Below are 576,716 nucleotides of genomic sequence, written 5' to 3'. Positions count from 1 at the left end.
TCCCAAGAAATAACTGTTTCACTTCTGGTGACCTTATTTACAAGTCAAACTACATACATAATACTGTGTAATGTGACTGGTTCCGTTATTAAAAGTATAAAACCTTGCTTCCTAAAACATACACAGGATGCTTGCCTATGGCAAGAGATTTCATTTGGAGCAGAAGGAAAGCATCCAGTAGATGGAGGAAAAAAAAAAAAAGAAGAGAATGTGGTGCCTGGGAAGAGGGGACACCTGTTAGTGACAGCATGGTCTGGCAGACAGTTAATTGTGAAATTTAACTTTGTATAGGCAACTTAATGTAAGACAGAAAAGAAAGTGGAAGATTTTTCACCAAATTCTATTCGGTTAATTTGATCAGTATTTGGAAAACTTAACTATAAAGAAATGGCACCAAATGTGATTACCCAAAAAGTGAATGCATTTGGATTTGAGGCCATTCTAGCTGGATGTTTTTTGGAGTTGTACGTAGTTGTAAAAAAAAAAAAGTAAATAGTTTTGAGAAACCGTTTTAGCATAATATTCAGAGTTCCTGTTTATGTGGGATTTTTTTTTTCTGTTTTTGTTTGTTTTTGTTTTTTTAATTAGGATATCTGAAATTGGAAAGGCTGATCAAGAGTTTTTAGGCATATGAAGACTACCTTATTTTCCTACGCAAATGATGAGTTTAAAAACAAACAAACAAAAAAACTGCATTTTAAGGTGGGAAGAGTTAAATAAGTTGCAAAATGTTGGAGCAGGGTGGTAGAAACCAGGGAAAACTGGCTTTGTGATACCAGGGAGATTTTCATGATTTTCTTCAAAAAATGATTTTAAAATACCTCAAACAAGCAAATCTAAAAGCAAGAAGTATCAAGGGTCTTCGAAAATATACCATCTTAATGTGTGAAAAGATTAGAACCCCACTGTGGCCAGGAGAATAAGACACCTCTGTTCTTTGTATGCAGTCAAAATGCAGTTAACATAGTCTGTCGTAGGCATTTTGCAACATCAAGCCCATGATTGTTAAAGCTTAGAATTACATTCTTTGTATAAAGGTCTAATTTCTGTCTATCTTTTCCATAATCACTATGCTCAGACCTGTAATTTCTCTTTTTCTCTTTTAATTTTTCCTATGAGAATGTTTGCCAAAGGAAGAAAATGTGGTGAGGTTATAGCCTATTGTAGAGTGACTGTCAAGCAACAGTGTTGTTGCTAATATACAGTAACTTGAGATATATTCCTATTTCCTTTTCATTTGTAAGAAGAGTTCATTATGACTTGGATTATTTTTTTTTTTTCCTCTGGATCATTCTGTGACCAAATGATGCTGACTGCCCTGTTCACAAATTCTGTCCAAGTACAGCCTTCTCAGCTGTGATCTTGAAACAGAGCCATGTTGCCATAGCCTCTCCCAAGAGCATTCTGGCCCTTCATATAAAACTTCCACCTCTCCTAATCTCTTACATCTCAGAAACATCTGCACGGTTTTTCAGTGACACGAGAAGCTGGGTGAGTTGCTGTGTTGTAACCTTTTTTTCTTTGTGTCCACTGTGCTTTGAAGGCTGTCGTGTGCAAACATTATTTGATTCTATGAAAGCTACATTTCAAATAGACAGTAGAGGACAAGAGATGAAAGTAGTCCCTGAGAGAAGTTCACACCTGCTTCATGAAGGTGCTGATGCTGGCTTCAAAGGGGTTAATCCTGGTTTGAATTTTGTTAAATGAGCAAATAAGTCAGTTCTGCAGGGGTAGTGAAGGGCCAAGATTAATTAAATCGCACACTGCAAATAGCTGCAAGAGCAGAGAAAGGACTCCCTTCTCATCAGCAGTTTCCAGTTGGCTTCTAGCATAAAAAACATCAGACCACAGATTCACCACAAATTTATAGGCTTTCATAAGGTTATAGGATGGTTTAACAAGTCACTTACTGTTTTAATAGTGAGTACCTAATTTTATTGGTGTCTAGGCTTCAGCATAAATACTGTAAATGTAATACTCACATAGGCAATTATCAGCCTTTGCCCGAGCATATGCCCCTATCTTCCCTTTTCCCATTACGGCTCTAGAACCATGAGAGCAGCAATGAGTTGTAGTGTGGATGTGATACCTGAGGCCAAACTGCTGCCTTTCCTGGGCCTTTCTGCACGACCATTTACAATCACTGGAGAAGAACTTCAGATCGATGTAAGAGGCTGTAGGGATAGTCACTGTCACTTAATTCTATCTGTATCCACTGTGCTGTGCCAGTGCCTGCTTAGTCTGAAACTCGCTTCTGGTTTTGTTGTTCTTTTATTTCTTGGGAGAGATACTTCCCCAAATAAGGCTCACCTCACATATTTCTTGCAGGAGAAGAAAGAATATCTCAAATAATGACTTAGAAAAAAAATTAATGGGATTGTGTGAGAGAACAACCGTATGAAGCTGCTTGGTGCAGGAGAGCTGTGATGAAATCTTGCAATAAGGGACATACCACTGACATTTAGGGTTACTGCTGATTGACTCCTGCTCAGAAGCTTTCAAAGCCATTATCTGGTGCCTGCCACTCTGCGCCGTGTCAATAGGACTGCATCAAAAAGCTTACTTTTAGAGCATTGAAAAGCAATTAATGGAAGAAAACAAGGGAAAGAGTTTCATTTGAAATGTGTCATTAACATAGATGCAGAAATGCCGAGCCTCTGAATATAACACTCTGAGGACCCGTGCATTGTATGGAAGGGACAATAGGTGTTCTAGAACCAGACCACCAATTGATACTGGATTACCACAGGTACTTTGAGTGAGGAAGACAAGAAGCTAAACAGCTACCATGTGCTCAGTAAAACATTGATGTGGTGTTCTCACAGGAAGCAAAATGCACCTGGACCTCAAGGTCCTCTACCAGCTGATTCATTTGGAAATGCAGCACAGCAAATAAGAGAGAACACACTTCATCTAAACCCTGCAACAGCTAGAATCATAAGCCAAATATATGCAGTAAAAGTAATTCTTTGTACTTCTATTGTGCCATTCATCCAGATATTCCAATGGATGTCTACACCTCGTGCTCCTTTTCAACTGCAACTCCTGCTCTTGATATGTTACCATTTGCATTTCCCTGTCAAAAAAAGGGGTCTGAAAAGTGGAATGAAAGAAAAATAATCTGCACAGAGATGGGAGAAGATTATAATTCCCGAGGCCTTCTCCATCACTAATTCAAATGCAATCTATTTTATAAGTGGGCCACAGAAGTGCTGAGGATCTTGATGTCTGCCTTCACAAACAGCAAGCACCTACTTTCGAGTGACTGCTGCTTAAAGCAAGTGGATAAAAGCAATAAAAGTCCAATATGAGTAATATATTTTATGATTTACATCAGTTTGTGGTTTACATCAAAACTCCATTTAGGGCAGAAGGAGGGAAGCTGATTCATTTGATTTCTCTGTGTGTCAATTTGGTTATCAGCTTTCCAGAGACATCCCTACCCTGGTTCAGAGGCTTTTCTTTCTGTTATTCTTTGCCAAGATTCTACAGCTTCTTTGATGTTAAATGAAGCTCAGAGAGGATTAATTATCAGGATATTGTAGTTCTGATTGACTTCTTTTTGCAACTGATGACCCAGCCTCTGCCATTTGACCCTTCTAAAGACTATTCAGAGGTTTTCTGTCTCTGGCATTTCACCTTTCCCAAGTTTAGCAATTTCTTTATTGCCTTCTTAAATACTTTTTTTTTCCTATGCAGAAAACAATCTTTAAAAAAACAGTAGTTTCTCAGGAAAACCAAGATACAATGTAGTATCCAGAAAGAACGGAAAGACTCTAACCTTCTAACGCTCCAAGAAAAGTTTTCCTCTCTAGCAACTTCTGAACCTGAACAGCTCATGGTGCTGTTGGCTGGCACAGTAGAAAGAGGCAGAGGAAATATTTATTTCTGAATGAGGAAAACCCTTAAGGTCAATGAGTCTCTGTCAACAAAACAAAGATGATGAATAATGTAACAATATCATCTTCTCTGCATCCTCAGACCCACTTAGTACATGATGATCAGTTCAGCAATGCTGCTGAGGTCCTCTGGCACTGGAGCAGACTCGTTCACAATATTGGGAAAATTCTCAGATAAGCTCAGCCACATGTGTTTATGTAGTATCACATGCCTCAGTAGCCTTGACCCACAAATCTTGTTTTTAGGTGAAGTTCATCTCATAGCATCATAGAATTGTCCAGGTTGGAAAAGACCTTAAAGACCATCAAGTCCAACCTGACCATCTGAGTCCTATCACTGAACCATGTCCTTTAAACATTTTTGAACATGTAATTGCTCCTCATGGCCATCCGTTCCACCACACACATTGCTGTATTACTTAGGCTGCTGTTGTCACAATACTGAAGTGCTACAAGACATTTTTTGAAGACAGCAATCGCCTTATTGAACAGAAATTCATCTGTCGTGATTTCTCAGCAATTCTCACTGAAAATTAAATCATGGCTGGAATAAGACCCTATTCAGAAAAATGCCTGAAGTACACATCACAGCATGACTCATTGGTGTCCATTGCTCTTACACATGCAAGGAAACTCAGATATGAAATTATTAAAATTTCCTACTTGGCAGTCTGCTGAAGGACATATCTTGCTAATGAAATACAGGCTTTAATAGTTTGGCCACATGAATAGCTTCTAGTTTTACTTGAAACATCCTTGCATTCTTCTTTTACATTTCTCTCTTCATAAAGTTTTCTTTGGCTTTGGGAATCACTCCATGTTTCCCCCATACTGTATTTTTAAATAGTAGAAATTTTTAAATAGTAGAAATGGACATAAATTTTCAGTCTTGATTATCTTTGTCAAGACTGTCTTCAAACTTATGGTTTGAAAGTGGGAGTATTTGCAGTTCATGAACAGCAAATGAGGACATACTGTTTAAAGGTGTTAGGTATACTTAATGAAAGAGCCAACCACAAAATTGCCTCAGGGTTGTAATACTCAAAAAACAAAACAAAGCAAAGCAAAACAAAACAAAACAGAAAAAAAAAAAAAAAAACAACCAACCAAAAAAAAAAAACCAGAAAAGCTTCAGCTTCCAGCATTCCTGCCATTCTGTGGAGCTTCTTCAAATTACACTTTTGTCACAATGAGATCTGGGTTTCCAGTATTGCCTGGAAGAATATTAATAATATAGAAATTAGAGGAGTTATTGAATGTAATTAAAATAAAAAATTTCCCTCAATGCTTGATTGCTCATTGTGATAACTGGAGGTATAACCTAAGGGAAGAGGCTGATCAAATGTTTTCTGCTTCCAGGATAGTTTATATGTAAAATGTGCCAGAAATGCGTAGCATGTTCTTATGAGCAGCACAGAATGGCCTCTGTAAGAGTTATAACCAGGTGACCTCATTATAAGAAACAGTGTCAAACAGGGTTACTGTTCTGATAAAAAGAAGATGCTGAGCTCAGACAAGTCTCAAACCACTGCCCTACATAGCTGGAACTGAAACCAACATTAAACTTGGGATTTTCAGTCTTTCTGAGAAGCATAATGGATTTTTTTTTTTTCCCTGAAAGTTCTGAAAATGTTTTAAACTGATCAAACCAGGCCAGCCTGGGCATAGACTTGAAACCAGGTGAGGTTCTCACAATTATCAAGTGATCTAGGGGAATAACCCTGGTAGAAAACCAGCAGAACCCAATCACTTTAACAAATTGGAAGGCCTCAAGCTGGTGCTTGGAGAGGGTTTTTAGCACTGTTCACACAGCAGCTCATATGAAAAAGTAATATATTATTTTCAAAAGGTTAGAAAGAATTTGGGCAAGCTCTGCTGAGGGTTGCTCTGATGCTGTGGTCTGGCAATTTGTCATCCTCCTAATGGGTAGGTCAGGTTTGTTTGAAGCTTGAACAGAGAGTGCATTAGACACGTTTTCCTAGTTTGCTTTTGTTGACCTGGCAAAACTGATGTGAAACTCTGCTCCTACAGCTCTTTATTCAGAGATTTCATGCTTGGACTCCTTCAGAGTGGTAATAACAACTGTTGCAGACTGAAGCCCAAGACTATTTGTAGGTCTGGGGGAGAGGGACAGGCAAGAAAGAGCACCAACACTGTCTGGAACAAAATTAAATGCTAATTATTTTCACATTAGTGGAGGTGTGTATAAATTAACAAGACTAAAAATACACTTCAAGGCAAAATCAGTATGATTTTGTATATGTGTTTTGTATAACGTGTAACTTACTTTAGAAATCACCTTTATCTGAAGGAAGAAACAATTCAAGAAATAAAACCTCCAACCCCCTGATTTCACCATCATGGGTGGTGTCATTGTTGCCATTAACTTAGCTTTAAAATTTGTAAAGCATGAAAAGTTTAGAATTAGACAGACTTTCTCCCCTAGGCTTTTGATAAGCAGGCCTCAGTACCACAGGATGACAGCATTGGAAAGCATTCAAATGAACAAAATATTGAAAAGAGTCCTTTGAACAACTGAAGAACTGCTCCTGTCTTCAGCCGTGAGTATTGATGCAGTGCCTGACACTTGTGGCAGTGGTAATTCTAGATGTGATATCTGTTGGTGTACAAGGTGCTAAAGATTTCAGATTTTAGTCTTGTGAAGTGTAGCTAAGGAGGATGGGACCCAGCTTTGGACTGTCTGCTTGGGTTTTTTGCTCGCTCTGCATCTTGATGCTCAAATGTGATTGGTTTTTAGCTGTATACAGTGAAAGATCTTTATGAGAGGGAGAGCTAGAGTGAAAAGCGTATAGCACCCTAGTTATGGCTTAGTATATATATTCAATGAGTTTTATGTTTTGTATAGAGGTTCCTTCTTTCTAAGAGCATGCATATATCTTGTCCTAATGTCCTTTAATAATTGCAACAATTTTGTGAAATGAAAAAGCAAAAACAAACAAACAAACAAAACCACCACCACCAGAAAACAATAATCAGCAAAAGAAGCAAACAACAGAATAAAGAGCACGTGATTTCGTTTTCAAGTGCAGCTGCATATACTTTTTCTTAGTTCAGCAAGTGTAGAACTGGAAAACCAGAGAGAATCTCACTGTTTAGGAAAAAAAAAAACCAAAATGGCATGACATAATTGAATCAGTCTAATCTTTATTGTTCATTTTGTACGAGAGGAGAATTGCAATAAGCCAAATTTGTGTTTTGTTCAGTAAAAGTGAAGAGAACTGCCCAAGACCTTTGCTTAGATGGTTTTGAAACTCTGCTGTAGAGCACAGACACGTTAATCCAAGGGCACTGCAGACACATTATACACTTGGAAAAAAAGTCAGTGTATGATTTTGACTATGGTCCTTGAAAACACACTGCCAAAAGATGAACTTGGAATCTGTATTGATAAAATACATCTGTCATGTGAGTCATCTGCAGCAGGACAATCCCTGGAGAGCTATAGCAGTCCAGAATTAGCATCTAGTCTGTTGTCCTTTTTTTTTTTTTTTAACAGAAAAAAGCTGACATTTTGTCTTCTGATTGCCAGGGAGTGAGACAAGAGTCTCACAGTTTGTCCAAATGACTCAATGCCCAATTTTAGGAATATAATATCTGTCACTTTTTTTAGCTGCTCTTTCACTTTGGCTAAAATGAAGTGTGTTAAGATACTTTTGTCTCTGTTAGAGGTTATTAAGTCAATGGATCCTTTGAAATGAGCGGGACTCCAAGATTGTGATCTCACTGCTATATTTTAATGCCTTTAAAAATAATAATAATGTCCAAACAAAACTAATAAACCCACAAACCTGGCACCAAATTTCCAAAAGGATTTTAGCAGCGTGAGAGTAAACAGACAGCTATCTGTCTGTCCCAGTTTCAGAAGGACTGATTCTTCACCCTAATTATCCTGCACTGTTGCACAGCTAGCTGAGAAGTACACCTTTGAAGAGAAATAGCTATTATTGTGTTTATCTAATCAAGGCTGTTGTGCAGACAGAGGCATATAAAAGCTGAGCAGAACCTTGTTAAGGCTGTTTGCATATTCTCTCATAATGAAACCCTTCAAAACCACTGAACTTGTCAACAGCTGCCAATTTTCATCAAGAAAAGCCTCTCATTAAGTTTACCACAAGCATTTTCAAGCTGCGCTCACAGAATTGGCTTTGTGCTGCTCAGCCTGTAGCTGGACCCAAGCCTGCTCTGGGACCATCTGTGCTGTCAGTACCATCATTGCTTTCCCATTGCTTCAGGGCTTCTGCTGGTCACCTGAAGTCAGTGAGAAGGATTTCTTTGTCACATAGCTTGTTTTTGCAGAAGGGGAGCTGAGGGGTGGTTTGATTTCCTGGTAACTTCTGATCTCTTCTTCTGGATCCAAAGTTTGGTTTCTCTCTGTGCCCGGGTGATCAGCATGGGACAGGGATGCTGCAGACCAGTGTAAACTGGAAGTCTGTTGTGAAGTTTCCTGGAATTACAGAGGGTTGGTTTTATGTTCTTAATCCCTCTCTTTGAACAAAAACATGCTATTACTTGCTGTTTCAATAACCGTTTTTCACTCATCACTTGTAGCATGGGAGATGGTATGCAAGTCCAAGATGTACTGTTATAGCCCTAGTTGTTACTGCCACATAGGAACGTGAAGATGGATCTCTGAAGATATTTTTTCTTCTTAGCATTAAAAAATATTGTTTTTAAAGTTTTAGGTAGATCAATAACAACATAGAAGATCTAAAAAAGCTAGGGTGAAAATCTTTTATTTGCAAAAAAATGCAATTTGCACCATCTCTGTTATTAAGGTAGCAGGTCTATTTTCTAAGAGCTCCAGACTCAAGGGTCTTCCAGTTGTGTTCAAGAGGGGCTGGAGTCAGTGAGGATGGAGAGTTTCATCCACAGCAAACTAGCTCTGCAGCATAGAACTCTCCTTGTAATTTTTTGTTGTTGTTGTTTTGCTTGTTACTAACAGGTTAGGAGGAGGACATGGAAGCACAACTCTGCACTCCTGTACTGGCATCCTTCACTTCCTGTGCAACAGAGGCAGATGCTTAGTCCATTTCACCATAGCAAGGTAGGAGGAGTTTACTTACTCCCTGCTCACAAATGAAAAGGAAATAATCCCCAGAATTTATATATATCACTGAATGTTGCCTGCAATGAACTGTATGCACATAAATATTAAGCATGGCCTACTACGGATATTCCTAAACAGTATCAACTAATAAATGAAGCCAAATATTTGCTTGCATTGTGTGCAGAAAAACTTTGAATAGGTGCCAATGAAATGTATCAAATATACTCCCTATTTGGCCTGCAGTGCTGACAAAACACAGAACAAGATTTTAAGTGGTTTTACAGAGTATAAAATGCTATGCAAATCTGGTTGGTTTTTTTTTTTTTTCATATATGTTACGTATATGTTACAACAAAATTAGCTTTACTGGTTTACAGATTTTCAACCTGCAGACGCAGACTTTGTCGCCAACTGTGCAGAGCTGAGGTCACTCTTCTTTGCTTTATGTGGAAACAAAACTTGAGGAGGGGGAAGACTGTAGTGTTTTTTCCTCCTGTAAAGCAGAGAAAAAGTCTTTTGAGACAACATCTGGCAGAGAACTGATATCAGTGATAAAAATTAACTGCTCCACTCTTACTGCAGCATTCTTTCCTTTAAAAATTTACCAATGTTTTCATCCACTTTAAAACAACATATTCTCCTCTGTGCTAACAGTCAATGGATTTTTTTTTGGTTCAGAGCAGTTCATTATCATAATCTAGTCTGATCTCCTGTGTAACACAAACCATGAAATTTCACCTATAGATTCTACTTCCTAATAATCTGTCAGAGAAGATAAATTTTGGGTACAGTTTATTTCTGTACTGACTGGCAAACCTCTCCTGCTCTAACACAGAAATTTATAAGTACTCTCACCCTGACCTGCCACTTAAGTCAGCGATGATAAAATTAGAGCAGTCTGTCCAAAAGAATTATTTTCTTTCATTCTGAAGCATTGGATGACATTTTGATTTTATTCATGTACAAGCTGAACCAAATACCAGTCACGTCCTTGTTTCAGTGCACCGTGTTGCTCAGGGAGCTTGAAGGCTGAATGCACATGATACCACAGCCCACTAATGTAGCTGCTCAGAGTCATTTCTTCTAACATACACAAAGCTGACAAATGAGCCATGAGTTCAAGTGAAGGTCTGATCTCTGCAAAGACACTGATAAGACATGTTAAGGTCACTTTGCCCTTAGCATAAACTACATCCTTCCAGCTCTGTGAAATTAATTGAATTAACCCAAGATGTTCATTATACCAGGTGGAGACTGTTCCTCTGCACTTTTGGGAATATTAATTCTGCTGTGTTTTGCTTTTGTCTGAGTTAACACTCTTTACGACTGCAAATGTACAGGAGGATCTCTTGAAGACAATGGGATGTTCAACACAATATGGAATATTTTGTTTTATGCAGCTCATGGTTTCTTGCTAGACTTTTGTGACTTCTACTCACTTATAATCCAGAATAATATCTTTGGTACTCCTAGAACATTCACTTTTTACTTCATCTTTGCTCAATAATCAAGAAGTAACACTTAAGAAATACACCAAGTGTTCCTGAACCAGCAGAGTATATCGATTTTAGCTGTAATCAAAGAAAATGGGTCCTGATGCAATTAGATGACAAAGTAGCTCTTCACAGTTCTTCCCTTCAGCAATTCTTGAATGCAGCCACCTCACTGTGAGATGATTATAATGGGGGGCTGCCCATATCCATCTAGCTAGCATTAGCCTTTCTGATGTCTTTTTTGTCTCCTAGTTTTGAGTATTTTTCAACTCCTTATCAATCACTGAAAGGTTGAGCACAGTTTCACGCTAGATATTTGAAGCCTACAGGATGGGACCAATGAATAAACATGTACTTTCATTGGTGGCTGCTTGGAATACTTCAACAAGATGCTCATTCCTCTGCTGCCTTGCCTAGAGAATAATTCTCCTGCATATGTTCCTGCTTTATGATATTCCATACTCACTGGTTCCTAATTGTGAAGTATATTCAGATTTCTAATTTAAACTTGGAAAATTACAGGAATGATAAAAATGGTGAACACAAATAGGATTTTCTTTAGAACATGACCTGACCTCTAGGTTCAGCATCCTTGGAGAGCTCTACCTGGAGGAGCAGGCAGTCAGTGGGACTGAGATGCTACATGATCCCAGGGCTGTGCCAGGGACTGCAGAGCTCTGACCACCAGCCAGCACCACTGAGGATCTGCAATCAATTCTTTCAATTGATTTTCTCCCTGCAGACTTGATTTCCCATCAGCAAAAGGATCATCTAGAAACCTTTCTTAAAAGGAAAGCTTTAATTCTCTGTCTTAACAAAATGCTGTGTGAGAACTGATCTGACAGCACTGGAGGGCTCCTTTGTTTCTGAAGTCAGTGAAACTGGATTGCCCTGCTGACCTTTGTTTTGCTGAAGCAGATTGCTTACTTTGTCCACAGCATGCTCAGTGTGCTCCCAGTTTTGCTAATCAAACCTTTCTGACAGTTTTATATCAGGACAGGAGGAAGGAAATGTATTTCTGTAATACAGCCCAGTTTAGCTTGGTTTTCCCTGCCTGCACTGGAAGCTGGGGACAGGTGCTGCTTGGGTTGGATTGGACTCAGCCTTCCTGTGCCAGGTTTAAATGAGGGGTGATAGCCCACCCTTTCATCCTGGGGCAGATGCTCAGGGTTTGGAGAGGCTGTCTCACTCACTGACACAACCACATGGGCTGGGGCTTAGAAATGCAGCTTAACTCCCTGAGAAAACTGACAGAGCAGTTCTGTACTTCCCTCAGCAATGAGAACACTATTTGCTTTCTGGGAACATGCTCCACCTAATCAGCTCTCTGCCGTTCCAGGCTCCTCAGGCACTGGCTTGCTCTCTCTGGTTCTGCCCGAAACATGCAGTTTAATCTCCTCAAAAGATGTGAGCTCCCGAAGTTCTTTAGTTTTTCAAAAGCCTTTAGATTTAATGTAAGATACTGGCATGAAATTTAATGGAATATAATGTTTAGGAAGCCTGACTAGATGAACAAATAATTCCTTCTGGCTTTAAACACAGAAGCTCTTGGATCCTCGCTTTGCTGATAGTTGCATCAGAAAAAAATAAACATAATCTGGTAATCTACCATATTTTTTTTCATTGAATATTATTTCACTGCAGTGAAATCACATAAAGAAGAATGTTACTGGCATGCTTGTGATTTGCTAGTTAGTATTCCTTAACCCGAAACTTCATCCTGTGTGAAGAATTGTAGCCATTTCTCTCTGCTGGATCTGGGCTGCAGGCCTGCATCACCAGTGAAATGTGAAATGCCCTTATCAACAACAAAAAGAGTCAAGCTCGTTCTCAAAAGAAAAACAAAACAGCAACTGCAATCTCCCTGCCAATAGATTGAGTGATGTGCAAGTTTCAGGGAGAGCTCTGAGGATCAAATTAAACCTTCTGAGTAATAACAGCAGTAATAATAATGTTATTTTAAAATGCATTAGAAAGGATGGCTGAGCTAGGAGTCAACAAATCTGGACTGAGAATCGTGTGTCAGGCAGGAGCCTGAAACAAGACATCAGCATTCTTTGGGCGTTTAGATCCAAACTTGTGACCACGCTTCCCTAAAGCCATCCCCATCAGTGGACATAGCAGGGTGCTGGCCTGGCTTCTGCCAAAACCTCTGTGTGAGCAGGGACTGGGGCAGAGTTGTCCTCTGAGGGTACATTTCATGGAATAGCTGACAATGCAGCCCGCAGGGACCAGCTCCTGCAGAAACAGAGTCGGTGGCATGTTTCTGCCCCTGCTGTTGAAACTGGGTATCCCTGATGTAGGTTTAAGAAAAGGAATTTGCCACCGGACCTAGAGGGCAGGCTGTGGGGCCATGGGACCAGAGCGTTGAGCTGAGCTCAGAGAAATTGCCCTGGAAAATCAGTGACCTGGAACCAGTGAGAGGGTGTTTTGCAGACTGCAGAAGATCGTAAACATGAACAAGAGCCAAGAGTCCATAAAATGTCATGTCCGCAGGCAGCAGCATGTTGTATGTGCTGAGATAAAGCAGAAAGCAGAGGTCCTGTGGGCAGGATCCTGGCTGCTGCTGGGTGTGTGGGGATGTTGGGTGCAGACCCATTGGTGACTTCCTCTTGGCAGGCATTTTTTTTAGACGGGTTGATAGGGCAAAGAAATAGATTTTTGGGAAAAAGAACTGGAAGCCAGTCTATTTACTGTTCCCACTGCTATCTTTAAATCACTGTATAGGATCCTGCCTGAGAAGTGGTTGTTTTATTTCCCCCAGAATGAAACCAGCAGGCATTAACAAATGGTGCCATTTCAGGTACCTGTCATCATTTCAGTCCCTGCTCCCTTTGCTCTGACAAACTTCTGCATGAGGCACCGACACGTGCAATCAATCTTATGTCCTTTCAAGGTGGGCTCTTGCTTAAATTTCAGTCCCAAAATGCCTGACACAGTTACTTTTTGAGATGGACTTAGAATTGCTTCTGAAAAGTCTCCAGTGTAGTCTCCATCTGTGACTGAGTTCATTAAAGAAGTTATTGAGCTCGCTTACCAATGACAAGGGGAACTTCATACTGCGATGAATTTGCATGATGACTGTGTTTTGACTTACTGACTTGAATTTTTTCCCTGCGTCACACTCCTGAATGACCTGTAACATAACACAGAAATCTGATCTTTTCATTCTCATCTTTTTTGTATTGTATTTACATGGTTATTTAAAATGTAGGAAATTATTGTTTTTACTAAATAACCCCAAAAGCAGTAAGAATAAATTAAAATAGGGGACACACAAATATGCATGCACACAATTATTGCCCTTGTTCTGCTGGCACATCTGTCACCAGAAATAATAACAACAGTAATAAAACCTCCATTACTTTGAAAACGCTGAATAATGTCATCAGCCATATTACCTGGAATGGTCTTTTTGCTCTATGAGTTGGAGCAAATTACTTAAATAAAATTAGAGCAATGTGAAAAGTAAAGACATCTCCATTATTTTTCCTTGTCCACTTTATAATGGACGCAAGTTGCTACACAATTGTTTGCTGCTGCATTCCAACATCTGCTGCTCATATTTGTATTTAGTCATACACTACAACACAAAATTGCATTGCTTTTTTTAAAAATTATGGTATTTATTCTGAGTTTCCACCTATTTTCTTTGTTCTTTGAATGGACTTTTCTCCTCTTCATCTCCTCTGTTTGGGAAATGTAGAAAATCAGCCTTGAGGGAAAACAGAACTCTCATCTTTTACTTTCTTTATGTTGGAATTTGTGTCTCACTGCTTTGCAAGAGGTTATACAACACAGTTTGTCTGCCATCAACCTTGTGATAACATGATATTTGATAAAGAACATTTGTGTTATAGATGGGCACATTGCTTCACAGTTCAAATAGCAGCCTGCTCATTTGTCTGCTGGGCCATGATGTTCAGGGAATAATATTTTTTCTTTTTGTGGTGCAGTCCAGCATTTTATCAAATTATGGTAATTAAAATATATTTTTCTGGAAAATAGTATAGAATTCTCAGCTGATATTAGAAAGAATTTGGAGTGGAGTATGTGACATGTAAACATTTGTGGCTCATAGCATTAGCTGTGGTTCAGATTAAACACTGAGTTTGTGCCAAAGTGATTTCCATGGAGTTTCTCGTGGTGTGTGAACTCAGCTCTGCCATTTCAGACATTTACCCAAGTGAAGCATTCAATATACAAAGTTTGCTGATTTGGTTGAGAATGAATTCTCTGACATATCACCTGACTGTCCAGTGACTGTATATTAACAGAATCTGAGAGAAGGCTGGGAAGGGGAGGGAAGCCCTGGCATACGATGTTGGTGATGGTCCCTTTCCCCTGCTAGCAGCATGCTAGAGGTACAGAATTGTTCAGTGTTGTAGGAGCACAAGCAGTACACTGGGATAAGACCTCATCTACATTCTTGAAAAACTGATACTCTGAGAGAACAAATATGAACTGATACTGGTATTTCACTTATTTTCTCATGACTACAAAAGAGATTGTACTGCTTGGTCCCCTTTACTCACCTTCCCTTTGGAGCTGGTAAATCCTTTGTGCCATCATTCAGTGAAAAACAAGTTTTTGGCTTGCCTGGGCCATGTTGCATAGAGAGGAATTATCTTGGGCAGCATATACATAAGTTGCTCTGAAAGTAATGTCTCCTATTTATTTCCATGGGAACTGCAACAGATACAAAGAGCACAATAATATTATTCGACAGAGCAAATTCTCAGCTATAGAACATTATTTTTCGACACAACCACTACCATTAGACATTCATTTTCACCAGCAATGAATCAGAACCTGCATGATATGATCATAAAAATCTGTACCAGCAAAGGTGACCCACAGTTACCACTGCTGAAATGCACCACCCAGAGCCTCATTGTACTTACATCCACCATTTATTCTCCATAAACATTCAGCAAGCATCAATGAATGTCAGTGGGTGCCATTTTTCCTTCTTGGAGGAATTCAGTGACACCTCTTAGCTTCATCTGCAATTGCATGTGAGATGCCATTTTGTTAGACTGCCCCTCTACTGTCATCTCTCACATGGCAACAAAACGTAACAACATTGATGGGAAGGTTCAAACCCTACTGCCATACCCCCCAACATCTGCCTCTGATGTTGTGAGACAACATCATAAAATAGGAGGCATCACTTTTGGAGCAGCCCACATAAAATATACAATATTGTTAATACATAAGTAACAAAATATTTTTATTTTTAATGTTTTTCTTAAAAAAAAAAAAAAAAAAAAAGAGGGACAAAACCAAAAACTAGTGGGATATTTGACCCTGTTTTTGTGAAATGAATGCATCAGGCTGGTTTGATGGCAGTGGTTGCAGTTCTTAGTGAACTCTCAAGGTGTTCAGTAGAGATTTTTAATGAAATTTTACTCCTCCAGTCTTCACAAATGTGTACGGCCGAAAAGCAATAACATGAATAAGGTGTGATTGTGAAACGAGGGATATTTTTCTCTGGTAAGAGAGGTCTTATGAAAGTCTGATAAAGTGCCATGATCAGATTTTTGAGCTGAATATCTGATTATAACTTTAGACATTCCATTTGTTTGCAGGTCATGTATTTGTATTGACTGAAAATGGTGTTACAAATATACACTGATGATTTTTTTTTGCAACCTTGAAATATACTCTCAAATTCCTTTATCAAAATGGAAAGCTGTGTATTCTTTGCTGTTCATAGCCTTGTGTTAAGCTAATATATCAAAATGCATACAGTTATTAGTTAGCATTGCCCAGCACTGCCCCATGCCTTGGTTTCAGTCAACATGGTGTTAATAGCACACCAATGTCTGGTTGTTGCTGAGTGATGCATCTGCACCCATCCCTCAGTAGTGAAGAGACACCATCCTTTCAGTGCAGGGCTGCATTGACAGCCATGCTAGGCCATTGATTGGACATGCCTGGTTTACAGAGTTTGCTCATTTTTATTTGTGACCTCTTACTGTGAAGCAGCATGCTGAGCATTTCTGTCTTTTGCACCCACTCAGTGGTGGTTAAAGACCCAGGAGCTGTCCCTGTAAGGAGGACAGGAGTATTTCAGCACGTCAGGAACTTTATCCAGTTGGAAAGCTGCCCCTCAACTATAATCTGCTCATGTCCGTTTTTCTCATCTCTTTAAAAACTCTCCACTCCACATCGTGTGATGCAAAGGTTCTTTTTATAGAAGAAGTAATTATGGCAGTTTTCCAAACTATCACAATGCCACTGTGCCCTCAATTCTCGAGGGTTCACTCAGAGAATATCTTTTAATTCAGAAAAAGGATTACAAGTGCAGCAAGATCTTTCTGACTGAAATTGAGTATGTAAATTTGTCCAGGGAGCCACAGGCCTCCCACAGCTGCCCCCCTGCGCTCAAGCACCTGCAGGCTTCACCAGGTATATGAACTCATTCATTTTGGTCACACCAAGCAAAATGAGGACAGGTACACGGGCAGAGTAAACTGGCTTGGCAGTCACAGGAACGATGCTGATTTATGCTGGCTAAGGAGGCTATTATACTCATTTTGCTTATCTGTAGAGCCCTCTTCTGAAATAGCGTGTGCTGGTTGTGTCTCCAAGGTAGAAACCTGCCAGAAATTGTAAATTAGCTATGAGTAGTGCATTTGAGGTCACACTTGGGTTTATTGCCTCTTGGTAAGTTATTAAGCTTTTATTGAAGCATATTTTGTATGATCATCAATATTATCTGCACGCTTTGTACCTAATGTGTTTCATTCCTTCAATCCATTCCAGTCCAGAATTTTAAGGCAGGCCAGTGGGGCTAATGGATTGAGCTGTGCGGCACACCAGCAACAAAGGAGAATTGCATGGTTGTAAGTCAGGATGCTGAGTGACAAGGTAAAGGCACCACCATCAGATTTAGGTGGCTGTTAGGTCCTCTCTGCTGCTGCTTCCAGCCCCATGGCTCTGCCCCAACAGGACTGTAAAAAGGGAGGTGCTGGCTTAGGGCTGCTGTTGGTGTCCTCTCACAGCAAGTGCCCTGACATAGTGCCTGGCTGGTGTTTGTCTGTGGTGGTTCGTCTGTCCTCCCTGCCATGAAATTCTGTGTCCTATGCTATTTTAACAATAAGCCTAACTCATAGGGCAGTGTCTATAACTCCAGAGCTGTCAGAAAACCTTTAAATTTTTATTTTCCTATTTTACTTTTCATAAATACTGTCATCTGTAGAAGCCTTTAAATGCTTGTGTGATTTTCCTCAATCCTTACCCACATTTCACTGCTCTCTCTCAGTTTTTTCCTCCAGTGGAGCTTCTTCCTTCAGCCTGACATGCTACTGGCTTCCATGAGCTTCCTGTTTCAAAGCTATCACTTCTCAGCCTTTCTGTTTGCTTGTTCAGTAACAGATTCAGGTGGGTTTTTTTCAGGCTGAATCTAATTTTCTCAGTCTTTCTTTAACAGTGACATTCATGCTGTTTTCCTAGCTTTGGTTTTATTTGTTCATTTCTTTTGGTGTGACTGATTGCTGCTTTTGGGCATCATATTCACATCGTACTCCTCAAAACCAAATTTATCATTTTTCCGTGACGGGTCAGCCAGTCTGCCTCATCTCTTCTGGTCATCCTCAATAACCTTAGCTAGAAAAAAAAAAAGAAAAATGGAAACAAAAATAACTCTCACATTCTCCTTGGTTTACAGTAGCTGTTCAGTAAATTTTGCAATTGTCAACAGTCTTTTAGGTGTACCCTGGATTTGTTAATATAAGAATTCCTGATTAATAAATATGGAGTGGGAAAAACACCCATAACCCAGCTCTTTTCTCCTAAAACACAAAATAAGTGTGTAGCTATTTCTAACCTGTTTCTTCCATCTTCCATTCAGGAAATTTGTTACACAGCCTGCAGGGGAAAAAAAAAAAAAAAAAAAAAAAAAAGAACCATCCAAATCATAGGAAGTAATTTAAGTTTCATCTGTGCTGATATTAAAGTTCAGGGGATCCCTAAGCTGTTTGCCCATCTATTGATGAAAGGAGATCATCCTTCTGTACCAACAAGTAGAATAGCAGACATAGAATATTTGACTACTAGTCATTCTTTGGGTTAATATCCTTTTTTTTGTAAATTAAAATGTATAGAAACCCAAACAGTTTATTAGTGACCTATAGATCCTGAAAGCAGCAAAACTGCCAGATTTATCTGTCAAACTACGGCATACCACTCAATAAAAGATTCTGCAAACTGTTCATCGGAGACTGGAATTGCAGCAAATACTTGCTGCTAACCTTATAGAAGCCTTGATTTTTTAAAGCTGCTTATGAAGGGAACAAGTAGAGAGATTTAATGATGACACAAAGTTGTGACTGCCAGTTCTGTACTTCTAGTGTGCCTGTAAGTTAATCCATGGGACTGCAACAGATTTCAACACTCATCTTCATCAAAAGCCATCACGTCTGCTTAAAAGGTTACGTATTGCTTTTTTCTTTTCTTTGTTTCATCTCTGTTGAGAGATCTTCTTTTCTTCCTTTCACAAATTCAATGAAATGATGACATATTCAGCAGTGGTATACTTAGGAATCTTGGAGAGGACAACAAAAACTCCACCCCCAAACCAATGCATGATTCTCTCCTGTGGATTTCAGACAGGGGGATTACTTTGGATCACACAGCCCTTTCTCTCACAGCTACATAGAACCATGGAGTAAGTAGCTGCTTAGTCCAAGCATATTCTGTGGACTTCACTCTCAGACATCCTGACAGACTGTTTTTGCCCTTTACAGTAAACTTCAACTCTACAACAGCTGTTAGAAGCCTTTTTCATCACACAGGAAAAGACCAAGTTCAAGCATTCTAGGTATTTTCAGTAGCAAAGAAAGGTAGACTCCTTATCCTGCCAGACCCTTACTGCTCATGCTCAGCTCAAGGCACTGCCTTGTTTTCCTTCCTGATCATGCACAGGTGCAGGAGTCCCAGCATTTAAGAGACAGAGAGGCAAAAAGCAGCCCTTGCTGACTTCCTGCTCTGCCACGTTTCTATCTGGTCCTCTGCCATCCCCTGGGTAGGTGAGTGTTCATGGGCTGTGTACACGAATATGCAGTCTTCACGCTCTGCCTAGACTCTTCTTCCCTTTGCCTTGTTACCTGGGGTGGGAGGGGAGCTGGTAAAGATATAGCTGAAGCTAATTTCTGTCTTGAAAGTCCCAGCCATGAACATCATCTGAGACTAAGAGCTGATCAGTACAAAAAATAGGAATGAATTGCACCTCCTGTATGTCAAAGCTGGTTTTTTTGCTCTTGAGTTTCTTTGAACTTCCTGAATGAGTATATGAAGGGGAAGATGTTGCTAACTTCAAAGGACTGAAGTGACTTCTGTCTTCAAAGCTTTGCCACTACCTGGCATTTGTTACATTAATTCAAAAGGAGAAAGAAAGATGACCTTTTGACTGAGGGTACCTTGATAGACACCAAAACCTTTCCTGGGATGTTAAAAAGGGATTATATCAGTTTCCTTTCCAAAGAGCAAATTAAATAAACAGATCCTGTCCCTTCTGAAAAAGCCAAGAACCCCTCCATCCATTAAGATGCAAAAATCTTTATGCAGAGATAAAAATATTTAAAATATGAAGTACTAAACAATCAAAAAAAAAGTCACTTAATGCAAACCCTCTTCATAACAGATTTTGTTGATAGTTATTAAAATGAGAGTCTAAGAAAGTCCTGCAAATCCCATACAGGCCCTTGGCAAGGGACACTTAAAGAAATAAAAACCTTATTGTCTTACATGGCTGGATGTGCTCTGCAGAATAAAACACAGACTTTTGTTATTGAAGGCACTGTTACTTCCCTTAGTATCTTCAGTAAAGAGAGAATCATGGAGTATTCTGGAAGATCTTTATCCTACAGAGACTGAAGGCTTGAGAGGGAAGGGAGTCTAAATAAAAAGCTTTATTTGAATACATTTGATTTTTTTTTTTTTTTCCTACTGTTTTTTTTTTCCCCCTTTTAATAGTGAAGTAAGCATATCCATATTTTTAAATGTAAATCCTTACTTGGACCATAGATCTATATTCTATCTTTCAGGGCAAACACCAAAATTGAATGGTTATATGGTAGATAAAAATGAGCTTGGCCAAAGCCAATTACAAGAAGCCTGTTGTAGGTTTGGTCAAGAAATTCTAAGGGACCTCATACTTTTATCACAAAAATAAGGTAGAAAATGATAAAATATATGTTACTCTTTCTCTTATTTGTTATCTAACTCTCCCTATGTAGTTTCAGAAAATCTCATTATGGAAATCTGTATTCAAAAATCAGAAGTTGTGTGATGAAAGAAAAATCCATTAACCTGTTTTAATAGCATGTCATCAACAGTGGAATTATAGTACCTAAGGAAAGGCACGCATTAAAGTGCTTTTTTTTTCCTTTTTCACAAAAGGATCAGGCAGAGGATAATATGCTACTGGTCAATAATTAAAATGATAAATGTCTTCAGAGTTGTTCTGTCATATTATATTGGCAAACATGGATTGAGATGTAACTTTTTTTTAGCATAGGTCATAGCTATGTTTATTGAGTACACACTGAGTACACTATTGAGTGCTTACCCAAATACCTTTGCTTTAAAATAACCTAAAATTAGAAAATAGAAATTGCTAAAATGACTACTGCAGCTGACTATTGCAGAAAAAGCTAATCTGAAATATGGGAAGAGAGATTAAATCCCTTAGGAAAGCTTATCCGCAAGGTGCAATGTATACTCCCTGCATAATATTTCTATAATGTGCACCCCTCACAAGGCAACACTGGCTTCTCCTTAGGAGGGAAAGAGTATGAAGGCAGAAGTGGTGTGGGCTGTGTTGGATGTACAAAGCACTGAAACAAACAGTGCTGAAACAGTGCCCTTCGTCTCCTGTGAAAATGAAGACAGCTTGTATTCAGCTGATTGAGAAGTGACAGTCATCAGCCTAACAAAATCCTATTTATTTTCTCACTCGTAGCAAATTAAAATTATAAAAGCTGCATAGAGGCAGGAGATGCACATGGATCCTCCAGTGCTTTAGGTGGGGGGTGTTTGTAACAAATGCTGTGTCTGCACATTCAGGTATTTATATCCAATAGAACTGTATACAAGACATACGAATACTCATTTTTTTTAATCATCATTATTTGTGTTATGATATGTCTGTCATTTTTCTATGATTTTTTGCTGACAGCCTGTCTCATTGATATGCTATCTGGCAAGCAAGGCCCACAATAAATACTGATAATACATCTGAATTTGTAGAATTGCTGGCAAGGCTCACAATTTAATTCCAACTCATGTGAGATGCTGCAAGTAAAAAAACAAACAAACAAACAAACAAAAAAAAACCCAAACAAACAAAATAACCCATCACATTGCAATGATTTTTATATTGAAAACTTGCACTCCATCTGGAGTGGGTCTGAACAGCCCTAAAAAAGAGGTAATTAAAAGACTTATCTGCTACAGTTGTCCTCAAACCAGAAGAAACAGCATGTTCACAGCAAAATGAGGATATATGTTTCTCCACATTCTGCTGAAATTAATACTAAAACAGTGAACGCACTCTGCTCCCCAGTGGCAGTGGGCATAGGAAGAGTACCTAGAGGCAATATGCATCCAGCTGGGAACCTTCCTTTTTTCATAAAACAACAATAAATCAGCAGTAACATCACTTACGAATTCATCTCAGGAACCAAATGTATTCATTCACATCAATGTAGGGTGAGAAGGATTCACTCACATCTGTGAGGGGCATCACACACTGTAGGTCACTTAGGACTTATATGTTTCTAGTGAAACTGAGCAGGTCTCAGGGATTGCTTCTGATAGTATACCCAATCAGTTCCACCCTGAGTTAGGTTTACCATTTCGGTTTATGGCCTAGCTAGTGTAACAGGGAGCTCAACATATAACGAGGGAGAAGAGAGGTTGGATCCTCCACCCAGAGCTAGCAAATGACTTATTAAATCTTACTTTCTCATACATTTGGAGTCTAGGAGTTTGTCACATGAGGTAAGGATAGTTTGCACTACAGTAGTTGTCATTTGGAAGTTATTTACGATTAGGAATAATACGAAGTAATAATTCAGCCAGAGTTCCCTGCCAAAGATTTTACTTTATCTCATTCTCATTACCCACCTGCAGCTCATGCCATATTTCCCTGAGTTTTTTCATATTCTAGTTATTCCCTGCCAATATTCTGTATCTCCTGCCCCTCCTGGCTGCAGGAATGACGATAGCAATGGTAATAAAAATCCTTAAGCAAAATAAATTATTTCCTATGAGCACTTGGAGTAATATCCAAATAAAAGCTGTGGTGGAGGCCCCTTTGAGTGTGTTTATTAACAGCCTGGGACAGATGGTTGCTCAGTTATCCAAATCCCAATTTTCCTCCTACCCTGTGTAGTTCCAGAATGTTCTTTCTTGCTTAAGTCTTGCTGAGCACTGCCTCCCAAACCTTTCTGACTACAGATTTTGCAATAATTAAAAAACAATGTACAGCTTAACTGATAGCCAAAGCTGCAGGTGATGCTTCTGAAGCCCTCATTTATCGTGCCAGGGATGTGGATTTCCATCAGGACAGCTTTGCAAGTTCACCTTTTCTTTTTCTAATTAACCCCTGTTTGCATTATGCTTTACATGGAGATTCTTCTACCTGTTTTGCTGATAAGTTTCGATAAGCTTCTTATGTTGATTAAAAATAAAAAGTGATGATAGTTAAGGAAAGTTTCAAAGTGGTAATGTTTTTTTTTGTGTTTTTTTTTTTTTTTGTGATTGTCTGTTTTTAAGGCCATGGAAGGAACTTGGGCTCAGTAAATGCAGAAGATATGAAGCCTTCATTGATCCTCTTAAGAATTTAGATAATAACTTCTACTGCAGTACTCTTTGCAAGAAGTTATGTTTCATGATAAAAGTGGAAAACAACAGATTTTAAGAGGGTATTTATGTTTACTTATTTTCAGGCTCAGGATGAAGTCTAGGTGCTTTATTGTGGAATAATTATAGCTAAATGTGTGTTGAAGGTGCTCTCTGGAGTTTATTGCCCAGCCCCTGCTCAAAGCAAGAGGTTCCATAAATAAGTAATGTCAACTAGTTGTTTTTTGTTTATTTTTTTTTCAAGTGGCTAGTGTAATATAAGAATTTCCTTCTTTCAATTGAATTAAAATAAAAACATATATGCTGTTTTGTTTTGTGAAAAAATGAATAGAAAATAACGTGAATTGTAGAATGGCCTGGGTTGAGAAGGATCATAACAATCATTTAGTTTCAATCCCCCTGCCACGTGCAAATAATGGAATTGGACATGGAAATTCAAGGGCGGGACGATGCAGAGCTGTCCTTTCATTCCTTTAACTCCTGCTCCTCTGAGAAAATGTGAACATTGCAGATTCATTGCAGCTTGCTCTTTTTAAGTACCCCAAACACAACTGAGGAGCAGTGGAGGATGTGGAGCATCAGACTCTGGCTGCCAGTCCCTGAGAGAGGCCTCTCATGGGATATAGGACATAAGGTACCTGTCTGCATCCCGAAACATGATGGTGGGATTGAGTTCCTGGCTGATGTAAGGCAATGTCCAGTCCCATTAGAAGCTGCAGGCTGGGATGTCCTAAAACAGATGGACATCACTTGAACTTACCCAAGGTCAGATCTGCACTCTGCAGAAACAGAACCCTATTTGAAATTGTGAATCTGGTTCAGAACTCTTGTTCTAAGTGGCTTAATGGAGTGGTAAATCACTTTATTTTTTCCAAAAGCTTGGAAGCACTGGTACAATGTAGATGCTTTAATACTCATTTTGCATGTTTCAGAATTAGCATATACAATTAAGTTAAGAGGAAAATAACACCCAGCAATCATAATGAAAGAGGTGGTAGCAAATTTAAACTGTGCTGTGGTATTGTTATTTTTCTGGGGTTGTTCTGTGGCAAGAAAACTGGTTAATTGGTTACAATAGTGGTTTACACTTCTGGCTTGCGACTGAGATAGCTTAATACTTTTTTTCCAGGATTAGATATGAATGTGTTTGAAAAACATTATTTCAGTAAGTTAATTTCTCAAATAATTCATTTCTGGGGGGGGGGGTGTTCTTGATGTTTTGGGTTTTTAATAATCTGTTGTTTTTGTTTTCATTTTTTACTATTTACTTCTCATAGTATCCATAATCTTGCACTCCACTTCTGTCCAAAATTGTTTATTTTTTTCTCACTTTCTTCCTCTCTTTTATTTTCTCTGTAGTTTGATCTGTTTTGTAGAAAGAAAGTAGGAAAAGGTATAAGGGATAAGGAAAAGACAGCACATCCACTATAATTCTCAATGCAGGGAGAAAAATATACTGCAAACATTTTCAATTTCTTTATCGAAAACATTTCAACCAGCTCTAGCAATTTAGCTGGAAATTGCCCAAGGTAATTCTGTCATGAGCAGGAAGATAGATGTCCTTATATCATTCGTGTTTCCCTAGGTATAATGTTTTAATGTTTGGCAAATAAAAGAAAAATTGTTGCAGATGAGAGCGAGTGTTCTTTCTCAATTCTTACTGTCATTTATTAGCTAGAACAATACTACTTGTTTGGTTTTCTTTCTTTCTTTTCCTTTTTTTTTTTTTTTTTTTTTTTTGGTGTGTGTGATCTTTTTATTTTAAAGGAATAAAAATAATTGGGCTGGAAAACATCTCACAATCTCATAAAATGCCTCTGCATTATACTGAATGCTTTCTTCTGCGTTCTGCCTGTTGTTATACCATATTTCACACAGGAAAGCTTTGGGAAATGTAAAGCATGATTGCAGTATATGTGCTGTTGAGAGGCAGTGTATTTAATCAAGGAGAGTCATACTGTGATTCATCTGACCTATTTCTAATCCTGTTGATGTCTCTTTTTGTCACCTTGGGCCAAATTTCTGTCTGCTCCTCAGGCACTCGACTGTTATACAGGAACAGAAATCTGAGCTACTTTGGGGCATTATGAAGCTTAATCAATATCTGTAGAATTCTATGAGGTGCTCAAAGAAAACTTGTTACCAGCATCGACAGTTTCTCCCAGAGTACATATACCCTACCAACAAAAACCTTCTGTAAGCCTTATCCTGAGGCAGGGATTTGAGATCATAGGCTACGCATTTTGTTTAATTTACTGTGCTCTGCTTGCTACCAACTGTGTGCATGAGCAGTTGCTATCTGATTTTATCCATTCATGTGCATTTGCAAGCAAATAGAAAGATGTGAAGAAAGTATGGGCTGATGCTGACCCTCAGGGCTCCCCTAGGCAGCCTGCTTTGCTCAGGCGGGGATTTCTGGTTGTTTCCTGAGCTGCTGAAAGCCCACTATAGTAATTTCTCTTCTCTGTTACTAGTTTAGTGCAAGAGAGTAGTATGAGGTGAAAGGATCTTCAGATTAGGATGTTGTCACTGTTTGCAGAATCCCACCCTGGGTGCAAGGTATAAAGGGGAGAAGAAAAAGCAAGAGAAAGCCCTTTAGGTTAGAGATGTTTTGTACCATGAGCTTATTCACCAGCCATATCAAACCAGTTACAAGGTAGGCCATTGGGGTGGCCGAAAAGGTTTATTATTCAATAATTCTCCTTTGCTAAACCTCCCAGTATATGTGTGTGTGTGTGTATGTATATATACACACACATAAGCAATGATTCTAGATACTTGTCACTAATAACATTTTTCAAGCTTTTGAAAGGTTGCCTTCCATTGGTACTGGTGTGGAACATACATTAAAGGGAGATACTTGCTTATCTTTAAATTTCCTTTGCTGAATAAATACGTTTTTGCATGTAGAGGCATACAGGCAGATGTTTAAATCTACATAAATATATTTCTCTATTTATTGTGATATTGGACATGAAATTTACCGATATTTCAATGCCAGTCAAAAGAAAGCAGATTCATTTTGATAAAATTGTTAGGTGATGACTTAGTTTGAAAAACATTTCCCAGCTGTGAAATGCTCGTATTTCACCACAATTTCTAGAAAGCCGACGATTTCGTCAAATTTTGGATAGAGGTTTGCAGGATTTACAGAAAATGACAGTTCCTTGCTCAGGGCTTACGTAGCTTCCTCCAATGATGTCAGTGTGACAAAACAGGTTACTTACTTAAACAAGCTTACTTAAATGTGCCTTGAAATATATAAAAATATATAAATATAAATCTATATATTTTGATTAGTAGTTAATTGTATCTAGCAGAAGTTTATAGTTACACAATTAGATGCCAAATAATAGGTATTTTTCCTCTTTTATTACAAATGCTCCAAATTTGACCCCTTTAAACTAAAGTAGAAGTGCAAAATCCCTCAAACTGCTGCCACCTACCGCTGAATTTCTGCAGGAAACATCAGCAGAGTGCATTTTGCCTCCACTGAGTGCTTACCAGGAATGGTAGCTGCGAGTTCTCTGTCCCTTTCTGATGCTGGTGAACTTTCAGCTCTCTTTACCAAAGTTTCTGCCTAGAAACATGAGTGACGCTGACAGGAACAATTGCTGAGAATTTTGTGGAGGCTCTCCCAGCTCCTACCAGTGCTGATTTATAGCCTACTTCCTCTGAAATTCTTCTTCTGCATCTGCAGGCTGTCAAAACCTCTTACAGTTATCCACACTGTCAACCACCATTTCTCCAGACATAGAAAGTGCATCCCTACATTTTCCATCCATGTTCTTATTAAAGTTCAGTAAATTCTTTTCTTTGGGATCAACTGTTGTCATAGGCGTTTACAATCAACAGTCCTGTCATTTTACTTCTTTTAGTCATTTTACACTATCTAACTTTCTGCAGCATTGGTCCATTTAGCTTCTGAAAGAGTTTATCCTAGTTACACAGCTCCTCCATCTAAGATAGGGAGGGAAATCCTCCTTGAAAAAAAGTTTTGCGAGATGGGGGGGAAAAAATCTGATGTTTGCATTTTCCTTTTTTTTTTTAAAGACACTGACATATTATTTCAAATCTTAAGTATTTTGCTTCAGTAATGCCAGGATTTATGCAGTATTCTCCCACGCTTTCTCATCTCTGTCAGCAAAATCCAGGCTGAGGAGGTGTATCTCAAAAGGTGGATCTACACATGCAGATAAATTACATTAAAGACATAATGTACAATTCTTTTAATTAAACAATTATTTCAACTGCTAGGCTTATAATACAGCTTGATTGTTGTCAGTAATTCTGGTGATATTTCTTTGGATATATAGTGTACTTCATGTAGGTGCTTTATTACTTATCCAACGGATCTGTACCCAGGAGAACTCAAATGAGAGGATTTGGAAAGATGAAAAGATAAGGCAGAAACATATAAATGTAGGATTTAGAGTTCTGTCCAATGAAAATATCAGTTGTCACGAACAAATTATTTTAAAGATTATGAGACAGTTCAAGCTTTTACTTCGGTTTTTCTTGGAGCACCACAATTACTGCTTCTTTCTTGAACTGAACAACTGCATCCTTTTTTTCACATCATACATTTCCTTCAACTTTGGATCCTTTGTAGAAGTGTACCAAGTGGGAAGGAGTATAGAAATTCTGAAAAGTAGGGAAGTGTCTTGTAGAGGCATGCACAAATGAACAACAAGAAAAGAAGTGTATGAAGAAAGAGCATTGCATCTACAAAAGAGCCAAGAGACTAAATGACCTGATTTTGGTACCTGGCAAGTTGCTAGCAAGATTACAATTTCACTTCTTAATGCAGCAACTTCAATGTGGGATAAGCAAATTTCGGTTTCCTGCCCCATTTCATCTCCAGATGAATGATCTTTTTCTGAAGATGGTATGGATGTGTTCATCCTGATGCCCATAACGTGCTCAGACTGCTCATCTCACTGGCATTTTGTTGTCTGCTTTGCTGACCCTCGTCATTTGTTTTCCTGTGATCTGAAATCTGTTCACATGATTGGGGAACTTGTGATAATGGTACATGGCTATATACTGTTGCTGTCAAGTGCCTTCACAAAATGCAGGTTTTGGTGTCACTAGTCACTGAAGGAGGTGTACAGTGGGGCTCTAAAGGTGATGGGCATTTGCTTCAGAATTGCACTGATCTGAACTGAAATGCTAACAAAATGAGTACACTGACTGAATGCAAGCTTGTTGAAGACAGAGACTTTCAGACTGTCCACCCTACCAAGGAGCAAAAAGCAATAATCACAGAATGATAGAATCACAGAGCAGTTTTGTCTGGAAAAACCATCTTAGTTTTGACCTTTAAGGATTATTTAGGCCAACTCCCTGCCATGTGGGGAAGCTTTTCAGTAGATTAGGTTGCTCAAAGTTCCATCCAGCCTAACTTTGAACACACTGGACAGCCTCTTCCAGCGCCTCACCACAGAGACCTGTAAATCACACGGACCACATTTGATATACATATTGGTTAGTAATTCTGTTTTTAATTCTCTCATTTCTGCAATGGAGATGTAAACAGCTCTCTAAATAACTCATTTTCAGTCTCATTTTTTACTGAGCTCATCTTTGCCTTCCTAAGTGTGTGTGGAGGAAGATGGAATTCTTCAAAATATGCTTGTTGTGCTGCAGAGGCTTTACAGTAAAAGCTGTTGTCAGTTGAGAGACTGTATGAGAACTTTCAAGTAACACAGGATGGTAGTAGCAAATTCTGTTTAATGCCTTAACTTTTGGAGCAAAACTGGCTACAGAACTTTTTGACAGTCAAATATTGCCTGCTAAATTGCAATATCTGTATACATTTTTAAGCAGCTAGTGATGAGACACAAATGAAATGCTGAAGTTATGGTGCTTTTCTCTTTTGATGTATTTGATGTCTATGATTCTATAATGCAGTCATTTTTCTCTTTCTTCTTTTCCTGTGGAGTTCAAGGGAAACTGGACTTCAAATTCTTTAGTTCTCTACAAAGCTATGTAAGGGATGATGTCCTACATATCAGCTCAAACAAATTGCATGGGATACTTTTTCTTTTGGAAGGTTTTAGTTCTGCTGGAATTTTGATTGTGGTTGAGAGGTATTTGTAGTACTTCTCCTCTTTACTATTAAAATTCATCCAACCTTCTTGTCCACACACTGGTGAGAAACATTTGACATTTAAATCAACAGACCAAGTAGCTATTAACCTCATAATAAGGGAGCAATTGTTACAGCACTTGCAGCATCCCACTGCTGGAGCCCATCAAAGGAAAAGTCCTTAGTACTCAGATCATAGGCCAAAGAGTTGCTGGTGAATGCCCATGTGTTTGCCTGACATCTGAATCAAATTACAGTCCTGTAAGAGCTGCCCAAAGAGAGAGGTACCTCATAAATTATACATGCAAATTGGGATCCTGCAACATCATGTGAGATTCTGTATTGCAAGCCATAGTTTCCTGAAGCTGTCAGCAGCTTTTCAGTTCAGCACAGCAGCAATCTAATTAAAATGGCCATCAAAGCAGAGCCGAACTGCATTAAATGGCTCCTATTAACGTCATATTTAATTTAGTGGTTTAGTGTTGAAGATGTTCATTACTGTCCTTTGCTAGGTTTGGAACTTTTGGACAGCAATATTTACATATCAAGAAATATAAACACCAGACTGTTTACATATCTGGTAACTCTTCTCACTCTCCACTTCCACTTGATGTGTTGCTTTTGTGTTGCCTGCTACTCTTCAGCTACTCGTGCAGAGCATTCTGAGACACTATGAAGGGGTGGGAGAATTACAATGGGGGAAAATGGCAACAGCTTTCATCCTTACATCCTTATGTTTTCTCTCTCCTTTTCACACTTTTTTTTTTTTTTTTTTTGTCTTACTGCACAGATCAGTCCAATCTCATCTGTTTTATAGGCATAATGGGATGTCTGGATCATACCACTGACCATCAGTGCTGTGGACTAAAATTAAAGTTGAATTGCAGTATTTGATAGAAACAGCCTGCTACTTCTAGAGGTCAGATGAGATACAGAGGGATGTGCTCACATTTGGGCACAGCAGATTTACTTTGCCATTCTCAGAGCTGTTCCTCTTGGTGGAACAGTAGGGAAAGAAAATAGAACCTGTCACTAAACTCCAAACATACATGGAAGAATTAAAAAAAAAAAAAAAAAAATTTGAAAAGAGTATCATTATCTTTTTTCTCTTTTCCCTCCTTTTCAGATGACCGTATCTTTACTGGAAAGCTTAGATAACAATTTTGTGATATGGACAACTCTGAGACAAATTTGCAAAAACACCTATGCTGAATACTTTAAAGGAAGTAACTTCTTCCTTTAAAAAAAAAAAAAACCCAAAACACTAGCATAGGAATATTTTGTGTCTTCAGTGATCCAGAAAAATGTCAGATACTGCATCAGACTGACACCCAAGGAAAAAAATATTTTGGACAGAAAACCCCCAAATTTATTTTCATTGTCCATGAAAATGACAGATCTATTTCACTTGTCTAAATTTAGTCCCCATCTACACACAATGTTAATCAAACTGGCACCAGAAGGACTTCAGTAAATTGGAAGAAACCCAATTATGAAGAAGTGCAACAACAGAATACTTTTACAGAGGCTTGATAGGAGATTTTAATGTAACTACACACCAAGAAATCAGTACCTAGATGGGAATCAGACAAAGTGTTTGAGGAGTACAAAGGAGCATATAACAGGAAGAACAAGTTAAATAATGCCCATCTAAAATGAATTAGATGAAGCTTAGTAAAGATTCAGATGAATGTTAGAATGTAATTTTTCACAGTTTCAGGATACTAGAATGCCAGAGTGTGTTACTCCAGAAAAATCACCCAGAACAAGTCTCATCTCATTATTTCAACTAGGACTAGGAAAAAATATGTCGTTCAAAAACTTCATATGTTTCTCTGGAAGGGAGGGAGCCTTCAGCATTGAGAAATTGAGATATTTTTCGTGATTGGGATTATATGGAATTAGTATTTCACTGAGACTGTTTACTAAATGAAACAGATATGTGCTTAACTCAGATGAAGTAGTTCCCTGTAATATCCTAGCACAGCAAGTCAACCTTGTAATAAGTGCAGCCTGCCTTTCCAGAACATTGAGTTTAAATGTGAACAACCCTTGGACGTTTTGGCTGTGTCTATACCAGTAATTGAAACAGGAATGTTCCTAGAGGCTGTCATTCCATCATCTGCACTGTAAAACTGTTATAATGGTTCCTGATGTGTTTTAGGTCAAAAGTCCAAGTATTGCTCTTTCTGGGGGGAAGAAAGTGGGGAGAGAAAGGAGCAGACAACTCTTATATTTTCCATGGAAGTGTGTCAGTTCAATGGAACCATTAGCAAATATTTTGCTAGCCAAAACAAAGAAATTGTTGCTTTCTGGCTGAGTGGGTTTTACTGAAAGTGTTTTGTTTTTACTTTTTCTTCAAGCTGTTTCAACACACTTAGGTTAGAGGAAAGGAAGGTCTTCTTATTGGTTCTGTGGAGTGTATTCTTGGTAAGTTCCTTTCAGGATTCTGCAAACAAATGAAATGAGAAATCAAAGGTGATTTTTCTCTTCTTCCAAATATCTGGTTTGACTCCCCTTCTGTATACAGTTTGGGTCGTTGGTTTTTTTTGTTTGTTTGTTGTTTGTTTTTAATTTATTAATTTTAATTCTACTCAGGAAGACTGTTGTTCTCCTGTCTGTGATCACCAACAACCTCAGTGAAATCTCAATACCTTAATAGAGAGCAAAGTGAATGTGGACCCCTTTTCTCTTCACAGTTTATTGGCATCATGCTGTATTTCAGTTTGATTCTTTGTTCATCTTGTCATCTTTGGACATGTTTGTCAAATGTGTACTTTCTGTAGAATTCTCTAAAATACATCAGAGTTCAGATGATGCTGTCCTTTTGGGGTTTTCTGTATATATTTTCCTCTGTTAATTCATTTTTAATACTCTAGAGAAATAACCAGGCTTTGGTCAACTGTAGTGGAAGAAGTGTTCTCTAATGGCATCCCACTGCAATAGATCTAGCAGGGAAATTATTTTTTTTGGTCAGGAAAATGTCCAAATTGGATGGCAGGTAAAAACACATAGAATGAAACTACTCCCAGTGATTATCCTGCTGCAAAAACATTTCCAGGACATGTTGGCATAATCATATTACTTCTTCTCTTTGTAGTGGCAGAGAACTTATAGTAATGAAGTTGAACTGTTGTCAGATCCTATCCCCAAGAAGGCTGGTGATGATATTTCTCACTTCAGGTAGCTGGGCAGCAAGGATTAGTGAGCGAGTGCAACAAGACAGGAATTTCAGTGATCCATTTTTTTCTGTTATTTTTTCTGCATTCAATAGTAGGGAAATACCAAGTTCCAAACAACATCTTATTTAGCTTTCCGTAGCTCTCCACAAGACAAATGCTTCCCTAGTTGATTTATTCCATTCTCTTAACGTAATTTTATAAAAGTTGCCTTGAATCCAGTGACTCCAGCATTGATGACTCTGCCCTTTGATGACTTTCTTAGACATATTACTGAGATAAGTGTAGCAAATGTGTTAAAAAAAACCAAGCACCTTTAAGAGAGGAGAAAGAAAGCACTGAATTTAAATCTCCTGAAATACTATGTGTTTAGATGAACACTGAAAGAAAACAGTAAAGTGAAAATGTTATTCAGAGTTATATTGTTATAACATAACAAAGAATTTAATGGCAATAATCAGAATATGATGTTCTGTGAGCTGAAGCCATTGGGCTATAATGGAAACAAGGGAAATGTGCCTCAGCTCCTCTCAGTTCATACTTACTAGGATTATTTTGCATTGTTTCTCACAAACTTTCTTTGAGGGTTTCTGAATACTTTATAAACTTATACAAATCAAGCTTCATAAGGGAATAGCTCTGTAGACGTATATGTAATCTAAATATTTTCTTTATGTATATAAGAGCAAGGCCCACAAAAGCAGGTCTTTCAGCACCAGAATTTAACACGTCACTACCTGTGCAAAGAAGTACCCCTGGCAAGTCACAGCCCTCGTAGCTCTCAGTGGCAGCAGAAGATATCAGACTCCTGAGGGTGACAGTAGATGTGCGTTTGACAGCACATAATCTGTTCTTCTGCTATGACAGTTCAATGGACTGTTAAATCTGCTATGCTTATACATTCTTTTGTGGTCACTTGACTTTGAGATGAATCCAAATAGTCTGATACTCAGCTAAAAAAAGCTCTACCTCTCTTGAGCATTTTCCTTTCCTGAAATGAATCAAGAGAAGTGTCTGCAGCCAACCTTGATGAACTGCTACTTAAAAAGTGTACATTTGAACTGTGATATTCACATTCATTTGTTTTATAGTCCTACCTAATTTACCTCAGATTGTTGAGTCAAGGTTTTGACCAGAGCATTGTCAGTTCTTCAGCCACTGTCTAAGGGCTGTGATGTAATTAAGCATGATGGCCCAAATTGCTAGCATCAGAACACTAGCGGAGCATGTCTGAGACTGACAGCATGACACAAAACCTAATAATGCACATCCAGATATGCCTTATTGATGTCACATACCTGGTAAACATCTTCTTGAAGACCTTTTTCCCTGTGAACATAATTAGTTGAAGAAAATACATACAGATAATTAGACTTCGTTGTCGCACAGACACAGTTTAAAAAGTTTACTATTCAGGTTGCCCAGATTTTCATGTACCACCAATACCTGCTTTGGAAACTGGTGACCAGAGAAGATGATGATCAGAAACCCTCACACCAGTTTCCATTTTGAGAGAACCCAAGGCCCAGTTGACTCATGCTGTGGAGCTCCTCACATGGTGTAACCTGTGCACCACCAGGGGACAAAACCCAGCACCCCCAGAGTTCTTCCTGCCAATTCCAATAGTCTAAAACTGCTTGATATTGAAGTAATTATGCGTAATGAGATACTGTTTTTCTAAAAGTAATTATGGTATTTCATACATGAAAGTTCTAATGAATGTCTCCCATATCATTAGTAAATTCCCAGCCTACTAGATTTATGCACTGCTGGAAACTTCTGTATAATTTTACATCTATTTTTTTCTGTAATTATTATAATTACAAATTATTTTCTGCTTTATAATTATTATGGGACAATTTTCCATTTGATTTAAAAATTAATATGATTAATTACATAATTCTTTAGTTTACCATATAGTAAAATATTGTTCTTTCTTAATACGGGTTGGAAACGTCTGAGATAACTTCTTCATTTAAAGTACAACTCACAAAATATTTTGGTTTTGCTTGATTTTACTACTTAAAAGAAAACAACATCAAATCTTCTTGTTCTGAAGTTTTGAATAATATTCAAAATTAATGATCTGTTGTAGTGAGGAAGAGAGCTTGAGCTAGGACAGAAGGCAGTTTCCTGGAAGCAGGGACTGTATAACAGCAAGCAGACTGATAAACAGGAAAGACTTGGTGCTTGGATTTATTGAGTGGTTGATGTTTTTTTCTTTGCTGCATGCAATTAAACACTGAAGGACAATTTTTGGAACATCCCGAGTTGCTCCCTAAAGAGTTTAATGGTGTTGTGCATCTCTGTCTCTTGTAGATCACTGTCAGGGATGGTGTTTTTTGATTTAGTAATGTTCCAGTTACATCTGGAAAAAAAAACCCAAAACATTTGGTTGAGGAGAACTAGCGATACTAGGGGAGAAAGCTTCTTTTGGCTGAAGATATGACACTTCTGTGGCTAGGATGCAAGCTTTGCAACTGCAGTTCGGGAGGAGAAGGCTTCAAGATAGGATTTTTCACTAGCCTCGTGGCTATGAGTCTCACATGAAGGAGACAGGTTTTGCTGCTTGTTGACTATACTTGTGTTTTGTATTGAACAGTTACAAGAATAAACACGTGAGAAAGGGCAGAAGAAAACAAAGGCACTGGCTGAAACATGGAAAAATTTGTCTTCTATGGAAAAGTAATTCAAGGGGTAATATTTAGAAAGACTGTGTCTTCTCTTTTGCCTTTCACAGAGAAGTATCAGTATTAGAAAAACAAGGAGACTCTAAGGAGAGCAGAAAGGTGAACTATGAGGAGTGAGAATACAAACAGGAGAAACTGAAATGTAACCAGTTTCAAGAGAACTATCTGGTATCACTATGGAAAAATTTTAAAGAGAGATCTTCATAGCCAGTCATTCATTTGCTGGGAAACTAACAATTTTCATGAGAAAAATAGTTCAGCTTAAGCTAACTTTTGACTAAATTATATGAATTGTGTGCATTCTGCCTCTTAAAACAGTAGTTTTAAGATGGAAGGAAAAAATGTTAAATAAGTAACACAGTGGGAATATTTCCATTATAAATGCATTTTACTACAGCAAAACTGGAAATTATGCAGAATTTGAAAACTGACTTAATTCAGGACAGTGAGCACAGAATTTAATTTATGAATTAGGGTTTGCAACAATGACTTAAATGAGAGACATTCTCAAGGGAGAATATGGTGGGGGATCAGCAGTGCTTCACAGTGTGTGAAGTGGTGTTGGAAAAGAGGAGGAAGGCAATAGGAGGGAGTATAAGAAGTAAAACAGGAAAGGAGGAGAAAGCAGAGCTGTTAGAAAATGATCCTGAGTAACTAAGTAGGTTATCATAGTTATATATGTATGTGTGGTAGGTTCTATTGAGATAGGTCTGCACATTGTTAATGTTGAGACATTGTGGTGTTTACCAGCTGTTTCAGATTTGTTGTAATATCATTCAGAATTCCAGTCTTTGCCAGCCAGCTATTGGTCCAGGTAAATGGCACATGGGTATATCCCACAGTGTGCACTTCCTCTGAGAGGAGGAGTGAAATGGTAGCTTTCCATGAGGGCAATGGAGACATTTCCTTGGCACTATGGGACTGAAATAGGGAGTCTCTGCTGGGTGACTGCAGCTCCCAGTACGTAGGTGGTGGTGTAGCTGCAGTAATGAAAGCTCTAAAATTTCTTCCCAGCTTAGACAAAGGAAATAAAAATATAATTTGTTTATTTAATCTTCCCAGTGCCACTCGAATGTCTGGAGCTAGGTGCTGAATCCTTTATTGATTCTGAAACAAAAGTGAGCTTGCCACACTGATGTGCAGACAGCTGCAGACAGGTGGGTGTTTTACTTTTCTCGTAATACATAAAATAGTCAAGAAAGTTAGACATCTTGCTCAGCATTTCTCAAGTTTTCGTATGAGACTCTTCAGTAGAAAAGTGACTGCTCAGCCTATTACTATATCATAGAAATGTGCTTATTTTCTTGTTTGGTATGGAATATGCTCAGATATTTTTTCCCCTCCTGCTTACACATAAGCGTAGGTAACCACTAGCCACCTATATGAGCAATGGAGGGTTAAAGTATACAGCTCTGGTAGCATATGAACAGAACTTGCTTGGCTGTTTGTATTCATGAACATGTATGCCTATAAGTGCGTTGAGGAATCTATACTCAAAGAGCTGAAATGAATGCCTTATACTACTATAGTGCTCTAGTTAGTTGCAAAATCTCTGGGCTGCAGAACCTGACAATGGAAGAGCCTTCATTTTGCTCTAAGTATATCAGCTTTGATACTGAACAACTGCAACCTGAGTTCTAGGCATCTGCGTATTTTATCCTCGGCCCTTATCTTCTCTGCTGCTATGTTAAGCACAGTGCTGAATTCATTGCAACAAAAAACAGATTAAAACCAACATTATACACATCCAGTACCGTTATCATCCCATGATAATTTCAGGCACTGTATAAATGTAGCATTTTAAGACTAACTACCAAGAGGCTGGAAAATGCATCCCTTGTCAATCCTGAGCACCTGCTACTGCTGCCACTAACCTTTGTTAGAGATGGGCCCTGACTTCATACTGAAATTAGAGGCTTTTCCTATTGTATAGTGAATTGATGTGTTGAGCTAGGTATATGGTCTCCACTTGTGTCTCAGAAAGAATTTTCAGAATAAAAAACAGAAGTGTGCTGCTGGAATGGATAGCTGTCTGGAAGATGCTTCTGTCTCATTTTTCTTAAGGGAAACAGACAAAAAGTATCTGTGAGCAATTTCCATTTAAAGCACAGTGAAAGCAATTTGTAGTTAGGTGAAAAAGAATTTCAGAAGAGATTTCATAGGAAATTTACCATAAAATATTAAATTTTTTGTTTTAAATGTATGTAATTTCAATAACAATGCGTTTGTGAATTGTGTTGTTTTTGTAGCTAGTGTTACCAAGGTAGTTTTGCTGCAGTTGTGCCTATGTGATTTCAATATTTTGTTCACCTATGAGAAGCAGAGAAGAGATCACATAGTGAAAAATACCAATGGCATCTGTATGGGAACTGCTGAGTCACGGCCTGAACCTCTGATTAATCACCTGAGGCGAGCAATGAGTCAGCCCTGGGAGCACAGTTTTTTTTTGATTTTGAAATTGAAATTGAAATTTGAAATTGAAAGCAATTCACCTGTGCTGCAGGAAGGGGTGGAGCCTGGCTCCACCTCTCCTAGACCCATTTAAGAGCTGACTACCAGTGGGGAAGGATCTTTCTCTCTCTTCGGAAGATCCACTCCACTGGTCTTTCCTGAGTGAGCCCACGACACGGGTAAGCATCCTATTTATTCTCTTTGTCTCACTCTCTTGCTTATTTCATTATTATAACATCTTAATATTATTAAATTATATAATATTCCTTTATATAATTTTCACTGATTATACAGCATCTATCTGAATTTCTCTGATTTGTTAATGCTCCCAGTATGGTAAATGCCATTATTTTTTTTCCTAAGGTGAAAGCTTTTAGGGCATTTAAGGTCATGTTTTAGATTAACCTTCATCTAAGAAACTGTAGGGTATTTCAGATGTATTAAACATTGGAGGTATAACTTCTGTTTTTATTCTTTTTCCCATTACGTTTGTTCAGTGTAGACCTTTCTTCCCAGTTTCAACCCTTCAGGACATCTCAGAATGAACTTGCTGGATCAAGGAGGGATTTTGCTGAAATTGAGATTTGGGGGATTTTTGAGATGCTCTAGGGTATTAAACCTACAGAGTAATTTAAGCAGTCACATCTTTGTTCTGAGGGCATGTTTACCATTGAATTGCTCTGAGTTATCATATCTTCACACAGCTATTGCCATACTAATTTTACAGACTTCTTAGGAACTATACCAGAAAATTCTTCCTACAAAATGGTCAGTGCTTCCTGTGGCTAAAAGGAGAATTAAAGAAGCAGACCTGATTCTAGGGGTGAAGTTTCATCAGGATGAGATCATATGTAGCTACGTGCCTTCTTGCCTTCTATTCAGGAACTGTTACTTTTATTTAGATATTAGTAACAGAAAGGGCAGAGGTTTAGGTGTTGTTTTGTTGTGTTGGTTTTTTTTGTTTTTTTTTTTTTAACTGCAATTGAAGTTGTGTGTTGAGTACCCAACAATAAAAGCAGGAGTGGGGACAGAGATTAAAGATTAAGGAAGTGATTTTGGAGGACTGTATAGAAGGAGAGACAGATTTGCTGTCCCATCCAGTCTGATCTTTGGGGAATCACCCCTAGGGTAAGTTATCCTTAACTTTTGTCTTGGAAAGAATGTTGGAGGATATGAAGGAAGGATAGGCAAGATGCTGATATGCAACAGAACTGATTCAGGGACCAATGCCTGAATGCACTCTCTTGTTATCTTTTATTTAGGAGCAAGTCAAGATGCCCTAGAAATCAAATATACAGAGTATAAAAATACAGCTCGCACTCATGAGCATTCTTTCCAATGCCGAAGGCTCCAACTAGCCCAACAAATACAGCTTATTATGCTATAGGTTGCAAAGCCTGAACCTTGACTCCAGCTCTGAACTTCAACTACAGAAACTCTATGCAAACATGTTATGTTGAAAAGGTTTGGCACTAATCTTATACCTATTACCTATTTCCATCTTTTCAGGATGTGCAGAACCATTCCATAAATTGGATTGTTGAAGTCTTCTATTTTAGTCCTAAACTTAATTGTATCACTGGGACTGATGTTATTACTTGGAGGAGATAAAACCTTATTATAAAACAGAATAGTCCCAACTTGTTTTTTCTGATTTTTTTTTAACTTAAAAAAAATTCTTAAATTATTGAAATGTAATCATGATCCTTTCTTTAACTTGTATCCTTGGAAGTTGGTCTTTTTGTCTCTAGACTCTCTGAAAAGTCTTAAAGTGAAATAGTCTTTTGTGTGTTTAGATTTTTCCAATATTAAGTATATTCCCAATGATAATACTTACCTTATCATAGCCAGAGGACCAGTAAAATGAAATATAGTAAAAGTCCATATCTGTACTTTATACTCCGGGAACAACCCAGAAATAAAATAATATCCTTAGGCTTTAGATTTCTTAACTACAGCCCACAGACCTAAGCTTAGTCATAGTCAGTATTGATGGTAAAAGATAACAGTTGCCTACAGTAGCCTTAGCCTGATCTTAATTATATTATGGCCTTATCCTGAAAATAATGATTAACAAAAATGATAGTTATCAGTCACATAACTTACTTACGTTTAAAAGGACAATGGAGAATCAACCAAAGAGAGAAAGAGAATAGAACTGAATGTTGTTATTATCTTTAGAGATATTACAGGTTTCAAAAATAAACAGGGCACTGGAGAGAAAAGCAATAGCCTCAAGAACTGAAATGATTGCTGAGTGTACAGGGCTTTGCATGGGTAAAGTGACAGATTTCTGTCTTTTGGAGATTGTGTGTGTGTGTATACTCTAGGCTAGGTAAGTAGAAATGCAATTGCATTTACTATTAAAACTATAAATATAAGCCACAGAAATTAATCACAGAAATATTGGATCAGGCCAGGCCATATTTTTAACAAGGCAAATCAATCTCGCTCCATGCTTGTGCTGAAGAGCAGGGACTATAGAGGTACATAAGTTCTATTATAAAATATGCATTATAATGTGGTCAATATTATGTAATATGTGAACATGTTTTGAATAAATATATAAAATACTTACGGAAGATTAGGATTGCAAATAACAGTAGCCCCAAGGTCTCACCTTAGATTCTGCAGAGCAAAGCTCTGCAGGCCCTACAGCACCTTTAGATTTTCTAACATTAAGTCCGATTCAAACCTTATCATGAAATTTAGACTGGGAAAGGAGAAAAGGTAATGGAAAACAAGCTAGACCTCTCAGCAGTTTTTCTTACTTACATTTCCAGAAGCACTGAACCCATGATTGCTACTGATACCGGTTTGCATCAGACTGAATAGCTACCTGAAGCTTTACGTTTCTGAACTTTTCACCCTTAATTAATACTCCAAGTAAAAATAGGATCTATGGGTAGGACTGATTTCTGAAAATCTAAAATTCTCTGGATTTCTGAAAATCACAACAAAGATTCACCAGGATTCCTTCCCTTGATATAAAAGCAGGAAAAGGACAGACCATGACTTTCTCCTGTTTTTTTTGTTGTTGTTGTTGTTGTTGTGTTTGTTTGTTTGTTTGATGTAGTAAGTTTGGTTTCAAGGTCGGGCTAGAAGCAAGATGCAAGAAAATAGAATCGTGTTCCCAGTTTATTGCTGGATTATTTGGGTTCTTTGGAAGCTGTAGAAATTCCTGGCACTTTTTGCATACTTGTAAAATTTAATTAATATTCAGAGTAAAAAACACAGGCAAATATCTTTTTATTTAGGTGTCCTGTGGAGGTGCCTGACTTTATTGACAAAGCAGAGCAGCAGATGCCAGATAAATTAATTAACTAATATATTATGCAAGTGTCCAAATATACACTTATGTATAAATTTCTATGACTCCAGCAAGAGCAAATATCAGAGAGAGAAAAGGAATTCATCTTTTTCACAGCCCTTTTCTCTCTCTGTAATGGTGCGCATATGTGTCACCAGCCTGAACATGCTTTGCTGATGTCCTGTGCTTTTATTCCTAAAATTTCAAATTTGTCTATTCTCTTACACAAAATGGGGTCTCTTTATCTCTCCCTCTGTCTCTTCTTTCTCTCTTTTTTTTCCTCCTTTCCTTTTTTCTTTTCTTTTTTTTTTTTCTTTTTCCCTAATTTAATACTGTACTTTTTCAGAAGATACTTTCTTCCATGCGAAAGTTCATTTATTCACTTTGAATAGGGAAGAGGGCAAATGCTGCCTCGAAGGATTTAGCAGCATCTCTTTTTCCCTTGACAAATGCTATTGCATTGACTTTCTCTTGTCAGGGAGTGTGCTGAACAGAAACTTCATTTACTGCTTGACAGCAATGATTGTGTATGTAGTTCTGAGCAATGGGGACAAAGAGCCTTTTATAATGAGATAAAAATCGATGATTTACAGGATTGTGGTGCTCCTTCCTTTTAAAAACCCGGATTCAGTAAAACCAGAAACAATGTTAACCGTAGCAGTATTAATACTGCTTTTAAACATTTATTTGTAGGTTTCAGTTTAAATTACTGTAACTTTTATGATATAATGTCCTATGCAATCACTGGCTGTTCCTTGATTCCTTCCAATGAGTAATTTAAAATCATTTTGCAAGCATTAATTGAGCCTCAGAGTTAAGCAGTCATGATAATTAGTGTTCTCACATTAAGGAAAAAGCTTTTGTCATGAGATTTGTGAGGGACCTCATATTCTTATCTTTTCATTTGTATTTACTGCTTTTCTATACATACATATTTTTAAAGTTTTAATATAAATTATCAGGGGGAAAATTCTGGTTATCAGTTGTTTGAAAAACATTCTTCTTATGGATCTTGTAGGAGGACTGAAAAGCAGCTAAAGAACATTAAATAATTTGTAGTGTGCTGATGGGTTTTACAAAGATTTCTAAGATTATCTTCATGCAAAAAACTTAGAAATTACTGCTGCTCAGACTGACATTTTTCTCATCTAATTTATTTACCCATTTGAATGCATGGATTACTAAAAAAAAAAATCAAAAGACACACACACACCAATGCACACGAAGACTCTAGCACTGCCTCTTGTTTGTACCAACTATTATAGTAAACACAGAAAAACTGTGAGGCTAAATAAACTTCTAAATTGTATGTCAGTAAAAAAAAACACAAAAAACAGAATGACGATGTAACAACAATCTATAAACTACCCTGAAATATGCACAGGGGCTTTTGGATTGATTTCACCTCAGTATAGTTATGTGATTGTGTTGAATGTCACATAGCAAGTTATTGGGAGAAAGAGAAATATTAATTGCATGCTTTGGAGTGAAAGCATGAATTCTAAGTACATCTATAAGTAATATTGAACTTGAATTGATGCATCTTCTTTTAGCTCTACAATCTACTACTTTTTTACAATATCTTTTTGTTAAGAGGGTTGCTGGTTATTACAGTCCTAACTCCTCAAAGGTTTCATGTAAAACATCTGTTTGACAATATTCTCCTGTCCAGATTGAGAAGAAGATGAGGTTTATATTCGCTTTGATACAAGTTTCTAGTTTTAGAAATGAAGTTTATGTGCTCTGTGCCATTGAAAGTAATTTGTCTTTTAGTAGAACAGTTAGTAGTAGAACTGGTACTTTCAATAAAGCAGAATACAGAGATGTCTGATTTCAAATTAATGGCCATAAATCTATTCTGTGGAAATATCTTCCTGTCCACTTGGCTTTGTTTTTTGAAACATTTTCCAATCTTTCTAAAAGGTTTCATCACTATGCCTTACATCTGCTTCTAAACTAAGAACTAGAATGGCTGAGGTTGGATGGGTCCTCTAGAGATCTTTTACTCCAGTTCCCCTTCTCAAGCAGGATCAGCTACAACAGGTTGCCCAGGACAAAACCTGTCCAGTCAGGTTTTGATATACCCACAGATATCAGTGAATGTCTATGCCTGAAGATACTTTGTGTTGCACCATTTCCAGGGAATTTTACCCTGAGTAACCATCTCCCAGTGTGACTGGCCTGGGAAATATCATGGGCCATTATTTGAAGGAAATATAAACACTGTCCCTTACAGCCAAAAACCTTATTTTGGAATTCTCTTCACCTTATCTCCCTGCCTAGGATCAAAACAGGTGTGTGGTTTTTTTTTTTTTGCCTTCAGGTGCAACTACTGGTCTTAGTCAGCATCAGGTATGGCTTTGTATGGATCCAGCGTGTTATAGTAAGCTGTATCTGCTCTGCCTGTAGGCTGGCTCACAGGACACCTTCAAACCTGAGACTGCTTCTTGTTTCCACTCCTAGCAGGAAGGTGATTATGAGGCTGGCACTTCCTTTGTCATCTTTGTCCAGAGAAGGCTTACTCTTGGGGCTGGGCATGGGCCCCTGTCCCTGTATTGCTGATCACCCTCTTAAAGCAGGCCAGGGCACCCCATTCAACAGTGCTCTCTCCTTCAGGTGAGAAGGACAAAATAGGTCTGGAGAGATTTATGGGCAGCCTGAACCCAGTAGTACTGGAATGAAGGTCCAGCCTTTCCAGCATACCGTATTTTCAGCTCTGACCATCCAAACTTTCCTATGCAGGCAGTTTCCTTTTGCCATCTGCTCAATATCCCAATTTGTTTTCTGTGGTTGACCCCATCTGGTTATATATAGCTTACAGTTCCTTTTCCTGCACTGTAAGCTCTCTAACTGGACTGTGCACATTCCCACACAATCAACTTTAAGCCAGTTAAGAATTGTAACATTCATTGCAGTTTAAATGTTTTCTGATTCATACTGTCATAGAGTCTTTTGAGTTAGAAGGGACTCTTAAAGGCCATCTAGTCCAACTCCCCTGCAATGAAAAGGGACACCTACAGCTCAATCAGGTTGCTCAGAGCCCTGTTCAGCCTGACCTTGGATGTCTTCAGGGATGAGACATCCATCACTTCTCTGGACAACCTATTCCAGTGCCTCACCAATCTATACAATTGTATAGAACTTCTTCCTTATATCCATCCTAAATCTCCCCTCTTTTAGTTTGAAATAATTTCCCTTTGTCATATCATTCACTGGATCACAAAGGAACAGCAAACAGTATGAACAAAAAGACTGATGAAATATAATCACATCCCACAGTTCACCTGAACTACTGTGGAACATACAGTATCAATTGCATCTGTATAGACATAGTATTCACTGTGGTATCTAACTAAAGCTAATATTTATGAAAACACTCCATAAGAGCTTGAATGTGGGAAATATATGGTCATCATTATTCAGCCACTAAAACATCATTCAGTTTACCAGCTTGAGTTTACCAGCTTTGAAATCATTAAAGTTTAAGCTGACCCTGCAGAGATAAGCATGTGCTAGCATTGTCGTTATGCAAATATCAGCATTAACGGGCTCCACAGTACAGCAAAAAGTGCTAATAGAAATTGCATTATTGTAGTACTTGTTTATTAACATGGAAAGAGGCAGTTCAGGAGCTGTGAGCAATACCCTTCTCTCACAGTCAGTGTTCCCAAGACTCAGCCATCTGCTGGACTTCCAACCTGTGGTAATCACCCTTACTCCCTACCAAATTTTGTGCTATACTATGTATGGCATTTTAAATGACCTAATGGTCTAATTTACACTTTTAAATTCATTCTACATGCCAATTAATTTTGGTTTATGGTTAATCTCCCCTTCCACAAATAGCGTTAGGGAAAGACAGAGATAAGCACAAACTTTGTCAGTGATGACTAAATTAGAAAGGGTACCTATGACTGCTGAGACAAATTTATGGGTTGGGCGGGTAGGAAGGGCATGCATGCACTGAGGGGCTCTCAGCTTGATGGGTTTGTGATAGCGCCAGGGTAGGAAGGAATATTAATTATGGTTTGTATGCATAGCTGGCATGCAACAGAGATTTAGGGAGAGTATCCATGCCCTTCTCTTCTAGATGGTGATGGGAGTAGATTTGCAGGTCAGTAGGAGCAGTGGGAGTCAAAGTGATTTGCTGTTTCTTGTTTTTGTTGTTTAATTTTATTTTATTTGTCAAGGTTTTACCAGACACTTCCTCTATATCTGTTCTACACTCCATTCCTGCTTCTGCCACAGCTGGGTGCCTGGGTCAACCAGGAGATGAGGGAGGGTGCCTGGGGCAGCAGCGCCTTCCAGAGCTGGGGCTGGGTGCCAGGCACTGGGGATGCTGGGCACAGTGGCACCAGCGAGAAGACATAAAGGGCAGAAGGCCTAGAGCATAAACTTTCTATCCATAGACTAAATTGTCACATAATGGAAAAGGGAAGGAAGAAAGACAGAAATATGTCCCTGCATCATTTTCAGTGCCATTTATATCATGATGTTGTAGATACCCAAAGCACTATATAACTGGACATCCTTGAGCTAAGCTCATCTTTCTTCATAAAAATCTTTCCAAATGATGCAATTAAACTTTCATATAGAAAGCTTTTGACAGATTTAAATAGCAAATTGCACCTCAAGGGACAACCCCTCCAATCAAAAAGCTCCAGCAGTCGTTGCTTAGGGTGCTTGTTCGCTTGAATATGTCCTCATTTCCTACTAGCAGCCCTGACAGACCTTGCCTTCCCCATACTGTAGTCATCTCAGCCCCTTCTGCTGCTGTTGGAGAGGTGTCAGGCTGTAGGAAGGGCTTCCCAAAAAACTGATGTGATTTGCAATATGACACATGGTGATTAAAATGCACAAAGTGTTGCAGGACTTCAGTATCTGTAAAGTCTTTGGGGAAGTCATTGCTGTCTTTATTTTTTGTGATTACTAATAGCCTAGAGTTGCTCTCTACAAAGCTAATTTTTCATGTCACTTAAATGTCTGTTTTTACCCATTGTGCTAAAGTGTCTGTGGCTAAAAATTAAGGACACATTCTTTGGGCTGGCAGATTCAGACTATGACATATTTTCTATGTTGAATGCACTTCAAAGTCCTTGCAACGTTCCATACTGATGGATATTTATCAAGAACAATTAGTTTTTATTTTATCAGCCTTTCTGGAAACAGAACATTTGTGTATGCTACAATAAGAATTATTTTATAAAGAAATCTTGCTTTGTTACCAATCATTCACACCATCACGAGGAAAAGATAGCATAGCTATTAAATTGTATTTATCAACATTCCTGTACTGAGAAAATTGTGTATGCTTTTTTTTCCCCCCTTGTTTAAAGGTGTAAACTCAAAAAAAAATTTTTTTTTGAGTATTATACACAAAATAAGTTTTTAATGGTTCTGACCATTTGCCTTTAACAGCTTGTACTGATGAAATGGGCACACCAAAGTTGCTAAATGTGTAATGATTTATAGCTGTGTAGTGGAAATGCTAAGTCATAGCTTGAAGCAGTAATTGAACAGGTGGTGGGAAGGCAGGGCCAACCCAGGGGAGCTCAGGTGCATGTAATGTTTCTGAGTGACCAGAAGGGGTGGAGCCAGGGTCCACCCCTTCCCAGACCTCATTTAAGGGTTGGCAGTGGAGGTAATTGCTGAAGATCCCTGCCTACTGGTAGACTTCCAAAGGTAAGCAGTTTTTGGTTTTGTTTTGTTTTTTGTTTTTTTTCCCCCCTTTGTTTCTGTGTCTATGGCTGCTGCATTTGGGCTTGTTCTCATTTCCTACAGCTTAGGACTTTGCTGCTCTGCTATTATTGCTGTTCTTTCCATCACATTATAGCATTACCCTTAGTGAGTCAGCCAGATACTTATTTAGGCTGGATTTTCAAAAAAAAAAAAAGTATCGTGCTTTGGATGGTCACTGGGACCAGTAGTACACTAAAAGAGAAACTCCTGGGGAAAACTCTGGGATTCCTGGGTTCCCCATGACTAAGTTCAGTATGGATCATGGAAGAATAGAGGCTTATGAGGGATAGTGGTCCCATTATTAAATCCCACTCAAAAATGGCTGACTTTCTGAAAAATTAAGACAAAACTTTTTGACATCAGGAAAGAGTAGTAGCAGCATCTGTCATGGCACGGCCGCTGCTACTCACTATTAACACATCATTCCTTGGAAGAAGAACTGAAAGATTAAAATGAGCTTTTAAACGCCTCTATTAAACATATGGAAAACAAAATAACATCTCTGACAGGGCCAATAGCCCCACCTTCAAATGCATCTTCCCCTTTGAAATTAAGACCCATATCATTGGAAGGGGAGAAGGACTTGGATCAGCAGAGTTCTTGGATCCTAGTTGAATCCAAAAACAAAAATAAAGCCAAGCAGGCTAAAATCCAACTAGAGGAACTGGGAACCTCAGTTTCTCTAGAAATAAGACCAGTAATAACTCAAAAGGCAAAGAAAATTCAGGATAGACCAGCTGGGTTGGCACCCAATGAGTGGCACACACCACTGCCCACACCACACTACATGTAATGGCATGCTTATACACAGCCACTGAACAATTTAAACAAAGACATCAAGAGAGCATACCAGCCTTGCTTTTGAGATTATGCGATATGGGGGTTGAAAGTGTGGCAATTAATGGGCTTGAGATTTCCTAACTTGGATCCATTACCACACATCCAGCCCTCAGACAGAGGCTGTATGTGGTGGGAATACATTATGAAGAAATCCATTCTTTAATTTGGAGGATAATGGCAGCATGTAGAATTACATGGCTGAACAAAAGTGACATACTGATAGATACTGTTTTATGTACCTCAATGGAAGAACTCTATATCAGAGAACGAGGGACAAAGGAAGCCATTTATGATGATGCATTTGAGAGTCCTGACCTAGTTAATTTTTTGGCAGGAATGAGGGACCTCATACTACAACAAGCCCCTCCCCACCAGTATGGCGCACTGGTGTCCATACTGAATCCTTTAGTGGTCTCTGAGGCAAGCTGCCCAGTTGGTGGCTGATCTGGGAAAGACAGAGCACCCTCAGAACAGAAGCAATTACTGAACATTAGAAGGGGCTGAGGTCCTCCCCGTTAACTAAAAGCTGGAGACCAGCCAAATGGACTCTTCAATTGGTACACTTATGAGTATCTTGAAAGCAGAAGCTTAATGACTTAATCTGGGTTGAGGTTCAACTTGCTAAAATTGATTGCAAGCCCAAACATATGCTCCTCCAGCTATGGAGACAGTTGGAGGACAAGCAAAAGTTCCAAAATATCCCTAAAAATGTAAGGTAAGAATTATTGAAAAAATATCAATAAGAACATGAATCTGGAAGATTTCTTAGTTTCCAATAAAGGGAAAAAACCTTCTTGAGTAACCTGGTCTGCTATACCAAGCCACCTGAGGAAGATGAATTAGCAATTGCTCAGTTACTTGTGTGGTGGGGGGATGCCAGCCCCCTGCAGCTAGGGCCAGTGGCAGGACTATGCCCTATGTCAAACAGTTGGTTTTTTTGGTCCCAAAAGAACATACAGCAAGTTATGGCACTAGTTGACATGCGCCCTTAAGATGCTACAGATAATATGGGCCTCTCCACTTAGGACCCAAACTATGAGCACCATTAGTTGGATAAGACCCCACATCAGCAATGAAAACAATCTTCTGCTCCCTGGCCCTGAAAACTAGAACCCAGTACACATAGAATAGCCTTGGAAGGTAGGACCAAACTGGAGTGGCCTACTTGAACCCTGAGAGAGATTATTAGAGGCTGGGGGGATCAACAGTCCTTTCAGTAATAGGTACATGGCCTGCAGACATTGTTGTCAGCATTCCAGTTTTCATTGCTAAGGAGACCTTAATCATGTCTCTATATTGCAAATCAGTCCCACCCCCTCCTTTGGTACCCAATATGATTATGAAGACTCAGATATTGGGCCAAGGGGACATGCCCCAGTGCAAGCTGAAGCATTGACCCAGGACAAGAATGTGACCTGTATTTTGCCATGGAGGGTGGACCTCCCCCTTCTGGTACTTCTGAAACATCAATGCTGTTAGTCTCTTTGAGTCCACAGGATCACTGGGAGAAGCAACTTGACATCAAGATGCTCTGGTGTCACTACAAGATCAGAGTGAGACCTGGTGGTGGACTATGCATGACTGATGGAACAAGAGCTGGACCTTCCCTGGTCCAGGCAACTGCATACCTCCAGAAGAACCATGAAGTACTAGTCCACAAAGGAACATGAACCTCAACCAAGAGCTAATCATCTCATATTTTGTCAACCTATACCATGACAGGGAAGCTGTATAAAGCATTGAGGTATTCTAGATTGCTATAATGAAAAAGGCTTACCTTCAACCTACTCAATCATTGGTTCACAGTGTGAAGGGGTGGAGAGCAGCAGAAATGCTAGGTCATGGCCTGAAGCAGTGATTGAGCATCTGGCAGAAAGGCAGGGCCAATCCAGGGTAGCTCAGATGCATGCATTGTGCCTGAGTGACCAGAAGGGGTGGAGCCAGGATCCATCCCTTCCCAGACCTCATTTAAGTGGAGGTGAGGGTATCTTGCTGGAGATCCCTGCCTGCCTGAGATCTTCCAGAAGTAAGCAGTTTTTCTTCCTTTGTTTCTACATCTATGGCTGCTGCATTTGGGCTTGTTCTCATTTCCTGCAGCTTAGGATCACGCTGCTCTGCTACTATTGCTGTGCTTTCTATCACATTATAACATTACATGCTATGAATTAAATAATGATTGCAATTGTCATTAGTTCAATTTAAGATGCTGCTCAAACTTTCCCATTGTTTTCTTTAGGGGAAAATATACACAATTTTTTGGCTTAGAGCAAGATTTTAAACACTTATGGCTGTTTTAAATCTTTCAAAATGAGGCAAGGAGTACACACTGTTCATAACTCTTGGTCTTCTTTTGTGTGTGAAAATAATTTCTTCCCCAAAACATTGTGCAAGTCAAGTGAGAAGTGTCTTTAAGGTATTGAACTAATGCCAATTGCCTCTTAGGAATGGTTACAAGGAGTTGTCACCAGAACATGACTTCCTCTGGTGTCAAAGCCCCTCTGGAGTTAGAAAAGAAGTTGCTGAAACAAACATCCATACAATATATACAAGGACTTGAAGCAATGCCCAAGGTGTTTTAATGTGTACTGCGTTCTTTGTATTTTTGTAAGAGGAAAGATAATGAGGGGAATCAAGCATGCAAACAGTGTGCTCATTCAGAATATGAATGATGTTTACATCTTCTTTAACTGTAGAATTGGTAGTTCTGCTTAAAGCCAAAGTAAGTCTAAATCACTCTTGACCTTCCTTAAGCTATAGGAACCTGGGCCTTCTCCCTCTCACAAGATATTGTAACATATTTCTGCAATTATTTTTGGAGGAATGTGTAGGCACAAATATTGCGTGAAAGAGAATATGTTAAACAAAGCTATTGAAAAGCCCGCTAATATTAACAAAATGACGTTGGGCATTTAGAAAGAGTAATAAACTGCCACTGCTTCTACAAGCATGTACAGCATTGCACTTATGTTCCGACAGAGCAAAACCAAACTATGTTGTAACTCTTTCAACTCTTCTATGTGAAACTGACACCACCCAACTTCTTTTATAGTGTAGAAGGACAGAGAAATGCCACTATTCACTCAGAACCACATGAAAACCTTATGCCTCTGAAAGATTTACACTCAGATTTCCCAAATCCCAGGTTAACAAGCTAAACTTTTGCCATCTTTCTCCTGTGTTCTATTTATCAGCTAAATTAGCTATGTACTGCTGTATCCTAGCAGTAATACAATTATTTTGTGTTGTTGCAATAGGAATGCAAATATTATCGTATAATGGATGGAATGGTATTTCAGAGGAAAAATAAAGGTACTCACCTGCCTCTAAAGATCTAGGCTCACAGGAAAGACTCCACAAGGGAAGGGTCTCCAGAGATCCTTCCCTTCTGGTAGTCAGCCCTTAAATGAGAGAGGTGCAGCCAGACTCCACCCCTTCTGTTAATATGGCTGAATTGCCTTCACCTGCGCTCCCAGGGCTGACCTGGTCCTTTCCCCAGGTGCTCAATCAGTGGTTCAGGCTGTGACTCAGCAGTTACTATACAATTATATAAAATTATATTTTATTATTTTTGTTATTGTGTTATTACATAGAATTATCTTGTTGCCAAAATAGTGCCATTATATTTTATTATTTTTGTTATTGTGTTATTACATAGAATTATCTTGTTGCCAAAATAGTGCCATTATTTTTTATTTTTTCCCAGAAAGAGGAACATAGCAAGGAAATTGAAGTGTTGAATTATTTATAGCTTTTCAAAGCTACATAAAGATTTTTTGAGTCCTTGCACAATCTTTTTGGTTGCTTACTTGCATTGGTGAAAATATTGTCCCTCTCTCATATTTTGCATATTATTTCAATTTCATCAAGCCATCTATACAAAAACAAAACAAAAAGCATCAACAAACAACATGTAACTCTGTTAGGACCTTGACATTTCTGAACACAGTTGGAAAAGGTGACTGGAGCAGATAGGATGCAAAGGACTGAGGCTCAAAATATGAATGAAAGACTAAGCAAAAACAAGAACCACAGTAACAAAAAAAACAACATAACAGAAAGGTTAAAAGGCAGAGTAGCTAGGGACAAAGCAGCAGACAATATGAAGCAACAGAGGAATGTTTTAGAGCAGAGATGATCTTTGTGAGTAGAAAAGCCTTTTTGCAGAATCAGGTAAAGATTATAAGGGATTAAGAAAGCAGACAAAAAACTGGGCTAATTCCAGCCAAAAGAACTCCCACTGGGTGTGGTGGGAGAAGAGGAAGATGATACTGAATTTTTCTTTTAGGTGGAGGAAAGAGTCTGTCAGGACAAGGCAGGAGTGACTGCAAAAAAATCTGGAAGAGCAACAAATGTCTCTTCGTCACATGCTGCTTTTGATTGTATCCAGAGCATCACTAAGATCAGTTTCTTGAGTGGAAGGTATTGCTTCTCTTGATATGACACAGGAAAAACATACATGCTATTTGCTTTTTTGTGTGAGCACAGTTACTGCAGCTGTCCACAGCCTTCCCTTCCCAAACTCACCTACTGTGTGTTGCTGCCTGCCTGGCACAAAAACAAATAAATTGTTTTCCAAGCTGTGAGGTCAAATCTCTATTCTCATCCTTGAGCTCCAGTACCTCCAAAACATCCTTCCTTCTTAAGTCTTTAAAGGCACTATTTTTGGATAAGTTCTCCTTCCATTTCCTGGATTCCTTTTTAATATATATATATATATATATATATATATATATATATATATATATATATATATATATATATTTATTTATTTATTTATTTATTTATTTATATATATATATTTATATATATATATTTATATATATATATATTATATAATATATTTAATAAATATATATATGTAAAAGCCCATTTTCTCTACAGTTTACTAAGCAACACTACTACATACATTCAGTGTACTCTTTTGTGTAAATTTCTTACCATGATTAGTTGTAGGTATGTCACTACGGCTCCTGGAAGCTGCATATACATCATTTTTATCTGCATTCATCACCATTCACACTGAGAAGGTGTCTCGCTTCTGATTTTTCTTGGGTGTCTTCCTCAGGGTTGTTTTTTTTTTTTTTTTTTTTTTTCTTCAGGAAAATAACTTGAATTTTCAGCTCTTTTTGTGAAAATATCTAATGGATCTTTTCCTAGAAATAGGCATACATTCTGCACTGAACTTTGTACTTACTCATTGCACATAAGTGAACATTGTAGACTCAATTCTATAAATCTTCAGCAGAGTCTTGAACAAAATAGAAGTGAAAAGATCTAACTAGTAATTTTATACTGGTAATTGTTTCCTGAAGGAAACCATACGATGTACCCATGAGAGCTACAGCGCCTGCATGGTCAGGAAAGAGAAAGGAGCTCCTTCCCTGGAAGCATCTGATATTCTGAAGGTCTCCCTCTTCATTAACTATAGGGCAGGAGTGGAGAAATTAACTACATATAGCTATATCTAAGGTTTATGAGTTTTAACCATTGCTAGAATCCCATCTATGCACCCTTTAACAAGGCATCAATTCATTTAAAGCAGGTTCTCACCTCTCAGCGTTTCCCACTTATTCTCTGAACGCCAGCAAACCAGAAACTGAGTGCACTAATGGCCAACAACAGTTACGAAGCTGGTTAGGAGCCTTTAGAAATATGGATATCTAAGGAACAAATTTCTCTGTTCTGTGATCCCAGTGCATTTGTGATTATTATAGGAAGTAAGATATTTGGTCTTTGGTTTCAAAACAAGCTGTGCCTGCACAAAGACCCATAGGGCCTGACCCAAGCAATTTCAGTTGGATGTAGGTCTAGAGGGAAACACGGGCAAGAACATATATAAAAACTTTTCCTATTTCCTACTCTGATTTCAGATAATCTTTTTTAATCTAGGATGAGAGAAAGTCTATGCGCAATCATTTTAAATCGGTTTGAAGTGGCCTCTTTATACCTTTCCTTATAAATCCCATAATTGTTATGCCTTACAGCATGCATTCCTTCCTATTTCCTAGAATCACAGTTTGATAAATTTCAAAGCAATAAGCAAACTATTCAATCCAGCTTGTCAAACTACAACAACATACTTTTAAAGGAGGATGTAAATTTGACTGTCATTAAATGTCAATCTAAAATCTGGCCCTGCATCCTGCTCTGTCCAGGTTTCTGCTATGTTCAAGCTAGAGCTTCTGAAAACAGGAGACTTCTGTGCTTGTTACAGCTTACCTCAAAGAAATGTAGAACTCCCAACAGCCCTGATCTCTTCAGGTCTTAGTTTCCAGGCCAAGAAGTAAAAATAATAATGTTATTTCTTGCCCTCTTGACTGTCACTGTAATGTTTCAGGCAAGATTATGAGGTGGAGAGTGTGCATGATCATGTATGCAAATCACTGAGACTTCTCTGAGCATGTGAATGCTCATAGTAATTTTTAAAAAAATAATCCAGTGAAGAAAAACAGCAAGTTCAGAATGATAAGTAGTATTTTTCAATGAAAAAGAAGTGTGATTTTTTCTATTTATAGTGCTGCAAAACAGTTGTGCATTTTATGCTTCTAGATTTACGTGCAATTGTTCACTGAGTGTGAATTGAAATTAATTGCTTAAATACTACTTAGAAAAGCACAGTGGAACATATCTCACCAAAGGCTCTTGCCTGCCTTTTCTCATGTGCAAGTATTTAAAAACCTGACTACAGAGATGGACCATCAGCTGACCTCTGTCCAAGTCTCTTAAGTATATCCTTTTTTCTGCCCTTTTAGAATTTACATAAGCCCATCAACAAATACTGGGTTAGATAACCGTATAATTGGAATTTTATTTTTCCCCGAATCTTGCCATCTCCATAGAGCTTGTAGCAGCTGACAGCATGATTAGTAGGTTACGCACAGTTTTGATTAGCACCAAGTATATTTTAATAGACAAATCAGAAGCAATCTAGAAATGTTTGTTGATAAAGATAATTGGGAAGATAAATTCAAGCATGACTAGAGGGAATGTATGATTATCAAAAGAATGTTTCTTGTAGTCAGTTTTAAATGAGTTAATCCCATACACTGTCCTAAAACTATGTGCAAACAAACATTACCCAAGCTGTGGTTGCACAAATGACATATGACTCAAGGGCATACACGGCCTGGTTCACCCTTTAGCCAAGAAAACGTCATTGAAAATCTGAAGAGAATGGGAAGCTGAAAGCTTAATAGGTTTGGATATACTGGCATCATTACTTTCTGGTTTTGCTCCTATTGTCCAGTCTATTCAATTCATCACTTATACCATTGACAGTTTCTTCTTTCCCTTTTCATCCTTCTCAGTATTTCAGGAAATTTTTACTGGTGAGAGCAGTTAAAACAGTATAATGTTGTACTTGACTCACAAATCTCAGCAGCAATTAGAATCATAGAATCACCAAGGTTGGGAAAGACCTCTAAGACCATCCAGTCTGACTGTCCACCTATCACCAATATTTCCCATTAAGCCATGTCTCTCAGCACAACATCTAAACATTTTTTGAATGCCTCCAATGACTGCAACTCCACGACCTCCCTGGACAGTCTATTCTAATGCCTGACCACTCTCTCAAAGTTTTTTCTCTAAAATCAAACCTGAATCTCCCCTGGCACAATTTGAGGCCATTCCCTCTAGTCCTGTCACTAGTTACATATGAGAAGAAGCCAACTTCCACCTCACCATAACCTCCCTTCAGGAAGTTGTAGAGAGCAATAAGGTCACTCCGGAGCCTCATCTTCTCTAGACTAACCAGTCCCTGCTCTTTCAGCCGCCCCTCGTAAGACCTGTGCTCCAGGCCCCTCACCAGCTTCATTGCTCTTCTCTGAACATGCTCCAGGGCACTATTTCTTTCTTGTAGTAAGGGGCCTAAAAGTGATTGAAAGCACTAGAGGTGCTGCCTCACTACAGCTGAGTACAGAGGTATAATGACCTCCCCTCTCCTGATGGCTACACTTTCTGACACAAACCAGGATACCATTGACCTTCTTGGCTACTTGGGCAAACTCCTGGATCTTGTTCAGCCAAGTGTCAACCAAGACCCCCAGATCTGTTTTCTCTACACAGTCTCCCAGCCACTCTGCCCCAAGCCTGAAGCACTGCCTGGGGTCGTGGCCAAAATGCAGGACCCAGCACACGCGCTTGTTGAACTTCATCCAGCCTCCCCCATTACCTCTGTAGTGCTTTCCTATCCTTAGTCAGATTGACACTTCCTCCTATCTTGGTGGCATCTGCAAACTTACTGAGGGTGCACTCAATCCCCTTGTCCAAATCATCAATAAAGGAAGATATTGAACAGGACAGGCCCCAGTACCAACCCCTGGGGTACGCCACTCATGACTGGTAGTCAGCTGAATTTAACTCTATTCACCACCACTCTCTTGGCCCAGCCAGTTCTTTACCCAGCAAAGAGTATATGTCCAAGCCACGGGCTGCCTGCTTCTCCAGGAGAACACTGTGGGAGGCAGTGTGGAAGGCTCTGCTGAAGTCTTGGTAGACTACATCAGCAGCCTTTCCCTCATCCAGGCATGCCAAATTCTTTAAAAAAAGCAAAAGATGATTTGGCCCCAGTTTGAACTTAGCACTGATGTGATTAAAGTTTTGTACTAGATGACCAAACATCAATTTGTTAATAATTCCATGACTGTTCATTCAGTAGTCCTGTACTTCGTTAACTAGATAACTTCATTTTCCTAAAGTGCATGCACAGCAGCCCTCGGAGATTGTGGCTGTGCAACAGTCTCTGATAACTTCAGATGCACAATCATTCATTTACCAAAACAAATAGTTAAGATTTCTGTTTCAGATTCTAGACTGCACTTAGAGAATTTGTATGTATAACTTTGACAGGCTCCTTTAGACGGTTCATCTGAATTTCAGATGAAGTGATATATTTTTGTTTCATGGCTTGAAAGAATTATCTTTTTTTCCTTTATCTTTTGAACAACTCTATGTTTATTTTATGTCCTTCATTTTGACTGCAAAATAAAAAATGCCCTTGTGCAGATTCCTGAGCTCCTGAGTTAAAACAACACGCAAAACCAACCACCATTTGGACTATTGCTTCATGGTACCACAGAATTATGGAGTGGTTGACACAGAAAGTGACCTCTGGAGGTCATCTTGTCCATCTCCCTGAAAAGCACAGTGCCCAGGCCAGGTCCAGGTAGCTGCTGAAGATCTCTATGGAGACGACTGCAGCCTCTCTGGGCAGCCTTTGCCAGTGCTCTGTCACCCACACAGCACAGAAGTGAGAAGTGCTTTCTGGTGTTCAGAGGGAACCTCCTGTGTTCCAGTTTGTGCCCATTTCCTCTTGTCCTGGCTCTGTCCAGTCCCATCAGTCTTTGCTGCCATGCTTAGAACAAAAGGAAAGACAAATACAAATGTTGTAACTTAATAATGCCTTTCTTTTGTTTTGCTTTGTATTTTAATTGAGGAGCAGTTGTCAATTGTCAGTTTGAAGAAACAAGTTTTACATGGATGCAAAATTGTTGAGAAGTGACTATTTAGGGTACATTTTTGTTATGGTAATATTGTTAGTCTTATCAATCATCCAAAAATTAGGTTTAGACAATAATACTACTTCCACCTCACCCTGTAGACCTGCTGCCCACATCTGTGTGTGGACTTACTTAAGACTTACTACTTTGGTTCCATTGGTGTAAGGCAGAACAGATATCAGCAAAGTCAATGGAATGATGCTAGTGAAATTGAAAGGAAAATTAGTATCTTATTCCTAGCAGTTGATTAATTTAAACATCCAGGAGAAAACTTAGGAGGTATTTCACACATTAACAAGTCTGTCATTAATAAAGATCCTCAGGGTGTTTATTGTTCAGTAAAACACTTTCAGCTCTTTAGAGCACCAGCATTGTTTCACTTGAGAAAATGAATGTTCTAGACTCTGTTTATATATTGGTTTATTGTGAGCTGTTTTCATGTATTTATAGGAGCAGTATAATAAAAAACCCTCCTAAAGGTAAGAACTAAGAAATGTGCCTTTTAAAATCACTAATCAAAATGAAAAACAACATCACTAAAGGAGGATGAGCACAAGTATTTATTATGTCACTTCCTTTATCTGACTTATGAAATGACACCACAGGTCTATAATTTTTTTTCCCCACAGTGTTTCTTTCCAGTATAACTCAAGTTTGCCAGAGATGTAAATCTTCCTTTCTCTCTCATGGACTACAACATATATTGAATTTAAGTGTCCATTTTTATGACTGCAACCAGAAAGGAAATTTTTAGAGGCAACCCAGTGCTTACTGACCATTTCAGTAGCTTATCAGGTAAGACTCAGCTGGAACGAGGAATTGGACACAGAAGTGGTACCACCCTGAGCAGACCTTTCCCCTGCTCTCTGGCCCTGATTGGTAAATGAGCCCTTTGGACCAGAGTGCCTTCCACAAATTGGAGGAGGATGGCTGGCTCCAGACCAGCACAGATGCAACAGGGACAAGAACAGAAAAGGGGACACATAGGTGACATAAATCAGTGTGTTTTATCTAGGATTTAATTACCGTGGAAATGTTCTCGGAAAAAAAAAGTATCACAATGCATAAAAGTACATTATAATTGTTTAATCATTTCACAAGGTAAGTGAAACTATTAGATCATGTTTGACTTTCAGTGGGAGTAGCTACTTAGGGATTTTGGAAAACAGTGGCCTTGAGTATTTTAAAAACGATCACTAGCATCCGACTTAAAGTTTGTCCATATATACATAGCCAGAATGTTTCTTTCATATTTTTTTTTTTTCATCCACAGAGATCTACTCTTAAATTTCCATGCTTCCTGGAGAAATAGTTTAGATATAAAAAGACAAAGGACCTCAATCCTCTCCATCTTTCTACGTTTCTGTTTTAACATTTACTCTTAAGTTCTCAGCCTTTTAAACACAGCTCTGCTGTGCATTCATTCATATGTTTCACTCATATTTTGAGTGAATGACATAGTAATGAGGGGGTTCTCATGTAGCTAGCAATCAATTTTGTCAGAAAATCTTAAATAACAACCCACATTTGCTAGAACTGTAATTTCTCACAACCTAGTTTCAGCATAACCTCCATTCAAAACCAGTAAGTCAAGTACAATTTAAATAACTTTCTTAGCTCTCCCTATAGCTTTGTTTACTTCTGTTGCTGCTTGTTCTCTTTAGGAGAACAACAATAACAAAAGACAGATTCCTAGAAAGAGGCACTTCTTGGAGGGGGAAATTGAGGATTAAGAGTACAGTCTGCAACAACTGTGCTACTTAGTAGCAACAACAGGAAATCCAGGAAGTACAAACATGGCATACATAATTAAGCTAAAATATGGCACAAGCACTGGCTCACTTCACATATTGTAGTTTACAAGTCCTGGTTCTAAGTCTGCCATGTGACTAAATTCACATAACCAGGGCACACTGAAAAAGAGTCATATTTTTGAAAGAAAAAAAATGGTGGTCTTCATCAGCGGATGCGGAGATGTTATGAGATGTTGATAGGAGGCACTTTGAGTCGACTAGAAATTCTTTAGAGGATTCATAAATTCTTTGTGTTCTTCTGCTTATCTTCTGGTATATATAAAAGTGAAAGCAGTTTTCTCTGGACCATTTAATTATCATGTCAGTATATGCTTGGAGGCCTGCTAATTCATGAGAAACTAAGTCTGATTTATGGTGCATGATGTCACTACTGCTAGATGAAAGAATAAGGTGAAGGAATGCTTCATATTGTAGTAGCTTTAAAGTTTATACAGTGGATTGTCTTGTTCTCTCTTGGACTGTGTAGATCAGCTTTTTATGTTTACATGAAAGCTGGACCAAAAAAATGGAATTTCCTTTTCATATACTTCATATAAAAATAGCAAATGACACAAAACACAAACTCTCCTACTCTAGGTAAATGGAGATTGTTGTTACTGCTGAAATTTACATCAGTGAATATTGCATATGGTTATATGGTCAAAATTTTAAGAGATCCTGGCAGTTAACAGCTATGACATCCCACACTGCAAAGGCCATAGAATTTCAAATAGAAATTCTTGTCCACATAGTTTCTGTCTGAGCTACACTGGAATGTTTGAGAAAAAGACTGTGTCCTTTAATCATCTCCTTCTACTGCCGTGCCTAAAAGGGCCTAGTGCTTAAAGATAATACATACATTATATTAATGAGCCTCTAAAGAGGAAGATTTTTTTTTAAATAGCTGTGAGTTTGGGGAATTAGCGACTGAGACTGACCTAACTTCTAAATAAGGTGAATACCCATCTGGCAGAACCAAAAAGACAGCATTTCTAAATCAAATTAGGCACTAAATACAAAATCATCATTATAGCTATCAATTTGCTGTGGTGGATCTGGAAATCATTTTGTTCAGAATGCTGAAACAGTGAGAGTTAGTCTTGACTGCTGCACATTAAAAGTCAGCAGAACACAAGTCTTAAAGGCCATCAGTGCACCTGAAAGAAATATTTTTTTTTCTAACTCTTATTGTTAATGGAACTTTGATGCAGAGGTTTGAGGCATCAAAATTACATCAAGAGTCAGAAGCATCCAAAGATCTGTTGCATCTCAGTGATACAGTTTTACAAAGATTCTTCTCAAATGCTTCTGCAACAGTAAAGACAACTTAAAATATGCTTAAAATATTAACATTAAAGTTTATATAGTGAAATTAATACTATTCTTCACAATTTTCTTATTCTCTGTTGTACTCTATAGATCAGCTTCTTATGTTTACACAGCACAAAATATCTTAGTGCTGTTGCACAGAAGAAAATAAAATTGTAAGCTCCAGAGAGTTTGGGATATCTATATCACAATTGTTTCCTAAGACCCATCTGAAAGAAAAACAGCCCCTCTGCTGAAACCAAGCAAAGTAATTCTAGTTAATCTAAAATTAAGAGAACTTTTTGTTTACTGTGGTCCAAGAAGTACAGGAAACATGGGAGCATAAGCAAAGCTAAGTGCATGTCTCTGAAAACTGAAAAGGGAGTAATCACAAACAGAAGGAATAAGCAGTAGCTTGATGAACAATTATTATGTTGGAGGAACACCCAATAAAACAGGGAGCAGCAGTGATGGATGTTAACTATCATTTCCCAAAATATATGGGTAATAATCAACACTGATGTAAACAAGAGAAGCTAAATACTATGCACATTATCTGTTCAAACTACTGCTCTTTCACAACATTATTCAAAATTCCATTATCTTAAGTGTTCACCAGCAGCTTCTCATTTTTCTGTCTGTTTAGATGGAGGTCTTTTCCAGCAAAGATATTTTATAATTAAGAACAAAACTTTGTCAGGAGGAATGGTCTTTTAGGAAATACTTCTCATTACTCAGGTTCTTCTACTTTCACCTTTGTAGAGACTTCAAATTAGTCTTTGTAGAGTCTTCAAACTAAAGACATAAACTGCAAACGCTACGATACTGTATCCAAACTTTTTTCACAGGAAGCAGAATAACCTATTTTTCTTAAGTCTTTATCTTACCAGTATCATAAGTTAAATGTGTGACTGCTAAAACATACTTGAGCATATTGAAGATTTTGTTCTAATATTGATTACCAACTCCCTGTCATAGGAAGGAAAAGCAAAGAGTGATTCCACACCAGTTTCAAGCCAGTACCAGCTGAACATCAAGGTTTCTAGTCATATCTTCAGATCAGCATTCCAGCTTGCTGAAGAAATTGTTTCGTACATATACAAGAACATACAATTCACACATTCCTGTACTCGAAAAAAGGATCACCATATAACCATTTGTATCTGCATATGTAAATGATAACATTAATTCTTTAAAGCTCAAATCTTATGAATGGGATTAATTTTCTACTGCTGTGATTATATAATTAATTGATTAATTAACCAACTAAAACACTTGAAGAAACTATGACAGAGTACAAAACAGTGCCTTGGCAAGTAAATATCATATGAAGGCCAGAGGAAGACTACTTAAAGACTAAAATCAGAGGCTACATGCAAAGACAAACAAACAAAATCCTTGCAAAGTTTTACATAAGCATATTGTTTTCAGACATCACTGTTTAACCCAATGTAAGATCACAACTCTTTCATCTAGGAGTAGGTATTCATAACTTCTGAAAAATCTGAATCATTCTGCTCATTTAAACACATATCTCATGAAATGTGTATGCACTTACAGTGTTGACTGGATATATTCAGGATTCAGTGAGGGCTCCAGCTCAGTTCAAAGCACCCTTGTCTTCCTGCATGCAGTTTAAGTTCCTATCCCAACAACAATCCTACTTGAAAGGGAAATAAGTGGCTACAGGACTTTCATTGTAAAGCACACAGCTGAGCTGAACAGCTGAAGAAAGTGTAGCTAATTACATGAAATGCTTCAGCCAAAGGAAGTTGAATCATACTCTGTGGAGGTGACTTTAGATGTGAGCAATGTATGCTAGAAATACAATTCAGAACTCACAGAACAACAGCCGAGTTAAAAAACAAAAAAAAACAAATGGAACAGAAAGCTTCCCACTGATATCATAAACACAGACTCACTTGGGAAACAAGAGCCTTGGGGAACAAGAGCTCCAGAGTCAGCAGTCTTTTTGTTACATTAGTTGAAGACTCGACTCCTGAGTTTACATATCTTCTCACGATTTTCTTTGTACTCTGGAATTGCTTTCTCTATCAGAATGGATGAGCCTCTCCTGTGGGCACAACTGCTTTACAGCTCACTATTAACGTTATGGTTCGAGCCAGTTCAGGATTACAAGAAAGACAGTTACCAAAACTGAGGTACAGCTTTGAAGCTAAAATTCAATTTCTTAGCTGAGGTCAGAGTGGCAGGTACACAAAACTGACTTATGCCATAGTTACACTGTAAACGATTAGTGTGCCTCAAGAAATGTTTTTGCCAAATGCTGAATTGTCCCCATCAAATAGTTTTAAAGAAGTTCATTGAACCCTAACTGCCACCTTATACCTCTACCATATACCAAGGGAAGGATAATATCATAGTACATCACAAGTTTCTTAGATGTGTGGACATGAGAGTCCTTAAAAACTAGGACACATTTCTCAAACAAAGCCAGATAATCACATAATAATCTACATAGATGATCCATTTATTTCTGAAGAAACAATAAAAGAAAAAAAATAAGTGAATCACTGTACTAAATTACATGTTAGTAAAATGATTTTTGTTTTGTGAAATCTTGTAGTGCTGATAGAACAAGAGGAACAAATTGTGTATGCTAAGAAGATTTTAAAAGCTTTTTCCTCCCTCTGTGGTGAGTAAAGTAACCCTTTATGACCATTTAAGAGTGAAAAATATGTTTGCCAACACTCCGACTCTTTCATAAGTAATTTTTTTTTTTTACTCTTTGTGTTTCTTATGTTGGTGGAAGGTGTAAGAGCTCATCTTTTCCAGTAGCAATGTGCTTTTAATTTAAAAACGTCTTTTTGGCTTTCAATTTTTCTGTGTTTGCAAACTAATTTCCTTCAAATTTCAAGCACTTTTTGTATTACGTAGCAGACAATTCATATAAACTGTTTGATTTAATGGAGCTTTGGAGGAATGAATAATTACAAGGGTGACACATTCTGCAGGGAGAGATAAATCCAAATGCAAATTCTAACTCCGCATACACACGGTCTGTCCCAAATTGTAAAGTAAATCTTCACTGAAGGATTACCCATTTTTTTCCAAACAGCGTCTCCTAACATCCTGATACAAAAGCCCTGTCTTCTCATTGCTTATAATTGTACCAGTGAACTTTAAACCAAGCTAAAATCTGAGCAAAATAATTCTATGTTCTCTAGTCATCTAAATCATCCTGCTATTCCACAGCTTGCATTTGCTGATCCTTATATTTTCACAACTCACTTGCAACAGAAACTCCAGATGGTTTAAAATATCTGCTCCCTATCTGTACTTCATTCTATTTAACCTCCTCTATTTCACACTTCTAAGTTCACTTCATCTAAGTGTTACCAGCTGCCTATACCTAGAAGTGATCCCAGAGAACTTTTTTTTGTTGGCAAAGAAATACAAATTTGGGAACCCCATCAGAAGAATGACTAGTATGGGGACATCAGACAGTACTCAAGAATGAGACCAGCTGGATGTAGGATACATAGAAAAAGCTTTAAGGTGTACTTAATGCAGCATTGCTCAGACAGTCATCCTCTTTTTCTAACAAAAGAGATGCATTTTCTTGTTATCTGCTCTCCTAATTATTCCAATTCATTGAGCAAACTCCACTTTTAAGACTCTTCTAAAGATTAATAAGAGCATGTTGAGTAAAGTGCTTTGCAGAGAGACCAACTCAGGCCTGGGTTGGAAGCATAGGTACATTAGCATCAAGTTCCACCAGGGCTCATTTCTTTCTCAGAAGTTTAATTTAGCCTGAGCACAGCAGCAACCTCCCTTGACTCCTCTGCTTTTAGCTCCATGGATAAGTTGGCTGTCTTTCATAGTTACTGCACTGCAAAGTGTAGCCATACCCAAGTCCTTTGCAAATCTGCTGCTTATTAAGATATGCTAACAGAGAATTCCGTCTTCTTCCTTCCAGGGTTCTCCAAAAACGACCCTATGGTTTTTATTTCATGAGTCCCCACCTACTCCTTTTCTCTTAAGATGCTGGATATATAGCCAGTAGTCCTGTGCTCACTTTGTATACAAAGCACTCCACCATGGTTTGGAAAACATCACACATTGCTCCCAAGCACAGAATGAGGGAGCTGTGGTGAGGCAGTATGGGATAAATGCAAGAAGTTGAGATGTGAGATAGAGTAATTTAACTGCTTTAAATTGTCTACCAATTGTCTACCATTGTAGCTAATTTCTATGCACTGAACATAGTGGGACCCTGAGGTAATTGACCTCATTAGAATAAGATCTAGCCTTTGTCAGTAACTCCTCAGTAAGGCAATGCATCTCTTTTTGCCTTGATGCCACTGACCTTATATGAACCCACTGCTTTACAGAACCTCATTCCAACTCTTGCATGGACAGTCCTGAAACAAAGCTAATGCTGATAGGGTTAAAATCTCTCCAGCCCATCTTACAGAACACTTGGACAAGACAGAGGCTAAAAGTAGAATGTTTTTACCCAGTCATAGTGGAAGTCATCTGTAAGGAAATTAAAGTTTAGCTACTGATGATTGTTACTATTATTTACAATCTCTTGCTAAATAACATCCTGTTGTGCTTTTGTTTATTTTGCTAAATCCATCAGCTTAGCTGCTACAATTCTCACTCAGACTATAGGGCTTAAAGAATTTCTTTTGATCTGCTATGAAACAGTTAATCTTGAAACAAAAAACAAAAAGCTTTTTGTTGTTTTGTTGGCTTTTTTTTTTTTCTTTTTTTTTTTTTTTTTTTTTTTTGGAGGTTGGAGGAAATGAAAAGATTGATAAATGCTTTAACTGAAGGCATCACATATCAATCAAAACAGCAGTAGGGAATTTCTGCCCATGTAGATGGGAGCATGTTTATTCCAAAAACATCATCCAAGGCAAGCTCTGTATACTCTGAGATTTAAGGAATTGGAGGAAAGGGATTGTTCAAAAACAAAAACCCCAAACAAAATAGAAAAGTCTTCTTGTTGAGTTTAACCCAGCAGACAGCTAAGCACCACACTGCCCTATCCAGAGTGAGTTGGGAAGAAAAACAGTATGAAAAGAAAAAGAAAATGTAGAATTCCTGGGTTGAGATAAATACCACTTAATAGACCAGAAAAGGAAGAGTTAATAATAACAACAATAATAATGAATGATTATACATTATGTAACTGTGCTATTATTATTATTTATACAAAACAAGTGATGCACAATGTTATTGCTCACCATTCACTGACCAATACCCAGCCAGTTTCAAAGCAGCATCAGCTCCCCAGCCAACTCTCCTCAGTTTTATTGCCCAGCATGATGACATATGGTACCGGACATCCCTTTGGGTCCACTGTCCTGGTTGTCCCCTCCCAACTACTTGTGCACTTCCAGCTCTTCACTGCAAGGTAGCACAAGAAGCTGAACAGTCCTTGGCTCTGCACAGCACCACTCAGCCACAAGCAAAGCATCAGTGTGATATCAACATTGTTTGTCTCCTAAATCCAAAACAGTGAGCTATACCAGACTGTGAAAAAACTATTCCAGCCAAAACCAGGACACTTCTCCATCAGAAAGCTCAGAGAATCACAGTTTAATTCCCATTTACTTCATTTCAGAGGCCATCCTCTGTGTGATTGTACATGGAAAAATGAGGGCAAATACAAAAACTGTAACAGTTCTGCAAATGCAAGGGTGGTTGCCACACAATTTCTAATAATCATTACCAGCATCGAGTTCATCTTCAGTCAAATCATGTTACTAGATAGTACTCACATCTTGCCATCTCCCCACTACCCTGACTTCAGCTAAAATGTATGACCTTACAACACCTTTACCGTGGGCTAAGATAACACATTTCATTTTGCAGCAAGTTGAGTCTTAATGTGTGTGCACATCAGTAACTGCAGAGGTAGCGTGCTGTGGCTGCTCTGTAGTCACTTGTCTGTATCAAATAGCTTATCTACCCAGCAAATTTTTATGGAGCAGATGTTTTTCATTGACTTTCTGCATGAACACTTTTGTCAAGATTGTCTATATGCATAATCTAATTTTTTATCAAATTTGATTAAGCTAGATTAAATTAATATAGATTAAATTAATTAGACTAGATCAATCTAATTTTTAAAAGTCGGTTTTATTCCAGAATAAAAACACTGAAAATGAGTTAGCAAACATCGTTCTCCAAACAGTGCTCAAACCATGTCTGTGATCACTGCTCACCTTTCACTGATGTAGCCATTCTGCTAAATCAAGGCACGTACAATCAGTATTCCCAGTTAGGGCTAATTAGGAAATTCTATTCTCTTCACGCTAACCACCTTTCAAGAATTCTCTGTATGGAAAATCTTGAACATAGCGTTCACACTCATTAGGCTAATAGAGCTCGTAACATAATCAGGGTTTCACTTGGGAGTCTAGTTTGAGAATGAAGGGTATTCTTTAGAAATTCCTGTGTAACTTTTCCAGAAGAAACATTAAGCTGCCATAATTTGCACGTACACTTCATCTGTGCATTTATCTCCTTCAAGCTACATACTAAGTTTTGAAGTACAGTGAGCAAAGCAAAGGGTGGAGAAATCTTTCTGCACACATCTTCCCTTGCAAATGTGAATTATAGGCTGGTGCCTTTTACCGTGATGGAGCACGTACAGATGTTCCTTCTGGTACTTAAGGTTGAAGGTAGATTCCCTGCAGGAACCATGATGAATGACAGAAAAGAAAAAAAAAAAAGTGCTACAACGGGAGATGCAATTTGACATTTAGGTAACAGATTTGAGCCGGATTCTGGCTCCTCGGGCACAGCATTTGGAACATTTTCCCCAAGGAAGTATTAGGCACAGAACAACATGGTTTCTGAAGGCCAAAGGAGGAGTAGAAAACAAATGCAAAGACAGACAGTTCAGATTTGTACTATATTCATGCCATTTCTCATGACTTGTTACATACCTTCAGTGAAATTTGGCAGTATTTTTTCGCACAAGGAAAAAAATACTGTTTGTGAGTTGTAACAATACCATTCTTTGGACTTTGACATTGTAATTTATTGCTGTGGCAGTAAGAGGGATAGCATAAATTAAGACTCTGCATGGTCTTCATGCCTCTAGACAGAGGCTCTGAAGGAAAGGGGGCAAGAAATTGTGTATGAGACATAGCAAAATATGTATTTTATTCCAAACTATCAGCAAAATAGGGTTTGATGCTATTCCAACTAAAATCTGTGGGAGTTTTGTCACTGACATTAGTGGGAGGAGAGTCAAGCACACTTTGTAATGGAGATTAGTGTGCAAAAACAAGATGTGTGCAGCAAGAAAACTCTGCAATTCCTCATGGAAAAAAACCCTTTCTTGGTTTTTGGGTGTGTTTGCAGTTGTTGCTACTTTCCAAGATGAAAAAAGAGAAGAGCTAAATGTCAAAAACATGATATTGTTCAGTAATCTCCAAAGGATATCATTCTGCTTTCAATAAAACAGATTTGGCTATTTTCCTCACTCGGAGAAGTCAGATGGTCCCAGAAAGGCTTTGCTTGCAATTACAGTCTCTGCTAAGATGACAAAAAAGCAGAGTGCCAAGTCAGATCAGCTTTTTCAAAGAGTTTGAGACTAGATCCGCTGGCTCTCACTCACAGAAATACTGTTCAGTCACAAAGATAAATTTGAGGAAGGGCTTTTTTCTTGCTTAAGATTGAAGGATTAGGCTGTAAAAGAAAGGAAGCTGATCCCAAGGGCTAGCAATTATTTCCCAGTGATTTTCTGCTAATAAGCAACTTCTACTGTTGCTAAAAAATTATTTTTAATGAACTCTTCACACTGAACGGCACAGCCAACTTCAAGACAGTTAGAGTCAGGGTATGTTAGAACCTTTACAGAAAAGGATTCTTAATATGGAAAGAGATGAGCTCTTTGTATAAAATTTTTCAGACATTGTTCTGAAAAATGGCCTGTATCCTTACAGTCATGCTGCAGAAGGAAATGCACATGGATATAAGCAACATTTTCATTGAAATGCTATTAGCAAGTTACTCTGTCGTGGTGACACATATATCAAAGCATATCCCTGCTCTTCCAGGCTGTCATGCTCTAGCAGGAATTGAGTGCAGCGCTCCCTGCGCTCTTATTGTACAGATGAATATTTGCACCTTCATCTCCATAGTAAAGCCATCGTATCTCTCAAGTTCAATGCACAGCACTCAAAGTGAGGGTCAGCAGATGGACTACATGTGCAGTGACCACACAACACCAGCACAAAACAAGTTGTTGCTCAGATCTGAGAGCAGATTTCTTCCAGCAGTGCTTTAATCAAATTACAATCCAGGAAGCATGTCTTATGGCTTCAGTGGCTTTCAAGGTCTATGACAGGTATTCCACACAGACTTATAGGGTACTTTTCCATTGTTCTATCCCTCTGTATATAATCTCAACTTCAGTTAAGTTACTGCTATCTGCTTATGATTCTTCTTGCATGAATATAGTGTAATTTCAAAACAAAAGAGAACAGATAACATGAGAGGAGGATAAATGTGTGCATGGATAATAGAACCAGCTTTAAAGAGATACAGAGAATAAGTATAGCTAATGAAGTTTGGAAACCTGTAAAACATAAACTAAATTGCTGTTTTCTATACAATAAATAAATCTAAGATCAGAAATGTCTGTACAAAATGTGAGTAAAAATACCTAATGTGAAGAATTGTTGTCACCATTAAGTAAAAAAGCCTGTTTTTCACCTTTCTGCACAGTACATTAGTCTTAAAACTCTTGTTGAGCTGAATAGAGTAATGTACCTTTTTGGTTTTGTGCCTTTAGCAAATGCAATTTTAGGGCACAAATTCTACAGCTTGAAAAGGAGGAAGGCCCTAGAGACAGTTTTTCTTGTGAGCCTAAAAGCTGTGGCAGCCTGCTGTGTTTGAGTCAGTACTGGAGGATAGAAATTAGGGCAGTATAAAATAGAAAGAGTTTGATACATATGAAAGTTATATTTAAAATTAAATGTGAAAGGAATAGTGGAAGTATTTGTTGTAATTGATACGTAGTAAATATGAGAATTTCTCTCTTAAAATTCTCTATTACAGAAACAGTACAGCACCTTTAAGCAGTTTGTAGGGTGGAAAAAAAGGTGGCTAAGAATTTATTGACTGCACTACTTTTACAGATAACATTCAGGTGCTCCTAATTCCTGCACTTCCAGGCATGACACGTGGAGTTTCCTTGTGCTCCTTGATTGCTCTGTCCTGGTAAACCCTCACGAGAAAAGACTGAAAACAATACCAGACAGTAAGCGAACAGGTAGCATGGAGAAAACACAAAGCTGTGGATTAATTGAAAAACCCATCAACAGCACAAGCTGCTACCTGCCCTGCAAGCTCTGTGGTACAGGGAAATAACAAGAAGCAACTTGTTAAACTTTAGTCCAGAGAAGAAACAGATGAGTTTGTGAGGAATAGACAAAGATTTCAGAATTTGGCCATTTTTGACATGAAAGCTACATAAATACTTTGGTAAATTACACTCTGCAGGGAATAACATAGTGCACCTCGTAAGTTAATTCAATAATTCTACCAATTATTAAAAGTAAGCTATTATTATTCCACATATGAAACACCAGATAATGAATATATTTTATTTAGAATTCGCTACCTCAGAATATCCATACAAATCTTGTGAGAATACAGTAGTAGTTTTGGTTTTGTGCATATTCATTAGTATTGACATTGGAATAGGTATGCATGATCAACTGAGATTCTTAAAGCTAGATTTGAATTGTTTTTTTATTGTAACATCATATTCACTATAATATTTAATGTTAATCCCCTGAGCTTCTTTGATACCAGAATTTTATCACTTTTACTGTCTTCTCAAGATAGTAATTGGGAATGAAAGGTAAGCTTTTCCCTTGTGTTTGGATTCAGCATAAATTTGAGGGGGAAAGAAAGAGATAGAGAAGATAAATAAAGCAAAGAAAAGAATGAGTTATTTTACTAAGGATAAATATTTTCCTACTAGAAATACTGCATGGGTGAACTGAAAATCAGATATGCTGTGCTGTGTCCATGGTGCACTGGAGAAAGGAAAAAAAAAAAGAAAAAGAAAGAAAACACTTTCTGACTTTACAGAAAATGGTACAGTAGTGGACATGAAGCACAATGAAAGAAAAAACAAGGGGAAAACACTGGAAATTTTGAAAACTCTTGTTCAGGAATTAGCACATAACTGGCCTTGCTTCCTTCTACAGAGCCACATTCATGAGTTTCCTACTGACTCCTGGCCTTGGCTCTGTCACAAAGGTCCTTTCATTTCCATAAAGGATCAAATGAGTGTTAAGATGAAGAATTTAAACCAGATGAAACTGTAGCAGCTACCATCTACCCTTAGCTCCTACAGTAGTTAAGAGAGTTGCAAGACTTCTAGTAATTTGAAACATTGAGGGGTAAAAAAAAGATGACACTGTTAAGGCTAGGAGATGCTTTGCTGAAAACAAGCAAGAGAATGAAGCACCAAAAATGCTTGCGAAAACCTGATGAAGGTAATTCCACACAACTTTTATGCCTCCCAATTTCCTTTGCTTGGGGAATAAGAATAGAAGAAGGAAAGCACAAGAGTCATATTTCTCGGTTTGAAAGTGGCAGACACATCAGAACACTTTTAAAAACAAAACAAAACAAAAGTGATGTGTGCTTCAGTTCACTAAATGATACATTTTCTTTCTTTCACTAGTTTCATTTTCCCACTTCTGGATGATTTTCTTCTTCCCTTGCAAGTCTCCTAGAAGAGACTTCAGGCCATGAGGAAGACCAGTATTTCTGTGGCAGAAGAAATGTTCTCCTCTCTACAACTGTCAGACATGTTAACTTTTCCTTCTTCATCCCATTTTAATCAAGGAGAGGCATACTTCAAGATGAGTGTTCACAACATGCCACCTGGGAAGACTTAGTGGTCATTTTACCTCTGGAAGAATTCTAGATGAGCTGCTTGCATGTTTCCTTCTGTGTTGGCTACAATTGTAAATAACTCTGAATCTCAATTTAAAAGCAAAACAAAGCAAACCCCCTATAGCTTTCATATGCAAAAGATTGGGGGGAAAGAGGGGAGAAAAACAAATCTAGTTTACCTGGAGTACTGCAGTATCCCTATTTAATAGCAGCAGAATGCTGTAGAGTTTTTCAGATGATCTAAAATTACCGTTTACACAAGCATAGAAAAAGATAAAAGTAAATAATTTATAAATAGAATCCAGACACAAGCTACTCAGTTGCTCATGAAGAAAACTACCCCTTAAATACCATTGCTCTGAATGAGCAAGCTCTAAGTGATTTATCAGCATCTCTTTATCAGTCTGTCAAGGAAGTGTCTCAACTGTATCCTTGAGACAGTTGGTCTTGCGTAAGATCTTCATACAGCTTGCCTTTAGGGAAGACTGATCTAGTATGGGAACCTTTTAAAATTACATATATAAGGTCCTCTGAGGTTCCAACTGAGATTTAAATTTCTCCAGCATGAATGCTGTCATGCAGCAGTCCTATGAGTATAAATTAGACTGTTGAGCTCAACTTTTTTCTAAAGTATCGTCTCTCGCTCAGGTTTTTTGACTTGGTATTGCTACTAGGCATGGTGGGATAGAGGAAACACCAATCTGTAATGCAAGTTGAATCTCATAACCATGATTCTCAGGCTGATGCATTCGTTCACTAGCTGATGTAACAACAACATAGGACATAAAAAATAGAGTGGGGTTCTTCATTTCTTCTTATATCTAATCAGATTATTAGTAAAGGAGAAGAATCACAAAGTAAGAAGTTATTTCCAACATCTTGAATCTATGGATATTTCAAGGCCAGTAATAGCACCCCTGTCACTCAAAGAAGTGACTTTTGCTTTGGCAAAAATATACTTGACATCTGTTACATTCATAATTAGGGAATTAGTTGACCTTAATAATTACTACAAGAACAAAAGAAGTAGTACAAAGAAAAGTGTAAAATATTTTCACCAAATAAGGCTTCATTCTTCAAAATAGTCTTTTCAATGGAGAATCCATAGCCTAAATGTTTCAATGTGATGTAGTGTTTGAAAAGCTAAGATTGAGCCTTTCGCAAGAAACCTAGTTGCCCAAGGGTCAAGTCTTTTCAGCGTGGTCATCAAATCATAGAATGGCCTGGGGTGAAAAGGACCTCAGGGATTACCTAGTTTCAACCCACCTGCTATGTGCAGGGTTGCCAACCACTAGACCAGGCTGCCCAGAGCCACATCCAGCCTGGCCTTGAATGCCTCCACAGCTGGGGCATCCACAACCTCTCTGGGCAACCTATTCCAGTGCATTAATGAGAGTAAACAGAGAAAAACATACTTAAGTAACAAAGTTTCAATGTTTGAAGATGGGCTTAAATTAGGTAAGATATTGGAATCTGACAAGAGAGTCACTGACCTGCCATTGTGGGTTTTTTTTTGTTTTGTTTTTTAAAGTGTAGCCTTTGTCCTCCTCTAAATAAAAATGTTCAGGCATACTGCATCATAGTTCTGTGACAAGGTAGTATGTCAAGCAGCTAGTGGGGAAAGAGAGTTAGGAGTCCTGAGGTTTGTTTTTAGTCTTCTCACTGTTAATAAGAACCTGGAAAGAATCTGGCCCCAGATTCAATGCATCCAGAAGTAGTTTAACTCTACTGTTCTTCTTAAGGATGGACAAAGTTCCTTATGTTTCATCCAGACCTAAGAGGCAAGGGGTGTAGTAGGCGTGGCGAGGACACGGTGTGTGACGGGGTCAGGTTCCCTATGCTCAGGGCTTGCCAGGTGCTGTCCCACGATAGGACAGCGTGAATGCAAGGGGTGTAGACAAAGCAGGGACGAGAATATTTAAGTGCCTGCTACATTTTAATAAACGCCATTTTGCTTCACCTATACTTGGGGTCTGTGTGAGCATTTGGCCCCGACCTGGTATGGGGTCGGTTTCGCTGGCAAAGCAGCACCTTATGGGGTGGAAAACGAGTGTTGCAGAGAGAACGGCAACAAATGGCGACCCCGACGTGATTCACCCTGTGAGTAGTAGCTGCCCGGCGTGCCCGTAAGGCGGTGGAACCTGTGAGGTGGCGGCAGGTCGCCTACGGAAGACACACTGCGGTGGAACCTGTGAGGTGGCGGCAGGTCGCGTGTGTAACTAAAATGAAGGTATTTTTACATTTCTGTAAAAGCTATTGCGGTAAGACCGTTCCTTCTAAGAAGGAGATCGCGGCCGTGTTATCGCGGCTAGAAAAGGAGGGTGAGCTGGACTCCCCTCAACAGGTGCTCGATTCAAATCGGTGGGACTCACTTACTGCGGCGCTGTGCCAGCGCGCCATGTCCGACCAAAAAGCCTCAGAGCTTAAAACGTGGGGCTTGATACTTGAGGCTCTTAAAGCGGCTAAGGCAGAAGGAGGGTTCGGGGAGGACCGGAGCGCGACGGGGGCTGCCGGGAGCGGGTCTTTGCTTTCTCATAGATCCAGCGAGGCAAAGATGGCGCCGACGGCGGAGAGCGGAGGCGGAGAGACGGAGAAGAAGGAGTCGCCGAGTCAGTCATGTGAGCCGACAGCCCCGCCCTCGCCTTACCCTGCTCCGTCTTTATGCCCTTCTTTGGACAAAACGTCACAGCCAGAACCGCCCCTTGAAGAACGCGATAGGGCGGTAGGCGGAGCGCGCCGGTGTGGGAGCCCGCACCCGGGAGGGAGCCCGCGCCGGTGGGGGGGCCCGGTTACTGACTGGGCTAAAATTAAAGAGGCAGCAGAAGAAAAGGGCTTAGCGAATCCAGCTGCGTTTCCGGTTGTAGCCTCAGAAAACGGTCCAATTTGGGTTCCTCTAGACCCGAAAGGGATCACAAGGGTGCTTGAGGCAGTTGAGAAAAAGGGTTTGAAATCCCCCTTAACAATGAATGCCCTCGAGAACCTTACCGCACAGGGGCCTCTCTTGCCCTATGATATAGAGAATTTGATGCGTATGGTTTTGAAGCCGGTGCAGTATACATTGTGGAAGGAGGAGTGGCAGGCCCGGCTCAGACAATTATTGGTTACAGCGCAAAACGATCCAGCGAACGTATTACATAACTCCGACCTTCAGAGATTGATGGGTAGCGCACCAGGTCTGTTAACTGCCCAAGCACAAGTTACCCACCTGAGACCTGGGGAATTAATTGCTACATCTGACGCCGCTTTAGAGGCGTTTAGAAGGCTCGCAAGGAATGCAGAGCCATCTACTCCGTGGACAGAAATTACACAGGGCCCCACGGAGTCATTTCAGGATTTTGCAAATAGGCTGATAAAGGCCGTAGAAGGGTCAGACCTTCCTAGGGCGGTCCATAACCCTGTTATTCTGGACTGCCTTTATCAAAAGTCGAACGGGGACGTACGTGCTTTGCTAAGAGCGGCGCCGGAAAAGTTTCACACCCCCGGTGAGGCCATCAAGTATATCGTAGAGAAACAAAAGTCAAATCCGTCTGTGGCAGGCGAGGTTGCTGCCGCAGTGACTGGAGTGATGATGGCGCACGGGGGCTTTGGTTATCATCACCCCGGCTATCCGGCAGTGGATCAAGAGGCTCAAGGCCCATGTTTTAGGTGCGGCCAGTGGGGCCATATCAGGGCCCAGTGTAGGGCCAGAATAGAGGGTATGCTGCTGTAAAACATGTCAGTACGGGAAGTGTCATGTGGATCCCGGCGAGAAAGGTCAAACCAGATCTGATGAAAGAGAACAATAACGGGGGACTCTGAGTTTTGCAGGTATGGCTCCTGTTAACACCGAAGAAGAAGGAGACAGCCCAGGAACCCCGAAAGAAGACCGGGAGAAGTGTGGAGGAAGACTCAACCGTTGCTGCCAACGAGAAAACACCTTTCTATCAGGCAAATGCTATGTTTAGTGTGTGTGGTGGTTATTGCTTTATCACAGGGAGCGAGGGTATTCACTTTTGTCACTGTCAGGGAATTCACTTTTGTCACTGTTAGGGAATTTACGGGTTACTTAGGTAAATAAGACGAGCCAAAACAACTTTTGCTTTAGTTTGCAATCGGCTACCTCACTCTTTTGCACTTGCCTAATGGGCATTTCTCAATACACGTTAGAAGCCTTTGTTAAGTACACTACAAACCATTCCAGCTGCCGTAACAACACCGATCTAGCTAGCCAAACGGCATGTTTGATAAAATCTCTGAACGACTCTGGGGTTGCTGCAGCACAGAGCTTGACTCAAATAGAACACCTAGCATGTTGGTCAGTTAAGCAGGCGAATTTAACAACATTAGTATTGAATGCGATGCTAGAGGACACAAACAGCATTCGGCATGCGGTGCTGCAAAACTAAGCAGCCATCGACTTCTTGCTCCTGGCACAGGGGCATGAATGTGAAGACCTAGAAGGAATGTGTTGCTTCAATCTTAGCGACCACAGCGTATCCATCCATAAAGCGCTGAAAGCCCTGCGAGACCATACGGAGAGGATCCAGATGGACGACGACCCCATCGGAGACGGGTTCAAGAAGACGTTTGGCAACTTCGGGAGTTGGATTGCGAAGATCGTTAAGGACATAGTATTAGCACTCTTAGTAATTGTGTGTATTGCCACTATTCTGCCGTGTGTGATTATGTGCTTTCAGAATTGCTTGCTAAGGATTATGTAGTAGCTTAGGGACCAATGCATAGAGTATAGAGTATCACGGGTATCGGGAACAATTGTAGCGTTTGCGTTCGCGCTGTTACGGGATATTACTGAGCATAGGGAGGGGGAGATGTAGTAGGCGTGGCGAGGACACGGTGTGTGACGGGGTCAGGTTCCCTATGCTCAGGGCTTGCCAGGTGCTGTCCCACGATAGGACAGCGTGAATGCAAGGGGTGTAGACAAAGCAGGGACGAGAATATTTAAGTGCCTGCTACATTTTAATAAACGCCATTTTGCTTCACCTATACTTGGGGTCTGTGTGAGCATTTGGCCCCGACCTGGTATGGGGTCGGTTTCGCTGGCAAAGCAGCACCTTATGGGGTGGAAAACGAGTGTTGCAGAGAGAACGGCAACAAGGGGTAGGAATGGAAAGCACGGAGTTTCTTTCAGTAATCCTCTCAGAGGACCATTAACCCAGAAAACCTTCAAATGGGAAAATGGGCTGGTGTTTGTTCCTGAGAACTTAGATGAAAGTTAAAGGAAACTTTCTTCACAAAACATTTCTGAAGAGAAACTAAAATTAACATTGGAGATGTTGTCTGGGAACCGAAGAATAATGAGAAGAGCTTTAGATATGAGGAAACATTCTAAGACTTCTTCTATTTTTTTTCTTTCTTATTTTTATTTTTTAATGTATCAGAATTTTTCCCTGCTTCTGATCTTTCAAGGAAAAGGATCTACTGAAGAAGCTAAACAAGGAATTGGGTATATATGAAGCCATGAGAACATGGTGATGCTTCTGTACTTCTAAGAGAGATGATAACTCCAAAGTCTTCCTTTTCAGCCTCATTGTTTACATTTTCTTTGACAAAGTGGTTCTCACAAATGAGTTGGCTTTTTCTGTTCCATGGAAACAATGAACAGTGCAGTAGTTCTACAACCTGAAATAACTTTTCTTATCTTTCAGTAACTCCAGTGTAAATCAAGTAGTCTGTCTGATCATCAAATACTGCCACCTTCAATGCTGTTTCTCTTTATCAGAGACATTTCCTTACTCCTTGAAAGCCTTTTTAAAACCCTGCCAAGAAAACCTGTTAAATATTTTATGGGTTTTTGATAATAAAAAAAATATTCTGCATCTATTTTTACATTGTTTTTTTTAAGGATTTATTATCAGTCAGGCTCAGGTAGCTGTGAACTCAAAGACTATGATCAATGGTAGAATATCTCATGTATGTCCTGGTTTTGATGATAGGTCTCTAAATAGGCTCAGCGATGCATTTATTTGTTTAAATATTCATGCCTTCTTCCCCACAAGCAACCTTTAATATGTTTAATTTGGAAAGTTAAGCAAACTCAAACTTTCTCCCCAACCTCAAGCACCACACTATTTCTATGTCCTAACTAACTGTTAGCAGTTCCATGCTGTCATTCTGCAAAATGTATTACCCAGAGGTAAGTTAGTTAATTGTTGAAAGAAAAATTTATGATATGCTGTGAAGCTTCACATGAAGTGTTGCTTGGAGAAGCAAAATAAAATGGAAAAAAAAAAAAAAAAAAAAAAGAGGAGAAAAATAAGTACATGTTAAGCCTTGGGGATTACATTTACATTTATGAGATCCTCTACAGTTTACTGCTCCAGCTTGTTTTCTGAAGATTGCCTTGGGTTTGTTTTAGCTGAAATTTAATATAATGTCTATAACATTAATTTTTTTTAAATGCCCCTTACCCTGTGACTATTCAAGTACAATAGCAGAACTTAAGCCTTAGGAACAGCTCAGAGCCATCCCAATACAGCCGTAAAATTCATATGTATACAATTCCCTACCCATCGCCATTCAAATCTTCTCCACAACCAGTTACCCACTTCTGTCTGCAAATCTAAAGATGTAGCCAGGATTGTCATATGTCCTTTCAAAAAGGAGGAATAGAAAGCATGGAGTGTCTTTCAGTAATCCTCTCAGAGGACCATTAACCCAGAAAACCTTCAAATGGGAAAATGGCAGTTTCAGCCCTTGGTTTTCCACATCAGACAGTCTCCCAGATGCTGCTTCAGAGGCAGAAATTTCTGGATAACTTCCATTAATTGTTTTGGGTTTTTTTTGTTTTTTTTTTTTGTCACCTCGGGTGTCAATGATGGTGTATTAACAAGTCTACTTACAAGAAAGAAGTAAAGACAACAGAGTAGATCAGTAGCTGACCTACAACTAAGATCTACTCTTTTTATACAATGCCTATTCTTGTTTTCCACCACTTAAGTATTCACTGAGAATTAGTAACTCTTGGTGCACGTTGACTCCAGTGGATCACGTTTGTAAGAAACTGGGGAATAATTCTGCTATTCCTCTGCTATTCATATCTTCAGAGAACCCACTGCCTCAATTCTGTACAAACACACTCACTAAAAGAGGCAACATTTTTAAATGATTTTTTTTTTCCAGTATAAGTAGTCTCTTCAGTACAAGTTTAACTGGAATGGTTTAAGAAGTGATGTGTTTTTAAAAAAATTTAAAAAAAACAAAATGAGGGAAAAAAGGCTTCATTATGAAAACAAACCTCTGCTTAGGTTGACAGATATACACTAAATTAGAGAATTACTACAGAGCATCCTATGTTTCTGTTAACATTTCAAAGAAAAGAATTTCTTGCATCACTGAAATTATTTTAAATATTTACCATAGTGGTTCTTACAAAAGAAAGCAGAATATATAAGTCAGGATTGATTTATGGGCAATGAAAAAATAAATTTAGTTTTGTGATGTCAGATATAACTTCATTTCTCCTTTCTCACTAAAGATAAACATTGTCTCCCAAAATGCTTGCATTATTGACATTTAGTTAAAGCTTTAGGAAAACTTGAACAGGTCTCATAAATTCAAAAGAAAACTGGATTTAGAATTTGGAAAAAAATATATAAGCAGAAAACAATATATATTCTGGGGAATTGAATATACGTTCAAGCCAGTTTCAAAAAGCAATGTGTGAACACAAAAAAATAAAATGGAATGTGCTTATTCAAGAAAAGGATGCAAGCAACAGAGTTTTAGAAGTCAAGGAATTCTCTTTTGAGACAGCTCTCTGAAACAGATTGCAAGGTTGGAAAGCACCACTGATATTCCCAGAAGATTTATTTCTATGAGTAATCTTTATAAACTGTGAACTGGTTTTGATGGAGCAAAATCATAAGGAGAACAATTTTGAAAGCCGTGCCTTGGGAACCATATTCATAATACCAGTGGTTGGCTAACAGGATTTGTGAACAGAAGTCCCCGTGCACTTCATAACAGTCTGAGCACTGAGGGGATTAAAACATGGTGAATGTTTCTTTTTCAAGCCTTTTTACTTGTATTCCCATTATTCTCCCTCTGTATTCAAGCTGACTCCATCTTTACAGCTAGAGGTGGCTGTCTTGTAGTGAGGCATTCAGCAGCTGCAGATGAGAAGTGGAAGCGATTTCTCACTCTGACACAATCTGGTACAGCAGTTACATAGATTGCTAAATCCAAATAAACCTTAGGAAGCCAGAGAGTTATTCTGGAGCTTCATAAATACAATGAGAAAAATCAGAAAGATCCCTGATTGGCACTTAACAGTTTGAAAAAGTCAATATAGAACAGTATAAGGAAGACTTGAATTTGTTACAGCAGGTTCAAAGGATGGCCAGAAAGAGGACTTGGAGTATCTCTCCTATGAAGTAAAGGCTGAAAAAGCTGGGACTATTTAGACAAAAGACGACCTTACAGCAGCCCTTCAAGGATTGAAAAGAGACCTACAGAAAAGATGGGAAGAGACTCTTCATCGTGGATTGTAGTACTAGGACAAGGGGGGATGGTTTCAAACTAGAAGAGAGGATATTTAGGCTAGATATTAGGAGGAAATTCTTTACGCAGAAGTTGGTGAGGCACAGGCTGGCCAGAGAAGCTGTGGATGCCCCAACCCTGGAGACACTGAAAGCCAGGCCTGGATGGGGCCCTGGGCTGCCTGAACTGGTGGAAAATGTCCTCTGCCAATGGCAGGATGGCTAGCACATTAAACTGGCATGAAAAAAGAAGCTAATCTGAATCTCATCTCGGCAATGCTTTACCTTACGTTCCTTGGAAAAGCAAACTTGTCCTCCTTGCATTTGGAACAGCAACAGAAAGAGGGAGGAAGGGACATGTAGGGATCTTTCTGTCAAAAGCTCTGGCACCATGTGCATGCTGCTGTGTAGCAGCCAGACTTCACTGCTAAGATGTGCCTGCTCCGTGCTGCCTTGTGAAAAAAATGCCACTCGCTGGTGAATAGTGTAATAATTCCTCAGTCATCTACCCAGGTTCTAAAGAACATATAAGATGTCCACTGTTAGGCTGGAGTGCTCTGCAATATTTGAAAAATGCATTTTGTAAATCAAGAGTTGAAGCAGAAGGTAAAATTCATCTGTGTGCCAAAAGCCAGTGCAAAGTCAATGTACCATTTATTTCCTCAAAAAAGTTTAAGTGAAAAAAGCCTACAGTTTGATGCTGGCCTTTCCCAAAAGGATGAGCTTCAAGATCATTCAGATGGAAAATAATCACCTTAGAAATGAATACTCTAATAGAGGAAAAGTAGTTTCTTGCCACTGTGAAATAAATAACACCCCTTCAGCCCCCTTAGCTAGCATTACTGTGATAAATGTCTACAGAGGGCTAGAAAGAGAGTATTTCTGCAGTATCACAGCTAGAAATTGAATATGTTAGCTTAAAAGAGATGCTGCATTCCAAGCAGAAACAGCCCCACACATTCAGAAAAATGAAACAACCTACCCACATTGAATTTCTTGAAAAGTAATTTAACGCTTCTTCAGTAATTCCAGGGGAAGTAAAAGATTTACTTTAAATTCTTTCTAAATACCATCTAGCTGTAACCATGATAGCTGCTCCTAGGAAAAAAAAAAAAAAAAAAAAAAAGGAAGAAATAATGTTGGAGTGCTTGTGAGTGGTATTATTCTTCTACATTGTCCCTCCTTAGGACAACTTTGCCCTTTCTCTTGACGTCACATACTTATTTCCATAAATGACAAAGTGTCACTACTCCAAAGTAGTAGCATCTTATATCAAGGTATAATTAGCATAAAGGATTGTTTCACAACATCTTAGAATGACAGAGAACCATAGGACAGCCGATAACTATCAAGGCTATGGAACTGAGAAGCAGTAGACAGGCTATTTTTTCTGACTAGAGATTAAATGCCAATGACTGAAGTACTTTTTTAATGTTTATATGTTGGTCTCTCTGAAAGTAATGCCTCTTATTTATTCCCATAGAAACCACAACTGATACAATGACTACACTAACACTATTTGATAGGGCAAATTCTCAGCTACAAAACAACATTGTTCTAAGATACTCATCACCATTACAAAATGCATTTTCACCAGTGGTAAACATAAGCCTACATGCTGTGCTCGTAAAATATATGCAGTAATGGAGGTGAGCCACTATTTCAGAGATGCTATGATAGTATTGCTGCTAGGAAAATGTTGACCATGCATCCATTTTTCATCAGCCTGAACAGAAAAAAGTCAGAAGACACCAAGTCCAGACTGTATGGTGGGGGTGATAGGACAATCCAGCCAAGATTGGCTGGATATTCAAATTGGCATGAGGCCTGGCATTACTGAGTTGCAATAGGAAGATGTCTTCTTCTCTGGCCTGATGCTGGAAGTTCAAAGCTTCAGCTTTATCAGCATGACAACGTGTGCAAGCTGGAACATGGCTCATCTTTCACATTGCTGTCACCACTGCTGAAATACACTACCCACCACCTCCCTGCACTCATGTCTATTGCTTTGTTTCCATAATCATTTAACAATCATCAATGAATGTCAGTGGGTGCCATTTTTTTCCACTTGGAGAAATTCAATGGCACCCTTTTGCCTCATCTGCACTTCCACATCAGGATGACATTTTGTCAGACTGCCCTCTGCTGCTGTCACGTGGCAACAAAATGTAAGGGAACATTGGTGGGAAGGTTCGATTTACCACCACACCACCAACATCCACCTCTGACATGGAGGAAGCATTATTTTTGGAGCAGTATGCATGTGTGAATAAGTATAAATATGTATGTGTAGATAATTTTGGAGTCTTTTTGTATTAGACCTATAGCTCATAAGGAGCTGCCCATTTTTCAGTCAGGTTTTTTCTTTGCAATAGTATCATCTATTTAATTAGTTATTTTGATGGGTGGTGGCTGGTTTCAGTCTGCTTTTATTGACTATATTTTCAAATAATTATCTTGGGCACGTCTGTGAAGTTCTTATAAAAAAGCCTATAAATAATAGATCTTTCACTTGATTCAAAACAGCAACACATTATTCAACAGGGTCCTTCTTGTTTCTCTAAAACTCAGGAGAAAACTGCTAAGAAACTCATTAGAAAGCTGTGAAGGTGCAGACAGAGTCCAGAGCATTTCTTTGACATGAGACTGAGCAAAAGGACCCATTCCTGGGCTCTTCCACAGCCCACTTTAGCAAATCTGAATATTTCTAAGCCCTCCTGGGATTCTGTCCATTCCTCAGGTTACCTGAAACTTAGAGCTCCTTTCTACACACCAAGGAGCTATCACAGCATTTAGCCTGTCGAAACAGAGGAGGAAAGAAAGCAGCTAGTTCAAAGGAAACCAGAGAATCAAAGCCAAGTTGTAGCTGTGATGCTGCATAAATGTTTGGTAGCAATTGAAAATTTGAGCTGTAAGGGAAAAGAAGCTTTGAAGTCATTCCTAGACTGCGTGCAAACAATTAAAAAGAGGGACCTAAGCATACTGGAGAGTGAACACTAGTCAAGTCAGCAATTTCTGAGATTCACTCATCATTTTGAAAACTATTGTGGATATGAAACAACAATGAATGTGTCCAGGACAAAATTAAATTTATAAAACCATATGTGTCTGGTGACCCTTTTATCACAAGCTTGTTACATCTTGTAGTTTATGCAGCTGTCTGCATTCTCATTTTTTCCCCCTACAACACTTGGCAAATAAGCCAAAGGTTAAATCTAGAATATATGTGAATTACTTTAATATTCATTTCAGCATAGAACCTGACAGCTTTACAGCTATAAGCTGCACTGACCAATTACGCTCGCGTCCAAAGAGATCATGCAGGGCCATAACAACATCACAATCATTATAAAGCAATTCATGAGCCTTGTATGTCTTAATAGCTCAAATAAAATTGTAACCTACTTTATTTGAAATTTATCTAAACATCTTTATCTTTGATGTCAGGGCTGGCAATGTCATTATAAGTTTTGTTGTTTAGATTTCCGGTATTGTTTGATGCTATTTTGGTTACAGATAATGCAAGAACTGGAATTACCCATTTCACATCGTTTTTTTGATGTGAACATTTTTGCTTTCTGTCTGGTACTGGAAACCTGAAGAAAGGAAACAGAAATAAGTGATATTTCTTTTCCTGTCTTCAGAGTAAGATGCATTTCCGGTTTGAGTTAGTCCCTATGATTCCAGACCTACTTTTTCAGTGTATCACTGTCTACACCTCTAACAAACAGAAGCCCAGTTTTCAGTCTCCATTGTGCATTCACAAATATACACATTAATACCTGCTTTACATCTGTCACTTGCCTGCAAAAATATTGCATCAGCTATCAGCTTTTCTACACATGCACAGAGAATACAGGTCTACAAATACATGTATAAAAAAATTCTGCTTTAAAAACTAAACAATTAATAACTTTAAAATAAAAGCAGCAGCAAATGCCAAGCATTTGCCATGGCTGGTTGGGCCTTTCAATCCCTAATTTACTGATAGTTTATTAGGGAGGCAAAGCTTCTTTTTCTGTACCCTGACTCAGCAAGCTACATAGTACTTTCAGAAATAGGATAGGCAACAGTCCATGGGCCTGAAAAAGCAAGTATATTAATAGGAAACAAGTCACCTTGAGAAAAAGTTTGCAAAAGAACTGAATCTTATAGCACAGACAACCTGCTAACAATTTTTCATAAACACATAATACTCAAAGTATGGTGTCACAGCTAGCGCTGCACTTGAAAGTCACCAGAAGGTGGTTTAAGGACAACAATTCTGCAAGTATGAAATGGCAGCATTGCTACACACATAACTGAGAAGATTCAATCCCTTCCCTTGATCAGCTTGAAACTCTGTTGCATGATCCTCAAATGAATCTTAAAGAACCCCCCTTCTGAAGTCTTTTCTTCCTCTAAGATCTTAAATCAGTTTATTTTTTTCCCAGCGTACCCCATAAAACACCACTTCCCTTATAAAAATGCTGCACAGTTTTGTGGATCACATCTTCAGATATTTAAATGTGCAATCTATTTTTACAGACCGGTGGCACTGCTAGTTCAAAACTAAATTCCTGTCAGTTTCGAGATGCAGAAGCTTACGGTTTGATTTCTCTTCCCAGCCACAGGGGTAAATCTGGCAACTGAAGACAAAGAATAGTGGTCCTCTTTAAACTCCATGAAGATGTTACTGGAAATACATGAAATCTCAAACAGTCTTATTTCACTCCAGCCTGAAGAGTTACAGTTCCAGGTACCAAATATTCCTGGGCACTGGAGGAAAACAAACTCTGAACACACCTCAAAACCATCTGAATTTCACGCAGTAGGGCATACAAGGAAAGTTGGTTCACTGTGAAATGAAAGCCTTGCTTGCACAGTGGGACTTATGTCTTTCTTCAAATACAACATATTGAAAGATCTCACATTTTTGTTGCCTGTGACATCACAGCCTGACATCATGTGTTTAAGCTATGCAAGGAACCTGATGTATTGTGCCTGTTCCAATTTCATCTTCTCTCACTTTGGGTCTGAAACCTTTCCAGGCAGTTGGACCATCTGTGAAGTCTAACACATTTGTAAAGCAGAGGCATCTCTCAGCAGAGGTTAGACTTCCAGCAGAGAGATTGCCAGCAAATTTCTGGAGCAACAGTGTATGTTCATCGTATTTCAAAAACCACAGGTTCAGAGGCAAAGCCAGAGATGCATGAAATAGAACATTGAAGTCCAAAGGAAAATATCTTCCCAAAAAAGGATGAAGCTGGACTTCAATGATGTCTCTCAACCTGCTAGGACATGATCAGATTGCAGTTTGGACAAAGCAAAACTGCTTTCTTCACTCATTTTGCTCTTGCTCAAGTGACAGTAATTTCAACAGGATTCTTTCAGATGTAGCTATTAATATGCTGCATATTTAAATAATTGTCTATATTCAAGAGCCTTTGATTCTCTTTTACAAGAGCATCTTGGCATGGATTTCTATTCTGTAAGAGCTACTATCTGCTCATATAAAAAAAATGCACATTCATTTTCTCAGCAATAAAAGCTCACATGAAATTAACTAAATAAAACACTGACATCATAGTAAGTTAATAGAGGTCACTGTTAATTACAGCATGCTAATTCAGTCCTAAGCCACATAGAAATCAGACCTTAAAATTACAATTTATGCTAAAAATGAAATAAGAGAGTAAGTATTATGATTAATGTTAATGAAAAAAAAGGATTTTTTAAAATTTTTGTGGGGAATACATAGAATAATGACTGTTTGCTTCCATTTATTGCACAGAAGAACTGAGAAGGTTAGAAGATTTTCTTGTGGAAATATTGGTTACTCTTTTACTTGGTATGCAGTATGCAAAGAATATCCATACAGATCTTAAATAGTACAAATTGTCTTGATGAAACTGTTACCTAGAAGAATAAGAGTCACATTAATATATACATATTTTTGTCTTCATTTAAAAAAAATTTTTTGTGGGTTCCACTAGGGACAACTTCCTTCCCCAAAGTCATGGCACAGACTACAAGTGCAGAGAATTTCTATTGAATGTTTTTCTTGTAGCAAGCACTCTTTATGTAGATTATACTCTAACAATTGCTTAAAATGGCAAATTTATATTTGTACCCAAGCTAAGGATGCCAGTAACTAATTATGTTTGATTTTGATGGAGAGGTACTCGATAAAACATATTGAGAGAACTTCTGAGAATGCCAAACAGAACTATTCAAAGCTTGTGCTGATGTTGCAGCACAGAATGATGTGATAGCAGAACACATCCTGGCCAAGTCTGTAGATGGAGTACTGTGAGCTAACAGCAGGAAACCAAAATCACATCATATTCACAAGACTTGTTGGATATGTTTTTTGTTTTTTGTTTTTTTTTTTTTTAAACAGCTAACATCTCCCATCTGCACATCTGAATTTTAGGCATAAAAGGTTCAAAGCACTTTACACAGAACACCGCACGTGTTCGCCTAGGATTGTCATTTCACTCAATAATAATTCCAGCAGCAGCTTGAAGAAGGGTTTCATCTGAAACTGTCTTTAAGGCTGTTTATTTTCACAAAAATAACTGCATTCTTTTATCTTTGATTTTGCCTGCCATTCTGATCATCTTTCATGTCTCCTTTACTCTTGTCTTCTATCTCATGCTCTCCTCGCTGTGTCTTCCCAAATAATTCCCTCAGCATGTTGCTCCTTTTCTTCGCCTTTTGCCTTAAGGCATGATGTTGTATAGTCTTTACTCCTTACTCTTCTTCCCTTTCAGATAGCTGCAAGCAGACCGCTGATCCTGTTTTACTACCTCCTCAGGCATAATTCTAGTTGTGTCTGTTTTCAAAAATGTGATGTATGGTCTTCCTCAGATCTTAGAAATAGTTGGAAGTGCTGATTAAGACCATTTGACCCTACAGATCACTAAAACACTGGGGATGGTAATATGTTGAGTATACAGCATCAGTGATTAAAAAAGGTAAAACCCTTATCATTATTTTTTTGTTTGTTTTTACAATTTTAGCAGTGTGTCCCCATCAGCAAGAAAATTGCTGTCCTAAATTAAGTGTTCTCTAACAAAATTTGGGAAGCTAAGAGATTCCATATTCCACCTCCACTTTCTGAGTTAGTCACCAGCACTGTTTTGGCTGCAGCTTGTTGCTTCTCTTTTCTGTGGTATTTAAGCCCAGGAAAAATAAATGTTTTACGCACAGAAAATAAGGGGAGATGGCAGTACATCCGGAACAGCCAGACTGTCTTTGCATATTGAGATAGGGAAAATAGACAACATCATCCAACTGTAATTGCTCCGGACTTGAGGAGGTTGTGTCAGCCCCAGGAATGAGAGCACCATTTGTGCAGTAGTTTAGTTACTCTCATATAAACTCCTAAAAAAGTAAGTTTTGTCTGGTCTCATCCAGGAGTGGTACCCATTCACTTTTGTACAAATCTAGTTTAGTTAAATATCTTGCAAATTATTTGACTGAAATACAGTTGCCATCAGATTATGCTGATAAAAATACACTCTGGGTTTTCTAGTTCTTTAATCAAGATACAAAATTGAAATTCAATCTGCCCATCTCTTTTTTTTTTTTATATATATATATATCTCAATAAAGTCATTCTAGTCCCTGCAAATTAGATATTGTGAACTCTACAATATTTAATTTTAAGATTTTCTTGTGAACTGGAATTCACTCCTAAAGCATTAAAAAAAAAAAAAAACACCAATGACATTGGTCCTCTCTAGCATGGTGAAAAGTTAAACACTATAAGAAAAGTAAAGTATTTTGATGTAAGAGTATATTGATTTCCCACAGTACTTATTAATGTATATTGATATCTAATAATGAAACTTACACAGATGATAGCAGGCATTAACTTTCTAGATATATTCAGGGAAAATTCCTCTGAAGAGAGAACTAAAGATAACTGAATGCTAAGAAGGAAAAATTTCATATTTCTTTTTGATGTTCTTTGAATTCCTTTAATGAATATTTTACTAATGTTTTCAATAATACAAGAAATGCAAAACTAATCATGGTCAAGTTGTTGCCAAGTGTCAGAATGTAAAAAGAAGGAACCAAACAAACTAATCCTCCAGATATAATCAGGAGGAAACAGCAAAGAATTGAATTAACTCCCAACTCTGAGAGTCCTATTCCACTGTAGGACTCTTTAATTTAACCCAGTGGCTAGGAAAAAAAATAAAATCAGAAATCCAAAACTTTGCAGTGCCAAACTTTGGATGAGCTTGTAGGTCTCTGCAATAAAGACAACCCTCTAATGAATGATTATCACATGCTACACCTTTTCCCCAGAAACAAAAGTATTTATAAAAGCCTATATTATTCATGATCCTGTCACATATTTTTAAGCATTACTCACATAAATCACCTCTTTATACAAAATGCCATACTTATTTACTCTTCAGTTTTAAAAGTGAAGAGGGATACAAAGTGACAGACTGAACCAAATCTCACAAGAGTCTTTCACTCCTTACAATATCTTATTTCTCAGCTCTAAGATAGATGTCCCTGAGTAAAACTAAAACCATATAGAAAAGACGTGAATGCAGTAAACAACTCTTTGAGGGGAAAAGGGAGGGGTGTTGGTTGGTCCTGGTAACTCTTTAGTACTATTTGTGAAGTTTGAATAGTTTTACCCAATACCATTATCTAATTAACATCAATAAAAAAAATTATTGAAACACTAAACTTTTTTCTTAGAGAAATTTTCCTCACTTACTATATTAATGAAGCTCTATTTCCTATGGCATTACATAACAGTTTATATCTCTACAGTTCCTTCAGAGAAATGTGCTTAAGATGTTTCTCAAGTTGATTAAAATGACTGATTTGTGGCATTGCTGAATATCATTCATACATCAGCTAAGTTAAACAAGTGTACTCTTGCGGTTTTGTTTTGCTGTTATATTTGCACAGATAAATATTCAAATTCACCAAACATGAGCTAATCAGAATGCTAAGCTTATTATTTTATTAATATATGTTTCTCCTCTGCTATATGTCTTCTATTTAACTGCTCCCATAATTTAAGAATATTTTTCTTCTTCCAGAAAGCAGCGATTAGTAGCTACTATCAGTACTCATGAAACAAATTCATTTCTTTATATGTGACTGTTTCCCTGGGAAGGACAAGGAAGATTATCAGTAGGTCTTTTGGAAATTAATATCTAATAACTCATATTCTGTTGCAAGACTCTGTCTGGTGTTCTTTTGTGAAGAAATAAGCCTCTCTTCATACATGCAATATCTTTTCATTTTAATTTTTTTTTTTTTTAACCTAAATAGTGAGATGTGTCATCAAAAAGAAATCCTTTAAATGCACAACTTTTACCATGTTACCTTTTGAGTCTGTATGTTTTATTTCCCAGTTTGAAGCAACTCCTCACATTTTACAAGAAATAAACCAAATGCAATTCATAAAGCAAATAATGCACAAGTTCTAAGAACAAGCTTGCCTGGAAATGGGAAAGATACGTACAAGGTAAGCTTACCATATGGACTAACGGCATGCTGGCATATATGATCACGCCAACCAATCTGAGCATCACAGACCAGAAGATCACACAAGCCATTTTTCAAAAAGTTTTTGTCAGAAAGGCTGTATTGATTAGCATCTCTCACATTCTTTGTGAAAGGCTCACTGCTACAGTGCCTGTTCAAGTATAAGAGAGAAAATCTAATATCAAATCCTCATTTGTGATATCTCCTGTTAGTTATTACCGTGTATTTCTTCTGCTTATAAAAAGACTCCCTTTTAAATCTCAGGACAAAGGAGTGTTATAATGTGATCACCTCCAATTATTTTGTTCATTTTCTGACAGCCCAACATGATATGGAATGTCTTATCAGTTGAAGTAGAAAATAATAGAAAAAAAAAGTAGTTTCACTCTTCTCTTCAGCAAAATATACCCAATATTTTATGTGGGATCAATGTTTTATGCTGGTAAAAAATAATTAATGGACAACAGATATTTTACCCTTGACACTCACAGAAAACAAAATTCGCAGACAAATTACATACATAAGAGGAAGGTGGCTCAGAGATCAAAGCAAGCAAATTCATGTCTCCATTCTGTTTAATTAAACATGGCTAAGCTATATTAATAAACTTATCTGATGAGCATGAGCGTTGAAATATGCATGATATATATATGTTGCCAGTGGGAGCTTGGGCATACAGAATTTGAGAAATATAAATCATCAAGAATTCACATAGGACAAACTCAGACAACATACCCTACTGGAATACTGCTGCTGTGCCACCACAGCATGTCTGCTCTCATAGTTTATACTGAGCAAGATACAGAACAAAAATATATGAAATTCACTGGTGCATGGCATGAGAAATTGGTGTAGACTGGGAGCCATTTAAACAACTAGGAAGAAAATAAGGCTTCTGCTGTAAGCCCTGGAAAACTGATATTCTTTTCCACGAGCAAACCTCCAGACATTTAATGACAGTAACAAATCAGATATTTTGATAATATTCTGTTTTTCTCATTTCAGAGAGAGGTACAAAATTACCGGTAACTCTAAGCATCCTTCCTTCACAAGTTCTCAGTATTTGCATTTTTATGCAAATACTGTGCTGTTGGAAAAATAAGCTGTAACTCCTAATTCCATAGAGTTGTAGCTATCCTTTACTTATTACATCTAAAAACAGAACGAGTGAGAAGCATGCTCCAGTAATATCTGGAACAAAAGAAAACCACTGGTTGCTGAACCAGTGCTAAGTAATCTAAGGTCTTTTGCATTTCCTACCATCAACAATTTATGTGGGAGACTGATAACTGAATAGGAAGATGGGGATGGTGGTTGCAAGTCAACATTCTTGAGGCTACAGAAGGGGTAACAGTATTCAGCATCTTTTCTACTGATGCTGAAGCCACAGGATCAGAGTTAATCTCCTTTGTGATGTATATGCAAGCAAACAGAAAGGATCCTAAATAATAGCTTTGATGCACTTCAAGTGAGAGATAGCATAAAGGAGTTACCAAAAAGAATTATAGAAGAAGTTGCACTAATGGGAGTGCACTGTCTGCTAACTCCAGAACAGAATGAAAGTTATCTGCACAACACATTATACATAGAATGGGATGTTCACTTCAGTTACCATATTTATGTTCAGGGGGTTCAATTTATTAGTTTATACTTGGGAAGCGTCTCACCAACTGCTTTCAAGTCCTCACATGAGAGTACTACTAGTGTGCCAGGTCTTGACCTGCAGGATCACCTGTAGAACAAACCAGTATCTATAACCTAGTTAGTCTTTGACCTTCCATGTAAGAAAAAAAAAAAAAAAAAAAAACACACTTGGTAATCAGCTGTTTTGATGTTTGAGCACCCAGAAATCATAATTCAGTATTTGAAATTACTTGCTCTATGCATGGCTAGTTGATGTAGCAAAATAATCTCAGTGGAGTTGTTCCTGCCCTCTCTTCACCTCTTTCATACACCCTATTTCTAGCAGAACTCAACTGTCCCTCCTTGTCTTAGATAACAAGATTTGCATCTTCCTTTGAACTTCTGCAACCTCTAGCAGAAGAGATTTTGCATCAGATGCCAACTTCAGTAAACTTGTCTAGCTCCTAAGTGGTTCTTCCCAGAGAACTCTCCAAGACCAGCCACATCTTTCAGTCCTCCCATCTAAGAACACTGAATACCACCAGTCAGGCCACTTCAAACAAAGTCTAATCCATTCTTTGTTGCAAATGAAAGCAAGTCAGTCCTTGTTTCAGAAGACTAAAGAACAGCAGTATTATACTAATTTTTGTGTGTCCATCTGGTCCCAGGAAAAAAAAAAAAAAAAGTAATGATTGTCCAGAACAAAACTCACCTCACCATCTATTCTCAGCAATTCACCTTCCTTTTCTTTATGACTTGTCTTTGGGATCAATTTCAGTTAAATCTTGCTGCTCTTGTCCTTTTGTTGTTGTTGTTTTCACCTCTGCTATGTAAATGATAACCAAGATCAAAACTTTCAAAAATTTCTGATCTTCCTCTAATTCACCAGTCTTCCTTGGATGCCCTGATGCGTCAGCTGTAATCTCAAGAGCCAGGATTGCTGGCTGTGGACATCTGGGTGCTCTTCCCTCCTTTCTCACCAGGACTCTATGTCACTCCATCTGCAGTTTTTGGGTTGGTGCTGGCCAGTGCTGTCACAATCCCCTTTGAAGAACTTTTGCTTTGTTTGCGAAACACAGATCACAAACAGCACAAAAAAGAAACAGAGAAACACTGTATAATTGTAACCAAAGCCCCATGTCACATATGCAGTAAATGCTTACTTCTTCAGTGTTTTAGTGCTCACTGATGCATTTAAAAATATAGTTCTGACTGTAGCAGAAGCAAGGAAACCTGCTTTACTACAGCTCCATTCATGAATACTTTGGATTCTCTGGTACCTTCTAATAGGGAAGGCACAGCAGGGCCCTCCTCTCTTTCTCTTTCGTTTCATGAAACATATAAGCTATTTGGAGAAAGTCACCAGACAAGTTTAATTACCAGTGGATTCGTAAATTTTTGGTTAAAGACATACATAGCATAGTGGTAGGATTTCAACTCCCTAAAAGAGTGTTTTTAAAAAAAAAAATTGGTATTTTATAAGCCCCACTCAAGTAATCCCACCTAAATCTAGCATGCCATTCAGTATGAGAAACAAAGCACATAAAGAAAATATCAAAGGAGGAACAAAAAAAACAGGAGCCAGAAAAGTCTTGCTGAGAAAGAATGTTAATGAAACACTGAGGATGAATCATAAGTTGCACCACTTATTGTCAGTAGAAGAAGCCAGGAAATTAAGTGCTCAGTGGAGCAAAGCAGGACCCCTGTGATCTGAGTGGATAATCTAAAATACATCAGTGCAAAGTGGAGAGGGAGAAGAGACTAACCCAAGGAGACAGACGTTGTTCATTTCAACTATCAAGATGAGTGAGTGAAAATAAGGAAGCTTTCAGCTTCACAAAGAGCTCTTTCAAGCTCCTGAGTAAAGAATTAAGCACTTTGTTACCTGAAAAACTGATCTTTTCAGGGTCTTGCCTCTCATTCACTTGCATAAGCAGACTGAGGGAGAAATTTAAAAGCATCCTGCAATCTTTTATGTCCATCAATTGTTGTCAGAGAGGTAACTAAACATAAGAAAGGCTAGATCCTTACACCGTTCCTCTATTAAATATTCATTCTCTGCTAATCTGTTAGAACTGCGTAGCTGTAAACAATGACTTCATATGCAAGGCAGAGGAGGTAGAGGTCTGAAATATATGCCTATTTGTACAGTTTTTGATATCCTGAATTCTCATACAGTATGATTAATCTTTGTCAGGAAGGCCATAAGCAGTACACAGCAACTGATGATAAATTGCAGAGGTTTCTGATAACTGAGCTCCAAAGATCATAGTTGAAGCCTATTAAATGACTATTAATATCCCTTTCGCCCTTGCTGTGACCTCTTCTGTCTGCACATGACCGTTCAAGAATTGCTGGCTTTTCAGCTAGCAGCATTCACCACCCAGCTCTCTCCTCAATAAGACATTAATGAGAAAGCATCAACAGGTCAAGAAAAACAGCATGCACAATCTTTTCTTCACCAGGGTAGGTACCCTCCTCTGAAATAAACTCAGAAGACAAACAGACAAAAAAATAGGCTAGAACACGTGGAAGACCAGAAGAAAATACATTCCATGTCAACAGGGTACAAAAAGAATGAAGACTCTGTGCTTAAAGTCTTTTCTGCACTGAAATCATCCTAATCAGTGATATTTTCCTTTTTGTTTTCACAGCCTTCATCCTAGCCTGCCAACTGTCCTAGGAATCAAGAAAACTGCTTCCGACAAGCACTTTGCAATACCAGATAAAGAATCATTAGAAATGCCAATAATCACACATACAAAAAAAGCTGACTCACCAGCTAGTGATAAGGGTCTCTGGCAATAGAACGCTCCCCAGGACACAGCCATCAACCAAGAGATGGTCTCCTTTTGGAAGCTAGCCCTTAAATGAGCCCAGCGTGTGGTGGACCCCATGCCCTCTCTTTCTGGTCATATGGAAAGCATGGGTGAATTGCTTGCACCTGTGCTTTCTGGGCCAGCCACCCCTTCATCAGGTGCTCAGTCATCAGTTCAGTCCATAATATAATAGTTCCCCTACACCTGCCTAATTGAGAAAAAAAATAATAATTCTTTTTTTAGTCTAGTTTAGAGAGAAAATGTGCATCTTTTTCAACGATATGTTGCTGTATCAAAACTTGGTTAGGGAAAGCCTGTTTCCATCTATCAGTATAGCAGATAAACTTATAGAACTGCAGTGTAACTGCCCATCTTGCAAGGATGAGAATGAAACAAAACAACATATTCTTTCTTTGAAAATGTCTGTGTTGGATCTAAAGTCTTGTTGTTTATGCGAGAGCACTGCTGCTTTCAAACCATCAGTGGGGTTATCTTCTCTCATTGAGGAGAATGTGAGATAGCAGTCAAGGTTGTTCGATGGATGTCTAGTATAAGTTCCTCAAAATGCAGCCAGGGTATTAGGAAAGAAATGCAAAGATGGCTAGACATTTTGATAGATAAGGTTTTAGGCAGACAGTATGCCTCAGTGTTTAATTCTTGTTGATTACAATGTGATTTAGGTACACAAATATTCTGAAATTCTTCCATGACTGCCTATGTCATTCATAAGGAACCTAACTATATTTTGAAATTTAGCTCTAATAGATTTCTTAAGGCAAAAAGCTTCTAATTTTGTGTTTACGTGGCTGGGTTCTAGTTAACCAAATTACTCGCAGTTCCCAGATTTAACTGAAATAAAAAAAAATTATTGTTAGTTCAAGCAAATGTGTACGTTTGCATAATCCATACCACATATATATATATTTTATAATGGTAAGCACATATATACCACTCCTGAAGATTGGTATGGAAATGCACAATCTGTAATTTATCTTTCAGCTGGAAAACTGCAGCATGTTCACATCAGCAGTGTTTATGAAAGGATGGTGTGAGCAGCATCAAATTATCTGCTATAGAATTTGGCCACTTAGTGCTCTTGCTGTCAGTGTCAAAACCCATGCTGAGTCACAGTTAAGTGATTGATCTGATACAAGCAAATATGTTCACCAAGTCATTTATTTACTTGTTGTTGCTGCAAGTCTGTGAAATCTTCTATATGTATTAAATAATTAATCCACTCATCTCCTCAAGATGAAGTAGAAGAAATGAAGTCCTTTAAAATGTCCATTCTGACAATTACTGTCAGAATGAATACTTTGATGCTCGGAAAGGATGTACAAAGATAACCTCTCAACAGCTACTGCTCACATTCGGAGTAGTTTGCTTTTTGAAAGGCAAAGACATAATGTGAAGAAACTGGGAATTTAACAATGTAAACTGGCTAGTGAGGGACTATTTTGAATCATATAAGACAGCTTTACACATTTGAAAATGGTGTAATTTAATATATGTCTGACTGTCTAGGTACATCTGTAGTAGGCAGAGAGACGCCTGTAAATTAGAAGTTATTTACTGACATAGATATGTTGACATTATTGTCTATTTATTAGAGGCATGTCAGTACACAAGAGATGTACTTCTATAATGTCTTAAAGCATGTTTGTTAGAGATAAGGCAATATGAGACTCACCAGAGATTTGATAATGACAAAAGTACTTTCTCATGTCCCTGAGCTAGAAAACAACTTTCTTTGCATATATATATATTGTAATTCTGCCATTCTTGTGTTCTTACCACTAGTAAGAACATTGAAACTATCAATCATAGAACCATGGAATTATAGAACGATTGGGTTGGAAGGGAACTAAAGCAACACCTACTTCCAACACCCCAGTGGTCATAAACCACAATCAGTAAATCATTAAATGGTCATCAGCACCATTCTTTAACTTTTGTTTTAGTCATACAAGTCTCAGACATTTTTATGCAGTTACCAGCTACTTCTAATAGCCAAGATAAAAATGATTGGGAAATAACAGTGCAATGTGAGTCTGGTTTTCTGCTTACTCTTAATTCAGAGGAGCCAACCCTGAAGCTTCATCCTGTGTTTCTCTGTGTACTCTTTACACAGGTATAGACAACTACAAAATATAATAATTTAGGTTCAGTGTCCTCCAGACAGGAGGCCTTAGTATTGTACCATAGACCAAAAGCTCAGTGAAGCTGGCTTCACTGAGGCCACAGCAAAATGCCTATTGATAAAAAAGGACTAGGATTTAGTTTCTAGAGGTTTATTCAGGGTTCTGTTCTCTCACGATAGGAGATGAATGATGGAATAGAATAATGAAGCTTGTAGGAAAATGGCACAGTGCTCTGGGAATAAAAAAAATTAAAAAAATAGTTTTGGCTGGATTTCTAGTATGGTTTAGTTTGTAATGTTGATAAAATGTGCATTGTGATGAACAGCTTGGTTAGAAGGAAAATTTACTCTTGTTAATAAAGCTGAATAAATAATACTGGAAAGCAAATTGAAAAGTTACTGGAATATTAAATATTATTTGTAATATCAAATATTATTTATTTGTAAGAAAAGTTAGTGGATGCTCTTTGGAATTGGCAGCAACACTCATTTTCCTGCTTTAGCAGTGGAATGAAACATCAACAAAGCAACAATACCATAGTAAATTTAAAAGGTTTACCAAATTTATCAAACAAGTATCTATATTTTAGTATGATTTAAACAAGGGAAATATAAAAATAATTTTCAGAGACTTGCAGAAAGGTTAAAAATAACTTGATACAGAAAAAAATTAAACATCTAACTCAGAAGTAATTTTATAATAGAGTTAAACTATTTCACTTTATAGAGGTCTATAAAGCAGAGAAGGAGTCAGAATTCTGATAGGGTAGAGGAAAGAAAAAAGATGGAAAAGTAGGTCATTGCTTGAAGAAGATAAAGAAGGAAACAAGGAGATGAATCAAACTTTGTTGGACAACAAAAACAACATCAAACACATGCCCAGGGATGGAGAGAGGCAGTTTAAGGAACTACAGCATGAATGTACACTTTAAATCAGAAGCTTTTAAGATTATAATGGAACTGAGCAAGGTTGCCCATACACCCCTGGTGGACATCTACCTTGCTAAGAAAAGACAAAATTCAACAAAGTTCAACAAAAAATTCACAAAATGGTTTCCTAGAGGACAAGAAAAAATTATTCCTCTCATGGAATTAGCTTCTCCTGGGTTTTAATATTACATATTACTAAAAGGGATCCAAAACATATATGAGTATATCTGGTACTTTCTTGATACTATTTTTCCAGATAGGCAGTTACTGCTCTTGCCTGGAGATGTCCCAAAGGATAGATTGAACTGACCTTATGAAAGTGAACAGCTGAAAAAGCAGCCTATTTATTACAAATGAGAAATGATGGTGGCCAGAAAGGCAGTATCTCTAACAAAGTGATCCACACTGCACAAAAGTTTAAGACTTCTAATTTCTCAGCATTGTACTAATCAGTAAGGTCTAGAATTTCCATTAAATTTCCATTAAACCTTTTTTTCCCCCCTATCTTAAAAGCATCAGCAGTGGAAACAGAGTGAAATTCTTCTAATAAGAATTAAGATCTCCAGCAACAACCATTAATTCCCATTAAGTTAAATTCCCAACTGCCGTTTTGTACCTTAGATTGCTCCCATTCCACATAAATTGCTTTAGTTCACTACATTAGTCTGCTGATTCACTAAAGATTTAAAGGTAGCAGATCTGGCACTGTCAAAGGCACCACATGATGTTTCCTCTCACTCAGCTAAATAGAGTTATACTGGAGAAACACTGTGCCACCAATTTCCTGCAGTGACTGCTGGCATCTGGAAGGAGGCAGGAATAGAATGAAAGCCTCAAAGGGGTCTTTGCTGAGTGAAACTGTTTGAGGAAATGCAAAGAATTAGCTCCTCAGTGCCAGAAACAGAATTCAAGCACTCTCATAGCTTGCTTATTGCACTGCTGCTGGGGCTCACTTGATGGCACAAAGTTTCTCCTGGAGAACAACATGAAAGATGCATCATTAGTCAAAAGTCATCATCATTTTATGGAGAGTAGAGAGGAAGGAAAAAAAGCAGATGTTAATTAGAATATAATAGATAGCGAACACAAAGAGAAAGTCTAAATTATGACCATAAATATCTTCACTTGCTTGGCTTTACACTACTATTGTAATCAGTGCTCTTGCTCTTCCATTTCCTGGTTTTGTCTGCTACCCTAACTTGCTGCCTCCAGGTGATTCTGGCAGTTGATTCCTAGAGCTTAATTAATTAGCATTAGCAGCAACAGAAATCTCTGGTAAAAAAAAAAAAAACAACAAAAAAGCCCCACTGTATCTTTAGAATCCACCCCCCCGAAACCCCCCCAACCAAAAAAAAAGAAAAAAAAAGAATTGGCAGAACTATGGGTTTAGATCTTCTGGGTACAGCATAAGGAAAATATCTTTACATGTTATTCCCTTAAACTAGCAGAAGGAAAGACTGTTTATATCATTTGCTTTGCTGCACAGGTGACCAACTACAGTTGGCAGTTTCACAATTATTTGACATTTGTTATGAACTACATAAATGTTAACACTGGGCAACACATACTGTCAGAGTCTCCAAACTTTTAGAACAGATAATATACCATACTGAGAGCAATAGAGGTCTGAATATAAATATTAGAGGTGTAGATATAGAAGGGCTAATTATACAAACTCAGTAAGAAAAACATCTCCATATTCCCTGCAGCAACCAACAAAAGCATCTCTGTGAGAACTGTTCTTTACATAATGTTTTTGCCAACTATTTGGGCTATGATATGGTACTTAGCAGCAATAAAAGCCAGTGATAAATCGGAGAGAATGCATCTCTTCAGGCTGACAGTCTTTAGTCAGAGGTTAGTCAGATCATAAAAACAATACAGTTCCCTGATCTTCTGATCACAATGTAATTATCTCAGCATTCTTGATTTTGTTAATACTCACAGCCTGAGTTTACCTCAAGCTTTTGTATCAGATATGAGAAGATATGCTTGGAATGGCATTGTCTGTGAACTCTGGCATGAGGATGACATAGAGGGTTTGTTTTAGTGATAAAATCACAGCCTTCAAGAATGCAGTATGCTTACAAGGTGAATCTGAGTGCATACATTGTTTTTATAGCCGAGTGTGATGAGATATGAGAAACTATTGTAGGTCTGTCTTTTTTCAATTACAGAGTCTGTCTGCTTGTGTTCAAGCTCACGCTTCAGTATAATCACTGCAAAAGGTGGACCCAAACTCTAGAAAACTACGCAATTTCTCTTCTATTACAGCTGGTGATCAAGTTCTGACTAGAACATTCCCTGCACTGATATTAGCCTTCTCTTTATTTTTCTGTTAATCTCTAGTCAAGAGCTTACACAGTCCAGCAGCAGCGTCATACTTCTTCTCCTTTCACCTTTTGTTCTTCCTTACAGCTGTACAAAATAGATCTTACGTGGAACCGTTCTGAGCAAGGTAATATTTTAATCTCCTTTTCAGCTACCTTTCTGCACTGGTGGAGATGACCTTACTGACAACAAACAGTCAACAACAAGTTCCCAATCCTGAAGTGCCATCCTACTCAGATATTACAGAAAGAGGGAGATGATAAGTATCAGGTGCGTAACTTTTTGAGGAACACTAAACCTTTGACAGAACAAGGTTAAATTCAGCCAAGTGTGTTACATGTGTGTGCCTGGAGGACAGAGTCTAGGTTTGTACTTAGAGGCTAATTACAACTATATGTTCATAAATAAAGAAATTGCTGCCGTGAGATACTAAGCACATGCTGAAATTTCAGTGTCAGAGTTGGTGCTAGGCTTTTTCAAACCCAAACACGAAGTAAAGCAAAAAGACTTCTTTTTTCTAACTCTGCAGTGGCTTACACTGTTGCATAATGATCCCAGGGGCTCCACTAGGCCCTGTTATCTCAAGCAATAGCTCTGATTGCTCATCCTTAAAACTAACTTTGCAGCCAGCTGCTATGGCTAATCTCTCTATCTCTCTGCTAACCCAGGGACAGAGAAAGTTGATCGTGTTCATTTTGATGAAAGATAAAAAAATAAAAAAAAATTCCAATAGCCTTTGTATTATTGAAACACTTCACTGCTTACAGAAAGCCCTGAATATCATACCAGCAAAAATATGACCTTCCAGCCCAAATAATGACATAAACAGAGACAGCTCCTTTTACGGGGCAGTGGGAACAGTATGTTCTGAGTGATGAAAGTCTTCAAGGACACTTTGTTTGAAATGGTACTGCGTACGTTCTCTGCCTTAGTACAGACAAACTACTTATCACTTTAATTGAATAAAGTGACACATTCTTACAGATAAACCTTCACATTGGCATTCCTGAAAGGCTTTGAAAGACACGAGGATAAAAGATGAGTAAGGCTGTACTGTCTGTGGTATTATGTCAGTGTCACTTAATCTACACGTTACTCTAACACCTGTGCTATGGTAGCACACTGTAAGACAAAGGGACATTCTGATGTATCTGGACGTGTTACCTCCAACATAGAACCTTTTCCTTCTTTATGGGACAGAACTTCAGCAAGTATAAAATACATTTCTCATGGGGCTCAAGCAGAGCCACAGTGATTTCTGAATCCTAAATATCTGATCAACCATTTTTATTTGTTTATTTATTTATTTTGGCTTTGTACATTATTGTATAGCTGTTGTACACACTGTGATAAGTGGAAACTCTCCTACTAGTTGAAGATATTTAAAGTATCTGCACACCCCATAATCTGACAGCTAGGACAACAGATACTAATCCAGCCCCTTGTGGGCTGAGGAAATCTTGCCATCTACTTTCCTCCTACAAAAATATGATGGTCTTTTCAATGACAACTAAATTAATGGTACCATAACTTTTTCTTCTTTAATTTCTTAAGTGTCAGAAGAGGAAGGAGTTCAAACATACCTTGGCATGTAGCCTTTGTCATCAGTAATGTCACTAGTTAGGTTTCTGTTAGGAAACTCCCCACACCATGATGCTGCATGGAACACATCTATAGAAATCTAAGTGCCTGACCTGCATGCTCTAGTTCACCATACAGCTGCAGGTGCCAAATTATTAAGTGGTGTAATATTTGGTCTAAGTACTTAGAACAAGAGTTCAGCCCAAATATCTCTGCTCCTCCTGACCACAAACAAAGTTGAATATTAGGAAAACCCTCAGACAATTTAGAAATAACTTTTGTTTTTAAATTTCTTATACGTGGAGATCCTGAATTTTTAACATTTGAGGCTAGCAGAACTTTCAGTATTTACTGTCTGATGTATGAGCTATGTCTATTGAACACAAGAGATTATTGCAGATCTTTATTCAGATTGTTATGTGGTTTTTTTTTTCCCTCTGTAAATAGTCAGCAGTCTTCTAAAATCCATAGACCTGCTGGTCAGTGAATTAGTTTGATAGAATATTGACAAATGAAACAATAAAACAAGCATGAGACAAGTTCATTCTAAAAATGCAAGAAATAATGGAGGGGTGATTTTTGCTTTTATTCATCAATTGGATATTGGAGGTGACAGGACTTTTCCCAGTAAATAATAGGAAGCCCATATGGTATTTGATTATATGATTTATGCTCATCTGTTTCTCTGCAGCTGCATTTCCAAATTGTACAATCAATTCAGTCATCTGGCAATATCCACTGATGAACATCTCAGAGGCAAATACTGAGGTGAGGATATAGCTCTTCTCCAGAAGTCAAATAGATCTTGTCCCTTTCCAACTAGAAGGAGCAGTGCAGAAATGGATACAGTCTATGCCAGTCTTAGAAAGAAAAGAGGAACAGATAAGAGAAAAAGAAATATATTCTTTGTCATCTCCATATCCACTAAAGAAGAAAAAAAAATTTCCCTGTACATTTCTGTTACAGGATACTATTTGAATAATGAGGTAAATAAATTGATTCTTTTGAGACACAAGTGGAGGAGAGGAGAGGAGAGGAGAGGAGAGGAGAGGAGAGGAGAGGAGAGGAGAGGAGAGGAGAGGAGAGGAGAGGAGAGGAGAGGAGAGGAGAGGAGAGGAGAGGAGAGGAGAGGAGAGGAGAGGAGAGGAGAGGAGAGGAGAGGAGAGGAGAGGAGAGGAGAGGAGAGGAGAGGAGAGGAGAGGAGAGGAGAGGAGAGGAGAGGAGAGGAGAGATGTTCTATACCCAAGTACTATGCATAACCAGAAGTGCATTAGATGATCCACCAGCTATCCAGAATAAAAAATGACATGTAATGAAGGAGTGGAAGGATATCCATTTAGGAAATATAGACTAAAAGAACAAATTCATGAACAAACAGAAAAGAATGCATTTTTATTTAACACAAACAAAGTATCTCATTCAACTAAAAAGAAAAATCTTTAATCCGTATTTCTTAAAACTGTTCCAAGCAAGAAATGATAATAGCAAGTTGCAATAGCAAATGCTTAGTAATTTTAAATCATTACTTTTCTGGCAGTAACCCTGTACTGATTTTCCATTGCATCATTTCCCTCTCTGTCTGTTACCATTTATTACACACACACATAAAAGCAGTGAGTTCCATAGCAGTGATTTTATTAGCCCATTTCTGTTGTGTTGTTTATCTTGTACAATTTAATAATTTTAATTTTCAATGAAAATAAAATATGGCATAATTCAATAGATAATTATTAGAATATGTGACAAATCATGATTAATGATCAAAGAACATTTTTTCTAGCTTAGATATCTACTGTGTATCTACCAACTATGTTAAAGAAAGTGGAAAAAAGTAAGAAGGAAAAGATATTGAAAATGAGAATTCCTTTTCATTGCATTTTTCATAGCATAATTAGCTCGCTTTCTTTCAAAAAAATGAGTGGAGGAGTGTACAGGAAAAGCGTATTATCTAAGTAACAATGACTAATGAAAAGAATAGGGAAGCGGTGACAGCTGTTTCTAATTCAGAAAGAACCATTAGTAAAAAAAAATGCTGCTGCTGCTGCTGCTGCACTCACAGGTCCAAGACTCCATATTTTTCAAAGTCGGAGTATGACTAATGCTGAAAAAAGGAGTTTTCATTAATAATTCCATAGCCATTTTTCATAAATTTCCTTCAACAGCATTCAGGCTGTGCTCATATTGCTATACAACTGTATACATCTTAGAGCAACATCGTCATGCATTAGGTGTGGAGAAACTTGGAATTCTAACAAGAATATTTAGTTTGTTTTCAAAATGGCATTTAATTTTCTGGTAACAGTAATACCATCAAAGAAATAAATAGTAGTCTTTTGAGAGTATTTTGTTGGTAAGTTAGTTGTTATTTTACTGCCTTTACAGATTACCAAGAACCATGTTTGGGTAATAATTTTAATGTCTTTTTAAATCTGGAATAGAAAGGAGACCTTGGGCTTGGCCATCCAAAGTGAGAAAACAGGAAAGCTATCCTTGCTCATCCAAAAGTAGTTCAACATTTAAAGCACATCAAGACACACACCGCAGTGTCTCTCTGGCAGACATTTATTTTCTGCTGAACAACATGATGTGATTTCTGCTCAGTGACAAAGAAATAAGGCAGCAATATATGTTAAAGCTGTCAAAATATTTCAGAGGGAAAACTCATATAAATGTGTATAATTTAACAGGCAAGAAAATATTTTGGGCAGTCAGATTTCTCAAATTATATGCAGAGTGCTTTATTAGCAAATAAATAAATAAATAAATAAATAATGGAAACAGATACTTCACGAAGTTTAAGTGGGTGACTATGTCCCCAAAGCAGCTTTGAAATTTCCATAATGACTTCAGTTAAGACATCTACCTTACTCCAAAATTGTCGCTCAGAGGAGACAATAAATGCAATGTAACCAGTATGGCTAAAAAGTTGTAAGAGGATTTCTAAAAGCATCTGCTTTGTTTTGGAGATCTCACCTTCTTGACAACTGGGTCTGGATGTTTGAATTAGAATTATATGTCAGGCTAAGTAAAGAACCTTCTTTTTACAGCTCATAAGCCTGTGTGTTTGTCCAAGAAAAAAGACCTACGGAGAATCAACGATAAGTTCTCCAGTATTTTGGTGGGCACAGATAGTAGGGACAGTAAGGCCTTAACACTACTTCTCTCTTTATTGGAGAAAAATTTCACTTTTCACTACACTTTACTTGTGTCATGGACGTAGAGAAGAGTTCTTATTCAGTTCAGAAAGACAGAAAGTGTCCAGGTGAATTATGGCAAGAACACAAGTAATTGAGCAATACATACTGAACCAAACAAACAATGATGACCAACAAATAAAATGATAATAATAATAATGATAATAATAATAGTAAATAATTCTCATAATAAACAATTATGAAAATCAGAAGAAATTCTACCTGGTCAGTCAAACACACTCGTTATTTCTTCTTGCACTTTCTTTCCTTTATTCCCTTCTGTATTTATTCATTTAAAAAAAGAAAGGGATTATTTTAATATTGGCATGGGTGCCATGCCTCAATAATGTGACTCTAACTACAGTGAGAGGGTTAACTCTGAAAACATTCAGTGACTCAGATTTCAGAGAGGATGTGTAGATTTGTGTCTTAGTTTCAGCTGGGATGGAATTGCTTTCTTCAGAGCATTGGCTGTGATGCTATGTTTTGCTTGTAGGAGAAAAACAATGTTGATAACACACCAATGCTTATAGCTACTGCTAAGAGCCAAGACCATTCTCAGTGAAGGGCTCAAGGAGCTGCAGAGAAACAATTAGGACAGCTTAGGACAGATGAGTTAAACTGACCAAAGGGATATTTCGTGAAATATGACATCACACGGAAGGAGTTTTGAAGAGGGTGGGAGTTCATATATATATGTATATATATGTAGTTATTACTATTTTTGTTTTCTCTATATCAGTAAACAGTTTAATCTCAACCCATGAGTTCTACTTGGTTTTTCTCTGATTCTCTCCCCCAACCCACTGGGAAGGAGGAGGATGAGCGAATGACTGTGTCACAGGCCCCTGCCGGGTTAACCCACAATGATTTGGTAGCTGTGCATTAATCACATTTAATTATTCATACTCTGAATACAATCACTTTTTGCATGTGCAAGTGCATATTTGGGCTGAAATGAGATGAATCATGATGAGCACAAAAAGATGACACAGCTGTTGCTCAAGGCTCAGCTTGGGTTTGTACAAAATTTTGATTCCTCTTCCAGTGCTCTGATATCTACTTCTTCCTTGTCACTACTGAAAAATTATACATCTGTAACAAGGTCAAAACCAGCCAAAAGAATTTAAAAGCAGTTAAATGGCAACAAATAACCTGATATTCCTACTGAACATCACATAAATTGTTACATTTCACTCTCTTTCTTCATTCTCCATCATTCATGAGAAGATGAGTAACATCAGAGAGGTTTTTCTAATTAAAATTTTCTGTCTCACTGTGCTTTGCACTTCCCACTATGCCTGTCTTTTCTTGTGTCTTATCCACAGAAGGCCTGCTTACCACAAGATGGAAGGCAGGTAGGCAGGGACGCTCTGTGTGCCTGACAGACAGACTCTGCCTATGATGGTGCCCCTCTTTCCTTCCAGTCAGCTCAGACACAATGCCTCAGGCTGTCAGTTTGGTAAAGTCACCTTGGAGTTATGTATTCCAGGCTGGAGAGCAACGAATTCTCCTGCAGCAGATCACAAAGAGTAGTAATTCAACTACTTTTTAGTTGAATGTCATACCCTCATCCCTGAGTGGGAATTCCAGTAAGCTGTATTCTCCTAGTTATTTTATTAATCTCCTGTCAGGAACTATGTAATTACATAACAGACATTGACTGTCACGTACAAGGTCGGCAATTAATAACACTGTGGAAGAGAAAATCCTAGAAAATCAGAGAATTAAATATCAAATCTATAAGCAGTAGGTTGCAAATTCCACTTACTGAACCGTGTCAATCCACTGATAACAGAAACCTTTCTTTTGAAGCATTGTGGTTTGTTTCAAACTCATTACCTATGATTGTGACTATTCTAGTGAAGCTTTAAAGCAGCTGAAGTCAGGCTTTGAAAATATAGTTCATTACTGACTCTCAACAACCACAGCTTCTGATTAGACTGTACGTACCAATATATCTTCGACTTTCTGCTCTTGGTATCTCAGAAATAGTCATTATTAGTCAGGCTGTGATCCTGACAAAACAAATATTTTAGGACCCTGAAAGAAGTCAGTACTAACTGCTGTTCTAGAAGGGCATCTTGTGTTATTAGAGAGTTTTTCATCAGAGGCTATTGAAGATATCTTAAACTACTTTTATTTAAGCCTCCTATGACAGATTCTATTGAGTTAGCACTTTTGTGTGAAGAGGTGACTATTGCATTAAGAGGATTTATAAAAAGCCATTATATAGTTGATTTTCTGATCAGATTTAATTAACGTATGCTTGTTGCAACTGTTTCCAAAAGAATGCAGTCAATGCATGTATTCTTAGTACCTTTTGTCCAACTTAGCAAAATAAAGAATTATATGAATACACTTCTAAATAATGCCCTAAAAGCAAATTGTGATGTATAGCTCCGTGTGACTGTCTGCAGAACATTTATTCTTGAAATGTATTAGTAGCACTACTGTTAGCTCAGGTGTATTGTAGAAAGGTTTGGGTTTATCCCTATAGCAAGTGAAACCATTTTTAGAGTCACATAGAGTGATTCTGGAATCACTGCAACACACTGGTCAGTGTGTTTAAGCCAATCCAGCTGCTATTTGGAACCATCTTAGAATGTCATGGTGCAGATAGCAATGGTACAGGACCTGCCTTTGTGTGCTGCAGCCTGTGGGAGATCAGATTGGACAGCCTGAAGTCATCACAGCTCCAGCTGTTGTAGTTCAATCCAGCTGTTCCCAGGATGAATTAAAAAAAAAAAAAAAAAAAAAAAAAGTGCTGTCCAGTGAAGTTAAACTATTCAGGTCCTGGACATTGAGAAAAGTGATAGTAATACATTTCTTCACAGTCATCCTTGAGATACAGGCATTAATGGAAAAAAAATTAAGCTTGCTATACCTGCTGAAGTTAAAGGGAAAGAGGTATGCAGATATAGTCCCTCTAATGAAGAAAAGTCTAATGATTGCAGATACTTGGAAGGATATGAATTGTAGGGGAAACTGACATGTCAGGAACAACTAAGTGGTGGAGTCAGAGGGAAAAAAATTGTTGAAGAAAAATCAAGCACACAAATGTCAATGAGATCATGTACTAGGTGTATTCAAAAAGAGGGAAGAAGAGGAAGCTGTGCTCCATCTATATATCCTTTTAATCATTCAAAACTAATTTGAGCTTATTTCTAGTATAGGCAAGAACTGCACTGCAGATTTACACAAGTTAAAAAAAAAAAAAAGTAATAGCTGGAAAAAAAAAATACTTTGGTTGCAGTAACAGACTAAACTAATGCAAAAAAAAGAAAAGAAAATAAAAAAAGGAAAGAAAGAAGGAAGGTAGGAAGGAAGGAAAGATTTTCCCATACATGAAATGGGTTTGCAAAGAAATTTTATCATAAAAGCAACTCTGTAAAAACTTTATCCTCTTCAGAGTTCCATCCTACGTTACCACAACTTTATTTCTTAGTAGGCCCAAACAGTAAAATATAGCAAAATACATATATATATTGTGACTTTTTTCTTAATTTTATCTTAATATTCAAGGGATATTTACCTACTGCATATATATTGGCAAACTGTGTTGGAATATGCAGTTTAGGAACACTTTCCTCCTGGCATGGCCAATAACTAAATGTGCTAGAAAGGCTACCTGTAGTAATTTTGTTTCATTGCTGCATTATAAAAAATAGCAGTGTTAGATTTCCAGACAAAATTTGTTTAGGAGCGTAACATTATCCAGGTATTATGATTACAAAGCTCTGAAGAGTCTAGACTTTTATATCTTCAGTAATGCAATTAACTTATCACCCTCTTGTGTGTGAGCAACCAGCATTGCCTCCAGACTCATTTTGAGGAACAATTGCCCTTGAACATTGAAACAGTAAAATGCATTCCTCTCCTTGCTTTCCAATGGGAATTAGATTTGCTCTTGTAAGAATAATGTCAGAGATGTTTCACTTTCACCCATGTGGACATTTCATTCACATAAAAATGGCTTTTTTGAGACATTTTTCTACTATCCCACAGGCATTAGGATATGCACTTACTAACAAGAGTGCAAGATACTTATGTCCAAATAGTAGGTGTTCACGATGTACATTTAAGTGCTGGTGTGTAGAAATTTTAGTGGACAAGTGACAAATCATCCAGATACACCGGACATTTGAGAAGTTATGTAGACCCTACACAACGGTGATATTTAAACACTTAAGCACCAAAAGATATTGTTTCACCGAGGAGTACTTTTCAAACATGTTATTTGCTCTTACGTTGCCATGGTGATGTTAAAATAATTGTTACAAAAGGAAATTCTGATGAATTTTCAGACATTATTGATAAGAAAATTATAGTTTCCTAGCAGATCAATCTTATCTCTTTGAAAGCTATCTAGATGCTAATAGAAAATGCTATTTTAACTATTTTCAGTCATACTGAGCATTTTTAAATGTTTGTTCACAATATTTTGGAAGCAAATTTAGGCAACATAATATTGAGATGTAGTCCACAAAAAAAAACAGCTTTCAAGAGTTGACTGCTCACAAGGAAATTAAAAAAGAAAGTCAGAAAATCTCCTATGAACAGAGATTACTCCCAGAAATTCTCTAACAGAGATCTGTTTTGGCAGGGTATCTGATGGAAGAGAGTTCCTAATTAAAAGTCCAAACAAATGTTGGAGTCAACTAATTATTTCAACAGCCAATTAGGGGAAACTGATTTTACAGAGGATAACAAAATCAATGGAGGGGCAACTAAAACATTTTGATTTAAAATGTTTCTACTGTTAACCTTGAAGGGCAAATCTGCCACTGTCAGTACAATGTTAAGTAGCCCTTTTTGCTTCCATTGGTCACTGAAGCAATTCAGTACAATTACTGTTAAGCCTGTTTGAATGAAGAGATACCAAAAGCTCTCCAGTTTCTGTGCTCTTGTCCTCATGAGCTGGGATGTTTCTGTCTCATTAAAAACATATGTTAAACTCCAGGATTTTTCTTGCCAAATGCCTACCTAGCATACTGAAAGAGAAAGAGAGGGATTATCTGTAAGTAGAAAATTGAAAAAAAAAGAAAAGAAATATCAGGAAGACCACCTTTTTCCTTGAATGCACACAGCATTGAGCACAGGAAGGTGCTGAACACACAGAAACCAATTTGAGGTCATTGCTTGCTTTGAACCAAGCCTATCTTTTTCTACTTCTTACTACTACTACAAGGTCATTTTTCCAGGGATCATATTCTTTCCCTCTGTGCTAGTGAACACTCTGATGACTAGTACTATGGTCCAGAGATACAAGTTACCCCCTTGTCTCTTCTCCAGCTTTTGACTGCTTGAATACTTGTACTTTTTCAAGTTCCTGAAAGAGGAAATCAGATGGCAACAAAAAACTGATGTTAGCTTTTGATTCCTTTTACTTGAAGTGGTCATCTCAGACAGCACAGATCATCTAGCATCTATCATCTAATCTTTCACTACATTCTCCTCAGGACTGATCTAAAGTTTTACCAAATTTCTGCAAGTGTAGTCATTGCTCTGTGTTGTCAAATGTGCCTTATTATTTTCTAGTTTATATGCCAATATTTCACAAAACTTGGTTCTCACTTTGTTTTCACCTGGTTTTGGTTATATAAATTCAGGATAAACTCTCTTAAACAAAATTTGAGGTAGGCACAGAGATCAGAACACAGAGAAATAGAAAAAATAGTTAGGAAAATTGTTTACTGAAAAACAAACAAAAAAAAAAGTTGTGAAATTCTAACATAGTTTCAACTAAAAATTTGTTTCTACTTCATCATTTATTTTCCTAGTACTAAAAGTGTTTTCATTAAAAACAGACTAATACTTGGGCAGGAACCAAGACAGCAAAATTTTCTTTTATTACTGGAAATAAAAGCACAGAGAGTAGTGTAGTCACATACATAAATGGTAGAGAGGACATCTGAATGATTGAGCACTGACAAAACATAGAGGACGTGTGCATTCTCAAAAATGCAAAACTCATATGATTATTATGATAAATCAAGGTGGAATTCAGAAACATTATGGAAACCACTGATTCTGTGTTTCCTTCACCAAAGAAGTGCTGTAGGTGGCATTCATATTAATTAACATCACACATATAAAATTTAGGTGCTATTACAGACCATCATTGTAGTCAAGAGAGAGGAGGAAAACCCCTCCAGACATTGATTTGTGCTTCTTATACTTCCATGTGTGGAAAGGTAAACAGGTTGCTTTTCTCCCCATAGAGAGTGCCAAGACCCTAGACTTAGACTAGATTACCCAAAAATTCATAAAGATAGATAAATGAATCTTGTTCATGGTACATGTCAACTTCATCTGAGCTGATGACAAAAGTCTAAGTGGTTTCTAATCAGAGAAAGAAAGGTTTAATGAAACAAAAATTTAATGATTGAAGAGCATAGATTTGCTCGGTTTGAAAGATGTGTGTTGCCATCTCCACTTTGCAAATCTCTTTGGCCTCTCAAGAAAATAGAAGGATGTGATATTTAAGAGAAAGATTTTCCACTTGTGGAAAAATGTCAGGTGCATTTATGGCCACAGTTTCAGAATGATGCCAGTGGTAGAAGCTGACTGAATGAACTGCTTACAGCTGCCCTGCATTTTACTGAAGGCATAGAGAGCAGAGCCTCACTAAAAGCATAGTGGGGTTTCTAAAGTTAGAATTATGTTTACCCTTTCAAAATTGTTCAGCTTAACTTTTAAAATGTTTATAAAGCTAATGTAAGCCATGGTGTTCTACCACCTACCTGCTCAATATACAACTAAATCAATGTTAAAAATATGAGTGAATTCAAGGAATAGCAGACCAGGGGACTGTCAAGGGGGTGTTCAGAACTAACAAATGAAATTTCATAAAATACAGTCTAGTGCATGGGACATACTGTTATTGTGTTATTCACAGAAAAACCTTTCCATCCCTATCTAGTGCCCATAATCTCTTCAGTATTGTCAGAGCACCTGTGCTTATACTATTTTTATATCAATTTTGCACAGAAAAAAAAAAAAAACAGTTAAAAACAATTTTAAATAAGAACAAAAATTGTGTTTGCACCAATACTGAGCCATCTGTAAACTAAGAAAGTAAAATATTTTTCAACTTCGTGATGTATTTTTAAATTCAATTGCATAGCTTTCTACAGTCTTATTTCACTGAGCTCTAAGGTCGGAAAGGAGTCTTAGATCATCTAGTACTCCCTCTTGTATTTCTCAAGCTACTACATTTTACCCATTTCTTCCCCCACTGAACCTGGCATTTTTTGTCTTAGAACATGTATTTCAGGTATTCCAGAAAAGAAGTTACTGCGGATTTAAAAACATAAAAAAGACTAACCATCAGTTTATTGATTTTTTGTTCTGACTCATAAGCATCTTCACCATTAAATTTGTTGTTTTTTTATTTTTTCCCCCTATTTCTGAACAGCAGCCAAGAACTGAGCTATGCTGCTTCTTTAAAAATATTCGAAAACATTTTGTTATTCACTGCCCATTTGGTGAGGCTTAATCAAATTACTTCTTTGTTTTCATAAGCCAAGCAAATTCAATTGCCCAGCCCTTTTCTTCTTGTGTATTAACTCCCTGGGAGTTACACAAGAAAACAAAGCGACCATCCTGACCTTTTCCTGTCCCTCTGCTTCCTTTCTGCCTACATGGTATTTACATAGCTAGGTGGTAAATCAGCCTGAAAATAGGCTGGTACAAAAGAAAGAGAAGAATCAAGAGGGAAAACACTACAGGTCTGGAAAGAGTAGTCTTGCCTTTTTCAACCAGCACTCAAATGTATGCCAGTTTGCTGTGCTAGTGCAACTATGGGATAATGTATTCTCTGCAGTTCATCATTCATTTTCTCTCCTTCTCCCTCTTCTTATCTCAGATTCTCAAAACACACTCTGCAGGTAATGGCTCATGAGGTGAAGGCGGTGCAAGAGTATCAATACTACTAATGCCACTTACCAAAGCAAAGCCTCCTCTCTCCTGCTATTCATTAGTCTCCTCTTTACGTGACCAAGGTTCTTGCCCACGTTCTCCAGTGTTGTCCAAGGACCTGAGGCAAATTGCTTGCCCTTTATAATGCTTAAATCTTTTTCAGGGTTAGCCATTTCCAAAATATGGTCCTCTCCACTGACGACAGTCTATATTTCTTAGAGAACTTGGCCACTTCAGTATACATGAGTGATACGTGCTTGCATTTCCTATGCAGCATGGCTGTGCCTATGTGTGTATGTATAAACATTTGTCCCATTCTCCCAGACATCTGGGACAGAGAAAAATATTTAATGTCTTGACATATATTTTTTGAAATATGTTTTCACCCATTTTCTTTTTATAATAAAGGCAGATATTGTAAGGAAAGTATCAAAGACGTTTTTCTTTTCTTCTCTGGAGAAATCACTGAAACATACATGAACAGAAAAAAATATGTTTCCTCTGATATTTTCTTTCCTTCTCTCCTCCTTCTATTCTTTGAAAACTATTGCTTATGCATTTGAATGATGAGCTTTCCTTATTGCATGCAGAGAACAGTCTGTAGATAATAAATCCACAGCGAATATTCATACTATCCTTGAAACTGAAAACAACGCACTGTTGGAAATGCAGAGAACAATTTTTGCAGAGACTTGGAAACAAATTGCAAAGAAGGCTTACAGACCTGCACAGCACAGCCATGTCTGTTAGCACGTAGATAAAAGTCAGTGTCCCATATCTCTTCAGTTCAATCAGGCATTTCAAAATGCTGATGAAGAAACCAAAGTGACTGCTTTGTGCTCCACTTCCACAGTGACTGAAAGGAAACAAAAAGAGCAGTTTTAGATTGCATAACCAATGACAACTTTATCCCTTGTGATTAATGTTAGAATGCTTTTAAATCAAAGGGATTGTCTTTCCGTAGATTTTAAGGCTTGGCTTTTTTTTTTTTTTTCCCACCCACTCTATTAAAACTGCAATCCCTTAATTGTCTGGTTCACTAATTTTTAATCAGGTCCCTAGAATTTCTTCTAATTGGATATTCCTTGACTGAAGGCTCTGTGGGCAGTCTTAATTTCTAGACGTGGAAGATTTGTAAATGGCAAACTTGTGCCTAAACATTATGTAAAAGAATCTGGTCCTAGTCACTGAAACTGATGCTTGTATGTAGAATTTATTAGTATTACAATAACATCCAGGGAGGAAATTCAATATTATATATTATTTACATGGAAAATTGACATCTCCTGGGACTACCTGCAACTGTATTTTGACAGAAGACATATACAAGTCTGGGCATGAAAGATTCAGTCAAAGTACCAGAGCTGTCAATGCTGTTGCAAAAGTAAAATATTATCACTGAGCTGCTAAGAACTCAACATTTCTCCAAATTATGCCCTAGAACACATCTACAACAAATAGAATGGCTTTTCTTGGGAGTAATCTCAGATCCCTCTTCTCATTCTGTGCTTCTAAACAACCATCTTTCTTTTTTTTTCTTCTTTTTTTTCCATCCAGTATTCACATGGACATGTGTTAGCCAGGATATGTACACAGGAGTACAAACTGCTTCTACTGAAAAGAAATCTATTTCACAGTGCAGGGCTGCAAAGAAAGAAAAATTGTGAATACTGGATTGAATACAAAATGCAGATGAGAAGCACTGTTCTACCTATGTGATGACTTTGTACTGCCTCCTATTAAGTAATGAGATATGATTTGTACGTCTTCTTTTTTTTTAAGGTAAAATTATAATGAGCCAGATAATTCATAGTCATTAATAATAAAATTATTATTGATAATAAAAAAGACAGGGAAGAATTCTGATCTAAAGAGCAATTTAGTTTAAAAAAGAGATATTGCCTTTCTCTACAAACTTTACCTTGTTTCCTTTTTTTTCCAAAAACTTCTGCATCACAGCCAGATATCATGGAAGAAATTTCCACAAAGTCTCAGAAATGGTGAAATCCTTAAGGGACTTACTGAGATTTCTCACATTTCCACACTTGCAATGATAAAATTCTCAGGAATTAACTTGTTATTGGTTTGAGAGCAGAAGGATAGATGAACATCCTGTTGTGGTGGAAATGTTTCTAAAGGGAGAAAGGTTTTGCGACACTGTAAAAATAGACACACATCACTCCATCTCATACACTGACAGCAGCAAAAAAAATCAGCTTTAATTGTTTTCTCATTAGTAATAGCTGTAGAAGAATTTGAAATGAAGAAATAATTGAAATAAAGGACAGATGTATATTAAATGTAGTTAGAATTTATCCATGCACTGTGGGGCACATTGTCTTCACCAATCAGATCCATTTAAGACAAGTTAGTCATTAGTATAAGAATGCAAATGCTCATAGTACTTTAACTAGAGCCATGCAATTTCAGGACATCATGAAGAACTGGCCCCCCTCTAGGTTAACCAACTCCCACACTCCAAATCCAGTCTCCCACACTGCAAATTTACGAATATTGTCAGCATCACTCACTAGCATGCTCAGCAATTTGCAGCCTGGAATACATGTGAGCACAACCTGGCAAAACTCTGCTCATTTAGGAGATGAGACTTTCAATTAACTTCCAAGATGAGCAGTTTAGGCTAAAGATTAACTACTGGGGGTACTGAAATCCACCATCCTAATTGCCATTATGAGGAATGCTCTGAAAAACAGAATGTTAAACCAATAATGTAGTTTCAACAGAAGTTAAAGGAATTTCTTTGACTTGGACCTGGTGGATAATCCTGCAAGCAAGTCAATGAACATTAAACTTCACAAACTATACATAATCTCAATGTATTGTAAGATATTGCATGAATCTCAGGCTAAAGTTCTCTTCTTAAGGTAATAATTACTTTGAAATACCACATCAAATGTCATTATATCTATACTTCCTGAATAAAACTTTTCCCATTTCCACATATATAGAGATATATACTTAAGGTTGTTAAAAATTCTTAACATAACTGAAGTGATCATATCAAATACAATTTATGGTGGTTTTTCAAATCCACTGTGAGTTTCTGGGTGATAACTGAAAAAAAAAAAAAAAAAAAAAAGAAGTTATGGTTGCATGGATGGAAATGAAAACCTGAGTGTCAATTATGAAGATCTGAAATGGAACATAAGAGCTACTGATCACCTATACCCTATCCAGAGTGTGCTGACTAGCCTGTAATCACAAAATATAAGAAAGACATTGTTTATTACGAAAGAGAGAATGAAGATGAAACAGGGTTAAAAGCAAAATAACAAAGCAGCAGATAAAGGAAGAAATTACTTAGCCTTTTTAAAGTTGACTCCTACAAAAATAGTAACTACATGTCTGATACAAATAGGAACAGAATTCCTAATGTTTGTCCTAGTAACTGTTTATGTCCTCAGCTTTTGTCTTCCTCTGTAAAGGAGGACCAAAATCCACAGAAGGTGTTCCATTAGCACAGCATATATTTTAGGAAACAACATATTAGATATTGCCATAGAGTGAATGAGAATGAGAATTATTACAAAAAGCCGGTGAAAGGGGAAGCTCCATGGGAGCTTGCACTGAATTTTGCCATATATATATAAAACAACATTGGACTTTTCAGCAGCATCTTTAAAACTATATGATCTTTTCTGGTGACATACTTCATGTGGTAAGGAATGCTCTAATAACTTGTGCACTTAAAGAAGGTTGGAAGCACGGCCCCCTGTATATACAGAACTGACTAACATCACCGACAGAGACAAATGAGGATAAATTTCTGGCAAGTCATCCCAAAGAAATTGGGGCACATGGGAGGTTTTGTGATAGGGAGACTAATTTCAGAAAATGTAAGAAAAGATAAACATAATGCGATACAAATAACAAACAACTCGTGTCAGTAAATGCACACAAATCCCTCCACAAGCTTGAGTACAGATAGCAATGCACAGAGAAGCCTTTCACTCAGCTGGCAGCATTACAGGGAGCAGACCTCTGACTAATGTGAGAGGAGTGACATTGTGACTGAAGAGTTGAAGTTTCTCAGTTATGCAGTTAAAGTCAGAAAGTCAGAGGCTGAATTCAGAAACTTATCCCTGTGTGTCATCAGGATGTATTGTACCAATTTTAAGTATGTACTTACATATTAATTGTATTTATTTGTGAACAGCATATGGTATTTTGAGAATCTGTAATTCTTATTCCTTCACACCTACAGTAGTGTCAGTGTTACTGTGGTGACACACATATTTTTAGCTGCTACTTAAAGTTTTGATGCTGCAAAGTTTCCCTTTGTTAAGGATTACACTTGACATTTTGAGCTAGTGTCACTTGCCCTCTTTGTATGCACAGATGGCTTTTGAGCCCCATACAAATAAATTCAAATCTTCTAAAAAACTGGGCAAAACAAAACAAGAAAAAAAATATTTAAGGAATCAATTACAGCAGAGGAGTACTACAAAGGCAAGTACTAGAACAGGGTGCCCAGAGAAGTTTTGAATGCTCTGTTCCTGGAGGTGTTCAAGACTAGGGTGGATGGGGCCTTGGGCAACCAGGTCTAGTACCAGATCTGGAGATTGGTGGCCCTGCCTGTGGAAAGGGGTTTTGAACTTCAGGATCCTTATGGTCCCTTCCAACCCAAGCCATTCTATGATTCTGCACACCTTGCCATTCTCTGCTCCACTGCAACGCTTCTCTCTAAAATGTAATTTAGTGCAAAGCAGTTCCACTTTGAGCCCAAGATAACATAGTAGTGGTACCTATCTCTGCTTCAGGTGCTGTGGTCTTGCTGACTGTGCTCCACATCTCCCTTTAGGAAACATCTCCCTAAGACATGGTCTTGGTGCTCAGGTTCAAGGAACAAAAAGGAACAAGCAGAATATTTGAATTCTAAAATATTCCACAGTGAATTATCGGGTTAAGGTAGTGGATGCAAAAGGAGCCTCAGTTTCACTTCAGATTTTTGTGAGAGATGAGACTAAGTGTGATCTGTTTTTCTGAAAGTGATTCACTCTTAAGATGTTTTGAATATGATATTAAAGGAAATATCCTGTATTTATTTATTCCTTTTGAAGATACAAAGAAAAAGAATTGATCAGAAGAACATTCACAGTTCTGGGGAAAGCCAAATGTTAGGCTTTTCACTATAAAGAAATTCAGTTGGAGACATTCTTTGCCAATGCTAGTTGAAACCTGGATCTGCCTGGAGAATACACATAAGGAAGAAGGCGTCTTGGAGAATTTACAACCTACAAATATTCATCCCGAGTATACTTTTTCCCTACTCAATATCAATCAAAAAAACACTGTGAAATTTGAATGGCCTTTCATTTCAGATACATCTGGGCTGAAGTTTTCCAAATTCTAAAGATTAAGTACTGAAACATCATCTCAGCAGCCTTCAATTTTGCAGGATAGTGATATGGATTAACAGCATGACAGTGAGAAATGAGTTCCAGATAGACATGATTCCTGTCAGAAGGGCTGCAAAGGCTGCTTGCAGTAGGATAACTAAGCAGAAAAAAGTTAGAAATAACATAAACTAATGCGTATCAGACCAATGAAACAGTGATAGGACTGCTGTCAAAATTGTTGTGCTCAGGGAATTTAATGGCAGCTTTGTGCCTATGAATGATTACTGTACAAAAAATAATTCATACTGCTGTTCACTCTCACTTGGCTCTGATATGATAAACCACTGGCAGAATGTGAACAGGGATTAGATTTCAAGCAAAAACAAAATGAAGACAAAAAGCTGTCACCTTGAAATGAGACAGTTTGCAATACCCAAGGACTTGCCAAATGAGACATGCTTTGCTGCTACTGCAGTCCCATGGCTCCCTACAAGCAGCTGACAAGAAATGAATAGACACCTCTGGGTGGCCTCACCAGAAAACATGAGTTAGAATCAATATTTAATGAGTTAGATATAACCGCTAAAATTAGCAAGTTTCTCAACAAGAACCACTTCTGTTGAATTGAGCTTCAGTCCCAGAGGTAGCAGGAGCTCAGGGGAGGCTATGGTAATCACGCTAAACATGTTTCTTTTCCTCGGTTGCAGTGTGATTCCCTGGGCATGTGCCATTGAGGGGTAGGAGGTATCAAAACCGTCAGGGGAGGGAATAGTGTGCTAGGCTGATGCTCTCACAGGCAGCTGTCCTTTCTGAGTCACACACATATGGAAATATTCTTGTGTTTTCATCTCTCTCTGTCTCTGTAAGGCCATTTTTCCACCATATTAATAGTACTGGTTTAACAACATCTAATGCATTTTCTAGGATGTATTGTGCTGGGTTTTTTTTAAGTATGAAATTCTGTTTCAAAAGTGACTAATCCTTTGTATATTTAGGTCTGCTTAAAAATAATTACTGTGTGTAAATCCAACTGAATCACAAGCAGACTTTTTATTTAATTGTCACTAGGATTAAAGTGATGAGTAATTAGACAGTCATGAAAATGATAGATTATGAATTTTTCTTAAATAAACAGAAGTTCTTGATATTAATTATTGGTTTTCCAGGTAAAGCTGATGATAAGGCAATGTATGGAGTCCAGGGAAGCCTAAAGTATGTCAGCCTCCATAATGGTAAATGCAGTCTCTTAGAGAAATACCGATTTTACCAGAAATAAATAAGTTACCTAAAAGCTCACAAATGCAGTTTCTCAGCAGCCCTAATCCACAACAGTACTGCTATTGTGGACAAATACCAGCAGGTGCTCCAGGAGTTTCCAGTTCAATTTTCAGTAAGACATAAACAGAAAACAGAGGAGGGCACTTTGTGATAAGAAGCTCAAGTAGGTGTACTGCTGTCAGCATCATGGCACACATGCAGGCTAACAGCCCTTTTCACACAGTGGAGCAGCAGAGAGCTGAAGCCAATGCCTTAGAGCAATCTTCAAGAAATATAGACAAGAGATGGCTTCATCACTTGCTCCTTTCCTTACTTGCTTTCTTCCTTGACACTCTTGCCTTGTAGCATTATTTCCAATTTCTAGAGTTACAGATCTTTAACGCAGCTGCATTTCTTACCATTCCCTATGTAAACTGGATTTCTGTTCCATTCTCCACTAAACCACTGGGCATATTTAAGGCAGATAGTCAATCCAGCCTTATTTGATTTTGTTCAGGTTAAGAATCATTAACATGCTATATTGAAAAAATTTGTTCTCATAAATTTAAGCCTTATAATAAACAAAAATTACTATAAACTGTGATCTGTTCATTCCCTTGGTTTGGATAAATTTGTGAAACAATGAAAAGACACAAGTATTATTTCTGTCCTCCTTTTTACCATCAACCATGGCTGTGAACTAACTCTCATTCTTGTTTGCTTGCTTTTTTACTGTGAGTGATCACGTTCTCACAAGACAACACTGGCTAGTTTCTTCCATAAAAATTCTTTCAGAGTCTCTTCCAGAAAGAATTCTACTATCCAATAAGATAGACTCATAAGTTTGATGGTACCTCTTATTCCATTGCTGTGGTGCTTTTTTAGAACACAATTACTTCCACCATCTTGAATAATCTATTGGAGCATTCACCATCTTCTTCCTGTCCAAGAGGAGCTGAGATGCTGTTGACAGTGTCATACCTGTTCTTCTACAGGAATCACAGTTTTAGCAGAAATTCCTGGAGCTACAAGCCACAGGAATGGCTGTTGAGGGCAATGTGAAAAGCACATGAAGTAGATTGGAATCTAAGTAGTAGTGGCTTGGACAAAAAGAAGCACAATAAACATTCCGATAATGATAGAACTATATTCAGCTTGCGAAGTCAAGCACTCAAAAGCAGAAAAATTTCTCAGTTACGTTAGACTATGCAGAACCTTTCAATCCTTTCATCCCTGATGCATTTGCACTGTGATCTAGCCCTAATTAGATTACCATATTTTATTGTTTCCTATCTCCCTCAATGAATAAGAAGTTACTCTATATAACCTTGCTACTCATATTATAGCCTCTGGCCTTATTTTTCATACAGCACTTAAGGTTAGATTGACTAGAAAAATAATTAGTTTGTGTTGATGTCTCTTACAGATTAAAGAGGTTACTTAAAATGCATCACAGTCATTGATAAATATTATATTTTTTGAGAGTAGGCAACATATTCACTTTACAAGTAGATAATAGAGCCATAAAGAAATTAACACTCAGGTGACTTACTGTTCATACTGATTTTTGTGCCCAACTGAAATATTACATTTTGCTGTAATGGCATATTTAATATTAATCCATCCAAATCACAGTTTCAGATGATTTTTTCTACTTGTATTAGAAACTTCAATTCTAGTTCTTCAAAACTTGCATTTCTTTTTGAAGTATTTAAATTCTATTGGCAATAAAAGAACTCACATATGCCGTCAGCAAGTTTGGACACATTGGATTTACCTCACCGACCTCTGTCTCTTCAACCAACAGAGTATGTAATAAGAGCACGCACCTGCATTAGAAGGAGCTAGCACACTTCACCACTGAGGCTTTTTATATGTGCATTTGCTGATGGTAGCAGAGTGATGCTCTCATGATAATATCTGAAGAGCTTCATAGATTGGAATGAACTTGTGAAACTAAGCAGTGTGAATCACATCATTCTTTTACCAAGGAACTGAAATTCGGAGAGATGATTTCTAAACTCCTCCATTAAACTGCCCTTTAATTTTTCAAGACCAGACTTTTTTTTTTTTTTCAGAGCATTTAACTTCTCCTTTTAATTTATTCATTTCAAATGCATTTTTTTCATTACTTTAGCATATGGCCCCCACTGTTGACCTTTACTTGTACATTATGCCACCCATTCTCATCAAGATATTTGCCAAAGACGGAACAATTTGTAGTTCTGAAGAATCACAAGGATGATGGTAGATGTGAATCTGACCAGCTTCAGCAGTGTTCAGCTATGCTGCATATCTTCATGCCCAGCCAGAACTTTCTCAGGCCTGAAAAGAGGCCTGAGAACCCTATGGCTCCTGACCTCTCCCAAAGGGATTTAAAACTTTTATTAGCTGTATCCTCCTTGCTAAAAGTAGGAGACTGTCCTGAAGAAGTAGATACCCATTCTTTCAGTCTCTCCTCTGCACACATAGTCAGCACTCAAACCAGCATCTTTCCCATCTGCAATAGCTCACACTCTGCTTTTGACAAAAAAAGTTAATTATAGGATGAAATACTGGCCTTGTGTGGATAGAATTTTTTTCCCTTTAAAAATGTAATAATAACTTTGGTGTAACTTTTCTGTCTTGACTTTGAAAGGGTGTAAGAATAATATTCACAATATTTCAAAAAGAACATTGACAAATTAAGGTTGAAAGTTCTCATTAAGAATTAATTATATATTCTAAATATATTAAACAGAAATACTTTTGTAATGGAGACATTTGAGGCAGAATTCTCACTCCTCTTAAATACTGACGAAGCTTAAAGAACAGAAAAAGTTAGAACTGTGACACTGAAAAACTTCTAATAACTTCCAGAAACAAACAAAAAAATCAAGTAAAACAGTCTCCAAAGCAAGAAAGAAGTACTATTCTCCAGCGAATTGGCTCAAATTAATAGAACAGTACAATTCACCAAAATAAACTAATAAAAGTAAAATTAATGATAGCAACTAAATTTGAATCTAGACACATCATCTAATAAAGAAGAGATGAAACAAAGAGAGACATCAGCCTAATTAGGGAAAGCAAAAGCCTACTCACCCCCTTTCCTCAACCAGTCAGCATTCATCATAAATGTTCATCTTTGAATACAAAACCAGCAGCAACTGGACAACAGCAGCAACTAGATAGAGAACAAAAAACACAGCCAGAGCAAGCAACCACCTACCCAGCAGTGTTCTTTTGTCATCAGGGACCTCAAAGATTTGCCCAAAGCATTACCAAAGAATTCAGTTTTCATTTTCATAATTTTAATGCAAGTTAGATATCCACTTCATGGGACATAGATAAGATCATTGTCATTCATTGTGTTTAGGATAATTAAGTGTTTAGGATATCCTTCATATAGTCAGAACAAGCACCAGGAACCTTTATACTTTTATTTTGGCTTTTATCCCATTTTCTACCAGGGGACTCTCAAACCTTCAGGCCTGTGTCCCCCTCAGCAGGAGTACCTGTGGACATAGGTTTTGGAAGGTCACTCTGAAGAGCAGACCACTAGAAAAGCTGGCAGAGATCTCTGGCCATACCACCACCAGTGTTTCTCAAAGCTGAGATGTTTGTAAAATATTTCCATTTCAACAGACCGGAGGACCGCCTTGTAGCTCTGGAGGATTGCCATTTTATTTCAATATGGTTGCCATTGTGCTGGATAGAAATTCCTGCCTCTTTGCCAAGAAGTTTATGCATTTACCAGCCTGAATTGAATTCATATATTTGAACTAATAATATTCGTACTTCAAGTTGTCTCATACTTTGCCCCTCAGTTTGCCTAATGAGAGGTAGTGGACTCTACCAATAGCCATGCAAACATCTGAGAAACTCAGGATGAAAGCTCTTAGACATTTGAGTTAAAAGAATCAGACTGATGAATGAGGGAAATTATCTTTTCTACCCTCACATCCCCATCCTCATTATCATTGGCACTCATGATATTGGCTGAAATGCAAGGGAACCCTAAACCTTCTTTGAGCATTTTCCCTTTTTCCTCATTCCTCCTGTCTGATTCCTTGTCTTCCATTAGAAATTATACATATATATATTATAAACAATTTTTTCTTTTTAAGTAAAAAGTACTGAACAAGGCCAATTCGTGTTCTTGCCAGACACCAGTCTGATGATGTGTACTGGCAATTTATCATCTGAGTCACTCACCAGCAGGGAAAAGAGACCCTGAAACTGACCTCTCCACAGCAGGCTAAATTTCATCATATGACTTTTTTGGTAAATATTTGCTTTTTAAGAGGAGAAGGAAGGGTTATATATAGGTTTGATACAGCTTAAGCCCTCACTGATCATTTTTACAAACTTCGCTTTTTCTTCAGTCTTGTCTAGAAAAAAGTGTTTGTCATTCTTCGTATAGGAGTAGATGACTTCAAAATTATTTAATCACATCTTATAACGAGTGTTAATATCACTCCTAATTAAGCACAGAATATCTGAAATGTTCTCACACATTATGAAATCCTGGTGAAAATGTTTGTATGCCATTTAAGGTTTCCATGCTTTCCTTTTCTAAATCGTCTAAGTTTGCAAAACTGAATGTGGAGACTTAGATAAAAATGTATTTTACTAATAATTTCTATATCTTTCTCACACAGAAATAGCTACACTCCTAGTGTTTACACATTTTTGCTATTTGTCCCCAGTAGAACTCCTAAACAGAGAACTTCATGGAAAGAAAATAACAAAAAGAAATAGGAATTGATGTCTTTTTTTCAAATGCATTAAAGCACTTGCCAAGTGTTCAGCCAAACCAGGTAATACAGGTATGTTCTTGTTTACACAGCTAAATAAGATGTTGTTCACTTGTCTTACCACTATAAGTTGTAGGTGGTGAATAGAAGAGTCACTTCTTCACCCCAGGAGAAAATATGTCAGAGAACAGAACACGTAATATGATACAATTTTTCACACAGACAGCATAATACACACAAACAATTCTTCTATTACCTTTTCTATTCAATTTTCAACTGAAAACTGGGATAAAGGGGAAATCTCAAAAAGTGGGAAGACCAAAACATATGAGCAAAAACCTTAAATATGATTTTGTGGCCCTGAAAGTCTACCCGAGCTCCTCAAAGCCTTGGTTTTCTTTTACAGAATGAGTTTTCTCCTCAACATATTCTTCCCAAAAGGGTTCACTTATGTTCAAAAAATGAAGATTATACCTTCAACTTGGGAAAAGGTTGTATAAAGTCATTTTTAAGAAATAAAAACTGCCATGAAGAGGTAACCTTTTCTATGATTTTTCTCAAAGAAAAACCCTTTCTGTCAAATATGAATTTAGTGGAATTTCTATATTAATTCTAACAAAACTTTAAAATTCAAATGCAGACTACTATCACAGGTAATACAAGAATATTTTCAAATAAAACACTATCACAGGTAATACAATAATATTTTCAAATAAAGACAGGAAATTAGACAGTAATAATTTTACATGTGGCTCTTCCATCAACAACTAATCTGGCTGATTCTGTGGCACCTAATACAACTGGTGTGCTATACAGCCACTCTGACCTCCCAGCTCAGGTTATCAAGAGGCAGCAGATGGCTATTTTACAACATAAATGCTAGTAAGCTTTCAGGTAGACAGCACAATATACACGCCTCTTCTGAGGAATTTCATAGAAGATACTTTTAGCTAAGAAGAATACAAGCACCCTGTTAGCGCACTGCATTGCCATCCTTGCAGGAATTGTCTGAGCTTGCAGTAGCAAGTATAGACTTCTTCAGTATCTCACTAGAGTCTAATGTCTAGCCCCTATTTTATTCTGATGAGATTTAAGAGTTTTGCTTTCATCTGTAACAGAATTCTTGAGTTTCTATTAGCCTTTACAACTAGAAAAGCAACGAAGTGTCACCTCTCCAAGAAACGAATCTAATTGAGCTCTGTGGGTGAAATGTCAGTTTCATGATTCTTGCGAGCAAAATGCTGTAGAAATGTTAACAGTAATGGCAATATGCATGGTGACCATGAGTTTTTGTATGGCACTCAGTGTTTAATCTGGCAGACTGTGATATTGCTTGAAGTAGAACAGTCCCAACACTCTGGAAAATTAGGTGGAAACTAGACTTGAATATTTTCTACAATATTTTTTTCCCAAAAACTGTACTAAAGACTCATAACATCTGGATTGTTCTGTGATAATAGCTGTATCTTGAGCTTTAAGAGTTCCATGTATCTGAAATATTTGCTCTTTTATTTCTTGACACAGAGAGGACTGTTTCAGTGGTCTAACAATCATTCCTGGCTTTGTGTTAAGTTTTTGACTTCAGGAATTATCTTTGTAGTGATTTTTTTATTCATCAGTTTAAAAAGGTTTTTCACCAATTGGTCCCACTTTGACTTATAAAAATCATGTGTTAAATTTTGTATTTTCTTAATGCAATTATCTCATTTAAAAGAATGCATGTTTCAGTATAAGTATATGAATTTGTGTAATTAATCAGTGATTAATTACAAGAAAGGTACAAGCTGTATTCTTCTGTTTGGCAAAACATTAATATAGTGATGTAAAATGGAATTACAACTTAGAATCATGGAGTCACCAAGGTTGGAAAAGATCTCCAAGATCATATGGTCCAACCATCCACCTACCACCAATATTTCCCTACTAAATCATGTCCCTTAGTATGATATTTAAACACTTGTGTGATACAAGTGATAACTGTCTGCAATAAAAAACTTCTTTTATTCAGCTATGGGACATGCATATGATCAGTGTGTCCCATTGCTGTCACAGAGTATCTTCCCCCTCCACTAAATAGCATTCTGGAAATATGTTTGCTTAGCTCTGTTCACTAATTCTTGCCTTTATCACAGACAAGATCATACTAGGTCCTCTGCCCTTGGCAACATCATATTCTTGTGCAAAAATAGTGACGTGATGTTGGAGATCAATGCTTTCACACAGTGACATAGAACTATGAACATAAGACATGCACATTCAGTGTAATCAGGAACACATAAAAAAATCCACCACGATAGCACTTTATTTCAGAAATAGGAGCTAGATAAAGTTGAGGAAACTAATTAGAAGTATATTTAAAAGCAGAAACTGCATAGGTTAAATGCTTGCAGGGCATGTTGCTATCTGCTGTGTTCTACAATAAATGCATTCCTACTACTATAAAAGATTACTATAGAAGTGTTTTCCTTTCACTGTTCTCCTACATTACTGTAGAATGCCAGCTGTTACAGACAGGTACATTTGGTGCTGAAAGAGTCAAAGTGAAGAACAAGCTCAGTGAACACATGAACACTTAAGAGTTGGTTTTTACAATGAAGAATAATATCTGTCCATCTATGCCAGCTCTCTCACAGTGCATGATTATGCTATTTTTATAGATCCCTTTCTATGCCTTACTCCTGGTAAAATTTATTTGTTGCTGGTTCTCGATTGCAGTTAATTTCATTCATATTTGGACAGTTTTTATGGGTAATTCACGTTTTCCCTAGTGCTCTTATGTATGTGTGACACAAATCCAGATGATCAATTCATTGTTTTCCCTCTATTCCAAGAAAATAAACACACTCTTACTTAGCCAAAAGACAACAGTTTCTTGTTTTTCATTCTAATGATTCAAAAACTCTCCATGTTCTTCAGCCAAGGAAAAAATATTTCTTTGTGAGTTCAAAATGCCCTGACTAGCTAATAGAAGAACGCAAGTGTTCTACATCATTATCCAGCTGTCCTCAGGGAACAGCAATTGACAACTGTGAACTTTTCTTTCACAAGAAGAAATTTTTACCCATAAACTATTGCAAATTGGAAGTCTTCGTAAATCATGTTTAGTGTGCATAAAGTTGTACTAAAAGTGAGATCCTGTCTTCTACAGAAGAAAATGAAAAAGAAATTGGATAGCATATATTTTTAGAAGTTTAAAGTTTTAAATTACAGATTTTCTCATTTAAAAAAAAAAAAAACAACAAAGTTTCTGAAGGTAAAATGTTTTATTTTGAGCAGTTTTAACTACGACATTGGTCACATAAACTAATAAGAATTTAAGTTTCTTTCTTCACTTACAAAAGCCTTACTATAGTTTTCTTCTGTAAAAAATTAACATCATCTCAAATAAAAATTTACTCTGAGTTTCCTGAGTCATTTCCCATGTTGGTTTTTTTTCACAATTACAATTACGGCAAGCTCAACATTCAAATCATTAGCTTATTTTTTATATTTATGTAAAATATGTTTCACATTTCTGCTGCTTAATTCCTTATTCAGTTGATGAATGGTTTTCCTTACTATCTCTGTGAATCTTGAAATGAAAAGACTGAAAAGCCAAACAGGTGGTAGAATATTGTAACTTGTTTAGTTCTATCTGAATTTAACTAAATACCCAAGACGTTTTACTTTCCATATAAGAAATTTGCATGATTCTTCACAATCTCACAGCACAGCATTTCTATTCATAATGTACCGGATGTACACACCATGACTTCTAGAAATAGTAAAATGATGGGGGTAGCATAAGAAAATGATGGGGGTAGCAGGAGTGGAATAGAAGATCAAAAACTTCCTTTGCTTTACTTCTGAAATGGCTTCTAGAAGTTTAAGTTTTGAAAATTTCTCACACTGGACTGTTTGTAATTTCCAGAAGGCAGATGTGCCCATACAGTCCTCTCCTGTCACCCAAGAGCATATGCTTGGCAATCTTGGCTATTTGCTCTAACACGAAGGAACTGCTGTGAAAGAGGAAGTGGAACACAATCTCTGCAAGTCTACTTTAAAGTTGCTGTGCAACAGGCAGTAAGGACATTCTCAGCCTGACAGGAAAAACAGCTCTTATCACAGAATCACAGAATTATAGGGGTTGGAAGAGACCTCCAGAGATCATCAAGTCCAACCCCCTACAGCACGCTGCAAAGTTGGGCATCCAGACAGGTCTTGATCATCTCCAGAGAAGGAGAATCCACAACCTACCTGGGCAGCCTGTTCCAGTGCTCTGTCTGGAACCCTTACTGTGAAGAAGTTCTTTCACATATTGGTGCAGAACTTACTATGCTCAAATTTATGGCCATTTACTCTTGTCCTGTCTCCACAAGACTGCTGAAAAGAGGTAGACCATATCTTTTTGTTTGCCACACTTAAGATATTTATAAACAATAATAAGATCCCCATAAACATTAATAAGATCCCTATTTTCCAAAGGTAGAGGAAATACAGGGTCTTTGTTCAAAAGATCTCTTCCAAACTAAATAAATAAGGGAAGTTCACTGCAAAAATAGCATAGAATTGAACATACCTTCTACACTGGAAATGGAGAGCTTAGCTGTTCTATCCAAAGCTTCAGACACTGGCAAGCAATGTCAAACTTGATTCTTTAACGGTGAACTATAACAACAGAAAAAAAGGTAGAGAAGAACTAATGTTCTAAATGTGACTTCTCATCTCACAGCTGAGATTATCTAGCAATGTTGAGAATATAAAAAATGTCTTAAAAAACCCAGTCTACTAGTGACAAAGGACATTTTTAGGACTGTTAAATATAATCCTTATACAAAGCATTCAGGACAGGAGCAACAACAGTGCAGTGCGGAAGGGGTCCTTTTGCAGCACCAGGACCCTGAGCAAACATTGTCTCCGCAGGAAAGTGAGGCAAGGCCGAGGACAGGTAAGCAAGCTGCTGCAAGAAGCTGGTCAAACACAGGGAGAGTGTGGAAAAACTTCTTGTTCTGGTACGCAGACAGTACACAGAGCTGTCAAAGCTAAAGTCCAGTGAAATATTTCAGTGCGTAAGGTAAATAATATGTAAGGAACATAACCTGGATAACTGAAAGACAAATGGGGAGCAAGCTAAATAGGCCTCCATTCAGGAGCTCAATAATCAATAAATGTGTTTCCTGGATGACGTTACTTAAATCTCACAGCGCCTTCAAAAACTGCTTTAGTACTTAAGTCTTTCATTTAGCTCTCACCGCAAAATCTTCATCAAAAGACACTATGGGATGTAACTTTTAGGGGTTTCTGGATAGCAGAAGAGGCACTGAGCAGTGCCTGTTTGAGGACTAGCTCTCCAACACCTTTCATTTGGGAGTAGCGTAGCTGTACATGAACAAATCTTGCAACGCATCCATTTGTGTAAATGAGGAAGGTAATTCTTGTTTAAGAAAATGTCACAGAATCATAAAATGGCCAGGGTTGGAAGGGACCTCAAGGATCATGAAGCTCCAAGCCCCCTGCCACACACAGGGCCACCAACCTCCACATTTAATGCTAGACCAGGCTGCCCAGGGGCCCATCCAATCTGGCCTTGAACACCTCCAGGGATGGACAGGGCATCCACAAACTCTCTGGGCAGCCTGTTCCAGCACCTCACCACTCTCTCTGTAAAGAGTTTCCCCTGATGTCCAACCTAAATCTTCCCTCCCTCAACTTAAAACCATTTCCCTTCGTCCTGCAGTTATCTACCCTTTCAAAGAGTTGATTCCCCTCCATTTCATACTAACCTTTCCCAAGTAAAGACAATTAGAGGGTTCAAAGCAATTAAAAATTAATGTTGGTACTATTCTGTTTAAAAATGTCACCAGGGACCCTTTGAGAGGCACTGCTTTTAATACTATTCCCCCTGCATGCAGCCTCTCTTTTCAATATACATTTTGGTTGTCAAAATTGTCTTGGCCTGAAAAATCGAACTTCACGCTGAAGACCAAGGAGAAATTTACTGATGAGTACAAGGCATGTTGCCTGAATTGTTTCATATTAATACATTATTAAAAATAAATTGCTCCATTTGAATATTTTAAAAGCCATTGCTATAAAGATTAGAGGTAGCTATCAGGCTAGTGCAGAGCTTGGGGAATTACCATTAAAAAGCAAAAAATAAAAATAACTGAAGAAAATGAGGAGTTGTTTGTAGTGCACAAAACATTCGTTGGAGGGATGTAACTTACATGGGTCATTTCTACAACAGATAAACATTTTGAGTGCTTTTTTAATCTGTCTGTTTACTTGTTTTGATAAATGTAAATGAAAAAAAACAGGAGTGGATTTTTGGCATACTTGAACAAAAATACATTTCTTCTGATGGAGTAAACTGTTGAGGAAAACTGGAAGGAAAGTGTTCTCCTTATAAAAGTAGACATTTCAGTCACAGCTTTGTTCAGTATAGTATCATAATTGATTTGTGAAGATGGAATTGTTCACGCACAAAGTGATACTTAGGCTTTTAACCCATGCAGAATAAAAAGTCACAACAATGATTCTGATGAATGCTACAGAGACTCCGTTTCACCTTCTATAGATCTTTATAACAAGGTTCCAGATATTCAGACTTCGGAAGTTTTGATTGAGAACTTCTAACAAAGAAAAACATGTGCCAGAGCTCCTGGTTTCTTTATAATGGATCTTATTCATCACAGAAAGCCCTTCTCAGGCCAAATCAACAAGTACCACGTCTTCCTCTTTCTTTCCTGTTCACTGCAGTCCTTTACCTCCTCCTCTCTTTCTGAGACAAGTGTGATCGATAAGAAACAGGGCTCTAGCCTGTTTCTAATATGATAATGTTTCATTGCGTGAAGTTGCTTTCTCAAAATGAAAGGCTGACAATGAAATACTGGAAAATGGTTTTTTTTTCTCTCAAAATGTGATAAGCATGTTGAAAGCATAGGGATTCCCTGTGATGGGATTGAATTCTTCTTCTGTAGTTATTCTACCCTTGTAAAAAGAAAACATACAAAAGTGACAACTTATTGTAGCCATTTGAGTCTCATAAAAGTAGATCCTTTTTTTAAAGATTAGATTAAATAAAGCTCTGTGCTAATAGATAAGCAGTATATATAGCAAAAATGAAAATACTTTTTTTTTTTTTTCCAAATAAAATAGTTGAAATGAAATGCTAAGTGAAACAGCTGAGTGCAATGCTAAGCATCCAGAAAAGAATGTAGACCATCTTCCAATGTCTGATAAATCCACACATCCATGCATTTTTCCTTTCTCATGGGAGCTCTTTGCAAGGTATTTCTCTGATCCTCTCTTGAATACAAAAAACTGTCTGTAAAGGCAGGGTGAAAAATAGGGTTTCTACAGAGAGATTATGTGGTGATTTCTGGCAAAGGGAAAGAGGTTTTCTTGTCATTGGAAAGCATGTTGGAAAAAATGTCAGCAAGCCAAAGGATACCCATTTACTCTCCCTCTGCAGAGTAAAGCAAAGGAAGAAATGAGGCAAGTGGAGCAAGGAGGTCATGAGATGTACTAAGAGGTGAAATGGAAAACTAGCAACAGATGTGTTTAGCTTGCTCTGAAAGTAATGCATCCTATTTATTTTCATGGAAAATACAACAGATATAAAAAGCATAATGACATTTGGTAGAACATTTTATCAGCTACAAAACACTACTTTTCAACATAGTTGCATTTTCACCAGCGGTGAACAAGAGTCTATGTGCTGCAGTCTCAAAAATCTACCACAGTCACTACTGCTGAAACATTCCACCTGCAGCCTTACTATGTTCACGTCCTCCATAAACATTCAGCAAGCACTGATGAATGTCTGTAGGTGCCACTTTTAATTCATGAGGAAATTCAATGACATACCTTTGTTGTTTATGCACTTCCATGCCAGACACCATTCCGTCAGACTGCCCCACTGCTGCCATCTGTCACACGCAACAACATAACAAAATAGCTGTGGGAGGGATCAACTTCAGCTGCCATACCACCAACATTCATCTTTGAGGTCATAGGCCAACATAATAAAATAGGAGGCATTACTTTCAGAACAGCCCTCATATAATAACAGCAGCCTGAGCTTTATAGTTTACTTTATAGTTTATTTGAAGTCAAGGAAATATTCAGGCAAGACTATGAAACTTCTGCATATGGAAACTCATATTTATATTGGGAAATACACAGTGTACAAAACACAGCAAAGAAACTGTTACTGGACAAAATATTTTGACAAGTTTACGCTTTCCTTGGTTTTTTTTTTGGTGGCTTTTTTTTTTTTTTTTTTTTTTTTTTTTTTTTGAGTCTACAAGCAGTCATCTTACTGAGGGTATCAAAAGTTTCCGCTACAGCTTTGGGATAATCATTAGTATAAAACTGTTATTTCACATGGCATTTACTATTAATGATTATAGCATTTGTTCAATGACTAGTCTTCTATTTTTTCCCATGTTTCCATGACAATAATTATCTCATCATTTTAGGTATTGTGATTGGGAGTGGCAGTATAAAAGGGTGTAATTTACTTCTGATTACTATATTGTGTCACATGAATGACTATACTTCATCACAGCGTATGTACTGTGGCAAGAGGGAGTAGCTACTGCCTTGGTAGAGGAAAAGGAAATGAAATATTAATGTGAAGCTTCTAATACACTACAGAAATGATCACTGTGTACTGGAAATGAATTCTACATTATGGAATTATGTGTTTTCGTAAAGACTGATTTTTTTTAAATCTTTTAAAACCAGAAATTATGTAATGAGCCTGTATCTAAAGTTGCCTGTGATCTGAAATAACTAAGACAATACATGTTTATTTGTTCAGAATCACAGAGTGGTCTGAGTTGAAAAGGACCTTAAAGATCCATCCAGTTCCAATCTCCTGCCTAGGCAGAATTGTCACCCACTAGTTCGTGTAATAAAGTAATGTAGGCAAGACTGTACAACTACCTGTTACATATAACATAGAAGTTATATGAGGCACCTGAATCACTTTTATGTATACGTTTTTTTCTATTTCATATTATAAAGTATATAACATCTTAGGCTAATAAAAACTATATTTTATTATATTCTCACGTATTATGTAGGCTGTATTACAGACAGCTACAATACACGCTTCATTATCTTAAAATATCTAGTACAAAAATAGAGAGGTTTCTAAAATAGCTATTTTGCTTGTACAATCTGGTCTCTAGTAGAATTCTTTCAGATTTGTGCCAGAAACGTCCAAATAATTCTTCTCAGGATATTTACTCCAGCAAAGAATGAGACAGACAATGAAAAAAGACGACAACATCCCTTTTTAGACTCACACAAAACTGAGTTGGTTTTCAGTGTAGAAAAACAATTTAGAGTACTGTAATTATTCTGCAGCCTAGGGGAACAGCTCGTTGACTCTTTCAGTTCAAGTAGCAGAGCAGTTACATCAGAATGACCCATGTCCTTTCTTAATAGCACTGGAGAGGTCTGCCAGAAAAACATCATCTGATTTTCTTAGTCTAGCAGAGTACCCCATATCTCAGGGTATTATGTTCAGAACACTACTTCAGCTCTACACCAAAGTGAAAGAAATAGTGAAAAGCACAAAGATTCAAACAAATAAATGGTAGTAAAAGTGTCTTTTGACCAAACCCAACTCTGGCTGGTAATGTTGATAAGCTATTGACTAATAGTGCGTAAGATGAAATATCAAATTCCAGTGAAGGTCACAGACAAAGCTGCTAAGACATTTGAAACATTAAGAGATAATGAAGAAATACACTGAAGAGTAAAATAATCAATAGGGCTAAGGACTTCTACGTTTTGCTGTCGCTTTTCAAGAACACAACTGTTTGACACAAGGCTGCCTGCTACAAGGCGGTACATGTAAGGACAACAAGAGCATAAGGACACTGCTTAAAGGCATTTAGAAGCACAAATAATTTCTTAACCGATAAAATTTGAGCAAAAATCTTGTGGATGTGGACAAACTGACCAACTCTGCTTTTTTGTTTGGTTGGGGTATTTTGTTTGTTTGTTTTTTGTTATTTCATGATCAAGATGAAGATAAAGCGGGTTATTTGAGAGATGAATACCTTAACCACCAGAATATACCATAACAGCAGGTCAATCAGCTTTGCTGATTTCTTCAAATTTTTCTACTTCAAGTTTCTCAATGTTCAGTGCAGGAAATTAATGTTGGAGAAGGATGATGGATAAAGTCTCAAAGAAAAGAGGTAGTAAAACAGAAGACATTGATTAAGTATCTTGAAAAATATTGGCATTGGCTGAACTGAAGGAAAAGAATGAAACATAAATCCAAAATTTACTGTTTGTTTAGTGAGTTGCTGCCAAACCATTTTGAGATGCAAGCAACTAAGATACTGCCAAACCATTCTGGAACACTTCCCTTTCCTAAGATAATTGTAAGATGAGAAGTTTATGCCCACCTCAATAAAGTCTAATGAGTAAAGTTATGATATGTCTGTAGCACATAACTTTTAAAACCTGAATAAACGGGTTTGTAACTAATGTTAAACTATGTCCTGTAGTTTAACATTTTATTTTCCTGATATTTTTCATGGAAATTTGAGGTTGCTGAAGGACTTTTCTTCTCTTCTTAGATTCCTGTATTCTTTTATTTTATATATACATATTATATGTATACTTTACTTTTTCTATAACAGATATTCATATATTTAGATATACTATATATATGTATGTATAAACTTATATAGAGAGATAAGCATGACTGGGCATCTTGAATGGCATTCATTTCAAGAATAAAACACCTAAACTCATGTTCATGTTTGAGATCCCATTATGAAAGAACAAGGGCTCAGTTCAGATAATTAAAGGTGGATGTCCAGAACCCACTGAGATATTTGAGGATATCTAGAATACCTACTCAGGGGCTGTAGGTACAAAAATTGTCAACAAGGCCTACCAAGCAATTTAGTTTTCTCTAAAGTATAGAGAATACATAAAGTAGTAAGGTAATTTTCTAAACAGATATGCAGAGTGACATTTTAGAAGCTCTAAATCATCACTCCAGTCATCCATGTGGAAGAGCTCTGGGATCTCATAGGTCTCACCTCATATCTGACTATGTGGAGGTCTCAGAAATTCTAAAACAACTCAAAAAGGCCCTGTAAATCTTTATTAGTGTAACTACCTTAAGTCCAGGATCTCCAGTGACTACAGGAGGACCTTAGATAGTTAACTTTTATTCCAATACTTCGAAACTTTACTTATTTAGATCATATTCACAAAAGTATTCTCCATATTCTGTAGCTATCAGTGGAAAAATTTCCTGATAAGAGGCATTCTCAGGACAGAATTTCTCAGCTAGCCTCAGTGCTGCTCCTTTTACTTTGCTAACTTATCCAAACTGAAGTTATAAAGAAATGTCAGTACTATTTGCTTGTTTTCTCTCAACAGTAACTTTGGATGATTTCTGAACTAGTTTTAACTGAAGTTTGCTTCCAGCTTTTTTTTTTTTTTTTTTTTTTTTTTAATAAATCAGAAAAGGTGAGAGTTATTGGCTTAGTGCTATTCTGTGGTAAGCAAAGCTATCCTTAAAAGAGCTATCAGTGTCCAAGCAACAGCCATTTGTGTCCAAGCAACAGCCTCATTCACACTGTTCTTTGACCTCTCCCTCTTAAGAGACTGGAAACGTTCAAACAATGACAAATAGGAACATTATAAATCCTTTGAAAAATGTTGACACTGGTAGGGATGGAGCTCACAGTGTGAAGGTCATGGAGCATATGAAACTAAACATACCTCTGGCAATAACGCTGGTTCTCACAGCACAAAAATCAACCACAGCATTAATACTGTTGCACCTAAAATTCTTATATCCAACAAAAAATGACAACACAAATATCTTTGTACAGATTGTAAAGTATGTGCTGATGCTCAGAAAACCTACCTTTGCACAAACAGAGAGCAAAGAGGATCTATTAGACTTTCTCTAAGAAAGGTTACTAGTGGAAGCATCAGTATTCTGAGAACTATTAATTCTGATTCAGTACCTCCTGCTGCAGCTTTTTACAGGGAAGAGCTAGCTGATCTGATCTCTCAGTGCTGGACACTACTCAGCTGAAACGTTAAGGCTTCAAGCACACTGCAAAGGTTTTTCTATGGAGTTCTTACTCTTACTGCCTTAAGCTTGTTACTCAAATAAAGAAGTTTTTTAGTAATATGAATGATGCTGCATCGTTGTTCAATGAACAGACATTGTGTCTGTTTCTAAATTTTCTCTCTTATGTTTATGATACTTGAGACTCACTGGGCTATATTGTACAGAGGCTAGAAGTCCCTGATTCTGTTCCTAAGGGAAAGTCATTAATGACCAATGGAAGATGAAGAGGTAGATTTTCAAACTTCATTCATAGCTAAAATCTTTTAATGAAGGTTTAGGAATTTTGAATTATGAGTCTAACTTCACTATGCAAAACAATTTGATACATGCAATCTTAAAGAGTTCAATGATACCTGACTTGCCAGAATTTTACTCTTTTTCTAGACTATACCTTGTTTTAACTGCAGAGCCACTAGAACATTAAGGAACAAGGCTGTGGAGTGAGTGCATAAATAAGTACTAATATACATATATATTATATATAATAATATAATATATATTATATACTTTACATATACACATATATATAGCCATGGAAAGACAGATCTGTAGAGGTACAGTTTATCGGTCCCGGATAAAAAAAGTTTAAAAAGGGAAGAGGAAATGCAAAAAAAAAAAAAAAAAAGATTAAAACTAGTGTGAATAATATATGTAAAGAAAGTAAAATAGAAATACCCATAGAATTCATGGAGCACAGTAAGAACAGAAGCCTTCCTCTGTTTGCATATTATCTTTTTTCCTCCCAACTGAAATATTTCAAAACTGTTCTTATTTCTTTGCCTTTACCATACCAGCACTTACAAATCCTTTGAAAAGCATTGACATAGTATGTACCAACCAAAGCAATAGAGACAAGTCATGTAATTTTGCCTGTGTATATGCTCTCAGCATGGGTAGCACCTTACACATCGCTGTTCTTTAGCAGCGATGACTTTTGTCCAAGTATAGTACCATAATCCACCATATCCTCTCCATTAAGAAAGAAACCTGGAATTAGTGTAATTCATATAATGTATCTAAGCAATTCTGTATATTTGCACACACAAGAATGGAAAGTTCCCAAGGAACTTAATGTTGTATTTCATTATTTATTTTTCTCTTAGGCAACATTAAGTGGCTTTACTAATAAAAGATTACATATACTACATTTTTTTAAATTACATTTAAAGGCTGCAGTTAATTAATTTGTTAGTAATAACGGACTGACAATTTATGGCAAGTAAAAGACAATGGTTTCCACTATTGCTTTTATAATAATAGATGTCAGCAGTTTGATGCTAATTCTTCTCACATTTTGAGTACCACAGTAAACCAGTTATTAAAGAAAGAAAAATTTAAAAGTTTTCAGTCAGACTGTGAAGACAATGTTTCCTAAAATTTGAAGCCCTCACTCCAAGAAAGCATTGACTTGTTCATCAGTGACATAGATGATGGCATTGAGTACACCCTCAGCAAGCTTGCAGATGGCACCAATCTGAGCAGTGCAGTCAATTCACTGGAAGGAAGGGAAGCCATCCAGAGGAACCCAGACAGGCTGGAAAAATGGCTGATGAAAACCTAATGAGCTTCAATAAGGCCAAGTGCAGGGTGCTGCACTTGGGTTGGAGCAATCCCAGTTATACAAACTGGGGGGAAGAACTCCTTGTGAGCAGCCCTGCAGAAAAGGACTTGGCAGTCCTGGTAGACAAGAAGCTGGACATGAGCCAGCAATATGCACTTGCAGCCCAGAAGGCTAACGGTGTTCTGGGCTGCATTAGAAAAGGGGTGGTCAGCAGGGTGAGGGAGTTGATTGTCCCCCTCTACTCGACTCTTGTAAGGCCCCATCTAGAGTACTGCAACCAGACCTGGGGCCCCCAGTACAGGAAGGACGTGAAGCTCTTAGAGTGGGTCCAGAGGAGGCCACTAAGATTATCAGAGGGCTGGAGAACTTCTCCTATGAGGAAAGGTTGAGGGAATTTGGATTGCTTAGCTTGGAGAAGAGAAGGCTTCAGGGAGACCTCATTGTGACCTTCCAGTTCTTTCAGGAAGTATGTAACAGGAGGGAAAACAGCTGTTTGCAAGTGTGGATAATGACAGGACAAGGGGGAATGGTTTTAAACTGAGACAAGGGAGGTTTAGGTTAGATATTAGGAGGAAGTTTTTCACACAGAGGGTGGTGACACACTGGAACAGGTTGCCCAAGGAGGTTGTGGATGCCCCAACCTTGAAGGCATTGAAGACCAGGCTGGATGTGGCTCTGGGCAGCCTGGTCTGGTGGTTGGCGACCCTGCATATATCAGGGAGGTTGATTCTAGACTGTGTTGTTCATCTCAAGTCCTCTATACATTGTGCTGCTACTTACTCAAAACTGAATTGGCTTGTGAAAGAGAAAAAACAGGTTTTTCAATAACATACATAATTGCACTTGATATCTTGAGTCAATATATATAGACACATATATTCAATGTTGTATGTTAGCAACTTGATAACAATGCAATGCAGAAGTTCAGCAGAGGAAAACTGCAACTTATTTAGACATATTTAGTACAAATTTTATTCAATTTTTGCACCACAAAATAATTACAAAGGTAGATAAAGCTCAATAACACCTGGCTTTGTCCTCTCTCTACATATCATTGAATTTCTGGTTTAACTTCCAGTAGAAAGTCACTACAGAATGAGACTTGGATCAGAACCTGTGTGGAACAATGAGCTACACGCATTTCTGAGGAATGGTTCAAAATAGCCTTGACTGGCCCTGTCGGAATCCTGCATTTTAAATAGAAGTTCTTCTTTCTACAGTCCAACTTACATCCTCACTAATAAATTAGTTTAATGCTGACACTGAGTTTTATTTCAACAAATATTTATTTCAATGAACAAACATATTCCATAATAACTAAATCAGTTCTGACAGAGAAGATAAGAAGTTTCATGGAAATATTGTTAAGCAAAAAATAGCCACATTTTTAATACTTACATCGGAACCTATAAGGTTTAGATGTAAAACTATAGTATAAAGTACGCACCTCATGATTTCATGTCCATGTGCACATCTTACCTAATGCTTACTAGATAGGTAAAATGAACAGCTTGGAAACATCCTACTCACCCAATTGATATTCTTAGGAACAAAAACACTTGCAGAATCCAAAATGCTACACAGAGTATTTGCAAAAAGAAACTAGGGAATCCCGCTAGCCCCAGTTGTAAGTAGACAGTACCTCTTAATGTGGCTTTGACAAGGGACACAGCATCTAAAATCTCCCTATTTATAGAAGTTTGGGAAGATTTATAGCATCATAGAATATATGCTTTCATATATAGCATACATGAAAATTCTTATCTCCGTAAAAGTAATGATTTTTAGAATATAAAGAATTCAGTACATCTACCCATCTAGTATTGCAGCTTTCCAGTGAGTCATTCTCTTTATGGACCTCTGCAGAAAATCAAGTGCATGTGGGTACATGTTTTTTCTCCATGAGAGATGTTTTTCTGACTTGGAAGAAGAATTCTATCCAAGATCACCTCTTCTGTCTTTCCAGAGTCACTTGATGACTTTAAAAAGGATTTATCATCTTTAGTTATTTAATCAGTAGAAATCCCCTTTCCAGCAAACTATTTCCTTTCCTCAACAACAAAGCACTTAAAGGCTTAACTTTCATTGTAGTAAATCCCAAAGCTTGTGTTCCACTACGCAGCATATCCTACCTATTAGGTGAGAATTGCACAGAAAAAAAATCTTTCCAAAGAAAGGGAGGAAAAGGTGAGGAGAAAGCTGTTTCCAAAGCTAATCCATCAACTGAAACAACACAATTTTTAGTAATATTCAAATTTGTTGTGGGGAAAAAAAAAAAATCTTTACCTTCTCCTCCAAAATATGACAAGTAAAAGTCAATGGTCATGTTAGCTAGCACTGTCAAATTATCCTTTGAGTTTTGTAATTACAACAGTGTAATTATGATACAAAGAACAAATTAGGCTTGTAGGGGGAGATAGGGGAATGCAGGCTTTATGAGACCAGATGGAATGATTAGAGAATGTAGACAAAAAACTCTACTTACAGATTTTACATCCCTGATAGAGACTTACTTCCCCTTTGCTCTTGTGGCATTTTTCTTGATTTCCTTCTTAGAAGACACCCTTGTCTTTAATAACATAGACACCAAGCCAGAAATCAAGTTAGACATCTGAAAAAAACTTCAAATTTATTATTTTTTACTGATTGAAGACGATTCAAATAAGTATGTTGCAATGGCATATTCATTAGAGAAAAAAATCCCCTTGAGTTAACATACATTTACTTAACGTACAGGGACACGAAGGGGAAGAGGAAAGCTATAAATACAAAGATGTTCTGAAATGCCACAGTGTTATTTTTAAGTGACTAAACAAGATGCACGAAGAAGTAAAGGTCATTGTAAGTCCCTTTACTAAGATTTGTTTCCTGTAATTTACAGTCAGTGTTCCACATAGGTACTGTATACCTTAAGAAATCCTGTAACTAAGAAAGCAATACAGAGACTTCTGTTCTGAATGCTATCATCCTTGTTTGAATGCTGTATTTTTATCCCACAGCTAGATGCAGAAGAGTCAGCGGGCTACAATGAATGAATGAAATAGAACAAGCAGCAAAAATGATTACGGTAATTTACACTCTAAAAAAAACGTAAAAAGAGTTGCATTTCCTAGGAAAGTAGAAGTTCCTTTCTAATTGTACTCCAGCAAGCCTTTTCCAAAAGATCCAAGTAGCTCCCGATTTCGAATCTAGTAAGAAAATCCAGAAAGACTTCTCAGAAAATACCAAAGGCTATTCTGCGGGGAATTGCCAGTACAGTTTTCTGTCATGATCTAAGTTCAGTTCTGTGATTTTTTTGTAACTGCTTGTTAGCTTTGTTTCATAATTTTGTTAGTGGATCTGCATGTAGGGGGTTGTATACAGTGTAGGTTTTATTTTGTTCGCTATCACTTATGACACTTCTTGAAGAACTATAGCTGCTTCATGTATGGGAAACCAGTTGCAGTTTGAGAAGTACTGCTTTAAACATTAAAAAAAAAAAAAATCAAGTTCTGCTGACTTGCAAAACTGATGCATCCCATTTTAGCTTTCAGTGGCCACACCCAGCATGAGAAAGCACTGCAGACAAGATACTGTCCGTATATGGAGGATCATCTTTTAACCCTATACTTGGTCCTGTCTGATTCTGACACAATCAGAATTTAGCTAGTGTGGGCCATTCAAACCAACAGAAGATGCTGAAGCTAACTGTTAGGTATAGCAAGGTGCTTCCAGTTGACAGAGGGCTAAATCTGTAAGTGCAAGAGGTGATTCACTTTTGATGCTTTTACTCTGTAAAACAGAAAACATACCTGTATCACGTTGAGGCCCTGGAGCGTGTCCAGAGAAGGGCAACGAAACTGGTGAGGGGTCTGGAGCACAAGTTCTATGAGGAGCAGCTGAGGGAGCTGGGATTGTTTAGTCTGGAGAAGAGGAGGCTCAGGGGAGACCTATCGCACTCTACAACTTCCTGAAGGGAGGTTGTGGTGAAGAGGGGTTTGGCCTCTTCTCCCAGGCAACGAAAAGGACCCGGGGAAATGGCCGCAAGTTGTACCAGAGGAGGTTTAGGTTAGACTTAAGGAAGATCTTTTTCTCTCGGAGAGTGGTCAGGCACTGGAATGGCTGCCCAGGGAGGTGGTGGAGTCACCATCCCTGGCAGTGTTCAAGAGGCGTCTGGATGAGGAGCTGTGAGATCTGGTTTAGTAGCTTGTGGTAGCAGTGATAGCATAAAGACGGATGGACTAGATGATCTTATAGGTCATTTCCAACATTGTGATTCTATGATCACCGTGGGTCTAGTGTAACAACAATCAGATACATCTACTTGCTTGAAAGGAGGAAGTGGTGTTCATGGACTATGCTTTGTCTGTGTGTACAAATAACTGTATGCTAATAACGAGGGGAAATATGAATAGCATGTTCTTTTTCCAGTGAAGACATGTTCATCACTTTTGAGTGGCAAACTGTTTTTTTTTTCCCCTACTGCAGCATAACACAGTTACTGGAAATTGCAAGGTGATAATGTAATGTCTCTCAGTATAAAATAGTTAGAAAATAAGAAATCAAAGAAAGGAAAAGAATAAGTGATTAGAGCATAGTTTATCAGTTGCACTGTAGAATTTACTAACTACTTTAACTTTGTTGTACATCTGAAACTTATCTGCAAATAAACTAATGTGAGCATTTACTTAAGAGTAGCTAACTTCAAAGCACTGTCAAAAAAAGAAGAAAAACAGGAGTACAGAAAGCCCAGATTTCTAAGAAATGACCATTTCATAAGGTCATTTTTTCACATTAGAGCAGAGATGCTAATCTAATAGGCAAAGCCTGCATCCCTGGGCCAACATTCTTTGGTGCCTTCTGTTATGTCCTTCACTTCCATAGAACAGCTACTGTCTAATTCTGTGCTGCCCTGCACTATAATAGCCATTTACATCTGCACAGACTTACTAGAAAATAACAATAACTCCTTGACTGAATGCAGGATTTTTATTTGGCAGTATTTTGCCTACCATTATGCCTGGATGAAGCTTATGAAGAGGGAAGGAAGGAGTTTTGCACTGCCCCATCAAATCTCTGAGAAGAGCTGGTATTTTGGATTCTGCTGCTTAGGGTGAGAGGGAAAGGGCTCTCACTCCCATTCTATTATCCATCCTTGAAGTTTACATAAGTGAAAGCGATTGTGCGAACAACATTGAGTCATCATAGCTCTACATCAGAAAATAAACCAACAGATACAAGTAAAAAGGCATTGAACATTCAATTGGGAAAATACTGAGATGTCAGATTATTCGGATTGCAACATAATTTCTCTGTTAGACATACCTGTTTGTTGATGTTTAGACTTGCTGCTTTTAGCAACAGGATAAACATAAGAAAATACAAGCATTTTTAGCTGCAGAATTAATGTTTCTTCAATTTTTTTTTCCTGTAAGCTGATCTATTTGCCTTTCAGCCATTACCAGACAACACTGACAAACTGTTCCTGAAGGAACTGAAAAAGCTCACCATTATTAGTATGCATAAGATTACAGATAATTTTAACCTCATTTCTCTTTAAGATTAAAAGTTTAGTGAGCAACAAAAGCCAGCATGAGCAAGGCAGGCATAGGAGAGAAAGAAACAGAAGGAGTGGAAAAGCAAATGAGTGGGAGAGAGTGAAAGACACGAAGAAAGTCAACCTTAACTCTGTGAATTGTAGCAAGTTTTTTTGCAACAGCTTTCCCACACAGATCAAGTATTTATCTTGGGTGAGGCAATCCAAAAAGTAACTTTTCGTGTGGGTGGCAAACAGGTATATACAGAGGTATTAAACAGCGTGGCTGCTAAAAAGTCTGTGAGTCTTTTTTTTTTTTTTTCCTCCCAGCATCTTCATCCACCCAAAGCTGCAGGATTTTAAATACTCACATTTCTGTTTCTTACCTAACCTCAAAGGGCACTCAGCTGTTTCATCTGACAGCTGCATATGCAAAAGGCCATCAGTGCAATGGACTTTGGGAGCAGATTGCTTGCATACCCACCTAGTTATTCTCTCTGAAAAATAGTGTCTCACTTCTCTTTTGACCAGTGGGTCTGTGTGTCTCCAGCTTTACTTTGGTCTTCTGAATTTAGGACTTTCATTCACTAGAGTAGGTGAAGGCACAGCCAAGCAGCTGCAGAAGCCTCTTGATTAAACAAACAAGATATCAGTTTCTAAGGTCTAACTTGGGAATCTATAATCTTCTACTGCAGGCTGCTCTGACTGGAGCTGCCAGCTGCCAATATTTACTCCGATGCAGATCAAAGTTGGACATTTTTAGAGTATTTTCTACTAAACGCTTAAATTGCTTTGCCTATACCATTACCACCCACAGTTACTCATTCAGTGCAGTCTAGCTGTGGAAATCATGTTAGAAACTTCAACGCCATTTGTTTTCTTTACAAATTCTTTGTGCTAAGTGCAATTCAGAAACTAACAGCAGACCCAATATTAGAGCCTACTAAGTCACAGACATTGCTTACTTAAAATAAACTACTTAGTGAGATTTTTTCTTATTGCTTCAGTAGATCACAGCCAATATTTTAACATATTGTTAGTCTTTACTACCTGGAGATTACATCTGCTCCTCAATGTGGCTCTAGTTCAATTTCACTACAGATATTTCTAGTAGTCAAAGTCAACACCAGTTCTTCTTTCAGTAATGTTTTAAAATAACTTCGGGCTTTGCTCTGGTCAAGCTTAGTCTCTGATGGGTGGAATCCACTTTTCCTTTTATAAAGCTTGAACCACATCGTGCGGTCATTCCAGAAGTTGTATTTTGTTTATTCCTCTTGTTTTGAAAATAGAAACCTTAAAGGTCCCATTGTATGTTCCTAGAAGTCTATAGACATGGATTCTGAGCTGCTCAGTTAGTTTTCCTAACCATACCAACAACTATGAAATACAGAATACGTCATATAAAGTAGGCACAAAGCTTCAAAGAGTATAACTACTAACATGTTTCATAACCATCGAGCTGCACCTGACATCTGGGGTTATATATCAGTAGCATTGCATTGGGTGTGCCTTTGATACTGTTGTTTTTTCAGACATACATAAGTAGTAGCTGGGTAAAGAGGCTGTGTCTTAACCATTGGTCCAAAAAATTATTTCCAGGTAGAAGCAAGTCTACTTTTGTTTCAGAGCTGTCATCTGTCTTACCCCCAAGGAGATGAACTCCTTGCAGAACATCTGTATAGCAGGGCTCAAATCTCCAGAAAAACTTGGTTATATAAGGGTTAAATTAATCCTCACTTAAGAGCCAGTGTCTTGAATAAAACCTTGAGTTTCTTCTCAGTATTTTAATTCACATCAGTCCATAAGTCTACTAATCATTTAATAAAGTTATTCCTGTCATTCTTATGGATATTTACTGGGTTTTGTTTGTTAACAGCTTGTTTTTACATTGGTTTCCTTCTCTCATCATCTATCAGAGAGAAGATAATGTGGAGCAGAGTGCTGCAATCTGATTCCACCTGTCTAAGTATAGCACTTCACTGTCAGTAATACGTACTCTGAAATGTATAGCTTGAATTTGCAAGCTTCTTTCAAGCTCATCTTCTTATGGGGAAAAATAAATAAATGATCAGAAAATACTGTCTTCAAGCTCAACAATTATTGTACTCAATTTTCTCCCCTGCTGCTCTCACCACATTATCAGTTTTATCCAAAACACTCATATTTATTCATGCACAGAAGTGAATATACTTCTAAAGGAATATTTAAGGAGTCCTGGAGTTTACTATATATACTTTTTTTGATGCCTGAACTCTTGTTAAACATTTGCCAAAGGGAGAGCATGCAGGCCTCTCTGAAAGTAATGCCTCCTATTTATTTCCATACAAACAACAATAGATACAAAGAACACAGTAACACTATTTGACAAAGCAAACTTTCAGTTACAAAACACTGTAACAGTGGAGCATATTTGCCACCATTAGCTATGTATTTTTGCTAGTGATGAACGAGAGTCTGAATGCCATGCTTGTAAATATCTGCACCAGTGAATGTGACCCACTGTTTCAGAAATGCTTTGAGGACAACATCGCTAGGAAAATATCTCACTCACAATCTACTTTAAATCATTCCAAACGATCTTTGCTGACGCCACTGTTTAAATGCATCACCCACCACCTCACTGGGCTCACATCCACTTATTGGTCCCCATAAAGGTTCAGCAAGCATCAATGAGTATCTGGGGGTGCTATTTCTAACTCACAAAGGAATTCAATGATACACTTTTGTGCCATCCACACTTCCATGTCAGATGCCGTTTTGACAGAATGCTTCCTGCTGCTATCTGTCACATAGCAACAACATTTAATGCAATACTGGGGGAAGGTTCAACCCCTACTGCCATACCACCAACACCCACCTTTGAGCTTGTAGTCCAGTATAATAGAAAGCATTATTTTCAGATCTGAATTCGTATATTTTATAAATCAAAGTTAAGATGTGGCCCAGCAGCTCTAGTGCTAAGTGTCATATAAAAACAGGAAATTCTGGGGGGAAACACTGACAATCCTCACTGAAATTGAAACACCCAAAGCTTTGAGCTAGTTGAAATAACATCTATACTTGTATTTTTTAGGTTATGTCTTTCTACTTGTTTCCAGGAAGGCACAGTTAATCTGTCTCCTATTAGCAGATTTTAATTAAGCATAAATGTTTAATAAGTGACATTTTAAGAATTCTCACTTCTTTGGTTTTATTTACAGATCACGTATTTTGAAGGATTGAAATGTAAAAAAAAAAAAAGAAAAGAAAAAAAGAAAAAAAAAGAAAAAAAGAGAGACTAGATGAAAAAGCAATAACAATGAGGAAGAAATTATCACCAAGTGGGGAAGAAGTCTTACATTAGGATAATTCCTTTTCTGTCTATGAATTTTCTCAGTTATTTCACTAATCTTTTTTTCTCCCTTTCTCCTCCCCTTCACATCCCCCAAATATCTAATCATTCCCTATTTTTCTTAACTAAGAGCTTAGTTAATGATGTCTATCCAGTTATGGAAGCCAACGTTCGTAACCCATTAAGACCAAAGGACTCTTTCAGCAATATGTTGTCCTTAGAAACTGGGGCTCCTCTGGAAAAATGTATGCTTGTTAACAGCTCTCAAGAGGCTAAAAAGGTAAAGTGACCTTTCAAAACGGTAGATATCCTCCAAAGAAAAGGGAGGAAATGTCATCTACAGCACCGCCTGTGCAATATCTCAGGCTCTGAGGCTATGCTCAATGTTCTTTTCTTCACTCAGCCTTTGCTGAGATGGTTGCTGAGAGGATATTATAACACTAATTATAAGCAATGAGTTGTAACAACAAAGTCAACAGTCTTCAAAAGCATAGGGAGTTTCCTTCCAACTAGATGTACAGGTTCAAGTAACTAGCATAGTATGATCTGAATCTTAGAAAGATATACTGTTATACACATTAAGGTGTATGTTCAACTATCTGCCTGATGCTACTTTTCTTTAATTTTTTTTTTAAATTTACATCAAATAATGAATAAAGTGAAAAGTTTCTAAATACATACATAGATAAAAACCCAGAACATTTCGCACTGTATCACAGGAATCTGGAGGGGAAAGGAATATGGACTTGAGAATTCATGCAACAGCCCTTTCATAAATACATCTATAATGGGAATCCTTGCCTCAGACAAAACCAACCATGATACATAGGTTATTATGTCTTCTTGACTCCATGGCAGAGATTTAAGAAATAGGTTAGAAATAGAAGATGTACAGCTATTATGCCCTACTGCTGTCAAAAGGAGCAAGATTTTGTATTTAATGGGTAGGTATCCCAAATATTCTGTGAAATATTTGGTGATAAATTCATTGATTACATAGTTTGGGTTATTAAAATCTTAACTAAGACTGAGTTTTCCAGCACTCTGTGCAAGACAACAATACATTTAATATCTTGTGACCATCTTCTGAGAACAGATTACTACTAAAGTTTTCAGTTTCCAAAACTTCAGACTACTAGTAAATACATTTTGAAAGTTAATAAACATTGCGTTTTTCACAATTCTCTCAGTATTTTTATAATATTATCCACTAACTATGGAAGTGAAAGAGTACTGTGCTCTCCATGGAAAGTAAAGCACAAGAAAACATTTTTAACTTCAGTTTAGCAAATCACATTTTGGAAAATAATTACACTGTTCATCTGACAGTGAGTACCAGCAATTCTAGACAGACTATTATGCTGCGTGTCTTGGTCTGACATATTTTTTTACTTGATTTTATGACAGAGAAACTCCACTGAGGGAACATATTCAACATTACTACGAGAGAGATAAGAAACCTCTATTAAAGGGACTTAGTCAATCATCAAGAGCAGCAAGATGTCTGCATTTGGAGATTGCTTTCATAATGGATGCTATTACTTGAATTAATTTTTATGTCTAAGATGGATTTAAGTCAGATCATATTTGCAACTACCATCCAGCTTAGTAATCAACAACCAATTTAGAAGTGCAGTATTTCTTGCATTTTATATCAGATTGTAGACACGTAAACTCAAATGAGCCAGGTAAATTTTGCTTGAATGACAAAGATAGACCAAACATGAGCACACTGAGTCACCTTCTTTTGTCCCAGACAAAGGCTGTGGATTCAGTGTTTAAGTATATTAGCACTATCTAGTCATCCGTTATGTTTTGTGCTCTATAAAAAATAATCTTATCAACATTTTTATCTCCTTTTTTGTTGGCTTCCAGATACAAATTAATTATAGCTGAGCACAATTGATAGTACTATCCATAGAACAACATAAGTAAAGAGAAATAATACTCAACCAAATGGAAGAATTCAGTATTAGTAGGAGCTTAGGGCAATGATAGGGTTTTTTTTTTTTTTTTTTTTTATTCACAAGTGATTATCTTCAAAGGCCAAGAGACCAAACCAACACAAGTTCAAAAACTGAAGATTTATCTGCATATATTGTTTCCTGTTATTAAAAAATGTTAGAGAAAACAGAAAATGCAGATGACAGTGGGAAATCAATGAGAAAACTATTTCTTATATTTCATAATATATAGCCATGAAGAGAGAAGGCTGCATCAGAAAACAAGGCTGACAAAAACAGTTTTCCATTCCTCAACCCCCCCTACTTCCTCCCCCCAAAAAATGCAGTGGTTGTAAGAATTTTGAATAATCATTGTCTCTCTATGCCTCTCCAGTTTTCTTTTTAAATACTTTCATGAACAAAAATGCTCTGTTATTTTGAAGTACAATTTTCTAAAAAACATTTTAAAAGTTTCCTTTTTTCCCCCTAATTTTTGTAAGTGAATACAGTTGTAAATTATTTTAAAATTTTGAAAATACTTCCCCTTAAAACCTCTGCCCAGGGAGGCGGTTGAGTCACGATCCCTAGGGGTGTTCACGAAATGTTTAGATGTTGTACTAAGGGACATATTTTAATTGGGAAATAATGGTGGTAGAAGAATGGTTGGATTGGATGATAGAGTTCTTTTCCAACCTTGGTGATTCTATGATTCTGAGTAGTCAAAAGCAGATGTACTGTGCAAAAAGCTTTTGAGCTTGTTGTATCTGTACTTCAGCAACAGACCAAATAGAGTACTTCCAAGTTGCCAGATACCCTGACTTAACATTTGATGAAAATCTCTGAAATCTGATACAGTAGAAATGAATATCAAATCTTCAACAGTTTATCTTCTTAGAGTTTCCCAGTACAGAAGTACAACATCCTCCATTAACAAAGAAAAGCCTTTTTTTTTTTTTCTTCCCAAGCAGAACTACTTTTATAGAAAGACAAATGTACAATGTTGAACTCCATTTCCATAGCACTGAGATTTCTCTCAGAATCCAACATTTCCAGTGTGGAAATGTAAAATTATAGGTAAACTTTGGTGCTGATAATAACAAATAAAGCTATGTGAAAGTTAGCATTTCCTTCAAAGATGTGGAATAATATCCTAATTCCAATGAAGCCATAGAAACACATCTGACAAATACACAGTTCTGGGAAGAGTGTAACAGTATAATGAAATTGATGCAGTCAATACAGACCAGGTTGCCCTCACAGCACTTCCACATGGAAATCAAGAACTGCTGGAAAACAGTGTAAGAATGACTCACAAGTTTTCTTGTTCAGTTTTTGCAAATCCTTGATGGTGTAGAAATTTAAGATAACACAAACTTCAAAACCATCCTGAGCAGTTGGAAGTTAATTATCCTTAGCAATAATTGTGCCACCACAGCTTAGATTGATGACTTGTGTACAATTTTACTCTGTAATTTTAGAAAAAAATACATGGAACTGTAGTGCTGGGAATTAATTTAACATCAGGGAAAAAACAAAGAAAGAAAGAAGAAAGGAAGTAGATTTACACAACTATGTAAACCATTCAGAAGAGAATTAGTCACAGCCTGGCATCTACTTCATGCTAACATACAGAGAGAAAAAGAATTGTTCCCAGCTGAAGAAAGCAGGAAATAATCCATGACTTGATACTGCAGGAAGGTGAGGTTAGATCTCTTTACAAAATACTTAAGCAATAATACTGACCACCTAAGGAACAGATGATGGCTGCTTCAAGACAGAGACCAACTGGATGGTTTTTAAACCATTTTAAAGAAAAGCATAATTCTGTAAACTGTTGTGTACAGTGTCATGACAATGCATGATTTAAGTTATTCTCCTGGCTCTTCCTACCCATAAATTGATTTCACTCAGTTTGTCAGGTCGGATATTCAACTGACCCAGCCTCCCTGGAGTCTCCCTGCCAGCCCTAGCTCTGCTTCCATACTCTGTGTCCAAGATAGTGTCCATGGGTAAGGGCAGGGAAACCTGTACTAGGGTCACATTCGCTCCCAGCTCATCTGCCTTCAGGGAGCTGCTAGTCCTTACTGTGCTGTGATATTATACTCATATCACAGCTTTTTTCCCAAAGCTGGTTTCCAAATAAGTTCAGGTTTCCTGCTGGTGGCAACCCCATCTGAAGTCAATGCAAGCTGAGAAAAGCATGAAACAAGTCCTTTCCCCTCCAGTGAAATTTTGCTATTGACTTCTACAGAGCTAAGATTTCACTTCATGTGTTAGGGTCTTATAGGTATACAAAGGAAAGGGGGGAATAAAAGCAGCTTACCCAGAGGAGGAAGGGATTAAACAAGATTTTAAGTTAAAAAAAAAAAAAAAAAAAAAGGGAGGAAGACAGGTGTTCCTTCTCATGTATTTACTAATTGGAATATCACATTTTACAAATACATTCCCTTATGCACATTTCCCAAAGCCACCAAGTATAAAGTCTGAAAAGGTATTTTCAGAAGTTTTTGAGAAGGTGAAACAAGAGTACTATTCCTTCCATCATTTTGGAGGAAAAGTGGCAAAAATGCAGTTCATACTCAGAGCTGAATTCCACTTCACTCCATCTCCTACAGCCCAAGGAAGGGCTGCCTCTTCTATATTGCTTTTGAGAACTCACAAAGATTCATGCAATCCCCTAGTCAATAGGAAGGCACAGCCTGAGGAGTTTAGTTCAGCTGGAAGAAGAGAAAGTCCAGCCATGCTACACATTACCTCATATGAATGATCACAGGTAGTATCTGATCCCATGCTCAGCAAATACTTATTTTACTGTTATCAAGACAACTATATAGATCACTAACATGAATTTATCATCATGTTCTAATGTGAACCTCACCAGCTGCTCCCATAACGGCTTACCTCCTTTCGTATCATTTATTCTGAAGACTTCAGATTTTCATTAATTTGTGGAGTGTACTGTCCTTAAGCAGGACTTTCCAACCTAATAATAGATTTCTGTTATGGACTCATCATATCTTTCCAAGAAAAAATGAAAACTAGAGGTCTAGAGGAAGATCATGTCAGCATGCACTTGTACAAGATCAAAAATAAACCTAACTGAATGGGCTCCACTCAGAGGCCTACAAGTATTTCATGCTTGTAGCTATCTTCATCTCAAAGTAAAATCACCTAGGCTCCTCAATTGTTATTTTCCCCTTAAGTTATGATATCATAATTAAGTTTGCTTTGGCTCAAAAACCTTGACCACCTCTCTTTAATCTTAATGACATTTATCAGAGTTCCTCAATGGTAGAATCCTTCCTCTACCTCAAGGCAGTTCAGAATTACCTTCATTAAATGACAAAAGCATCATAACATTTAAATATTCCTTCCCCCCTTCCCCCCAAAGAGGGTAGTATTCTCTATAAAAGATATCTAGAATAATTGATATTTCCAATTGGAGTCTTTTCAAGGGCCCTACAAGCTACTACTGCACTGCAACAGAAATAGCTCAACCCATAGTAGCTCTACTCATGGTCCTGATTTATTAAAGGGATCATCCCAAGACATTAATGGAATCAAGTAATTCTAATTACATTAACTGTATTATGCAAATGAAGGTTTTCCAAATGAATAGGATATTAAAGCTATTATGTTCTGACTGTTAAGGCAATGACAAATTTTTTTGAAGTCTGGTGTACAAGTGAAGCTGACATGGTTTTCTGATGTGCTTTTTCTGGCTTACTGAAGGTATAGAAAAATCTTTTCTTTTTAAAGAACAATTCACAGGAAATATTAGGACTAGCTTTAAACTACAGAAGATCCATGTTTAGACCTTACAAATTCTATGATTCTATAAAAATCTAGCTAGACATTAAACTTTCCCAATGGAAGATTTGTCAAATTGATTTTGACAGAATACTTTTGGCTACAAGTATTTGGCACTCCCTGAAATTTCTTTTACATAACCCTGCATCATCTTCTCCACTTTTTCTTCTCTTCTCCATAACCATGAGAAAAGCTGTTCTACTTCCACATTTAAAGAAAAAAAATAAATCAATAATACTCCCCTGCAAAAAGGTGTAGGATTTATTATTGTACAACACACAAAATTTAACATAAGAATCAAAGTACCCTATTCAAGATCTGAATCTTCAGAAATATCTATTTTGTTCTGACTACACCTAAACACTTACAAAATTATCAGCACAAATGATGAAACAACAGAAAGAGCTGTAGATATACTTCATCTCACAGGTATTAACAGATGTCAACAAGATTTTTACTTCACCCCCAGTGCAAGGTGATTATTTGCAGTATTTCAGATGAGGACTATTTCTAATTAGTTTTTGCCATATCAAATTGAAACTCCTCTGCTAAGATCCTTACCTCTCAGCACTGATCTTCATCAGCGTATACGTGCAGTCAGGAAAACAGCTGTGAGAACACTGACCAGGACTGACTTGGAAATGGCTACTCCTAAAACATGGAATCATTTGTGTTTGCTAGAAACAGCAGATGATCCTATAGTTCCTGAGCTGGTGGTCTTCTTTATGCTTACAGTATCAGGCTTTATGTTTTGGGCAACCATCCCAACCTATATGTCAGCAGAGCACTCCACATTAACAGAGATGTCCTACTCTCCTTCGCACCTTCCTTGCAAGGTTCCGACTTGGCTCTCATACCAGAAGCACAACGTTTCCACAGTAGTCAACACCATACAAGGCTGCCAGTCTCTTCTTTTGTTCAGCTATGCTTACCCTTGCTTGTCTGAACAAATAAAATGAGGGAGGAACAAAGACCCAGATAAACAGAAATGGGCTTCTGCATTCCTTCTCAGTGTTCAGTATCTATCACCACCCCCACACAATCTAGCCAGAAACTAAGACATGCTAGGCTATTCATGTCTCTGGAGTATTCACATTCTGCACATTCTGAAGAAGCAGAAGAGGTCCCTCAAGGGAAACAAGCTCCTTTTTCTAGGCAGTCTACCTCTTAGTTAAAAGATGCTTATCAGATGCTTATGTTCCTATTTGTCAGTCTTCATTATAGTGACTACCTGCACCTGGGCCCTGCAAAGCTTTGCTTAAGGCACAGATATTCCTTGCAACAGTCTCTCAGTTCTTTTCAGCTGCTGCTTATGCTGCCACTTTTGTACTGAGGAATCTTAGCAGCATGACAGAAGCGTATAGAAGATCTACCTGGATGTCTCTGGAGGACTGGGCAGTCAGACCAGAAAAAAAATTGCATCTCTATTGTATTCATTGTCCAAATCTCAGAAATCTTTATTACCTGGTCTTCACCAAGATTTCACCAGATGAACTGTTTCCTTTCCACAACCGTGGAAAGCAGGCATTATCTGACGTACAAGTAGCCCACGACCTGGCATGAGACAGCAGACCCACAAACACAGCACTGCTCAACCAGGAGGACCTTTACAACCATTCTGGGCTGCCGTGAGAGGGAGAACAACACCACAGTTGTCTCCATGGCACAGCTCCACTGGGAGGATCCGGTCCTAAGATCCCAACAGATGGGCAATAAAAACCTTTGCAAAGGTCTCAGTAATCTTTGAAGAGCAACTTTGGAATGACATTAATGGCTTCTATGAGCTCATTGTAATGATTAGGAAGGTTTCTTTTAAAAAAGAGCCTCCTGGAACTTACGAGGCAGGTGTTTGTGTTTACCATTTTTACAAAATAAACTATTATACTTTATGACTCACTGAATCAATTGGAGAGAGTCATTAATGCCATTTTGACTATGGTTTTAATACCAAAGCCCTCTTGCTTTCCTTGGGACTGTCAGGGGATGGACTTAGAATTAAGTGCTGGGAGATTGGGGTAGAAAAATTATACTTTGAACCATGCAGGATTCCATAGTTAAAGAAACTCCATTTGGGGTAAATTTTATAAGGGAAAGGGATTTTTTTTCTTCCCATAAATAGATTCATGATACTATACTTTCATCCAATGCATGAGTGGATAAGTCTAGTGCTTGCTCTGAAGGCAAAATTAAACTCAGATTAATACTGGGAGTTCTTACCACACCAGCCACCTGTACATTCACTAGAATCAGACAAAATGAAAAAAAGCTTTTCCACTACTTTTTAGAGTCTGAACATAAGCTGTACAAGCAACATTACTTCTGCTGCATCTATTACTTGGACCATGGGGGCTCCATCTGCTTCAGTAATTAAAATCTAATTACAATTTTAAAAATGAACTAGCTGAGAATTGCAGCACAACTGAGTTCCTCATAATAACTTCAGTTATGCACATTCATATTTTCTTAATTTCCTACCACTTTCTACCCCACCTAAACCATTTACGGGCACTTCCTTAGCGTCTTAAGAAACTAAAGTTACTGGGCATCCTCATATCCCTCAAGTTAACAAGGTTCAACCTCATTTGGTGTGATCTATGACCTACTGAAAAAACAACCCTGAAGAGGAAAAAAGTACAACCATGTAAAATTTGTGCAAGTAGCATCAGGACCAGGCTGCATGTGCTTCTCCCATCCACACATTACAACAGGAAGATTATTCCTGTTTTAGATCAGGAGTGAAATCCAGTCTCATTTTATCCAAGTTATTTTAGCTAAAGATTACTACAGATTAGTAGGTGGTTCTGAATTAGAAGAGGCTCGGAAAACAGAAAGGAATTTAAAATGTCAGATGTATCATTCTTGCCTGTGTCTGCAATTATACAATTTCATTTTTATCCCTAAAGTGTTACTAGTAAGTTATATTAGGAAAATACTGTGTCGCACAGCTGGGCAGGATCATTATTGGGCCAAGCACTTCTTGTGAGAAACTGTGCCTATATTTACGTCTATCTACATAGTAGACAAGAGATTAGATTTTCACAGGGTTTTTCAGTTACAATGATCAGGCTCTCAGGAACTAACAAATATTGAAATTAGAGCTGTCTTGTGGCCTTTGTATAGCAAAACAAGAAAACATGATCATACATTATTCTTTGATTCATCCCTAATAAATCCATGAGGTGACTTGTTGGCATTGGACAGTTCAGTCATCTGAGACTGGATGCTGTTTGAAAAGTAATGGTCCTTTAGAGAACCCGTGAGTAAGATGAGGAAGCTAGATAACAAAAAATGCAACAGGAATGTTCATGGTCAGAGACAACAAGAACTTACAACTAAAATTCAACGTGATAAAAATTCCTGCTTACACTGTTCACACTGGGGCTTCCATGTTTGCTACTGCTGCTCTGGTTCACATACCAGGTCCCAGGATGAGGCTAAGCACTTGTTTATTGTCTCTTTTTCTAGCTGTTGTACTTCCACATCCACAAGTATGTGACTAGTAAGTAATTAATGGTACTCTAAATATTTATAACCTACTACCCTTTTGTAAGAAGTGTCTAAAAATCATTTAAAATATGTACTTTTTAAAGGAAAGGAAATGAGGACTTTTGAGTTCAGGCTTTTCATCCTCAGTTTTAAGGATTTAAAAGTTATCTTCCTAGAAAACGAAAGGTGTGTTTCTCTCCAAGTCTAAAGGTTCAAGAGCTAGATGCAAAATCTGCAGTGAAATTGCCAGGAAAACAAACAACAACAAAAACACCAAAACAAAGCAAACAAACAACTGTGACAAACAGTTTGGGGAGTATTAGCGTTTGCCTTAATCTTTCACTTCTCTCACCATCATGGGTTTTTAATTTTAAAAACCATCCTGCTGTTAAACTACGCTAACTGCCCTGGAATACAGATTATCTGCATGGGGAAAGGCTTCCTTCTCATGGAAGCAGTGCTGCTGGAGAAAGCACAGTTTAAAAGACAGCAAAAAAACCTTACAAGTCCTTTAAGGCAGGTGATTCTCCTCTCTCGTCACACGCTGCAGCTTACCGGAGCATGACGGACAACCAGGATTCTCTACATGGTCTCTCATGTATATCCTGTCTCTTCTACTATAAACCTTCAGCTCTCAGCTGGGAAGGGTAGAATGTGCCTATAGGACAACCTCTACCTTGGCCAGTGCTGAAAGAACAGCTTGGGAGCTCTCTAGGTAGTTCCCACCTACCATCTTGGAGCAGGAAGATGTGTAGCTCAGCAGTATAGGAGAAATAGTTAGACGATTACCCACAGCCAGAGAGAGCATGTCAGCTCCAGTAATGCAAGAGATTAGAGCTATGGAAGCCAGGCTCACACAGGTATTCATCTGAGAGTCAAGCAGCCTCATAAGGCTGCACCCACATGTGGCTCTTATAGGGTCACTTTGGGATCCACTTTGCTCCCTGTACTCCTTCCCCATGTGCCTATCTATCCACCGGAGATAATTCACCCAGCATTTATCTGCGAGTTCGTCTGCAAAACCTGGGTGCTTTAAAAGCAGTGACAGTCACATAGGTACGCCTGAACTGCCTTGCACAGATGGCATTTGGGTAATAGTACAAGTGAGAATATAACTTAATTTGGAAGAAAATCAGAGGGATCAAGTAGAAAATCACTGATGTACAAAGACTTATTACTGCTAGTGATGAAACATTCATGAGAAGGGACTTAAATGTCAACATGTCAAGCCTCTCTGCTAATCTAGGACACACCATTAGGATTTGCAGTAAACAGCTGTCAACTTTTCCATCAACAACTTCCCCCTGCACTCACTGGTGGTACAGCCATGATCAAATATTAACACACCAGACATCAGGGAAAAAAAAAAAAAACTTTGGTTAGAGTTGTGTAGAAATTTCACCTACAGCCTTGCTAGGATGAAGCCAGGATCAAGCAGAGAGCCCATTAAGGTAATACAGGCAGTCCTGGCATCTGTGCTAACAACCTCTCTACTTACAGTCAGCAGCTTTGTGTTGCTGATGTGCTAGCCTTACAGTAGGCCCCACTAGGGGCAAGCAACATTTCAGAATCCTTCAACAGCTGAAGGAGCAGACCAGAAAAGACAAAAAGAGAATGAGTTTAGAAAAGCATCCACATATCCTGCAGGAAATCTTCTTCAGCAATGAAGCAAAACATGAAATAGCTTATTTACTTTATAAACTTTTGCAGCAACTTTTTGTTCTGGCCAGAATACTTTGACACCATTACAGGTTAGATCAGCTGGTAAGAGAGTTAGCAACACCTGACACTTCTCCACTTCCATTCTACACCTGAGTTAATCCCATGATTTTCATGCACTGTTGGACCTTTATAAGAATTCAGGTGTCACCTAGAATTCATGTCTGCAGTTGGGTGTTTTTTTGATAGGTTTTTCAACAGGAAGCATTTCAAGCCATAGCTTACTGCTACTGAAAGGTTGTTCCCCACTATACATCATTTCTGATATGCAGCTGTGAAGACATCCCAATATGGTTTAGCATTGTTTAGAACTGAAATTTAATAAAATAACATGATGACAAAAAAAAAAAAAAAAACCCTTAGAATTTCAAGAGTTATGAAACATTGAGAGTAAGCAGAGAAGCAAATTTGGGCCTTGAGTGTGGGTTTCTTTAAAGCAGCATGACAGCTTCACAGTAACTTTCTAGAACAAAAATTCATGTGTAAAAATAGAAAAATATCAAACTGAGCACATTCTATACAACTCATAAGTTATTTCTAACAATAAACTTCTCAGTTGTAAGCTGTAATTCTATAACAGGATGGTAAAAGCAGGATAGCAAAGTCTTTAGCTACAGCAAATGAGAACAAGCTCAAATGCAGCAACCACAGACACAGAAATATAGGGGGGGAAAAAAAAAAAACAAAACTACTTACAGTGGAAGACCTCAGATAGATAGGAATCTCCAGCAAGGCATACTTGCCTCCCCAGAAATGAAGTCTGGGAAGGGGTGGATCCTGGCTCCACCCCTTCTAGTCACTCAGGTACATTGCATGCACCTGAGCTCCCCTGAGTTGGCCCTGCTTTCCCACCAGGTGCTCAAACACCAGGTGCTTCAGGCTGTGACTTGGCATTTCCACTACATAAGCCTAGCAATTAGAGATTTGCACTGAAAAATGTGCCCTGACTCTTCTTATTAACTAGCCTGTGCTTGCAGTTATTTATGGATATGAAAATTCAGGTCAATTTGAAAAATATTACAATAAATCTCTATTGAGACTCTCTGCATTGCCCCATGAGCCACTAACAGGAGGTCGATGGGCAGTGATCAAAAGCTTTATTTTTCTGGGTAATTCCAATAAATAAAGGTATCAGCTGTTGTAATGCAACTGCATTCAGGAATGATTTTTAGTGTACTCATTAAAGGACTGTTACACAAATTAAAATTCATACTCCACTTAATGAAACAAAATTATTATTTTATCACAGCTGTTAAGAGACCCAAATTCATTCCTAAATTATACTGGTTCCATCTCACTTATAAGTATGCTTACAGATGATTACTGTGGGGAATGAATTGCAGAACAAGGTGTATCAGAAGTTAGAGCTTGTAAATTGAGTTGGGTATCAGAGTGAATTCATAGGGTCAGGAAAGAGCTCTCACTTCAGATAATTCAGGTAGCACTGCAGATAATTCAGAGCAACTCGAAATTGCAACCTTCTGGAACTCTGATCCATTAGCAGAGCAATGGGGGAAAAGTGCTGCTTGAAAAGCTGTAGCAAGGCAGACCATGCAGTAATATGTGATTAGAAATAATTCACTGTAAATATTCGTGGTGCCTATTTTGATTACAACAAATTCTATGTTTTTCTCCCTCATCACAGTATCCTTTTGGTAGAGATCCAAGCATATCTGGCTGCCTTAGACCTGCTTTCATACAACTTACTCCCTGACATCATGGCATTGGATTAGGTCTCTTCTCACAATGTTCTGTGCTGTTAAGGACATATTTTCACTCATGAGACTTACTGCAACATTTCAGACATCCTGTTTGAGCTGGCAGCCCAGTGTGATGGCGGTGCAAGAAGAAGCTGGCTGCCGTGCAAAACAGCATAGAATCATTCATCTTCCTGTCTTTCTGGAGATTGGCAGATCTCTCCGCTGGCACTGAAGGATGTTTGTTCAAATGGCTGCCTACACAAACACTCCAGGTATATAGAAGGAAGTTCTCTGCTTTGTTGCACTAAATAAAAAGACTTCTACATATTAATTTTTGGTCCCAGAGTAAATGAGTGCACAGATGGCTAGCAGGAGAAGGAGGCAATTCTCTCCTTGCATTAACCACACTTTCACTGAGTTCATGAGTTGGGCTTTTCCTCTAATTGCTGCCTGTTAATGTATTTTTGATCCTACTCCATAGGTGAGCTTCTTAAAGATGGGTAGGTGGGCCACACCTCAACACACAAGCACAGTGCACACTGTGCAAGGCTGGCTATCAAGGAGATATGCTTCTGTTTATCCTTCTGTTAGAAGAAAATTGAAAGAAAGGCAGAATTTGGAGCTGGAACCCGAAATAACATTAACTCTGACCACTACATCATGACACTGATGGTTGATGTCTTCTATGGCATATTCTTAACATAGAGCTCAATGTATCCTGCACATCTGCTTTGCAAATTTAGATGTGCTCTGTGACACAGTCTCAGACAGCAGCCTCAGATCTCCTAAATATGTCGATGAGACAAGGCCAGAATCAACCTCTGATGTCATGCAGCAGATATGCTGCTCTAAGATTTTAATTCTTTTTATTTCATTGCTTTGCAGTGTAATCTGAGTTACTGTTTGTGTTAATTTTCCAACCAATTAAAATGTGAAAAGCAGCCATCATGGAAAATGTTTTAGAGTTGAACAGAGAAGCTAAGGCAATTCTTATTTGAGGACATATTTTCTAAATATGCGTTATTAATTAGAACAAAATTATCTGAAGTTAAGCTTACATTGAGTATTTTTCATGTTTGACTTATTTTAAGAACAATTACATTATTTTTTACTTTCTGTGATAATTATACAAGTAGACATCACATTCAGTCAAAATAAACTGTGAGCTCTATTTAAGGAAGAAACATTTATAGTTGTATTTACCTATAAATCTAATTTGTAGTCTGTTTTAGAAAACTCAGAATTTAGAGCCTAATCATATCCAAATGACAATTTGCATCAACCTTGTGGCTCATCAACTATTCACTACTTCAGTTTACCTGACAGAGAAATAATGGAGATTTGAACAGCTTACTGATTCCTACAATACATGTTCTGCTCATTCATTTCACTCCCTGTGGTTATCTTCCTCACACATAACAGACTCATGCAGGGCCATAAATTAAGTAACAGACAATCAAGATAACCTTCATATATACCTCATTTTAAAGGTATTTTCTCACAGCTCCTTCTGTGTTGACAGATTCACCAGTTGGGTCAGCCACAGAGATACACTTTATATTATTTGTACCAGGTTTGCCTATCATCAGTATAAAAATATGTAGGTAGCTCCAAAAGTAATGCCTCATATTTACTTAGATAGAAACTGCAACAGACACAAAGAGAACAATAACAGTATTTGATAGAGCAAATTCTCAGTTTCAAAATTTTTTTCCAACATAGTCACTAGCATCAGCTACACATTATCACCAGCCATGAACAAGAACCTGTATGTCACACTCACAAAAATCTGGACCAGAGGAGGTGACCAACTATTGCTGTCACCACTGCTGAAACTCACCACCTGTAACCTCCATGTGCTCATATCCATTCATTGGTCTCTATCAATGTCTAGCAAGCATCAATGAATGTCAGCGGGTGCTTTTTTTTTTTTTTCTGTGTGGAGGAATTCAATGATACACCTTTACTTCTGTCGCACTTCTATGTCAGATACCATTTCATGGTCATCATGTCAGACTGCCCCTCTGCTGTCACCTGTCACAAGGCATCAAAATGTAATGGAATATCGGTAGGAAGGTTCTCTACTGCCATGGCACCAATATCCTCTGGAGTTATTCAAAACCTGCTTGAGTACTTTCCTGCTTAACCTGCTGTAGGGAATCTGCTTTAGCAGGAGGCTGGACTAGGTGATCTACAATGGTTCCTTCCAAACCCAATGATTCTGTGATTCAGCACTAGCCACTTCCCCAGAAAACAGTGAATTTGTGCCAAGAACACAATAATTTGGCAGGGAAAGAGCAAAGACGAGACCACGCCACTAGCAGACAAGAGCTGCTGCACTTAACATGCTCTGTGCAGGCCTGGCACAGGGCATCAGCTGCCAGATTCTGAGCTATGCAAAGTGAAAGAGTGAAAAAACCCTGACTGGGCATAGTGGGGATAAGTTGATGGTTGGACTAGATGGTCTTAGAGATGTTTTCCAACTGTAAAAATTCACAGATCAGAGGAGAGCACTGATGATTTGTAAGACTCACTGAGGGCCCCATTCTGAGTGGCTGTGTGGCCTTGCATAGGATTAAGATACGGAAGTGGATGATATCTCACTGGGGCTTCCAGATATCTGCTGCAAGGCAAAAATTGGTTTTCACTTGGCTTTGCCAACTGAAGAAAGAAAATAAATAGCTTGCACTGAGATCAAACTGTTGGATTTATACGTAGGGGTTGGGATTTGATAACAAATAATGTGTTCTGGGAATATTGCATTTTTCTCCTCCAAAAATGCTGTCTTAAAATAAGGATTTGATTAGAGTGCTTCATCTTCTCTGAGTATGGCAGCCTTGAATCTGAAGTCAGCTGGGAGTACAAATAGCTAAGGGTGTTCGTGCCAAAAGACCATCATTGAATCTAAGTTACGCTGCTGTAGGAGTCAGGTCTGATCCCTCTAAAACCTCCTCTGACAAAGGGTTGTTTATCATAGTTATTCATGGTTGTGGCTCCTTTCCGTTGTCAACATGGGTATTTGCAGTCCATGTTCTTCAGTGAAATTTCTCCGTTTGCACCAAAGTGAATGAGGAGTAGCCTTCTCTGATGACTCGCAGTTTTATTACCTCTCTGTTTAAACGTGTGCTGCAGATCATATCTGACAAATCTGGCAACCTGTAAGCCTAAGCTTGGATACTGATTTTCCCAGGAGCAAAGGAGAGTTGCAACCTAATGAACCTTTTCCTGAGCAATATTTCTATTGAATGGATTACAAAGACTTGACTTGATTTTGGGCCATCAGGGAGGAAATAGGGAAGAAGCATAGTGATTCTTGAGACTTAAAATGAGGTAATGTAACAGCTTTGGAAGCACCAGCTCTATGTGCAGGTTGCCGCTATCCTTCATCAGGTGCTTGAATGGAAGTTAAATTTAAAACTAATACTTGGGCACTTGTTGGAAGCAGAATGTTAAGTTCTGCAAGGTCTGGAGCTCAATCACAAAATGCATTTTTCTAAGTACGGGGCTATGGAGCTCAGATGATAAGGAGAAGGGGCCCTTAGGTGAGTAAGTCAGATGCAGTTGGCTTCCCCAGGCTCTTGTCCTGATACTGCTTTGGACTTGAGAGAGCAGCAGCTGTATCAGCCTCTTCGCACATAAATATTTTTGTCCCCCTTTCTTTCATGGGAGTATCATCATGAAAATGTACAGCTTCTGGATATTGCTTTGAGTTTTTTAAACAGCTGATTTTTTTTTCATAACTTTCCCCTCTGTAGTAGGGTAAACATATCATTAATCAACCTTACCCTTCCATGGAAGGAATTATCTTGCCTTTTTGGTTACCACGTGTGTGACAGGATTAGGTAAGTCTGTTCTTTTTTTCTGAGGCTAACAGCTGTCCTAGGAGCATTCAGAGCTTCTTCATAAGTCCTTGCTTCATCTGTGAACTAAGGATCTTAGACTTTCTGGTGTGGGTTTTTAGAAGCCAAGATGCTTGAGGCAGGTGTTATATAGAAAGAAATAATATTTCTTTCATTCCAGAGTAGCACATCTTTTGTCGATCAATATAATTAGACCTGAAAAGGATAATATACAATTTACAGTGGGATTTCAGTGGTTTATTCTGTTTTTTGTTATTTATTATCCTGCTCATAAAGACTTTCTATGTTGCCATCCCTCTTGCAGACCTCTGAATCACTTCCATCAGAGCTGTGGGACTGACTCACAGCCCCAGCACTGCACTCCAAGGGCTGAGGTGAGAGCACGCGGGAGAGGCTGCAGCTATGCAAGCTGACATCAGTGCTCTGCAGTACAGCTTCAGCAGTTGAACCGTGCAGCTTTCCTGTATAAAGCAGAGTGACACACTCCACAAAAAAAAAAAGTTTGAATGGGTATAAGAAAATCATGCTGATAATCTTGTGATTTTGGTAAGCAGCACTTCGTATCTGCCACTTTTACACTGTATGTTGATGTTTAAGATATTTGTCTCTGGTAATAGGGAAGGAAAGGACTATAAATCAGTAAAGAGCAAGGAAACTGAAGTCTGAAAGACGTTGTGTTTGCTGTGTTTATAAAGCCAGGCAGGTAAAGCAAAGGGCATGGATTAGAAATCTAGTCTGTGATTCAAGTAAATGGAGGAAAGTCTGCCTCTGTTCCTAGGAAGCACTTCATTGAACAATATGATTTCATACTTCACTACTTCTGAACTATGTACAAAGTCTTATTTATGAGATAAAGCCTTCTACTTAGGCTGTTGTCCACAGTAGCTTTAGCATCTGGTACAGACTACATACATAAAACATGAGAATTAGTGAGCAATTAACTTCAGACAATTAAAATAGCTTCTAACATGCAGAACCATTAAGTAAATAGAATCATAGAATATGCTGAATTGGAAAGGACCCACAAGGATCACCAGCTCCAATTCCTGGCTCCATACAACACCACCCAAAATCCAAACCCTATGTCTGAGAGTCCTGCCCAAACACTTCTTGAATTCCAACACGTGGGGCTGTGCCCACTGCCCTGAGCAGCCTTTTCCATGCCCACTGCCCCCTTGTGCAGAACCTTTCCCTAACACCCTCCCCTGACACAGGTCCAAGCCAGTCTCTCAGGAGGTTGAGAAAATGTGCTGTGTGACTAGAAAAGAGTAGTGATAAATTAGTCCGAAACTTCTGCAGTTTGTTCCTTAAATTACCTTGTTAAGCCACTAATTAATTTCTTGCAGAGTAATTAGGTGCCTATACGTGATGAATTCTGTAAGTACTTTGACATAGATTGCTAACCCTGGACTGTAATATATAATTGCAAGAAAACTAAAAATATGTCCAAAATAGATAGGGATCATAATGACTGTCATACTTCCATCATTCAATATTTGCAGCATAAGAGGAAAAGTGGAAATACAAAGCCTCTGAGCTAAATTTCTTAGCAGACTAGCTTATAAATATAATTGCTAAGGAGAACATTAGTAATTATGGGTGAACTGAAGGGAATGATTAACGTTTATAAACACAGACTCAGGGCAGTGTTCCTACTGAAGATAGGATAAGTTGTACAAAAAGAATTAGGATTTGTACTAGGTTGTTTAGGCTCTTCCAGATAAGTTTTTTTGAGAAGCCAAGCAAGTGTGATGCTGCCTTCATCTCCCATTGGCTGACTGGAGTTACATATACCTGTTCTGAGAAAGGGGGTGTTTTTGTAGAAGATCAGATATAGTGCAAAGTTCTTCAGGTGATTATGGAATCTGACCTGTAATTGAAATAAACTGAGGAATGTGTATCAGCCACTGCAAGGTTGATTATGAGATTTGTGCCTTTTTGTGGCTTTGATGAGTAACTCCTGTCTGTGTCCAAAGGACGAAGTTCAAATGTGGGAAATGTAATGAAATTTAGTTTCTAGACGTCAGCTGTCTTCTGACACAGGTAGAGTAACAGCTTTAGGCTCTGGGCACTACAGTCATCTTGTCAACATAGCTCTTGGCACTTCTAGTCGTGCTTCTGGGTGAAGTTCTGTTGTTAAGTAAGTTGTTAAGTAAATATCTCAAAGAAATTCTGAATCATAAAGTCCAGAGCCCTCAGGTGATGGGGTTACAGGAAATCAGCAGCCACAAACGGCAAGTTTTTAGTGCCTGCAAGTGAACAGACAAGACAGGCTCTGAAGGGAGAAGAACAGGAGCAAGGATATTTGTGGCCAAAAAAAAAAAAAAAAAAAAAAAAGGCTTCTTTGGTGCATGTTGTAACATCGTCTGTAATTCCAACATTAGCAATTTATCAGAATCTATTAGCAAGCTTGTTCAGTTTGCCACCTCAATCTTCTCACATGGGCAGCTGGGAATCAAAAGTGCAGTTCAGTCCATGACAGATATTGTGCTTGTATGTATAAAAGACTGCTTGTGATCAAAGAATAACAGTGTTTCCTATGTATACCACTCACAAGGATTGAATACAAATTATATTGACACTAAGCAGTAATTCATGATTAAATTTTTAATACAAAGTCAGGGAAATGCTCTAAGCTCAAGTCTGAACATAAGTGATTGCAGTATTCAGTCACACAACTTTAATGGGGATGGGGGAACAGGTAATTGGCCAAGTTATTTACTGGATTTGATAGGAATGCTTATTTGGTGCTTGCTTCCTGGAACTGAACAGTGAGATGATTACTCCCCTTCAATCCCAAGTTACCTTTCTTTCTCCTGCTCTAATTTCTTAATTACTTACTCTGTTCTGCTAATATCCACCAGGTAAATACAGCTTCCCTTTCGAAGTGTTGCTGAACAATAAGTGCTACCAAAAGAATATTAAGAGGTCCTGAACTGAGGTCAGGGCAGCCCGCATTGGGCCATGGCCCTTTCCTTCACTCTGCCTGGTGGGAGGATGAGGTTTGAGAGCCCCTGGTGGACTGGCATTGCCTCTCCTGTGGGAGTGCATCTCAACTGAGGTGCTGAGGCAGTTGGCCTAGCAGCTAGCTGGTGTTCAGCCATATTATTTCTTTAATTTGTCATAAATAGTTCTGTTAAACTACTTTCAGCATAATTCTGTCCTGTTGCATGTAGTTGTCTGTGATACATATCAACTAGCTGAAATAATGCTAGGTTCAGTAATTACTTCCTGAGGCAATTCTTACTGGAAGGGTAGTACACAGGACTGAATTTTTAAGTGTGCTTTATTACAATATTAGTACTTGTCTTTTTACTTTGCCACTTCAAGCAGTCTTAGGAAGAGAAGGTCTAGAGGTGTGGAATGTCATTACTTTAATCACAGAATGGTTTGAATTGGAAGGGATAACAAAGATCCTCTAGGTCCAACCTCCCTGCCTTGAAAGCATCCAGGGATGAGGCATCCACAGCCTCTCTGGACAACCTATTCCAATGCCTCACCTCCCTTTGAGGAAAAATTTATTCCTAACATCTAACCTAAATCTCTCCTCTTTCAGTTTAAATCCATTGCCCCTTGTCCTATTACTATATACCTACCTAAAATTTAGCCCCCCTCCTGCCTGTTAACTCCCTTCAAGTACCAATAGACTGCAATGGTGTCTGCCCAGAGCCTTCTCCAAGAAGGAGAAGCCCAATTCCCTCAACATTTCTTCACAGAATAGGTGCTCCAGCCCTCTGATCATCTTCATGGCCTCCTCTGGACCCGCTCTGCAGCAACAGAGCAACAGCTCTGAATCATATCATTTAATCTCATGTATGGCTTGAGAGATGTTACTACTATTGGAAACTAGAGAAAAAAATTCCTCAGGCATCTGTCTACATCAGCTATTCAGGCAAAATATAGCTAGAAAAATATCCTCTTACCATTAAAGCTGTTTACTACATTAAATAAAATGCTATATTTTATCCAATCTCTGTGGCACGCTATAATCTTAATTTTTCACTTTTCTTTCCCTCACAACCGGGTAAAACTAACAAATAGATGTAACAACTGCAGACAAAGCTGACAGGCATAAGCTGCAGTATGTATGCTAATGCACTTTTCAAATAGCTTTGAAAAGCATGATTATGCTTTCCTGTTTTGGTTTATATTGAACCATAAAGAGCCCTAAAATCAGCAGTGTCATGAAGAGATCTCATTTAAGGGTGTTTGTAATCAGTTTGCAAGAAATATAACTCAGTTGTGTGTAATGACATTGTATTATTCACAAAAAGTTTCTAATTTAAGACATACATTCCAAGAAGCTTTCAGTGGGAGCACTGCTTTGTGCAAAGAAATAGAAATTGTACCATTTTCCCCCACTTGGTGGTAATTTATAAGGCACAAGAGATACTATAAATAACAAAGAGAGCTACAACCTTGACAAACTCGCAGAATTTTTAATTAGAAAGCTAGATATTTGGTTTCTTGGTGGTCTTGTTTCATGTTTAGATACTGATGGTCTCTGAACATGCAAATTGAAGTAGCCAACCATAAGACATGTATGTATGCGAGGGAAAGCAAGTCAAGAAGAAATGCAGATACATGGGAGTGGCATTTTGGAAAAAACATTTATCTGTATTTATCTCCTAATCACACTTCTCAAAATAGTGCTACAAGTACTAGAATTGATAAGAAAATAAGGCCAACAAGTCTGCAATAACAAGAATGCAAATCAATAGCAGAAGAATTTTCCAAGTGCTATCAAGGTCTATATTAAATAGCGCCCTGCTCACAGGAAAGCAGAATTGCTTCTGACAGCTTCTTGACAATAACTGACAAAATATTCACAGCTAGGCCAATAGTCATATACAGAAAGAAGAGTTGAACTCACTCACTCGGTGAAGGTGCTCCTTCACAGAAAGCACCTAAGTCCAGGAGGCAGTCTCCTTTCTGTGTCTAGCCCTTATATGAGTCCAGGGTGGTTCTACCCTGGGTCTATCTCTTCTGGTCAGAGGGGGTGGACAGGTGCAAGTAATTTGCCTGTGCTCTCTAGGCCAGCTACACCCCTCACCAGGTGCTCCATCACCCATTCAAGCCATGACCTAACAGTGCCCCTACATGTGAGTAACTTGAAAGTCAGTAAACTCATTTTCTGCCTTTCCTGTGGAGTCATGGTTATTGTTCTGAGATGATGAGCTCTAGCAGCAGACATGGGCTGTGATAGCAAAATTGCAATCAGCAGATCAAGCAAATGAACGTTCCTTTGTATTTGAGGAGATTGGGGCTAAAGTGCTGTGTCTGCTTTTGGACACCTGGCTCAGGCCCTTGCCACCAAGTGGGCAGCAGAAACTGTGCTATGAGAAACCAAATGAGAATTCAAGACCAAAAGTTATCTTTCACAAAGGCAACCATTCATTCTCCATAGCAAATATGGAGACATTTTTTTGAGGGAAAAAATGCGTGTGTAGGCAGTAGGTAGACAGATACCATGGCATGTTCTGTTTGTGTACAAAGGCTGGCCCATATTTCATAATAAAATGTGAACAGTTATTTTGATGTTCTACTTCCTTTTCACCTAGTTTTCTTTTTCAGCCTGGGGAAAAAAAAAAAAAAAAAAAAAAAAAAAAAAAAAAAAAAAAAAAACTTGGCAGGAACTGGGGCCTAGGGGAGGGAGTAACATTCTTATTCTGCTCATGTTTGAGCCACTCAGGTTTTCCATTTATTCACGTCTGTATTTTTATAGAAAATTGATAGGCACTATAATTGCAGTCTACTGAAAGCAAGTAGGTCAGAACTACGCTTTCCATTCCAGAGGGGCTGCTGGGGCTGGGGAGGCAGAAATGCATCTGAACAGTTTTTCTTTCTGTGTGCATGTTTGTCACAGCCATTCATTAGACTCCTCACAACTGCTCACCAAAATACTTTCGGGGGCATTAAGCAAAAGCAACACAAGCATCTGCATTTAAAACGTCCTTCCCTACTCATCTATTTCTCTTTTTCTCAGCTCCGTGTAAGATGGTACATTGACTCAGTGATGCTAATGGGAAAATTTCATCAGTACAATTTCCTAACATATGACCAAGGAGCTGATGAGGGGAGAGACTCTGGTGGACCTCCTACTCCTAAACAAGGAAGAACTGCTAAGATTTGTGCAGGTGAACCAGGGCAAATGTGGATGCATTGCAGAAGAGGACTAGGTGACAAAGCATCCATTAGTCTGAAGTGCTGAATCTCTTCTTCTCTGTCTTGATCAGTAGTTCCATAGCATTACAGGAAACTCGGCTCCCTGAGGCCAGAAGGGAAGTCTAGAGAAAGGGAAATGTCTTCCTTGTCAGTCGAGAAGGATCAGATTAGAGAACATTTAATTAAATTGTACACACGTGAGTCTATGGGATGTGATGTTGTGTACCTGTGAGTGTTGAGCAAACCTGTTGATGTCACTGAAAAACCAATCTCAATGTACTCTGAAGGTCATGTCAAATGGGGAAGGAAGAAAGCAAACTTCCCATCTGTTTTAAAAAGCCAGATCGGGGGAACCCTTAACTTTCCCTCCTTTCAGACCAGTGATGTGGCTCATAGCAGTTTCAGTTAGAGTGTATCTTCTGTCCAATCCCTTACTCTAATGTGTGAAATCTCATATGTGGGTTAGGCAGTAATAGCACACTGCAAATACATACAGAGAAACAATTGCACGGAACTGCTCATGATAAAGATGGATCCCTCAGTATGCAGAATCCCATCTCTAGTGAAGAAAAACAAATGATTTTGCTATCTATTTTTGCAGAGCCACAATTACACTGCAACTCTTCAGGCTTGTAGTCACATGAAGTTACTGTATTTGATCAAATGTTTGCCCATTTCCATATAAAATTCAGGTGAATCTTTCTCATCCAAGCAGCTTTTTTTTCCTAACTCCCTTAAAACTAGCTTGAGACTCTCAAACTGTTGGTAAGGGACATCATCCTCTACTTTTTATTTTTAGCAATTTTTCTAAGTATTTATATCCCAGTTATAAAGACATAGCGATTACTGTGGGGGCAAAAGGAATTCCACATGCAGATGAAGAGTTGCTGAAATACTGGTAGGTGTTTTTCATATTATTTTTTTTTATAACCAAGTCACTTGTTCTAGCTGGCAACAAATTCTAAAAATTACATTCTCCACTGCTTTACATACATTTAATACCAAGGTATTTTTCTTTGAGCTACATACCCTAGGCTATCTTACTGCCATAAAATGAATATTTCTGAAGTATATTTTTCTAAGCTAAATATTAGTTAGTAAATGTCTAAAAACAAAACATTGTCAGGATGCTTACCTGACTATAAAAAGAGTAACTAACAGGAGCGTGAATAGTTCATCTGGAAATAATACATTTCAGAGATGATGACTAAGATGTAAGACAGATCCCGTCTATATGGTTTACTTGTTTTCTGTGTAGGCATTAATCTTTAACACTTACTGGCATCTAGAAAACCTATTCAGCTTCTCTGGTTTATCACTTTTAATAAGTAAGCTAACAGAGCAGCTCTTATTAAAAGGGATTCCTTGGAGCTGTCTGCAGCAGTTGGAAGCAGCCCACTGCCTTTCCCTTCCAACAAAGGCTGCTGTACTTGCCTGCAGCTGTTCTTTCTAAAGCAGAGCTTGAAGTTGCAAAGAGTGCAATTTCTGCTGGAACATCATGAATATTTAAGTGGTGTTAAAGGCAGAAGATAGATTCCCAAAGACATGTAAACCAAGGAAGATTTCATCTTTGCTGACCACTGGAAGAAAGTTCCTTTTGTGACAAACATAAGGAATAATTACCGATCACTAAGAGCTTCATTTGTTTTTAAGGCTCAATGCAGCTCCCCCTTTTAGTTATCCCACTAAAGGTTTTTGTTTTTTTTTTCATACCACTGTTATCAATCAACACCTTGGCTACACTTGTAAGGCTGATTTTTTTGTTGTCGTCGTAGGGAACAGAATACTCAGCCTTGTGGTATGACAGCTTCATTTCTGCACTACAGTGGACAGGTCTGATTCCTCAGTTTTGCCGTGGTGCAAATGTTTACCTTCAGAAAGGTTTTTTGAAGAGCAACTCTGTACTAGAAGAGAGAACAAAAAATACATGTAGCAAATTCTCTCCAGAGGCTGACTTGATTTGTAAATGACCAAAACCCTTACTTTTTTTAACTGCAGAAATAACAGTTGTGAGGACAGAAGCCGTGATCCAGGGCAACAGGTTGACATAAATTCTTATGTGTCCATGGACAGCTTGTGCCTGGGTCCTGCTTCTCTAAGCTAGCAGAGCTGAAGTCTCATAATTCAAGTAGCTCACATAGCATCACTTGAACATCTGGATGTCCTTGCCTCAATCCTGAAAGGGAGAATATCAACACCTCAAAAAATCTGTTTCAGAGTGGAAGGTGAAATAAGCACATTTTCACATACACTTTTAAAAAACAAGATCAGCCACTCACATTTTAATTACTTTTACATTTGAAATAAGTGAATGAGGTCTATTCTGCATTGATGAGATCTAGAAAACATAATTAATTTGGGTTTATCCTTTGACTGAGGGGCACGCGTCTACTCATTACGTTTAGGAAAAGGTGAATAAGTCATGGTTTTAGTAGTGAAAAAAATCCCAGATCAGGGAAAACACAGATTAGGCAATCTCTCCAAGTAGGGTAATATAGACAGCGGCCCTAATACAAAGAAAATCAGACAGAATCACAGAATCAACCATAGAATCCTTAACGCACTTCTGAAGGCCAGCTAGTCCAACACATACTCTTCTTTTTATTCTTTTTGAGCAAAGATGGCATCTTTCCCCCAATGACTTAAGCCATTTTAATTTGTTCATGAATAGCAGTACAAGAATACAAGCCTGATCATCAACAACACTGTTGGGTTTTTTTGTTTGTTTGCTTTTTGCTTTGTTTTTTGGAGGACAAATATTATCTCATCTTGCTTCAACTCCAGCTGTTAGCACAGCAGTTCATGCAGTCAGTGGTTAGAAACAAGCATTTCTAACAAATGCTTGTTATTAGGTTTATCCTAACAAACACTGCAGCTTTAGTTCCTCTCTGCTCAACTCTTAGAGCTATTTTGTTGATCCTTACCTCTCAGCTGTCCTTCATTGGTCAAGCAGGCCATGCTCTTCTTAGTCATTAGTAGCACCTATTGCCCTAGTGTTTCATGGTGTCTTGCTCACAATATATATAAACAAGTTCAGAATTACACTGCAGCAAAATTACGCAGTAATGAAAATGCCATGACACAGAAGTCTGAAGTATTTCTGACAAACAGAAAAGAGTTGAGAATGGAGAAAAACGTCACATGGCTCAAAACACCATGTATGGAGCTGTTGTCAAAGAAAAGTCTTCAGGTTTTTTTTTGTTTGTTTTCCCCAAATTCCTAAGCTAGAACAAGTTAAAAAAAAAAAAAAAAAGAAAAAAGAAAAACCCACGATCTTTGCAAACATCCACAACTACTAAAACATGGCAGAGAAAACATATTAAAGGGTCATTTGTTATGAGATTTTGTGTTGTTTGATATCATCAAGTTGAGAGGAAAGCTGCCTCAACATACACAAAAACCAGGTCCTTAAGATGTCTAAGTGCAACCCCGGGGAGTTATTTAGATATTTCTGCCCCTCAAAATTCCTCACCACAAAAACAGGTGCTTTCACCTTGAGGAATTTTTACTCTTTTTTCCTCCCTTAAGCATAGAAGTTCTAACACTTATTGACAAAAGCTTAATGGAAACACCCCAAATTAGCACATGATGAGGCTAGAAAGTACACATCACGACTGAATAACTAGTACTATGTTACAGCTGAGCATGCTGACTAAATGGCATTGAAACGTAGACTAATTTACAGTTCTAATATTTGACAAAGCTTCATGTATTATTGCTGTTTCATAATATGTATACATAGCACTTCTTAAATTAAAGCAGTGCTTCTCTATTGATTGTATTTAAAATCTGTCATGCAGCTGAACAGGACTCCAGACTAAATCACTGAAGGTGGAAAACTTTAGAAGATACACACAGACTTATGGGAGAAAATACCGATTTATCTCATTTATATAAATGAAAACCACATTCCAGTCTTAAAATTAATTCTCTTCAGAATTAAATTTGCAGCATGTATTAATGAGAAGTGCCATCCTTGAAGGAACTCAAAACTTGGACGAACTCCATACATTTTCTCATCTTACTGCAATATATTCCATTTATTTATTATTATCGCAGAGGAATAATGTTACAATGTAGTGTTCGAAGTAGCACTTACTTGGCAGCAGAGGACAAAGGATGCATACAAACACAGGCAGAAAAACAACTTTACACATAACCTCATATTCAGAACAAAAATAAAAGCCACCAAATTCACTGCTTAGACTTTTTTTTTTCTTTTTAAACTTACGTGGGGGCTATTTTTAAGGATTTTTTTGCCTAGAGAATGACATAAGCTCAATAAAAGCAAAATACTTTGCAGAGAACAGAATATAAAGCTATTTCCAATACTACTCATGAAGATAGGTCTGAGGTAGAAAGGTGGTCATGGCTTTCCTCTTCTGTAAAATGTGTTTGTCTTCTCAGAATAACTATGCTACTTTTTTTTAATAGACAAAGCATTTATAGTAGCCAGCATCTTCTCTTCGCACCTTGACAGTTTTGCTCCACCCACTCAATAATACTACTTAGCATTTAAATAGAGCTTTTCAGACTAACTAACTAAGCTCTCTACACCTTTGAGAGGTAAGTACTGTCATCCCCATTTTACAGATGGGAAAACAGAGGCAGAGTGGTTAAATACTTTGTCAAAGAGTTCAGAAAGAACTGGCATCAGAGCCAGCACTAGAACGTGATCAATGCTGTGCCCAAATTGCTCCTCAAGCAGCAGCGTTCCAGGAGCGAGTACTGTGGGTGCAGGACAATCTAATTGGCACCACCACATAAGCACTAGGTATTCCTGACTTTGTTTTAATGTCCTTTAGAATATTTTGGTAGCAGTACAGAATTTGTAACTCTTCCAATACCATTTTGAGGCTTCTTTTCTTCAGTAATAATCAACAACAACATAGTTTAGATTCTCTCCACTACACATGACATATATCGCATGCAGTTTTACCAATTAAAGGTATGTCTTGACATGAAAGCAAGTGTCCATGCAGCATTGTAAACTCCATGAAGGCATTAAAAAACTCTGACGATTGTTTTAAATCTAGAGATCAGCTGATCAGTGACATAACTTTCCCATAATTATTCCTACTTGAAGTACATAAATCTCAAGGATCTCAAAGGTAAAGATGAGTTGCAAGATTACAATGCCACATGATACAATCTAAGAGCGCTGCAGCTTTGAAGAAAACGTTCTATCACCAACAGTATTGGAAAAGGCTTTCTAATTGTCTCTTCATTTCTAAGAGGCAGATAAAAGACTTGTGTGTTTGAATAAACAAAAGGGGATCTCACGGAAATGAGCTTTAGTTCACAGACTGTATATTCCAAAACTTGAAACAAGTTTGGCACAGCAAGGAACAGCAAAGCTTTGTCTCCAAACAAATTTGGGCAAGATTACATTAACTTAGACCTTACTAAAAACAACTTAAACTATCACCTAAGTCCTCTTTTAGCTATCTCCTGATTCAAAGTAAAGTAAAGCTTAAAAAATAATCCTCCAAATGGAGTGTGTTGGCTAGAATCAACTAAAAGAATGTTAAAATATCGTTTTGGTGCATAATAATCATTATGACTTGAAATTAGAGATTATCTTGTTTAATGGAGTTAAAATACTGTAGCTTTCACTTAGAGGCAATTTGCGTTAAACAGTAACAATAATGCACATTATGGGAACTTCACACGCCAATTCTGAAAACAAATCAAGGGTAATTCTGAAGTGTGTCTGGTCAGATAGTTAGCATATAAATAATCAGAACAGAATATTAAATGAATGAGAATATAACTGAGGATATTTTACAATGCAAAAGCAAAGAGCTGAAAGGAATGTATAAATGTAACATTTTGCTCCAAACTCCTTATGCAGTTCACTTTATCAAAAAGAACGTATATAAAGCCCATGCCCCTTTTCCCGCGGCTGTATATTTATACAAATCAGTGACAAATACTCCACTGCTCATTAATTTACAGTTGCATAGAAAGGGAAGAAGAAAAAGAACCTATAATATAAAAACAATATCCTCATCTTTGGGTATTCAGTGTTTTAGTATTTCAAGTAGAACACGTAGTCAAAGCAAACAGCATGTTCCAAGGTCCCATGCAGACTTCTGATAGAGTGGAACTTGCAATTGGTGTTTTGTAGAAAAGGGCTGTACTGCACGTCAGGAAGCACTGGTGGACGCCCAAATGAGCACTTCACATTGCCTGTAATGATGAGAAATAGCCATGTCAGTACCATACTAACATGCACAGTCCCCTGCAGAGAGCTCTAAATACTCTGGATTTGGTTCACTTGAGGACTCAGATGTAATTTTGCAAAAAAAAAAAACCCTGTATTTTAAAAACTTAGATGCATTGTCACAAGTTTCAGCAAATCACCCAGGCATGTAGTTAAGAGAATCCTCATTTTACTGTGCAGCAGTACTTAAAATTCTTATTGAGTAAATCTCAAAGGATTTTATGACTACAGAGTAATAAATAAAGTTTACAGGCTTTCCTTGCTGTATACCCATAGAAAAAATGTTTAGACAAACTACTGTTCTATCTGAATCCTAAATGGTAAATTGGAGAGCATACACAAATGGGGCTTGGACGCAGCCCCCTAAAATGTGATACTTATTTCCAGGCTCCTGTTTCAGGAGGAATGGTTTTAAACTAAAAGAGAGGAGATTTGCATTAGATGTCAGAAAAAAATCATTTACACGGATGCTGTGAATGCCTCACTTCAGGAGATGGTCAAAGCCAGGTTGGATGGGGCCCTGGGCAGCCTGAGCTGGTGGCTGGCAACCGTGCTCACGGCAGAGGGTTGGAACTGGGTAATCTTTAAAGTCCCTTCCAACCCAAGCTATCTCATGATTCTATAATTCTGTTCTCTGCAAAACAGACAAATACCCCTTCTCAAATGGTGCTAGAGTGGTCTATTTCAAGTGTGAGATCACTCAGAAATAATTTTGTTTCTAAAAATAAAAATCAAACGCTTTTTCAGAAAGATTAATATTTATCACTGATTATGCTCAAAGATATCCCTATGCCTGCTGACAGGAAGGACTGCTGAAAAATATTATTTTAATTCACTTAATTTACCTTGTTAAGAGACTGAAACCCAACATCTGAGTCAGTGTTCAGAAGGGCAATCCTATTACAGCAGATATTACAGTTCAAGAAAGTGCTTGGCCAAGTAATATTTCTGAATTTTTAGACATTTACATGGGAAAGGTGTGACCTTACAAAATGCAGATTAATGAACAAAGTGAAGAAATTAGGGAAGTAACTAACTCTGCCTATCACTTCATTCTTCTCTCTCCTCACACACAGCAATCCATGGTTATCTATTAGACTAATTTAACAATGAAACTTTGAAAGAACTCTGCAACGACAGAAGATTATGTTGTTCCTTATTAGTCATAGTTTTGCTCTAATATCAACCTAAACCTATAACAAGAGTGTGTTTTTGTTTTGTTTTGTTCTACTGTTTTCCCTATTTCTCTTGTTTGTAAGAGAAATGTAGCTGCTCATACGAGGTAGATTTTCAAGAACTTGGAAGTATCCAAATATCAGACTGATTTCCAAATTTTTGTTAGAGTAGCCAAATATCTTATTTGGTTTTGTAAAGAGGTTGTCTAATGTAAGAAGGCAGCATAATTTAATACCAAAGTTACTCCACAGCTCTTGATCCATAGACCCATCTGGATCTGGAGCAATGGGAACCAGGGAACAGGCACAGATGGATGTCTTTTGCATGAACCAGTTTTGATCTCCCAGAGCTGAGGCTGGCTTGAAACTAACTAGCTGACAGATTTGAGCTGATTCCTTATGGTCAGTACATCAAAACTGCACATCACCTTACCTTTGGTAATGTCTAAGCCCGTAGGAATTTTCTATTAACTGGGATATTTCAAAATTTATATTTCCTATTACAGTGGTCTAGCCTCCAAATAGCCTGCTAGAAAATAAAGAACTAGCCAATTCACTTTAATGGAATTTTCCCACTTGTTTTATTCTGCTTCCTAGAAATACGCAAATACACCAGAATGCCTCATACCTGTTGTCTGCCAGTGAAACTTGCTGCAAATAAAAAAAAAGAAAAAAGTTAGAAATTTACATGATTCTGCATCTTGGTAATACAAAAGCAAATACAGCAATAGGAAAATATGACTGTCAAAGAATAGAAAGCTTTTATCTTAAACAAAAAAAACATTTAACTACAAGTGTGTTGCAATGATGCATACATTATTTCTTCATAATTTTTCTTGTAACAAATATTCAGCACTACAAATACAGATTATATTGTCCCTTACTCACTACTTACAACTACATAGACCTATGAGTGCTGTATTACAAAAATCTCTGGTAAAATAAAAATCATACTATAGCAGCTTGGTACATCATTAAATAATAATTCTGATTAAATAATAATTCTGATATTATCAGTATTGCAATAGTAGCTGTGATATTTTAGACATTTCATTCAAAAAGGAAATAGACTGGTCAGAGACCTAAAGCAGAAAATGCATGTAGGGATAAAAGGATTTGAAGTAAGAACAAAAAACAGAACAGAATAGAGAAACTGGAATCTTTATCTCAAGAGTTAGCAGTAAATAGTTGCTCTCTCCTCACTTCTTCTACTGCATCAACTCCGCAAGTTGCTTGCTTATTTATTTTAGAGTGATGCAGCAGTTAACAGAGATTAAGAAATGAGGCACTTTTTGTACATCTGCTTGGCTACTTTGAAGTCACTCTGGGAAAGTTTTGCAAATCCATCTTTCTGGAAAACTCTAAGCACTGTGACTGTCCCTTCAACTATACAGAACTCTCCCAACACGTTTGGTATGCAATCAGAACAGCAGCAGACAATAACAACCATCGCTCAGGGTCCCAAGAGATTAGGATCCAAGAATGTTCCGTATTTAGTAGTTTAACGCAACTTTTTTCCTCCAACTTCTTTTAACGCATTTTATAGAAGTGTTCACATCACCAGGCATATCCAGAGCCTAGCAACTGAGCTATAGGCCCCATAATGACAGTGCTCTCTACTCCTCCCAGTACCTCCCACAGGGATGAAGAACTGCAGCTGCTCACTGTTGTTTCCTCTGAGATACAGGTGGTGAAGATGAAAGTTCTGTTATGCCCCTACCTTATAGAGGTTTTGAAGAGAGAGTCCCAATATGCTGTGAGACCTGGATGTTATAGCAATAGCCATTTATGTACTTAAGACACTGCAATGCTACTGCAGCCAAAGCATTCAGATATTCAGAGTATCTCCAGAAGTTGCTAAGTAGTCTGACATCTGAGTGAAGTCATAGGGAACAGATTGATGAAATCATGCAGTATGACTCAGGAGCAGAGGAGAAGGTCGGCAGGCAGTGTTTTTAGTGTATCTTTTCTTTATCAGTACATCAAAAAAGATTGACCTGGACCTCAATCAGCCATGAAAAGCCTTCTATTGTGACCTTTATTTTATATGATGAAATTGGATTCAGAAAGCCATAGCAACATTGGGTAGTCTCTGCAGGTCATCTTGTGCAACCTCTCACTGAAAGTAAGATGAATGCCAACAAGTCTTGACAACTTCTAACGCTGAAGACACTATAACCTCTTTGTGTGACTGCTTCCAATACTCCCCCTATATTCTTTTTAATTTAGGAGAAAAAAAATAATGAAAATGCTGACAGCACACAAGAAAGTTTCCCTACTGTTTTCAAACAAGTAAATATTTTTAATTATTTTCAAGTTACACTTTCAGCAGAAGGAACTCATACTTTTTTTTCAGAGATGTCATCTTCTTCCCCCTTAGAGCTAGGGGCAGGCAAAGTACTCCTTAGCACTGAAAAAGGTCAGTGGCATCTTGTCTGTGGAGGGCAAATTACTTTTATCATTGTCCCAAAGATCAGTTAACATCACTAGAAGACACAAAGATTTCTGAACAAATTACTTCTGGACTTCAAGACTGTACTAGAAAAGGAACAGTGCTTCCACTAGGTTTTACTTTTTGGAAGCTGTGCTGCCATGGTTTTGTTGCTAGGATCTACGTATTATTAATTCAAAGCAGGGAAGTTAGCTATCAAACATTGATCATATTTTAACATCACAACTCCAATAAAATGTCAGATAGCACTTAGTCCTCAGCTCACCCTACAGTATAACTGAAGAATGAACATGACTAATACCTACTTATACACGCCAGAGAGTTATTTGCAAAAACAAGAGCTGTACTTTCCTTGTATTTTCTGCTTACTACACAACACACCTCTGAGGTGTGGCAGGAAGCTCCACTATCTGTTGGCTTCAAAAACAGATGGTCCTTAGAATCAAATCCTTAGTTTATAAAGCAATGGGCTCTGAACTACTGAACTCACTGAAAATATCAAGAGTTATTTATCTGTATGAAAACCACTTTTGCTAAATTCTAATTAGCTTTCTGAAAAAGTGCAAAGTGCATCATCTTTGATGCAGTTCTTCACAGCCAATGTATATATAAGAGATAAAAGGGGTATTTTAACAAGGTTCACTGAGCTTACAACATAGAATAGAGCAGAGCTCTGGTGTTTCCAGAAAGACTGGACATTAACATCTCCCTCTCACTTGTAATAATGATGGTTAGTTTTAAAAGGCACATTTCATTGCAAAGAACTGTTGAATATTGGAAGAATGCATCAGCTTTCACTGCTGTTTTGCTAAAGTAGAAGAGCTGAAGATAAAGGTATGTGCATAGGTAAAAAAAAAAAAAAAAAAAAAAGACAAATAACAAAGTTGCCACTTTAACCGATGCCTGCCAAAACCTATAAAACAGTCTGTATGAAATACTGATTGAACCAGAAAGATAGCTACTCATTCTTCCAAGTGCAGTGACACCCTTCAAGGAACAGTGCCAGAGGAAGCATATGTTGGCTGATAGAAGCCATGCATATGAAGTTATTTGATTTTACTTTAATAGACACTGAATAAAATATTAACTTTCAATGTACTTAAGCAGGGAATGGTCTTATGTGCTGCATTAACAGTTATTTCTTCTGGCCAATTAGTTTAGTAACTAGTTCAATAATTAGTTCAGGGAATCAGCACTGGGCTAGGGTCCCTGCTGTAGCCTATGGCATTTTTTTTCAATTTCTGTTATAGAAGCAGTGTTCAAAATTTCTGAATTTACATTTACCTTGGATCTACATAGATTTTACCACACATGAAATGGATTTCTAGGTGTCTTTTTCCCTTACGCAGACACAAATGAAAATTCCATATGGAGTAACAGGCTTTTCTCATTGCAAATAAATTTAAAACACAAGAATATTTTTTAATTTCCCTTCATAAATATGGAAGAATGAATATTGAGTAACCATAAAGAACAGAGTTCCGTAACTTGTATATGTTGACAAGATATCTTATCAGACAGAAGATCTTTTCTTAGTTGATACCATTGGAATGATTTTTTTCTTCATAAGTCCACCTCAAATTCACTACTACTGTCAGACAGGTATTTTGTTACACTTACAGCAGCAAGCTGGAAACGTGCTGTTGATTTGCTCCATAACATCTGTCAGATCTGTGTTGGTATCATGAGGTGGAACTAACAAGTCATCTGCAGATATGACAACAAAGAAAGCAATTAATTTAGTAAGAAGAAAATAAGAAAAGACAACAGCATTCTTAAAGGCATTCTCATCCAATCATCCATTTGAATATTACTTTACAATTCATCAGAAATCATTAGCTGAAGCATCTGTAACTTAATGTGCAGGAACTGTCATTGGTAACTGACAGATCTGGGAGAGGATATTGAAAGTTAAATTACTGACTTGCAGAATAAATACTTTCTGTTATTAAAGCTCAATCACTGCACCCAAAATTTAACTGGAAGGAAATATCAACAAGATGCAGCTTATGAGAATTTACAGCTAAGTAAAAGGTTAACAAGATGGAATGGTTATACTCAATAACTGCTCAGTTATGTTCCTCACTTTTTGAGTCAGATAGCTTGTCACCTAACTGCTGGAGTGAACACATTTTAAAATAAATAAATAAACAAACATTTTTAGGCAGTATTTATTCAATATGCACCAGCAATTTCACTAGTTTTAAAATCCTCATTGCTGTGGTATTTTTTTTATGCATAAACTTAGCATATGGAATGGTTAGGGAGTACAACAGCCTCTGTAATTGGACAGCATTGCTTATATATCTACCATTGCATTAAATCAGACTCAGAGAAGTCCCATACTTTTTCAGATGAATTATAATGAAAACACACATCAATGCTGAATGAAAACTTCCCAGTATGCAAAAGAATGTTTTTCTGGCTTTCCACAGAAATAACATAATTTTCTTAAATTTATGAAACAAAGGCTTGAAAAGAAAAATAGGGAGGAAATTACACTTAGACAGTTTGAGAAAAATCTGTTACTTTTCCTCCTATTTTTAAACATTCAATGGTTCGTAATTATTTCTGCTAATTGCCAGTGGAATTAATGAGTTTTGCTATTGGAGAATTTAAAATAATCTTTCAAGTGAGTAATCCCCTGATGTGCAGAGGATGTACTATTAAATACTAAATAATTCCTAAAGATATGAAGCCTTTGAGGGTTGGGGTCAAAGTAGCAGAATAAGGAGGGCGCACACAGAATTTTTAAAGCAGCAATCATGAAGTTTCAATTATATGCATTTGCGCATTTGTTCCTGAATCTGATAGATTACTTGGCTGTATGCATGTATTGTAGGACAAACAGCTGTTGGCCGTTTCATTCCAATGCAATCTGGTTCTCCCAGGGGAGGGAACATTAGCCCAGTAGCTCAGAACAGCCAGAACCAAAAAACTGTGATAGACATCCATCACTCAGAACCTTGCGATACCTGAAAGCAGATGCAAGGTGCAAGGAAGCAGCACTCCAGTTGCAATACACATTGCTCCTGGACAAAGACCATCTCCTTCTTGTGTATTTTCGCTGGTAAATAATTTCAGAAATATGCAAACAAAACCATCCAGTATTCATCTACAGACTCACATAGCACATTACCTGACCAGACACTCACCTGCCTGATGAAACTGTGAGCTTGTCTCCTGATCAAGTTGGTAGCCGAGGGCTGAATGCTGGGGTGAAGCGCAGGGGGAGGCACCGTTAACCCGGGAGTCTGACTCAGGCTACATGGGAGACAGTGAAATGCAAATTTAGGTACGTGATACCTACATAATCTAAGTGTGAGCTTGTATATGGTCATCCTGCCACCATGTCTCCATACTTTGAAACTGTTGAGGCAAGTCTCTCTGGATTCCTACAGTCATCTTAAGAATCAAACATCAAAGTCCTGTAGTCATTTATAGCTGTAGTCATGTGTGTGGTTGAGAGTACGTATATGTGTATATATGTGGATGCAAAACAAGAAAAAGACTTTTTCACTATAGAACTCAGAAATACTGGAAGGAACCCCGCAGAGGCATTTCTACCTTCTTTTTTTTTTGTAAGAAATCCTTTGAAGAAGAGTTACACAATACTCAAGCTCCAAAAATGACTGTTCTGAAAAGCCAGAAGCATGTGAAACAGCATTTATATCTGAGGCAATTACATAATCTTCACCAAAATGGCTGCCCCCATCATTTATCTTTTTGACTGCAAATCAGCAGATTACTTTCAAACAGCTTAATAAGCAGATTATTTATCTAAATCTGTCAAAAGTAGACACGGAAGTAATGCAAAAATTATTTTAAAGATTTTTTTGAGACTGAAAATGTATCTAGAACATCTACAAGACACATAGCAGAAGGAACTGACACAACAGCTCATTTGTGCACAACTTTGCTCGTTGGTAGTTCACAGCATTAGGCTCACAGCAACATTCAATTCCTTAAGTTAAAAAAAAACACCAACCTTCAAGAAAAAACTGAAAATTGTTGAACAAAGAGAGATACCTTTTCTTGCACACACTATGGTGAGACACAGAAGGAAATGTTCCCTTGAGCATTCAGCATATCTGTTTTCCTCTTCCCAATCTCATCTCTCTTTCCTTATGACAATACCAACTTCCAAATTTGACTAAAAGAATAAATCAAGAGAGATTGCTCTGCACTTAGAAGACAAAGAAAAATGGAAATGCTCTCAAGTCAGGCAAGGATTTTACCATCAAGACATCAGTATGAGCAGTGAGTGCCTATTGAGTATTTAAGTCATTTGCTATTCAGTATAAGGCTTCAGCCCAGCTACAGGGTCTAGGTAAAATGAATTAGTGATTTAAAATATACCAAGTCAGGGATAACTAATCCAATGAAATTCTGTACAGCAACTGCTGTTCAAGAAGAGTTTAGAGCTAAGGAGATGAAGTAACCCCTCTGAAGGTTACAAGTTACTTCAGTGTAGAACAAAGGTAGCTTCAGTGACAGAATCGGTGTTTGTCTACACCATGAAGTGATGGATAGGGAGGATCTGAGTCATCCAAAATGCACACTTGTACCTGGACTGGATTTCCATCCCTCTTGAAGCAGAAAATGTGGATAAATGATGCAAAGATGACTGAGTGAGGAAGATCAGTGTTGGACTTGACAGTAAACTGCAGTACAGCAACACAAAGGCTAGACTAAGGATAGCGAGACACTGCAAAGTCAAGACTAATTAGGATACAAAGGAGACACCTACAAACTTAAATGACAAATTAGTAGTGAAGGTTATTTATTATCACTTAGTAGTGCTGTTGCAAATGACAAAGAAAAAAACTACACAGAGCATGAGGACTCTAACAGGGGATTAACTGAGATCAAATAAAGCATACTGAAATACTTTACATTGACCTATCATATATTGTTGTAGCAGTGAGAATCACAGTTGAATTTTATTTTTTAAACACACTTCTTTCTAATCAGAGGCCAATGCCTAATTAATTCATTTTCATTAGACAGTATTTATTTCTAATGGCTACAATAACAAGAAAAGCCAAACAAAACCAAAATCCTCTTCTTACAAAGTCAAGACCATGCAGCTCAGCAGATGAATAGTGGGGTTTGGAGCAACAGAGGAAGAGCTCTGGCAGTGGAAGAATAGCCTCAATCAGATACTGACGAAATTAAATGCAAAATAATTGAGACAATAGCTGCATGTATTTATACGATTTAACGGTTTTAATGAGAGATAACACAAATTTTAATGGGAAAGAACTGGAGTTGCAGAAAAATCATAGTCTCTTTTCCAAGGCTACATAATGAGCATCAAGAACTTGTGGAATCAAAACTCAATACTTCAATTTCTGGGAGATGACATTTTTTGTCACATAAAACTAAAAGACACAAAGGGAAAAATAAGTTCTGCAGAAAATTCTCTTTAATACTGCAGTTCTAAAGGATCTCAAAAGAGAGATTTATTTTAACCAATTTGGATCAACACAAATTTTTGTGCAACTCTGGCTGGTGTCTCTCCTGTGGAAGAGCCTTAACCGTAGCTTAAGGGTCAGATAAGTCACACTCATTACTCACCTGACTTCTGTTGCCGTCATTGTTTAAACAAATACCTCCCAAACATCTTAGCTACAGAACACCTCAGAAGCAGGCTAATTCCTTTTCCAAATTCATTGTAGATGTTCCTTCTTTTTCCTGGCTTATTCTCCCAGTCACAAAAAGAACACAAAGCTCTCTCCACTTTTCTATTGCTAAAGATCCTCTGCTTTTAGCAGGAGAGGGAGCTGCACTCCCTATATATCTTGTCTTACAGTTTTACCATACATTCATTGACAGATGATGTTAACTTCCATTAAATTCAATATCAAATCCAGCATAAAACCGCTATTCAGTTGTTCAGACAAAGAAATATTGAGTTAGACTTTAAATATGACTCATAATAGGTCTTAATTCTATTTCATACATGTGTTATCTGATATAGTATCAAATAGCTGTAAAAAATAAAGGTGAAAACAGATTTTTTTTTAACATGGTGGTATCAAAGCTGTCACGAGCAAATTCTGTTTCACCTTCTGCTTTGGCACTATAATCAATCAGGCAGACAAAATGACAACACTGTGTGACAGCTACCAATCCTTTGGGCTTGCTAAAATAAAAACAGTGTGTTAACCTCAGAATTGTGACCTGAAGGCGGCAAATGTGTAGTGAGGATGCACACACTTTTCTGCTAAAGGTGCTCTCTAAAGAATGTCTTTGAATGCTCTGATATAGATCTAAGTTACTGTAGGAGTTCCTAAGTTTCATTAATTTTCTACCCATGTTTCTTAGACAAAGAGGTCTCAGTATTTTAGATTCAGTGGCACTTTATTAACATAAAAAACAGTCAGGAAGCAGAGCGGAGAAATTAAGGGTTTTGCTGTTGACAGAAGAAACAGAGAATATGAAATGGCAATCACAGCAAAGAAAGTGTTGTGAGATGGACAGTGGTGTCCTTTACCACCACTAATTATTACTAAAGGAAATACACAGTTGAGTATTTTGATATTTGGACTTAAATAATTTGCATGGAAGATTATCCTGTTTCATTAACAAGACAAGGAATTTTTTACATCTACTAAAAATGTAATTGGGACAGTTGACAAAAACAAAGGAAATAAATAAACTTAGATCTCCAGCTGGCTTCTGAAATAGTCTTTTCCAAGCAGTGAGAGAGGGAAAGACTTTCACACACTGTGAACAGCCTAGACAGAAAAACAAACATGCTGAAGAGCGGTCATTTTTTTCCAGAAAGTTAGAGGACAGCAACATGATTCAGTGCTGCTTCAAAACTGTATTGATGTTGACATAAAGAAATTCCAAAGAACATACTCTGAAATTTTGAATTATTTAAGTTTTTGAAGGCCCTTCAGTGAAATAGCTTCAGCATCCTTGGAGACAGCTTGCAAAAAAACTGCTTAGTGGCAGGTCAAAAGAACACAAAATCATACAGTAATGATGTATTTAGAAAGCTATATTGAAAAATCAGAGATACACTACAAAAGCAATAATGCAGATCTTCTTAAATACTTGGCTTGGTACCAGAAACAGTCAGAAGCCTAGCATGACTCCCCAGAAGAGGGGGATGGTGGACAGTAAGCAAAAGAGCTTACTGTGAGTGTATAGCAAACGTGGTTTAAACAAATCAGAAATATATCAAAAGCTCTTCTTGGTTCTACCTTACCCTATCAGAAACCAAAAGTTGCAGAACAATCAAAAAAATCCAGAGGCAGAACTGCTAAGAAGAAAACGTTGCTGTTACCTCAAAGCCACTACATACTAGCACAACACATATGGATATCTTAAAGATCTTGTTAAGAATGCTATGAAGATACTCAATGATTACAAAAATACAATATTAGATTATCTACAGACAAATTAGAAAAAAAATGAAAGGGTGAACATTTTCATGCTTTAAGCACTATGCTGAGACTGTCTACAGTTTTGGCAGAACTTCTGTGTTTCTATTCTACAACAGTTTCTTTACAAGTTTAAAACTCTTCTCCAAAGCACCTAGTGTTGGCAATAGTTAAGATACTTCATGAATGATTATCAACAGCTGCACCAATTATCTACCCTGTTAAATATGTAAACTACTCAAACACTGATTGAATATGCTAGATTAACAGCAACAACAACAATAATATTCTGCTAGAGGGGAGGGAAGTCACTGGAACAAATGCATTCTAATGCAGCGATGCCAAGACTACCTAGAAAAATGCCAGCCAACCAGAGGAACAACAACAACAACAAAATCTTTATCACTGTAGTAAGGGTACCATCAACAGGAACTTACACCATAGTGATACTTGTTTTATGCAGCCTGTTTCTTAGCTTAGTTAAATCCTCTAATCATACAACTAATCATCCAGAGTTTGAAGAAGGCAGGAATTCTTTGCCTAACTGGACTCTGACCCAATGGTCATGATTACTTCTGGGAAAAGATTCATACATTTAAGCTTCCACACACAATGTTCTAAATTGTTGTAGATGCTAACATCTCTAACAACACTTTGCCATTTTATTTTTTTCCATCTAGATGTGCATGCTCTTCAAAAATGATCAACATTTCCTTCTCCAACAAAGAAATTCTACAATCTCTAGCTACTGGCATTTGCAAAAAGGCTCTTGACTGCAACACCTACCTGTAAGTAGATGATTTTGCTGTAGCTTATAGGTGTAAACATGCTATTCAAGAACTGGACTTCTGACTGAAAATACTTGATCCTTTGCATGTAGGAAATATCTTTGGCAATCTGTCTTTGTTGTGTCAAGAAACATTTCAGTGACTGACTGTGGCAACAAAATGAAATAACTTAAGGAAAGATTGGAAAACTGAAGTCAAATACAGGTTGTGACTGGTACCACTACTTGGAAAAGTATATATTTTCTTCCCTCTGCTTTTAAATTTGGAAAAAAAATGTTGCACTTATGTGTACATTTCCTAAGTTACCATGATCACTCCAGCACTTAGAATTATTTTGTGCTCATCTGACATTCTCAGTAGTTCAGAACAGAGCGGAAAGAATGCCTCTTCACCCTAGAAATGACTGAGAAAATCAGTCATCAGGCTGAGAAAATATCTACAGTTAAATTCCAACACCTTTGCACCACCAAGAAATCCATCATGCAGAAATCACCTGCTAGAAAAGACAGACATGAGTATACATTCACCTGCTCAAGTAGCTGACGCAGTCGGTGAAGCTGAGACTCTAATTGCTTATTGTGATCTTCCAAAATTTGCATCCTTGCTTCCAGACGACCTTTATGTTGCCTCAGAAGCTTAGCTTCAGCAATGAGCTCAGCATCTTCAGGAGCATGCTGAGGTGAAACAATGGAGTCAGGAGGTGACGCAAGAGGGTTAATTCCTCTCCGAAGATGTTGCTCTTTTAGTTGCTCATATTCTATCTGCAGACTCCTGGTATATTGAAGAGAAGAATGATGATGTAAATAATTTAAAATAAAAACATCCTTAGATCAAATTATGCTTTATTACCTCCAGCTAGAGAATATTAGTAGCTCAAAGACAATGTCTTGACTTTTAGTTTATGAAAAAATTCTACACAATGAAGTAGAGATGAACCTATGCTGTTTTATTGTAGACTCATCCGCTCTACCTAACAGAGTTATGCCATGCATGACATCAGCCTTGGCTGATTTTTTTTTTTTTCCTGCAATCATTGTAATAGTGACTCCTAAATGCATCTCTTCTCATCTTCTCCAACAATATATGGTATACACTTAGCTCAAACAATGGATTGACAATTCAAAGACTAAATAGGATGCTTATGAAACACCTTTGTTCTTCCTCAAGATCAGCAATGATGCGCTCCAACTCTCCTCGCTCTTCCTTTTCCACTGATTTCAGTATCTGTGCAGGACTCTGCGGCTGACTCACGGGTGACTCTCCTCCCAGTGTCTGACAATACTGCTGGATAAGGGCATGCTCATCCTCTCTGGAGCAATGCAACAACACAGATTAAGACAGAGCAAAAACACGTTTATTACATGAACAAACAACTTTGTCAAGCTGAAGGGTTTCATTTGCTTGTTTATGTGAAAGGACTAAGAGCATGAAATAAGCTTGCAAGATTTTAAAGTATAAATGTTAGATGTGTATCTCAGCAAATTGTATTCAAATTTATGAATTGTTTCTAAAATACCACAAAAGCTTTTAAATACACAATGCACAGGAAAAAGAGGATTGATTAGTAGTAATGTAAACAATGGTTTAATGTATGCATGAAGAACAAATGCTGATGGTTCAGAAATAGCGAAAGCAAGAACCTGAAAATATAAACTGCAAATGACTTACTCACAATGCCTTAAAAATAAATAAAACCACAAAAAGTGTAGTTAATCAATTTCAGATCAGGTTCTCATGTGATAATGAAAATGCCATGACACTCTCCATCCTTTTTCTATTTTAGTAAAAACAAAACAAACCAAAAACTCCACTCCTTATAACCAAGTATTTTTCCAAAGTGACGTGAAATCTGTTGGGGCTTTACACACCATGATATACTGTGTGTCCATTGAAATGTGCAGGATGTCCCCACAAGGCAAACTAAAACAGCTGGAGTAAGCAGGAAAGTGGTAGCATCTTAACATCAACACCTTCAGCAAGCAAAGCAGCACAGTGTTAAAGCAGATTACAGAGAAGAAACAAAGTTCTATCATTCGGGTTTCAAAACACTATTTAAATATTAATTCAAATGATACAGTGTAACTGTATTACAGGCTTCTTTTGTGCTGAAGCATTGATGTTGTCAGGGAAGGTTCATCCAATAAAGTAGTTTAGTCTGCCTATTTTAATTAGGCATCAGAGAGATACTGTCTACTTTTTAAGATGACGAATTAGTTAATAAGCAGCTATGTAGGTCATTTGAAACATTTTTTTAATCGTGCTCTGCAAAGTTGGATTTATTATATTTGAATTTATTAAAACTTAAATTCTGTCAAGATTTTACATTAGGCATAACCTCATTTTTTAATAAGACATATAATCCACTTTTAAGAAAGAATTTACAGTGGAAATATTTAGATATTTTTCACTCCATTGTGTCCTATAGGTGACACCAAAACAGATCCTCTTTCAAGAAGGATTCCAGACTGTTATATTTTGGACTCTCAGTTATTAAGTCCAGAGAAAAAAATTCCTTCCTTCCTCATTCATTGTCTTAGAGCCTCCGTGTCTGTATGTGACAGAGTGAATATTGACTGTTCTTTTTTAAGGCATCATACCTTACGAATGATAGCAGTCTTTTTCATGTACTAAAGGTAAATTCGATAAAAACAGTCTTCTAAAACAAAAATATGATTTTACCACATCTTCCACATCTAGTCTAACTTGCAGAATTACTATTTCAATAACCAGTGACTTAAATTTGCACCAAAAAATCTCATGACTGTAATTAAGATTCACTAGTAGCACAGGAGTTCCAGCACTGGGCTTCACAATGACTGAAAACTGAAAGGAGTGAGATGTGCTCTGTGGCATGAAAATACATTAATTTTGAGAAATCCAGAACTTTATTCGTCAGAATTGGTTGGATACAACACTTGGTCACCAAAATAAAAATACAGCATCCAAATAATTTCCTTAGTCTTCTTGGTAGTTATTTTTCTGAAGACTCTGCATACTTCAAGAAAAAAGCAGAACTACACAAAAATTATTTCAAGAGTTGAGACTGCAGTTCCTTTTCAGCATTTCGTCATATAAGAAAGCAGTGAAAGTAACATTCCAGAAGGTCAGTTTTGAAAAAAGTACATCTCAAACGAGAAGAACACCCCAACAAGGCTAGCCAATGAAAATGGCATTTGAAATACCCTATTCTCTCTGGAAAATTATGTTCAACAGATTGATTCCAAAACATGCATGAAGGGAGCAAGAGACAAAAAAAACACTGCACATCATTTTCCTTCATCAAGACTGAGTTGCAGAGAGGAAAAACTCATATTTCCTGACAGCCATTTTTCATCAGTTTCATTATTTAACTGATTAAGATTTTAGATAGTAAGAGATGAGTATATTTGCTTCCTCCATTATCTTCACTTTTCCAGAAGTGTTCTTTTCATATCAAGCACTATGTATTCTAGTCCAAATGAAGCATACCTTGACCTACTGATGCAATGCCAAATATTCAGAGCAGGTTCAAGAAGGCACTCTGAAATGCTGTTTTGGTCTTTAACTTTAGTCTGGAGCTAATTCCTCATTATGACAAGTTGCCTTTCAACCATTTATACCATGTCAAAGTATTTAGTGCTGTATACTGGGACTCTATTTGACTCTGTATAATCAATGAATATACAGATGTCATAATTATGAAATATACCAGAGTTTGGCTAAGCAGGGTATTACACCAAGAAAAAGAATAGATAGAGTGCATACCCTTGTCCTGGGCTCACTGTAAAATTCCAAAGGAGGGATCTCCAAAAAGAGATCCTTTCCCACTGGTAGTCAGCTCTTATATGGGTCTAGGAGAGGTGGAGCCAGGCTGCACCCCCTTCCGGCAGCACAGGTGAATTGCCTTCACCTGTGCTCCCGTGGCTGATTCATTGCTCGCCTCAGGTGATCAATCAGATGTTCAGGCCTTGATTCAGCAGTTCCCATACAGACTCATAAAACATTGATTGGCAGTGCTACGTATCACCATTGTTCATTGCTTGATCTTACCCCTGCACCTGAGTGCACAGCTCCCCTTAACAAGAAAAATATCTTCAGTTCTCTGTAAAGTGCCATCAACAGCACTGCAGACACTAAAATGACTAGTATTAAAGGCATTCATTAAAAGAAACCAAACCAAACCAAAACAAAAAAAAAGAAAAAAAAAACAGCTACTAAACATTCATGTTTACATACTAACAATTTATATTATTGTCCAGCACAATTAATTTCAGTGTGGGCTAGCTAGGATGGTTCATACATTACAGGAATAAGAGAATTTTTTTCTATCTAACTTATTTGTTTTCCCTTAAAAAAGGTTTATTTTATTAATTAATAACTGTAAAGAGGCAGGGTCCCACTACACTGATTTAATTAACAGAACAGAAGACACAGGAAGGTTAAAACATCAATGTATTTTATCACCAAACAAGCTGTACTTAATTCATCAGTAATTCAAAGGGTTTTATGCTTTTCAGGTTCATCAATTCATTTTAACAAAGCATTTTAGAATAAAAATGTCACATAATTAAAAAGGAAAACAGCTTTGATAAAATTATGTAGGACTATGTTTAAATTCCTGAGTACAAACATGAATCAGTAGCCAGCAAACTGATACCTAAGCAAGAAATAGCAACGCTCTTCTGTATAGCTTGCAGTATTGATCATTTTCTTGCAATGAATAAAAGTGCTGTGGGAGGTAGCAAAAATTATTGACCCATTCCACTGCCTACTTTGACAAAGAAGTTTTCTTTTATACTATGATAAAAGCAGGAAAGGAACACAAAATAGAAACAACAGAATTGTGATTTTTTTCCAGTGACATGAAATTTCCTCATTTTTCAAGTGAAGTGGTTGATAAATGTTGCCTTATTTCACCAAACAAGAATCACCCATTTATACAACTGATTCATGAAATAATGAAATTTAGCCAGGTCTTCTTGGGGTCATACTAATTTGTTGCTGTCCCTGGAGCTAAATTAAATTCCGTGTTACAATTTACAAAGGATTATAATCTACACCTATAACCAAGGTTCCTAGCAGTCTGAATGAGCAAGAGTTACTTACACGCTTCCTGTGGTGGAACTGCTGTCTGTGAGGAAGGAGCCATTGGTCCTTTCCATTTGTGCAAGCCTGAAAGGCAGGGAAAGACCATGACTTTCAGAGATTGTGCTGAACAGTTTCAATAGGGGCACTGAGAAGATCAGCTCAGATGTGGTAACTTTGGTACACATGAATAGGAATAAATATGTAGATTTGCTCACCAAAAAAAGCCCTATAATTCAGAGAACTTTTATGAGAAACTTATGCTATGATTAACTAGTTCTACTTTCTAAGCTACAAAGAACAAGTGTATTTTCTGACATTCATTTAATGTCATTTGTGTGTAACAATAAGAGGTACTGATGTCAAAGAGGTGCTGCAGAGCTTGGATACAAGAAATTCCTGCTTGCAGAATAGAAGATCTACATTTTTGAGAAACTCCAGTTGTACAAACTGGTTCCATGGTCTGAATAATAGCCAGAGGGTAAGGTTAACTACAAGATGTTATCTCAGCATGCCATAACAGATAAAAATTAAACAAGAAGGGGAAGAGAAAAGGGAGGGGTTAATCAATTAGTAAGCAGGGATGGCACATCTGCTAAGGGAATTAGAAGTGTTGGATAGGCTGTAAACCTTGGAGTACTCAACCAATGAGAAAACAGAAGAAGGAATTCGCTCCAGAATGTAGGAAATATAAAATGTTGCATCTCTCCAGTTGTGTGCATCTCTACCCTGAAGGTTACACGCTTTTGTGAAAGTGTGAAAGAAACTGATTCATAGCGAATTCTGCCTGAGCCTGGACTACTGCACAAGAGCATTTCTCACTTTAGTAAAACTATCACTAGCACCACAACAACTCTCTGTTCTATTTCAGGAATTTTCTATCTATTCAGCTTTCTAGGGAAGATATATTTTATCTATGTAAGACATATAAAAGTCTAGAAACACTTGACACTATGCATATAAATACAGGTATTTCATTTGCTGTAAAGATATCTTAAACTTCACACTCAAATCTGCAAGTGCAATATGCATTATTACAGGCATTTTCAAACTTTATTTTTGAAAGCAGTGAAACCTAAAAAAAACCCCAAACATGAACTCCAGTGTAATTTTTTTAGCACGGAACAAGTTTGCCCATCTGTATGCTTGTTAATATTCTTCAGAGTTGAGGAGCATCAGTGAAAGCATGAACAGTTTGAAGTTGTCTCGACCACCTTGCCTACCAGCGCAATGCTGTGTCCTAAAGGGAGGCTCCCTCAACTGAAGGACAGAAAAGCTGCTAAGTGACTCAAGACATCCAAGCCATCTCTGCTCTTGGCCATCTCAAGCAGGTCTAGCTCCTAGCAAGCACCACGCACAAACAGGGTGCTTACAAGTCTTTGTAATACTGTTCAGCTCAGCATCTTTAAGACTCTCATGAAACATTGCTGACTTTTAAACTGATCTTCATACCCCCTTGTCATATAAGGTGGTAAAGCATTTTTTTTCAGAGAGCAGTGTTCCCTGAATTTCTAAGTCAGTAAAACTATCTTGCAAAGGCAGATTCTACTGTTATTGTCAGGTTTTCAATCTACACCATTTAGTGAGGGTTTACTTAGAATAGCATGGGGAGCCAAGAGACCAAAGAGGGAGACAGGAAAGGAACTCCATTGCTGCAAAATGCTTTCAGGTGAGAGACAAATTGAAAGCTGAGAAAGTGTACTAGAAGCAACCCTGAGGTGACACAGAAGAAAAAGGCAGCTGATTGCAGATATGTATTGTACATACATAGGATTTTTGCTGAAACACAACATAACCATAAGAATTGTTATCAGAAAACAGACTTAAATGTTCTTCAGACGGTGACAATAGAAGTTTTAATCCTAATACACTGTTTTCGCTATACAGTCTTTTTAACAAGGCCCTAGTTATCCACTCTAATAAAAAGACAATCACATAAACATAAGGTTGACTGCCAGTTTCACTTGTGGTATGCGTAACTACAGTTATGAACACTTTTCAACAAACATTTCAAAACACTGAAATCCTTTACAAATTGGCTAACAGGTCTGCTTTCCATCAACATAGTACTTCTTGAAAGAAGCTTAGATGAAAGGATCGGGATAATGAAAATATTTACTAATTTATATGTGAAATATTCATGGTAGCAGATCCACCCACAAAGCACACAATTAAAATTATGAAAGCTACAGAGTAAATTGTGTCTTCATTTTTTAGATTTTATTACTGGAGGAAAAGTACCTTGAAAACTCCTAGATAGCTTATGAGTAGAAAAGTTAGGTTGGATGGATATGGGTTTTTTTGTTTGTTTGTTTTTTGATTGTTGTTGTTATTTTGCTAATCACCTTCTGCACATAGCAGGTACAGGTTGGGCTCTGCATCCTGAAAAAGCCCTAAACAGTGCATAGTCCACATTTAGAAAATTAATCAGGAGCAGACTTGAGGAGGAGAAGAGGGAAATCAGCTTACAACACTTGGGATCTCCATTGATTCTTAATGGGGCACATAGTTATAGCCTCATCGGGACACAGAAAGCCATCATGGCATTACAGACTAAAGAAAGGACATAAAGGGACAAGAAATTCTTACATCTTTGTAGAGAACACTGATTTCTTTGTGTACAGATGGTAGACTTATCCATAGTCTTCAATTGGTTTAAGCAGTGAGAAGTCACAGATTCAAAGAAACACTGGCTGATTTATATGAATGACATGTTCCAAGTAATTGACAAGTACTACAACTTTGGCAATATACTACATTTTTAAGGAAGAATGAAAATGCAGTTTGTTGAGATAAAAAAAAAAGAGAGAAAAAAGAAAAAAGATGAGGCTGACAGTAGATAATCTTTCAGCATCAGTTTGAGTTCCATTTTTCCCTTTCTACAAAGATCGAAGATCGTGTGATAGGTAACATAGATGTTTGTTAACAAACTGTTTTGAAGCTTTATTTATGCTGCCCATAAGTGCGATTACAGTAGCAAATAGGTAACTTGAGCATAAGCTTTTAATGTTTATTCAAAAAGCTGAAAAAGTTCATTTTGTTTGTAGGATGCAACAGAAAAAAACATCCAAAGCAAAACCAAGTCAGTTCCTGTGGGAAAACGGATCAATTTCTGTCTCGCCTAAAAGCAGACTGTCTTTACTTATTTTTGAAAGAGTAGCTCTGGTTAGTGCTTAAATCTCATTGGCTCCAAACAGACAGAAGAGAACTCAATGAAACACCCAAGCACAGAGATGGACTCAGTACAATAAACATGATATCCTAAAAGGTCTTGGGTGACCCTGTAAAGGTTGTAAAACATCTGTAATTAATATATCCTCTGCTATAAGTCAATGAGAATGAACAGTGCCAGCCTATCACAGAGGTAAAAGAAAAGTTGGCTCTAAAATACATCTGAGAGAAACTATTTATCAACAAGATAAGATTATTCCCAAAAGTTAAAAATGAAATAAAAGGAAAACAGCCCATTTCAGAAATAATATAGTAATTCTGCAAGTTTTCATTTTGTATGACAGTTGACAGATTGAAAGCATCTACTTTATATTTAATATGACTGTATTCAGAAGCTGATGATTTTAAAATGTTTGAGTTACTTCTGAGTACAGAGAATTATATCTTTTTAATAAATAATGCCCAGCCAGTAGAGTAGATTAAAATCAGCAAGAATCAATCACAAAATGCAGTGGCGAGAAACAGTCTGTGCATTTCTTACCTAGTAGCATACTGCTCTATCCTGGAGTGTGTGTCATCATGAAATAGCTGTGGAGACTGAGAAGGGCTATTTAAAAAAAAAAAAAAAGTTATTGGTGTCAAAAGCAATTCATGATATAGGTAGAATTATTTTAAAGTAATTTAGACCGATGACAAATAAATAAATTCACAATATTGCTGAGGGGGGTTGTTGCTTTGGGTCAGCCATGCCCTATAGCTCATGCACATCAGATTAGCAGCAATTCAGCTTAGAGAAAAATAGTCTATCAAGCTTTCTGGACAAAAGGATTCTGCATACTCACTCATATTGCTCTGGCCACATACTGATGAGAGTGATAGGACTGTAAGGAAGACAAAAAAGGGAAAGAAAGAAAGAAAGAAACTATGAAACAAACTTTGGAGCCATTTAAGCAAGAGAATGCTAGAGAAACACGTATTATCTTAACAAACAATCAACTCATTATCTGAACCAGCAACAAATGACATTGAAAAGAGACAGCAAAGATATTACAGCATATCATGGAAAGACAGGAGACTGAGTTACAAACTTCTTTTTGTTAAAAATCACATTCTAAAAAATACCAAAACAGTATTATTGATTAAACTGGAATTTTGTTTAAATATTTGTTTAAATATTGTTCAAGCATTGGAGCATTCCTTTCAATCTAACTAGAAAATACTCTTACAAAAACATACTGGGGAAAAAGAAACACAACAACAAAACACCTCACTGTATATAGAGGTTATCAGTGCTTATTTTCCTACTGCATAAAAATAATCTAAGATAAATATATATTGTATAGTATTCTGTCACTTGGATAAGCACTTAAGATTTCCAATTTAACTTTTTTCAAGAACCATACTATTGAGCATTGTCATGTGAGGCAGAGAGAACCCATGCCAGTAGTTTCCTCAGCACAGTACTGGCGATTTATCTGTGTATTTTCCACATGACAGGCCAAAAGAGTTTTACCCCAACCTGTGATTACAATTTTGATACTCAAATTCCTGGCACCATTGGCAAACTTTTGCTTCTCTTTGTTTGTGACATATTTGTTGTTACATACAGATCAGTCAAGGACTGCTCTGGTGAATAACATTTGAACATCTGTGTGTACATTATGCTTAGAACACAGGCCATCAGATATGCTAGTTTTCAGAATATTTCCTTCTGCTTCTTAAACCGATAATGAGTGGGTTTTGTTTACTGAAAAAAAGAAACACACAATCCTCTAGTCACAAAATTGAGCATGGACAAGTGCATTGGGCTTTGCCACACAAGCAGAGCACATATGTTGAAGTTCCACAGTGGCTGCTGGTGGTGACTAAGTGGTGCAGTGTTTAGACAACACAAGCAGAAGCAACCACAAATTCCAAGATGTCACAAGGAGTCAATTCATGAAACCACTTCTGGTGCTCAGTTAAAATATCTTGATTTTTTTCATATAAGAGCCTCCTTTGCTGACAGCGACCAACCACCTAAGTAAATAGAGTATTTCTGTCAGCACAGCAAATAACTGGGGAGACACAGACAGTGCTCTGCTCCATCAGTCCTCCTGTATTTCTGAAGTTTGCAGGAATCTCATTAGCTCAGAGATTTCTAACTCTAGGGACTTAAGCATGACCATATAAAGAGGAAGGTTCCAGAAGTCCAATCTCCTGAAGGCAATAAAAGGTTTCTTTTTGTAAAACAGCCACTAAGATCCCCCCAAAATTAACTGCTACATGGCTATATAGCAAAAATACTTATCCAAATAAAAACGCATACTTTTCAAATTCAGGCAAGATCTGCAAATAAAGCAAACAACTGCCCACTCTTTGGTTTCACTTTTTTTTGTTTTAATGGAGCAGACCAGTAATGCCAAGAGCATTTGCTCTATAATTAAGCTTACGTCTCCAGGTTGTCACCCTCCAGAACTGTTTGCACAGGCAGATAGCCAAGACGCGGATGTTTTGCAAAATACTTCTTTGAGCGGAACTTGTTCTTCAGCACCTTGGTGAAGTCTCGTACATCTTCCCCAGATGTTGTCTTAAAAAGTTAAAAGAAATTAAATTGAATGTTGCTAAATAGCACTGACAATGATACTGCTGCTACTCTCCTGGAAGAAGGAAGAACTTCAAAATGTTAGTCATGTTAAAAACGCCTTTTTAGTGTTGTGAAATACAGCACACTGATAATGGTAACGCATCTACAAACTCCCTTCTATTAGAAAAAAGCAGCAAGGCTTCAAACTTCTAGCAATGAATGCATTAGATTTACCAATTACTTTATAAATTAGAGAAAAACTGGAACGGGTTCAAGTCTTAAGCTGAGCATTTACAAACAGTCTTACAAAACTGAAAAGAGCAAAGTTTGACAGATATAAGGGGATACTCTCAGTTACTGAAACTAATTCTGACAGTATACTCACGCACATCAATCTTGTTACTCACCTTCACAGAAAAAAATAAAAGCCTTGCAATAGCCTTGCTGAAAAAAATGCAGCTAACAGGAATGGCTTTACTTTGAAAACAAAACAAAACAAAACAAAAAAGCCAATTGACTACACAGTTTACACAGCCCCGCATATTCACAAATTGCCACAAAATATTCAATGCTTGCTATTATATACCTGAACTGAAAAACCTTATAATGGGATAGAAGTAGTAAGTGCTAAACCATTCTCTCCTGCAAGAGCCAAGTTTTAATGAGAATTTTCTCATGTTACCAGACCTCTTCCTACAGGTTTTTACAATTATCTGTATCATTCCATGGCCAAGAAATAGCTGCAGCGGACAAAATTATAACCGTCCTACAGGCGCTGTTCAGAGGCACAGTCAGAGCAGATCTGGTAAGAACAACCTGTGCCTGAAGTAACAAACCTATAGAGTGGGACAGCATCCTCCTAACTACCACACTACGAGGCTGCTAAGAAAATCAGCCCCAAGATTTTGCAAGTCTAAAATTACCAGCTACAACCAGCAAAAGCTCCCTGAAGCAGCTTTTCTACTGGTCCTCACTGATGCAGCCTTTTCCAAAAACAAGAAATCCTTATCCATCTCACTCCCACAGCTGGAATTTAGAACAGAATTTAAATTGGCACAGCTGCTTTTAAGGAACGGTTTAATTAGAAATAATCACAGCAGTAATGACAACACTGTTTTGGTAATGCTATTCAATTGCTGCTTCCAAAGCAGGGATGCAAAGCAAAATAGACAGGGGAGGTGAAAAAGACAATAGAAGGTGAAAGTGACTATAAGAGATGTCTGTGGACAGAAATAACACTATACAATTTGACTTTATAGTACTCCTGTTTTTCAGACCAAACTGTGTACTTAAACAGAATGGTACCCACCCCATGGAGCAGTGTTTCTTTTTGGAACTGCAATTTAAAAAAACTAAAATGGCCATTCACCTCCTGTACTAGCTGCAGGTTTGTCATGGCTTCCACAGTCTACAGCCCAAACCCTGTAACAAACTGTGGACTGTATTTCTGCAGATGCTGCTTAAGGAGAAGCATGTTAACATAAAAAGATGCCAAAGTGAATGAATATCTGTAAAAAAAAGAAGAGTTAAGGGTGTTTCAGTTTTGTAATTCTTTCCCCATTACTTATTAGTTAAATTATTAGTAAAAGGCCTAGCAGCAGGTCAGACAAACTTTTCTTCAATTGTATTTTCTATTGTCAAAACATAAAAATTCATACATGAATATGGAAATATGTTTAATGTGTATAATACAGGCAGTTATAAAACCTGTAATGCAGGTCAGAGTAGCAGTAAAAACAGTAGATAATCAAACTGATGTTTGTGGCATCTGGCTTTAATGAGTAGCAACAAAATCAGCACATTCGGGATTAAGAAACATTTGATTTTAATACAGGTAAAATTCAGAGAGGGCTCACAAATTCATGCTCAGAAAGCATCTGCTACATGCATGGAATCATCCAAATAATGTCTGTGAAGTCCAAAGGGCTGCTGCTTCTCACAGAACAGTAACTCCAGCAGATGGAACTCTGTCCCAAGGCCAATGAATGAAAGTTTTACTACCTACACATTACAGAAATAAATGTGCAGTGGGCTGCCAAACTTTTCCTCTGGTGTACTCTTTACTTGGTATGACAGTCTGACCTAGTTCCTTGAAAAGACTAATTTTACTATGTACTGAGTGAGGATTATAAATACTAACCAGTGAAATTTGAGAAGATATGGAAGAACTTTTTTTCACAGGATGAAGACATAACTTTTAGAAGCATTTATCGTATGTTTTTGCCCATAGCCACACTACACAATCCAATCAAAAACCATGCCAAAAGAGAGGTGCTATAACATTTATCTTCTGAAAAAGAATAGCCAGGAGCTGTTGTGTAGAATCTATCTATTAAATTAGAAACAGGTGACTTGTATAACCCCTTACATCATGACATCTTGGCTTAGGTCCACATAGGTCAATAGCACGAATACTAGAAGTAATAACAGAAGTACTTCAAAAAGCAAAGAAAAAAAACCCAAAAAAACAACAAACCAACTTCTCAGGCAAAAAACTACTCTGTCAGCCTCAATTTAAAACCTTAGTTCTTAAAAAAATGGTGAAGTTTAGGAAAAAATGACTAAGATCCACGGCTGGCATACATAAATAATTAACAAACTCTGTTAATGTCTCAAGGAAAATATATGAAATAACTGACAAACTGGCATTAGCACTCTTCAGTACAGAGCCAAGAATAAATGGAGTCGTAAGTCAAAGTAGAATCAGAAAAAAATCCTTGTAAACCAATACATGCTTAAGAAACTCTTGAATTTATATAGAAAACAGTAGAAAAATACAGAAGATACTAGGCATAGTTTTCCTATGTAGGTTAAGAAAAAGATCATGATATATTTTTCATGCATTAGTAATAGGACAAATTTTCATTGGGAAAAAGTACAAAGAATGTAAAAAAACTGTTGGGAGAGCTCTAAAAGATGAATAGGTATATACTGTGAATATATTTATGTAAATTTTAAGATTTTGTTTAAGAGAAAAATCTTTTTTACATCTCCTTATTTTCTTTCTTGACATTTTATTAATCTGTAACATTAAGTAGATTCTGCACCGCTAACCAGACTGTACTTGATATATAATAAATACACACTCACACATGTCAACAGCTCCAAAACTAATGCCTCCTGTTTATTTCCATGGAAACAACAACAGCCACCACTACTAAAATGTACCATCCACCGCCTCACTGTGCTCACATCCACCGCTTTATCTTCATAAACATTCAGTAAGTGTCTATCAATGTCAATGGGTGCCACTTTTTGCTGCATGGAGAAATTCAGTGACACACCTTTGCTCCATCTGCACTTCCATGTCAGACTCCATTTTGTCAGACTGTCCCTCTGCTGCCATCTGTCACACAGTAACAAAATCTAATGGAATATTAGTGGAAAGCTTCAGCCTCTGCTGTTATACCACCAACATCTGCCTCTGACATTGTGGGCCAACAGAATAAAATAGGAAGCATTGCTTTTGGTGCAACCCTCATACACACATATATTTTAAATTCCTACAGAAGCACCCAATTCTCCAATAACTTGAGCATATATTCAAATTTACACATTCCTTCCCATTCGGCAACACACCTACACTTTTAAATAGCATCTCATGGTCCTCGACAGAGGCAAGAGAGAAGATACCACAAAAAATCAGGTTATTAAAGACACAAGAAATGTATTTATGTCTGTCACTACTGCATCACTGATGGTTGCACTGTGTAGAACTACGAAGATGACCTTCCTCTGATCACTTTCAAATAGAGGCATTTCATAGCACTTTTTCACCAAGAGGCATTACAAATTTTGTGAGCTATGAAATCAAGCTGTAATTTCAAAAGCAACTTTTTAAACTCAGAATTTTACGAGTTAAAGTTGCAAAAGAGTAGCAGATCATATAAGCTAGCTAGCTGAGTAACCGGAACAGAGAGACTTAGAGGAAAGCATGTTGAGCAGCTGCTTGATATCAAAGATATTTTTTTTTTCAGGGAAAGGAGTAATAATCTTGGAGCTCCACAGCTGGAAGCAATGTTTTGCATATAAAATACTCAGATTTGCCCATTCTTGCTGTTTTCTCTAATCTTCCCCATAGAACAACCCTATTTTGTTAACAGTGAAGTGTCACCCTTGGTGAATTGATAAACTTGTCAAGATGAAACCACTGACTTTCTTATGTCAGTTGCTTATAAAACATCGAGGCTGCTTAATGTTCAGGAATGTAACTGTCTTCTCTGTCTGTCAGTAGCCATTAAGCTTTCTGATGACTTACCTAAAGGAGGAGCCTTAGCAGGCACTATTGCAGATAAGCTTTATTGTGCCTGAAGCAAAATTTTCACTCCAGGGTAAAGTAAAATTCAGCTAATGCTTTCTGACATCTTTCTTATCCTGTTCTGAGCTTCTTTAGGGTAATAAAATTATGCTCGTTTCTTTTGCTAGGTAAACTGCCAACAGAAATTACTAAAATTAAAAACACAGTCATCAGGAAAATATTTATTTTGGAAACCACATTAAATTCTTTTGAAGACCCAGTCATTCAAAATTTACAGTAGTTCATTTGCAAACAAAATGTAATGGAAGATAACATAGAAGAGAGTTCTTAGAAGAGCGAGGAATGTCCTGGAGTGAAATACAGTCAGTTGATTCCAACTATATTCAGATGCACCAATAATTTTTTTTAGAGTTCTCTCTGTCAACACGTCAAATCCATTTCATCTGCACTATTTTTTATTTCCTCATGTTGAAGATGTTAACCTTTGCAACCACCATTTTGCACAGAGAGGCTACAAAAAAAAAAGTTCCTCAAGTTAATGGCTATGCCAGGTGTGTACGAAATAACTGACAAGACAGAGGTCAGGACCTTAACAGAAATCAAGCTTGCAATGATAAAGTTTTTGGTATTGCTGATCTAAGATCTGTATGTTACTTCAAATTAGCTGCTTTTAAGGTTTTGCTATGGAATATAGCAGTTGTAAAGTCAAAATATTGTGAAGAAAGAAAACTGATGCAGTGATTATTTCTTCTTGGAATTAAAAGAAAACTAAGGTCTTAAGAGTATTCCTGACTTAGATGCTAGATTCTGACTGTAGGATTACAGTGAATTATAGAAAAAAAAATACATAAACAGAGTAGTTAACATAAATTTTTCAAATTTCAGCATCAAGAGAACCAAACTGTAAACTAAGGAGAACACTGAAGGGCATTACGGATTGGGCTTCAACTATCTGACCTTATTCTGAAAGTATGAAGGAATTCCTACCTGATGCAAACACTGTGGAGGATCTTCCTCTTGCAAATATAATTTTAAATGCAGATTCCTTAAGCCATCCTTTGAGTTATATTAAATTTAAGTAGCAAAGCTTCTGAGAAATCCCTTCATATCCATACACTGAATAGCTTACCGGAAGGCAATTAAAAGGTTTTCCCTCTATCTGTGATTAAGCTCCAGTTCGAAATGTCAGCTTTATTAAGCACTTAAGCGTTTGTTTTTTCTAATTATTGCTAGTACTCTTAATACATCACAGGCCACAAAAATAACATCAACAGCATTCGAATCAAGTTGATAAGTTTCTAAAAACATGCTAACCTTAGCAGACTAGATGCACTCTTTCTGTTCAGACTATTTGTGTTGTAATATAATGGATTCTAAAGAATAATTCACTGATCTTTGGTACCTCCATTTTTATTATTGTTTTTTTATTGCATAGACTCAGCACTGTGCTATTTTTTTGGGCATCATTCCATCTAAATATATAAGGTATTGTACTAAAATTCTACAAACAATTTTGCAAGTTCTTGAATACTATATTGCATTGAGTTGAACCTGTAGAGAGGCTTAGCAACAAACTAGTACACCAGCAATACACAGGACATTGCTATAAACAGCAGTAATAAAGTAAGTAAAATCAGTAAAAGTGATTTTTTTTCATAGCTCTATCATCTTTAAGGATCAGTTTGTAGCAATATCTGGAGCAGGCTCTGAATGACATTATCTAGCTTGCATGGGAGCTGGACTAGATGACCTCTGAAGGTCCCTTCCAACTCAAAATGATCCTATGATTCAGTAATCAATAGCACTAGATTCTTCTCATGAAATCAGTTCTTCAATCATAACTCAAATCAGGTAATAGTTAAAATGAACTGCATGTAGGTACTGATTATGTAAGTTAAATAGCCATGTCTTAATTCTGTTCATATAATGGGTCATTTCTGATCTGAGTTTGTTCTAAGCATACAGACTTTTTAGCACTGTTACTTAAGTTATATACATATTATACTATTAAATTTTATGATTGAATGAAAATTTTTCTGGAAAACTATGAGATTAGTCTTAAAAAAAAAAAAAAAAAAAGAGCCACAAAAGTGGTGCCCAGTCCTGCAGTTAAAATAGTGTCTTACAAACTTCCTTAGAAAAATATTGTTTGAATATTTCATCAGCAAAAAAATTGCACTGTGAATTAATTTCTGTTAGCCAACGCAGGCAAAACTCTCAAATTATTACCAGTTAGAAACCATCATAATGTAGTTCTTTTTCTTCTTCCAGCCACATACCAATTTTTAAACAACTTTGTAAACAGTAATTACTCAAGAGAAAACACGACATTTGTCCAACTATGTTTTCATAACATAAGCAACAGATCTTCAACACAAAAAGAAAGATTATGAATCTTTAAAAATATTTTAAAATGATCCTTGTGGGCCTTCAAACTCAGGATTTTCTGATTCTATGAGTATTAAACATTATTATGTGTTATGACAATAGTAAAGTGAGTCCCTTTTTCAAACACGTTCTCTTAAAACAGCAGATGTGCACGTGCACACAGCACACATTCAAGCACTGCAATTATATTCAAGGTTCCAGTTTTATTGTTACAAAACAAATGAAATGTTGTGGATGCCCCGTCCTTGGAGGTGTTCAAGACCAGGTTGGACGAGGCTCTGGGCAACCTGATCTAGTAAAGGTGTATGTTTGGTGGCCCTGCTAGGCAGGGGGGTTGGAACTACATGATCCTTGAGGTCCCCTCCAACCCAGGTCATTCTGTGTGATTCTGTGTGATTCTGTGTGAAATTCCCTCAGCGAATATTTCTGAAGTGGATACTAGGAGTAGACCATTCTCCCCATTTCTACAGAATTTGTACACAGTGCCTGACAAAAATCAGCAGCACTAGCAAAGCACCAGATGACTTTCAAAGAGAAGAATGAGAAGACAGGCCCTGCAAGACAGATGGAAAAGAAAGCCTGGCAGAATATTAAGGTGTCAAAGGACTGTTAAAAATAATTTAGATTACAAATAATATGAAAACAATCCCTTAAGAATGGGCAGTAAATTGGTACTCACTGGTATACAATACTCCACCATTGGGTAATGCAACTTATGCCCCTTGGCTGTACGGCCAGAAAAGAAGCAGCTCTGACAGACATCATAGTTGAAATGTTTTAAGCTCCGGTACCTGTGGGGACATTAAAGAAAGTGATTAGAGCTTCCTAAAATCAACATCAAGTTGATTTATTTATTCAGGTTTTCCTTAGGAGCATCTATATGCATAAGCAAAGCAACAAAGCAGAAAATGCATACAATATTCTTTTTACTAAATACAGCCACCAGGAGAACAATAGTTTTTTATTTCTTTTTAAGCCAAAACTGGATTATGTAATGATTCATTTCCAGACTCCACCCACCATTGTTTTTATAGTACAGCAATTCTGACCGGATGAGGTTATATCATTTGTCTGAAACTAAAATGAGCTAGCTGAAGCAAACCGAATAGCTACTGAATAGTTTAAGTTTAAATAAAATTGATTCCTGAAAGCAGTTTTCAGTACCCATCCACGTTTTTCCCCCAGTGAATTTCATGTTTTGTTTTGCATGACAATAAGTGTTTATAAATGCAAAGGTTTGCTTTTAAGGACACTGATGCAAAACCTCAAGAGCTCACGTATTAAATGGCAGCATCTGCCTACTGTTAAGATGCTAGACACATTTTTATTTTTTTTTTTCAGATCTCTAGTATCATTAGAGACAATTAAAAATGAGTAATTCTTTTGTCTTTCTTTGTTTTCTGCCTCCAAGTCCTCCCTTCCCACACTAAATATTTCAATATAGACAATATACATCAACTCCAACTTAGGCATCTACAAGATAAAACTGGAGCTTAGCCACTCTACACCCTGACAAGTGTTAATTAAGAAAAAATGAAACATCCATCTTTCATCTCCTCATAAGACAGGCAAAAGACTTTGATCAGATTAATAACTTTTGGAAGTACTTAACACCTCCATATTTATAGTGAAAGAAGACAACCACTAGCTCTTACTGACTAAAGTTTGCACGTCTAAAGCTAGGTGGGATGAATCTGACCAAAAGATTCACATTACTATCCTTTAACATAGCAGAAGCAACAAGAAAGCATAAGGAACAAAAATGACTCATCTGCCTCAGTACCTGAAGAAAAATCTCAGAATCACTTAAAGGTAAAACCGATTTATCATTCCCAAATAAAACACTGGATTATATAACCACAATAATAGAAAAGTGAACAGTTATATTTAGATCTGCTCCCCTAATTCGTTTTGCATCTTTTATAATCAGGAGCAATCAACACACAGATGCACAAAGGGCACTAAATAGCCAAAGCCTCATTATTCATAGTAAAAGCATACTGCTCAGGAGAATAACAAGAATATCCTTGGAATCATTTTTCCTTTGAGAATTCACAGCTTCCGTTGAACAGCCTACACATTTACCATGTCCAATGCTTCAAGATAGGAACTGTGCAAGACTGTGCAAGTTTCATCACAGTAACATATAAATGTTTGTGCCAAGCAAGGAAGGATTGCTACTGAAGGGAGTTCAGTACTGGCTGACATGACTGACTGCTTCACAGCATTTATGGAGGAGACTGGGGAAGGTAGCCAATTCACCTCTTGCTCTACGTGAGACATAGATGAGCTTTTCTTTTCTTACTGATCAGTTTCTTTTGCTCTTGTGCTCACAGAACATATGGAAAGCATTTACACTTCCATTTGCTGCCTCTTGTATCCACCAGTGCTAAAGTATTTGACAACAGTCCATTCTGCTCATCTGGGGGGACTGGATAAGCCAGAAAAACAGTGGTTCAGGTGCTCCTGCACAAAGATCCACACTGTGGTCTAACCAGGGATGGCAGTTCCTATCTTAAGTGGGTAAAATGGAGAAAAAGCAAATATGTCTTTTTGTATGTAAAAAAAAAAAATAGATATTTTCAGAGAAACTCTGCACCAAGCTCCCCTTCTCTTACCTGAAGCCAACAATTGGACATTCTTTGCAGATGTTGCACTTGGCCTGATGTTTTGCTGTTTCTGCAGCTGCCACGCGGTGCAGAACTGGTAGCCATACCATAGACTGTGGTTCTAAGTGCATCCAATCTATAAATTGTTTTACAGTAATTTCTGGCTTATTGTGGTTCTGTGGAAAGTATACATATATATGAATTTAAAATAATAAAAATAAAACAAAACAAAATTTTACAAGCCTTAACAAACAATTTTTCTTTAGAATTAAAAAAAAAAATACAACCTTATGTTAATCCATTCAGTGTCAAATTAATAAATAACCTGTTAAAGGATACATGAAACAGTCTTGATGCAAATAGAGAAAACAAGACAGAAAGAAAGAAAGCAGGGGCTAAACATCTGGGATAGAGGAGACAGGTGGTAATAAAGACGGAGCAGTCCACGATAAAGGCATCTTTGAACTGAAAGGACTCAAAAAAAGGGAAGGAGCGCTAAAGGGAAGAATCTTCTGTATTTCCTATATGACAATCTTGCCAGTGAAGATTGATGCCAGACTGCTAAAAGACAGTACTGCCTTCAAGGGTCTAGTAACTGCCATAAGACTCATGAAAAAATTTTAAATTGTATTCTGAGCCCATGGTTTCCAGATAGCATGTTAAATAAGAAATAAGTTTTTTTTAAAAAAAAACTAAAAAATTAAAATAAATCTGTCACTTTATAGGCAATCATTGAAAGAATGCAGCAGAGCTAAAATGATAGCATGACTGTTTTAAGATCAAATAAACATGTTTCCATTCAAGTTGTAACTAATAGAGGAAGCTAGTTATAAAGGAATTATGTTCATCCTATTTGTCAGCAATAAGAACAGACATTGCCTTTCTGAGCTCACTGTACCAGAACACAATTTAAAATGAAAGCTATACTTAAAATTGTAACACATGATTAAAAGCAACACAAGGCTTCTTAAACTCAAGCCTTTCTGTTTTTGCTACTAGGAGGAAAAAAGGAATAATGTGCTTTCCTCACCAACAAAATACTTGTTTTCACTAGGATGAGATAGCTCTGACATCCTGCTGCATATCTTGTGCTTTCCTAATTATAAATCATAGAATCATTGAATGAATTGGGTTAGAAAGGACCTTAAAGATCATCCAATTTCAACCCCCTGCCATGGGCAAGGCTGCCACCCATTTGATCAGGCTGCCCAGGGCCTCATCTAACTTGGCCTTCATCACCACAACAGATGGGGCACTCACAATAATACAATCATAGAATCATAGAATGGCCTGGGTTGAAAAGGACCACAATGATCATCTACATCTAGTTTCAACCCCCCTGCCAAGTGTAGGGTCACCAACAACTAGACCAGGCTGCCTTCATCCAGCCTGGCCTTGAATGCCTCTAGGGATGGGACATCCACAGCCTCCTTGGGCAACCTGTTCCAGTGTGTCACCACCCTCTGTGTAAAAAACTTCCTCCTAATATCTAACCTAAACCTCCCTTGTCTTAGTTTAAAACCATTCCCCCTTGTCCTGTCACTATCTACCTTCATAGATAGCCATTCCCCTTCCTTTTTATATGCTCCCTTCAAGTACTGGAAGGCTGCAATAAGGTCTTCCCAGAGCCTTTTCTTCTATTGCTCTGGGCAACCTGTTTCAGTGTCTCACCATCCCTTGAGTAAAGGATTTTCTCCTAACATCTAATCTAAATATCTTCTCTTTTAGTTTTAAACCATTCCCCTTTTTCCTATCACTATCATACCATGTAAAAAGTCGGTTCTTCTCCTGTTTATAAGCCATAAAGAAAGGCCACAATAAGGTCTCTCTGGAGTCTTCTCTTCTCCACGCTGAACAAGCACATCTCCCTCAGCCTATCCTCAAAGGAGAGGTGCTCCAGCCTCCTGATCAGCTTTGTGGCCCTCTGAACCCACTCCTACAGCTCCACCTCTTTCTTGTGCTGGGGGTCTTGTGCCTGGATGTAGTACTCTAGATGAGACCTCACAAGGAAGAGAACTTGAGGCATTCATGTGAGATGAGAGATGCAAATGGATCACCAGTATAAGCACTACACTATAAAACACAATGAAACATCACCTTACTACTGTATCTCACAAATGAACAGTGTGGGAGATGGGGCAGATGACTTGAGGAACATATAAGATTGCTCCTCTGTCCTACACAAAGTCTGCCAGAACAAGTTAATAATTCATTTTAGTATGACTTGGACCACTTGAGGTCAATTATAGATACGTCAATCATCATCCCTTGTTGTCTGAAACAGCAACGTTAAAACCTTAGAGGTTTTAACATTAACTGGTTAAATCAATTTCCATATGTATCCAGCAAATTATTCAAGATTTCAACATACAGTCTCTCAATCTCGATCATCTCAGAGTTCAGAAATGAATTAAAAAAGCTAAATAAACAAATAGCTGTAAAAAAAAAAAAAAAAAAAAGCTAGCACAACTGGATTTTCAGAGCACAGGATGAAAGCAAAAGTGCCTATAAAAGAAAGGTGAAAGAAAAATTTATTACAAGTTCTTTGTAACACTTAATCTGCTGGATTCAATAAAACTGCAGATATTCAAGTCAGTAATTTTATGTATTGTGATATTTTAATCCATATATAATTTCTGACAATGCATAAAGCAGCCACTTTCAGAGAAGTAATGTACTCTGGATGTACAGTTATCACTACCACACAGCCAGAGCCTTAGGCATCCCTGACAAATCCTAAGTTAGGTTGTGTTCCATTGCGACGTCTTCCTTCTCATCTTCTTTAAAGAGATAGAAGCTCCTTGCAGCCTCATTAATTGCCTGTATGCAGTATGAACTTGAACAGCAGGCTGTAAGACAGCTTTATTTTATGTTCTGATCTGCTGCATAAAGGCTCACAAAATGTCTGTGGTTGAAATTTCATGCAACTGCAAGCTCTACTGTCAGAAAAACAATGCTAAATAATTTCCTGCTGCATAGGGTCAAAAATTACTATTGCCATCATTTTCCTGTTCTGTTGAGATCACATCTTGTTCCAACAGGTAAAAGTACACAGTCTCTACAGAATCAGCTTTGAACGATGTGAAGCAGGGTAAAATGGCTACTACAAAAATTTCAGCACCACTCACAGCAGCTAATATTGTCGTTAACACCAATATTTATGCATTCTTTTGCTAGAAAATAATTTGATTGTCTCCTAAATGAATCAATCTTTCACTGCTCATCTTTAACAATGACTTTCCAGTAATTTTAACAATTTAGTTGCAGGAGCATATTTGTTTCTGTAAGAAAACTTAATGGCAAGTTGAGTTTTTAAGTCCATCTGCTATTTTTACACCAGGTAAATCTTACGGAGCTCATGACAGGTTTTTCCCATGAAGTTTTTGCTATCTCACCTGCTGGAAGCAGCTGCGCACGCTGGGTTCAATGTTGCTGCCACCAAAAGCCGCCACCTCACCCAGCTGCCGGGGGATCTGGATGGCATCATGCAGCAGCAAGCCAAGCTGCCTCTGGTCGCACATTTCTGTGGGACCTGACACTTCCTTGAAGAGATCTGCAACACCAACAAGAGGCACCAGCTCGTTTCATTTTCATCCATGCCCCTCTTACTCAGTAAAACAACAGCTTGAGTTTTGTCATTCCTTTAATCCAGATGTAGGCACAGATGACTGCTTGCCCATTTCCAACAGTGTACCCTCTCCTAAATCTTGACTACTTTGACTACTTTTGCTGGACCTGTAACCATGCAAATGAGAGAAATCAGGCTAGATGAATTGAACCATACAGCTACATAAGGTACTTCCCAATACATAACGTTATTATAGCTCCTACTACTCACGACCAGCTATGTGACAAAGAAAGAGACATGACAAAACTGAAATAGCTTTTTGTACTCAACAGGAATCATGTTTGCTTCCTAGAAAACCACATCTGTTTCTACACACGGTTTTTTTTATTGATTCCCTTTCCTAAGGCACATGATGAGCCCTGCAGCATAAGTGGGGCTCTGGAAAGCTGATGCAACAGAAAAATTTGCGGCTGAAAGGATCAAGTAAATTGTTCCCAGCACAGACACTTACTGGGAAAAAAGATAGTGCTTGTACCTACTTAAGAGTCACAAAAAAGTACTGAATTAATAGACCTGTGCACAGCTCAGAAAATATTTCTTAGTTTCTCTATAAACTTGATCGAGCTCTTTTGAGATTTTCAAGTGTTAAAATTTTCAGCTAAAAACCCTCATTATTCCCAACAATCCTCAATTTATGAACCTTATAGTTGTGTAGATTCTCATTTAGTCACAAGACTAATCCCTTCTGAAATACCTTAAACACAGAGTTCTTCTTAGAAAAGAATTTTAAATTCTGCGGATGGTGTAAGTTACAAAAGAATCATGAATTCTCGGTTTTCAGTTAAAGTTGGCTTTTACAGTTTCTTTTTGCACTCAGTTGCTGGCTTGGATTAAAGCTCCAAATAATGTTAAAAAGAAAAAAAAAATCATTAATACTATGCTACTATACTCCTTCTTCATGTTTCCTACCTGAACAAATGTTAATAGATTAGAAAGAGAAGAAATTTGAAAATTCAATCTGATTGCACTTGTGATTGAGAAACAGACAAGCTTTGTTCAGAAACATTCAAGAGAAATTGTTTTATTATGCTCCATAAAATGTTTTATACTTCATCTGGAGTAACTGTCAAGCTTTGCCAGCACATTTCAGAAAGATGGCTCATATCTTTTCCCTTGGAAAGGGAACTGAGGAACTGAGGCAGAAGAAAGGATTTTCACAAAACAGAAATCCAGACGACTGAATGAATTTTTAGAGTTTCTTATATTTTTCCTGCCTAGACAAGCAGATGCTCCTACATCTTTAGCACCTAGCAGTAGAACAAACCTCACAGACAACAGCACCGACAGAACAAGCACTGCCCTGTTGTAGGCTTGCAGCTGCAGCTGAAATAGTTTTCATGTATATAAGAGCCCAGTTCAAAAAATGATAGGGTAAAAAATACCTGCTTGATTTTTTAATCAGGCAGTGTCAGGGGAGACAGGCACCACAAGAGCAACCTGCTCACTGCTTCAGCTGGGAGGAGGAGGAAACTTTCCCAAGCCCTAAAGCTTCAGTTGATTGGGAGCTAAGAGACAGAAAAAAAATGACATGGCAGGATAGAGAAGGAGAGTGATCAGCTTAGGCTGATACAAGGAGGAAATCAGCAAATACAGTGGAGAGCTCAAACTCCTCCAAAATACCCCAGAAAAAACAACAACAACTTACTTAACATTGGTATCTGTGCGATATAACTGAATGTCAATGTCCAAAGGAGTTAATGAATGGTATCCTGCTCCCTGCAAATCCTCAATGCCATTAGTGTGACAATGTTCAACTAAAGGCACAGAAAGCAAAAATGTTCCTACTATCTGCCAATAAGATCCTCATAAAAACCCATGAGCTGTGTCCTAGCAAAGGAGATTCAAAAAGCAGCTGTAAAGTGGCAGACACAGGAGATGGGCTCATTGATGAAAGTCAACCAACTCTTTCCCCCAAAATCACCAGGAATGATGTGAGGGCAAGGTAAGGCCAGAGATCATTTCCCATAGGTAGCTCACATATGCCCCTTTGTTTTGGGGACCAAATAAGCATAACATTGATACAGCTAGATCAGATAATCAGCCTCACAAATGGAAAAAATAAAAAGGAGGCCCTGAACCATTTGCTCTATAACTGGAGATGTAAACGGTTTACCACAATGCGATTATGCTCACAGGTCCATTTTTATTCACAGGAGCACCCAGGCATCTGCTTGAAGCTAAGCATGTCTTTAAGCATTTTCAAGAATAGGCATTCTTTAATTGAGGCTTCAATGTTTTTTCGGAAGTAATTGGGATTTTTTTAATTAAAGATTCATTCTCATGTCAACTCCGCAGTGCAGTGTATTTAAAAGAAGCTTACTTTAAAAATAAAACCTTTAAAAATGGTTGAATTTAGAAGATCTACCTATATTGGAAATGAATGCGTGGTCAACAAAATTACTGTTTTTACTGGAAGTGAATGCTGACTGGTAAAAAGATAGAAGAAGAAAAAAAAAAAGATTAATATTAGAAAAAGAAATGCAAAAGTTTGATTTTTCCCAAAATGGAAGAGAGAAAGATGAAGGTCAACTTTATTGGTAAACTGGAATTGTCATTCTTTGTTTATCATATTATTTCAGAAATCTAACATCTCAGCAGCCCAGAAATTACGTTTCTTCAAGCTGATTCCTAAAAACCTGAACTCTGTGCAGGCTGAGACAGAAAACACCTAAGCAGAAAGCTGGATAAGCAGTTTACAAACAATTGAAAGGTCCAAACAAAACTTTTCTTAAAAACAAGAAACTTGCCTGTTTTACAACCAGCCACTCTGAGAAAAAATGCCTTTCTACCTGAGCAACATTTAATTTACTGTCAGCACGGTCTATGCCCTACTTAAGGACTCTAATCACACCTTGACAATGCCTGCCCACCCCTTACAATGCCTGGGATTGCCAAAGACTCAGAAATACTTAGAAGAAATACAGCCAAAAAGCAAAGGCAAATATCAGGGACTAGTGTGAGAAAGGAAAAATTAGAAGACAGAAATTCCTATAAAGAACTCATATTTGGGGGTCTGTTTTTCTTTCAAGTGGCTTTTCTTTATGTTTTTTCAAAATATTAGTATTATCAATGTTTTTCATGAGAGAATCTGAAAGCACTCATCAGATATAAGAAAATCCATCTCAACAGTGTATGAGGAGTAGGAGATGATAAAAAGCAACAAAGGTCACACTAGAGGTCAGTTTGTGACACATGTGATGACCCCAAAATGCTGACTGCATTCCCACCAAATGCCAACAACCCATATACAACACTGCAATTTCACTCCTTTCTCCACAAAATTTCTTCCACACTGAAGAAATATTTTGCTTTCTGACATTTCCATGGCTAATCAGGAAAGAAACAATAAAGCTAATAATACACAAAAGATATCACAGCCAGGCATACTGATCAAAAACAAAAAAAGTGCACACATTAACTGACTACTAATTCTCTGCCCTAGGAGGCCAGGCTACTATTTCAGTTTCAGATGTATTTCAAGTTGAAGTTATGACCATTTGGCATGAAATACTCTTGGGACTTATTCTGCATTCATTTTCTTGGTCTTTTCGAAAAAATCTGCAGATCTACTGCTGCTTTTATTTCACCATTAGGCACAAAGCAAAGGCACAAAAACTAATCCACTGCAGTCATTTCCTCATTTTGCTGTCAGTGACTGTATTGTTAAGCAACTGCAAGTATACTAGTTGGTTAGTGACAGCAGTTTTAAGTGAGTTTATTCTCAGTAGGAATTATTTTTTTAACCATCTTTTTGTAGGACTATCATTCTGTTAACTGCAGTCTAAATCCCGAGCTGTAGAAAACTGTTCAATTTTGCACCAAATTGCAAATTACCTTCTGAATTGTCATTGCTAAACAAAGATATGCCCACAAGACCATTTAGTTATGGACTATTTCACTGATACATCAAATGACAAAGAAAGTTTAGTAGTAAGGACTCTACTTCAGATGCTGAAATATGCCGCAATACATAAGCATTGAGCAAAAGTACAAATAGCTTATGCATATTTCAGCATCTGAAGTTTTGAATCCAGGATTACAAGATGACTTACAAACATTTTTAAAGAGAGCAGAAATTGATGCAGAACTTCAAAAGCCCATGGCAAATGCTATTGCTAACCATTTCATATGGTTTCTCCAAACGTCTAAGGGAACTACTGCAATGAAAAGCAATTTTAAGACTATGTGCCTAATATATAACTGTCAATCACTTATGATGCTCTTATACAATGCTTAATCTCTCGTTCTGTATTTCTCATGAGGTTCTGTCATAAACTTTATTGATTCTCTTCTACTCCTGCAATTATTTTGATCAAATATTTTCAGCAAATATTTTCAAACTACTCAGTATTTCTCAAGCTAGTAAGGTTATTTAAATCAATATCATTTAAACTTCCATTGTACTATTCTGGCAGTAAGCACATGTACTGGAAAATTATCTTCAGAATTCAAACCATCTTTCTCATACGTGTAAGAAAAAGTTTATTGTTGTTGTTTGTTAAAATCAGAAAAGAGTTAAAGAAAATTAGTCAAATAGACCACTTCTCTAACTTCTACACAGCTACGTTTTCCTTTGCTTTTGGAAGAATTGTAATGCTGTGAACTATGACAATGCATAACTCACATCAATACTTTCCAGTCAGGATATAGAACCTACTTTCTCCACTGTCACAGATGATCACGAAAACAACAATTCTTTTTTACTTACTCATAAAGAAACAGTCTTGCTGCAGGCACAAGAAATGTAATACTGCAAATTTTCCAACAATTTGCATTATTACTATATGCGACTTTATATACAAAAATGCATTTTATAAAATACATTCTTACATCTGTACTTCTCTTCCAGAAGGCCCTTAGATAGAGACATCAAACCAATTTTCAGGGACTGCACTCGAATTTTTCCAGTTCGGCCACTGAAATTATAAAAATAGAACAATGTAATGTAGTTAGTTTCATTTCAGTGTAACTCAAGTTTACTCAAAACAAAAAATCATCGATGAGTTCTGTTTCATATCTCAAAACAAATTAACACTTTGCAACACATTAAGAATGCTTTCATTACAAAAACTAAATAGTTTACATGTCAAAACAGTGCAAGCTGCTCCAAAAGAGCAGAAATTCTATAATCTATAAAATTCATGATATGACTTAAGAATGAGAAATGCACTGAAAAGATGCATATAAGCATGCAGCAAGAAATATAGTATGAAACAAGCACTTCACTCTAACACCAAGTTTTCATATTGAAGGAATTTCTTCCACTTCATTTTTTCCCTCTGTCTAAAATGTTCTGATGTACATGTGCACCAACACAGTGTCAATGACATGCAGTAATTAGACAATGTTTAGCTATTATTCTTTCTAAGGAACATGACCTCAGGCTCATCTTGTCCAACGTGAAAAGAAATCCACAAACCTCCAAAGCACAAGGCAAACCTTAAGCAAACTTAACAAAAAAACAGCCCCACAGTTCCCTCTCAATTTGCACATTTTTGATTTTTGGTTGCAAGTGATTTTAAACCTGCAAGAAAAACACTGTTCAAACAGATACTAAAACAATAAAACCTATGTATATGGAAAAGGACAATTTTAAAGTTCAAGATCAGTGCAAGAAACATATTCTGTGAGAGATCTGATGATTTCTGTTTCCAAAGACTAGAAAACACTGTACAATTTGTCTTTAGATGAGACACAGCAAACAGATCATGAGAACAGTAGTTAAATTGTACGTATTTGCGCACACGGTACTCTGCATTTAAGGTTAGATGAGTCCTTCTCCAGCAAGTAAGATTATAATAAAATTAATATCATCCAAAACACTGGTTTGATCACTTTTGTGATGAATATGATATATCCTTTAATTACTTCTGGAGTGGTTATTAGATATTCCTTTATATCCTCCCCAATTAACATATGTTCTGCTATCTAATTTACTTCACAAATGCTGCACTGAATACGAGATTATTAATTTATTCTTGGTTTCTCAGTACACTACCTAACCGCCCTACAAATATTAATGCATTTGTCTTCACAACCATCACCTAATCTTGTGAGACTAGACAGTATTATCTTCTCTATCCCACAAGTTGAAACAGAGGTACAGAGAAATTATTGCCAAATTAATCAAAAACGCCCATTACTTTTACTGCCTAGCTTGAAAACCAGGACCCAATTTTCCAGAATGTTGTAAAAGTGCCACCTATTTTATACATTCAAGCTTAGCTTCAAATTACCTCTTTCAATCACAGACAAGACATCATTCTGGCAGAGCCTAACTCATAAATGGTTCTTTTTGCAACCCTGATAACGCTTTCGGTGCTCTTCCCCGAGCATGGTTATCTGTGTTTTAAATTTGTATTCAAAGGAAAAACAAAGCAGAACATTCACTTGTGTTTGATTTAATTAAGGACTGTCTAGAGTATTTGTGCAATTGTTTGACTCGGCAGCTTAAAGGTAAGAGCATGCACATGGAGGCTTCAAAGCTCTCCAGGTTTCAGCAGGTTGTTGCAGGGACTGTGAAAATTTACTTTACACAAAAACCACTTCCTTAATAAATTATAAATGGAATTCAAAAGCCTACAATATTATATTTTTCTAAAGAGCGACATATTTTCCCCCAACCTTTTTCTTGAAAATAGCTAAGCATTAGCATTGAAGTTTTATCTGTAACAAAACAAACAAGCAAACAACACAAAAAAGCATGCACACAAGAAAACCACCAACAAAACCTCACACTAAATCTACAGACTTTGTAGCATTGATACTTCTTATTCAGTGATTTAAGTTTGCCCAGCTTACAGAGCTACAAAATCATTGAGGCTGTGAGATCATTTGGTCCAACTCCCCGCTCAGAGAGGACTCAGCTAAAGCAGGTTGCCCAGGACCATGCTGTCTAGTTGGATTGAAAAACTTCAAGGATGGAGACTCCACAGTGTCTCTGGACAACCCATGCCATCGTGCTTGATCACCCTCACAAATATGTAAGAAAAAGATTTTTGTGTTAAGTGGAATTTCCTGTGTTTCAGTTTTTGCCTATTGCCTCCTGTTATGTCACTGGGTACAAGTAAGAAGGGCCCAGCTTTACCCTCTCTTCTGCTCCCATCAGGTATCAGTGCACACAGATGAGATCCCCCTCAGTCTTTTCTCTAGGCTAAACAGTTGCAGCTCTCAGTCTCTCATTATCCATCAGATATTTCTAGCCCTTAATCATCTCCGTGGTCCTTTCACCAAACTCTACCCAGATATCTTACAATAGGAAGCCAAGAACTGCCAAGAAGAGCTCTCCATACATGACCTCACCTGTGCTGAGTAGGACAGGATCATCATCTACCTGCTGATAACACCACTGCTAATGCAGTCCAAGATTTTGGACTGTGCTTTGCCACAAGCACATTTTGTTGGTTCATGTTCAACTTGGTTTCCAACAGGACCCTAAAGATCTTTTCTGCAAAGCTGCTTTCCAGCCAGTAGACCTGCTGCCTGTTCAAGGTCATGCGGTTTTTCCCTCCTTGCCATTTCCCCTCACTGAACATAATGACATTTTCATTGGCCCACTTCTCGAGCCATTCCAGGTCTCTCTGAATCCCACAACCATCTTGTTGTGCTTTGTATACAGACACCTCAAGTCAAGCTCTTACAGTGGAAAGGTTCAAGAAGCTTTAAAACCTGAATTCATACAAAATTTATGACTCAAGTGTTTAGAATTAAGTGTCAGCATGCTATTATGACACACATTAAAGCAATACAAGCATGCCTGTCATTACAAAGTCAATTGGTAAGACCAGTTCAGCAGCTCAGATATTATTCAGTCTGATCTTGGTTAAGGAAACACCAAACCATCATATCTCTATTAACTGGTATAAAGTTGCTCATTCTCAGACAACTTAATGACAGGCAGTATAAAAAATGGCACATTATTGACCTCCGATCTGTCTTCAGGTAAAAATGGCAAGCACTCTTTATGTTTACAAAAGGACATTCACCACCTTGGACAAAACTGAGCCCTCCTGCCCCAGTCTAAGGACCTGCCAACCTTATAATGTGACATTGACATTCTTTGTCCTCAAACAAACTGCATTTTTTTTCCCTCTTTCTTTTTAGAAAGAAACAAGAGTGGTTAGAGAGATTAGGGAAAGGAGGAAATTTTAAAAATCTTGTTTTTCTAGATTATTTGTTTGTTTGTCCTTAAGTTTCTGGCTGGATCTGGGCTGTATGCCTCAGGTATGAACTCCCTGTTGCACCTTCATCTACTGCTTGTCAGGAGCTGGCAGAGAATCCAGAACTAATTCAAGTTTTAAACCTGCCAAAAGTAGCATAAAACAAACAAACAAACAAAACAAGTTTCACATATTTTCCAGGCTGGTAGGACAGAGAGTGCCTTGAAGGCACAATACCAGAGAGAAAACTAGCTTAGTGGGAAATCACGTAGGCCAAGGAAAGAGGTCATACTCATCAGTGGGTACCACAGGTAGATAGGCAAGCGAGAGTTGAGTACAATTAACTTTTTAGCATGTTTTGGACTCTCCATCCAAGAAGAGACCAACCATTCAGCTGTTTCAGAGATCCAATACAGCTGCAGAGAATATTAAACAACTTTTGTCTGCAAAAAATGACTATTACTACCTTACAGTATCATAGACAAATGACAGAAAAAAGGATGTGCAAAAAAATAGCCACAGCATTAATAGAGAGAGAGCTTTTATCCTATATCATATTTCAGCAGATAGCAGAATTTGTGGATGCAGAAAGGCAGTGACAGTGGCAGGCAGCAAGAATAAAAAATACAGGTGCAACAGGTCCGTGATGTCTGAAACAGAAACTATGTTCCTCATTTCTCCCACTCCCCAGGGGCTGCAGTGCAAGAGCAAAAAAACTCAAGCTGGGAGAAATCTGGGATATTAACTCCACATGATGTTTTAATTTGTCAGGTAAACTAGAAAAAGAATAAGTAACAAAAACACAATGCATACAGAAATTTCCTTATGGGAAATTCTTCTTGAAATAATGAGTCATTGCCCACAATTAGTAGTACATGTAGTATATATACTCATATAATGTATGACAGACTTTAAAATATCTGAAATAACTAATTTTAAGGGTTGTTAAGTTATCCCATACTGAAAGCTATCGGTCCATTTTCATTGGACATTTTAGAAAATTTGACAGTATACAGTCCAGAACAATAACCAGCAGCTCTTGCTTCTGGATGATTTAAACACAGGCCTGCCTGCATTTTGATTTAATTGATCAATCACTTTATTTCATGGCTCTCATTTGAAAAAGGCAAAATATTTATTTTTAGTTTTATTTTAAAAATCATCTGGACTAATTAACTCAAAGTGCTTTAAGTTTGCAAAATGCTTATAGGGCAAACGTTGCTTTCTGGAACAACCTGTGAGTCCTTGAGAAAGTAAAAGTCACCGAGTAAATTTAATCTGTTTCTCTCCTCTGCTCAGCTTGAAGGATGAATCATTCCTGATGTGTCAGAAAATACCAGAACACAACAGCCTTGTCTACTATTTCCAAAAATAAATTGGTTCTTTTTAAGCACCAAAGACATCTGTAGGTAAGTCTGAAGAACTTCCCAACTTGCCATCAATCTGTGAATCCGTAATTAAATCTCAGGTTAATAGCATGCGACTAACAGATGCTTTTTGTAGACAGTTTAATGATTTGAAACATTGTATACGTATAACACCAGTGCAATAAACAACTGAAATGCCAAGAGACAAATTAGTTCTTTCCTAAAGGCCAATTAAAAAAAAAAAAAAATACAGTTGAAAATAGGTGCCTGTTCTCTTTCAGCAAACTTTTTTTTCTTGAATGGATTTGATAGGGGAGCAAGGAAATACTGTGTCAGAGGTAACCTTCATCCTCCATTTTTCCAAGTTTGAAGTAATATTAAAGCCTTTCATCAGTTTGAACAATTACCTATAGTAACACTTTCAATGTTAACAGCAAGGGGAAGTCGGAGCAACAGGAAACATTACTGAAAGAGAACGGTTTGTTGCTAACTATACTTTTAAATATGAACAGATTAAACAACTGCTTTCTAACTGAAGTTAGGAAACAAAGGTAAACCAAAAAAATAGCGTACGAGTGACAGTGTGAAAATAAAACCCTAGTAACCACAGAAAAAATTCTCTGACCTTATTAAGCCTCTCATTCTAAATATCCAACAATATTTAAGTGAAGCAAGCCACTGATTTACTGCTGTAAGTGAAATGTATATTCATTCACAATACAACGATCTGCAAAATAAAAATATTTGCCCAAAGAAGTTCCAGTCATTATTTTAAGTGCTCTCCAATATTCCAGAAGTAATGACAAGGAGTCTAATTAACATATATGTCCCATTAGACAAAAATATTGGAATGCTAAGACGTAAGTAGTCAGCATATAACTGGCAAGCAATCATATGTACTCTGTCACAACTCTTTCAGGCCCCTGCCACAATAACTAAATAAAATTTTAAAAATCTATGAAGTATAGGAGCACTGGTCTGTACTATGGACTGTTGCAATTTCTCATTTTAAGCTACTGCACTTTAATCTCTGTATCAAAATTATCAAAAGGTCTGACTTTTTGAAAAATAACTTTCTCAGCTGAATCGTTTTTCTATTGTGAACACTTTGTCCAGAAAATACATCTGAAAAATTCATATAACAGTCCTACAAGTCTAGCATTTTTGATACATGATGTGCTATCTTCATACACACTACGTTAATACATCACTAAATTCCTATAAACACCATGAACAGAAGCTTATTACTTACCTATCATACACATTGAGTAGCCAGTTAAGACACATATCTACACAGAGAGGAACATTAACCATTTCACTGTGTTTCTCTTCAAGTCCACTGTAGATGGTAGTAAGACAGCTGATCACATCCTGGACACCAATGAGCTGGTCATTTTGACTCAACTTGTGCTGTTTGAAAATTTCAGTTGTTGTGTTCAGTTCCAAGAGATCCACTAACAACAGGGAAATAAGGAAAAGAAAAAAGGCATGAATACAGACACCTGAGCATAGTGCTGAAATAATTGTTCATGTGCATATTGTAGCAAACAGTGTAGATAATTAGACAAGAAGCAGTTTTCATTTAGTAACATTACAGGGAAAAAAACATTCTCTGCTAGAAGTTCACAGCATTTTGGTACAACATATTTTAAAAAAAATGGATAAACGAGAACACCATAATGGCACTCCACAGTTCAGCAGAACATCTAGAAAGCCACTGAATTAGTTTGTGTAATTAGAGGATCCTAACTTCAGATGCATGCGCTTTGGGAGTCCACTAGACTTAGTCTTCTGCATTTACCATACAGCTGAATCACATTTCAAGATTACCGCTTCATATTAAACATAAAGCAAAGCAAATTCTTAGGTGAAAATATTCTCCAAAATTCAGTAGGAATGTACTGAGACCTGATAAATCAATTGCAGTGGCTAAATGGAAGCTTGAAAGAAAGTAGGGTGAAGGACAGTGAAGTTTGTTTTGTTTTCCAGAACACTAAAATCTATGCTTACACAAAAATCATTTTCAACTCCTTTGTTGCAGCATACTTTCTATAGCAGTTGATAGCACATTTTACAGGTAACATGGGTTTAATACCAAGTCTCATACAGATGTGAGATTGTGAAAACATTGTTTTGGCATGGTACAAATAAAAAGCTGCCTGTGAACTCTTCTAATTCCTCTTGCAAAACAAAGTGAAAAAAGAAATACATTTGATGTAGAGGAAGGAAGAGTAATATAAGTCAAAGGGTAGTAAAACTCCAGTGATATTTTTGGACAGAAGTGAGGACTTTAGCAAAACAAACAAAAGATATATATATTTTTTTATTAGCATGTGTGCTACAGTGTATATAAAAGAAGTGTCCTGAGCTTATGCAGAGCTGTTTCTGGGGACCCAGGAATGAATCTATACTATAATTGTCATTTCTCAAAGGAAATGAAACATGATGTGTTACAAATTGCTCTGTACCAATGGTGCTCAATAGGGACCCCAGAAGGGCAGTTTGTGCAAATTAGGTAAGTCTAGCTTGGGCTGAAAATAAGCAGAAAAAAAAGCAGGAGCAAGACAACATTAACCACTATGAGCAATATGTCAAAGATTTACTGAGCATCTAGCAGAAAAAAATAAGGTTATCAGCCAAAAGAAGGTTATATTTCCAATTCCAGTGCCTTAATCTACCTTTCCTAACACAACTGCAAAATGAGAAACTTTAACATTGATTCTATTCTGACTGTACTGAGGACATATGTATGTTTGTTTTTTCATTTCTTTCTTTCTTTTTTTTTTTTAAGGTCATCTTCTTGGGCTTGTAAATAAATGCCAAACATTATTTAACAAGCATATTTAATTGCAGCAAAACACCTTGCCACTAGTTCGACCTGAGGTAGCCCAAGGACTTGGCAGTGCACTGCAGTATCACCTTCTATATGATCTATGTAATATACTGGAAATATCTCACAGGCATATTTAAATTATCAAACAAAACAAACAAAAAAAATACACACAATGCAGCACAGAATATTTGTTGAGGGTGTGGAGGGAGGGGCTGAGGCCTGCTATCTGCAGGACTTATCTGCTGGAGTTAAGATCTCACATTCATGGTTCTGCCAAAGGATTCTAGAGGGAACTGGAAAGGGACTTTCAGTATTTTCACACTAAAGGAAACTGCTGCTCTACTAATGAAGACTAAGCAAAACTTGTACACCATTCATGGAGAGCAACCAGAGGAAAACACTGTCCCTACTTATTCCAGCATTCACCTGGCTGAATGGACTTTGGGTACAGGCAGCCATCCTGCAGCAGTAAGGGCTACACACTAGCACAGTCCCCAGATTGGTTTGAGGTGAACAGAGGATAGTTTCTCATTCCAAATCAGTTACTGAAAGTTTTTAAACTAACCCTATTTACGCAGATGCAGAAAAGTTAATGTGAGACTCACATGCCATTGCTGGCATGAAGCCTACTGTATACAGCTCTTAGTGGGTTTCTGCAGTACTTCTGCACCTGCTCAAACATGCTGAATGGCCAATGATCCTATTAACCAGCAAATGGACATAAGGGTCATGCCTTTCCTGTCTGCAGTGAGAAGGTTTTCCCAAAGGAAAGCAATAACAGAAAACATCATTCAGCATGGTTCAAACGTGTGTGCAATGCACTCGGAAGCAACTAATGATATACAGCTGGTAGTGACAAATGTAAAACTGCTGTAACCCCAGCGAAAGCAGGCAGACATTGCTGAGAAATTTCTGTATTAGAAAGACCCTGTGAATGCAAATGTCTGGACAGATCAGGTAAGTCTGCGCAGCTCTTTTTCAGTCCAGTGTACCTTACTGTTCTTCCCTTAGCCCTGTACAGTTAACATTCCCATTGGCATTTTGAAGTTTTGTATCACCTTAAGGAACTTAGTGACAGCACTCAGAATATACATGGAGGTTTTGCTCCCTCTTTCCCTTCCAGTACTACACTTCAGTATGTGGAGCAAAATCATTTTTTGGAAATGAGCTGAAATATGCTGCATAGTAGTAAAATACTGTCAAAGTCTGGTGCTACAAAGCTGCTCTAAAAATGCTGCGCAGGATATTCTCTCTGGCACCATTCTTGTGCTACAGCATTTTTGCCCCACATATTCTAAGACAGAAAAACTAATCAAGAATTTATTCTTGCCAGCCTGCAACCTTCCTCAGCTTCCTGCAAAATAAATGCAAGGTATGTACATCAGTCCTAGGAATCTACCTTCCAAAACCAGAGCAAGACGAAACATAATTCTATTTGCCTATTTCTGAGGGGGCAGCAGGGGAAAAAGAGCCTCCTCCATTCCATTTTTATTTATTTACTTTTAAACTTAGTGATAGCAAAGACAGAAATGAAACACAGATCTTAAATGACTTATTTTTGAAGCTGCTGGTAAAGCACTACTCTGTATTACCAGTCCTTACTGCAAAGTCAAAATTAATTAAGTGCAAGTGGGACTAAACAACCTGCTTCAGCTGTGCCCTTGGAGTTCTCACCAAAAGGCCTTTTCAGCTGCATAGACACTGTAGCTGTGACAGCAATTTGTCATATTTTACAATTTACAATGACCTCATTTTCTAGTGATTTGTTTTGACAGTTTCTCTGCCTTAACTCATAAGCTTTTCTAAGGCACTCTGCATCCAAACACCTTTAAAAATCAGTTAAAATTACAGGAAATGCAACGGAAGACTAAAGCAACTCAGACGAGAATGACTAGCAGGGGCACAGAAGATGATTCTGTCCTCACCTTTCAAAAAACTCACCAACAATAAAAAGTCAAAAATTCTAGATGGCACTTAATCACTGTCTCCTTTCGCAGAGACAGAAAGTTGTTGTAGAATTCAGCTTTGTGGATAATCTACATTATCCTTCTTGAAAAGTTATGTTGTGCTCTCACAAATTAAATCAATGTTTTGTCAAATATACACACATAATAAAGTTTTTTTAGCTGTAGTACAAAAGAAAAGCAGGTACTCAGTCTTTCTTATCGTGCGACAGAGAAATGGAGCAAGCATGCAGATTCATAAACAAGGCATGCAGAATCCGTAAAGATGACAGTTTTACTCCTGGCTCTTTCAAACTGGAATATTCTCTTTAGCTCTTACTGCTTTTCCCTCTCTCCACTTTGCACTTCTCTCCTCTGAAATTGGAGACAGTATTCATTTTGATAGTAGCTCACTTTTGAAGTCTATGAATGAGGAGAGCCAACCATTGCAGTTATTACAAAAGTTGGCATATTTTTTGAAAAAGCAAGGGCAGAGAGTATACTTCTCCTCAAAGCTTACTGGATGTTACAAATGCAAAGTCTGTTCTATACAAGTTGCTAGACTACCAGTATGCATGTCAAGAACAGGCAGCATAATCAACATCCATCAAGTGCAGTCTGTTTTTTCAATTTTCTTTCTTGACAGCGGTATAAGAAGGAGATTTTTACTTTGCTTTCTTGCCCCCCCAACCCCCCCCTTTTTTTTTTAAAGGTACATGTTGATACATACTGTTTGCCCTGTACACTGGATAAGCAGAAAAACAATCTTGAAAGGCTTTTCCCATACCCTCAATATAAAAACACATACTATTATTATCAATTGAAGCAGCTTATTTTGTCATAGTATGTTTTTCGGGGACAAAAATGTACAGCCGTATCAACTATCTATGACCAATATATAAATCCATGCTCTATACTTCTGTACTTAGAATGACTTATATTCTTCTTTATCTGGAGTTCACCCAGAAATATATTCTCTCTGAGAGGATTATTATCAAAGTTACATCATGCAGTAGTAAACACTTGAGAAAATTGACTTTAGTTCTCTAAGATATTGTATAATTTCTCATTTTAAGTCAACATTCAGAATATTAGCTTTAATCATTTCAGACTAGGTTTTAGCATTTCAGATCAGGAATGTTATACAACAGGCAGAGGATTAATCTTCATCTTCCTGTCACTTCTTAAAATATTATCAATGGGCATACTACTTCAGTTTGCCTTCCACACTTCTTTTTGGTCACTGATTTTCTTTATTTGTGACAATGATACCTACTATTGGGAATTCTTATCATTTCATTGGTAGACAATTTTTTAAGGATGTACGTGGTTCCTTATTAAGTGTTAATGTTATGAAGCTTAAGCTGACCCTCCCTTCCAGAAGTACTGTAAGAAACTGTCTCAAAGGGCAAACTCACAGCACAGTGCTTTCTGCAGTCGTCGGATTTTGATGGCTGTACGGTAGGCTGAGAAGCGTACATTGTTCAAGTCAGCTGAAAGAGCAGAACAGAAATGTGAGCAGTCTTCAAAAGAGTCCACAAGTCTTCTTCACATGTAATTTTTCAAACTGCTACATACTGAAAAAGCCTGACATCCCTTATTTTCACTGCAACGAATTAGTAGCATAAATCAGAACAAACAAGTTATTGTTAAAAAAAAATCCACCTGCAGAGAATGCCTGATGGCTTTGGCAGTCCGGTCTGTTCTGAGATTACCACAGCTGATTCCAAACACTATCTTGGGCAGATGTAACACACATACATGTCAGAGTTTTATACATGTATTATTAGATATGGAGGTTGGCAGCCCTGCAAGTGGCAGGGGGGTTGGAGCTTGATGATTCTTGAGGTCCCTTCCAACCCAAGCCATCCTATGATTCTCTTAAGCAGTGTTGAGTAGATTTCAGACAAGTGCTCAAATATAGTACATTCATCAAATGTCTTGAAACTCTATTAGATAATATATAGACATAAAGGGCAGCAAAGGTCACAGTAATGGAAAAAAAATGACTCTTTAACCCATTATTTCCATGTGATGACTTTGTTAACACTGCTTTGAAAGAAGTAGTCAGATAACCATAACTTCTATTTTACAAACTGATAAGTACAGTAGTTGGTTATTTTTCCCCACACTTAACAGCATTTTATCCTGACAGGCATGTTGAATTCACTGTATTGTAATAAGGTCTAGTCTTTAATGATAGCATAGATGCTCTGATATATTACAAAAATTAGTTCACTCCAGACTGATAGCCCACATCACTGGAAAACCCCATATGAATTTAACAGAAATAAAATACTGCATTAAAGAACAGAGTGAGAATATTTTTCAGAAAGAAAATTACAGACATGAGCAAGATGGTAGGTTTTGTGCAAAATGCATCGCCTCAGAGTGGGAAATACCATAACATAAAGCTCATGGAAACTCAGATGTGGTCAACAGATCAATCCAAGCTTTCACTCATGGAATGAATGTCATATAAGGGATTAAGAAATGCACTCACCTAATGACTGGAAAAGGTCAGTCATTTTAGGATGATCCCAACAAGTTGTCTGGGTCTCATGACTACAAAGGAATAAGGCAATCAAAATTTCAGGCAACAGATATACACATGTGAAAAGGACAAAAAAAAAATCTTCCGACTTTGTGTTAAAAAGGGAACAACTCCATCAATTATTTTATCAAAAGATCTGATCTGTGACACTCAGCTTCTCAACACTTTTAATTGTTAAGTTAGACAACAGCCCATCCATACTTAACATTAATTTTTCATTCTAAATACAAAACAGAAGCACATATAAAGCTGAAGCCCATCAGTATGTTGAAAACACAAAGTTTCCTGCAGCAGTAGCATAATAAAAATACTCATAATATGCATTTTAAAAATAAAAAGCATTGATGTTTTACTTTAGACCTCAATGCATATCTGAACACATGTATCAGAAAACATATAACAATTGTAAACTTTACGTGCAGCACATCTAATTGAAAATCTGATCACTCATCTCATGGCCAGTTTGTAAGTATGTTAATTCAGGGGGGTGCTAGCACTCACAGAATTGAGATTCAATAGGCAGCATCAATTAGCCACAATTTGTTAAAAAATTAATTTGAGAAGTTGTGTTTAAAAGATCATAGTACTCACTTTAAAAGTTAATAATGAAAAAGTAATGATGCTAGGTTAGCAGATGATAATGAGAATAGAACATGGCTTATTTAATCTTCGCTTCTATTTAAAAATTCACACATTTTTCTTACACGCAGGGGTACTCTGTTGTAAAAAATGACTTCAAATGGCACTAGTCCATTAAATGTAGTGGATTGTATCTTCACATTGTATGAACAGCTGTGCCTCAGGGGGTGCACAATAATTTATCATTGATGATTATCATTTTCCAAACCAACGAAGAATGAACCCTTTTATGCTAAGTGGTGGAAAACCAGAGGCTAGAAGACCCTTGCTGCAAAAGGCTACAGAGACAGAACAGGTTCTGTGAAGTGGAGGCAGGCTCCAAATGAAAGTCTTTCTTCACACTGCACCCTTCTGAGATACACTACTGGAAAGTGCATGCACTGTGCCTCTGCACTGAGGATCTGAATCCCATTTTACATTCTGTGCACCAGTGTGACCTTTCCAAGTTTGGGTTTGGTCTAGGCCTCTGCAGTCAACTTCTCTCCATTATTAGGCCAGTTTCTCTGCCACGGATCCCACTAGTATGTTGACACCATCACGAATTTGTGAGGTGGTTTTCATGGAAGTTCATAGCAAAATATGTATTTCTTATTAATCCAGTATGTATTAATCATCTTTTTACTTATTATTATTATAGATGACTGAAAAAAAGGAAAAGCCCTGCACATGACTATATTTATTTAAACATAAGGGTTTTATTTGACATATAGTCCAAATAGCATCTTCTGTTAAGGTACTGGTTGACTTTCAAATGTTCCAAATTCAGGAAAGAGCTGAAGTAAATCCTTGTATTTGAATGCAATTTTTATTATGTATTTATGCCTAAGTAGACCTTCTTTCCTGAACTGTAAGTTTTCATTGTTTTCAGTTTGATAATATCACTGCAGGAATCGCATTCAAGGTTTCAAATTCTAAATGGCATGTTCAAGGTCTTGATATGCTGAACTCCAAAGTCAAGGCATACCACTACCTAAATCACTGGTTTTACAGTGTCTAGAAAGACGTTTTAAAAAGAGCATTATGTTTATCCTTGTCCAGAAAAGTCATTTCAGAAAACAAGTAGCTATACAATTTTTCCCCTAGCAGGGGCACACGAATAAATCATGAAGAAGCCAACATGAAAAGAAGGATGTATCTGGACTTGGTGTAATGCCAACGTAAAGGTAACTGACTGTACAGCATTCTCACAAATCCAAGTATAAAACAAATTACGTTATGTTAGAAAGAAGATATATGGGTTCAGTAAACAGGAACAGAAATATAATATAATGGCTGTAAAATAATCTCAAAGCCAGTTCTGAAGCTGCCAAATATCTGCACTATCATGTTAAATGGGATGCCATCATTATTGCTTTAATTTTTTAGAATTGGTGTCTTAACAAAACCCACTGCAGCTGTCCACAGTAATCAATCCAATAAGTGATCAGTTTAATAAAGCTTTTTGTGAAGAAACTGCTTTACCTCGACTTTTTTGATCAAGAGGGAAAAAAAGAAAGGGAAAAAAGGAAAAAAAGACCAAGACTGGCAACTTTACTGCTCACATTACAAGTAGAAGACTTTCAAAGTTCTTTGTTAAGAGCAAACAGCAGTATTGTGAAAGATCCTTGACATAATATGCATATATAAAAATACATTTCAGTATTTAAAATACTAAAGTATTAGTGTAAACAATGCATGTGAACCACAGGCAAAATCAGATCATCTTAAAACTTAATCGTTCAGTTATTTTGTATGCCACCTGTGGTAGCTACTTGCCAGTGGGATTATATGAGATGAGACAGGAATGCAGTTCCTCTGATGGAACTGAAAAATGTGGAGAGAGAATCCCTTCAGCCAGACTGGATCACAGTTCCCCAAGAGTTCCAACCTGTGAGCTGCAAAATAAGTGAAGTGAAGGTGTCTGTGCCAGATTTATTCCAAAACATATAGAAATAAGTCATCCAGAGCAGCCTGGCAATCTCATACATGGATCCAAAAGAGAAGAGGAATGGGCTGACACTGAGTGAATCAAACCAAACAGCCTATTCAAAGGTGTCAGCAACCTCACTGTTCTAGGCAGGGTCTGTCCATCCACTAAAGATATTCAACAAGTTAGGCTTCATTCTTGAGACACCAAAGGAAGACTACGAAGAATGGAGTTGGGGGGGAAAAAAAAAAAAGAAAAAAAAAAAAAAAAGTGCCTATAAATTAAAAAAAGAGCTAACAAACAAACAACAAACCAAAACCTTGGGGGAAGGCTGGAAGGTTAGAATCAGTTCCCTAACACAAAGTTTTATTTTATAACAATTTCATAATATGCAAGGATTTTTTATATGTGCAGATAACCTTTCTATGCTACAAATAAAATTCTCAGACAAAGGAGTCATTTTATTAAACACTCCAAACAAGAGGTGTGCAAGCCACTGTGCTTTCTGGTGATTTGGTTTGTAGAGCAGCTCTTTGAAATAAGATCTTTCTCTACTGTAGATATAGTGGCTTTCCTGTTACTAACACAAGAAGATCAAGCACTGAAAATTTTGCTTAAAGCTTTGCAATTCTGAATAGTCTGTAAGAGATAAGACAGACGATTAAACCAATGGAGATTTTTGTGATCACGATCTTGTGGCTCCTTTTTATGCAAGCTCATGCCATAGCAATCTATTTAAAACGTGCACTGCTTTAGTTACACTGTCAGGTATCATCCAGAGAATAAAAGTAGCTTGCTTTGCTTCTCTGATTCCTTGTTCAGTAAACATAGCATATATAAAATCTACAAGAACAATAAAATTCATAATAAACAAGATTACACATTTTCTTTATAGGCATTTGACATGCATATTGGAAAAGTATCATCCCTACAACAAAGGTCCAGAAACAGTGAAAGCTAGATAAGCAACTTGCACTGTTTTTGAAAAATGTTCCAGTCATTTTCTGAAGATCTGCGGCAAAATTATTTTACAACATCATGAAGAGAGCTAAAACTTGATTTCTCTGGAGTTTATAATTTCTGATTTGTCCAGAAGGCAATTAGTGAGAATTGAATGACAGAGGTCAGGAAGTCTTCTGAAAAATTCAGCCTTGCTGGCGTCTAACTATCAAAGACTCTGAAGAAATGTTATTTTTCTACAGAAAATAATCTGTAACCTTCAATGATGGAAAACTAAGGCTGCAGAGAAGCTAATCAAGATCTAAATTTGGAATGATGCAGAAGCAGGATGGGGGAAAATTAAGAATTTTGCATGCAAACTTGTTAAAACTCATAACTTGAGAAAAGTTTGTCATTTTCAGTCAACTCACTAAACTGAAAAAACTCAAAACAGGCACTTAACAAGGGCAGACAAATCTACACAGTCTTTCCTGTCTGTTGCAACTACTGTGGAAGTTCTATTCCCAGTTCCATCGATCAGTGTTAACAAACACGTTTACTCCAGGTCTCAAGGTTTAAAGTCTGATGCTTCTCAAATTGCTGTTACAAGCTATAACTGGATTTATGTCCACAAGAAGTTTATCTTCAAGTTATAACATCTTAAGAAATTTCAGACTGAAGGGCTAACTCTTTTGCATACAAGGAGATATAGAAAAATTAGATTAGTCATATTACCATCAGAACACCACTTCAGTTCAACAGCTTTTTAGAACCGTTTACAAAACTGCTTAGTATATTGTCAAGAAAATTCCAATTAACACACACAAATAAATTCAAAATAAAAGGTCTAGCTTTATTTAGATAAACCTAAAATTTCACAATGTAAATACTATTTCTTCATGGTCTAAACCTGGCATGCAAGTGTTCATATGCTCATTTTACATGGCATCTGCTTCTCCAAAAGTAAATTCCTTGGTGTCAGTGATCACTGATGTGTCCTTGCCATTCAAGAAAAGTAATGTATGGCATAATGAATCAGGGAAGAATTTCAGGTGTTTCACTAAGCCACAAGAGAATTCACCCAGTATTATTTTTTGGTTAGTATCAGACGACTGAGTTATTCAGCATAAGAGTATTTCAGGTCTCTTCTGCAGAAACTCAGTGTCACAATATAAGGAACACCACAAAACATGCATTCATGAATAGATTACAAGGCAAAACACTGTAATTTTAGAAGTCTAAATGTATTTGTGTAAATTTAAATAATTAAAATCAAACATTACAGTTATAATATTCCAGTTTTTTTAAAAAAAAAACCCTACATATTGATGAAGTTCTCTAAAGCTTAAATGACAAACATTTGCCCTTACAATCTGCTTCTTATCCATTATGTTTGCTTTCTAATTATAATCAGGAAATATAATTCCTGTTGAAAACACACGATGATTGTAAATAATGAGCTGACAGGCAATTAGCACTTAACTTATGATCTCTAGGAATAAGAATCCTATCGAAACAAACAGAGCAAGTTGCCAATCTCCATTTGTTTCATTGACTTACAAGAAAAAACAAATTCACTCTTTTTTAGCTTTTTCTCTGCAATATAGAAAACTACAGAGAAAGCAACCTTTTGTACAATTACTTATTATGGACAAAGTATACACATTTGTTGGTTATCACTGGCAACCAACTTGGGAGTAGCCACTGAAACAGTACCCTGGAATCTCTGTTAAGAAGCCTTCTGTTCTTGTAGCCGTTTGCCCCAAACATTAACTGAGATCTTTACCGATTACTAATGAATCTGCAGAACACAGAACTCTGACTTTGCTGTCCTTGCCAAATTTCAAAAGGAAGACTCCCAGTACTTTTGCTTTATGAACATCACAGTGCTTTAGCCAGACAGACAGCGCATAGCTTGATTTTTCTCTTTTTTTTTTTTGTTCAACTCCATTGCAAAATACTGTTTTATGGTGAAAAAGAGTTGGCATAAGGCATTGTAGGAGTAATGTATTTGAGAGGTTGGTGGAGCAATTTATATGCAGATATTCTGAAATCTCTCCAGAGAACATGTACTACTGCATTTCTCTAATAGAAAATGAAGGCCAGTACAGCAACTAGTAATTGAAGAAACTCTCAAAAACTAAAATTTGTATGATCGCTTTCTGCAAATTGTATTTTATTCTCCCTTCTAAAGAAGATATTTCTTAATACATCTAAGAATGGAATTATGGTTACAACTAGAGCAGGAAAAACACTAAATTTCTCTTTTCCATTAATTCTCCTCTTCCCTCTACAGGCGTAAAACAACTATCTAGACAGATTTCTCAAACAGTCTTGAAAAAAAAATCTAGATGCAGAAAGCATTTTATCTCTTTCGCACATAAAATCGAACGTGATATAGGAGGTGATAAAGTGGATTTTTTATGACAATGATGCCAGCCCCTATGCAGGGTGACAGAAGTAACCAGAATGACTATAGAGTTTGATATTGATCAATTTAATGATTACACCAAGAAATTGCTCTCCCCATTAAATGCTCTGCATGAGATTAAACTCAGTGACCCGTTCTGCATTTTCCTTTTGTTTCTTCAGCACAGTACAAATATCTAATAAATTATGGCCTTGAAAGAAATACAAGCAAAGCCACTTAAATTACAATTAAATGAACAACAGTGAGAACTGCCAGCTTAATTATGTTTTCTGTACATTCCTTTCAGTGAGTCATGTATTCCTCAAATATTTCTAAAGATCACACATAGTGTCCCCTTTATTCTTCTGCTTCGCTTCAGAGTATTTTTATTGAAGGGCCACGTTATATAGGGTTGTTTTTTGCAATTTTCTGTTACAGCCCAAGAATTTCTTATTTGTGCAATTCAACTAGTTATAAATGAAAAATAGTAGAAAATACTCCTTATTAAATCTGAAATCTTTGCAAACCATCTTTTCAAAGATGCATTCAGTAGCATGTTTGCCAAACCATTTGTCCAAACTTGAGTTTCATTAGCAAGAGTGGATTAGTAAGTACCATGCATGCTGTGCTGTATTCTTTTCCATACTTATTAGTCTGATTCTCTTACAAAGTATGAAAGACTAAGCTTTGTCTCAACATACTCTAGATTTCATAGATTTTTTTTCATTGATTGAATTCTGCTGCTACAGAGAAGACTAAGACTACAGAAATACAAAAACCACTGCCAACTGCAATTAAGAAAAAAAAAAAATCAAACAAGGATGCAAACAGACTAAATAAAATCACCTCAGCAGAAGCAAAGCCAATTGGCAAATGTGATTTGCAAAATAAAACAATTCAAGTGAGTAAGTTCAGTTAAGTGAATACCTGCCATAATACTGGGCACACGCACCTTAATAAACCCAATCTCAATGAATTATGAATCCATCTAGGCAGAGGAGTCACTCCTTTCCCAAATGATCCAAACCCCAACTACTTCTGTCTGAACTTATGGAGTAAAGGAATTTGTATACTGCCATTTCTACCTTTCATGTCCATGTGATTAAATACAAACACAGAAGAAGCAGGCATGCAGTGGACTAATAAATGCTCTCAATTGCTATGCACTAAGGTCCTCTTTGTGCATGTAAATACAATTTACCATCAGGATCAGGAAGCAACAGAACAAAAGTTTCTCATGTGAAACTACAGACATCTTGCATCCTTTTGATGCCCTCCTTATAACTTCATGCTACTTGAAGAACTCCTCCTTAGCTGCAGTTCTCTATGTTTTTTTAAAATTCTTTCTCTATATTCAAGAAAACTGCAGAGTGCAGTACTTTTTTAAAACATTCATCTTAACAGAAGTACTACTACATCATCATCTGCCATTGTGTCACTTCCTAAATATTTATCATTTCTCTTTTGAGGACACTCACAAAAAAGCAGCAAAAATGAAAATAAAGGTATGAATTTATGATTGATTAAGAAGAATGCATGGTCCTATCCAGAATTATAAAAACAAAACAAGCAAACCAACATGATTTCAATTAGAATTTATTTCGCCTTCAAAATAAATCTTTAAAAATTCTCAGTTTTCTGACACCAGTCATTGAATCACATTTTTATTCACCTTGTCCTGCTGGTTTTCTTTCTTGCTCTCAAAATGAGGAACTGGTACCTTTCAAGAATCTCCTTGTACATGAAACTTTTACTAAAAAACTAAATATGACTGATCTCAAACAATATAAATTACTGACATGCATACTGAATTGTCCTTCTGTTTCCAAGACATCAGCACAAATCAATAAAAAAGATACAAAAATTAAGTATTCTTTTTAAGTAAAAAGTTAAGCCTTGCATTTTTTTCAGTTTGTTTCATCAGAAAAAAATAAACACCATTGTTGTCTTAAATTGTATTATCAAGATATTACTTCAGCAGCACATAAGATGCTGAAATCAGGGGTGGGCTGCTGGAAAAGTTATCTTCAAGATGCAGTAGTTAATTCTTCTGGCTTCATTAAAACCATCCTGAAAATAAACCATGGTATCTGTTTCTGTGAAGACCTTGGCCATCAAAGATCTAGTCCTACATTTTTCCTTTGTCAAACGTCTTGTGCAACATCATTTAAAAATAAATAAATTCTGAGAAATGTGGGGTTTGTTTTTCAGCCCTAGCTGTCTTCCTTCACAAATTAAGATTGCTTAAGGGCACTCTTCTTCTTGTTTTGTATAGTCAGACAATTCAAGTTTTTCTGTGTTTTGCTGTAGTAAGTGTGTAGGAAGTGTTACCACATCCACTGCATTTCCTAAGTTGGAAAGCATCTTCATCCAACTTTCACCAGAGGAGGCTGGGAGAGAATCCTCTCTCCTGTAGCCTTTTGCCACCAACTGCAGACCTTGCCAACTTGCAACCCATTTATAGAGCATTCAAGGTTCTTTAGAGCAAGTTTTTCCTTTCTCCAGTTACCTACCACACATTCTTTAAAACAAACAAACAAACCAACCAACCATCTTCAGATCACAGTTTAAAAACAACTGTCATACCTCAAAAGTGATGAAAACACGTTTGATCGGCAAAGATAAACAAAAAGATTTACCACTGCATCCTTTACAGAGCTCTCACAAACTCATAAATTATTTGAAGTGCAAAACGTAGCTCTCAAATTTATGACAGAGAAAATATGCAATAGTATAAAGTCCTCACTGATGGTCTTTTAAGATGAATTATGTGCCAAACCAATTCAGTGTTATCCTGCAGACTTGAATCTCAAACCAATAACATTTTAACATAGACGCCAATCAACCTAAAAACTGCAACTCTGGGTCTCGCTTACTGTTCACTGTATCTTCTTAAATTTTCATTTACCTCTCTAGCAAAATGCTATCTTTCTCTCAAAGCTGCAATCTTTGACCTTTAAAGTACAGACAAGCAGTTCATAAACAATTGCCTGTGGAATGAAAAAATCCGAAGTTTATCTCTATTGCTTTCAGTAGAACACATCAACATCACTGTTACTCCAAAACTAATTATTTTTTACTGTTTTCAAAGCAAATAATGATTCTCTTTGGTAGACATTTCTACAACTTTATATTTACATTAATTTTACATTCACACTAACATTATGTTTCATAAATACTTCCTAAATGTTAAGTAAAATGACAGGAGGATGACCAAAATATGTCCTTCTGCAGGAATTTTGTGCAAGATTAAGAATGAACTGTTTTAAAATTAGTCACCACCGTTCTGCTAACACATTATACATTTAGCATTTTGCCACTATAGTTTACACTCTAAATGAGTCACACACATAAGGATGTTCTTAGTTTGAATATCAATACCATATTGAACTGGAGTGTCCCTGCTGTTTCTCATGTTTGAGAAGAGGTTTTGGTTAAGGTTTGTCATTGATTTTGTTTTGACGTATTTTGAGATGTTACAGCATGCCAAAGAACAAACATGAAAACATATAGTGTATGCAGAGTAACAATATAGAGAGAGACTTTAAGTAACATTTCTAGTTACTACTTACCACCTATTTTTTTCTACCAGGTTATGGTGTTAAATCACTTTCTTTTGCTTAAAGAAAGTTCATAGAGAAACAAGGCAAACTTACTTGATATAATAGGGCACTTTGTTATGCGAAACAGATCTCTGCCATGGAAACTGCACTGAGGCTGAGGAAACAAACAGAAGGTGATTATTAGAAAACACCTGTCAAAAAATCCAACTATATTTATTTATTTTACAATTGAAACAGATACAATAAATTAAATGGGAACAACTATAATTTCCCAAATAACTTCCAGTAATTAGAAAATCAGCTGGAGCGAACTACTCTAATGTATCAAGATGATTTCAGGCATCTATTTGATGCTAAGCTAGAAATAAAGCAAATGTGGTGATTCTAGTTCGAAGTATAATAAATTCTGAACAAGCAAGCTATCCATCCAGAGAAAATGGAGGCAGTAGTTTTCCCACCTCCACAGAACTTTCATCAGCTTCAGTTATGAAAACAAATGCCTCCACTACTACAATTAATATCCAACAGAACAAAAAGGAGAAATATCAACTTTTTTCCTAATTATAACAACCCTTAGTTCCTATTTCCAAACAGATTAATATTGATTAATGCTGTACAGACAACAAAGGCTTGAAAACCTGTCTTTGCACTTCTTGATGAACAGCAGAACTTATGCAAGTATGGTAAGTCAAAAGATACCATGATAACACCAAGAAGCCTTCTGTGCACCACACTGCAAAAGGCATCAAATCATACACGATACTACAGTTCTGCTTATCTAAAGATAAAATAGGAAAAAGCGTTCAGCTAAATTAGACTGCAGCTAAAAACCTTAATACCTTAAAAGGGGCTATATATATATATTGAAGAACCTCAGGAACATATAAGGCCTGCTAGAAACTACCAAACAAATGTCTGTTTAATTAGGGTTTTACATAGAAGAAATTCACTTCACTGAACGTGATGTTAGAAGTGAAGATTGAAAAGATATGTGGGAACAGCTGATTATTGCAATGGGATGAATCTGTACCCAACAACACACAAGTACTTTTAAAACCGAGTGCTTACTCCTAGGCACTAAAACCTCTGTTTAAAAACCTGGTAAAATGAGATGCAGCTCTGACCCACTTCGGATCTTAAGTAATTAAAGCTCTCGATTGATTTAATTTGTTGCAGAGATTACTTCTGAGTTCATCCCTCTTTGAATAATCCATTTGATAGCAACTCTTCCATCTCACAACCTTTAACAAGCCACATAAGCCCCAATAAGTTGGCAGAGAGGGACAGACCTAAACCTCTTCCCAGCTAGCTGTTCCCTGAAGAATTTAATGGCTGTGATCTCTTTCTGGACCATGTAACATTTCATGGCTTATAGGTTAAGAAACATTAGGTTAACTGAAAGACAGATTAACTGAGAAGAATATTTTGGAAATGACTTGAGCTGAGTAGAAGTGTTATTTTCACTAGAAACATTATAGGAAATGTCTATTACTATCTAAAGATGAAAATAATGTTTGCAGTAAGGGGTAATTACTTGGGGAAGGAAAACGTAATAATGGCTAAATGTATAATTACATATATAAATATATATACACAAATATAAATTAATATTAACATAGTATGTATAAAAGAAATAATATATGAGGGCTACTCAGAAAATAATGTCTTCATTTTTAAGTAAATAAATAAAGTAATTATTATGTTGGCCCATAACATCAGAGACAGATGTTGGTAGTATAGCAGTAGAAGCTGAACTATCCCTTCAATATTCAATTATATTATATATTAATATGCACAATATTAGCACATATTATAATATGTAATGCAACATATGAGCAAATGTGTATATATTTATATATTATTTCATAAGAAATATATAAATACAGAACAATATACATTATATGTAGTATGCAATTACATGTAAATTTATGTCTTAGTTTCATCAGGAATAGTCAGTTTTTTTCATAGCATCCGATATGACACTATGCTTTGGTTTTAGGAGAAAAACAATGCTGATAACACACCAATGTTTCTAGCTGTTGCTGAGCAGTGCTTTACACAGCCAAGGCCATTTCAGTTTGCTCAGCCCCTGTGAATCAGGACTGGCTTAAACTGGCCTAGGGATACTCCATACCATCTGACATCACATGAAAGAAAAGTTCTGAAAAGGGTAGGAGTTCACAGAATCACAGAATTGCCCGGTTTAGAAGGGACCTCAAGAGATCATCGAGTCTAACCCCTCTGCTAAAGCAGGTTCTCTACAATAGGTTGCAGATGCAGGCATTCAACCAGGTCTTGAATATCTCCACAAAAGGAGATTCCACAACTACTCTGGGCACCCTGTTCCAATGCTCTGTTACCCTTACTGTAAAGAAGTTCTACCTCACATTAGCATGGAACTTCCTATGTACAAGTTTAAGGCCACAACTCCTTGTCCAATCGCTACATGCCAGTGAGAAGAGCTTGGCCTCTCCATTTGCCTCTCTCCTCCATTTAGATATTTATAGATAAACAGTTAATCAGGTTTCCTCCTGCTGCTCAGGGGTTAGCAGAGCATTGTTCAGCAGATGGCAAGCAATTGCTTGCACATCGCTGTTCTATACATTCATATAAATATATATATTTGTTATAACTGTTATCTTTTTTAAGCCATCTTCCTTTTCTCTATCTTCATAAAACTTAGCTTTATCTCATCCCACTAATTCTACTTTGTTTTTTTTTCCCTGATTCTCTCCCCATCCCAGCAAGAAGGGGGAAAGTAAGCAAACAACTGTGTGGTGCTGAGCCACCTGCTGAGTTAAACTAACAATATATAATCCTGAAAACAAAAAACAAACAAACCGATCAGGTAGGTGACAGAGGCCATTGGCTTTACAGTTTCATTTTTTAATGCTGCAGTTTGGCACCTATGACAGGTCAGGTATTACTACACTAATTATGTCAGCTAACCAGAATGAAAATCTGGCCACAGGTAGCACAGATTTGATATACGTGCTATGACTGACTATAGATATTCTGCACTGACACAGATATGGACTAAACAACCTAATAAATGTAACTGCTTATTATAATGGACCAAGTCATAGTATTTTTGGGAACAACTCTTCTAAAAGCACTGCCAGTTTTCCCTGCTTGCACAGACCTCTGCAAAATGAAATTTCCATTTTGTTCTAAAATCAGTTTCTCGATGAAAAGTGAACAAAGTAGTTATTGATTCTGGCACTCACTTGCTGGGCTGCAGATATTACTTAAAGTCTGAACAACACTCAGATGCTTTAAGCAGGACACTGGTAAGCCCAGGCCAGTTGTTAGGGAATGCAGAGCCAGTGCTCTGTGTATGTTTATGCAATCTTCTGAGAAAGAGTATGCAAAACAAAACAGTGGGGAGTGGATCTTAGAACATAAGTGAAATTGTAGAAAAAATAAGTTAGCTTTTAAAGGGCTGAGACAACAGCACAATGTTTGGGTTCGTTAGTTTTTTTGGTAAGGATAACAGGTTATGAGAATTCTTCACCTACATCTATATTAAGAACACATAATATGTATGGATCATTAGTTAACTTGCAATGAGCTTACTTTCCATGTCAAAAACTGAAAAGAGGAATAATTAAATTCTGCATAGCACTGATGAGAGTATAAATTGTAGTGACCTCCTAATATTGCTTTATATCAGTCTCCTACTTCAGGATATTTCACAAATTTGGTCTTCCAAGAAGTCCTGCAGCAGTACTAAGCAGTAGAGGGTATAGTATGTAGAGAAATGTGACTATCCATACATAGTGAAATTGCAGGATGAAGGGGATGGAGTCTGGTTAACAGGAAAAAACAGGTATTTTGCAAGCACAAACTGCTGATTAAATGGCAATTGGGAGCCAATCAGTTGAAAATCATGTGAGGGAAAGCTACATAAACCTTAAAGTAGCTGCTACTCAGGTCAGAACAGATAAAAACTTGCCTTCTCATTCAAAAATGCAACTTTATAGGTAAAAGTTTGCATGAGACACATGCACTGCATCATGATCTTAACTTTAGCAGTTTGAGGTTATTTTATTCTAACTGCAGCCTTACTTGCTTCTCATAGATGGAAGTCATTTATGATTGCTAAGAAGGTTTGAAGAATTTGATTTAGAACATGCACTACTTCAAACTGTCAGGATAAACCCTTCATTTTTCTGGATTTAATGATTTTTTTATTGCTTTCCTTTTAAAGTTACTATCTCTGACTTTCATTTAACAGACTTTATATAAAGTTGTAAGTATTAAGTTCTGTTAACTATTCAAGCTCTTGCAATAGAATTTTAAGACTTTCCTGTTCTTTGCAGGAAAGGGGTTGTATTTGCTTAATTTAACAAATAATTTAAATGGACAACTGCATACTTTTTGGTTTTGCATGGCAGTGGTACTTGTCTGTAGCTTTTTGCAGTATCTGACAACACGCATTTTAAAAATTTCCCCTTGACTTTTGTATGTATTGTAAACACCATGTCCCCTTAAGCCCAGAGAAGATGTCCTAAGTAAGGCTGAGGCATGGTGATAAGGCACTGCATAGTCTCCTTGGACATCATACTACAAAAGTTTAATCCAGCAACAAAGCCAGTTTATGAAATTTCAAGACTCTCTTGCCCCCAGCTCCCACTGCAGTTTACTGCTCATAGTCCTGTGAATGTGATTATTTGTTATAGCATGCTAGAAGCCAAATGAGGGAAATGATCCAAGCCAAAGCAAAGAAAAAAGCAACCTTGCATGGCAGGCTTCCTTGTTTGTCATGTAGACTCTTTCATTGCCTTTTTTTTTTTTTTCCCCTTTCTCTTTAGATCAGTCAACTACACTTTTTCTCTGATCCAGACGAGCAGAGTTGAACAGCCCTAACAGTTTCACAGGACTGAAGTGACCGTTTAGAGCATTAGAGGGAAAAATACATCTTCTCTGTGTTGCTTCCTAATTAGATTAAATTACACAAACTAGAGTAACTAATCACGCAATTGGCAAATCTGGTACCTTTCTATTTAGATTCTTTTTAACAAATCTTGATGTTGGTGTACTGTCCAGGTCAAGGTTACAGGACTGAGACCGAGAGCTCTACAAAACCACACCAGCCTGCATTTCTAATGAGGTTTACATAGCAAAACAAACAAACAAAAAACCCCAAAAACAAACAACAACAACAAAACCCAGACAAAATAAACATAAATAAACAAAAAAAATTTGTTTTGTTCTTGCATTCTTAAAAAGAAAAGAGTGACTCAAAGAATCTTAGTTTCATCTAACAGCTGCAATATTTTTTAAACACTAAAGAATTGTTTACCATGTTTTTTACTGAGAAGCTAGTTGTCAATTTAAAATAAGAACACTGTTGTCATATACCTCAAGATGAAATCAAGATTCATTACATGTTTTCTATTATATTAACTATTTAACTATACAGTCACACACTGGAAAATTTCTGGAACAGAGCTGCTCATTTTTATGCTAATTTTTTGCAACAGTTTTATTTTTATTATACAAGCTCCCAGTTAAAAACCAGGATTACCTGGATTAGCATTTGTACCATTAACTCTGATGATGGTAGAGAGGCTAGAAGGTCAGAAAATTATTGAAGATCTCGACATCACAACTTGTCTACCTATAATAAATATATCAGACCGGAGACTGTGTGAACAAAGCATCTGTTTTTGCTTTCTTCTAGCAATACTGGGAGATTCTAGACTTACATCTCTGATTATTACTTCTTTTAATAGAAGATTTACATATATCTGTCTCAAGAAGAAGCAATTCAGGTTTGCATTCTGGACCCCTTTATTTTGTACTTCTAGGAATTTATGACATGAAGCACCTAATAGCACAAAATCCAAGCAGCACTTTCCTTGAGTCATCCCAACAAGTGTGGAACCAAAGCCAAGAACCGAGGTAGCATGGGATGACCAGATGTAGTTAGGAACACAAAGAATCTGCAGCAGCCACAGGTCAGACCTTGTAGCAAACAAGGACAGAGAAGAAAGCAAAGAAAGATGCAGTCATAACTCAGCAAGATACTGCAGTAACACCCAAGGAAAGTACACCAGTGAGTACGTCGGCAGAGCTGTGAAGATGAAACACCCCTGGAAATAAACAGAATAGTAGATAATAAGGTGAAAGAGAAAAATCCTGTGCCTCAAGTCAGAGGGATCCATGGAGGGAGACAGTTTTTGAGGAAGTCTCCAGTGCAGTCATATATTAAAAATATCAATTAATTGAAAGAACTTACTGGACAGAAAGTGCTGTGATGCAGGTCCAAAATCATGGTGTGCCTCTTGCAGCTGTTTAAGGCGATCCTCTACAGACACCTGAACATAAACATGTATTTACAAAATTTACTTTGTAATATGAGAGCCATGACAATAACAACTCTGGTATGCGCTCATTTTTAGTTAAATAAGGTTAAGATGCTGTCATGCAATAGCACTTACTTGCTACCCAGGTATTCAAGGCTACACTCCTATTTAATTTTATATTTACTTAATGAAAGTGCCTTTCAAAGACTGCAGTCTTTTTTTTATGAGTACTGCAGATCAATATTAAACAAAAGTATATTCATGGTAGCTATAGCTGATGGCTGAAGTTTCTGACTTCTGCTCCAGCCCTTCTATTGTCGTACTTCTGTAGTCAGCAGGACTCCGTTTGGTTGTATTGATCTCACAATGCCTTTCCAACACAGAACCATTCTGGCTGATGACTCCCTCCCAGTTTACTAACTGAAACTGCACAAGCACGTCCAGCAGCAGTTTAGTTGCTCAGTTAAATCAGGTTGAAGGAGAAAAAAAGAAAATTTTTCCATTGTCAAATTATATTAGTAAAGGGAAGTTCATACATTAAATGTATGAATTCCTATCTCTCTATCTCTCAGGAGAGGAAAGATTCAGAACTACAAGCTCAGAAGCCAGTGCCTGGGTTTAAGAAGTTCTATTCTACTGCTCTCAGACAAAGAGATAATGCCCTCTATGCCCCTTTCTCCATTCTTTCAAATACTTCGTATTACTCTTAGGAGCTAGACAAAGAAATAAATAGCAGAAGACTGACGATAGTTATTTACTACAAAAACAAAAAGAATTATGATCAGCAAGCACAAAGATTGCTAAAAGATATTTAACTAATATAAGAAACTTCATTAAAGCATTCAGTGCAAAACTGCACAAGTTTGAATTGTAATCAGGCACATTGATTTACGTTTCTCAGACTATTTAATCACTGATAGTCATAACTAAACAATATGAATCTCTCACAGGATATCCTTCACTGTTTTATAATGCTAAAATGTGGAATAGCTTACGTCTTGTCATAGAGCTACTAATACTTAAATTATTTTAAGCGAAATTCCCTGCAAAAAAACTTAACTATCAAAGCCAAAACAAAGCAGCTTTCTCATGAGCTGGAAGCACAACAGAAATATTCACACATTCAGTAACAATGATTTATACAGTAAAAGGGCTGCTATGACATGGTAAAAATTGTAATAATGGGTCTCACTAGTCTCCAGAGATTAATGTAGTCTCTTGAATGGGTAAACTACTGAGACAGTCTGAAAGGAAAAGTTGTTGGTCAAGTCACAAAAGAAAAGGAAACTCCCCTCGTTGCTTTTGTACCACTCAACTAACATCTTAAAGACAGCAATAACAAATAAAGGGTAATAATGCATGTCTTAAAAGAACAGAAAAGGGTGATAAGCATCCCCACAACACCCCCACTCATATTGCACACATTCAGGAGAATACCTGCAAAAGTTTCCATCGCATATTGAGATCATCTAATTGACGAGACATCTTTAATGATGGATAAAGGTCCAGTGGAGACAACTGACTGGATAAATCATTCACTGTTTTAACTTTCAAGTTGATGGGAGCAATTTCTTCTCTAAAAGCCTAAAAAAGTAAGAGGCCAACATTTATGTTCAATGGACATCTGAGCAACAAGAAAAAAAAACCTGCAATAAACTGATCATTGTGCTGATTTGCCCAATACAGCATCTTACATTAAACAACTGTACACAACTCTAGAATACTCCCACAAAGAAAGTTCATTCATTTCAAGACTGATTACCTACTTCTTTAGAGAGAAATGAAAAACAAACTGCATGAAATTTACCCAAATGCCCACATTCAAATTCCATCCCTGAAACAGAGTACTATGGTTCCAATGAGGTGATTAATGATACCGTATGGCTTTAGAACCTTTCTTTTCAAATAGAAATAGACTATGACAGGACTCGAGCTTTAAAGTACAGTCACTGTCAAGAGCTCTTAAGAAAAAATAGATTCAGGAACTACAGTTTTCCAGTATGGAGCAGCTGACAAAAATTCAATTTAAAAACTATTATTGAATTAGCAAAGCATGAAGGAATGTACCTTCTAAAAAAAAAAGGAGTATAATGTTTTATCTGATTCTAACTGTAGAGCAGTTAAAAAGAAGAAAAAAGGTTTATTGAATCAAATGGAACTAAATACAGCATTATGACAAAATTGATGCAAGTTTTAGTTACAGTTGAAAAGATGCATCAAATTTCTTTCTTGTTGTGAGTAGTTAATTGTTCAATCTTACAAATGGCTTGACTAAACATCATGAAACAAGCCAAAAATAACGGAAAGAAGGATTCTTTGGACAACTCAATTATTAACTTCCCTTGAAAACCTCTCTTATCAGGGCCAGGAAAAGAAGGCACCTACTGGCAAGAAGGAGTTGTTTGGATCCTGGACAGCCAGCAAGCCCCTTAGCAGATGTTTCATTTTTTACACAGCTATGAATATCCAAAAAACTTTTGCTTTACTTTTCTTTAAAGAATAATCCATTGAGATATGACAAATGACTTCTTAACATGAGATTAAAGAACTATTCAGTATCAGTAGCTTTGGTATCTATATTAAAATGTAAGAGGAGAAGATGCATTATTCTCCTCAAATCAGGTACACTGTGGATGTAAGTCAGCTTTGACTGCCTTTGTTTTCGAGATTTTAGGTTCCATTAAACCTTGAGGAAGCATCGAAATTTGGAGAATGAGGATACTTCTGTTGATATGCATGAAATTAACACAGGGCTACATTACTTTATATAAGTCCATAGGCTTCTGTACACACACAGAGTATTTCTGAGTGAACATTTCAAAAGCCATGTCTCTTCCTTCTTCCAATACCAGCTACTGATACGAAAGTCATGGATTGTCAAATACACCAGGATCCTCCTTTTCAAATTTCTTCTTCAGTTTGAAAACTGAAAAAGATATGTATGTGAAACAGAATCTTGGTGATACTGGCTAAGTTTGCCTGATATAGCATCATATTGCTGCTATTATACTGTTTTTTTTTTAAAAAGCATACCCAACATGTTCTTCTAGATCAGGCACTTGCCAAAGAATCATGCTGTTCAGAGGCAGCTTTCCTGGGTAATATCAGAAGGTGTACCTACTTTGAGGTGCTCTGCATTACCAGGTCCCCACCCAACCCATGCATCTAAGCAAAGGACAACTATTATCCATTACGAGCAGCAATGCTTTGGGATGCTGAGCCCTGCAAGAGCAGCCTGGAATCTTCATTGTAAGAATTGTTATGCCCATGAGAACGTTCTACTGTAATGTTTGTTCTTCCCTTTAAAGTAATCCTTAAGAGAAGTCAAGCCAAAATAAAAGCAAATTTCCACTCACACAATCTAAAATAAACAATGCACGTGAAGTCTGTGAAAGCTAAGAAGCAGAAATTAAAAATATGTGTATATATATAGTTTTGTATTACTAAAAGTGCTCTTAATGTTTTTCTAAGAAGGTGGCTATATACGTGATCGCCAAACAGATCTGACAGCTCACTGCTAGAATAAAAAAGGGAGCCTCCTGTCACATCTGCCAGAGTAACTGACTCAGCTTGCTGGTACACCAGTGCTTGGGCAAAGCTCCAAACATAACCATGGCCTAACTGTGGGTTAGACAGTATTTCTAGGCATAAAATCCTAGAACAGATTTTTCATTTAATGTTTTTCATACAATTCTGTTGCTTGCTGATCATTTCTTGCTTGACAGAAAGTGGCACAGTACTGGATTCTCCTTGTAACCTCAACTCTAGTCTTTAAATAGCAGTTTACATTGTACATGAGTTTAAATACATAGAGTATACAACGTTGCACATGATGGTAGAATGAAGGAGTCTAACAGGCTAAACATTCCCCAGGAATACCACACTTACTGTAGTTTTCTCAATGTGATCTGGTAACGAATCTATAAGCAAGTCTCCCACAGGTTTCCAGCCATTCCTCACATTTTCAGCCTCCTTCAAGTCAGCATCGAGGTCATCCATTGCACACTGCAAGTCTTTCAGTTTTTCCAACGCTTTGTCTACTTGCTTCTGCCAGATACTGGCACTGGCATTTAGGTTCTCCCATTTCTCTTTTACCTCTGATGACTGCTTACGCATAGCTTTGGCAATCCTCATGGCTTTCTCCTCAGGGGTCAACTCTGCAGAGACAAAGAAAAGCTATGCTGTTTATTTCTTCTTTTATTCATGCCCAGATAGAGTGCCTCTGAGAGGCACGCTCAAGAATGTCTGTAAGTCCAGAGTCAATTGATAATTTACTTCAGCAGGTACAAAGTAGCAGAAAGTCCATTTTTACCTTGTTGTAATAAACCTGTATCATTCTTAATGACAAAATAAAGCTTGATAAGATGACAGGAAACTATTCCTGACTTCCACATATTAGAGTATCTGCAAAGCAAAGGCAGCCCTTTGTTGAGGGCATAGGGGAGAAAATAAAACACCATTCTTCTCTGCTGGAAAATATATTAGGAATTTAAAGCCCTTTCATGTAGAAAGAACAAGAGCACTTTTCTATTTGATCACTTACCACCATCTTCTACCCCTATCCTGCAGGATGTATCTCTTCTTATTTGCTAGGAAATAATGAAGTAATGAAGTAACCAAAACCAGTTGCAACTGAATAACCAAAACCAAAGTGGTCACACACACATCCTCCAGCTGTAGTCACGAGAGATTACACTGACTATTTCATTTCAGTAATTTGCTTATATTTAAATCCCTCGTCCATGTTTAGTCTGTAAAAAATAGGACAGCCCTCCTCACTACGGACACGTTTCATCTCTTATTGACAATAAGCACTGAGTCAGCTAGTGGCACATCTCTTCACCACAACAGGTGATTTCTGCAAACCAGGCAGCTAGCCTGTCTGTCACAGAACACTTTTTCTTCCTGGTTCTATGATTTCCAACAGGTCCTACCAACTGCCGCTCAGATGGGCCTCCCTGAAAAAGTCACAGATAGGTTCCTGCACTGGAAAGAGTTTTTTCACTGATGACAAGCAAACTAAACTTGTTCTCCTCTACACAGCAACCTTGCAGTCTCTGGAGGCAAAGAAATAAGCAAGAGAAATTTGACATAAAGCAGAGAACAGCAGGAAGAAAGAGATATAGCAGACTCCAAAACTGTGGCCTTCTATTCAGTCTGACATGAAGACCTTAGAAAAGGTTTACCACATTATCTTTTGCAATTAAAATTCAAGTGGTGTCTATGAATAAATTATATGTAATAATACAAAGATGAAAGCAGCATTTTTGTCAGAAGACAAATAAGACATACAATTTTTAATATAATATTTTTAAAGATATCATAATTAAGACTGAAGCTGTTCACCTGGGGAGAGGGGGTGATTGGGAAAGGAAGGTGGACATGGGAATGGAAGCATTTTTGCTGTTCAAAGGTTAGGTGAACGTCAAAGTAAATGCACTGTTCTAGCTGCAAATGTTCAATCACTATGCTTCCGGTGATGCAAATAATGTTCCTTATCTTGCAGTATTGAAATGTATGCTATGAATAATTAATACAAAATAAATCATGACAATACATTCAATTTGTAGCTAAGAAAGGCAGATGTATTTTTTCTAGACGCTGAAGTAATGGGAAGTTATTTGGATCAAAACCAGAATTTCTGCCAACAAACTCAAAGTATTTATTTACGTTTTTTTCAAATCTTTTTTGCCCATACTAGTCTTGATACACGAGACTACAAACATGCTTGTATTAGAAGAGTATTCAACAACTGAATCCTGATGCAATCTGAGAGAAGATCGTGATGTGCACATTTTCAATTTAATTGGTTATGCAGGGCAGATAGGATACTGCCAAACAAGTAAGCTGCCCAATAGCATGAAGCAACTTGCTAAGAACTGGTCAGTTAAGAAAAAAAAGAATATCACCAACAGTAACCAAATGCAGAGTGAGAGACAAGGACTAACTAAGAGCAAACACCCTAAAAAAGATGGAGATAAATCTCTTGGCTGTAGGTTACAGAATGAGTTCTTTCAAACAATTGAGAGGCATTTGAAGAAAGAGTAAAACACATTTTGAGTATTCAGGCTTACTAAGATATCACAGTGACATGCTGAGTGTCATAAGCAATGAGGCAAGAGAACCACTTGTGTATTTTGCATGCAAAGGTAGAGGCTAGCCAGGCTTACAGATACTGCATCAGCAAAAGGGTGTTTCAGAGGCAGAATGTGGAGAGGAACAGTCAAGACAAAAACCCATATCATTTAACTAGATGCTGTCTCAAGCTAATTACTGGAGGAGATGGTTCAAACTGAAGGAAGATTAAGGCATCATTACATATGTAGCTCCAGAGTACAGAGGCACGGCAGTAAACCACACTCTGCAAAACAGACAATCAGAACAAAGATGAAGACCAAAGAGAAAGTCTGATAAATTGTACCTTGTCTCCTGAATTCCAGCAATTCACAGTAGAATACATCACAGGAAATACAGTTCTGGGATGATCTTTATCCCAAGATTTGCAAGAGATTTTAGGAAAAGAAATAATTCAATTCTAAACAAACAAACCTTTTCAGATAAAAGTTGCTGTTTCAAGAAAAAAATAAAACCTATCAATTGCTTACTTAAAGATACCAAAAAAGTTATGCAGTATTTTTGGAATTATTAACAGTTATATTTCATTAATGAATTAATGAAAATCAACTACAATCCAGTCACAAAGGGCCTGTGCATAATTGAAGCCAAGACTGTGCAGCACAGAGGCAAGTAGTAACTAGCAGCAATGTTCAGTATCATCAACTAGACAACCAGGCCCAACCAGAGAAAGCTGCAGGACCTTAAATGAGGAGTAAGGAAGCATCTGAAGGTAGAACACTTTACAAAAGGAAAGGAAATGCTGAACTCTGTTGAAAAGAAAAAGTGCAGACCCAGTGGAGGAGCCTCCTTAGTTGGCACTGTGCAACCATGAATACAGAGGGACATTATACCAAGAAACTGGATCATGTAGAAGTTGCGCATGTGCAAAGCTGTCATTTGCCTTTCTTATCCAACATCACATATTGGTATCACCTTTATCTTTTACCAGAGTCAAAACCCATCAATTCTGTATAGGAGAGCATCATGTCAGAATGTCTTAGCACTTCCAAGCTAGATGATTAACGAGTCATTTTAAATGAATATTTACTTCACAAGGAATATCCAGAAAGCTTTAACAAGAGAAGCTTTTGGTTGGGTATGATTGTTCTGACACAACAGATTCAACAACTATTTCTCACTCCAGCAGAATCAATAAGAAAAAAATTAAAATGTATAGCTACCAATGAAAATCAAAGAGGAGAATCATGGCCTGACGTCACTTGTCTGACCAGCTACAAGGCAGCATTACTCATGACAAACCAGTCATACATAATCTGGGAAGGAAAAAGATTCCAGAATGATGGGGATGATTTAAGTGTCCCAACAGAACTGAAAACAAACATTTTGGAAGATCATTCATCAAATCCGCGTCATTGTGCAACAGAATCTGCCATCTATTTTATTTGAAAAATATTAATGCCTTGCAAGACTGCTTTATTTTATGAAAGTCTTCGGAATGCTTGTAAACTTGCCCTAAAAAGACATTTACTGGAGAAATAAAGCCAAATACGCATTTTTATGAGCTATAAAGTCATTCAGCTTCTGTTCAGTTAAGAGCGAAATACATCTTGCACGACTTCATCTCTTCCATCATGAAAACCCAACTTATTAATGAGCATCACATTACTTATTTCAAGCATAGGGCACATGATTGCAAAGCACAGAATTGTAAGCCTAGTATCATAAAAAATGTTTTAATGGAAGGAATTTTCTTCTATGAGTTTAAATTTGTTTCATCAATCTGTCATTACACAAACAGGCAGACACGGTTCCTTTACGTTGTGAGAAAATGCTACATATTACTTGCAGCTCTTTTGTTCCTACTTAATACAAAGTCTTCCAAATGATCGAGTTTTTTTGTTTGTTTTTTGTCCTTTCTCTTTTCTTATTACAGTATCTCCATTTTAGCAGCTTCTCAGAAGCAAGGATTCCTCTGTGAGGGAAGGAGGATAGTAGCTGACCATGAAACAAATGCTTCTTTAGTGAAAAAAAAAAACCTTGATTTTAATGAGCATTTCTTTGTCACAAGAGCTGTTTCATGTCTGTAGCAGAGAGTGTCTTAAAAAGAAGACTTCCAAGACTGAACAAGTCTAGAAGTAAAAATTCCTTACACACTTGCATATAAGGAAAATACTTACATATGGAAGATCCCAGTGCAGAAAGTTGCTCTTGCTTAAGAATTTATTTTAGACCAGGTAAGCTATTCTGGCTATGGCAGTTTTGATTCTAAACAACTGTGGTTGAGCTAGTGATCTCTTTCTGTCTTGCCAAAGCTACATTAACTACTTTTGCAATATTTTTGCTTTACTTTGACATTATGTAAAAACATTCTTCTCTTCTTTGATTCAATCAATCTTTTCAGCAAAACAACGATAGGTAAAACTGTACTGAAATCATTACAGACAACTTCAGAGCATGTGAACAGACACAATGGCATACAGTCAAGCTACAGCAGAAGAGCCAAGAGCACTGTTCTAGCTGTCTGATGAAGACATTATCATCACTTCAGTGAAAGCATTCACGGAGTTTCTAACAATCTAGACCAGATGTAACAGGAAGTTCAAAGAACAATCTGCAAGTGGTTAATGTGGAAATGCAGCAATTAGTTGGACTAGTAACAAGGCACGTCACCTTTTCTATTCTAGTTCAAGTATCTATTACATATATGATTAAAAGAAATTTTTTTAAAAATCACTCTTTTTTGTCTTAGTCTATTTAGGTTTTATTCTATCAAAACAGGAAGTTCTTCAAACCAGAGAAACAATCTAACAGAGTGAATGAGAAAAGTCTGCAAAATAAAAGACAAATTATTGTTTGCCTGCAGAAGACAGAGTCCCAAATCCAAAGAAAATGAATAGTATTAGAGATGTAACAATACTAGCAGATACACAAGTCCCTTTTTAGTGGTTGTTCATATTTGCTAATGGGTGCTGGTGGGGAAGAAAGAAGATGGATGAAACAAAGAGAAAATAAATTTCAGTTGAGAGATAATTAAGTTATCCCACTTTATCCCAGGAACACTAAAGATCACAATAACCCAGAGATTGTTATTTATGCAGCATAACCAGTGTAATTTATCAGCATAATCAAAACATACAATACTTCCCAGTAAAAACCAGGCATTTTTATTAAATGCTGTGATCTAAAGCACTGTGGAAGCCTAAAGATTGTGTTGTGAAAGAACACAAAGCAGGTATGAAAAATATTTTAGTCTGCACCTGCCACAAAACCAGAAAAAAGAATAGTATTGTTACAGCATCAAGAATCTATTATATCTTCTTCCAATTTCTGCCAAAGAGAGAATACTAATAGAGAAAAGGAGGATATCATCACTGAATCCCACTCACGCTAGGCAAGCAAAGTAGTAGTCCTGTGTTTCCTTCCACAACACTGTAACTGAAGACTACCAAGCCTTTTATTTCTTCAGAGATCAATAAAGTTTCTTTTCCTGGCCCAGAAACAGAAACACAGCTTCTAACAGCATTAAAAAAAAAAAAAAAAAAAAAAAAAAAGGCATCACTGAAAAAATAATAATAAAAAAGCCAACAAAACCAAACCACACACCAAAAACAACCAAACCAAACTAAAGACAGTTCAGACAGGACAGTAGATAGTTTTGACCCTTGACATCCATTTGTAATCTACATTGCAATAGTAGAGACAGATCTCTTACAGACCAAGCTTTAATGTCTTTAGAACAGGGCAGCATTTTAAGAACATGGCTTCCACCTGGGAAACATCCTGTATAAAACTGGGCCACAGCACAGCATGTAACAGTGCTTATATCCTGAGGTTAAAAATAAACATAAAATAATAATGATTTTTAAAAAATAATAATAAGATTAACTACTAATTAACCACTATGGCCTCAGCCTGTTTCCAATATTCAGCTGTTAAGAATTCTGACTTAAACTCCCCTCAGGTTTCATTTCACACCACTCAGAAAAATCAAAATAACTTCCTTGAGTTTTTACTAATTCAACTCCAAGTAGGCTACTGTTTAGATGCTGCAAGACCAATTTTAAAGCTCCATTTAGGTGACCGTAACTTGAAGGATAACAGAGATCTATTTGAAAAGGGAGAGAAATATTTTACCACCATCAGATTTTTTCTTGGGTAGATACATGTTTCAAATGCAGTTGAGCATAACCTAAAACACAGGTAGAAATATTGAAAACAGTGTAAGTAGCCTCTGGGCATGAGCCCATTGAACTCCGTGCCCATTCCTCTGTAATGCTCAAGATTTCAATCCTCAGCACATCTGGGTAGGAGAGAACAAACGCATATCCCAATAGCATGTGACGGCTATCTCACAAGTAGTTTAAAACAGAATTCCTGCCAACTCTATACAGTAAATTGACTATTCAGTTACAGAAAGGTCTTCTTTGATAAAAGATAACAGCAGAGAATCAATCTGAACTTGTTCAGTAGTAGGAAGGAAAGAAGTTTGACTTTTATGTCTGAAACAGGAGAATATTTTGTGTGGTTGCATGTTTAAAATACCCGCATGTAATTCACTAATTTCTCTATAATTTCTCTACATTTCTCTTATAACACAGATGTGGTTTATGTAGTTTTCTATGCTTTCAATTAAAAGAAGTTAACAGACAGCAAAGACTCAATTTTAAATGATGTGTTTATCACACAACCTTTGATACCAAAAAAAAGCTTTTGAAGCTAGGAATCTGACTGCTATAACAAAACAATTACAATAATGCAGACAACTGGAAACATTCTCAATTGCAGTGGGAATTACTTATCTGCTAAGATGTTAATTTGTGTTATCTACTAAAAAAAATAAGTAAATAGCTCTACTCCCTCATATTACAGCAGTGAAATTTTAAGGACAGAATTTCAGAAAAGCTGTATCATTGGTCTGTATAACCCTAGGGCAGGAAATACTATTTCCTCCTCCCTTTCTGCAACCCACGGTTTATTTTTAATAAAAATCCAGCTCTAACTCAGGCATAGATCTAAAACTGTGCACAAAGTTTATTATAATTTTAAATTGTGATAATTCTCCTATACCATGGAAAAAATGGCAACAAAGCTAAAAATGCAAGTATTTCTAATTTCCTATCCTGACCACTTACAAAATTCAGCAGGCAGCTTGGTGGATTTTGTCAATCAGCTCCATTCAGATGCTGAAGTTAAAAGTCAAGGGAAGGATCAAGTTTGATTTTTTTAATTTTGTAGCATTGCCTTCGTAAGAAAATACGGAAAAACAAAATGAGAATAAAAGACATGATAAAGAATGATGAGTGATAAAATGAACTTCAAAGGAAGTTTCCTGGAAGATGAAGAATTGTGTTTGATTCTGCCAATTATTGCATGGTACAGCTGAATGCTGACATGGCAAGTTTAAGGGCAACACAACAGAGAAGAAATCAAGGATAGCTCATAATCTGATTTTACATTCTTGTGATAAAGCTGAAATTAACACAGTTATAGTCAATATCAGGTTAAAAAGAAACCAATAACAGATACTCTGTTGTGATGTAACAGTGGACGTATTCAAATTAATCTTGTTTTAGCAAGGTTAAAACCAATTCTTACAAGTTTTCTCCTACCTCTCTCACCCTTTGTCCTTGCAACACTGCTTTCACTGCCATGAAAAGTTCTAGGGGTTAAAAAGAGAGAGACTGGAGAAGGCAATTTAAAATCAGCACGCAAATGCATCAGTCAAGGTCTGCTCTCAGAGAATTCCCTGTTACCAAACTTCTCCTAATCAGGAATCATGAACAATTTCAATTCCTACAGCAAGCATGCAAGGACAGAAGCAACAACCCATGTAGAGCGGTACCTCAGCTGCTAGTACATACTTTATATATATAAAATCTGAATGAGAGTAGAAGTTGCACATAAATTATAATAAGATTCACAAGCAGGTAATGAGAATCCTCTCCAAAAGGACATGATGTGCTGTCAGAACTGTAATGCTCAGTAATCTGATATTCTGTTGATGAAAACATCTGTGCAAATCTCCCTGGAGAAGCCTCTGTACAAACAAGCAAATTTTTACTTGAGCATCCGAACAAGGAAAAAAAGTCCTGTCACACCTGAACTGAAACTGAGGTCACTAATTGCAAATGAGCCTGTGTGTGCTGTTTTTGTGCTGTTTAAATTTAGGAGACTTTTGAATTTAAAACTTTGGTTAACTGAAACTACCTTTACAATTTCTATTTCAAAAAGAAAAACAAACAAAAAAACCTTCTCAGTTTTTGTTGACTACCTCATGCCTAGGCAGAATTACTCTTTTACCTAACAGCCCAAGTGCAAATCAGGTGAAGTCAGACAACTAATACAAAGACTGAATTAGATTATTATTCGGTTTTCTTTTGTAGTTCGTACTTATAAATGAATAGAGAAAGCTTCAAAGATGATGCCTGAGAAGAAAAGATATCATAGAGTTTATTTTTAAGTATTAAGAATATCTGTAAAAGATGTTCCTGCAAGGTAATTTTTTTTCAATTACATTTTGATTGTATTATGCATTTCAAGGGGATGTGAAAAGGTTACTCAGATTATCTTAATTCATTATAATGTACAAAAGAGTTTGAACTGATGCCACAGCAGAATCACATGGCAAGACTGTATCGCTACTGTGAAAAACCTGAGACTGAAATAATCATGAGATAACTAGTCCAATGTACCCTGAATTCTTACACAACAAGCAGCAAAGCATTTGCATTGTCCTTTCCTTTGCGTAACCTGGATATTTTACAGGTAAGTGCAAAATAGTACATAAGGCTGGATATTTTACAACCTCTTTCGATTAGCTAACCCTGCACCTCAACAGTTCTGTTTTTAGATTAAAAAAAAAAAAAAAAAAAAAAAGTAAATTCAAGAAATAGTGATTTTCCAAATGATGCTATTACGAGTTCCCCAAAAAGGTAATTTTTTTGCTATTTGTAGTACAGCTTACAATCCAAAACCATGCTCTTCACCTTTAGCAATGTTAAGTGTACTTCACTGATGTTAATGAGCAAACTTTAATGTACTGCAGAGAACACAATGACTGAGTGGCTGATAGAAAATAAAGCATTAAACATTTTAAAAGCAAACAAGCTTGCACTCAAATCCTTCACTAAAAATCACTGTTCAGAAGAAACACTGCACGTCTCTGGATGTGTTCAAGTTTAGTGGAGCTTTCTGGAGATGGGTGATATTATTTGTCAGAAAAAAAAAAAAAAGTATTATTACATTCGGTTTTGGGTGAAATTTAACATCTTTTGATGTATAAGAGATCAGAGCAGAAGATTCAAAGATACATTTTGGCCTGAAAGTCTATTAATCTACAGAAACATTGCTCCGTATGTGGTTTCTGTGTCCAGGAGCTGGGAAGAAATGAGTCAAGCTGAGAGTAGGAAAGGGGAAAGGAAAGGTCTCCTTGTAGTGTTTGTCTATTTGTTTCCCATTACTGACTAATTACAATTTAAGTAGCTATAAATAGCCTATTTTCGCCAAGTCTGTTCTAGCCATAGCAGTAGCTTTCAATGGATTGACCTCCATCTTGACCCATAAGCTTTCTCATCTGTGCTCTCCCTATTTTCCCTTCACCCAGTTGAGGCACAGCAGTGGGGTGCATACTCAGCTGGTAGCCAAGACTGGTCCATTCTACACTCTGAAAAAGAATATGTATGGAACTGAGCATGTGGAAGGACAAGGAAAGTAAGTTCAAACCATCCCTACAAAGCTTCCCAACCCAAGCATATTTGATTTCAGTGATGAGTAGACAAGACACAAGCATCATTTACAGACCATCTACTTGGTTGTGCTCATTCTGTTACGCAGTTTACCATGGCCATCAACTTTCCTGCTATTCTATTATCATTGCCATCTGTAACTCACAGGAGTTTAAAGTAATAATAACAGTAATAGTTTTTAAATTACTTTAAATGATGCATATCATCTGAAGGTTGGTTTTGCACTTTCATTCAGCATTGATTAGACCACGGATATCAGCCCCTGCTAGAGAAAGAACACTTTACATGGGTAACATTTAGTGCATTGGCATCATTTCTAGTAGGTAATTCAATGGCTTTTGAGACAAAAGCCTGTGAACTCTCAACAGAATGAGCAAATATAAAAGTGAACTTTTCCTATTTCTTGACTCTGAAGTTTGTTGTGGTTTAAAACAAAGAAAACATTACAGGTGCAATATATCAAACAAGATTGTGAGTAAACTTAGGAAGACAAGCTGAATGCTTTCAAGAATCAGGATTTCAAAAATCAAAGAGTAAAACACAGCACAGCATCTAACTTAAATCACAGAGAAAAAAAGGCTTTACTCACCGATATTCAAACTTCTGCAAAAAGCTGAATTAGAGAATAGGAAATCACAAGAAATTTTGCACAAAAGTTATACTGTCGATGCAGGAAAGATTGGTTGCTTCCAGTGAACAAACCGGAAAAGTTTGCTATAGAGATTCAATGATGTATAGGAAGAAAACTCAACTCCTTACAGAAGCTACAAGCCATTGCCATAGAAGTAGCTTTATACTTTTCTATACAGAAGAGTAAATTATTTACATTCTACTGCAGCTGATATTTTTGTAAATGACTACTAGCTTTTTCCAAGATGAATTCTTAAGTAACTAAAAGAAGTAAGATTTTATTATAAAGTGTCTAATGTCTGAAAAACATTTCTGACTTAATTGCACTTTGATTATAACATATTTTTGCTGTAATTACAGAGGTATTTGGTACATTTTTCATAATTTGGGGATTACGGGCCTAATGGTGAAAAATTATTACCTTCTTGATGGTCTCTGATACTGAGACAAATATCTTGACAAATACTAAGTAAATACCATTTCTAATTCATCAAAAGATTTGAATCTTTATGACTTTGTAATGATTGCCTTCCTAAAGCTGACTTGTTTTACATCTAATGAGATACAATTAGAATACATTCTAATGACAACATATTCACAGAGTACATTCACTTCCATTTGTGGGGTAAAATTTTGTAATAATGATGTAAAAAAATACATCCTTTATTTGCTCCTCTGACTATATTCAAGGTGTATACATTAATGTAAAGAAAATAATGAACAGAACTGATGATGTGTTTTACATCAAAAACCAGAAAAGGAAACGCAAAAATTTTCTTCTTTCATTAAAAACTGAATACTTCCAACCAAAGCAGTTTAGTAATAGTTCAAGGCTAAATCATTGAAAAAAAAAAAATGTAGTTAGAAAATCGTTTAGAAAATTCTGAAGCCTAATCAAGTAATTGCAATAGAAAACACATGCTAGGAACATGTAGGTCCTTTTTTTTCCCATTTGACTATTCTGAACAGGAAGATAGTATTTTCTGACCTGTTTTTGAATGTACGCTCCTTCTTGGTTCCTCAGGCCCCTCAATTGGTTGGTCAGCAAGGAAAATTCGTGCCTGGTCAACAGCATTGAGAATGGTTTGCTCTTTATCCTTCAGTTCACGTCGCAGAGCCTTTTGCGAAGAGAAAGAAGAATGTCATTTGTAACTTGATCTTATAAACAACAGATAGCAGACCATATTCCCCTATTTCACGTCTGAGTGGACTTGTGTAGTGATTCAGACTGCAAGATAAAATGTCAATTTTATGAAATAGAAAAGACAAGAAATTAATTAAGGTTAGAAAGGTTATTATTACAGAATTAACTTGAATAAGTGAATACAAGAAAGATAATAATGGTAGATTTTTAAAACACTAGTCTAACAGGAACTGAAATTATTACATTGAACTTTAAACAAAACTAATCAAAGGTTTTATTGATATTAATAAGATTGCTAATATATAGTAGATTGCTACAGAATATATTTCCTTTTTTTGTGGAATAGAAAAAAAATCATATCTATTGAAAGTTCAGATGACAATTTCACAACCTCTAAAAAGAACTGCAAAACTACTTCCTTAGAAAACACTCTTTTTTTCTTTCTCCCATTAACAGTACTCTTAAAACTTGAACAATATGTAACCACAAGCATTATGATGAGACTATATTCTGAAAACACATTTCTCAAATTAGCCAAAAATACTTTAATCTTTATATACAGAAACAATTAGATCTCATATACAGGGGGAAAAAAGCAATTTCTTTTTAGAGTGTTTCCATGATAATGGAAACAAATTTCATGATGTTTTGTTCTTTAGTGATTATGACTTTTTAAAAGGATTAATTGTAACCACCCTTTTACAAGAGTAGTCAGCTATATTTCCTATAAAGTATTTTCCTCTACTCATTTTAAAGTATAAATCAATCTCAACTAGAAAGAAATTGCTTTATATGATTTATTTGTACTACTTTCTACCAACCAAAAAAGAAATATTATTTAAATATTACTTTAATGTTCTGCTTAATATCTTCCAACATTTTTCTTAATATCTAATTAGGAAATCAATGTTCATTTTGCTGACACCATCTGCTCAGTCCTCTCTTCAGCTAAGAAAAGCAGTTAGCCAGTGTTCATAACACAGCAAATGCTTCAGACTACAGAAAACAGTTTATAGTGTAAAATAAGGGCAAACAGAAGACAAGACTTCTTTTCTCCAAATTCCTCCCTGTGGTGGAAGTATTAAGTTTACTTTCCTGTCCAGGGTACAGGATGAAGATACTTCTGGATGGCTGAAGTCACTTAGGCTCTCCTGTCTAGAAAAGCTGAACTACCACTAAATTCTTATTTTCCTACAGATTCCTTGCACAAGCTTTTCTTACGTAATTGTTTTTCATTGTTGTTAGGGAAAAAAAAAAAAAAAAAAAAAAAAAGACTCCTTTGAGGTTAAGGTTCTCATAAGCATTTTTAATAACTTCAGGGGGACAACAGAACATCTAATTCAACTGTTTCATAAAAGAGCAAACGTCTAGAGGATGCAAAGCTCTGCATGGATCCAGCAATTCCAGCAACAAAGGCCATCATCCATCTGCTCCTGGAAGTCAGGCTTCTAATTTTAAACAAGTCTTAATGAAAAGCCTATCCTAAAACTTAGGGGTAGAGGTTTTGTCTTAAGATTTCATCCATTCCAAACAATACTGTATCTTGAAAAAGTTGTTTCAAAAGTGTTAGATTATTAAAGACAAATAATGCTTCTCAGAATTCCTCCCAAGATTATGTTCTGATTTGTTGCACACAGACAAAACCATTTAGCTGAAGTGAAACAAAGAAATGTTACTGTGCTGCTGCCGTTGTTCTTTCAATTTTTCTCACACACCAGTGCTGCCTCAGATATGTAAGTTCCACTAATGAAACAAAAGCATTTACAAAGTAAAATCATCTAAATGCTAAACAACAACAAAAATTTTTAAATGAAAATGCAACAGAACTAATACTGCATGACAACACACTTAACAACAGTAAGTTGTTCCCATTCTTTTAAGCTGCCATATGTCAATGACCTTTCAGTACAGAACAAAAACAGCGACTTTTTAAACTCCTATTTAGAAATTCCATGACTAAGCCTACACAAACAAATTATTGCCTTCTAGATCTTCCAGCCATGTTTGCCAAGCATTCGTCTTGCAAGGAGAGGCTGGACTTGTTAAGCCTGCAGAAGACAAGTCTTTGGAATCACAGAATCACAGAATGGCCAGGGTTGGAAGGGACTTCAAGGATCACGAATCTCCAACCCCCCTGCCACATGCAGGGCCACCAACCTCCCCATTTAACACTAGACCAGGCTGCCCGGGGCCCCATCCAATCTGGCCTTGAACACCTCCAGGGACGGGGCATCCACAAACTCTCTGGGCAGCCTGTACTGTTTCTGTACAGTAAACACAATTTTGTCCTGGTTTTCTAAACTGCTTTTGTAACTTGAAAATCCTTATATGCTACACAAATTCTTTAGGCTTTTCTAGGCTCTGCCACCAATCATTCAGATTCTGCTTTGACCATCATGTTCATTCTTCCAGCAGAAAAAACATTCACACTTTCAATATTACAAACACTACCTCATCCTTCTCATCAGAAAGCTTTCTGATGCCAGAAATACAAAAATACCAGCCACTTGACTTTGGCCCTGCAGGCGGCAAGATGTTATACTCTGCCAACACCCCATCCCCCGCAAATCCTTTATCCTCCCCATCTCCTCATATTTTCCCACTCTTTCTCACTTCTGCTCCAAATATTAAAAAAAAAAAACCCAAACTAATCAAAATATGCCATCTTCCATTACATTTATAGAAGTTATATTATTTCCAAATTAATGAAAATATTTCAGTCTGCATTACACAGTCCTATCTCTGATTACTATTAACCCTTGCTTTTAATACAAAAAAAAAGTCTTCAGAACAGCATTAATCCTGCGTGTATAGCAGCAATAGCAATAAGCAAAATAAGCCCAGTTTCTTTGTGAGATTTAGTACGTACTATGTTTAGTCAAGAAAAAAAAAATTGTTATTTACACACCAAGCCCTACAGTCTTAAAAATTTTATTGACAAGTTGATGTATCATAAAAGCAACATTCTTAAAGAAGTCCTACAACATACACTGGAATAAAACTCTTTGAAATCACCCATACAAATCTTGAAAACATTCTATACGCAGAAATTTATTTCAGGAAAGAGGGAAGGCAGGAAGCTATTATCACTATTGTACAATTAAGGCTCCTTGGAGAACTGCATTCAAGAATTACCCATTTAAAATGCTTTTGGTTATTAGAACCTGTGTGGATGCATAATTAAAATGCTATCTTAATTTTTCATATCAAAGGAAAAGAGGCACTATTACTTCAGTATGAAAAAGGAAATGTTTCTACTTAGAATTACTCTTAGCTTTTTTTCCCCATGTAATTTTCCAAATATTTCCAAAACATTATAAAAATACATATTTATATATATATGAGGTTATGTGAGATTTTGGGCTCAGAAATTTCAGCAAAGTTAGAAATAATCTAGAGATGGATCTGTTTTGCTGTCTTGCCTGCTTAACATAGTGTGTTCATCAATTTTTCCTGATCACCTTCAATAAAACTTCAATCAAGTTTGACCTCAGAGACCTTGGATTTAATTATCTGCTCCCTCCTTCCACCACCGCTGTCACCAAAGTTGTTCAAATTGAGGTTGACACAAAGATTTTAAGATTATCCTAACAATGAACAACCTACAGACTTTGGCCCACATACCTCATCATTACAAAATCATCCATGTCATTCCTTACCATTAATAAATGCTGACAATAAAATCTTTTAATGTGAAAGAAACTTTGCATATGTGAAATATTAATATTGAAGTAATTTATGAGTAAAAAGCATTATAAGCCCACCACAGATTTCTGACATTAAAGTTTATATGCTTTTTATGCTACAGATGTAAAAAGCAGCTTCAGAACAGCCATTCAGACTTGCATTGCTTTTTTCCTCATTTCTTCAGCAATACTCAATTTATTTCCCCGTCTCACTTTCTGCAAGTAAACAAGAACAACAATGAAAGTATATGATGCAAGAATAAGCAGATAATATCAACAATACCCTCTTGTCCTTCCAGGCAAACCTCTGCAACAGAACAAAAAAGAAATCCACTCAGAAATCTCATCTTTAGCTCAAATATAATCTGACTTGAGTGGAACGAAGAAAAGTTTCATTGGAGAAATCAGATCTACAAGAACACTACAGAGTAAAAATAAGTCATAAAAAAGCCAGCAACTAACATAAGGCTGCAATACTGAATCTTATTACTGTATTAAAGCTTTTACAAAATAAGAAGTGCAATTGTGTTTTTTTCATGTCTTATACAGTTTTGTTAAGATACCTCCCAAATGGCTACTCAGAATGGACACACCTCTTCCAGCAGAGAAGTATATGACTGTCCTATCATTCTCCCTTACTTGGCTTTAAGGACTAAAATAGAGCATTTGTATTGCTTTAAGAGTTACACAGGTTTTGGTAGAAGGAGAAACTCCCTGGAGCTAGCTATTCTTTACATGGATAAAAATAGGTCGAAAATTAATACTAAATTTTTGGTATACATTAAATAATAAATGAAAGTATGGCAAAAAGAGATCCTTCAAGTTAACTGATTGACAGAATAACCCAAGAAATCACTGCACACGATTCTGCTGTTTACAACTAACTCATTAGTGGGAAGGATCCGAGTAGTGTTACACACCTGATTTGTAACTATTACTAATCATTGACTTACTCCCCATTTTTATTTGTTCCTCTTTCAGTAACTGTGAAATAAGTTTTTCACGCTATAACTTTGGAAACCTATATATAATTTACCCTATTAAATAAAGAGAATTCTAATCTGTTTGTCCTCTCAATTACATAGATGCTTATTACTTCTAATACAAACTCTTCTTTCAATCTACCATTTTCCAACTTAACTGCCTTGATTTACAGCTAAGAACTTGCATAAACCAAGGCCTTCTAAAAATTCTGTCAGTAATGCTTCATATCAGAAGCCATTTCCACATTTAAGAAATTATAACACTAGAAAAAGTTTTGCTCGTCATGAATTTTTACACAATTTAGTGTACCCTGTAAGCATATATTTCCTTAAATTGCACTTAATGTTATATTTCAAGCATATTAATTGAGCTTCCATAATTACACATGGTTGATTCACAGCCTTTTTTCCTGTTTTGAATGGTACAGACTTGTACAGAATAATTAAAGGAGCAGACCAGCTTAACAGTTCCAACAGATGAAGGCAAAGCTAATTTCAAAGAAAACACATGGGATATTTCTTAAAAATGGAACATATTTAAATCAAGTCTCATTATGCACTCCTTCAAGGAAGTAAAGATGCATGTTATTGCGGTTTGTATCTCTTTATCACACTGTAGCTTCGTATGCCAATCAGCAGCTCCTGTAGCATTTAATTACCTAGTCATCCTTACTCTGCACCAGGTGCTTACAAAGCTTCTGTTACTTTTATACACTAAAATGAAATGGAAAAATCATCCATGGCATATGGCAGGATGAAGGGAGTAAATAGGAGAAAACTTGGAGACAAGGCTGTTTATACAGATCACACAGAGATCTGTAGGGCCTTCCTACACTCTCTGGCAGATCAACTCTTCCTCCCAACTTGGTGTTATCTGCAAACTTACTGAGGGTGCACTCAATGCCCTTGTCCAGGTCATCCATAAAGACAATAAACGGGACAGGCCCCAGTACAGACCTCTGGGGAAGACCACTTGTGACCAGTCACCAGCTGGATTTAACTCCATCCACCACTACTCTCTGGGCCCAACCATCCAGCCAATTCTTTACCCAGCAAAGAGTGTGTCTGTCCAAGCCACAGGCTGACAGCTTCTCCAGGAGAACACCGTGGGAGACACTGCCAAAGGCTTTGCTGAAGTCTAGCTAGACTACATCAACAGCCTTTCCCTCATGTACCAGGTGGGTCAGTCGATCATAGAAGGAGATTGGTTTGGTCAAGCAGAATCTGCCTTTCATGGACTCATGCTGACCGGGCTTGATTCCCCTGGAAGTTCCAAACGTGCCATGTGATCTCACTCAAGATGATCTGTAGTAAATACATCTTGATTATTTCAGATTCACTTTTTCAAATGGAAGAATCTAAAATTTAATTTTAGAGTTTGGAAGTATATCCCACAGCACTTGCAAAAGGCACCTTAGAAACGGCCAAAGACAAGTGAGTGATGAAGACTTCATTTTCCCTGAATTGTTTCTGTTTCCTATTCACCATGTTGCCACTGTTGCTGCGGTGGCACTACAGAGTAGCAAAACAGAGCTGCAGCTACTAGGGTGCCTGCATAAACAGCAAAACAAACAGGAATGTAAAAGCACAGGTTTGGGCAAAAGAGAAAATTAGACTATGCACATGGGAAATCTTCTGCAGCCAAGAAATGTTAGCTTACACTAGGCTTTCCCCTGAACTTCTCAAAAATGATGCTTCAGGCCAGAAATAGGGGCGCTTCTTCACTGAGACTATTAATCTCTCTTTCTCTTCCCCCACTGTCTGTGGATGAGAGGATGTGTTAATGGCTATTAGATGAAAAAATCATCCTGCTCCGTGTACCGTTTTATAGACAGGTATTATATAATAATAAGCATCTATAACTACTTCTTAAACAAAGTGTGCTATAGTAAAATAGCTTAGATGCAAAAAGACAGAGGATAGAAACTGTGCTTTATCATCTATTGTTCCAACTTTCAGAACTATTACTTTTTAAAAACTAATAAATTGACAATCTCAAACAGTAAGTATTTATGTGCTAATGCCTTAGTTAAGAAAGGGTAACTGACTTCCTTCTGATGTTGTTAAAAGTACTTCAACAACTGTAAGGCTATTTTGTTCATTTTCCTTTAACAGCATTTTAGAAGAATAAAATGACATTTTGAAGCCCTTTTGGAAAGTTTTCACTTAAAATAACCTTGCAGAGACTTTGAACAGACTCCTTTAGGCACAAAAGAGAATCTGATACTACATCATAACGGCAGAGCTAAGCTTTATTTTAACATAGATTGCATTTAAAAGGACATTTAAAAGCATTTATTGACTTAAAGAGTATAAGGCTACACTTTTTCTTAAGAAAGAAAATGAAATAAAAACTGATTTTCACACAGTTAATCATTTGTCAGTCATTAATGAGAACCCCCTCTAGTCTTTTGAGAAAGAAGAACTGCTTCAAGTCCTGCATTCCCTAGAGATGCTACAGGAACTAAATCCAAATAGGGATGAAGGGAAACACTGCTTAATTGAGCAAAGGTTACAAAGCATAAGGCACAATGATGTTCATTAATGTCTTCCAATAACGTTATGTAACTGGAGTTTTTATTTCCCAGCCCACTGAGGGGAAACTTTATTATTTGTGTTTCTAGGTCACTGCTAATTGAGCCTTGGCTACCCTGAAAAGTTTGGTACTGGAAAGCGTGGGATGCTTGTAACCATGTGATTTACAAATATGTTGGAAAATCCACTCTAAAACCCTGAGCTGCTGCCAAAGACATTGTCCTCAAGACAGATTTTCGAAAACGTTATGATTACTGCTCTGTGATTACTGTTCTTTACACAACAGTAATCTGAAAAGACGAAGTTCTCCGCATACACACATTCGCAGCTAAACAATAAATTCTCAGAAGGATATCCTCTCCTGATTTTTCCTGAACGATTGCTGGAAATTTGGTTTGATTACTTTGCTAAACACTCTGTGCAAATTTTGTTGTCTTTCTTTTTTCCTTCTTCTATTTCATGAAAAGCCATTTTTGAACATTCAATTCATACTTCACACTTCTCTGTATCAAGAGAGGTTTTCTCTTTCTATGATTAAGTTTACTTAATCAATGACGACACTGATACTGTGCCTTTATGAGTCCTGTTCTCTGATTTTCTTTCATAATGATATGCTCCAGTTTTGTAATGGGAAAAGCAAGCAAAAGTATCATAAATATCATTAAAGATGCCTGCTATGATACAATGTTTAATTTGCTCATCAAGCTGGCTTCTAAGCTAACTCAGCTTATTTTGGTCTGAAGCCATTTTTGGACAGCAGCTAAAAAGGGCAGAAAATCATTAAATTTAATGGTTCAAATAAAACTACACAAAAATGGATGAAAACAGGCTTGTTTAAAATTGCTGTGCACAGGATGAAAAAAAAAGATTATCTCTTTAATGGTGCTTTTACAAAAATACCCACTTAACATACCTAAGCAGGATTTAACATAGGAATTCATACAGATTGCTCTCCACAGACAGCAAAATGCCTGACTTGGAGTGCAGAGCCTGACAGAACAAGAGAAAAACAAGCTCTTGAAGCTTTCAACTCTTTGGGTAATCAGAAATAGTGTTTACTTTTACACAACAGAAATAATCATAATGCAAGCAGTGAAACAATTCTCAGATGCCAAGTTGCTTCTAAGTACATATTTAATTTTACATCACAGAACTACAACGTGCTTTTCATGAAGGAAAATTAATCCCAGCAACTTTTTTTTTTTATTTTATGGAAACATGGCAGCCATCCTGTTTCAACAACCTTGAAAGGCTAGAGGTTTGGGATTTGGTGAATTTTTTTGTTTGGTTTGGTTTTGATTAAAATCTAAAGGAAAGTCTGAACTAGGTTTGCAGAGCAGAAGAGCATAAAACTTCTGGTTTTAATTTTTCCTGGAGAGTACATAGTTCATACTAAAATTATTAACTGTAACTTGTGATGTTAACATATGTTTGTTTTTAAGAAGTGACCAAACACTCCATTTTAGATCAGATCCAAATAAAGGCAATTCAATTGCAGCTCACAAATATTTTCTCAGCTTTTTTTTTTTTTTTCCTTAAAGACACAAACATATACACATTGCAGCTGTTACATAATACACTGTGCCTTAACCTGTTTAATTATAAAACACCAATATACTCAATGAGAATGTGAGAGCCCTACAGTAATCACTACCTAAGTGCATCCTGGCAGTGCCCTTCTGATGAAAGAGAAGGTTATTGGTAGTGATGTTCTCCTTATTTCAGAGAAGGCACACCTATGCACCAACCCACAAGATAAGGAAAACTGAACCACAGCTGGAAACACCCCATCTGATTCCTGACTCCATGAGTGGTTTTATGAATCCTAGTGATATATATTTCTACAAGAGCCATACAAACTTAAAACAAGCAGTTTAATAAACAATGCATTTCCAAGCACTCTTTTTAGACATTCAGGTATTGCTTTGTCATTGACTAATATCAGCACACTAGAAGGATGACAGTTTGTAATGTAGTAATCACTTCACAATTACATTGTAATTTATTTTTACATTTACGCATTTTTCAAGACCACATCTAAAGTTAAATCAATTTTTGCCAGCTACACAGACTTGATCACTTGAGCGGGACAGGGATGTCTTCTACAATAAGTGCCTCTCCTTTACAAGTCACTGGCTGGCAAAAGTAATCTAAAATCTGACATGAGATACAAAGGTTTTAGAAAGCCCAACAGAGCCTCATAATAATGAGCAGACTTTAAACACGAGTAGATATTTAAAGGGCTGCACAGTCCTTTAAAAAAAACAAGCAAAGAAAATGACACACACACAAAAATGCCTGATGAACTGGAAACAAAATACACAGGAAACCAGGAGACCAACATTCTCATTTCTCCAGCTTTTTTCCTTTTGGAAAATGTACTGACATCCATTACTAACACAAGTAATCCAAAGGATCAGGAAAAAGGGCCAGTCATTTGTCTTGGATACAAAAATAGCAAACTTGTGCCACAGTCTGAACAGCAGTTAATTATTATCACTAATTTTTTATTTTGAACTAAATTGATCCTTTAAAGAAAAAGGTGTCATCAACCATCGTACATCAGACATAGGTTTCAAAAGAAATATTGATAGACTTTCTATCATTTGTTGAGAAATAAGGAGGCAGAGAGATAGGAAGAGAAATAACCCTCCTCCATTTGTCCCTTTTTCCTTTTTTTTCTTCTTTTTTTTTTTTTTTACTCTCTCTTCCTTTTTTGCCTATCCCTTACAATATCTGCTAGTGTCTGTTGCACAACAGGTTATAAGAAATTTTTGACTAAACCAGAACATTTATCCTAACATGCACAAAGCCATTATCCAGACAAAGACTGACACTAAGAAATCAATTAAAAAATGCAACAGCATTTCATACCATCTGCCAAGAAAAAAGATAAACAAACCTCCACAGTAAAACGTCATCGTACAATGCCAAACAATGCACAGCAGTTAGTCTATTTCTAATGTACTGTAAGATATTATACTCTCTAAAGTCAACCGTTAAGATGGAGAAATATATAATCTAAGTAAGTTCAATTTCAAGTGGAGCTGTTTCACGTACCTATCTAAAAAACAAATTTTACATTTCTTGCTCCACCTACACTGAAGTTTTAGCTTACTTGATGAAGCAAAGGAAATTGGTGTCATTACTGTTAATTCTAAATAGTTTCAAAATGGGAAATTCTGCAATGCATAACTAACAGCTTAACTTTGGACAGGTTTTACTACTTAATTACATAGACCTCAAATGAGATTATAGTGGAAACACTGACAGACGGTCAAATTTATATTTCCTCTTTATAGGTAGCAACTGGTATAATTTCTGCTGATAATTTATATCAGATAGCACTCAGAGAGAAAGGCAGAGGAGAAATAAAATATGAATAAAAGCATTTTTATATGCATCCTAACAAAGCAATGCCTCCAAGCTGACACAAAACACATAAAACGTCTCTGCATATTAAATGGGTTATTACTCAATTTCACGAAAATACCTAAATATTCCATTAGTACTAGAAAACCTGTACATCCACATCTTCCACCATTTCCCTGCACTGTACAATAGCAATCATCTACCTCTTCACACACAAGAGAGAAATACTTCCCCTTTCTTTGTCAGCAATAGATATTCCTGTGTTTATGTAGTCTGTATTTTTACTGAGCACTGACACACTTGCAGTGCTAGCGGACCATCAGACTGGGATAATAATACTACTTACAAGTTGGATGCTGAACTCTTGTTCTTGAGAGAAGAGTCTTAAACTCAAGTCACCTTTTGTTCCTATTGAGGGATTAAAGTTTCCTCTGCATTTCTTCAAACAAACATCAATGAGACCTATTGTGTTTGGTCTTGTAAGCTATTTTACTATTAAGCAGTACCTCCTATATCACTGCAGAGGTCTTGAGAAAGAGTTATTAAATGCAGTGCACACTCCAGACACTCAAAAGTAATATTACTGCATGCAACCCTATGAATAATCAATGTATGAAGATAGGAAGCGCTTTTGTTGAGAACACGCCAATGTCTCAAGTACGTAAAAGGTTTCCTGTAACATCACCCTCCTCAGTGCAAGTGCACATCAGGGCCCTTGCTGATGAATTGCCATCATCAAAAGAAATTGGTTGTATTTCATGGCATCATTTATGAATTATAAATAATCGGAAAAGGGAGATCACAACAAAAATTCTCAGATGAGTATCTCCTGTATGACAGATGCACAAGGGGAAGAATTTTTCCCTGTGTAGAAGGAAGCATTGGCACAAGCACTCTGTTGAAACTCTGTTTGCATACGCTGCACTGAGTAAGCAGTCTTTGGGCTGCATACACAAAGGTCGCTTCAAAAGTAATGCATCTTATTTATTCCCATGGAAACTACAACTGATACAAAGAGAACAATAACAAGAGAGCAAATTCTCAGCTACAAAGCACTATTTTTCAACATAGTCACCACTACTAGTTATGTACTTTTGCTAGTGATGAACAAGTTTTGGCAATTTGAAACGTTCTCTATTTCCTTTCTCAAAACAAAAAGCACAGCTACTTATTTTTTGCCGACTACAAGACTGTGTTTAGCCAATGAATCAAAATGCATACAATTATTTGCTGTAAATTAAGCTAGCACGACATTGTGCTCTTCCTTCCTTCACCCTGGTTGCAGCTCAGACAGTGTTAATAGCACACCTACATTTGGCTGACGCTGAGCAGTGGGCGCGCTCCTGGGACCAGGCCACACAGAGGGGCAGAGATGCAGTAGGAGCAGAGGCCAGGCCACGCTGCAAGCTGTGCTGAGCTGCATACAGCCTGTGGGCTGGACATGCCAGACAGACAACTGAATAATTATCAAAAGGGAAGACAGAGTGTTGTCTGCTGCTGTATTCTCCCTTTGCAGCAAACAACCAGAGTCACGGACAGGCAGCAGCAGAGAAGCTATGCTGGCTTAGAAGAAAGTATTTGACAGTACCAGTTGAAGAAGTCATGTCAACTGAATGATGCTCTAAGAAAGATTAAGTGACTCCAAGTTATCACCCAGGGCTCAACTCAGAAAGTTCTTTCCCCAACAAACTACAGTTCTTCACTGTGCTTGCAGCATGATCTATTAGGTTGCATCACAAGCTCACCAGGGCAGTGATCATGATGCCAAGCTTACCAGAGTTCAAGAAGCATCTGGACAATGCTCTCAGATATATGGTACAATCTTTGGGTGGTCCCGTGTGGAGCCAGGATCCTTACAGGTTCCTTCCAACTTGGGATATTCTATGATTTTACGTTTTTTATTAAATGCACTCAGATCCCTAATACTCCAAACATTTCTCTGTTATTTTACATCACCAAGATCTACTTCCTCCTGGAATTTCATTTTATTCTTCACTTTTTTCTTTTTTTTTTGCTACAGCTTCTGCTTTCAAAACTATCTGATCAGTGAGCCTTTGTAGAGCTTATACTGCAAAGTTGGTTACTGTGGCCTGACAGATTATACTGGAGCTCTGATTTTGGCTCCTTCTCAAATACTTGGTGTCCATGAATCACTTGTTAGTACTTCAGCCATCTGCTAATACTTTCAACATCTGCTCAGCATGAAAAAGTGGTGATGTAAAACCACCACTGCAAAAAGTAAGCAGAGATGGGAAGTATTCTTCTTCAGAAAAATTACTACTTGAAATAGTTTGAGCATATTTGCAAGAGATACGAAGAAAGATTACTCTAAGGGCAACAGGACTGTTTCCCTCTGGAGGCATGCCTCTTCAGCTGGTTCTAGTTGACATCAGAAGATACATGAAAACACACACACAAAAAGAGAGAATATGACATATATCCATACAAGCCAACTGCATTAAAAACAAGTAAGCCCAACTGTGATATCTCAAATTCCGCTGCACAACAGTAATGCAGTGGCTATCACAACACTGTTTTTGGTAGCTGTTTGCTTGTTTTTTTAAGTAGCAGAGGGATTTCCCTCATTGTGACTCACATCTACAGTAATAACAAATTCAAGAGAGTTTTCTTCTTTTCTCAAATAGGGAAGGTCCAAACTGGTAACAACTTGCAATAGTCTGCACTGCTCAAACAGATCCACTTCTGTCTCTGCAAACTAATTTTATGAAACACAACAGCCTTGCTAGTCTCTGAATTTTCAAAAAGGTGATTAACAGTGTCTCATAAAAGTAACAGAAAGCCCATCTGGAACTGCAAATTAAACTAAGCAAATAAGCAAAAAGAGAAGCTAAAGGTACATGAAAAAAAAAAAGTCTGTTTTCAGTCAACCCAACCAATAAGAAGCCAGAACTAAAATATTGCTGGAGTTGTGAGGCACTGGAACTGGCTGCCGAGAGTAATTCTGGGTGCCCCATACTTGGAAGTCTTCAAAACCAGGTTGGAGGGCCCCTGTGCAGCCTGATCTTGTGGTTGACAACCCTGCTCCAGCAGAGGGTTGTGACTGGATGAACTTTTAGGTCCCTTCCAACACAAACCATTCTGTGATTCTAATGTATGTATACTGAATCATAATTAAAACAAACAAACAAAAAAACCTGGGTAAACCTGACTGAAAAATGTCAGTGTTTTGCAAATTGTATTAAATCACCCAATGACAGGTCATGCCCTTCTAACTAACTGAATTTGTTATTATATTCTTTTAACTTAATCTTGTTAATATGGAGCCTTGCTGCAAATATCATCATTAAATACTTTTTGGAAGATCACAAAGTGGTTTTCCCATTTATGAGAAAGAAATCATTTAGTGTAGCTGACACTAATCTGGGGTCAATTACTGGAAGACAGAAGCACTTACAGACTTTCTTCCATGAAGCAAGGTAATATCCAGTTAACTCTGCTACACAAGTACTTTCCCCCAGAGAGCAGATACAGATCACAATATTTCTATTACTTATGCTCATTCGCTTCATTTACTTTCTCTACCTTTTTTCTCCAGTATGAAAAGGTTAGACTTTTTTGGTTGGTTGGTTGGTGCTTTGTTTTTTGTTTTGTTTTTAAAATGATTTGGACAAAAGAACTGACAAAATTTCCATGTAGTAAAACCAAATTTTTTTTTTTTTTTTAAATCATCATTTTCTTAAGAATCTGAGAACATGAAATCAAACTATTTCTCCTTAAGAAGCATGGAATATACAAAATTGTTATTTTTAGTCTTGAATACTCAAAAGCAAGCAGTATGTCATGGCAAAGTTACCTAGTAAAGGCATGAAGAAAAACAGAAACAACAAGAAATAAAATGCAGAAAGTAAGAATAACACAGTATACACATTTTAATGTCTTAAAACCAAAAGTAGATTTTTAATTTTGTATTTGGTTACTGGATCCTATTAACACTACTCTAACATATCTACAGTAATATTTCCCAAAGAAGTAAATAACAACTTGAAAATAAAACATGTAAATGCAGTGCAGCAATACAACTACACATAGACTGTCTACCCCAGAGAGCCTTACTGTTATACATACAGCAAATATAGATTTTAAAAGCAGTAAAGGAATCTCACTTATTTATTTATACTGTACGTAGTACTGGAGCGTTCTGACTTTAGTGCTTGCAACTCAGTAAAGAAGTAATTGCTTTCTTAGGAATCTTTCCACATTTACTTACAAGTATAATAAGATCTGGTAAGTGTGTTCAGTTGCTCTGCACAGATTCTTAGACCACATCATCATTTTCCAGGACAGAATAAAGCAGTATGATTAACATCTGCCCTGCATTTACTCTTTCATTTTCTCTCCAGCTAAAGAAGTCTGTTCAGAAAATACCTCTGCTTTTTCATGCTATGGGTTTTCCCTTTCATTTTTTTAAAATACTGTGTTACGTTTACTAACAGCCATTCCTCCATGTAAATTTACTCTGTAATTTTAAATTCAGTGTTGAGAATAATAACTTTTCCCTTCTCTGTCAGTGCTGCTGCACCACCATCATGAGAAGCATAAATCCAAAGACTTGGATGAAAAAAGGCTTTGAGTAACTGGAGCTAAACTATGCTCACCATGCTAAGAATCTCTTAGCAGTCAGAAATGTCAGAAGACATTAGCTGCATGTTGATACAGAAGAGCACAAAATCATAAGAAAACCACCCCAAATAAGGCTGACCTATTGGAAATAAATGATTTCAACCAAGCATGACTGCCTTGTAGCTTCAGACTCCTTGACACGTCTCTCTCTGCCCATATGCATCACCTCCTCTGTGTTCATCTCTGTCCACTGCATCCAAGCTCCGAGCATCTCAGAGCATCACAAATACAGCATGACAGGGAAAACTGCAGATCACTTACACATCACTGTTGTTGGATAAGCTGCGGTTGGTTCCTGTAACACCTCCATGCAAAGTGAAGCAATGCTGCAGAATTAATTCACCTTTGTGGAATGACAAAACAAACCTAACTGCTGAAAATCAGAGATGCAAGTTTAAAAACCTTTTATTGCCTTCTTTTGTGTAAGAAAGGGGTGTACACAACTGGGCCCTTCTCCCTCACGGAAGAAAAGCTGTAGAAGAGCGTAGGGCTTTTCTTTCTTAAATGAGAGGGGTCAGACTTGGATATTTATTATTGAAAAAAATAGTTTAACTTTCAGTGAAGTTTCTCAGCACTGCTCTTCTTTGCCGGAGAAGACCGGATATAAATTAGGTATGCACATCTTTATAAGCACCTTTTCAGACAGCTTACAACTGTACAAATCCGGCACTGGTCATCCTGTTACTGCCAAAGCAGTAGCTTCATTTTAAATATGTGTAATATTAAGGCTGCAATCTGATAATCAGAAAGTCAAGGTGCAACTACAGCTTTGCTGAAGTGTCAATGACATGCCTGATCATAAGCTTTCCCTTCCCACTTTGAAAGATTAAAGTCAGTCAAATACAATTAACAAAATAATTTGTTCTAAATTTTTTTTTAATTTTTTTTTAAATACTTTCTTCTGATTACAAACCAAACATATCCATAGGACAGCTTTTCAATTCTGTGGACTCATCTGTTATCTAGGTCACCAACATTAAAGACTTGTTTATTCTAAAATATCCCTTTCAGTAGCATAGAGCTTTACGGATGGGCCTTGCCATGGAAAGTCTGCCACAGTTTCAGTGCTTCTAGTACCTCCTATCACTTGTGCACTTTCTTGGCAAGAAGCCTGTGGTATGAGCCTAGTGCACATGTTCACAGGTGGTGGTTGCTTTGTGGATCAGGAACAGTCACAGAAGCAAAGCGGAACACACAGATATTGATTCACTCAAAAGGAACTACTGTGTAAGGCTGATGAGGACTCTGTATAGTTTCTAAAGGTCCCCTAAAGCTCATGTGCCAAATCCAACATTTACATCTCTCAACTCAAACCACAGGAGCAGCGCAAGGACCAGAAACAATTTCTGGATGCAGGCAAGTCCCTCACAGAAGAAAGCGGTGACAGATCATCTGTAGACCAAAGGGGAGGAAAATTGCACAGAAATCTGCCTAGGGAAAAAACTTCACTTGATGTTACTTAAGTGCAGGTTAGCAGTACTAACTGGCAAACAGCTGTCAAACTCTGATGAGACACAAGAAACTCATGAGAAACCATGCCAAAAAAAGGGCACTGATTATGTAGTTTCCAACCTTGAAATCCAATAGACAACTAATCCAACCAGGGACGAAATACCCAGTTAAGTGCACTTAGCAACAATATTCAAGTTCATTCCTCCAAGGCTAGAGATGCACACAAGGAAGTTTATGCACACATAACAAGCAGCTATTAGCTTTGCCTTAGCTTTGTGTTTTTCTCTCTTCTCACTTTTTTTTTTTTTTAATTAATTACAAGCTTTGATAACAATGTTATTGTTATTTGTAAATAACATTCTTATACTTCCAAACAAGTGCACAGTTTTGACAGACTCCAATTTTGCCACTCACTCAAGATTCCCTAAAACATCATGCATGCACTCTAGCCACCAACGTAATGTCTTTTAGCTTTCTTTTTCTTCCAACATCTCAGAAGAGCATCACTAGGCTTCACAATGACAAAAAAAAACAACAAAACAAAAACAACCAAGACAAAAAAAAAAACAAAAACAAACAAACAAAAAACAAACAAACAAAAAAACCAACAACCTCATTATTTTCTGTTTCTGGAGTAAATAAGCTCCAGTTTTTTTTTGACAAGTAGCCCAATCAGTAACTCTTATCAGCTGTAATTTTTGTCTCAACCTTGAAATCACTGGTAATATGGAGTTAAATTTTCTCTCAGACTTAACATTCAAATATTGAAATAGAACTCTCACATTCCTATGATGAATATACATCTCCTTTCTCTGGGTATTTAATTAGAAAAATATGTAGAAATGAATTTTTAAAAGTGCTGTTCATAATGAATCAGCAGATCAATATAAGAAAGCTAAGCACTACCACTAAGTTTTAATGACTCAAGCCTAAAAGCTTTCTAAATCCTCACAATTAAAAGAACTATATATTGTTCCAAGTTCTAATTCATTTTTATTCATACTGAAAAGCTGCCAGAATTACTAAGCACCTATCACTATAAAAGAAAATTAATCGCATAGAAGGTATTACTTCTAAAATACAATATTTAAGTTACAACCTTACAACTTCTCAGTAATAATTTTTACTCCCTGTGTAGAGGGTACTGAGACACTGCTGCAGCAAGGGAAAAAAAAAAGTTAATCCAAGTCCACTTTTCAGTCAGAGCATGGGAACTTGTTTCTAGATTGGGCACTGAGCCTCCTGAAAGCATACAGACCTGGCACAACAGCACACATTAACCACAGCACTGGTATCAACGTGAAGCACTGCACAGCGGCCCTTGGCTTCAAAACTCCAGATGGAAAATCATGAGCAAAGGATGCAAGGGGCGTAACTGCCAGATACTATCAGTCATCACTTAAAAATTACAACACCAGCCCTGCATTCATTTGATGACAACTTTTTTTCCCAGAATCATCCTTTCATTTATAGTATAAAATTTTTACATTTTTTAGCATTTTTTTTTTCCAAATTGTTTCTTTTTTTGCCCAGAATATGATCCATGCAAGGTGATGAATCTTCACACAAACGCATAGTCTGCCTCCTCTGGGGCAGGTTCGCCACTCGTAAAGGAAATGGCACCATAAAACATGCAAGGCATTATTATAAAAAAATTTAAGAGAATGACCCAAAGTAGTATTTAATTGGAACATGATGCATTTGTTCCAGTCGGTTCATTAAAACTCTCTCATTTACTGTTCTTTCTTCAATTACTACTAATTCTAAATTCTTGCTAACCTGTTTCATTGACTTAATGAAACAATACCACTCAAGTAATTGGCTGTCAATGAGTTAAGTCTCTGCTGTTACAAAAAACTTTAATTTACATTCAAGTGAATCACGCATTATAATAGCATACATTTTTTAATGACAGTGTAAAATCATAAGTTTAATCCCTTCACTAATCAAGAGATTATATTTTAGATCTTAGAAATCCTTCAAGCATTTGAATTGCAAACCAGCTGTTTCAGAAGGAGAGGAAGACTTCTGAGATTTTTATTCACTATATTAGGACTTTTTGAGCAAAATCTTAACAATACAGAAGGAATGTACAAAACTCATTCAAGCCTCAAATAAATGGGAAGTAATTGTGCCATAGCATTTACTTAATGATTTATGATTCTAGATTACTACTCTAAAACTTATAAAATAACCTGTTTGCAAAAGCCAAAATTGCCAATTTTGACAGCATTTGAAACTAACTGGCAAATATCAGAGTTTTATTGGGTTAGACCACCAAGCCGGAAATCATTTCTTTCTATTTACACATTAATTAAAGAAGAAATTTCAAAAAAAAAGACAAAAATTATACTGTGTATATATATATAAAATTAGCACAAGCAACTACAAAAAATAATTCTTTGATAAGATCTGTATAATATTCTCCCTTACTCTAGGCTACTCCTATTCATGTAACTAACAGCCCACAGTGGCTAGACATCCAATAGACCCATGGAGCTTCCTACATGTAATTAACATCTATACTTCAAAGAAAGAGGGCATAAGTGCAACAAAAGGGGTAGCCAACAAACAGCCATCATACAACAGCAACAGGACAGCGTATCTGATAACCAGCTATGGCTGACCTCTGTTCGTTGCAGAACCAGAAGAGGCTGCTCACGCCACACAAGTTATCACACATGTATTAGCTATTTGGCAGAGCAGGCTCCAAGGTTTCACAGTCTGTAAATATACATTACCCATACTTTGTCATAACCACCAAAACTTGCCCCACACAATTATCAGTCAGATTACAAAGATATTTGTTAAAAAGAAGCAGACTTTACATTTGGATAGATAGTTGAGGAATCATTTCTTATGTGTTCAAAACAAATAAACAAACAAAAGACAACCAAACAAATGGAAAAAAAAAAAAACAGATAACACAAAATTTTATTTCCTTTCCTATTTTGTACATACAGTTCTAAACCTATAATTTAATCTCAAGAACCTGAACGAAAAGAAAGGGTGGGCTGTTATAATGGCAGTGCAATTTTTCCAATTTACTGCTGATGTTCCTAGGGTGGATTACTGGCTGTAATAACAAGGGATTGAGGATTCAATAGTTCAGAAGTTAACTAGAATAAGTACTCTTCCCCTCTAAATAGTCTGCCTGCAGCAACAAGAAGTAGGATCTAAATGATGATATCCTTGACAGAAAATAAAAGGGACTCTGCCAGTCTATGCCTGCAATAACCATCAAAGTTTCAAAGGATTTCTAATGTGACACTGGAGAGTTTCTCTTATTGAATATTTAAGAATAAACCAATGTGCTCATTCCATTTTCCCCAAAACAATTATAGAGATGAAACCCATCCTTTGGGAATATACAATGAAAGAGATAAAAATCCCTAGCGCTTGCACAAACTGTGTATGGAAAAGAGTTATGTAAAGACGTTCTTAAAAGATTTGGAGTAATCCCTGCAAATTCTCTTCCACACCCCGAATGACAAGTGAACAGCTTTGCTAAATATCCTCTGTCTCTTCTCACTTGCCCCATTTATCCTAACAGATCACAGAAAAATGAGATCTGAGGAGATCCTGTGGTTATACGGAAAGGATCTCAAAATGATTTCATTATAGGAAGGGAATGACCAGGACAAATAGTTTTCAGTTCAACCTAACAGAGGTTTTGAAACCACCTGAAAAAATATGGCAATAGTCACTGTATCATAGTAACTGAATTTCCTAAGTAACTGAATCCTAAGTAACACACAGTACCAGTTGACACATGTCTAGGATGCAGTGGAGTCAGGAAAATGCAGAGATGAACAGCAGAGGGAGTTGTGGCAATACAGCAGCTTTCTTATGGTTAGAGATTAAAAAGGTTCAGGAGTGGAAGAGGCTCATAGGAGGTATGAATAAGGTTTCCAAATGATCAAGACAGTGGACAGAGTGAGTGAAGAACTGTTATAAATTGAATCCAATAGTGCTAGAGCAAAGGCTACTGAAACTATAATGACAAGAAAATCAGGTGAAATATGACTTTGTTCTAGGCATTGCTGGAGAGAGGGGAGGATTTTGGCTCTTCGTTTTAACTCAATTAGTGGTAAGAATTTGGTGTCTATTTGACGTAGAAAGTTCTGGAGACAAAATGTCAGCGGATTCAACATGAAATTAGACAAATTAGTGGGAAACAGGTACAAAAACATATAAGGACCAGAGCATAGATATGGTATGATATAAGGACCTGAGCATAGATATAATATGAAGGATATACAGTTGTCTTCATCCAGTGATGGTGAATGCCTGGGAGTTGAAGAGGAACAGATAACAAGTGGCCAGAATGAAACTTTCTCAGTAAATACCAACTTCTATTGACACAACTGAGGAAAATACACTGTAATGGATGAACTGTTGTTCCAGAAAAAAGATTTTGTATGTGTTTAAGTGTATATGCCGCCAGTGAAACATGGACTTCAAGTCAAATAATTGAAAAACAGAAATAAAACAGCAATAACAAAATGACTGAATTATACATAAAAGAACTGGTACAAGGAAAGAGTTAGAGGTCAAGGAATGTAGCATTCCCTGAATCATTCCTGTAATCAAGCTTCAGAAAGTCATACTAAGTCCTCAAATTTGATCCCTTTCAATAACATGATGGCAATATTGTTTTCTGACACAGCTTATTAAGAATCAGGACGTTCATGACCCAGTTCCCACACAAACAGTTTAGACACATGCTGGTAGGACAGTATCCAAGCTACAAAGCCTAAACACAACTGCAGAATGGGTGACCACTGGGTTTGTGCTCCAGCCCTTCACTGGCAAAGCATATGGCTCACCTGTCACTACCAGTCACAGTTTTGCAGCCCAGAACATGGGAGAAGAAACCAATGATATGATACATCCTACTACATCAAGTTGTTCTGAGGTAAGCCAAAGGCTTCTGCTAATAATGATGGAAGCAGAGAGGTCTTTTGGAATGAAGAAAAAAAAAATCCCAGAGAAAAAGGCACATCATAGTTGCAATGGATGGTGGAAATACTGACACTTCGCTATTTCTGCAGTTTTGGCCCAATTTCTAACAAACACTTCCCTCCAAAGCAAAGTTAGAATACCTTCTTTGACATATAGTTATTGGGTATACTTCAAGAAGTATAGGCTTTATTTAGTAGCTTGAAAAAGACTCAATAATATCTTTCAAGTTTATATAGGATTATTTGATTAGAAGAAACAAGAGCAATGTGAAATGTACATATTGATATAGATATATACCTATATAAGGAAGTACTAAGAAGACTATATCACAGAAATATTTTGCTTAGTGCATTGAAAAAACTGCCTAATCGCTTTTCTATAGCAAGATAGCTTGCTTTACTCTGCTTTAGTGACTGAATATTTTGTACTTTCATTATCCAGGTTATTTATTATTTTATGTACTGATACACTGCAACTTTTGATGACTTATCAGAAGACAACTGTGCTTTTGGGAGCAAGCTGAAATACAGCCAGAAGCAATATTTTTTTGTTCAAGTTAAAAAACAAATTGCACTGACATCCTAATTTAACACTTCATTCTTTGCAACATGCTTTTGTTTACACATCATTCTTTTGGAAAAATAGTCCAGGAGAGCAGAGCGATACACACCTGAATCATTCACATAACATAAAAATCAATTCCAGTAAATCCTTAAGTGAGCAACGGCTTTTAGTCAGGATCACTTGAGAACTGTCATTTAACTTCAGACATTGACTACACTGTTCCTTTCTTGTAACAAAGTATTCCCACCCACAACTTCCACCTCTTCCTTCTAAACATCCCAGCTTCAATTAAAGACACTTCCTTACTTTGAAGAGCTACTTCACAGCAGCCTGATACAGAATGCTAAAGCTCCCACTTTATTCTCATCCTTGTCTGTTAGAACAGGTAGGAGCAAAAGGGTCTATCAATCCCCTTCTTCCAACTACAGGTTGCTTAATTCTTCTTCTCATTCACTCACAGCTCACATCTCAGTCGAAAATTAGTATGGCAGCAGCATAGCTAACTACCTCTACTCACACAGATTTTGCACATGCTTCATGCCTTATGTGATGAGATGTATAACAAATTAACACATCTCCTTCCTAGATTACAATTAAAAGTATAGAATATGACAATAATGATATAATACTGATCATTTTTTGTTAGAAATTTTTAACAAAAAAAAAAAATGGAAGCAAATTTTAATATGGAAAGTAGGCAAGAAAAATAAATCTAGAATAATTAAACAGGAAATACTTTAAGGCTAATCCCCATTCCCCTAAATCAGTCAGGCAATGCCTGAGTCTACTATGGGTCTGTTGACTCAAAAAACTAGACAGAAAGAATGGAGCCTCACAGAATGGAACTTGCTGATTCAACCAACTAGCCTTTAATGACTGAGAATGAAAGCACGGAGTCTTAAAAACACAAGTTGGAAGTTGTAAGATCTATGGGATCTGCCCTTGCAGAGTGATAGACTGTTTATCTTCCCTTCTTCTCATGGCTGCTCACAGCAGGCAAACATCAGAAAAGGGAGGAGGGGTGCACAACCACCAAAGGCTCTCATTAAAGACTTTCAAGTCTTCTAGACACAAGTAGGGTGCCACACCAAAGGGCAGTCTCAGACCAACTGGACTACATAAGGGTGAACATGCACATTTACATTTGTCCATCCACCACTCATGAACGAAGACCACAGACTCAGGACAATGCCAGATCCAGGAGTGGGGAAATACCTCTACTTCTAAATCTCTGTTTCTCTCTCTCCTTTTTCCTCAAGGTTTTCTTTTAACTGCTTTTCTTCAAGTAGCCATTGACTACATTTGCTTTAAAGTAGTTGCTTACTAATTGCAGGAAAATTGCCTCATTTTGCCTCAAAGAAGTTGATTAGTTGTTAGAAAGCTCAATAAATTATCTCGTATTGTTTCTCTGGGTCACTGCCTGACTCTGTCACTCTGGTGATCACTTAAGAGCAGGGAGTGCCCTATTCACTGAAATTCCAAAGATCACCTTACACACAACCCACTGAATGGTAAAAGGGACATGTCTTATAGAAGAAGTTAACGTTACAGAACTACAGAATCATAGAATTGTAGGGGCTGGAAGGAACCTCCAGAGATCATCAAGTCCAGCCTTCCTTCAAAACAGGCCCCCTGCAGCAGGCTGCACAGGTAGGTATGCAGGCAGATCTTGAATAACTCCAGAGAAGGAGAACTCACAACCTCCCTGGGTAGCCTGTTCCAGTGTTTTCCTGCTAGTAAAGAGAACAATGGAGTTATAGGCATCCTGAAGGGACAAAACCAGTAGGAAGTATTTTCCAGTTGGCTATGCTAACATTTTTGATGAAGTGGAAGTAGCTCAATAAAACAAGTACTTTCAACTTTGAGTATTTGACTGCTTTAACAAACCAAATTTGAAACATGAAATTGAAACACTGACAGCAACTCCAAAAGTTTGATGAGTATCTGAAATATTAATGACCTACCGACAGACATAACATTACAATTCAAACAATCACAGGTCCTTGGCCAATTCATTCAATTCCCAACTCAAAGGAAGCTAAGTTAAGCATCTCTGTGATAAGATTATTTTGGAGGTTCTTTGTTTATCTGTTTGTTTGGAGTTTGTTGAGGCTTTTTGGTTTGTTTGTTTTTGGCAACTTCTATTCTGGCAGTAGATAAAAACAGTTTTGCATTACTATGTGAATATTCACATGGAAAACTGTGAAAGAACAGAATGAAAGGAAAAAACTGAGTTGGTAAGGTTAAGCAAAAGTGAGAAACAAGAATTAAAGTGATTGATTGGTAATCAACTCAGAAAAGGCAGCCACTCCCTGCAGATCACTGCCTGTGTCAGCACCTTTGCAACTGTGTTTTCTATACTTTGAGGGCATGAATATTCTCTGCTAGAAGTACGTGTCATACAGAAGCATTTGAGTTCAAAAACTTGCACACACTGTCCCAACACTTTTATACTAAGCACTTCTGGATTTTTTCCACTGTTCTCAGATCTATCACCACAGACCACTCTCAAAGACAAAGAAATCTTGAAAATAGTTAAAATTATGAAATTTAAGGTTCTTCACTGAATCCTGCCTTCCCCCTGTAAGATAAAGAGCACAGCTCAGCACCCAGACAGGATGTGCTTACTGTTTGACTGCACTTTGAATTTGGTATGTGATAAGACTGTGAGCTGCTATGGGTCATGGAAGTTCGTATGAGAACAGCATAAAAATTAGTGTAATATTTAAAAATATTTGCAACCCTCTGAAATATTTATGTCCATCTGGAAAATATGAGCTAAATCTGATTCAACATTGATGTGGGTAATGTTTATTTTTAAAGCATAGAAGAATTATTGTTATTAAAAACAAAAACAAGCTTAAAAATTGCAAATCATTTTATTCCTCCTGTCCAAACAGACTTTAGTAGCACAGAAACAATGAGAGCTAACTCAAACTGTCACATAATACTGTACTTATTTATCTAATGCTGCTGAAGCCCAGCAGTGAGTGGGGGAGATGCTAACAGAGGTTAGTAGCATTAAACTGAAGCAAGAAAGACAGTTTCATGTAACTGAGGGAAAAAAACTGTAGGTTAATAAGAATGACTATCAAGTAACTAGGGTCAAAAAGCAACGCTAAGATGAGAAGGATTGAGGATCCTAAAAAATGAAGGACAGGAATGATAATATCATGGGCCCCCATTCTAAAGAGCTCAGTGAATATTTTGCCACTTACATTTTGAAGTACCAGCAAGGACAAGATCAGGTGAGCAAGCAGAAATAAGAGCAAAGAGATCACAGAGAAGTGGAGATAAAATACTGTATTGAACTGCTCAATTTGCACAAGGACAATTTCAAAGCATCACTCAGATGTGAAAATAAAGGAAATAGGAGAGCAGAAGCACCCAAGCCTTGTGCACAGAGGCACCAGCTGACAAGTGCTGCTGTAGCTTAAGATGAGGTTATAAAAAGTATGAGGTTGATAAAAAATAAATCTTACAGGTAATGTGAAATGCCTAGCAGGCTTAATTCTTGAAGAAGTGTGGCAAAGAAATGTGGCATTTAATGTAACATCTGAACAGTCAGTGATGACAGGTGGAATAATAGGAGAATCCTTGAGAGTGAGAGAAATCAAGTAATACATCTGAAATATTTATCTGATTAAGTTTCAGCTTAACACATGGCACAAATGGTGGAAGCAGCATCTTAATGCAATGCAGTGCAAGTGACCTCAACTCAAGGCACAGAGTGACTGGCGGAGTGGAATCAGAAAGTTATTTTTAAAAAGAATTCAGTAGATTTTGAAAAGACAAAAAATTTCTGTAATACAAGGACAGTTTTATTCCATATCTGGACAGATGTTAAATAATGCAGAGAGAAAGGGGCAGGAGAACCTACAGAGGTGTTTTTTTTTTCCTCCCTCCTTCAGTTTCCACTTTCCACATGAAAAAAAAACACAGCTTTTCACCCTGGTGTAGTTACTCAAACCATCACTTCAGTGAGGAACAGACAGTTCCTGCTCAAAAACAGTGTGAAGCTCTGCCATGCAGAATCAAACCAGTGGACAGCTGCAGTCCAGCTCCCTGTCTCCGGTAACCACAAATAAGCAAGTTCAACAGAAAGTGAAAGACCACACATTAATAGTTCTTCTTTGGTATGACAATACTATCATGTGAAATATAGGAATTTCTTTGTTCCTACAAATAAACTACCAGAAAAAAAAAAAAAAAAAAACCAACAAAAAAAGTCCAATTATCCCCTGAGATAGATCTGCAACTGAATACTGACCTTTTGCCTCCACAGGTGTACAAAAAAAGGGACAGACTATCTTTGTGCAGGGGATCTTATTAAGTACTGGTTTAGGGCAACTATATCCAGTACTTTTTATGACAGCACAAGAGCACTGCCTTTTTGAAACATAAAAGAATTATCTCTAAGAGCTCGTGAATACACATATTAGAATATTAAGTTAACCTCAATGTATAATAAAATAATCCTCATTCTTTAAAGCTATGTGCAAGGATTAAACAATCTATAAGTTTTTTTCCTTCTCACTACTGCAGTTCACAATTGACCCAAATAACTCATCCTTGCTCCCATGTCGTTCTGCTTTGAAGGGATATATAAAATCTAGCATTTTTACAAATCAAATTGACATCTTCAAATGAGACACACTACAGCAGTATTTGTTAGTAGCATTCATATACTGTAATCTAGCAAGAGAAACAAACAAGCCTTTAGAGTATGACTGGTAGAGGTCTATCACCCCTCATTGACCTCCTTTAAAACATATTTGGATCTCTTCCTGCCTTTTATTGCTGTTCTGCATTGGTAATCCATCATTTGATCATTATAAAACATTCACAGCAGATGTGCCTACAAACAGAGCATAATGACTTACGTGGATATGAATAGAAAGAGATGAACTCTCAAAAAACAAAGATCCTGAGTTTATGCTAATAAATATTTTAAAAGACTAAATTAAGGGATAACTTAAGCAGATTTCCTTAGACTTGACTATTTTGTAGTCAAGTCTCAAAAGTACTGCTCAGGACAGACTACTCTGTAGTTATTCACGGTGTTCTTCTGTATTTCTCTCAAATTCAGTTTTTGTCCTTATTAAATACCACAGCAGAGAAGATACTAATATTGCACTGGTGGAGGAGAATACAGTTGTTATGCACTTAGCTATATCAAGTCGCATTTGCTCTCTTTCCCTCCCTACACCATACAGAATAAATATGACAGTAGGATGGAATTGGCTTTAGTATAATTAGTTGGTCCAATGGCAAATCTTATCTTGATTACTCATTAGAGTTGGTGACACACACCTTACATTTTGTCGTCAAAATACACTTAACCATTAGGAAATACACCAAAAGTGTGTCTGAACTGAACATGTGCACCAGAAGTCCTTTTGATAAAACTGTGAAGAGCAATCTCACTCTTTATGCTTTACTGGGCAAGTAGGGAAGTAAAAGGAGATCTGGACCAGTTTTTTTTGTTTGGCTGGTTGGTTGTTTTTTTTTGGTAGAAATTAAACACTGGGATCAAGACACATCACTTCTCCTATATTCAAATTTGACTCATTCTATTATTCACAGTAGCATATGTATCTATAAAAGTTATGCAACTTACTTTGCAGTGATCATACTGCTGCTGTAAGGTGGGAACATCCCCTCCGATGGGCATTTGCTTTTTTAGTTCTTCGTCTTTAGTATTCAGCCATTTGATTAACTCTTCCAGGGATGTCAGCAACCGGTTCCATTTCTCTGCACTTGCCTCCAAGTGAGCCCTGTGAAACAACATAAAAGCATATTTAATATCCTGAATGGTACAAAACCCAATAAATGGTAACAAACAAACAGATAGATATTATCTATTTATAACACACTATTTACATAACACATTATAAGCAGGTGAAAAATGAGGGAATGCAGACAGACAAATATGTACTTGATATGACCTTTCTAAAACCTTGAATACTATTCTGTACCTCCACCACAGCACACAAACTACAAGCCTCATTTTGTCAGCTAGGGCACCACCAAACTGAACTTTCATGACAAGACCTTGGATCTCCAGCATCAAGAGCAACAAACTCTCCCAGAAGCCATCAGCAGTAAATTAACTGTGTTGCTGAATGCATTAGTGGCAAAGATCATTGAATACATCACCTTCAGTAGATGAATTATGAGAGAATTAATACAGAGTGAATCTGTCACCCAGTTAAATCAACAAAATCCCTAAATTGCACAATATCCTCCCCTTCTATCATATTCAAAAACACACTGACCTGATGGCTTCTTCCTGCAGTGCCTACACAGCTGCATGCAATCTTTGATAAGGGCCTGTAATTTCCCATTTACTCCAGTCATTTTATGCTACGGACTCATCTGAGACCTAGAAGTACTTAGCTCATACCAGTAAACAACAATTTCTTTCACCATGCAAGTGGTAGAATGGAGAGAGCTCAGTTCACTCCAGCATAGACACTAGCTCTGCACCTTTGTGCCCTGCTGCTGACAGATGAGTGAACTAAACATTACTATTCTGTTTCCTGGGTCTTCTCTTTTCTATTTTGAACAGCTTTGTCTTATTTTTTTTCTGATTCAATGTAGTTCACATCTTGAAACATTCACCCGGCTTCTATTGTATTTTTCTCTCAAATGGCATTGGAGTGCATGTTTGGTACTGACATGACAACAGTTGGAACGAAGTGGGTAATGAGCTGCAAGGTTTACTTTGAGGCAGACTTAAGTTTGGGTATGCTTGGATCTCACAGGGATACTGTGATAAATGAAACAAGAAAAGCAGTCCATAAGAGTGTATGGGTGGGGGGTGGGGAAAAATCTTTCAAAAGATAAACTAACTTTAGCAAGAGGAAGCTATTCTCCTTCACTTCATTTAAGAAAGCACCACAAGGGAAAAAATAAGAACTACTACTTGTGTTGCTCTGCTGCCAACATTCTCCTTCATCACTGTTCCTGTCTTCCCTTGTTACAGTCACTGAGACCCTTCCCTCAATACTGAATCCAACCTGCAGTCGCCAGATGCACATGCTCTCAACAGCATACACATACAACATTTACTTTTTCATTTTCGAAACTAGCTTCACTTCCCACCAAAAATGCCCTCAGAAATATCAAGCTATAAAGTGTTGAACACACACTGCCCGCCCGTCCTACATACTCAACAGACCCAGCCCTCCTTTCTGGGAGTGAAGAAAGTAATACTCCTTAGTAATCAGGCAGAGGAAACATGCTGCCAAGGTGGCTTGCATTTGAATTTATAGCTTTGCTGTCAGACTGTTACCAAAATAAAGCATATTCATGGATTTCTAGCAACAATGACAATTTAAAAATGTAGATCTATAGTCTCCTGTGCATTTGATAGTGAAATCTCTATTCGTCATGACTTATCACTGTATCCAGTACCTTCAAGCATCTCTCGTCTCTAAAAATTGGCGCTCTCTAGGCTCCTGCTCTGTTTTAGAATTATTGCATTATTGTAGAATAATACACACAGAATGGATCGGAATTTTGTAAGAAAGAAACCCCTGTCACTAGCTAAATGACACTTTAAGGGTAGACCACTTAATTTAACATACATGGCAACAATATTAATAGTAACAAATAAAATAAAATGTGGTATTAATGAAAATGATGTGGAATACAATACTAAATTAAAAGTATCACAATTTACTACAGCTGAGTGTCTATGTACATGCCAGTACAATGACAGTACAAAACATCACTAGCACACAGTTACCAAATCCAGCACATGCTCAACTTGTAGGGGTAGAGTAGTAAGGGTCAGAGGGAGGGGAAGAAAGAGGCTGCACTAACAGGGCATAAAAAGTCCTCTCTCTGAACACAAAGTGAGCTAACATCTTTTTGGAAATGTTGGAAGTTAAGAAAAAAAAAAAACAGGGAAAAACATCACGTCAGTCTAGACTTTTCCTGTTACTCTTCTAATCTCATCAGAAGCAATGCTCAACATAAAAGCAACATGCAAGCAGCAGTTGAAAAGCAGCCACAAGTATTCAATTCTCCAGAGGAGTGAAAAGCCATATGTTCAGTATAACACATTCAAAGCAAATGCTACACAGGAGCAAATGAGCCTAAATATGCTACAATTTGTATTTCAATGTAAAGCTGTATTTAGATTTGTTATACAGACTGGCCAGATCTAGAGCAAATAAGCTATGCTGGAGTTCTGAATCATTTCTTGGGCTTCCCCATGTTTGGAAAGGATTTCTGCCCTTGTTTTTAAGTTAGTACTTTTACCAATACATAGTCTGCCAGGTCCAATGGTGGGTTAGAATCTGTTCTGATAAAAATACAGGTAACTGACAATTGTTTTATTTTGAGTACTGATTGGAGCAAAACTACATCCCAGCACCAGACACTATCAGAAACTAATGGGAACCTTGGTTGTGAATGAAAAAAAAAAGAAATAAAAAGAGAGAGCAGTCTTAAAGAGCAATTTTTCTCTGCTTGCACTGGATAAGATCCTGAAGAAGAACAGCAACTGGGACACAGCCTCCCTTTTGTTGGCCCTGAGAGGCTTCTTCCCCAGCTGGAGACCTCCTCAGCTTTTGTTTCTGCTATTTAGGTATCACTTCTCCTGCTGAGCAAGAAAGGAACACATGGAATAAAAATATCTGGTGGGTGGTCTAAATATAGAGAATCCTTCCCTGCTTCTCCCATATTTTTATCTCTGCCCTCCCCCCCAGTGCTGATCCCCTCCCACCCAAGAAGAAAACAGTCTCTCCTAAGAATTTGGCTTTAAAAGGCAAACATGCAGCTTCGTTTTCCTCCTGGGAGCGACATGACAGAGAGAAAAAGAAAGAAGCGTGAATAAGCCTATGAGTAATTTCATGGAGAAGTACAGTCCTCTCAGGATGGTGTCTCGGTCACTACAAGTACAGTTTTTAAACTAGTTTCCATGCATTTAAAAGTATGTCACAAGAGTTCTGCTTTTTTTAATGTGGAATTCCCCCCTTAGTTCCAGTAGCAGGGAAGTAAGACAGTGCAGCAATGAGCACCATCAGCTCTGAGGATGGAAGCAATGAAAAAAGCCTCAAACTATCCCTAAGGGAGAGACGTACTTTCAGCAATTAAAAACCACCATAATCAGAACAGCTGAAAATATTCTAAAAAACTTACAGATAAACCTTACTTTAGAAGCAATATCTCAAATTAAAATCCATTTTAAAAAATCACATTTTTCAATTGTTAGCTCTAGCCCCTAAGACAATTATATTTTGCTCTCACAAGATGTTTCTATAGTTTTGCTCTTTAATTTGTCCTTGAAATAAGGTACACCAAGAAAACAGAATTTGAAGGGAAACAGCCAGATCAACACACTGAATTCATGTTAGTTCCAGGTCTTGTTACTTCCCTGAAAAGGCTGTCATCATTCTTGAGAGAGGTAAGTGAACAGCAATCAAACAGGGCAAAATACACCAACTCAGAAATTTTACACTCCTTTCACAGGAGGCAGATTCAAAAGGTTAATTCACTTCTGTTTGCTCCACTATTCTCTTTCCTGCTTGCTTTCTACTTGTAGTTCACTGACACTGGCCCTGCAGCATTGCAGGTATTAGCAGAGTAATAATGTACACAGTGCAAACGTTAATACTGCCTAGAGGGATTCACATTCCATATCTACACAAAAGAGAAAAGACAGAACACCCATTTTTCTGAACAACAATCTGCCTTTTTTGAATGTTCACTGTGCAATTGCTTTATCTACCTTGGAACTAAACAACGTGGCCTTCAAGCCATGCATAATGGCCATACTGGCTACCAATTTCTCTCCAAGACTATGATCACCACCAGGAAAGGCCAAGCAATTGGAGTGCTTTTGTCAGAAGTTGCAGCTGTTGACTAAATCGTTAACTTATGAGCATGTTTCATTCTTATTCTCTCTCTCACGCTGACCTATATGTGATTACAGTTCATAATAGCCCAAGTTTAATAGCTCTTGCAGCCTCTGCTAGCCCTCACGTCAAATTTTTCAATTCCTCTGGTTCAAGCTCCGCCTATTGGCTTTTACTCAGCAAATCCTGTCAGTTACAATTAACTGCTTAGCTAGCTGGTGATGAGGTAAGTCGAGATGAAAAGTAAATTCCACCTTTCCTCTATCTCACTCTTACAAACTCTGGTGCACAAATTCAAAGCTCAGTACATTTTTATGGTTTTTGGAAAATTCATATGAATGCTTAATGTTGTCCTGTTCTATTAAAAGAACAGTCTCCTGTAACTAACAAGGAAGCAGTGGTGATTAAAAGCTCCAGTAATACTTTTATTTGTAATTAAAATTAATAGAGAACTTAATTCACATTAACGAATATGGCAATATCTTCTTCCCAAATGATATCATAAAGATTTTTACAAATCTAAATTTTTACAGGGATTTTTAATACACTTAGACAGTCAGTGAGTTTGGCATTGGTAGGGTCAAAAATTGTAAATGGCTTGACTAATATGTATTTTAAAATATTTCTTAATTGAATAGTAGCAATCAAAAAATTCTACTATCATTACAGATGAAAATAGTTAAGATGCAAATCCTACCGAAGTATCCCTCCCTTTCAGCAGTAAAAACAAAATCCTGATTTCTATTCAGATAATTCACAGAATGACTTCACTGGCATTGCTATTAATTTAAAATTAGGAAGGATTCAGCATATGTTATGGAAAATGAAGCACAGATTAGCAAGTTACTATTACACAACTCTGGAGTGAGAAAAACAAGCAGTTAAGCCTATATGGTGAGTTAGTACACCAAATCTTCCTATTAGCGCTCAGGGGTGCTTTACAGAAGACAGAGATTTCACTTCAATGCTGTGCTCAAATTTCTCAAGTCTTTTAGAAGGCTGCTGCTCTGCCCCATATATGTCACGATTTTTTAATTACTTACCTGATATTAGCTGACTTCACCTTCAGATCATTCCAGCGCTGGTTCATGTCATCAAGTCGGTGCTGGAGCAGGGCAGCTTCCTCAGAGTTTCCTAAGGCTTTCACCATTTTCTGTCTGTTTCCATCAATGCTTTTAAAGATGTCATTGTGGGCATCAATCTCTGCCTGGATGTCCTGAAATATCAATAAGAAAAGTCCAAACATCTTAGTTCTCTAAATAAAAGGAGAACTTATTCCCATTGGTATTCCTATCCTCTTAGGACAGAGCACATAGTCTGACTTTCTCTGAGACGCAGAGAGAAAAACCTGCAACTCTATTAAAAGCACTATAAAAGGTTGAGCTTTTTAATGTGTGATAAAAGGAGTCTGAAAGTTATTCTCAACTCTGAAACAGCATTTGTAACTATAAACAGTAAATTCTTTGCACGTTTTTGTACTAAGGTAGCTAATTGTTTCTTTTTTCCCCACATACATCCACAAGTATAAATGCACTGGAAACCTTTTCCCACTCAGAAGTTACACAGCTGCACCCTTACCTGTGCTTTCCCTTTGTTCTTCGAAATAAAATGTTGCAGAGACTTCATGCAGATCACTGGAATTAGAACTCTATACAGCGTTTGGAGCCATATGCAATAAAAGTTTTAAACTAAAAATTATGGCCCTAAACCGCAACTAAATGACTACAGCTACTACAAGCCTGTTTTTACAATTGCATACCTTGTCCTGCAACATGTAGAGACATAGACAGGGTGTATTACAATCTGATTTTTGTACTAAATACTGAAAAGAGAAGTGCATGCAATTTCAGCTCATTTCTCCTGCCATCTGAAATTAAACCTATTTTATTCACCATCTGTCTCAAAAAACACATTACAGATGTCTCCACCTAACCAAGCACAGTATTATTCTTAAAACTCATTATAACAGTATCAGACAAAATCTCCCATCACACCATAAATGCTTTCCAGCATCTGCATGTGTATGTGTACACTAAGAAACATAAATGTGTGGAAAGCCAGGTGTGCTGGTTGTCTCAACTGAATTAATCAGCAAATTGTAACAGAAACTTGATGAAGATGTAATTTAACTTCTTTGGCAAAGGAAGTAATTCAGTAACTGAAATCGTTTAAAGGATTTTTTTTTTTTTTACTGCAGACAAATCCTCAGTATTTTCCATCTCTTCCCTTGGGTAGGAGAAGAGAGGATCCTCGTACCTCCCTATCCTGCCTTTCACAATGCCTGGAAGCAGTGGAAAAGTATCTACGAATCTGAGATAACATGAAAGCATTTATCACTTAGAAAAAATGAAAAATGTAAGGATGCAGCTGGAGGTGAGAAGGGAGAGACAGAGAGTGAAAGATCATACGGAATCATATAGAATCACAGAATGGCCTGGGTTGAATAGGACCTCAAAGATCATCTAGTTTTAATCTTCCTGCTATGTACAGGATCACCAACCACCAGACCAGGCTGCCCAGAGCCACATCCAGCCTGGCCTTGAATGCCTCCAGGGATGGGACATCCACAGTGTCCTTGGGCAACCTGTTCCAGTGTGTCACCACCCTCTGTGTAAAAAACTTCCTCCTAATATCTAACCTAAACCTCCCTTGTCTCAGTTTAAAACCATTCCCTCTTGTCCTATCACTATCCACCCTTGTAAACAGCCATTCCCCCTCCTGTTTATATGCTCCTTTCAAGTACTGGAAGGCCATAATGAGGTCTCCCTGGAGAAGGAGTCAGAGGAGCAGGTCGGGATGTCCAACTGAAGCTCCAGCTCTCTAACAGAGCTAGTTCTATACCACTTTGGACAAATTCTTTTCTCTGATTTTCCTCACTATAAGGCAGGTAAAAAGACACTTTTGCCATCTTTGAGCCATCATGATAAAAAACACCATCAACAACACAAGACAGTGAAGTCATCAGTTAAACAAATCATATCCTTATCTGAAGACAATTGCAGCTCCTAACCTTACAATTCCAACATACAAGATGACCCACTGAAAAGCAGCTAAGTCCAAACAGCAGGAGATACAAGTGTATATGGTAGAATCAATTTTAATTGCACACTAATCTGTACTTCAGAAGCCTAGCCAGATCAAATCCATTTCTACGCCTCTTTAAAGTTACATCACCAATTGACCTCTAAACTTCACCATTACAACATTCATTCCAATCCTACTGAGAAATGACATAAAACATTCCAGTTTTGATTACATTTGAGTGGACACTTAGCTATGCATTCATAGCAGTTTAAACTGATGCTTCATTCAAAATAGGTTTTATTCTTGTATTTTCCAAGTGTTGTGTTATAAGGGTAAGGGTAAATTATAAGGGTTTTTCAGAGCATTATAAAACACTTCCCTGGAAACACACACACAAGCTTGCCTATCCAAACCAGATTCATAGGGGCAATGCACTACAGGATGCAGAAGAGGAAATAAAATGGCCAAAAAGAGGGGCACACAACCATGAAATGGTCTTTCTTAGCCCAGTGAAGCAGAGAAGATCCAGGCAGGAATTCTCTCCTGCCTGGGTGCAAAAACAAGGAAAAAAAAAAAAAAGATAAAAAGAAACAACCAGAGGAAATACACTGCAAATGGAGAAGACTTTTTTTTTTTTTATAAGCCAGAAGACACCAGTTGGAGTAGCTACTGCAACATCCTCAAAGCAGACTTTATCAACCTGTCCAAGGTAGAAGAAAGTGTATGACAGATTCAAACAGATCCAAACATTGCAAATTCAACTTTAAGGTCAACCAGCTATCAAGCTTTTTATTTTTTCTCCCTTCCCCAAAATAGCAGGGATACTTTCAAAGGTACAGTAGTAGAAATAACTGTCCTTTGGAAACCATTAATCCTTTATAAATAAACTAAAAAAAAAAAAAAATCATAACAGCATTCCCATGATGATAGGCATTCCAGCACCTTTTTTTTTTTTTTTTTTTTTTAATGAGAAGTCCACAGGGCTTTCTAATTCACTCAGCAACCTCCTGAGGATGTTAAGCATATTCCCTTCCATTCAGATTTTTTTCTAGTTTTATTTTTTATACCATCTTCATTACTACATCACCATTAACAGAGGCAAAAAAAATTCCTCTTTGAAGGATCAGAATCTTTCCATTGAAGGCAAAAACGTGTTGGCACATAGATCACTACTTTTAATATCTACATACAAGCCACAGAACAAACAGCAAGCTGCTGTGGCTTTTGAACCATGTGAAGATCTTAAAAGGAGTTGTCAGGGCTTAAGTTGACTAGTCACAAATGAAAAAATAGCTTGAGAACTGCATTTTCCCCAGAAAAGGAGACCCCCAGGTTCCTCAGGCTGTTCAGATGGGATGGTTTTGTACTTCTTCCATCCAATACAAATCATGCTCATGACTACAACAGCACACTTGGTTCCGGTACAGGGAATTGCAAGTCCCTCAAGAATGACTCTCCATTTCCTTCACTGGCAGTGTACAACTCAGCAAAGACATAGTTACAGAAATGCTGCATTTGCGTCTTTTATTTCTGACCTTTAAAAGTGATGACTGCTCAAAGTATCTGCACAAAACACTTCCAGCTGGAACAGCTGGAAAGCAAAACGTCAGTGCCAACCAAAGGACATAACATCAGCCAGAACATCCTTCTTTGAGGTGTCACAGCAAGTGGCAGGGGAATGGATTTTTTTTATTATTATTATTATTTTTTTAAATAGCAGACTATATTGAAGCAAATATGTTTTATCTGCTGCTGCCAACTGCAGTTGGATACACTGCTGTGTATGATGTTCCCTTTAGCCTCTGCTCCATTCAGAGCTTTTTATTTGCAATAGCTCTTAAGAAAGGAGTAAGAATTAGGGCATGATTTGGGCATGTGCCCACTGTGAAAGAGAAATGGGACATTTATTGCTCTGTTCCTTGTGATGTTGGGGGTGCAAGAGAGGGATGCTCTTGCAAAAAGAGTTAAGTAGAAAAAAAAAAAGGAAAAAAAGTTTCTGAAGAATGCAGATATTCATCTCATCCAGAGTCTCTCTTCTAGTTTTAGAAGAGTTCTGAAGTTGTAACTTTAGAAGGGCTCATCCCATCTGCTTTATCAGAGGCCTGCAGCGGCAGTCTGCCTTCAAGCAATCAGTTTGTAACAAATCGACATTCAGAACAGTACATATGCAGAACCCTTGGGCAGAATTGCCATTACCATAAATCCACCAGTGGCAAAAGCATGTATATCGACTATTAAATCTCTCCAAGATGTCACATGCAGACAACACTGCCCATCACTGCAGCCACTGTGACCAGAGCATAAGTTCAAAGAAATTCAGAAAAGTTTAGATACAACAGAAACTTGATTGCTACTCAAACTCTTAGATAATTCAAGAGGGGGAAAAAACAAACAAACAAAAAAAAAACCTTTGAATGAAAAAACCATTCTGGGATATTTTTACACCTAATTTTCACATGTTCCTACCACCAAAAACTTTGCACAGCATCTTCAAGTTTCCAAAAAGCTGACTAGACCTGTACTTAAAACTTACAGATAAACAGGTACCATATAGCGTGGGTAAGAATTCATTTCACTGCAACAATACTGATGCATTTATGGGCTGAGAAATGCATTTGACAACCTGTGTGGTTCCATCATATGGTACTGACCAAACATCTGAGAAGCATCATAAATCCATTATTACTAATTCCAACAGTCACATAATTGAGACTGGGTGAAGCCAAATAGGCGCTGCCCACTCAAGTGTAATGTGACTCTGTTTTTGCATAGGAAGGGAGTGTCGTGCAAACTTCTGCAAATGCCATCTGGCTTCTGCATTATGACCGCAAACAGCACTCGTAATTCTCTCCTTACAACATGTATTAACAAATTCAGAAAGTTAAAGCAGCCACGATCGCTGTCATAATGGTGTTTCTCCTGGCAGCAAAGTCCTTAGTAAGAAAGAACAGGATGGGTGTGTGGGGAGTCATGAGAGGGAGAGATGAAGTGGGGGGAAGGAGAGGAATTTGCTAAAAATAAAAAATATATTAAAAAAAAATTAAAAATTGTTCTATAAGCACAGATTAGAATTTGAGATTGAAATTTACCAATTATGTTAACTTTCTTCTCAAACACCAAAGCATCCTCCACCTTACAAACTTAACCGCAAGACACCAAAATGACACAGTAACGCTAAAGTGAGAAACTATGGCAGCTGTGAGATCTGTAAGTTATACTTAAATTGAGAATTCATACAAACAATGCCATTGAAAACAAATAGGACAAGAATACTCAAATCACATGGGAGAACATAGAATCTGCAATGCCAAGATTTGTACAGGCCAAAAAAGATTAGAAACACTGTTTTCTAAACTCCTCGTCTTAACCATGTCATGAAGCATCTCAGACTCCAGCATGCATCTTAATCTAATGCTAACAACAGCAATTACAAGAGAACACCAAAACCCAGCTGACAGACTGGGAAAGAGAAACAACAGTGGTCCTCATTGCCACAAATATCCTCATCTGTTATTTATAGCTATTTTTGGAATAAAAGTAATGGTGGGATACTGAACAGTATCTGTCTCATTACCTCCAAAGTTTGCTTCTGTATGAGTGGAAGAAAAGAATAATACAGCAAAAACAAAATAAAACAAACAAACAAACAAAAAAACCACCACAAAACCACCAAACCAGTTTTTAACAGTCTTCTGAGAACACAGGCTTGTCACGATTCTGAAATTAACCAAATCGATACAACAAACACAAAACAGAAAAAAGAACCGGTAGCTTGATTTTGTTTTATGAGGCATTTAGGTTCAATTAGGTTCAATTAGTAATATCCATGAAGCCACCTTTCATTTGGTCAATGCTGATTTGTATTAAAATACCAAACTAAAATTTTGCTCTTTAAGATAGAAAGCCACAGAATCATTCTTTATAATCTGCACATTGACTTTGTGATCACAACTTCTTTAATCTTAATTTGTAAAAAAAACTACCACATACTTTGCTAAAGACTCCAGTCTTGCATGGCACAGGAAGATTATATGTGTATATGCTACCTTTATATATTTGTTTGTGTGTGTATGTGTGTGTGTGCACGCGCATGAGTGTATATATATAGATACGTAAAGCCAAGCTAAAGATTGCTGAAAATGTATGATCCAGGTTTCATCAGAAGCGTTGACAACTAAATGATCACGGTCAGAGCATCAATTACTCTAACTCTGTGGAACCTGGAATGGGAAATAAAGAAGCACAGGATTTTTTCAGATGAGTCCTGTGGGGACCTTAACAGCAACACATAAAAACTCCCAAGTTCAACATGCACCTGTCATTTCTACTATACATTTTTCAAAGGCACAGCCAAGTTTATGAAACCTTGCATATCATACCTTTTCAAATTTCGTCAGCAGCTCACGTAAGCTAAAGTTCAGGCCAATCATGATCAAACGTCCCTCGAAGCCTACATTTTCCTGGCAGGTCTTCCAAGCCGCATCTATAGCCTTCAGAAAGTCTCTCTCGTTTTCAGCCTATTCTGTCTCAAACCTCTCTGGAAGCTGCTGTATGTGTCTCTCTCCCAGGCTCACCATAGGGAAGTTCACACAGCATCATGGTAGCAGCCCCCTGGTCCCCGCTCCTTCCCAGAGGCTGGGCAAGTGAGCGTGAGCCAGGCAGTACTCCTTGTGAGGTCAGCCTGGCCCCATGGGGATGGGGAAATCTGCTCGTCACTGCACCAGGTCAGGATTGTCTCCAGCTCACCTTAGAAATGGCACGTGAGCTCCAAAGTCTTTCTTGAAGGCCACAAGCTCGACGTTTTGTCTCAGTCACCCAGAACAAGAGAAGCTGTGGTCTGCTGGTGAGTGCAGGGAGGAGGATCAATTACTCCCATGTTGCTCCACTCAAGTAAAAAAGATCCCCAGAGAAACTTCTGCTTATAGGATGCACCAACAGAAGGCTCTTCAGAGAAGAAGAACTGAGATGAGGCACAGTTCAGCCCAGGACCTGGCAGGAGGCCACTTCTCGCTTTGCCTTCCTTATAGCTAGTCACCAGCAAGATACTGTGATGGTAATGGCCACACCACCTCCAAGCTTCCACCACTGACCTGCTCTGCTTTGCCAGGGGGATGCTGCACTGCGGAACAGCTAAGGCCCATTAAAAAAAGCTTAAAAGGCACATCCTTCATGTCATCAAAACAAAACAAAACATCTTCAGCAAGGGATCACACTGAAACCTCTCAAAGCCTTCACTGGGGATCTCCTCCTTTGGTCCTGGTGGCTCTGGCAGCCGTGGAGTGATCTATTTCCAGCGTTTGTTTATTATTTTAATCAGCATCCTCCCTTCCACCAGCCCTGGTGCTGCTCACAGCCAAGCACACTCCCTCTTCCCGGAGGCCTCCCTGCTGCAAAGCCACCTCTGCAATGCCCTGGACCACAAATCCTCATGCAGCTCTCCTCACTCGCCCCTCTCCCTTCCTGTCAAAGGGAAGAGTGCCTATTTTGTCACTAGACTGTAAAAGCTGTAAAAGCAATGGTGCTCCAGAAAGCCTCCAACAGCTCCCTCATTACCCAGGACTCACCATATGCAGATTGTTTTTGTATGAGGCCTTTGCTGGCCTTTCAGTGGGAAACCTGACACCTGGAGGCTGGCTACTAGGAAATCACTCCGTTTTAAAGCATTCCCACTCGAAACAGTGTGTGTGCATGAGAAGGCCTATTTAAGCTACTAATGTTTTCCGTACAACCAAACATTACTCAACTGCCAGAGGGAAAAAAAAAAAAAAAAGCCTCAGCAATAGTTGCCAGCAAGTCAGAAAATGTGTAGTTAGAAGCAAACCAACCAACCCTTTGCAAAATCTGGTACAAGTGTTGTTCCTATGACCATATGTGAATCATGTGCTACTTTACTTTCTTTTTAATTCACTGAACTGCCATTTGACGTGCCAGTAAAGTCACTAATGACAAAACTGTCTTTAAAATTATTCTCATCTAGAGGATTATACTGATCTAGTTAGTATGGTCTGGGTTTTAAGAATTAAACTTGGAAAAGTTTACTTGCAGTGGCAGGATTTTCATTTTATTTGTACTTTGCAGCACGCCTGTACGATTTGCATAGGCACATTTTGCAAACTACAGAAGTGCTTGCAAAATAAACAGTTTCCCAAAGAACACAGAACTAGAATCCTGCTGCTTTGCTGATGGGTGATGTCAAACTGTCTAAATGTATTCCACAGCTTATGCAAGGAAAAATCCCAATTATGAATGCAGCAGTAGTTAATTCTGCAACAATTGCAATTTTACTTGACCCACATACTGCTTAATCTCACACAAGTTCTCATTCGCACACCTACTACCAGCATGTGTTAAACATTTATTCACTGATACTTCCCCCAAAACTTCCCAGTGACTAAGATAGCCAGTACACTACGGAGCTGCAGTTTCTGATGTACTTTTCTGTGTTCTGTACTTCCCATAAAAACTATATATCAAGCCTCAGAAAAATTAAAAATCCTATCTGAAAGAATATTTTATTCAATTTAACATTAAAGAGTTAAAGTAAATTAAAGACTTACTCCAATCTACACAAGTTCATCACACAACAAACCCAAAACAAAACCTACAGACCCTAAGTGATTAACAATCTTGCAGAGCTGTGAACTCCCCAGTTTACCGAAAGTTCATGCATTAATATGGCAGCAACTAAGCAGCTGCAGCCCTGTGCTAGCAGGAACCAACAAATACAGTGCATGAACTACTTAAACTTCCTAGCCACTGGCCAGGCATCTGGGGAAGCATGCAGTGGTGCGGTTTTACCTCCTTTAGTGGGTTAGGTCACTCAGTCTGCTCACTCCTATCACACTAATTAGCAGTGATAAAAATGCATCAATAGAGAATATTTTTTAATTAAAATAAGCATAGTAACCTGCCCAGATCCCCAAACATTGATTGTCTTGGGTATTTTCTTTCCTATAATACATTTTCCCCAAATAGGAATTTCAAACCCTGCTGTACCCTGCACTGTTAATGCATTTCATACAGTGGTGCAGATGATCATGTACTTGGGAATATTTTATTACATTTTGATATTGAACTAGTTTGGTGCATTTTCTCTAAAATCTGAAATAACAACATAAAACTGCATAATAATATGAACAACTAATTGTACTTTCTGTCCATTGGTAATGTTACTAATGGCAGTCTGCAAAATACAAGGACTATCAACTGAAAACTATTTTTAGCTGTATTACAAAAAGCACAGCAGACACAGAGATACAATCATACAATTGCTTGCAACTATTTTTTTTGAACTCTGCTCTGAACTGCACGTCCAGCAGATTCAGGTTTAAGAGCTTCCTCATTTACCAAGAATTAATGAAGAAATTATAAAACCAGTAGTAGAATGGTAAATCTAAAAGCTTAGTACAGCAAAGAACCTTTTTGTAACAAATCCAATTTTTTATCATATGTAAATCCAGTAGTAACTGAATGGTAGGGAACTGCAAACTTGTGAATGTTGAATCAGTGAAACCAACGTTAAGAAGAAAAAAAGCTTACTCCGCTGCTTCTGGATGGAAAAAAATATCTGATTAACTCTGACATGGTCTGAAGTTCTTAGAACTCTGAAGCTAAGTTTCAGAAACGATAAAAGTAATGCAGACAGCCTCTCTGCAAAACAAAATTACTTACGTGCAAAGACCCCATAAAAAATTTGCTTTGTACTGAAGATATGATGCAAATAACAAGAAAACTGCCATACTAAGCACAGTTTCACAAAGGAGAAGAAAAAAGTTTTTTTTTTCTAGAAGAAAACTGCAAAAATTAACGGGAACAAAAATGTTAAGAGTGAATGACACAGGTTGTATATACATTGAGCATACATATATTTTATATAACTCACAACAATGAAAAGATTAAAAGAATAGTGTCCCCTTTTATAAGACTTAGATGTGAATGATGCAGGGGTCAATAGGTGGTTACAACAAATCAATACACTCTGGTTTCTCTTGAGAGACACACCTCCAGGCAGGAACACAAAAAATTTACTTGTTCAAAAGCACTGTGGTATTTTCATCAGCCTTACAAAATGCATGCTGTTAACTTGTTCAGAAATGGAAGAAGAGCTGCTTCCTCCCTTCTGCAGGGGATCAGCATTTACATTACAGAATTAACAGGCAGCCCAAACAAGTTCTTCCCCACACAGAAGCTCGCTGCCAGCAAAGCCCAATGCATGAGTTTCTAAGAAGGGCTCTTCCAGCACTGCCCTGCTGTTAACCTCTGCCAGAAGGCAGATACTCCAGTGACACAGCACCCCAAGGAACAAGAATTTGTCAAGACAGATGGACAAATTGAGCTGCTACAATAAAGAAGCAGTAGCACCATGAAAGTCACATAAACACAACTTCTCAAATTTCCTCTTAATTTAGATATCTATTACAGTGGTGATTGCAATGCTGATTACGAATTATGTGAAAGGGTTTGCAATATCCCTGGAGCACAAAACCAAAGCATTGCACTGGTGCCTTTCTTTCTTTCCTTAAAGAGTAAACGCAATCAGTTTGCCACAGAAAAGCATTTTCAGAGTGGCCAGGCCTGTGCACTTAAGCAACAGTCCCATACTAGATAAGCACAGAAAGGAACTGGCCATCCTCAAAATAAGAGGTATGAGACAGGACATAAAAATTCAAGAATGAAATGTATTACAATCCCAGATAAGATAATGTATTCCTGGGGACAGGAAATGATACACTGCCATGGAAGGGTAGTAAAGGACTTGCTGTTGATTTTCTCCTCTTAGTTTTGACTTCTTTGGACAATACATGGCTTTCAGCTTTATGAACTACCAATGATTTTCTAACTTTTTGGAACTAAATATAAATCAGCTGTATATTTTAATTTCTTTGCACTTCCCAGAGACACCCATTGCTAAAAGCAGAATATTGGAAATGTACTCAGAAAACGCGCATCTCATACTTGGTCTATATCTGAAAGAGATCAGATGTCAAAGGGAAACATGCAGGGAAGTACCACTAAATCCCAGGCATGGAGCCACTGCAGAATTCACTGTAGAAGAGATTGAGACTTGAATCCCGCTGAGAGGATTGATCTGAACATGAAGGTTTTAATTCTGATCCTGACTGACAAAATGAGGGAAGAAGCAAGAAATATGGAGGAAGACTGGCTTTCATGCCAGGCAGGGATTTCATTATCAGGTTGTTCCTTTCTAAATATTACTGGTGATTGAAAAAAATGTTCCTGTTGATTGACAGTCTGTTAAAAAGTTCAATGAGTCTTCTTCTAAGACTGCTAGTTGCCTGTCCTCCTGGTTTTCCCTCTTCAGGTGTAATACCTGTGCTTGCTTGCAATAATCACACCAGATAGAATTAAAAATAGATCATAATTAAAAAAAAAAATCATTTAAACAGCATATTTCAGTCTTTTCCCAACTTTTTTATATTCAGTGGCATTGGACTCAAGTACCTAAGCAGAATATAGTGCTATTACAGCTACATGGCATAAATTGACATTTTGCCACGATGCAAGGGTAAGCATCCAAGCAAAAACATTTCATAAGTCTGAATAAATATAATTTTATTCTCTATCTTATCCTACACTCTCAGTCAACTGAGTGACTTTATGTTGCAGGAAGAAGTGTCACCTGGATCCAGGGTGAGTTTTGTTTTTTTTAAAGCCACAGAGATTTGGACCATCTATACTCCCTGTAAACTTCAAACTCAGTCATTAATATTTGCTTTATCTGTTGTCTTTTGTGGCATGAACATTTAATTTGGATACTGGCCAGCCATTCGTTGCATAAAAAACAAACGCATTTCGAATTTCTAGCATAACCATTATGATAATCTTCTGCATTTAAAGAATACAAAATAACTAATTTGTGTTATTTGAACTTTTGACTTTGAAGTCTGCATACCTAAAATGTATTTACAGATAAATATGTTTTTATCAACTTTAACAAGCTATAGTGGAAGAGCCATAAAAAAATATACATCCATACTATCAGTGATGCTTAAAGACTTCATCTTTGATACTTCTAAATATGGAATGAAGTGGTAAGAAATCACCTTCCCCCTGCACAGGGCAACTAAGGAAGGCAGCTTACTATGGCTTTTAAAAGTCACAGCAAATTCTTCTTGCCACTCAGCTGTCCACCCCTTGATACCCAGCAGGCATTATGATTTTTAAATTTATAATTGCCTCCAGGCATCCAAGCTGCACAGCATACTTCCTCCTTATACCTATGACAGTTCTGCAGTAAAGGAAGCATAACTGAGACCAGTATGCTTACACCTGCTGGATTTCTCCTTTTTGAACATTATCCTATTAAGCACATTTGGCACATCTTTTCCCTGGAGTAAGCTCCCAGTGACTGCTCTGGCAGTCGACTCTCATCATCTTGACTTTGTCCTGAAAAGAACTTGGAGGTAATAATGACTTTGCATAGCTATCAAGGAGTACGGGGAAATACAGTTAAAAACCTAAGATGAGATAATTGAAATAGCAGGCATTTTCAACCAACTAACTTGACTGTATTCAACCCCCTAGCATGCATCTAGGTCTGAGTTTACTTTTTATTCTAACCTTTGTATACATATGGTAGCTAGATGAACATTCTTCTTCATATTTATTTCAGAAAAATCCCCTTTCAAGATTAAGCCCTATGAAGAAAAAGTAACTCATTTGGTTACTTCCAAACTCAGTAATAGCTTCACTGATGAGGAAAATAGTTAAGCTTAATTTCATTAATCAAGCAGACATCAAGCAATTAGGACACAGAACTCCAGCATCATCATGGGCCAGAAAATCAAATAGACACTACCAACCCATAATTAGTCACAAAAAAACCCAACGACTAAAAAACCTTTGCATCTCCTGGGCAACTTTGTTTCATTCCTTCTGCTAAAAGCTCTTTTGCAACAGCAAAAAATTTTGTTGTTCTCATTCCAAACTGCTCCCGGTGTTGGATTTGCCATTATACCTTAGAGCACACCGCACCATTAACCTCTACAGACAGTATGTAAAATCACTTCCAATACACTCTCAAGATAGAGGAGATTATGAGAAATACACACTTTGAAATTTCTAGGAAATCCACGTTTCAACTCTGCTCACAAAAGCTCACAAACATGTAGGCAATCTTAAGCTACGATATGCACATAAGAAGTACCCTTTTCAAACGGCAAGCCGTGCTCCAATTCAGTTTTTACCTCTTGATCTTTTATTTTTTACCCATCATCTCATCACCAGCATCTCAAAGATAGGTTAGAAAGGTAAGAAAACAGAACACAGCACTAATAATATGCTCTGCTCGTAAAGAATTAAAAGATGGATGAGACTCAAAGGTTTATTAACTTCACGGTAAATAGTCATAAGTATGTATAATAGAGCCAATTTAAGACAATCACTGATGATGAAGTGAATGCACACTGAAATCAGTTGGTGAGCAGCAGAAAGCAAGACAGTTCTTACAATTGTTAGACAAGGCAAACTACTAGTAGTACCTTTTTTTTTTTTAATTTAATGTAACTAACAGCCAAATGAAGTAAACATGATTACGTTTTTTCTGTTCAACAGCCTTCAAGCAGACTTGAATTGTCTTCAATTCAACTTTTTATGCATTAGAAGAAGAAAAATTAGATGCTTTGGGAGTTACCGAGCTTTCTGTTTCTGAATTGTTTTAATATTTGGATTGTTTCTATTTAGATTGTTTGTTGTATGTTGTATATAATTTCTTTATCTCCATCTCCACTTGTCAAAGAACACTTAGCGTATTTTTTTTTTATTTTAAACTGACATTAAGGGGCATAAATACTTAATAAATCATTAAGTAGTACAGCTAATGTAAAAAGCCTTTAAAAAAAATTCTAATCAAAGACCACAAATGTTCATTACAATTAAGAAATTAAATTATTATTTTTGTACCTGACACAAAAGTGGGTAGAATCTTTTACATGTTCATTGCCTGCAACTCAACCACATGAAAGAAACATGAGAGAGACTTCCAATGTATGAATGTCAGTCCTTCTATCCATACCTTTTCATACATGCATGTAATCGTAAGCGATTTAATCAGTGAGTCAAAGACCAAAATAAGAATGTAATGCAACATTTGGGTTAAGGAAAAAAAGATAGAGTCCATTTGCTCAGACCCTGTTAAAAACACTTTTGCTTCTAAATGAAAATAAGTTTATAGAGCAGTTATAAAGCATTACAATCATAAACTGAAAGCACAGACAAGCCTCCCACAGACAAAAGCCTTAAAATTTAAGTACAGTACGTGTGACTTCACTTATCAGAAGACATCAAGGCAGCAAGACACTGTATATTTTATTATTGCTGGATTTTAAATCTTATCCCCGCACTGATGCTTCTACAAGTGTTATCTAAGGGCTTTCCAAGGGAATATCATTTGCTGTTAAGCACCTGGACAGGTGAAAGCAGCCTTTCATGTCATGCTGCTGATTATTCTGGCATCTTCTACAGGAAAAAAAAAAAAAAAAAAAAAAAAAAAAAAAAAAAAAAAAAAAAAAAAAGCTCTCTATTGCAATGGTTTAGACACACTGGGATTTTTTGCTTTTTGTTCCCTCATTTATTTTTTATTTTTAAAACTGTTCAATAATTCAATTTCTGAAGATTATTTCCAGCATTTACCAAAGTAAGAAATAAACATAAAGCTACACTAAGAAGCATCAATTTAAATGCAACCTTCCAAAACCACAGCACTGAACCACTCCTTTCCAGTTTCTTTCAAGGTTCTATATGCAATTGCTAGTAGCAAAGTCATGTTTACTTCAGGGGTTAAATTGGCAAAAATGCTCCTATTTTTCAGGGTTCTTTTCCCCCCATTTGTTTTTAGCTTTCTGAATACTGTGCAGCCCTTCAGTCTTCCCCCCCAGTAGCACTTGGAGGACAGATAAGAAGGTGTTGTCCCAAACCCTGGTTTTAGTAGCCAGATAAAGAAGAGATACCTCCCTCAGAGCTCAGCACAGTTTACAGACACAACCAAAACCACTCCAGAGCCTGCAGTAATGATTAATGCCTGGTATAAAACTAAGTTTTCTCTAGGATAACTTATTCCAATAACCAAGATCAGTTTATTGGACTCATTTTCTGGCTACAGACTACCCCCCTTGCAAAGCCCAGAAAAGCTGGGTGCCAAAGATAAAGTCTGTAACATCTGTAGACTTCATCCTTGGCACTTCTGAAGTGACATCTCACTCCCTTCCCCAAAAATGCCTCTCCTTCTCTAGCTGGGTTGCTAGGATCAGCTGTGTTCCAGGAAATCCCAAATATCCATTTTCAGGTTTGGGGAGAACTACAGTGAACACTGTCAGTGCCTTTTCACTCTCAACAAGTTGTTGGCAGTAATTAATGTTTCAAAGGATATGTTGACAAAAGGCTTAAGAAGTAGAGCAAATCATGTTATTTGGTAGAAGAGAGAAGTAACAAAGGGAACAGGAAACCTGTGATCATTTTCTTGTATATGCTCAAAATCAAAGTGACGAACAAAGGTCAAAACAGGCCACGTTTCCCATCTCTGCCAGCCCCAGCGCCAGCCTTGTCCAGCATGCTGATGTGTACAAGGATTGCTACTGCTGTGCTCTCAGACAGCATCTTGACTCCTTTGGCTGAGGCAAGGGGAGCTCAGCAGGTGAGCTCGGAAGGGAAGGACAGTCATGTAAGAAGGGAGCCTTCTGAAGCCTCACAATACACTCACACATAGGGACTTGGAACATGCCACTGGTTTTCTCAGTGCTGCTGCTGCTGAGAGCATGCTTTTCTTTTGAAATACCCAATCTGACTACAGCTATTAAAGCGCTGAACTAGATTTCCTCGCAGAAGAAGGTTTATTATCTTTCTGCATGCTGTGCCATTTTGTCAACTAAGAGGCTCACGTAGAGATCTTATCAGTGTCCTGTTGACAAAACGTAAAGAGCATTTACAATTGAAATTATGATAATATAATCTTTATTCTTGAAATAAAATGTAAGTTGCATTATCCATAACTGCAGCTTATAGCTTTGGCTTGAACAAAAAGCTTATTTAAATGCAGTATGCTTGAGGCTTCTCTAGTCCCATTTTATTACTTGTTACTTCAAAAGAAACAAATAGGTTTTCCAAATTCAGTCTGGCAGAGCTTTCTTTGTTTAAGGATGGTCAGAAACTTGATTTCCATTGAATTATTGTACATTTTCATTCTCATTTAACTGCCATTTGAAGACAAGGTCTCCACCCGCTATTCAGAAATGCCCGAGTTTATGCTGGAGGAAGGAAGTTGAGGATTTTCACAGAGATGTGCAGAATTAAGGTTACAGTCAGCTTCACCAGGACAAAACACACCGGGTTCTCCTTACAGTATTCACAGTTCAACTCACATTGGCTTTTGTCAAGCAAGTTCTTGAAGGTTTTTTGATTCTTTAGAACTTCTGCATGTTTTTAAGCCCCCATGCAGAAAGAAGGCAGAAGGGAAGCACGGCAAACAAAGATAGAACAGAAAGTTTCCATCAAGCTGTGGGGGTGGACAAAGACAATCATGCTCGTCTCTGTGTGGAATAAACACATGCTAAAACAGATCTCCTATAGAACAACAATACAGAGGACTGAGTTTACCAGTAAAGTATGTCAGGCAGCACCCATGATGAGCACATACAATAACATACCAATCCAAACAGCTGTAAAAGGCAGAGGCACTTGCCCATTGCATTTCCCCTATTCCTGGCATGCTGCTGAGAATTGCTGTGGACAAGGACTAAGTGTTCAGAGCCATATGTTTCCCCCATCAGAAAAGGACTCATCTAGTGCAAGAGTTTCCACTTCAAAAGTTGTCTGATCAGCCACCTGGGGATAACATGAAAGGCTCAACATGGAAAAAGGTAAGTACTCACTGCAAGTTGTGTAAAATGAATGAACGCCAGGATGGAGAAAATTTAAGACACCAAAACTTATTGAGCTGAAGAAGAGTTCAGTGTCTTTAGCACATCAAGTAAAATATAGCTATTACCCTCATTCTTTTTTGCCTGAAAGTATAACATGCAAGTTGTATTTATCTCTAAAATCTTTCTTAACCATATAACTTGATTGCTCTACATTCACCTATAAAAATACACTCCATTAATTGAAGAAAAGTGTCCAATATATTGAGCTGTATTACTGTTCTCTCATTAATTTAAAACAGCAGCAAAAAGAACCAAACAAAATTGATCTTATGCTTGTAACATAAGATAGAAATTACAGCCTTTCTTGCTGAGCCATTCTCTCTCTGAAAAGCAAATAAGAAAGAACCAGACTTACTAGCCTGGAATAGGACCATTAGGTCACTGGCATCTATGGATGCTAACCATTGTCACAGATCAATTACAAACTACTCTCTTACTCTCCCTCCTAACTACCAAGTGACAAACAATATTCACATGTTTGTGCACACCATTTTTCTTTCTTCCATGCTTCCCACCCATACATAACAGAGGGTATGCAAAGAGGGAACATATTTTAAGGGAGCAGATTTGTTAAAAACAACCTTGGATCAAATCAAGGGTGCTGAGTACTTGCAGCTCCCCTTGAGAATGTGGACCTTAAAGGCGATAAGTATCTCCACAAAGCCTAGTGTTTGTATAACTAAAGCTAAAACAAACACATCTGAAAGCCTGTCTGCAAGGAAATAAACCCCTCAAAGAATGACATTCTGTAGTTTCAAAAAGGCAGAGTAAAGACAAATGCTTCTTTTTATTGTGTCAGATACTTCCAAAAACAAAGAAGCCTTCACTGTTATTACTGCAACATAACACCTGCTAAAGGAATCTCTCTCCTCTAAGGGGCTGTGCATTTTCCTCCCAGTAAAAGCCATACCTTTGGATCTCCCAACTCTCTTGGGTTCCAAGCATCGTGTTGGTTGTTGCCATCTGATCAGGATGAGCACATGAATTTGAACCTGAATGAAGAAGCACTGAGCTCCCATCAAGATCCTACTGAAATTATGACAACATGAGGTGGTTCAAGTCCCGCTACACATTAAAAAAATAACTGGCAACACCACAGGTAATTTTTAAATAGAACTAAGTTCAATAGCATATGAGGCACATCATCACGCATGCTTACAGACAGCCCCCACTGTATGCTGCACGTCCACACAATGTTCACAGCTTTCTCAGGAACAGCAAGGTAACATTAAAATAGACCTTCTGACTGTCAGAAGTTTGTGTAATGCTTAACATTTAATGAAAACTTCTACAGAGTAACAGGAGAAAAAAGAAAAAAAAAGACCAGTAACAAAAAAATGAAAAGCCCTAATTTCTCAGATGGAGGATTAAGGAGGGCCAACAAATAGATGAGCTTCAAGACTTGAACACTTCTGTGAAGACCAAGCTATTTTACAGAGGACCAAAGCAAAAAACAGCAGTCATAACTCTCAAGTCTTAAATTTTTAAAGTTCATTTTCTTTTTACAAGGATCTTCTGTGTCTACACACAGAAAGGAGGAGAGCAGCACTGGCAGTTTTGCTCTAAGGTCTTCGGGGAAAGTGGCTGTGCCCTACTTTGACAATAGCAGTTGCTGAGGCAAATTAGGTCTTTGACAGGGATAAAATGAAGTTCCACTGTTAGCACAAAAGAACTCCCATCGATTTTGGCCTCTTTCAGCTGATGTAAATAATCAGGTAAACATAAATTTGACAAGGAATAATTGCTACCTTGTCCCTTACATGGTATACTCAAAAATGCATTTAAAAATCACCTTGAGCAAAGAGAAAAGGAGAAAGGAAAGCAGAGCCTGAGACAGTTCTCCTTTATTCAGCTCTGTTCTGCAATGTCACCTGCAACCACATGACTATCTTTCAGTGAAAGGACAAAAAATCTTGGCGCCTGAAGCAGCAAGTTTGCAATTCCATGCTCTGATGGGCTCAATGAGCTCTTAATTCTGCCAAAAATGGAATTTATGAAGTTTCATTTCATTTACAGACAAGCTCATTTGAAACAATGGTGATCTGTGAGCACTGGAGTCAGTGATGCACAACTCCCGATAAATTTGTCTCAAGCTTCCCTGAGCCCTGAGAGGAGTTCAGCTCATGTTCTTGCAGCCTTCCTTAGTGCCACTGGACTCAGTTTTCTTTAATGTCTTGTCCTGTATGCACACATCTCAGGTTCAACCTGGACAACCAGCAAGACTGCCACTGCTCCAGCGATATTAAAACAGCCCAGCAGGACTCGTCTTTATCAAGAGACAAGTACTGTATGCTGAGGCAGCAGTCACGTTACTCTCACATGACACGACACAGTCACCAGCCAAGTCCAGAATTAGATGATTTATTGTTACTTAATATGACAAAATTGGTGAAACTGGTAACGGGAATGAAAGGAGAACTAGAATCCTTTCTAGAAAAAAGTGGGTCATCATTATTTTATGAAACACAATTAGGGATCTTTATGATTTCGTAAGATTTTATACCCATGTTCATTATTTCTTAACATCTCTTAACAATCAAAAAAATGGAGCGAAGTTGTACTGATCTGAGTCCAGCTGAAGTAGTAGCAATTTAAAAAAAGAAAAAAAAAACACCTTCAAATTGTCAGGGAACAAAAAGAGTGTTTATACCAGCTCTTAGGCTAGAAAGCAATGTCTGAAAAACATATAATTATGGAACATTTTAGTCTACAATTTCTCATGAACTCTAAGGGATAAAGGGGATGATACGAGTGTAACAGTCCACCAGACAAGCTCATCTGACAATTCCGTCACTTCAAACAGAAATAAAATACCACACACCCACGTCAATTTGGAAGAGAGTTAAGCAAGGTGCTAGGTGAAAGTATACAGAAAATAAATTAGAAAGGTGACAGATTCTGACTGACATCTGTCTGCTTTTTCAGTGCCTGACAATATTTTCTTGTGAACTCTTGAGATATCTCAGGCCAGCTTCCAATCCTGAGAACTGGTGTATCAAACAAGAAATATCTGACTACCAGAATTAATTGCCATCTGCAAAACACTTCGATAGCTGTGGATGGAAGAATCACTACTGTTGTTATTTTTATTAAATAAGATAATCTGAGAACAAGATATTCATGAAGACTTTGGTAACAAATTTAGGCTTATTTACTACATTTTCAGTATGCCTGAAAAGGTTGCTATTAGGGTAGAAAACTTACAAAGGAAACCAAAACTGTCCCCAAGGATTTTCTAATATCAAGAATAAAAGGACTGTAAGAGAAAAGACAAGCAACACCTACCAAATGGCATGTAGTTCATTAAGATTTACCCATTTCAACAATTAATATTTCTTTTAAAAAGAAACCTAAATACTTATAAGCATGACCCTTAGAATGCAAGAATATTCAAAACTTGTTTCAGTTTCCTTTTGTATTTAATTTACACGTAGATACTTTTGCAAGTGCCATGTGGCACTGTTCAGCAAAGTAACTGTCAGAGGTCTTGGAATAAGTCAATATCCACTGGACACACAACTCTTTTTACTGCTCTTTTCGTGTTGTTTTTCTTTTTTTTTTTTTTTCCAGGGTGGAAAAGATGGTTATGCTGATACACAGCTGTCCTGACACAATCAAAATAACATGTCCAAACACCACACCCATGCTGCATAAACCTCAGTCAATGAGCACCATGTTTCCCATGACACCATTTGCTGACATTCTGGATGGAGCGATGCATTTGGTGGTACCTAGATAAGCATTTGGCACTGTCTAAAATACCATTCATCTTTTTTCTTAAACGACTCTCAAAATCTCCACTTGCAGAAAACCACGGGATCAACAGCTGCAACACAAAACAAAATACCCTTCAGAAGTTGATACTTGCTTTTCAAATGAAAGACTAAGATGAAAGACTAAATGAACGATCAGACTAAGCTGTTCCCAACATTTAGCACATTTACCTTCAAACCAATGCTCAGTAGTGCAGCTTAAATAAAAATGGAGAATTTCAGTTTTTAAAAGTATAAACAAACAAAAAAACACCTGTTGAAACAACTGCAACATCACTAGGCTGCAGAAACTGAGATTATCTAAGCCAATAACCAAAAAGTAGATGCACCAAAGCCCCAGAAAATTGCAATCTGGTAGTTTGTTTTAAGGTACCAAAGGCAAGTAATCAGCCTAAGAACCGGAAAAGCAGATCAGATCTACAAATAGATATGAAACTAATAAAATTCAGCTAGTACAGCTTCAACCTACAAATTTAATTTTTATATCAGTAATGTCTACCCTACTCTTCATAACAAAAGTGAGCAAATAACCTCTGCTGGGCACCATATGTGGTTTTACTTGATGACTTCAATACCTTGAATTGAAAAGCTAATATTTGTTGAAAAGCACATCAACCTAGCAAATATCTGCAGCATATCAAAGGAATCAGAAATCAACCACAACATATTTATTGTATTATTCATTTCCATCAAGAGGTCTCAAATAGGCAAAGTATCAAGTAACTGTTGCTATTTGTGAATTAAAAATAATATTTTGCCTATTATGTATTTGTCATTTAAAAACTTGAAACAGCGCTGTTTTCCAAACAGATAATGGGTAAAAATCCAAAAATGCATCTTTGCTGCTGGATTGAAGAGTTGAATTTTTAACTTTTAAAATTATTTTGCCCCTATCAAGGATTAGTGCCATTGCTCATTTTCAAAAATAAAAAAATAAATAAAAATAAAATCCACCTTAGAATTTGAAATGGAATACTTGAATATGTGATGCAGAAAATCCTCACAATCAGCTGTACCATAACTGTACCCTACTACTCTGAAAATAAATAAAATAACCTTTAAGGTGCACGAGAAATTAAAGGGAAGCAGCATATGCTGACACAGAGTTGTATCAATAGTTGATACAAATGGTCACTGATGTACATATGCCATTCTAAGAACTTTTAAGTATCTCTGAACATCTCTAGATTCATTTCTTTCTATTTAAAAGTGCTAAGAATCATCACTCGGTTTGTGCACATTTTAGCAAAATCACAATAGATCTGTATTGGTCCTACTGAATATGAATTACACTTTCAACTTTTCACTGCCCTAAATTGCTTGATCTAGCAAGCCATTCAAATGTAGAGGATAGTCAATCTAAAAAGGTTGCACAGTTGTGCACAATCCAAAATAAGAACATTATTTGAGTTAATCAAAGTGTTTTTGTACACTACTTTGAAATCATCTTAATGCCATTTCATCATTTAGTACTTGTTCAGGATTACTACTGTCTCATGCTGTGGTCTTGTATCAATATAGAAGCAGGAACCTGCAGATCTACTGTCGAAATCACAGCTCAAATGAGTAAGAATAAGCTTGGTTTTTTTTTTCCCTCATGTTTGAGCTGGGAGAGGAGCCTTCCCTTCTCCACAGCCATCTCCTATTTATATGACAATTTATTCTACTTTCCATTTTTAGCAAGAGTAGCACTTGCGTTTACATATACTAAGGTTTCATAAAAAATGAACGAAAAAAGAAAAATACAAGACATTTTTCAAATTACCTGCAGAAGGATTTACTACATTCACAGCTTTCTATCTCCATAGCATTAGTTAGTGAGACTACTTTCATTGAGACTGAATTCAGTAATTCGCATAAGTATCCACACCTATTAGGTTAATGCCAGTAACATGCTGAATACTGGTTGTAGACTGCAGCTTTACATGACCTTGTTAACAGAAACTCCCCAGCTGATCTTCCTTTTAGTAAATTATCTAGAAAAATCAGTTTGAAAACGAATAGAACTTAAATATATAAAGTAGGGATGTTAGAAACACATGAAATTAAGCATCGCACACCTAAAAAACATATCATATGACATCAAAAACACTTCCCTATTCATTTCTGTTAAGGTTAAACTTAAAGTTTCTGTTCATCTCTTTCTCCCCTGAGAGTATCAGTGTACTTTCTTAGGTGTATCTGTGCATTTGGGTCAAATCAGTCCATTCTGAATCAAGTTTTAAGCATAATTTACAACAAAGTTTAAATTTTCCTCTGAGATATGCAAAGCTTTCCTTTGAATACTTAAAAGTGCCAAAAGACAACCAATCCAATTCTGTTCAGTTAATTGGACTGAGAGAAGTAGGGACAATGGCTGGCTGATACTATAAGAACACATGGGTGATTGGTTAATCCCATGAGAGAAGTGGGAAAAGCTTTTCCTACAGCAACCACTCATGAGCAGCCTCCAGCAAGCATCCATCCCCCTTTGAGAAAACAGTGGCTTCCAGGCACATTGCAAGAGTAATTCACTCATTGGGAATTGTGCAGATATTCTCTAGAATGAAGAAGGATGGGAAGAGTATGATAAGCATTAAACTTAACTAGAAAAAAATTTTTCAACTTTAAAGTTATGTTTAAGTTACTGTATTAAGCTACAGATACCTTTCAGAAACAGAACAAAAAAAAAAAAAGTCATGCCACACTGGACTTGCTTTTCACATATTTGCTTTTCAACCTGAAGTATGGAATGAACAAATGGGCCTTCAAAATTCTAACAAAAACAGACAAATGCACATTTTGGCGAGGAATAGTTTTGTAACTATGTTAAGTAAAAAGTTCAATTTGACAGCTACTTTCATGTGCAAATAGTATTAGTATTGCAGAAATATCTGTTAAAACAGACTTGAGGAAGAGTATAACTTAATGTAGTACTTTCATTAGTTAGCCTTAATTTTCAAAGTGAAAACTGTAATACGTTAATCTGAAGCATAATAAATTACAAACAATAAAGAAGGAAATATCTGAAACAAGGAAAAATGTTGCTTTATATTGAAAAGTTTCAAACTAATCTTCCAAGTGTGGGCAAATTTTGGTAGTAGGATACAGAAAAACTATGCGGCACATCAAATTTAAGTTAAATTTGAGAATTATGTGAGACAAAGTTCAGGAGACGTAGTCTTCTGACAACAGAACGACTATTAATAGAAGGACACGTAGATGGCACAGATAAATTAGTCCACTTAAGCTCTGAATTACTAATGAAATGAGAAGCATCTGCCTCTCTTACTGGCTTCTGCTTAAGCCTTTACTTTTCATAGCCTCAATTACCCTGACACATAATTGTTATGTGCAATGTCCACTGACAAGAGTTTCCTTGGCTGCCCTTCTCTTTGTTTACCCACAATGATTGATGACCCTTGGAAGAGAGATCCAGAATTCGGGGAACATTATTGATCTCATGCTGGAATACAAATGCCTCTTTAAAAACTAATGATTCAAGTCATGTTTGGAACTGGGAAGACTGCATCCAAACAGACTTAAAGTGTTTCCTTGCAATGCCATCTGGCTAAAACAATGGCTAAAAGCTTCATCACTACGAGCTGCTGGAAGCAAGGCACAATGGGCAGGGAATGAGATTGATCAACAGGAAGAAAAGATGCAGCCGGGTCAAGGATCCAGTATCGCTAAAAGCAAGGCTATTTCTGGAGAATATTGTTCCAATTATCCAGAAGAAGAAGCATGTTCTGATAATTAACCAGTTATAACAGGTAAAGGAAAGCACAAAATAGCAGCTCAGGATGTCCACCAATGACTCCACAATTTCTGTTGCAAAGTAACAAACTAGGAAGGTAAAGAGGACAACGATAATTTAAATTAATTCAGAGGAAAGCACTTCTACCTAATAGTTCTCAGCCATCAATAACAGTCTCTGTTCAGTCTAATTAATATAAATGGGGGCTTCTCAATTTGTTATTTCATACAAATTCCATGTCTACATTTCCCATCAAAAAGAGCAAAAGACAGCAGTCTGTCTCCACACTAAGTTGTTACAGTGGTATATACACAATACTGTGAAAAACCCAGAAGTTTTCTTATAAGTTTTAAGAACAAATGAAGTTAATTATTTAATTGAGCTTAATTCTACAACCAAACCACTGACATGAAAACTGGGCCATACATGGCACCAACATCTCAGATATGTTTTGCATGTAACAGAAGTGCACAGAAAAGCCTCCTTCTCACATATTGATGAGCTGTTTTCTGAAGTGCCAGTGTTGGACTGTAGGAATTAAGTGACAAAGAGGAACAGAATTAAAAAGAAACTGACTGCCCAGAGAGGTTGTAGAGTCTCGTCTGGAGATATTTAAAATGCTACGCTTTAAAATCCTAGAAACTAAGTTATTGTCTTAGGGTTAGGTTATAAAAATGAATTATCAGAATGAGTGGAAGTATGAAGAAAAAATATGCTTCTGTTATAATGTGTTCACTATCAGAAATTTTCCCTTCCTAGCCCCAGCTCAGAGCATTGCAGGCCCAGGAGCAGTCTTGCCCAACTCCAGACACTGCTTCCTGCCCTCCTCTCACCATTAGCACTTGTAAAGTGTAGAACACTTCTATTTAGTGATATGACAGCACAAAAGTTGCCCAAGATCAAAGCAGAAAGGTACAACTTATTGTTAAGAGTGAATGTTTTACATTCCTATAAATCACCAATTGAGAGAGGCAGGAGGGGAATGCCATTTAAAGTTACAATTACTTTGTCAAGAAAGGGAGAAAAATGCTACTGCTAATGCAAGACATACAGCAGAGGCAACAAGGATCTGTAAAGGCAGCCCCAGAGAGTCACAATATGGATCAAAGCAGTAACAGAATTGTCAAGAGCTAATGTAGAAACACAACACTTGTGGAACAAAACTGGCCTCGAAGATGAAAAGGAAAAGAACATTTTGAATACTCCTAATGCCTCTAATATAAACCAGGAAAAACTGAATAAAAACTATTGTTTCTTGTCACTATGGAAATTCCATTCAAGAACTTATGAATAATATTAAAAGACTTCTTTTAGAACATAGAATACATAGTCTCCCTAGCCAGTGAGAAATAAGAAATATTTTCTGCTTTGGAAGATCATTACATAGAACACACGTTTGAAATGTGATCACATCTTCTGAAGCTCATAAGCTACTTACAACATACCATCCCCCAAACTCACTTTCCACATGCGAGAACGCAGCTAAATGAATGCACTGTTTGAACTGCTCAGTCCTTGTCCATTTATAAAATAGTTTATATATTCAACATATAAAGATTTATATTTTTTGTTGCTTCTCTTCCCATTTCAACATATATTTAAATATATATATAAACATATATATATGATATATATACAAATAATAAATTATATAAATATATGATCATACATATATATGATTTCTACTATTTAGACTACCACACACATTCCAATGAAGGGCTAACATCAGCATATTACAGCTACATCTTATAATTAAAGAAATATTTTTAATCCACAGAATTCCCACAATGCCAATACAAGGCTTCCAGATGTGAAGTATGCCTTAGCGCACGCAGCACGTGTCTGATGTTTCCTGAATGACGCAGTATTTCATATGAAGCAGATAACAACTGAGTAAAGTGTCAATGCTATTTAGTACTATATTGCTCTCTGCTCAGTTGGCTTCTTCCTGCTTCTCAGCCTTTACTTCTGACTCCCCATTCTCCTCATCACAGTTTGTTTCCTACAAGGAACTCCTCCATACACCCACTCCATCCCAGAGAGCAGCAGTATCAGTCTTCTGAACACCCCCAGAAAAAAAAGGGAAAGGGTAAGCCTTTCCATCTTGTAGCCACATTTGTTCCATTCTACATGCTTAGTTTTCACTTTTATTAATGCTATCACTGATAATAAGGCATTTGACATGGCATTTTACAGTGGTTTTGTTTTATGTTTGTTTGTTTTAATGTTAATATTCTCCACCCTAAAGAAGGGCAGAGGGAGATAATGTGGACAATTATCAGAGATATGTAATCACACTGAACTGAAGCTACAACTTGTTGTTACTATATTTCACTTTCAACAGTCATTTTAAACTTAAAAAAAAAAAAACATACACCTCTCATGGAAAAGAAGGAAGATCTCAGTGGGTAATATGCTGCTACTTTTCTCTGAACTAAGAATCATTCTTATCTAATAAGCACTTCCTAATATTTTACTTCAGAAAATACTACCAGTATTAGTAATTATGAACAATGAGTTGTAGAAAACTTCAGAATAAGTTAAGTGTTTGGTCTCCTTTTTGTTCCAGCTTTTTCTGCAGGCACTATCTTATAACACATTGTTGTCACACACGGAAGAGGCTGTTTGCACTCATTACACATGCTTACATTTAGTTTTACAAAGATTTATTCCTTTCTCTGAAAGTGAGCCTTGTTTCTATATCAGTTCCTTCACCTGTTTGGCACTCCATGGACCAGAAACAAAAACAAATCACAGAATTACAGAACAGCTTGGGTTGGAATGGATCTTAACCATCACCTTGTTCCATCCCCCTCTGCCATGGGCCAGACTGCCACGCATCAGATCAGGCTGCCCAGGGCCCCATCCAAAGTGGCCTTGAATGCTTGCAGGGATGGGGCATCAGCAGCTTCTGTGCACAACCTGTTCCAGTCCCTCATCACTCTAATAGTAAATAATTTATGCATAATCTAAATCTTCCCTTCTTTTAGTTTAAAATTATTCCTCATGTCTTATCACTATCTATCAGTGTAAAAAGCTGATCTATCTCCTGTTTCTAAGCACCCTTTACAGTGGAAGAGACCTTTGCAGGTTACCTCCAGCTCCAGGCAGGGCTGACTTCAAAGCCAAATTACACTGCTCAGACCATTCTCGAGGAAAGATTTCTCCCTATGTTCCTCTTTCAATTTGCAGTTCATAATGACTCAGAGTAAGATAAGTTTTCTGCATCATTCTGTATTGTATTTTTGTATTGTATTTTAAGCAGAGACTTTTACCAGTGCATAAATACACTACGTAATAAAAACACTTCAATCAAAAAATTAAGGGGGCAACCCTTCCAGTTACATTTCCCATCATCTTCCTCTCCTTGCAGTACATTCATATGAACTGTTGTAAAACTGTTTATTTCAGAAAATGCTGCACTTTATGAGTACGCACATGGAAGCAATTAAGAAATGAAATGCCATGGAAAATGCCATTTGAAAAATGTGTTATTTTACAAAGCGACATCCTGTAAAGTCAATTTAAAAGAACATTATCAAAATCTTGGCAAATCTGCCCTAAGTCTCTTTCTTCTGATGATGAAGACATGAAAATAAATTGCTCATTTTGTAAAAGCAGGGTCGCACAGGAATTTGTGAAGTTTCAAACTACATAAAAAAGGGCAGAGCTACAGCTTATTCGACTGTACCTTAGCTGCTTTGCCACTTCTGCTCATTTTCCAAACAACTTGTATTGCAGCCATTTAGCATTTCCTATGAATTGAGAACCAGTTCATTTTACAAAAGCATAATTACAGTTCAGTTTCGGTGAAAATAATTCACCAACTCCAAATTAAGTTGAATTTCTCATTTCTATAGAAAAAAAATACAGTATATATATACATATATTTAAAATATAAAAATTTAAAATATTATCCTGGTGAACATGAAGGGGGACTATTGTACTCACGCAATGTGAGTAAAATACACACACACTCCCTTCAAGATTAGCTGATAGGAAAATGCTAGAAGAACTCAGAACTAGCTCAGTTAATATATCTACATAAGAAAGTTAAGAAATCCATATGGATTGAAAATATAAATTACAGCTTTGTTGGTTCTTTTAGAAACAGAATCAAGTGAAAACAGATAAAATGGTTAACATAGATTTTTTTCCAGAACATTTGGCTAAAGAAATACAAGTCTTCAAACAGTAATTCATTCTAATTATATTATATCTAAATTTACTATGCAAGCAAGTATGGTTGTGATCTAGTTCTACATTGTGTTAAGAACAGGAAAACTTAAAATGAGTGTCTTCAGCATCCAAAATCGTTAGATGTATAAACCTAAAGCAATTAGTTTGTATGTGTTATCACAGACATTGTCACTTGAAAACTACAAGTCTTCAATAACAGCACTGTTGCCAATAACACGTCAGCAGTCCCTGCATAGCCCATCTACAGCCTACGCACTACATCCCTTCCTTCCTTGTTACTGCTTTAAAGACACACGTACATTTACATCACCATCTACACACATGCATCTGTCAGACAATTTTGGCATCAAAGCTGACCAAAAACTGATTGAGAACAGGTACCTGCACTACAGTCAAGGCTGATGCCTATGTGAAAGGCAACAAGGTGCATCAAAAAATGAAAAAAAAATAAAGATCAACATCCTCATTCATAACAGATTCCTGGTGTACTTCACTGCTGTGCAAGTGTTCCATTCACTCAAAAAACATGGTCATGCGGTAGACAAGATGGTTGCTTAAAGTTTCTTCCTAAGAATTCAAATCCTTTCCTTTCTAAAGGGCAATAAAGGAGATGGGCAGTCCAAGGACTGTCCTTGTTACTGCCTTATTTTATTTCTGTTCTTATATAGGGAATAAACACTTAAGAGAGCAAAATGGATTATCTTCATTTCAGATAAAGAAGACATTTTAATTAAAAGTACATGGATAGTAAGAATTTTCAAAAAAATAAGTTTGGTACGGCTGCTTTAATGAGTTAATAGATATATCTTCCCTTACAGGAGAAGACATTGTAATTACTCTCTTGTTTCCCTCGGACATAAGAAAAATTTCAAACCAACTAACAGAGTCAGTTTAGTTAAAAATAAGGCTTACCGGATATTAACTCACTATTGTCAGGACAGGAGTTTTATTTCCTTCAACTTTAATTAGCTGACATCAATGTTGCCCCAAAAATCAACTTTCAAAAGATGTAAAATGCTCTACAATATGCAGAATTCCTGTCCTCACATATTACTTTCCTGAAAATATATATTCGCTGCTTTCCCCATGAGATTTAGAGCACTGTTTCACAATGCTGACAGATAAATACAATCCTGCTTCCTAATGAAAATCAAAACAAACACGAGTAACATCTAAACTAGCCCTTAGAGAGTTCTGATTAATACACCATCCATTAAGCATCTGTTTCATTACACAATGCAGACCTCTAGATTATAGCAGCATTAATAACTGTCTGCAGAATTAGACATTTACATGAGTTTCTATAATGAAAACATTATGCACAGCGGAACTCTCAGTGATTCATTTGGCCTTTACCATCACATGAAAGTAAATTCAATTTGGCAAATAATTTAGATATGAATAAAAATCCCAATTTATCATTGATGACTTAAAATCCTTGGCAAAGCCTATTGAGTATTATTTCAATTTAGATGTAGTGAAGATAATGCAGGAATGGGTATTCCTTTAAAATGTCTTTCATCGGGAAATATCTTAAAATTTAAAAACAAAAAAGAAAAAACACAGAGTGTCACAAGGCAGTCACAAGATTTTATTCAGTCTAGAGAGCGCTTGAGCTCATCCAAACTTGTAGAAGAGCTTAACAGCAGCTCCACATGCTCACGCTCTCAAACTACTTGCTACAGAATACATTGGCACTGATCATTCAGTGCACGCCTTAAAAGAAGGGTCACTAAAGATCCAACAGAAGAGGACCTTTCTGGGCACAGGGGCTTTTCTCACTGGGATGAGCAAACACACACCGTGCCCTCAGCAACCCCCTCCTACCCAGGCAGGAGAACGTCAGTGACCAACATTGGGTTCACTTCCACTGCCCAGTTACCTAGCAAAGAACAGACATGGCAGCGTTGCCTATGAGGGACTTTCACAACCACCTCACTACCAAGGAGCCTAACTACTATAATACAGCTCATTCTCTAAGCAATACCTCAGGGGAAATACACTCAAACAGCTGTCATGACTTCAAACAAACGTAAGCTCCATCTCCTTGAGAAGAGGAGCAGTCAAAACTATCATAGAAAAGGAGTGAGTGGATAGGCAGAACCTCACCTGTGTTACCTACACTGCCAAATAATCTTTGGAGTCAAAGGCTACTTTTCAAAATCTTAGGAAGCTTGACCATAGATATTCTACAGAAAAACAGCAATTATAAGATAAACTTATTTAACTGGAAAGAGTATACATCTCTTGTTCAAAGAACAATTGAATATTTACTAATCTTCATTAGTTGTGGCCTATGGTTTCATACTTTAAAAAAAAAAAAGGAAAGAGAAGGAGACAGAAGGAAAGGATGATTAATTGGTCAGGTCAAGATTTGTCAAAACATTAGTAGTAAGTGGAAATTCACTCTATTTATTCACACACATTCTTGAAATGTTGATATAAAGGAACTCATTGAAAAGGAAGTAAACTGGAAGGCAGTAGCCAAAGAATTTCCATGGAATAAGTCTTCCACAAAAGTAGTTACAAGAGTTGATAGACAGTGGACTCCATTAAGTGCAACACAGCAGAGATGGAAACACACTGACATGCTAATGATCCTATAAGGCTCTACTTACGTTTAAACCCAGCCAGTCAATTGGAGCATCCTTTATTTACACACGTCAATCTTTGGCATACCTTCACAACAGCCTTGCATTACAGGAAGTCATGTGTATGAATCCATGTCTTAAAAATACCTACACCAATCCCAACAGAAGTTGACTTGACTGAAATCACAGAAAAGCACTATGAACATGAAGAGAAATACTGTTCAAACTCCATTTTTCTGAATGCTCAGTTTTTTCATTTGTGAAGATTTTAAATGAAAGCATTTTAAAACATTTTTTAAAATTATAAATAAGAGAAAAAAGAATATGCACATTCCATTCAGAGGCACACTACTGCCAAAGCATTCAAGAAAACTAAGTCTATGTTATTCTCCCATTATTTTCCCTGATGTAGACCACCTTTTCCTCATCAGTCCCCTATATATTCAGCAAGGAGATTAGAGAAAAGCCCTACAGGGTCCATGAGTCTATTTATAGTGATCGTCACAGTCTAGTAGGGATGATTAATATCAGTTGATATCACTTAATAATTTGGGAGCCTTCAGCACAAGATACGCAATTTCTAACTGCAGTAATTAAGCATTCAACTCTTTTTTTCTGTTGTGTCTGTGTGACACCCTTGCAGAGTTTGAAGGACAAATCTTTGTTTCACTGCCAACCACAAGAACTGTTGTAACTGTATCTGGAATCATAACATTAATATTCTTCCTGCTAAACACAGCAAATGAACTGTGCTGGAGTGATAGGTGCTTAATTCACCCAGTAGTTTCTTTTCTGGACTCTACATCTCATCCATATTAATCATCTACTGCATTAAAGGAATTTGGGAAACTCAGTATGAAATTAGATTATGACAGTAAGTATTCCACAAATACGCAATTTCCAATATTGGTATTGTTTGTAATGGAGGTATTTGTGGAGACCTAGAATCTCTAAGAAAGAAAAGGGATGGTGACGTATAATTAAGGAATGCATATATAAATTTCTAAGTAAGTGTTAAAGCAAGCTATTTATGAATTTCCATATTTAATTCGAATTTACAGATTCTTTTATGTAACTTACGTATGTGTTGACAAAAAAACAGCTACCTCACTAAACTTAAATGCTTTAAGTTAAACTAGAATATTTCATTTACATCACACATTCATACTGCTATAGAAGATAGCATGTAACTAGGTTTCTCTGAGGTTAATACAAAAGAATTTTTGTCACATCAAAGCACCTAGATTTAAATATATATACATATTTACCTCAATGACACACTGTTTTATTAGAACAAATTGTCGAAAGTGACAGAATTTCAGTCTATTAAAACAATTATTTAAGGTAAAACTAATTTGCAGAATATTTTCAAATTAATAAATCTTATTGGTATACAAGTTTCTGTTCTTTGGCAATTCTTTTCATAACATTTCTCCCACCAGAACTTCTGGGAAAGTCAGTAGCAACAGAAAGATCAGATTTGGTGTAAGAAACACAGTCAGTAAATGTAAGCATGTCTCCTATTTGAAGGAGCCCACACTTGTTCAAAATCAGCATTGGGTCTTTAACAAGAGTAGCAGGACACACACTATCAGCCTCAACCCTTCAGCAGAAACATCCACTGCTAGGAGTTCTTTGAGAGAACACCACCACACTTGTGAAGCCTCTTACCACTGATGTTTTTATACCATTTTTTCAGTCCTCTTGCATTACCTAAAAGCAGGATATTTTTTTAAGTGAAGCGTTCATTCTTCCACGTGCCTTGTAACAGTTGTGTTACAGTTAGTCTAATTATTTAACACGGAAGATCAAACTCATCTACAGAAGAAAAATGTCACACTGGTATCTAGCTTAAATTACAAAAAATCCATAGTTTTAAAGTCATTGATTCATCTTAAAAGTGCAGTCTTGTTTGCTGCATCACACTGGAGATACAGCGGTATGTGATCAGTTAAAACATTTTCAATTTAAAAAAAAGTCCAGTTTATAGTGTAAGTTACTACTGGTCCACCAGCATACAAAACTTGCACAAGACACTGTTCAGGTCTTCAAGTCATCTAGTTTCTCCATAGATAATATTCCAATTCTTCTTTGTAACACCTCTTAGCATTGTCTCATCAAGTGTTTTAATTAGCGGACATCTTTTTAGGCCATGTGCTGAATTATTTCTTTATATCATCCCAGTATTGTCCCTGGGGTGAAGCTTCCTAATCACCGTTAACAAGCCAAATAATTTCCTCTTTGGCTGAGCTCTTCATCATTAACTTTTGATTCATCTCTTACTTCCTTTAAGTATTTCATTAATTTAAAATAAGGAGCAGGTCTTAGCAGTTTACCATGTTTTAGACAAAAACTATTGCATTTTCCAAGTTTAAATCCTGCCAATTTTTATGTTCTTTGTTTCAAATAATAATCGTGTTTGATGGAACCATGCTCTGCTCTCAGTAATCCCACAAAATTGCCATGAATACGTTAGGTCTAGAACAAAGGGATTTGCAGTGGAAACATAAAACAATAGTCTATTTGTTTAAGCAATGGAAACACAATCAGTCATTTCAAGGGCAACCCATAACAGTTAATCTGAGCTCCTAAATACCAAATATGAATTATCCTCTCCTAGTGCTTTCTCCTTCTGCTAGCTACACGAGAGATTATGGTTTATAGATCACTCAAGGTTCTAAACATCAGAGGAACTAGACTCTGGCAATCTTCTGATGGGAGTGGTAGGAATAAACATACTGAGCAAACTGTTAAAAAAAAATAAAAATGTTACACTACTTCACCAAGAAGCTGTTCTAAGAAGCTGAAAGAAGGAACCAACTACACAGGGTACGTCAGTATCTTTGGCACTTTTAGAAGCTCTTACAGTCTAATCTCCACCTTCCATGGAATTAGGGAATTATTTTTATATGATGTAGAATCCGTTATTTCAGTTTCCAGTTAAGGAAATATCAAAAACATTCCTGCGTTTCATCATAAAGCCAAAATAAAGTTGGCTGTACTTTACATGCTAGTACTTTCCAGGGTAAAACTTCTATTTAGTTTATCTACTTAATTTGCATTATTTCTCTCCAGTGCAGTATCTTAGCCAAGTACTAAACTGCCGTTTAGAAAAATGAGGCATTTAAAAATCTACATTCTTCCTGCACTGAATTGCAATAGGAGCATTATCAGAATAATTTTTGTTCATTAAAAATGAGTTCCTGGGTCTGAACTACCAAGACAAAGAAAACAATAGCTAGAAAATTCCCATGACAGTAATCATTGCTTCGCTTCTCTCAAAGGAGTCAGAAGATAGCTTACTGAAAGCACAGAAGATATTTGAATACAATTCATATAAAGTTAAATTATATGACATTTCCAGAACTTGGTCTTAAAACTCCCTTTACCAACCACAATTTCAGTTTTGATTTCCAGCAGATCAAAGGAAGAGGTCAGTATATGGGGTTGCAAATGTCAAGTACTACTAACGATTCAAAACCCACGAGTCAAAGGAACGCTTAACAGTCTTCTGTTTCAAGGGCTTTCAGGGTGCACTTTGGTCCCTTTACTTTTTTTTTTTCTTGCACTTTTTAAATAAAAACCAGATTATTGCTTAATAACATGATCCCAGAGGGAAAGTGCAAACGCTCTGAAGCTCACACTGGTTCTGACAGCACTGAGCTGAAGCAGAAAACCCAATTAGGAAGAGATTAACTGAAAATATCAGCTCATGCAGGCATTCTCTCCCTCTCTGGACCAAGTAGCCCTCTGAGACCAACAGATACCAGGCTAGCAATTGAGGCCTTGGAAATTTCTGTTCTTGATAGAGCAATGTACATGGTGCAGAGGGAACAGAAGGAAATGCAAACAAATATCACCCCAAGAAAAGCCAGCAGATGGGCAACTTAACAAAATTTCTGTTAACTTTTGTGCTCAACTTCCTTTAAGAGTATGAAATCAGTGTGCAAGGAACAATAAATGGCAAAGCTCACAGAAGTGAGTAACTCATCATGTATCTATATATATCTGCAACCATTTTTTATATGTCTGTGCTATAAAAGCATTTCTAGATCCTTGGAAATTCTCTCTCCTTCCCTTCTGTCTCAAACTTCTAACCGGTGGTTAGTTCACAGATGTCAATCAAACACCTTTTTCCATTAAAGGACAGAAATAGCTTCCTTGCCTAAAGCTCAGAGAGAACAAATAAACAAAGCAAAACAAAACAAAACAAAACAAAACAACCAAATCTAAACAACTTCAGTTTCAGCAATTAGTATTTCAAGGCAGAAAGTAGTCTGGAGGAGAAATTATACCTTGCATGTTGAGAGGATCAAAGTAGGACATTCTGAGTATAGAGCTGTATCATCCATTAAAAGTATTAATACCCGAACAGGAAATCTGGAAAGGTCAATCAGATACTTGATTCAATCTCTCCAACACTTTTCCCAACTGCTTTGCACACTGAAAGACTGACATATTCCTGAGTATGAATGAGACTGCTTTTGCTTCTGTTTCTACATAAAGGCAGAAAGAGTGAACGAACGCTTTCTTCTTCAGCTTCAAGATGAAGAACGGGACATTAGAATGTGAGTGGACAGCAATTGCACCTCAAGTCTGCAACAAAGCAAATAAAAGGAGGATTCCTTCCTTTTCCTTTTTGTTTACATCTGAGCAAGGGGGCTCCATGGATCAGACACAACCAAAAGAGCCCTGATGACTTTCATTTTTGCCATGGTTTTTAGTGTCCAACGCTTCAAGTCACTTTTTACTTTTGGCCACTGCGTTGCCTTGCAGAAATGAGTTCTACAATTTAATTACCTGGCATATGACAAAGTACTTCCTCTTAGTTAATGACTTGCTGTCTCATTAGATACCTCTTCATTCTCATGTTAGGAGACTCAGGGAACAAATCATTCCCTCTTTATCTTCTCCCTGCTATTCAAAGAGTTTATAGATTTGAGTGAGATGAATGAGGGTGCATGGTTTTCCTTACTGAGAGTCATAATTTATTTACTTCCACCCTATTCAAAACCCAATCAGGATATGTGATTGCTCTGCTTCCCTTTCTCAGTATCTTTTGTAGTTGAACATCCTTTTGAGAATGAGGTGAAAAGAAAGTCATACAGTATCCAGTAACAAGATTTATCAAGGACATGTGGTGGCATAAATAATGCTTTCCATTTTATTCTCCCTTCTTTTATTAGCAGCTATTAATTAAATTGTCTTTGCTTTTCTTAAATTCTATTTTAATTTAAACAACTCAGTATCTGAATCGACACTAAACTCAAACCCAGAATAACCCTGAAGATCTTTTTTCCACTGTTGTCAATTAAGAGCCCATTACTGTTCATGTATAATTAGGACTGTTTCTTCTGACACAATCTTTCATATGCCATTTTAATCATCTTAGAAAGCACTGCAATCCAGTCCATTTTAGTTTTGTCAATTTAATACATTTTTACCAGCACTACACAGCAAAACTCCACCCTTCATACCTTCACAAATCATTTACTAACAGACTGAACCATAAGAGTTCATCTAGAAATCTAATCCAAAAGACATTTCCTCTGGCTCTACAAAACTTACAGTTTGTTGTTCTTTATTTAAATCACAGCATCATCTTAACAAAGGTGTTGGTTTTTTTGTTTTTTGATTTTTTACATAAAGGAATTCATCAAAAGATTATTGATATATAGTGGCTTTCTGACTTTTTAAAGAATTCTGACTTTTGTGGCATAATATATTTTCAAAAACTCATGACTTTCTCAATATCTACATTTCTTTCTCTTCTACTAATTCTCTTCCTTTCTATGTTTCTCAGCAGTTCTGTCGGTGCGTAGATCAGATTTGCTGGTCTGTAATTTCCACAACACTGAAGACCTTTTTTAAAAGCTGTAATAACAATTACCACCTCTTCACGGTTGGTCAAACAGACAAACACTGTATGCCACAAGCAAAAGTTCAGTAATGCCTTATAAGATCTGCATGAAAATTCTTCTGCAAACACTTCATTAGAGTAGTCTCATTACTACATATTTTACTAAGTAGGTAGAGAAATTAAAACTGTTTTTATTCAGATTTCAGTTTGAGATAGCTCTGCAGGGTTGGTCAAAATGAGGAGAGGTTTAAATGAACTTTGTGGTTTTGTATTTTTTACCAACATCTAACTGGGGAGTGAAAAGAGAGAAGGAGCACCTTAAATTAAACACAAGCAGTCCATGGGATGCTATTGCACCTGCAAAATAAGCTTCAGTCTGAATGTTCCATTCCAAAGAAACACCATTTGCAATTGATGCACTGGTCCCTTTCTGCTCGTCTATGTCATCTGCTCTGGATACAGCTCCTAGCAGCTGCAAGAGGATGGTGCTGCAGAGGACACTGCGGCTCCCCACTCTCCAAGCCCAGCAGCAGCTGCATTCCTGGATACCTTCCCAGACAGCAGTCCTGCTCACATGTTCTCAGGCAGAAGTACCTAAATTATCTCTTATTCGATGACTTAGTGAAATAGAATTATTAAGGTTGGAAAAGACCACTAACATCAAGTCCATCAAGCCCCTCAGTGCCACCTCTACATGTTTCTTGAACACCTCCAGAGATGGAGACTCAACCACCCCCCTTGTTGAGCCTGTTCCAATGCCTCACCATTCTTACTGAGAATAAATTTTTCCTAATATCCAACCTGAACCTCCCCAGGTGAAACTTCAAGCCATTACCTCTTGTCCTATCACTAGTTACTTGGGAAATGAAGCCAACCCCCACCTCACTACAGCCTCCTTTCAGGGAGTTGTAGAAATTGATAAGGTCTTCCCTGAGCCTTCTCTTTTCCAGACTAAACAATCCAAGCTCCTTTTAGCCATTCTTCATACAACCTGTGCTCCAGATCCTCAACTTCTTTTGCCACCCTTCTCTGGACTTGCTCTGGGGCCTCAATGTCTTTCTTGTAGTGAAGAGCCTGAACAGAGGACTCAAGGTGCAGCCTCACCAGAATTAAGTACAGGGGGAAGATCACTTCCCTACTCCTGCTGGCAGCACTATTTCTGACACAAACCAGGATGTCATTGGCCATCTCAGCCACCTGAGTACATTGCTGGCTCATTTTCAGACAGCTGTTGACCGACAGCTGCCAGTACTAAATGGGTACTAAGGTTTACCTACCTCCCCCATGTACTCATGTGTAACAAAAATGAATTTAACCCTAGGATCTCACTCTATGCCTGGATCTCTTACACACTACAAAGGATGAACAAAAAGCCATAAAAGGAAAACAAGGGTCTAGAAAGGGGCAAAACCCATCCATCATGTTCTGTTCTTGCATCTTCTTGTTGAGGTGCCTCTAACAGTTAATTGCCACTAGAGAGAGCGCTGGAAGAACTATTGCTTTGCAAAATCTTATGGATGAAAAAAAGCTGTGCTGGCAGGGGGCCAAAAGAGTACACAAACCCATTTGATTTTTTTAAAAATCACTATTTGCTTTGCCTCCTTGAAAAAACAAATTTGCAGTTAAATAATAAATCTATTGATTAAGGTGCTTTCCTGTTTCAGAGCATGAGCATATTTATTCATGTAAACTTTTTTGTTGTTGTTTTGTTAATCTCCAGTATTGAGCTATATCAGAAACAGAATATATGATCTTTGGTGCTGGTGCATACTGCAGTGGAAATGTAGGTTTGAGATTCTAAAAGTAACAAACAGCACACCACCCCTAACCCACACACCCTTGCACTCTTTTCAAAGCATAGATAAGCATACTTTCTTTACAGAAAATGGTTATTATTCAACAGAAACATTATTGGGTAGGCTGAGGCTACATTTCTAAAAAGACACCTAGAACAATTGCTGCAAGTTTTATCTAATAGGACCAGGCAAAAAGCATTGTATTTGTACCAGGAGTACATGACAATGGAAAAAAAGGCTTCACGCTTCAGCAGAAATAAAAGCTAAAACTTTCAGTGATAATCAAGATAAATATTAAGCACTGTAAGAACAAGAGAGTCTGTATATTATGCATGCAAAAGGGACTGATTGTGATGGATAAAATTTAACAGCATTTTCTTTAAGAATAACTTAAACTGAGACTCCACTTAGGTAATCAGACATTTCCCACAGGCATTTCATATTATACAGTTATAAATGTATTTGTTATTTTAACAGAAGTATTACAGTATTACAGCATTACAGCATGCCATCATCTTCAAGCTGTTCCAGAAAATACCCACTTAAAAGGCACTCAAAAATGGCAAAGTATATAATCTGCAATACAGTAAAACGCTTTTGTAGGGAGCATTTGAAATACAAGCCTTAAGCATCTTCATAACATAGTTCATCTTTTCAGTGCTTGATTTAGCCATTTACCTTCATATTGCTACATATAAATAAAAGCTGTTGTCTACTGAAGCTCAGGCCAAATGAATTGACAACACAGCAAATGATAATAAGCAGCAAAGAAACGATATGGCCCGCCAAATAAACTTTTCCAATACTAAAATGATTTTTAAAGGCAAAACAAAAAACATTGTTTTACAGAGCTGCAATCCCTCTGCTATTTCAGCACAAAGTACGTGTTGTCAAATGAAATAGCAAATCACAGAAGCTACACATAAAGACATAAAATTTGTAGTGTAGAAAAATAATATGTAATATAAATTAATGATGAAACAACTATGCATTTCTGTTCTTTCAAGCTGCATATTTTTTTCCCAAATTTCAGAACCAAGCCCCCAGCTAAAGCCTGAAAGTACAGCTGACTCCAGAAGAAATGTATGCATAAAAGCCAATTTGTCTGAACAATTAAGAAAGCTACACTTTCAGCAGCCTAAAATCTTCCAAATCTCTTCCTACATCATATATTTTTCAAGCCAGGGCACAGGCTTTCTAAATAAAGTCGCACTGTCAACAATGTCAACACACCTCAGCTGAGATAACAGAGCTCTGCTACACACTCATTGACTCCAGCGCCTCTTTTCTGGGACTAGCTCGCTTCCTAGAAGTTGCCTGACTCAGCAACTCAGAAGAAAGACAGATCCCACAAGGGAGGCTGAGTAAGTAGGCACTGCAAGAAAGCATAAGTCAGGAGTGTGCCTAAGTGAACACTGATGGCTGGTAAAAATGGAAAAAAAAGAAACTGATGGGGGAGGTACAGCATCCAGGAGGCAAGGTGGATCATCCTGTGGAAATGATTGTAGCAGAATAACAGAACAGGTGGTGATAACAGAATCTGGATAAGGAATCTAAAGAGAGACTAGGACCTGGATGTATTAAGGAGAAATGGAGAATAAAAGCATAACTGGAAGAAAAACTGACTGAATGAGAAAGCCACAGGTGCAGGGCTCAGACTCACAGAGCAAGGCAATGATGAGGAAAGGAAGCAAACTCTCCCTGAAGAATCCTGGACAAATGTCAGGCAGAAATGAGAGAGGGAAGGTTAAGAAAGGATCAGCACTTGTGGAAGGGAATGAACAAGAAATGCTGTGCAAAGTCTGGAATAAAGACCAGTATCAGCATGCACCTCATGGCCAGGCTCTTGTCAGCAAAAGAAAGGAGAGTTACTCTAAAGCACCTAGACAAGACCCTAAATGTTAAGATTCCATCTCTACGCCTACTTTTACCTCTGTCACAAAAATCCCGCAGAATGTTCATCATGAGCTTGCATTTATTTTTTCCAAAGAAACAAAAGCAAGCTCCCTATGTTCTTATGCCAGACCTCAGATCCCAGACACCAGTTTGCAGGCTGCTAAGAGCTTGCAGCTGCAGACAGCGCAGACAAAGCCAATGAAAATTGTTCCATGAACAAACAAAATACCTTGTAATGGTAAGCACTTACAACAGAAATCAGCAAGAAAAAAACATCCTGAAGATTTCAAGCTAATTATCCAAAAGATGCTGAATACAGATTCTCTATATCTTTCTAATTGCGAAATGAAGGTAAAGTCACACCACTCAGCTTTGTAGACAAATTTGTTACTATGTGAAAAGCACTTTGGTAATGTAGTGCCATAAAAAAAAGTATTGTAGCATTGTAAAAGACAAACAAACTGGAAACTTGCTTCACAATCTGAATAGTATGATCTGAAAAGGACTGGGGCCACACAAATGATGGGGAAGAAAAACACTAAGCAAGTGGTCATTAAGTAAGTACTGACTTCTGCACACTAAATGAAGCAAGATGAAAAACTGAAAAGATATCAGAAACAAAGACTGAATCATAATGTATGAACACAAGGAGAGAGAAAGTAAGGTTATGTAAGTGACCTTAACTGTAGCATCTTGTAACTTGAATATTTAACATTAATAATATTTTTCTAATACCATTTTATGTATGCAATAAAATGTCACATTGAGTAACAACAACAACAACAACAAGAAAGATTAATTTCTCAAACCTCTATCGTCTCCTTTCTACCACTAAACCAAAAAGTAGTGAAGTTGATATTCAGACTTATATCAAACTTACCCTGTTTCAGGAGTGCAAAGTTAAAATGCAGAGGCATACAGCATGGAGAGTCAATATTTCTGCACAGACAAACGCTCTCAGCTCATTTGTGTTTCTATCCCCCAGAAGGTCAGGAAGAAATCCTGGTGTTCAAGTTTCAGGTAGCAGGTCTGTGCTACTGTAGCACTATGGAATGTGGTATTTATGTTCTCATATCTTAATCACCTCCAGCAAAAAAGGAAACCTGCCTCCTACTTTTGGTAATTTATGTTAGCCAAAGCAGGGAACATCTTTTTAACTTCCATGCACAGTATTTGCCATAGTAAGAATCCAGGGTTCTTGTCCTAACAGTAACACTTCTGTCAAACCGCCGTGCTTTTAGAACTATTGCTAGAATCATTATTGTATCAGGAAGCACTGAAGTGCAACAGGATCAGAGCTGTGAAATTGCAAATTTTTCAGCTGAGGACCACATGTCCACATGGGACATGTTGAAATGCTTCAGATTAGCTCTCATTGAGTCCTATAGACTGATCTTCTACAAGTGGCGTGACAGATTTGGCCTGGGCCCACAACTTCTAATTTAGTTTCATCCAGAAAGATAGTCCAATAGGCACTCCAAGCTTCCTCCTTGATGAGAACCAAAAAGCAGAGACAGTTTTGCTTTGGGAGATTTTCTACCACAGGGCACTTCTGTCCACTTGGATCACTGACACAGACAGCCATACCACACTGGTATGGCTTTCCAGCAGCACCTCTGTGCCTCACACCACTTTCCCACAGTTCTCAGCATCATCACTTCTTTAGTGGAGCTTTTCAATGATTTTGCCACTCTGCAGATAAAGCACACAAAGTACAAAGTTCTTTGTACAGAAGATGAAGCTCATTAAACTTCTGTTGCTGAATTTAAATATAGTACAATCACCTACAGAAAATACCACACGCTACCGAAGTTATTCTTTGTATGTGCAGCAATTATATACAACTCATTAATTTTCATGTGAATTTTGTAGTACTTGTCAAATTAGCCATTTGAATGCCATAGTCCTTTTTAAATGGGAAAGAAAAGTATCCAGTTAATAATGAATAAAATTGCAGCAACAATAGTTTTTGCTATCTTTATAACTGCCTACATCCCAAATTTCTTCATGGATGTCAGTATGCAAGCCTCAATTTTTTTATTTTATTTTTTTTGCCAAATGAACAGATGGTGCTTTATTACCAAAAAAAAAAAAAAAAAAAAAAATCACCAGAGGAACAAAAACAGAGAATGTTGAAGAAGTCGTGGGTTTACTTACAAAAACATATATAGATTTATTTAAAGATATAAATATATATAGAAACTATATTTAGCTCCTATCCGTTTACTGGTTTTCTTAAATACAGATATATATGTGTGTGAATATATATATATCTATACATATATGAGGGCTGCTCCAAAAGTAGTGCCTCCTATTTCACTACACCGGCCCATAACATCAGAGGTGGATGTTGGTAGTATGGCAGTAGAGGTTGAACCTTTCCCCCAGTATTCCATCACATTTTGTTGCTGCTGACAGATGGCAGCAGAAGGGCAGTCTGACAAAATGATGTCTGACATGGAAGTATGTATGAAGCAAAGGGGTGTCACTGAATTCTTCCATGCAGAAAAAAATGTCACCCATTGACATTTATCAATGCTTACTGAACATTGATGGAGACCAAACAGTGGATGAGAGCACAGTGAGGTGGTGGGTGGTGCATTTTGACAGTGACACTAATGTGAAAGACAAGCAATGTTCTGGATGGCCACATGGATGTTCACAAGTGTGGCATGCAGGCTCTTGCTCATTGCTAGTGAAAACACACAGCTAATGGTAGTGGCTGTGTTGAAAAATAGTGTTTTGTATTTGAGAATTCACTCTATCAAATGATGTTACTGTGCTCTTCATATCTATTGCAGTTTCCATGTGCATGTACATCTGTGTGTGCACATGTATATATAATATATATGTAAAGTGAAAGAAAAAGGGAGACATTAACTTCCTAGGTGTATTTTAAAGGTAGCAGTTTTACCTCTATGGCAATTACACTATCCTAAATTTTAAGAAATTGTTTATTCCCAGAGCGACTCTGAATTCTATTTTTATTTAACCTGGACTATAAGTAATCACTTCTAGGGGCTTTGAGGAAGATAAATAAAATGATTAATTTATATCATAGTATAAATCCTTTGTACATGCAGTACTAGGAAATATTTGGATAACATAATCAGTTATTTACTGAAATAATATTCTTCACATAAAATGATTGAAAAGTAGCACTGGCACATGAGGCTGAAATGCTGAATGTTCAAAATGGGACTAAAATGCAAGGTATCATTCAGTTTAATTACTTCTCTCAAACACAAAGGACTTGAGACTACTAGTCCGTAACAAAATTCCTTAAGACCTGTGTTGACACCCCTTACAATTGCTGCAGTTTAAATAGTAACTATTTCTGTAATGAATGATCACCTTATTTCTACCTTGGAGCTCCATAAGCAGCAGTCTCACCATCTTTTCAATTATCTGCGACTACACCAAGACTTGGTTTAAATCAGTACTGTTCCAGCCTTCTAGGCTATTTATGAATTGTATCTGCTCATCACCAACTGCAAGAAAACACCCCTACATCATGCTTCTTTTTTGTCTTAACTACAAAATCTCCCCCTTTCTGGCCAACTACAGCACCTTCTAACCTAATCAATATGCCAGGCAGAAAATAGTTTCTTTCTTATTATTCAAACTAACATGACCATATTTCTCAATTTCCTTTGAAAAGCACTTTTATGTTCTGTTTGGAAACTCTCTTCCCTCTCATATTTATGTAACACACCTACCTGCTGTTTGGATACCTGGAGAAGATTCCTCATCTGGTGCACTGAGCTTTCCTACACACAGCTGGTACTTTCTAGTACTAGCATCAACTGTTCTCAATCTACTGCTAAAGACAATAACAGTTAAAAAATTGTGTACAGTACATTCACAATTTAGCAATTTTTTTTTTTAATCACTCTCTCCGATCATGTTTTACTGTATTTATCACTTGCTTTAATACTAAGTTTCTTAGAATCTAATTCCTACTTCTGTAAAATATGATTCTTATCATGCTCTATAAATGCTACACGACAATAATTAAAACCATTAAACTACTGCCAACAGAGAACTGAAACTGAATTCAAGTACATTGATTTGCTCAAACATCAATCTGCTGATTTTCTGGAAAATACCTTGGATGTCTGTTGTATTTCTAGATTTCTGTCTTTTGTTTTCTCCTTGGTACACTGTGCTCTTTTTTAAAGATTCAATATTCAATATTGAATTTCTATTTCTATTGAATTTAATCTATGATAGATTAGCTTGTCCAACAGACTAAGCATTACACCTTCAGCAGCAGTGAACTGTGTGACTTTCCACAGATAGGGCTGCTAAAATCCACAAGGTTCTTTCAGAACAGCTGCCCAGCATTAATACATCCACATACATCTACTGTACACAAGCGTCTGCAAATACAATACCACCACCACTCTGGAGGTCACAGATCTTCACAAATGCATGTTTCAAAAGCCTCACTAAAATATGACTGGCCATGTACAGCTGCCCTGCAGGACACCTATCAGGACCCACTTACTGAGGCTATGATATAGCAAATATTTAAGGTGGTGTTAAATCGGGCAAGAGAGATTGCTAACAACACAGTGGATTGAAGTAGGTAGAATGACTACCTTTCATGAAAAGTCAAGATTCCCCTCTCAAGCACCCACTCAAAATAAACATATCTTCACAAACACACCTGTACAGATTGAAAAGCTACTTTATATTTTAGGTAAGCATAATGATCAAAAACAGCCAGCTGATATTATAAGCCCATTCATATTTTCTTAACAAGTATCATGGCTTCCTCTATGTTACTAGTCTCCAGAGAGATCAGGACTCTGACAAGTGTCCTACAGCACTTGAACCTACTTTAGAAATTATGAATATTATGGTTTGTAACACCATTCAATACAAAAAGGTTGCTAACAATCCTTGACTCATCAGCTAATCAGTAATGGCAGGGTAAGATACTGAGCCAGAGAGTTCCGTGTCTACACAGAAGGGGAACATTGCAAGAAAGAAGGTATCCACAAACACTTCATGATCCTGGTGACAGAATCACATGGGAGAAGGAAGGGACCTCTAGTGATCATCCAAGTCCAACACCACTGCTAAAGCAGATACCCCTACAGCAGGTTGCACAAGAAAGCATCCAGGTGGGTTTTGAATATCACCAGAGATGGAGACTCCACAACCTCTCTGGGTAGCTCATTCCAATGCTCTGTCACTTTCAAAGTAAAGATGTTTTTTCCTCATTTGCAGATGGAACTTCCTGTGTTCCAGTTTGTGCCTGCTGCCTTTGCCATGTTTCTGGGTACCACTAATAAGAGCCTGACCCCATTCATTTGACTTCTACCCATTCGATATTTATAAGCTTGGATAAGATCTCTTCTCAGTCTTCTCAAGGTTGAACCATCCATTATGAAATGGAGCAAATGACAGACAGGTTTCTTATGCCAGCCTTGTACTTCCAAAGACAGCTGAAGCAGCAGCAGTAGTTATTGGGTGGCCCAAGAGAAAAGAGAGCTGAGAAAGGAACACAATGTCAAAAGTGTGCAATAACTACAGTGTTATCACTAAGTTTGAAGAAAGACACAGTTCAGAAATAATTCTAACAGATCAATAAAAGATATAGAAAAATACATCTGAATGCTAACAGCTCCTTATCTTCAAGAACTCTTAGGAAAAGCAATTTGGCAGACAATAGGTCCCATTCAATCCCAGAACCAATGCAAGTTAGCAACTTGACAGTAGACAAGAGGAGAAAAATATTTGGCAGCACCTCCCTTTCAGTGCTGCTGCATTGAAAGCACAAGAGACCTTGAAGACATCTCTACTACTGAGAATTTTTCAGAAAGAGAAGTGACTACAGCTTAATGGAGACTAATAAAAAATAGTTCATTGGTCTAGAGAGCTAATTAATTTATTTTTAAACACTGATATGTAATAGACAAAGTATAGATATAACAAGATGAACCACTGTTTTCATTTCCTTGGCGTAGAGCTCAGCACACAAACAACAGATACTACTGATATTCTCTGCAACACAGCCACCTACACTGCTTTGAGCACAGAACTGTTGATTCAAGTGTTTGACATTGTAGGCACCATCACAGCACACATCTCTTAAGTATAGTTCTCATCTCTAGTAACTGTTTTCACTTATCTTAGAACAAGTACTTAATTTGACATGTTGTTTTAAAATTTTAACAACACTTAAAGGGCCAAAGATCAATTTGCTTACCTGATAAAACACTACAAACTTTAATTCAAATGGGAAGGTAATCACTAAGTCCAGACGTTTCTGCCAAGACACAGTGACTACAAACCTGATGCACTTCTGCTTTACTTAGGACACTGTAACATATTAAAAACACAAGTATGGCTTGCTGACCCAATCCTAAGGAGGTTATTTCAACCTTAAAGCCATTATTTAAAACTTGCATGTGTTTTTCACCCTCAGAAGCACAGAGGCACCAAATATTTCTCTTTAGTTAGTAATTAAGCTTGCAATAAAGTTTCACTTTGAAGCTGGCAGATTCCCAAATATTCCATTGACCCTGGCATATTGACACTGACAGAGATGACATTTCCTACATTCATTTTGATGCATGTCTTGTAACTAAAATAATTATCAGGCTGTTTTGTAAATATGATTTTTAACGGGAAAAAATTAATGTTTTTGATTTTCAAAGATAGCATTCACTAAATACCTTTAGCCAGAAACTTATTTTTTAACCACGTACAGTAGTCAGTGCATGTTTGCTAAAGCTATGCATTTACCTAACAAAATATATATGAGAACTCAGAAAATATGTATGAAAACTAGGAAGCATTTTATTAGAGTCTTATGAGTAACCTTCATTTCATGCAAGCTCTTTTCTCTGCCAGAACTAACACACTTTTAAAAGCTGCTATACCAACAGATTAGTTTTTAACAGACAAGAAGTAAAGATCGTTGGAAAGCAAGGGATGGATGAGACTCCCACATCACTCTTTCCAAGTCCTAAGCCTGACCTCACTCCACTGCAGGAGCAGCATTAGGCAGTTCTGGGGATCAGAACTTGCTGATGCTACTGAACTGCACTGCTTGGTAGGCAGCCAGAGCAACTATGACAGTTGATATTTTCCCCAATCATACAGCCACATTTTTAATTCTGGTATGGTTGATACCTTATGACAAACATAAATAAGTACTATTCATTACAGGCTTGACAAGATACTATTATGGATAACTCATTAGAAAAATCATTCAGTAACAAGGAATAATAGATTTTTTTCCTAGCCTAGCTAGATAAAGATTATAGTGACAAATTTCACATTCTGCTTTTATAAACTAAATGCACACATACAGAAGCCTGAGAGAGCTCCCCTGTCCATTGTTCATCAGATGGAACCAATTCCTTCTGGACATTCTGCTTCATTATGCAGTGCCACAACCATAACCTCGGGTCTACAGCAATACATTAAAAATGCTAGACTATTAGGAAATAGAGGACAAGCAGAGGAAAAAAAAAGAATTATTAAAAAAAAAAATCAATCTTTTTAGTGCATGACACAATCTGAGAACAACGTATGGGACAAAATCATTGCTCATTTAATGTCTATGACAAGCACTGGAACACTTACATACTTGCTTCAGTAACCCCCTGCCTGCTGTGCTCTTAAAATGGTTTAAAGAGGTTCTTAATCAAGTTGGCTTCCTGAGCTTACCATGGTAATCACTAGGCAAGTCTCCTGTGCTTAATTCGCCTGTATCCAAACCCTAGACTTCTCCTGTCCGGGAGACAATTTCACAGCTGATATTTCCCCATAGACTTTCCTGCATTCCAATGCAGAAAAAGCAAGCTGACCATAAAATGAAAGGTACCATCAATCAAGACAAGTTGGTATTCGTATCATATTTCCTCTTCACTACTTTGCAGAGGCTTTTGTTTTCAAATATGAATGCAACAAAAAATTGGAGTACTCAGTATATACAGTTTCAGAACTGCAGTGGTTTGGGTTTTTTTTTTTATTATTTGTCTTTTTAATCACTCAATACCGTTACAGCTTAAACAATATAGAAGAGCTTTATGATATAGTTTGATATTGGATCACTCTTCTTTCATCCTTTACTGTTTTATCTTAATAAACTAAGCTCTGTATATAAAGACACATGCGATACACATGATATATTTTTTATTTATTTATTACAAAAAAAGGCCATTTTGAATTTTGAACAGTGGTTTAGAGAGATTTTAGGAAAAAAATAATTATCAAAAGTATTTCAGTTCAGTAGTTTTGATAATTGAAACATTACCAACAGTTTTGTTTTTTGTTGTTTGTTTTACTGACAAAAAATTTAATCCACAGCAGTATCGCTCTATTCATATTTTAAACCATTGTGTTTCATGATATAGTAGGAATGAGAATCCTAACACTTGTTTAGATACTGCTGACACTTGGTGACTGCTAGCCCGCTCTTAGAAAAAAGGCTTCTCCATTACAGCTCAAACGTATATAAGTAGTGGAAGAAACAAAGTTAGTTAAGATTAATGTTTTTAAGTGAACCATGTGGGAAAAAAGCTTTTAATTTATGGAACAACTCGACCATAACTTCTGAAAGACTTGGATAATTTATTACTCTTTATTGAGGCTATACAAATATAAATCCCTATCCCAGGGGAGAAAGAATGATCATAAACAAATGCAAACAGCATTAATTGCACGCTAAATAGTGACCCCAGAGCAAATAAGCACCATGTCAAACAGAAGTCACCTACATCTATTCCAATGGTAAACATCCCATGCATTTACCAGAGGGCTGATTTTTAAGATATACACAACTAAGATGTGTTATGTTTTTTTTTTCCCCCCAAGGAGTTCAGAAGGAATTACTGACTACAAATACTATTATTTGAAACTGACACTGTAAATTAACTCTTGGTGTATTAACTAGGGAACTTAAATTGATAAAAGGGCTAAATAGTTCTTAAGCTTCTAATATTGGATTGGTACTGTTGCATGCTGAACTTCTGAATCATGAAATCGCAGACCAAATTATTAAATTAACAGGAGATGTGGGAGGAAGAACAGAAAACAAAAACACTGCTTAAAACTTGGCAAGACACTAAGCACCCATCCACCATTTAAAGAAAGAAAGAACAAAAAAAACCCAAGCAGAACAATAAGGGAAACCAACCAGACACAAGGAACTAATGCCAACAAAAGAACTCCAACAGGTTTTTGCTGTTGGCTCCGCTCCATGGTTTGAGCCTAGAACTCAGAGTGGTCAGCTGCCCATGCCCAGCCACCTGTGCTCTCCTCACAGCCAGGATCCAGAGCTTCCACAGGCTGAGCAGCGTGCAAAGCAGGGCAGCAGGTGAGGCTGAAAGCAGGCTGCAATGCACACAGAAAGAGGCACACAGCTACAGAGAGCTAGAAGAGGGAAAGTAGACCAAGAGTAGGTAGCCATCAGCTGCAACCAAACTTCAGCAGTATGAGCTGCTGAATGCTTCCATGGCATTATATCCCTTTACACAACTGATACCTGTAGAAAAATGAAGAAGAGCAAAGACTCCCCTCCCTTGAAACATATCAAGAACTGTCACCCAGCCTGTAAAGCAAAAAATACACACACACACACACAAAAAAAAAACAAATACCCAACAGGAAGGTACAAGAATAGCACAACCTTTGTATAGTGGTCAGTGTGTTTACATAAACACGACTTAAAAAATGACTTAGATCTCTAGGAACCTTTTGCATCTATTTCTGATAAATACATTTTCCTGTTGTTTCCCCTTGATTTTACTGTAGGACTAAACATAAACAGTGATTCCATTACATTTGATAAGTTAAAAATCAACACAATTCTCTACCTTGGGAGATGCAGGTATTCCATGGACATCTTTGAGCCTGTTTCCAGTTTGGAATATTATTCAAGCAGTCTTGATTTGTTTTCTTTTTCCTTTATTAGGTCCCCACATTGAAGTACATTTGCCTTGATTTTTTCTTTTTTTTCTAATTAACTTAGATACTAGTTCATGCCAGTTTGTGTTTTGGAATCCAGAAAAATCTACTCTGTGAAAATTCCAGAGCTTTTTGTCTTTTTTTTTTTTTTTAACTTTTCTTTAAACAGACATACAAATAAATACAGTCCTTCAAACATTTACCAACTGCTTAAACAATTTGCTATTTACTACAAAGTTTTTCACAGTCTTTAAATGAAAAAAAGCTGCAAAGCAATTTCAAAATCCTAATTCCCTCCACTTCCATTTTCTATGCTTAGAATGATCAGAACAGAGTTTCTGTTGCGGTACTTTTTTTTCTTTACGTCTGTTTTTCACATACCATTCATCAGCAACATTCCCTGACATGCTCTATTTTCTATAGGCCAAAAACACTTGAAAAATTCTATCTTCCTCAGCGTGGGTGGAACAGAGGAACAATTCCTGCCTAGATTTTACCACCAGCTAAACACAGAATTAATTTCACAACAAGCTTTCCAAGAACACCCTTAAGTCTTAGCCTTGCTAAGCATCATTCATTTCTATATTTACCTTTAAGTAGAAAGACATTGCCACATCCTTGTCCTAAAATATATAGGCAGACATTGTTCCAAAGAGACCTCTGCTTTCTAACATCATAAAATCAGTTCCTTTTGAAGAGGATGTTTCTAAACTCAATAAAAATGTCTCACGTACACTCTTATTCTACTACTTATGCTAAGTAAAGAAAAGTCTGAATATGATGGAACATAATAGCATCCAGAATAGCAACTAAATCAAGTTGAGAGTTAAAGCAAAAAATACACAGAAGAAAATAAATGCATATGATATGCAGCAATTTAAACTAAGCAAAACACTCCTAATAATTGTCATTTGAATTTTAAGTTACCTCAAGAAAGGCCTACACTGCTCCCAAATTTTATTCCCATGCTCATTTGCTTTCCACCTTCCTCCATTTCACTGAGAAACAGAGAAGTGGACTGGAAGTGCACTAAAAACCATCACCATTTATTTCTAATCCCTAATGCTACCTAGATGTTTTCTGACTTCTAAATATAAAAATGTTAACAGGCTTCTCATGTAAGCTCTAAAGTCATACATGAATCACTGCAGATCCACAATATTCAGTATGCTGAATTAGAGGAAACTTGCTGTACATAAGAAACTTCCACAGCTCAAATGGGACAGAAAAGTATATACAACCAATTTCAGTGATTCTATGGAAGTATACATTTGATTTTGAAAAACTGAAGACAGATACGCATACATTTTTCTAGAAAACAATTTGGTCTAAATTATTTTTTTAAAGAAGGCGTAACATTCATTTATTTTCCTGAGGAAAAACTAAAGGAGGTTGTAAATGGCACAAAGGTTGGTTCATGAACAGTATACTTATAAAACAACAACATGAAAATGCTACAACCAGGCTCTGAAGCTACAATACTCAATAAGAACAATTATACTGAGAAATAAGCAGCGTTAAATAACCAAAACCAGAGATAAAGCAGTAAAAACTTAAGCTACAACCCATAAGAACGGGTCAAAGAGTAATAAGGTAAGTTTGACTTCTTCACTTTAGGCACACCTGATAAAATTTGACCCAAAAAATGTACTTAAATAACAGTCACCACATATCAGCACTATTAGCAGCTGAATACCAACAGAAGAGTGCAGGAAAATGCAAACACAGTTCTACTCTTTAACTTAAGGAATAAGGAGGAACCGAGGAATTCACTGTCATTAAGTTTTACTACAATTTCTACGAAAAGCAGTAAGCACATCTTAAGCATCTTAAACATAACAAAAAAATCAGCAACAGCCAACAAGATTTGTGAAGAATCAATCATGTCAGACTAACAATATCTTTCACTGACAGGATAACAAGCCTTGGGAATATGGGAGTGGTAGTAAATGTCATTCATTTTTACTTCACCAAGTGTCAAAAGTCTTACAAAACAGTCCCAGATTCAAGCATACCTAACTGAAATTATTATACTTAGTAATGAGAAGTTCACCATCAAGGTTCACATAAATAAAGACTGCACAAAAACTGGTCTTGAGACCACTACGTATGAATATTTTCACCAGTCAACTTACTCATTTTTACAAAGAATGTAAAGCTATAAACTGTCTGGAGGAAAGATAAGAATTAGTAACAAATCTTGGCAATTTGGGGAACTATTCTAGGAAAACAGAAAGAAGGCACACCTCTGAGAACAATGGCCAGCACCGTAACAGACTAACAATAATCAACACAGCAAATATAACTGAGAAATTATGAGCAAGAGGGTGACATTGTAAAGAAAGATCTGGGTGTTGCACCACTGTGTCTCACAGTGAACATGAGCCAACAGTATTAATTGGAACAAGGGGAAGAGCAAGGGCAATCAGAAGAATTCTTTCATTCTGCTAAGCCCTAGCAAGGTCTGATCAAGCAAACTGCTTCAAAGTTCATGAATCTCAGTGCCTGAAACATTTAAACCAATAGCAAAGAATCCAGAAGACAGCTGCAGAAATGATCATTTGTCTGAAAAGAAGTTGCCATGGTTTTCCAATACGTACAGGTCAACTTTCATGTTGGGCTGTGAACGCTTGTATTTATAGTCAGGGAGCAACATGCAGTGGGTTGATATATTTCTCTCAGTTATTACGGAGATTTCACTTAATCTCATTTCATCAGCATTTAATATCAGTAATAAAAAGCTGTAATAGTGAAGACATGAAAAACTTGAGTTACTTGGGCTTAAATCCAGCTGTAAGAATTCTGCCCTTGGGTAACAACAGACCAAATATCCCTATAAAGTGACATAGCTATAGATGATCTCAACACTGGGCCAAGAAATTAGGTGGAAGAAATTAGATGGTTTCTTCATGCTCTTTTATCAACACTCCTCCCTACTATCCAAATAATTAAGACTCATCATCATCTCAAATGTACACTTCATCTTTCTGTAATAAACTCATGAGTAATAAAAACTGAGATTCCCCAAATATAGCAAAAATACCTTCCAGAGCCAGTCTCATTTCAAATCTAAACCTGTGCCACTCATAGCATCACACAATCCTTATGCGCATACATAGCTTGTTCTTTCCATGTGCAAATCAGAAAACAAAGGGTTGTATCTTAACAGAAAAATACATTTGATACATCAAAAATTCCAAAGAAAATTCTGGAGACAGAATCACAAGCACGCAATTATTTATATCCATTTCTAAACTCCAGTAGCAGACTTAGCATGTATTTGCCTATCATCAGGAACAGACGTTCTTAGGGAGGTTTAATGCTGAATTCCATTTGCAACTTTGAAGGCCCTTTTGGGCATGGTCATATCACATACTTCCAACAGCACTATGCCTCTCATTTTCAACCAAATCCATTTTACCAGACTGAAATAGGTAGCTGATCCCATTTACATACCTACAATAGTAACATGACACAGAACAGGATAAGGAATCAGCTCTGCTTTCTGTGCACAGCTTCACTGTAATCACACAGGCATGATGTATTCTAATACTTTATATACAGTTCAGTCCCCAAGGAACTAATTTATCAGTGGTGTCACAGGAAAACCTCTCATGGCATTTACCTTGAGTCGCCGCAAAATAATTCAGTGAAACCAGAGGATAGTAACAATAGTCAAGATAAGGGCTACCACTACTTTGAAACTGATAACTTCTTAACCAGAAAAATCTAGCTGGCTTCCCCAAAAGACAACGTAACAAAACGCTCCATTCTAGTTTATGTTCATGACTGAGTCTTCATCTATATTGCATCAGCTGGGAAGCGTTAGTAGTGAAACAGCAGAAAGAAGGGAAGAGGGCTTCATCTTGCCTCAAGAAGAGAATCATACACATGTTCTTGTGCTGACCTCCTGCAGAATAATCTCAGGAAAGGCAATCTCTGCAGACATTCTCTGCAGACAGCACTGCAGTACATTCACTGCTGACTGCCAGGTGAACATTTTGTAGATTTTTTTGTGGCTGTAAACATTACAACTCAACATGTTACTCTGAAAATAATAAGTGCCGATAGCAGTAAAACGTATTTGTTTAGTAGGCCCAGCAGGTTTTCTTAAAATACTAGTTTATCAACTATCGAAGACAAATTTTAAGGCTTCTGTTTCCATGCTTTAGGAGAAAAACAAAAGAAAGGATTTGGCAAAGAAACCACGTTTTAGACACATCTTTGCGTTACAATACAGGTAACACATGTTAAAAGTGAATTTTTATTCCTTCAAGGGCAGCAAGAAGAAGCATGGATCTAAAAGACACAACAAAGAATGTTTTAGTAGCCTAAGGAAGAACTTCCAAAATGTATTCTGTCACAGCGTGGTCTCTTAAAAGAGGGAAACTAGTAGATGAAATAAGCACAAATAGCAATGATTAGTGCACTACATTTACAAAACCTCACCCTTGTGTTCAAAGCCTACTACTGTCATTTGGAAGGATCAAATACAACTGAAATTAAGAAACTGCACTTCCCAGTACATAACTTTAGATAAGGAGCATTTGAAAGTCGACCTCAGTGAGTTTACAAGATTCATCCTTCATATGAAGGAGCATTTGTCACTCCGGCTTGGTGACAGTACGTAGAGTGGCTGTTTAGGGAATGAGAAAGAAAGGCTACAGCTAAAGTAATGGAGAAAGTGAAGGAAAGAATGGAATAACAGAACAGTACAATTGACAAAGACACCTGCTTAAGATACCAAATCTCTTCTCCACTAAATTAGGTGAAATTATGTTTTGTTTTGTTTTTTTTTCCCTCTCCTTTCTGCTCTTGCCTTCAGCTCACCAGGGAAAACAAGAAACCAAGGTAAAGAGATGTCTTTACAGAAACAGTAAGACTATCCTTCTGCCTGACTATATTTTTGGCTTTGTCTCTAGAGCAAAACTTTCAAGTTCTGCAACCATGATCACCACATTACATGATGAAAATTGGCCAACAACCGACCATAAGCAGCTTAAAAGTACACAATTTTACTTCATTTCTTCCCACACAGCATCCTTTCTCTTCTGTCAGTTGTAAACATGGTGCATTGTTAATTGAATCCATTGAATTCCTCTTCAGTTAAGACACCTAAGGGATGAGAGCAGCCAGTAGGGTTGGTTCAAGTGAGTACACCAGAGAACAGTGGGGACTGGGATAGCTGCCCCTGAGCTGTGTAGCAACAGGTGTTAGAAGACTGGCTTTTACTTTAATTATGCATTTAACATTTTTACTTGAAATACTGGCTTGCCCTTGAATACATTTAACATTTTCCCTTAAAGGCAGGAAGTACAAAAAAAAAAAAAAAATTGCTTTTTAATTCTTTCTCAGGGAAAAGCTAGTGTATAAGCTGGGAAAACTTCCTGCAGATTTGACTGCAGCTCGGTACAGACAGACATTTACTTTGGAATTACAGTGTGTCCCCAAGGAACACCTACCAGCATCTCTCATCTTGCTGTTGCAATATGGACAGCCTTCATCATTTCACGAGCTGTGAGCAGGAGATCCATGTGTAGGTAACAGCTGTCCTGCCACATAGAAAACACATCCCGGAAGCAAGAATTTTTATTATTTTTTTTTATATGCCAAATATCATGCCAGAGGAAGCCCTTAAAAGCATGTTCACAACAGCCGCAGGACTTGATTTGCCACTCTTCTTCCTTTCTACAGCGAGAAATAAATAAAAAGTGCAAAATCAATGAAAGCAGGACCACAAGGTCAAAAACTAAGGACTGGGTGACCTGGAGCTGGCATGCTTGCCAAGCAGCCAATTTCAAAGGTGACAGGGACAGGAAAAGGTCAGAAAAGGGAAGGACCAGTCATCATTTTCTCTTGGAGCATGTGTAAAAATTGATTTCAAACCTGTGTGTGGGAAAGTAACCAGGAAAGTAATTACAGTAGCCATTCAGAATTCCTACAGCTGTGATCAAACTATAGTTCATTACACTGTAAATTAAAAATAGCCAGACTATCAAATAGAAAGGTACTTAACTCACGTTTTTTTGATTTGCTTTGCTTTCTTCCATTGAAAGGAATTGAATTGTACTTACTCTTACCCAAAAACAAACTGTGCACACAGAAGTAGTGGTGGTCTGCGTGACTGCACAGATTTACTGCAGATGCTGTATCTTTTAGTTTTCTCTCTTTGTGCAAACCTTAAGCCTTAAGCCTTGCTGCTTAAAGCAGTCAAAATCAGAAACACTTAACTAAGCAAGTCTGAAAAGGGTCTGTATGAGAGACAAGTGTTCATTTTATGCAGATGGAACTTCTACAGACATGAAGGAGGTAAGGGGGTGAAGAAAGGGATAGGTTAAAAAAAGTCAACACGAACATCAACATTTGATGAGGCAGTTCGTTTGCTCTCTGAACTGATAAGTTTTAGAGCAATTACAGATTCAGCCTGATCCTTAACTTCTCACACAGTGATAGTAAATGTATTTTTGCAGTAGGAAGACACTCTGAAGCTTTGTCCAGGCAAAAAAAAAAAGACTTTTTTTTCCTCTTAGAGCACCTAATAAAATGTTGCATCACAAGAACAAAATGGACACTGCCATAGCAATTCATCTGCTGAGAGTTTTTTGTAGTTCAGTGCCTAGTCATGCTATTTTATTTCATCTTTGTTCCTTCCCAATAGTTTCATTCATACTTGTTGCTTTGTCTGCAAAAGTTCCAGGCTCCCTTACAGACTGAAGCCTCACTGCTCCAAGTACATTAATGAGTGACTACCAGCTCCTGATTTAACAGCATTTTTATTCTAACTTCAAAAGCTATCCCAAAAAATCACAACAAAGTGAGACAAAAACAAGGAAATTCATCCCATTCATATATCCCTAAGCCAGCTGTTTTTCTTTCTTAAGTGTCTTAATTTCATTTTATTTTTCTCTTCCTCACTATACAAATATCATTACTAAAGAGTTATCTTATGCAAAGACGCTGGGATTGCATCAAACAGCCATAAAATATAAACATACTTCATAATCAAATTTAAGAAAGCTAAACAAGACAAGTGATGATACTTAGCTTTATGCCCTGGGCTTTCTGAGATGATCTAAATCATAGCTCCTCCTTCACAGGCCATATGCAATTGGACTGAAGCCTGGAAAAGGTAGTTTAAAACCTTCTTGTGCCATCTCTTATTTCTGTTTAAAAACCTGTTGTTTGCTCCAGATCTGCCATTCAGAGATTATAGAAACCACCAGTTAAGTGTCATTTCCCTTGATTTCATACAGGAGAAAACAGATACATGTATATAAGATACTCCTTTATGCTTCAATCAGAAAGTTTTAATATAATCGTATATATGATACATATGTCATAATACAAGTTATTTATACACGTCATTTCTGTGTACTAAACTTAATTTTCTATTAGCTTTATTTTGAGCTTTTTTGTTACTTTATTGGTTTTCTGCAAGTATGTTTGGTTTTGGGGGGGTTGGTTTTTTTGTGGGATTCCTCTCCTTTCTCAATCTTAAAATTCTATCACATTTAAGCACTTCTATTTTCAAACCGGTCCCTACTTGCCATCCCAAACAACATCTGTACATCACCTACACTTAGACTCACATATTTTCTAGTAGCTCCTACCTGGTGATAAGAGAAGATACTTACACAGTGAGCACGCTGACAGCCCAGTCATATTAAAAATGCAAAACACAGTAATTAGAGTTTCACTCCTTTTCATTTGCAGCTGTTACTTTTTTGTTCACCCTAATTCCTTTCTGTAGAATAACATTCATTAAGTTTTAGCGCAACCAATTTGAACCTCCAGGGAACACACACCTCAACAATGTACTAGACCTAATAAGTCTGCCTCTCTAAAAAAATCTTCATTGCCTCCTCAAATTTTGATTAGGAACCTTGAATATTCAAGGATTAGCATACTTAACCCAATGTACAAGAGTCTTCTTAAACTGAAGCATAATTCTGTTTTATTCCTAAAATCAACTCTCTTTAAGGTACCAAACATCAGCCAAAGCTACTTTCCACTAGCTTTCATATATTCCATTGTTTACTTGCTCCATGGGACTTACACATAACTTTCTTTCACATTTCTTCTACTGTGAACAGATGACCTATTAAGCAAAAAACTGAGGTTCATTATACAAACATATATTGAAAAAAATAGTTCCTCTTTAGCCACAGAATAAGAAAATTGCTACTGATCATTACTACCACGGGCAGATCAGCATGTGTACCAATAACAACTAATGCTCCCAAATGAATATCATCTTTGATGCCACAGCAACAGGTCAGTAGCCACAGACAAGCTCAATTAGCAAACATTATGCAAGCATGCTACGGTTCTATTCTCCTGTTCCTGCTACTTACCAGAAATATCAAAATGAAAACAAGCTATTAGCAACACTGTCCCTCTGACACTTTTCCCTTACTGAATCTATCATAATCCACAACTGAAAATAATTTTTAGGAGCTACCTTTAATATGACGCTGCTTCAGAAAAGGGAAAGCATTACTGAAGTATAGAAAGACAGTCAGAAACACTTGCAGACCAAGACGGGACCTGATAAATGTTTATAAGTATCTAAAGGGAGGTAAGAGGCAAATGGATGAGGCCAGGCTCTTAGTGATGTGCAGGGATAGGACAAGGATAGTAATGGCCTAAAGCTTGTACATAGGAAGTCCTGTACTAACACATGGAAGAACTTCTTTGTGGTAAGAGTGACAGAGCACTGGAACAGGATTGTTCACAGAAGTTGTACAGTCTCATTCTATGGAGATGTTCAAACCCACCTGGACACCTACCTGTGCAACCTATTATACGGAATTCATTTTAGTAGAGGGTTGGACTTGATGATCTCTTGAGCTCACTTCCAACCCCTGTGATTCTGTGAAAATATGTATCAGCATATCTTGATTTTGTTTTCAGTGAAAGAGGTTGTTACCATTCCTCCACAAAGGAGGAAAGAAAAAGAAATGCACTCACTTTCCTCTAAGACAAAGCTGCTGTGCTTTGCACATCCCTTAGTGCTTGAGAGGAGCCGCTATCACTGCTACTGATTTCCAGTTACCAAATCTTTTTAACTGTTCAGTAATTTTCTGACGTCCTGCTTTATTATAAACAGCCCAAAATTTTATTGAAACGTGTTATATTACCCAAGGCCTTATTATTTATTTTCCCTTAAAAGATATTGCTGCAAAGATGCAATGCTATTTGAAGGATGCACACATGAAGCTGTGTTGCACAGTGCAACACAGAATTCCATTACCTAAGATTGTAATAAAAACTATTTAAGCATCTTGTCACAGTGGCATGAAGAGTGGCTCACGGAAGGTTCGGAAGGTTATGCTCCTCTCAAACCTCTCAATTACTTTCCGTATTTTCACTTAAAAGTATCTTTATGTTAAGGAGACAACATTGCCCTCCATTATAAGGGATAGCAGGCTTCCCATAATCCTAGCTATCTGGCTAATTCATTTGCATACAAATAACAGCTGAACTGTTTAAAACTGTAGTCATCTTACTGAGGGCTAGAAGAAGAAATTTCAAAGCTAATCTATCATTGCACTAGGCTATATAAAGTGAAAATACCTGAGGAAGTGCTGTTAGCTCCTGATGCAAACACCTAGCAATAAAAGCTTAATTCCGTTGAGAGGCTCCTCTTTCTTCATTCTGGCCCCATTTTCCCAGAAAATAAAGGTTTGTGCTTGCTAATAAAAAAAGAACAAAGGGTGGGAGTGGGGATATTTTGTGTCATCTGTAACTTCTACTAAGATTCCACCCTAAGAATCTCGGATGAATTCAAACAATAAGAAGTTGGGACCTTTCATTTAGATTCTGAAGACTTTCAGTAATAGAATGAGGAGAAAATTTTTGCTTCATCTAGTTTGTAGTATCTAAACTTGTAGCAAATTAATGCTTCTCTCTGTAGCAAACAATAAGAGATAATATTAACCAAGTGATTTGTAGTATTTAAAACAGAACATTCAAAATCAAACTTGAAGGGTGGCTGATTATCTCAGGGCTAATAATGAATTAATCCTTAAAAGAAAAAGAATGTGAAAGAATAAAGTATAGCTCAAAATGAGTCCAAAGAAGGCAGGTGACAGAGAGCAGTGACCTCAGATGACTGTTCTAGGACCACATCACACAACTCAGCACAATTAGTACTAATTGGTCAGCAGTCTTACCAGAAATGCCAGGAATTGAAAACTAAAGTCTCCGCCTCCCTCCAGATGATCTCTTCAGGTCAGAAATTTTAAACACCAGTGCACAGCCAGCACAACATGGCGCCCACAGACACAGGACTCATCAGCAACTGAGGAACATCTACAGCATCAGCAGCATTTCACTTTGTTCCTTCATTTGCAGCACCTCCCACACTTAGCACACAACAGAAGACATCAGGAAATATAGCTCTGCTCCATTATGAAGAATCACTTTTGGTAGCACAATACAGGCCATCAATTATCAGGAATGCCACTGACACCTTCTACCCACATTCAATTACACAGCTACATAGGACTGCATAAGTTACTTCAAAGCAGAATGCTCTGCAGCAAAGTAAATCAAGAATGTTCAGCGTGAGAACATCGCAGGGCAGCCCCACAAGACTGTAAGCAGTGACAGTGAAATAGCAAACTTCCAGGGCAATTTAGAAATACGGTCTTGTGGCACCTTGTCTGGATTAAATATAGACAGGGAGACAAAAGGAAACACAGGTCTTTCAGCATCACTGAAGACCAGCAGCTACAAGCTAAATCCAAACAGTACTATTTTCCTAGCTATGTAGTGAGTGTAGTTTTCTTAAAAATATGCTGAAGTGATCTGCATGAGGTAGAAGACCAGAAAGGTGGTCAGTTCTAAAGACAGAAAATGGTGAAGCATGGTGCTGGAGCTGAAGCATTTACTGCTTCAGGATTTCAGGAGTTCGGACAGAATAACTGAGCCATAAGGGAAAGAGGAAAAAGGTTGTTCCGTGAAAAATGGCAGCAATCAAAGAGCACTGTGGTAAAATACTATGGTAAGATGGTCTCATATATCAAATATCGATCCAGTTCCTTGTAAACACATGAACTTCATGGAAGTCAATTTTCCCATTAATCCTACATCCATGCCTTAATAAAACTACCCCATATTTTACATTCATTTCCATTCTCATTGCAATAGCAAAATACTTTCAGATCAAAATTCAGACTTGTCTTTAAGTGTAAGATTCTAAAAGGCTATCCTGAAATATCCTCCTTTTCTTTCTTCCAAAATACTATGAAAAATGCTATCACAAAAAAGTTATATCCAAGAACCCATCATCTCTCTCTCTCCTGTTAAGATACACTCTGCTTGCAAACAGAAATGCTTGGTGCAGCAGTCAAAAAATACTGAATTTATGAAGCTTTATGTCCTTTCTCATTTTGTTTCCCCTTGTTCTAGAGAAGCTTTATATTCACATAGAGTACAGCAAAGCACAGTCTCCTGTTAAAAAATTTACTGGAAAGCAAGCATTCGTTATAAAGTTTCACTTGGCACTGATCACAATTAGGCAAATGGCAAAATAAAACAGTTACATTTCAGTCAGACTCATCACACAAGATGTATTCAGTCTTTCTCTGAAAGGGACTAGTGGCACATTCTCCTCTTTAGAGGAACTGACAATCACACCTGATAATGCAAAAGTAAGTTTGGAAAAGGAGGGGAGCAGGTCAGATTTCAGCAAGTTTTACATTAAATTACAATGCCTTAACATCATAAAGACAAAGTCCAGATATGCACCAACCATATAACACTGTTCCCACTGTAGTTACATCACTGCAAAAGGATTCTTTCTCAAATAGACATAAGCTATGACTGCAGAACAGATTCACAGCAGACCCAAATTTGGATCAGAATTCAGCAGAGCAGTAAGAACCCTTCGTGTGAGACAAGGACGCAAAGTTCCTTTTGACAGGAAGTAGGCAGCAGTCACAGCTGAGAACTGCTGCACTATAGCTCCAACTATTTTAGTTTTCACACGTAAGGTAATAGGGAAAAAGCACAGAGTCTCACAGAGAACCGCAAGCTGGAGGATCTCTGGAGGTCACATACCTCCTGCGAATGGCAGAAGCCAATTTCAAAGCTCACTCTGCCTGCCCAAAACCTCATCCACTGCTATTCTGTATATCTCAGGAGATGGAAATGCCACAGCCTCTTTGGGCACCCTGCTTCAGAGCAATTTCTCCTGTCCTCGGGAGATGGAAGGGTTCTTAGCACCTTAAGTCTTTCTAGTTTAACAGAACATGAGAATATTCACATCCTCTGAAATTCCAATAGGAATTAATCCATCATATGTTAACAGCCGACACCAACAAAGAAATAACTTTCACTAGATTATATTTCTGTATGCTTTTGTATTTTCAACTTGAACTTCATTTGATTTTACATTTAAAATCTTTTGATAGATCCACTGAGGTTTAAAGGCCTTCCAGTACAGAATCAAAATACTTTTATTATTTCTGCTATTCAATTGTTAATAGCCTGTAAAAAAGTTAGTACACAATTATATCAAATACTTCTGCCAGTGTACAGCAGCCTACTATGTACAACTTCAATCTATTTTTCAGCCCAAAGAACTTACTGCAAAGCAGTTATTTTTCTCTGAACTGCACTGAATCGTAATACACAATATTAATGCTTTTCTACATCCTCCAAACTAAGTCCTACCTTTCCATCTGTACAAAAACAGATTTTTTCCCCTTTTTCCTCCTTGCTGAAGTTTAAAATAATATGTCCTTGCTGAATTCCTTGAGAATTTTACAAAGAAATTAGTTTTCCTAGACATTCAATTCCAGTCTTCATCTATGTCAGTTTTAAAAGCTGTTAAGTTTCTCCCTTCAGTCTCCCTTGCTTCTGTAGTTGCTGTAATTATTCTGTAATAAATGCCAGTAACAAACGAATCTTCAACTCCTATAACTTCAGATGTCCCTAATTTCAAATATTATACCACCAATTTTCAGGTCCAACATCTAATCCATATCAAAAAAGAAATTATGTCCATCTCATTAATTTTAAATGATCATTCCCTTATATGCATTCTTGGCATATCCACACTTCTTCAAATGATAAGATGCTCCAGTCCTTTTAGTCTGTCAGTCTGTTGGCAAAGGCAGCAGGCTATCTCACTGCACTTTAAGCTATTTGAGTCTTTATTAGCCTCATGTTTTGTCTGCCATACATCCAGTCATGTCTCATTCCACTCCTGCACATACGTTATCTTATGAAATCATAAGAGATGTCAGTACTTCTACATCACTGTTTACAATATGAACAAGGTGTGGGGTGTATGGAGGTGGAGTAGTTACCATATACATTTCTTAACTGTTTTCCAAAAAAGGAAAACCTAAGCTCATCAGATGCTGACGATTATATTTATTAAATTGTGTTTCAAAATAGTAAACTCTTTTTTACCAGTGCATTTTTAACCTCATCATATTTCAGTAGGCAACAGTCTTTACTTCCAAGTTTCTCCTTAATTCAGGCCTCCTTCCTTCTAGAAGGCCATATGGTTAATTAGATTAAAAGAACACGGAACATTCCAGACTTAACCTTCTCTTCTTAAAACAAAAACCATCTACAGAGTTCAGCAATGCTTTTGATGACAGAGTCACTGCTACAATTTCTAATCAACATACAGCTTCACTCGGTGTCCTGTTTCAGGACATACAACCAGGATTAATTTTGTTCTCAATTCTCTTCCTCATCCATGCTTGATTACCTGTATTTCATACATGAATGTGATCAAAGGTCTGATTTATTTTCTAAATCAAATTAAAGACATGCAAATACTAGAAAATTTAGTTAACTTCAATAGAAACAAGATCACCTTCCCCATATCTCAACATAGCCCTTCAAGATGCGTGGAGGGTTTGTTACTGTATTTTTGTTTTGTTTCATTGATTTGGTGGTGGTTGGTTTTTTTGTTTGTTTGTTTTCCTTTTAAGATCTCCCTACCCCTCGTGACCTTCACATTTTTTTTAAATTTCATATGAACCGAGAATATACTACTACTCACAAAATTTAACATTAAGTATCTTTTGGAAAGTAATTGCTACTGTCACAGCAAGAGGAGTTTGGCTGACCTTAACATTCACTGCTTTGAACTGTCTTTGGCTTTATAAATTTAACACCAGCCATAAAAAAGAAACAGCAGAAAGTGTGATAGCTACATTTTAAACTATGCATTCATTTTAAAAAAAAAAAAAAAATCCTCCAAAATATATATTTCTGAAACATTATTTCTTTTTATACTTGAGGAATTCAGCACTTCATCTAACTCCTTCAAGAGGGAAGACTCACATAGAAGCCAATTTTGAGATTTCAAGCACCTTACAAGGAAGGTATTTTCAGCTGTTTTTTTTTTTCCTTTTGTTTTGTTTTTGGTGGGTTTTGGGTTGGAAATATTTATTTGCTCATTCTCAGGAAGTTGCCACAGCAGGAATAAGAAAAAACATGGCTTCCAGCTATATTTCTCAGTCTCTCCTCCAGCAGAAGAATGCTCCAATATCAGCAGTGCATTTCAAAGATCCACAGTCAAGCTCCACCAACAAGATACATATTTCAAGTTAATCATTTACCTGTCTGACTGAGAAATACTATTCTTCCACTTCAGTCAGGGAAAATTGAGAAAGCTTCTCAATCTTCACTTTCATACATAATATTCTGGTCTCCCAGAAAAGATATATTGATTTTACCTTACCATGATTTTTTTCTGCTCCCAGTAAAAATTTAAATTCATTCTTGTCCAAGCTACTTGGATATACCTAACAGAAGATGTTCTTTAGGGGACAATCACACATTTGCAAGAATGCAGAGTGGCTAACAAGCCCTACAAAACATTTTTCTGGTTGTTTCTTTTGAGCACCAAACCTTTATAAGACAAAGCTACTAAGAATAAAGCAAACAATGTTACACATGTCCTGACAACACACTGCCAAGCATACAAATAAGCCACTAGAAGAATGAGTGTAGAAGAATCAAAGGGCAATACCAGTGAAAAAGAAGTTCCATCTGCCCAAACTTACCTGGGCATAAAGGATTTCATGAAAGAAAAAAGTACCAAAGAAAAAGAAATATCCTAAAAGATCTCCTGCTTTTCAGTAATGCTATAATGGTATCTCACCAAAACATTTGTTTCTGTTCCTGCCTTTAACAAATTTGCAAAATGAAGACTATGACTGCTAATAGTTACTTAGACATAAATCTGCTAATAAAACAAACAATTATAAATTTCCTCAGTAGTTTAATCCTAAAGCTTTGTTTATCTTTCATAACTATTGTGCTTAAAAATAGACAAACACTAACTTAAAGGATATGCCTTAATATTTCATTGGCACTTTCTAAATGTTTATCTCATTGTAGTATGCACTGTTAAGCTTCAGAGGAAGCTTTGCATCAAACATTTAGATGCTAGTTTATGAAGCAATAATTCACATCCTATGTAGTAAATAACTTCTCCTAGGCAGAACTGAACTATTTTGTGTACCCACTGAGTTTACAGAGTATGGACAAATCTGTGAAATACCGAAAATAGAAATATACAGATTGCTATCAGAGATCCTTACCAGCCCTCTGTCAGAGCTGTTTTTAATTTGTAATTTCCATGCCATTTTCTCATCTAAGCATTAACATTTCCATCACCAGATTCCCATATATCACTGCCTTACATTGACACCTGCTGGAAGTGACTGGGATTGTAAAACAGTCTTCCCTCGTTCACCGTCTGATTTAACTCCACAGGCAGACCAACAACAATTCTACTTTCAGGAAGACATGCACAACAGAAAACAGCAGCATTAAAAACAGATTTTAATTTTAAGTTGCACAAAAACTCCCCATCACTGCACAGATTCTCAATCAGAAAAAATACATCAGTAACAGCTTTGAGAAGATTTTTACTGCCCCTTGGGTAGGTTTAAACTCATCAAATTTGGTCTCTAACAGTTTACTAGGTTATCACTCCAATTAGCAAATAATGATTACTGCAAGAATCATTAAATAGTTCTTGTTTGATGCTATAAACAAGTTTATATACAAAAATGTGTCTAAACAAGTTTAAAGCACTTCTGCAGTCTTTATTAAAAGCCAACCAAAATCCATGCCTTCACTTTAGGAAAAGATTTGTGTTATTCACAAAAGCAACCAGAGCTCTTCAATGATAGAATTGACAAAGACAAACACAAACGAAGCATGCTTGTTGAAATAGCTTATATGTACATAAACTACCATCATTCTTCATAATGAAGATGAAACTCTAAAGCCCTGTAAACAGAAGCACATTGAAAGACCCACGTGAAAGTGATTTGGTTTTCCCCATATACAACAAACTTGACTGTTATGCAACAAATATCACATTACATTCTTTTATTTCTTTCAAGTTTGATCCTAAAGGTGAAATCTTTTTTATTGTATGAGATTTTTGTATTTCTCTTAATGCACGTTGCTCATAAAATGTGTTTGAGATTGAAGCAAGCATGAGGAGTTGTAGTACCTTTGCTTGGAATGAGAATCAGGCTTCTGAACACGGTCACACACTTTGGTCCTCTCCTTGTACACAAACTTAGGAGCGCTTTAAAGCTGCCTGAGGTTTTTTGTGAAAGCATCACAAGCAGCGAGAATAAAAATCAAGTTGAAAGGCAGCCAGAAAGACTTCATGTATGGTTAATGTCAGTACACAGCTGAAGATCTCTCCAATTTTATATTTAGCCAAAGTTACAGAGCAGGACCTTTGCATTTAAGTCCAATAGTACACCACAGTTTGACCACTCCACTCAGGATCTAACACAGCGGTGTTATTAGCTTATCAACTTTGCGTATCTTAAAAACAAATAATTTAATCTGATGAATGATTAACCTGCTTTAAAAGCTTTGTTTATAAGGTAGCTTACACTGCTATCACAATATTGGAAGTCCCAACTACTGCTTCTGTGCAAAAGCAATTAAAATACTTTTGGTGGAAACAATCAGCCACCAAAACAGTTAACAGCAAAAATGCCAATATGAGTGTCAACATGCTTTTTATGCAACTTTTTTCTTTTTTTTTTCTAATTTCTGAAAGAACTCTGTAAATGCTGGCAAGTGATGTGAAAATTGCTGCATATTAGTCTGCTGAACTTATTCCTGACTAAAAGTTTAATTAAACTCAAAACCAAAAACACTGGGTTTTATTATGTAATGCAGTTCTACATGATGGGTACCTAGGAGTTAAAGTACTGCATTTATCAAGAATTCACCAACTTCTTTGGAAAAGCAGATGTGGCAGCATGTGTTTTACAGAATGTAACTGAATGGTAATGTTTTCCTTCCAGACACTTAAATGGTAAATAATATAGCACTTATTTTTTTTGAAATATATTCTTAATTGAAAAGCACTTATTTTTAATCATTCTTTTAACAAAACATGCACATAAGCAGGCTTTAAAATAAACTATATAGCTTAGATAGTTTTCACATCTGTCCTGTTCTTTTTTCTTTTTATCTCAAAAAAAAAAAAAAAGAAAAAAGAAAAAAAAAAGATAAAAGTTAGCATTAGATATTCTCCAGATTCAGATCTTGCATTTCTTACCTTACACAGCTTCTGATAACGTGGAGAAGAAACTGCCATCCTTTGTAAACGATGCAACAATACCACAACTTTCTGCAGAGATGTTCTCACCACAGCCATCATTTTAAGTTTGCCACACTTCTGAAGACACCTCAGAATTTGCATTATAAATGAAGAGCAACTATCATTTCCTCCCGGTCACTGGACAATGATTTGCCAGCTTTCTGAGCATGCTCTCTTCTAGGATTGCTTCTAAGAGCTACAGGCTTTACAGGCTTCAAAGGCAAAGCAGGCTGATATAGCATAAGTTTCTCTCTCAAAATAACGATGAGAAGAAAATGCAAAAAAAAAAAAATCTTCAGAGATTTGTCTAACCAGTATTGTTCAGCTCTGCCTGTGCAGAGAGTAAATGAAGTTGTTGAGCAGACGAGCATCTGCCACCATTCAAGAGTACACTAAATAGCCAGGAAAGATTATTAATTTAAGCACGAAATCTGCAGAAACAAGAAAAAAATTCCTTTGGGAAGACAGCTCCAGTGTGTCACTACGGATGCTCTCATTCAGTAGCTGCTTTCAATCGGCAGACTGAGCTTTTGCTCCCTCACTCTGGCAAAGGATGCTCTCGCTCTCAGACTGAACGCAGCTCTGGCAGAGCTGTAGTGAGTGAATAACAGACTGTGTTATAAATCTTCAGAGAGAAGCAGAGGGATACCTGCTTTAATTGTATCAGCTACATGCTATAGACTAATAAATCACATGGGTGCTTCTCAAAACCAGTATCAAATACAAAAGGAAAAATTACAGGGGGTAAACCTTTCTGCTACAAAAACTCGCAGCTAATTTAGTCAAAGTGATCTCAAAGGATTCTCACTCACAACAGAAAGTAGGAAATGGCTCCTAAAAACCATTCCAATTTAAGCCTTTCCCTTAATGACTTATTAGGATAAGAAACAAAGGTTTTGGCAAAGTGAAAGTATACAGTTGTGCCACCACTCATTTCCTAGCCATCACTGAATCCAAAGAGCTAACACCATTTTGATGTTTTTCCCATGACAAAGCAGAATTATTTAAGTCACCTAAGGATGACAGAAGGACATTCAAAACCATGGAAGAGTTCAGCTACCAGCAAGGCACTCCCAATGCAATACAGCCAATGTACCCCTAAGTATGGCAGTGCCACATTACCAGAGACAGCTATTTCTCATTCCTTCCAAAGGTGATATGTTCAATCTAGTTCAATCTGTATTATAGGCACTGCTGTAACAAACACTCAGGGAGGCCATCATCAACACTACAGGTGGTAGAACAAGGAGTAAACAGCAGATGACTGTCTCAACACAGATTAGATAATTTAGTATCAGGGAAAACTGATATAGTCTTCTCAAGTCTGTCTAAAAAGTATAGTTCCATTCATCACAAATTGATTAAGTATATCGACATTGCCTCTACCAAACAAGATCCAAATAGGCAAATAAAGGAAATATCAAGTCTGATACACACTCTAAAATAAAACCAAAAATTCAGTTAATGAAAATGTCTCTTCCAGAGTAAGTTATGCCAACAGGTATCAAGAAAAACAAGAAGTTATTATGTGTATTCTCTGCCTGGGGTTTTTATCATCTTTCCCTTCTCTTGGGGCTGTTAACAGATCTGTAACATCAGTCCTTCCTGACAGACAGGAAGACCAGGGAACTACGGAATGAAAAATACTAAAAAATATAAAAATTAACATATTTGACATCATCAACTTTACAGGTCATTGTTAGATCACTTTACAGAACACGTAAACTTCTTTCATGAGAAGAACTAAACATATTATACAATACAAAAAACCATGCTAATTCTTATCTTCAGCTTCAGTTGAATAATGTAATCTAAATATAATTCAGATCTAAATGTAATTCACCTTCTAAGATAAATGCTTTTATTTAATGTTACTGTAAGATCAGGGCATATCACATTTCAAAGTGTATCATATTTCTATCTAGATTTGGAATTTGAAGACCCTAAAACAAGTGATCATATTGTTTAACATATATATTGCCATATGAACACATGCACACATTTCAAGCACATCACTGAGGACGGTACAGAGGCACCAGCTAAAGTTAGCATTAACTCTGACAAGTTTCTGTGATTCTAGATACTTCACAGTTTAGATGTTAGTGATTTATATGCTGGCATGCCTCTTCTTAAGCACTTTGCAGCTACGAGGATGAGTGCCAGGCACAGGTTCTTCATGCAGGACAGATTGAAAAACTGTTCCCATCCCAAATTTAGAAATCTTACTACCTGCATCCTCCACCTCAAATTTGACTTTTTTTTCCCATCATCTCCCCCACTCAGTTAAACTATTCCCCTGTACTAGGCTTACACCTACTCTCCCCTTCCACCACAAGTACAGCTCCAGCCTAGCATCCTTAACTGATAACACTGCCAATAAATTTTTTTTGGAAGTAACATATGCAGCAAGAGTCCAGAAGCATCAAAACATTCAGAAATAAGTGTGCAGGAGCTCAAATCTCTTCTACATAAAACAATGTCCACAGCTTACACTTGCCCTCTTCTTACAGTTTTGCTTTTTTTTTCCCTTGTCAGCTAATATACAAACCTGACTCTAACAATGAGACCAAACACAGTCCATTTACAATAAAACAAGACAAAGTTATTCTGAACACTTATACACCTGTAGACACAGGTCTTCATATCCCTGTTGTCACAGAGTTAATTCTGTTTCTTAGTTCACTTTCTGCATCTTGCTTCAAATTAGGTTTAAACCTTTTTCAGGTGGCTACTAAACATACTGGATATAGTGATTGACACAGACTGGTTCCAGCAGCAACCTGAAAGGAAAGCCTTTTGCTATATTTTGATCATGGCAACTAAATAAAGAGACTAACACTGTAACTGCAAAATTCAACTCTTAAAAAATAATAATAATTCATTTAAAAAAATCACTACCTTCTGCCTTGCTCAAAGTCGAGATTATTTTTATGGTACTATTCCTAACCTCAGATGCTGCAGTGGAAGTCAAAAGAAGGTTTCAACAGTGCCCATATCACTGAGTCCTGTGCAGAGTGATCTGAGCTGCAGCCTAACAAGTCAGTCCTGAAATGCAGTGGAAGACAGTTCATCTCCCTTGCCCAATACAGATTATCTTGTTTTGAAAATATATGACGCACAGTAATAAAAAATAATCTATCATATTTTGTCTGTCTTCAGCATATATTTCACCTGTATTTATCAATACTTTGGTAGCTGAAAATATTACATAAAGCAATAGGTAACTCAAACAATTTTACTGCATCTACACAGTGTATAGGAGCAAGCAGTCATAAGACAAGACAATCAATTTCAGCTAAAGGAATACCATACAAGGGGAGGCCACGCCTAGCCTCTACATCTCCATTCTCAGAGGCTATGGTTACAAGCCAGAACAATGGATGTGATAAAGAGTTCATTATAGACCTCCCCACATAGCTGGAAGTTTTACCCAGCAGTTCTCCCCTCACATAGCATTATTCTAGCAGTTTTAATCAAAATGAAGAACGATGAAGAAGCAAACAATCTTCCCCTACCAAGATGCTTCACAACAGCATATAACCAACAGTGGTAAACTGCAAAATAACAGCTTTTTCTTGTTATCAGAGAAACACATCTCTACAGATGAGTTACCTGACTGACCATAATCACAGAAACATCACTGACTGACATGTCATCTTCCACAGGCACAAAACACCACAATATATCATTTTTTTCTTTCTAATCACAGTAAGTAATTTGTTATCAGATAATTCAAATTGCCTTGTTTCATTTAAATTCAACACAGATATGTTCAGATTAGAGCCCTACTAATAGCAGAATCTTGTTGTCCAAACACCATTAATTAAGACCACAGAATATATGGCTCCAAACCCGAAGCACAAGATTTGAGAGCTGATGTAGCTTCCCAGCTTTGTGCATATCAAAATAACTACACTAAATAAGGTAAATTAATTGAAGGAAAAAATATATATTTAAAAGATTCAGGAGAATTATGACACATGAAAGCTTTCAAATCCATTAAACAGGACAACAAAGGAAATGCATGCAGCACAAAAAGACAAAATACAGTGATGCTCAGCCTTTTCCTGCCACAGGCCCAAATGCATAAATTTTAAGAAACAGTCCTGTTTTCCCATCAGTACATTGTACCCTTAATGAAGGCCGAACCCAGGTTCTGTCCCTCCTTCCTACTCTTCCTGAATACAGCCTACATACAAAGAGGTTTAAGAGCACTAAGTGACATAGCTGTCCACAAAACACACATTTCTGCTTCGTTCTCACACTTGACTTCTAAGATACTGTTTTTAAAAACATTCCAATAGGCTGTAAACCTCCACTCTCCAGTGGGTGAAACTAGATTTCCTTTATAATATTTGCCACTGAGGGAAAACACAATAACCAACAGTTTCTCACCTGCATCTGTTTTCTGAGTTCCCTTACACAGGCACTCTCCTGAGCTGTGTTCTCACGCCGAGCAGCATCTGCAAGAACGTTAACTGTTGTCTCTGCCTCTTGAAGCCACTTGAGGAAGCTTTCCAGATCCTTGCATGAGGTCTGTACTGTCTTCAGCTCTGTCTCCAAGATATTCTGCCTATCAACAGCTCTGAAAACAAGACAGCAAGTGTCAAAATATCCCTTCAGTATTACACATATCATAATGAAACTTCTAAAAAATAATCTGAAACTTCTCTTTATTAAGAAACTATACATCAGCTTGTTTTATCATTATTTATACCACTGTTTCGCTGATTATTATATTTTTAGTTATCAACAGATGTTCCAAACTTATGTATTTCACGGTGCTTTTAAAGAATGCATGTGGAAGAATCAGAGGTATCTTCTTTTTGAGCATTATCATCACAGGCTTATGCTACTCTTAATGGCAGAGGTCACTCCCATATGTGAAATGTGTGAACTTCAACAAAAATGACATGGAGTAGAAACACTGACAATTTGGGAGGAATTTTTTTTCTTCTACAGTGAGCAGAAACATTTCCCCTGATTTGTATCTACTGCAAAATTAAACTCTGGAAGTGTGAAAAGTCAAATACCTGATTCTTTCTGCTAAAAGACAAAGACTATGGGTTCCATCATTCAGAGTAATATATTACAGTCATAACAGTCAGCCCATACTCAACGTGTTTAAAGAAAAGACAACTGGTAGAATCAGAATACAGTCCAGACTTTGAACCAATCAAAAAAATTCTCCAGTTGTACAACTCGAGGCTTTGTTTGTAACAGAATTTTTTAGAAGATGCAAGGAACTGATTCAAAACCTTTAGATTAGCCTACAGGTATGCAACTTGAACAGATCTCCTGAGAGTAGATCAGATTGCACTTCTGGAATCTAAACTGTTTCCTTGTCATTAAAACAAAACTTATATTGAAAACTGTTATAAGTCAGCAGCTTCAAACACTCTGATTAACAAAGTTAAGTGTGAGAAGTTGTTTCAAAGCAGGTATTCCAGTTTTCCAGCACATCAGAAAAGCCAGATGCAAGGAAACGTTACTTTCCTTCAAGGGCAATAAGAGCATCTGACATAGCCTCAACTTTGCCAGGCTCACGTTCCCAAATACCAGCATAAACAACAGAATTTTCTAGAAACAGCCTGCAGTAAGATAAAGTTACAACCCTAATATTTGGAAGATAGACCTTACGTCACTTCTTAATAATTGCTTTATTCAAAATGAAATTATGTGGATTGTTCCTGACTTTGTGCCTCCCCAAGTTTTGGCTACTGGCAAATGAGTAGCATGGTAAGAACCCTTCATTCAGGCATAAAGCTTTGGCATGCTTTGCCTCCTCTTGACAAAACAAAAGAATAAATAGCATGCTAGGGATGAATAAATGTTTGACCAGCATATAGTCAACAAAAAATAACAAGCATCAGCCCAAAAATTAGAGCACACCAAGGAACTGTGAGGAAAAGTGTAAAGTAAAACCACTTACGAGCTCTGACTTCAAATGCCTCTCACTCTGCAGGGATTTTCTTCCCTAGCAGGGGGTTAAGGCCAAGGGTGGAAGAACAGGAGTGACAACAAGAAGAACAGACTGATAATAAAGGTGACCTTCAAAGAAAGAGAAAAGCCCTAGAGGATAAAACACCAAGTGACCCAGATCTCTAAGCCTAAGTACTGATGTGCTAGATGGGAACTAAAACAACTTGAACTTTGTATCTAATAAGATTCATTGAAGAATGTAATCTTCAGCCCAAAGTTCTAATTTCTCAAACTTTCTGCTTGGTTGAAATTAAAGTGAAGAATTAAATCCTATTACAGTAACAATGCTGTCATGATATTTGAATTAAAGCTGAAAATCATTCCTTGTGCTAACCAGAGCACATGAATTGACAGATTTACAATTAAAATTCTAAGACTACATGGCAGCTTTCAATGATGACCTCTGCAGCAGTAGTGAACAACTGTCCTACAGAATAGACCCAAATATTTTCATTTCACTCTAGTAAAGGCTTCAAATGTAAAAGAGAAGTTGATGGAGAATTTTGTATTGAAGATTAACCTCTCCTCCACGCCAAAAAGATGATTCAGATTCTCAAAGAATTCTAATATGATCGGAACAGTCTCCAAAAGACACTCTTTCCAGTAGGCAAGAATTAACTGTAAAGAGAACCCACAGAATTGCACAAAACTGCTGCTATTTTACTTAATTCAGTGGTAGTGGAGAATGTTTAAGCAGATTCTATCAGCAATATCCAAGAAAAAAAAACAGTTATACCTCTAGCATTTAAGCTTTCATGGCACTGTTTCAGATCCCTGTTCCACACAATTCTTTTTTCCAGATTTACGCTAAAAATATGCAATGTATATAAACATGTGATCAAAAGAAAATCAGGGAAGAACATCTGAGACAGTTTAGATGGCAACTACAGTTTAATACTGAAGCAGCAGAATGACGCAGAACAACTACAGCTTCATCCTGAAATAAAAATAAATAGCCACTGGACAGAATACTCAATTTAAACAATGTCAACATGAGAAAGCTTCAGCCTTTTAATGCCACTATTTTCCTTCAACTTTGTGTTCCATGACAAGCCTTACCGCTAGCACTCTAGAGGACATTCATGACTGATTATTCCAGGTAATGCTAATAAGGACCACCTTCTGCAACCTCCAGGCATAGCTACAGCCAGAGATGGTATTTTAAAGCATTATGCCATAAATACAGGTCTGTGCTTATAGAAGCCATTGTGCCTGCAGTATGCATGTCCTATCTTTGTCTGTCCTGAGATCTGTCACATTAAGCCATCCTCAGCGCTCAAGGTTCACTAGATTTTTTGTTTATTGCATTTGAAGGCAAAGATAAAAACCTTCATTCCCCTGAAAAAGTGCTCTTATTGCACTCTCCCCTTTTAATTCTGCTCTGCTCCGCAGAGTTACAGTGAGCAGCTCCATGCTCTGGCTACCCACTGGTTTTCTGAGTTCTCCTGTACATTCTGCCACTAGTTAAGAAACAAAGCAGACATTCATCTTCGTAAGGCTGCAGCATAGCAGCCCCAGTGATAACTGTGGAGCTTCAGTTACACACAATAGAACACAAGGTGCTTACTATTCCATACTTTAAACAGATTCAAAAATAATTAGAGGCTTCCAGTCAGGAGCTCTTCTTTCTGATCACCTGCTTTGACATAGGTGGGTAGCTTTATGCTAGCTCTAGACAAAACTGCAAAGTTTGAATTTGAATGAGGCTACTACAGAGCTGGAACCTACAGGTACTGCTAATCCAACCAGGAGCTCTCCTCCCAAACCTATAATTGCATTTCTATTCCCAGAAATCATCATGACCTATTTCAGATGAAATTAACAGCATTTTTGGAAAAGATACTAGTTATTTTGAGGAAAGGCAGAGGAACATGCAGACTCAGTTCAAATGAATGGTCAAGATAGGTCATTTCAAAAGGTGACCTCATAACTATAGCTTAGCTCACAGTAAAAAGCTATGGAAGTTTTGTCATATGCTAAAAGTCTTTCCTTTGCCTCTATCTACTGGACATTTTAACTGAAGAATCATGAAAAGAAAATGCCCATATTAGATCAATTATGAAATATTTTAGTTGTTTGAAAACTCTATCTTAGATGTCTCTAAAACATTTAGAGATCAACAAGTCTTTATTCTCTCTCAAATGATCACACAGAATGAGCCATATAAAGTTTTGTCTGTTTGGTATCTCATCTCTCAATGGAAATAACGAGGAAACGAGTTGTATAAAACTCTTTGTGACATCAAAAGCAGAAAACTACAAAGATATCATTTTCCTCCAAGGAAGGATAACAAGACATTACATTCTTCTTCCTTAATTACCTGTGAAACCAACTGCTTACCACTGTAAAGTTCTCTTCCTCTTATTCCCCAGGACATATCATTCAACTGTAGAGGCTTTACTATGAAAGACTCGTTCTCAATTAACTCACACATCATTAAAAAAAAAAAAAAAAAAAAAAAAAAAGCAGTTTCCCTTTTTTGTATGCACCTACATGCATGCATAGATACAGATTTTGGTTGTCATTTACCCCATTCCCATATACATAGGATCAGATCTCTCTTCTGTCCTTCTAATCACAAAGTATATTGTCTTTTAAAGGCACTGGTATTGAGTCAGATATAGGGCTTACGATAATTACCCATAAAATGCTGAAGACTATTTGCAGCAATTAGATTACTTCACACACACAAAAAATGTTACACATAGGAAAATAAACACAATCATATGTTCAGCATTTGGTCTGTAAGACTTATTTGCAAATGATGAATAGGATGAATACAAGGCAGCTTCAAATCTCAGTTCCTATAGATCAAGTGCTTTCTAGATGGGAGCATCAGATACATCGCATTCAGAAACCCAAAGCACAGTGCCATTCAGGAAAAGTTTCCATTAGATAAAAGGCCTTAAATAAATTAACACATTGGAAAGCAGATCTAAATACTTTCAGCCTTATGAAAAGGAAGCACAGTAACAAACTACATATATACAGAGCATAGCAACATCACAGAACAGGAAGAACTGCTCAAAGACCTTTAGAGAAAAAATAGCCACAAGCAAAGTGGAGAGCAAACATGAGTGAAGCACTTTTTTTTTTTTTTTTTAATACTTATTGCTATCATTTTTGAACAATGTCATACAGAAGCCTTCCATAGTAAACTGTAGGGGAATTTCCATCATCAAAATTCAGCTTCACTACAACTGATTAAACCACCGAAGCAGAGCTAAATGCTGCAGTAAAGCTAAGCCTGCAGAGAAGAGACTGAAATAGGTGTAAGTGATAAACATGAGATACAAGTTTAAAACAGAAGGGTATATAGTGAAACCTTGCAACCAATTACCTTTGGTTCAGATTAACCCAGCAAGTGTTCATTTGGTCAGTGGTTTCCTTCACCCTCCTTGTGTCATCCTCACGATACTCTCGAAGAAGTTTATTAGAAAGATCATTGAACGCAGCTACTGTGATGTCTCCCCTATGCAAATCGTGTACTAACAGCTGAAAAGGAATTTCAGAATAAGACATCAAAGCAAAATCAAAATCAGACTGCTTTTCATATTATGCAATTATCATTATAATACCTTCTTTTATGCTTAAAAAAGCAGGAATGTTTATAATTCTTTTATGGAATAAAATTCCTTTTAAAAGGAAAATCTATTAGATAACAAGCATCCTAACAATGAACCAAAACACAAGTGAGAAAAGTTATATTGCTAAAGCCAGCAAGAACTAGGAAAACTCTCCTGTATGTCTTACTGACAACAGAAGTAAAAATAGTTTTAGGTTTTAGCAGCGTGAACAAATTTAAGTTATGCTAACAGTGATACAACTGGCACGATACAGAGTTTTGAATAAAATAAAATATATATATAATTTATTTATTAATCAGTTGTATCTTTTTATCTCCAAACTCAATGTTTGGGCACATCTAATTTCACTTGAGAAAGCAAAAAGGTAGACCTAAGAGCCCATTTCCAATTCTCTGCTCACACAGAAAAGGCAATGAAGAACAGACAATTTTACTGCTAACTGAAATAACTAGGGGTCAGTGAGAAATACTCATTACTAAACTCTTTGCTTCTTTCCATACCTAGCCACATCCACATACATTATGTCTGTTTATATACGTACACACATTTTTTCGAAGTCTATTAAAGATTGTTCTAAGTTCCACACTGATAAAAGCCCCTCCTCAATCATTAGTCTCTTTAGTTCTTGCCCTGAGCCTGCCCTTTTTCAAACAGCCACCACAAAGAACATCAAATTTATTCATTTATCACAGCACGTTCACTGTGATACAAAAAGCAACAAAGATCAGGTGGAATTGAGGGAAAAAATAAGATGAATATGCTTTGTATCAATCAAAAGTGAAACTTGGGATACTTTTAAATAACTTCTTCCATGCCTGGCTTTACTATTGTTAATAAATTTCTGCTACATGCTGTGGTTCTATGACAAAACTATCAATACAAGGACTTTTTGCAGAGCATCATTTATCAGATTATACTATGCTCCTTTCAGCCACACTTATTAAAAGGCATACAAGTAGTCATGCCACCTGTTTTTCTCTCAAAAGTAATTCTCAAGAAGGCTGATGAAAAAAAAGTGATTTAGAACATAGAGTGTCCAAAATCACAGAACCACCACATCAACCTTACAATTAAATCTTACATCCAGATATCAAACGAATCCAATATTATTATACAGACCGAGAAGTCACTGCAGCTGGTCTTACCTTGTTATCTGAAATCTGTTTGACAAGCACCTCCTTTGGGGCCTGCTGAAGCATACGCAGACGGATCTCACACTGCTCCATGAGATGCTCCATTTCTTTCCTCTGCTCATCCCACTGTATGCTGTCTGACAGCATGTACTTCAGCTGCTGCTGCCGCACCTCCACACCATGCTGGGTGTTATCCCATTGGTTCTTTACTTTTTCCACTGGAGAGGACAATATAAAAAAAGAAAAAAAAATGAGGTAACCAATCAAGTAGCCCTAACTACCACTTACTCCTCAGGACAAGAAGCAATAATGTAACTCATTTTCAAATACAGTCACTTCAATATTTTAGTTCCTCAAGTAATTTATATGTTCATGAAAGTAAACAAAAAGTAGGGGTTTGACTGCCTCTTGGTTAAGCAGGTCAGCACACAAGTAACAACTATATTTCTGGAAGTCTCCAAAGGCATTACCCTTTACTTTTTACATGTTCACAGGAGGTAAATTTGCCACAGCTGCACAGCAGAGATGCCACCATAGATCCGCCACCAGTAGAGTTTCCAGGGAGCACCAGGGTAGGGTAAAGGCTGTGCCATAGCTAGTCACCTTTTTGCACTTAAAAAGTGAACTAAGGTTTACTGACCACTGTGTGTGTTGAACTCAGTCTAGCCACAGTTGTTGTGCAGGTGGTACTAAGGTAGGAGCACTCCACTAACAATGTGCTTTAGTATTTTCACTCCACCACAGGGTTCTACAGGCTTGTGTAGATTATACAACAGAGAAGTTATTGATCTTGTCCCATTTCCTTCAAATATCTCCTCTCTCAATAAATAGAGTTACTTTAGACAATCAATAAACAAGCTTCAACCTTTAATAAACAAAGAATGAAAAAGAAAACATGACTGAAGCCTAGAGCAAAATAATAGCATCAGGGGAAGTAGTAAGTCTGCCTGACAGAAAGAAACCAACAGCATCATACTTTTTTCCTTATACTTACAGACTAATAAAAAAAGGTATATTTCTTGAGAGTCTGTAGAGCTAACAATAGGTCTTCCCTACTACCTGTCATGACAGTAGCAACGCGTTGTATTATTTGAACTGAAGAGTAAGAAAAAAAATGTAAAAAAGAAAAAGCAAAAAAACATCTAAGCTGGCTTTCTTGAGAACATCTGTATTCTCAGCAGCAACAAGTAGGCAATAAGCAACAACATCAAGGTAATTAACTTACCAGTAATGTATGTAATTTTACTTTATTAGAAAAGCAATGTAATTGATACTCAAGTTGCTTTAGTTTTTCATGAAGTTGCTTTAATCCTTCACTAAGCAAAAAAATGCCAAGGCATGTGTTTAAGCTAAAAATCACATAAGTGAACTTTACCCTTTGCAGGTTGTTTTGTTATTTTGCTTTTTTTGTTTGTTTTGTTTTATAAATCTTTTATGAACATCCAAAGTCATTTTCCTTGATCTGCCTGGCAGGATCTCTTATCTTTAAAAATACATCCAATAATATTCTGTTCAGCTTCACAGAGCTCTCAGACTGTGGCAGTGAAGCGCCTTTGCCAGATTGACTATAATTTTCTGCCATGATGTAGGCCATTGAATGAATTGAATGAGACCTCAGAAGAAAACTTCAGTAACCCCAACAGCAAGCGTATATACAAAAGCAAAAACAGCAGGAATGAAAAATGGGTATAATGCTGTGTGCTGGCTAATAGACTGTAGAGTAAAGTCTCCTATGATTTTAAGCTTTCCCCACAAGGCTGGAAGGAAAAATATCCCTGTGAAACAACTATCTAAACAGCAAGTGGGTTGAAATTGATACACATTTGACATTTCTATACAGATACTATTAATGAATGAGTATACCTTGAATTTCTGTTACAGATTTTTTCCTATGAATGGACAGGTTAACCTTACTCTCTGTCTTGGATTGAAACTTTTATCCACTCAAGACACCCTAATGCAATTATCTGCTATTGATATATTTCCTTTTCCTTCACTCCCTGACAATGAAATTCTTGGTGGCCTCAAGGATCTGCCTGTAGGTTCAAAATTGGGAAAGAAATCTCAATTACATGTTGTTTTCAATTTCCTGCATCTGGGCAGTTACTACTAAGCAAGTTCTAGAGAAACTTTACTTCTGTGCTCCCAGCTATTTGAGTAATTAGGCTTCATCTAACGACAGTTAGCAGATTTGCAAGCGTATATTCTCCTGAGCATTTAAAGAATGAGATGTACAAAGCAGTTCTGTCCTTCACTTGAGAAAAGAGCAAACTACTACAAAGCCCTTATCACAGAAACATACTGTTCTTTACAAATGTAAACTTCACGTTTTTCATGTTTTGTAACAGGTGGCAAAATTTTCACATGCATAAGGTATCTACTGGAAGCTTCATTTGTGGCAACATACGTAGCTTCTCTGATTCTATCTTTAGAAAGAACTGCTATCAGGAAACTCAACATCAGTTTTCAAAATACAATTTCTTTATTCTTTTTTATCTTTTGTGAGGGATGCTTTGCAATTGACCAAACCTCCCCTTGCTGACTCCACTGAACTACAATAGCTACCATTCTACTACCAAACTACTCTGCAGAAAAAGATGACAAAATATATCTTTTCATTGTTCCATAGATTCTTTTTTCTGCTAACTGCAGTATTTCCTGCTGCACTAATTTTCTAACCTTAGCAACTGGCAAAGCCTCAGGAGTTCAAAGAATATGACGTCCCCTGTTTTCTAATTGTGTCAGTTGTGTTTTCCTTCCGTAAGTACCAGAAAAGAAATTTTCAAAGTATTTATTTGAAGTACACACGAATGACTTAAAAGCTCTAATTCTCAGTCAACAATTTCAAAAGTTAGTTGTCCAAGGCAATACATTCATGCTTTTCTTTTACCAATTGTCCAGCGTAATGCAGGATCAGCAAAAATAAAAATACATTAGTAGGTCCTTTACATCAACAAATAAAAAGCCTTATAAAATCCTTATCTCTGGCTCTGTGTCTGTCAAGTAACTCAAGTTTTTCATAAGTTATTTTAAAATCCCAGCAATACAGCAGGTTAACAAAATAAATAGCAAATCTTCTTCCAAGAATTTTCATTAGACTTCTATAATGAAACCCATGTAAATGCTAATTTTCAGTTTACTTAAGAAAGACAACTTCAGCTGGGTCAAAAATAAAGAATTTAAGAGAAAGAGATGAAGATTTTACCACCATGGAAACACTATCTTTAAAAATCACAGAATGGAGGAACTTACATTTTTCTGTAATCACCGTTCTAACGTCTGAACTGGAAGTTTTATTTTTCAAATTTTGAGCCAGTGTAAAAACAGAATCAAGCTGAGGGTGCCGTTGGTCCAAATCTGCCTTTGTTATCTGTTAAGAATTAGGATATGGTTTTTAGGTACAAAAAACAGGATTTACTTAACATTATCTGTATTGCTTATACATAAGACTAAGCATCTATGTCTCCAGAGACAGATGGCAGCTTCATCACTATTTACAACCCTTGAGCTGTCACAGTATTATAGCACTGCTTTAAAATGCAAAAGTATTCTGAATTACAAGTGAAAATCCAGATGTGGAAGCTAACCCGCACAAATCACAGTTACAACCAGTCATTGTGAAATATTTTCCAGTGTTTTTCTCTCTTCCATAATTTATTTTTGCCTTACCATGCTCTGATCTTTATAAAGACACAAATGCAAATGCACACATTTAAAGGGAGATGGGTAAGGTGGAAGAATAGTCAGCATGGACTATAGACAGAACACGATAATTCTTTCAACTATGGCTATGTACTAGCACTTCATATCATAAGCATCATACAGTTAAAAGATAGCATTTTCACATTTATTCTATCAAATACCAAATGATGTTAGATGTCCTCAGAAATAGAAATATTAAGCCTATAGCTTGTACGCATACAGTTACTCACGTTAATTGATATCAAGTCAAATGCAAGGAACCTTAATGGCAGCATACATCTCACAAAAGCTGCCCTTTGTCACAGCTCAGCACAGCATAAGCCATCAACAAAAAAGTATTTACACCATGATCATTTACATTAAAACCTATAATCTCTTTAACATGTCTCTGGAAATCAGTTTAGAATAGTTACAGCACAACAAAATTCATTAAAAAATCACTACTAAGTGGATCATACAGGTCATCTTTCAGTGATGCAGTACTGAAGCTGTTCCAAAGGCTTCAGCATAAGTTCTCTATATATAATCACTAAAGATACCATCTGCAGTTCTTCTCTGTGTGTTTTGTTTAAATTAAATAAATAAATAAATAGCAGTGCCTATCTCACATCTTGCTCATGAAGGGAGACGAGGAATTAAGAGGAAATAGTAGAAGGGAGAGTAGCATAATATCAACAGATTTTTGAAGTGCAATTTGCAGGTTAAGCGTTTACGGTAGTGGTTTTGTTCTGTTGTTTTTTTAATACATTTTTAGCCTATATGTTTAGTCAAGTGTCTCCTAATTTTCCAAACCACCAGCCTTCACTAAAACACATACTTTCATTCGTGCAATAGTCCGGTTGATATCTTCAGCATTTCCCACGGTGACTATGTTTGACTTGAGCATCTGGTCAATCAATACCAACCATTCAGCCAGCTCAGTTGTAGTTTTATCCAAATCAGCAGGTGCAGAAAGTTCCAAAGCATGCTGTGTCTGAACAGGAATTTCCAATGAAGAAGATACTAGCACCACCTTTTGGACATCTGAAAGAGTTTGGTATTTTCATTAAAGAAAAAATCACGGCTACATGTACAGTTTGGAGAATTGCTTTTCTTTTATCTTTTGGTAGTTTCTATGAATATATGAATACGTAACAGCATCTAAAAAAAAGCACACAGCAAGATCTGCATTTGAGACATTTTAACCCCAAGAATTTAAGTCACCATGATGGTTTTTTGCTCGTTTCGAAGCTATTAATTATATCATTGCATGGCAAAGGGCCCATGAATACTATACAAATGAGAAAAAAAACAAAATAGCATTAACTTTTAACAGAACGAAGCTAAGCCCTCCTTGATGTAAAAGGAAGTTGATCTCTAAGCATATTAAACAATCATTTAATTTAAGGTAAAAATCTGAAATTGCCTTTCTCACTTCTGTGTTATTTGACAAAAAGGTTTTCCCATTCTTAACTCAGAATCCACTTAAGAAGAAGTAAGTCAAGTTACTACAACAGAGGCTTCACAGACTTGGCAATACATCACCGTCCTACAAAGGTTTGTATGATATTGTAAAGAGGGAGGAATGGGCTGAACAGTAGGATTCTCTCCAGAAGTTGTTTCACAGTGTTCTTGATCCAAGAAAACAAAGTTAAATCAAGCTGAAGCATAAATATTACACACTTGCCACAACAAAAGACAGGAGCTTTACTTAAGAAATAGTCTGTACAAAAGAAAAACAAGCTGAATCAGAGTTCTGAAAAGCCAAAAAGTTTTCTGTGCTCCACGATTTTTAATTTTATTTATTTATTTATTTTTGCTACTACTGAACTAAAGTAAAAATACTGAAGTTCAAACTGTAATTTCTCTTAGGCAAGGACTGTCTTTCTAAAATGGAGACCTAGGAATCTTGTTTACATACAACCTGCGTATCCGTCTCCGATAACTTTTGAAAAATACAGCCAGTATGAATATCTGATACAAGACCATATTTTTTGACAGCTTCCCTTACAGAGTTCAGAAAAATAACTAACTGGTATGTGGGAAAAGACCTGTCTGTGCTCTTACTCAGCCAAAATACACAGAATGACATTTATAGGACTGCAGAGAATCTGTATGCAGGATAATTAACTGTAAATAAACATTGGATCTCAGTTACTAAGAGGCACAAATGCAAAAATGCACAAATCCACTGGGAAACAAACAGTCACAGACAGAGCTAGTTTGGATATTTTTTCCTGTACCTACAACACTGGCTCTTGATGAGGAAATCTAAGCTTTACTGAAACATTCTTCTGCTTCAGCACATTTAAAGGAACATCAATGGACAACGTCCAAACCTGAAATGCAAACTAACTTTTTCCTTAAACAGATATTCCCTTTCTCTCTCTCTCCCCTGATAACAGGAAGGAAGCCCCAAGCAAACGAAAACATTTCTTATTTCCATTTGTCTAAGTACTAGGGAAGGTTTTCCTTTTTAGATTGCTTTTTGACTACAAACAGTATTAAGCTCAGTGGAAGGAATGACTACTCACCAGAAGGCTTTGCCTGTGCAACAAGGTGAGGCTGCCCAATAAAAGCCTCCAGTTGTCTCACTCTGTCAGGCACTTCTCTGAACACCTGCAGCCCAGAAGAGAGGAAAAAAAGCAGTGAGTAAATCAACATTAATAGCAAAACTTCATGTATTAGAGCACATACAATATTTTACATTGCACTTGTTATACTGGTATGCTTCGTATCTCAATAAAGTTTTTCAAAGTATCATTTAAAAACAATAAAAATGCTAAAAGGTGCTCAGTATTTGTCTTTCCAAAGCCTTCCATATCTTACCTAACCCTTGGAGAGAAATAAATTAACTTTTATAGATTAGTTGTTTGCATGTTTGTTTTTTTACTGTCCAGGTATGAAAGGCAAGACTCACTAGGCACACTTCAAAGAAATGCTCATGATTTGTGATCACAAAAAACTAAGGCAATACATAATTAATCTAAAAATTAATTTAAAAAAAAATCCTCTTGCAGTGAAAACAAATTGGCCTGCTGTTTCCAGAAGGCAATGACAGAAAACCAAAAACAGTATGGCCAGCAGGTTGAGGGAGATGGTTCTACCCCATTTCAACTCAAAACATTCTATAATTCTATGACTAAACATTTTTGATCCAGCTGTTTGAAAGAAAGCCAATGCAAAAAAAAAAAAGAAAAAGAAAAAGAACAAAACAACAAGTAAACTAATCAATTTATTCTGATGAAATAACATTTACCAGGGTTTTCATGCAGACATGGATTCGTGCCTGGGAGACAGTCCCTCAACATGCACACACCTCCCAAGACATTTCAGATGTCACAGATACATGGAAAAAGAAAAACTATCACTCTGAATACACCACTATATTTTCAACTTCAGGTAAAAATGCTGAAGAAATACACACCTTATTCCACCTCACATTGAGGGACTGCAGGCTATCAGAAAGCTTGTTTTTTTCCTGAAGATCAACATTTTTATCCAGAATAACTTCAGGTTCAGTTCTGTTCAACCATTCCAGTTTGTCTCCCTGTACTTCCATCTCTTCACTTAAGACCTAAAACGGACAGAACAGTTTTGGACTGAAGTCAAATGTATAAATGTTAAACAATAACAAGAGGAAAAATTTTCCTTTTGCTCTAGTATTTAGAAATTTCCTTCAAAATACGTAACAGAAGCAGCTTTTTGTTGTTTTTTGTATGTTTATTCTTGGTAACGTGTGGAAATTATTAAAACAAATATTCAAAGATCAACATTTATTACTAATTGGAGAACACATGCAAAGGGTACCTACATAGCCTTGTATCACTCACATCAATTCTGACCTCACAAGATGCTTCTATTTGACCATTTCTGGATGCATCACATGTATCCAAAAGTCAATGCTCTTTTAATCAAAATTATAACCTGCCTTAGTTTTAGAAATAATTTAAAAACTAAGGGCTCGCTCCTGACATGAGCCAGGATGTAGGAAACTATTGTCACAAGATACTTTATTCCTAATGATATGTGTTCTAAAGATAGTTAAAAACTTAACGCAACCTTAAAAGTCAACTTTGATCAACCTCCCATAGTCTTCTTTTTCTTTAAGATCCTGCAAAAAGAGTGTTACGCATGGGTGCACTTCCCACTGACTTTTAACATAACTATGCTATCATTTGCCCATAAGACCAAAAGCACTACAGAGTGAGAATCACAAGTTTGCCTTTAAAGCACTAGAACAAACATGTGACATTAGCAAGTATGCATTGTATTCATCCACCCTAATATTTATAATATTTGTAAAGCACATTACTATGAGGTGTGTACATGAAAGCAACAGGAACACAGGCCTGAAGGTAGTTCACTGGTTAGAATTAGCAGAATACCAAATAGTACCTTTACTAAATTTTCAACCATCTATTAAAAAAAATAAGTTTGTGTTATTTATTTTTGTTTGAATTAGATGTCTATTTTACTTTTCTTTATTTAGAAACCTCCTCATTCCAGATAGTATTTACTCCTGACTGATCAGTTAACATCCGTTACTCCCACTTCCCCAGTAGCAGTCTTTAATAACAGATCTTCTCCCCCATGTTATCCTATTTCTTCTCACCATCTCTCTTCTCATTGTTCTTTGGCTATACAAAACAAGGAAAGTTATCCAAGTTGCTTTACCTATGAGGAATTCTTCACCCTCCTGAGCAGCTCAGTAATCTTACTAGTACTTTGAATTCACTTCCCTAATTAGCACAATCATAATTGCAAATGCTGTTCCTGCTGTGATGGGTCCAAATACGGTATTTAATTCCCTGCCAGTGCTTCTCTAGTAAATTCTTATATCACACACGCACGCACACACACCCCCTACGATCCACTTCTACCTTTCACTTCAGGAATTCACAAGAAAAATTAAACTTGCACAGCAGCCAGTCAGCAGGATACTCAATTGATTAAAAAGAGAGTGAACTTGTTTAGGCAAATACAACAGCAACTACTTTACATCACTTACATACATTTGTTGCAACTTCAAGGCTTTCTAATTTGGTCTAGCAGTAGACCTCTTTTTAACTGTTATTTTAAAAAAATGAGTAACTATGATTATTGGATTCTTTTTAGTATTCCAGAAATATTCTCTTTCACACATCCTTAAATTAAAGATATTTTGCTATCAAAGCCAGGCACAAAATAAACAGGAAAAATAACATACATATACACAACTAAGTAACGGAAAATGACCAAACCCTTTAGTAGTTTAAACAGCAGGTTAAATACAGTCTAAAGCATGCAATAAAGTATTAAATCTGCCCAATAAACAAGACAGTGGTGCTTACATACCCACCTGTCCATTATCAACTTGTCCATTCTTACAATACCCTTTTAAAACTACGGACTTTTGCTGATGTCTTCAGAACTATAAAGTAGACTTGTGGGTATTATCCTGAGTAAAATTCTTTTTATCAAATTCTATCAGCTGTATATATGCTTCTCACTTTCTGAAACTGCCTTCATCATCTGGCTAGATAACCATTATCAATTCAACCTGATTTCATTACAAAATGCTACCTGCTTGTGTAAGTAGTCACACGGAACTCTCACACAGTCAAACATATTTCTTTACCAATTAACAGTGAAAATATTCTCCAAAAGTCACATTCTGATATTTTGCATGAAACATACACATGCATATATACACACACTCAAGGATCTTGCCTGTAATTCTCGTAAATTTTCTTCATGGTTGAATGTAAATCTCATGTCCAGAACATTTTCTGCATTTTCCAACCAGCAACGCAGTTCATCAAGCTTTTTTCTGTAATCTATCAGCTGCTGATTCTCTCCCTTTAGCCTTAAAAAGGAAAACAAAATATCTACATGCACTTCTGCAGTAAACATGACATGCCAGTCAACATTTTCAAGCTTAATCTTTATAGCTTCCTATAACATTTACAGAGGAGGAAACCTTGTATCCTCAGACACACTAAAAATTCATGTATTTATCTTAGAATATTTCACACTTTAATCTTTGAAGGAAATTTAGGGCTCATTCACAAAGGATTTTTGTTATGTTCAGAAAATAGCCGGTCAGTTATATTAAATGGCTGCAAACAGACTGAAGCTTTTGTTTTGAAGTATTGCTCTTGACTTCTGCCATACAATTGTTTCAAGTAGCATATCTTTGACAATGCAAAAACAGAAATCAAGGTAGAGTACTTTCAGTTTAGCTTCAGCCAAAAGAACTAGTTCAGCGTTCCTTCCAAAAAAGCTGTCTGGCTTAGCAATGAAATGATTCTGAAAAAGAAGAAAAATCAGGAGTAATACGAGACAGTTAAAAAAAAAAAAAGTCAGAAAAATTCAGATAAATGACAGCATGCAATAGAATACACTAACTCTCACAGAGTCTGCTAAAAGAGAGTCTCTTCATCACATCTGGCCAGATATCCAAATTCCTGAGTAACTTGTTACCTCAGCTGTCTATCCATGACCTCAGCAGTGATTGCTTTCCAGTGCCTATTCAGTCCTGACAGCTTCTCCTGCAGGAAGCTCCCATCTGTAGCAGAGAGTTTCTGTATGATCCCTTCCCCAGTTCTGTTCAATGCCAAAACACTGCTCTGATGGCTGTGTACTCCTTCTTCAAGTTCCTGTCAGAAAAAAAAGCGACACAATTTTATTACTGACCTGAGATGACTTTGATCTATGGCTCATAATATGCACAATAAATCATGAGTGAATATTGTTTTACTAAAATAGGCACATGAAGTTATCTTACTTAAAGTTGGATGCTGTTATTTAAATTATTAAGTCTGTTATTAAATATGGTTTAATTTTCTAACGAGTGTCATAAAAAAGAGATGATGATACAGAATACACTACTGAATACTACCTACGATCACAATTATTCATTCAAATGATCAGTGTTAGAATTCACGCTCGCTTTTGATTCCTTTCCAGTACTGCTAACAGATACTGAAACTATTTAAAAAAAAATTTTTTTTTTTTTTTTACAACTATTTCTTCTCGTAAACCATGGCCCTGTCTATTTCTGTAACTTAACACTATATTAGCTAGGATCTTCATGCCTGTGCTCTCCAAACATCACAACAAATCCATGAAACTAAAGTCAGAAGATGTCAGGATCAGAAATTTAAAACATTCCTTGGAACTACAGCAAGCTTACAATATTAGGACAAATTTCTCTGCAACAGAACAGAAACAAGATAATTCAAAAAAGAGATGGGATATGGCAAAGAAAAAAAAAAAATCAAGCAGTAACAAGGATAAAATTAAAAACTATGTGTTAGGATAATACTTGGATAGTCACTCCTTACACAGAAGAAAAATAAATAAATCAGACCCTTAGAGCAATGTTTTCCTCTCTTTTAGTGGAGAGTAGCTAAACAGAAAAGTCTGCTATTTCATAATGCGGAACGAGAAAATTATCAAGTAATTAAACTGTAGTTTAAACTACAATATTTGTATATTAGCTACAATATTTATAATTAAATTGAATTCTGAAGCAATAAAATCTAAGGCAGCCATAACTGAAATATCTTCATTTTCTAGATTAAACAATACCAGTATTTGAATTATCAAATTAAGTCAAAACTATTCAAGACAGAAGTCATTATACTACAAGCAGGAATTGTGATCTTCTCCAGGAATCACTTTAAACTACAAAAGAAAGTTACATTAATTGAAGTCTCATTCATGACTCACATAAAAGGAACTATAATTTTAGACAAAAATCTAGATTTTCTAGCTTGTCCCATTACTGCACCTATTACACATACCTGCTGATGCAGCCCAGCTGTCTGCAGATCCAGGCTACCATCTGGACCACGGGCATCAGCTAATAACCCTTCGGCTTCTGTTATCCACTGAGAGAGGTCATTGAGATCACAGTGGAACTGCCTCCATGCTTCAATTGCTCTATCAAAGGAACTGTAAAAACAACACATTGAAAAATTATCCAACCATTTCAATGAAAAGACTAAAATTTTTGATCTAGTGATATTTAAGAATTCCATACAACTTGACTTAGAAAACAGCTAAAGAGTAGCACATAGCCTGGATAAATAAGTCCCAGCACTGAAAGCTTCCTGACATGGGAATAGCTGGCAAAAGCCAATAGTATAACTTCCAGCTGAAGGAAAAAAGGGCAGTCTAAAGCACACTTTTGTTTCTAACACTTGGAGAAATAAAGATTGATTAGCTGTATCAAATTGGCCAGCAGAACCTTTTTTCTTTACTGTAAAGCAGTTCAGACATCAGATAGTATGAAATATCAAATATGATTAATTGCTCAGATTTTTTAATTTTTTTTTTTTAATTCATACACCATGCACTGTTGGTGCTAGACTTTTAACAAATGAAGGTGATTTTGACAATATAGAAGTGACTGTATTACCAGAAGACTTGTGCAAGTAATTCTATAATTTAATCACACATTAATTTCCCATACATTTTGCTATGATTTTCATCTTTGCAGTCTCAAACGAATGTGAAGCTTAGCTCAAAGAGTAACATTTTCAAGTATGGAAAAAAACTGAATTACCACAGTCAGAAAGTTGTTTCCAATTTAGAGTGAATGTTCTACAATGCTAACAAAGTTAAAAAAAAAAAAAAAAAGAGTCCACATATGCTAAGTAAGAAAGCCATGTCAAAAAACATAGACAAAAATTATTTTCAATTTGTTGATTGCTAAAAAAAAAAAAAAAAAAAAAAAAAAAAAAAAAAAGGTACCATTACAAAACAAAGAGGACAAATGTGTCCAAGGACACAGGACTTGAGACAAACAACACTTAGCAGCCTTACAGTACCTGAAGGGGGCCTACAGGAAAGCTGGGGAAGGATTTTTTATAAAGGCAGGCTGTGACAGGATGAGGAGGAATGGCCTTAAACTGTAAGAGTGCAGATTCAGACTAGATATTAGGAAGGAGTTCTTTACTGCGAGGGTGGTGAAACTCTGGAACAGGTTGCCCAGAGAGGCTGTGGATGCCCCCTACCTCGAAGCATTCAAGGCCAGGCTGGATGGGGCTTTGAGCAACTGGTCTAGAGGGAGGTGTCCCTGCATATAGCAGGAGAGATGGAACTAGATCAACTTAAACATCCCTTCCAACCCAAACCACTCTATGATTCTAACGCAAGTTCTACATTACCTCTTGTAGACTAGAGAGTATCTCATTCCAAACTAATACCAAGAGTATTCTTCAAAGAGACACACAGGAGGCCAGATCTCCTGCTAATCAGAAGGTCCTCACTGATGTGAGGAAAAGCATCATTTGCAGCCCATTATTTTTGTCTTAAGAAATTCCAACCATAAAAATTTCAAGGTTACTGCGTGTATCCAGATGTAACACGAAATTAGCACCACAGAATCAAAGGTATCCAAAATCAAACTTTAAAAAGCTACATTACATCTATTTTCTTCACTAATTAAATTCAGCAATTCCAGAGTTTTAGAGAGATTATTTTTATCAGAATTGTATCTCATTTTTAATCAAGGCTCATCCATATTTCCTGGCACATACAGAGCTTTGTTTCGTTACTATTTGTCATGTGGTCTAATTCCAATAAAGAAGTAAGCAAAAAAGAAAAAATTCCTACTTAAATTTTTCTGACCCTATTTTCCAGTTCTACTGCATCATTTTCTTGCATACATCCCATTGCAATACATTAGACTAACCTGTAAACTGACCCCAAATTCCCTTCTCCTTTTATTTCTCACGTACATTTTACAGACTTTAACTGAACATATTGTCTCATGGTAGTATCTCATTTCAGATTTAATGTGAAGATATATTCTAAGCACTTAAAATAGTTTAAAAGAATATTTTAATGAGTTCCTTCAAAATGAAAATTTCTGAGGCATAATTTTTTTCTGAATCTAGAGTTTAAGAAGAGTACAACACTGAGATAGAAAGTTTTCATGGTTTCAGTTCCCAGCCTACAGTTACATCAGTATTTTGAGCATAGATCTGTGGTTTCACTCAAATTTTGAGGTAGATGCATTTGCAGTTGTTTCAACACACAGAATGCCTGGGCTGAAAGGTAGAAGTACAAAAGTCCTGTAAGCATACCACCAAGATTTGCCACCCACATGCTTCCAAGCCACAGCTTGGATATGAATTCCCAAATCACCAGCACTTTTAACTCTGGTGGAAAGTTTGTGACAGAAGAAGCAGAACAAGCAAACCAGCACAACACAGGTTGTTGAGGCTGTGTATACACACACACACACACTTGCACATGAAAAACCCACAAACATTTTGATTTACACGTGTTTAAATCAAACCAAGTCAATCAGATTCAGTTGAGTGCTTAAAGGCTTTGTAAGTGCAACTGAATTCTACTTGTGCTTGGCTACATTAGAGCTTTTATCCAAGACTTAACTACTTAGTTGGAACTCAATCAGAAAATCATTAGTAGCTCTGAAAACTAATCAGTCTTTTGCCAAGCATTTCAGATGCTGTTTCTACTAACCCTGTCAAAATCTACACACATCCTAGAAATTGAAAAAGCCAGAGATTACTAAGGAGATAGATAATTTTAGTCTTCTTTCTTATACTTAGGACAAGATTGGATAAATGTTCGGTTAAAAAAAAGTCTCAGGAACAAAAAGGATTAAAAAATACAAATACCAAAATACAGTACTTTAACACTGATGCTAAAATTGTCTTCATTAATTAAAATGCATCATCCCATTAAAATTGTAGCACTTGATATATTCAGGAAGTTGCATTCCATTTTTGCTTAAATTCCTAGTCCAGCAGTCTTTTTTGCATGAAAATTGTGCCCAATAATATCCTCATTAAAATGCAAAGCTTTACAAATGTTATGAAGTTGAAAAGTAATTTATATTCAGTGAACTAACTGAGAAGGTGATTTGTTGCCTTTTGCCTGCTAATCATCAACACCGAAGTTACTCTTTGACACAATTATCTTTTTCAATAGGAAGATTAGATTTCCAGTTAAACCTGGCTACTTAATGAAATGAAATTTTAGTAGTAAATGAAATTTTACTGACGCTTACAGAAAGATAATATTAGTTAAAGCTTTTAAATTAAGTCATAGGGAGGAAAAAGGCATAACTAAGAGCTCATTGTGAACCATGCTTATGAAGACAACAATATAACTGCAGGCATGATCAGTAATGACAGGTACAAGATTCTGCAACCTTTGTCTCCAAATGTTGGAGGGGACCATTGGCAGCCAGCAAAAACATAGCAAGCGATACCCAGCAAGAAACACTATTGTCAAATTAAAACATAGTGAAACAGCAATACTTGCTGATGCTTTAAAAATTCTGATGCTTCCCTGATCCAGTGGCTCAGAACTTACTGGAGTATCTGCTTAGACAACGACACCAACCATTTTTATCTTTATTTTCACTGTCAGACTTGTCAGACATTTGTAAAACACATCTGTTCAATGCATAGTATGTGCACCACTTGATCACAGACACCAAGCATTCTCAACTTACCATTTACGATCATTGTACATTCTATTAATTCTGTCCCACTCTGCATTCAGCTGGGTTAGTGCATCTCCTATCTGTATTGCTTCAGGCCCAGATGCTTCCAGTATAACATCAGGCTGCTTCTCATGTATGACTGCAATCTGATCCCCTAGTTTATCCAAAATATCTTTTACATTCTACAAGTACAAGAACAACATAAGCCATCAGTAAAATGAACGTGAGCAGGGAAAATTAATGTCCTCAGAATTTTATTCCCAAACAGTATCTACAATAACATAACTATCAACAGTTCATAGATAAGATCAGCTACAGCAACTGAACTTAACAGTCACTCACAAATTCTTCAGTGTTCTCAGTAATTTTTTTATGAAGAGGGTGAAATACTGTGTATAGCTGATGTGTTCCTAATGTAAAGGGACACACCGTATTTCTCAGAGCAGTACCATTGTTTTTAAACAAATCCACACTTATGTCATGAACACTGCTAATCCCTCCACTTCTTCCCTCCGAACGTTTAGAAATGTAGTACCTTCAGTGCATCCTCCTGAGTTGAAAAATCCTCATAGATGCCAGTATTTAGTTCAGGTGCATTCAGCAACAGCTCAACATCAGCCATGGCAAGTAAGACCTTGTTGATTTCAACCAGGTATTCAGCTGAAAAAGGCAGAGTCCTAACTCCTGTGGCGAAGTGGCTTTTTAACCTCTGCTGGACAGCAATTGCCTAGAAGTACAAAAGTTCATTTTATATTTCAAAGTGCAAGAAATTTTAAGGAAAAAAAAGTCACAAGCCAGTAGATTATATTCAGAATTAAAATATCTTAATTAATAAAGGCTTTTCCGACCAAGTCATGTCATTTCAGAAAGCTCCAAATCCTGCAGAAAACTATTTAATGAAAAAACAAGTTACAAAACAGTAGATAGCATACTTCACAATAAGACTGTATTATTCCTTATTAAAACTCTTGGGGGGGGGAAAGGCACTGCTGTCATATGTCTCACCTTGATTCTCAGCCTTCCAGTACAGAATCTTTGTGACTGAGCCTGCTTTCCTCATCAAGAATTCCCATAAGTTACAAATTTACTGAAGCAGATTCATCTTCTCTCCAGATTCTTCTCAGCAAGCATCCCCATCCATATTTCCCAGCTATTTTTAAATAAATTGATGCTTTACCAGTAATACAATATTAATTTTGCAGCAATAAGTGGTACTAACTCCTCAAGATGTTGGCAACTGCTACCTGCTCTGGCTGTAAGACCAGATCATGTAGCCAAGTACCATCTTAGCAGATTGCAGAGTAAGAACAGTAAGTTTGGGCAGCTTTTTCTTGAATTAGAAATCACACCCTCCATCTGAAGTGTAAGGAATCCAGCTGTAAGAAACTATACATGGCCACACCTAGCAAAGGTAGCTGAGCAAAGCAGATACTCCTAAGACTGAAGGCAATTTCTTGCTGAAAAAATTTTCTGTCCAACCAAATTCCACCATCACCATCTCTGAAAAGAACCCCATTCTTTAAAATCAGCATTGAAAATGTAAACCCACCTCCAAGTACTGAAGAATTCAAGCAAGTCACACTTCAGTACTTGATGAAATAGAATTCTCAAGAAGAAATACATAGAAGCACTTAACTGCCTGCGTGAGTTACTAACAGCAATAGCTTAGAATACACTTATGAGTGTAAAGGCATAATCATCAGCTCACAGTGGTTTCAACCACTGCATTTAAGTGGGCACAGACATGCAGACAGCACAGCTGCCAACAGTTAAAATATTAAGCCCCACTAACAAAGTTGCTGTGAACACCTATCTACATCTTCCTCCTCCACATGTTTCTGAGCATTTCAAATGTGTCACTCAAATTAACTTGATGTAACATATGTGGCGTATGTAGTTCAAAAGCAAAAAGGACTGCAGCAAAAAGGTTATGTTAAATTATTCACCATTCAGGATTTCTTATGCACAGAATGTTCCTGAAGATTTGATTTATGTAGTTTAAAAGCACACAGCAACTGACATCAATACTGAGGACACAAGGTGTGCTCTCTCAAGAACTTTATCACTAAGCACGGTATGCTTTCAGTCATTCATTGAACATCAAAGGAACAGAATGCACAGGTACAAAAACTGTTAGTCTACTGAAACCAAGTACCATTATTTTTGCTTTAGTAACACTACAGCAAGCAAGTGGCATAGCAAAAGCTATAACCTACTATATATGTTTTAGTTACAAATCTAGCATCGTGGTTCTTGATGCACCCAAAGAAACATCATCTTGATGTGTTGCATATATTTTGCTAGCTTCCATCACTGGAATTTCGAGCAAATGCTGAAGGCTTTGGCAGCGATGTGATTCTTCTGTGGAGAAAGAGGTCCGCAGTTCCACAGAAATAAGACAAAGGCTGCACAATTGGAAGCAAATTTTACTCAGTAGAATGAGACATGATGATGTGAACAAGCATCAGGATGCCTGTCCGATCAGAAAACTTGTGAAGAATTTGAAAATCTGTGGCATTCAGTGAACTGGCTTTCCACTTGCCTCCAATAATGATACACAGTGCAACTTGCTGCTTCCCCAACAGCCCTGTTCAGGGCCAGGTTGCTGCTCCTCTGCATGGCAGTACACCTCCTAGTGCTGCTCCTTCAGTGCACGTTTCCTGCAGCTGTCTCTCATCACAGAGATGTTTGTTCCCCTCATAGCCCTTCCTCTAAGGGTGAGCATATGTAACCGTAAACTACAGCTAAGTGTTCTGCTCTTCTCTACTGTGCACTGCAGACTAGCAGCTTCTAAATTACAGCATTAAGTATTAAAAAAATGGAGTACATGCAAACATCTAAGTCTTACAAATGTTGGTATTTTAATTTAGGAACACAAGCCATTTTCTTAGGTATACTCATAAAACTATAAATTAAAGATTATTTAGGAAGAGATTTGACAAGATGACAATAGTACATTCTACAAAAAAGAACTCTCAATGAGAGAGGTTAACAATAATTTTAACTCAATGGCTAAAATTTGTTTCCTCCCATATTTAACACATGCCTTTTTGACCTACAGTTCTGTATTTGGTTTCAGATTTTCTTTCCCTTTCATCTTTTATACTTAAACATATTTTTAAACAAAATCTAACAAAGATTCTACTCAAGGCAATATTCTGACTTGCTTCCAAAGTGGATTTTTGAAAATACTGCCCAAAAAATTGACATAAAAATATAATGTGGGAGTCATAACCAAGCATTTACCCAGTCTAATTTCAGATCACCATGCATTACTTACCCCCTTAGCAAGTAAATACCCTTTAGACCAGAAAACACACGCTTCTTAACCGATCTTTGTCCCTTCTCTCTCTCAGCCAAAATAATTCACAACCTTTTCAGGAGGAAAAGTTTTCCAATGCTAAACTCACACAACCATGTTTTCTTCTATATTAATTAGTGAACTCAGTAAGCAATATATTTGTTGACAACATTGCTACTGGTCCACATTTAAGTAAACCAAAACTTGCCTTGTAAAAAGCACAGTAGGCAAGCAAATATGTTTTCTTTGTTATTGGATAATCTGTGTTTCAGTTTGTAAGAGAAACAGTATGGTGCATGAGGCATCAAATTCACTCACCATCTGCAGAACGATCATTTATAATTCAGAACAGCTTTCTAAAACCTGGAAAACTGTCTCAGGAACTTTAGTCGACTAATTAGTTTTGCAATATAAGGTTTAATTTCTCTTTTCCCTCATTTACAGCTAAGTTAGAATAGAACAATTCAATAAATATTAGAACAAGGTTAGAAAAGAAGGAATTCAAAGAAATGTACAGCATATCACTATAAACTTATGATGTGGGCTTTTCTGCTCACTGCAACTCCCTCACATCAAGGTGAGGTGTTGACCCAGCACTTAATTTAATACAGACCCTTTTGTTCACTTGGGCTTATGGTTGAGAACGAAGCTGCCATACAGCAGTCACAGAATCACAGGAGTTGGAAGGGACCCAAGAGATCATTGAGTCCAACTTCCTGCTAAAGCAGGTACCCTACCATAGGTCACACAGGTAGGTGTCCAGGTGGATCATGAATATCTCCTGAGAGGAGACTCCACAACCTCTCTGGGCAACCTGTTCCAGTGCCCCATCACCCTTACCATAAAGAAGTTCTTCCATATGTTTGTATGGAACTTCTTATGATCAAGTTTTGGGCCACTACTCCTTATCTTATCACTATACGCCACTGAGAAGAGCGTGCCTCATCCATTTGCCTCCCACCTCCCTTTTAATCAAATCCCATCCTGAGTCTTTTTTCCAGGCTGAGCAGACCTACAGGCTACTCAGCCTTTCCTCATAAGGCAGATGCTCCACGACCTTTATCAACTTTCTGACACTGCCGGACTCCTAGTCTGAAGCCTCTTGGATACATCAAGGGAGGTAGGGGATCAAGCACAAGTAAGATGGTAACAACCAGGAATGGAGGGATGTTGTTGTTAAGGTATTTCAGTAGAGTTCCTTCTCTGCTGATGCCAATGGCATTCTAAAGCAACTGTGTTCACCTAAAGCAATGATTGTTTAGGGGAACGCTGTTTCCCTTCAAAAACAGCACAGTCCCAATTAAAAAAATTTTTAAAAATAAATAAAATTTAGAAGATCAAAATAAGAAGCAGCAGCCTCAAGACACATCCTTCCTGGCAAGTGTTCAAGATCAATTAGTGAAGCAGAGGAGAGAGTAAGTGACAAAAACTGAACTACGGTCACCCGAGGCAGGCTGTCTTATCACTAAGATACCAGAAGGCTGGAGACGCAGGAAGGAAAAGCAGCAGCTTCTTCAAAGCAGAAAGGACAACTGCTCTGGTCCTCATCTGAAAGCCCAACAGACACTGTCAGACTAAAAATTACATCTGGAAGCGTAAGGATTTTTTTGCACAACAAAATCTGAACAAAGATAGCATTTTTCTTCATCCATAGCCTATTGTAATAGCTCTTGCAATCTGTAGTTATATGATCTTATATGATCTTCTGCATTCAGCACCCCGATACCAAGATGAAGGAATTTCTTCTATCCAGAAACGCCAAGGATTAGCTACAGTATGTCCCTAAATACTAAGACTTTAGTAAAAGCAAAGGATCTTCCTCAGAGAAGATCAGCCAAGGACAAGCAAGACCAACAGGGATGAGGAAGTCCAGTCTGAATCATAGTGTTGTACTTCAAACATGGAAAGATCCTCGTTCTTTCAAAGAAATTCCATTGCATATGTCAGATCCTAAGAAGCCCACATGCAAATACCACAGTAAGTCAGCAGGAGTTCCCACTGGGGACTCAATAGAGTAACCAGACAGGCAAGGAGATGCTTAGGGTTGTTTCTGTTGCCTAGCTCTGTGCAGGAGGCTTATGATTCAAGTCTTCACAAAGAGAAGTAAAAAAAAAAAAGTTCACTTTTACAGCCTACACAAGGAAGGACAACAGGCTGCCAGCTACAGGTCTACAGCTATCATAGGCAGCTGAAGCCACATTACTCTATACCTGTGAATAAAGAGCACCACATTACAAATTCATGGATATGAGACTCATAAGGAAACAGTGCATTTTGCCTCTGTCTTTCAGTTAATAGGCGCAGAGTTAAAAAGTTACACAGCAGTCAAAAAGAGATCGATTGGTTTTAATAATGAAGGTTCATATGCAGAAACTGAGAATTACTTGACAGACTGCCTAACCCCCGAGCTTGTCCAAGAAATTACTTACTGCTTCACAAGGTTCCTGACTGTTATTGCCTAAAATATTAAAGCAATTACCATGCAGTCACATGATTTGAAAAGGAGAAATAATAATAAAGACAAAATAAAACACAACATACACCGCTGAAAGTATTTGTACCCTCAATAACTAAGAAACACAGATTTTTGGGAAGTTAATTTTATCAGACCCTGACATCCTATTAAATCATTTGTTAAAGTGCTTGTCAAAACTCACTCGCACGCACTGTGGCACACAACTCTTCTCATAAAAAATACTTCAAATTCTGTCATTTTCTAAAAACTTTACTGTCTACAACAATATTAATCACATGAGAGTATTTCTCATTCCCGTGCGTTTGAGGCAGTGAAGGGTAGCATCTTAGTAGTTACAATATTGCTATCACTGCACGCAGAGTTTAAGCTTCAAAACAGGTTTTTTTTCACACGTGCACCAATGAGACACTGAACCAGGCTATTTGATGCAGGGCATCAGAAACAGCTAAGCATAATCCTCATGTGAAGACCAACAACAGAAACTATCTTGATTTAACTGCTTTAAGATTGAGTCTGATGGCTGGGATATATCGGACCTATGACTACTATGTAGAAAACCCTAATTTTATACAGGCAGATCATTCCCTAATGAAAAATGAATGCTGTTATGTTGAAAACACTTCTTCCCAAAAAATTATCAAAAGAATAGCCATAATCCCTAATATATCAGCTTATATGCAGCCTTCCCTCCATTCATACTAAGCAAAAAAGACTAATTTACCTGCAGCTTTTGTTCACCCTCCATTCCTTGCAGTCCTGGTAGTCGATGTTCAGCCTCATCCAGCCACTTCATTAGATTGTCATGGTCCTTATTATACTGAGAAAACACTGGAGAGAGTTCTACCACTTGTCTCCTTTGAAATGACCTGCCCTCCTACAGTTGTGTATCAGGAAAAAGATAAAAATATATGAGAAGAGGGAAAGATAGGTCTTATACATTTGAAAAACGAAACTACCCTACAGATTCATCTGATGAGGAAAAATTCCAAAATATAGGATCATACAGCTGAATCACAGAATGGCTTGGGTTGGAAGATCATCAGGCTCTATCACCCCTTCCACAGGCAGAGCTGCCAACCACTAAATGAGGCTCCCCAGGACCTTGAACATCTCCAGGAATATGCAACAGTATAAGCCATTAAATTTTTTTTTCATAAATATACCATTTATCTGCACAGATTGTATCAAAGTCAGCCTAAGGGTCTTATCCTGCTATACCTAATCTGAGCTGTACGTCATTTTACACACTCAAATATGACTTAAACAGGAGAGTTGAAAAGAATATTAATATAGATCCATTTCTCCTTGACAAAAAAATGTTTTAAATATGATATGCATGAAAGCATTACTATATATACTAGAGTCAGAAATTAGTGATAATACCCACTGTAGAAACAGAGAAGAAATTTGGGGTCAGACTCACATTCACTACAACTTCTTAAAATGAGAACCCCACGAATATACTTGACTATGTTTGTGTGCACATGCCAATGTAGCCACTCTTAACACAGCCCTGTGGCAGAGATAAACCACTGCTGGAGTGTGAGAAGAGGCAACAAGTGAAGTAAATGCTCAGTTGTCTGCACCCACCTGTGCAAATATGCACACATTCTGTGACACTGTGAAAAGGAAAAATCAAAACCACTTCCTCAAAATTTTGTAATGACAAAATCCACAGTTTGGAATTGCAAACATTCAAAGAATCAGGCTGGATGTATGCACATTTAACTCTTCTACAGACACTCTTACATACTAAAAAAAAGTTATACCCAGATACTAAAGGGAGACCAGTATAAATGAGCTGCAACTCTAATAACTACTGTAAACATACCTGTACATTGTTGTACTTTGTCTGCAGAAGCACCAGCTGCATGCGTATCTTCTCTCTCTTATTGTCTTCCATAGGCTGCTGTAACAGCTGTCCTCCTCTCTGTAAAACCTCCTCAATCTGAGCTCTTTCTTGATCCAGCTAGGTACAGACAATTACATAGAAAGAAAATTTAAAAAGTTAAAAAACACACAAACATTTTGCACTCTATTACTTTCACAGTAAACCAGCCTTATAACATTGAGTAGAAAAAGAGAAAAAAAGATGCACATCAAAGTTCACTATCTGCAGTAGATTATATAATACCATAATGAAAATACAGACTATGCAAGAAGCAGCAGCAGCTAGGAAACATATGAGAAAATCATGCAGTGTTTCCAAAAGCCCAGTATTTCCTTTTATTTTTGATTCCTGTGCTAAAAAGATTTTCTCAGAATTCCCCCAGTAGTCAGTGGGAATATAATGTGTGGAAAAAAAAAAAAGGATTAAGTCCATTATTTAATTCTTCCATTGCTCACAAACCTTTTCATCTTCCTCACTCAGCTCCTGGTGCTTTTCTACGACTTTTAACATATTCTGTATGTCACTCTCAAGTTTTTCCAAATCTGGAAAAGCCACTCTGACTTCACGGGGCTCCGGCATGACAGGGAGTCGTTCTTGTCCAACAAGCATCTGTAATATTTTAAATAAATAAATAAAGGTTTTTCTTCATGCAAAGATCTATGTTTAAAAGAGAATCAAAAGCAGGCAAGCATCACTTTAGCAAAGATCTGATCTATTCTCTAAAGCTATTTGTCTTTATTATGACACTCTGAGTATTTCATGGCACTCCCCTCACCTTGGCACTTTTGATGTGCTGAGAAACCTTCTCAAAGTTACGGTTCAGTTCTGCCAGCTTTGGTTCAACAAGCTCACGGCATGACACCCCTCGACCATTCATTAGGATGACAGCCTGATCACGCACGTTATCCACACGCAGACTAACATCATCCAATTCAGATGTTAAACGCTAAGTGAAAGAAAAAGCAAATGTTTACAGTAGGAAAATGGAAGAGTATTAACAAGCAAATGAGGCAGCAAACATCATTTCATTTAGAATAAAAAACTGGTTATTTCACAGCTGCCTCCTTAAATTGTAATGTTTTCTACCTTCACAGTTTCCTCCTTTTTGCTTGCTGGCTTCTTCTCAATCTCATCCAGCAAGGCTTCAGCCTGATACAGCCAAGTACTTATGTGGGCAACATTTTCATCAAAGATTTCCAGCTGGCTCTGATGATTCTGGGAAAATTTGAAAAAGATGCATCAATGAAAATAGAAAAGAAAGAAAAGCAGTAAGAAAAAAACTGCCACTCCACATCATCCATCCACAACATTCCAAAGTACATCATTGGAATAGAAACTGATGTGGCTACACCTTGAAGAGAAACAGCAAAAACTTGATCATACCTTTTACCTTCACTAAGGTATTTACAAGATTGCAATTTTCATTCCAGACTTAATAATACTTATTAATATTATAATATAAATGCTATTATTTCTAATTCATAGAAAGAGAAACAGATATAGTTCAAGTGACTTGACCAAAAACAGACAGTATATTACAATATTGCAGCCAGACCACAACATCACTTAATCAAACAGAGCACACTTTTTCAATTATTGCTAGCAGATACACAATAGTACACGCTATATGTGGTTGGTTTTCCTTGTTTTATTTTCAACCAAAAGGGCTTTACAGCAAAACCTATCAATTATAATATTTGCAAGTTTTCATACTGTACTGATTCCTTTAAGATATTTCTTTCTCTTAGGAAAAAACATTACATAGTGTTCTCACGTGCAGTCAGAAATTGTAATGTTTGTTAACAGAAGCAATACATTATTTTGTCTACAGATATGAGAAAATCTCTAAAGTTCTTGCAGGAAGAGGGCCTTAATAGAAAGATCAGTAATATATAATGGAAAGACTTGTGTCTTTACAGGATATTAATAATCAAGGAAGAGAAACAAGGAAAGAAAGTAAAATAGGATGAAGAATAATATAAAAAGGCAAATTTGTAGACTTGAAGATTAATTTGCAAGACTTTATCATACATGAAACCAGGCCAGATGTGAAAAGGTAAAAAAGACAGGAAGACACAGTAGCATCTTTTTGGGTACGTTTACCCAAAAATCTGACAGCCATTACAAAAATGCAGCCATGAGTTATATGAGAAGAGTTACTTCCCACAGATATAGAAGCTGTTCTGTTGGTCAGTGTCCTGATAGACAGGTATCAGAATTGTGATAGCACAATCCTGATCATCTGTGAACATCCACGACAACAGATGAAGCAAAGAAAGGTACCATCCTGCTTAGACATAGAGTTTATTACCTAAATCATATAATCATACAATAGCTCAGGTTGTAAAAGACCTTAAACATCATCAAGTCCAACCACAACTTAACCATACTACCTAACTAACAACCTGCTGCTAAATCATGTCCTTGAGCACCACATCCACAGAGGTAAAACTGCTCTAAATGTTTGTCACATGCAACTTACCAGCAAAGTGTCACACCAGTCCTCGGTCCAGGTCCGAACTCTGCTCCAGCCAGCATTAAGAACACAGAGCTTCTCCTCCAGGGAAGTCTCACTCCCTTCCACTAGAGCCTGGAGTGTGGTGCAGCTTTCTGTGATACTCTTCAGATCAGCTTTTCTCCTCTCCAGCTCTCTCAGAACATTCTGAAACAAGAAGAGTCACTCACACACAGCACACTGCAAATTAGCTCCAATCATAAGAGCAAGCGAGCCAGGCATAAGAATTAAATGTGTCATCTCTTGAATATCGGTGTATGGTTTCCATGAGGAAAGAAACTTCTCTTGCCATTCAATATCTCCAATTATTTCTGATAACATCTGGCTATTTAGAAAATTCTTTGTCAGTATACAGCGAGTGAAGTAACACAATTAATTGCAAATACTGTCTGGAGCTTCTTAAAAATCTTATTCCTTGCAAGCTAAATACTTTTAGTTTATTATCTTTGGGAAAGAAACAAATATTCAAATTACTACATGCATTCTAAAATCATCTCCAGAAAACACTGAGACAGAAGGGATTATTTTTCTTGCAACATAACGTGTTTATCCTCCTGGTGGTGCAGTGTAACAGCTCATGAGTTATTTGCATTGCTTACAAAGGTATAGTAAATTTACTTCAGTAACTATTTAACATGCTTGTTTGGAGAGAAATGTTAAGGATATTCCTACAGTAGAAGTGTACTAATGATTGTTAACTCTGAGCCAAAATTGTGAGAAGAGGTTATGACTAGATGCTTTTCTAATTTAGTAAGCTTTGGAATGTAAAGATTCTACACAGATCTATTCCAAGAGGAAAAGATGACAAACCGAAGAGTGGAAAGAACAGAACAACTGACATTTTTTACTAACTCCAACTATTACTTATACTAGTTTCCACAATGTTAGAAAATCCTTTTCTCCAGAATAATTAGAAGACATTCTTCTCCCTCTGAAAAGTTGCAGTTTATGGATGAAAAAGTAAATAACAGCTTTTTGATTTGTAAAGTCACACTTTTTAAGACCGAACTGTTTCAATGAAAAGGTACAAGCTCAACTTCTTGTTAAAAACATAAATGAGTTTTCATTCAATTTGCTCTCCTAATATTTTATACAGACCAAAAATATATTTCCTGAGAATTACAAACATTAACCTATGGGTTATGTTAGTGACAAAGTCACTTAGATATCTACTAATAACAACTACATACCAATAACTTAATACTTCACTGGCTATTTAAGTTTGAGTCAAGATACAGTTAGCTACTGTACACAGCCAATCAAATCTACAGTAACTTCATCATGTAAAAGACATAGGAGCAAATTACAAGGATTTAAATTCAGTCACTTCCATATAATATCACTATAATGTTAAAGACATTAATTTATCCTATGTATTTTTAAAGCATGCTCACTTTAGCCCAGGCAATTTCTGAATCCAGGTCAGAAAGCAAGCTCTCCGAAGCAGACTTCTGCACCAACTCTGCCTCAGTAGTAGCTAGCCACTCTGACAAAGAGGCAGCCTCTTTCCTCATTTTGCGTGCCAGCTGGGATGCTCGTTCAAGATCTTGCTTTCCTTCTGTAACCTATGAAAAAAAAGAAAAACAAAGATTTTAAAAGATAACAAAAATGAAAGTGTTAGTTAACTAAGATATCCACTTGAATTCAAATCTTTTCATTATAAAAGCTGTCTTCTTCCATAGCAAAGGACCCTGAAAAGAAAAACTGTTTATAAGCACCTGCATCTTACTATACAAAGCAGAATACATAAACCTGAATAATTATAAATTAAGACATTCTTAAAAGAAACATGCTTACTGCTTACTTATAGCTAATAATCACCAAGTCAAAGTTTAAAGTATGCTCATTGTGTTTTTTAACTGAAATAGAAGCAAACATAGAATCCAGTATTTTGGAGCAGACATGACTGCAGAAAGTTGTAAAGAAAAGTTTCACAGAAAATACAGTCTGCCCTTGAAAACAGCTCTATAAAATAAATGTGAAATTTGATGTTTGCTGCAGTGCAATTAATTTCATTTCACCCTGACTATACCATTTGTCTGATCAAACTTTAACACTTGAGAACAACCCAACCACAGAAGCCAGAATAAAGTGACATTTCAAAAATTGCTCTCAATTTAGTGTTTGCATGTATTTATACAAAACAATATACTCTTTGAAGATCTAAAAAAAAGTAAATTCAGAGATACAAACAGGACTGTAATGTCACATTGCAAATATCCCTGACTTACTGTCCTTCCCTAATTTCTTGTCCTCCTACGTTATGAGCCATACGTGCACAGGCTACATTAGAATCCATACCTTCTTGAATATTTTTTACTTTATAAAAGATTTATAGGATCCTTTTCAAGAAATTACAACAATGCTATCTGGGCACTAATGTAGCTTCACTCTGATTAAGCTTGATTCTGTTTGGACTTCTGTCTTAATTTAAGCAGGGAAAAAAATCCCTATTTCCCCCCACCATCACCCACCCAAGCATTTAGTCATTTTTGACTATTCCAAATTTATCCAAATGGGGATAAAAACTTCTAAGAAAATTACTCAAATCTATATTTAATGAAGTTCTTAAAAAGCACTTTTACATGTATTTTTTATTTCACCCTGAAGGCAACTCTTAAATGGATTACAGTTAGAAATCATCACGACATCTCCTAAAAATAAATAGAGAGAGAGAGAGAGAAAGAATTTACACTGACTCAAACTTCTCACATGACAATTCAAAAGTTAAATATCTTGCAAACTGTTTTACAAACAGGTGTAACATCATACAAACACTTTAAGGAATAGCAGGTGAGCTTTAACGGAATGACTGAAGTTCTATGAACCTTCCTTTCTTGAAGAAAGACCTCCCCCTTCAGGAACACTATGATCATAGGGAATCTGAGCAACTTCAAGACTGTTACAAGTAATCTTTCATCTCTCAACGGATTCCTTCTGGATGTAGTAAATAGCTTATGCAGTATCAAATGGCTTATGCAGTATCAGCTGCAAAATCAAAACCTTATAATGCCTTCTGACATCAAAACAATAAATAATTTATATGCAGATAAACGTTCATGTAAAGATTTAGTTTTCTTACCTGTGCCCCGAGGTCATTGTAAAGAAATTTCAGTGCTGTCAGTTGTTCATCCATTCCTTTGGGATTATCTGTCTGTTGCTTTTGTACAATTTGCCTTCCTGTCTTGATGACAGTTTCAACTTCCAGTTTTACTTCACTTAGGGTTTTATAGAGTTTCTAAAGCACAAATAGACATACTAGTGATTGATTTCTAGTTCAAATGTTCAGAGTACTTCATTTGGCACACTTAAACTCTGAACTTTGGATTAAGAGCAAATCAAACTAACACAGGGCAATGCAAAAATGTCTGCTAAGCAGATTTCAAACTCCTGCTTTTCCATACTTTATTCTAGTTTTAATTTTTAATGAAGTAAACTTTATCCCAATAGTTCATCACTGTTTACTTCATAACATAACCCGCATCAAAAGACTAACACTGTGATCTATGCTTGACCTTTACTAATTTTATTTAAACAGAAAAAATACAAAGAACCAAGCAATCCTGCCTGGAGTCATGCTTCCCATAGGTCAGGCAAGGCAATTTTTACATGTAAACTCATATGTTTACAGATAATTCAAAAGAATTGCAGTGTTTATTTTTCAACTGTTCTGCTGCTATTCTGTAAAAAAAAAAATTGTAACAGTATTTTCATCCTTTAGGAGACAGATTAGGCTAAAAGAATCACACTGTAATGAAACAACTCCAGACATAACTTAAGAACATTCCATACTTACCATGCACTTGTCCAGATGAGTTTGGATTACATCTGGGTCAGTATCCTTCACATCCAAGACATGAAGCTCTGCTTTTACACTTTCCAACACACGCTTGCAATCCAACATGCGCTGCTCAAAGTTGGCTGGTTTCTGAAAAAGCTGATACTTTGTAGACACTTCACGGAGTTTTCTCTGTTTTAATGAAAATTATTTTAAGAGATCGATTTAAATTAACATCTGGACTTTGATAACAATACTTAAAAGCATCTCCCTCTAATCTAATCCATCTCTCATGCTACCACAACTCAGGATACATGTTAACATCATTTGCCAAGCCACATTCCATCACCTATCTCTGATCTCCACATGTGGTGCAGAAGAGCTCTAATTCTCTTCCAATACCATTTCAAGATATCCATTCTACCTTATTTTCAGTACTTATCCCATGATAATTACAGGATTTCAGCTTCCCTATTCAATTAATCTAGTGGTACTTGTTTCCTAATGAAAGCATGTAGAAAGTACACACTATTAGTTTTTGAGATTTGCTTGACCGCACCAAGCAATTTACAGACTAACAACAGCAGCATGCTATTTAAAACCAGAACTTCTTCAAATTTAAATGCTTAGTGTGACTTTCATATTTTTACCTGCAAAACATCCAGCAGAGTTCCACCTCGGGGAGATCTGCATTCAGGAGAAGCAGGAGGGAAAGAGCGAGGACTTTTCTTGAGCTCCTCTAAGGTGGCCTCATGAGCTGCAATTTCAGCTTGAATTTTCTAACATATAAAAACAGGAAAAAAAAAAGTTACAATGCATCTTGCAGAGAGGGAAAGAGTTTGCTTACTACTTAATATCCACCAGAAGTAAATCCAGTCTGTAATGTTAAATGATTCCTGATTTTAAACATGACTCTGGTCACAGCTTGCTAAATTGAGAATTATTAAGACTGTTATTCTATAAAATCTTCTTAAAATAGGAAAGCAATCCAGATCAAAAAGCCTCTCCATTAGATCATCAGTGCAGGAGTGAAATTAAACCTGCATGAATTAGTAAGTCTATGCTGAGTGCTACCACCAGATAAATCAAATTGATCGGTATTAGAAAGCTATATTAGAATACCTGGGCCTCCTGTGGCATCTGAAAGGCATCTACCCTATCAGTCAGGTAAGATGTCAGTTGTCTATCCAGCTCTGCTAAGTTTTCCTGCAAGACCTGCAGCATGTGATCAGTTTCTCGCATAGTCTGAAGCTGCTGTTCCAAGGCGATTTGTCGGCTCACGGCCTAACAGGAAAGAAAGGTAGGATATGAGAGAGCATTTGTTCTGTAGGAACGATATTAGTCTTTCTCAAAACAAGGTAAGGAAGACCTCAAAACTTCTATGCCAAGAGAACTGTCGTCTTCAATAACATTTCTTAAAAATTGCGTGATTGATATCATTAACTAACAAATAATGCTGCTAGATACAAGGCATTGAAAACAAGTCTCTCCTGTCACTTCAGGAGGAAAGTAGGCTGTTAAAAACAGGCATTTCAAAAACTTAGTCACTGGGAATCAGGGACAACACAATATGCTGTAGCTTAGTGTTGTTTGATGTGCAAACCTGAACATTTTCCATCAAAACAACAAATTATGTCTCCCTGTTAAAGTGAGAATGGAGGTTCACATTTCCTTCCTTTCACTGCCCCCTCTTAAGCAGCAGAACTTCTAAGTTCATTTGATCGCTAATCCTCGGGAGCACAAAATCCCCATTACCAGCACACACACACGCCGAGATAGAAAGTAATTAACAATGCCACACATCAGCACTGCAGATACAAAAGTTGATAGCTTTCACATGGCAGTGAAATGCTACAAGGGCAAAAATAGTAGTAAATGCTAACTTAAATGACAGCTTGTAACCCCTAGCTTATGCAAATGCATTCATGCTGCTCACTGTAATGAGAATGAACCCGAATTCTCTCTGTGACTATACTTCAACAGTTGCATGGGGAAAAAAAAAAAAAAAAAAGCAAGCTCTCCAATCCTACAGTCTGGTTGGGGCCTGTGCTACCACAATACTCAACAAATGTATGCAACCTGAAATCTAGTAATCTTCTATCTAGTAAACCTAACATAGATGAGACAAGCATGAGAAGAGGAAAGGAGCAAGGCAACAGATGGAGAATGGAAAGGATGCTTTCCTTCTGTTCCCTTATTATACTATAACTTCTTCCTAGCACTTTCAAGGATTGAAAATGTTTCTACTCGTGTACTCCATTTTTACAGTTAATGAGCAGTACACCAGTATTTATGGTAGTAGGAAGGGAACATTAATCTCAGTTATTGAACTTTATTGAACTGGCCATCTTGAGATCATAATTGACTTTTTTTTTTTAATCAAAGTTTTCTAGAAAAACATAGAAAGGGTTGGGGGAAAATAGAAATGCAAATGTGCAAGACAGAACATGACTGGTAACAGGTGAAAATCTGTATTCTACTCCTAGGGTATTATTCCAAATTGAAAGCAGCTGACATTATGAAACTTTTTCCTTGTTTCCTGTGTTGAAATCCTGCATCCATGAATTCAGCTAAGAGGAAGCATTTCAGCCCACTGAGTTGACAAACGGAGCCCCCAGATTCTTACCAAATGACTCAATTCCTCATAGCGGGCATTGAAAGCCTCCAATTTTTCACTGATGATATCATCAAGAATCCCTCCATCAATCAATGTCTGCCCGAGTTCCCGAATCTGGGTTCGATTATCAGCTGGATGACGCAGGACTGATTCCAGAGACTAATCAGTGGAAAACGTATAAAGTCAATGCATCGAATATTTCTGAACTTTCAGAGGCAGAAATCTGTCCGCATGCAAAGTTTACAGTACTCTCAAGACAGAAAGTGTAAAGAAATATGAATAATTTATGGCTTAATCCATGATGGCAAATACAGTAGCTGTTTTGTTTTACAAAACCAAACTTCACAGCACTTCTCACCTATTCATCAGTATTTCACACAATAGTGCTGGCAGGAATTAATTTACAGAGGATAAGAGAGAATGAAGTTTCACCTCTGCATGGTATCAAGATTGGCACAATTGTTGTAAACAAGAAAATATATTTTTTTGGAGGGGGTGGAGGGTGTTGGCCTTACAATATATATTCCAGATTCAGAGTACTACGTTAACAGGAAGAATCAGAATACTCAACACACTGTTCAGTATCCTTCTAAAGAGCAGAATTCTTGTTCTTTCAAATGTGTCTATCTGAAAAGTCAGCAGTACAACAGAATGACAACAGTACCTCAAGAGCATCATTGACAACATCCAACTTATCAGTCAGGTTTTCTGTCATTTGCACTCTTTCTTCTAGAGTGTTTAGCCAAGCTGTTTCTAAATCAAGATACTGAAGCAGCTCAATCCAACAGGACCACACCTCCTAGAAGCAACAGTAAAATTGAAATTAGCCTCGAAGGTCAGCCATAGGCTTGAAGAAATTGTATTTCACAGATATCTCCCCACAGTAGTCAATTAGAACACAATCAAAAATTGAGCGTTCTATAATAAATTTTAGATAGAAAAACTTGCTACTACAGAAGCATGACGAAAAGAAATATGCAGAAGACATACAAAGGTCTCCAAACTCATGCTAAAAATATCAGACATCCAGATACTTCTAACAATTTAAGAGTGCAACAAAAATTCACCCATTCCTTCTGAAATGTAGGACATACACAAACCAAGATCAACTTGTTCTAATTATTGGGAAGTCTCTGTTGTTTCTGAAGAAACGTGGATAGATAACAAAGCTCTGAGACATTACTTATTTGTACAAGTGTTGATTATGGAACAGATTTTAAAAGCAAATCCAGGTGGTTTCTCACGCATTCCAAAGACCTCATCTCAAGAGAAAAATCTAGGAAAAGCACCACTGCAAAATGCATTGTCAAAGTTTCTGGATTTTGTGGCGCAGATATTTTTAGCATCCCTTTCCATTCTTCACGTCGCCTACCTGAGTTTTGTTTGAGATCTGCTAGTCTTACCTCTAAAGTGTGGCATTTCCCCCGGATCCGATTACACAGTAGCTGGTAGTTCTCCAACACAACATTCAGCTCAGTTGCCAGCTCCTGACCTCCAGATGGCACTTTAGTGGCCAACATCTTGATGTTGTCCTTGAGAATTTTCACTCGCACCTCCTTCTGTAGCACATCCTCTTTTGCCCTCTGCCCAAAAAGAACATATTACACAATTCAATTGCCATGCATTCAGCTGTTAACCACTCAAAACAACCATCAGCAGTTTAACACCATAAGCATAGTTGCCAGAATATTCTCAAGTCTGAGCACAACAAAATATGGCTAGAAAGATCATATTATTGGCTGTTGAATTTTGCCCTAATCAGAACTTAGGAAGCAGAATAGCTGAAAGGTAAGAGACAAACTTGGACTGGACAACGTTAAAACAACTAGAAGGATTCAGAAATAGAAATTTTCCTTAGCTCTTTCTTTTCAGGTTTCAAGGACAGTTTTATGAAGTACCTCTGATATATAAGTCACTGTAGTTTATGGTATAATTTAGTACATGACAGCATTATTGTTGGACATATTGTTCTAAACGTAAGGCAATTAAAAAAGAAATTTCAGTTAATGAAAGGACAAAGGATAGAGAACTGTAACATTCTACTTTATGACTATTCTCAATCTACCTCGCAGCATTTAAAATTTACTTCCTCAAATTAGTAGGAGCTCCATTCAAATAAGAGCAGAATTAGGCAAGCTAAAGAGATTTTCAAAATGTCATGTAAAAAATGCTCCTGGGTCAAACACACAGAGAGTGCTCTTCCCCAATATTAGAGGCAGTCCCAGCATAACGCTCTTGACACAAATGTAAGAGTATACACAATTGTTACAGTAAAAGTACAGGCTCACTGACACACCTGCCAGATTAAAAAGCACAGAATATAATCTGGATCTAATGGAGGTTACTGTGCCAAATCTCTCAGATTTCCCAATTAAAAAAAGTGTTGGTTTTTTTTTCCTGGCATGTTTTCAGCAGGCTGTCAGACTTTGAAATCTCAAATGGCTTCAAAGGACACAAACATATTAATAACACTTGTTAAAAACTGCTTCAGAAAACCTCTTCAAAAAGAACGGTTTGGATCTTCAAATAGATTTGTCAAAACACTTGTAAGGAGCAGAAAAAAACCTTTATTTTCTACTCAGAGTACCCATGTAGTGAATAATTCAAAATATTTGTCAAGACACACCTGAACTCCCACTGAATTGTTTAAAAACAGAGAGAATTACTATTTGCTCTGTACATGCAATCCAAAAAAAATTACCTATTCAGCTGATAATTTATATTGAGGCAAAACTAAATCCTTCTCTTCTTTTTTTTGTCAATAGTTCCAAAATTAGAGGGATCAGCATCACTATTTGCAACAGATGAGGAACACAAGATAACCTTTATTACAAAGCTGTTTAGAACTGTTTTACTAAATGCAGAGCTACTACAGCATGAGATGAGAAATTGAAGTCCAACAGCTGGAAGCAGAATAACACCGTTTTACAACTGCTAATTTAGACAGACAGAATATCACATTGTCTTCCTCTAGTTTATTCTCCTCTAATAAAGTAACATATTCTCAGGATTTAATGCATTGCAAGCCTTCCTGGCTTAGAAGGCTCTGTGCTCTACTACTCATTATAAAATCCCTATGCCTCTTAGCCAAATACAACATCTGCTTTTATAGTTTGTGCTTTAAAAAACAAAAATTTCCATGAGGCAAAGGTGAAAAATAGCACTAATCTTGTCATGACCTGAGTTCCTTTACATACAGATAATAATTCCACAAAAGATCAGCACTTAGAAACCATTAAGTTTTGTTTTCCTTTAATCAGGTCTCTACAATGACCTGATGTGCCTGACCTTCATTTCCTCCACAGCATTCTCTAACTCTTCAGGGGACTTGTATTCAAAATCCTTCTCCAAATATTCTTCTTCAGCTTGGGTCATCCATTCTTGCATCTCTGCCAAATCCTTCTTCAGATTTACAGCTTTTTCCTGACTTTCAGACAGGCGATTTTTCTGACTAATGATCTAGAATTCAAGGTGAAGAAAGAAACAGCAGTTTTGGTACATAAATGTCCTTGTGTACGTGAAAAACCACAGGTTTCTGTTAAAACATTTCCTACCAAAGCATTTTTTAGGCACTGTAATTAGCAAAATTAAAATTAGCTGTCTCCCCCCCTCCATCCAAGTCACTTTTAGCAGATTAACAAAACCTAAAGGTAAGGAAAGGAAAGAGGATATAGATTTCGTCCTTTGTGCAAACTGGTGGCAATTCAACTGTCAGATGTGGAGAGGGGGGAATGACAAAGGGTGAAAAAAACACTCTTCTGATCACAGATATCATATAGTTAGGTACATCCTTATACAGAACACTTTAACACCATCAGGCCTCACACTTTTCTACAACCTAGCCAGTCTGGATAAAGGTTCAAGGTTCATCAACAGCAAGGTTTTTCTTGTCAGGCACTGTGATGAAAGTAAAACGTTTCTAAAGAAAGCAGAAAGCTTCCATCCAAAAGAAACATCCACATACTCCAGACTGAAGTGGCAGTCTACTTATAGCCATTTATTTTTCAAATCTGCCTGGAAAGAAGCTGAAATTACTCAGAGTCAGAATAATATTCCAAATTTCAAGGGCAAGATTAGGTGGTCAGATTTTTTTTTCCTGAGAAAAGAAAAAGCAGTATGAAGTAAAGTAAATATTTCATTTTTATATACAAATAATTAAACTGAAAGGAACACAGTGAACTCTTCAAATACCTAGAAATGCACATATTAAACAAAACCCCTGTTTCATAGGGATTCCCTAACATATTTGCACTTGTGAAGGATTTACTGTGCCTGGTTGAATTTTAGCCATTTTGATAGCAGAACAAGTAGAGCATATTTGTTGAAGAGTCAAAAATATATTGTCAAGAGTCCAGAGAAGGGCAATGAAGATGATCCACGAGCTGGAGCACCTCTCCTGGGAAGATAGGCTGAATGAATTCAGCTTGTTCAGCCTGGAAAAGCAAAGGCTGTGGAGAGACCTCATTGCGGCCTTCCAATATTAAAAATGCATTTATAAATGTGAGGGAAATCAACTTTTTATATGGGTAGATAGTGATAGGACAAGGGGAAATTATTTTAAACTACAGGAAGGGAGATTTAGATGAGATGTCAGATGGAAGTTTTCTATGAGAGAATTGTGAGATGCTGGAACAGGTTGACCAGAGAGGCTGCGGATGCCCCATCCCTGGAAGTATTTAAGGCCAGGTTGGATGGGCCGTAGGCAATCCAATCAAGTACTTGATCAAGTAGCAGCTGGCAACCTTGCCCATGGCAGGTGAACTCAAACATGATGATCCTTGGGTACCTCTTCAAGCCAAGCTATTCATTCTATAACTCTAAGAAACTGTTTCACTGCTTCACCTCTTCATCATACTCCCAGTGTCATGGAAATGATGCAGTAATGCAGTAACAAGTAAGTGCTAGCAACATATGAAGAACTCACCTGTTTGCTCAGCTTCTCCCATTGCGTCTGGCAGTCTACTAGCCTAGATTTTGCCCAAGTATTTATGCCTGCAATAGACTGACTTCTTAAAGCTGACTCTAGTTCTTTCATCTCTTTCAGTGAAGGCTCAATCTTCTCCATTTCATTAACAAAAATCTAAACACACATAGAAAATAAAAAATAAGTGTATAGAGTACCAATGATTTTGTAATTTGAAATTATTTCAGAGAAACTTTACTTAAGAAAAAAAAGTGAGCAATGTTTTCTGTACCAGACTGTTTAGAACAATCCTGCAGTGGCCTAAAACATTAGAGCTGTGCAACTAGAAATACATCTTGCCATACACAGTGCAAACATTCTTGCGCATCAGATGTCAACACTAGAACAAGTCAACTTTCAAGATGATGTATTTCAAATATCCTGATGTTTCTAGTATACCTCAGATTCATATTATTCCTCTGGAAACAAACGTTTGAGGTTACAATGTAATCAGTTACTGTCAGTTGACATTCTACCTAACTTTGATCCTTTTGTGGCACCAGGTAGGAAGGAATCTTACTTGCAAGGCACATACAACTAAACCATACAAGTTTAATCATACATATTTGCTTATTATTTTTAATATCCTTGAAAGTTTTATGCAGAAGGAAGTTTTCACTAATAGATTCAAACTGCATGTCTTAAAACCAAGAAAAACACTTTCACAGAAGAGTTAATGTAAACTGTGGATAAGTATTTTTAAATATAGTGACGAACTCTGAAATGTACAAAGCATTATGGCTATAAACATAAGGAAGCACTTAAAACTTGGTCCTGAAATAGATAAGACAATTCTGGCAGACTTTACATAATATACCATGGGCAATAACAGTAGCAAAACAATAAAGAAGAGACGGTAAACGTATGATTTCAAAAGATTCCTTAGGAAAACAAAACTCACTGTGCACTGGTCAAGCTGTCTTTGAAGTCCTTCAGTATCTCCTTGAGCAGCCTTTTCTGTCAGTAAGAAGCCTTTCACGCCATCCATCCACTTCTGAACAACTTTTGAATTAGTCTAAATCAAACATAGTAGCAAAGAACTGATAATGCTGCGAGTGTATGGCAGTTCCATTTCAACCACTTTAATCAGTGTTAAAAGAATGTTCCAGAATGTGCAAGCATTCCCCAGATTTTGCATCACACGACTTCTATTATTTTTCTTCCTTCAATTTCTCCATTCTTAACTTTATGCAAAAACTAAATTCCCGATAGCGATACTCTTGCACCCATGGTTTAATTAGCATTGTACTCATCCTGGCTATCACACCAAAATGCTGGATAAACTAAGAAGACAAGCATGGCTTCAAAAAGTACGTAAACATCCTTGAGAGGTGGAAGCTATGCAGGGAAAGCCTCAAAGAGAAACACAGGCACAAAAAGCAAATAGTATACAGGATTAGACTAAGCACTAAAAACTTCCAGCTGCTGGAGCCAATGGTAGCTACAGTATGTACTCAATAAAGCAAGGCACAGAAATAAATTTATAAATACAGAATTGCAGTCACCCAACCTAAAATTTAGCAGTTTTCTTATATTCTGGGTAAAGTGGGACAGGAGGGTTGCCATCACCTTCCCACACAATTGTGAATGTTCACCATCACCCTTACAAACAAAACACTACAAACTTGGAGAAAAGATTTTTCTTGTCCTGATTCAACTATGTTATATGATTGCCATTTTTAATAATATAGTTGAACTTTTTTTAATCAAAAGTTCTGGGTTTTTTTTTAGCAGATGGTATCTTTCTATTTTGACTCATTTGTCACAACAGAGCATTCTTACTGGAGAAGCCAAGGCAAAATTCATCCGCATTATCTTATATTTTACACATCACTAAGGAAGAAAACACACACTTGTCTTTCAAGATCCATAAATTATAAAGTGCTTAAAAAAACAACAACTCAGAACTAATGAAAACACATTAGACTAAGATTATGTTTATATCTAGGACAATGTTACCATTAGAGGTCAAAGTCACAACACTTTCCACAAGCCTCTTCCTTTTTGGAGGAATTTTGTTCAGTTCATGAGCCTGAACGTTTTCCAAATCAGACCCCAGGAGGCTCTAACAGTTTAAAAATATCCATACCTATATATACACACATAATTATAAGAACTTGCCATTTGACAAGGCATTTTAGCTTACACTTAATTTAGCTTGCTTACAGAAAGATATGCACAGCTAGCTAAAGATAATAAGTAGCTAAAATGAATTAAATGGGATTACTCACAAAGTTAGACACATATTTAAATAATTTGCTGAATCAGAGTTAAATATACAGAAGTTCAATGAAGTCAATGCTCCTGCACTGGTAAATAATTATCAAATGCTCAGTGTAGGCCATGAATATGTAAGAGCTCCCAGTTGTTGGAAGTGAATTAAAACAATGGATCTATTTCTAAAATTTATTCAGCAAGGAAGATCAAATGTGCTGAATACCACCTTTTGGACTCCTGAAAAAAGCCACATTATGTACAGCTATGCAGTAGATTTAGAAGAACTGAAGGTAATACTTAGTCAAAAACACAGCAAACAAACTACACATTATTAGAGACAGAACGAAAGATACATCAGTGTTCTAGCAAATACAAGAAGTAATTGACCAAGGGAGCTTTGTCTACTTTTCCCTTCACATGACTATTACAGGCAATATCACAACAAAACCAATACAGCACAGAAATAGGTCATGTCACCAGTGCACATGCTGTCAGCCTGGGGGAGCCTCTATCACAACAGAAAGTGCAGAAATGGTATCTGAGAAGCAGGTCCTACAGACGGATCTGCCACTGCCTTGTTCATCTGACTAACGAGGGCATTTCAAGCCATGTTCATTTGTCTACTTACATTTTCTTTTCAAAAACATAAATGTGAGGAGTGCTGTTGTAGAACCGCTCAGTTTTAGAAGTGAATTATGAAAAAAAATAAATATTAAATACAAACAAACACTTGTGCACAGTTGTAAGTAACCATACGTTCTCCATGGCTTACCACCCACTTATTCCATTTTCTCCCCCCTCTTGCTTTTATTTTTTCCACTTTTATAGTCAGATACTTCATCTCCTCTCTTAACAAGTACCCAGTCATTATCAATCAAGCTATTTTTGTGTCTCTGGTATCACATCTCCAGTATTGACTCATTCAGCGTCTGCTCCACAAGGAAGAAAACATACACTTTCAAGTAGGTCTAGCTCAGTGCAGCTACAGAAAAATCAAGAGAACCGGAAAGCTACAATAATTTGATGAGCACTACTCATAAGAAGCTGTTGCACAAATGAGATTGAGAAATGCTCACATGCAGAATATTTATTCCATCATCCTAAAGAACTAATAAGCGTAAGTAGAAAGAAAGGGAAGAGAACAAGGCATTGACCTAAATGTGTATCTAGAGTCAGGATGAAAATTAAGGACAAGGAGCTTGCTCATAATTAAACAACAAGGACCTGGCTAAGTCTGTAAAAGTTCATTTCTTTTAGGAGCCAGTACACGCCAGACCATTTTGGCAGATCACAAGGCAGATCCCACTGACCAGTGGCTCCTCCTCAGCCTGAGGCTGCTGCAGATAACTACAGAAGGATGAATTCTCAAGAAAACAGACTAAAAGCAGAAGTTGTTTTAGAAGTATGTGTGAAAATACATGTATCCTTGAACAAGTTTAAAAAGAGGCTTTTATTTTGATGCTTCAAGTAACACAGCCTAACAATAACACAAAAAATCTACAAAAAAGAAAAACTCACTGAAAAGCTGCAACTCCACCTACCATGCATAGGTTGGTTCATGGTCTTCATTTACAATCTCACTAGGCTAGACTGGACTGCTATGCTTTTTCTCCCCGCTTCCCTTCTAGGAGTTTAGTAGTAAAATGAAAGGCATCTTAAGTCCTCAACAAAATTATTAGTGAATAACACTTAATGAGCAGGAGCAAGCTTCTCCCTCCAGCATTCTTTCTATGTATAGTTTTTCATGAGTGTGGGTTTGCATTCTGCTTTTAATTTTAGTTAGAACATGTTACTCCTATGACGTTTTTTTTTCCAGATTTGTGGTAAAAAAAGGCTTTGAGGTTTTTGCTCTTTCCAGCCATAATCACCAACAGATTGTCCAACTCTGTGTGCAACATCATCCAAGTCAATTACCTGACCACATTAATGCAGATGCAGATTTCAGTATACATGCATACATCTGCATACATGCATAATTGGGCATTCATTAAAGCTCCTGCCCTGTTGGAACTGGAAAACTCACTGTACATAAACATTTTCTTCACTTGCTTTTTAACAGGCTGTACTAATTAACTGTTGACAGAAATCAAACTTGAAGGAACAGGTTTCCTGTAGCAGGTATGTAATTTCAGTTTTAAATGTCAACCTAATAAAGTGTCGGGCATCTGACACCAGCCACAACAAAGGGCACTCAGCCCCTGCTGGGATCAGGCCTTCAGTAGCACAGCTAACATACTCCTCATTCTGGTGTAATCTTTGCTTCTTGTACTGGCAGAAGATGAATGCTAATTTTAAGTGCAAAATAGTGCTATTAGAAGATAAAATAATATACTGGACGTTTTAAAAGCCACACATAACTCTTCTATAAGTACGTTATATGCTTTCAGGCACTGTCCTGTTCCACAACCATTTCACTTCTCAGTCAGTATCATCTGAATGCAAGAGTATAAGAAAGGAAGGCCTCTATAACAATTGACTCATGTAACAACAAAATACTTTCATTTTACCTCAAATAATCTCAACTTGGATGTAACTTCTTCCAGTAGTTTAACATCTTTGGAAGTCTTGAGCCTTAACTTGTCCCAGTGTCCTTGCATGTGCCTGAACTGTTGCGTGTAGACCTTTGTCCTATCAGAAGACTGTTTCTCCAAAGCCTTTGTTTCTTCAGCAAGTTTATCTACCCTGGGCTTCTGGGCTTCCAGTGTCTCACAAACAGTCTACAAGGAGGAGGAGGGAAAAAATATACACGTTTGCTTACAGTATCAGGTATAACACATTCACATACAAACACAAGTACATCAAAGTAGTCACAAAAGATGAAATAACCATTTCACTAGCATTAAGAAAGAATGAGAGTTTACAATATAATGTGAGACATAAAAAAATGCTCCTGCTCTGTTAAACTGAACATGTTTGAAATTTTATTTAAAATTTAAGAGAAACTTGGAATTGAGAAATGAAATCACTACTATTAATTTAACTTTATAGTATATACATTTAATACAGATAAGTGGGATGCATGCACATACATTTTAATGCATTGTGCTGAGGAAGAATCTCTTTTTTGGTGTGCTTATGCTTTCATTCTTACTTTTCTTCACAATAAAGAAACAACCTAAAATGTACCATTTCCTCGAAAAGGATAGCTAATGATGCAGTGATAAGATCAGGAATAGGGATCTATGCTTCTGAAAACAAGAGCTTTCTGTGCAACAAGCCACAGAAACACAGACTGAGTCAACTCCCTGCTCAAGTCTATACCTGAAAAATTTATCAGTGCCTGTCATGGTGAAGAGGAGGGAGCTGCTCAATCCCAGGCCCATGGGCAGTGCATTATCCACATTTTGTTCTGATCTCCTGTAACAATCCCTAAAGATCCCACACTGACATACAATGTCTTCTCAGGTTAATTAGTCTCTGAAGACAACAGGAAGGAGGGATCCAGAGACAAATAGGAAATGACAAATCTCCAGAGGCCAAAAGTCATTGCAATTCAGCCAATGCATGGAACAAAAAAATTTCTGCCAGCCTTAACCAATACAGAAGAAACATCAAACTCCTTTGTTTCTTGGGTTCTCAAAAAAAAAAAAAAAAAAAAAAAAAAAAAGATTACTCTCTGCCAAACAGAGGATAGAAAGAAACAGCCTTCCCCCCCACACCCAGTAACTGCAGCCCTCTTTTTTTTTTTTTTTTTTTTTGGCCATGTAGGAAAAAGAAAATGCATTTCTGAATTCAGCATTATTCTACAAAAGCACTGAGGTGGCAGGGGGAGGGGTGAAGTATTTGAGTTTATTTTGATTTATTTTTTGTGTTTAAAAAAAAAAAAAAAAGCAGTACAGGAGATGCATGACTCCTTCCCCGACTAGAGCCCTTGTATTTATAAAGTAATTGTCATCCACAGGTTTTCAGATACTTTGTATGTTCATAATAGGAAACAAAAATTCCACTTCTACTGCGCTGAATTTGTATATCAATTACCCTTATTGTTCACAAACACCTTCTCTTTGAAAGGCAATCTGGAGGCCACTGGAGTACAATCACCATCTTAAAACGCCCTGGTAGGATGAAAGTTGGATGAAGTTGCTGTCCAGGTGATCACCAGGAAGGCATCCTAGTCTAGCAAGGCTACAGCACTTGCAGGAGCCACAAAGCAGGCAGCCTTGAATCAACCACATCAACTCCCAACTCCATCAATAAAGCTCCTATGAAGGGGGACAGTCCTGGGCCCTGACACCCTCTTTGGGGCTCCTTGGCACAAAGTAGGTAAAAAAGGTAAGGATTACCTTTGTCTGCTGCAAGGCTTTTTCAACCTTACTAGGGTCACTCAGCCCACTTGCAATTGCCTGCTGCTTGCACTCCACCTCGCTCAGCACATCCTTCAGCCTCTGCAGAGAGCCTAAGAAGTCCTGGCTAGGCAGGCTTTCTGTCTCTGTTATTTTTAGAGATTAATTAATACAAATACAAGAAAAGAACATAAACACAAGATCCAAACTATAAGAGATGTGAATTAGTATATTCGTTAAAAAAAGAAATCATGAAAGATACTGAACCCTCCTGCTGAGAGCAGAAGAGCTAAAAGTACACAAATGGCAACATTCTTTTCCTTTCTAAAAAATATGTATATTCTTCTATAAATCTCAATTCCATTTTACGTAATTAAGCACCTAAACTACCTGGAGAGAGGGAAAAATCAGTAATACTTGGGCTTTTGCACATTTAAATCCCCTCAATTTAAACACGTATTCATACACACAAATACAAAAAAAAACCAAACTGGTAACTTTCAGCATAATGCTGGAATAGAGGCATTCTTTGGGAACACTGAAAAGGGAATTTAAGTTTGGACAGAGCATCTGCTTGAGGTCCTTCTTTGCACCTCTGATTTTGACCAAGTCTGTCCTCTGTGGAATTCCACACAGGAGGCTGCATGTAATTCTGGAGTTTCAGAATGAAAATTGAAGTTTTCAAAAACTATAACAAATAATACTTTAGCTGTAAAAACAGTACTCTGCTATGCACATCCTCCAGCCTTGAATTCCTAAGCAATTTCATTACTTCACCATGAGTGAAAATTAATCTAGAACTTGCTCTGACTCACCAGGTAGCGTTTCAACAGCTTGCCATCAGAACTGTTGTGCCATTTATAACTAAGGAATGAGTCAACACGCACAGAGAGAAACACAATTATCTAACTTGCTGTTCTTAAAAAGATAGTACCAATTTACAGGGAAAACAAGAAGAGCTTGCTATAAAGCAAACAGGAGAACTGTCTCTAAAATACAGCAAATCTTAAAGAACAAAAAATAGTAAAAATAGCCTCTCATTCATAAAAAAGTAAGTCATAATTTCTATCAAAAATGCCAGTATTGATGGTACTGAGTTCCACTCAATCAGGGACTTTTCAGACACTTAACAATCATGGAAAAAAGTAGGACTTGTGTCAATAAGAAAGCCTGCCAAGTTCACAAATGCTTGGTTTCTACACTAGCTGTTCCTCTCCGTTACATGGCTCGGGAAATTCTTTCAACTTGCAGCAATTCAAGCCATTCTGTAAAGAAAAACCCTGACCTGGCATTTCCCTCTGCTCTTTACCTATGGGCAATCCAAAGAAAATCAACCATTAGGAAAAAAATACATAATATACTTACAAATGTAAACGTAGCATACCAAGATACGTAACATTTTTTTACTGAGTAATAATTGGCTCAAATACAGTAATGTTCCCTCAAATGACATGTGGCATGAAAAAGAGTATTATAGTCACACAAGATAACCATTTTACTGGTATTCTATATGAATCAATTCATAATAAGAATCAAAATAGTTACTCTTCACAGTAAGAATTAACATATACACTGTAATTTGAGCATGGTAGATATACATTATTCATACAGTTTTCTACATTGACATGACTGAACTATTCAGGCCTTGTGCAACTCTCTGTATAAATGGTCAAATAATTTAGTACTTGAGTCTATTTTAGTACACACAAAGTAGATACTCTTCCACCTGGGGGCATTAACAAAACACTTCCTCCAATTTCTCAAAAACAAAATGAAAAAAAAACTGATCATACGTCTGTGTTCTTCATATTCAGCTGTAAAATATCAACAGAGATATCTAATTTTTTGCAATGAAGTCAGCATGATGGTTTTAATGCTCGTAATAAATTTTTTAATGTAACAAAAGCCCAAGTAGAACATGCCTGAATAGCAAGCCAAATTTCAAATAATTTGAAATATCAGTGTTACAAAAGGAATTGTGTATGACTCAACGAGGCCGTGAAAAAAGAATGAACTCCATTCTCACATTTAGTTTTTAAAAGTTTTCCTTAATCTTCCATTTTTAATTTTTAGTATTATTTATTTCTGTTAGCAACAGATCCAAGCAACTTTTCAAACTATATCATTCACTTTAAGTATGATTTTGATAATCTATTAAACATAGCTTTTTCAATTCACAGAAAAACATGTCTAACATGTAACAATATAATCTATGTATATCAAGACTGTATTAGTATATCAATGTAAAATGATATAATATAAAATGCACATTTAATTTCAGATTTTGTTACAGGGGAATCCCAGTTTGAAAATGGGAATAAAAGCCTTTGACAAAAATATAAATAATGTGTTTGAATTATTTGTTCACTGAACATCACATACAAGTATTCCTTCTAATTTCCTCGCACTACTATTTTTTTGCATTTTCTCTTTACAACTTTATTCCTAATTGCATTTGAAAATCTTATACTAAGTCTTTGACTATTTATCATAATTGATGGAAACTATGATCCAAATACTCCTTAAAGACAATCACATAATGTGATTGAAAGAGAAAAGATTAAAAAAAAATCAAGGAAGTTACTAACTTGCATGAACAATTATAATCTCTGGACAATATTTTCAGAGTAACTGCTTTAATTCCAAATTCTCTTTAAAATTAAGCAGCGTTTCTGCAGCACAAAGGCTCCAAGAGCACACTGTTTATCATGTCATCAAAAGAGAAAAAGAAGAAAAGAAAAAAAAAATCAGAACATGAGAATTGAGAGGACTTTATAAAAGAATATTTACCTTTCTTCAGCTGCTGGTGACGTTCATCTAGTTTCTGGCAAGTCAACTTGAAGCGATCAAGAAAAGCATTCAAGCTCTCTTGAATGAAGTTTGGAGGCACAGACTGAGATGTGAGCACCTTGCAGGTAGCTTTCAGGTGTTCCAATCGTGGACTCAAGCTTACAAGATAAGTTAACTCCTTCTGTAAGAGATTAGAAGCAGAATCAAATTGCACCCTGTTAACACGAAGATATAAGCTAATGTAAAAACTTATCTACATTACTAGGGCAACTACAACACAGGTACCAAAATCTTCCAGTCACATCCAGTGCCCTGGAGCCTCTCAGAAAATGTGAGTTACATTATGGAGGATGCTAAATTCCTCTGGGGTATTTTGTGCTCCTGACAGATTCTAATCAAAAGCAACATGTTTTGCCACACTTACCTGACACAAATCCTTCAGGACTGCTGAGGGCTGGGATGCTGAAGAATCATTTTTAAGCCAGCTCTCCTTTTCAGCTATAATCTTCTCAAGCTCATTCATTTCTTTAAAGTATGCATTTATATCTTCCTGGTACTTTATCTTTCTGGCCAATTCTTCTAGAAGCTGAACCACTTCTTTCCATCCTGACAATATTTTCTCCATCAGGTTTTTTAAATCAACTGCAGGAAGTCCCTCTAAACACATGATATAAATTACTGTTGATTAACTGCAACTAATTTTGATTAACAAAGTTTTAACCATTCGTCTCTTCAGATACAGGTAGGCACACTTCTGGATTAATATGCTAAAGGCTTCACTTACAAGTCAACAATCCTTAAAATGTATTACTAACAGTGTTTTAACTTTTTATTTCCACAATAGAAGTCAGATTACATGTAAGTAAAATTCTCCACTATCCTTCTTTTCAGGTTTTCAGTTTTTAGTAACATATTGACTCTGAAACTGTCACAACTCTCTTCACAATTCTAATTTGTCTACATATTGATTTATCGATTCAAATAACTTTAATTTTCCTCCACAAAGGTAAAGGGAAGCCAGAAGTTGGAAAGCAGCAATAAATTCATTGTAAAGGTAAATGGAAATCCAGCAGGCTGCCTGGGAGACAGTAGGAACTGCAGTTGACAATGTCACAGTGCACACGACATGATTAATAACCAGGTAACATGAATAGCTAGAAAAGCAATCTGATAAAGTTATTTCCCACTCAGCGACTACATGAAGCATGTGCTACACCATCTTTCTGGTAAATCAATGTGTTACTTGAGGACATAGCACCATAAGCAAAAAGACTTCCCATCCACATGCATTCCACATTCTTTTACTTCCTCAAGTGCCAGAAGCATCTGGCAATTTTGCTGAAGAGATTTCAGTCCAGCGTGCGTTCAACAATACGTTCTTGCCATTGCATGCTTTTGATGTTGATTTTGTAACAAGGTACACCTCTTTATATTAGGCATATTGGGTTCATTTGAACTTATCATTTCTGTCATTTGGACAGGAGAGCAAGGAGATACATATAGAGGAGTCAATTTCTGTACTGTTTCAGCATAAATACAGCCCAGCGTTTCATTCTGGGGAAGCCAGCCAGCTTCTACAAGGCTCTGCTCCATAGATCTTCCCACTGTGTTTCATACACTGTCCATATGCCTGGCACATCTACACAATGAAAGCACAGCAGCTGCTGCAACCAGTCCTGTAACAAGAGTATGCAATGACTGGCCACTGCTACTATGGCAAGGCCTGTACAGACAGAAATGGATGCATATACATGTGCCCATATACAAGTACAGCTGGGGCTAGGCCTGGTTTTGGAAAGAAGGCTGCAATTCCAAATTGGATAAAACACACTAGCAGACCTAACATAGCTGGGGGATGCTGACTGGTTACATAAGCCTTATTTTCTGCAGATTTCTAACTTTAAGGCAGTAAAAAATAGGAAGCAGTTTTTACATCTTTTTTACTGACAGAAGCCAATTTTTCAACTACACATTTTTTAGTATTATCAAGAAATACTGACTATTTAGCCACAACCTCTCACAGTTGGAGGAGTTTAGAAAAAGAGAAGAGTGAGCGGGGAAAGATCTTTGTCAAGGTTTGAAAACTAGGAAGAGCCACAAGTTTTTAATAATCCAAACTCCACACCAAATCTGTGAGTTCATGACCATCAGTGTTCAGGAAATGACAAGCATTTTAAACAACTTCACCTGTGTCGGGCAAGGAAGGAGGACTCAAGATGCTAAGCAGATTGAGGCATCCTAGCAAATGAACTGGCTGGGAAAAATCGTGGCAGTTGGGAGCTCCAATACAAAACAGCAATATACCATCCTTTCACCAAGCTGAATACTATCAGCTACAGAAAGCTCACTAACAGTCAAATGCACAGCACACCTAAAAGACTGTATCTTGATGATCTGAATAGCTCTCTTATGGAGAAAGGCACACTGTGCTGATGAAGTTTAGTCATATTACGAAACAAGATTTTGGCAAGCCTTAAAGATTCAGCTTTCCACAATTTTTCCAGGGATAAGTGTTTTAATTGACAATCAATCATTTTTTCAAGCATGTAGGCTTCTCTCTTGACTTTGAACTATAAATTGTGACTGTATTATCAAAACATCCTGACAGCTTTTTCAAAAATAGAGGAAACTATGAATAGAAAAATATATACACACATTCATCCAACTGAAATATGGTTTCAAGATTTCCACTTCAAGATAGTCACATTTTAAAATCTTATACTTAAGTTTTTCACATGATTTAAAATAAAACTAACTCTTCTCCCTAAAAACATGCAAATGTCAATCTGTTATTAAGAAATTACTCCTATATCAATAAAACAACCCTTAAAAATTTAAAATAATAATAATAAAGCTTGTCTATAAGCTTTACTAGCAATTGGTGATTTGTTACCATTAACAGTAACGGTGACCAATGCCTCTGAAAGAAATAAAGTGGAGGGAGAGGGAAGGAATATGTTGCAATGCTTAACTGGAGACAATATATATGTTAGCATTATTTACCAGTAAATCACCCAGTCAAATCACAAAACAGAACAACCTTCAAGTCTTTTACCTTTTCCCATTTGATCCAAAAGAATATGTCCATTTCGCTTCAGATCATCTAGCTTTTGGCTTTTTTCAACCTTCTCTTTTTCTATCACCTACAAATTGAACCCCAGAAGAACAGTTTCAGAGAGTGTTTTGTTGTTTGTGTGTTTTTATCTAGAAGTATGTTATTTTCCCTCTGCTGCCCAAAATGCATTCCAGGACCTTCTAAATAGGGATGTTGGTTCTATTTGCTTGTAAAGCAAACACAAAAGATGGATCCCGAGTATTAAACAAGCAAAAAGGTGAGTACAATGACACCAAGAATAAAATGCTGTTAAAAGGGTTGGAGACAACAGCTATAACATTATACTTCCGATAAACAAATTATTTGATTTGTGAACCAGTGTAAAAGACTTAAATATTCCCTCACCTTTACACTGTCTACTGGGATTTCTGGCAGAAACTAACAGCAACCTGTTACCTAAAATTCCAGCAAAAACTACAGCATACTGGTACTCCCATTTTACCGAGCTTTAGAGCTTCACTCTCCTTCATGATAGATACAACAAGGAAAATGCTATGAAACTACATAGATTTTTTTAGAGGAATAAGTCCCTTTCGTAGACATAAAGTCCTTTTGAAATTATTGTCCAAGATTATTTCTCTGGCTTAGACTTCCAATAGTAAATTTTAAAGCAGCATGCACTCATTTGCATAGTTGAGAAGAAAAAACATTGTCCTATCCATTTAGTGTCCAATAGTTTAAAAACAGTGTTGTCCACAGGAACCTGGTGTTCATCTTGGAGCCTATTTTATAAATGGCTACAAGCTATATAAAGTATTGGGGAGGACTGTTTTGATTTTTATTTCCAACAGTACTATCATTCCAAACCTTCCTACTGGCACCATTTCCCACTAGCACACTGAGAAGAAGTCTCCTTATAGATAATCTTAAGCATTGCCTTTGATTTCAAAACTAGGCCTGGATCCTGCTAAAGCTCTAGTAAGCCTTCATTAACAAAGCATGGTCTAGGACCAAAAAAGGCAAGAACACATTCCTGAAACAGAAAGAACAGATAAAAGATTTATTTCATGGTTCCCATAAGTTACTGTAGAATTGCATATCTTATCTATAATTCACGAGTTGTAACTATCCCTCTTTCCTCTAAAATTAATGTACCAATCAATGATTGTCCAAACCCTGGAAACATAACAGAACATTTTGGACCCTGAGCGGGTATCAAGTCCACCACCAACCATGAAGCATGAAGCCAAAATAAAATGCTTTGTGGAAAAAGATACTAATCTTGAAGATGTGATTTATCTCAATTCTGAAGCAAGCATTAGTTATACATGCTTTCAAAATTTTCTTCAGATTGTGTGACCCAACACCAACAAAAAGCTGTGTCTAGTTGGTCAGATTTTCATGTCTGGCTAGCTTGGAAGTATTTAACAAAAGGACCTAATCCCCATGAAGCATGTAGATCTGGTCACACCTCAAACTGACAGCCGGCTTAAACAAAATATATTATTCAGTGGAAAAAAAAACTCTCCCTCTCCTCATTTTACCTTTAACTTTTCTTTCACGCTTGAAGTCTCTCTCATCTTCTTGTACTCTTTGATGTCTGTGGCCTGAATGGCAGCTTTTGATTTTGAAATCCAATTCAACAGCTCAGCACTTTCAGCATCAAACCTGGTTTAAAAGGTTAGACAATTTTGATTTGGCCCTTTTTTCCCCTATTCTGTTGACTGTTTTAAAATGTTAAGTCTTAAAGTTCAGTACATTCTAGATTTTTGAAGAGTTTGCAGTGCTATTGAGTCTGAAGAAAAAGCTAGCAGCTTAGGTGTTCATGGTAATGAGTATGGAAATTTGTTTCTGAATGCTTAGCTGATTTAAAATTAGCTTAAGATTTTTTGCTACAGCTGAAATTGTCCATATTGACATGACTTTCTCATGCCTAAAACTTCTAAGCACCATAGCTTGTAACTTAAGTCAGTCATGACCAATATTACCACAAAAATACCTTCCCAAATTAACCAATATCATACACAACTTGAGAGAAGGACAAAGCAAAGACTCTACAGACCACTAGATCTAACTACAATTGTATGACTTAACATGATGTAAATTCTAATGTGGAATAACAATCTCAGAAGAGATACAAAACTTATTGTCAGCCACTCAAAATTTCTGTGGGAAAAACTGCAAAATTCCAGTTACTGGCTAGTTGATGGTTTCAATATATGTAATCAGGATCAGGAAAAAGCATCAGAAGAAAGTTCAATACTGTCCTTAATACGGTTTAAACTGCTTGCTCCTGATGCAACACTCTTATCATCTCCCTAAAAAACATGCCAAAAGTTTAAAGGAGTGGCACCATAAAAAATTTATTTTCTAAGGCAAATACAAATAGCTAAATGATGAGTATGCAACTTCACTTATCTTTAAAACAATTCTTTAGTTTCAGACATGCTATTTAATGAAAGCGCTGAAACACATTATTAAAAATATATGCAAAAAAATCAGTCTCTCCAGACACACTTGTGAAAGGAGACATCACTGTAATATCCTCTCTGTTACTAAATACCAGGTAGATTGAACAGGTTTTTAAGGTGTTCGTTGTTTTGTTGTTTGTTTGGGATTTTTTTAATAGTTTCTCCTGTATATTTTATGGAGACCAGAAATACACAGCAAATCAAAACACCTGGTCCTTTCACTACACTTTTAATCCCATGATGTAAAGACATTTTTCCAAAACAAAGTAAATAAAATGAATTCTATCTTTCAGCAAAGGAGCTGAGGTACAAAGAAATGAAGACTTGCTTTTCTGAAGGAAAAAAAGAAACAAAAAAACACCATCCCTGCTTTCTTTTGAAATTAATGGAATCTGCAGGCTTGTTCCTTAAACATTCCTCACTTGCATAAAATGAGATTCAAAACCCAAGACCAAGGGAAATAAGCTAATGTATAATCTAATGGGCAAGGGAAAATGGCAGTGACATATACTTACTGTTTCTTTGCTTCATTATCCCCTGGGATTTGCCTTTTCTTTGGAGGTGGTGGTGGAGGTGATTCCTGCCTGGATTCTCTTACCACCACCTTTTCTTTTAATGACATTGTTTCTGCAGAAGTCTTCTGTGAAATCTGTGACATCCCTACACTTCCTACAGCTTGAGTTACCTATACAAAATGTTTTAACAAAAAGGGTTAAATATCATTTTCTAATGCAAACTGTAATTTGTTTGTTTAGTTCTTTTTAGTCATCAGTGAATGAAAGGGCTTTTATTACTCCTACAAGTGATCGTACCTAGCCTTCAAAAAGTACTCATGAGTTATTGTTATCATAGATGCCAAAGCACTCCCAAGGAAAAGACCATTATTCTCATTTTACAGATGGGAGTTATGCACTAAAATTCTCAGTTCAATGAGAATTTCGTGGTAGCAAAACTGAATTTAAATCAACACAATCCATTACCTGTATATTTTCTTCCACAACTGCTTGGTTCATTTACAGAAAGAACCAAGGTTCTTTGTGTTTATTAACATACAGTTCTGTATCAGATACACATTCCCCACAAAATCAAACACGCAACTTAGAAAGAGCAGACACACAGAGTAGGTGACCTAAAAACTAATGTAAAAACTTACTGAAGTCAGCAGAATCCTTCCACATTCTTCCATATGTTATAACACAAGTCACATGGGAATTATTCTGTAAGTTCTAGCTAAGCATGTGCTTGATATTTGGGGGGAGTGAATGGACAAGCTTGGGATTAAGCACTCTGCACTGCATTGACTCAAAAGCAAGAACAAAGTAAGGCTGAAATGGACACTACTCATAGATCATACAATTCATTTACTACATACTAAATGGATTGTGAAGAAGCACTGCAGCCATCACCATAATCATCTTTCAGTATCACCAAAAAGAGGCACATGAGACATAAAACTGTCAAAGTTCTCACAGATGCCAATGGGAGTTCTGTCTAAATGAAATATTAGCAAGCACTCAAAATACTAAAATAAACACTTAACAGTCCAGCTTGGCTGTCAACCTTACATATCAAACAAACAACTGCTCTGATTTCAACAGATAAGACATTGCAGATAAGAAATGCCTCTATGACTCCCATTTATTTATTTGTTCTGAGTTTTGTCTTTGTTTTCTTTTAGTATGAAATTTAGTCCACTCCTAGAACTCTTATAAATATTTTAAAGCATTTGTATTGATTGAAAATACACAGCAAGCTGCTTTACTCATCAGAAAAAATAAAGCTTAATCTCCCCGAGAACAGAGTAATGGTATTAGTTAGGTAAACAACTTGTTCTGAAAGTGAAAAACAAAACAAAACAAACCCAGACTTTTCCACAGATGATAATCACGTGAAAGAGAATTCATTGACCTCTAGCTAGATGCCAAAAAAAAAAAAAAAAAAAAAAAAAACACCAGAGCATAAATAAGTACCTGGTTAGAGTAATCTTCTAGCTTCTGAACCAAACTGTCCCACCTCTGAGTTAGTTCCTCTTGATCATGGTCAATTTGATTGGATGCTCTGCTATTTCCAAGTATTTGGGCCACATCCTGACCCAGCTCATTCAGCTGGTCTAGCGTCTGCCGTTTCATACCCATGTCCTCTTTCAAAATCTGAGGTTAAAAGAAAATATTAAAACATAACAGTAGGAATTCTGCCACCTCTTGGCCACTAATTCCATGAACAAATCTACTACCTAAGACAGCTGTAGCATAGGTTTCTTGTGTAACAAAACATTAATGATACACTCAAGGAAAGCACATCCCTGAAAAAGCTATTAATCTGCTACAGCACTCGAGTTACAGTTACAAATGATTGTTTTGAGTATAACCTGTATCAATGCATTAAAAAACAAACACACACGCATCACAACTTGGAAAACACAGCTGCCTAGTGGACTACAGACTGTAAAACATTCTAAAAACAGGTTAACTGTTCCAAAGTAGGTCACACCAACCTAGAACGACCATGGAGAAAGTTGTATGCAGATTTTTAAAATTCAAGTGAAATAATCTGACAAGGAGAGACTGTAAGTCTGGTTACAGACTACAATGCATTCACAGCTCCTACTGGAGTCAAACTCATAACTTGCCATTCACTGAAACTCAGATTTGAAAGGATAGATCAGAATAAAAAATACTCACTGCTAGTTTTCGAACATTCACGCTCAGATCTATTTGGTCTCTGAAGTTGCTTGTCTGGACCTTACTTAAGGCATCTTCTTTCTCAGTTAACCAAGCGTTCAATAAGCACTGAGGATTACAAGGAAAATAACACAAGAACATGTCAAACAGCTATTGACAATTTCTTCTTTAAGGTCTTTACATTTCAAACAGTTCTAAAATTCCTACAATTTCAGTCCACATTTAACAAAATACTACATTAAAGGGGGACAAAAAAAAAATCAGACTGGAAAATTGAGTAATACTTTTCAGGAAGAAAAAAATAAAACAATACAATCAGTATTTCCAAGTTATTCATATAAATAAAATATCCACTATAAGGCAGGATTTATAAATACTGGAATTAAATGTAGCAAAACTGCATGTATGCTTGCTTTCATTCTCCACCCTTCTTCCTCTGTGATTCAAAACCAGCCATTACAGACAGTTTTCTCACAGAAGCCACATTGTTAATTCAGAGTCTTTTTAACCCAGACAGTCACAGACTCTAATGTTTATTAGTTACCACTGTGTTTAATATACCTACTTCCAGATGCAAACTAGCTTTAAACACTATCTCATTAACTCCTGAAAGGTAGAGCAGTCTGCTCTGGAGATTACTAGCTCATGGCAAAGCAAGAAAGCAAGTTTTTAACTTTTTTTCTAGGAAATCTCTCCTGAGTCTCACTCTAGTCACACAGTACTCCTATGGAAACTCCAGCAGTAAACTAGCATCAAATGACAGGAAGGATTTTATACATTTTGTATTATTTTGTCACTACTGCACAGCTATCACCATAGACTTCACTATGCAGCTTTCTCATCAGTGAAGCTCAGTTGCGCACTGCTACCCCTCTATGTTGAAGAAAAATAAAATAAAATAATGGAGCAAGGCAGATAGTTTTTTCAGTGAAAACACACTTCAGAACAGACAGTAGCTTCTCAGTCCAGCTTTGGCCCAGAACTGAGTACAGCAACTTCTGGGCCAAAGGGTGAAGGCAGTTTTTTTTTATTGCCACCATAAAACAATGTGCAAAATGTACAGACAGCAAATGTTATAGTGGTGGAAACACTGTAAGGGCTGGGAGAACACCAAATACTCCTTCTTTGGAAAAATCAAGCTGCCATCCCAGCCAACTTACTTTATGTATAACAGAGGAGCTTAGAAATCCTTCAGTGTATACAATTAACTTCTGCTAAATCAGCAGTCAAAGATAGCTCTCCTTAGAAAACTGAAATATAATTATCACAGTGCTGAGAAATATCTGGCACCGATTGAGGAATTTGTTTCCTGAATGGTAAGAATTGTGTTGAGTTGGCAATGTGGTTTTCAAAAAAATTTCTATTTAGCCACAAAAAGGCTTAAGCACCAACACTGTTCATCTCCCCGCATGGCTGAGTGAAATGGAAAAATAATAGTACCTCAATGTTTTAGGTACTTCTCTGTTATCAAGATGTTTTAATCGATTTCAAATTGAATTTTTTGGTCCGTTACTTGATAGAAATCTGTAAGTCAAACCTGACAGTAATAAATGTGTTGTATCAACTTGAAAAATTAATGCAAACACAGGCTGACCTAAACCAGCTAAAATTAACTTCTACGTCCTGGTTACTTGATATCTGACATTCTACATTAAACAAGAACAAAAGGTTTTTCATTTTTTCAAAGCAATGTAATTACATGCAATTTAAAAAAAAAAAATTAAAAATCTGAGAGCCGAGCAAGTCCAATGGAAGCTGACACTCTCAATAGTTTTATAACAGTCAGTAAATGGTTATTTTTCCATGTATAGCAAAAAAGAGTGGAAAAGGCTAGAAAAATGTTCACATAGAGTCATCAAAACAGCAGCTGTAGTCAGTACCTTGACATAAAGAGAAAAGCTTTTTTGGGATTCCTTATTTCTCAGTTCAGTGTCTTACCTTGCTTGAGAGTTACCAGAAAATGTTAGCACACGATTTTTTATATATATATATATATATATATGTAAAATATAAATATATACACATGTACGCTAAGACAGTGTTTTAAAGTAAGAAATATACAGTAATGTGGCATTGGATAAGCCAGAACTTGAACCTTGCATCTATTTAACAGCAAGGATCATATGAGTCGCATTTTTGGATTAGCAATAGTAGATAGATACAGGAGGGGTCAAGGAGAATCACATACACAACCTAAAAAATGCAGACAAAACATCTATCAAAGAAACCAGGCTGTAACTGATAGCAACAGCAACAATTGCATCATCGGCACAGTTTGATTTCTTCTAAATATCTAAACACACTGTGTACTGCAGAGTTTAAACAATGGATTACAGCGATAAAGGCCATTATTTAAGAAAACAAAACAACTTAAGTAAAAACTTCAAAGGAAAAGTCATCAAATATTTTTAAGCTCATTCACAAAACAAGCTGAAAAGATGCAGCAGTTACTATTTTGGGTTTTTTTTTGGATGATAACAGCTAATTCATGTTTTAGTAGTATTCAAGGTCCACCCACAATGCACAGTATCAAAGCAAGAGAAAACTCACAATGCCATCTTCTTCACAATGTGACTGTTTGCCTAGACTCAGCAAACTGACCCAATCTGCATGTTTCACAATACTGACCTGTGTACCAGTTTGTGCCCCTTGCCTCCTATCCTGTTGCCAGGCAGCCTGATCCCATCCACTTGACTCGCACCCATTAGGTATTTACAAGCATTGGTAATATCCCTCCTTCTGTCTTTTCTTCTCCAGGCTGAACAGTCTCAGGTTTCTCAGTCTTTCCTCATAAGAGGAGATACTCCAGGTTTCTCCTAATAATCTTTGTGGTCCTCTGCTAGACTCACTCCAGAAGTTTCCTGCCTTTCTTCAACTGAGGAGCCCAAAACAGTAATCCAGACATGGCCTCACCAGGGAAGCTCAACAGAAGCTGTCAGTGCGCTGGCATTCCAGGATGTCAACGACAGCCAGGGCTGCATCCAAACAAGCACAGCTGGTAGGCCAAGGGAAGTGACTGTCCCCCTTCTACTATGCTCCCATGAAACTCAATCTGGTGTACTGCATCCAAATCTGGGTCCCCAGCAAAAGTACAAGAACTTCACGGAGCAAGTCTAGAAGAAAACCATGAGGACGACCAGAGCACTTTTCCTACAAAGAGGAGCTTAGAGAGTTGGGGCTGTTCAGCCTGGATAAGAGAAGGCTCCAGAGAGACCTCACTGAGGTCTTCCAGTACCTAAAAAGAGCCTATAAGAAAGCTGGAGAGTGAATTTTAACGTGAACGTGCAGTACAGTGAAAAGGGTAACAATTTCAAACTAAAAGAGAGTAGATTTAGACTGGATATGAGGAAGAAAAATCTTTACTATGAGGCTACTGATGCACTGGAACATGCTGCCCAGAGAAACTGTGCATGCTCCATCCCTGGGGGAGGGAAAAGGCTTTGAGAAACCTGATCTAGTGGAAGCTGTCCTTGCCTATGGCCGGAGGTTTGGAAGTAGATTATTTTTAAGGCTACTTCTAACCATTCTATAATTATAGTTTTGTCAAAGATTCAGAGTGTAATGACTCTAATTTTTCTTATTTTGTAGAATTCATTGCAATCGATGAATATAAAGTAACAAAATTTTCAAAAGTATTAACCCCACAAGAACATTAAATAGCTACCTTCAAAACTGTTTTATGAGGAGGCATAAAATTTCTTGCTAAAAGTTGAGTAAATACTTACACTGTACTGTTCAAGAAATATTGGGAACCCAAACAGTAACCAAAATTCTAGCTCTTTACAGCTATTTTGTGAGATTTTGTTAAACTCCACTAAGAGATACTTTAAGAAATAAAAAATAAAATTAAAAAAAAAATAAAAAAAACACTGTGGTTAAAACAAAGAGCTCACCTGCTCTTCTAGCAGCTCCTGCCATAAGAGCTGAATTTCTTGCAATTTGAGTCGTCTTTCCTCAGTCCAGCGACAAACTGCTGTCCACCGCTCACCCAGCTTCTGTAAAAGCAGGAAATATTCATGAATATTCACAAGCCTCACAAGGAAATCCAAAAATCAGATATTAAAAAAAAAAAGTGTTTTCTTCACAGTAACCTCTTTCCTTACAGTAATTACCTTATTGCCATCAGCTGCCATTGTTGTTTTGCACAAAGCTTAAGGTTAAATATTTCAAGAGCATACACTGAACTTAGGGAGCTATATGATTGACCTCAAGAGGAGCAATTAAAATCTCATTTTATTAAAATTTCCATTTTAATCGATCTTTTTTTCTAAATGCTTTACTAGGGATACAGCATAACTAAAAAATAATAAAAAAAATAATAAAAAAAAAATCAACCAGGAAAATAATTCATACAGTATTTCCTAGACAAATTCTGTTCACGTGTTTATATATTTTTCCATCAAATTATAACCCTCTGATGAAAATTACCTACATGAAATGAATAATTGTACTGTGTGTTTCCCCATTTTAGTGAACCTGTTGAAAAGATGCATCTCAAAAGTGCCTAAGTCTGGGGGTGCAAGCAGCTTGACTAGTTAGGAATTTAGTCTGAAAGTCAAATAACTTTCATAGGTTTTATGCTGAGCAAGTTTAAGAATTCTTTACATTAATCTTACATTTAAAGCTGTATTACTTAAAATTGCTAAGACAAATTGTCTTTAAGCACAAAAATGTTGATTAGCAATTATATGCAAATATTTTAAATGCTTGCAATTAAAAAACAAAAACCACTAGCACTTTACCTGCAATTGTTCCTCCAGAATAGCTGTTGCACTCTCCCCACTGCTTTCATCAACAATGACAACCATGTGCGTTAGAGAGTTTACTTTCACTTGTTCTGCCTCCAGGTCATTCTGCAAGCTCTAGAAAACACATCACTGATTACAAACTGCAAATATTTACCAAGACTGCTAGAAAATAATCTAAAAACCTTTTGTTAAAATACAAATAAATGTTTCTGAAAACAAATAAATGTTTTTGAAAGTATGCACCATTCTTGTCTAGAAGAATCACATGACAGTTGCACTGAATTTCTATACATCTACTGCTATAGATAAGAGAACCTATCCTTTGATACTTGCTTAACAATATATATATTTTTAAATTGAACACATATGTCAAATGGAAAAACCACTATGAACATTTAATAATTGACATTTCTCAAAACCTAAGTACCAAATACAATAGACACAAACTGATACCTAGCAACTGCAAAAAGTGTACCACTCCAATTAGTTTAAAGTAACCTGTACATTTAAATCTTCATACAACTTCTGGCAGCTAAGCTTCTGGTTGAAGCCTACCTCTCAAATAACTCTGCAATATTCATACGCCTTTAAAGTACTGTAAATATCACTTTCCATCCCAAAAAATCTTAAGCTACTGTATGATCAACAGGTCTCGAGCTCCACAGCCTTTGAAGACAAGCAAAGAATGCAAGTGTGGGACAAGAAACTACACAGGCTAAGAATACTTAGCAGTTCTCGCCTTGTGAGGTATGCCCCAAGTCAGAGAGAAGGTCAAACCTCAGCACTGACTGCAAAAACCAAAGCTGCAAGCATGACAAATATTAAAAGATCACCTTTCAAAAAACTACTGCAGGCTAGAAAGGCTATACTTCTATACAGAAACTTAACTGAGAATCAAACCAACTAAAAAATGTTGTACACAGAGAGTGGTATCTATACACTTCCTTACAACGCAATCCCTGTAATAGCAGGGTGTAGAATTGAGAGGTCATTCCCAATACTTTTGACTCCCATGTTATTTTAAGTGGCAAATCTCAAATACGCCTTAGCAACGCTTAACAGTCATTAAATGTCTGTTATCTACAAGCATTTCATACTGTCCCTTACAGCAACAATTCACCTGGAAAGGCCTCATTTCTTGCATGAAGCAAAGATAACACAGTTTCTTCTATATTCATCAGCGCTAACGTATTACAGAATGTCCAGTTGCTCATCCTCATCCTTTAGAAAGCTCCTCAGCTAAGGAAACCTTCCAATCAACACTTCACATTACAGAAGAAAGGCTTACTTTGTGTTCTTCTAGCTGTTTCTGAAGGGCCACTAAATCATCAGCTAAAAGTTGAGATTCCATCTTCTGAATGCGTTCTTCTGTAACTGTCAGCCAGTCAGACAGCTGCTGCAACTGCTTCTTCTGTAGCTCCATCAGCATGTCATGCAGGCTACAGGGGAAATACAGGCAGAGTCATTTCAGAAACAGTCTTCCCAGGGAAACAAACTAAGTTCTACTTACAAAAGGAAACAAGTTAAGTATCATCAAATAATAGTGAATTATGCAATTTATACTACAGACTGTTTTGAAACTGCAATTTGCTGCTACCAGAACCACCACTGCTGAGAGCTGCAATCTGTTTCTTCCTTGATGTGTACCTCTGAGCTTGATAATGCATTGGTGGGAAAAAATTCCATTAACTGCTCTTTAACTCTGGAAACACATAAAGCTATTCACATCTGCTGTATCTTTTATTCAGGAACTTAAGCTACTGAAAATATTAAAAAACACGTTTATGTAACTACTGCATGTAGATACCATATATTTAGTCTGGTACGCTTATATAACAGAAGTCTTAAAATACTCTTACTTAAGAATCCAAGAAAAGTTATATCCATTTCCTCTGTTTATGTTGGAAAGTACGAAGAGGATGGGCTTCAGAATTAACTTTTCAGTTTGTGACACAAAAAAATGTATCCCACAAAGCAGATAAAAAGCAGTTCCTCTGAGATGCAGTATGCAACAGAAGCCAGTCCTGCAGCTTTAGGAGAGGTTGTGAGGCATGACTCACCGGGACTGCCTGTCCATGCTCTCCACCCTGAGCTCCTCCCAGCGGGAGTTCAGCAGCAGCATTTGTTCCTGAATCTCAAACTCCTCTTCAGGTGACAGATTTCCCTGTGCCACCAGCTGGTTCCCAGCCTGCAGGACACTGCCCACACTGCTTTGGTGCGCGGTCAGTTCCATCATAAAAGCCTGGAAAACAGTACAAGGAGGCACATCACTGATCCGTGAGCTCCTAACAGGAGTCTGCATTGGTACAGTCTTTGAGCAAATGCACCAAGAACTTACCAACTAACCTATGATCAACAGCAAATAAAATCTAAAGTGTACCATAAGCAAGTAAATTGAACTCTAAAAGTTATTAACTAAAATTCATATACTTAGTGAAAATCCAGAAGACCTCTTTTCTTTTGTTCACAGTTTTAAAAGTTCATATTGATCTGTAATCATATTTTAGATGAAGTTGTATACAGTAAGCTGACACAGGAGAAAACTAAAACATCTAACATGACACTTCAATCTTTCTGCAACATTAGAATATTTGACTTTGAAAGAACAAAAACAAAATAGTTAAAAAAAACACCACCAAGATTCAGAAGTAAATGCATTTCTGAAAACTATACTAATCAAGACAGAGAGACCACTGAATTAAACTGAAATGATTACCGATTTCACAGCAGATAACATTGGGCAGATCAAGCTTTTCAGAAGCTGGCAGAGAAATGAGAATCAGGCTGAATTAGACTGTTTTTGTAATACGGATACTGCAAATGAAGCACTAGAACATGTTGTCCAGAGAAGCTGTGAATGCTCGATCCCTGGAAGTGTTCAAGCCAAGGCTCTAGGCAATCTTGTCCAGTAGAAGGCGTCCCTGACAATGGCAGAGGTGTTGGAACTAGACAGTCTTCAAGTTCTCTTCCAACCCAAGTAATTCTATGACTATGACACCAGTGAGCCAGCCACAGAAAGCCAACTAAAAAAAAGTTTCAAAACCTGCTATACTGCAAGTTTCTCCTAGGAAGATCTATTTCACTGCCAAATGAACAATTATTTGTCCATTAAAAAAAAAAAAAAGTTACAGGTGTTTTTAATTTACCAAGACAAAAGAAACAGACTAGCAGTATTTTGATAAGGACTAAAAAACAGAAGTTTTGCAGCCCCTACACATATACACACACACAAACAAAATACAAAAAACAAACTAAAACCATGAAATAACTTAAGAAAAGCTTACTGCTTACTTCATGGGTGGCAAATTGCTCTTTGACTTCTTCAACATCACCAGATATTTCTTCCTGTTCCCGAAATGCATCTTCAGCTGACAGCAACCACGTGAGGACTTCTTCCAGAGCAACTTGGTAGCTATCCAAGTCCATATCCACCTCTGTCACTGTGCTGGGGGTTTCTGCTCTAGAACTGCTCTGCTCCTCTTCAAGTGCTACAGCCTAGGCGACCAAGAGAAAAGTAACATCTTCAAAAAACTGAAAAGATGCTTTGAAAAATGATACTAAGAACAATTAAGATCCCTTTTAATCCTTCTTAAAATTTTAAAACTGTTAGGTACATTTCTAATGAGAGTGGCCAACAGTTACCACTAACAAACTTTCACTTTAAAATAAAGGATCTGGATAGAAAACTTTAATTTTACTAATTTAAAAGGGCAGTGGACCTCCCACAGAAATAAATACCCACCAAATCCCATCACCACTAGCAGCCCTGCTGCTAACTCTGTTGCAGACTTCAGGTTACTCTCTCCAGCTTCACAAGATAAAACAGGAAAATAAACTAAACAGACAAAACACACATAATATAGATGTTTCTACCTCAGTGAAAAGGAACATATACATGAATCAGAAAAGGAAAAGGAAGATAAAGTCGATGAAGGCAATCAAAAAGATGGCAATGATTTTTCATATTTTCCCAATTATGTTGAATAAGATAGAAAGCATGTTCCAGTGAACTGACAAGCCTGAAGATCAGCTAAAATTACAACTCAAGACCCAGCCAGTCTTCAATAACAAACATACCTGCTTCAAGCTGAATTCTCCATCTTCACATTCCTGCTTGAATCTCCTTGGAAGGGTCTCCACTTCCCGAATGTCTTCCATGGTGACTTGCTTAGGAAGGACCTCAAACAAAGATGTTAAATACATAATAATGGACTTTTTGTCTGGAAGTGGTACAGCAACATCTGCATTAAAACCAAAAAAAAAAAAAAAAGGGAACAGGGATTAATAAAGAAACTGCTTTTCTAAATCATTACACAGAGTACAGTTCAGACAGTAATATTTCACACACAGAGCAAAGCACAGGTTCCCCTGTTAATCAGCTCTTAGTAAGCTTTTGTCTAAAAGACCAAGTGTTTATGCATGTTGAAAGCATGAAGTACAAAGGAAAAAAATGATATAAAAATAATTTTCTACACTACATCAAAAGGCATGACCTTTTTGAAGACCCCAAACCTGTGGTTACTGAGGAATAAAAATGGTTTTGGAAACATTCTTGAGCATTTCCCAAGAAGAAATGCAGTTCAGGAACAAAATCCCTCAAAGAGACACTTCTACTTGAGTTCTATCCTCACTTTCAGCAATGGTCAGTTCATTTGTTTTCTCTTCATACAGAAAAGAGTTTCACAGACTCTGATTCACATATACATCAGGTTATGAGTTCTACTAATTCAGCTTACTTTTAAAAAATAAAAAGTAAATAAAAAGGTCGTGGTGCTTCAATCTATAAAGTTTGAGATTTTGTCATATAGAACACATCTTCAGAGATTCACTTCAAAACAGAGTGACAGCTCAGGGTTTTAAGAAAGGGCCATACAAGTTTCCTGATGAGTATTCACAGTAAGTATTCACAGCACTACAGCTACTGTTACATACAGTGTTTACAACAAAGAATAAAAGATCACAAACTCTTAAGCAATTCCATTCTACAAAGTGCTGTTCATCAGAAAAGTATATTTGCAATAGAACCCCTCCCTAAAATAAAAGTTGGTACACGTTTTTGTTTATGTTCCTGTACACTGCCTCTGAAGGGTAAGCCATTCTGAACCTTAACATTCAAAGAAGAATGAAACTTAAACACACATACACAAGCATACTCTCACCCTACAATTTACATACTTCTAACTTCAAATTTAAGGGACCAAAACAAAATATCACTGCACAAAATTGCTGAAATTTGTAGCAGTAAATGTCTATATAAGCATTTTCTTGAAGAAAAATGCTTCATATCTCAAGTAGAATAACTTTCTTGCACCTTCAGGATCCAACAGTTTCTCAATTCCCAGGTGGTTTTTGGCTATGCTGAAAGCATGTTCCAGTCTCTCAATTGGAGACATCATTATAACTTTATCCCAGCTGAAGAACTCAGGTCTGAAAGTAAAAGACAAAACAGAAAAAAGAACAGCGAATTTAATTTAAATTTAAAGACACATACCATTCAGAATTTTAAGTTATGGACGTCGAGGTAGCTACATAAGTAATACAAACATGAACATACATACAAAATACAAATTCCAGTGTATATTCACAAACACACAAATAAAAAATATTCTGGCAATCACTAACAGGTAAGTGACCACATGTCCACAGCACCATCCGCATTTCATTCTTATATATACTAATTAAATGCAACTATAGATTAAGTGCTAATAACTAGAAAATAAGTAAATCCTGTGTTTCAAATTTCTTCTGGAACTAGTTTTCTTCAATTCTTTCTTTTTACAGTGTTATTCCCACTACGGGATTTCTGTGTCAGGCCATGCTATGTAATCACTCTATTTCTAGAGAGCCTCACTCCAAACTTGTGATGTAGCTCAGTGACCAGCCGAGACCATTATAGCCAGAAACAGGAGTCTTCACACCTGCTAACCTAGCACACCATGTGGCCTTTATCCCTGCTTTAAAAAAAATCTGAAGCATCCATGAGTCACATTGTGAGCAGATAGATTTACAGCACCAGCAGCACAGCACCCTTCACCTTCCATTCACGTTAACCAAACCAAATCTCCAGCCCAGTTGCATACCCAAAAACATACCGGCAGATCTAAGTGGTAAAGAGCAGAGTATGGAATAAGAAAAAGTATCAGCAAAGAGGGCCCCTCCCATTGCTATGTATACCCACAGGGCATGATCAGCCTAATGCTGCAGCAACACAGCCATAAAGCTATGAACCATTAAAATACTTTACATTCCTCTGTATAGTGGCTCCTCATCAAAATGCTGCTATTGATTCTGCGTTCCGCAGAAAACTGGGGATGAAATGATGGGTTTGACTTCAGTTCTTTTAATTCTCATTTCAGTTATAAATTGACCTGAGAGTATTATTTTAACATGTGCTGAATCATCACATGAAATAGGAAGGCTGTAAACCAACAGGTCTGAGGAGCAAAAAGCCAGAATAAAAGCTGAGGCAGGGGGGCAAATATGTAAAGATCCCAGTATGTATTTATGGAATACTGTACTTCAATGCAAGAAGCAAAAGACAGCCGCACAGATTCACAAAGCTTTGTAAGAGACTTTTACTTTGAAAAACATTTTGCAACAAATGTATTAGATATGCACTAACCCTCCTAGTGCCATAGTAACACAAATTCTAATAGAATGCAACCTAGGTATTGACCTAGGAGCAAAAAAAAATGTACCAAAGAACAGAATTCAATTCAAAGAAGAACTTGGCTAATATTAGGAAATGAGAGAGACTAACACAATAAAATGTTTTATGTCCTATTATCTCATATAACTTAAGTACTGCAAGTGTTACAAAGTTATTAAATATTACAACCAAGAGGTAAAACTATAAGCGATTATTCATAGACACAAAGAGAAAAGCGAGCTACTAAAGTTCTTAATAGGAACCACAAAAACTCCCCTATATTACGTGTCCGAGGACAAAACTAAATAAAAAACACAATACTGAAAGTATTCCTTAGGCAGGGAGGCAATACTGATCCAGGTAAGCTAAACAGCTTTGTTGTCCTACCAATTCCGCAACACGCCTCAATCCCTTTGTTTCCTGCAAGGGTCTTTTACAGGTTCTCTCTTTCAAAGGCTGCCTAGATTTAAAGGCAGCTCAAGAGTTCTGAGAACTGTGGGGAAAATGGTGTTCCACTGAAAGACTGCAGGTGTTAAGAATTCTGAGCTTGCCAGGTTCCCAGAAGAGGGACTATAAGGCTCAGAGAGAAGAGCAAAGAGACAGCTAACTACGAGAGAAGTTTTCCAAAGCCAGAGGAAAGCACAGTCATGCAAAGGTTTCATCAGGGGCTCTTGCTACACAGCAGTGCTTTGAAAAGGGCAGAGCTCACAGATTTCAGAACTCAGAAAGCCCAAGCAGAAAGTCACAGGGCATAAGGTCCACAAACAGCCTAAAGCTAATTTTACTACCTCTGTCCTTCTCAGTATTCATTCTTAGGAACACGAGTCTCACCTGTATCTAAAGCTGGTGCTCTAACACAAAGCTTTATGTTCACTGGCAGAGCTATGCCTCTACAGACAATTACGCTGACAAGAAAACCACCTGTAAAGATCACATCTTGTTAACACTTCTGACAGCGTAAACACCAGAGACTTCCATTAGTATTTCTCTGCCTTTTCCAAAAAAGCACTTCCAAACTTTCAGAAGTCCTCAGAATGGGTATATGCTCCCCATATATGCATGCAGGCTGAACACCAGCGAGTTCCTGAAGACACACAGGTACATCAGACCGCACCCAGGCTGAAAGCAGCAAGCCTGTGATAGTTCAGTCAGCACAGGCTGAAGATCAGAGAACAGCAGGCTCAAAGTGAACACTTTACCAACACGCAGAATATTCATACCCAGCATGTATGAACTATTTGCTATGACAGCTACCTGGTGGCTAAGAGGTAATATCATCATGCCATTATCACACTGAAATAGTAAAGAAGTATGGTAAAGATAATAGTAAATAAGTAAAAATATAGTAAAAAAAAGCATGGTAAAGAACAGTCAACCCATGCAAAAGAAGAACTGCCTTCATTTAAGTTGCCCAGAAGCAGACAGATCACACACACAGATATGCGAGTGTTGTAGGAGTCTGTAAAATGAAGATATCTATAGGCTTCCCAAATCAGAAAGAACACAAGCTTTTTTAACACAATTCATTATAAAATATAAAGAAAAACTACTCTGTTCTCCTTTCATTCTGCTACTCAACAAAAAATGAAAAAAGTTGCCCTCCTGAAAGTGCTGAATACAGAGTCTTTCAAGTAACATATATTGAAAACCTAAAAAGAGCCACAAAGCCCATCTTTCTCATTCCTTCATTTTGAAGCTTCTGTACTTTCCTTCTGAAGTGATATGGCAAACTGAAGGAGGAGTTTTTCCCATTGCATGGGAGGGAAGATAAAATGAAGAAAGTGCAAGGAGAAGCAACGTAACTGATACAGATCAATCAATATTGATATCCATTCAGCATACTCTCTGTATAGTAGGATGTAAATCCAGTTAGTGAGTGTGCATGTGAGAATTCTGAGAGTTGCACTGCTGCCTTGGCTTTGTTTTTGGCAAGGGTCCAGCAATATCTATGCATTGTTATTGTTACTACAAGAAAAATGAACTACTGAAACAGGCTAGAAGCCTACAAATGCTCAAGCACAAAGACACAGGCAAAAAAAAAAAAAAAAAAAAAAAACCAGCTTACTTCAACAGGTAAAAGAAGAACTATGTCACTTACTTGTGTCTGTGGATGACAGCATTAAAAGCAAGTCCATCTGCCCAGCTCGTTGTGAAGTTCAAAACATTGACTTGACTGTAAGGTCTTGAGGACTGCCGAACCCAGCTCAACAGGATTTTCTCACTGTTGGTCTGCTGCAAATCTGACATGATATTCTTCATGACATCCTTCACCTACAAGACAGCAGCACCTACATCTTACAGACACGTTCTCCGCTTCTCCTGCTTACAAATCTTTTGAACCAAGCTGATTTACAAACCAGGAAAGCTGCTTTTCCGTGAAAAGCTATGAGTCAAACTTTAACTCTTTATATGAGAGGTAGGAATAGGAGCCTTCAGGCCATCTTTACTCTCTACTGATTACAAGTACCAATAAAGCACCATGTAATAAATGACAAGTTACTCCTACATTACAGCCCTCCCCCGCTCCTCAGTGCCGCCAGCACTCACCATGGGGTATAATATTTCTTACTGCCTTGCACTGGGGTTCCATTAGTAAACAAACCCCAAAAATACAACTTTGCAGAGGCTTTTGGCAAGAACAGGATAACTGTTCAGCCAACACAGGAAGTGTGCTGTTTGATGTGCTATGCACAAGCATCCGCTGAAGTCCCTCCGAGTGAATCCAGTGATCCTCTCAGGTATGTGGATAAACTGGGAGTAATTCAATCTATGACGCTGAGAAACAAACCTCCAGAGCTGCATAAAAGATGCAAGCCCAACAAAGCTACCAAGATAGCAGAAAAACACCTGCAAACGTAAGTGCTTACATCTCCAGGAAGAAATATAAACGTTTTAGCATTTAACAGCCCCAGGAACTGAGTGAGTACAACGGAGGACATATGAGAATACACATCACAGGAGGCAGCCAACAGACAGAGGTCAGAAACCAAACACTGGCCTGTCTTTATTTACCAGCCTAGAATAGAAACGCTGGTTGTTTTTTTTTTTTACACTGCAAAAACTCCAGAAAGGTTTGTGAGAATCCCAGATTAGACATGCATGATTCCTGGAAGGGAAGAGATCTCATTACATCTTCCTCACCTGCCAATGCAAGATAATGCTCCACAGAAGCCCCAGTGTCAGCTTGTGATTTCCATCAACGATGTCAGTTCCCCCTATATTCACCAACTCTACCTGGAAAGGACAGATCAACTCTATCAAACAACACTGTCAAAGGTTAAAGCTTTGTGTGAATGAGCATCCCAAAGGGACAAGTTTCCACAAGGAGACAAAAAACTCAAGAAAAAGTAAGATGTTCAAGTTTTCTATACTCCTCAGACATTCAAACTGAGAACATTATAAAAAAAAAAAAAAGGGGAGAGAGGAGATTACTTCAGTACACAAGAGAATACATGAGGCTACCCACTCCAGCATTAAGTATTCAGCACTCAGGAATAAGCTTATAGATATAGATATAAGCTCTAAGATAAGCTTAGAGCACCCTACCAGACACTCACTGCTACTTTAGAGTCTGAATAGAGGCTACCCCTCTCCATTCAGTCAATGAAAAGAAGCACCAAGCTCCATCTTTTGGAGGAACCTAGCAGCACACTGCATTAATCATCACCATGGTCTATGGAAACAGCTAGTAACAGCTCCATTTGGCAGAGAAAACAAATACCCCCATGCAGCAGATGCTGAAACATGTTTCCATACAGTGCAGAGAGCTGGGCTTCATTCTCACAAATAATCTGAGCCATCCTCCAGTTCCACGGACAAATAATACTGTATTTCAACTCTGTGGTGAAGCTTTTCTCTCCCGTTCTCATCCTGGCTCCAGAACAAAGTTGTACCGTCCAGTTCCCAGTTTACTCTACCCCTAAGAGCTGTATCTGGGAACAGCACTGTTCATATTGACAAAACCCACACCAAGGAGCTGGTTAGCAGTTCAACAATATGAACAATCGGAGGACAGTGACTGAGCCCACCCTCTGGCTGTCAGTGGACTTTGCCTAGAATGATAGAATAGGCAAAAACTATACAAAGTTTCATTTTATTTTATAAGACATTCCTAGTATGCAAGAACATAATGGTTTTCTGTGAATATATTTCCTGTTATCAAACAATCTTCAAACAAACTGCCTCATTCTTTAGGCTGAGTAGCTTGACTTCTGCAAAACATATTTGTAAACTCACTGCTTTCAGATACCATGTATGCAATTTTCAGTTCCACATAGCTGTCCCAATTAATGAAATCAAACCCAAACTTTGCTGTTGAGATTAACATGGAACCACAAGTTATGCTCCAAAGTTCTTGGATTTGTGGATTGACCTCTCCAGTTCTTACAGTAGTTGGAATGGAATTTTAATGCAAACTTCTTTATAAATAATGAGGATATACTTTCTTGAGGCAACTGTAAATTGAGCAGGCAAAAACACATTGAAAATGCTGTCAGTGCCCACCATTACATAATTCAGTCTAGGACACTGTAGAACACACGGAGAAGGAACACAAAAATAAAACACTTATATGACAAAAGCTTTTTTCACCTCAACAGAAGAGAAACATTCCTGAAAATGGGTAACAAAAAAAAAACCACTTTTTTTTTAAAATCACAAGCATAATTATTGTTAGTACTGTAAGTACTGTATTCCCCCTGCAATCTACACCATACATAAAAGAATCCATATGCCCACTTTTGTATTTTAATGACTTTTTTATTAAACCAGTGCTTTTCAGCACACAGCCAGGAACTCACCAAATGGTTAATGCACAGCTATGACTTAAGCAAAGTCAACCAATAAAAGAATGCTGACAGTAGACTTCTAATACTACTGAAAATAGATGGATATTGGCTATATATAATGATTTGGTTTTTCTTCTTTTGCTTGCTTTGAAATAACAAACTGGTCCATAAATCAAAAAAAGTTTAAGTTCATTACGTAAAGTCACTCAGCTCATCAGATGCATGAAGTCCTATCGTCATTTGAACACCTACATCTTGTAAGGTTTGCCTGTTCCTTGCAATGTGGATTTTAAAAATTTCGTAAGTTGTTTTCAAAGTTATGAATACTGTACAGGCCACAAACTCTCAGGTCACAAAAAGCAACTGCTTCTTGGCTTTCCCTTCATCTTAAACACAAACACAAACAGTAGGTATAAATCATACCTGACCTCAGTAACTTTCAGCTAACTAACACCATCTGTTTACTTCTAGAAACACTAGCTTATGGAAGAACTAATTAATTATGTAACTCAATATCATTTCATTTATTATATTCATAAATTAAATTAATTTCAAGCTGGAAAGACCTATTACTTATCCTTAGGAAAAAAAAATAATCAATATTTACAGTACCTCAAAGAAGGAAAACAAACAACCCACCACTAAACTTTGGCTGCTTCCTAGAAATATGACACTGGGAAATTGCAGTATTATATAGCACATTCGTGTAACTCTTCAATCAGCAGTTTACATAACTATGCCAGTGTCTTTTTCATTAGATGTATTTCTTTGCCAGAATGTTGTTATTAAACTATTTCAGTGCCTTGAAATTCACAAATAGAAATTCTAATTATAGACAACTATGCTTATCAGGAGTTGTTGTCCAGGGAAATATAAAATTACTTTGCTACAGCATTACTAGTTTCTGGACAGTAAGAACAAAAATTAAAATAAAAGAAACAGCTATTACTCCCATTTTTCTTTAAGATGAGTGGCTGAAGTTTTCTGTTTGCTTTTCCTGATCAATTAGCAGAGCAAAGTCAGGAACGCTCAGGAAAGATTTGACAGCTGTCACTGGAAAGATCTTCATGCATTTTGAGAGCGGGACATGAAAACACAGAGACACAGTACCTGTCATAACCTCAGAGACTGTTGTACAAGTCATGCACCTTCACTGGAAATTAGCTATTTGTCCTGACATGCTCATGGTCATTGCATAGCAGGGTTTCAAGCCAGCTTTGTTTTCAAAGCTGAACACATCTTAGTAATTCTAACAGAATTTAGTTATACTGGGATTAAATTTACATTTTAGGATTTCACAACGTTGTCAGACACTAAAATAACACTGGATGAAGAAAACAATTTACCTGTTGAATTCTCATTTTAAATGTTACAATCTTTATTCCATTCATTACAAACACATTAACAACCAAGAATAAATATAAAAGTATAACAAAAAGAGATGTGGAAAAGCATGCTTACATTGTTTTGATGTAAGACTTGCAGTACTCGGTTGACATTATTTAAGGCATGTACTCTGGTGGAACCTCGTTCTTTAGGCTGAAAAAGATTGACAATGTTTGTATCAGAATAAATTTAGCGGATCAAAGCAAAATAAATGAGTGAGCAACAGAAAAACTTGTCTTTCTTTTCTCGTGATTTTCTTTTTTTTTTTTTAATAGAAAAAGAAAGTTCATCCACAATACTTCCAAGATAAACATCAAGATGAAAACTGATCAGAACAAAATTCCTCCATCTAAGGTACAGGACAGGTCTTGAGTTTTAAGCATGTTTCACTTCATCTTAGGCTGGAATTTTTATTTCCAACATCTGCAAAATTATGTAGTGGCAATACAACAGCAAAATGGGAGTTCCGAAGGAAAATCTGAGGGTTTTGAATGTTTGCCAGAGTAGTTGGAATTTTTTTGCTCCCAAGAGTAAACAAGCAGCAATTCATTTTTCTGGCAGCAAAACCCTGCTAAATCTTTGCAAACTGGGAAGAAGTTACACTTCCCGACCTTTTCTTCCTTTTAAAATTAGGAGAAAAAAAAATACCGCAACTCTTGACAGTGTCTGCCACTCCATTTGTTTTTAATCACCACAATTCAATTCCTGCAGTAGAACATCATCAAACTGCGAGAGTGTGAAGCTGAACTTGGAACACAGTAATCAACTGAATTAGAAACCAAGAAATTCTTGTTGTCCTCAATAGACTTCAAATCAGACCCCGAATCATTATAAGTACTTACTAGTGAAATGCATGTGTTCAGAAAAATAAGGCAAGCTGGAAAGGTAAAATTTTAAATGGCTAAAGATTTCCTGTTAAGAGCAATAAATCAACTTGAGATTTCTATAAAAAGTTAAATCAAGAGGTTAGTCCCATGTGATGGCACAGGTTTCACCTCATCTATCTGACTGAAAAGGCAACAGTGTTAGCAGGCTAAATGTTCCCAGTCCCACAAGCATGTTCTCAAATCTAAACAAAACTTGTTTAATTTTTCAGACTTTTCAAACTCTCTGGATCACAAAAGATTTTTCCAATGGCATCATTGGAATGCATGTTTTTCTTTTGCCTACTAAATGTTATCGTTCTTTCTTTCATCTTTAAGGGATCCTTCACGAGCATATTAGAAGCAGTTCATCCAGAAGGAGATCTTTAAAAACCTCTATTAAGAATACATACTGTGTGAACACCACCGCTGGCTTTACCCGCTTCGCTAAACAGCACGTTAACCCTCAAATGCAACAGTTACACAAATGGTTTCAACCTGACTCTATATAATGTATCAGTAGAGTTCTGTGGAAATTCACTGGAAACATAGACAGCAAGTCAGACCATACTCTAGAAGCACTTATTTAAACAAACAACAACCAAAAAAAAAAAAAACACAACAGCTTGTTTTATCTTCAACATGAATACACACTCATGTACATTTCTCTTACCAGAGGTTTCCCTGTCAGACCTTCCAAAAGGTCCAAAAGCTTCCTTCCATCTTTCAGATCTGTGAACATGTCCTTGACTGGGGGTGTCCCACTCTGCGGAACAAACAAACAAAAGTGGTAATAAAAATAATGTTTAAGCAGTACGCTCCTGAAAAGGACACTTTCTCCTTTTTATCTGTAAATGCACTGCTTTGTTACTGAACGTAGTAGATAAAAATCAAGGAACTATGACAATGATCAGTAAGATATCCTTCTTTTCTCCCCTGTATTTTTCCATCAGCAGCTTAATACTGAGAATGAGCATATCCTGGCCAACACTGGGCAGATGCAAGAGTGGCAAAAGACAAAACCTGGCATATTTAAGGAATTATTTGTGAAAGAATGCTATGGTCTAACGTCAGCTAGTGGAGGAGGTAACTGGGGCTTTTCAGAAAGAATCCATTGGGACAAACTTTCTCAGAGTGAGAGGGGATTAAGACAGCTGCTGACTGTGCCATCAAGTAAGAGCATTTTTTTTTTAATACTCATTTGCTGGCTGCCAGGAGATCAGTTAAGCTGTCCCCTTGAAAAGTCAATTTGAAAAGAAGAATATTTTCTTAAAAACAAACCTAAAACTCTAATATTGCCTTTTTTCTATTGCTTTGTTTTGTAACATTGCTAGTCAGAAAGAAGGCTGTCAAAGGTCCATCTGACATGAATTAGCTGACACAGGCCTTCTGTACCTTCACACTCCTCCTGTCTCAATGTCCACTAGTAACTTAAAAAATAAAAAAACCTACTCTCTCAATCCTATTCTCTGACAAAATATCTGTTTTCCTCAAGATATCATTAGGGGTTTCCTTAAATGTCAAGTTTTACCAGGTTTGATACTACTAGAACTATGCACACAAAATCAGAGTTAAGTAGCTGGGGAGCCACATTTCAATTTTCTGTACAGAAACACATCTCACTCACTCAGTTTCAGCCAGCTGAACTAACTACAAAAAGGACAACCATATAAGTAAGGCAACTTAGTTAAAATACACAGACATTAGCCTGTTTCTAATGGTAAATTAGATCCAAAAAGGGTTTTCTGACAAATTTATTTTCTAATTACTTTCACAAGTCTTGCCTGAAAGTGTGCACATTACACATTCACGTGTACTTAGGTAAAGGATGTGGAAACATACACAGCTGGTAGACAAACATCCAGTAGAAGCATTCACTAAATCCCAGCATATGATAATATTTTGTCATCACATACTGCCACTGCCTAAGCTCAACCATACACGTTCTAGGGCACAAAGCTTTCACCCTAGTGCATGCACTTCTCAGATGATTCAGATGTTTTGCTACTCACAGCAACTTGACTAAACCTTTATAGCATGCTGGAGCTGCAGGACAGGAAACCTCTTGTACAGTTTGTGGTATGTAATGGGAGGAGGTGATTCACAGGGGCAGTATAGTGAAATAAATCTGATTTAGATTTGGTTTGCATCACCATACAGAAGATACTGTTGGTAAGGGCATGGAGAAATTGTTCACTTGTACAGATGGGTAGACAGCAGGAGCTAGCAGAGGTCTGACTGGATGTAATACTACCCAAACACTGTTGTGATAGCAGATGCCCATAAGTCATAAAGTGGTTGTGCACAACCTATCACAAGCAGGCAGTATGGAAGCACAGCACATACAATCACAGGACACAGAGGAATTCAGACAGGTTCTACTGCATACGCCTATGGATTTCCTCCCCTTGGCAACAAGTTATCAGACCAACTACTAGTTCCCTTTAAGTTCCAGAAAGCATTTAATTACTTCAGCTAGATACTGACTGCATTAAATCCAGTCTCTGCAAACAGATGCATAAATTAGACACCTTCTCATGTAACAGACCACTAAACAATTAAAGCAACGTACATACATATAACACACAGATTGGAACCATCAAAATTGAGAATGCTACAGCTATATATCCTCAATAAGTTCACTGCTGTAGATCCAGAAGTTAAAAATAAAGTCTAAAAAAAAAATAATTGTTGAAAAAAGCAGAAAAATGCCTCATTTAATACAATGCATCAAGGATGCTGAAAGCATATAGCCTTCTCTATCCCATTCCCTCCCTTTCCAGTCACGAAAGCAAAACAAAAGACTTGCTAATTTCACTCATTAATTTCAACAGGCCGTGGTACATCCCAGCCCCATCCAATGCATCCTGCTGCAATAGTAAAAATAATTCAGATTCACTTTCTCAAGAGAATCCTTTTTTTTCATTTCATTGGCCCTCAGAGCATCACATTGTTTGTTTGGAGAGTAAGCAGGAGAACATTAAATTCTTTCTGCAATCCAAACTACTCTCCCCCCAAAGGACCTGGGGGTCTTGATGGATGAAAAACTTAACATGAGCCAGCAGTGTGCCCTTGCGGCTCAGAAGGCAAATGGTATCCTGGGCTCCATCAAAAGAGGGTGGCCAGTAGGGACAGGGAGGTGACTGTCCCCCTCTACTCTGCTCTTGTGAGGCCCCATCTGGAATACTGTGTCCAGGTCTGCAGTCCCCAGTTCAAGAAAGACAGGGAGCTGTTGGAGAGAGTCCAGAGGAGAGTCACAAAAATGATCAGGAGACTGGAGCACCTCCCCTATGAGGACAGGCTGAAAGAGCTGGGCTTGTTCAGCCTGGAGAAAAGAAGGCTGTGGAGTGACCTCATTGCAGAATTTCAGTACCTAAAGGGAGCCTACAAACAGGAGGGGAATCAACTCCTTGAAAGAGTAGGTAATAGCAGGACAAGGGGAAATGGTTTTAAGTTGAAAGAGGGAGGATTTAGGTTGAATGTCAGGGGGAAGTTCTTTACAGAGAGAGTGGTGAGGTGCTGGAACAGGCTGCCCAGACAGGTTATGGATGCCCTGTGTACCTGGAGGTGCTCAAGGCTAGACTGGATGGGGCCCAGGGCAGCCTGGTCTAGTATTGAATGCAGAGGTTGGTGGCCCTGCACGTGGCAGGGGGGTTGGAGATTCGTGATCCTTAAGGTCCCTTCCAACCCTGGCCATTCTGTGATTCTGTGATACTTTTTCCTTACTAAAGTATGTGCTCTTCCCATAATGGAGACACAGCAACATTAACAGCCTCTGTACTTAATGGGTGTAGCCTTTCAGAGCATTCTCTTTGGGAAGGAATTCAGTTCACAAGAAACTCTTCTGCAAGCACAGAGTAACTGAGGTGGCAAGAAGGAGCTGTAGTACCCACCCACAGCCCATCACCACCTCCACTGCAGCACAGCCATCAAGAAAGCTGGAAATTTGCCTCCCTGGCTTCCCATGGGTGCACCTGAGATGTGTGAGCACCTACTGGCAGCATCCCCCAGGTGGCTGTAGCCTGTCCATCAGGGTACAAAGCCAGTCCACACTGCTGCCATCACACAGACGCTTCCACACATCCATTTCCCAAGAGAAGACAAGGAACAATTTGGGGCAATGCCGACAGAATAGACTCCTCCTGTGCTCAGATACTGGCCAGTCCCAAAGCAGGCCAGTTTGCTGTGTTCATAGATGCACAGCTACAGTTCAGTCTGTGGGACCAACACACAGCCTGCTGGGAGATGCTGCTGGAGCAGTGCAGAAGCAGATGGGAGCCACAACATAAGATCACTAAACTGTCTAGTTTGACCTGTCTATTCAAAGAGCCTGATCCACACCAGGTTGCAACAGGGACACGAGCATTTTGAGCACCACTACCCCACCTGCCCCATGTATTTTGTTTATGCAACAATGTTTTGGTAAAGGTGAGGTGAGGAAAAAACTGCAAAGACTTCTGTGAGTAGAATCTGCAAGCTGCCCCAAACTGGTTAAGAGCCAGCTCCAGCAGTGGGCCAGTGAGCAATACTGGTCACATCTCCATGATAGCATATTTAAGAAAGGTTAATAAAAATGCTGCAGAACAGCAACTGGAAGAGAGAAGTAAGAATGCGAGAGAAACAGGCGCCCTGCAGGCACCAAGGTCAGTGCAGCAGGAGGTGCTCCAGGCACAGAGCAGCAGATCCCTACAGCCCAGAGAGGTCCAAGGTGGAACAGACCACTCCCTGCAGCCCATGGGCACCATGCAGAGCAGATATCCATATGCAGCAATGGAGGAGCCCTCAGTGCAGCAGCAGATGAGGCCTGAAGGAGTTGCAGTCCATGGAGAGCTCTGGGCCAAAGCTGCAGCCCATGGAGAGGAGCCTGTGATGGAGCATGGGAAGAGTGTAACCTTGAAGGTGCAGATGAGACAAAGCCACCAGAGCCCACGGAAAGCCACAGTGCCCTGTGCAAGCAGCACTGCCTTAGTCATGCCGTGGTGGAGTATGCAGCCACAGGACAGCTCTGCGCGGGTGTGCTGCAGCCAACAGACTCAGGCAGAAGGGGCAGGCAGAAGTCATCTCCCACACTGCAGGTAAAGCCTCAGCTCTTCCCACACCCATACATCTAATCTCCAGAAAGAGATCTGGCCTCCTGGAAAAAGTCTATGTGCAGATATTCACAGACACACACACACAAATACACATTTGAGAAAGATAAAAAAAAGCATCTTGCAGAGTCCACAGTATGCTAAGCCAATCTAAATTTTACCTTTTCAGAACTGACAATATTTTATTCACTTTCTACTTCAAGATGACACAAGCAGAACACAGTTCAGCATTCTGTGAGTAGCAGCACTCCATCACCAAACATAATAGATGAAGAAATGTAAGTATGTGCATTATAAGACTGACAGTGATAAACCATAAGCCCTCAAGCAAGGGCAAATTGCTAGTCATGGTTGCTTTGGTAAGTACTAAAGGGCCAGCTAAGCATTATACAAACACAAGGCAGATAAAGAGTCCTTTCTGAAAGACAAAATAGAGCCCAGTTTAAACTACCAAGATAGTATAAAGGACAGGCAGGAACAGAGAGCATACCAGAAGAACTGTGCCAGTACAGGGTGTAAAACATTCATATCCCCCTCAGCAAACACTTGTATCAGTTAATAGAAGATAGTTTTGCTCCACATAACTTATGTTCTGGTTGTTTTTGTTGTTTTTTGTTGTTGTTGTTGTTGTTTTGCTGTCACAGAAAACACTGGCAGAAACTTTTCCCTGTGAGTGCTTTGCCAGCAGAGCTGCAGACACACTTTCTACAATAGAGACAAGGGCTTCATAAGATAGACAAAAGAACAAAATTAACAGACTTAAGAAAAGGCCAAGTCAGTTCCCAAATGCTTTAAACTGGCAGCAGGAAAGGAGCTGATTCACTTCAGTAGGGATTGGCATAAGAGAAGGAAGGAGAGAGAAGAGAAAGGCAGGCAGAGCAATAGTAAGGAAAGCAAAAAAAAGAGCTAAAGACTGCAGGCAATCTCAGAAAAGGTCTGCTCTAACCTTGGCGTGGCAACATATGTGTTTGATCTGTCAAAGGATTCACAAATAAGGATCTGAAACAGCCCACCTTCTTACACTGCATTTTGACAGCACTTATGGTGCCAGCCCTTTCCATAACACGAGGCAAGGAGGGTGCAGAAAGAACGTCTGCTGGCTACCTACAGCAGAAAGTGGATTTAATGCTGATTCATAAATCTGGAGAGGAGCGTGGCTACCTGAAAGGAGGTTGCAGTGAGGAGGATGTCAGCCTCTTTTCTCAGGTGATAAGTGATATGACATGAAGAAACACTCAAGTTGTGCCAGAGGAAGTTTAAAATAGGTATCAGGAAGAATTTCTTCACAGACAGTAGTTAGGGATTGAAATGAGCCACCCAGGGAAGCCTATCCTTGGAGATACTGAACATGTGGACATGGAGCTTATTGACATGGTTTAGTGGTGTGCTTGGTAGTGTTGAAGTTGATAGTTGGACTTGATGATCTTAAGGGTCTTTTCCAAACTAAATGATTCTACAATTCTATGTCTCAGGCAGTAGCTGCCTCTTCTTACCCATCTCTGAACTGGAGAAAGGCATAGGCCATAAGGACAGTCAGCACAGGCATAAGTTTTGCATGTTGTAGCAAGAGAACCACCCCCAAATAGGCAGGAACAACCAAACAGTGACCTCATCCTGACAGCAGCAGCCCTCACATGCCTGCTGGCCATCTTCCAGCCTCTCCACCTAGATTCATCTTTACAACAGGGGCTCACCTCCTGGCATACATCTGGGATTACATGCTGTGTGAGGGATTTCCAAAGAAAGGTCATTCAGGACTGCCAACATGACTGTGCAGAAATCATTCTTTCCCTTTGTCAGAAAGTGTTCCCCAAAACCAAAGAAAGCTAGAAATGAAATATGGATCAGATTTTTATTTTCATTTTTCCTAAAGAATCATCCATTGCTACTCATGGTACAAATTCAGCCATCAGCATTCAGTTTGTTGAACAAAAACCACGCACAGCTTCATTATATGAAATATAATTATATGACCCTACCTGATGTTAAAGTTGTTTTTTTTGTTTTGGTTTGCACTGGTGATTTTGTTTGTTTGTTTTGTAACTAACAGATAAGTATTTAGTAAACAGTAGTAGAGTTGCAAATACCCTTTCCCCTTTTTGTGTTGAGAAGAGAGAAATATTGGATGGTGCTTAATGAACAACATGAACCATTTGTCACATTCAAACACATTCCCAAGGAAATTTATGGAAAGCACTTATTTTAAACTCAGTTACAAACAACTGAGTAAGAACTACACTTTATTATGACTAATTTGGATTAAAAATGTCCAGTGCTGCTTCATCCTGAGATCAATGCATGGGAATTCAATGTGGGAAAATTCAGAAAGCAAAAAGGTCAATGAAAAAAGTAAACAACCATGTCAACAAATAAAACTGTTAAATCCTGCCAATTTCTAATTTAAGACCTTAATCACTGGTTACATAACTTTTATTATTATTATTATTTAAAAGTCATCCTTTTTTCCACTTTCCTTCCAGTGACATGGAGGAGTTACAGAAGAACAGACAACTGTTAGATGTACTGCAACTTGGCAGATGTACTTTGCGTACGCTCTACTCCCTTTGGTACATCTTTGCTGAATATGCCCAAGTGAAATCATTATACAAAACTAGTACTGAATATAAAATAAGAATTTACAGTCAGAGGACCAAAATGCCTTACAGACAGAATTAAATATCACTAAAGTAATTAAATGCAACTAAATAACTCCAGACTAACAAGCTCCAGACTAACAAGAAAAATGATCTATCACTGAGATACAGCAGAAAGTTTAATTCTACCAGGTGATAGACGTGAGCATAAGGAGTTAAAAAGCTAAAAATAGCTCATTTTACAGAACACGTGAGATATCTGGTTGAGTACACATTAAAAAGAGGAAAAACATAAAAATATCAGACATAGGAAGCCAGCAAACAAATCATCTGTAACTGAATATTTTCCCCATGTCCCAGAGTTACTATTAATGCATTTACATTACTTCAAACTGATATATAACATAACAGAACTAAAATGAATTTGTACTTAAACTTCAGCATAGTAACTTGGTTCCTTTAAAAATAAAAAAAGGTCCCGCTGACCAGATAAAGGAACGACTTTGCTTCAGTACCTATACCAGATTCAGCTGTCATGCCTGAGGATGAACAAACAAACACTACAACAACTGGGATAGTTACCAACTGAGATTGTGAATTACAGTCAAAATCTAATTCAAAGTCCAGAGCAGTAACTAAAATCAGCAGTTACAGTCCATATCACTATCGCAAGCTTTGAAGTCCAGCATGGATGATGCTGACTGTACACTCATTAGAGCAGAGGCCAACAGCAGTTAAGAGAAAGGCAGAAAACCAGCAATTCTCATGCAGTATCTAAATTCAGGAGAGATCATGAACTTATTATTGCCACATCTCCTTATCACATCTCATAGCCTACTAGAAGAGAAAAATAATTTCCTGCATTTCTTACTGCCTCCCTCTGAGAAGAGGTCAAATAACAACCCATATTAGAAACAAAAGTGCACCAAATAATTTTTTCAAGGCTTTATGTCAGTTCATACAAACAACAGTTCTTTTCTACTCATGTAGTTTTCATAGGCTGATGCTTTTTTTTTTTTTTCCCTTTTTTTAAATAAGACTTGAGTATCTTTTTGAGTGAGGCTACATCTTAAGTTAAACCGAGCATTGGTAAACATCAGGAACAAGTAGATCGTAGATTATTTTACAAGCAAGGAAGTATTTCCTTGCTTTTACCATGAAAGCTCAACCAGAAGACAAGTATAGACTCTCTTAGGCCTTATTCCCCTGGACAGACAAAATTGCCTAATCAATCTTTTTGATTTACCCTCTAGAATATATTTAACTTCAGAATTCTCCTGTCAAAAAAAAAAAAATCCATTCCAAAAGGTCTTTGACTTCAGGTACCCCAGGTCATGTGAAACTAATTATCTTGAAGAGGCATGCTTTTGTCTTTAAAAAGATTTATCACATGTGCTAAGAGTCACAGCAGAGTAAAGATATGTCTTCACAAGTATGGAGTTAGACATTTACTACATGAAAAAACAACCCTTGGAGAACAGAAAAAAAAACTAAAGAGCAAAAATGTTGGAAACGATTTATATAGCACACCATTCAGAAAGTTAGATAAGACTTTGCAGTTATCACAAGAATTCCTAGTGGAGGAGGGAATGTGTTAACTTTAAAGATACATAAAAGTTATCACTAAGCACTCCAAGTAAAAGCTCGCCAGTTTGTCCTCTGCCACCTTCTCGTTGTTTTATTTGGTACTTCTCTAGGAAAGGAGGACATAAGAGTCCAGGATAACAAATGCACAGAAGCCCTACACCAAGTGTTAGCACACACAGTATAAACATCACCAGGGGTTTAATGTTCTTTCAGCAGAACACAACTTTCTTAAAAATAGTGTTTTTGCCATCTGTGAGAGAATTTCCCAAATATAATGGAAGATAATGATTCCTTTGGAAAAGGTCTCAATTTGCCCATGCTGGATGAGTGAACTTCCTCTAGAGTGACAGAGCAAAGTTCCGACAAGCTGTGACAGATCTGACTCCACAGATCTAAATTAAGATATAGGGCATCATGTTTCTTGTGCTGACTGTGGCTCCTACCTGCCAAGTTCAGGAAGAGCAAGAGAGGAAAATAAGCAATCTGAAAGCTTGGAAAAGGAATACCTTGGAAAATAGGAACATGAAAGCCAGCAAAGACTGACCCTTTGCCAAGAGATAAAAAGGGCAAAACAGGGCAAAAAGATGCAAAACATTGCCAACAACACAAGAATCAAATCCTGTAAGGGATGAGAAGATGAGGAGATCTCAAGTGGAAGATGGAGAAAGGAAGGAGAGACAGACCATGTCTGCAACTTTGACAAGAAAAACTGGGTCTCACTGGATAAGTAACTAAGTGACAAAGAAGTGGGAACAGAACAGGCAGTATGATAAAAAAATCCAGATTTGACAGAATTTGCTGGGCAGTAAAGTTTTCAAACGCAGGAGGTTGTAATAGTAAGTGAGGAGAAAAGAACAGGGTTAAGTAAATGTGAGCTGTAAAGAAACAGGACAGAAAAGTCTGTGCTTGCAGGGTGTAAAGTGGGAAATACTACTTCTTGCTGTCTCAGTGTGTCTATAAAATCTAGTAATCTTCTAGAGTTTTCCACACCAAAAGTGCTAGAATCCTACCACTATGCCGTTTGTCAGCTGAAATGTCAAAGGTCTGCAAGATTTATCTACACACCCCAAAGCCTGCTGCTATGCCGTTCAAATACACTCCAATTGCAGTTCTTTTTAAAGCCTAGAAAAGTAAAAATCAGAGTTGAATACAAAGTCTCTGTTCACTCCCATTGCTTACGTGCAGCAAATACTGTATGCATGTGCATTATCAAGTGATTTCTCTACCTTCTCCTGGATTAATCTAATGCACAGACCGGAATGCTCAAGGAGCAAATTACTGCTGTGCAGAGAAAGATCCAGAGGTCCTGCCTTATTTCACCATGTGGTAAAAGCAGCATTTATTAAGCACAAGTGAATACTGCAAAAAGGAAAAGACTGGCGCTATGGATGATAGAGCAGAAATCTATTCTGTGGAACTAGTTTCAAGCTCTACTTTTAGCCAAAAGTTCTCCTGTGACGCTCAAAAGAGTAATTTCTTAATCTACTTCTGTGAACAATACTGAAAGAAGTGGGGTAGGAACAAGTGGTGATTTCACAGCCAAGATATTCAAGTCAGATTCCTCCTGTTTTTATAACCTAGGGGCATTGATAAGGGGCTGTGGATCATCTGGCCTTCGTGGTTTGGGCTGTACCCATGTGTCAGGCAAGCTGCAGTCATCACTGCATCAATTTGTAGAGCTGGTTAGAGAATGCAGTTACATTTCATGGGAGAAAAATCACTTTTCACTAAGTTGCCCTTGGAAACTCTGGCTTTCTAGTGAGATCTATGATTTAATGCATAACCTATAAGTAACCAGTAGCTACGTGCAAAAGAGAGAGACCTCTAAAGACCACTTAGCCCTGTCTTTGCTGACACAGGCATCATCTTCCCCAAGTCTCTTCCCCATGCTGATCAAGCTCCATCTCAAAATCTAAAATATATATATTTCAGATGGCTTGCTTCAGTTTGCAGAATAAATTATCTGTCTGAGCCAAAATAAGACTCAGAGCTCTAGATTATGTGAAGACATTACAAAAATATCCAACTCTACTTATCCAGCCAACATTTGATGGGACACTGAAAATTAGTTTACCTTTGATATTTATCAATATTTGCAGTGGCTGTAAACACAAGACAATACTCTTGCATTGCAGAAAGGTGTTCTTTAAATATACCCATTAAAATCTACAAACAAGTAAACCTTACAGTCATCACAAAGGAAACCAAGGAAAAATCAATGATACTAAAAATAACTCTTTGGAAAAGTAGATAATAGCAGGATAAGGGGAAATGGCTTTAAGTTGAAAGAGGGAAGATTTAGGTTGGATGTCAGGGGGAAGTTCTTTAGAGAGTGGTGAGGTGCTGGAACAGGCTGCCCAGAGAGGCTGTGGATGCCCCATGCCTGGAGGTGTTCAAGGCCAGATTGGATGGGGCCCTGGGCAGCCTGGTCTAGCATTAAATGCGGAGGTTGGTGGCCCTGCATGTGACAGGAGGGTTGGAACTTGATGCTCCTTGAGGTCCCTTCCATTCTGTAATTATGTGATAAAAAGGTTTAGTAACATCATGCTTACTAAGTTGATTCATGTGGCTATATATTCAGCAAGCACAAAAATATACTGGATAATTGACTTACTGAGCATAATCCATCCTGAATTCAAAGTTCAGCAGAAAAAGCAGTACATGACCCTTCTCACTTGTGAAAACTTTAGTAGAGCATACAGGGTAAGAACATGAATTTCAGCACTTTTTTCATTTTTTCTCTCTTGAATTTAGAACCTGAACAGATCTATTTTAATGAACAGCCATAAATACATAGCCACAAAAATAAACAAAACTAATGCAAGAAGTGACATAGGAATAAAAAGGGGATAGGGAATGCAACTCTAGTATGTTTAAAGACCATATATTAACTATACATATAAGTATGCTATGTGACAGTGAAACAGCTAAATCTAAGTCATGATCAAGACTGGACTGAGCAATGGAAAAATAAGGACAAACATCATATGTATGGCTTAATATAAAAATATGTTGAAATATTCTCAGGCTGTCATCACGATGGGGGATTTTGCGAGCAGGAGATCTGCTTGCAAAACAACAGGGCAAGCTACAAGTGATTGACCAGGAGACTCCTGGAGTCCATTAACAATAACTTTCTGGTTCAATATTGGAGAGATCGACCAGAGGGTGAAGCGCTGCTGGATCTAGTGCTCAACTAGGTGGAGGAAATCATTAAAGATATTAAGATCGACGGGGCTGCAGCAACCATGCCCTGCTTGAGTTTGTGATTTCAAGGAATGTGGGACTGGCAAAGGTTGGAGTCAGGACCCTTAACTCCAGGAGATCAAACTTCATGGAACTGTTGGATGAGATCATGGACTTGTGTCCAATTCTGGGGCTCCCAACACAGGAAAGATGTGGAGCTTTTGGAGACAGTCCAGAGGAGGGCCACAAAGATGATCCAAGGGTTGCAGCATCTCTCCTGTGAAGACAGGCTGAAGGAACTGGTCTTATTCTGCTTGTTAAAGGAGAAGGCTAGGGGGAGACCTCATTGCAGCCTTCCAGTATTTAAAGGGAGTTTATGAACATGAGGGAAATCAACTTTTTAGAAGGGTAGATACTCATAGGACAAGGGGAATAGTTTTAAACTAAAGAGAAATTTAGATGAGATGTCACAGGGAAGTTTGTTATTGAGAGAACAGTGAGGTGCTGGAACAGGTAGCCCAGAGAAGTTGGGGATGTCCCATCCCTCAGGTATGTAAGGTCAGGCTGGATGGGCCCTGATCAAGTACTTGATCTAGCAGTTAGCAACTCTGTCTGTAATAGGGTATGGGAATTTGATGATCCTTGGGGTCCCCTTCTAACCCAAGCTATTCTATGATTCTGCATTTCAATATCAAGTCTGTATTGATTAAGCCTCTATCAATTTTATAGTAGCTATAATTTACAAAACAGCTAGATTAATTTTGTTTACAATTATACAAAATATTTGTACTACATGACCATCACAAGCTTGCGAGTTGCAGAGTTGTTATATTGCTCTTCTGAGGCACAGATTTCTACAGCAAGCACTGAGGTTTGGCTGAGTTCATTCACTGACTTTAAGTCTCCAACCGCTTTAAATTACTTATCCCTTCACTTCATAAGTAAGTACAAGATGCATTTCAAGTTTAAATGTGCAAAAACCAAGTTACTGTACTATAAAATAGAGCAAGAACTTGCATTTTGCTGGATAGGTGCCCAAAGCAGCTATCAGTATCTTATAGCACACTTGAGCCTTACTGTGTTGCACTCACCTACCTACTCTCTGATGAGAGAAGGGAGAGAGATGCTCCCTTTCTAGATCCTTCATAAATCTATACCAAATTTATTTAATCAAGTTTCACAATTGTATGCCATTGCATAATTTTCTCAAAAAAATCCCAAAGTTAGAAAAATAGGCTGTAAAGCCTGAGTTACTTAGTTTTTATTTATGCATCTAGATGAAGGGGCACTATAACATAGTTAACATGGAAGGACAATTAAAATTCTTTGAGTGAACTCTGCATTTCCATACATTCCTCAGTCACTGTTTTATTTTCTGTCAGATAAGTCTAATACATTCAATTCAACCTCCAAAATCTCAGTCCTACTAAGCAGCTCAGTCTAGTTCACAGAAAAGAAATTTTAAACAATGCAAAAAGCTTCAATAACAATGTAATTCATCCCTGCCCATTTTCAAAGTATAGTTGAAACTAGACTCTTACAGGAGGAGATTTCTGCTTCACATGAGCAATTTCCTTGTAATTCGAACACTCTAGTTCATAAATCTTCCCAAGCCAAGATCTTGACATGGCAAAGTGGGCATGCTCAAGTTTGAATTAGATGTGTGAAGTATGTCCTTAAAAATAAATCTCTTTAATTATTAACATGGCTTACATAGCTAGAGGTACTTTAATGGACCATGAAATTACCAAGTTATTCTAAATACAACTACTATCTGACCATAGCACCTGGAATTCCCTGTCAGAGAGCAAGCAGGATCCATTCGAATACATAACAGAAGGAAAAGCCTTTTAATATAACATACCCATGGGTATATAAAGGCTGAAAACAGCTGTATTTATTTCCATAGAAAGCCATGTCTGTAACATGTACAAACAAGCCACATAACACATTTTCAGTATCACCATCATTTCCAAGATCATGCCATCTTTATGCCAAGGTAAGCTTTTTAAAATAGGCCTTCCTTTCCTACCAAGTTTTCACTCCTTACATAAGCCTGCCCTGCCTAACTGCTCCCACAGAACCATTCCTCTGTTTCAGCAGCAAAGGCAGAATAGAGAGCAACCATTTATGTATACACACTGCTCCCCTAAAGAGGAAGCTAGACAAGCATGCCTTGGATAAAGAGTGCAGCATATCAGCTTTCAGCCAAAACAAACCTTGGCCAAAATGAATCAACTGAGGCCACAAACCTTGCATTGCCTGGTGTCTGATTGCACAGGAAGCTCGGGAGGAAGGTAAAACTTTCTTTTTAAGCTGACCAAGAATATCAGAAGGGCAACACTGCAGAGGCAGCTATTCATTGCCATAGCACTGTCACATTGCTGTATTTAAAAAGCACCAAAATATTCCTTCTACACTTGCATCAACTTTTGGGATTTCACATAAGGCCCTATTCAAAGCAGGATAACTAGCAGTTATCCTTATTCCACTCAGCACCATACTGGCTAGAGAAAAAGAAAACAAGAAAAAAAAACGTGGTTCTCTGATCGTAACCCATGTTCCTTTGCATGTCCAAACTGTAAACCAGAGAAACCTCCCACAGGCACCGCACTCTTGGGCAATGCTTTATTTTTCACTATTAGTAGAATGGCATAAAAAGTGGGCTTTAAATAGCATCCCAAAGCAACCACCACTTCCCTTCTCATCCCAAAATATAAAACAAGAACCTCAGTAAGTCTCAAGTCAATACAGAGAATTAAAACAAGAAATGTATAGCATGAGAGCCAGAGAGAATTGAAAATAAGCAATTATACAAAATTTCAGTCAATACTTAAAGCGGCAACACCAGGTGGCCTCAGATAGAGGTTTGCAGAGTGTTTTAGATGAGCAAAGCTGACTCAGCAACACAGAGTAAACACAGTGACTGCTGCTCAGAATCTAATACACTCAGAACACTGCATGCAAAACAAACTGCTTAAAGATGACTAAAAACCAGACACCACTATGCAGATAACGGTGTATTCTAGCAACAACAAATAGAATCTATCATTCTGAGATCTTAAACAAGGCATGCAGTATGTTTGTTTTGTGGGAAATGCTTATGTGTGTGGTGAAAATGAAGAAACAAACACTGTTTTGCCTAGCAGATGTATGCTTTCATTGAATATTTTGACACGTTTTACTAGGCACATTCTACAAAAGAGCAAAGTATATTTAACCAATACTGTTCTAGGCAAAGAATAAAAAAGAATAAAGTATTTTCAAACCAACATTACCTTGGAAAACCGAGCATTTATCCATTTCGTAAACGTCTTTTTCTGTACATCATTGTGTTCATCTGGAGAGAGACAAGAAAGCCATGAGTGAGAGTATTGTTCTTCATCTTAGCTTGTTAAATACCACCCAAACTCAATAGCAAAAATATCTTTATCTGTAGAAGCCTACACAAAACTTTGGTGTAGTTTCAGCTTTGACAGAAATTACTGTGCCTCCTTCGCATTAAGCTCAGCTTCGCAGTGCTCCCCAGCACTGAGATGGACAACGACACACATACCAAAATCACAAGCTTCCAAGCTGTTGAAGAGCAGCAGCCTACAAACCACAGCCTTTTAATCAACAGTCTGTCAACGCTTCTTTACCCTGATGCATTACTTCACAAGCTGCTAAGGTCCTTTCTGAAGCTTTTGATGCAGATAATAGCCTCCTTCAGCAGAGCAGCAAAGCTGCTGGGACAACCCTGGAAGCACTCACATGCTTACCCACCTCCAGCTTGGTTTTACAGTTGAATCACAAACGAGGTGAATGAACTGTCACTAACCCGGGTGTGAAAGGGCTGGGCAGCCAGGCAGGCATCTACTGGTGCAGCATCAGCATACCTCAGCCTGGGACCCAGCAGGATGAAGAGGAAGGATAGGAGAGAATCTACAGGTCAAAGCACAGAAAGGAGCTGCAGCCTGCAACTCAGAAAAGGAAAGACTGCTTTCTTGACTGTTTTTAACAATGTCATTTGGGAGTCAGCTGTAATTTTAGACATAATCTCTTATGAGGTGGGTGCTTGACACAGAATATCAGAATAAAGATTTAAACTCCATGTATATTAAATATTTTGACTTTTTCCTGCTCCAAGTTTGTGTTGTGTTTTTTTTTTTTGTTCATTTGTTTCTTTGAGACGGGAATAAACTGCATTATTCACTGATACTGGTAGACCAAAAAGTGAGCCTCGTACAAAATTCAGTCCCAAATGCTGTCCACCTACTAATAATGCTTCCCATTTACATTAATTGCAAGTACTATCTGTATAAAACACACAGAGATGTAAAAATGTCAATCTCTTTTTAAACATCATTCAGTAAGTTCCATCCTTTTACTGAAACCCCCCCCTCTAAGAACAGTACATGGGAAGTCTCTTATTCCCCAGCATTATACCAGCTGCAGCTGGCCAGGCCACGCTCCTGCAGCACCTGTCCCCCAGCTCTGGCTTCCAAACCTCAGGCTCACTTCAATTTATGTGCTTAGACTGTGCATTGCAGTAGCATGTGACATTTACTAAAAATCCAGCCCCTTTTCCCCCATTTCAAAAAAAAAGTTTCCTAGGGAGAGAGAGAGAAACAAACAATCCCACAACTGACACAAATTAACTTGATCTGCAATGGAGGCAGAAGTGATATGGATTTATAGATCCCATTATCTCTCAGTGTTCTTTCTAGTTGAGCAAAGAAAGAGTCCTCACTACCCTCATCTCTCCAAAGCATTCTTGCTCAGCAATAAAACCAACAGGAGATGCTTTCCCACTTAAACTACACTTCCACATTTGCCTTACAAAAATCCTAGTTTCAGAGGGTTTTTATAATTGGCCATTATAGCTAGGGTCATGTCAAGCTTTCTGCTATAAATCACCGGAAAACCATCTGAACCCAATATAGTGCTGCTTTGTTAACAACAGCAACAAGGTATTTTATCCCTCAAATTAATTTTCTTTAGATTCCTACCAGTCTGTAAAGTTAATCCCTGAAGGCTGACATAAGGATTCAGATAACAAATTAGCCAAAAAACAGTATTACCATTCAGTGAAGCACATGGTACTACACACCATTTTTCACACAAGACATTAAAAATGTCAGCAAGTTGTAGCTGAGCGAGAAACAAATTTACCAAGTTGCTAAAACACTTGTGTTTCCTTTCACACTGCTGTAGCCTCACACTGAATAGAACTGCATAGCAAAGGACAGAGTGTGGGCCAATTTTTACTTCACCACCATACCAATTGTTTCCTCTGAAAAAATATGGCTCTGCATGCCCTCCAGTCATTTAATGGGCTTTTAACAGCTGATGTCAGAACAGTTTGTTCCTTTAAGAGGAAGTAAAAAGAAACCAACACACACACACACACAAAATTAAACTCTTGTGATGATAACAGAAGGGAAAAGCTTCCTATTCTGGATGTTGGCTTGTGTTATACAACATGATGCACATCTATGCAACAGGGGTACTCCCAAAACAAATAGCTCATGTGAACTAACGCCCTAACTCTCTCCTGGCAGTTGATTACACACAGTAGTCACGTTTACAGTCTTACGTACCTCCTCCACTCTGAGCACTGTCCCTTAATTCTACCGAGACAGTAGAATGTGCAGTTCAGGTTCAAGCTGTTACCTTACAAATATGGAGCAAAAAAGCAAAAATTCAGGAGCAAAAAGGAATCCAAATGAACTTAAAATAAGAGAGGTAAAAAACAAAAACCTCACTGGATTGTGCTTTGCCCTTTATTTAACCTCTGCTTCATACTGAGAGCCAGCTCCATTATTTCCCCAAAACGCATTATGTGCTTACATGACGAAACTGTGCTATTCAGTTTTTGAAAGACAAAAATTATCGCACCCAAAGTAGCTGGCAGAGCAGCACTATGATGAAAGTGCCCTGGAGAAACAAACAGACCGAACTAGATAAATCCGAGTTCACTTGCCAACCAGTTCAAAACAAATTGCCAATGGTCAGCTCGCATTTTAAGACTTAAGTCTGCATTCCTCACTTCTTTATTTAAGTTCTCACTTGAGTGTAGAGAAGGAATTTAGAAATAAAAAAAGGAATTAGCCTGTGGCTTCCAGTTAAGGCACTAGGAATGTAACAAAGCTAGAAACAACCCTTTGCCTATACCTCTGGGCAGGCAAGAGTATCTATCACAGGGACGGCCCCACCCAGGACTAGCACATCTGACAGTCTTGCATTAGCAGAAGGAATACGTGTTTCTATTCTTGTGTGTAGGATTTTTTGGACTGAAAAGCAATCTTGAAAGTAACCATTCTTTTGTCAAAGCAAGTCAGACTAATTCACATCTAAAGACACAAAATAAGCATTGAAAATTTGAAGGTGGAAACCAGAGTAGTTTTTATCCCCACTAGCAAGAGACACAAAGCCAAGAAAACTACAAAGCAATGGAGTTCACAACCACATGGCTTAAAGAAGAACTTCCAACACTCAGCAGTGTATACTGGGCCCTGACTTTATTAAAACAGAACAAGCTTAATTAGCAGCTCTTTCCAGTGTTGCCAATGCTTTAAAAAAAAAAAAAAAGCAAAACTTAGGGTTGTTGTGCAGACCCCCTTCTCTTGCACCACCATTAGAAACCAAATGGCTGCAGCAATAAGCTATTCACTTTAAGCTTCTGCCTTCCCACTGCATCTTCAGTCCCCACGATCAGTGGCCAGCACAATGGTTTTCTTCATTCCTTCCTTCACAGTGAATTTCAGCAGTTGGGCAAGAACTCAGCTGTAACAATGGTTCCTCTAACAAAAGAGGAATGGAAGCAGCCTACAGCAACAAAACACAGTTGCCCAAATCATAAGTTCTCTGTAGAGACCAAACTATGAAATAAGGGCCACTAAAAGAAACACAGATCAAAAAACCTTATACCTCACTCCCTGGTGTTTCCCAAACACCAGCTGAAACAAAGCACTACAGAGCAGTAATGAGGAACCCCTGTGGTTTTCACTCAAGTGTGCTGTGAGTATAAGCTAAATTGGATTTACTTCACAATAAAAAAAATCCCCCAGCAACTGATAACTAAGAAGAAGGAATCCTCACAGCTGAAGCAATATTAAAATAGCTGTTCCCATACCTCCCAGCAAAAACAATCCAACGCTCCATGCTGCTGGCCTCAGCACATTGGAATGGTATTTAAAGAGAGCACAAAGCTCTCAGACAGAAATAATGCTGCAACACCACACCACAGGCCTGCTCGAACTCCCACGCTCACCAGCCAGCCACCTGACTGCTTCCATGTCACGATACTGCAGAACCAAGGGTTCCAGGCAAAGCATCCCCAGTACATGCGCAGGGCTGCTCTGGAGGGCACATGACAGCTTTCTATTCTCAATGGGACAAAAGAGGCCAGGGTGTAGGTGGAAAGGGTTGAAGAGGGGAAGGAACACACCTCAGGCCCACTCCCTTCCCAACTAGACCTCAGGGGTCAACCCCAAGCTGACCCAATTTCAGCAAGTTTTGCATGCTGACAGCAGTAAGCCAGCTAAAACTGAGAAAACGGAGACACTGGGGTGACAGCAAGCACTGTGCTCAGAAGAAAACTCCTGATCATTCAGGCAGAGCTTTCCAATGACGCATTCCCCATTCCGGTCCAGCAGACCCTGAACTTTTGGTCAAGCTAACCAGCACCACCTCTCAGTGGAAGATCACCCTGCAATATCTTTGGATGTGATACAAATGCATTTTGACACACACTTCACAAACAGCTAGTGATCATATATCTGAATTAAAGCTGGAAAGGTTTCCAATAAAAGCTTAACATTTTAGAGCAAGTTTGTTAAATTTTCTTACAGCAATTTGTTAGAGTAAATCGTATGTCAGAGGGAAGGGTTTCAGCTACCAGCAAAGAGCATTGCGGGTGGAAGAAAAGACTAAAATAAAGGTATCTCAAATACCTTTATAATGACAGCAATTGCCTTGGATGGTATGTGCCCTGTAGATATCTTAGGACAAGCTTCACCCATAGAGCCAGAAAGATGAAGTTTCTCTTATTACCATGACTCAAACTGGTGACAGGGAAGGCAACTGATGTCATCTACCTGGACATATGCAAGGCCTCTGACATGGTCCCTAACCACATCCTCATCTCCAAATAATCAGAGAGATTTGTTCAGATGGAGGCTGGTAACAAGCAGCGCCCTCCAGGGGCCCATCTTGGATCCAGCACTCCTTAACATTTTTATCAATGAAACAGATGATAGGATTGAGTACATCCTCAACAAGTTTGAGGATGATACCTAGAAGAGCAGTGTGGTTGATATAGCAGAAGGAAGGGATGCCATCCAGAGGGACCTTTATAAACTCAAAAGGTGGGTTCTTGTGAACCTAATGAGGTTCAACAAAGCAAAGTGTAAGGTTTTGCACTTGGGTCAAAGTAATCCCAGGTACGTAAACAAATTGGGAAAATAACACCTTGACAGTAGCCATGCTGAGAAGGACTTGGGGTCCCAGCTGATGAATAACTTAACATGACCCATCAGTGCGTGCTTGCAGCCTGGAAAGCCAGCAGTATCCCAGGCTCCATTCAAAGAGGAGTGGCCAGCAAGGCAAGGAAAATGATTATCCCCCCTCGACTTTGCCCTTCTGAATCCCCACATGGAGAACTGCATCCAAGTCTAGGGTTCCCAACACAGGAAAGATGTGGAGCTTTTGGAGAGGGTCCAGAGGGCAGCCACAAAGATGATCCAAGGGCTGGAGCATCTCTCCTGCGAAGACAGGCTGAAGGAAATGGCCTTTCAGCTTGTTAAAGACTGCGGGAGACCTCACTGCAGCCTTCCAATATTTAAAGGAAGTTTATGAGCATGCAGGAAATCCACTTTTTACAAGAGTAGATTGTGATAGGACAAGGGGAATAGATTTAAACTAAAGGAAGAAAGATTTAGATGAGATTTCAGGGGGAAGTTTTTTGTTTTGTTTTGTTTTTTTTACAGAGAGCGGTAAAGTGCTGGAACAGGTTGCCCAGAGAAGACCTTGTGGAAATCCCATCCCTGGAGGTGTTTCAGGCCAGGTTGGATGGGGCCCTGGGTAATCTGATCAAGTAGTTGATCTAGTTGTTGGCAACCCTGCCTGTGAAAGGGGCACTGGAACTTGATCCTTGGGGTTCCTTCCAACTCAAGCCATTCATGATTCTGTGATCCTAGCCAGCATGGCTGGCACATGGGAAGAAGAAAGAAAGGGGAATAATTCCTGACCAAAATCTGGCAATTTAGATGTTTCTAAGAAAACAGGATGGCACCGAAAGAGGTGCAGTAAATCAGAAGGCATAAATAAGAGAGTAGTGAATACAAACTACATTTACTACAGCTCATTTTATTAGGAACATAAATTAGGTCTCCGTATTTCTGAGTGGTTACACACAAAATAGAATTACTTTCTACAAGTTCATGTTAGCCATCTGCTCTTTCTTCTCTGTCCAAATTAGAACTATTATTAGGCTCACTTGCATTTGTGGAGGTGATTCACAGGATATAAGGTCATAGGGATCATTGTGAACAGCTAGTACAATCTCCTGCATAATACAAGAGCCATTCCCACAAAACATCCATCTGCATACCAGAAGGCATCAGACACATGACAGACGCTAAAGATCCTGCACAAACCCAAGCAAGCAGCACTGCCAGGGCAGAGAAGCAAGCCAAGCCACAAACTGTATGCAGATCTTCCTGCTACTTACAGCAGTTTCAGAATGAGCCAACATTCCAAACAACCTTTTTCAATGGTCATGATACAAAAGACTTAATATCATTTTCCCATTATGTCATACCCTATGACAAAATTTCTTTAAAAAGAATAACAATCTTGCATAAGAAAAAAATATTTTTTCAAAAGTTTTAATAATTGACTAAAAAAAAAATAGATCTGATGTAGCAGAAGGAAATACAGAAATATCCCAGAGACAACTTCTCAGAAGTACTATTAGAGATGCAATATACTCCATGTGTTGCTCTTCACACCCCTGGAGCTCTGCCCAGAACCCACATCATTTGTGCCAAGCCAAGAAGGCTGACTTGCTGTAAGCTTCAGATGACAAAAAAAATAGCAGCTGGATAGATTATGTTCTTTTCTTTGACAGGCAGGTAAGGACAAAAGCACACTGCAAAATTCTCATTTGAAACAGGGAACCTTCTATTCCCTTGTAGTCCAGAGTCTTTTATCCCAATGCTGTTAAACCAGACATTTTCCTATCCTCCTTTTTCTAATTTTAAAGGCTGCAATTTCCAATCCCCCTCCTCTTCTATTCTGTCTTCTCACAACCTTCTCTTCAGAGCCATCAATCATTTTCCCAGGCTTTTCCACCTATCTCTCCCTACCAAAATCTCCTACCACCAGAGCCCTTCATCTTTCCTGTTATAAACCTGTGTTGGTCAACAGTTTTTTTCCTAGACAGATAGAAATCAATTCCTGAGAAGTAAACTGATAGTAACCAGCTCACATGTACCATGCTCCAACTTCTTAAGTAGACTAGCCTCCTGCAGATGACTATGGGGAGCCTCACCATTGTCAGCTATTCCTCATGAGTTCTCTGGCCTCTCTGTGTAAGCTCCCATCCACTTCTTGCACACACCAGGTTCTGGCATCACACAGTTTAGTATGCACTAGATTATACACCCTCCAAATACAGACCCCTCCACACCAGGCAAGAGAAAAGATATCAACACATTTCAAAGAGGGGGAAAAAAAAAACACCCTCAGAAGAGATGCTGCAGTCACTTCATCAGCTCCGTGGATTTTTGCTGAACACTCTTTCCTGTATATCCATGTCTCTTTTATACTGGGGAGTCCAAAACTGGACTTAGCACACTAGGCATGGCCTCACCAGTACTGGGAGAAGAGGAACATGTCGAAGAACAGACAACATGCTTTAGGTAAAGAATAAAAAGAAAGTAAGTTCCTCACTGACTGAGCATTGCTTCTGCCAAGTACACTGCATGACCTTCTTTCATAAACCTGCCAGCATCCACCTTAAAGCTCATCAAGTCACTTGCTGGAAAGCTGCTCATTTACACAGTTTCACCAAATTGGAAGAGTACAGGAAAGCTTCTACATTCTTCTGTAGCTAACTTGTAACACTTGCAACACAACAACAGATTCAGGACTTACACCAACCATATTATTCCTACTAATCCTCAGTGCAAGTAATGCTCGAAGACAGAATACAGACAGGAAGCTACAAATATGAGGTATTCCTTAACTCAAACTACTGCAACACTGACCTCAACAACAAAGCTGAACTTAGATGTTGCAAAAAATCAAAATAAACCATTTATACTTTTTTCCTCTACTTGCTTTCAGATATTTTAAGCCCGAGCTTCATTAGCTATTCCATTATTTTGTCAAGGAACAGAATCATGCTGATGCCTGTAAATTATTTACCTCAGCCTATTAACCTTTGTAATTACTAAGAGGAAATCTGAAATGCAGAATGCTTAGAGGAAGTTCATAAAATCTATTTGCCCTAGTGGTGTTCTAAACTTAAAGGAGAAGCAGATGAAAAGAATGAATTGGGTGACTGAAGAATCAAAGTCCAAAATCTGTTAGAGCAAGCCACACCAAGTATTCTCTCATTTCTGTTCCTAAAATGCTACAGCAATTCACTACAGAAACAGGGACCATTACTACACCTGTTCCTATATTTGTGTGATCTACCAAAAATAAATTCAGTGTTGTTCTGTCACCAGTACTAGCAAAAAACATGCCTATGTCTCAAGATAAATTATTTCATTTCTCAACCACATTCTTTTGCTTACCAAGGAAAAGTGATACTGCATCACTGGGGATTAGGAAGTCTTTCTGCAGAAAACACGATCCAGTGCAGAGCTTTGAACAGTTTGCTTGGAAAGAAATTACTATTCAGAATAGAATATTATTATTCAGCTTCAGAAAAAAAGCACCACCTCAGTCAAAGGTGTCTTATCCAATTTACACATTTAGTGAGACATCTTAATGTGGAAAAAATAAAAGAAAGCAGAGTGAAGTATTATGAGTGGTCCTTTCTTACTGCTTCTAGCAAATCTGTGGTTTTATTAGTCCAGCAGAAGGCTGAGGCACTGCTAGTTCTGCATCCAATTAAAATCTGGCTTTCTTCTCTGACTTAGTTATTAATTAGCCCCTAAAGTTGAACCCCTTCCTGATTAACTGCTTTGGAAGTACATGAATTGTTTAACAATTGCAGGATGAATATCGGAATGCAGTAAAATAGTACTTATGCAAAGAAACAAGACAGTGATCTTCAGTGTGAGCCTATATAAGATTTCTCACTTCATTTCAGAAAGCTCTTGTGGGACACACCATTCCAAATGGGGTACCCAAAACTGGAGAAGATTCAGAAACACAAGAGCAGAGCAACCTAAGCTCAAAGTTTGTCAGGCTTTGGTAGAATCTGAGCCAAGGAATGTCAGTAGCCAGCTGTTTAAGTAAAGGATTATGTGTACTTAGTCCCAATCTCCATGCTTTTATTATTTAATGGCCAGCTTTTAGGAGAACTGTGTTGAAACCTCTAATAATGTGGATTTTGAGCACTGTCATCAGAAGGTTTTGTGACGGCATGTAAAACTCGGAACAGATGTTTCACTGTTACCTACCTAGAAACTAGACTGTATGGAAAGCAAGCTCACCTAACGAAAGCAGGCAATTACAAATCAGATTATTACCACCGCCTCCAGCAACAACTCCAATGGATCAGTTACACTCGCAGGTGTAACCCTCTTCTCGGTGCATTTTCCAGAAGGGTTTTGCACACCTTCCTGGATGTTAAGCAGTCATATACCATGCAGGCTCAGGATTCAGACCTCACCTGGAGACAGCTGCCAAGCAGATCCAACTCCAGAGCTCAGCATCCCCAGCTCTCTCTTTCAACCACTGACAAAAATTACTGCAGCAGAGAGTTCCCTTGCCTCAGCAAGGCTGAAGCTTGCAGCCTCAGTACCAAAATTAATGACAGTAAAGACCAGAGAAAGCAACACAAATGAGGGCACTAATATAAATGAACTTAAAAAGCTGCTAGATAAGCTTGTGGAATTAAGAATCCACAGAAGGGTGGTTATAATTTATGAAGAAATGCAAACCACTGAGAAGTAAGGTATATAAGAGGAAGCACTACTGAAGATTTAATTACGGAAGAAGTACAAGCATGTGGCATCTACCTGTGGACACGACCACAGGTACCACACCGGGCTGAGGAGGGGTTTTGCTGCACCCAGAACAGTGCTCCTTTCAGGAACACTGTCCCTTGAGCAGCTCAAGGCACATCTAAATTCAACTGGAATAGAACTACACAATATATTATTATATATTATATATTAATTACATAAAATTAATATATTGTTATAATAATATTATAATATATATATAACTATATTATATGTAACAGGTATAGAACTATAACTATTATTATATATTAATTATATAAAATTAATATATATTATATAACTATATTATATATAACAGGAATAGAACTATTCCTGTTGAATTTAGATGTCCCTCAGAAGCTTTCACACCACCACCCTCACTCCACCCTCCCACCCCCCCCCCAAAAAAAAGATTTGCAAGTAGCAACAAATAAAATTTCTTACTACAAACAAATAGTACTGGGAAGAATATATATACATATATAATCTCTCTCTCCAGAAAACACCCCTCCAAAAATATATGGAATAAGCATTGTGAAAACAAGAGTTGCTCACCTTAGCAGAGCCAAAGGCCAGCCTATCAGACGTGAGCATGGGAGCATTCCTCAGCAACAAACAGCAGTAGTGAAGCAAAGCCAGATCACATTTGAGCAGGTTGTGAAGGGTTTGGATTAATGTTTATTCATCCAGAGGTGAAGGGGAAAACGAGGAGGGAGAGGACACAGGGAGAGAGCAGGCATACAATCTCAGAAGCATGCAAAAGGATTGGCTCATTATCAAAGAAAGGAGAATCACTTTTACATGGTTTCCAAATGAGGAAAAGAGAGACTTTCTATTTAACTGCTTTCCATTTAACATGTATTTACACTTCCCTGAATGAGAAAGCTACTGTAACAAATTAACTTCACAAATATTTATAAGATTTTCAAATTTCAAAGTCTCAACAAAATGATGCACTTAACCTACAACAAACTGGGAAGCACAGTATTAAGAATGTCTGGCTACTTGGTGATTGCCAAGGATTTATGATTCTTAACAGTGTTATAAAGACTATAGTTCAGTTGGATTCTATTTTTCACCTACATAGCTCTTTTGAATTGTCCCATTTTACCATATTATCTTAAGTACAATATGAATACAACTGAAAGCTTTGAATGCCTTAACTCTAAACAGCCATTCCAAAATTTTTCTTTAGCTGTTTGTTACCTCAGAAAACACTCCAAAAAAAGAATCACAATCCAGTGAATCCAGAATCCAGTGTTTGGAACTTTTTTTGTTATTTGTTTTCACGATTATTTTTTTTGCTTTAAAAAAGCATACATACATACAGTTTGTCAACAACACAATGTAACCCACACACCACAAAGCAGATCTTCACATCTGAAGATCCTGTAATGGAATGTCATCCACCACTTCTGATTTTCCACGCTATTGCTATGCTAGGGTACTCCTGAAAGTTAGAATAATTTGTTAACCATAGCACACAAGCAAAGCTGCTGAACAGTCATGACTTACAGTAGAGCATGTGAACTCATGCACACAGCTGTCTGAAACATCACAGAGCAGGCCGCAGTACGCTGCTCATATTTCCCCTGCTGACAGATATGACCAACCTGGGGCAGAAGCAGAATCACTTAGAAGACCCAAACACTCATGAAGCTTATCACCTAAAAGAGGCTAGGAAGGAATTCCTGCAACTACACAGCCTGTGAGTTGGCAGAGCAGGACCAAGGGCCTTTTGAATAGTGACAGTGACCTACTGACTATTTGCTCAGATAGCACAAGAAACATCATCACTGTTCATAATGCTTGCAAATTGAAATTCTCTCTTGTAGGGTAAATCAAGTGATCAGAAGCAATACACTCTTCCCTTTGTTATACAGTTACATTACTAAATGCTGCTATCATTCCCTCTCAAAATTACACAGCTCAACTATGGGCTGGCATGATTGGCTGCAGAAGAACACTTCTGCAAACTTCTGTTTATTCAGACAAACAACTCCCAAATGTTTCAGGTGACAAGTGAAAAATCGAGTGAAAGACTGAGAAGGATCACCTGGATGTCAAAGAGAAGAGCTCCAAAGAGACTAAGAAAAGGAACACATAGCAAGAATTTTGCTCTCAAAAGAATTAGTGCAACTAAGTACTGACTTTGCAAGCTATTATGCCAGCTTGAATTTTGGTGCTTTTAATTACAGTCCTCTATATGCAAGAGGCTTCTCTGTAGTCCTGCAGAGATAAGTATACAATAAAAAAATAACAACTTGCCAAAGCATAATAACTAAAAGCTCAGAAGCTCTAGTCTTGTCTATAATCAGAGTCACATTGTTCTACTTTTTCTATTCATGTCACAATGCTTCTCTATTATTCTTCAAGTCTTTATACAGCTATAGAAAGAAAGGAACAGCAACGAAGGGTGACTACAGCCCTTCTGCCCTCCAAATGCACAATGTAATTTGGGAACAGTATGGGGGCATTAGAAGATGACAAAGAAATCCAGCTGCCAGGCTATACTATCTAGGGAAGGAGGGAAAACAGGGTCTTTCCAGAACAGAATGAACTCTACTGCTAGCGGAGTGAAAGAGACCCATACAAGAAAGTACCATGTGAGAACACCCATTAGAGATGGAGAGGGATTTACAGAACTTTAAGTGTGGGTAAGGATGAAACAAAATGTTGTAATGTAGAGATGAACACATTATCTCTGGCCCAATTTCAAGTCCATCACCCAGCTCCCGGATTATGTCAGTCCCCAAACCACAGAACAGTAGAAAGGAATACAGGGAGGGATAAGACAAACAAATTAAAATGCACTACTTTATGGAGTTAAGAAATAAATACAGAAATATAATTTTATAGTATGAGGAAAGAGTGGATGAAATGAGAGCCTGAGAAACTGAAGATATTTATTGAAGAGATTCAATGAGGTACTTCAATGCAACTGAACAGTAGGAAAAATAGAGATGACAGGAAAAAAACACCATACCCAGCTGTTACCAGCATCACTATTGAGGAAAAGTTTTTAGAAAACATCACTTACACCAAGGAGCTTTTCCACTCAAGGATATTTCTTTGATAACGTAAGTCACCAACTTGGAACTTTGTTTCAACTCTTCCTCCAACATACATTTGCTTTGTGTTTCTCACAAAGGTAAAGGCTAGCACAAAAATACCATAGGTGAATGAATATAGAGATGGAGAAAAAATAAAATTTCCAAGATTTATTAAGCAAGAGAGTACTCTTCCATTTTCAATAACAAAACAATTCTATCAGATGATCTAGCCATTTCAAAAGTTTTCATGAGTACTGCTAAAACAATAAATCTTTTCCCATAAAACCTGTTGCTTTCTAGGCTGAACCATTTTAAAAGAACTTCTACCAGCTACAGCCACAACTGTGATGTGCTCCCATGGACTACACTATGAAAAAGATGGCGAATCCAGATTTATACTGCAACATCCAACTTGTAATTGAATTGGAATACATGGCTGAGGCAGGACTGCATGCTAAACTACAGATCTGCTGAGGAAAAATTAGTTTCCTAAAATTTCTCTAGTCTCTAATAATTTGTGCACACAAATGAATACACCTGCTTTTGTTTTATTTTTAATAGCTACATTGAATGTTTTTAGGCTGGCCAAGTGTCTCCTATCTTACAGATAAAGAGTGCTTTAACACTGTCAAAACAATAGCTAATTATTTGCCAGTGAAGACTCTGCTGTGTATAATGTTCAAGAATATTTGCTGGGACAACACTATCATATGAATACAAAAGTTCTGTCACTGTGACCTGACTCAACCCACATTGCCCTGGAAAGGGCCAGCTTCAGAGCTCATAATTTTGCACAGTGCAATAGGGATCAGAGAGAGGGCAGTGAGAAGGAAATAAGACATGCCACAAGACATCAGCAAGAGGGCTGGAAAGCATCTGCTTGTCCTGTGTATCCTTGGATGTAAACCAGTCCTACTCCTCCTGCAGGCTACTTCATTTGAGGCCATTAAAAATAATAATACAGTGATTAAACACAGTACAGCGTAGCATTTCACCTGCTAAGCAGCTGATCATTACTGTTTCAAAAACTGCCAAATATTTAACACTAGTCTGCTTGACTTAAATAGGTCCCGTTTTTGTTATTTTTTGGAATCATACACCATAAAGGAAGTTAGATGAAAACATTAAGTATCAGTTAAACCTTATTTCCACCAGTATTAATATATTTGTTGAATCATATTTTGATTTTCCAATCTATTTAAATTTATTTGAGAATAAGAGCCAAGTTTTTACCATCTGGAAGTTTTTGGATAACAGGTTTTAAGCTCATGCTCTTGCTAAGGGTTGGCTGCACACACCTGCCAAGAAAAGCTATTTCCCATAAATAAAAACCAACTCTATTTAAAGACATAATTTAAATGCACAGACTTCTCATTCCTACTGATCTTCAAATTCCCATAATATATTAAAAGACAAACTCCTGAAACCTTTTCTATCAAGATATACCAAGTCTGCTTACAAATTCACTATTTCTATCAATCAAAAGTTGTCTTTAAACAGGAAGTAAGCCAGTCCAAAGTGTATAAAAAAATAACACACACTACAGCAAAATTAAGAGCCTACAAAAGCAGCAACACAAAATACCATTTCTGTTTTGTGCTGCACAGGAACTGTACCTAAAGTAGTAAAGGACATCTCTGCTCTACTTCACCTGGAAGCACCTGACTCAGGCACTGTTTAAATATGCTGCCCTGGGACCATGCCCCCTACATTTCTGTTCGTGCATTATTCAGCTCCTACTCGAGATGTCTGCTCCACATGCAAGCTTGAAAGTGGTCTTTGCATTTATTTAATATTTACACTGTAATTTGCAAACATTTGCATCTCCTTCGGAGAGAAGCACTGGGTTTCATCTGTGCACCACAGCTGAAGTTTCTTGGAAAGTATACATTAAAGAATACCACTTGTCACAGAAGAGGCAGAAAGATGCATTCTCCAGGACAGCTCTCATCCTGTGCACCTAGCAGGCACACAGCTATCATTATCTGGTATGTCAACAGGCTGAATGTCCAGAAAGGATTTTTTTTCCCCTGTACTTATTATGAGGAAAACCTGCAATGGGCCCACATCACAGCAGAACTGGCTGTCAGGGGTTAAATCCATGGAACATTTAAGGTCATTCACACCTACAAGCCAAGCCATAATCACTTGAGAGAAAAGATAGGTTGGTTTGGAGTGCAAGTGCCCAGGGGCTGGCAGGGGGCTGCTGGGCTCCTCTGCAAGGATTAGCCAGGCTGACCAGTGCTGGACATTGCTTGGCCCAGCAAGCAGCCTGGTGGTGCACCTAGGAAACGCACTTAAGAGAGGACAACAGATTGCAAGGCAAAGAAAGGAGCGAGAAAGGAGAGAGAAACATCCCTGTGGATGCCAAGGTCAGTGCAGAAGGAGGGCAAGAGGTGCTCTAGAAGCCAAGTGGAAGCTCCCCTGCAGCTCATGCAGAAGACTGGTGGAAGATGCTGTCCCCCTGAGTAAAAAGACTCCACAGGGAACACAGTGACTGTGCCCTGAAGGACTGCATCCCATGGAATAAATGCCTGCTGAAGCAGGAAATTGTGAGGAATAGGAAGAAGTGGCAGAGAGGAGCTGCTGTGGACTGATCACATCCCCATTCCTCATCACCCTGCAGAGTTCAAAGGGTAGAATAGTCAGGAGGGAAGGAGTGCAGCACAGTTGAGCCCAGAAAGGAGTGATGTATAGAGAGGCATTCCAAGTTTTGTTTCTTACTATCCAACTCTTATTTCATTGCTAATGAAAATACTTTTCTTCAAACCAAGTCTTCTTTGCTCACAATGTTAAGTGGCAAGCAAACTCCTTGCCCATATTTCAACTCACAATCTTTTCTATCCTTTTTCTTCCCTCGGTCCTGCTGAGGACTGGGGAATAAGAGTGCATCTGGGAGAGCACCTGACAGCCAGCCAGGTCAATCCCACACAGGGGATGAACAACAAAGCCGTTCTGCATTTAAAAAAAGACATTATCAACTGCCATAAAGAATCCTTTCTGCCTTTCATACAGAAAAATGTTTTTCCATAGCTCAAGGAAGAATGTCAGATAAGACAGCATAACAGTTTACCTGGCCATAAAATAATTCCAGCTCAACTGTTGAGAATACCACTCCTGAAGCTACTTTTATTGCTAAGAAATTTAAGAAAAATATCCCAGAGAGACAAGATGAATGTTCTACACACAAAAGAAGTGCACTATAGTACTGCACGCTACCATTCATATGAATCATTTGATGCTAACAATGAATTTAAACATCGCTGTTTTCTGATATTCATCTGTTGCCAAAGTGAAATATCACAGGACTACAAATTGTGGTTGACCTACAGTTTTTGGGTTCCTCTTTCAATTGCAAAAACACCAAAAGAGACATGGTTAAAATCTTAGATAAGTTACTCAAAAATTAATAAAATTTCCAATAGAAGGTTGGCACTGTATATTGGTAAAATAAATAACAATTCCCAAGAGTATACTGCTTGATTATACCAAAGACAGCAATGAAACCACATCAGACACCTAAAATCATAGGAGAGATACTACAAATGGTTCAATTCTGCATTAGTATTACCTGCAACTCTTTCTGCTAACATAATTTTGGCACAATCAGCTCTGTCTACAGGTGGGGAGTTAAAAAAAAAAAAACACCTCTATTTTACTGTCAAAGTACACTGCCAGCAAGTCATCATTCAAGTTTAAGTTCATCAATAACATTTTCTCTCACTTTTATTAAACCATCAAATGAGCTTGGTCATTGTGGGTGACTCAAGGTTGCTAAAGAATAGATTGAAGCATGTCCCTACAGGAAAGTTATCTGTGAAAGTCCCAACGCCTACTGGGAAGTTTCTTTTTTTCCCCCCGAGGCCATTTATTCCTTGTAGATTAGATAAGAAACACTGACACTGCGATTTTAAGAACACAGATACAGGAATGATGGTGAGACATCAACTGACAGTATTTTCCACTTTTCTTTTGCAAAGTGCTAAGAAGTTGAGAGTATGATTTCGAATCTTTTTGTCATAAGCAAAATGAATCTTAAAACACATTCAGTGAAAGGAAAACTACTAAAGAATTCATAGCAAGTTATTTGGTAAAAAAAAAAAAAAAACAATTCAAAACCTCCTTGACAGAAAATCAGAAAAACTAAAATGAATGTTAGTTAGCTATACAGGTTTGTTTTCAAAGATTCAATTAAAGGTTTTAATTTCAGTTTCTAGAAAGACCATAATCTCACTTATTTGCTCTCTGGGTTAGAAATGGAGAAGCAGCAACTAATGTTTTACAAAGCAGTATATCTGACAAAAGTTTGCATGGACACTGCTGCTATCAGTGGTAATATAATTTCATCAGTTCTTTATTTAGTGGGACTTGCTCTCCTTTCAGAAAGTACAGACTTCGTTATCACTTTGCTACTCTGAAAACTGCAGTGAAAAAAAATATTTCCCTTTATATATAAAGAGACAGGTCATACAGGTCAAGTAAATATTAGTTTTATTATAGCTTGGGACAGAAATTGATTTCAGTAGTCTGCACTGTGTGTTTTGTGAATCACTTCAGAAGTATTCTGTGTTGCAGTACACTAAACCAGTTAAGGACCTTTTAAAACAATCTGAAGCTTAAAGTGATTGAGTGATACCTTTCCTGCACTAGAACAGCACATCTGAAAGAAAATAAAATAAGTGATAATACAGACTCTGCTCCACAAAGCCATGAAACATGGCATGACTCTCTCTCCATCCAAGGAAGGTAGCCTTGAAGCATGGGTGTGAGGATGGACACGCAGCTCAGACTCGATTCTCCAAAGTTCCAGGCTCAAACCAGCCACCAGCACAAGCAGAGACACACAGGGACAGGTCCTGTCAGATCATCCCACACATTGTCTCATCATGAAGTTATCCTTAACTAAGAACTCAGTATTTTCCCCTTTGAGATAGTTTACTAGCACAATGGAAAGCATGTGATCTTCTACTAGGATGATCAGTCGTAGTTCCAGTATCTGCCCAGCCCACTTTGCATTTCAGGCATAAAACATAACATTGCATCTACATGCTGTAAGTTAGCACATCTCAGGCCCTCATTTCAAGTTGATCACACCCAGAACATCTAAGCAAGCCTGAATAATATTTTATAGCAACAAAAAAAGAAAGGTTTCATAGGCTCATTATGAAATCCACAATTAGAAAAAGACAGCTAAAACCCTCCTGCTTTAATCCATTGAGATGATAGCAAATGTCAAATACTACATGAAGTCATCAGTGAGCACTGCTCCATGCCAGGCTTAGTCTGGGTAGACAGGAAAGCTGTGGGCAGTTGCTCCACACTGTAGAGGCTCAGCTACCACCCCTCTCCTTCTGAATTTCAGAAGAGAGCCTTTTAACTGTTCTTTTTGCTGCTCTTCTGAACGCAGATCACAATTCCTCTTCACCCTTGTAAAACAAGTGCACATTTCTCTGCTGGAAGGATCAGCGAGGGAACTGCTCGGGCTCGCATTCTCAGCCGCCCGCTTGGTGACAATCACAATGCACTCCACCCAGACGCCGCACAAATTAGGTCACATAGCAGAGCATATTCTTGCCAATTCCTGCCTATTCATTAGGGACCACAACAGGAAGCCCTCCAGTTAAGGGTCAGAACATTTCAGTGAAAACATAAAAGTGAACCAACATCAGATTATTCACATTTTCTCCATACGGTAAGAGTGAGTCACGGGCACTGCCGCATCCGACAATGCAAAGGGGCACGGACTTCATCCAACTGCAAAAACCTCCCCCATGGCCTGGAGAAGTGACTGGGTTACAGGAAAACAGAAAATGTTATCCACTTTTTCAGTGTACATACGCATGCAGTAGTTCAATGTACATGGGAAGAAGAGAGCTAAAAAAAAAGTCCTTAAAAAGAGTTCATGTGGAGACTCAAAATATAACTAGGTAATACGAAAATGATCTGTTCTTGTATGCTTCATCTAAAACTACACTGTATTTCAAAACGCATTTGGCATCGCCCGTTGCCAAGAAAGAAATATACAGTTTCCATGTGTTCGAGAGCCAGAGTTGTTTCAAATGAAACAAATTTGATCCTTCAGCATAACTCTGCTAAGCAAACTGACCAACCCAGGGCTTCACAACTGCTCACGGTAACATGAGCAATACAGTAAATATTATTTTTACTATTGTAGCAGCTTATGGCCTCATGATAAAACAATTTCAAGCTGCTATCAGTGCAAGTATCTTGAACACAGATAAATTCCTTCCCACCTGACAGGAAGTTATTAATTCATAATCTAGCATTCCTAGGATTTCCAAAGGGAGCAAGAAGGAATATCCAACTGTTAACAGAAGATAAATGCACAATTAAAAACAAAGAAAAAAACACCACCAAGCACTGTTGAACTATTGTTAAACTCCTATGAAAAGATAACAGAGTGGGGGGTACTGAACTACCGTTAGCTCACACAAAGTGTAAACTGATCTCTTTCACTTCTGTTCACAACTTTATGAACAAGAAGTAACAAAGGTTATCCAACTACTGCAGAGTGCTACATGAGTTGGCATTTTATGGAAGCTGAGCCACAGGGCGATCCCTTTAGAAGGCTTTCAATAACCAGCAACTTTATTCTACCTCCTTAATATGGGGTAAGGAATCCCCCCTTCAAGTGGCAGAGTGACATTCACATAGATAACGAGGCAATTAAGGTAGGAAAAAATAACTTTTAAAAGAATAATAACCTAAAAAGAAAAATGATAGAAAATTCTGCTAGGTAAAGTATGTATACATAAATATGAACACAGTGTAGCCCAATAGGTTTCCTAAAACAGTTTCAGAAGTTTTCCTGAAAGAACATAAATCCCTTTCCATGGCATGGAATAGCAAAGAACAGTAGAGCCATGCCCATGCCCCCTCAGGTGGAGATCCAGCTCTGGCCATAGCTGGGCACTACACAGTCTACAAGTGCCTCCACACTCAGAGCAGGTTTTTAGGAGGTCGAACCTCCATACATAAATAAGAACATCCCACTACATGAGCTAAAATAGTATGTTTCCAACTCAAACATAACATGCTCATTTTGAAGATCTGATGCTACAGTTTTCACTACAAGCTTCCCTGCACTGTTTTCCAAAGCATTTAACACTACTTCACAAGTAAGAGGCCACATCAGAAGTACTTCTGGTTTTGACAAATTCCAAGATGAAGCAAGTCTTCCCAATCAAAGGAACAAGAGCAGACATCCTTATGACAAATATAAGCCATAAGCAATGCTTACACAAACAAGGGGACAGCAGAACAGTAGGCAGTTATTAATACTGTCCATGCAGCCAAGAAATGACGAGCAGGTTCAAGACTACTTGAAGAAATGAAAGTCTCTTTTGCATGTCAGGTTTGGAGCGAAGGAAGAAAGCCGTCCCCAACCTTTTTTCTATGGTATTCAGGCTTCAGAGGATGGAAAATTTTTATCCAGTGAGGCTTCACCTGAAATAACTCATTTACACGTGCACGTTTTTCTAGATATGAGCTTCAATCTCCCTGCTCCCAGCCCCCACCACTTCTCACGCAGCTGTGTTTCTTGCCATTCAGGAAATCCATAGCATTTGAACAAACAAACCAATAAGAACCAGAGCTGCACCTCTGCCAACACTGCAAAATTTACAAGCTAATAAATAACCCCTAAACCCTCTGGCCAAAGAGCTGCCTGCACACAAGGTGTGCATAAACTTCTCTAAACGTCTCCCTGTTTACATTCTGGATTTATGTGAATGCTGATGAGTGTGAAGAAGAAACAGATACACCACTAACAACTTTTTTACCCTTTTTTCCACCCACATTTCTAGTACTGAATTACTAAAAATTCAGTCCTCTCTTGTTTGGAGAAAGATCGCCTCTTGACCCTGCACAGGCATTTCACCTTTCACTTTCAGTTTTTTCTTCTCTAGTCTTTTCTTCCATGCCTCTCTCCTTCTACCTTTTCTTCCTCTTTGCTTATTTCAATAAAGTCGCAGGTCTGTCAAAGCCTCATAATACGTAGTGGAAAAAGTGTTTAAGAGTGAACAGACAATAGTGAATTTGAGAACATCAGTCTCTCAGACAGCAAGTCTACAGCCCTCCACTTTATGAAAAGTTCACAACATTGCAGTACAGGAAGTTTCTTAGAAAAAGTCCTGATGTTTGATGACAAAACAACTCCAGTTGCAATATACCAGCCATGACATACATGCTTTTAGAAACAGTGGGCTCTCAGCTCATAAGGAACCATACTGGCCTTAAGAAACAGTCACTAAGCACTTTCTGCTCAAGCATATAAAGCACATTGACAAATGAGTAGCTGCTCTTAACACTGAAAGTTTCACACACCAGCCTAGCCCCAGTTAGAACAGGAACCAAAGAAATCAAACGTGCACAAAAACATCACTTTATCTACATATGAAAAAATCAAATGAAGTTGAACCTCTTTAGCAGGATGAATACACAGATTTTGAAGAACACCAGATATCTGACTATCAATGTAACAAGTTCTTCAGAGTCACTGTGAAAAGCCACCTTACTCACTTTTCACAGTTTTCTCAACATTTTCAACAGTCCTAACAGTTCAGATTGGGCCATAAAGGAAAAGTTTCTGATCTCAGCTCAACTGGCATAAATCCAACTTCATTGTTATAAAAGCTAGCTCACATAATACCAGAGACTCAGCCCATCACTTTATTTATTTAATATTAGCCATTTTGTCACTACATCAAGGTGTTCTTCTTTTCTAGCTGTAAAAAACAAAAAAACACATACTAGACTTCAGCTTTTGTACAACTACATATATCACATCAGAATTCAAGTTAAATGAAACTGACCAAAGTGGATTGGTCAGTTCTACATCAGCATAGTCCTAATATCAATTCAGAAAATAACCAGCCCTCATCTGACAACTACTGTCTCTAAAATGCATACTCTCAAGTATTAAGAATCCCCAAATTCACTTCTACCATGCCAGCCTAGTTACAGAATAATGCAATAGTTAACCCATGAAGTTTCAGCAGGGATGGGTGGGACAGGATGGTCGAAAGAAAAGGAAAGGGAAACACTTCCAAGTTCTTCTCCTCTTTGGCATCATGGCTCAAAAAATATTCCTTCTATGTTGCAAGAAATATTGCTCACCTGAAATACCATCAAAATTAAAAGAAAAAAACCTCAGGGTTGAAGGAACTGTTGTAAGTATGTATCATCAAAAGTCCCAGAATACACATTAAGGAGAACTATACAGAATAAAAGCATAATCAATACTGAAATCACCATAACAATGTATAGTTTAAGAAAAGTGCAGGCAAGTCTTTCAAGTAGGGAGCTGAACTGGCTGAAGAAATCGCATTTCATACATGAAAGGAAAAGCTGTGACAAGCATTAAGGAGCAGGTCCTGCAGCAGTAGCTGTAGAACAGCCATAGTTCTCAGTGCTTGCAGCAGAGCAGCACCAAAACCAAAACAGACTATTAGAAGTCTTCCCCTTGAACTGCTTCCTGCCATACCTTCAACTACCTGTTCCTGCTACATCCAGCAAACCTGAACAAAGTCAGTAAAAGCAGCTTCTACAGAAGATAAGAGCAGATCCACGTGGCTGGTGCTTTTACCCAGTACAGCCTTGAAAATACATTTAAGCACACTCTTACCTAGAGGAGGATAACAGCTCTGCATGGCAGTGTCCTGTGGCACAGCAACCTTGTACTTTTTCCACACAGCCTTTTTGGCTGTTTGAACGCTCATGATGAATCTCGCTCTTTGAATAACAGGAAAGTGAAGATGGAGAGGAAGCGCACACTAATACCCACAACAAGAACAGCATGCTGGGATCTGAGGGGGAGGGAAGCATTGGTTTTCCTCAGAGGGTTTGACACGTTCTGTTACACAGCAACTGACATATCAAACAGGAAACAAACCTTTAAAAAAAAACTGTGCACAAACGAGTAACAAGTTTTGATCAAATTAAAGTTTTTCCTATTTAAAAACAAACACACTGCTTTGCTGCTCCTTATGAAAACAGAAGAACACTCAAGCTTTCAAGCAATGGCAAGTTACAGCCTACATTCCGAAAACAGGAAAGAAGGTGGCGACTTTTTCTGTTCAAATCAAACTGACTGGTGTCAAATGGCATATTTATTTGAAGAATCCTGAAAGTTTTAGCATTTGCTTTGCAAAAAACTTGCAATACTACCTTAGCACTTTTTCCACATGCTTGATAGAATGTGGAACCAAAACCAACCTTCAAGGTGAGCAGTCATCATTCAACGGTACTTCAAAATGATGCAAGAAAATTTTCTCACAAGACTTCAGCATAAAAACTCTACACAAGCCTCCGTGTCAAGGCAAAAAAACCCACAAACTTTGAGTATGCAGGTCCCACTGTCCAGTAATTCCAAATAAGTAAAGCAGGAGGTTAATAAGATAAGGCTATGACAGAAGAGTTATTTTACAAAAGGCCTTTAAACTATGTTTATCATCAGTATAGAAGGGGAATCTAATCCATCGATCTTCAACATCCAGTTGTCAATGTTATAATCAAATGGAGAGAACTTGCAATTCTATAGTTTTGAAAAACACACCATTCTAAACTACACGTTAGGATATTGAGCTGCTCAGGATTCCAGCAGTCACAAAAAAGTAATGCAAGAGAAGACTAATAACACAGAAGCACAGGTATCATTTTTGGAGAGGAGCTATACATGAATGAATTGGTTTCTGCAGCAGAAAAGCAGATGCTATTTCATATGCCTGTATTGATGTATTACGCAATAAGAACAGTTCTCATAAGCAGCTTGTGTGACACAGCTCACTGTATCACATACCTGACAGCCACAACTGGGGGACAGGGGAAGAAAATACATAGAAAGAAAAATCTTGATTTTTTATTTACTGGGGTTAGGAGTCAATCTTGCTTTGTTTTGTGGGATGTTTGTTGTTTTTTTCCCTCTTTTCCTCCAATTTTAAGAATTCCTCAAAATTGAAGACTGAAAAATGCATACAAAAAGAGTTTTGTTTCCATGAATAAAGACAATCATACATTCATGGGGCTAAATCAGGCTTTTGTGTCCAAACGTTCCCATGGAACACGCACGCAAAGACAATCACAAAAACATTGCTTTGAATCTAGAATTCCTGTTTTAGAGACAAACCAAAAATAACTTATTTTGCCATAGCAAATACAAATCTAAACTTTATAACACACTTAAAAAGCACAAGACAGACACCACCAATTCTACAAAGTATACAATTAGCAGCCAGCCATGCATGCATGCCAGAAGCATTACCAACCCAACAGCCCCGCATTCCCTAGGAGAGCCCTCCTGTCAATCCAATACATCATCTCACTACTGCAGACCGTCTCTGCCTCTCCCCTCACAAGGCCCATAACCCAAATTAAGACCTCCTCCAATAGGCACATGAAGGATGTGCTAAGTAGCAGAATGGTCAATTCCTGAAGCAACACCTAGAGCTTTTCCACTCCTTAACACAGGAGTGCAGCCAGTGAGGGCAGTTAGACCCACACCATGCCTGAGCCTCTATCTCTTTAACTTCAGAATTAAGATATTAGAAACATTGAGGAAAACTATTAATTCAACCCGCACTATGGAGCTTTGACTGCTACTTCCAATTACATACCATGTATAGGATAAATTGCTTTTTTATCTAATTGCAAATTTTACTCCAAAAATCCAACATTTCAATAAGAATATTCAACAAGAATATTTATTACCTTAATAAAGTATTGAGGGTGACAAGTTTTGGGAGGGATAGTTTCTCTGCAATTTAAAACAGAACGTGTCTTGCCTAGATGAAAACAGAACTAACAATATGAATTTTCATATCAGAAATTATCTACAAAGAAGTTAGCTTTAGGAAGGCTTTTTTTTTTTTAAATGCTGAATTTTAGAAAGTGAGGGTATGACTTCTGCCAAAATCTGCAATATTGGGTGTGAAATTCGTGCATTAACCACAAAAGCTGATAAGCAAGAAAGAAATGGGAGCTCTAGGGGAAAGCAATTGAAGAAGGCAAAGGAGATTATTTAAAAAAAAAACAACCTCAAGAGTTCTACACACTCACACACACTATCCATAAACACTTCATTCATTAGAAGATCTATTCCTACTACTACTGAATTCAATAGGCCATTTGTTTTGCAGCTCTCTGTCTAGAGTACGTGTTCTCTTTTATTCACATTGGTGTTGACAGCAGTAATCAAATTTTGTACATACCACCAACTCTATTATAGTTCAGCAGTAGATGGCTGCCTGCCTAGTCTTCTTATCATCTTGTAAGATAAAAAAGACCAACCAAACAGACCAGATGAAACTGCAATAAGAAGCAAAAATTCAAGTCAAGCCTATGTAAAAATATCTAATCAGTAGAAATCATACACTTTTATGCTTACCCATGTATTTCAAATCATGAAGAACAAGGCTAGACTCAACACAAGAACACTTTTAACAGTTTTCAGGACTGCACTTAGAGGGCAACTCAGATCTTAGAGAAGGCCTGAATGCCAAATTTCTTACACAAAGTACTGCACAGAAAATGGGAAGAGAAAAAGCACAGCACTGAGAAAAGAGGAGAGGAAAGAAGAAAAAATAATTCATCCATTCATTTGAAGATGAACTCAGAAATACCTAAGACCACTTCTCTATCCCATCTGAGAACAAAATGAGCACTAGGTTCAAAGTGAAATTAAAGTTGCAAGCAATTGGAGCAGAGGGTAAGATCCTTTAATTACAAAAAAATCCCCTTTGAGCAATGAAACCATCTACAGTGAGACGGGTTTCCACTTCTCTGCCATCTGGTTCTGGGAGCATTTCAAGAGCCCCGAACACTTTCACTTGGAGAAGAAGAAATAAGCTTCTTTTTCACTGCATCCATAATAATAGCTGTGTTCCAAGTAGGCCCCAGTTAACTCCTCTGAACATCCACCCCTCCAGACAAGTCTCTATAAAAGCTAGTTTTATAGAGAAGGGGAAGAAATTAAAAAAAAAAAAAAAGAAAGAAAAGGAGAAGAAAAACAACCAGAACTGAGACTATTTCTTAACAAGGAAAGACAAAAGAGATAAGGAGTTCCTTATTCTTCCTAGAGAAGAAGCACGCTTCTGCAGGGCTTCTGCACTACTTCTCTAGCTAGGCCCCTCCTAACTAGAAGCTTGCTGTAGCAGTGTTAAGTGCTATTCATGCTGTTTGACACTAATACCCCATAATTTTGTTCAGGATTTTTAATTTCACCACAACATCATGACAGGCTATTTTTCTACTGGCCTGACAAGCCAGTGCTTTGAGTTAGCAGGTGATCCAAAGCTGGATCTTCACTAAGGAAACAGAGATTAGAGGACAACAATAAAGAGAAGGATGCTTAAAAGGCAACAACAAACTTAAACAGAAACTAATTTTTTTGAGTCGATTTTGACAGAAACTGTTATTAGTTTAAGCTCTACTCCCTGGAAACACAAAGCAACAGCAACTTCAGACTGAAACAAAGAGTTTTTAGCATCTCCATTGCAACCTTCTTTCACACAGCAGGTTCATATCAGCAAAAAGCACTCTTATGAAAAGAGAAAATTATGAAAAGAGAAAAGGGAGCACAGGAACTAGCACTGCCCTCACTACTGTAGGAAAGAAAGATGGGTTTGAGTATTGCAGCTGTGGTACAGAGGGCATACCGATACCATCACAGTTCTCACAGACTGAGGGCTCCAACATCAACCACTTCCAGCACAAGCACTTTAGTTATATGAGGTTTTGACATACGTGGTGGACAGCTCTTGTAAATAGTACTTACATGGCTGTTGCAACTAATCAACGGGATTATTCCAGAGAAGGAAATATCAAGAATTACAGATAAAAATGTGACACCCTCGAGAGTAACTGAAAATACAGAGACTGTTTATCTTCAACATGGGGCTGTAGGAGGAGTTCTCTTTTTTCCTCTTGTACAGACACCAAAGGGAGCATTTAAAATGTAAACTCAAGGCAAACTTCCGGAGCACATTAGTCTGTCAGATTTGTTTACATTGCAGTCATACCTGGGAAACACAACCAGCACCACCCTTTCCACAAAGCACCCTGAGCCACCAGTTTCCAGCAGCATCAGAGGAGCCAGAGCAGCTCAACAGGAGGCACAGGTGCCTTCTGCATTTTGCTTCTCATTCAAAATGCTAAGCACTCCTGCTGAAAAGAAGGTTCCTTCCTATTTGTAGGCACCTTTATAAAAATAATCACAGCCCATGCCACACAGTTCAGCACTTGCACCCCAGTCAGTGTACAACATGTATTTCAGTAGGAGCCTTTGTGCTTGCATGGAATAGTCACCCACTTTCTAAATGCCAGTTTCCGCCTCCAAAACTGAAACATCTTAAAGCTTTCTTTTGAATTTCATATGAATTTTTCATCAGAAAGTGTCTTTTAATACATTCTTTTAAATCTACATAGAAAACATTGGCTGGAAGAATGGCAAACCTGTAAAATTTTATTCTTAACTGCAGTTAATGCAAGTTGATTTTATTTTGAGTAGACTTCCACAGGTATCCCACTTCAGCTAAACGGTTTTACAACAACAAATGCTGGCCAAGGTGTACATCAACAGTGCATACTCGCAGAACAGTCCCACCAGCAGTGGGAGACAAACAAGTACTCTGAAGCCTATAGGCTGATGCACAAAGACGACAGAACTTACACAGAAGAAGCTTGCTCCTTTCCTCTCTACTAGCTATAGCAGCAGTACCAACCAGCTTCTACCTTTATGTTCCACATGCTGGGATCGATGAATGGCTGAAAGCAAAAGGTACAGCATACGTACATATGCACACTATATACATATATGCACTACAAACAGCAGCAGACCTTACTAAGCCAAGAGCTGTTCCATGTCGGTCAGTGTTCAAGAGGCATTTGCATAATACACAATACCATGCTTTACCTTTTGGTTAGTCCTGAGACTGTCAGGCAGTTGGACTACATGATTATTGAAAGTCCCTTTCAACTGAACCATTCTATAAACACGAACAAGCTCTCCTCAGGAAGGCAGGCAAGGCTGTACTGAGATGGTGGGTTCAGCCTTGAGGCAGCAGACAAGGGCAGAGAAAGAAGCCCTTCTGGAACAGCATATGGCCCTCAGCTTGCCAAGGCCTTCAGGCCTCAACTAAGGAAGCCTGCATCAGCCAACTCTGCTTTCATCCTGAAAGCACAACCACACTCCTTGATCTCCTACTGTTGGGAAAAAGGAAAGGAGATGACTGGGTTTAAATTTATCCCAGGCACATTTCCACAGCAGTAATGGTCATGGTGATGATTGAGGGGATGGCAGTTAGCAAAGTGCCAGTAGTAACTGCACCATCAAACATCCCGAAGGTTGCTGGTTTTATTTTTATGCCCTTCAAGGACACTTGAGTGATCAGACAGTGCCCTGCAGGACATTAAATTTTCAATCATACCATTTAGCTCACATAATATTTATTTTCCCATTGCCACTGAGCAAGCATAAGCACACATTTTATTACCAGTCTTTGTAAAATTAGCATTAAATTTCTCCCACCCAGACAGTCTACTTCCCTCCCCATTTGTAACAACATATTTCATTCATTCTGTTCCAAAAAGCAAAGCCATGCAGAGAAAAGGACAGCATTTTGCAGAGTTGTTCTGCCTGCTGCAGCACCTTCACCAAAGTGCTTGGGACTTCTACAGTAGTGACACAGTGGACAGATGGTTTCATTAACCTGGAAAGAGGGGAACTACAGAAAATCACTAGGACTTCCTGGCCACTCCAAGCCTTCCCTGAGCAGCAGAAATATTATAAACAGCTCCTCTCCCCAGAAGATAAACCTGTCTCCTGACAAGGGCTCAGCAAAAGCATCTCTTTCCAAAATATCAGTGACTTTATCACAGTCAGAGAAAAGTCAGAAAGACAAAAAAAAATAGCATGCCAACTCAGCTCAGAGCAGGAATGCAGTGCTGGGTGCACAGGAGCTGGCACAACTACACAGTGTAAAATAGAAGGCTTTCCTCTCATGAAAGACTCCTTACCACAAAAGCACATCACCAACGTATGTTCCAGCTCAAACCTCTCTAAAGCCTTCAGCTAACTACAGGCTTCTAACTACAGGCTTCCCGTACCTCTCATTAATTTGCCGTAGGGAAGGCCACTCACTGCTAAAAGCTTACACACCATCTCAGAGCCTTAGCCTCTGATCTCCTTTTAACAGCTACTAACCACAAATCACTGTGTTTAAGGTTGCCAAGACTGCAACAAGGCCAGAGAGTACGCTTCAATAGATAGCTCAGCATCAGACGTTTTGCTTGGTATAACACAGTACAAAGATTGTATGATAAAATATTGTTGCACTGAAGTTGTCTAGAAGTGCGTCATTAAAAGGACCATTAAAACACATGGCCTTCTTTTTCCTCTCCTTCATACAACTACGGCTGCAAGAAAAACTGAGGTGAAACTACACCCTTCATTAAACAATGAACCTATTGGAACCTGCAAAGTAGTGGCCTGTTAGGCGAGCCCATGATCAAGGTCACTTTATGGAGGGCCATCACACAGCCACTATGCCATGCCAGTACTTGGCCACAAGGTCAGATGGGAGCAAAAATCAAGCAACAAAGGCCGTTAGCCTGCTTCATAGCCAAAGAGCAGAGAATTGAAGCTTCCGTAGGGCAGCTCTAAGTACATTGTTTCTGGATGCACTTGGAAAAGAGACGAGGGTGGAAACAATGTACATGAAGTTGTTACCTAGAGGGGAAACAAAACAAAACAAGCCTCTCTAAAAGTTACTGAGCACACAAAGCCATGGGCAGAGATCCAGCAGCAGGGATACATCCTTTCCAAGCACAGTGCATCATTCCAAGCCACTCACCCCAGTTTCCAGGCAGCTCAGAGATCAGCCCATCCCACAGCGCGCGACAATCAGGCCAGCTGACACCTCACCAAGTAGGAAAAGCTCAGGCACGCTGCACCAACTGCAGAAACGTGGTGGGAAGCAGCCACAGGACAATGAGGGATTCAATTCCGCAAGCCAGCAAAAGGCTGTGTGTTTACACTCTCACTTGTTTTCAAGGACTACCAGCAAGCTCTTTGTGCATATCTTTTGCAGCCTTCTGTCAGGTCAGATGGAAAACACTGGGCTCAGTTATTCAAGCTCAAGTGTGTGGAGGAGTAATTACTAAAGCTTCACTGGACAGAAGGATTGCATTCTTTTATTCTCCGCATGCCACCACCCACTAAGAAATCATAATAAAATTCCCTAGTAACCTCCTAAGCAAAGTCAGCATAACCACACAGGAGTTCGCCTACCAGCACTCAGTATCAGTCTCAAGAACTCCACTTAGAACCTCTCGCAAGTATAATGATGCTGGGGCACACACTGCTACTGTGATCACCAGTGTGGCTTTTGTCACCAGCAGAACCAAGCATTAGTTGAATTTAAAGATTAAATCACATGCAAAAAGTGAAATACAGCCAAAGATACCATAAATTTCACAAGTCTTCCTATCCAAGACAGTCATGCAAATAACACACATTCCCAAACCTGAAAAATGAAGTTCCAAAATTATTTCAGCTTCAGAATTACTGTGATACAACACAGCACTCTCACAAAAATTTCATGTAAAAAATAAAAGTTTACCTGGATTTAAACCACTTTGACAGTTGAAAAAAGATGCATATGCTATATTGACATTAGTATCAGTCATTTTGCAAAGCACTGCACCTTAAATTCAAAGAGTAAACAGGCACAAGTTTTCAATGGTCTGAACATCACCTTTTGTGTTAATTCATTCCCCCCCTCTAGTCCATTTTGTAGCACTTGTCATGAAGCCACACGACATTTACTGGAACAAACTTACAACAAGCAAAATAAAATTTTACATTAAAATGTTTCTGTAGAAGTAAAGGAATGAAGCCCTTAAATTCAGGAAAGAAAAAAAAAAGAAATTCTACACAAAGCTTTAAAGTAGTTTACAGTATGTATGTAGCAAGTATATTTACACTTACAATTATGAGTTCATGAGTATGCAATACATAAGTAACTGATGAAAGGTCTTACACCAGAGTGGATGCATAGTTCTGAAATACCACACACGACCTCTTGTGCTGGGCATCCTCATTCCACTCAGCTGGTGGGAATTCCCAGCACCACAATCTCCGTAGCAGGACAAGTAAAGCACTCCGAGTGGCACACCACGGTTGCCAATTTATGCTTTAATTTGTCTAGTCTTTCCTTCTATCCTAATTGCTCTTGATGCTCCAAGCAATCACTGGGTAGGTGTTTTCAGGAGGTTATTTCATTACTACCATAACTTACTCTTGAGGGGCAACAGGGTGCTGCTCTTTCTATATTGGAGAAAAAGCAGAACACCAAAGCAAGCTGTATTTATGCAAGTGAGTTGCAGCTGGCATACAAGTGTGCAACCCTCCCATCACTGTTATTCTGCCTTCAGATCACCCAACATTTGAGTACTTCTGTATCATACCTAAATTCAATCTGACATTAGACAGCATTCATTACGTAATAGAATTTGTAACTGTACTATTCCAATATACTTTCATATAAACTTTTATACTGTTTATATATCATTTAAGATAGTTATGTAAATGAAGCTCTAAAATTTCACTGCTGTGGTTTTTTTTTGTTTGTTTGTTTACTTTATATCACTATCACAGAACTTCTTCTTGCTTGTAGGTGCTTTTTTGGAGTTGCATTCTAAAATCACTGTTAGCTCTGACATATTCCACTGCTTGTTGTAGAAGTTTGACTCAGTGTCACTTCCTATCACAGAAGTACTTCAGATCAGCCACAGGAGGAGGCAGGAAAATAAACAAACCAATCCTCCTTTGGCATACAGCACTCCTAAACATTGAAGAACAGACATCTCCATAATAAACACTTTAAGAGCTTAGTTTGCAAGACAAGCACAGTAATTTAGGAGAAGTTAGGCTAAGCTTGTGGTAAATTACAAATAGAACTCCATGCAAGTGTAATTAAATCATTTTTTTTTCTGTATTGAGAAGCACCTCAGCACTAACTACCATTAGTAAAACTTGTACTACTGAGTGTACACAAGGTCAAAGTTCGCTGAAAAGCAGCTCTGGTGTAGATGCATGCAGTCAAATGACCACAGAATCACAGAGATGCATTACTGCACAGCTTAAGAAATCTACTTTGACTAAATCCTTTCTACCCAACTAACAATCCCCATCTACCATCATCCTTCTCACCACTTGCCTCCATACACTCAGTTACTCCTGCAAAAATTAAAAAAAAAAAAATCCACCTCTCTGGCATTTAAAAAAAAAAAATCAGCTCACAAAACAAATGACAAGAGAGTTAATTGACTCTTCTCACTCCCACATGACCATCAGGCCCTATTACACTAACAAGGTTGTACCTCCCATTCCAGCATGATTAACATGGAAACATCCAGAGCTCCTCTCAGTTGCTATGATGGCCATCCAGTTTCCCACACCCTCAATAACCAGTTCCAGCCAAAACCACCCAGGGCACTACTGATGTAAGTTGGCTTGATATTTGTTCCACTGCTTCAGCAAACCAACCTCAGCAGCAGCCTGCTTCCAAAAAGGCTGCACAAGATAAAAACCACTGCTCCAACAAGGAAGTGTGCTTGGAAGTCCTGCCAGAGGAGCAGTGACGTCAGAAGAGGAGTCCCAAAATGCCGCTTCTGAGTCACAGCCAATCCTATGTCTCACATACCCCAAGGATGGGACACAGAACAGACCCTGTGAGCAGAAAACAGAGTTTATTCAGACATTTTTCCTTCATCTAAATCCCACTTTCTGTCACAAAATAGCCAAGATTCGGGAGGTACAAGTCATGGTCACATTCAGGCCGATGCGGACAGAAGAGTCTGATAGGGAGCAAAAAGACTTAAGCTGCAGCAATCTTAAAGCTTGCAGGCCTTGGGAAGTAGAAATCAAGTGGACAGTGAGCACTTCCAACCCAGTCCACTGCTAATAAAAATTATATGGGGAAAATAGAGAGCTTCACAGCTCCAGTCAAACTTTTTTTCTGAAGATTATTAAAAAAGGCTGTAATAAAACTGCACAACTAAAACTGCTATAAGAATAAGGAAGTATCCATTTCATTTGCTTCAACTTGCACTGCCCTGGAAGCACCCATTGTATCACACCGGCAGTAGCTTATAGTCACAGTAATTCCATCACTGCTCCTGTGCATCTCAGCTGCAACAGGAATTAACTGCTGAAAAAAAACTGATGGATTTTAAGTCCATGCCAAAGAGTGCTTTATTGGCCAAAAAAGACCTACATATTGGAATAATGTTAGAAGATCTTTGTGAACATCCTAAGTAGAAAGCAGTGATCTCATCCACAAGAACTTCACACAAATGCAACAGCAGTGTTCCAAGCAGTGAGCTTGAGATGTTCTCCAAAATGGTTTTGGCATAACCCAAATTCTTTTTACACAGTGCAGGCAACAAAGCATGCACTGCAGAGACCAACTTCACCAAAAGATCTTCCAGTGCACCGTCACTAGACTCCCAGTTCCTGCAAGCACTGCTGAGCTCAGCCCTGCAGTCAGTTCTCCCTTTCTGACACTGAGCAGTGCAAAAGGCAGCAAGTGATAGACAAGGGAGGAGGGAATGGGAACATCAGCACACATGTAAATCCCATGTTTATATATAAAATCTATTGCAAAAGCATAAGCCAGGCAGACTACAGCTACTGTATGCCTCCTGTTTGCATTAGCAAGTTATTGTGAGACCTTTGGCTAGGATTTATGAAGAACGCATGCAGGAAACGGAAGAAAAAAAATCATAAAGTAATTCCCTTGTTCAAAAAGCCAGGTGCACAATAGAGGTGGTAACTTACAACATTATACAAACAGGAACCAATTGGAAGTTAAATCCATGATGTTTAAACGCTGAACCAATTTTCAATTTCTACAAAGACAACTTCAGAGGCACAAGCCTGGCACAGCCACCACAGCATGGCACATTGTCCCAGCAGCAAGAGACCTCTTGCTGAGAGCAAAGCTAGGATTTTCCAGGCACAGTCCATGAAACCACCCCTCATCCTTGCTCGTTTGGTTGAGCAGTCACAATTTACACACTTGCAAGTAAGAGAGTGCGCTGAAAAGGAAGGAGATAGCAACATATAGAAACTAACACTCTAAACCAAAAGTAGATCCCGCAAAAAAACAAACAAACAAAAGGACCTCAGGACTGCATACACTACTTTTTATGTTACATTTCAGTCACCAAGTTTATATTAACTGCTATCATTCAAGGATTTCATCAGTCCCACCCTCTCTATCCCCACAGCCCAGGAGCCTGCTGCACAGTCTGAAAAGCAAGGAGGTAAATCCATCCCCTTGGGCTGCTCCAGCTGTGTCAGAAAGGCAGAACACATGCTTCAAAACACACATGGATGTCTTCTAGTCACCCCCAATAGCTGGAGACAACATAGGAAGAAGGTGAAGGAAAAAAAGCTGGCTGCCAGTAGCTGCTGGATGTCCATGGGCACAGACAGTCACAAGAACTCACACCCAGTGAGTGACGGACAAAGCATCAACAACAGATCTGCCCAAATAGAGAACTGGAAACACCCAGTTACAGACTTTTGAGCAAAATCTCAGATCCACACACTGCTGTATGATTACTCTCAATTTGAAAGGAATGCAATTTCTCAGGAATTTCACTACTTCCAAACAGAATTCTTAGAAGGGATATGTGAATATATATGTGTACGTACATACATGTGCACACAAAGCCTATATATATATATATATATACACACACACACACACACACACACACACACACACCTCCTCCACCTTTAAACACGCTGCAATGATGATCTAGAAATGCCACTGCTTCAGGCTCCATTATTTGAAAACAGTATCTGACTGTGATTGGGTTGTTTTTGTTTTTGTTTTTAAATACATAGAAACCTCCAGACCAGAGATGTGTAAACACATTTGTTATTTTACCAATAGCTTTGGTGCAGGGGAAGGGCAGGAACAAGAGCTTTCTAAACATGTCACTCCTTTCAGGGCTAAAAACCATGCTGGGTTTTTTTTTTTTCCAGAAATGATCTTTTCTACCCTGAAGCTCTCTCATTTCCATTCTCCTATCCCTATGACAACACAGCCAATTATCTTGCCTATCCTGGACTGACATATATAATATATTGTGATTTGGGCCAGTTCTGCTAGGCAGCAGAAATCTTCTTTGCCCTTCTCTCAAAATTCCTATCCTGGGGAACATTTATACATCCAGTTACTGCTTATTTGAAAATAAAAGTAACTGTAAGATTACATTCTTACAGTCTTTAAAACCTCTGTCTTCTTTCCATCATGGAAGGTCTAGTCCACGTTTGCAGTGATTAAAGAGAAAGGAGCAGGAAGTCATGGCAAGCTTTTTTGTTTGCTTTCTTTTATGATTTGTTTGTTTTCTTAAATAAAACTAGGCTGCAGTATAAAAGGTAAAGGCTAATCGATGTCGTTGATATTTCCCTGGACAAAGATGCAGATCTAAGTTACAAATAACCTAAACAACATATGCATCTGTCAAGCACAAAGTCTATGACTACTGAAAGCACAGGAAAGAGGCACAGAAGAGATTAATTTTATTTATGGCTTTCCTTTTTGATTGCTAGAGGGAAGAAAAAACACCACTATTCAACAGTATAAGGAGGCCTCATTTGCAAAGAAACTAGTACCTTGAAAATCAGCAAGTGTTGTGAAGTGTTCCAATACTACGATAACAACATAAAGAGGTCTTCAGTACTTCAAATTTAGCTGCATGTGCATTCTAAAGTACAGTCTTCCTTTCCAGCATAAAAAAAATCATCTTGATAGGAAGGTTTGACACTAAGAGCTGCACAGGTTGAAGATGACAGTCAAGAAAAGTTCTATCCTATAAAGTAGGATCATTCTGGATCATTCACACTGGGTCGTTCACTTTAAGGAACCAAAGTCCTGCAGTCAGATTACTAGGAAGCAAACCATCGTCAGCAGCCAACTATACTGACATGTAACTGAAATTACAAGCTTTTCAAAAGCAATTTAGTGATCTAAGAAGTTCCACCAACTAGGAACCAAATTCAGGAAAACTACACACGGAAAAGTCCCAGTTGCTTCAGTGCTATCTTCTCAGAGTTATTGCTGTTGATTAATTACGAAGGGAAAAAAGGGACAGAATAGGATGAAAGAAGGACAAACAAACCTATTCATATTAAAATTCAGTGTCTAGATCAGGTTTAACTGTTAGGAAAATGAGAGGGTTCCTAAAATGAGTAAGTGGATCCAAACTCATTAATAGGTGTTTTAAACAGACAAGCACACAGTCCATATCAGGCAGCCGTATTGCCCATCCAGTACCTGCTGGACACAACTGCATACTAAACTTGATACATCAGGTGCAGAAAATGCTTTTCTTTTTACCAATTTTCTGTTCTCTTAAGCTGGAAGAGTTTTCAGAAGCTTTCAAGCACGTTCACTTATTCCCCATTTTTATGCATCAACACTGATCCATCCAAACTAAAAGGCTCACAGAGAAGTCATCACTTGGGGTTAAAATTTAAACAGACCAGGCTTCATTTGCATAGGTCTGGTTAATGAAGAAAAGACTGGCAGTGGGTATAACATCCTATCCTTCTGTCCTGAATTTTAACTGCCGATAGTTGGCTGACCTTAGCCAGCCTTCCCACCTGAGAAGATCTGCATGGATAACTTCTCCCTCAACTGCATGCCAAGGAGTCCATGTTCACATTACATACAGCCTTAACCGGTGAAGTGTGATTTGCACTTGTTTTTTTTATGGCTAGCTCTTTTCTCCTGACTTTTATCTCTCCATTGCTTTTCTAGATTTGCCAAGCTTCATTTTTAGATGCGAGTTCCCCTCACCCCTTTTGCAGGCTCCCCTCAGTCTGGGCAGGATGCCACAGGAGAACAAGGCCACTTGAAGAAGAAAGTCAGCTTGAAAAAATTAAGGAAAGGAAGTGAGCACTCCTCAAATGTCTTCACGAAATGAAGAATTTCTCTTGAATTGGGAAGAGAATGTCTTTCCTTCTCCAGCACATTAATATCACAAACACAGAACAGACCGCAGGAGATACATCACCGTTGCAACCAAGTGGCAATTTATAAAAAAAGCATTCATTAAAGGTTTCTATCTTAAAGAGTCTACAATACGACTACTTGAATTTCAGAGAAACATAGATATCCACTGGAGAAGGTATGAAGCTTTTCCCCCGTGTAAGCAGTTTAGAAACTAAAGATCTGACAGAATAAATGACAATCCATAACACAAGATGCATTTACAAAATCAAACATTGCCAGATTCAACTCCAGATATCCTTATTCAGCAAATTTTGTATGTGCCTTTTTTTGAACATAAGCTTTTGCAAGGAAACCACAAACTTTGCATAGAGCAGCATGCAAGATACTGCAAAAATCTTCTGCCAAAGCTCTGTGACACCGTGGTGTTAATCCACCATATAAATATTCAAATATATTCATGAGTAACCGCTCTAAGGCAGTACGTGTGGTTATACAGCTACATGGCCACAGCCACACTTCGCTCACTGCAGTACTGCTCCTCCCTGGGATGGAAACGCACAGTCAGGTTGTAAGATTTTTTCTGAGAATTCAGCAAAGTTCCGCTGAAACGGGGTGGGGAAACAACCAATAAAAAGCACATTGGCCAGCCCGGGGTACTCTCAAGCCAAGTTATATAGCTATCCTGAGTAAAGCAGGAACATCCAATTTTCCTTGCAGACAGAGCATATATAAAACTCTATTTGGAACAGGGTAAGCTACTGCTTCCAGACTTCTACCCAACAATGAATCAAAAGCAGACCTGAACAATTCCTGTCAGAATGAAATTCCATATATTTGCAGTGAGACAGAGGAAAAGTCGACCACTCTGTACACTAAGGATCCCTTAAGTACTAACAAAACTACCAAAAGACTACCGTGAGAGCTTAGAGGATCACATCACAGCTAAACGTGGAAGCTCAAAGAGGCTAAAGATAGCCATCTGCATCCTCCACAGCTGATCACCAGGTCAAGAACTACAGAGGCAGCAGAGCAAAGCTAAAATAAGTTTGGGAACAGACAGGCTTGTTTTATACTAACACAGAGTCTGGGACTCTGGCTTAAGCATAAAGGAAAAATGTAAGATCAGATGTCATTTTTTTTTCCCCACATTTTTCATCCATGGTGAAGAGCCAAATGTCATTGTAGAAAGAAAAAAAGCAGAAGAACTCAAGGCCAAGAAGATATTTTTACTACTATTTCACCTAGCTGTACATTTTATATATATCTTCCTCAAAGCTGCCATTTTAAAAATTAGTCACTCTTGCATATATATATATATATATATATATATATATATATATATATATATGCATTATTTTTTACTCAAGAATTTAAAGTAAATTATCTTTTTCAAAATTAAATATGTGATTATTCACATTGAATTTAGTTGTTTATTTTACAGAAGGAAATTTGAAAGAGGATTTTAAGCAGCTACTTAAAGCTGAAAGGACTTGCTTAACTAGTTCTGCTTATTATGAAAAAGAAATTACAATCACCAGATCAGCTTTTGTTTAATTTTCAGCAGAGAAAAACCACACACCTTGATTTAATGCACAACCTTTTACTATAGAGATGCAATTAAAGTTGCTTCCTCTTACTTAGAAAAAAAATGACACTTTTTTTTTTAAACACACACTGGGATTGCAGAGCAGAAGGTTACATATTTATTTAAATAAACAGTATATGATTATTTGTTATGAGCTGGATGACTTTCAAAGATGTGATCTGGCTGACCCACCCAGGATTCTTAGCCCTATTATTGTGTCTCTAAATTCTGCAAAGGAGGGTTAGAGAAAGAGTCTGAAGGTTGTTGTATAGAAGGGATTTTTATGCAATAAAAACCCTTCTTGTTCCCTTTGCTTAAGGCTGCATTGTTTGAAATAGTAATTTAACCAAAAATTCTTTGTTCTTGCTTTGTGCACTAATTGAATAATTGTGTAGGAAAACAGTCAGACAAATAGGTTTTATAACACTTTTAAGCTATATCCACCTTATGAAGCAGGAGAAAACTGTACATTCTCACTGAAATCAGATTTCACAATTTGACAGACTTCGAAAAAAGCTTTCATGATACCTCGCAGATTCCAAACTGCAGCAGAGTTCAATTTATTCATCCAAAAAGAGGATGGAAAAGGAATTTTAAAAGAAAAAAAAGAGGATATATTCTCTAAGTATGCAATAATACAGATATACAAAGCAGAGGAGAGTCCCACACAATTCACACACATTATTTCTTCACTTGCAACATTGCATCCCAGAGAACAGATGCAGATTAAAATCTATCACAACAGCCATAGATTCTCACCAAGATCAAATATAATTAATTCAATTACTTTTTAAAGACTTTCTGCAGTGTAAGTTTTGATAATCACAATTCACCTACTCTGTCAGCTGATAACCTTTTGGCTCTGCTAAATTCTGGGCAGCCAAGACTTCATTATTTCCTTCTCTTCATTGTGCTGTAGATGAGAGCTGAGCCCCAAATGCCTGCAGCCTCTTCACATTTTTCTGGCAGCACAAGAGGCTCCAACTAGGATAGCAAGTTAAGATCCTTTCAGAGTGCTGGAACAACATGAAAGGAGCCTCAATGCAAGTGGGAATACCAGGCAGAAATAATATCTCGTAAAGAACAAAACTCCTTTTTCTGCCCTCTGTCTTCCAACCCCAAGAAGGAACAAAACAATTGTGTGCATTTTTTTTTATACAAAGGTGGAAAAAAACCCAGCAGTTTAGCCACAAGAACCCAAAACAATAAAGAAAAAAGATAAGTTATACAAAACAAATGAAGACGTAACATTGCACAATTTCCTCCTCCTTCCCACACAAATTATGCAGAACACTTTCACCAACAGGTTGCACCATTCCAAGCCATGTAAGTTAATTCAGATGACCACTACAGTATGTTAGCATCTTTAAGCCACGTATCCCATCACAAAGATTCATATTCTTTCACCCTTTTTTTCTTTCCCCTGGGAGTAAAATAGACTTCCAATTTCAAGAATTTTTATTATATGGGCACATGACTACAAATTAAAACCAGAGACAAGGCCAAAATAAGATCCTGTAACAAAAGGTGGCAAGAAGCAGGGTGGAAAACAAATAAATCAGCAAGGCATTTCTCAGCAGTTAGTCATTCTACCTGGGTATTACATACAGTTCATCACTACCACCCGCCTAATGGTTCACATTCCCCTTCCCTGACAGCAGTAGAGGCAGTGCTACAGAGAAAAGGATGCACCAGGACTTCCCAGGCAGCAGCTGGCAGGAAATTGTATTATTTCATTTTTTCTTCCCAAATCATGTTAAAACCAGAACTTATACAAAAAATAGATCATGCAGTGTGAATTACTCATGCTTCTTCCTAGCCAGCTCCAGTGGTACGATTTGCAACGGCTCCTATCTCCTCCAAGGGCCTGTTCAACACATTTGTATTAGTTCAGAAAAGCCTTCACTGTCAAGCACAGGCTTCATCTTGAAATTCAATTTAATCACCTAAACTTGAATCCTTTAAGGGTGAATTTAATGGCACAGAATTTCTTGACGCTCATATCGGAAGGAGATGAAGGACAAGAGCAAATCTGATGTGTAAAACAGATCAAGGTTTCTAGGACCTTACATTACTCTCATTTTAGCTTTCTCAGTTCCAAAAGCATTATATCCAGTCTATAGACAAGCCAACCACCACATCCCATGTGACGCTTCGTCCTGAAAAAAAAAAAGCAGAACACTGAACTATATTTTTATAAAGCTAGAAACAACAGGATCCACTAGGTATTATATGCAACTCTTTGATCACACTTTCTCCTGAAGAAAATGCATTCTGCCTTAGAAATAAGGATTATATGCTAGAGTTGGCCCTGATCTAACCCAGTAACCCCTCATTTCAGGTATAGCATCAAACGAACAAGAAAAAACAGTTTCAAGAGAAACACTGAAGTAGCAGCAAAAACCAGAAGCGGCTGCAATAGAAGTGTGCCCTGGAGCAGACGTTCCACTCACACATTCCTCTGCGAGGCTGGGACCTTCTCAGCTGCACTGACATGCAACGCACCCTAACATGCAATTCCTGTGGGAATTCAGAAGCCCCAAACAACAGCAACCTCACCAAGCAAGTCACCAAGAATCAGACCCCAACTGCACTAATGTCATGTTGTTCAAGTGACACCACATCATACAGATCCAACTAGGAGCACACCTGCTACCTCAGTGCTACTACTCCCACCCTCAAGCTAACAAGCTCTGCACCATGCAACACCAGAGCTCAACATTCACTGGCCAGCATCAGCCAAACCCCACAGTTCTCCAAAACGTATCCCCCATGTTTCTTCAGGTCAATCATGGACTATTTTTTGTCAAATGGATCTACAGATATGTAGTGACATAATGCCCCTCTGTGTACAAACCTAAGGTCCTCTCCTTACTAAACTTTCCAGTTATTTGCACTGTGACAATAATATAAGCTTCAGAATTTCTTTTTTCATTTGGGGCGACTACAACATCCTACCCCTACATTGGGTTTCTGTTCAAAAACATTATCAGAACTGTTCCTGTGTGTAGACTAGTCATTCCACAATACAAGGGCTGATATCACAGTAACGCTAAGTTCTTTTGCAGCCACCAACCACTGCAGTGGCCAGGGTTGGCCAAACAAGGGTTTGTTTGGATTGTTTTATTTTTGGGGGTGGGAGGGGAGACCAACGTTCCTCTTCTCTAGCTCTGATTTATGACCCTGCAATGCATTTCTCCTGGGAAAAATATCATAGGTTGCTACAAGTCCTCTCTTCAAGTCAGATGAGCAACTTTCAGCATCAAATTTTAGTACAGAGGTCTCAATGCAAGCTTCAGCACACAGGCAAGCTTTTAAGTCCTCTTCTGGCTTTAAGTCTTGGACACAGTCATCAAGCAGTACATCTCTAGTACAAAAATATATACAAAAAACTCTCCCCAGAACACATTTGGATTTTGTGCTCAACTTAGTAAGAAACACCCTGAATGTTCTCTAGCCTCTTCTGGCCCATTCTCACAGCGCAACATGAGGAGAATAGACTACAACTCACCCTACACTCCTGCCTGATGCTTGGGGCAATGGTCAGTGGTTGGAAACCATTTGAAAATTTGGACTGGCATTTCAAGAGTGATGAGTCAACACAAGGGCTCTAATTAAGAGGCAATTACAGGAAAGATGGGCACCACCCCAAACTCCCCCCACCCACCTGTGACTATTTTGGAAAAAAATAACACCTGCATGTTTGTCATCGTCTCTGACAGCTGAGGCCTTGAGATGACACAGGAATAGGGACACTGCACAAGCTTCAGCCAAGACAAAACTCCCTCAGCATTCCTGTAACAATACTGTAATAGACTTCAGGAGCAAGCAATAGCTGTTCAAACAAAGTTATAAGGATGATGCTTTAAAACACTCAGGTTCTTCATAGATAGCTAAGGATTCTTCCCTACTCATGGCTCTTGAAGCACCAGGTCCATAATTTCTCGTTAGGTACCCGAAAGGTAATCATCTAGGCTTACATGATAACCGTCCTGAGCTCATTCTGCTCCAAGCTTTCTCTGTATGAACATTTATAGCAGCATCTCCACAAGTAACTCAGTCTTCATCGGAGTTATCTCCCATGAAGATAACTGGAACAGCAGCTAAATCCTCTTTCTTCTTCCTGCAGATGCCTTCTGGATAAGGGAGGTGAAGAGAGAGAGAGAGGCAGCAGAGTATAGCACGAAAGCTGTATCATGACTTCCTCTATCTAATTGACTGGAGTTTTAGACTCGCTCATTGAGCTGTTTTCTATCCACATTGCAGATGAGATGGTACGTAGAAGCAGGAGCAAAGATATCCCCAGTCACAGCTTTGACAAAGCTGCAGGCGCACAGTCACAAGGCCACATCCCAGAGCAGCAGAACCCAGTGCTATCCTGTCCATCCTTCACTCATATAAGATTGAGAACAGTATGGAAAAATGCCTCTCCAGCTCTTTTGGTCTTCCTCACATACACCTATTCAGTAATCACAGCCTCAGTCACAGTAGCCCTCCTCCAGCCAAAAGTAAAAATATGAAGCTAAGCAAGATACATACAAGGGGAGCAGTGCACACAAAAAAAGAGCAACTGCTGGGAAGAACGGAAGTTATGATTTTCAAAAAGCAAAGTTCGGAGATTCTTGGTTTGTTTTGGGTAATTATTTTTAACTGCATATCATGTTCAGAAATCATCTCTCTCATACTTGGAACTCAACAGGACATCTATTTTTAAATATTATTCATTCCATGACCAATCATCTGAAGAGATGAGACAACTGGTAATAAATCAGGGCCACAAACAACTACAAAATGCCCTTGCTGGTAATCAGCTCAGCTGGCCATTCTCTGCTGTCATCACCTTTCACACAAACGTCCCAGCTCCTGGCTCCTATGTGCCACAACACCTGTCCTGCATAAAACAGACTGCATCACATCAGGATAATACAGATTCAGGATAAGATATCTTAACTCCAGCTACTCCAGAACACATCTTAAAGATACTGATTGTGCCAGCTCGGACAGATACATACAGAAAGACAGGCTTAGATACTTAGGCAGAGAGGGGGCTATTATCCTTTACAGTCATAACATTGAGCCTAAGGTGCATCAGTGTCCCAGTTTCATTACTAGTGCTCACAGGAAATGGGTAGGAAAAGTTTGCTTATGTCTAACACATATTCACAATTCAGTCCACCTATTCTGGAAGCTGTTTTACAGCATGCAACACAAAGACAGCACACACAGCCACTAAGACTGTCCTGCTATATGACTCAGCTGAGCCAGACCAAAGAACCTCACTTTTCTCTCCACATTTCTAGCATACAGTTCAGTTTCTGAGAGGGAACAGAACTCCTACTTAATTTTGACTGCAGACAGTCTGGAAGCAATCATCACCCAAAAACCACCCATTTCATGAGACAGCAGCAAACCATTCCAACTCCTCACTTACAGGAAGCAAAACTTTTTGTTTTAAGATCAACCCTTCTTCCTTTCTTCTCAATTATGGTAACTTAAGACATGCAAAGAGCTCTGTCACACCTCAACCACGCTGTACGCATCCCTCAAAATTAAGCAATCTTTCAAAGAAAAGAATTCAGAGATTTACAGTTATTAATTTTTTTTTTTTTTTAAACTTAAAAAATAGTCATAACCCACTTTTTGAACCTGACAAAAAGTAGATAATAGCAGGACAAGGGGAAATGGTTTTAAGTTGAAAGAGGGAAGATTTAGGTTGAATGTCAGGGGGAAGTTCTTTACAGAGAGAGTGGTGAGGTACTGGAACAGTCTGCCCAGAGAGGTTGTGGATGCCCCATGTCTGGAGGTGTTCAAGGCCAGATTGGAACAGACCCTGGGCAGCCTGGTCTAGTATTAAATGTGGAGGTTGGTGGCCCTGCATGTGGCAGCAGGGTTAGAACTTGATGGTCTTTGAGGTCCCTTCCAACCCAAGCCATTCTTCTACGATTTTTTTCACAGAGATGAATACACACAATACTGCCAGCATGTAAACATTGATTAAAGATAGTACTATCATGCTGAAGTTTTTAATACTGTCTAGTGAGAAGAGTAGGTTATTACCACACAGAGACAGGAAACTTCCAGCAGTTCACAGGTAGAAGAAAAGGCCTCCAAGGTCAGGATTTTTTTTTTTTTTTTTTCTCTGAAAGAGTAGGAAAAACAAATAGCCTTCATGACCTACTATGGAAGTTATTTCCCCTCTTAAAGCAAACACAAACAAAAACATACAATTCACACAGAATTCATTAACATCAAATTTCCTGAGTTTTAGAACCACTTACTTTATTACAGACTAAATGAAAACATTTCAGAAGAACTACAAAAAAAAGATCCTGAGAAAACAGTCCAGAGGCCCTGTGGCAAGACCTCACACTTTCCCTGCTACACACACAAACATTGAACAAAGATGCAGACAGTGTACTAATCCTTTTGGCATAAAATGCATTTTGTCCAGCTCTGAAAAGGTGTCACTTAGAAGCTCTGCTGTAGGACAGCAGTAACACCTCAAGCGACACTGTAGTTACACATCCCTGACACCTCAACAGCCCTGGATGTTTTGACAGATCTGGTTTTCTCTAGATCAGAGAGTACTGAGAAAAGCATCCACGTGGAAACATGCTGCAGATAGTTGCCATCAGTTTCCCAATATCCATAAACAGAAGAAAAAGTGGAATGAAGTACCTTGGCATCTGAAGCAGTCTCACTAGAACTGGAGCACAGTTGCAAAAGCTGCATCTCTGTTCAACATTTCACATGGGGAAAAAGGATCAGGGAAGCAAGAGCTTATTAAGGCACAGAGCACCAGGATAAGAGCCCAGCACCCATCACATGTCTGTAAAGCACCCCAGTAAAGTCATGGAAAGCAAAGAACCTCCATTCCTTTAATTATTTTTTTTTTTTCTCCTGTAACTGAGAATGAACTTTCAGTTAATATTCAGAGGGTAGAGCAAAAGTGAACTTCAATTAGGTTTCAACTGTCTACAAAAACAAAAGAGGGAACTGAGGAACAAACCCAAAGTGGCATGGCATTTGTGAGAGAGGAGCAACCCCATTTAAGCTCTTCCTTTCTCTTTCCTATGTTCAATTTTGAAAGTGCTGCTTGTGCAGTCCAGTACAGAACCCACCTCCACACTGATAAAACATTCAACATTTGATTTCTCTTACCAAGATAGCAACATGACCTTCCTGAACCTATGTGGTATGCTTCAGTAAATCTTCAAATTGCCAATGAATCTAGAACAGCATTTGCTTAGGTTTTTTGGGGTTGTTTCCATCTAGAGGGTCCTTTTGCCTTGAATTATCTCGGTGTTCAAACAGTAGAGCTCAAGTTGTGCTACAGATGAACTCCCTGAAATGCAGCCTCTTCTGAGGCATTAGTCAGAATGGAGAAGCACAGAGTCCCAAGGATGTGATGGTGCTGTAGACCTAAACCAAAGGGACCTTGTAGCAGTTTGGAGAGTTTCCTCCTGTCCTCAGGATGCCAGGAGCAAGCTTTGTCCTTGTCTGCCTCTAGCTGGGCATCACATTTATCAGATGCCACACCAGACACATTACCCACAGATCGCAAAACATGTAAGCATTTTTGGGGGAGAAAAGTCAGAGAAAACATTTCACATCTGTACTGTGACTTTTAGCAACTCTCAGATTACATTCAATAAACTCTGTTCCTACCGATCAGTGCATTAAGTTACCTAAAAATATATTAAAATTGTATTTCAAAGGAACTGAGAAAAATGAACCAGGAAGCTCTGAAGTGGGCACTACAGCCAGGTCCAAGAGAAACATTCCTGAACACACGGGGAAAGCATCCAAAACAGAAGGATTACACACCCAGACAGCAAAACTATATTCAGAGAAAGTCTGCTAGATTTTGAGCTTCCACAAAGTCTTTACTCAAGAAAGAGGCACCACATCAACAAAATTCATTCCCATAAAGCTCTACAATAAACATCACCCAAGAACAAGATGTACGTGTGGAAACAGAAGAGAGTAAGAGCAATGAACTCTCTTTGAAAATTATTTACGCTGATCATAGCTGTTGTTCATTATTAAATCATAACAGAAGTTAAAGCCTAGAAAGAGGGAACAGAAAGGTCTTGGTCTACTGGCATTTAAATACTACTTTACTTATTCTCTTAATACAATTGTATTTTATATTGTAACAATTAAAGTAACATAGATACCAAAAGGCTCTGCCTTATACCAAGCCTGATCCCATAAATTTTCAAATAAATCTTCTCTGTATGTAATTAATACAGAGAAAGTTCTTTGTTCATCCAGGATGCTGTGGTAATTCAATAACAATAAAAAAAAATCTAGCAAAGCACTTCAGAACTTACACATCACACCACTTTCTCCAATCAATAATTTGTAACATTATATGTCAGGAGCATATTCCTCCTTTGGTCCTCTGCCATGACCTAAATTGGGAAGGGAGCAAAAACGACATTTGATGCTAGATAATAAAAGCAGAGTACAAAAGAATTAACTGAAGTTATTTGTGAAATGAATTACACAGACCCATCAAATAATGCTGTTTTATGGCTTAAGTGCATGTTTCTCCACAGTTAAATGCATGAGCCAGTGACTATCTGATGCTGAATTCTTCTACAGAGGACTAGAAAACATTTTTTGGATGGTGGACACTAATTCTGTTTTCCACCAGGCAAGAGGGAAAGCTGTCAAAGACCAGAAAGGATCTTTGCTACCAGTAATTTCTGGCTGTTGACTCCCTAAAGTTAACCACTGAAGTAACACTAAGAAAACACATCTACCTAATCTCTGACATTTAGCCACATCTTTCCCTAATACTGTGTATCCAGTATTTCTGAGACAGAAGTTACTCCTCTACCAAAACAGAGAGCCACCCCAGCTCCCACCAGATGAAGACTCAGCAGTGTTTCATCACTTCTCTCCATAATCACTGGGAAACACCCACTCCTGAAAAGCAGCCAGAACACCAGAGAAAGCTTCATTTTGACAGAAGTAGTGGATTTAAATTTCAAGAGAAATTTCATGAGCCTAAACAGTGCTGATAAACAGGGCCCACTGCATCCTTGGGATTCCCACACAGGGCTGAGGGAAGACACAGCCTGAACACACCCAGACAGCCATAGGCCTGCCATGGGCTCCACATGACCCAGGCAGGAGGAACCACAACTGCCTGCACGCTCCCTGCTGCAGCCAGCCACCTCCTGGCAGCACTCCTGGCGTATCACAGCACACCAGGCCTGAGCAACAGCAGAAGGCAAAGGCAAGTGTTTGTGTGCTGCTTGGGGTCCTTCTTGTGCCACTGCGCAACACGCTCAGCTCAGTTACCGTGATCAAAATAAGTTGTTCTTCTCACTTCCTCACTCCAAACAGATCATGAGATGTACTGGTGGTCCCTTTGAAGAAGAGGGCCCCAAATGTCACATTCTAATAAATAAATAGCAATTTGACTCTTCTTTTTTGAAAACAGATGTTTCACCAACTTTGCAGCTGTGTCTATTTACAAAGCAGTCAACTTTTGCTTCACTTCCAGAACTACAGCTTGCAACAAAGCCATATTGTTGCTTTCTGTCAAATCTGAAGATGCCAGAGGGCTCTTCTATTTACTTAGCCTGATATTTTTGTCACTACCTTCAAAGTCCCAGTTTTCTTCTGAACATACACTGTCACTTTTGGAAATTATAGCTCAGCTCACTTTCTCATTTAGTTCCAGAAACATGAGAGGGGAGGAAGACATAAAGCAGACTTCTGACAAACTACGGAATGCTAAAACTTAATCTTTCATCAACACAATAAGAAGTCAGACAATGAAACTCCTCCCCCCCACCTCATCACGTTTAAACCCTATTATTCATTCCTCAGGCTGTTATTTAGTCATCCAAACTAGATACGGTTCCCCCCAACTTCGGATAACAAATATCTCTGCTCCCAAGACTGGTGTGAACAGCTGTGGGCTTCCCACAGAGAATTTTCCTTCAGAGGAAAGATGCTGCATCACAAAAACAGCACGTTTTGCAGGCTCTGAGCATACTAATCCATACAGATACCTGGCAGCAGAGCAGCTGCACTGTCCCAAAACAAAACTGGCTCACTTGGAGTATAACTTCAATGCTTTCCCCACATGCTGCCACGCATATGCTGAATTACATATACCAGTCCATCCCCCCCCCCATTTCTTCACATGCTGAAGAAATGAATACAAATACTGCCTTACTCTTTCCTGCTCACAAGAGTCATCATGCAGAGGTGATTCTGTCAGGAGAAACATTCAAGGAGAGGCAAGAATGTGACAAGACATTGCAGAGAGATGGCTAAATCTTTGTTAAATGTTGGCCAATGTTGTGAACTTGGACAGTTTCTTTACACATACACACATTGTTTTTCTTAGACTTCTTGAGACTCTTCCATCTTTGTCAGGCTCCAGGACTGAGGGGGAGGCAGTAGAGGAATACTGCAAGTCTCCAGATCTGCTGCTTCCTGTCCACCCCTCCCCTCAACATCATCCTTGACAGTGGGGGTCTTGCACAGCAGCAGCCACTTCTCCCCAGTGAGACTTCAGACCCCTTCAGAGGCATTCAAACTGCAACAAGCAGTGAGTGCCTCGTGCAGCAGCTCCTGCCCAGGGTTATTTCTTCATTTCCTGGCAAAGCAGGCACAAATCAATGGGCTGCTTTTATGGTTTGGGTTTTTTTCTTTCCCTGAGAAGCCTTGCTTTCTATTCCAAGGCAAAGTCGTGCTTCAAGCACATGGTATGGCATATGTTATTTCTTTAGCTACCAATCAAGAGACTAGAGGAAACTAGTCTGGTATATATATATTTGCCATTTCATGAAAGCTATAGCATCACCCTAGAACTGTCTTCATCGCAGTACCCAATCTGTCCACACAGGACAAGGCAGCAATAGCTGACAGAAAGGAGCCAGCCCAAAGCAAGCTTGAGGTTTATTTTTGACAACTCCGTTTTAGCAGCTAGAAATAAGAAGCTGTGAATTTACCACTCGTCCATGTCACCTCACCAGAACATGCTCTGTATGAACACCTCTGGAAAGATCACATGATGCAAAAGCAGCTGTGCCCATCCTGCATGCACCAGTCAGGTCTGAAGGGCATGCTTGCAGCCATTTCACACTGATGAAACCAAAGTGACAGATGAGAAATGGCCACATAGGGCTGGGCTGAAGGAACTGTCTCCAGAGGCAAAGCTCAGTGTCCCAGGGCAGGGAGGTCCCAGGGCAGGGCGGCTGCAGGCATCACTTCATGAGGACAAACAGCAGTCCTTCTCAGAAGAGTTGCTCAAGAACTACAAAAATAAGTTACAGTTTCTTAAAGCAGTCTCTCACCAAAATGTATTAAATGTAATTAAAAATATAAGGCAGATGAGAATTAAGTTCCTTTCCATTTAGACAGGAACTCATATCTTTAAATGCACCAGAGGTATACAGTAATCTTCTAGAAATGTTTTTCCTGTCATGTCTTACTGTTTAATTACATATTGCCATTCCAAACTACCACGACAGATTTTAAGCAAAGTTCTTCTTTTTTTTTCCATAATTAATCATAGCAAAGATTCATCTGTTCTTCAAGCATGGTGATGACAGCACTGCATTCACCACTGAAAGGCAATCAGCCCCAGCACTCCTTCCCATAAAGCAAAGAGGGAAGATCACCTATTTGTACAAGACACTGTTCGAACATACAAAGTCACTTTGTATCTGTTACTTCATAGCACAGGGAAGCAGGACAGAAAAACTGCTTTTCTGCAGCCAGCAGCCAGATAGAGGCACAGGCATAGCACAGACTACACACATGCTGAATATCCAACCTACAAATTCAAAGCCACCCAGGAGCAAGCACCCTGCCAGTGAGTCTCCAGCCCTGGCTCCCAGGAAGAGAGGCAAACATGAGGCAACCTCCCTTTGGATTATCACAGCAACACAGTTATTTTAGAGGCAGCTTTAGTTGCTGCCGCAGTCTATTCTAAGAGCAGAAGAGAAGATGTCTCATCAAAACAGCCTGTATCTGCTACACTGAAACTGTCTGGTCAAAGGACAGCCACATCCAGGGCAGAAAATAAAGGCTAACTGGACAACAGAGAAGTCTTACTCTTTTTTCCTTAGTGTCACAAATTACAGAAGTGAGACCACTGGATAAACCCAATGCTTTTCCTTTCCATAGTCAAGCATTTATCATTTACAACAGCTACAGCATATAGCACTCTCACAAGTTTTCTTCTGGAACACTGAAGGAGAAAGTATTTTCAACATAATCAATAACATACAGGGATCTCTGTTCAGAAGCACAATTTTTTCATCCTCTGTTTGGGGATGAATTAGATAACCTGCAATATTACTTCTTTCATCTGTGAAATCCTGTGATACAGGATTGCACAAGTAATATACATAAAACCCCAACCCTCTGTTAATTTATTTTGATTGCTCTATAGAAAAATCATGATTTGCTGCAACACTCTTCTAGTCCACTCATGATCTGCTGGCAGCTTTCCCATGACAAGTCATTAAGAAAGAAGTTACGCAGCCGGTTCCTCTCATAAGAACAGCAGATGGGCACCACGCAGTCCAGGGCAGCAGCAGAACTCCACAAGTCTTAACTGCATTCTCAGAAGAGCATCATTAGATCCACGCTCAGGTTTTCAGTCAGCCACCACGGTGTTCCTGCCATCTTTATGACTGCAGATGCTCCCAGTTCCCCTACACAAGACAACTAAAGCACAGTGACTACAAAATACAATATTTTGAGTCTGATAGGTTGCTAAAGTTTAAGATTACACATATATTTAAATATATTTATAAATATTCTTACCAGTTAAGGGCCTATCTGTGGAAAATGCTTCCATTGCAAATGATTCTTTTTCCTCCAAATAATAACAAAATAATTTAAATGCATATTTGCACGCTTTCTTGATTCACTGCTAGATATGGTCCACATTACTGGTTATGAGCATACAGAACTGTAGAATCATTAAGGTTGGCAAAGACCTCTAAGATCATCTAGTCCAACCACTGACCCATCACCACAACGCCTACTAACCCACCTCCCTCCCTGCCACCTCTAAACATTTCTTGAACATCTCCAAGGACAGAACACCACTCGTTTTCTATTGCAAAAGAAAGTAAAGCAGAGACAACAAACCTTGGCTGACCCTGTGCTCTGTGTCCTCAAACAGAGGCAGACTCCAGAGACCTCAAATAGCAGCAAGTTACAAGGTAATGCTCCTACTGTTCTCCTGTGACACTGTGAAGGCCATCCCACACTGGAGAAATCAGCCCAGCAATAAACAATTCTGTTCATTTTGACACTTTAAAAGGAAAAAACTCTCTCCTTTCTACGTACCTAAGAAAAATGGAAGCAGATACAGTAATATTTTCCCCAGTCCTGACAACTGGCCTTTAATTCGCTGCCAAGGGTACTGCAGTGAACTTCAGCCCTTTCATTAGGGAATTCCTACCGTGGGTTCACTTGATGGAAAAGATTCAGACCCAGTCATGTTGTATAGTGATTAGTTTCACAAGCTCACACACCCAGATCCAAGTCAGAGTATAATTTTTTTTTTTTTTTTTAAATCAATTATTTAAGAGCAATCTCTGCTCGCAATTTTTATTATAATACACAAATGCCTTAGCCTTCCAAATCTAAGAACGTACATAATTTTCTCATTGAGACAGAAAACTTACAGTGATTTTAACGGGACAGCTACAATTGGCCTCCCGAACCCAAACAACAGCAGTCACTGCACCATCCATGCATCCAAGGAAAACCTCAAAGTACCGTGGATAAATAAACGTGTTAAACACAGGCACACAAGCTGTCTGCATGCTGTCTCCAAACCCAGAGTACTGACAGGTTCTTCCTACACACCTACAGTCAAGTAAAGTCACATCCGAAGCTTTAAAAGTAACAAAAGAGAACGTACACAAGCACTACAGCACTCAAAGCTTCAAGCCACAAGCGTCTGTTTCGTAAACTGCACTTTTGGAAGTTAAGAGACAGACTCCATCCACCACAGCTCTCGTAACAGAAACATCTGGGAACTGTCTACGCAAGCATCCAGTTTCAAATTCACACATGCTCCATTTGACAGATAAAATCACAGTCAGTGGAGGACTTATGGTTTTTAATGTATAGAACTTCTTTTTCTTTTTAAAAAGCATGTTATATAAGTTACGTATATGGAATAAAACTCTTCCTCTGATACGGGTGGCACCCGGCACTTTAGAAAGCAAAGAGCCCTTGAGGCTAAAGCTGTGGGCACCAGACCCCGGACAAACACAGCTCTCCTCCACCGTGTAAGCGACACACTTCTGCACCTACTGAGTCTCCACTGCTGATATGAGGATGGTCCCTCATCTCTCTGGCACCCACCAGAGCCTCAGAAAGACTGACACGTACCAAAACAAAGTCCTCATTCATTTTCATATCTGCCGGAGAAAGTGCCCGAGCCGGGAGCCTCAGACGGCTGCTTTACGTGGAGAAGGAAACGCACCGGTCTACTGGCCGGGCACCACCGCGGCACGCCGCACGGCATCACTGCTCCGTGCGGGGATAAGAGCTGCCAACGGCAGGTTGCATAAGAGCACTGTAAGCACACGGTTATTTACAAAAGCAGAGGTAATTACAATGCGGGAGGTGGATCGCAAACAAGCAGACTTGACTAACGATTTAAAAAAAAAAAAAAAAAAAAAAAAAGAGGGAGAGAGAGACGCACAGCTCCTGCTGCTACTCAGCGGCGGGACACTCAGCGCTCAGGACCCCGCCGAAAGCCGCTTACCGGAGCGGGACTTGATGATGTCTCCGAACTCTCCGTGCGTCGCGGCGGCCCCCTCCTCGGGCGGGGCGAGGCGGGCCATGCCTCCGCGCTGCGGCTCCGCTGCCGGCGCTGCTAAGCCCTCCGCCCGGGGGCTCCCATGGGTCCCGACTCAGCACCTGGGGGCGAGCAAAGAGGCGGCGTGACACGGCCGCCACACCCCCGCCGCGACTCGGCCCGGAAAGGGGTACCGGGGGCGGCCCGACGCCCCGCTCCCGCCCGGGGGCGGCCGGCGGGAGGCCCGCCCGCCCCGGCGCTTCCCGTCCCGGCTCCCCGCGGCGGGGCCCCTTCTCCGGCGGGGAGCTGGGAACGAACTCGGCCCCGTCTCGCCCCGCGCCTCCCGCCCCAACGCCGCTCACCGCTCGGACTCGGCGGCGGGAGCGGCTCCGCTTCCCTCCGCGCGGCTCCTCCCGTCCCGCGGCGCCGCCGCCGAAGCCACAACTTTCCTGCGAGCCGCCGCCCCTCCTCCGGTCCGCGCGGCTCCTCCCCCGGCCCCCTTTGTTAGCCGGGCAACGCGGCGGCTGCGGGAGAGCGCCCAGGGCTCGCTCCGAGGGGCGGGGCGGCGCCCGCCGCGGGACACGGCCGGGACGGGGCGGGGCGGGGCGGGGCGGGGCGCGGCTCCTCCTCCGGCCCCCGCCGTCCCGAGGCCGGGGCTCCCGCGGGGCGGGCGCGGATCGGCGTGGTCAGCGCGGCTCCGCCCACGGCGCCTCCCCGGCCGCACCTGAGCGCCGCCCGGCTCCGCCCCGCCCCGAGCCTCAGGAGGCGCGCGGGGTGAGCGGCAGTTTGCGCTGGGGTCTGCCGCCCTCCTGCTTTGGGGGCGTTGAGCGCCGGGTCGGATGGGGTTCTGGGCTGCCGGACCCGGTGGCTAGGTGGGTTGGATCTGGGTGAGCTGTAAGGTCCCTTCCAACCCAAGGGCTCTATGAAACAACGATGAGATGTATTTTAGCTTGAGCTGTGATACTTAGCCACATCTTCCCGTGGCAGAAAGGCAGTCCCGACGGGAGCACGGACCGGCCGTGGTCCATGGGCTGCGGGAGGGAGCTGCCGTGTCCCATCGCCAATCTCTGCGTCTGAGCAAAGGGTCTGATTTTTATAAGCTCGCTCTGAAAGCACATACAAATTATTTGGAAGTACGTTGCGGTTTAACCTGGTAGCGTTTCCTTTTTCTGCTTTAGACAGAAGCAGCGTCACTTTCTCCTTTGAGGGAATCGAACGAGGCTGAACGCATTTTCCTGGTGCGCCTCTTTCCACAGCGGTGCTCACTCGGCTGCTGATCAAAGTCTGAGCTTTCCGAGCTAGTTCCTGACGCTGTCGGCTTCTCAGTTGCAAGGGCTGTAATTTTTATATTCGGGTCTTTAGGCACAAAGTCCATCGAGGAAATAAAGAAAATAGATGGGGGGGGGGAAGCCACCCAAATCTTTAATACTCTGTACACGTGCACCTACAACCATCCTGGTTTTTGCAGACCATTAATATCATCTGCAATGTGTGCCACAGTTTACCTTTCTGCATAATGCAGAATAAATTAGGAAAATAAAGGAAAAGCCCCCGAAGCCCTCAGACGACATTAAGAAGGCAAAGACAAGCAGAATGCAGAAAGAGAAACCGAGAAGAAATGTGCTGATGTGGAGCCCTTGAACTCTGACCCGAGAGTCAATAACACCTCATTCCATAATGCATGGAAACAAGAGAGTCGCGAGACCGAGCGTGCCTTGCCTCGGCTCCTTGTCTTTGCTCTCAGCATTTCTATTTTTGGAAAACACCCATAATTGATAGGATTGCTACAACCAAGAATTCTGTGTATCTCATTACCTGGAGATTGACTGCTATAATAATGCCTGTACTCACTGATCAATGTTTTGTCATGATTTCAGAAAACCATTCTGTATTCGGGAAGAGAGGAGATACCAAACAGATTGCTGTGTCAGGAGACTGTCCCTTATGTCCCACCCTGTGTACCCCGGTGTGCCATCACTCCCAGGTCCCAGGCTCAGCACACTGTCGCTCTGCAGACATTTCTTGCACAACTTGCATCCCAATTGACATAACAGCTCCTTGGTGCTTCTGTGTCACACCAGCTGCTCAGAACAAGTCCCTCCCTGTTTCCTTTTCCTCTCATCTGAAGGAAAAACTATAGAAAAAAAAAAAAGACATATTAATTAGAAATTCTCCCTCTGTATGTTTCCTCTGTGAGGAAAATTGTCAGATTTTTACAAAAGCTTGGGTTGGTTCTACCTATGATTCCTCTGTCAGTAGCTTTCACAGATGTTAGTATATCAGAGAGCCATCCTTTGCTTGTTCCTTCTCCTTTCTTTTCCTGTAATCTAAGTGCCTGAGAATCTCTTTACTGTTCAACTAATTATCCGAAATATTGAAAATCAGCCCTAGCACTTGTTTTTTTTAAAGGTGGGCACAGCACTTTCTACCCTCACTTGCTCAGTTGATGATCTGATTTTAACATTAGGTTGCTTATTTTTAGTTGAAGCTTAGCTGCCTTTGTGTATAAACTCCCTTAGAGCTCCTCTACATCACTCATCTTGTTAATATTTAATGTACTTTTGTTCCATCACTTTTTCCGCTGCTCCTGCTCACCACTGTTACCAGGGGCTGCCAGGGACACAGACGTGGAGCAGCCCTAGGCATCCACCTCTCTCCTGAGCCCAACAGCAGCAAGCCTGACCCCACTGCCTCGCTCCCAGCTGCAGTGAGGAAGGCACCCAACTCCTCTCTTTGCACGGGAGATGATGCAGACGTGACCCCTTCCTTATAGCCACCCCATCCAGCAGCACCCGGTCATACTTCTTGATGAAATTCAGAACTGTTTTGCCACAGACAGCAAATCACGTGTCAGGAGGAGTGTGTCAGAAAGCTGTTGGTACAGAAAGCAAGGGGGTGGACCCACAGCCCAAAAAACAGAGCAGGCCAGGGGTAGAGCAGCCTTCAAGCAAAGTGCCCATTACCTTCACCACCACATTGCTCTTTGGTCGTCCCCACATTGTTCACGTGACTACATTTCCATATCCACAAGTCAGGATGTGAATCTTCAGAGGTTCTCTTAACTCTAATTTTATCATCTCATTAGATTCGATACATCACAGAATCGTAGGGGTTGGAAGGGACCTCCAGAGATCATCGAGTCCAACCCCCCTGCCAAAACAGGTTTCCTACACCAGGTCACACAGGTAGGCATCCAGGCGGGTCTTGAATATCTCCAGAGAAGGAGACTCCACAACCTCCCTGGGCAGCCTGTTCCAGTGCTCCGTCACCTCACCGTAAAGAAGTTCTTGCGCACATTGGTGCGGAACTTCCTATGCTCCAGCTTCTGGCTGTTTCCCCTTGTCCTGTCTCCACACACTGCTGAAAACAGTCTGGCCTCGCCACTCTGCCCCCCACACCTTAGATATTTATAGACCTGGATCAGGTCCCCTCTCGGTCTTCTTTTCTCAAGGCTAAACAGACCCAGTTCGCTTAGCCTTTCTTCATAGGGCAGATGCTCCAGGCCCTTCACCATCTTTGTGTCTTTTTTGTACCGGGGAGCCCAGAACTGGACATGGTACTCCAGATGAGGCCTTACCAGGGCAGAGTAGAGGGGGAGGATCACCTCCCTCATCTATTCATTAGACCAGAATCAAGGCAATATTGTGTGCATAAAGTACACTGGAACTTTGTATCTCAAGTTTCAGCCATTTTTAATATCTTCATTATAAAACCCCCCAAAATTACCCTGTATTAATAGAAATGCTAACATCCTTTTAACTGCAGTGACATTAATTGCAGCTACCATAATTTATCATCATTCTGAAGAATATAACCCTAGAAGTACATTAAACAAGAGTGCATTAATGAACAATTACAGTAATCAATTTACCCTCCCAACATAACTCTAAGCTGGAGCAGAAAACCACCATCATCAAAAAGACAGAAACCTTTGGTCAACATTGTGCTGCCACAGCCTGCAAGGGCAGGTGAAAGCTGTGAGTCAAAGTCACTCTTGGTACAAACTGTTTTCTGTTTTGGGTTGGGTTTTTTTTTTTTTTGGTTGTTTCTTTTGGTTGTTTGTTGTTGTTGTTGTTGTTTTGTGTGTGTGTGATGCTTCACCCTCCTATGAACAGCAGTGCTATCTATCAGCACAGGTTTGTTAGTGGCTAAATGAATAAACAGACAATGGCAGCGTTTATCGGTTAGTGGTTAGAATAGGAAGTTCTTGTGTTAATACAACATATAAACTTGGGGAACTTGCCTCATTCCTGTAGCAACTTGGTTCACTCTTGTTTACAAGTAACATCTTCCATCGTAGCTGCATCAGTTTTTCAATTAAATCATACATTAGTCAGAGAGACAATTTGGAAACATTTTCAAAAGGAAAGCACTCAGCATTCTGCAAAAAATTGGTGGATGTGCAGACAGGGTGTTTGTACACCTTTTTATTTCAAAGGCAGGCAGTAGGAGAAGATGAAATTTATTTTTACAAAACATAAAAAGTAACTCAACCATTCTGTGAATCTTCTCCATATACAATGCATTCAAACCAATTTAAACAACAACAACAAAAAAACAAGTGTAACAAATATACTTTTCCACAAATGACCATTATTTTTTACTTTTGCCTTACATTACACTAGGCAATCTGGTATGTGTCACTATTTCTTCGCTGTATCCTGTTAAATGATCATAGTAGATGTTCTGTACTTGCCCCCTTAAGAAGTTCCCCAATCAGAAGAATAATTTAAGATACTACATATGAGATCACTCAAGTGTTAATAAAAGCTCTTTCTGCTGCAGAACACGGTTCATTAAATTCCATATCAGAACAGTGGCACAGCCCTGCCCACCAAAAGCAGCAGCAAAGAAGTTCGTGCTGTGGATGGCATGCTACTAAGCACTTTCTATCGGATCCAACCCTTGCACAGACTGCACTGAGTAGTCTGTGGCTTTTACCCTCCTGAATCATGCAAGGACACGGGTGGTTACCAAGGTGGACAAGAGCCAGCCTAGAAATTCCTTGGCATTGATCTCTGCAGCTGCAGTCCAGAAGCTGCATAGCTTCTCTCACAGCCCTGAACAGATGTTCACAGATTCGGCCTCCAGCAAAGAGAAGTCTGACCAGGATGTGCCATGCCTACCAAGGCAGCCCTTTAAGAAAACCTCACTTTAGTGGTTCCGTCTGGATTCATACGACTACCATAGGCACCATCTTTTCAAAATACATGAGCTGGCAGGTGCTCTACAGGCCATGGCACTGGACAAAGTGTACGCACAGATCTCTGTGCTGCCTGGGTCACCTTGCTTTGCACTGCTTCACACTTTCATGTCTGCTTCAAGAAAAGCTGGCCTGAATAAAGTCAGTGACAACCATGTAGTTACATCTACTCCCATCAGTAGTGTGGTCTGAACCTAGTGAGCACTGAGGGTTTTGCAGTGGGACAAACAGGCTGATTTATGCCATTAGGAGTGTACAGAAGGAGCACACAGCATGGTTTGCAGAAGCCATGCCATCAGGGGCACACCTGGGGCAATGATGATGTTCTGAGGAGCAGCCTGTGAACACAACACCGGCTCTTTCCATGCTCTGCACACCTGAGTGCTCAGTTTCAGCAGAAGGGCCTGGCTCAAAGTCTACAGTTCTTCAGGGAGCAGGAGTGCTTCTAAGAGATGTCTGTGTCAGTTCCTAGTTAAATAACTGCTGTGTTAAAATCTCTGTAGGCAGTAATTATTGTTCCATTTTCTTCTATTAGGCAGTCCTGAACGGAGCCATGAAAATTGCTTTGAAATCACAGCAGACAAAGAGGAAACTTCTGGACATCATTTATTTTGGGATGTTCCAAACCAAAGCTATCTTCCAAATCAAAAAAGAAGCCCAACCCTGCCAAGTCCCTAATCACTGAAGCGAAGAAAGAGACCACAAAACTGAATAAAAAGATGGTTTAAACAATTTTCCTACTCTGAAAAAAAGCCTTTTTTGGAATTACTGTCAAAAGAAAATGAGAGAACAACAAGAAACCTTAATGCATCAGTGCTGTATTTAACTGGAGGTGGCATGTAAAGGCCAAGAGCTTGAGAAAGGAACAATGCTACTTTGAAGGGAAGAACTCAAACTTTGTATCTCAGAAAATAAAATCTTACTGTACATTTAAAGAATTTTCCAAGCACGTTAGCTCAAGATTTTTCTTACAGTGTTCACTATACCGTGCCATTATAACATAATTGTAACATAATACCCAAGCACTTACACTTGAAGCACTTACAGACTAATCTTAAAAACACTTACCAGGTACATCAGAGCCAGATTATTTATAGTACAGTAATACCAAAGGGCTCCGCCAGGACGAGCTGCCGTTGTGAGAGACAAAATGTAAACACGGAGCAGCAAAATCCCTCACCCGGAGAGAGTGTGTCTGAGCTGGGGCAGGAGGTGTTGCAAAACTCTACCCATGTCATCTAGCAAATTCAGCTACTGCTGGGACAAATGCGTGTTTAAAATACAAATGCACCAAAGTCTGGGAGCTTCGGAGTTTAAATCTAGTCTGAAATATGAGGCTGCAAACATGGGGAAAAAAAAAGGAAATTGTACAATTAGTAAAGATAGTTGAGGAAAAAACAACTTAATTTTAGCAAATCTTGTGCAACATTTGTTATGAAATATAAAATCCTCTGCCCTTGTCCTGGAGTAGCAATCACCAGCTGGCAGCGCTTTGCCAGCACAGAATAGAAATGATCCTGACAAGGGGTGTGAAGCAGGGAGGTGTAGATGGAAAAAAAATAATGGTTCAAGGGAGTCTACGGTGTGCTCTGGTTGCAAATGTCTGTGGGAGAATTTCACTGGGGTTACCAATTGCAACAGCCCAGTTCTCAGCAGGGAGCTCTGTGAGTTCAGCCCCGCCTTGTCATTACTGTCCCTTGAAGCTCGCCCTCACTGCAGTGTACACGGTACTGAAGTCCGACACAGTGCTATTCAGCAGTGTTTCTTCCCTCAGGAACTGGGAATTTACTTTTCCATAGAAAGAGCCATGCTATTTTGAGTGTGGAATGAGGTGTGTGACTGCTCCTGTACGTCCTGCTCTTAAAAAGCGAGGCAAACGCCTGGATGCCTTTTCCATGCAGAGCTGAGCCCAAAAGGGTCTTCTCTGCCAAAAACAACCAGTGAAGCCTCAATTATGTGCTAATGTAACACAGAGAGAACTATTAAAATTCCCCCACAGTTAGGAATGCCATAGTAGGCCCCCAGATGGATGCTACGAGGTGGCCAGAGCCTGCCATGCTGACAACTATTGGTGCAGAGGTTCTTTAAATGAGACTGCCTCCAGCAGTGTCTGCCAAGCCCTACAGGAGCAGGAATGGCCTTCAGAGGCCAGCAGATACAGCCAGAAACTAGATTCATCAGCAGCTCCTCACCTCCTGGTATCTTCTGGTTCTCTGTTATAGCTGCTGGTCAGCCAGGCTCCTTCTATATGTCCTCTTTGTACCTGGGTGGACACAAATTCTAACTACAGCAGGTCAAAACTACAAACCCAACTTTTAAAGTTCACGACTCTGAATTTATATGCCATTAAAATATTGTGCCCACTTCAAAGAACAAATGATTTGTGAAAACTGATGATTTATTTATAAAATATTCCACGTGCATAACTGTGCTGACATCTCAGAGCAATAGAGTGAAATAAGCAGCACGTTATAAAATCCTCCACCGAGGCCAGCAGAAGATAAAGCATGCAGCAGGGGGATAAATACCATGGGCAGAATGTCCTGAGCCTGACAACAATGCGGGTAAGAGCTTTTTTGGCTTCCACTATTTTTGATACAAATAAACCAATTAAATAGTTATTTTTAAAATAGCTGTTGGCCTTGTTTGTAATGTTATTAAACGCCACAAATCATCCAAAAGGCTTTCTTCTGTTTCTCTACTCCACATCTTTTTCCCATGAAAATCTAAGCCTGGGTTTTTTTTTAGGAACAGCAACCCATAAACAGAGCATGGGAGCACTAGCAATGGGAAAGGATTGTTACCAAATTAGAAGATGAAAAATGAAGGAAAACAATGACTGAGGAAGCCTACAAGTCCTGGAGCTGATGTAGAAATCCTGTAAATCCAAGGATTGCTTTTCGCCTTTAGGATACACTTTCAAATTCAGCCAAAGCTGTCACTAATAATTAAGGTAGTAATTTTTGGGTGCCCCCCCCCCCTATATACATGATTACATCATTTCAGCATGAGCTTTATGATTAAACAACACTTTATCTGCAGAGCATTTCAGTGGGTGGTGAAATGATTCAGTCACTCTCCTCATTCCCCTCACAGAGCCTCCCCTCCCAAAGTTCCATGATCAGCTTGGCTTTAGTGCTGAGCTCAGATTTTCTTCTGATCATCACTTGGTGCAGCAAGAAAGGAACAACCAGTGAGGATCCCTGCATCACCACTCTGCAGCCTGACAGTAGCAGAAGCACCCGTGTGTCCCTCACACAGCACAGGCTCAGTGGGATGGCACCACTTCAAGCCTCACCTTTACCAGTTTTGACCCCAGCCCACCATTAAGGCTGTTACGAAAGTTCAGTTCCTACTTTTTCTTCCTTAGCAGGAATTTTCCATCAAGTGTTTCACCTGGAAACCTTCCTGCACCAGGACAGGCTGAAGGCAATCTGGGAGAGAGCCCCAAAAACTATATCAGGCTCTGTATGTCAGACACCCCAGTAACTTAGCTGGTCTCCCTCAGCTGCAGAGTACAGGAAAGCCAAACCAGCTGGCAGTGGTGTTCCTGCTGGCACCCACAGCTGCATCCCTCTCACACTGGCACAAAGAAGCTTTTCACAGAGGCCTTGATGGCCTTCAGAGCCTGTTCCCTTATTTACAGGAAGGCTCTTACGTTTATTCTGGGGAGGTCTACAGATTGCAAGGGAGCTTCAGGGGAGTAATTTTTTTTTCAGAAAACATATGTTTGCAAGGCATTCTCAAGAAAGTCTGCTTTCTAAATCATTTAATCTTCCCTAGGAACTTCACTGCCCTGACTCTCTTGACTGTGGAAGCTTTATCTTTACCTTTGTAATCCATATTGTTCCTCAACAACTTGATTGCTTTGGATTTGTAGAGACAAAGAGCTGGCACCTTGCAAGGCCAGGCAGGTGTCCAGACAAGCAGCTCCCTGACACAGCTGAGCCAGATGGCAGCTGCCAGCCAAATAGATGCTCCCTCTCTTCTCACCTGCATGTTTCCACTGGGTTTGCTTCTCTAGCACAGCTGAATCAGCACGGAGAGCAGCAGTGGGAGAGTGATGCCAAGGGCAGAGAAGGAAAAAGCATTACCCTTCTGGCCTCCATTTAAACCCACTCAGCCATTAAACTACACAGTGGAAGAAGCAGAATCAAAGGATCATAGAATCATTAAGGTTGACAAAGACCTCCAGGATCATCTAGTCCAACCATCAGCCCATCACCACCATGGCCATGTCTCTCAGTGTCACATCTATGCATTTCTTGAACACCTCCAGGGATGGTGACTCCACCACCTCATTGGGCAGCCTGTTCCAATGCCCCATTACTCTTTCTGAGAAGAAATTTTTCCTAATATCACACCTGAAAAGTATAATGAGATTCGAAAAGATTAGAAATAGATTTTTTTGGACCAACTAATAGACTCAGAAAAGGAATACAAGTTTTCAGGCACACAAAAAAAAAAATTAAAAAAAAAAAAAATCAAGAAGCAGTTGCTTCTATGACAGAACCGCATCTGGTACAAAATGCTAGCAGTAGCAGTATGGAAATGAAGGGGAAAAGCATTACGGAAGAAATCATCCAAAGATTCTCATCGAATAAAAAAATTCTTACATTATCATGATGGGATAACCTGGGACACTTCTGAATTTTGCAAACCCTGCACATGCCATGATGAAATTGCTTCTGTTTTAAAGCAGCGTTGCATTACAGCAGGATGGGTTGAATTTCTAGAAAGATTTCTAGTCTTAAATTACAGTGTAGATAGAACTGCAGCATTAAGATTTCATTTTAATGAAACTGCTATTAATGTTTTACCTAACGTAAGCCAATTTTCTGTTTCACTTACGAAAATGTATTCTGTCATACTCTGTATTTTATTTGATTGAACTAAGAGAATTCTATATCGCCCTTTCAAGGCAACTCAGTGGTGCATTTCTTTATTGAAACAGATAAAACACTTGTCTTTTTTTTTTTATATATAACTACATGATTGTATTTTTATTAAGAGTAAAATTAAGGAAGCTCTGTACTAATTTAATCGGAGGAAATGTCTTTAAATCAGAGAGACAGTAACATTCAGCTCCACTACTTACTTCATAGATTAGAAGTCATTCTCAAACTGAGGTTACACTGGGTGGGACAGCATTACAAGTGTTTAAAAACATGAGAACAGCATTCTTCATAGGCTGTTTGCAGCTAACACAGTGGGTGGGATTCCCAGAGGAAACTATCAAATACTGTTACCATATGTTAAAACAACATCAGTTGGAAGTCCCAAAAGCTATAACCATTTATAGGACTCTGCCTGAACAACTGAAATGCTGAGAAGCAATTGTTTTAATGACAAAATCTTCACAAAGCAGGCATCAAATGTTCACATAATCAATACCAAAAAAAAAAAAAAAAAAAAAAAAAAAAAGTGAATAAGGTTTCATAATAAGTAGAAAACAAAAATAAACTGAAGAATGAAAAGAACTACAATGCACAATACTTTTGAAAATTATATTCTGACTATCCTTTCCAAGGAGCTATCAGGCTTTTATCCTATTCCTCCCTTCTTTATCTTTAGAGACTGGACATGCATGGAATGCACCATGTTTTATCTAAAAGTGCCAAATCACTTAAAACACCAGACCTTTGATCTCTCTGACCTGAAGTGAGAATAACAGAACTTCAGCATTCTGCAAAACATCATTAACTATGGCTCACTTGCAGTAACAAATGACTCAAAAAGTTATACAGATGTGAGGCCAGGTTTGAGGACTAAGTCATATGGAATCAAGTTTTTTATAAAGAAAAACATGCAAGAAAGGTGTTTCTTATAGTAGCTATATCATACATTCACTATGAAGTTAAATGAAGTGCTGTGTATCTGTATTTAAGATGCCACCAGTGGATATTATTTAGTCAGGAGTCCTGAAAAGATTTCCCTTTGAGTACAGCATTTGACTAAGTTGCAGAGTATATACACAAAAACAGCACTTGATCTTGACAGCCTTGTCACATGTGCTGAGGCACTGTCCCTGCCAATTAGGCACGTGAGAAGTGGATACAGGTAGGCATCACAAGCCATAACAAAACACCTGCTGTGCATGCACTTGCTTCCATGAACCCTACTAGCATCTGCCTCAGCTTGTACAGAAGGTAAACTTCCTCTGTGGATTATGGCAAGGGAGGAAGAAACTAGGAGGCAGAATCAACTGAACCACAGTGCCTTCAATCAGATGGGGGTGGTGGTCAGCCATCCTTAAAGCTGCTGGTCATCTATCAGAAGCCACCAATACTCAGTGAGTGAGATGGTTTTCGGTATGATAAAAGAGGGCTACATGCCAGGAACAGACATTCCTCTGGGAAAACAGCTGATTTGAAAACCTGGGAAAGAAATTTAACTGTAAAGTGATAGGGCTCATGGGTGAACAAGAGGCAACAGCCTTGAGTCACAAGAGAAAACAGCCAACTTCCATAAATAGTTCCACTTCTAGTGGAGTCTGACTGGTTTGCTGTGCCCCGGGGCTGCCCTCTGCTTCTGTGTAATGCAGGATACGCCAGAAGCCACACACGTTTCCCAGACTTTGTGCCAATATTCTTAATGCACAGGCAGCCTTCAGACCCCCTGAATTGTGATCACAGACCCCTAAATCACAGGCGATTATGCAGGCATCAGATTCCCACTGCCAATCGCACTCTGCTCCCTTCTCCCATGAAGGATACTAGAAAGCAGAAATTGGCCAGTAAGTCTGAAAGCTGGATTTCTACCAATGACCAAGGCCCTGACTGGCCACCCCTCCAGCTTTCTGAGGACATTCATGCTGACCAGAAAACTGCTGGACCGTCAGAAACTTCTCTGGGCAAAAAGAAGGGTAGGTCAGCACAAAAGCACCATTCAAAGAAGTGAATTAGCCTACTGACTGTGGCAAGAGAATCACACTAAAAACATGGGACTGATATAAAGCACATTAGGGTTTTAATTGCACCTCTCTCGCTAACCTGCATGGAAAACTTACCTCAGACATGGTAGCTATGCCATGGAATTTCTTTCCATGCTCAAAACGCTGAGAGAAACACACTTCTGCCACCTAACAGAGAAACAGTGCAATGGTTCAGTAACTGAGCCATACAGACACGTAAGTGAGGAGTTGCGTCACCCAGCCTGCCAGCCCCTGGCCAGCTCTTCTGGCCTTTCTGTATCAGAAACGGCTGAATCTGGCAGGGGCAGAACTGCTGCCTGCAAGGCAATTCATCCCTTTCAGGAACTGTTTGCACCCACAGACTAAATCTGGGATTCAGTACAACATATCAGAAAGGATAAATCAAGAACTGAAAGAAAGACAAGCGGCACAGAAAATGAATTTGTTTGCACGTTCAGAGCCTGACCTATCCTGCTAACAGTCACCTGAAATGCATCAGGGCTTCTGTGTAAAACACAGAGGAAAGAATCCAAGTGTTTTTTCCAAAAGTCATCCAGCTCAACCTTGTTAATGTTAACTGGGCCTTTATTTTTCAAACAGTCAAGATTAATAGTTGTATTTCATTTCTCCCTTACACAAAGTTATAGCCAGGCTATTCTTTGCAACTTTAGAAATTCCCAAAAAATCATTATTTAAACGACCTGGTGGTATGTGAGAAGGGCTTTCCACGAGCTTACAACCTATGACTCTTTTTTTCTGCAGAAGCTAACTTCTTATGCATATTTCTTGTTTTTCCATATAGATTTACGTCTCTTTGCATCTCATAATACTATAATGCCTCTTAAAAATTCCTGTGAGATAGAGAAAACATTGTAAACCTTCTTTTGCAGAGAAACTCTTCCAAACTCTATACTCTTTAAGGAACATAATGGAATTTTGCTGGAGCTGCTTACGTTTTCAATTTCATTTTGTGCTGGTTTGAAGATCAATAGAGGGAGGTGATGTTGAGGCACAGTAATTTTAAGAATATAGCCACTGTTCAGACACCACAACTTTCATTACATAAGCAGGCTTCTGAGCCTGTCCAAAACTTCAGTGATAAACAATCTGCTTACATAGACTGTCACAGGATTAGTGTTCTTGAATTTATATCCACAAACACTGGCTGCAGCAACAGAGTTAATAAAGTATATCCCCGAAAGTGCCTCACATGAGTACCTCCCTGTGGGAAGTCAGCTATCTGGTTAAGAATTAACCGAGTTATATTTTTACATGGATATTGATATGAATGAAATAAAAGTCTTTAAATTGCTTTCACGAACACATGCCTACAAAAATAAGTTGTTGAAAAGTATAATATATAATAATTTTTATATTATTTTTATATTATTATTATTATTATATAATATATAATAATATAATTATTTTATTTTATTAATTATAATAAATAAGTTGTTGTTTTTTTGGCAAGTAATGACCTATGCACATGGACCAGAGCAGGTACCTGTATATATTGCAGTGGTCAGGCATGCTGATTCAGAAATACACCACCAGAAGTACTGGTTTACAGATAAACAGCAGTAAGTAACTCCTTGGTTAGTTCCCAATGTCTCCCTCCAGAGATATTATCTCTGAGGTTTTGTCTGCAAAGGAAGCTGAATGCTTTAATTATACCAGAACACACTTACGACCTGGGAAGTAGTAATGCCAACATTATTAATGACAAACAGTAGATAAAAGGAACAATGTAAAGCACATTACTAAATATACATAACCCAACCTGACAGCTTCTTAATATAGTAATTCTGGTTTAAAAAAAAAAAATAAATAAAAAATCAGCATTCTGACATAATTAACATTAAAATTAAGACTCATTCTTGGTTGTGAAGACAAGTCTGCTAAGCACTTTCAGATGTGCAAGAGGCATTCTCAAATGGGCTCAAGAGGACCTTTAGAGGCTGCTTTTCAGGGATGTGGGTACCACCACCATGCACGTTAATATCAGTTAACACATCCTCTGCAGATCTCAACTTAAAATAGGTGTGCTCTGAAACTCTACTGAAATCCCTCTTGGAAACAGCCTACCAAGAAAAGTAATAGAAGCAGGCATAGGAAAAGATTTTCTGACCACAATAAAAAGCTCTAAAAGAAGCTGACTACAATTCTGAGATGCTCCATTCCACCCCACTACACGTGCTAGTGGATGAATTCTCTCCCTAATTCTTTTCTACAGAAAACTGACTATCACATGCATGATGTTTCTATGTTTCATAGACTGGGAGGCATTAACTACCTTCTCCTCTCACAGGAGTCTGTCTCATGCATTCACACCATATCATTCTTACCCTATCCAATCATTCTTTTGTTTTTGTAGAAAAATATTTTGTTTGGGAGGGCTGGACAGGCAGATATAATAAAAATAATAAATAAATAAATAAATATATAACCCTGAATCCATTTGCTTTCAGTATCTCTTCTTTACTGATGTGTCAAGTGTCTTTTGGGGCAGGTCATCAGCATGAATGCAGTACAACAGGTTAGGCAAGTTTTTTCAGTTACAGAACACATAGGATTTGTTAGCTGGCATAGATATATATTGCACTGTTACAGTGCTATCAAAATATACATTGTGAAATTCATTGCTATTAAATTAGCTGAATAAAAATTAAATGTACATTTCATCAATAAATCAGCTGTTCTCATAGAAAAGCAACCTACAAAACCATAACAAAAAATTAAAAATACTATGACAAAAAAAAGTCAGTACTAAATACAACGATTATTTGTGTTCCAAATATAAGCTCAAAGAAAATAGCATGGGATGAAGGTGAGAGCTACCAGCAGTGTCACCTTCTCTCAACTCAGTGGACAGACATAGCTTGTTAATACTATAGCTGTGACACCACTTTAAAGAACTGAGACCAAATTACAGTAACTTAACTATGCAGATGACAATGTTGAATTCTGACACCAGAAAGGCCTTCTGATGAGTAATGTTCTAACAGGCATCTGTATTTCAATAGGCTAAAGCCAGACTCCAAGAAGCAAAACTGTACATATTTGTCAACAAAATAATGCACTTGTCTTGATGCAAACAAAATTATGTGAAGAATGGCTTTCAGTACCTAAAGCTAAGTACCTGCTTAGATCTTTGCAGGGTTTTGTATTGTGTTTTTCTTTTAATTCAATAGAGCTCTCAGTAAAATGCAGATGGCAGTCAACCTATATATCCAGTGTGTGTCCTAGCACCTGTGGTGCCATGCGTAGCTCCTTCATTTTACCTTGGGGTGTTTAGGAATACAAATCTAAGCACTGAGAAAATACACGATCGTGTGAAGTTTACAAACAAGCAGATCAAAGATCTCTAAGTTTGAGATAAGCTTCAGCATAAGAAAACGCTTTAAACACAAGAAAATACGTGTCTTTTTTATAACATGTAAGAAAACTCTTTTGTTTTTAAACATGAGGGTGGTCAAACACTAGCACAGGTTACCCAGAAAGTCTCAATTCCTGGAGATATTCAAAACACAACTGGGCATGACTCTGGCCAACCTACATGAACTGCTCTGAGCTGGGAGCTGAACTAGAGAAGCTCCAGGGTGGCCTTCCAGCCCCTGCCATCCTGCGGGGAAGAAAACCAGCTAACTGATACCTACTGCCTATCTGCTTAAGCCCAAAACACAAGAAATTATCTCATTTTAAGAACTTTCCTGTGAAGAAATGAGGAATTGCAGGCAATCTCAGCAGTTAATTTTTAATCCAAGCAATGGGAAACTTCCCTCAGAAGACTGAGGGAAACAGTGAGAAGGTATAATACGGTCAAGGCAGGGGAGAGACAGTATCTCTGCCTCTTTCAGCAGCAGCTAGCTGCTAGACCAGCTGATCTGCTTCTTGATGCGCTCATAAAAAGCTAACAGTGGGGGCATGACAGAAAATAGCAACAGATATAAAACTGGACATGTGAAACATATGCATGACAATCATTAAATATGGATTTAGCCAGAAAAGAGAGTTCACTAATGCAAACTACACTTCCCACCAGTGGCACCACACCTATGCAAGTTTACAATTAATAATGAGAAAGCAAGAGACAGGCATTAGAAACTCACCAAATCACACATTCAGGGAGTATTCTCCAGCCAAGAACTGCATAAACAGCTTTAGCCAACACTCAGAAAAAAATAGGTGAGGCAGAGGAGGTCAGAAGGAAAGAGCCTGAAGCACTTCCAACCGAGAAAAGCGGTCACGGTCAGGCACAGACAGTGAAAGAAAAACAACTGAGGAAAATGAAGAAACCTGGTGAGTGCATCCCCTTCCTAAATTCATTAGGGAGATGAAGACATTTTTTCTAATTGCAAATGTAAGATCACCACCACTACCATGTGTAAATTTTCTGTGCTGTTCAGACAAAAGCTCCTCCATCCCTGAGAGAAAAATAATAAATTCATTCAGATTCTTTTAAAGCAATTAAAAATCCCAGAAAAAGGCATATTTGTATGCTTTATACAGTATCATACAGGCGATCAAGAACTTCATAGCTTTTTATACCCTGGTCACCTGGAATGATGGAAAATGATTTAACTAAAGTAACAAAAGATACACTCCTAAATGTAACTGGAGAAAGTGATAGCTGCTCAACATTTTTAAAATGAAATATTTTAAAATGGAACAAGCTATACTGAAACAATCTCAAAGACTGCTTCACCAGCAGGCTGCCTTCTTACTGATTTGGTCTCCTGATTATGAAGTGAGAAATAGTTTTCATTTAAATTATGCCTTGCTGTTTCCCTATAAGAATCCCACTTTGTTCAGCATACATCATGTTGAGCTTGCTGGTTAACCAGTTCTTCCATACTTAACAGGACTTTCATAGCCGAAAGTGTGACACCTAGCCCTATTTATTTCATGCTATTTTCTGAATTAACTGATGTTCCATTCATGGGCTTTTCTAACATAACTGGATTACTGAAGTGTCTGAACTCTCTTCACAAAAAAAATGAACGTACTTCAGAGCAAACCTTTAGGTAGATGGTTAATCTCTGCTATCTCTACATTACACTGGAAAATTGAGGTATGCGAAGATTACTGTCAAATAACTTCAGTAACTTTGCTCATTCAGAGACACATAATATGCATTTTTTCAGAAAATGCTTAAAATACAGGTGACCATTGGTTTCACCTGTGCTCATGAAAGTTCTGCATTTCTGCAAATCAAGCCTGAGGCTCTCAAGATGCATACCATGAAATGAGGAACATGAAAATGAGTGAATGCTTGTGAAAGATCTGTTTTAATCTACTGGTTCCTCATCTGACGGCAAATATGCAGTGGCCAAATACCTCGTTCTGTAGAGTAGTACTCAACTGTCTTCATAAGCTGCTCTTGTCTTATTCCAGTTTCTAGCGTTAGCCACTATACATTTTCATTCAAATTCTTCATAAAATGATGCAAGGATCTATAGATTATGATCTTTCCAGAAAGGCAACTCATTCACAGAACGGAATCCAATGGAAAGCAATACCATGTTAACTAAAGGCCAGAGCACTGTCAAATTGCAAAGGCAGCAACCAGTAATTCATGAAATTTTAACAAGGCAACTAATGAAGAATAAAGAAAGAAAACTAGTTGCTTGATAAAATAAAAACCTTAAATGAAAATGACAGTCAGCTCCAGAGCTGAAAGCCATATTCACACTACACCATTCTGTCACTTCACTTAAAATAGAGGCCAAGAAGCAGATTATCCTTTCCTATGTGGAAACATGAAGGATGGGCCTGGGACATGTTTGTTGCCAGTAGATTCTATGGTTATTTCATGAGTAGGAAAAGGGTGAAGAACCCCAGATTGGTATGTGCCCCAGCAAGTCATGGCAAAAAGCAGGGAACACAGCTTCACCACAAGACCGAGTGAAGCTCACTGCAAAAGAAATCTCTTACAGGAAGGACTGGGCCTGTAGTGGAATTTACAGTCTGGAACTCTGGGTCTTCTGTATCTCTTTAACATGAAGACTTGTTGGTTTGTTTGTTTTTTTTTGTCGGTGATTAGTGCTCTTGTATAAAAACCTGCAATTAGTTTTACTTTTCATTTCTCTTTCTTTAAATGTTGAATAGTGGCCACTAACCCATCCTGTAGCTGACACAGTTGGGACTTTTCATCACAGCCGGTGCTGCGTCAGCAACATTTACCTGAGGGTTTGCTGTTTGCACAAGCAGGCCCGTACATAAGCACACAGCAGAAATACCCCATTTGTATGCAAACATGTGGGTTTTCCAGGGCAGCCATTTTCCATCACAACGTTAAAAGTAAAACATGCATTCAAACACGGGCCCATTTTTACTAATTTGTTCATGAATGAGTAATAAGAATGAAGGTTTATTTAATAAAACAACCCGACAGTACTGCTTTTCAATGAACAGTTCTAGAAGGCGCTGTTTTGCATTCAGAGTTGCGGGAACAGTTAAATAGGTAAACAGTTAAAAAAAAAAAAAAAAACAAACAATGTGCCAGCCTCTGTACCGTGTGATACATTGGGACTGAAAGCTCAGAAGCATTTTTTCAGCTGCAATTACAGCCAGAGGGGCGGATCTACAAAAATAAGCTGTGAGACCAACTTTAAGCTGGTTACGGAGATTATTAAAAAAAAAAAAAAAAAAAAAAAAACCAGAAAAAAAACGGCCGCAGCAGTGCAGCAGTGCGTTCAGCCTGGCCGGCCTCACCGCCGCTCCCGCAGGCCCCGGCCGGAGCCCAGTGCCCGGCACAGCCCCGCTACTCGCAGCCCGCGGCCGGGACACGCTTCCGCCTCGGCCCGCGCCCTTCCTGGCAAATTCGTGGCGCTCCCGAAAAAAAATCGCTATTTACCAGGAGTGGGGTTCGAACCCACGCGGACATACGTCCATTGGATCTTAAGTCCAACGCCTTAACCACTCGGCCATCCTGGTGCACATACAGGAACCGCCCGCAGACGCTCCTACATACAAGGCCGCGCTCCCCTCTGCTCCCGCACCCCCCGACCCTCGGGAGGCCGCCGCCGCGTTCCCCCCCCTCCCCCCTGCTTTCATTTCCAGCGCCGGAGGGCGCAGAGCTCGCAGACGTGCCGCGCGCGGGCGGCCCCGCTCGGCTGCTTCGGGAGAGGCGGGCCGGGCCCGGCGGGGGGGGAGTCGAGGGGAGCCCGTCACCGCCTCGGGCCCGCGACCCTTCGCCCAGCCGGGACCTGGCGGCCGCCCCACCCCTCCGCCGTGCCTTTGGCGGGCGCCTGGGCCCGAGCGGAAGGGGGAAGCGGAGAGGCCGCGACGCGGGAGGGTTTGGAGGCGCGGGGCGGGGGCGGGGCCGTGCCTGAGGGGAGAGTGCAGGCCGCCGGCACCCAAGGCGGGCACGGGTCGCACCGCTCCGCGGTCGGGGCGCAGGGGAGGCGGCCGGGCGGCTGCCAGGCGCCGCGCAGGCAGGGGGAACAGGCGAGGCGCGGAGCCGGCCGGCAGCCGGGCTGACCCGAGTGGCATCGCCCCGGCCGTGGTTTCTTCTTTTCCTAGACGGCGCTGCCTGTTGGGATGCCAGCTGGCAGGCGCTCCTGGGAAAAGTCGGTGCTATGTTGCGACGTTGTAGTTATTCCTATCCGGGTGCTTGCTGGGCAGGTGGCCGGACTGAGATCTGCCCCTCTTCCCAGCCGAGAAGACTTGGAAACGTGCCCTGTATCCATCCTTCCCCGGGCTCCTGCTCTTGCCCTGCTTACTTTTCCTCTAGAAAATTAACATCCCCCGTGCCACGCCACCAAACCTGGTCACATTTGAGCCAGCACAAAGGGGTATGGGATGTGGATGTGGAGGTTGTGGATGCCCCGTCCCTAGAGGTGTTCAAGGCCAGACTGGATGGGGCCCTGAGCAACCTGGTCTAGTATTAAATGGGGAGGTTGGTGGCCCTACATGTGGCAGGGGAGTTGGAGATTCATGAGGTCCCTTCCAACCCTGTCCATTCTGTGATTCTGTGTGACGTGCATGGAGAGCAGATGTAAAGCACACAGCCTCTTATTCCCTAATTATATCATTCAGTCCATAGATGAAAGAACAACACCTTGACTGGCATTTACCATGCTGTGTTATTTGCTAGTGGTGTTCCACGTCCAGTGTGGTGGTGTCTCAGCAAATGCCTTCGAGAAATGTCATCTAGGTTATTTTCTTTCCTGCTCATGTGTGAAATTATTTCAGAGAGACAAAATAAAATGTTGGTTTTTCCTGTGAAGGCTTTGTGCACGCTTTCCTTGGTCAAGAGGAAGAGGATCCAGATTCTCTTGATGTGTCAGGCTGTGCTTTGGTGGCCAGTTATTATAACACACCCAGAAGTGTCCTCTGTCAGAATAGATTCTGCTTTGCAGATCAGATGCTCTTCAGACAGCAGCTGCACTGCACTGAAAATGGTAATCTCTGGGCCAGGCCAAGGTCATTTCTCAACCTTGTGTCAAGGCATATGGCATCCTTGAAGTAACTGAAAAGTGGAGGATGCATTGGTGAAGGCAAATTTCTACAAACAGAACAGACAATAGGCCACAACATACCCTGTTTCACTTAAGAGATTCTTAAATCAGAGCCAAGAAAAGCTCTCTAACAACAATTATGATTGGGAATGTGTTATCCAAGGAAGTTACAGGATCCTGATCATGAGGAATTTGCAGGAAGCAGCAGTTGGATAAATGGTAGAGTGGTCCTGGCACATAGGTCCTGGCATGGTATTCACCAAGGAGCAAAAAAACCCAATGCCCTCATAAGGTAGGCACTGTAAGATAAGGTATGACAGAACTAACAGAACAGAACTAACTGATCTAACTATGTCCACTGTTATAGGCTTCAACTCAGCTATTCGGAAAACACTATATATTATGATATGAATATGGAAGAAGATGCACCTGTTAGTGCATTCTTACATATAAGAGAAACAAATATATTGGCTTAGTGTAAAAATCACATTACTTCTGATTAACTGTCACCACATACAGTATCTTAAAAGACAGTTTCCTGCTTTAATCACACGTGGTATTGTTGTAGAGATACAAACACAATCATGGGTAGCTCTTTTTCAGATCTATTTCAAACATCTGCCACGGCCCAAAACTCTAGAGAACCTATTTTGTTTTCAAGAAATTAGAAAATACAGCTGACGGTGTGCTTTCAACAATTCTTGATGAAGGCTGGCCTCCACAAATTTGAATTACCAAAACAGCAGTTCAGATGCTCAGCTCACCCTCAGGTTTTCTCCTCTTAAATAATAACAATACCTGTATCTTAAAGTCGGTGCTATCTCTTTACTTCCAGAAGTTTCTCCCAAGACACTTGCCAGAGAGGTGCCTTCCCACTGGGATAACAGGTTTCTCAGTTTCTCTAAAATTAAACTTGTGTTTCAAAATAAAATAAGATTTAAAAAAAAAAAAAAAAACCACAAGATGAAATGGAAACTCATACACAAAAAGTTCAGTGTTATTTACCATATATTTTGCAATAGGGAATTTTTTTTCTTTCATTTTTGTACAATTCTCTCTCACATTTTAAAAAAAGAATGATGGAAACCTGGCTGTCAGTCCTCCTTCTCCTCAGAAAGATCTGAAACAAAAATACCGGCAATCCTAGCTCATCTCACTTTTTCCTGCAACCCCCTCAGACCCAGCTATAAGGTTTTTCACATCTTGGAAAGGAAAAAAAGTTCCATAGGTCATACTGCTTCCATCTCCATAAGAGTTGTGTTGACTTTGAGAAGGCAGCTCTCCTTAGCAAGCATGAAGTCATCCATTCTGCAGCTTCTTTTAGTAGTATGTTAACACAGTTATCAGGCTTTTACTTTTATCATCTTCTTCCACTCATCCTGTGTGGCATTATTCTTTGCAATTGTAGTATAATCAATGTGGTGTGTTGTTTCTGTTTTTTTCTGAAGCCTGTTTGACTGTTCATGGAGTTCTTACACAACAACAGAAAAGAAAAAAAAAACCCTTTAGTTTTTTTATTTAAAGTTTCTTTCTTAGGCGATGAACAAGTTTGAAAGGAAGATAATTATTTCCTTAGTTACTGGGAGTAGCTTTTCAAATGCCTCTAATTCACAATGCAACTGAGAGATATTTTTATGGGTACCAAGCTGATTTCAGTGATTCTTATTTTCTTCCCCACACCAACAGCCTGAGGTCACGTCAAGGACTCTAATTACCTTTTTCCTCATGCTTTTGCTCTCTTCCCCTGTGCTCCAAATCAGACTGAAGATTTGAAAATAAGCTTTGTATTTCTAATAACAAAATCATCAAGATCTTTCAGAACTGTCAGAATAAATTTGTATTTTTTCTTGCAGTAGAGAATTGTCCTAGAATGTATGAAACTCATACTTAATGTTTTTTATAGGAAAAATTATGATAAGTCTATCTCAATACAAAATATATTTGATTTACTGTGGCAACGAATATTCTGAGGACATTCTTTTAGACATTAATCTTCTTTCACTAATTTACAGTTTACTCCAGAAACTTTTAAATAAAACTTTGACTATGTGAGCAACTATTCAGAGCTGTTGACTCAACACACAACACTCTGCATTTTCAGTTTTTCTTATTAAATATTTTATTGTTTTTGTGGACATGCACATGTGCAAAAAAGAAACCAAAGGTACTTTTTTTTTAATCAAAAGCAGGTACATTTTTTTTTTATCAAAAGCATTGTTAAGTGCTAAGAATATGCAGATAAAATGAAATACGTATTTTAATTCCCACTGATTTACATCCATGTTCTGACCATTGGCTCTTTAGGATATTTCTCGACAAATACAGATCTGTTGACTTGAATGTCAATATCTATGGAGTAAATAACTTTTGTCTTCTTGAGTAGCACCAACGCAGTAAATTAGTGGTGCCAGCTCAACCTCCTTTTTGCTCCCACTTCAAGTTTGAATACTGGGTTGTTTGAGAGAGTCTCAGGCAAGTGTAATACTGACATCATCAAGACATCACTGAATATCAAAATATCTTCTAGTTTAGAAGACCAGTGTTCTTCATGCTTCCATGTTACCACAGACAGGTGCTTCAGCTAAAAGAGATCTTCTGTTTCTGAAAACTGTTATCTATTTAGCTTCTATTTGTGTAAAAAGCTTATCTGGCAAAGAAGCATTTCCCACAAGGATATAAAAACTTGGAAGCTGAATTTCTTTTGTTGTGTTGTTATATAGCAATATAAGTAGTATGAAATGTTTGGGTATTTTTTAAAAACATATAAAATTAGTGTGCAAAAGTTCAGAAGGGAAAAATTTCATTGTGATTGGTGAGGGAAGATGGCTATGCACATTTAGGCAAAAATCTAAATACAAAAAACTTGAAATGTTTAAATATGTTTGTTAAAATAGCTATAAATATGACAACAATTTTAAAAAAGTCACTAAATTCTGAAAAAATGTCCTGCATTAATTCAAAGGATACTAATAGATCACAGTGTAACAGGAAGCCATCTAGAAATATTAGAGCTGGAAAACTTCCAGAAGTAGGAGCTATAATCACTCCCCAGACCTTATGAATACCTCTTTCACTGACAGTGCTCAGTGGTTTCCAGGGCTGCAAATGCTCTATTCCCTCCTCATCTGTCAAACCAACTATGGGCAGACTCCTCTTACACAAAAGGAAGGATTATTTTTAAGCTTGAAAAGGGTACTGAAATGACAAAAATGTTTATTCTTCACATGCACTGAAGAATACACCTGAATTTTTCTTTCCTCAGAGATTTTCTAATGATGAGAGAAAAGCCTTAACTTTTGTAAATCAGTAAAACTGCATGTTAATAAATGTAATTCTTCATGCTATTAAAAATATATATAAAATTTCCAAATTAAAATCAATGCTTATTAGAAGTCTGTTGATAGGATAATCCTTCCACTAAGACTGCTTGTGTGTATGCACCAGCACAGGAGATTAAAACGCTTTCTTTGCCTCCCAGCTGTTGTCTTCTTATGCATGCTTCTACAGAGGGCCACTGCACACATCTCTTCTGCTGTCTGATGTGTCAACTGGCAGAAACACGGATTTGAAACCTAAAAACATGGCAGTTTTTAAATCAAGATTTTCAGTAATTCAATTTAAAAAGATGCAGTGTGATGCCTCCATGTTGCAGTTGTGGGTACTCAAAATGGAGAAAAACAATCACCTGAACACAAACAGCAAAACGTGCCTATTATGCTTTATGGTACAGCTTACTTCTGTTAAGATCAGTGACAGATGGAAATAAAGTTGAAACAGAAACTAGTTTTGCATCCTGCTCTTGGTAACGGGCTCGGTATTTTGCTGCACAAGCAGAGCAAAAATCTCTTCAAGTATTTGCATCAAGCAGCCTCTAAACTAGTTAAAATTCCAACCTCCTGATTTGTGGTGTATTCTGTCACCACAGGCATTGAACATGTATGCCTGCAGACCACTTTGACTCTTAAGAAAGAAAGAACTTTCTGAAATCTGTTGTTTTCCCTAGGCTCTTAGCCTATCCTTCATTCCTCTTTCTCAACTGGAACAAGTATCGTTGCACAGAGATTTTCTGAGTACTTGCATCTCCAGTTACAGTAAGAGAGTAGTTGAAAATAGTTTTAATCAACACTTCTAGTAGGCCATAAATAGAATGATTTTTCAGCACATTTAGGAACATGTTACCAAACAAGAACTGCGCAACAGCTCCCACACTTGTAGGGGTTGTCATTAAAGAAAAATCATTGAAAAGAATGTCTGATTTTGAAAACGTTCAAGTTGGTCCATGATAGTTTCAGTAGGATAGTCACCTTCTGCAAAATGAAAAGCAGCAGCAGAGGATTGTCATGAGAGGGTGTTTTCTTCTGTATTCCAATGCTTTTTTTATTTGTTCTTTGGATTCTCCTACATAGTCCTCAACATTTTGCACATTTATCTCAATGACATCAAAGGTGTCTGCCTGTTCTTCCACTAGCAGGGCCACCTGCAGAAAGAGCTCGTGAACCTCCTTAATACGACCTTCTAATTTCACCAACTCCTTATGACGTGTCTCTAACTCATTCAAGGCTGAGCGAGCTCCCTTCACATCTGACAAGAGATTCTCAGAGAAGACATCCCACCTGCCTTGCTCAATCATCTCCTCGATCTGGTTGCTAGAAACATCTTTGCCCATGATTTCTAGCTGACGCTGAATTCGGATCTTGCAGTTCTCCCGTTGGTTCATCTCTGTTGCATTGTATTCAAACATAGCTTCCTGAAAGGCATGCATGAGGTCAACATAATGGTTCTTTGCTACCCTGGCAATCACAGACATAACTCCATATTTTGTTATTGCATCTTCGCAGAAATCTCTCATTATTTGGAGTTTCCTGTGGATGCTTTCTCCACGGGCCTTGATGTCTCTGGCAATACCATTAGTATCTCGTTTAATGCTACTAAGACGGCGCATGGAAGTAAGGAAACGGTTGTTTTGCTTTTTTAGTCGCTTGACATCCTCTTTTAGGAGATTATTTTCAGTCCGGATGTTCTCTATGTCCTTATGAAGAGTTTCCAAGGCATAATCAGTCTCATAAAGGAGAATGTCACGGGGTGAATTTTCATCATCCTCACTAAAAGAAAACTCTTGGTTGTGCAACCTGGCAAGTTCACGCATCTCATTTAGCCGGTCTTTCATCCTGCCTGTAAAACAGAGGAAAAGTAGGAAAAAAAATTTACAGTAAGTAAAGTATTGCTTTACAAGTTCATAACTAATGATACATTAAAAATAAACCAAAATATTGCAGATCCTCTATTGTTCTAAACTTGTTTTTCCTGGAAGGAGAGCAGAAGTCTCTCAGAAAAGTATACAACTTTAAGGAATATTGTTGGCAAAGAAAAGCTTTGAGGAACAGTGTGAAAAGCAGCAAGATATGTATATGTGTATATATGTATGTATGTATATATATATATTTAGGTTTGTTTTTTTTTTAAGGAAAAAAGAAAAAAAAGGAAGAAAAAAGCAAGTTTAGGGTCTTCAGATGCTATTGTTAATCATATTGCACCAGGCATTAAAAAAACCACAGCAATATCTCGATTTTCTAAGTAAAGTCAACTACTTGAGTCTTATTTATTTTTGTATAATGGAAACATCTTACAGAAAGAATAAAGTAACAATGTTGTTACAGGTCAGAATCTGTTCTTTTTGCCTCAGACTTACTTAGCTATAAATTTCACTAAAACAGATGCAGAATGAGTAATCTGTATAGACTAGTTAAGTGGTAACAAGACATAAATCTCCTGTAAGTACGTTATTCAGTTGAAATTCTAGAGCTAAAATCTTTGCAGAAAGTAAGACTGAAAGCTTCAGTGAGAACCCTGTACTAAGTATTGCAGCAAGCAGGAAGTTGAAAATTTCCCATAAAAAAACCATATCTCCCATGACATCATTTAAAAGAGAACCAAATTAAGAAATAATAACAAGCATGACATCACCAAATCTCTGTGTCTAGAAGAATCATCTTTGTTTTTCCAGGAATTAGAGCACCTTCACAAGCATTTACAAACATGTTATCTGCTCTGGACACATCCCTTTGTAGGTTTATCAGCTACTCTAAAAATTAAGTAAAGTCCCACGTGAACATACTCAGGATAACAGACCAGACTCCAATGTGAATTAAGTGTTCAATTTTATAGCCAATTTCATGGAATCGTTAGATATGTTAAAGGTGTTGGGGAGGAAAAGGAAGATTCCACCACAGATACAGCCTCTTCAGCTCAATGAGACCACGTGCTGATCTCAAGAAGCATCCTGATTACAATCTTGTTTACACTGGTACAAAAAAGGTTTCTCAACCTAAACTAATTCTGTTCCAAGCAACACACAAAAAACAAACAAACAAACAAGTCCAAGAATACGATGAAAAAGTGAGCTTTCAGTCAGGAATCTATGCTTGCAACAACTGTTTGAATTTAAACCAGAGCCCACATAGCTGTAATTAAATTACACAGGGAAAGCTTTCAGATATCAAAGGTTTTCCACCACCTCCCACAGCAATAACAAAATCAAGACCTACACCTTATGCCACAGCACTGAGATGAAAAATCCCCGCCTACAAGGAAAACAAAGTCACATAGGGCAGCTTTAATGACTGGTTTACTTGACTTGAAAACTGTATGGCCAAGATTACCTACAGGAACTGTAGCTACAACAACTACTATCTGTGCTTGGAAATGGTTATTGGAATGTTCTCTAGGCAACATGGTGGAAAGGGAAAAAAGAGCCATCTTGCAATCTCTTCTAGTAACCAATTGTTTCTGAGATTTTCACTTGAAATGTAGATGTGGGACTGAAAAGTAGTCACATTGCTAGTCTGACTGCATTCCTGACTGTTTCCTGGAGTTTAAAATCCTCCCACTTTTAGCTTCTATCCTTTAACTGTCATGTGCTGTGCTCAGCGATTTATTCATTTTGTGTTTAACATCTACGTTTGGAAACAATTTTTATGCCCAAACCTCAAAGTGATGATCAATTTTATGCAGGTGGCATCTCACTTCTGTGTGTCATGTGTGTGCAGGCTTACATCACCCCTGTGCTTGAAGGAATGGTTCTTCAACTTGAGGAAAACTAAATCTCAGTGGACTTTCCAAAGAAATCCCTACAGCAAGCAGTCTGACAAGTGGCTCAACAATAATTACTTTTGTGTATGTGTGTTCGTGTGCTTAATAAAGTTGGTGAGCTTTTCTGGAAAAATAAGAATAGCTCAATCTATTAGCCACTACACTGTGTTCTTCTAGACTTCAAGGAACACAGACATCTACCAATCATTTTAATCCAGAGATGCTCTCAAGTATACGCACAAAACATGAGTTTGGTATGAATAATAACTGGTTTTTGTCTGTTCAAAACTTAAGCAAGAGTTCTAAGACTGAGGAAGGTTTACATTTAAACAGAGAACTACACTGAATAAGATGATTTGCACAATAAGCTGATAACTTTGCAGGAATAGGTCTACACTTCCTTCCTCTACCCTCAAGGATGCACTCTGCAATTTGTCTTTCTTATTCACCACTATTTTAAAGCATTAGATAAAGCAAAAATAAAAACGAAGAAATAGAAACACAGTAATTCATAGCATGATGATTACTAATGCTGTACTAAGTTTACATTGATATTAATTCTGTAGCATCTCTGTAAAAGTACTAGCTTTTTTGTTTGTTCATTTAATACAAAGTACACGAAAAGTTAAGAAGTCAAGCACTAAAACAAGAGCAAGGACCTCCCAAGTATAGCCTCAGATTGCACTGTAACATTGCCTATACACAGAATGATCGTGGAATTAAACACTGGCCTACATCCTATCACTTCCACTACATGGATGTCTACAATCTATATGTGCTGAAAAAAAAAGTTCTACAACATAAAATTGAATATTCATAATTCAGCTCATGGTCAGAAATCTCATTTACTGTGTTACTGCAGTTCATTTTGTCAGGGTTTTCTCCTGTGATACTCCCAGAATGCTCTATACACTCCTCAGAGTCCTGTGGGGAAGGGCAATTCTAACAGCCCAGTCCACAGACACAGATTTCAACAGAGTAATTTTGGACAACAGTATTACTTTTGATGAGTTACAATGCCAACTTAAGACACTTGAAGCACATCGCTCCATACCTTGTAAATCCGGAAGTCAGTGCCTGACTTCAGCCACTGCTGCTGATCTCAAGCACTTGACCAAGTAAGATCCCGAAGTAACAAGCTGGACATCGGTGAACGAACACATGGGTCTAGGCCACTCACGAGTTCATCTCCAAAGACATGTGCAGCATCGCCTACGATCTCTGTAATCCAGTAGAATCCAATTCTAAATATGAACAGAAGGATCAAATTAATGTTTTGTAGACAGTCTTCAGCCTGAGGATTCCTAGTTTCTTAATGCTTAGCTCTAGAAGCCTACATTCCAGCTCTTCAGGGAGTTTAGTTAACAAAATCCCCTGGGAATCTGTCCTCAAGGACAAGGGAGCTGAGCAGAGCTAGCAGATCTTTAAAGAAATTTTCCCTAGAGCACAAGAGCTCTCCATCCCCAAATGTAGGAAGTCAGGAAAGAAATGCAAGAGACTAGCATGGCTGAACCAGAACCTGCTGGTCAATATGGAGAGCAAGAAGAAAAAGCATAGGCAATAGAAGCAGGGACAGGTAACCTGGGAGGAGTATAGGGATGCTGGTAAACTGTAGGGTTGGAGTAAGGAAGGCCAAGGCCCAGCTGGAACTGGTTTTGGCAAGGGGTGCAAAGAAGGATAAGAAATGTTTCTATAGGTACAGCAACCAGGAGTCCCTACAGACAGGAAAAGGCTGAGTAATTTAACAACTTCTTTGCTTCAGTCTTCAGAGAGGACAGTTCAGAAGGTGGGGACTGGGGCAGCAATTTCCCTCCCACTGTAAGTGAAGATCAGGTTTGTGAGTGCCTGAGGAACCTAAACATCTGTAAATATGGGTCCCAATAAGATGCACTCCAGAGTCCTGAAGGAAACAGCTGAAGTAATCACCAAGCCACTCTGTGATATCTGACAAGTCATAGTGGTCAACTGAAGTCCTTGCTGACTGGAAAAGTGTAATCACAGAATGGTTTGGATTGGAAGGGACCCCAAGGATCATCAAGTTCCATAGGTAGGGCCACCAATCTCTAGAGCTGGTACTAGACCAGGTTGTCCAGTGCCCCAGCCAACCTGATCTTGAACACCTCCAGGGGCAGTAAATCAAATTAATCATTCTGAGTTGTTATATTCCCTTTAGAACAGTTTTGCTCCAAAGATTCCTGAGCCTGACAGGTATTATTTTCCCCATTTCACAGAGGAGGAAGCTGATGTCAGCAGGGTTATGCAACTCGCTCAGGTCACTTGTCACAGCTAAGTGACAATACAAGGCTTTAAGATCATATCTCCTTGAACTCCTGATTTTTTAATACTGCTTTGGGCAGGAGGCAGAGCACGCCTTATCCAACACAAGCAGAGGTGGAATTCAGAAAGGCCATTGCAAATGGTACATGTCAAAATATGGTGAATGAAGCAACCATACCCTCTGGAAAAACATGACAGTACATTTAATCACCAGAGATAAATAATGTTGACATTACTCTTTAAAGTCACAGATCTACAGATGCCATGGCTGGGTAGATCATTTCTTCTACTTCATGCAAATGAAATTTGCTTGATTAATATAGCACCCATTTTTAAGAAGGGTAGAAAGGATGACTCAGGGAACTACTGACCTGTCAGCCTCACTTTGGTTCCAGGGAAGATCATGGAGTAGATCCTCCTGGAAGTTATACTAAGGCACATAGCAGAGAGGGAGGTGACATGCAATAACCAGCATGGCTTCACCAATGGCAGGTCCTGCCAGATCAACCTTGTCACTTTTTGTGAAGGTGTACCTGTGCCAGTGGACAAGCAAAGAACCACTGATATCATCTGTCAGGAGTTCTGTAAGGCCTTTGACACTTGCCCCCTATTGTACCCAGAGTGATGCTCAATGTCCTATGCAGATCAGTGATGAATCATGTCCCTCAGGTCAGTACTGGTACTGACACTCTTTAACATCTCCATCAGTGACACTGACAGTGGGATCAAGTGCACCCTCAGCAAGATTGTGATTGATGTAAACCTGTGTGGTGCAGTTGACATGGTTGAGGGATGCGATGCCATTCAAAGAGACCTAGACAGGCTTCAGCAGTGGGCTCAGCTGAACCTGACAACAAATCCAAGAGTAAAGTCTTGAGGGATGTAAGGATGGAGCACAGCCATCCTTAAGGACTTGGAAGTACTGGGGGATAGCAGCTGGACATGAGCCTGCAATATGCCCTCGCAGCCCAAAAGCTAACTGTTTAAGCTTCAGTCTTTCAAAGAAACACTGAACTCATCTGAACATCTGCAAACTGTTGTTTTGACAGATTCAGTTTGGTGAAATTTTAGAGAGTCTCATAAGGAAAACAGCAAACTCAAATACAGTGGCATTACTGAACTCTTTCCCCATTTCAAACAAAGGGGAAGCAGATCTTCCCAGAGAGGCTAGTAATTTCCAAGCATTCCTTGATAGAATCAGTGACAGAATTGACAAAAAAGAGCTGAAACAAACAAACAAACAACAATGGGAAAGCAAAGGGGACCAGTCATTTGAAAAATGGGTACTTAACAGATCAGTATTTAGAAAAGTTGACCTCCTTTATCAGATGCTGCTGTTACTCAGGACAGTTTAGTTACATTTACTTACATGTTGATAGCACCATTTGTAATTAAAACAAACATATGTTAACATGAGATATATATTGTACATTACAATTTGTTAGGGATAGCCTCAGCAATCTCTTCCCTTACACACAGCCTCAGCAGGAAAAGCTGAGCCTCTCTGGCTAGAAAGCACCATTGCAAAGAGAACTTTGGGGTCCTGGTGGACATCAACTTGAACAAAAATCAGCTCTGCACCCTTGTAGCACGTGACACCAACAGCATCGTTGGCAGGAGCAGCAGAAGAGGTCAAGGGGAGTGATCCCTCCCCTCTGACACCTGAGATTCTGTACCTGGAGTGCTGTGTCCCTGGCACTGCAAGAGATATGGACACCATGGAATGAGCCCCACAGAAGCCACCAAGTTGGTTTGCGCTGCTGGAGTCCCTGCTGTGTGAGGAGAGTCCAGGAGAGCTGGGGTTGTTCAGCCTAGAAAACAAAGTTCTGGGGACATCCTACTGCTGTCAGCACCTACCAAATATGAGGTGTACAACACCAAGGGCAGCAGACCAAAGTGGGAACCAGAAAATAGAGGAAAGAGAACAGGCAACACCAAAAAAAAAAAAACAAAAAAAAAAACACCTAAACTCACAAATATTGGAATAGGTTCCCAAAGAAGTTTTGGAATCTACCTGGCCAGGGCCTTCAGCAACCTGATCTACCTGTGTGTGGTTTGAGGGTGGCTGGATTAGATGACCTCCAGAACTTCCCTCCAGTGTAATTTTGTTCTATTACATAGCCTCAGGTCTGAAGTCTGATAAATTGAATGAGATATAAATACTATGCTACTTGCACAAGTTTAAGATATGTTTAACACATTATTGTATTGAGAACCAGCTACTGCACACCTCGGAATAACTGCTCCAAGTATATAGATAACTTCATTCTACAAATAGCGTTTTAATAGATAAACTGATGGTTTGATTTTATTTCAAAATACTGCCCATGTTCAAACTGCAACATGTACCTTCCTGTTTGTGTTTTTGGGGTAGATAAATCTGTCCTTGTAAAAATTAAGTTCCTTTTGCAACTCATCATGGTGTATACACCCAAATACACACACACACACACACACACACACACACACACACACACACACACACACAGGAAATACAGGCCAGGTAATGACTCCAAAGTTTACTGCTTTGAAGCCAAATACCCACCAAGCACAGTCAGGGGGGGGATATGTTTAGCATTCACCTCTTCATGTTAGCACACTGCTTCTTGGTGTTAATCACTATGACTAACTTTCCCATGATGCATGAGAAATTTGCAACCTATTCTGTTGCAATAAGAGTGTGTGACATGGGATTTCAGACAGAAAAGGAAATCCACTCTGAAAGTTAAAAGCTGCACAAAACTGCTTCCCAAAAGCCCCATGTACAGACAAGAAGTCCTGAATTACTGGTAACATAAAATGCCTAATAAAATAAGCTATTCGTAGTAACAAATGTTGGCTGTAAGAGCAAGTTATGCACAGCAGCACTACAGGCATGTATTTCCACTACTGTGGAAATGTTTTGCTTCCATGCAGAAATAAGAAAGGCTGGAAAGTAATATATAAAAGCAAACAAGTTGCACACCTTTGTCTCAACATTAACATTAGTAAATCCACATCACTGAGTTTGGTGACAAGCAGTGAAATAAATCAGCAGGTTCAACACAGCATCCACATTTGCATCACAAGCATCACTGGAAGGAAGCCAGTGTGCATTTTTTCTTTTTACATCATTCCCAGAAGGCAGCTGCTAGCTGAAAGCAGTTTGTAGGTTAACAAAAGTCTAGTCAGTAATTGTTTTCAGCCTTCAGTAAAACCTTACAAGATGAAAGTCTTACTTCAGTTCAAGTGGCCTATTTGAGGAACAAAGGATATTTCAAAATAAGCCATTTAAAACCATTTCTACCTGCAGTTCTTCACTGATTGGAAGGTAAAAGTCACTACATGCTTCAGTATGAGCCCCCATGGCTCAACTGGCCTGGTATCCTACTCCTGGATGCCACGTGCTATTGCTTGTATGACACACCTCAGAGGTGACCCAAGAAACAAGTGGTGAACAATTGGGAAACAATCTACTCCTAAGCAGAATTACTTAACAGCCTGCTGTATATCAGCACATTCCAGTGACTTTCCATACTTTTTATGGATCATACAGCATTGACAAAAACTCATATGGACTGCTGGCATCTAATATACTCAATTGTGAGGCAAATAATGTGCGGCTGCTACACAAAACTGAATAATTTATAGTAAAAAAACCCAAAGTCTTTCTTTTCAGAGTTAGAGTGTCATTATATATAAATGATATATATATAAAACAGAATAATATTTCTGTTTTAGAGCAGATTTAATCATTTTCTCTGGTATCTATTCTCCAATAGCAGGTTAGATAATAGTAACTCAGACAGACTATTGTTTGCAATAGGATTTCCTCTATAAAAAAAAAAAGCGCTTCTACTTGAATCAGAGCATAATGCAAAACATATTTCAAGACTAAATTCCCTGACCTCTAAATCATCTCCATCACTGGCAGAATGGCTTCTCTTTTTCTTGCTCCTTATCCGTGAAAGCTTGAAGACAGACCAAAAAAATCATCTAGCAATGAGGACACCGCTCCACAGTGCCTTCTGCAGCTGTTTTAAGATCACATATATATATATTCTGCTCCAATATTAACAAACACAATAGAGGTCAGCATGTTGAAATCTTTTTGGAGCCTCACTGAAAGGAAGTTACCATTTTCTCTGGAGTTTCTTGTATTTGGTAATGTTTTAAAATACACCACATGTGTTCAGGATTAAAAAAAAAAACAACACAGAACAGAGGCCATAAGAACAATACAGAAATCCACCACAAAGTTGAAAATTTACCCAGAGAATATTGGACACAACTACTTTGTACTGTAGTCAACACTTGTTCACAGCAGAGTAATACTCCCATCCTACTTCCAGTCACATTAGTGAGAGTGCAGGACACTGCAGGTGTCTTGGGGCAGGTTTTTTTCCAGATCTTACATGGAGCGTTGACTTCTGTTTACATCACATGAAGTTGTTTATTACAAGCTGGTATATTCAGAGAAACAGGGAGAACTCATTCTCCGTAGACTATTTATGCAGTTATCTGAATCTCCATGTCTCCCTTGCTTTCTTTCATACCACAAAGGCTAGTTAGAAAGGCATAGTAGGAAAAAAAAAAAAAATTAACATTCAAATAGGTTGTTTCCTCTAACTCAAAGTAATGAGGCATTACTGCTTGACTGCTGATAGCTCTTGAGCTTCTTTGACTTACTCAGATTTAGTCTATAGCATTCAGCACAAAGTAACATTCAGTTCTTACACCAGAGCTTATTATAAATCCAGAGATCTAGAACATGTCTCCTACTTCCAGATGTATTCAACAGAATTAACTATTTTAGTATTTCCCAGAGGCTGGTTATCAGGTTCTCCAGACACTAACAAGGGAAGTTGCCGCACACATAACATGCATATCATTTTTCAGATTTTTATGAAGATGCTGGCAAAAAAAATATCTGAAGTTTTTACCTTGCTACTACCCAGTTTACACGGTAATTAAACCTTATCCTGGCATCAGAGAGGACAGCCTGTTGAATGTATACCTGCTGTTACTATTTATTGGACTGTCTACATTTCTGCTAGGGAGCTGTGGATCACCACTGACAAGTCTTCTGTCCTGCACAGACAATAAGATGGATTCTCAGCATCTTCTCTGGGCATTTTTCTCACAAGTAGCACTACTACACAACTGTAACCAGCTTTATTTTTCTCTGGTTGTAGGAGGGGGGTGTCTATAGCAGCACTGTAGGTTTCTCCATCTTCATGACATGGCCCAGTAGTCTTCACACACATTGTTTGTACTCCAAAATTGCTAACTCCCTCTAACAGTCATCATATATGAAAGGAATGAAAACAGACAAGTTTAACATACACCCCAAATTTAGCCTCTTCCCCCTCCCCCCCCAAGGGCTCTAGAAACCCCATGGTTATCAGCTTCAGGTTCTGAAACAATGTACAACTGCTGGAACCATTACCACCTGTGAGCTGTGAACATGCCCAGCTTTCTGGAAGGGGAGTGCCACTACAAGCAGCTGCTTGTGCTTGAGAATGTATTTTATCGGAGAGAAAAAAAATCCCATTGTTGCTCTCCTTTAAGTTCTTCTCATGTGGTATATTACAGGCTAACTACTGCAGCATGTCCTGTCTTCCTGTGACAGGCAAAGCTTAAGTCTTCAGTTAAAACAGGATGGGGGACAAGGGAGTACGGGTTAATACGTCCCCAGGCTTTGCAAATAGTCATACAGAAACATAAACAGTGAGATGGCCATCCATGAATTTCTGGCAATTACTGCAGCTGAGCAGCATGATGAGTCACGGCACATGGAAATCTGTGATGCCATCGCTGAGTGCTGCAGGTGGATCCTGCTCTGGTGAATCACCTCAGCAAACCTGACACAGGTCTGCGCAGCAAAACAACTGGGTACAGGCCACACGTAACTACCACTGCTACTACCAGATGGTATTTAGGCACGATTAAGACATTAGGCTGGCATCTGCGTGGAAATATGAGGTTGCATGTGATCATCAGTCAGAAGCAAAGCATCCTACAGGTATTTGTAAATTAGCAGAACAGAATTTTTTTCTTTTTTGAGTATACATATATTTAGAGCTTACAGTTTTAACGATCTGATATCAAGTATTCAACTTAACGAAAAAAAAAAATCCCTTTAAGTTTTAATATGAGGTGTCTTATTGGCGTTTGTCCACTAGGGCCAGTACAGGAGGCTGAGTTCTGGGTCCTTCTGCAAAACTACACACCTGAAACTGGACCAAAGAGGTGCAGCCAGGAAGCAACCCTCACACACACATGCGCAGGCAAAGTCTCAGCTCCAGGACACGCTGGCCAGCAGTACAGCAATCACCACACAGTGCCTATGGGTGTTCACAGGCCTCTTTAAAGTACCAGGGACACTGAGACAACATACAGATGTAACTGGGGGTACCATGCCACCAGTACTCGGGGAATCTTTCCCCAGCTTCTGTTGATACAAGTTAATTAAGAATAATCTTACACCACATCAGTTAGACTTGCTTCCCTGTTTACTGCTCAGCAGATAAAGAAGCTGCACACATGATTAGCCTCACGAAGTCAGGTCCCATGATACCATGATTAACTACAGAAACAGGGTCTAAATGAGATGCACTGAGCACTGCGTGCAGAAGGCTAGATGAGATAGCAGGATGGTGACACAATCAGCGGAAGATATCAAAACAGCAGAGCAAAAAGGCAAAAGCTGAACCACACTGCTCCCCAGCAGCCCTCCTGCCAGCAGCGTGGCATGGCCACAGAGCATGGGCATGCCAGGGGCAGGCCTGGAGCTGTGCCTCCAGAAGTGGCTTCCTCTGCAAGGCTGCATCAATGTGGTGAGCTGGCATCTGGGGATGAGGTAAATTTATCAGGTTAAATTAGCATTACTTCACAGATTTCTGCACTGTGTCTTGTCACCTCTGTACCGCAAGGATGAGCAAGTAATCTAAGGCTTTGATAGGCCAGGTGAAATAAGGAAGACTGTATTTGGTCAAGCACCTTCATGTTTGGTAGTTACCTTCTGACATATCTGTTTTCCAATGTGCCAACATTATGATAGCCTTCTGTCAATCTAGGAAGTTATCCATAATTTCAATTAGCAACTTGGACAATGGAGCCAGACATGAGCCTTCACAGCCTCCAGACAACACTGAACTTGGATGGGACAGAGGCAAGCATTTGATGGCAGAGGTGAGGACAAAAAGTTAGTATGCAGGATGAGCCTGGCAAGTCACAGCAGTGCTACCAAAAAGAAATTCAGAGTATGACACTTCTAGAAGAAGTTATTTGCACAGATAGAGAATAGGGGATACCTGGGTTAAAAGCAGGAAAGCATCAGTGGGGTTATCGTAGATTACAAGCTAAAATGAAAGTTCACATTATAAAGCCACTGCAGAAAAAACCCACACATCACTTATATCAGAGGTGGCATGGGAAGCACCAATTGTACCCTACTCAGTATCGGTAAGGCCTTGGTTGGAATATTGCATCCAGCACCTATTACCAAGCTAGGAAAGTCACAGGATACTGAACAGTCTCTCCGAATGGTTTAGAAAGCAGGAGCTTGAAGGAAGAGGAGAGGGACACAAGCTTGTTCTTCGCAGAAGATCAGTGAGAAATCACAGAATGGCTTGGGTTAGAAAGGACATTAAAACCCATTCATATCCAATCCTTAGCCAAAGGCAGGGCTGCCACCTACCAGGCCCTGGGGCTTTCAGGGCCTCTAGAGATAGGGCATAAAGACACCACACACTAATGCACAAAAGGAGTTCATAAAACAAAATGGTTATTTGTTTATTTCCAATGTCATCCATTTGACTTACACACGAATTACATTGAACAAGCTGTGATAGGATAAAATGGGATCAGTCCTCTACAAGAACACCACAGAGCCCTCTTTCTCTGAGGTCACCAACAGGCTACAGGAACGCCCTGCCACCCCAGGATGGATTGGGCCATGCCTTTAAATCTCTCCAGGACTCTATTTGTCCATGGTCTGCCAGCTCCCTTGCAGCCATGGAAGTCCTGGTGGTTCTTGTCACCCAGGTCTCTTCCCTTTCTATTATCACTGCGCATCTCTCCTTTGGAACAGATCTAGGTTAGTTATGTTAGCATGGCATCTTTCCTCAGAGAAGGCTTTCTCTTGCTTCTTTCTCCAAAAACAGCATGCACAGTACAACACAAGCTGTCAGATATGGAGCCAAACCCTGCACCACCCCAAATCTTCAAGACTGTGAGGCAGCATGCAGTGGCATTTTAATGCGTTGAAAGATTTTCTTTATCATGCTTATTTTCTGGATAAAGATCACTTACAACAACAGAGGTTAACTTGTGGCTTTAGCCTCAGCCAAAACACCATATGCATGTGCCTTATGGCTCAGCACGCAACATCAGTTTCAGAGCAGTGGTCATACAAGGCAGGCAGTGAGAAACACGAGGTAAGAAAAAGGTCTTCAGAAGTGGTGAGCATCTAAAGCATCCTTTTGTAAGGATGAGTTTCACCCTGTTTTTCCTTAGGCTGTTAAACCTTTTGTCTGTTCTTTTGAATAAGGACGTGCTCCTCCAGTAGCCTCACCACACCCACAGAACGAAGTTGAAACGGCAAGGAGCACCATTTACAGGAAGCCAAAGTCCTCCAAATTGCATTCTCATCTAAGGTTCCAAAAATATCACCTGAAGCAGAAGAACAAGCACCACCACTGCGCGCTGTAGGCCAGCAATACTCTCCCAGTCATTTCCTTCCCCAGTACTGGCTGCCACTGCTATCTCAGTCACACAAAACACTAACGCTCCTCCGTAGGACAAGAAACTAATGCCAGTTTAATAGGAAGCAGTCAGAGAGCACTAACTCCTGTGAGCGGGGCAGACCCGGCCACAAGGATGCCCGAGGAAAAGGGGAATACCACAAGCTGTTACCTCTCGCGTACGAAGCCAAGCGCACTCAGCCCGCTCGGCGCTGCACACAGCAGCACCACGAGGCAGGAGGACGGGCGAGGCAGACTGCAGCACTCAGACCTGACGAGGAGGTTTTCAGAACGCCCTCGTTTCTCTGATTGTGCCAGAAACCCAGCGATGCCCTCCACCCCTTACAGGTGACCACAGCCACAGATGGAAATGAGCACCTCCAGCCCACTCCCTGCTGCCGAACTCACACTTTCCTCTCGGTTCACACGGGACCGTTTCCATTACTCTCAGGCAAAGCCAAATCGCAGCCGCTCCTCACACCCCACGGACCCGATGCTGAGCGAGACACCGGCACTTCTTGCCGACGGCAACACCGAGAACCCAGCTCGGCAGCGAGGAAGACGCCGACCCTTCTCCCGCCCCGCGCAGCGCTCACCTCCAGCACCAACCGCACCGCCCCTCAAGCCGCAGTCGCCGTCGGAGAGCCCGCGCCGTCGAAGTCAGTATTGGTACCGGCGAACGCCCCGCCCTGCGGCTCAGCTCACCGCCCATTGGCGGCTGGGGGCGGTGATTTGCATAGCAGTGCCCGCCCCCGCCCGTCGTGGGGCGGATCTGTACGGGAAACGTAGGCGAGCGCGGGGCGGCTCTGCTTGGCAGTCGGCCCCGTGGGCACCGGCAGCCCCTTCTTGCCGGCTTCGGATGTGGGCGCGGAAATACCGTGCCGGACCGGCTACTGGGGGCACGGATCAAACCGCTGCTTCCGTTCTGTGTGTGAGAGAAGGTGAGCTCCGCGCAGTGCTGCAATGAGGGCTGCACTTAGCCCGTTCTTGGGTGGTGACTTGGTGTCTTTATGGAAAAAAAATAAAACGAAAAGCACCCTTCTTCAGCATTCTTTAAATTAAAAGTCTTTCTTTTAATTGAAACACCAACAAACTCTTTAGCCACACAGTTACCAATGCGCACTATGAGCAAAATAGCAAGCTGCACTGTTAGTTACGAAGGCTGTTCGCATCCTGATGTGATCTGGAGTTTTTGTTTTTCTTCAGCATCTCAAGAACCATTTATTTCTGTGCCCATTTTTTTCCTCCCTTTCACCAGAAAACCAAGAAATGTGAATCTGGTAATTCCACAACACAGGTTTTTTGTTCCTGATGATGATACCAAGTAATGGCTGGAAGAACATCTGTGCTTTCCAAAGCTGTTCTCAGTTCCGTTGAAGCCCCTAAACCTCTTTAGCACTGCATGCACTCCTGTCGTGGAGCAGTCTGTTGCAAAGGCATGCAGAGCTTCCTACCTCTCTGTTTTCTGTGCTGCTGTTTTTCAGGAAAAAACACCTCAGCAGTAGGTAAATACTTGAGGTTTTATGGTTAAAACCGGTTAAAATTGTGTCTGACAGAGTGGCTGTGTCTGCCTGAGGGAAAAGGCAAAACATCCAAGACTGCACTCCTTGCTTCTTTCCACGTGGAGTCTTTGGCCTCCAGAGTGGTGGTATTAAATACAGGTGGAGCTGAAAATGAAGCTGCATGTCACTGTAACCGCGTGGGTAAAGACTTTATAATCACAGAATCGTTAAGGTTGGAAAATACTATTAAGATCACCAGTCCAGCTTCAGCCCATCCACACGATACCACTGACCATGTCCCTCAGTGCCACATCCACACGGTTCCTGAACACCTCCATGGACTGTGACTCCACCACCTCCCTGGGCAGCCTGTGCCACTGCCTCACCACTTTTTCTAAGAAGAAATTATTCCTAACATCCAAGCTGAACTTCCCCTGGTGCAACTTAAGGCCATGACAGGACAGCAATAGCAAATTGAGCTGTGGTGTTCCAGCAAAAGCAATGCTATTGGATCAGTGATGGGCCTAGAAAGCTGTTCAGGAAGATAAAGCTCATACAGAACCATCTGGGGTCTTCCATACAGTTTGTGAGGAAAGTACCAAATGGAAGAAGAAAAAGAAGAAAAGAAGAAGAAGAAAAAAAGAAGACCAAATGGATGAACAGTGAGTATCCTCTGCTTTAGAAGAGGCCCGTTTGGATGTGGTGCTCAGGGACATGATTTAGCAGAGGTTTGCTAGGGTAGTATGGTTAGGTCGTGGTTGGACTCAATGATCCTTAAGGTCTTTTCCAACCTGAACAATTCTATGATTCTATGATTCTATATCTCTAATATCTGACTAGTGGCAAGATACTATTATAGTTAAATTACTGCTAACCCTCTGAGAAGGGAAATGGTGAGTAAAGTTTCTGTAAATTCTGTCACTTAACTTAGTCAAGGCTGCAAAACTCAAGAAATAGCTAGCTAATTAGGCTACATCAATAAATAATTTAAAAAATGACCACTGGTGAACAAAGCCCCTGAAGTATTTGACCACGTTGTATTACTGGATCCTACAAAAGGTTCCATTTGCACAATGTTAAGAGGAACAAAACCAGGTATGCCATAAGTAAAGATTGTCTGTGTCATGACAAAGAAATTTTCAATGTTCATTTCTTATGAACGTTATTATTATGAGCACTTATTATGCTCATTTCTGTAATTTTTGAAATAATGAAAGTGATTAGACAAAGTGATTTACCCATAAATGAGATTGAGAGTTTTCAGCCCTGTCAATTTATTCTTCTCCAAGTCCTGAGAAGCATTATTTGCAAAGCTACAAAAGTAACAAAGTTGTTTTTTTTCCACAATACACCATTTCTCATTATATGAGAGACATTCTGTGAAGGTTTTGTGAAAAGAAGTACTCTGTTCACATAGCTAAAGGCAGAATTGACAACTGTGGTGATACCCATCATTTTTTAAATAGGGGTTGGGCAACACAGCAGACGGTATCTCTGGGGACAAGTAACCTTGCTTCCTGCTATGGAGTTAATGTTGTTGATTAATAATTGATACTCGTGAAATTTTTTTAGGAGAAAATAGAGCACTTTGCTGCTAGTTCAGTTCTGCATGACAGAACCCATTCTCAGACACCTAAAATTTATGTTTGCTTTTCTGAATGAGCCAAAGAAGCCTCTTTTAAGCTAGAATTGGGTCTGATGTAACTCTGCACATGCTGGATTAATTGAATTACTGCTTCATGGTCCTGAACAGATAACTTGATATTAATGTCAACCTTTCTCTTTTCAACCTCATGGATTATTAAGCAGTCCCAAAATCAAATGAGTTAAGAGTTTCCAAGATGAGTGCAGGAAGACTGAGACTGATGCTAGGAAATCCTCTCATTATATGCTTTCACTGGGGAGTCTCCAGCTGCAACACTCCCACCTCAAGCACTTCTCCACTGAGCCTTTCACAGTCCTTGCAGCCTCTGACAAAAGCAGGGGACTTCACAGAACAGCTTCTTCACTAAACATTATTGATGCAGTGAGATCCTGCTCACTTGCATGAGGAGTGGACTGCTGACAAGAATTCAGAAGTCAAGGCTCTCCCCATCTAGCTAAATCCAGCTTAATTTTTTTGCTGAAGATCACGGAGTTGTTTGGATTTGCAAGGGATAGCAAAGAGCAGCATTGAGCTCTGCAGCTCTTTTCCTTTTAGCTCTTCTTTTCTCACCTTGACTGGAAATGAAGAAGGATGTTAGAAAAGGAAGGGCTGCTGAAAGCTGTGCAGACAGAGGTGCGCTCAGAGGCAGAGGACGCCCCATGTTTCTCTTGGTCTGTTTCTCTTGGTCCTTTAGGAAAGGAGTTAACATTCTTCAGTTATGCCAGCAAGGCATATGGAGTGAGCCCTCAGCTTAAGGCCCCTGAATTCCTTCTGAACCACAGCTTGGCTCTCATGCCTGGATCTGTAGGCTCATTAGGGATACACAAGTGCTTAAGGTGCTCTAAAGTTAAGATTATATTAAATGCCAGATTGGATGGAAGGGAAACAGGCCTCTCTTGTGTTGACTCTGGAGGTGATGATATCTTAATTACTGAGCTATTAATTGATAAATGAGCATACTTAAAGTATTTTCTCGTGATGGATGTGAAAGAAAAATGGTTAACTGAAACCAATAGAGCAAAACTGATTTCCGTGAGCTGAAAGCTTGGTTTGTTACCAAGTAAACCATTGGCTGTCTATGTTGCTGTCATGGCTTTTGAATGCAAGGGTATAGTCCTACATACTCTGCATGGCAAGGATCCTATCACAGCCATTGGCCTAACAAAAAGTGTTTCCTAACCTTCCTTCTGTGTTCCATAAAGACATGTTCTGACACCTGTTATCAGAGGGGAGTGAGGTATCTTCTTTACGCTTACACACCCTTCGATTAACAGCAGGTTCAGCAACAGAGGGAGAACTTTGTTACCTGGCAGAGCAGAGGTGAGGAATCTTTGTGACATGACTGACTGAAAAGCCTGGACGGGAAGCACGTAGTAGGAGCTCGGATTTGGGTGTAAGGCCAGTAACAGTAAATGGTTCTAGGGCAGGTTCCCATTGCCAAAACGTACTTCTTCATTTTCCTCTCAACAGTGTTCTCTGATCAGAAAATGGGCAGGTTGTAAATTAGGAGTGAAGGGAGAAGTACCTGGGGGACAAGGGGAGCCAGGTGCTGAGAGCCTGGTAAGAGTGTGGCAGAGGCTAAACAGACATTCACAAAGAGAGCCATCAGAAAATGAGAACATATCCTGTTTGTGTGGAGCATCCTTTTCAAATAATTAGTTAGTCACAGAAAACAGGCTGTTTTCTTATAACCACAAAGTTTCAATGCATAAAAACATCTCTGTGCTAGAACAGCCTGGTTTTACATTGCCTGGATCACGTAACCCATGCTGCCAGTGCTTTTCAACAAGCAAGATACCCATATTCTTCCAGAAAGAGATGGCACGGTGTGCTTCTTCACCATGCAGGCTCTGAAAGTATGCTGCACAAATGGCTTTGTGGCTAGATCTAAATGCTCTGCCAAGATTGGCATGATCTTGTGACAGATCTAAGATGAAAAGATGCTTTTTAGTGAGCTGAAGGCAAAGGAAGAATCACTTGGAATCCCCTCTGGCTTAGAATATGCAGCCCAAGGGCAATACATTTCAGAGCACAAGTTGCTATCTAGAGGTCTAACCCAGTGGAGAGTCTATAGACAAGTTATATGTGACACAGCAATAGCATGACAGATTTCCATGGAATGAAACAAAGTCATTTTTACAGTTATACTTTACAGGGGAGTGTTTTAGCTGGGAAAAGTTAAAAATTAATGACATGTGTCAAGGTAGAGAGGTATTTGTCAGATAATCTGCAAAACCTATCTGAGGAAAGTGAAGGCATATATTTTATCTTTCAAACCTGTCTGTAGATGTTGCAAGTATTTCAGGTTTCCAGGATGCCGTTATTATCAGCCTTCAAGTCTTACGGTTAAGAAATGCAAAGACAGTAGATACTGGGCACCAAACAGCTTATACAAATGCCAGTGGAGCCCATAGATTTGCTTACTCCAGTCAAGGAGTATTTCTGTTTATAGATGCAGCATCTATACATGAAGGTGGGTATGGCAGAAAGGCATCTTAATGACAGCGTTTATTTGTTTGTTTTTGTGAACGACTGTTTTTTGATAGATGTATCTACCTTGGCTGTAGCTTAGAGAAAGAGGAAACCTGACCAAATCTGCTGGGGTTTGTGTGGCTGCCAGCTCCTGCTGGCCTCTCACCAGCCACTCAGAACTCAGAAAGCACTGCAAATATGAGAGGCTCTGCAGCAGCCAAAGCATATGGTTATAGATTCCTAGAAAACAACTATTAGTTTCCTATTAATTGACTGTGCACATCTGCATCAGGATAGATTGGCATTGTTATATACATCCTTTAACTCCCAGATCTTTGAAAGCATTGGACACTGGCCTTTTTGTTGGCTCAGTTCACAGCTGAGTGAGTAAACATGTGGAGAAGTCCCAACAGATGAATCAAAACCAGAGCACAGATCTTCTACTCTAATATGTCTTTCTAGAGAATTATATGGTCTGGAAAGCATGTTATATACTTAAATATGTATCTTACAAGTAGCATCTTTGCATAGGTTATGTGCTGCCACAGCAGAAGAGGACGGTGCTGTGCATACATATTCCATTCTTATCCCTTCCTTGTTCTTTCACCTTCAGTGAGCAACCTATCCTGGCTGTGGGACTTTTTTTAAGCTAGGTAAATATCTGGTAGGAATAATTCAGGTATCATAGAATCATTTTAGTTGGAAGGGACCCTTAAAGACCATCTAGTCCAACTCCCCTGCAATGAACAGGGACACCTACAGCTTGATCACGTTGCTCAGAGCCCTGTCCAGCCTGACTGTGGATGTCTCTAGGAACGGGGCGTCCACCACTTCTCTGGGCAACTTGTTCCAGTGCTTCACTAAACTTGTCATAAAAATAACTTTTCCTTATATAAAGAGCTGACTTTAAGTGGAGTTGGTTAGTGGATTGTATGAATTCTTGAATTTTATTTTCTAAACCTTATTAAAATGTGTTAAGATGTACTTAAATATTTATAAAAATACAAAATATTAAAATACATTAAAACATAGGACTAAAGCCTCAGATAGGTTAAATCAGTTCTCCAGAATTTAAATCAAAGGTTGAAAGTGCATATATCATTTTAAGCCAATAAACAGTTACAATAACACTGTACGGTTTTGAGAAATTACATAAAATCTGTTATTTGCATTAGATTTCAAAATATAGTAACTTCATACAGTCCAGGAAGCTGTATTTTTCATCCCAAGAAGTGAGTTCATAAATCTTTTTACTGAAATAAAATTATTTCTGAGAAGAGATATCATCTAATACATATTTGTATAATGCCTAATAAAATAAACTCTCCTCCTTGGCCGAGGACACAATTCCCCTAGCAGAAGAAGTACACTGAAAAGGAATATACACAGAAAATGATACTGCAATTATACTGCATAACCATTGGTTTTATGGAAAGGTGACAGATAATAATGGCAGTGCAAGAAGTGTACTGATAAGAAGGATGTTAAATAGGTTTTCCATCTCACAGAATAAATCTTTTACAACACAGTAAATTAAAGAAAGCAAGAGAAGATCCCCCATAAACAATAACTGACAATACTGTTCACGTTTATTATTAACTGTACATTATCTACAATTGCTGTAATAGTAATTTGGTGCAGACCTAAAATGAAATATAACTTAACAAAAGCATTCAGTATCAGATAAACACAATTAATCTCCTGAAATATCCAACAGCAAATTTATTTAAAGTTCACCAATAGTCAGTACTCGGTGTACACGCAGAGAAACAAATCTATACTTCATTTCCATTCCAAATAACACACCAAATACCTGCATATCAAATTTTATGTGCGCGGTATGTAAAGATGACAGGAGATAGACACATCAATTTGTGATGACAAATGTTTTTTTTATATGACAAGAAAATTTTCCAAGCGATATTTGAAATCTTGCCATATCTGCAGGTATACTGACAGTTAAATTAATTACATGGAAGACAATCCTTCTTTACAGAGGCTTTTTCTCCCCTTTCATTTCTCCAGGCAGCCAGGCCTCCTACCCAATTGGTGCTGTGCAGCCCCCTCCTTTAAATCCTCTAGCAGCAGATACGGAGAGATGCACAGACAAGACAAATTCCCTACATTTCCATCTCCAGATTGCTAGGAATATACAGTTCTCTTAAGGTCATTTCCTTACCTACACGGCTCTGCTTTAGTAATGGTCTTTTTGCTGTCTTACATTTTGCTTTTTCTTAGGAAAGAGCAAGTAGATAAATAACCTTCCCTACTGCTATGGAGCTACATGACCCAGAAAGTCTGCTGCAGGTTTAGGAAGAGTTCTTGCTCTCTCACTCCTTCTCTCATGAGACAGTCAACATTCTGGGGACTACCAGTATAAAGGGGATCTCAATGAGCTTAAATCCAACAAAGAGTCACAGAGTTTGTAACTTACAGCCTAGTATAGACACATTTAATAACTTACAGCCAGGCTTCAAAACTAGTGCCTGCTACTGCGTGAATGTTGGCTGGGGCAGGCTATTGAGCAGCAAGGCCAACTGGTCCTCAGTCAGCATTTTCACTGCAACACATACACATTCCATGTTGATCTCAGTTACCAATCTACCAAGCTTATTCTCCTGAGATTTGTTGTTCTGATCATACACATCTACAGTTTAACAGCTCATAACTTTCTTTGAAAGCAACTCTGTCTTCATCCAGGTGTCTGAGTGGAGCAAGCTATCCTCCCTCTGTCTATCACGGCAAGACATAAAATGGTGGTCTGGATGCATATGTTGCAAAATGGCTGAGGTGCATCCATGAGTTGAGCTGTCCATGTCTTGGTCAAAGAATATTAACAGGCAGCTTAAAAGTTTAACAAGTGTTTGCCATACAATACAAATCATAAAGACAGATTGAACAGGTGCAAACAAGCACTCTCCAATTTATCTGACACACAGAGTAATATGCCCATCAGCCTTCAAACCTGTACTACGTGGGAATTTTCAGATCTTTAGTCTCTGAAGATGAAAGGAAATAGACATGCCAGTTCTTGAATGCAACACTTTCACTTGCAAGGTGATTGCTAAATAGTCTTAGAAGCCTTGCCATATATGTGACATTGGTGACAAATTAAGTTGATGGACTAAACTAGATTTTCAATTAATGTGATAACAAATATCATATTGCATTTTTTAACCATGTTCCACTTCAGGCTCTCTAAAGTAATTTGCAAGCAATTACTTTAAAAATACTTTCTATGTATATGGTTACCCATATATTATAGATGGGAAAGAAATCACAGAAAGTGTCAGAATGCCTGCAGGAGTACAGAAAGCCTTAATCTAACTGGAAGTTGCATCCAAATTCCCCCAAGTGCTAGACTTCTCCTTTCACAAAAAGATTACGTCTTTTCACATCTCTGCCTTTTTTCTTGTAGAAGTATTCTTCTCATCAGGCTTATGCCTCCATACAGTCATCTTTCTACTCCTCTCTCAAATAATTTCTTAGATAAGAATACTGTTGGCATAGAAAATACTTGTGTTACTTAAGAAGCCTGTGCCAGTAAAAATTAATTGCCTAATCCCTCCTTCAATGAAGTCAATGGAAGTTTGACCATCAAAGGGGACAGAGTCAGGCCCAATGTAAATAAATACAGAAAGTTTCGCATGTAGAATAGGCTGTTGCATGCACTTATACTGGTATAAAGGAGAATAAAAACACAGCAGTTGTGTCAGGTGAATGAAGAGACTGTGCATTTCCTCTAGTCAAAGCCCTTAAGACAAGAACCAGAAAGCAAACAGAAATTAATTATTCAAATGCTCTGGCAGCTGGCTTTGGCAGTTCCAACATATATTTTTGATGAAATGCCTTCCAGATCCTAGAGACAAGCCCAAACTGTTGCCTGGAATTCGCGTACTTGCACATGGCACATCATGACCAGACTGTGACTGTCCCAGCTTTCTGGGGGCTGATCCAGGGTGCCCCAAACTTTGAGAAGGTTTTGAAAAGGCTCACACCCAGAGATGGGGTAGCAATCCATGGCCCTTACTTCCACCCATCTATCATAGATGTTTTATACCTGAGTGCCTTCATTCCTTAGAAAAGAGCTGCTATCAAAGGCCTTTCTAAGCCTCAAGTTTGTTACTTTCACAAGCTGTTACCAACTTTCAGGAGACAACTAAGAAATGGGTTGAACAAGACGACTTTTGTCTTGAGACAGTTCCTCTGCAAAGAGCCTGCACATGCAAGGTGTTGTTTGTCTGGAGCACATTGGCAGAAGCACTTTGAAAGCATAGTCAGAGGCACCGCACTCCTTGGCCCACCCAACAGAGTTTTGTTTCGATTTGAGTAAGACAGCGACAATTATCAGATTTGTTATAAAGGTGATAGAACTCAGTGGCATTAAACCCAGGACTCTTCATGCAAATCAATGTGTGGATTTCAGAGAAGCTCAGCTTGCAGTGTGAGCAGGGTGAGAAATGTGTCAGCATGCGTGTGGGCTCAGCAGACTCCACTCAAGAACGAGGGTGGAAACAGAAACTTAACTGACAATGAAATTTTCCAAAGGGCTGACTTACCCCAAACGAACTGCCACAGTCGGAAATGTGTCTCACCTAAATGCAATGTACTGAGTCAGGGGAAGATGTGCCAGGAGCAGTGGGCTGCAGCACGGTGCTGAGCACTTGCGGGCCTGCAAGAGTCCTGCCCTGCTGCCATGGCACGCCTGGCGTCACTGGGCTTATGTCAGCTTCTAGCCTGTTCATTGCTCTAGTTTTGTTTTCCTTTCCTTGCACAGCTATCAAGAATTAGTGCTTGTAGGACACAGTAAAGATCCTGGATGAAGACTATTACACTTCCTAATACGTTTTATAAAGGAAACAGTGACATCTGTAAAGTAGATGACTGTCCTTAATGCTATTTTTTCTCTATATGTATTGTTCACTTTCTCTTAAGGCACAGTTACATGTTTCTGTTTCTTTGGTTGACAGAGCATTGGACAAACAATCTCTCAATCCAGAGTGCTTTCTGATTCTTCTCAAGCATCAGGTCTGAGCTGAAAGGCCAACTTTTTCTCCTTCCTCAAAGCAGTAGAAATGAATACATTTATCTGCAAAAAAATGTTTGGCTTCTGATTTCTATGCCACTGTTTCTGAATATTACGAATGCGCAGAAGATTCATCTTCTTTTCTAAACCTAATGTACCACTGAAAGCAGTTTATTATTAAGCTCTTTAAATAGGGTGGTAATTGTTTCTGTAAAAAGTTGCAAAGTACAAATGCTGTTTTTCTGTTTTGTTTTTTGTTTTTTTTTTTCCCCTTTTAGCTCTACTTGAGGATAGTGAGGAAACTATTGTTGATTGGTTTTAGACGTAAGGGAAAACACAGATTTATTTCCCTGGGGTTGAGTAATAAGTGCGCAGCTGGATGCCAGGGATTATAGAATAGAAATTGAGCAGAAGAATGTTTCTGAAGGAGAAATTCCATGGGTGCCACTGAAATTATTCAAACTGTAATTACCTGTCTTTGCTATTCCAGAATACAGGTGCATGTGCATGTGGGAATGAGTGTGGTATCAAATTGCAAATTGAGTCACTCAACAAACTTGTTTCACCCTTCCAATTATGCAGGCAAGTTTGTGACTCAGCATCTCCATGGCTCTTCTCCACTGAGGAGACCAATCCATCCTGCAGCAGTCAGTCAAAGCAGCCCTTCCCACTGTGATAAATTTAGCCTTTATTCTGCATTTCCTTACCTATGGGAGATAGAATAAATACATTTTAAAGTAGAATAATGTTCAGCTCATCTTCACACAAGAAACTAACTACATGAGGGAACAAAAAGCTGTCATGGGACTACACTGAGTGGTGCTCACAGTCCTGTAGTAAAAGAGATCAGATTTTCTTTCCCATAGCATTTTCTGTTGCTACTGGTGCATGCTCATCCCTTATTCATAAAAATTAACTGGAAACTTGTTGTAACTGCTATTGTAGTCTAGAATGAATTATTTCATTATCTTTACCTTTTTTTTTTTTTTTTTTTTTCCCCGAGGGTTGGAAATAATTTCCTATGTTTTATTGCCACATGGATTGAGTTATCATGCCAGTTAAAGGCAGTCACAAACACATACACACATTGGCATGGGAATTGTTTCTCCATCCTCATCTTTGAGGGAGGACTTTTTTATTGGCACATCTAAGTTAACAAGCTTTCCTTATCTATGTATCCTTACCTCTCACATTTGATCCTTTTGAGGTGCAGGTATGAATGATGTTGCCAATCGTCTTCACACTTGAAATATCTGATCCTAGTGTAGAGAAAGTTAGGCTTTATTTGGAGATGAAAGGAAAGAACAAAGTGGGTAGATTGCACTTCCTCCTCTCTACCTGTAAGGAATATATTTACCATTACTCTTGTTCAAAAAAAGGTATCTTTACACTCATGCCCACAGGCAAACTTCACCAGCAGCTACATTAGTTGTTATAATAATCCCATAACAAGGCTGTGAATGAGGTCCCAATGGGTGAATTACAGTGCAAGCACTGTGAGAATGTCTAACCCAAGAGGAGTTCATAGTCAAGCTACATGAGGCTGAAGGAGACAGGGAAAAGGGATCAGAGATTTATGATTGCAAACATTATAATTTCACACAAGAGGCTTTTCCAAGACATCATAAATGAGTTTCAATACACAGGTGGATGGAGTACCTACAGTGTGGGAGTGTCAAAATGCTGTTCCTCATGACTGCTGTATCAGCAGTCCTCTGTATGACTGATGCACGTCCTGTTGAGTCCCAGATCATACCCCCAGTGCTGACAGCTTTCACAATGACTGCCACTTTTCTTAGAGCCTCTGTCCCTGCAGCCACTTGAACACATGAAAAGTATGGCTTTAATTCTCTGAAAATAAGTACTTTCAAACATCATGTAAATAAACACTTTCTAACACTTACAGAGAAAGGCAAATACAAACTAAGTGAATCTGGAATCTAAACATGCAACAAAACAACAACAAAACAAAGCAAGCAAGCAAACAAACAAACAAAAAAAACCCCACAAACAAACATCAACATAATCCCCAACAGTTTTAAAAGCTCACTTAAAAGCTTCCAGGTTCAGGTAATTTCTGAGGGCCTGGGTTTGACAGTACTTTGCTCAGCAGTTGTTTGGATTTCGTCCAGTTCAAGGTTTCTCAGTCTGCATGATGCTTAGTTGTGGAGAATGACTACATCTAAAACAGATAAAATCTTTCTACTGCACTCCTTGCATATGTTTGCTTTCCAAAATCAACAATTCTCTCTCATGCTCTTAAATCACATGCCAAAATGTATGGGTGTGATGGCTATCATCATACATTATGAATCTTGCCCAATCTTGATTATAACTCTTTTTCTTTCAGTGGCTTATTTCTTGCCAAGTCTTAACAATCTGAATTTACTTTTTTTATATTCTCAGGATCTGGTGCATTCCAAACTGTTCAGCTTCTGATAAACAAGATATTCCCAGGAAATAAACCTGCGAGCAGGAAGACATTTATCTTATGAACATGTGCGTTCTTTCATGGTGAAAAATTCTGTTCTATATGCCTTAAATTTAATTAAAAGCAATATTTTGATAAAGCTGAAAGTGAGATGTATTACATTGTATTATTAGTGACAGCTGAAGCTATTCTTTTGTACTAAATGCAAGAGGTTCATGCCTATTTCTTCTTTCATGTGAGGAAGTTGAGAAACAAGTGGTTAGCTGACAGTTACTGGCTTGCCTCTTCCTAGAGATACAAGGAAGGAACAGTTAAATTCTTTCTTCTGTAATAGCATTGATTTCCCAAACAGTCACTACTGCTTCCCCTTCCCCCTCTCCTTTGCTATCTGCTGCGTGAGCAACCCACAGACTGGCATCTCTTAGCACGAACTACTACAATATCCTCTGCCAGCATCAGACAGATTAGTGGATGACTCCATGATGCCACTGTCTCCATGCTTCTCTTGCTGTTATTTTTCACCCTTAGTGACTCTTAGCTGTGTATTAGCAGATGAGCTTTGCCCTTGCACACATGCTGGAGTTCTGTCGAGACAAGGTTTATGACACTGATGTTCTCCATGCTTACTGCAGCATGGTGAAATGTGTGCATGTGTGCAGGGTGGAGCTGGAATAGGAAAAAAAAACCTAGTTACAGACAGCAGAGAACACTTTTAAGTACTGTTCTGAAGAAATCCGTGTATTGAAAACATGATACTTACATAGTAAATAAAAAAATAAGAGCTGCACTAATCAGTGTCAAGAGTCAAACTTAGAAAAGGAAAATCACCTGTGTCCTTAATTCTACCCTGCACACTGGAAGAAGATAGTAATATGATATACAGAGCTACTCAATGGTCAAATCAATTTCTTCTAATTTAAGCTCATACGAATTTCTGGTATCTTCTCTAAGGCTTATTTAAAGATTTGTCTTTCATCACTTGTACTCTTGCATACCTTATTGAACACAATTATTAATTGCATGAGTGGTGACAATTTATGTGGAATGAATGAAGCAAAGACAGGAAAATTTGGTCTGAGTACAGCTGTATCTTGGATAATCTTGCAGTCTTTTCTAGTTTTGTTGTGTTTACTATTATCAATTCATTTTATTTCAAAATGCATGGAAAGAACAATCCTTCCCCACTACAAAAATGCATATGGACAGAAGCAATTCCAATTCACCCGACACACTACAAGCTCTATATTCAGCTTGAAGGGGGCTTATATTAATGGAGGAATTTTTATCTTCTTAAGTAATGGCTTTGGAAAACAAATCTTCCCTCTAAAATAGCAAATGATCACTGACTGTCCCAGAACCCGGATGTGCTCCCGGTAGCGGTGCTCCACATTTCTCAGCTTGTAGTATTTCAGAGTCCCATCTGTAAACACTGTGCTAGTGACCCCTACTGTGACTCTACTTTTAAGGTGCTCCTACACCAAACTAGGAAATGGCTTTTAACTTCTAAATTCAGCTAACTGTAGAGCAGATCTAAGGCACGTAGCTGTTACTCAGATGTATGCAGAAGGAGTACAGTGATATGCTAACATTCACAAGCAAGCAATGCAGCACTGAAGCTGCTAGACAGACCCTCTGCATTTTGTAAGCTGCTCCCAGGCAAAGGACCCTGAAGGAAGGTCACAGATCTGCTCAGTTTGATAGCAAAGGGTCTCATACAACATCACGTCACGTTATCAAGACTTTTAGGTTGCATCATCAATGTGCTCTAGAACATATTAGTTCAGAAATGCTTCAAGGAGTTTTGCATAAGGATATAATGCAACGAAAACAAAACAAAAATGAAAGTTCTGAAACTGACACTAAAATAAGTTTAGGATTTTCATTTCTACATTTAATTTCCAATAAGTTGCAAACCACTCAGTGAAAAAGCCTCCTGTCCCAACTCTGGACACAACTTACCAAAGACTGAGCATGGTACTGCCCAGTACTAAATTCTACTTCTGAGCCTCAGGACAAGATGATTTTTCAGCAGTGACTTTTGTATCTGACAAAAGAAAGAAATGTTGCAGACTGATTTAAAATACAATTTTCTTCTCCAGAACACTGACGCACAGTTTGAAGTGTATGCTTGAATGGCAGGATACACAGTATTGCTTCTTTTCCTATTGCTTATTTCCTGTTCTTCTTCTTGGCTAGGAATCAGCAGCACAAGTCTAAAAGCAGCTTTCAGATATTTGGGTATATCCACACTGTAAATTTATGCTTTCAAAACAATAGCAAGACACATTTTCTAGTGTTTGGTCTAGAGGTGAATGTTTAAAATTCAACAGTGCTTCCAGTGACTGCATTTCCCCCATCTGAGGATCACTCCCAAAGCCTGCAAGTGGTCACAGCATTAAGGCATTATTCTTGCACTGGAGCAGAACCACAGTTATGACAGTGAGGGGAATAAATTAGAGGAGCTTACGCAAGACAGTGTGAAGAAAGATACATGCTTATGAAAAAGGTTTTTCACGGGACCTCTGAGAAAAAACAGTGAAAAGATCTTCCACCTGATTCAGGGCCAAACGAAGCATTTCCTGAGGCTGTTTATGTTTGTAGGCTATGACAACACTTGACAAACTGCATACACTACAGAAAAGTGTATTTTCTGTAAGCTGCTTTTTTCTTTCATGGTGTATGTGATGACACAGGAAATCTGAGAAAAAAAGCACACACAAAGAGAATATGCAACCTATGATAGATAATATCTGCAGCCTAAAATTGCTAATTTGCAATGTGACCTCTGCAAATAAGGATTTAAGAATCCTGCTATAGTAGAAGCAATATATTTCAGAAGAGATGTCATTTCCCACATAATTACATTAATTTATTGTCCTTACTTAATTTCTAGCACAAGAAATCTTCATTCTTTCTAGGCTACCATAACTTCAAACAACTTTTTTCTCTGAAATTTTATTTGCAGGGTAAATTGATACAGCGAAGAATAGAGGAATTTCTCAAAAAAAAAAAAGTTATTACATCCTTTCCTTCATTTCAGCGCCTGTGTGGGCATTTGTTGCATTAATCTTTTAAAGTAATCCCTTCCCCTTTTTGGAGGGGCAAAAGTCTTTACTCTTTCATCCAAAGAGTCTGAAGGAAATGAGAAAACCCGGTTATACCTTGAAGGTGACAGTCACTACCACCCTCTGTTGGTGCATCTGCCTCATCTACTCTATTCCTTTTGAATAGAGCGGAAACTCACAGCTCCCGTGCAATGAGTGCTGAGTTGCTGCAGGTACAGCTCTGACACCCAGCGGCCACTTCACTCACCACCTGCTCCTGGATTCCAGACCGTTCCAAACTTGGCTTCAATTGTTACAGCTTTTATCGCCAAAAAGATAATTTCTGCTTTAAAACCAATGCCTTTCAGTGATTTCCATAGGTAAGCTTCTTAGAACTTTCAAATATTTATTAACACTACTACAGGGGAACAGACAATTGCAAAATATTTTTATTTTGATAATTATATTTAATAGTGTTCAGTATGAAAACTGTCAAACTTCCTTGAATGCTGAATTATTCAGAAATGCCACAAGCACATTAGAACTCAGAAATAATTCTCACTTTATAACTCCACATCTGTGCATGCATATACACCTCTTCTTGGGTGAACGCTGAATTTGGAGAATTGCTTATAAATACTAGTTACTTGCCTGTTGACTAATAATTTTACTATTTTTTTCTTCCTGGTTCTGGTTAGCTTCTCTTGTATTCACAGAGTTGTTTTTTATCAAAGCCAATACAGTGACATTTCTGTGCCCATATTTTCCCAGAGTTCTGGATGTTTGAATTCAGTGTCTTATTCTGTCCCACTTTCAAGCTTGCTGACAAATTCAGGTTTAAACTTCCGTTCCAGAATATTATTATTTTTTTTTAAACTAGAATTCTAATGTTTATTTTGTTTAATGCAATTACTGATTCTATGAACTCCTGCAAGAGATGGATAAGCTCCTGGGCATCTTTCTATTCCAAAAATGGATTCTTTTAATTAGTACATCTCCTAGCTTAGAGTTCTCAAGGTGACAATTTGAAAGCAACACAGAGGTCAGCCCTATATGCTATTGTGTTGTCTCCGAACATCTATCAAATGGTAGTGTCCTTCATACAGTCCCAATCTTTATAAAGATACAATTTTAAAAAGAAATGAAAGCTTTCCCACATTTTAAGTAGATTTTTCCATTTCCTTTTGTATATTAGCACATAGTACATCCCTTCACCACAAAACGGTTAGCTCTCAAGCACCTCAATGATGTTTATTCTAGTAAAATAAACCTTTTTGGCTTTTCCTTTACGAAGGTCATCTCTATTCACCCTACTCTCAGCAACTACATATGCAGTCTCTGAGATGTTCACCATGTTAAACTGCACCTGTTGTAGGATTAAGGCTGGAAGGCTGAGCCTGTAGTGAGAAAGAAGACATTATGGATAGTAATAGGACAAGGGGGAATGGTTTTAAACTAAGACAGGGGAGGTTTAAATTAGATATTAGGAGGAAGTTTTTTACACAGAGGGTGGAACAGGAACAACCAAGGAGGTTGTGGATACCCCATCCTTGGAGGCATTCAAGGCCAGGCTGGATGTGGCTCTGGGCAGCCTGGTCTGGTGGTTGGTGACCCTGCACATAGCAGGGGGGTTGAAACTAGATGATCATTGTGATCCTTTTCAACTCAGGCCATTCTATGATTCTATTATTCTATGATTCTGAGCTATAAACCAGAGTCATGTACAAACAATTCCGAGAAGAAACAAGAGGCCACTAATACTAGAAAGCTTGGAGTAGATTTCTGAAAGATAGTTTCCTTAGATTACCTCTCTAAAGTCTTGCTGAATACCTAAATTGCTCAGTCTCCCTCTCATAGTCAGCATTTCAAGTGCTTAATGTGACATTTTTACATTTGTTTAACATTTTTTCTTCTTCAGGAAAATAAAACCAACTTGCACTCTCTCTCATCTGACACAGAATGTACCTCACTTCTTTGTTACATCGGTGAGTTTCCTTCCTGATAGTTTCTGGCCCAGATTTTAAAATATGTAAGTCACAGACAGCTTTTTCAAAGTTCCAGAAGTGGGATACCTCTGCCTTTTTCTGCAGGAGTGGTGTTTTACTTTTTTTTTTTTCCCCCCTTGGTCTCTCTGGAAGCAACTACAGAATGCAATTGCGGTATCCAGCTGTGTAAAACTGCTTCCTGCTAAGTAAGACTTGATAATGACTCTACAGATCCTCATAAAAACAAAGCAAAACAAAAATTATAATCCTTATTTAGTTCATTGCAATAAAACAGTTTAGGATATTGCTTTATTGCTTTGACACTGCTTTCCATGGCCTTGGCTTCATAAGATGATCATTTGTAAAGAAGAGGCCTTTCATCTGGATTAGATTTCTGTGGATTTCTTTGGACTACACAGCATTTAGAGGAAAGCAAGAAATAGCTTCAAGTGTCCTATCAGAAAATTTCTGGTTACGTGTCTTTCCTATTTTAAAGCAAGTAATTAAAATCAGTGCTCCCATATGAAAGCATGTATTGTTCCACACCTTTTATATTTAACATGAATTTTTAAATAGCTTTCTTGAAGAGAGCTAGAAAGACTACTTATTTGATGAATAATAGAATTTATTCCAGTCTCAACTTTGACCAAGTTAGATAGGTGATACAAATTATAATTTATGATTTTTTTATCTGCTCATGAGTTTAATATCCACATGAAATATTACGTGCCATCAACAAAAAGAAAAAAAAATCTTTTCCAATGGTAACATTTGATTTTGGCTTAAATGTATCTCTTGTGCCTGTTTAGCTGCAAAGTCTGCCTGGGGAAAAGCAATAGCTCTGCTTATCATAAAGGAAACAGGATGGGACCTATAGTACCTTAACACAGCTTACTGTAGCTACATTGCCCTTACCAAAATATTTTTTTTGGGGGGGACCCTCAAATTCAGTGCACTATTTTAGCATTTCTCAATAAGGAGCTCCTGCAATGAAGTTAGCACAGAAGTGCAATGCCGCCCTTTAAACAAAGAGCTAATGACAGTGTTAGCACCTCGTGGCTATTTTTGTTAGAGCTTTCTTCCTCCAGAGTCAGACTTCCTGTGTCACTTGTTTAAAAGCAAAATAAAACATAATCTGTACAGAGACAATGCCAGGAGCAGGGAAACATGAGCTTTAGGAGACGCTCCATTAATTTTGCTTTCTGGCATTTCCTGATAAATGGAGATGTTCTGTTTTTGTTCCCAAAGCCCCATTATAAAGTTACAGGATCATTAAGGTTGGAAAAGACAACTAAGATCAAGTCCAGCCATCAGCCCATCCCTACTGCATCACTATGTCCCTCAGTGCCACATCCACACGGTTCTTGAACACTTCCATGGACGGTGACCCCACCACCTCACTGGGCAGCCTCTGCCACCGCCTCACCACTCTTTTGGAGATTTTTTTCCTAATATCTACATAACTTACATGGATACTGAGATAATATCTACGTGGCTTGTGGCCAGATGTGCTAGCAAATGCTCACATGATTCTCAGATGGGTGAATTCAGCAGCATTTATAAGCTTGAGCTGTGCTTTTCCTTTAGGAATTAACTTGAGGCTTTGGTGCTGGCTTCAGGGAGATTCAGCCTTGTTTCTGGCTCGGGAATACCAAGTCCTCAAGCACACCTTTCAGAATAACGAGTAGTACAGACGTTGGCCTGCAGTCATACCCTCGCCTGGCTCACTACTAGATTGCTCAGTCAAAGTAAAGAATAAGAAGTTATTTCATTTCAAATTGTATTAATACTTATTAATCTCAGGGAGACCAATAGCAGACACCGAGGATCCCCCTAACGGGACACTTGTTTAGTCTGTCGCGTTGCTCCGCAGCCGAGGCGCTGGCGGGGCTCTGTATCCCTCCCCGCCCGCCGAAGCAGCCGGCACAAGACACTCGGCTCCCTCCCACCGCCGCCCGAGACTACGCCTCCCGGCACGCCTTTACAGGTGCGCATGCGCGCTACGCCACACCCATCCGATATGGTCGGCGAAATCCCTTCCGTTCCCGGTTTAGGGGAGCGGAAGTGGCGCGCGCCGGCCGGTGACGTCACTTCCGCCCGCCATTTGACTTGACGGGGCGGCACCATGACGGACCGCTACACCATCCACAGCCAGCTGGAGCACCTCCAGTCCAAGTACATCGGGACGGGCCACGCCGACACCACCAAGTGGGAGTGGCTGGTGAACCAGCACCGCGACTCGTACTGCTCCTACATGGGCCACTTCGACTTGCTCAACTACTTCGCCATCGCCGAGAATGAGAGCAAGGCGCGCGTCCGCTTCAACCTCATGGAGAAGATGCTGCAGCCCTGCGGGCCGCCCGCCGATAAGCCCGACGAGTCCTAACCTTGCGACCTGCCCGCCGGCACCGGCTTTGTTGTGACTCCGCACGCCGAGGGGAGATGGAGGGAGTCGCCCCGTCCTCGTGTCCCGCGTCCTGTGTTCGGCGAAGGGTGTTGGAAGGAGAAGGAAGCTCTGTAAAACGCCCGCTCTTGGACACTGGTTTCTCTTAGTTGCACAGCTGTTTGCCCTTTGTTTTTTTAATGGGAAATAAAATCTACTGGGCATTTCTAACGTGTTGTGTGGTAATCTGCCGATAAGAGCGCTTGGTTCTAAAGGGAATACTGATGTATTCAGTTTTTCAGTGCAGCTGTCCAGATGCTTAACAGATAGCATGATAGCACCTTGCCAGCCCTGCTGACTGGTGCTCACTTGCCAGCATTGTTTGTTGGGAGGGAGAGGAAAAAGCCTGTTGGCACTGAAAAGTTTGGTTTGTTGTTAGCATTTCTTGAACTGAGTTATCTGTGACTAAATACAGGCCAATTGCTTAAGGGCCCTGAAATTCCAGAGTGACTTTTTTTCATGGTCTGTTTTATACCTTGTCTTCCCTTTCCCTGTTTGTTGCATTTTCCACATATTTATTGTGTCTATTCCAGCTTAGTTTCTTTTTTACTTATGTTTGTAGCCATCCAGTGATTAAAAATGTTTCCACGATTCACTGCACAAGTGAGTATGAATGTGGGGGTTAGGCACTGTAAATAAAAGTGATGTGGAGGCAAAGGAAAAACTAAACCATTTGCCAAATGACTTCTCAACATTTCTTCCTGTAAGAGAGAGAAAAAAAAAAAAGAGTTTATTAGTACTTTGAAGTAAAATGCTTACAAACCCCCATGAAGTGACTTTCACTTTAGTTATATTCAGACTGCAAACAAGATGGATGTTAGGTTTGTCACCTAAAATGGGCTTTCTCTTATTGTAGTAAAAATAAATTTTGATTTGTAATAGAAGACATCAAAGTAAAACATGGCTAAGATTGTATGCAAATTTACCAATGGCATTTTTGAAGTTGGTGGTCTCGAAACTTCTGAGTAATAAATGTCTCATATTCTTTACTGAGCCTTATAAACTAAGCTGTTCAAAATGCTGCAGTAAGAACAGGAGCGTTCGCTCCTGAGGTCGTGTTCAAGTCATAGTATCCACCTGAAGAACTCAGAAGCTCAGAAATAGCTTTTTGTTGCTGTTATACATACTGTAGTGAGGGCAAAGATGAAACGATCTTGAATAAATGTAACCTGTCAGATCTGTGGGGAAGTACTGCAGTTTTCAAGAAATTAATGTGTAGGCGTAATTTTCAGAAAATGCTTATTGTGCACTTTTCACTGCAATTCATCTCTAAAATTGGTGTTTTCTGAAGGGTTGTGTTGTACTTCAAAATTGGTGTAGCAGAACAGCTTGAAATAGATGTGCAAGCTGGTACAAGTAATTTAAAGAGAATCAGTTCCTTACCAACTAAGAAACATGGCTGGAAGATTTTCCTTGAATGAGATCAGATGATACTTCAAAATAGACATGAAATGCAGTTTTGCAGAAATCAAGCAAAACTCATATTTAAATAAAGCAAGTGTTCTCGTTGCTGTTCTAAGGCAGAGCTTAGGAATTTGTCTTTTCCATATATGAATAGTCAGTATGCTCGGTGGAAGAGGATAGAATGGGGAAATTCTGTTTTTCTTACTATACATACATCATACTAATTCTTACATTCTTACTCTTATACTCTCTTTGGGGGCTGCAAGGAGAACAAACAGGCCAGGAGCTTGAGCCTCAGTACAGTGACTAAGGATTGAGTGAGAGTATGGAGGCTTCTTTAATGGATTGGAAAACGGATTTGCAATTTTTTGCTAGAAGAAACACATGGATGGAAAACCATAAGCTATGCAACTTAACCCTGCAAAAAATTAGAATGAAATACATTTTCAAGGCAATTTTCTTTCAGACTAAACTGCTAACAGTTAGCTCTGTTCACAGGTATTCAGTACTCACAGAATATTTAAAAATGTGAGCAACAAGGGTAGGGCACATGGGTGGAGCTGAACACCTCCCTCCCACAGGCCATCTCTTCATGATATAAGCCATGCTGCTTTCAGGGAGAAGTCTGAGTTACATGGTGAATTAACCTGCTTGCTGGTTCTGCTGCATACGTGCATACATTGAGATCTCAGTTAAGCACGTGTGTCTTTTTGTGCAGTTGGGAAAAGGTTTTTGAGAGGCTATACTAAGTTCTGATTATGAAATATTACAAACACTTAGGAACTGCAGAAACCTGAAGGGAAGTTAGTATTCCTAAGTATTCCAGTCAAACTTGGATACAACTGGGAGAAACTGAAGAGTATGTTTCTAACCTTTAGCACTTCCTAAGTCTCAAAGTATTTTCAAAACCATTCAGTGAAGACAGTGAACTCTCTCATTTTGTTACTGTAAAGCTGTAAAGAACGGAGTTAATTGTCAAGCCCATTGGGATGCACTTGTTCTTTACCTCAATCCCAATTTAAAGATGAAGGATACCATTTATCTATTAAATGGCTTAATGTTTTGCATTGTGTTCTTCTATCCAAGCAGTATGCCTTTAATTTGGCTTTCCACTGTGATCTCCATCTAATTTTCTTAAATTTATGTAGCTTAATATTAGATAAAGTGAAGTGTGAGAAATATAATTTGTTTCTAGTGCAGATGTGCATTGTGTTTGGCATGAAGGAATTTCACCTGTTCCTGTTCTGCCAACTATCCCGTCTTTGTAGGTTCTCTGTGGAGTAGAATGTATGTGTACTATTCTATTGTTATTTTTTAATTAAAAATTCTAATAGATGTTACACATGATATATAATAACTATTTAGCTAAGAATATAATACCAAAATGACTTAGGTAAGATTTCTGTATAAAGTGAGAGCTCTGAGGATGGCAGGTGTAAGTGAGGAGAAAGCCCACAGTGCTTTAATTATGGATTATTCAAGAGAAGGAGAATCAAGCTTGACTCTCACAGAAGAAAGATGCAAAGCTTTGAGCTGAGAGGGTTCATTTTACTTATAAGCGGATATACTCAATACAGAGAACATTACAATAGAAGTGCATTACTACCTTCATTTTAAATTCTGTTTCTTACTGTTCTCTTGGTAATGTGTCTGCCTTATATACCAGGTAGAAATGTGAGGATTACTGAGTTATTCTGGAAACTATGAAATCTTAACAGTTTACTCAATTTCTGTATTCCTGATTTCCAATAAAAATGATTTTTCTTTTTATGACACCAGAGGGCAGCAAATGACAGTGCTGTTCAAATGAGGGCACGCTATTATTTGAAATAAATAGAATTGTGCATTATCTCTCAAAGTTCCTCTGAAAGAAATAGATGGGTACTTTAAAAAATTGCTAAAACTTACCAGCAAGCAGAAATACTGAGCTTTTTCCTATGGGACAGTTCTAAGGTTCAGAACATATATTATACCTTTTATTCTGAATAGGTAAGTAGAGCAATATGGAAAGCCCAGTACAGTACTACAGCTCTATCATTTTGAGTACTCTTTATTGGAATGACAGCAGTGCCTTAGTTAACACTTGCACGGTGAAACAATTGCACTAGTGAGTTATTTCCCATACACAATCCAACTGAGGTCACTTCTTTCACTTTAGTTATATTCAGCATAAAACTCAGATTTGTTTTTTAGGATCATTTAAATAAATATTCATAGGTGATAACGGTTTGTAAACATCACACAAAGTCAGGAGGTGGTGTCTAAACAGGCTTAAAGCCTGACTGCATATGATGTTGACATAGCTGAATCACGTGAGCTGCTGTCAACAGGCTGAGACTAACCAACTGGAAGCAAAAACAATTGAAAGTCACTTTTGCTAAAGGAAGAAAACATAACGTTTTATATTCTGAGCCAGAAGTTTTTACAGCCTGTGTGGAAAGTTTGGGGTAACAGCCTGCAGACTGCTGTGCAATTCGATGCATATATTGCAAAGCTCACATATGTAAGGCCTGGAAAACCAGAGCACTGCTATTAAACAGTGGTTGCAGTGCTCACACATGCCATGGGCAGGCCTCAGGAGGCACAGGCAGTCAAGCCTTCCAGCGTCTGGTGCTTAAGTAAAATCCAGGTATTGTTCTTGTAATATCAATTTAAAAAAACAGTGTTTTCTTTTTTCTTTTTTCTTTTTTCTTTTTTCTTTTTTCTTTTTCTTTTTTCTTTTTTCTTTTCTTTTTTTTTTTCCAAAAGGGAAAGTTACCCTAATATTTTCACTCTAACAATTTTCCCAGCATGTATCAGCAACTAGGGTTGATCCCTACAGTTTTAGTATGCATAACATTTATTGTGCTTGCTGTTTGACTTACAAATTAATGAAGTGCTATATAAAGGAGGTGGAAGTGCTATTGTTAAATGTAGTTTTTCAAGAGCAATGATCTCCCAATGTCAGGTTCAATACCTAGATAAAATTAGTTGCATTTTAAGCATCTTTTTTTTCCAATCTTACCTTTTCCAGAGATAGCATGCGTCCAGTCTTTAAATATCCCTCATGAAGTTACCATTCAGACAAAACTTCCTGGAGGAACTTTTCGAGAGAAATATTTTGATGCTGTAATAAGGGATATGGATTGGTGGGAAGTTATTGGAAGTTGGTGGACAGTTGGACTAGATGATCTTGGAGGTCTTCTCCAACCTTAGCAATTCTTGCTGAAGTTATTCTGAGAGCTAACTCAGATATGAGGGTATGAGCAGATTACAGATCTCAAGCTGCAGTTTTCTGAAGTGTCTTGTTTCTGTAGTATTTGCATCTGCCAAGACAATGTTGCAAGTAAAACATTCAGGCTGTAGCTCTCTGAACTAGATTTTGAAGAATGACTAGAACATGAAATAATCAAACAAGAAGAAAAAGATCAAGGACATAGCATCTGGTCCATTTTGCCTCTTAATTTTGCAAGAAATCTTCACATTAGTCAGTGTTTGAGAATAGGCTCTTATTCAATCTCTATACAGTAGTTAGAGCTGTAATAAGTAGAGGGAAACATGTTTCTTTAATATTTTGTCCTTCTGTTAACTCTGTAAAGCATCAGACTTACGAAAAACAAACTGTGAGACATCACTGGCTGGACCTATGGAGCTGCACCTCCACCAGCTGCCCTGAGAATGTGATGGGTCTGTCCACAGGTTGGGAAAGTGGCTTACACCCACACCAGGGCTTTGTGGCATTGCTGAGTACATGCAGCAGGCCTTCATGCAAGTGGCACTAAAGCCCGTTGTTTAAGGAGCCTTATGCTGCTTTTCACTGCTTGTTAAAATGTTTTCCTTCTAAGCAATTGGTTCTGAAGCAATGTGCAGACAGATCTGTGAGCAATTTAACTTGTTGTGTCGCAGAGCTAACTCCAGCTGTCCTGGGATGACCTGGGAGAGCTAGAGTGAGCCTTTTGGCAGACAGCTCCGTCCAGACTCTGCTTTGTGATTGCATTCCCAGTATTCTGACCAGTTGTTTATGAAGAGGCTTTAAGAGAAAGAAATGATCCATATGCTCATCAAGCAAGCCCC

General features: G+C 38.0%; 5 protein-coding genes, 4 long non-coding RNA genes and 1 other non-coding gene across 11 annotated transcripts; 3 read left to right on the top strand and 7 right to left on the bottom strand.

Annotated features, from left to right (window-relative positions):
* The first annotated feature begins 6,374 nt into the window (after positions 1 to 6,374).
* Positions 6,375 to 9,406, top strand: LOC149919004 (uncharacterized). The gene is made up of 3 exons (XR_016464714.1): positions 6,375 to 6,460; positions 8,863 to 8,964; positions 9,345 to 9,406. It is a non-coding gene; the product is annotated as an uncharacterized LOC149919004 (long non-coding RNA).
* Positions 9,407 to 13,202: 3,796 nt separating this feature from the next.
* On the bottom strand, positions 13,203 to 62,032 carry LOC149919003 (uncharacterized). Its single transcript, XR_016464713.1, has 4 exons — positions 61,793 to 62,032; positions 17,707 to 18,074; positions 14,996 to 15,149; positions 13,203 to 13,596 (listed from the first exon to the last, which is right to left on the bottom strand). It is a non-coding gene; the product is annotated as an uncharacterized LOC149919003 (long non-coding RNA).
* A 10,898-nt stretch (positions 62,033 to 72,930) lies between these two features.
* LOC149919002 (uncharacterized) lies at positions 72,931 to 76,124 on the top strand. Its single transcript, XM_090135551.1, has one exon. The coding sequence runs from the start codon at positions 73,364 to 73,366 to the stop codon at positions 74,846 to 74,848; it is 1,485 nt and encodes a 494-aa protein (XP_089991677.1). The 5' UTR covers positions 72,931 to 73,363; the 3' UTR covers positions 74,849 to 76,124.
* Positions 76,125 to 88,975: 12,851 nt separating this feature from the next.
* LOC149919001 (uncharacterized) lies at positions 88,976 to 93,613 on the bottom strand. The gene is made up of 3 exons (XR_016464712.1): positions 93,529 to 93,613; positions 91,462 to 91,809; positions 88,976 to 89,277 (listed from the first exon to the last, which is right to left on the bottom strand). It is a non-coding gene; the product is annotated as an uncharacterized LOC149919001 (long non-coding RNA).
* Positions 93,614 to 172,069: 78,456 nt separating this feature from the next.
* Positions 172,070 to 190,355, bottom strand: LOC149919000 (utrophin-like). The gene is made up of 8 exons (XM_090136133.1): positions 190,290 to 190,355; positions 190,005 to 190,090; positions 187,411 to 187,569; positions 186,788 to 187,031; positions 181,231 to 181,339; positions 179,696 to 179,782; positions 176,252 to 176,274; positions 172,070 to 174,414 (listed from the first exon to the last, which is right to left on the bottom strand). The coding sequence occupies exons 1-8, from the start codon at positions 190,353 to 190,355 to the stop codon at positions 174,406 to 174,408; spliced, it is 783 nt and encodes a 260-aa protein (XP_089992259.1). The 3' UTR covers positions 172,070 to 174,405.
* A 6,568-nt stretch (positions 190,356 to 196,923) lies between these two features.
* On the bottom strand, positions 196,924 to 481,410 carry UTRN (utrophin). Its single transcript, XM_031612385.2, has 66 exons — positions 481,247 to 481,410; positions 458,657 to 458,718; positions 443,595 to 443,687; positions 442,134 to 442,211; positions 439,027 to 439,119; positions 437,984 to 438,156; positions 434,548 to 434,663; positions 433,314 to 433,477; positions 432,528 to 432,731; positions 431,297 to 431,478; positions 430,525 to 430,675; positions 429,231 to 429,350; positions 428,382 to 428,483; positions 424,489 to 424,596; positions 423,778 to 423,957; positions 422,323 to 422,492; positions 420,881 to 421,004; positions 419,337 to 419,424; positions 416,706 to 416,938; positions 416,282 to 416,462; positions 413,492 to 413,637; positions 411,716 to 411,925; positions 407,893 to 408,006; positions 406,953 to 407,108; positions 405,317 to 405,487; positions 403,432 to 403,611; positions 402,693 to 402,827; positions 402,038 to 402,187; positions 400,534 to 400,695; positions 400,062 to 400,190; positions 399,430 to 399,603; positions 398,716 to 398,871; positions 397,028 to 397,198; positions 395,601 to 395,780; positions 394,205 to 394,333; positions 393,894 to 394,064; positions 393,578 to 393,727; positions 393,059 to 393,196; positions 391,949 to 392,101; positions 385,986 to 386,177; positions 385,460 to 385,632; positions 381,768 to 381,918; positions 380,443 to 380,618; positions 379,690 to 379,825; positions 377,405 to 377,554; positions 376,512 to 376,596; positions 374,816 to 375,021; positions 373,549 to 373,666; positions 370,309 to 370,514; positions 368,917 to 369,071; positions 363,990 to 364,179; positions 291,276 to 291,448; positions 285,984 to 286,140; positions 258,010 to 258,139; positions 246,457 to 246,725; positions 244,006 to 244,152; positions 242,502 to 242,580; positions 236,351 to 236,411; positions 226,750 to 226,811; positions 225,665 to 225,739; positions 220,723 to 220,924; positions 214,775 to 214,860; positions 209,712 to 209,869; positions 206,326 to 206,492; positions 204,387 to 204,498; positions 196,924 to 197,064 (listed from the first exon to the last, which is right to left on the bottom strand). The coding sequence occupies exons 1-66, from the start codon at positions 481,338 to 481,340 to the stop codon at positions 196,924 to 196,926; spliced, it is 9,648 nt and encodes a 3,215-aa protein (XP_031468245.2). The 5' UTR covers positions 481,341 to 481,410.
* Positions 481,411 to 531,010: 49,600 nt separating this feature from the next.
* TRNAL-UAA (transfer RNA leucine (anticodon UAA)) lies at positions 531,011 to 531,093 on the bottom strand. Its single transcript has one exon. It is a non-coding gene; the product is annotated as a tRNA-Leu (tRNA).
* Positions 531,094 to 534,713: 3,620 nt separating this feature from the next.
* STX11 (syntaxin 11) lies at positions 534,714 to 551,396 on the bottom strand. 2 transcript variants are annotated; one of them, XM_031612429.2, is made up of 3 exons: positions 551,308 to 551,396; positions 540,763 to 540,952; positions 534,714 to 537,791 (listed from the first exon to the last, which is right to left on the bottom strand). In XM_031612429.2, the coding sequence occupies exon 3, from the start codon at positions 537,784 to 537,786 to the stop codon at positions 536,920 to 536,922; it is 867 nt and encodes a 288-aa protein (XP_031468289.1). In that variant the 5' UTR covers positions 537,787 to 537,791; positions 540,763 to 540,952; positions 551,308 to 551,396; the 3' UTR covers positions 534,714 to 536,919. The 2 variants fall into 2 exon arrangements, with proteins under 2 accessions (XP_031468289.1, XP_089991676.1); XM_090135550.1 differs by lacking the exon at positions 551,308 to 551,396 and adding an exon at positions 551,120 to 551,297.
* A 10,158-nt stretch (positions 551,397 to 561,554) lies between these two features.
* LOC149918999 (uncharacterized) lies at positions 561,555 to 563,751 on the bottom strand. Its single transcript, XR_016464711.1, has 3 exons — positions 563,016 to 563,751; positions 562,541 to 562,694; positions 561,555 to 562,063 (listed from the first exon to the last, which is right to left on the bottom strand). It is a non-coding gene; the product is annotated as an uncharacterized LOC149918999 (long non-coding RNA).
* Positions 563,752 to 570,887: 7,136 nt separating this feature from the next.
* SF3B5 (splicing factor 3b subunit 5) lies at positions 570,888 to 571,430 on the top strand. Its single transcript, XM_031612441.2, has one exon. The coding sequence runs from the start codon at positions 570,942 to 570,944 to the stop codon at positions 571,200 to 571,202; it is 261 nt and encodes an 86-aa protein (XP_031468301.1). The 5' UTR covers positions 570,888 to 570,941; the 3' UTR covers positions 571,203 to 571,430.
* Positions 571,431 to 576,716: the final 5,286 nt, after the last annotated feature.

This window comes from Phasianus colchicus, chromosome 2 (genome assembly GCF_987193195.1).
Source record: "Phasianus colchicus chromosome 2, bPhaCol1.hap1.1, whole genome shotgun sequence".
Taxonomy (NCBI): domain Eukaryota; kingdom Metazoa; phylum Chordata; class Aves; order Galliformes; family Phasianidae; genus Phasianus; species Phasianus colchicus.
The sequence above is the reverse complement of the archived record's forward strand: the minus strand, read 5'-3'. Positions and strand labels throughout refer to the sequence as shown.

Coding starts and splice junctions, on each gene's coding strand:
- LOC149919002 (XM_090135551.1), top strand. CDS start 73,364: ATGAAGGTATTTTTACATTTCTGTAAAAGCTATTGCGGTAAGACCGTT.
- STX11 (XM_031612429.2), bottom strand. CDS start 537,786: ATGAAAGACCGGCTAAATGAGATGCGTGAACTTGCCAGGTTGCACAAC.
- SF3B5 (XM_031612441.2), top strand. CDS start 570,942: ATGACGGACCGCTACACCATCCACAGCCAGCTGGAGCACCTCCAGTCC.
- LOC149919000 (XM_090136133.1), bottom strand. CDS start 190,355: ATGGCACTTTACAGAGAACTGAAGATATTTTTCTTGTTAAGGGGAGCT. Junction 187,032..187,410: donor GATCTTGAGGAAGAACAAAG/GTGTTTCATAAG, acceptor TCAATATACCAG/GAGTCTGCAGATAGAATATG. Junction 176,275..179,695: donor CACGTTTCCAGCTTGCTGCT/GTAAGTGTAACA, acceptor TTTTATTTGCAG/CAAGTTTCACTGGCAGACAA.
- UTRN (XM_031612385.2), bottom strand. CDS start 481,340: ATGAGCGTTCAAACAGCCAAAAAGGCTGTGTGGAAAAAGTACAAGGTT. Junction 430,676..431,296: donor AGCATGGACAGGCAGTCCCG/GTGAGTCATGCC, acceptor TTTCCCCTGTAG/CCTGCATGACATGCTGATGG. Junction 373,667..374,815: donor GGACTATTGCACGAATGAAA/GTATGTGTTTTA, acceptor AATTCTTAACAG/ATAACAAAGGCAGATTTGGA.